The 562,833-nt window shown below is 44.2% G+C and overlaps 9 protein-coding genes across 15 annotated transcripts; 6 read left to right on the top strand and 3 right to left on the bottom strand.

The window, feature by feature from the left end:
* The first annotated feature begins 27,713 nt into the window (after positions 1–27,713).
* HVCN1 (hydrogen voltage gated channel 1) lies at positions 27,714–93,429 on the top strand. Of its 2 annotated transcripts, none has more exons than XM_033956201.1 (6): positions 27,714–27,859; positions 66,586–66,791; positions 77,574–77,678; positions 81,405–81,636; positions 85,151–85,263; positions 91,226–93,429. In XM_033956201.1, the coding sequence occupies exons 2-6, from the start codon at positions 66,615–66,617 to the stop codon at positions 91,286–91,288; spliced, it is 690 nt and encodes a 229-aa protein (XP_033812092.1). In that variant the 5' UTR covers positions 27,714–27,859; positions 66,586–66,614; the 3' UTR covers positions 91,289–93,429. The 2 variants fall into 2 exon arrangements, with proteins under 2 accessions (XP_033812092.1, XP_033812093.1); XM_033956202.1 differs by lacking the exon at positions 27,714–27,859 and adding an exon at positions 28,016–28,155.
* Positions 93,430–103,106: 9,677 nt separating this feature from the next.
* On the bottom strand, positions 103,107–187,017 carry TCTN1 (tectonic family member 1). 2 transcript variants are annotated; one of them, XM_033956330.1, is made up of 14 exons: positions 186,646–187,012; positions 175,756–175,876; positions 170,112–170,242; positions 149,921–150,060; positions 149,701–149,788; positions 149,302–149,408; positions 142,314–142,334; positions 123,803–123,898; positions 120,157–120,282; positions 117,282–117,364; positions 115,002–115,142; positions 112,393–112,552; positions 111,813–111,935; positions 103,107–103,620 (listed from the first exon to the last, which is right to left on the bottom strand). In XM_033956330.1, exons 1-14 carry the CDS (start codon positions 187,001–187,003, stop codon positions 103,483–103,485), a joined length of 1,833 nt encoding a protein of 610 aa, XP_033812221.1. In that variant the 5' UTR covers positions 187,004–187,012; the 3' UTR covers positions 103,107–103,482. The 2 variants fall into 2 exon arrangements, with proteins under 2 accessions (XP_033812221.1, XP_033812222.1); XM_033956331.1 differs by lacking the exon at positions 111,813–111,935 and having other exon boundaries at positions 186,646–187,017.
* A 15,084-nt stretch (positions 187,018–202,101) lies between these two features.
* Positions 202,102–285,599, top strand: PPTC7 (protein phosphatase targeting COQ7). Its single transcript, XM_033954370.1, has 6 exons — positions 202,102–202,540; positions 240,022–240,201; positions 260,530–260,728; positions 268,959–269,082; positions 270,044–270,173; positions 282,790–285,599. Exons 1-6 carry the CDS (start codon positions 202,339–202,341, stop codon positions 282,846–282,848), a joined length of 894 nt encoding a protein of 297 aa, XP_033810261.1. The 5' UTR covers positions 202,102–202,338; the 3' UTR covers positions 282,849–285,599.
* A 1,237-nt stretch (positions 285,600–286,836) lies between these two features.
* On the bottom strand, positions 286,837–352,000 carry RAD9B (RAD9 checkpoint clamp component B). Its single transcript, XM_033954369.1, has 10 exons — positions 351,840–352,000; positions 347,531–347,601; positions 330,107–330,256; positions 317,703–317,817; positions 316,071–316,170; positions 315,103–315,209; positions 314,160–314,266; positions 308,987–309,051; positions 290,189–290,444; positions 286,837–287,691 (listed from the first exon to the last, which is right to left on the bottom strand). Exons 1-10 carry the CDS (start codon positions 351,871–351,873, stop codon positions 287,557–287,559), a joined length of 1,140 nt encoding a protein of 379 aa, XP_033810260.1. The 5' UTR covers positions 351,874–352,000; the 3' UTR covers positions 286,837–287,556.
* On the top strand, positions 351,993–402,745 carry VPS29 (VPS29 retromer complex component). 4 transcript variants are annotated; one of them, XM_033954372.1, is made up of 5 exons: positions 351,993–352,082; positions 371,598–371,648; positions 380,472–380,663; positions 391,382–391,617; positions 402,039–402,745. In XM_033954372.1, the coding sequence occupies exons 2-5, from the start codon at positions 371,631–371,633 to the stop codon at positions 402,154–402,156; spliced, it is 564 nt and encodes a 187-aa protein (XP_033810263.1). In that variant the 5' UTR covers positions 351,993–352,082; positions 371,598–371,630; the 3' UTR covers positions 402,157–402,745. The 4 variants fall into 4 exon arrangements, with proteins under 4 accessions (XP_033810263.1, XP_033810264.1, XP_033810262.1 ...); XM_033954373.1 differs by lacking the exon at positions 351,993–352,082 and adding an exon at positions 352,226–352,625 and having other exon boundaries at positions 371,598–371,609; XM_033954371.1 differs by lacking the exon at positions 351,993–352,082 and adding an exon at positions 352,226–352,625.
* Positions 402,746–406,739: 3,994 nt separating this feature from the next.
* Positions 406,740–429,314, bottom strand: FAM216A (family with sequence similarity 216 member A). Its single transcript, XM_033957277.1, has 7 exons — positions 429,156–429,314; positions 427,299–427,339; positions 418,870–419,000; positions 416,990–417,134; positions 416,737–416,902; positions 407,648–407,736; positions 406,740–407,535 (listed from the first exon to the last, which is right to left on the bottom strand). Exons 1-7 carry the CDS (start codon positions 429,296–429,298, stop codon positions 407,420–407,422), a joined length of 831 nt encoding a protein of 276 aa, XP_033813168.1. The 5' UTR covers positions 429,299–429,314; the 3' UTR covers positions 406,740–407,419.
* A 7-nt stretch (positions 429,315–429,321) lies between these two features.
* GPN3 (GPN-loop GTPase 3) lies at positions 429,322–457,703 on the top strand. Of its 2 annotated transcripts, none has more exons than XM_033957276.1 (8): positions 429,322–429,434; positions 444,845–444,953; positions 450,217–450,384; positions 451,877–452,001; positions 452,873–452,988; positions 454,585–454,681; positions 455,269–455,397; positions 456,797–457,703. In XM_033957276.1, exons 2-8 carry the CDS (start codon positions 444,863–444,865, stop codon positions 456,866–456,868), a joined length of 798 nt encoding a protein of 265 aa, XP_033813167.1. In that variant the 5' UTR covers positions 429,322–429,434; positions 444,845–444,862; the 3' UTR covers positions 456,869–457,703. The 2 variants fall into 2 exon arrangements, with proteins under 2 accessions (XP_033813167.1, XP_033813166.1); XM_033957275.1 differs by lacking the exon at positions 429,322–429,434 and adding an exon at positions 442,623–442,797.
* Positions 457,704–482,622: 24,919 nt separating this feature from the next.
* ARPC3 (actin related protein 2/3 complex subunit 3) lies at positions 482,623–501,151 on the top strand. The gene is made up of 7 exons (XM_033956791.1): positions 482,623–482,785; positions 484,050–484,149; positions 485,689–485,765; positions 489,922–489,990; positions 490,810–490,936; positions 496,452–496,546; positions 500,677–501,151. The coding sequence occupies exons 1-7, from the start codon at positions 482,780–482,782 to the stop codon at positions 500,737–500,739; spliced, it is 537 nt and encodes a 178-aa protein (XP_033812682.1). The 5' UTR covers positions 482,623–482,779; the 3' UTR covers positions 500,740–501,151.
* A 5,684-nt stretch (positions 501,152–506,835) lies between these two features.
* Positions 506,836–542,898, top strand: ANAPC7 (anaphase promoting complex subunit 7). The gene is made up of 11 exons (XM_033957162.1): positions 506,836–507,233; positions 513,143–513,329; positions 517,948–518,067; positions 520,248–520,359; positions 523,408–523,561; positions 524,770–524,912; positions 532,627–532,744; positions 534,115–534,311; positions 536,946–537,170; positions 540,756–540,906; positions 541,997–542,898. Exons 1-11 carry the CDS (start codon positions 507,133–507,135, stop codon positions 542,184–542,186), a joined length of 1,698 nt encoding a protein of 565 aa, XP_033813053.1. The 5' UTR covers positions 506,836–507,132; the 3' UTR covers positions 542,187–542,898.
* Positions 542,899–562,833: the final 19,935 nt, after the last annotated feature.

Below are 562,833 nucleotides of genomic sequence, written 5' to 3'. Positions count from 1 at the left end.
ATGTTAACCATCAAGATCGGTTAGCCAATGCCCCATGCCTAGGGGATGAGCTCTTTGGGGATTCCATGGACTCAACCACACAAAAGCTCTCTGCTCATGAGACGCGCTGGGATACCCTGCTCAAGAATAAAAAGAAGCCTCCTCCGCCAAGACCATACAGGCAGCAATCGGCCTATCAACGCCGCTTCACAGCTCGTCCATTGACTACCACTGCTCAGCAACCTAGGCGTCAGAGGCAACAACAACGTCAGCCTCCCAGACAACAGCAGCAGCAACAAGCTGTAAAACAACCTCCTCAGCAGAAGTCACAGCCCTTTTGACTTCATTCTCCACAGTATAGCCAGTATCCCTATTCCTGCTCTCCTGCCTCAGCCTATAGGAGGTCGACTTTCTCTGTTCCTCAGCCGGTGGGAAGTAATCACATCGGACCAATGGGTCCTCAACATCATCCGCCACGGCTACTCTCTCAACTTTCAGACTCTTCCACCTCAAAGCCTGCCAAAAGAGTCTGCTTTGAACAGTCCTCAATCGGCCCTCCTTATTCAGGAGGTCCAATCCCTCCTCCTTCTGAACGCTATAGAGGAAGTTCCTCTAGATCAAAAGGGGCAGGGATTCTACTCCCGTTACTTTCTAGTTCCCAAAAAGACAGGAGATCTCAGACCTATCCTGGATCTTCGCGATCTCAACATTCATCTGGTAAAAGAAAAATTCAAGATGCTTTCTTTAGCCATCCTTTATCCCCTTCTAAATCAAAACGACTGGCTATGCTCCCTCGATCTCAAAGAGGCTTACACTCACATACCGATCAATGTAACCTCAAGACCATATCTCCGATTCATGATCAATCATTGTCATTACCAGTACAAGGTGCTGCCCTTCGGTCTTGCCTCATCTCCAAGGGTATTCACCAAATGTCTCATTGTGGTAGCGGCATTTCTACGCTCTCACCACCTGCATGTATTTCCTTACCTGGACGATTGGTTGATCAAAGACACTTCCGCTCAAGCAGTCCTTCTGGCCACCAACCAAACCATCCAGTTTCTACAACTTCTGGGATTCGAGATCAATCTACCCAAATCTCATATCATTCCCACTCAGAGACTTCAATTCATTGGAGCGATCCTGGATACACTCCTCATGAGAGCTTTCCTACCATCCAATCGTCTCCAGACTCTTCAGTCTCTCTGTCACCAGGTGCTTCCTCTGCCGTCCATCTCAGCAAGACAAATGATGGTACTCTTGGGGCACATGGCATCCACAGTTCATGTCACACCTCATGCCCGTCTTCACCTGCGCACTCCTCAATGGACCCTTGCTACCCAGTGGTCCCAAGCGTCGGATCCTTGCTCACGACACATATCTGTGACATCATCTCTTCGTCAGTCTCTTCAATGGTGGTTGGTATCCTCAAATCTATCCAGAGGTCTTCTGTTCCATCAGCCTCCTCATCAACTAGTCATCACCACCGACGCATCTCTGTACGCATGGGGAGCTCACTTGAACGAGTTCCAGACTCAAGGTCTTTGGTCAGCCCAGGAAAGGAAGCATCAAATCAATTTCCTGGAACTCAGAGCGATGTTTTACGCCCTCAAGGCCTTCCAACACCTTCTCTTTCCTCAGGTCCTTCTGTTGTGCACAGACAATCAGGTTGCGATGTACTACATCAACAAACAGGGTGGGACAGGCTCTCGCCTTTTATGCCAGGAAGCCCAGAAGATCTGGACTTGGGCCATAGATCACCATCTCTTCCTGAAAGCTATATACATTCAGGGGAAACAGAATTCCTTAGCGGACAAACTCAGCAGAATTCTCCAACCTCACGAGTGGACACTCGATCCCGTGACTCTGCAGTCTATCTTCGATCAATGGGGCACTCCTCAGATAGACCTCTTTGCAGCTCCTCACAATCATCAGCTGCCCCTATTCTGCTCCAGACTTTACTCTCCACACCGTCTAACAGCAGATGCTTTTCTCCTCGACTGGTCGAATCTGTTCCTGTACGCCTTCCCTCCTCTGCCTCTCATGTTGAGAACCTTGTTCAAGCTCAAGAGGGAACGAGCCACCATGATTCTGATTGCTCCGAGGTGGCCCAGGCAACATTGGTTCTCCCTTCTACTTCAACTCAGTTCCAGGGAACCTTTTCTTCTTCCTCTGTTTCCTTCTCTGCTTACCCAACAGCAGGGAACCCTTCTGCATCCCAACCTCCAGTCTCTACACCTGATGGCTTGGTATCTCTCGGGCTGAACTCGACTGATACTCTTTTGTCTCAGCCCGTTCGTTCCATTCTGGATGCCTCCAGGAAACCAGCCACTCTACAATGTTACCATCAAAAGTGGATGAGATTTTCTTCCTGGTGTCTTCTTCATCATCTTGATCCCACTTCCCTAGCAGTGGAGACGTTGTTGGATTATCTTCTTTCTTTGTCTGACTCTGGCCTGAAGTCCTCTTCCATCAGGGTCCACCTCAGTGCCATTGCAGCTTTTCATGAGCCAGTCCATGGAAAACTTCTTTCAGCTCATCCCCTGGTGTCCAGGTTCATGCGTGGGCTTTTCAATGTGAAACCACCTCTTAAAGCCCCTCCGGTTATCTGGGATCTCAATGTGGTCCTTTCAGCTTTAATGAAACCTCCATTTGAACCTTTAGGTACTTCTCCTTTCAAATTTCTCACTTGGAAAGTACTTTTCCTTATTGCTCTTACCTCTGCCAGGAGAGTCAGTGAGCTTCATGCACTGGTTGCAGATCCACCTTTTACGGTTTTTCACCATGACAAGGTGGTTCTGCGTACACATCCAAAGTTTCTCCCTAAGGTTGTTTCTGAATTTCATCTCAACCAATCCATTGTTCTACCGGTTTTCTTTCCAAAACCTCATTCTCATTCTGGGGAACAAGCTCTGCATACTTTGGATTGTAAAAGGGCTCTTGCTTACTATCTGGAGCGTACGAAACCCCACAGATCAGTTCCCCAGCTTTTTCTGTCCTTTGATCCGAATAAATTGGGACGTCCTGTTTCTAAACGTACGTTGTCTAATTGGCTAGCAGCGTGCATTTCATTCTGTTATGCTCAGACCGGACTGACACTGGAAGGTTCTGTCACGGCCCATAGAGTCAGAGCAATGGCAGCATCTGTAGCTTTCCTCCGTTCCACTCCTATTGAGGAAATCTGCAAAGCTGCTACTTGGTCCTCAGTTCACACTTTTACATCTCATTATTGTCTGGATGCATTCTCCAGAAGGGATGGTCACTTCGGCCAATCTGTTTTACAAAATTTGTTTTCTTAATGGCCAACCTTCCCTCCATCCCTCTTTTTGTTAGCTTAGAGGTCACCCATCAGTCAAGAATATGCTGCCTGCTTGTCCTGGGATAAAGCACAGTTACTTACCGTAACAGGTGTTATCCAGGGACAGCAGGCAGATATTCTTGCGTCCCACCCACCTCCCCGGGTTGGCTTCTTAGCTGGCTTATACTAACTGAGGGACCGCGCGCCTCTGTCGGGCGGGAAGGCACTCGCGCGTGCGCGGTGCGGCCGAGCTAGAACTTTCTAAAAAGTTCTTAGAGTGCAATCACTCTAAAATTGTCCGTACCGGGGCTCCGTCGGTGCCGTCACCCATCAGTCAAGAATATCTGCCTGCTGTCCCTGGATAACACCTGTTACGGTAAGTAACTGTGCTTTATCCTTAGTGGGCCACAACATTACATAATATCACAACCTTAAATGCACAGAACTACATAGACCTCTGATAAGTAAAAATTTAACTAAAACCAATGGAAATAAAAGTGCAGTCTGAAAATATTTGTGAAATATAGTATTTAAAATCACAAAAAATCTCTGGTTAATGATTTCTGTGTACCGTATTTTTCACTCCATAAGATGCATCTGACCATAAGACGCACCCTAGATTTAGAGAAGGAAAACAAGGGAAATAAAACATTCTGAACCAAATTCTCCCTGTCAGGCTCTGCAATCTGTCCCCCCTCTGGTGGTCTAGTAGTAGGACAGGGCAGACTGGGACAGGTCACAGGGCAGGCAGTCTTAGTAGCATGCAGGCCAGCCTGCTGCCAAGCAGGCAGGCAGGGCCCCCCCCCCCCCCTTTATCTCAATTCCTCCCGCGGTCCAGCGCTGTAGGGCAGGAGCTTTCAGCCTCCTGCTCTTTCCTCCAGTTGACTCCTGTGGCATAGGACAAGGCTAGAAGCAAAACGCTTGCACCTGCCTTCTGCACCACTTTGACTCTGACGCTGCATCAGAGTCAAAGCAGTGCAGAAGGTAGGTGCGAGCAGGAGTCAGCTGGAGGAAAGGGCAGGAGGGAGTCAGCCGGAGGAAGGGCCCTGAAGAGACATGTTGCTGCTTCCCCGGCTCTTTCCCAGTCCCGAAGTTGACGGGAGTCCTCATGTTTCAAGCAGGGCAGTGGCAGTATTTATCCTCTGCACTGTCAGAGGTCCTTCTCCCTTTTCTGCAGCTGAAAACTTTTTTTTGTCTGCTGTGGTGGTTTTATGCTGCCTTCCCCACCATTGCCGAAATCAGAGAGCTGAAGATACATGCTTCAGCAACTCTTCTGTGCCGGCGTGGAGCGGTGCTGAGGGTAAGCTTGTAAATAGTGGTTTCTATATAGAGGGAGTCAGCCGGAGGAAAGGGCAGGAGGCTGAAAGCTCCTGCCCTACAGCACTGGACTGCCGAAGGAATTAGGGGCGGGGGGTGGGCGGGCGGGTGTTCGCTCTATAAGACGCACCCTTATTTCCAACCAATTTTTTGGGGGGAAAAAATTGCATCTTATAGAGCGAAAAATATGGTATATGTTCCATAGTCTCACAGGCCCCATAAAATTAAATGGTGGGCTGCAGCTGTCTCACTCTTGGTCTGTGGCATTCACACCAGAAGTAATAGTGCTTTTATTGACATTATACATAACATAAGAACATAAGAAGTTGCCTCCACTGGGTCAGACCGAGGTCCATCTCGCCCAGCGGTCCGCTCCCGCGGCGGCCCATCAGGTCTGCGACCTGTGAAGTGGTTTCTGACCACTTTTATAACCTACCTCAAGTTCTATCTGTACCCCTCTATCCCTTTATCCTCCAGGAACCTATCCAAACCCTTCTTGAACCCCTGTACAGAGTTCTGGCCTATCACTTCCTCCAGAAGCGCGTTCCATGTGTCTACCACCCTCTGCATAAAAAAGAATTTTCTAGCATTTGTTCTAAACCTGTCCCCTTTCAATTTCTCTGAGTGACCCCTAGTGCTTGTGGCTCCCCTCAGTTTGAAGAATCTGTCCTTATTTACTCTCTCTATGCCCTTAAGGATTTTGAAGGTTTCTATCATGTCCCCTCTAAGTCTCCTCTTCTCCAGGGAGAACAGCCCCAGCATTTTTAACCTGTCAGCGTATGGAAAATTTTCCATACCTTTTATCAGCTTAGTCGCCCTCCTCTGCACTCCCTCGAGTACCGCCATGTCCTTCTTGAGGTATGGCGACCAGTATTGAACACAGTACTCCAGGTGCGGGCGCACCATTGCGCGATACAGCGGCATGATGACTTCCTTCGTCCGGGTTGTGATACCCTTTTTGATGATGCCCAGCATTCTGTTTGCTTTCTTTGAGGCTGTCGCACATTGCGCCTATGGTTTCAGTGATGAGTCGACCATCACCCCCAAGTCCCTTTCCAGGTTACTCACCCCTAGCAGTGTTCCCCCCATTTTGTAGTTGAACATCGGGTTCTTTTTCCCTACATGCATGACCTTGCATTTCTCCACTTTAAAACTCATTTGCCACTTTTTTGCCCAGTCTTCCAGTCTCGTTAGGTCCTTTTGTAGGTCTTCACAGTCTTCCGTGTTTCTAACCCTGCTGCAGAGTTTGGTGTCATCAGCAAATTTGATAACCTCACATTTTGTCCCCGTTTCCAGATCGTTAATAAATATATTGAATAGTAGAGGTCCCAGCACCGACCCCTGCGGAACTCCGCTCGTGACCCATTGCCAATCTGAGTATTGGCCCTTGACTCCAACCCTCTGTTTCCTGCCCTATACTAAAAGATGTTTAAGCTAGAAGACAGGACATTGTTTATAATTACACAGGCCAAACAAAACAAATTTCTTGGGGCCTTGGGTTTTTTTGTTTTTGTATCAATAAATTTTTATTGAAATAAAACCAACATCAAAGCAGTAAAGGCAGGACCATCATACAATAAACAAAGACAACTCACAAGGTCCAATCCACTATACAAAGCCCAGCACATACATCCAACATGGGTCAGCACTGCACAAGTAAAGAAACAATATTGCACACAGTACCCCTCAGAACTCCTCCAGCCCCCCCTTCTCCCTATGGACATCCAGAGATCCCACCAATCTCCCCACCCATAAATATACTATCCACACACCCTTCCATCCCTAAACCAACCCAAAAATCCACTAACAGTCAGCCCTTAAGTTTTCCAAAAAGCAAAGCCCAATTGCGTTGATGTACATCAAAATAACCATGTTGTTTAGCTATTACACATTCCATATGAAGTAAGTGACCCACCCAGTCCCTCCATTCCCCTTCAGATGGTACCGTTCCCTTTTCCAATAAGAAGCTAGCAAACATTTGGCTGCAGACAACCCTATGTGCAATAATTTTCTGCACCACCATACAGTTCTCAAATTTGTAAGTCCCAATAAACAAGTCTGAGGTGTGAGTTGTACCATCTCCCCCAACCAGTCAGTCAAGTATCTAGTAATCATAGCCCAATATGGTCCAACCCTAGCACAAGTCCACCATACATGGAAAAAGGTACCCCCCACATCTCCAACAAACATCAGGTACAGTAGGAAACATAACATGGAGATAGTCAGGGGTATAATACCAGCGAGATACAATCTTGTATGCATGTTCCTGAACCAACACACACAGACGCTTTTCGGATTTCAGAACAAATTATGCCCCATTGTCCCTCGGTCAGGGGAGACCCTAGATCTGCTTCCCACTTACTCCTAAATGACTAAATGGGTTTAGTCCAGCCCCGAAGAAAAGAATACAAAACGAAAATGGGACGGGATACCCTACCCAACAATAACCAAAAATTCTCCAGATGTTCCCTAGACCCCTGGGAATCCGCCAACCACCCCTGGGCCTGTATATAATGGCGAAGTTGTAAATATTGGAAAAAATCCCAAGGTGGCAAAAAATATCGCATCTGCATGGCCCTGGAGTACATCCCAAAATACCCGAATACCCAGCTTCTCCCACCTAGCAAATACCCCTGAAGTACTACCCAAATACAAAGGTGGGTTCTCTGCGTATAGCAGCCAAAGTCGATGTCTCCACCCCCCATCCCCACTGCCTCCTCATTTTACCCCACAATACGATAAGGTGATTAAGAAAGGGATTCTCCATCCCCCGCAACCTAGCCCCTGTAGACAAGGATCCCCACATCCAGTCCCGCAAAGGCTGCTGCCCAACCCAAAATTGCTCCATCTGCAGCCCCCAGATTATTCCCCTCAAAAGACCAATCCAAAATAAATCTAAGTTGAGCTGCCTGGTAATATCAGAGAAGATTCGTTACAACTCTCCCACCATGTTCTCTAGGGGCACACATAACTTGTTTTGTTAACCTAGTGTAGGGACGCCCCTGTGGCGAATTATGAATTATTCCCATTCCTCTCCCTTCTTGCCATACAGCCCTTCTAAGTAAAGGAAAATGCTAGCATCTTGTCACATATTAACCTGACACGTTTACCCTTATCCCTTATATGGGCAGCAATCAGACTCTGCCTACGTGCAGGCCCTGAGCTTAAGACTAATTAAGATAGCTTAAGGAGTATGCATTATAACCTTTGGACTGTCACATGCTTATCTTATTTGAGCAGTCCTTATTAGGAAAGGACATCAGCTGACAGGCCTTGAGGACGTGCAAAAACTCAGGCTCTGTCCACGTGTTGATCAGGCCCTTGTCTAAGTGCTGAGTTGGAGGATGATCATGAGGCAAAAGCACGAGGTAAAGGGAGGGTGATCATGATGCATAAGCATGTACCTATCTTTGTATCCACCAATGTAAAACCATGTACCTTTGTACCCACCAATCATGAGATGTGTAAATGAGGGAGTTACTATGATGTCATTAGCTTAGAAGCATAATAAAAAGGGACTCTGAGCTAGCCCCTGCCAGCGCCTCCTTCCTGACTCTTAAGACTGCGTGTGTGTGTTTCCGTTGTGGGCCATTCCTACAACCGAGAAGCCTTACGTCCCAAATAAACTGAAAAAATGTTCTTGCAATCCCACCAATATCCCCTGGGGAATTGGAATAGGAAGTGTTTGAAATAAAAATAGCCTGGGGAGAATATTCATTTTCAACATTGCTATACGGCCCCACCATGACAACCACAACCCACTCCACTACTGGAGATCCCTGTACGCCAACAAAGGGCCATAATTAGCCGGATAAAGTTGTGCCAAATCCCTGGTAATCTGAATCCCCAAATACCAAAGTTTTGCCCCGCCAAATGAAAAGGAAAGCCATGTTGAATCCTTCTTTCTACCCCTTCTTCCACATTAACACCCATCAACTCCATCTTATCCATGTTAAACTTGAACCCTACCAAACCCCCATAAAGATGAAAAATATCCAAAAGAGTGGGAAGTGTATCCTCCGGATCTCTAATATACAAAATATAACAACAAAATGTCATCAGCAAATAATGCAATGCAATGGTCGAGTCACCACCTGGACCCCCTGCAAACCAGGATGTGATCGAATCGCAGCCGCTAAAGGTTCGATGGATAATTCAAAGAGCATAGGGGACAACGGACACCCCTGCCGAGTCCCCCTTCCAATTAAAAAAAAATCTTTGTATGACCCATTAATCTTAATACTAGCCCTCAGCTCAATGTGCAGCGGCGGCAAAGAAAGCAAACAGGATGTTGGGCATGATAAAAAAGGGAATCACGAGTAGATCGGCGAATGTCATAATGCCGTTTTACAGAGCAATGGTCAGGACTGTATCCAACACTGATCTCCCTACCTAATGAAGGATATAACCCTGCTGGAAAGGGTGCAAAGGCGAACCACGAAGCTAGTAAAAGGCATGGAGAATTTGAGCTACAAAGAACGCCTTGGAAAACTGGGATTGTTCACCCTTGAGAAGAGAAAACTACGAGAGGATATGATAGAAACTTTTAAAATACTAAAAGGATTTGATAAAACAGAGCAAGAAACATCGTTATTCACATTGTCGAATGTGATTCGGACAAGAGGTCATGGACTGAAACTTGAGGGGCAACAGGCCCAGAACAAATGTCAGGAAGTTCTGTTTCACACAGCGAGTGGTGGACGCTTGGAATGCTCTCCAGAGGAGATTGTGATGGAGATCATTCTAGGATTTAAGGGCAAGTTGGATGCACACCTTCTTACAAATCACATTGAGGGATACAAGTAAACAAGGTCTTCATCAGGGAACACCTACGTAGCCCCCGCGTGTGCAGGTCGCCAGACTAGATGGACCTATGGTCTGATCCGGTGAAGGCATTTCTTATGTTCTTATGTATATAAGGCTATAACCCATTGACAAAAGGATGGATGCTTTCTCCGCGTCAATTGCCAACACTGCCATCCCCCCCTGAAGGCACTGGGCCTCCCACATCACATGCAAGATATGTCACACATTATCACGTACCTGGCACCTAGGTACAAACCCCGCTTGATCTACATGGACAAGCTGTGACAGGACGCGAGCCGACCGCAGGGCCAACACCTTCGCAATGATCTTAACATCCACATTTAAAAGTGAAATAGGTCTATAGGCCCCGCAACTGGTCACATCCCTCCCCAGCTTGGGCAGGACAGTTATTCCTGCATCCTCCATTTATCCCAGAAAAGTGTTGCCTTCCCAAACCCCATTTGTTACCCGAACCAACAGAGCACCAAGGATATCCTGAAACTTTTTATAAAACAGGCTAGTATACCCATCCAACCCAGGCGCCTTTCCAGGCTTCAAGCCTTGAATCACCCCCAGCACTTCGGATTCCGAGACTGGTTCATCCAATCTTTCTTGCTCCATCTGGGACAGCTGTGGTAATGGCAAACCATCCAAAAAAGCTCCAAGAGTCCCCCAAGGGCTGAGTGCCCACCTTATACAGATCACCATAATAAGCCAAAAAGCAGGCCTGTATCTCAGAATCTGTACGATAAACCCTTCCTCCACTCCCCTTAATTTCCTGGATCATAGTTACAGATCTGCGCTTGCAAAGGAATCTAGCCAGTTGAGCCCCAGATTTATTTCCATATTCAAAAAGACTCTGCTTCAATCGAGCTCTCATAAAAAGCCACATCTTCCAACTGGAACTTCTGTAATTCCTATTGTAAAGCCCTCAGTTGATATACTACCCCAGGATCTAAAGTATCCTTATGCTGTAAGTCCAGACGCACTAACTCTTTCCGCAAATACAGGGTCCGCTCATCTCTGTTCCTCTTTTTACTTCCCCCCCCCCCAATTTAATCAAAAAACCCCTCATGACAGCCTTCAGGGCATCCCAGAGGATCCCGTCACTCACATCCCCCATATTATTCCCTTCAAAAAAAAGTGATAGAAAATGGAACCTCCTCAATCACCTTAGGATCCCCCAGTAAAGATTCATTAAGTCTCCAAAAAGTAAGCCCCCTTAGGCTTACCAAACCCCTTCCAAGACACCCACACCGGAGCGTGATCAGAGATCTGGATAGCCTCAATTTCTGCCTGCCCCAGCTCCCCCCACAAATTCCTATGGACCCAAATTCCATCTAAATGCGTATAACTATGGGTAGCATGAGAATAAAAAGTATAATTCCACTGTATAGCATGGGTAGTTCAACAATCAAAAAGATTCAATTTAAACATTAAATCCAAAAAGGCTTTCCTATGTGTCTTATTATAGCCATTACCACCCTGCCCCCTTAGAATGATCCAAATGGTTATTGGGCGTGACATTAAAGTCCCCCACCAAAAAGCTACCCCCCTCACAAACTTTAAAAGAGGCATAACCAGAGATTTGTAATAAGCAGCCTGTTGTGAATTGGGACCATAGATATTTACATTAGTAAAATACTTCCCCTGATAAGAGCCCGATATAGCCAAACACCGACCCTCCTTGTCCCAGTATTCCTCATCTATTCCCAGAACTACTTCTCTATGTATCAGAATCGCCAGCCCCCCCTTTTTTATGTCCCCCTCCCGCTTGGTGTGTAAGTACCCGGTCAAACCCAGGATGTCTCAACAAATGAGAATCCCTTCCCCTCAAATGGGTCTCTTGTAACAATGTGACATCCCATTGCAGACGCAGGACTTCTTCAATACAATGCTACGCTTCCCTGGGTTATTAAGGCCATTCACGTTCCAAGACCCCCAGCAGAGTTAGCATCAGTGGATCCCCCTGTCCCCCAGGGACCACCCCCTCCTCCCCCCAAGCCAATACTGGTTGCATTCTTCCATGACCAGTCATACTGGTAGGAAATGAGCTTCCACCACGAATGCTCCCAAGACTCATTCATACTCATTCACCCAACACATATCCAGCAAACTCTCACCATCCCCCTCTCCACTTTCACACAAATCCAATTCACCATCCCAGCTAAAAAGACAGAGAAAAAATGCTACAGTCCAGTCCAGCAATCAACCTGCAGGAACCACAACAAGAATCCAACTTAGTAGCCCAGATCCCAATCCATTCAAAAGATGGTAGAGGTTGATGGCCCTTGCTCTGGTTCCAGGATTTTATGACACCCCAATTCTTTCAACACCTTCCACGCCTCCTTCACAGTTTACACTTTCTTAGATTTCCCGTTGATGGTAAGCCAAATACCAAAAGGATACAACCAGCGATACCGGTGTCCCTCAGTCTTCAGCAAACGTGTCACCTCACGGAAAGCTTGTCACTTGAGCGTGGTTCAGGCCAAATCTTGGAATATGCCCACCCGGATTCCTTTCCAGCACCATTCCAGAGACCCCCTCGCTTTTGCCAAAATGCGCTTTTTAGTACCATAGTCTCCAAAACAGGCAATTATGTCCGGCACATTAGCTCCTCTAGGGGATCCCAAACTGTGATGCGCTATTTGAACATAAAGCTGTTCTCTGTCTGCCGCATCGTCCATCCCCAATAAAGAGCCACATATGTCACACACCACTGCCTCACAAGCGTGATATTCCTCCGATTCAGGAATCCCCTTAAACCGGATATTGCACCTCCTGGATCTATTCTCTAAATCCTCCACATGTGCTTGTAACTCTTTAAGGAGAGAGTCCGTGAAAACTCACAGACAGTTTTTGTTCGGCCACCTAATCTAAACTAAACCTTGGGTTTGTATATCGCACCATCTCCATAGTCGTGGAGCTCAGCACGGTTTACAGGAATTGTAATGAGAAAGGAACTCCAAGGAAAGGGCTAGATGAAGATCGGAGGAATGAAGAATGTTAGAGGGCTAGGATGTTAGAAGGGGAGGGAGTGTTAGGTTTTTGAGAAAAGCCAGGTTTCCGCCGCCATCTTGGCCACCTGATCCTCGGAGGCCACTACGCAGGTGCCCAACTCCCGCACCTCTGCCTTAATCTCCGCCATCGCCGATTTGACATCCTGGCATACCCCCATCTCCTGCTTGAGCTCTTGAATCCAAGGGGGCACTACCGATGTAGAGGCCAAGGCTCCATCCCCCACAGCTCCCGCCAGCCTTTGTCCTCCGACCCCAATGAGGTAGCCACCATCTGTTTTCCCTTATCTGCCGGAGGAGGCCCAGGCGCTGGTTTTGATTTTTTCCCTGTCTTAGTCAGAAAACAGAACTTGTCCAACTTTTTCTGTGTGGCCATCTTCAGGTGCCCATACACCACCAAGCAAGCTCTCTCACTTCCTGCGCAGGTAATGAGTTTAATAGTTTATTGAGCAGCTACAACGGAGCACTCAAATTAAGTTGTCATCTCGGGCTGTGTTGTCACTTCCTCCGGGGCCTTGGGTTTTGACCTATTCCTGGAATTATTTGGGGCACTGATTCAAAAATTGCATTAGATAGATTGCATCAGCTCTAGTTTTATATATGGTTATGGGATAGTAGAGCCAAACATGAACATTGTGCAAAACAAAAGATTGGCCTCTGAAGGAATATATGGTGGTTGGAAGACAAAATGTAATCAATGAACCTTTGGTAGCATGAGCGAGAATTGTACTGCCACCACTACATATAAAGCTAGGCCTGATGAAACAATTTGTAAAGGTTGAAAAGACAGTTTGTGCATTGAATACATGGAGGGACATAATCAAAAGAAACGTCTTAAGTTCGATTTGGATGTATGGCGCTAGACGGCCAAAGTCTGCAGTGGAAAAATGTCCATTCTTGAAAAATATGTCTATAATTTTTTTTTTTTTTTTTTTAAATAGTCTATCTGGACATCCAGGCCATTGATTGTCCAGACTGCCAGTACATCTATCTTTGTACCACATTTTTGACCAAAAATTCATCTATGTCCCAAATGCCCAGAAGACCATTTGGATGTGGGAAGGGCCAGCATTGTGATGGAATGGCCATCCAGACATGGCAACAGAGCCATGGGGCACCTTACAGGGCACTGCTGTGAACTTCACAAATAGGGTGCCACAACCATCTCACCAGAACTCCCTTATAGATTATGGTGTGCCCCCCAAAACCCACTATATTCACCTGTCTACAACCCCAATAGCCCTTCAAGTTTTCAAGTTTATTAGATGACTTGATTAACCGCTTAAACAAATTTCTAAGCGGTGTACACTTAAAATTTACATATGTTAGGGAACAAAACAGTCCATACAATTAATAAATAAAATTATTATGATAAAAAAGCACAGTTACTTACCGTAACAGGTGTTATCCAGGGACAGCAGGCAGATATTCTTTACGCATGGGTGACGTCACCGACGGAGCCCACGGTACGGACCTTTTTACTAGAAAGTTCTAGTTGGCCGCACCGCGCGTGCGCGAGTGCCTTCCCGCCCGACGGAGGAGTGCGTGGTCCCCAGTTAGTATAAGCCAGCTAAGAAGCCAACCCGGGGAGGAGGGTGGGACGTAAGAATATCTGCCTGCTGTCCCTGGATAACACCTGTTACGGTAAGTAACTGTGCTTTATCCCAGGACAAGCAGGCAGCATATTCTTTACGCATGGGTGACCTCCAAGCTAAAAAAGAGGGAGGAGGGATGGTTGGCCATTAGGAAAATAAATTCTGAAGTACAGATTGGCCGAAGTGCCCATCCCGTCTGGAGAAAGCATCCAGACAGTAGTGAGTAGTGAATGTGTGAACTGAGGACCAGGTGGCCGCCTTGCAGATTTCCTCAATGGGTGTGGAACGGAGGAAAGCAACAGAAGCGGCCATAGCTCTTACCCTGTGGGCCGTGACAGCACCGTCTAGTGACAGACCGGCCCGAGCGTAACAGAACGCGATGCAAGCTGCAAGCCAGTTGGATAGCGTCCGTTTAGAGACCGGTCGACCCAAACGATTCGGGTCGAAGGTCAGGAAGAGCTGAGGGGACAAGCGGTGAGCCCTTGTACGATCGAGATAGTAAGCCAGGGCACGCTTGCAGTCAAGACTGTGCAATGCCTGTTCTCCGGGATGTGAATGGGGTTTCGGGAAGAACACAGGCAAGACAATGGACTGGTTGAGGTGAAAGGCTGAGACCACTTTTGGAAGGAACTTTGGATGGGTGCGCAGAACCACCTTGTCATGGTGAAAAATAGTGAACGGTGGATCGGCAACCAGTGCATGAAGCTCACTAACCCTCCTGGCAGAGGTGATGGCAATGAGGAAAAGAACCTTCCATGTCAGAAATTTGAGCGAAGTTGTGGCAAGTGGCTCAAAGGGAGGTTTCATGAGGGCAGACAAAACCACATTCAGGTCCCAGACGACCGGAGGAGGCTTCAGAGGTGGTTTGATGTTGAAGAGGCCCCTCATGAATCGGGAAACCAGAGGGTGAGCCGTGAGAGGTTTTCCTAGGACAGGCTAATGAAATGCCGTGATGGCACTGAGATGGACTCTGATTGAGGTAGACTTGAGGCCTGCGTTGGACAGGGAGAGCAAGTAGTCCAGAACAGGTTCCACCGCTAAGGAGGTGGGGTTGTGGTGATGACGGAGGCACCAAGAGGAGAACCTGGTCCACTTCTGATGGTAACATTGGAGGGTGGCCGGTTTCCTGGAGGCGTCCAAAATGAGACGGACAGGCTGAGACAGATTTCCAGAAGAGGTCAGCCCGAGAGAAACCAAGCTGTCAGGTGGAGGGAAGACAGATTGGGATGTAGTAGAGACTGATGTTGCTGTGTAAGCAGAGTAGGAAACACAGGTAGAGGAATGGGCTCCCTGGAGCTGAGTTGAAGTAGAAGGGAGAACCAGTGTTGACGAGGCCACCGGGGAGCTATGAGGATCATGGTGGCTCCGTCCCTGCGGAGTTTGGATAAAGTCCGCAACATCAGAGGTAGAGGAGGAAAGGCATAGAGGAACCGATCCGTCCAGTCGAGAAGGAATGCATCCGGGGCCAGACGATGAGGAGAGAAGAGTCTGGAGCAGAACTGGGGCAGCTGATGGTTGTGAGGAGCTGCGAATAGGTCCATCTGCGGAGTGCCCCAGCGAGCAAAGATGGAGTGGAGCGTGGGAGGATCCAAAGTCCACTCGTGAGGTTGAAGGATGCGGCTGAGATTGTCGGCCAGGGAGTTCTGTTCGCCCTGGATGTAGACCGCCTTGAGGAAGAGACTGCGGGCCGTGGCCCAGGTCCAAATGCGAAGAGCCTCCTGACAAAGGAGGCGAGATCCGGTGCCGCCCTGTTTGTTGATGTAGTACATGGCAACTTGGTTGTCCGTGCACAGGAGCAGAACCTGAGGGCAAAGAAGGTGCTGGAAGGCCTTGAGAGCATAGAACATAGCTCGGAGTTCCAGGAAATTGATGTGATATCGACGCTCCTGTGGGGTCCAAAGACCTTGGGTGCGTAGGTCTCCCAGGTGAGCTCCCCATGCATAAGGGGAGGCATCCGTGGTGATGATCATGGAATGCGGGGGCAGATGAAAAAGAAGGCCCCTGGAAAGATTTGAGGAGTCCAACCACCATTGTAGAGATCGCTGAAGAGACGATGTCACAGAGATGGGATGAGAAAGAAGATTCGAGGTCTGTGACCACTGGTTGGCCAGAGTCCATTGAGGTGTTCTGAGGTGGAGTCGTGCCAGGGGAAGCACATGTACCGTCGAGGCCATGTGGCCCAGGAGGACCATCATATGTCTGGCAGAAATGGAGTGATGAAGGAGCACCTGACGACACAGGCGGAGCAGGTTCCGCTGACGGTCGGAGGGGAGAAACGCCCTCATTAGTGTGGTGTCGAGAACTGCTCCGATGAACTGAAGGCGCTGTGTGGGAAGCAGATGCGACTTGGGGTAGTTGATCTCGAACCCCAGAAGGTGGAGGAGAGAGATGGTATGATGGGTGGCTTGTAGCACAAGTGGAGAGGTAGGTGCTTTCACCAACCAATCGTCCAAGTAGGGAAACACCTGGAGGTGGTGAGACCTGAGGAAGGCCGCCGCCACAATGAGGCATTTGGTGAACACCCTGGGTGATGAAGCGAGGCCAAAAGGTAGCACTTTGTACTGATAATGGCGATGGTGCACCTGGAATCGTAGGTAGCGACGGAAAGCTGGATTGATTGGTATGTGAGTGTAGGCCTCTTTGAGGTCCAGGGAACATAGCCAGTCGTTCTGAGAGAGATGAGGGTAAAGCGTGGCAAGGGAGAGCATTCTGAACTTCTCCTTGACAAGACATTTGTTGAGGTCCCTGAGATCGAGAATGGGACGTAGGTCTCCTGTCTTTTTTGGAACCAGAAAGTAGCGGGAGTAGAATCCCCGGCCTCTTTGTTCCAGAGGTACTTCTTCGATGGCATTGAGGAGAAGGAGGGATTGGACCTCCCTCAGGAGGAGGGGGGTTTGAGTTGGAAGAGAAGCAGACTCGACGGGAGGATTGTCTGGTGGAAGAGTCTGGAAGTTGAGAGAGTAGCCGTGGCGGATGATGTTGAGGACCCACTGGTCTGATGTGATGACCTCCCAACGGCTGAGAAAAATGTGGAGCCTGCCTCCGATTGGTTGAGGAAGAGGCAATGAGGGTGGAAGACTGGCTAAGCCCTGGAGAGAGGAGTCAAAAGGGCTGAGAAGGTTTGGCAGGAGGAAGAGGCTTGGCAGGTTGATTAGACTGTGCACGAGCCTGGTTGTGTTGGTGTTGGCGAGCCCGCCTAGGTTGCTGTGAAGGTGGGTTAAGCGGCCTAGCGGAGAACCTGCGCTGGTATGAAGACTGTGGTTTGTAAGGCCGAGCTGGAGGGGCCTTCTTCTTTGGTTTAATGAGAGTATCCCATCTGGTCTCATGGGCGGAGAGTTTTTGTGTGGTGGTATCCAGAGACTCTCCGAACAATTCGTCTCCCATACATGGAGCGTTGGCTAGTCGGTCCTGATGGTTGACATCCAGATCAGAGACCCTGAGCCAGGCCAGGCGGCGCATGGCCACAGCGATGGCAGATGCACGGGAGGTGAGCTCAAAGGAGTCATAGATAGAGCGCACCATAAATTTTCTTAGTTGAAGCAGGCTGGAGATGTGCTGCTGGAATAGTGGGACCTTGTGCTCCGGCATGTACTTTTGCATGGCGGAGAGTTGCATCACCAGATGTTTCAGGTAGAATGAAAAATGGAAAGAGTAATTGTTTGCCCTGTTGGCAAGCATGGCATTCTGGTAGAGCCGCTTGCCAAACTTGTCCATAGTTTTGCCCTCCCTGCCAGGAGGGGTAGAGGCATATACACTGGAGCCTTGAGTCTTTTTTAAAGTGGACTCAACCAGGAGAGATTCATGGGGCAGCTGGGGTTTATCAAATCCCGGGATTGGAATAACCCTGTAAAGGCTATCCAGTTTACGGGGTGCCCCAGGGACAGTTAGTGGATTTTCCCAATTTTTATAAAAAGTTTCCCGTAGGATGTCATGCACGGGTAACTTCAGGAACTCCTTGGGAGGTTGATCGAAATCTAATGCCTCCAGGAAAGCTTGTGACTTCTTGGAGTCAGATTCCAGAGGCAAAGATAAGGCCCCCGATAACTCTCTTAGGAATTTTGAAAAAGAAGATTGCTCAGGTTTAGATGTGGTATCGGGGGCCGAGGGCTCTTCGTCCGACGACGATGCATCCTCCTCGGTACCGAGGGGAGATTCTTCCCAGAGGTCCGGGTCTCTGACATCGGTGTGTGCATGCCGAGAGACTGGAGTGGAAGGCTCGGTGTGATGAGTTTTAGACCGAGACTTGTCTGAACGTACCGAGACGGTACCGGGAGATGAAGACCTGTGTCTGTCTCGGTCCCGGGAAGAACGGTGCCGGTCAGGTTCGCGGGAAGACCGGTGTTCCGCTCGGTCCCGAGGAGGATCGGTTGTCGTCAGGGCGACGGTCTCGGCATGGGCATGGATATGCGGTGCCGAGAGAATGGGCATGGAGGAGTCCATAGGTACCGATGGCGTGGATACCGGTTGGACGGTGTGGGGCTCGGGCCGGTCTGGTACCGAAAGCAGCGGTGCCAGGATAGAGGGCAAGAGCTGCTTAAGTTGCTTTTGGAGTTGTTCCTGCAACTTATCCTGGAGGATGGTCGCAATGCGGTCATCCAGGGGTGGCACCGGAACCACTTTTTTCTGCTTTGGTTCCATGGGTGCCGCTCTACGCTCCGGCGATGAGGAGGCCGATGACGAGGCACTCACCGATATCGGAGCGGAGCGCTTTTTAGTTCGGCGTGGAGCCGAAAGAGCCGGTGTCGCCACCGAGTTGGGAGGGCGCTCAAGGGTGGAAGGCTTCTTAGCCGGCTTACCTGGCGCCGGTGGCGCCGATGTAATTTCAGGCGGTGTCGAGGTGGTCGGTGCCGACTTCGACGGTGCCGCAGTTGAAGAAGTCGAGTCCATAGTCGGGCCGGTGCCGAACAGCAGACTTTGCTGGATTTGGCGATTCTTCAAAGTGCGTTTTTTAAGAGTGGCACAGCGGGTGCAGGAGTCCGCCCGATGCTCCGGTCCCAAGCACTGTAAACACCAATTGTGTGGGTCAGTGAGGGAGATCGGGCGTGCACACCGCTGGCACTTCTTAAAACCGGGTTGCGGGGGCATGAATGGAAACACGGCCTCCGCAAAATCAAACCCCGAGGCCTGGATCGTGACAACAGGCCCCGCCGGGGCAAGAACAAAAAACGAAACAAAAAGAAAATATATTTTTTTTTTTTTTTTTGGAAATGAAAGAAAAAAGTACCCGAAGGTAAATAAAACAAAAAAAGAACGCGAGCGGGAAGGCAAAAAGAGGATTTCAATCGGAGTTGAAAAACGCACGTCTTCTTCGCTCCGCGGAAACGAAGAAACTGGGGACCACGCACTCCTCCGTCGGGCGGGAAGGCACTCGCGCACGCGCGGTGCGGCCAACTAGAACTTTCTAGTAAAAAGGTCCGTACCGTGGGCTCCGTCGGTGACGTCACCCATGCGTAAAGAATATGCTGCCTGCTTGTCCTGGGATAATTAACATTACTAAACAATAGGTTATGGCTGTAGGTGCCACCTATATAGCAGTATAGTAGGGTTTGGGAGATTTTTGGTGGGCTCACATTTTCCACCATGAATGTAGTGGTTAGAGGGGCCTGGGTCCTCTATGGTTCACTAGCCCACCCCCCCCCCCCCCAGGCTACTTAAGACACCTGTATGCAGCTCTACTAGGCTTTCCTATAGCAGGTGCTAATGTTTCAGAGACAGGTATTTGTATTTTTATTGTGATATTTGTGGCAATGTGAGGGGGTCAGTGATCACTGGGGGAGTGTGTGGGGGTCTTCTCTGCAGTGGCTATCTAGTCACTTTGGATACCTTTTTGCAACTTATAACTGCTTTTACATCATTTAACTCACAAACATATAAGTTTCCTCCAGGAAGTCTCATGAAACATTCGATTATCCCTGCAGAATAACTAAGTCTACGTCAGCCCACATCCTGCCCAAATACCGCCCTAACTACTCCTCCAGATATGCCCCTTTTAGCTCTGAGCGCAGAGCGGCATTCAGAGGCCTAAAAAGTCCCTGGATACGCCCAGAAAGTCTGTTTGATTATCGGCACTTGGAAGACCTGTTTTTTTAGGTAATCTTAAGTGCCAACTTGGGCAGGTTTTTAGACATGTTTAAGTTTCAATTATGAGCCCCATAGCGCATATGTTACTTGGACTTACCATGGAAAAACTGAAGGTAGGAATTTTCAATGGTTCATAGATCAGACAACTTATAAATGACCCACATGAATGAATGAAATCGAATCATGTGCCTGTCCCCAAAATCTTGCCTATGGCCCGTGATCCCGACACCACCCCCCACCCCCACCCCAAACGTCACCGGCAGGAGGGATGGCAACTCCCTCCTGCTGATGCCCCCCTTGTCGCCCAGCAGGAAGGATGCCCACTTCCTCCTGCCGCCACCCTCCCAGAACCCTGATACACACCCTCAACCCCTGACACCCATCCAACCTTGACCCTGACACTTCTAAGCTCACCCTGACACCCCGATAACTGTTGAAGAAAGGCTGGCCAGAGGGATGCTTATTCTTCAAAATGGTGGGCCTTAGACCTCCTTCCCACTGTATCCTGGGATACAAGGGACATGGTCTAAGACACTGTGGGCCAAAATAACAGAAACAGAAAAAAAAAACTATCCCTAAAACTGATTAGAATACTTTAAATAAAATAAATCTCTGTGCTTATCTATTTATCTTTGTTTCCCTTAACCCCAGTTTGTAAGCAATTTCCAGCAACATCTTACCAGTGACAATCTCTGCCTTGCTGGAAGTTCTTTCACAGCCCTTCTTCTGGACTGGGGGGAGGGGAATCAGCAGTGCCCTATTTATATGCTGCCTCATCATTCCTTGCTGATTCACACTGTAAATAATGTGTCAGTGGGGGCTTTTGTCTTTAATCAGTCTCTATGGTTTGATTGGGCTTATATAGAGGCTTACAAAGACCTTCAGGATAAGATTCTACATCAAAGGCAGGCTTAATGGAGGCTGCAATTTGAGTGCCCCACCCCCTTCAAATATCTGAACACATCTGGATAAGATTCCAATAAATGCTTTCCCATTTGGGTCATGTGGGGCGGGGGGGGCTCAGGTGCTCTAAAAATATGTTTTCAAGGCAGGAGGGAGTGAGTATCCCTCTTGCCTCTTTTTTGTGATGGTGGTGGTGGGGAGGTGGTGTGACTTTTTTTATGGGGACAGATATTGTACATGGGTAATACATGCACAACTACCTTTTTTTATTATAAAATCTTTTTGCCCTGAACAGCTGAGCGGCAGGAGGCTGCTTAGGGATTTCCCCTGCCGCTCAGCTGAGGGAACGGGGTATAATTTAGGGAGTGAAGAACTTATGTGCATGATAGATGAGCAGGACTTGGGTGTGATTGTACGTGATGATATTAAGGTGGCTAAACAGATTGAAAAGATGACGGTAAAAGCTAGATGGATACTAGGGTGGTGCATAGAGAGAGATATGGGCAGTAGGAAAAAGGAGGTATTGATGCCCCTGTATAAGACTGGTGAGACCTCATTTAGAATATTGTGTGCAATGCTGGAGACTGCACCTTCAAAAAGATATAAAAAGGATGCAGTTGGTCCAGAAGAAGGCTATTAAATGGTGCATGATCATCATAAGGCATATGGGGCAGACTTGAAGATTTCAATATGTATACTTTGGAGGAAAGACGGGAGAGGGGAGTTATGAAAGAGATGTTTAAATACCTACTTGGTAAAAATGTGCATGAGTCAAGTCTCTCATTTGAAAGGAAGCTCTGAAATGAGAGGGCATAGGATGAAGATAGGTGTTAGGCTCCAGAGTAATCTAAGGAAATACTTTTTTACAGAAAGGGTGGTAGATGTGTGGAACAATCTCCTGGAAGAGGTAGTGGAGACAGAGACTGTGTCTGAATTCAAGAAAGTCTGGGATAGGCAGGTAGGATCCCTTAAAGAGAGGAAGAGAGAATGGTTACTGCAGATGGGCAGACTGGCTGAGCCATTTAGCCTTTATCTGCCATGTTTCTATGATTCTACCGGCTCTGCATGTGTGTCAGTCAGTTTTCCAATGACTGGTGGGGTTACATTACAGCAGCTGTCTGACAGATGTGCATGGGAAGCTGTTTTAGCATTGACCACTGTTTAGAAATTGGACAAAAAATTGGCCCACAGTGACCCACATGGTCTTAATGGCCATTTTTAGTGCATCTACACCCCAGTCAGGATACCTAAAATAAATATGCAGGAGCTAGATTTGGATTCCATGGGCAGTGCATGCAAAATGAAAACCTGAGTGGCTACATGTGCCCTGAGGACTGCACCGAGTACCCCTGTTCTGGTATGATGATGAACATTCTCAGCACACTCAGCCAGCCTGGTTTTCAGGCTAGGCACAAGGAATATGCACAAGACATATTTGCTTACAGTGAGGCAACACATGCATATTCCTTGCGGCTTCCCTGAAGATAGACCTGGATGAGTTTGTCCCAAGGCAGGGCTTGAGAACCCCAGGGTAGGAAAGGAAGTGAACCCCTGTACACCCAGCCAGTCAGGTTTTCAAGATCACCCCAATAAATATGCATGAGAAGAAGTCATGCATCTTTCGTGTAGTGATCCTGAAAATTTGTCTGGCAGGATGTATTTCCAAGAGAGGACCGAGCAGCCTCTACATCTCTGCCATGCACATGTATATCTGATATAGTTACACCTTTTCTCTTAATATGAACATCGTCAGCTGGTCACCCATACCCTACCTTTTCACAGACTACCTCCCATAGTCTACAGGCAGAAAAAGGGAAAATATGCAACAGTACACTGGGAAAACCTCCCTGCCCCCCTGCAGAACCTAGGCTCATTCCAATTATTCTGAAAGCATCTGAAAACCTGGCTTTTCTCCAAAACGTAAAGCTATCTATTTAAAATGTAAATCTAGCTATCCTCTTCATAACCTCTAATTTCTTATTATCTCCTTCCCTCATTTATTGAATTACCTGTAAACTGTGCTGAGCTCTATGTTTATGGAGATGATGCAGTATACAAACTTAAGGTTTAGTTTAGTTTCTAGATTTTTTTTTTTTTCAGAGACAGCAAATCCTTTATTATATGGGTCTAACAGCTAATCTATGCAAATAAAATGTAAGTTAATACCTGGTGTGAAGATAAGTGAAAATTATTAGCAAAGTGTGCTACTCTGATTGGAGCCCTATTATGATAAAAAGGCCTCAACTGAAATGAGATAGGTCCGCTGCTATTATAAAAGTGAGTTCAGGGACGTGCTGAGTCGTTCTCTGCTCCCCCAAAGAATCGTCATGAGAGCTAGCATGTCAGCAAGAATGATAGCTGTCCTCTTACTCTGTTAATTTCCTGTCCGGAATGTTTTGAACGGCATCTCCCATGTCTATTTCCATCTTTTGTTATCATGCCTTGGAATCTGTGGTAGAAAATGTGACATTGTCCCTGCCACGCCAGACTAAACCCTCCCCCCCCAAAAAAAAAACAACAAAAAACATATATATATATATATATATTATTTTACAAAGCGGGCAAGAACGTTGAAATTAGAGAATAAGCAGGCCCTTGGGCGTAGACAAAAGGACCAAATGGACTAAGCTCCCATCCTATCTATTAAGATGTTTTAATACAGTGTCTCTCAAAATTTTTTTCGCTCTGGCCCACTAAATGGAGCAAATGTTTCTCATGGCACATTATAATTGAAATTATAACATTGCAAAAACCAACAAAAAATTAGATTTGAGAGTTATTTATTTAAAGTTCTTTACGTTATTTATAGGTAATTGTAACAACAGTGAAACTAAAGTAGATAAAATAGAATTGTGCTAATCAAGGCATTGGATATGCTTGTTTTTCAGTGCAAATTAACTCAAAACGTGGCTCAATAAGTCAACCAGCAAACACGCATTGCATCATTCACCACCTGCAGTCATTCTCTCTCTCTTTTTTTTTTTTTTTTTTTAATTTACTTTGTCAGAGCTGAAAATCTAAGTTTGCAAAGATAAGAAGATCTAAACGGTAACAAAGCCTGGGTTTCTTAACTCACTAGGATCCATATATATCCACAGTCTAACACTTTATGATCACTGTACAAGTGAAGGCCCTGGATTTCCCCCTTCCTCCCACATATTTATGCATTTGAGGCCCCACACTGAGGTTTTGTACAGGGACCTGTGTTCCCCACAGATGCCCTCATCAGATCAGAATGCATACCATGCTTCACTTGTACACCGGTGTACGGGGGGGGGGGGGGGGAGTCTGCCCTGGGTGCAAGCCCTGACGGGGTGCTCCCAGCCTGAAGTTATTGGTGTCCAGTTCCCTCTCCACCCCCCGACGTCCGGTTCTCCCCCCTGGCATCTGGCGTCCGGATTTCCCCTCCCTGGCCTCCCCGCACCATTTACCGTAGCGAAGCAGCCTGCAGCAAGATCGCGATGCCAGCGATCTTGCGCTGCTTCGGTGCTGTTTCCTCCGCCGCAGTCCCACCTCTCCTCTGACATCAGAGGAGGGGGTGGGACTGTGGTGGAGGAAACAGCACGAAGCAGTGCAAGATCGCTGGCATCGCGATCTTGCTGCAGGCTGCTTCGCTATGGTAAATGGTGCAGGAAGGCCAGGGGGATGAGCAGCCCTTCAGGATGGGGGGGGCGAGCGGTCCTTCGAGAGGGGGCAGCAGGCCTTCAGGGTGGGGCGGGCAGGCAGGCATTCAGGAGGGAGACAGGCCTCCAGGGGGGATGCAGGCCTTAAAGGGGGGGGACAAGCCTTCATGGGGGGAGACAGGCTTTCGGGGGGGACATGCCTTCAAGGGGGACAGGCGGGCAAGCCTTCATGGGGGGAGACAGGCTTTCAGGGGGACATGCCTTCAAGGGGGGGATAGGCAGGCAGGCCTTCTGGGGTGGGATGCAGACCTTTAGGGGGGACTGGCCTTCAGGGGAAGGGGGGCCCTGATGTAGAAGTACACGGAGGGAAGGGGGGTTCAAAGAGACATGCATATGCCGGACTTTGGGGGGAAGAAATAATGGGTCTGAAAATAGAGGAGAGGGAAAGGGATGATGAACCATGGGATTTAGGGAGGGAAGGAACAGAAAGGGAGAGAAGTTGGACACAAGGGATGGTGTGGAGGTGGGGGGATAGAGATATTGGATAGGAGGGTAGTTGGGAAAAGAAAGGGAGAGATGGTGGACCCTGGGGTGGTGAGGAAGGAGGGAGATATGCCGGATGAAAGGGTAGTTAAGAAAAGGTGGATCTGTGGAGGGAGACGAAAAAAAAGGAAAGATGCCAGACCTCCTGGGGAGGGAAGGGAAACGGAAGGGGAGGACAGAGATTGCAGATGGATGGTTAGCATGCAGAAAAAAGGAGACCCTGGCAAGCAAGTTATCAGAAGACAACCAGAACCTTGGACCAACAAGATTTGAAAAATAACCAGACAACAAAAGGTAGAAAAACTAATTTTATTTTCTGTTTTGAGATTACAATATGTCAGATTTGAAATGTGTACCCTGCCAGAGCTGGTGTTAGACCGCAAACGTGAGCTAGGATTTAACAGAGAGGAAAAGTCCTTTTTGTTTCTTTATTTTATTTACACCACAGCGCCTGTGTGGTTAGGAGAAGCCAAAAGGGGTGAAAAAGGTATAAAATAAACCCACCAGGATGTTTGAAAAAAACACCCAATTGGGCAGGAAAATCGAATCGAAAAACCAATTCAATAGGCTGAATCGAAATTTTTTTTCCTGAATCGAGCAGCACTAGTTTGCGCTACTGTCTTAGACTTTAGGACCTGGGATTGGGGAGATATGGCATCCTCAGTTCTTTATAATGCAAGTGAAATGAGGATTTGGTCAGACTTTTGAAGGGTCTGCAGCAGAAAAATATTGTATAGGCCGGGGACATGAGACAGCAGGAAACGGGAACTTTTCTTCCTTCTATTTTTGTGAACGGCAAGGCTGAGGATGTCAGAGAGTTCAGTTAAAATATGTGCTGTATAACAAAATATAATAATGTGTTTTATAAAGTTTATAAGCATTGCTGGCCTACCCAGTGAGGTGTTCCTAGTGGTGGTGGTGGCAGCGTGTCAATGTGTTGAGAGGAAGAGCTGGTCTGGGAAATTCTGCTGAGCAAACTCCGGGCCCATTTCCACCCCCCAGTTAGTCCACTCCACTCAACTTGTTCACACACTGAATGGGTCTTTGGGTGTTGTGCCTGGGTAGTTATTTTGGGATCTCTTGAAGTGGTTTGTCAGTATCTCCTTGTGGTCCAAGGAAGGAAACTTTGTTAACCTTAGCATTGACCTTCAGAATATGTTTGTAACAGCGCTGCTTGTGTGGCATTAGACTATGTAGTGATTGAAAGAAAAAAACAGACCTTTGCACATTTTTGCACTATATGGTGGATGTATGAGGAGATTCACATTTCCTGCACAGCTAAGTCCATGTGAAGTTACCTTGTGCTGTATTTGACATCTAGCAAGGTCTCTGTTTGAAAGGAAAGATCTAAACTTAAAAATGAAGTGGCCAGAAGTTATGGTAAAAGCAGATAGCGTAGCTGGTTTTAAGAAAGATTTGGACAAATTCCTGGAGGAAAAGTCCATAGTCTGTTATTAAGACATGGGGAAGTGTCTGCTTGCCCTGGATCGGTAGCATGGAATGTTGCTACTCTTTGGGTTTTGACCAGGTACTAGTGACCTGGATTGGCTACCATGAGAATGGGCTACTGGGCATGATGGACCATTGGTCTGACCCAGTTAGGCTATTCTTATGTTATGTTCTCATCTGTAGGGGCCTTTGTTTTCACTTCTTATTTTAATGTATTTTTTTTTCTGGGAACTTATCAGTGTTTTTTATAATGGGAACAAAAATGGAAGAGAATTAATGTGTGTGGAATGGGGGGGGGGGGTAACTAATTTCTTCAGCTAAATAATTCAATACACCTCAACCAGACATAGGAGAACTCACGCACCCTCCAACCAAAATCGTCAAAAGAAAAAAACTGTTCGACAACCTCCTAGCCATTCGAGCTGCAACACTCGACCCCCAACTCTGCAACCAATTGACATCGACCACAGACTGCAAAACCTTCAAAAAGAAATAAAAACCCTTCTATTCAAAAAACACATAAAACCGAACTAACCCAATCAGAACTGTCCCAAGCATCACCTGCAACTCCTCCATATGTACTTCTGATGTCATGACAATTCAGACATAATTTTTGTTATGGTTGGAATAATGGTTACATATATGAGGTTCAATAAAAGAAAATTTTCACTGCCTGTTTCTAGTCTGACCATTTATTCCGTTTCATGGTTATTACAAAAAATATTTTTTTTACATGGGGGGGGGGGGGGTCAAAAAAATGATGGGCCCCGGGTGCCACATTCCCTAAGTACGCCACTGCACTTGTACTTTCTGGATCCCAGGAAAGGTTGTTAGTTCTGAAAGCTATGACTTTTTAGACCAATAAAACATACCATCCCTTTGTTGTTTGTCAGCCTTGGACTGGCACAACACAAGCCTAGAACACGATCCTAAAAGTCAGCGAGACGCAATTGGGGAAGCAGAAAGAGACCGATCCCAGGAGTCCAAACTGCAGCTGGAATTGGGAAGCCTCGACCGTTTTCGCTTCCTCTGCCTTTTGGTGGGAAGGGGGCTGTGGCCTTTTTCCAGCGGTGCAATCCACATCTGCTCGGCGCAGCAACCAGCACCGGAAACTCGGCTTCCGCACGTCTAGGGCAGACGTTGCAGTAACTGCAAAGTTTACGCCAGGCTTTTCGCAGACTTCGGCTCACGCGCGATCTGGAAGTTGGAGTAACGCGGCTCTTCCAAGCGCGGACTAACAAAGCCTAGGTTGGTGATGGTCCTGAACGGGCCTGGCTTGGGTTTCAGTCGTCTTTTAATCTGCGCTGATCTCCTAGGTCCATCCCTTAGAGGAGCTTAGAAATTAACTTGGGGGGACACGGGGGTGCAGTTAATAGATCACCGTATAAAACTGGAGTGGGGGGGGAGGATTTATTGTTAATCGGGAAAGAAAGAACGTTGGCGTCATCTCCAGAAAAGCAAAGTTTACTTGGGGGGAAAGACGGGAACTTTAGCCACCGTTTGGGTTGTTTTAGTGTATCCGGGAGCGGTTTGGGCTTTCCTTGGTAAGAGCATCACGTATTAACTTTTTTTTGTTGTTGTTGGGAGTTTTTTGGGGAGGGAGAAAACAAAGAAACTCTGTGATTGATTGTGAGTAAAAGATGTGTTTTTCCACGGTAGCTGAAAAGTGATTTCTTATTTAAGATGTTCGTTTTCTTAAACCTGATTTTTTTTTTTTTTTTTTGGGGGGGGGGAAGTGACCTGAAAGAGATTAATGTGGACGTTTGATTTTAGATTTTGCCATTTTTCTATCGGGGGCAGGGGGAGGGGATGAGGATTAGAAGAATAAACCCACCATTCGGATGGGCTGAGCATATTGCTAAAGAGTTTGTAGCCTTGTTGCAATCCTTCCTTGCCCTGTGCGATTGCTAATCTTGACACAGTGAAGGACTTCCTCGATTCTGGGGGGGGGTGAAGAACTCACCGAGCTGGTACCGTTTGCCATGAAATCGGGTGCTGGCTTAATAACCTCATGGAAACTAATAATACGAATTTTGAATTCAGATTTCCAAAAACTAGGAGAAATGATTCAAATCTAACATCTGCTTCCACTGTTTAATATTTCACATCCAGACCTCACTGTTTAGAAGAAAGACCATAGGCTGGGGCAGAACCTATTTTGAATAGCTGGTAAAATGGCCTGAAAATATTTTATAAAAGTATTGTGTTTCTCCAAATGTCCAATTGTTATGGCTAATAAATTCTATGTAGCAATTATGGCAACCATAGTACCAGCATTTTTTTTTTTATATAGCCCAAACCACTGCTAGTTGAAAACATATAGGTTGACCTGCTGCCATAAGTATTGTGTGCTATGTGGAAAGTCCCTTATTCATTTCCTCAGAGGGCTGGGGATGTTGCAAAGCCAATGTTAGCCTGTAAGGGTGATTGATGCCTAGCAGCTGAAGTCGGGGTCCAGAATTACAGGTTAGGACCAGATTGGCTAGGATTAAGGTACAAAATAGAGGGAAACTCCCTAATTGCAAATGACGGCTCATGGTACTAGATCCTTCTGGTTCTAACATAATAATAATAATAATAACTTTATTCTTCTATACCGCCACAATCTTGCGACTTCTAGGCGGTTTACAATCAAGAGAGTTGGACATTCAGCGAAATACAATAAGCAGATATTCAGAGGAAATATAGAGAGCATAAGAACTGCCATCTCCGGATCAGACCTTTGGTGATCCGCACACGCGGAGGCCCAGCCAGGTGTACACTTGGCGTAATTTTAGTCATCCATATCCCTCTGTGCCTCTTGTAAGGAGATGTGCATCTAGTTTGCTTTTAAATCCTAGAACGGTGGATTCCGCAATAACCTCCTCTGGGAGAGCATTCCAGGTATCCACCACTTAACTAGAAGAAACCTTTTCTAGTGCCGCTATGTCTTTCTTGAGATAAGGAGACTAGAATTGCGCAATATTCCAGATTAGGTCGCACCATGGACCGTTACAGGGACATTATAACACTCTTAGTCTTGTTAGGAGGAGTGTGTGGCACAGTGGTTGGATCTACAGCCTCAGCACCCTGGGGTTGTGGGTTCAAACCCCGCGCTGCTCCTTGTGACCCTGGGCAAGTCACTCAGTCCTCCATAGCCCCAGGTACGTTAGATAGATTGTGAGCCCACCGGGACAGAGAGGGAAAATGCTTGAGTACCTGATTGTAAAAACCGCTTAGATAACCTTGATAGGCGGTATATAAAATCCTAATAAAACTTGAAAACTTAACCATCCCTTTATTTTTTTTATTTTTATAATTCCTAGCATCCTATTTGCTTTTTTGGCTGCTGCTGCCGCACATTGGGTGGAAGGTTTTATCATATTATCTATGATGACACCCAGATCCTTTTCTTGGGCACTAACCCACAAGGTGGACCCTAGCATCCGGTAACTGTTGGGTTATTCTTCCCAATGTGCACCACTTTGCCTTTGTCCGCACTAAATTTCATGTGCCACCTGGACGCCCAGCCTTCCAATTTCCTAAGGTGTGCCTGCAATTTTTCACAATCCGCATGTGTTTTAACAACTTTGAACAGTTTAGTGTCATCTGCAAATTTAATCGCCTCATTCGTCGTTTCAATTTTCAAATCATTTATAAATAAGTTAAATAGCACCGGTCCCGGTACAGACCCCTGCGGCACTCCACTGTTTTCTCTCCTCCATTGAGAAAAATGGCCATTTAACCCTACCCTCGGTTTTCTATCCGATAACCAAATCCTAATCCACAAATGAACTTTGCCACCTATCCCATGACTTTTTAATTTTCTCAGGAGCCTCCCATGAGGAACTTTATCAAAACTTTCTGAAAATCTAGATACATTTTATTGGTCAAACATCTAATCCCACAGATACATGGAAACTTGATTGAAGACAGACCCATGTAAACAGCCTTCTTCAGGGGTCTAGATTGCTACACGTGAGAGCACAATTCTACTCAGTGTCAGCACAATGCATATTAAAACTGTGTCTCTCAAATTGTGTGTCACAAGAGATTCCAAAATTTTACTTTATTTTAAAAAATTCCCTTCATAAGTATACATTGCATAAGTATAAGTAATTGCAGAATCCACCGTTCTAGGATTTAAGGGTAAACTAGATGCACATCTCCTTAAGAGTGGCATAGAGTGATACGGGTAAGGGTAAATTAGATGCACATCTCCCTTGAGAAGTATACAGTGAAATGGGGACTAAAACTATGCCAGGGTACACCTGGCGGGGCCTCCGCGTGTGCGCATCACCGGACTTGATGAACCCAGGGTCTGATCCGAAGATGGCAATTCTTATGTTCTTATTAGAATAGATTTAATGTATGTTGCTTATGCAAGAGTCTGTCAATGTTTTGAGCATCTGTGTGCGTAAAGATGCAACCGCCCAGACAAGCATCATTCTTTGACGTGATTGGTCCTTGAAAACTAACGGCAAGTAACTTTAGCTTTATTTTTTTATGCAGCAGTCATCCTAACTTGAACAAACAAAGCAATCGAGGCTTTGTTACTGTTTGGATCTTCTTCTCTTTGCAAACTTGTATCATTTTCTGTGTTCACGATCTTCGTCTTGTTTATGTTCAGTTTATGGGGAAGGATGCTAGATTTAAATGTGGCAGTGAGGCAGGAAAGAGATACGATAGAGCAGCGGTCTCAAACTCGCAGCCCACCAGGTACTATTTTGAGGGCCTCGGCCTGTATGCGAATGTCCACTCCACAAGTGTCTGGCGGTCGTTGTAACCTCACGCTTTCCTGCGTCTGCACGCGATTGTGAGGTGGAATCCAGTCGCGTGCAGACGCAGGAAAGCGCTTGTGTGAGGTGACAGCAGTGAGGCGGGCAACGTTCCAGAACGTAAGGAAACCATTGGAGCAATGGTTGGATGCAATGCAGTGAGTTTGTGTGTGTGTCCGGTGCTGGAGGAGGGGAAAGCTGAAGGCGATTGCGGACGCCTGTTATAACTGTTATAATCTTTGGTTAATTCAAAGGAAAAGGACAGATGTTAAACTTTAACTGTGAGGGCCACAGAAAAAAATAGTGTACTTGGAGGGCTGCAGAAAAAAATAGTTAATGTCTTATTAAAGAAACTAGTCTTTAAGCCTGTTACATTAACGGGTGCTAGAGATTCCTCGGCTTCCTCCCCCTCTCGTCCCGTTAACCCCCTTGTTTCCCTTTGCACAGTCTCCCTGCTTCATCCACTCCTTCTCCTGCGCGGGCCACCAGAGCAGAGAGGACTGGGCAGGGGGGGCTGCCAGCCGGGGCTGGCGGAGAGGAGCTAAGCGGCTGGAGGAGTAGCAGCAGCCGCTGCCGATTGCAGCCTCCGTCCCGCCTTCGCTTCCCTGGATTTGCTAGAGCGGCCTGCAAGGTTCGCTACAGTGGCTGGCGTACCTCAGCAGGCCGCTTTGAAGAGGACCGGCAGTGGGAGGGAGGAGTCGCTAGCACAGGCGCCTTGAGCACTGGCACAGAAGCACAGCTCAAGCCACCAGGACTCACGGATTTTCGACAGCGCATGCGCGCTTAGCCTTTTATTGTTATGGATGACAATTTTGCATGAGATAAAACTCTTTATATTTTATCAATCTTTCCTTTAACAGTAAAAGGAAAGATTTATAAACTATAAAAGAGTTTTACCGCATGCAAAATTATCATTTCTGTAACAAGATATTAACTATTTTTTTCTGCAGCCCTCCAAGTACCTACAAATCCAAAATGTGGTTTGAGTTTGAGACCACTGTGATAGAGGCATATAAATATGCCAAAGGAATAAATATGTGGAAGTTGGTCTTTTGTCAGTGGGAAGGAGGATCTGTTCCCTTTCACCACTGTCCTAGGATTCCCTCATTCATTCCTGACTCGGGAGCAATCTAGGGAAGATGGGAGAGTCAACTCATGAGTGCCTGAAAGCAAGAAAAAGGATCCCTGGAAGAGAGATGAGATTGTAGAGACTGGGCTGTTGGTTTGAATATTGTATGCCCTGCATTATTCATTTTCATTTCATTAGCTATATATAGGCTTCCACCACTTTGACTGACTTCTGTAGCATTACCAGATGTGTGCATCATTGAACAGGAGCAGCCGCTGCTTGCTGCAGCGTAGATTCAAATTGAAAAACACAGACTTCAGGAAGTGTTGCAGAAAACAAGGCTGTGATCCAGAAGAACTCTGCTTTCAGGATAAGATAAAGACTGAGGATGTTTATGACTAGAAAAGTCCACCTCATGTGACTGACGGGAATGTTATGTCAAAAGAGAGACTAACGCAGTTCTGATTTTAATCCCCCCTTACCCTACTCGAATTCTCGGGGGCAAACTTTAGAATGGTATGCTTTAGAAACATAGAAATAGACGGCAGATAAGGGCCACGGCCCATCTAGCCTGCCCACCCCAATGACCCTCCCCTACCTTTCTCTGTGAATAGATCCCACATGTCTATCCCATTTGGCCTTAAATTCAGGCACGCTGCTGGCCTCAATAACCTGAAGTGGAAGACTATTCCAGCGATCAACCACCCTTTCAGTGAAAATGAATTTCCTGGTGTCCCCGTGCAGTTTCCCGCCCCTGATTTTCCACGGATGCCCCCTTGTTGCCGCGGGACCCTTGAAAAAGAAGATATCTTCTTCCACCTCGATGCGGCCCGTGAGATACTTGAATGTCTCGATCATGTCACCCCTCTCTCTGCGTTCCTCGAGTGAGTACAGCTGCAACTTATCCAGCCGTTCCTCGTACGGGAGATCCTTGAGTCCCGAGACCATCCGGGTGGCCATTCTCTGGACCGACTCCAGTCTCGGCACATCCTTACGGTAATGCGGCCTCCAGAATTGCACACAGTACTCCAGGTGTGGTCTCACCATGGATCTATACAATGACATAATGACTTCAGGTTTACGGCTGACGAAACTCCTGCATATGCAACCTATGATTTGCCTTGCTTTGGAGGAAGCTTGCTCCACTTGATTGGCAGTCTTCATGTCCTCATGGACGATCACCCCTAAATCTCGTTCTGCTTCAGTTCTTGTTAGGATCTCGCCATTACGGGTGTAAGTCTTTCATGGATTTTGGCTGCCCAGGTGCATGACTTTGCATTTTTTGGCATTGAAGCTGATTTGCCAGGACCTAGACCAGCGCTCCAGTAGAAGTGAGAAATCCAAAGAGCAGCCTATACAAACAAAATATGCACTTAGGCGCTGTTTTCAAAAGGAGCTCGTACACTGACTCCCCAGTAGGACACAAATGTATACACCAGACTATTATCTACATTGTGTCATTTGCCCTCTTATTTGTATCCACGTTTTCAATGGCTTCAGAGAATCGGGAGAAGGACAAAAAAAGAAAATCTATCAAATGTGCAGTGAAAATGTGGTGAATCGGGGACAAACAAAGGTACTGCAGACCGATGTGCAAGATGCAGGCAAAGTTTATTTTAAATATGCAAGCGGATTGTTGCGTACAAATGGCAGGTTTTTTTCAGCAGTGCATTATCACCGCTAAAGTGCACAACATACAGTTAAGGGCGTATTTGTTGCGTGTCCTTTGTTACCACCGTCTTACGGAACCCCCGGGAGAAGATGTGGTGTTGGAAACACGGACTGTGTTGGCTCCCATTTTTTTGTATATAGCGGTCTATTTGTACGCAACCATCTGTATGTTTGTTTAAAACAGTGTATCTCAAACTGTGCCTCCTGAGATTTCAGGTGTGCCGCGGTACACTGGGGAGGAGGAGAGGCGCCAACTGACTGCTTACAGGACCTGCCTCTCGTGGCGAGAGGTACGTCCTTTAGACAATCAGGGGGCGCCAGCACCTATCCTCTCTGCCCTCTTCCTTTCTGGAAATCCCCCCCTCCCCCCACTGGCGTCTCAGGGCCCGCCTGGAGGGCCTTAACATGCGGACATCAACAGGCTCTTGCCTGACTTTTAAGATTATTCACGGCATCCTTCCTTCCCTAATCCCACTTTCCTTCAACGCCTCGTGCCCTGACTCCACCAGGACCGCCCATAAAATTAAACTATCCTTCCCCTCCCTACATAGTATTCTCCACGCAAACTGGGAAAATCACTTCTATTCAAAATCATAGGTCTCTGGAATGACCTTACTATCCCGCTGCGGAACCTGAGCTCCCTCCATTTATTCCGCAAGCAACTAAAAACCTGGCTCTTCTCTAACATGTAATTTCTTTTTTCCACTCGATCTATAAACTTATGTAAACCTTTTCCTACCCTTTCTCATTTTGAAGTTCTTGTAAACCGTGCCGAGCTCTACTTCCGTGGAGATGATGCGGTATATAAACTTAAGGTTTAGTTTAGTTTAGTTTAACATGATGATGTCACGCATGCGCGTGATGTCATCACGGCAATATCCACGCATTTCCAGGTGCCTCGAGCCACGGCCACTACCTTTAGTGTGCCGCGGCTTGAGAAAGTTTGTGGGACGCCGGTTTAAAATAAACTTTGCCTGCATCTTGCATATCCGTCTGCAGTACCTTTCTCTGCCCCTGATTTGGAGACTAGGCAGGCAGAAATTTCTATTAGGCTTTTCTGCTATTAAATCTGTAAGACTGTATAAATTCGGTGGCATAGTAAGGTGGGTGAGGGGTGGACTGCTCCGGGCGCCTTCTTGGTGAGGGTGCCAGCACTTCTCCACCTCTGGTCCTTCCATGCCCCTTCCTCGCTGTGTGCACACCTTCCTCTCCTCTCCTCTCCCCTCCCCTCCCCTCCTCCCCCCCCCCATGCCTCTAACTTTTTCCTGGTACAAGCAACAGCCATATGCTGTTGCTCACGCTGGCCTTGGCTCTCCCTCTGAAGTCACTTCCTGGTTGGGAGACCAGGAAGTGATATCAGAGGGAGAGCTGAGGCCAGCGTGGGCAGCAGGTTGGAGATGCGGCTCATACCAGTGAACTTAAAGAGGTATGGGGAGGAAAAGGGAAGGGGAGCGCGCATGTGGCAGGGAATGGGCAAGGGCACCACTGCCCAAGGCGCCGCCCACTCTCTATGCCACTGTATAGATTTCATTATAATAGTCTTATCTTATCAGTCAAAGTTTGTATGGAACTCTCTTCTACCTTCTCTAAGACAACAATCTAACTTTTCTGTATTTTGGAAATGGTTAAAGACACTTTTTTTAATTTAGTAAATTTGTATTGTGAGTAATTTAGATATAGATTTTATGTCATTCCCGAAGGGTTATTCAGTTATCTTTTCTTATTACCTGTTTGAACTCAAGTTGGTAAAATGCAGTTTATAAATGTCTTCTAGTGTAATGCAACCTGCTCCAAAAATGGTATAAAAATGCATATGTTCGGGGTCACGTGATGGCCGGCACCTGAGCGGATGCCTGAACGCGGAGCTCCGTCCTCCCTACACCATCTGGCTCCCCTAACGCCTGCCGCCGGCGGTAATTTCTTGTTTTTCGCGGCTCCCACACTTCCGGGTTCGCTCCTGCTGGTTACGGAGCGCCCGACGCGTGACTCACAGTGGCGGCGCGGGGGATGCCGACTCGAACCCCGAAGGCCCCAAGAAGCAACGTGGTGCCGACTTTCAAAATGGCCGGGACTCAAACGGAGGCGCCGGTGGAACGCACTTCGGATGAAGTGCTCCAGGTATCTATGCGGCACTTATCCCAACTATTAGATGACAAGCTGGCTAAGCTGCATGCTTCCATGGATGAGATTAAAGATGTGATGGCGGGGCATGCAGCGCAAATACACCAGGTGGAAGAACGTGTTTCAGCACAAGAAGACAGAGCGGCGGTCGCGGATGGCAGGCTAGATTCCTTGGAGACCCGAGTATGCCAACTGCTCGAGAGGGTGGAGGACCAGGAGAATAGGGCACGCAGAAAGAACCTCCGTCTGATAGGGCTCCCGGAGTCGGTGAAAGATTCTGATCTTCTCCACGTGGTGGAAAGATGGCTGCCGAAGGAGCTTGGCCTGGCGGAGCAAGCTGGCCCTGTGGTGGTAGAGCGGGTCCATCGTGTTGGTCAACGTCGAGATGGAGACAGACCGGGCCGCCCGAGGCCGGTACTGGCCAGATTCCATAATTATGCAATCAAAGCGCGCCTGTTGGACCTGTTCAAGAAAACCAGATCTTTGTCCTATGAAGGGGCTAAGCTTATGTTATTTCAAGATTTCTCCACCAAAGTTGCGGAGCAGCGCAGGGCCCTTACGCCGTATTGCTCGCAGTTGGTCACGAGGGGAATAAGATTTGCATTTCTTTACCCTGCTAAGGTGAGACTAACTCATGAAAATCGGACTTTCACCCTGAGCACGGCGGATGAACTGAAAAAGTTCCTTGAGAAGCTGCCGGCACCTTAGGAGGGCTGCTGGGCGCCGGCCGTGAGATTGCTGGTGGTTCTTCTTCTATCACGTTGCTTTGGGCATCCATCAGTGTGGTGTTGATCCTTTTCTGCCTGGTGATGCTGGGGTCGTATGTTTGGCCTACGCCAGTGCGATATGCTTGCGTGGCGTGATCCCTGACAGTCTCCTTGAGCTATCAGCAGACGAGATGCCTCGACTTCCATTGGGAGACTGAGACCTGCACTGCAAGGACTTCTGGCTTCTGGACACTTGGTTTGAGATTTCTGATGAGTGCTTGTTTGAGAGATTTGGCAGTTTTGTTATTTATGCAGCTCTCTTTACAATGTTTTGAAGTGTTTTCCATATACCTGGGCGTTTAAGCCCTTTGAAGTTTTGTGGGGGTTCTTCCATTAGTTTTTGGTTGGGCTGGGTGGTGGATGGGGGGACGAGAGTGTTCGTGTGAGGAGGGAGAGAGTGGGATGGAGGTAGTGCTGGGGTTTTGGTTGTGTGTGTGGGGATTGGTTGGGAAAACTGCACAAGTGTCTGTCCGGTGGTTGTCGCGTGGCAAGGTCTTGGTTCGTGTGTATGAGCTGCGGGAGGAACTTAAAGTGTTTCTGACAAATGAGAGGTCAGATTACGCAAAGCAGCTTGCAAGTGATGAGTGGTGTGCAAGGCTGGCATACCTGGCAGATATATTTTATCATCTGAATGAACTGAACACACGAATGCAAGGCCGAAGTGAAAACCTGCTTACAAATACAGATAAAATAAATGGATTCCGTTCAAAGGTGCAACTCTGGCATCAACACGTGGAAAGTGGCAATCTTGAAATGTTCACACTCGCCAAGCAATGGCAAGGTGTTCACACTGCTGCACTGTGTGAGATAATAGTTAAACATTTAAAAACTCTTGAGGAGAAGTTGTCATTTTATTTCTCTTCAGTCTCCACTGAATGCCTTGACTGGGTTAGAGACCCTTATAGCTCAGCATCAGTTGGTGGAAAGGACATGACTTTACAGGAGCAGGAGGAACTAACTGAACTGAGACAAAATCGTGGTTTCAAGCTAAGATTTGCTGATCTACCTTTGGACAGTTTTTGGTTGGATACCGCCAAGGAGTTCCCCCTTCTGGCAAACAAAGCTATTTTGACATTGCTCCCATTTTCCACTACATATCTGTGTGAGATTAGCTTTTCAAGCATGATTGCTATAAAAACCAAATACAGAGAGAGACTGAGAGCTGTTGACGAAGAGCTACGTATGTGTCTTTCTTCGATTCCAGCCAGAATATCAGCTTTGTGTTCAGCCAAACAGGCCCAGGTTTCGCACTGAATAAAGTATTTTATAATTTTTCACTATTCTGTTTACTTAATATTTCATAATAAAGTAATTATAAAATACTTTCTTTGTGTTTATTTGATTCCTATTCAAGAGAATTACTTTATATATAGTCAATATAGGCACAGAGTTAAATTTTTTAACATTTTCTAATGGTGGTGTGCCTCGTGATTTTTTTCATGAAACAAGTGTGCCTTTGCCCAAAAAAGGTTGAAAAACACTGGTCTAATGTACCTGGAGCAGTGGGGGGGATTAAGTGACTTGCCCAGGGTCACAAGGAGCAGCGTGGGTTTGAACCCACAACCCCAGGGTGCTGAAGCTGTAGCTTTAACCACTGCGCCACACTCTCCCCCAAACCTTTTTATTGATAATTACTAGGCGGTTTTCCCTATCAAATGTTAATAAGATGCGATAGGTACAAGATTTATTAACTAGATCTGCACAGCTGATCAAACTGCAGTTTTACACTATCTGGCCTAGCTAGGAAGCTGTGGATAAGATGGCATTTATTTCCTTAAAAGACTGAAATACAGAAGTAAGAAATGAGATCAGCTAACAAGCAGAAACTGAAAATTTGAAATCACCCTTGGAAGGAACTAAGAACTGGTGATTTAATCACATGCAGATTAATATTCAGCAGTGGTGGTGAATATTGTTTTTAAACTCAAAAGGATAGGTGCCAAAAAGAACAAATCCACAGAAAAGGAGAGAACACACTGAGTGGAGTCTTAATAATATTTCAAATGTGGGAGTTGACAGTGCTAAAAGACTAATAATTGGCTTAGAAAAAGTCTTTGTTCTTTAAAATCAAGGTTTTATTGAAGTGACCCGACACGGTCCATGTTTTGGCTACACAGAGCCACCTTCAGGGGTCGTGTGGTCAAATGAAGCAAACTTTGTTGAATGATGAAATTGGATGATTAGCTATCTGATCTTGGAGAAACAAAATGCCATTGATCCAAACGTGGCTAGATGCCGCTTTGGCTTTTGCTCCTTCTCATGACGGCATCTAGCCACGTTCAGATCAACAGCATTTTGTTTCTCCAAGATCAGATAGCTAATCATCCAATTTCATCATTCAACAAAGTTTGCTTCATTTGACCACCTGACCCCTGAAGAAGGGTGCAAAAACTTAGATTGTGAGCCCACTATTCATTTGTTCATTCAGTTTTCTACATTGTTTCCCAGGGGAACTCGGAACAGTTCTATCTAGGGTACTTGAGCATTTTTCCCTGTCTGTCCTGGTGGGCTCATAATCTGTTTAATGTACCTAGGGAATTGGAGGGATTAAGTGACTTGCCCAGGGTCACAGGGAGCAGCATGGGTTTGAACCCACAACCTCAAGGTGCTGGGGCTATAGCTGTAACCGCTGCGCCACGCTCTCCCGATTCTCTTCTTGCTTGGGCTGTTAACTTTTCAGCAGCCCCTTGTAGTGTGATGTCATAATGCCTCATTCCACCAATGCCTAAGAGCCAACCTCATCGGTGATGTCACAATGGCTTGGTTTCCCTATACTTGGGCCCATTTACTAGATGAATTTGCCTCACTGAAATGGCAAGAAAAGTGTGGAATAACTTATATGTTTCATGGCTCCACATCATATTTACTCAGTTTTCTATACCGTTTTCCCAGGCAGATCGGTTTATATGAATTTATCCAGCTACTTGAGCATTTTCCTCTGTCCTGGTGGGCTCACAATCTATCTAAATTACCTGGGGGCAATGGTGGGATTAAGTGACTTGCCCAGGGTCACAGGGATCAGCATGGGTTTGAACCCACAACCTTGGGGTGCTGAGGTTGTAGCTGTAACCACTGCGCCACACTCTCCAGAATGTGACAACTCGATTGTCAGTTTGAATGAGGACTACTTGGCGACAAGCTATTGGTGGAATATCTTGCGAACATATTGCTCGGAACTTGAAGAGATTGATATGGAGAGAGTTTTCTCATGAGGGGACCAGACTCCTTGAGTGTGGAGGCCATCCAGATGAGCACCCCAGCCTAACGTTGAAGCATCTGTGATGAGTTTGATGGTGAGGGGCCTGAAAGGGAAGACCAAGCAAGGTCGGAAGGAGCCATCCCCTGTTGGAGGGAGCGACAGAGGTCAGAGGTGACTTGGATTGGAGCAGGCAGAGATCCTGTGGCTTGAGACCATTAGGGACAGAGAACGTATCTGGATATAATGTGTACAACACCGCAGTGTCTAGGAGCACTATTGACTTGATTAGTAGCAATAGTAAAATTTTTTTTTTTTACCAGGTCAGGGGCAGCATAGAAGGGTTAGCAGAGAGCATTTAATGCCAGCTATGTTGTCATCTGCAACACAAATGAATTGCCAGCAACTGGGAGCTAACGGATCAAATGCTCATGTTCGAACAAATCCAAAAGCGGTTACCTGTTCTGTCCATAAATTTCAGCCTTGCAAGACATTTTTGTGGGGCTGATATTGGTGCTCAGAAGAACTGCCACTGCTGTGTGCGACCACTTTGTGTTTGGACATGCGCACAAGAAGCCACACTTACTGCAAAACCTCAGTTCACATACATTTTGAAATTGAGCTCTGGAACAACCTTACCTCCCCTCTTAGGAATCTGAGCTCCCTCCAACTCTTCCGTAAACATCTGAAAACCTGATTATTCTCGAAAACGTAACTCCTCCTCTGGTCACACTAGCCCTCTAAATTTTTCTCCGCTTTCTGCCTCTTCCCTCCACTGGAGTTCCTTTCTACCCTAACTCTTGTTAACCGTGTCGAGCTTTACGAATGTAGAGATGATGCGGTATACAAACCTAAGGTTTAGATTAGATTAGATTAGATGCATAAAATTTGGAGGTCATTTTACTTTCTGCATAGTGTAAGTTTGTGGTAGAAGCTGTGTGCTCATCCATCTACTGCTTGTCTTTCTGCGTCAACCTCTGAGGGGAAGATTCTTCAAACTTAAGGTGGCCTTTAATGCAGTCGTTATGTAACAAAGTGTAGAAGTTCTGAATTAAGAGAGGGCCTGTGGGAATTCCGGGAGATGGTGGGTGCGGGAGGATTCTTAAGTTTTGTTTTGATCAGCAGCAGCAGTTGAGAGCTGTATTCAGAGCTGTGTGTGGTAGAAGAGTGCTCCAGTGTGGCATCCATTTTGTTCCAACGCTAGCCAACGCAAGAGAGATTAACTTTATTTTTACTGTGTGCACACAGAGAGGGTTAATTTTTTTTTTCCAATCCTTACTTGAGACATAATTATTGTTTGAATAATTTTTGTTTAATTTTGTTTTCTACAATAAACTGTCAGTTTATATGTGTTATTAAAAGTATTGATCTCTTTCTTTACTGGTGTTTTTGCTGGAGACTTCACGTACCCTGAAGTTTCCTAAAACCTCTAGCAATAATAATAATAATAACAGCTTATATACCGCAATACCGTTAAGTTCTATGTGGTTTACAATAGATTAAGCGAGGTACAAATTGATTGAATTTAAGAGGGGGGAAGAGGAGAGTTAATAGGACCGGAAATGCGTTGTTGAGGAGAAAGAGATTAATAGGACAGAGGAATCACTATGGAGGAGAAAGAAGATGAGTGGGTCAGTTGTCTAGATACTTTAGGAACAGTTGAGTGAGCCTTGTCTTAGGGATTTTAAGGATCTTTTCCAGATAAGCCCCACCAAAAAGTTAACCCCCGCCACCCAAAAAAATTATAAAAAAGAGGCGCGATCTGTAGAAAGTAAAGTGGGGGGGGTGCCCCCACGTCGGAGCCCTTAAAAAAATGGTCGACAGTTTATCCTTTTTTTTATAATGTTAAGTTTCATATCCTCTTTTTTATAATCTTTTTTGGGTGCTCCAACGGGGGGGGGGGCGTGGGGGGGAACCCCCCCCCACTTTACTTTATACACATCGCGCCGCGTTGTGGGGCCGTTGTGCTGAGAACTTCACTGGTTAAGGTTGCGTGCGTTGGCAAAAGGTGGCGGGGCTTAACTTTCGGCGCGTCCACTTTTTCCATTAGTGGCGGGGCTTATCTGGAAAAGATCCGATTTTAACACCATTGTGGCACATTTTCTATTTCTGTGCGTTAAGACGCTGAAACTAAGGGGTGCTATAACTACACCGGTTCCAGCCGGTTTAGCGTGCATATAGTATAACGGTGGATTGTCAAAACGACTTACCATGGTCTTTTCCGAGCTTACTAGCAGTCTCCAATACTACCATGCCAATGGGCTCATTGATATTTACACGAGCACTCCGGACCTGTTCTTCATCATCACCGAGTGATTCGCCAAATGGGGCATCGGCTTTTGGCAACCAAAAATCAGTGACTGATCTGGAGGTGCCGGTACTGTGAAAAGTGCATCTCTAGCGTCTGTTTTGACTGAGACTCATGAGAAAAAAAAAAAATTGCCCAGTGGTATAAATTAATTTCTGAATTTGTGAATAAAAAACCAAAAAATAGTCTTAAGAGATATTTGGAGCATCGAGATTAAGCAGTATATTTCTGTATCTTGTTGGCCATGAATTTGGAATTGGAGGTTAAAATGTACGATGTCAGCATCTATGAGACAAACATGGTTATTTTTATTGCATAGAATTTTTTGGACCCCAGTTCTGTTGCAAAAATTAGATAGCTCTAGATCAGTGGTCTCAAACTCGCGGTCCGGGGGCCACATGCGGCCCGCCAGGTACTGTTTTGAGGCCCTCGGTATGTTTAGCGTAATCACAAAAGTAAAATAAAACAGTTTCTTGATCATATGTCTCTTTAGCTATAAATTACAATATTATTATTAAGACTTAGCCAAAAGGAAAGATTTATAAACTATAAAGTTTTACCTCAAGCAAAATTGTCATTTCTTTAATAAGACATTAACTATTTTTTTCTGAGGCCCTCCAAGTACCTAGAAATCCCAAAATGTGGCCCTGCAAAGGGTTTGAGTTTGAGACCACTGCTCTAGATCAAATAGATGCTGGCACTGTCATACTGACATAGGGACTTTAGATCATCTGTTATTTTTTTGTCCGCTGATATTTGGTTTTTGGAAGTCAATTTGGGGACAAATAAATATAGTCTTAGAATCAGATATTCCATTAACATATGAAGCAATTATTTGTGGTACTATTTTACATATTAAACCTCCCCTTGATAAATTTAAAAGCTGTCTTTTCTTGATTTTAACTGGAATTGCGGTTCAAATTATCACAACAAACTGGAAAAATCATGACAGGTTAAATTATACATTTTGGTGGACAAATGTATGCAATACATATAGATATGAAAGAATGAACGCAGAATGTTTAGGGTTTGGTGTCTTATTTAACAAAATATGGAGTCCATTGGCTTTATTTGCTGTTTCACATTAAAAGATAATATAATACCTTGAGTTTTTTCATGACACATCTGGGATGGGATGGGGGGTAGGGTAGGGAAAGGTACTGAACATATGGATATTATTTCTTATTAAAGATGTTTAATATTGTCAATATTAATAATTGATGGAAAGGGGTTAGGTATAGCTATGATTCTATAATATTATTTGAGATAGTGTATTCTTTGTAATATATTGTTACTTTCAATTAAATGTATTACACTATTGTAACTAAACAAAATAATAAAAATGTTAAAAAAACAGAAAAGTGCATCTCTAGCGTCTGTTTTGATTGTGGCTCATGAAAAAAAACAAATTACATGATTCACATAAATTAGTCTTTTTTTTTGGGGGGAGGGGGCTCGGGCACTGTGTCATGTGTGTTTCTGGCTTTGGTTCATGATTAATGATAGGTTTAGGCTCTTGGCCTTGTTGGCAAGGTCATGGCAACAGTATGTGGATATTTGGGGTAGATTCTTGGCAGTGGAGGGAATGGAGCTGGGGGAGAATGATCTGGGGGGGATCTTTGGGGGGAGTTACGACAGTTCTGTTTATTGTTCAGCTTTCTTGGTTTGCTATATTTGCTGTATTGGGGGTACCTCTCCACATGTGGAATTGTTGAGGATTTGGATTGTGGGTTTTTGCCTGCTGTTACGGAGGTGGGGTTAGGGGGAATCTAGGGGGTTGGGTTATTAGTCAAGTGGGAGGGGCATGTTGTCTGGGTTGTAGTTTCTGCTTGATGACATGATGGTTGTATAGGGTTCATAGACAACCCCGCGAAAGACAAAGGCGCGCGCCGACAACTGAGCGCAAGACGGAGGCGCGTGCCGAAGAAAATTACAGTTTTTAGGGGCTCCGATGGGGGGTTTTGTTGGGGAGCCCCCCCCAGTTTACTTAATAGAGATCGCGGCGGCGTTGTGGGGGGTTTGGGGGGTTGTAACCCTCCACATTTTAGTGTAAACTTAACTTTTACCCTAAAAACAGAAAAAGTGAAGTTTTCAGTAACATGTGGGGGGTTACAACCCCCCACAACGCCCCCACAACACGGCGCGATCTCTATTAAGTAAAGTGGAGGGGTTCCCCCCACACACAGCCCCCCCCCCCCGTCAGAGCCGTAAAAGCAGTAATTTTCTGCGGCGCGCACCTCCGCACTGCGCTCAATTGTCTGGGCACGCTTTTGACCTGACACCTTGTATAGTGTGCTTTTTCTGTTTCTTCTAAATAAAGAATTACAAAAAACAAAATAAAACAAGTTTACAAGATTTAGTTGGGGGGGAGGAGGAGAAAAGGCATGTCTTATGCACACTTGTTGAAAGCTGACATTGCATCTCCCTTCCCTTCGTCCAATAGCACTGGCACGCCTATGATTTAACCCACCACTTACGATGTTGCTTTTTCCGGTGTATTCTACTCATGTGCCAATCACTACCACCAGCGACTCGTCTCACGTAATTTTAGCGAACCTTCACCACTCTCCTCCAACCTCATTTGCATGCATGGTTTTGTGAGAATGACTCGCCTTTTTGAAATTGCTACAATAACGGCTGTGACAGCGGCCCATCGGTTTTTACCGTAAAGTTTTGAGAATCTAGCCCTGAGTGATTTTGTAATGTAGCATAAAAGTGCTGATCTAAATTAGAGGCTGTGAACTGCTAGGGGTGGAAAATGTCTGGGTCACAGCCAGAGCTGCAGATACCCAAAAGGCTCCTTAGTGCAGAGGTGAGAGACGGGTTTTAAAAGCGTCTGTGAAAACATTCCAGTTCAATAATGAGCCAGGAATGTGCTGTGGTTTTGTGGTCAGTGGGGTGGGTACGTGAAACTGAAGACAAGGGAGAGGTAAAATGAAAGAGGAACCAAACCAGTATGTTTTGGAACAACATATACAGCTGAAAAATTGCTGTCTAATAAAGAGATCAAAGGTACCCAGCAGAATGGAAGATGGATTCTTTTACCATCTGTGATACCGTCTGTTGGATGATGAACTTAAGAATTATCCAGGCAGGGCCGGCTCATTGGACTCATTAGTGCACCCCCTCCTCCTTGCAATTTGGTTTGTCTCATTCCACCCTGTAAACCAGTATCTCCCCCTTTCTCGCAAGACCCCCACCCCTCACTAGACCAAGTAGAGCATGGGCTCAGTTCATTGATGATGAAGGTGAGAACATGAAGACTGCCAATCAAGTGGAGCAAGCTTCATCCAAGGCAAGGCAAATCATAGGTTGCATACGCAGGAGTTTCGTCAGCCGTAAGCCTGAAGTCATTATGCCATTGTATAGATCCATGGTGAGGCCACACCTGGAATACTGTGTGCAATTCTGGAGGCCGCATTACCGTAAGGATGTGCCGAGACTGGAGTTGGTCCAGAGAATGGCCACCCGGATGGTCTCGGGACTCAAGGATCTCCCGTACGAGGAACGGCTAGGTAAGTTGCAGCTGTACTCACTCGAGGAACGCAGAGAGAGGGGTGACATGATCGAGACATTCAAGTATCTCACGGGCCGCATCGAGGTGGAAGAAGATATCTTCTTTTTCAAGGGTCCCGCGGCAACAAGGGGGCATCCGTGGAAAATCAGGGGCGGGAAACTGCACGGGGACACCAGGAAATTCATTTTCACTGAAAGGGTGGTTGATCCCTGGAATAGTCTTCCACTTCATGTTATTGAGGCCAGCAGCGTGCCTGAATTTAAGGCCAAATGGGATAGACATGTGGGATCTATTCACAGAGAAAGATAGGGGAGGGTCATTGGGGTGGGCAGACTAGATGGGCCGTGGCCCTTATCTGCCGTCTATTTCTATGTTTTTAAGGTGCCAAAATCCCAGTCTGGAATCTATCCCTCTGAAGGCAGACCAGACGCGGCTTTTGGTGCTCTTTGTCACAGTACTTCACCTGGTCCATAGCTGAGCCAGCTCTGTATCCAAAGAGGAAGAAGTGAATTAGTTTTGCAACTGCATTTTTCTCTTCTTCAAATGCCAGCTATGAAACAGGTTACTGAGCTTGTCCTGAGAGACCTAATTCATCTCTAGATACCTGTGTGGCAGAAATGCAGATGCACCCTGAGAGAGCAGAGAGGCTAGCTGCTCCAGTAGTCGCCAGAAGCAGCCCTGGGAAGTGAGCACGGCCCCAGCATCCATTCCGTCACTGGTTTCCTTCATGGGCAAAAAGTCATCTCTAGACTAAAACGGTTAGGACTCTTCAGCTTGGAAAAGAGACGGCTCAGAGGAGATATGATTGAAGTCTACAAAATCCTGAGTGGAGTAGAACGGGTACAAGTGGTTCGATTTTTCGGTTCATAGACAAAATCGCGCGAGACAACGGCACGCCGACAACTGAGCGCAAGGTTGACGGCGTGCTGAAGAAAAGCACTATTTTAAAGGGTTCCGACGGGGGGTGTTGGTGGGGAACCCCCCTATTTTACTTAACAGACATCGCGCCGGCGTTGTGGGGGGTTTGGGGGGTTGCAACCCCCCTCATTATACTTGAAACCGAACTTTTTGCCTGTTTTTTAGGGAAAAAGTTCAGTTTTAAGTATAATGTGGGGGGTTACAACCCCCCAAACCCCCCACAACGCCAGCGCAATGTCTGTTAAGTAAAGGGGGGTTCCCCCCCCACACCCCCCGTCGGAGCCCTTTAAAATAGTGCTTTTCTTCGGCGTGCCATCAACCTTGCGCTCAGTTGTCGGCACGCCGTTGTCTCGCGCGATTTAGTCCCGTCACCGATTTTTCACTCCGTCAAAAAATTACAAAGACTAGGGGACACTCGATGAAGTTACAGGGAAATACTTTTAAAACCAATAGAAGGAAATATTTTTTCACTCAGAGAATAGTTAAGCTCTGGAATGCGTTGCCAAAGGATGTGGTAAGAGCGGATAGTGTAGCTGGTTTTTAAGAAAGGATTGGACAAGTTCCTGGAGGAAAAGTCCATAGTCTGTTATTGAGAAAGACACGGGGGGAAGCCACTATTGGTAGCACGGAATATTGCTACACCTTGGGTTTTGGCCAAGTACTAGTGACCTGGATTGGCCACCGTAAGAACAGGCTACTGGACTTGATGGACTATTGGTCTGACCCAATAAGGCTATTCTTATAAGTTTATTAATGATTTATATACTGCCTATCAATGGAAGTTGTATAAGCGATTTTACATTCATGTATCAAGCATTTTTCCCTATTTGTCCTGGTGGGCTCACAATTTACCTAATGTACCCGGGGCAATGGAAGATGAAGTGACTTGCCCAAGGTCACAAAGAGCAGCACTGGGATCAAACCCACAACTTTAGGGTGCCAATGTTGTAGCTCTAACCTCTATGCCACATTTTAACCTCTTTTCCCCTCCCCTGCCTCCTCCAAGTTTCCCAATTTAGTTGGTACTTTTTTTTTTTTTTTTTTTTTCGGAAGAAGCCTTGTGAAAGCAAGTGACATTTGTTTCTCTGGTAGAAATCTGCATTGCTATCATGAGTCTGCAAAAATGACTTACAGTATGAGAAACGATGTAGAAATAGAGCCTTAAGCAACTGGTTACCCTACAAAGACCAAATATTCTTGTGCAAGCTTTATTTTTGTAAGTCAAAGAGCTGCCTTTCACTATGTATGTAAAGGAAATCATGGGGCGTTGAACATCAACAATCCTTTGGCACGTCAAGTTAATAAAGGAGATATGCTCCTGTGACTTTATTGTTTTCTTTTTCTAATTTCTTTTTTTTTTTTTCTTCCTGTGGACTTCCTGCTCAGTTGGAACCAGTCACTTTGAAAGAAAACTCTGCAATGAGAGATCATAGGATGACGTTAAGGGGGTGATAGGCTCCAGAGTAATCTAAGGAAATACTTTTATACAGAAAGGGTGGTAGATGCATGGAACTGTCTCCCAGAAGGGATGGTGCAGACAGAGACTGTGTCTGAATTCAAGAAAGCCTGGGATAGGCTCATGGGATCTCTTAGACTAGAGAGAGGAAGAGATAATGGTTACTGCAGATGGACAGACTGGATGGACCATTCAGCCTTTATCTGCCATCATGTTACTATGTTTCTATAACCATAAAGTTCTATGACATCACAATGTAGGTGTAAAGAGCCTTAGCCTATAGGAAGAGGAGATGCAAATATTAAGAGACTTATCCAGTAGGGAGAGGGGGAGATAGTGGGTACTGCGGATGGGCCATTTGGCCTTTATCTGCCATCATATTTCTATGTTTCTGTAAGAATTACCATATTTTTCTATGTTTCTGTAAGAATTACCATAAGACGCACTTTTTCCACCCCCTAAAAGGGGGATGCGTCTTATGGACCGAATACACCACACATACCCCTCCCCCCCCGATATCTTCTTTTAAGTGGCAGTGGTCCAGCGTGGTCTCCTGCTGGATGGCTGCCTCTTTGCAGAGCGACACACAACGCAGGAACGCAACCTTTGTGCTTCCTGCCTGGTCCCGTGCCTCTCTGTGATTGGCACACGTCGCGCTCCTGCATTGTGCATTGCTCTGCAGAGAAAGGTTATCCATCCAGCAGGAGACCGTACTGGACCACCGCTACTTAAAAAAGGTACCGGGGTGGGGGGGGGATGCCGCAGGCTGCTTCTTCAGGTTTCGGGCTACATGCTTCCCAGCACCAGACGCACCTATGTGTAGAGGAGGAAAAACCAAGAAGAAAAAAAATTCTGAACCCAATTTTTTTTTTCTTGGCATTTCCTCCTCTACAGGTGGGTGAGTCCTATGGTCCGAAAAATAAGGTATAATGCCTACCTGAAATTTTCTTTCTAAAAGTCTGTACTTCACCTTCTCTGTGGCAGAATCTAATTCAGAAAGGAGCCACACTCTCTAGTCTCGAGTGCTGGTGGCTATTTCTACTGGATTAGTATTAGGATGTGTGTTGCCTTGGTTTTTCTAGATTATGGGGCCCATTTTCAAAGCCCTTAAGGCACACAAAGTACCATAGCAGTGGCGTAGTGAGGGTGAGAGGCACCTAGGGCGATGGCGCCCCCCCCCCCCGATCCTTCCCTGATCCCGCCTGCCCCTCTCTCCCTTCCCCCATACCTCTAGTAGTTGAAGTTGTTGGCAGCTGTCAACAACGTGCTCTTCGCAACCCCATTGGCTCTCCCTCTGAAGTCACTTCCTGTGCGTGGCACCCAGAAGTGACATCAGCGAAAGACCCAACGAGGTCACGAAGAGCACGTTGTTGACCGCCACAAACAGCTTCAACTAGAGATATGGGGGAAGGGAAGGAGGGAGCATGCACATGAAAGGGAGGAATGGGAAGAGGAGGAGGAGGGTGCCCAACATAGTGCTCAGGGTGGACCGGCCCCCTTACTATGCCACTGTACCATAGTAACTTACAGAACTTTGTGTGTCTAAGTGTTTTTAAAAATATGCCTCTGTATTGCTCCATGGTACGACCTCATCTTGCATTCAATTCTGGTCTCCTAACTCAAGAAAGATATAGTGGCGCTAGAAAAGGTTCAAAGTAGAGGTCTGCACGGGAACAGGGATCGCGGGAATCCCGCGGGGGTCCCTTGGGAATCCCCCCTAACCCACGGGACTCCCAAGGGAACCCCCCTCTGGCTCACGGGACTCCCACGGGAACCCCCCTCTGGCTCACGGGACTCCCACGGGACCCCCTCTAGCCAATGGGACTCCCATGGGGATGGAAGGCTTTGGAAGCAGGGTTTATCCATATAATATAATGGACACGTCAGCCTTAGTAAAAGAGGGGGTTTATAAGTTAATTACCTGAGCAGAAAACAAAAAAAGGGTTCCACCAAAGAGATTCTACAAGGAAAACAGCAGCACAAACACAAAAGAAACTGTGGAATTGATGATCCTGTCAGAAGTAATTGCTGCTTTTTATGGGGATAGGCGGGGATGGAGGTAATTCCTTGCGGGGATGGATGGGGACGCAGAGGATCCTGGCGGGTACGGGTGGGGACAGAGAGGATCCTGGCGGGGATGGGTGGGATTTCTGTCCCCGTGCAACTCTAGTTCAAAAAAGAGCGACCAAGATGGTAAAGGGGATGGAACTCCTCTTCGTATGAGTAAAGACTGAAACGGTTAGGGCTCTTCCTCTTGGAAAAGAGACGGCTGAGGGGAGATAGGATTGAAGTCTACAAAATCCTGAGTGGAGTAGAACGGGTACAAGTGGATTAATCTTTTACTCCATCACAAATTACAAAGGCTAAGGGACACTCTATGGAAGTTACAGGGAAATACTTTTAAAACCAATAGGAGGAAATATTTTTTTCACTCGGAGAATAGTTAAGCTCTGGAATGCATTGCCAGAGGTTGTGGTAAGAGCGGATAGCGTAGCTGGTTTTAAGAAAGGTTTGGATAAGTTCCTGGAGGAAAAGTCCATAGTCTGTTATGGAGACAGACGTGGGGGAAGCCACTGCTTGCCCTGGATCGGTAGATGGAATGTTGCTACTCCTTGGGTTTTGGCCAGGTACTAGGGATCTGGATTGGCCACAGTGGGCTACTGGGCTTGATGGACCATTGGTCTGACCCAGTAAGGCTATTCTTATGTCCACATCTGATTGATTATGAGGACAGTGGACCTTTTTAAATATGCTATCGGGAGGGGGATGACAATTTAAACCTAAAATACGTCTTCCATGGTCTGAAGCAGGTGTTGGCATTATACTGAATTACCAATTCTGTTTTTTGAAGTGATATGTGTTTGAAGTGTTAGGATGTGGGTTGGTTTTAATTTCTTTTAGACTTGCTGAGCTACTAAACCATAGATGTGGAAACTATTCTTTGTAGCAGTGATGTTCACCTGTTGGTTTTTTTTTTTGTGTGTGTGTGTAATCGCCCATAATGAGGCAAAAGTCGCCTGTTGACTTAAGTGTGGTGGCATATGGTAACGCATGCGATACTGTCACGCCTTGTGTTAGCGCTGATGTCACAATGTTGTGGGTATCAAGATAAAGAGAATGGAATCGGGAAGAGAATCACTTTGCTGGTGGCACTTGACCTAAAGGGAGGGGTCATTGGTATCTTTCAGCTGACTTCTGACATATATAAGAACATAAGCAATGCCTCCACTGGGTCAGACCTGAGGTCCATCATGCCCAGCAGTCTGCTCACGCGGCGGCCCAACAGGTCCAGGACCTGTGCAGTAATCCTCTATCTATACCCCTCTATCCCTTTTTCCAGCAGGAAATTGTCCAATCCTTTCTTGAACCCCAGTACCGTACTCTGCCCTATTACGCCCTCTGGAAGCGCATTCCAGGTGTCCACCACGCGTTGGGTAAAGAAGAACTTCCTAGCATTCGTTTTGAATCTGTCCCCTTTCAGCTTTTCCGAATCTTGTTCTTTTATGTTTTGAGTGTTTGAAGAATCTGTCCCTCTCTACTCTCTCTATGCCCTTCATGATCTTGTAGGTCTCTATCATGTCTCCTCTGAGTCTCCACTCTTCCAAGATCTATTTGGTTTTATTTTTATCATAAGCACATAAGCAATGCCTCTGCTGGGTCAGACCTGAGGTCCATCGTGCCCAGCAGTCCGCTCACGCGGCGGCCCAACAGGTCCAGAACCTGCGTAATAATCCTCTATCTATACCCCTCTATCCCCTTTTCCAACAGGAAATTGTCCAATCCTTTCTTAAACCCCAGTACCGTACTCTGCCCTATTACATCCTCTGGAAGCGCATTCCAGGTGTCCACCACCCGCTGAGTAAAGAAAAACTTCCTAGCATTTGTTTTGAATCTATCCCCTTCTAATTTTTCCGAATGCCCTCTTGTTCTTTTATGTTTTGAAAGTTTGAAGAATCTGTCTCTCTCCACTTTCTCTATGCCCTTCATGATCTTGTAGGTCTCTATCATGTCTCCTCTGAGTCTCCACTCTTCCAAGATCAATTTGGTTTTATTTTTATCATGATTTCATGTGATTGCAACCTACCCTTGGGCAATTTCTGGCAAGGTAATAATCTTTTGTATTGTAAAAAGGTTGGGGGTATGTTTCTTTTTTCGTGAGGCTTGCAATTAAGCTGTGGAATCTGTTGCTGGAGGATGTAGTCAAAGTGATTTAACGTAGCGGAATTCGAAAGAGGAACAGATGAGCTTCTGAAGGAAAATCCCATTAAAGTTAGCCAGGTATAATTAGGAGAACCACTGTTCATCCCTGGAAATTACTTATGGGAAATCTGGTTTTCAGATCCTCCTGGGCTTAATGGACCTTAGTGGCTGTTCTTGGGCTCTTATATAGTGAGGGTAATAACACCTGTATCCTGGACCCAGAAGCCCATGTTGTGGGGAAACTACCTGCAGAGGCTGATTGGGGGAGGGGGGGGGAACATGGCTCTTTCCTGACCTGTTCTTGCCCTTTCGTTTCATGAAGGTAAAATTCCGTGTGTCATCCTCTTACTCACAGGAGGGAGGAAGCTAGCAATTTTCAGCACATTTTTACACAGGTAAACATGTTTTACTGAGAATCAACTTTGATTTATTGCCCCATATATATACTTTAAATTTTGTGGGTGCCTTGTAAATTTTTAATATTCTTGTTAAAAGAAGTATATCCTGTCCGTTTTTCTGTACATTGTAGTAGAACTGGATGATGAAATATGGGACAGAAAATGACAGAGGGACAAACTTTCCACGTCCCGACAGGAACTCAATTTCCCCATCCTGTCCCGTGAGTTTTGTCACTGTCTCTGCCTTAATCGCACAAGTCTTGAATACTTATGATTTTAAAATGATTAAGGCTTGTGCAGATGAGGACGGAGCTTAGGCATTGGTGGAATGAGGCATTGGTGGAATGACATCACAATCTGAGCTCTAGAATGTTGCTACTTAAGTGTTTGATGATTGGGCAGATGAGGACGGAGCTTAAGCATTGGTGGAATGAGGCATTATGACATCACAATCTGAGCTCTAGAATGTTGCTACTTAAGTGTTTGATGATTGGACAGATGAGGACGGAGCTTAAGCATTGGTAGAATGAGGCATTATGACATCACAATCTGAGCTCTAGAATGTTGCTACTTATGATTTTAAAGGGTTTGAGGCTTGTGCAGATGAGGACGGAACTTAGGCATTGGTGGAATGAGGCATTATGACATCACAATCTGAGCTCTAGAATGTTGCTACTTATGATTTTAAAGGGTTTGAGGCTTGTGCAGATGAGGACGGAACTTAGGCATTGGTGGAATGAGGCATTATGACATCACAATCTGAGCTCTATAATGTTGTTACTTATGATTTTAAAGTGTTTAAAGCTTGTGCAGATGAGGACAAAGCTTGCAGGAATGGGGCAGGGACAGAAAAAGAACTCACCGGGATGGGATGGGAATATTAGTTCCTGTGGGGATGGGGAAAAATTTGTCCCTGTGTCATTCTCTAATATTGTGTGTGTGTGTGTGGGGGGGGGGGGAATAATACTAGTTAGATGCATGCCACTTTTGGTTGGCCTTACACTCCTGTTTGCATCCCCCTCCCACTCCCTCTCGCCACCAATACTATTGCTCAATAATAAATTTATCTTTGATTCCCACAGCATCATAAATCTATGAAGTAAAATAACTTAGATATCAATGGAAAATGAATCTGAATGTAGAGAGTGATTTGAAATAGGATAAGCCTCTTCCTAGGAGGAGATGCTTATCCAATGAATAAAATACGTTTTACTAAAATACATTAGGATCAATAAAATGTGCTGGCTATAAAATCAATGTACATTTAGCTATCAATTCTGAAAAGTCAGTTTGTAAATTTGTCAAATAAATCTGTTGTTAGTAGTTTCCTAAAAGACCAGGCCCATCAACTCTCCTTTTACCTTTAAAATCTTTTACAGTAAATTCATGGCTAGAACCTTCTGAAGGAAGGAGCGATGTTTAAATGGATCTTGGTACAGCCAATCATTAAACAAAGATCTGTTTAATAAACAGCAAGCTTTTTGCCCTTTGTACGTAGATGTGAGCATAGTATTTTATGGCGAGTCTTCTCGCCGCCACTGTCTTGCTCATGTGATTTGAGTTTTAGATTGTTGTGGAAAAATGTAATCATTGACCACATCTCACCAAATGTTTTGTAAGCAAAATGAATGACAGCTGTTTGTTTATCCAATACATAGTTTTATATCATATGTACAGTAGATGGTTCCATTTATAGCATCAACAGAAAGTTATTGAGGTGGAGGTGTAAAGTAAAAACAGATTTAGGAAGAAAGGTAAATTGGCTGGAATTGTTCAGTATTATGGAGGTCAGCCTCCATCTGTTTATGACTTAAAATATATGCAGGAGTACACGGAATTACCGTACTAAGATTGTTGCAGGATAATAGATTGGTATTACCGTGTGGATCAAGGGTTAAATGGGAGTCATTCTGTGCAAAAGTATTTTGTTGGTTGGCCTAGAAAGATAAATGCTGAGGTAGATTATAACAAATTTACCCCCACCTCCCCTTTTACTAAGCCACAGTAGAAGTTTCTACTGCAGCCTGGAGCACTAAATGCTCCAATGCTGCTCCGACTCTCGGAGAATTCCTACGAGTGTCGGAGCATTTATTGCCCCGGGCCATGGTAGAAGCTAGAGAATGACACAGGGACAAATTTTCCCCATCCCCTCGGGAACTCATTTTCCCGTTCCGATGAGTTCTTTTCCTGTCCTTGCCCCATTCCTGCAAGTTCTGTCCTCATCTGCACAAGCCTCAAACCCTTTAAAATCCTAAGTAGCAACATTCTAGAGCTCAGATTGTGATGTCATAATGCCTCATTCCACCAATGCCTAAGCTCCGTCCTCATCTGCACAAGCCTCAAACCCTTTAAAATCATAAGTAGCAACATTCTAGAGCTCAGATTGTGATGTCATAATGCCTCATTCCACCAATGCCTAAGCTCTGTCCTCATCTGCACAAGCCTCAAACCCTTTAAAATCCTAAGTAGCAACATTCTAGAGCTCAGATTGTGATGTCATAATGCCTCATTCCACCAATGCCTAAGCTCTGTCCTCATCTGCACAAGCCTCAAACCCTTTAAAATCATAAGTAGCAACATTCTAGAGCTCAGATTGTGATGTCATAATGCCTCATTCCACCAATGCCTAAGCTCGGTCCTCATCTTTAAACACTTTAAAATCATAAGTGTCTGAGGCTTGTACAGTTAAGGCAGAGCTTACAGGAATTGAGCACCCCGTGTAATTCTCTAGTAGAAACCTCTACTGCTGCTTAGTGAAAGAGGACCTTAAAATGTTACTGAAGATGCTTTTCTTTTTTTAATTAAATGAGCTTTTGACTTAGATATAGAGTGGGATCACAAAGTGTACTAGACTCTCTGCAAAAAATTTCCATATTAACTGATTGATTGATTGATTTTTTTTTTTTTTAATATTTTGATGTTTGAAGTAGTCAAGTGTTGTTTAGCAACTATGTACATGTAACTAATTACTGAATATAAGTAAATGTTTCAATACTTTTACTTGTATAGAAGTACAGGATAACATTTGTTAATAATTTCACCAATTTTTGCTATTTTTACCTAATTACATTTGAGGCTTTCAGTTAAAAAAAAGTAAGCAGGCAAAACAGAAGAGCCCCTCGTCTTAGGATACAGATGAAACAAGGAAAGACAAGAGGGGTGCCTCAAACAACCAGAACAAGTCTTTATCTAATATAATAAAACGCTAGGCCGCACATGCGCACTTCCTATGTGTGCACCGGTTTTCTGTGAGCTGTAGCGACACATAGGAAGTGCGCATGCGCGCCTTACAGTCTGTCCTGCTCCCTGTTGAAAGACGCAGCGGTCGCCGCCTCTCCGCTCTCTCTCTTCCTCCCCCCCCCCAGGCAGATGTCGACCGTGGCAGCCAAACCCGGAAAACATTTTAAGGTAACCCTTCCAGGTTTTAAGTTGGACACTGCTTCTCCTGCGGCGCGGCGGCCCGAGTCGGATGTCGGCCGCCTCCTTCCCTCCCCCCAACCCGGCCAGAGGCGCAGCCGACAAACCTACCCGGAGCCGGAAACGAAACACCGAGGTCATCTCGCTGTGGGAGGGGCGGATGGGAGGTTCAATGGGGTCGGATGCACGGTGGCAGAGGCGGGGGAAGATGGAAACAGGCTGATCACCGGTTCTACTGCACAGGGGGGATGGGAGGGGGGTACAAATTTAAAGATGCTACTCATTGGGTCTACTACACAGGGGGATGGGAGGGAGGCATGCAGGCTGGCTTCGGGGGTGGGGTTGGGTCAAAGTCTGGAAGGCAGTGAGGGGGACATAGGAAGGAGGCACTGGGGGGCACTAAGGACATAGGAAGGGGCACTGAGGGCACTAAGGACACAGGACAGAGGCACTGGGGGCACTAAGTACACGGGAAGGAGGCACTGGGGGCACTAAGGACACAGGACGGATGCACTGGGGGCACTAAGGACATGGGAAGGAAGAACTGGGCTACTAAGGACATAGGAGGCACTGGGGGCACTAAGGACATAGGATGGGACAGTATGGACATAGGAAGGGGGCCACTGAGAGACAGGCAGGCATGGCACAACAGAGAAATACAGAGACAGAAAGAAAGATAGACAGGGGGCCAGGGAGAGACACAGACAGAAAGAATGACAGACAGACAGCATCCAAGGAGAAAGAGACAAAGAAAAAAAACCAACCCCAAAATAGATGTCTACTCTAGCACCCGTTAATGTAACGGGCTAAAATACTAGTTCAAAATAATGAGTTCCATATTCAAAAAAATAAGTCCCAACAAGGATCCCTGTTTTGGCATTTAGAAGACGCTTTCTTCAGGGGACACTATTGGAGAACAGTGACATATTAAAATCTAATCTAATCTTCTATTTGTGCGTCGCTCATACCTATACAGGCTCAAGGCGACTGTAAAGAGAGGTAAGAGGGGAAGTGGATAGATAGGAGGGAGAGGAAGGAGAGAGGAGGAAGGGGGAAAGGGAGAGAGGAGAGGGGAAAGGAGATTAAGTATCGAACAGATGAGTTTTTCAGTTTTCTTCGGAAGATGATGTGGCAAGGTTCAGTTCTGGTCCTTTCTGTAAGGCCATTCCAAGTTTTTACTCCTAGAAAGGTAAGCATGGAATGGAAAACTTGTTAGTAGGGAAGATCTTTTGTGGATGGGAGATTTAGTAGCATCCGGTTGAGGGTTCTGTGGGAAGTAAACCATGCTATTGATGAGTAGGGCCGCAGAATTTCCATAAAGTATGCGGTGAATGATGCAAGATATTTTGAATGTTATTTGTGATGGGATGGGTAGCCAGTGCATTTGTTTGATGAAGGTTGTGACTGAGTCGTTTTTTCTCAGGTTGAAGATTAGTCTTACGGCAGTGTTTTGGATGAGTTGCAGTTTGTGAATTAGAGCAGTGTTGATTCCCATGTAGATGGAGTTACAGTAGTCCAGTTGTGATAGGATCATCAGTTGTACGATTAAGGCAAAGTGGTATTGGTGAAAGTAAGGTCTGATTAGTCTTAATTGTCTCAGGGTATAGAGGGATTTCTTTCGGAGACTAGATATTTGGGGTTCCAAGGTTTGAGTGGAGTCCAGTATGCAACCTAGGATTTTGGAAGACTCATCTGTGGAGAGGGTTTCGCTTGATCGAAGGGTGTAGGTGCCATTTGCTGGGCCGTGTGGAAGTATAGAACTTTGGTTTTAGTTGTATTTAGTTTCAGTTTGTTGGTTGTTGCCCAATTTTGGAGTTTTTCTATATTGTGTGAGATTTTGTTGGGTAAGTCCGATTGATTTTTGTTGTGAGAATAAGGAGAAAAATGTCATCTGCGTATGACATTATGCTTTCGTCTTCAAATTTGATGCTACCTAGAGAGCACATGAAGAAAAAAATTAAATTGAATCAGGTTGGACACACTGGATGGACCATTCGGGTCTTTATCTGCCGTCATCTACTATGTTACTATGGGCTCCTTATAGTAAGCTGCATTAAGGCTTTAACGCATGGAATGCCGCACGCGCTGATTTTAAAGTGTTTGAGGTTTGTGCAGATGAAGATGGAGCTTGCAGGAATGGGAGAGGGACAGGAAAAGAACTCGCGGGGACGGGAAAAAAATTTGTCCCATTGTCATTCTCTATTATACAATATGTCCACCACAAATGTCCCACAGTGTGCCCCCATATATCTTTTTTTTTTTTTTTATACTTCCATCTCATGCAATTGGCAGCCGCAGACCTGCCAGCATATGCTTTTAATGAACGTGCATGAGACACGCACATGAGATGTGCTTTTAACACACGCATATATGGGCCCCAAATTCCAATTTTCTCCCCTTACATTTGTTTTTGTTATAATTTTTTGCATAGTTTTTTCAATGATGACATTATGCAGGCGAGCATTGTCGTGAAGAATGAGTGGCCCAGCCAAGAGCAACTGAGGTCGGATTTTATGCATTTTTCTGCAAAAAATCATGATAATACACTACTGTGACACTTCTTCCACATGGGACTTTGTAATGATGATGCCTTCATGATCATAAACAAAAATCATCATTTGTTTGACTTTTGATTGAGCTCGTCAAATTTTTTTGGGCTGTGGGGAAGATGGAGCTCTCCACTCATCATTGAAAAACTACACGAATACGGCTGGGAGGTGTTATCTTATGCTCCCCTACAGTCCAGATATGAGTCCACCAGACTTCGACCTATTTCTAAAGTTGAAACAACCTATGCGTGGACGTCGTTTTCCATCTCTGGAAGAGCTTTTTTCCCACCGGTACCCGAGCCATTCGGCAACTGAACAAAAATGGATGGAATAATGAAGCTTCCCAGATGTTGGGACTCGGTCATTGCAAAGCAGGGAGACTATATTGAAGGATTGTCAAGAAATACTTGAAAAAGAATAAAACATGTAAATTTTTAAAAAAAATAGTTTGCATTATTTATGAAATGACCCTCGTATGATTGATTTGACCAATTCTCGATAAGATTTTATTAATATTTAACTACTTTTAAATTTCCTTTTATCAAGCCGCTCTAGTGGGATTAGCGCGCGCGACTTTTAATCATGCGCTAACCCCTGCGCTGGCCAAAAAACTACCACCTGCTCAAGGTAGGCGTTAGCGGCCAGCGCAGCCGGCAGCTATTACGCGCAGTAAACTGCTAACGCGGCTTGATAAAAGGAGCCCTAAGTTTTGATTCTTTTTCTGCTCTTTTTCTTCTCTTTTAATTAAATTTTAATAGTCAATAATATTATTTTAATATGTTATATCTTTACTATTTCAATAATTGTTACTCAGGTACTTTAGATTGTGAGCCTTCGGGAAGTTCTAAGTACCTAATTTTAGTTGTAGCCGCTTAGATCTGTGATATGCTGGAGCAGGATATCAAATATTAATAAACAAAGTATGATAAATGTTTCTTCAACTTCCATATTTCATGCAATTGTCAGCCCAGACCTGCTGACGCACATGCACGAGACACACCTTTAACATGCATACCTGAAATGCACTTTTAATACAGCACCGTTACCTCCAGACCTGCCGATTTTTAATTTTGGAGTGTTATGTTCAAATGATTTTTATTATTTCAACAAGAGCAAACAAATAGAAATTGCATATATATCCAAAAATAACAGTGCAAGCTCACACCCTCCCTCCCCACCCCAAGAGTCCAATGCCACTATAAAGATTGAGAGTTAAAGATAGTCCTAACGATTCAAGAGTCTACTGCGAGCATATGGTGTGAGGTCCTGCCAGAAGCATTCCCAGGTCTGACAGAATTTGCGGCCCGGTCCACGGTCCAGGTCTCCCACTTGTCTTCGCTCCACCGTCGCATAAACAATCATCAACGCTCTCCGTTGAGCATAGGAAGGTGGATCTCGGGACAGCCAGTTAGTAAGAATAGCCTTCTTCCCCATCAAAAGCACTCTAGTGACGAAAGCTGACATTCCTTTGGGTTTGGGCGCGGCTATATTATAATGTCCAAATAAAGCTCTCGGTAGTGGGAGCCAACGCCTCCTCCAAAGCTGCGTAATATAGTGCCCCAAATGTCGCCAAAACTGTTGAATTTTGGGGCAATTCCAAAACATATGCCCCAATGAAGCGTGAGCTTGAGCGCATTTCGGGCAAGAGTGAGTTGTAGTAATCCCCATCCGGGCTGCACGTTCCGGCGGGATATAAAGTCTCAGAACAATTTTCAACTGCATTTCCCAGTGGGTAATATTGGGCACCACCCTCTGAATATTCTTCAGTGTCCTCTGTAGCTGTTGAATTTTGGAGTGTTAAAGGTCCAGCGCTTCATTTCATGTATCACCAGGCAATATCTGGACATCGCCCGGAGTGCTCTTTTTAGATTGTAACAATTTTTATTAAGCACAGCGGAAAGAAAGATAAAAGACAAGAAATACAACAGAAAGCACATGGGTGCACCAAAAGCCATACATCATGTATACCCCAATCCCCATAACCCTTCCTCAACCCCTTAACCTGCCTCCCCACTCTCCCCCCCTCCCCCCCAAGACAACAGTAACCAGAATAAACAATGGGGGAAAAAACCCTGGCAAAGGAATCCAACCCAAAATAGAACACCGCAGCGAATACAGGAGCGAGTGCTGCAAGCAGAACAAAGGAGTTACCAACAATAAACCAGTAAAAAAATTAAAAAAACACCCAACCCATCTAAGTTACTTATCCCCTATTCAGTTAAAAGAATCTTACGATCTAGTGAACGGAACCTTTTATCAATTCCTTCGCTAAAAATTATTAGTACAAGAAGACAATTTATCTTCTCATGTACAGCACCCCAGATTTGGAATGCGCTTCCCATGTTTTTACGGGAGGAGAAGGTGTTTGGGAAATTTAAAAGCGAGTTAAAAACCTTTCTGTTTAAAGATGCATTTGCAAATTAATTAAATTTTATCTTATAGTGTTATCTTAGTGAATTATTTTGCTCTTTCTTCTTTTTCCAACTTCCTTTTGTATTTTCCCTGTATGTTCTTTCTTTACTATAAAAATGTATTTCATCCCCTCTTACCTTTTGTTTGTATTATAATTAATTATGTGTATGTAATGTTTTTGTTTCCCAATGAATGTATATTTTACTGTACATCGCTTAGAAATCCGATTAAGCGATTGAACAAGCCAACTAATAAACTTGAAACTTGAAACTTGAAGTAAGGAGGTCTGAACAAGAGCCAAGCAAAAGCAGAAAAGTCAGGGCCCTGGACTCTGATGAGCCCCAAAGGATCAGAAAATGGGCCTCCCAAAGGAAAAAGGAGAACAAAAAGAGAAAAAGGAAAAAAAAGAAAGAAGAAAAAAAAAAAAAAAGCGGAAAGAAGCCGGGAAGAGGCCACCCCAAGGTTGCGAATCCCTCACCACTCAATAGAAGTCAAATAGACAAAGTATTAAGAATCAAACTTTGATTGACGCACAGAATGACGCACCCGACCCCTCTCCAGCAACACGGAGTGCTCTTTTTAATATTAATAACCTTGTTGTACTACATTTACATATTATTGGAGGATGCCGTGAAGCATGGAAAAGACCATGCATTGGGAGCGGAATACGTCAATGTTAAACTGGTTAGAACCGGTTCAGTGTTGATCGTTAAAGGTACGGTAACTTTAGAACATCAGGGCCTTGGTCATTAAAATCCAAATGCAGGGGAGTTACATGCCTATCGCTGCTAATTGGTGCCAGCTGAGGCCAGTTGTAGCCCATTCATTAACACCAATTATTGGCGCATTAAATTTTGTGCTGCTGATCTTATTCTATAACCCGCATGCATATATTTGCACACTAGTCACAAATTCGGGCATGCGGCTTTCTAGAATTAAGGGCTAGGGGTGCCGTCCTCATCCGGCTCTAAGCAAGACTCCAGATTCAATTGAAAGTTTAAATAGGGGAAGCAAGTCAAGCACCCTAGATGCAAAAGCAGATCTCAGAAGGGTTGAATTTCAGTGGAAGTGAGGAAAGCGCAATACTATAAGTGTCGCATTCTAAGGAAAAGGGACCAAGTCTTGGTGCACACTTTCTTGAGAAACAAGGCGGCAATGTCAGTTGGGGGGAGGGGGGGTGTCTATGTATAACTAAAAATGTTTAGTTAATTGAAACAATATATCTCTGGCACACGAAATGATAGAAAGATGTGGTTTGTTGCATTTGAATCGGCATCTTCTTGATTTTACTTAGCCAGCTGAATAACTCAAAGACTTGGGGCTCCTTTTACGAAGCCGCGTTAGTGGTTTAACGCGCGTAATAGCATAGAAACATAGAAAGATGACGGCAGAAAAGGGCTATAGCCCATCAAGTCTGCCCACTCTATTAACCCACCCCTTTAATTCTACTAACCCCCTTGAGTATACCGCTACTCTATTGACTCGCCCCTTCAAGTCTGTACCCTAGTGACCCTATTCCTTGACTTGACCCTCGTAGGGTGGGCGCTAAACCGCCGGCCATGCTAGCTGCTACCGCCTCCTCTTGAGCAGGCGGTAGTTTTTCGGCTAGCGCGTGATAGAAAGTCGCGGTGTGATAAAGCCACTAACGGGGCTTCGTAAAAGGAGCCCTTGGTCCCTTGTCTTGGATTATGACACTTTGCATAGTGATAATATCTTTGTTTTTGGTTTTTTTTTAAATCTTTATTCATTTCAAATCTTAAATCAAGTACAATATTGACATTTATCAATTAAGCATTCAAATACACTTGAAATCCTATAATTGATCATCATAATATAAAATATTACCCCCCTCCCTTATTTAAGGGGGGAGGGGGATGGGTATTTTTTATTAATTGAAACAAATCATTTTCATAGATAATATCTTTTTGTAATGTTGTAAGATGCGTTGGAATGATACTAGGAGCAAGAAACCGATACACACTGGAATGCTGAGAACCCCTGACTTCGGTTCATGCTCTATACTGCATAATTTTACTAAAAGGAAATTTCAAGACGATCCAGGAATGTAAGACCCTTGAAATTAAAATGATAAAATATTTTGACGCTCACAAAACAAAGACTTAACAAAGATCTTGGCTTTCTATCCCATTCCAAACTATAAACTTGTACTGCGGTGTCACCTTCTTATCACCCATCCATATCTCCCTGTCCCTCTTCCTTGAGACCGCTATTGGAATGCTTTTATGTTTCACCTACTGCCTCTTTTACAAAGCCGCGCGGCAACGGTCCCGAAGTCCTTTAAATCTCTATGGGCTTCAGGGCCATTAGTGCAACATGGCTTAGTAAAAGAGGCCCCTAGTCTATTCTGATATTGTCAATATTTGCTCATTTCTGATCTGGAGAAGAAAGGTTACCTTTGCAAGCTAATTTAAAAAATGCATTATTTTAGTCCAATTAAAAAAAGTTTAATCTTATTTCCTTTGTTTTGTTTCATTGTTATATATTTTCATTTAAAAGTGGACTTAACGCGGCTACCACACCATTTTGTTCTATCTTCTGAAATAATGGACAGGATGTTAAGAGATACCGTATTTTCACTCATATACTGCGCACCCATGTAAAACACGCACACGGGTATAGCGCGCGGGAAATGTAATTTATGTAAATAAATTTTTATATACCACGCACACCCGTATACCGCGCATGCCGCCCCGACTCTCCCGTCGCCGCCCAACTCTCCTTTCGCCCGCCCCGACTCTCCTCTCCCCCTTGAAGTCCTGTCCCAATCCTGAAAGCCTGATGCCCCCCCGACGTCCGATTCACCCCCCCGCAGGACCGCTCGCACCCCCACCCCGAAGGACCGCTTGCACGCACCCGCACCCCTACCCCGAAGGGCCGCTCACACGCACTCGCACCCACCCCCCCACCCCGAAGGACCACTCGCACCCCCACAGCCTCCCGACCCCCCCCCCCATCATGTAGAAGCTCCTACCGTTGTCCTGCTGCTTCCTGTCCCGGCCCTTCTGTGAGCCTTGCGTCTGTGCTGCTTCCTCTTCCAGCTGTCCCGCCCTTTCTCTGACATCAGAGAAAGGGCGGGACTGCCGGAAGAGGAAGCAGCGCAGACGCAGGGCTCACAGAAGGGCTGGGTCCGCCGGCAGAGGAAGCAGCAGGACAATGGTAGGAGCTTCTACATGATGGGGGGGTCTGGAGGCTGTGGGGGTGCGAGCGGTCCTTCGGGATGGGGTGCTAGCAGTCCTGCGGGGTGAATCGGACGTCGGGGGGGGGGAACTATGTAAAAAAAAAGTTGTAAAACGCGCTCACATGTATAACGCGCATGGTTATGCACAGTTTGTAAAATCATGTATAATGCGTGCGTTATATGCGTGAAAATACGGTAGTTACGCTGTACTTTGAATCTTGTGTCTCCCAGGATGGCCAAGGGTAGTCAATTCCTTTGATGCATTTCAGTACCAAACCTCCGGTTTTCTACTTTTACAGATCTCCAATTTTGCCTCTTGCTTCTATCTAAAGGCCCTAAAGTAATTTGTACTTTGTACTAAGGTCAATATTAAAGTTTGTATGTTAAGACCTATGTAACTCTTGTGAGGGGTCTTGAACTTTGAATTAGGTACACATGTCTCAATATCTCTCCCCCTCCCCCCTCAAACACACTCCATTTCTACTGAAGTAATTTTTCTGTTTCCCTCCCTTCTTCCCCCTTCATAACATAACAATCCATTATATACCGCAAAACCTCTCGGGGGAATTACATATTTTAAATTACAGAATATTTATCTATAAAATTTGGTAAATTGGATGAGTTTTGAGCATTCGTCTAAAAGTTTGATACGAACAGAAATTAGATATCAAGTTACGAAAATTCTTGCTCCAGAGACCGGCTTGGTAAGCTAATGTTCAATTGAAAAAACACTTATATATATACAGCCCTTTAACAATTGGAAATGAAGATAGATGAAGTTTGCGCAAGGTTGGTTTTCTACCCCTAAAGTTAAAATGATCCACAAGGTAAGTAGGTATTAATCCATTTCATGTCTTATAACAAATGCAACCCATTTTAAAAAGAATCTTTGCTTCATTTGGAAGCCAGTGCAAAATCCGATAGGAAAGTATTCCCCCGCGAATCACGGACTCAGGGCTCCTTTTATGAAGGTGCGCTAGGGGTTTCAGCGCACGCACAAAATTACTGCGCACTATAGCGTGCAGTGGCCAAAAATCTACCACCTCCTGAAAAGGAGGCGATAGTGGCTAGCGCGCTCGGGAATTTAACGCGCTATTGCGTGTGTTAAGGCCCTAGTGCCCCTTTGTAAAAGGAGCCCTCAGTCTTTTGTGGTATTTTCCGACCACCTCTTCTGGGAACTAAAGTCAGGCTACACCAATGATCTCAAACTCGCAGCCCGGGGGCCACATGCGACCCGCCAGGTACTATTTTGAGGCCCTCGGTATGGTTCATAGTCAGTGGCGCGCAAGACGCCAGCGCGCTGACAATTCGGCGCAAGGCAGAAGCGCGAGGGGGGAAAAAGTAATTTTTAAAGAGCTCCGACGGGGGTTTGGGGTGGCAACCCTCCCACTTTATTGGTTAGTGTTCACGCTGCTGTTGGAAGGGGGTTCAGGGGGTTGGAAACCTCCATTATAGTGAAAATGGAACTTTTTCTGATTTGTTTCGGGACTTTTCAATTTTTGTCCGATTACAGTTCAAAGAACTCTTACATGATGTGTCTTTTTTGAAAATATCTAACTCTCGGTTGGCGGGGTCTCCTGAAGCAGACGCCGAAACGGGGCCGCGTCGGGACCCTGAGAAGTTGTATTTTTGCACACAAGCTAAGTACATTCTTACACTTCCAGTACAACCTGAATGCAATTACTTTTTTTGCACTCTTCAAAAGCTTTGAAAGCAGTATCGTTTAAGTGTTGAATACAGTTATTAATTATCTTTTACCTTCAAGAGCTGGACCCGTTTTTACTAAATATCATGCTATGATTGGATGAAAAACTCTTAATCCAAGAGGGGGTAACCCCCCCCTCTTCAGAGTTACAAGTCTCTGAGCTACGTTACAGTACAACGGGTCCTTCTCATATGTTGGTTTAATTGACTTGAGTCAGTCTCTTAATTATAGCTCAGCCATTTTTCTGACTCCTTTTGTTACATTGTCCCTGTCTATTGGAAACAGGGCGTTAATCTGGGCATGTTTCTTTGCAGAGGGGGTTTGCTTTTGAAGATAAGCTGATATGTCTAGAATCCTGAGGCACTTTACCATTGTGGGAGACCATCGTAGGGAACAATGGGAGAAGGAGGAGGATGAAGAAGTGATCCATCAAAGAGAAGAGCAGAAAGAGCCACCTTTACCCGCATCTCGCTCCTTCAGAGATACACTCAAATGGCTTTATAGCAGGCACAGATTCCAGGTATAGCAATTTGCCTCTCTTTATGTTGATATGCCATAAGTGGGTAGAAAGAGAGGGGGGTTGTTTGTTTTACTCTTCCAATAAGGACCACAGACCAAAATGAAAGGCAACATGCCCCAATTTGAACCTAGACGTGACTTTTAAAAGGTTTCGGACAGGGTCGGCTCAATCTGTGGTCCAGGTAAGGCCTTGGCCTAGGGCGCCGGCGATAAAGGACACCAAAATCCCAGTCCAGTCTACCTTTTAACCTATATTCTTTTACTGCTTTATCAATATTTATTGAAAAACAAAAAGTGAAGAAAATTTTACTCTTCATAACAACAAAAAAAAGAGCATGCCGTACATCAGTGGTCTCCAATCCTGTCCCGGAAGGCCACCAGCCAGATGGGTTTTCGGGATGACCCTAATGAATATGCATGAGAGAGATTTGCATATAGTGAAGGTGAAAGGCGTGTAAATCTGTCCCATGCATATTCATTAGAGCTAACCTGAAAACCTGACTGAGTAGTGGTCCTCCAGGACAGGGTTGGGGACCACTGCAGTAAGTCATACAGGATGGCATTTACCCCAAAATAACCTTTTAGGATGCAATTGAGCATCCAGTGCCACCTGTGGACAGTGGCTTAGTAAGGGAGGAGCGCAGACCACCCCATTCTTGGTGGGGACACCAACACCTCTCCGCCCTCCCGCTCCTTCCTACTCCTCCCCCACCATGCGCACACCTTCAATTCTTTTCACCGGCAAGCAGTAACTCCAACCGGTTCATAGTCTAAAGCGCGCGAGGACAAAGGCGCGCCAACAACCGAGCGTGGACAACTGAGCGCAGGACTTCATCGCGCCAAAGAAAAAACGTATTTTAAAGGGCTCCGACGGGGGGTGTTGGTGGGGAGCCCCCCCACTTTACTTAATAGAGATCGCGCTGGCGTTGTGGGGGGTTGTAACCCCCCTCATTATACTGGAAACTTAACTTTTTCCCTGTTTTTTTTAGGGAAATAGTTAAGTTTTCAGTATAATGTGGGGGGTTACACCCCCCACACCACCCCAACATGGCAGCGCGATCCCTATTAAGTAGAGGGGGGTTCCCCCCCACACCCCCTGTCAGAGCCCTTTAAAATACGGGTTTTCTTTGGCGCGATTAAGCCCTGCGCTCAATTGTCCGCGCTCGGTTGTCGGCACGCCTTTGTCCTCACGCGCTTTTGACCCATCACCCTCCACCTGGGGATGGGCTTGATTTCTGTCCCCACGCCACTCTCTACTCCAGAATTCCTCTTTCCTCCTGAGATTCTCTTTTAACTAATGATAGTAGAGCCTGTGAGGACATTTCCAACAAAAAATACTCTTTCACCATATTGGTCATAATCCCTTATTTGCCCTGTTTGTTTTGATTTGGCTGTAAACTCTGTCAAGCAAGGATTGTCTCTTACATGTTTAGTGTATAGCTCTGCGTACATATAGTAACCCTATAGAAATGATTAGTAGTAGTAGAAAACAGGGGAGTGTGTGGCGCAGTGGTTAAAGAAACAGCCTCAGCACCCTGAGGTTGTGGGTTCAAAGCCATGCTGCTCCTTGTGACCCTGGGCAAGCCACCATTTTAAAACTATTTTAATCAGACACCATTTTAAAACTATTTTAATCAGACACCATTTTAAAACTATTAACACCATGCTGATAACTTTAAGAAATATGTGTATTTTTTTACTAATTGTATTCTGTAATTTGCTGATTGTCCAGCTCTCTTCACTATTAATGTAATGTAATGTAATGTAATTTATTTCTTATATACCGCTACATCCGTTAGGTTCTAAGCGGTTTACAGAAAATATACATTAAGATTAGAAATAAGAAAGGTACTTGAAAAATTCCCTTACTGTCCCGAAGGCTCACAATCTAACTAAAGTACCTGGAGGGTAATAGAGAAGTGAAAAGTAGAGTTAGAGGAAAAATAAAAATAAAATAAACATTTTAACAAGACAGCATTGATCTAAATGCTTTGGAAGGTAGAAGAGAGGAGAGAAAGGAATAGAAGCAGAAGGGGGAAATTTAAATGATAGAAATAGAACAAAACAATAGATAAGATTAAAGATAGATCATAAGCTGGAAAGAAAAATAAAATAAAACTTTGTCTTCAATCCACGGTTTCAGCGTCAGTGATGAAGTGGAGCAAGTAAGTTTAGGAGGAGCGATTGACGTTTCCAGAAAGGGCTTCTTCAGGGAAGAGACTTGGCAGACAGTCCCAGGATGCCTATGTCTCCTCCCCTGCGATGTTCTCCCATCCATGCATTCCCTCCCAGACACACTGCCCGTGCCCCAGCCGCTCCAAGGAGGCTGCCCCAGATGAGGCCCACGGTGAATGCAGGATTCTCTCCTCTGCGGGAAAGCCGCCCGGAGCCGACAGTCGATCTTCTTAGCGGATTGCATGGGGGGAAACCACCTAGAAGTTGCAAGATTATGGCAGTAGAGAAAAAATAAAGTTATTATTATTATTACTTGGCTCACTTTTACTACATTTTGATTTCTAGAGTGGCACAGTGGTTAAAGCTACAACCTCAGCACCCTGAGGTTGTGGGTTCAAACCCACACTGCTCCTTGTGACCCTGGGCAAGTCACTTAATCCCCCCATTGCCCCAGGTACATTAGACAGATTGTGAGCCCACCAGGAAAAACTGGGAAAAATGCTCAAGTGCCTGAATAAATTCATGTAAACCATTCTGAGCTCCCTGGGGAGAATGGTATTGAAAACTGAATGAATAGATGTAGGAAAAGAGGGCTGGGTGTTGATTTTTTTTGTTTGTTTTTAAATAAATCTTTTCCTACCACTGTGTTTATATCTAATATAAACCTCCATAATCCCCAATCAATTCTGCAAAGTCACTATCAAGACTCCCTTCAACTTCTCCAACAAAGAAACCCATAGACTGTTGTTCAGGAACACACCCAACTGTACAAATGTATTAGAAGCATCGGAAGTAAATTTACACGACTGTGTAATAAGCCAGTCCAAATATCCTCTCCCTGTGTAAGAGACTCACCCGGTCATTATGTTTAAATGATTTTTATTATTCCAGCAGTAAGAAGCAAATACAAACAGTAGTACCATTCAGGAAATAACATTTTCAACAATATAATCAGTTCCCCTCCCCTCCCCTCCCCAAGAATCCATGGCCAGTCCAACAGCTGAGAGTGGGAATAAAATCTTAAAGATTCAACAGTCTACTGCGAGCATGCGGTGTGAGGTCCTGCCAGAAGTGCTCCCACACCTGACAAAATTTGCGACCCGGGCCAAGAGTTAAGTCTCCCACCATGCGTCTCTCCAGTGTTGCGTGTCACCCAGTCATTAAAGAAAAAAAGCATAGGTTCCTTTCAGCTATTGCTTATGAATGGTTCTAGTTAGGCTTGTTCACTTGCTCAAGGTCATTCTTAAAGCCATTCTTCCCTTGTTGCTCTCTCTCTTTCCCTCTGACCCATAAAATTCATAAGCCACTTCAGTAACACAGTACTTATAGGCATAAAACTAGTTGAATAATTTAAACAGGAGTTGTGCAAGTAACCTGTGTGAAACACTGTTCTTACCATGTGGACGTTTGAGCAGCAGGATACCTGGCCTAAAAATTCCTGAAACAAAAAGTACCTTTTGAAAGAAGGCTATGATAAGTCGCCCATGAATTTCACATCCTCAGGTGACTGCAAGGAAATTGAAGAAGCGTAGTGCGCTGGAAGCACGTTTTCTATTGTTCTTCTGTGTCACGCTTGATTCCCCCCCGCCCAGTAAATCTGGCTGCTTCCTAAATTTGGCAGGAGTGTCAGCACCTTTTAAAAAGCCATTCTCTTCTACTAATTTTAAGCTTAATTGCCTATCATCCATTTGGACAGCCAGCAAAAGCAGTGGCCTGTGGTGAGGGCTTTCAGGGGATTCGGTGAACCCCTAGCTCTATAGGCCTGCTTTTTTATTTGGTGAGTAGGTAGCCTGCTCAACCAGTCAAACTGCATCAAACACAAAGTAACACCCCCCCCCCAAAAAAAAAAAGCAGGGCTGGGGATTCTCCACACCTCCTGAAGGCCCTGACAGTACTGATCTGAATTTGATTGGCTGAGCAGTATCTTCCTGATGCCTGTTCAACCAATCAAATTCAGAGCGGTGCCCTCAGAGCCTTTAGCGGTGGAACGAATCTCCTGAAGCCCCTGACCGCACGCCACTGGGCAAAAGCAATGACAGTATGCTCCCAGAATAAAAAATGTGTTCTTTTTTTTTTTTTTAAATATCATATTTATTGAGACAAGAAACAATTGGACAGCCACTGCCATCTACAATACAAAGGTGTTACAAATACAAGTGCGTAGGAAGAAACATAGCAGAGAGCATGCAGTTCTATACAGCAGAACACTATGCAAAACACTGTGCAAAATCAGAAGCATACAGAAACTGGGAACTGCAGATTAAATTGAGCCAACACACTCCTGCAGAGGATTTACAACTAGCTGTGAGAGAGAACAGTACACTGGCCAACGCCTCTCGTCCGTAGTTTCTATTAAGAAAAAACAGTAACATCCAGGATCCCCAAACGATCCAAAGCATCCTCCCATCAGTCGCACCCCATTCAAGTCATACATTCCTCCAATCACTCCATACGCAACTCGACAAACTCACACACACCGGTCAAAATTCAAATTCAAATTCGCCCGGGCGCATTGAAAATCAAAATGCAGATGCTCAAATACTTAAATGTTCTGACACTCAAACCCGTAGCAAGAAAAACAAGGGGAACAAGATACAAGGTAAGAAGAAAGAAGCATAAACATGGGCATCCAGTACATATATCAAGCCTACAACGTGTCTAGGCCTCCTGGGTTAAGGTCTGACTCCAGAATGTACAATACATTTTCCAGTGGGGCTGGGGTCGTGAAGCATAAGTGTCCAGTTCAAAACGGGCTTGTAAATGCATCCGAGATATCCACATACTATATGTCGGTACCTCCTCAGTAGCCCAATGTTTCAGGATGAGTTGTTTGCCCACAAGGATCGCGTGCAGTAGATACTTATGAGCAGGGAAGTCCAGGCCTTGCTGTTTTAGGTCAGTAACGTCACCCGTCAACAGAGCGATAGGGTTCCAAGGCACTGTGCATTGTAGGATGATTTCTAAGCATAGCTTCCCAGATTCCCAGAAATGCAGTTTGATACAAGTAAAGAATGAGTGTACATAATCACCCCTGTGGGAATTACATTTGGAACAGATATCATTACGCCATAATCCCATATGACAGCCCCGAGCTCTAGTAATATAGGAGCGATGCAATATTTTATATTGTGTTTCCTGCAGGCCCGCAGCTTTCACATGCAGGTAAAGTGTTTGAAAAAGGAGCCTGAGGTCGTGAATGGAAACAGTCATCCCTAGCTCTGCAGACCATTCTCCCCCCCAGAACATGGAGACATCCCTCCCCAGAGCTGTCTCTTCCCACCTTGTACCATGTAGAAATTTTATTAAAAGCCGTGGGTGTGGAAAGGAAAACCATATCCAAAGGGCCATATCTCCAACGATCCCCATGAGCACGTACTAAAGAGTGAAAATAGTGATGAATTTGCAAAAAAGTGTATCTGTGTGCAGGTGGCATTCGCCAAGCTGTCTGCATTTGTGCAAAGGATGGGAACTCCCCCCCTCCCAGAGCCAAAACATCACCCACAGTCGTGGAACGTGCAGTGCAATCCCTCAGTCCCGCCAGGCCCCCCGCTCCAGAAGCAAAGTTGGGGTTACGTAGAAGAGAAAGAAACGGGGATACGGCGGGCAGCCGGTCCTGAAGAATACGCCACCAGCGCCACGCTCGTCTGAAAGGAAGGAGGAAAGGTAGAACAGCTGAACGGGGTCTCACACCCTCACCCCTCACTCCATGAATAAAGGAAGAAAAGGACCAAGGCAAGCAGCAGTCCTCGAGTAGAGATTCAGGGGAGTAGCGGCGCAAAGATACCAGTTGCTCATGAATCCAACGAAGGAGCGCGGCAACGTTATAGATACGCAGAGCGGGCAGGCCTAGGCCCCCTCGCTCACGGCTCTGGGACAATTTAATTGAATTAATACGCGCTTTCTTCCCCCTCCACACGAAGGCGCAAATGATGGATTGGTAGGCGCGCTCATCCGAACGGGAGATCCATACAGGTATAGTTTGCAGTGGGTATAGTAATTTCGGGAACAGCACCATTTTGACCAAGGCCACGCGCCCTAAGAGCGATATAGGCAGTGAATGCCATTTAAGACAGAGAGTTTTGATCCGTCCGATGGTAGCGGAGATATTAGCCTCGTATAACCTGCGCGGGTCTCTGTGAAACATGATACCAAGATATTTCAACTTTCCCGGGGCAATACCCACGCCAAGGCCCCTACACCAAGGCTCTGACGACGAGCCCCCCAACAGTAGAGCCTCCATCTTATCGAAATTAATTTTCAAACCCGAGAAAATCCCATATTCTCGAAATATAGACATCAGAGTAGGCATATTCTGATCCGCATTGTTGACATATAAGAGCATGTCGTCAGCAAACAGACTGATGCGGAATTCATTGTTGCCCACCTTAAGGCCTTCTAACTGAGCATCTTGACGAATTCTAGCTGCCAGAGGTTTGAGCGAGAGAAGAAAAAGGAGGGGCGAGAGGGGACAACCCTGACGCGTGCCCCGTCCCAAAGGGAAGGGGCCAAAAACTCCACCATTCACCAAAAGTTGCGACGTGGGTTGATGATACAGAGCCAGTAACCATGCGAGAAAGTCCCCCTGGATCCAGAAGCGGGCAAGCGTCCTAAATAGATGGGGCCAAGAGACCATGTCGAACGCCTTCTCTACGTCCAGGCTAGTGATGAGTGCCCTGTCGGAGTGGGCTCGAGGAAGTTGTAACACTGCTAAAACTCTCAGGAGATTCATGGATGCGTGCCTACCAGGCACGAAACTGACCTGGTCTTCATGGATGAGTGAGGGCAAGAATTTATTGAGGCGTGCCGCCAGAATACTAGCCAAAAGTTTCACATCTTGGTTAAGAAGGGATATAGGTCAGTAAGACCCTAGAGCGTCGAGCGGGCGCCCGGGCTTAGGGAGAACAATAACGTGCGCTCTGTTATGAGAATCACCCGGGGGAGTAGCACTGCGCAATCCCATAAAATATTGTTGTAGGGAGGCTAGGGCTTGTGGATCTAGCAACTTATAGAATTCCGGACCGAAGCCATCGGGGCCCGGCGTTTTAGCTAACTTGAGCTTTTTAATAGCAACCTGCAGTTCCTCTCCCAAGATAAGGCCATTAAGAGCGAGACTTTGATCATCCGTCAATGTGGGGAGACAGATACCCCGAAAGAACTTATCGCTGGCGGCCGCATCATAGGGTTGTGCCGCATACAGATCGGAGTAAAATTGCACAAACTGTTCCGTGACGGCCGAATGGGTGACATGCATGACGCCCTGTTTATCTTTAATGGAAGTAATAGTATGACGAGTTTTATGCGGACGCACTAGATTAGCCAGCAACTTCCCCGTTTTGTCCCCCCAGCGATAGAGTTTATATTTGTAACAGTATATATTACGTCTGGCCCTTTGCTCCAAGAGAAGATTGATCTTGTCCTTGACGTCGCACATGGCCTTTTTAGAGGCGTCATCGAGTCGGGAAATGTGAAGGGATCGAAAGCTCATGAGATCCTGCGACAAAGCCAATAGTTCTCCGTCTCTCTTTTTATTCAGGGACGCCGAATAAGCCAGGATATGTCCTCGCATAACCGCTTTAGCCGCCTCCCAAAATACAACGGGGTCCACATCCGCCACTGAGTTGGTGTTAAAGAATTCATCCCACCGTTTTTGAAAGAATTCACGAAACTCCGCATCTTTGTAAAGGAAAGGGGACATCCGCCAGACACGTCCCGCGGCCTGGGTCCCAAATTGTAAGTCAAGACCCAAAAGAGCATGGTCTGATACTATTGGTGGTGAAAGGCTCGCCTCCGAAAGGTTCGGAAACAGAGAAGTAGAGATGAGGAAGTAGTCAATGTGGGAGTGAGACGAGTGAGGGTGAGAGTAGAAAGAGAAGTCAAGTTCGGTGGGATGCAGTGTGCGCCAAGAATCCAACAAACCGAGCTCCTTAATAAGGAAATGTACCCCCTTGTTGAAATGGCCCTTTGGCACCGGCTTAGCTGGCCTGCAGTCCCACTGAGGGTGTGCCACAAAATTAAAATCACCTCCAAGTATAACCGGCTGAGGCATGAGTGGCGCCAAGTGACCCACCACTGATGTAAAGAAAGCATGAGAGTAAATGTTAGGGGCGTAAATATTGCACAAAACTAAGGGTTTGCCCCACAGTTCCCCCACCAGAATAAGAAACCTCCCGTTGGGGTCATCAATTTGGCTATGCATGTGGAAGGGTATGTTCTTATGGATGAGGATAGCCACCCCACATTTCCGAGATGTAAATGAAGCAGAGAATACCTGACCCACCCAGCCCCTACGCAATTTCCCATGTTCCGCAGAGCTCAGATGGGTTTCCTGCAGGAACGCTATGTCCGCATGTTCACGCTTAAGATATGCTAAAATTTTTGTACGCTTAATGGGTGAGTGAATCCCATCTACATTCAATGATTTAACATGCAATTGTACCATGGAACATACATAGAATCATATAATGTGCAGTAAATAACCAAAGGGAGAGCAGTGGAGGCTGTCCCAGCCTAAACCTCCACCCGCTCTTGAAATACAGACCCGTCCTGCCCGGTTGAAAGCAATGATGCAATGTGTGAGCACCCATACATCCATCCATACTACCCCACACCCCATGCAAACCCCCAGACATACCAGCAGACACACCCCCAGTCACACTCCCCTTCCCCTCCCTCCTAAAGCCCTCCCCGTTCCCATACCCAGCATAGTAAACCATGCTACACCCCAAAGATATAATAAGAACTAGCAAACAGCTCTGGGCCAAGCCCGATCAAACACCAATCAAAACAGTAGAAAATGCACCGTTATCAAGTCCCCTGTGAAGGAACCCGAGGGTTCAGTAGAAGAAATCGGTACCCTACCGGGTACACACCACACCGGATGGCATCAGGGGGGGTCCAGCACCAGTGTGGAAGAATATGCAGGAGTCCAAAAGGTCCGAGTACCTCTCACAGTGTGGGCATCCTGTCCTCCCCACCATAGGACACCACCAGGCTCAGAGTGTAATGCTCTCCGTGGTCAGAAGAGAAATAATGGGGGGGCTCCTCCAAGAGTTCACCCTCGCCCTCAGGCACCCGGACAGAAGGTGAGAACTATACCAGTGTCCCCAAAATTCAGCTCTCCACCATCCAAACCAGCGGCTGCACCATGGAGGCAGATCTTTACCCATGCGGGAAACACAAAGAACAGTTAAACTGCAGAGGCGATGAGACACATAGCAAGCCACCCTTAAATGCTCCGCGACTCCCTATTAGTAGCCAACAGAGCACACCAAATCCCAGGCACATCGCGAACAGCAGAAATCAAGCAGTCCCGGGATCCCCACGCTGGGGCGCCGGCAGGTCCTGGATGAAGCGCTCCAAGTCTCGCGGCGTATCGAAATAGTGGATCTTGTTATTATAAGATACCCCAGCTCTGGCAGGATATAACAGGGACACCCTGATGTTTCTCTGGTAAAGGGTGTTGCAGTGCGGCGCCATGGCTCGTCGCCGGGACGATACTTGAGGAGAAAAGTCCTGAAATACTAAGATCTTGTGCCCCTCAAAGGTAAGACCAGATCCTCTCCTAAAGCAAGCAAGTACATGTTCTTTGATGGCAAAGTTGAGAAATCGGGCAAGGACTGGTCGGGGCCGCTGTTCTCCCTCTCTCCTACTCCCCACGCGGTGTGCGTGTTCAATCAGCACCCGCTCTCCCGAGTCACCAAGCTCCATAATTTCTGGGAGCCACTTTTCCAAACATGCTCGCAGATCAACATCCCTGATAGAGCTGGGTAAACCTATGAATCGCAGGTTGTTTCTACGATTTCGGTTTTCATGATCGTCCAGGCGTTCCATGCAGGCAGTCTTAGCCATTTCTAGGACCCGAATGCGCTCCTCAAAATTAGCAGCGCGGTCTTCCTGTTGCGCCACGCGGTCCTCAACTCTCTGCAGTCGACCCGCCTGAGACTCCAGCGTCTCTCGGAAATCTTCCATAAAGGTTTGAATTTTAGCAAGTTTGTCTTCCATTACAAGAGTAAGCGATTTAGTAAGTTCTTGTATGGCCGCTTCCTGAATAGTAAATATGGGTATCTCGTGGCCCTCCGCCATCTTGGAATCAGGCAGTCTCACCTTCCCGCGTGTGTCTCGCTGCGATTTCACGGTCATCCCGGCATAAAAACGCTCCTGAGATACACTGTTCGCACACCCAACAGCTTAGGAATAGCTCCGGTTCAGAAGGCAGGGAGTCCCGGCAGGTTAATAGTGCTATTTAAATGGATTCACAGCGGCACGGCACGGAGCTGAGCCGAGGCACGTCCAGTCAGTTAAGCGGCATCACGTGACCTCCAAAATGTGTTCTTTTTATCAGCCAGCAGTGAAAGTCCATTTTTCCTCTTTAACCCTGTCCCTGCTGCTTTGCTCTGGACTTTAGGTATAGTGTGAATTAAGCATGGGATCTGAAGGCATATGTCATGGCTAATGTTTTATCTTTCAGACTTTTTTTTTTTTTTTAATTGCTAGATGATAGATACCTGAATGGCTTGATAAATTTTACTGTTGTGCAGTTATAGGAAACTTTCACAACCACTAATTCTCCTTCTATTTGATTATTATTATTATTTTTTTTTTTTCACAGATTGCGATTGTATGTCTAGTCGTCATTGATGCGCTTTTTGTGCTCTGTCAGATCCTGTTAGATTTGGAAATCATAAAACCAGATAAGCATCATATAGCACCACAGGCAAGTACAGTATTTGAAATAGGCTTACAGGGACTGGCTTTTGATCTGGGGAGGAGAATTCTGAACCGATAGAGTCTGATACATGAAGAGATGTTAAATCACCTAGAGACAGCAACTTCCCTAACAAAATGTAATTTGTTCTTTTGATACATAAGAACATAATTGCCATACTGGAACAGATCGCAGGTCCATCAGGCCCAGTGTCCTGTTTCCAACAGTGGCCAACCCAGGTCCCAAATACCTAGGAAGATCCCAAGAAATAAAACAGATTTTATGCTGCTCATCCTAGGAATAAGGAGTGGATTTCCCCAAGCCATCTCGATAATGGTCTATGGACAACTCATTTAGGAAATTATCCAAACCTTTTTTTTTTTTTCAAACCCTGCTAAGCTAACTGATTTCACCACATTCTCCGGCAATTAATTCCAGAGTTTAATTACATGTTGTGTGAAGAAATATTTTCTCCAGTTTGTTTTAAATCCACTACTTAGTAGCTTCATTGCATGCCCCCTAGTCCTAGTATTTTTGGAAAGAATAAAAAAGCAATTCACATCTACTCTTTCCATTCCACTCAGTATTTTATAGACCTCTATCATATCACCACTGAGATGAAGAACTGTGATAAAGTGCCATGTTGGCCTCTGCTTATATATTCTGAGAGATTTTGAAACATGTTGTTGACCTCTAGCCTGCATAATGACAGATTGCAGAGTGCTGTACTTCCTTTCTGACTCTCTAAGGTCTACAGCTGTGTTATCATTACAAAGATGGCTGATAAGATTATTATTATTATTTTTTTCCATAAATAATCTTTTCCGGTGGTGTTGCTGATTTTTCTTGTGGGATCCAATCCAATCTATTCTCTTACCTCCCATACAATTGGTTCACAGCAGTTTACAAAAGAGAAAAAATACATATAAGGTGACAGTCAGAAATTATAGAGTTCCTATGAGCATCGGAAGCAGCGCAAAGCATTGGGCACACTGACCTGCGCTAAAACCTGCTTCCGCAGTTTTGTTAAAGGGGGAGGGGGGGTTACTTGTAGCCTGTCTTTATCCAGAGAGGGAAACTGTAACTGTTTCTCGCTCTGGATAAGGGCAGACTACAAATAACTATAAAACTATACCATGCCAAAATGTCTATTGCTATTTGAATATTTTTACTGCTGCCATTTGTTTATTGGCTATGTCTGGATTATTCCTTCTGTACACCATCTTGGGTGATATATATATATATATAATTTTTTTTCCAAAAGGGCAGTAACTAAATTCTAATAAATGATATATCAATAAAGGCAAGTTAATCTGCCAAAAAGGCTCATAAGAATAGCCATACTGGGTCAGACCAATGGTCCATCTAGCCTAGTATTCTGGTTCCAGTAGTGGCCAATCCAGGTCACAAGCACCTGGCAGCAGTGGCATACCAAGGGCAGGAGGGGGGGAGGGCAGACCACCCCGGGTGCACACCCTAGGGGGGGGGCACAGCCGGCCGGGTCCAGAACTTCCCGCCTTATTCTTAAACCTGCACCTCACCTCAGCGCAGCTGCCGACTCCCCGTACTTCTTCCAGAGCAGAGTCAGCAGCCACGCTGATGTACAGGCAGGTCTCAGGGTCACTACTTCTGCCACCTCAACTCCAGAAGAAGTAAGTGACATCGGAGGCGGGTGGACCGACAGCTGCGGTCATCGCAGGACCTTGCCACAACTCCCTGCGTCTACCGGTCCACCCTCTCCGACGTCACTTACTTCTTCCAGCAGAACTCCCTCAGTCTCCCCTCGAACTTCTTTAGCTAGCAGGGTGGGCAGTTTACAGTGGCGCTTGTGAGCGGTAGGGGGAGGGGGAGGAGGAGGAGTGCCACTGCAGCTCCTCAGTGTCAGTGAGCATGAGGCAGACAGGGATGAAATGGAGTCGGACTCTATCATCGATGAACACTGCAGTAATTGAAGGGTTTCCCGGGTGATTTAGGACTCCAAGGGCCCACCGAGAGGAAGAGCAGAGAGAGAGGCACCCTCGCAGCTTCAGTCATCGTGGGACCATGATGGTTTGAGGGAGAGAGAAAGGAGCATGGAAGAGTGTTGGAGGGAGAGAAAGGGGGCAAGGAGAGAAAGGGAACAGGGTGGTATGGAAGGGTGGTGGAAGGAGAGAAAGGGGGAACGGTGGTGGAGGGAAAGAAAGGGGGTCAGGGTGGTATGGAAGGGTGGTGAGGGAGAGCAAGGGGGCAAATGCTGATAGCATTGGTATGTAGGGAAAGGGGAGAGAAACATAAGACAGAAGGATACTGGAGGTAATTGGGTTGGAGGGAAAGAAAGGGGGCAGATGCTGATGGAAGTGGGGGGAGGGATGAGAGAGTGAAATGCCAGACCATGGGGATGTGGGAGAAGAGAGATGCCAGACCATTGGAGGAGGGAAGGGAAGAAGATGGATGCCAGACCTTTGGGGGTGAAGGGATAGATGGAAGGGGGAGGCATACAGACAGTGGATGAAATAAAGAGAGTGACAAGATGAGGAAAGCAGAAACCAGAGAAGACAAATATTTCTATTTATTTACTTTTTGCTTTAGGGGACATGCGTCACTGTTTCTGTGGTGTTGCATTGTATGCAGAGTCCAGCTTCTTGCTGGTTCAGTTTAACCTTTGTCTACATATTACTATTTTACAAAACTGTTGAGTGTTTTTTAGCGCCAGCCGTGGTGGTAATAGCTCTGATGCTCAGAATTCTATGAGCATCAGAGCTGTTACCACCATGGCTAAAAAACACACTACAGTTTTGTAAAAGGGGGAGGGGTTAGTTTGTGATGAAATATTCCATACTAGATGAAGGTGTTTTCTGTGTTCTGTGTGTTCAAAAGACATGGTTTTCTGTTAAGATTGATTTCAGGATTGATTGTACTAGTCTGGCTTGTTTAGTCTTACAATGGATGTATTGATGTTGTACTGCCCACTGCAGTATGTAAGATGCTGCCTTTTCCTAGGTACACTCATGTATGACGTGTGGATTGTTACTAGAAATCATGTTTTTCATACAGATAGGGGGGGTGTCAAAAAATGATGGGCCCTGGGTGTCGCATATGCCACTGCCTCACAGAAACCCAAATAGCAGTAGTCCATGCTACCAATCCCAGGGCAAGTAGTGGCTTCCCCCATGTCTGTCTCAATAGCAGACTATGGACTTTTCCTCCAGAAACTTTGTCCAAACCTTTTGTAAACCCAGTTACGCTAACTGCTATTACCACATCCTCTGGCTGCGTACATAAACTTTGATTTTTGAGAGTGAAATTTGTAATAATGGTTTCTTAATTAAAATTGCTGCATGTGTTTGTACCTTCCCTTAGTTCATACCTAATGAATCAATGATAACACTATGTAGCACAATTTTTGTTCCTGGGCAGTAAGTGTAATTTCTTAATTGCTCATGCCTGAAAAGTATAGGAAATGTTGGTTTTTTCCATAAAACTTTGCTTTTTGTGACCAAGATAGTCATTCTCTAATTTGGAACTTCTCTCATCTCTAATGCTCTAATTACTCCTCTGCCTCTCCTCCGAGGCTGACCTTTACCCGATTAAAAGGTTCACAGAATAGTAAATTTGCACATCTGTGTCTTTGCACTATTTACTAGAAATAATCAGATTGAAGTCTTCTAGCATTAAATCTATCAGGGCCCCTTTTATTTATAATTCAGGTTGTCAGATATTTAATTTTGGGTTTTTTTTTCTGATTTTTCCCTCTAGGTATTTCACTACCTCAGTCTTTCCGTTTTAACATTTTTTGTAGTGGAAATCTTTGGAAAAATCTACGCCTATCAACTGGAATTCTTTCATCACAAGTTTGAGATTTTGGATGCTGTTGTTGTGCTCATCTCATTTATTATTGACATAATCTATATTGCGCAGGAAAATATATTTCAGGCGGTGGGATTATTAATTCTTCTCAGGCTCTGGCGAGTTGCTAGAATTATAAACGGTAAGAGGTTTCAGCTTGGCATTTTTGTCCCTATTGAGTTGTGTTAGAAGAAGCTTTTTTTTACCGTTTGCACGAGTTTTATTTAGATTCAAACGGTTTTATTGATGCAAACATCATCAAATACAACAACTATAACATCAAGGCACTGATTATAAGAATAATGCATCAAATATAATAAAATAATATACATAATAAAATAAACATATTCCATTTTCAATAACCCCCTACTTTATCTATATGTGACTGTGTTTCAACCTTTCAATAACCTCTACCACCCCTCTCCATACTAGAGAGCTGCACGGGAACGGGGACGACGGGAATCCCGCGGGACCCGCGGGCATCCCGCGGGTTCCCCCTTTGGGTCACGGGGATCCCGTGGGGACGCCCTTAGGGTCGCGGGGATCCCGTGGGGACGCCTCCGAGGGTCGCGGGGTTCCTGCGGGGCTGGATGTACTCAGTCGCGCGGCTCTTCTCCCTACCTTCTCTGCTTGCAGCACAGAGCCGAACAGAAGTCTTCCCGACGTCAGCACTGACGTCGGAGGGGAGGGAGGGCTTAAACAAAGCCCTCCCTCCCTCCCTCCGACGTCAGCGCTGACGTCGGGAAGACTTCCGTTTGGCTCTGTGCTGCAGGCAGTGCAGGTAAGGAGGAGAGTAGCCTCGCGGTTCGAGTGGCTACCAAGAGAGGGGGCGGTCCGCCCCGCCACACCCCGCCCCGGTTGCAGCACAGCCGGCCAGGTCCCCTTACTTTTGTGGCACTTCCCCGACCGACCGACAACAGCCCCGGTCCGACAATCCTCCCTGCCCTGTAGCCGCGAATCTAAATTATCTTCTTACAGCAGCTGTAATAAGGTAATTTAGATTCGCAGTTAAGGGCAGGGAGGTTTGTCGGACCGGGGCTGTTGTCAGTTGGTCGGGGAAGTGCCACAAAAGTAAGGGGACCTGGCTGGCTGTGCTGCACCCGGGGCGGTAGAGAAGGAGTGGGGAGAAGGACGCTGAAAGGCCATGGGGAAGACGGGAGGAGGGGGGGAAGGACTCTGAAAGCACTTGAAGACAGAGGAGGGAGAAGGACGCTGAAAGCACATGGGGAATACAAAGGGGTGGAGAAGGACGCTGAAAGGCCATGGGAAGGGCGGGGGGGGGAAGGACTCTGAAAGCACTTGTGGAAGACAGAGGGGGGAGAAGGATGCTGAAAGCACATGGGGAAGACAAAGGGGTGGAGAAGGACGCTGAAAGGACATGGGGAAGACGGGGGGGGGGGGTGGAGAAGGACGCTGAAAGGCCAGGGGGAAGACAGAGAGGGAGAAGGACGCTGAAAGGACATGGGGAAGCAGAGGGGGGAGAAGGACACTGAAAGCACATGTGGAAGACAGAGGGGGGAGAAGGACGCTGACAGGACATGGGGAAGATGGGGGGAGAAGGACGCTGAAAGGAAATGGGGAAGAGAGAGTAGGGAGAAGACGCTGGCAGGGAAGAAGACAGATGCCAGACTATGGGGGGAGCGGAGAGAAGAAGATGGGTGCCAGACCAATTTGGAAGGGGGAAGAAAGGGAGAGGCACAGTAACAGAGCAAATGGAAGATGCAGAAGGAAGAGAGACAGTGGATGGAAGGAATTGAATGAGAACATGAGGAAAGCAGAAACCAGGCAACAAAGGTAGGAAAAGAATTATATTTCTTTTTTTTAATTTTGCTTCAGGATAAAGTAGTATATTAGTTGTGTTGATAAAAATTTATAAACATTAGAGGCTCTGGTAGAAACCCATTTGCAAAGTATGTATTCTTCCCAATTAATATTTTCAAATTAATAAAGTCTTTTTGCTTATTTGTAAATGGGTTTCTACCAGAGCCTTTAATTCAGTAGCATAATTAAATGAAATAACTATTTCTGAAGTTTATATGGACGGGTGGGGACGGAGGGGATTCCTCGCGGGGACGGGTGGGGACGGAGGGGATTCCTCGCGGGGACGGGTAGGGATGGAGGGATTCCTCACGGGGACGGGTGGGATTCCTCACGGGGACGGGTGGGACTTTGGCGGGGACGGGTGGGATTTCTGTCCCCGCGCAACTCTCTACTCCACACCCTACCCAATGGTACTCTCTATCCTACCTTATCAAAACATACCAGTATTATTTTCATTCAATTAAATAAAAGCCCAATTAAGAGACCCAACTTAAAACTGCACTACGGCCCTTAGGATGTAAATCTTGCAAATATGAATCCCAGGATTGTAGAAACAACATCTCTAGCTTCCCAAATGGCCAACTAGAAGCTTTTTATGTAGAACTGGGACCACTTTTGTTTACAGTGTGTAGGAATGCAAATTTTGCAGTCATCTAATTAGTGAATGATGCATCACTCTCTATGAACCAAATGATCCTTTAGTGCTGGGTCATAGAAACAAAAAATAATGTTATCAATGAATGCCCTACGGCAGTGTTTCTCAATGCGGTCCTGGAGTACCCCCTTGCCAGTTAAGTTTTCAGGATATCCATAATGAATATGCATGAAAGAAATTTGCATATAATGGAGGCAGTGTATGCAAATCAATCAAGTTTACGTGTATTTATTGTGGATATCCAGAAAACCTGACTGGGAAGGGGGTACTCCAGGACCTACGGTTTCTAATGGCTTATGATGATTTTGGGGATAAACATTTTGAAACAACTAGTTCAATTTTTTTTTTTAAATACTATGCCAGACAGAATGTGGCATCTGTCATTTAAAAAGTGTGTCTTCTATTGAGCTAGTGGTTCCCTGGCATTGCCATATAAAAAGGTAAAGGGATGGGATTTGTATACTGCTTTTTCTGTGTGGTTCAACTCCTTGCAACAAGGTCTCGTGTTGTGTTGGGTCTGTGGTGATGTCAGTGACATCTCAGGCTTTATCTTGACTCTCTCAGGAAGGCATTGAATGCTTGAGTATTTGGAACGCCTTTGGTAGATGACTATACCAAAGTGTTCGTCTTTAGCTATTGGCGAAGTATGTAACATTTCTGTTGTTTTCCCACAATAAAGTGTAGAAATTGAAGGTTCATTTAATAACATACTGCTAGGTGTTTTTTGTTTTTTTTGCATAAAATGTCTCTTTAATAATGTATCGATGCCGAGTATGAAAGCATAAAAGTTATAGCTAATTTTAAGAAAAATGGAGCTTTATGTAATCAGTTGCTTTGAGCGACCCCAGGATGGGCTTTAAAAAAAAATTAATTATTTTCTGCTCAAGCACAGTCAAATTTGTGGGGAAAAACTTCAATTTGCACAGGTTTTCCTGGGCAACCCTAATGCTACAGAGCTTACTCCACTGCATGTTGCCATATTTGTTACATTGTATCTCCAGGACTCTTATTTGAGCACTTATATGGATTATGTAAACTTGTTTTGTAATAGATAAGATTGACAAAGAGGTGCATCATGAGTGCACAAGGCGAGAAATGTAATTTGAAATTAAGAGGAATCTGCTTTTGAATTAGGCCTTATCTTAATTTGAATCCATGATATATATATATATTTAAACAGGAATAATTGTATCCATAAAAACAACTGCTGAAGAAAAGATAAGTAAGCTGAGAGAAGCCAATCACGCCCTTTCTGAGACGGTCGAGCAACTTCAACAGCAGTGCAAACAGAAGGTATTCCTGCACTCAAATCATAGTCTTCCATATATGGCTTTGGCTACTAAGTGGCAAGTGTTTGAGGGGCAGAGGAAAATCTGATATTCAGAAAAAAATACCCAGTTCCCAGATCTCTCATACATTCTAGGGCAGAGCAATCTGATATTTCAAGTCGCGGGAGTTGCTCACCAGTGATACCCAATGGTTGAACTTGGTCTTATTTGCCAGCTTCCTTAAAAGAGCTACTAGTGGCTGGCTTGAGTTGAACAGGAGACATCATGCCCAACACCTCCTTCCCTACACATACTTCTTATTTTTTTTTTTTTTATTATTATTACTAATTAAAAACAATGGGGTACATTCTAGTGCTGCCCAAGTCACTTCAGTGAATAGATTCAACTTGATTTGTTTTCTATAAAAATTAGACTTGCCAATTTAGTGAGTCCTGACATGCCTTCTAAAGCAGCAGCGGTGGCCAGTCAGCAAAAGCAGCGCTCTGAACAAGCTGCTCCTGGCCTGCGCTGCTGGGGGCCTTCCCTCTGCCTTGTTACTGGTGACATCATTGATGGTGGGGCAGGCCACGAGCAGCCTGTTCACCACACTACCACCACTGCTGCTATTTTAGGAGGCCCAAAGTGTGTATGTGGGGGGGGGAAGAGGATTGGTTGGGAGGTACTGCATATTGGAATAGGTGGCATGGAAAGCTGCTACACAGTGGGGGAGGGGAGAGGAAGAATTGTTGGAGATGGGGTGGAGGAAAGGAAGAGATGCAACAGAGGTAGAAAGGGGTGGGAGGGAGAAATCTTGCATATAACAAAGAAAAAAGACCCAACAGCTGAGTGGCAGGAGGCTGCTTTGGGGCTTCCCCTGCCACTCAGCAATTCGGGCTTCCGGAAACCGGCTCTGAGCACGTGTCAAAGTCGCTCTCAGAGCGACTGGTCAGATGGGATTATGGGAATGTCCGTTCAAATCATTTGCATGGAAACTTGTTGTTCACAATTGGCCAACAGCAACTCACACAGTCTTAGCGACCATGTTTAGTGCATCTAGCCCTCTAGAGGCAGAGGATGGGCATTAACCCAAATTTGTGAGTACCATGGAAAGTGCTGCAGTGCAAACAGGGATGGATTCAGGAATGTGCCTGGAACCAGGGAGAGTAGAGCATACCTGTGGTCAATAGGGAGTTACAAATTGAAGATGAGTTAAACCTACCAGGAAAGAAATTCTCATCTGTAGAGAGAGAGAGTGGGAAGCAGTGAAGAGATGGGTGAACTAAAGCATTGAACAGCAACTGGTTAGGGAAAAGTGCATTGGAGCTTGCTGGGGAGTGTAGGGAAATAGAAGTCTAGGTCAAGGGGAAATGAGAAGCAGAACAGGCTAAAAAAAAAAAAAAAAGATTTAGGGAGTGGAGCAGGAGGAAAGCTATTAGATTCCTTGCTCCCAAATATAAAACATCAAATTATGCCTGAGCAAAAAGAGAACAAATTAAAAAGTGCAGAGGGGGAAGGAGGGAGGGAAAGAGGACACTGAGGAGGGAGGAGCAAGGAAGAAAAAAAAAATTGAAGGAAAATAGTGTGGTATAGATGATGGGCTGAGGTTCTGGTTGGAGAAAAGTGTTGTTGAAAGTGCTGTAGATTGCCTGAAGGGAGAGAGAGTATGATGCTGACAAGCTGTGAGGGGAAGACGAGAATGGCAGGATCCTAGCTTTTGATTGTCTGCATTAGCTGCCCTACTTCTTGACGTTTAGATACAGACTGGTCATTTACTACTAGATGTATTTTGGTTTTCTTTGCTGGGGGAGGGGAAATTTGTTGTGAGTTTTGAGTTCAGCACCCTCAATCATTTTCAAAAGCTGGCTCCTATGAATTTTTACTATAAGCACCACATGAATTACCAAGCTTCCGAGGGCCAGAAAAAAAAGCACATGGAGGTCCATAGGTTGGACAAGCCTGGCGTAGATGATATTTAAATTTTAAACTCCTTCATGGAATCAAAACATGTAAAAATTAGTTTCAAGTTTATTAAAAAGTTTGTTATACCCCTTATACAAATTTCTAGGCAGTGTACAGCAATAATAAAAAGAAGGAAATCTTTAAAAATAACAAAACAAATTAGTATTAATATATTAAAAGCAAGACAGTGTTAAAAAAACAAACAAACATTGACTGAGACTAAGAGGTTAATTACACACAAATAGGGAAAAGGGAAGAACTACAATATTTAAAATAAAGCACACTTAAGGGCAAAAACAGTGGGTAGGGAGAGAGACTGCCATTAGTTTAGTCCTGAAAAGGACAGTTTTATCCGAAAGCATCCTCAAATAAGGTTTTGAGTTTTGCTTTAAATTGCTTTAGAGAGGATTCCATCCACAAATGGAGAGGCAATGAGTTCCATAGAGTAGGAGCAGTCACAGCAAAATTATTAGATCTCAAAGTGTTGATCAATTTGAGAGATTGTACAATTAAAAGATTCTGTAATGTGGAACGAAGAGATTTAGCAGGGTGATAGGGAATAAGAAGTCGGTCAATAAATACTGGTTGATTGAACGAACGAGTAGTAAAAGTTAATAATAAGATTTTATAGCTAATTCGGTGTTCGACCGGTAACCAGTGAGCATCGATTAAGAGGGGTGAAACATGATCATATTTCCTAGCACCATAAATGATTTTAATAGCAGAGTTTTGTATTATCTGGAGACGTCTTATTTCCTTTTTGGTAATGCCCTTATAGAGGGAGTTACCGTAATCTATACAAGAGATGACTAAGGAATGAATTAGTGTATTCAAGGACAATAGATCTAACAGTTTGGAAAGAGAACGAATCATTCTGAGACAGTGGAAACATTTCTGGACCACCGTACTGATGTGATTATGGTAAGAGAATTTAGAGTCAAAGGTAGCTCCTAAAAGTTTCAAGGTGGATACCACTTTAATTGGAAGAGTTTCAAGGGGGCCTGGAGAGTTAACCCCTCTTTAAAAGGGAAAATTATAAGTTTGGATTTATTAATGTTGAGTGATAACATATTAGCATCAAGCCATAATTTAATTTTTTTGAGTTTTAGATTGATGGAGGCAACTTCCCCAATGTTGTTCAAGTCGATAGGGTGTATTAGTTGTACATCGTCGGCGTATGCGAAGGTGGTGAAGCCAATAGATTGGCCCACCGTCAAAAGAGGAGACAAAAAGATATTGAAAAGAAGTGGAGACAGAATAGATCCTTGAGGAATTCCGTATCTAGTGAAGGAAGGTTCAGAGGAAGAATTGTTAAAGATAACCTTGGATCATCTGTTTGAGAAGTAAGAGGTAAACCATTCCATGACTTGGTCTGTTATTCCTATTTCATGGAGACGGGAAAGCAATAAGCTGTGATCGATAGTGTCGAAAGCAGAAGAGAGGTCTAGAGAGATAAGCAAGACTGATTGGTGGTGATCCAGATGGTAAAGTATTTTTGTAGTTAAACCCAACAAGGAAAGTTCTGTGGAATGTTGAGGGCGAAAACCGGTTTGATTAGGGTGTAAGACATTTGTTTTTTCAATAAAGTCCGAGAGTTGATGAAACACAATTTTTTCAGTAAGCTTGGCTATGAATGGAATATTAGCTATTGGGCGATAATTGGACAGTTCCTGGGTATTAGATTTGTGATCCTTGACAGTTGGGAAAATGATTGTTTGTTTCCAAGCTTTAGGTATGTGACCTGAGGATAAGCTAGAATTAACTAGATCTTTAACATATGGACCGAAAAAAGAAAAGAAACATTTCAGGAGAAAAGGAGGAATAACTTCAGAAGTAGTTCCTTTTACATTAAGAGAGTTAAGAAATCTTTGGATTTCCTGTAAGGTCGGAAGAATGAAACTAGAAAATTTAGAGAAAGACAAATTAGAAGTTGCGGAGTCGATAAGATCTGTGACACAGCTAGAGTTTGAAGATTTGTACTTTGTACTTTGTCTGCAAAGTATGTCGCAAGAGCTTGTGCCGACAGTGTTTGAATGGTTTTGTGTTTCCTTTTTCTTTGATGTTAGAGATTTGACTATAGCAAAATGCAGAAGTATTTTTTGCTTTATTAATTAGCTTGGAATAATATTCTTTTTTTGCTTTATTGATTTCGATCTTATAGTAGGCTGCGTGTTCCTTAAACTTATTAAGATTGATGGAAGTTTTATTTCGTCTCCATTTGCGTTCAAGGGAGTGTAGTTGTCTTTTAATAAGATTCAGACTAGCTGAATACCAAGGGTTTTTCAATGTTTGCGGGTGAAGTGTAAAGGTAGATATAGGAGCAAGAGAGTCTAGAAGCTTAGTAATGGCGAAAGACAGGACAGTTTATCCAGGGTAAGAGCAAAGTTAGATGTGATGGAATCAGCGTCCAGTTTATTATAGTTTCTAGAAACAATTGTTTTAGGCTTTAGTTTTGAAGTGCAATCTAAAGTTTGTTGTTGAAAAGAAACTAAGAAGTGGTCGGACCAAGGAACTTGTAGAGTCGGAAAGACTTGGAAAGATCTAAAGGAAAATGCTTGGACAAGAACCATGTCCAGAGTGTGTCCTGCAACATGTGTAGAGTTATTTAAAAGTGGGCAGAGATCAAGATCTCTTAAAAAGGTGAGAATTTCTGAAGTAGAAGGGTTACTAAGGTCATCAAAATGAATGTTAAAATCCCCTTAGATGACGGGGTTAGTAGAAGAGACGCAAAAATCCAAAATGGTAGATTGAAGATGCGTAAGAGTTAGGAGGGAGATATAAAAGCAGATACTCTTTTGGAGGAGAAGTTTTAAGCCTAACCTCCAGGTATTCCAGTGTGCTATTATTAGAAGAAAATTCAAAGACAGCTTGTAAAGTGGAACGATAAATAATGGCTAAACCACCTCCTTTTCTTCCCTGGCGATGATTGTATTGGTAGGTGAAACCTGGAGGGCAAGAAAAAGTCAAGTAACATTCTTCCCCTTTAGATAACCAAGATTCGGTAATGAAGAAAATATCAAAGTTGGAGATGGCTATAGTATCATGTATCAAGTGGTGTTTTGTTTGAAGAGATCTAGAATTGATGAGGCCTATTTTTAGGGCTTTCCAAGGAGTGAGTGGAAGTGTATTATAGGTTTGTATTGTAGTTAAGTTCACATGTTGTTGGAGGGCAGAATTAGAAGTGGAGTAGGAAGCAGTCCCTGGGCGACGGCCCCAGTGTACGGGAATTTGGAGATGGGTTAGAGACATAACTGTCAATAGTTGGAGAAGTAATAAATTAAACCGGGGTAATTTAAAATTGGAAAAAAATAAAAAGGATGCACCCTTAGGAGGCGCACAAAGGAGCACATTAAGGAGCCAGACCTGCTCCTTAAGTGTGCTCCTTTGCGGCGTTCGCTGTAAATAAGGCAAATAAATAGTGCATGTACTGGCACGCTTTAGAGGTGGGCGGGGTCAGCAGCACCGCCACTTTGCGGCGGCAGAAGTAGAGTTCAGTATCAACCTGAAAACAAAAAGCACAATTATAAATCACATACCAACAGCTACAAAGGCAGACGAACAGGAGAAGCAGGCAGCTAATGTGAAGAGTAGATGCAAATGTTCATAGCAATTTTCAAAGCATTATTACAAAATACCTGGGCAGTGTGATTTAAATTAAAAGGTGAGCTAAATTACAAATCGACAGTAGAGAATTCTTTATTCTCGAGCACAATTTTAAAAAATAGGGTGCTTCTACTGGGTGTATCTTACATTTTTTCTCCCTCTTGAGATTCTCTTACCCCAGCTAGTATAACTGGATTATGCATCTCCATCTGCCCTTCTCCCTGGGCCTGACTACATTGCCCTTGGGCCCACTCGACCACCACCATTCCTGACAGACTCAATATTGTCTCGTATCACTATGGGCCCTGCCTAGGGTATGATGACTTTTCATTGACAAAGTAGATGCGTCATTTGCCTAACTTCAAGATTTGAGAAAACGTTCTCTCTGTTGTAACTAATGTATACTTTTTTTACATTTTGAACAGGAAGATGAGATTGATAGACTTCAGAAACTGTTACAGCAACATAACGTCTTTCCAACACGTTGACCTAAGCACTCGCCTCATTTGTTGAGAACCTGCGACTTGGGAACAACAACTTACATTCTATTGCAACTTCTATCTCAGTACATGTTTTCTATAGGCTCTTTATTTTTAGCCATTGGACCTAAGGGCAGTGGCATAGCAAGGATGAGAGGTGCCCTGGGTGGTGCCCTTCCCCTGTATCTCTAGTTGTTCACTGTCGTGACCAACAACTTCAAAGTGCTCCTTGTGACCGTGTCGGCTCTCCCTCTGACATCACTTCCCATGAGTGGCAACCGGAAGTGATGTCAACGGGAGCTGACGTGGTTGCGAGAAGCATGTTGACATTTTTTCTCATGGCGGAGGGAGGGGTGTCAGAGCCCCCCTCCCTTTACTAAGCCACTGCATAAGGGATGTGTGTGTTTATACCGATGTGAATAATTCGATTGCATGTACCAACATCTTAGTTCTACTATGATTAGTCTTATAAAAATCATCTGGTTTATATGCATTTTGAAAAAACTATTCTGTAGCTAAAACTTTTGTCAGGGAGGTTAATATGGGCTGCAGGGAGAAACCAAAGCAACGCTAGGGAATAATAGACAAAATAATTCTGTTAAACAAATTTAAGCAAACATGGCCTCATAAATTTCAACCAAGTAAAAAGGAAAGAACATAGCCAAAAATCCTAAGCATCAAACTATTTTTTTATAATGTTATAGTCCTGACACAACTTCCCATTAACATGAGGGTGAGACAGCTGCAGGGGAAAGACGGCTCACATAGTTCCTTAGGTGTGCTGCTGCCAGCAAAGAGGTGAGGTCTGATTGCTGGGAGAGGGGATGGCAAAGGAGATATTTGGAGTTGTGTAAGGGAGGTTGAGGTCTGAAGAGGGTGACACTCTGGATTTGCAGAAGGAAAGGGGGGAAGAGACCATGACGGGACAAGAAAAGTAAAGCAAAAAAGCTGCTTTAAGTGCTGGCCCTGTAACACAATGGTCGAGATCTGCTAATCTAAAATGTAATTCATTGGCTTCCGGTTCTGGATGGAGCACAGAGCAGTGTGACTTTGTAGCTCCAGAATACCCCCAGTGAAAACCAGCAATTAACACACTTCTTGGAAGAGATTGTATCCCTAAAAATGTGAATCATAGCTCTTTGGTATTAGTGCCAATCTTTCTTTCCAAATAGCTACAAAATCAATGAAAAATGACAGACTCCATGCTAAGCCAGGATAAACCAAGATGGCAAAAAAGGATCCACCATCATCCCTGACACCTAACTCCAAATGGACAGTGGAGATCATGGCAGAAATCCAGGCAGCAATTGAACATACCATGGGGAAGCAATTGTAGCTTATCATAAACAATTTGGACAATATGGAACAGCGGCTCACCATCCTAGCATGGATCTCCAATTGACACACTCAAGGATACAGTTTCCGCTATTGAGAGTGAGAGGCCACGGATCGAGCACACTGAAAGAACTCAAACACAAGATGGATGACACAGAGAACAGTTCCTGCAGAAATAATCTAAGACTCATGTGTCTCTCCAAATTGATCCTGGACAAGGACCTTTGTAGCTTTCTGAAACTATGGCTTACAAGCTCACAATTAGGTGGCTCACCGACTTAAGAATTGAACAAGCACAATGCCTGGCTCAGAAACAAGACAAGAATGCATGCTTGAGGGTTGTAATTATAAAACTCAGACTATGCCCACAAAGTGGATACCTTGCAAGCTCTTAGATCAGGGAAAACAGTGGAATATGAGAATTCAGAAATACTTTGCTTTCAAGACTACACCAGCAATGTATCACAGGCCCGAAAGGCTTTCACCCCTATTTGCTTTCAATTAAAAGACCACCATGTCACATTTAATCTGCTTTATCCAGAACGTCTAAAAATAATACACAAAGGAATTAACATCCTTTTTTGACAAGACTAGTGAGGTGCTTACATTTGTGGATAAAATCATGCAGGACAGACTTCTAATCAGGGTACCCTGGGCGTCTGTCTTGATATCACACATCCAGACAAGACTCTTAGATCTATAAGAACATAAGAATAGCCTTACTGGGACAGACTCCAATAGTCCATCAAGTCCAGTAGCCCGTTCTCATAGGGGCCAATCCAGGTCACTAGTACTTGGTCAAAATCCAAAGAGTAGCAACATTCCATGCTACCGATCTAGGGCAAGTAGTGGCTTCCCCCATGTCTTAATAACAGACTATGGACATTTCCTCCAGGAATTTGTCCAAACCTTTCTTAAAACCAGCTATGCTATCCGCTTTTACCACAACCTCTGGCAATGCATTCTAGAGCTTAACAATTCTCTGAGTGAAAAAATATTTCCTCCTATTGGTTTGAAAAGTACCGTCTATACACTCGAATATAAACCTTGTGGGTCCCAGTTTATATTTGGGTCAATGCCTCCTCTCAGAATTTTTTTTCAGGCTACCACAAGGCTCTGCCCCGCCTCTCTCCCTTCCCTAGCCTCATAGGTACCTCATCTGGTGATCTGCGGTGGAGGTGCAGCGGGCAGGAGCAAACTTTCCAAGTTCCTGCCCTGCTGCTAACTGGCTGTCCGAGTTTCTTTGGCTGCTGAGCAACACGAGCAGGAGCACAATTTTGCGCTGCTGCTCGGTACTGAGAGACATCCTTACTGGCTCCCATGAATTCTCTACCACTTGGTTTGGAGTCAATTTAATGCTGTTTGCATGGTGGAGCACTGTTGGAAGACTATCGCCAACAATGGAGACTAACCAATGATAACTATCTAATATGGGACTATATGGTCCCTAGCAGCAAAAATAAGACTGTATCAAGGTGCACCTGTGTTAGTTTGAATGGAGGCATATTGTAAAAGCATGAGTGTGGAAGTATGGGTGGAGATCTAACATTAAATGCAAATGTGGGCTCAAAAGCATACCCATTAATTTTTTATTCAGCCCATGTTAAGGGAGGAATCTGTTTGAGTTGTTAAAGCGAGAAGACATCAAGCAATCGTGTTCAGCTGAATGAGGAGCAACTCACAATATGAATAATAGGCTGAGATAAAGTTAAATATTTTTCACTGCTGGGACACAATATACTGCCACTACCAACTTTACCAATTGTAATGCCTGGGGTGAAATGAACTTCTGGAAGTAGCACTGTAGAGTGCCATCTAGGAAATGGAGGACGGGATTTACAGGGGTGGGAAGGAAAAGGGTTGGATATATATTATAAATAACGATTTAGCAATGTGTATGTGTATTTTTCATCCAAAGTGCCAGTCCAGAGCACTGCAAGCAAAGCAAAATAGCTTGATCTGCCATTTGTATGGAGGCGGTAGAGGCTAGGACACCTCCCCCCCAAAGGAAGTGCATTTTTGTCTTTTCTTCCTCCAATCCATTATATGGGATAAAGATGTTTTTTAAAGCTATTTGCATAGACTGTTATCTTCCCCAGCAAAAAAGTATTAAGGGTGTTAAACAACCTGGAAGTGTCTGTGGCTTTCCTATATGAAACCCATTTAGGATCATCTTGAACATTGTACCTGGGTACAATCTTATTTTGAATCCCCTGCTAAAGGGAGGACAAGGGGAGTGATAATATTGATCTAAAAAGGTGTTTTTGTTATCACCCATAAGATCTTACATGACTTAGGGGGAGATATATCATTGCTCAAGTTACCCTTGATAAGGAGATGGTACTTTGTAATAATTATGCTCCCAATCATTTTGATAAAATATTTTACTCTTGCTTGCTGAATGATCTCTGGAATTTTGGTACGTTACCCTTATTAATAGGAAGGGATTTCAATGAAGCATTTGATCTAAATATGGAGCAATGGGGAGAACAGGTTTATGGCCAAAGCAGGTAGGGAAAAAATGCATACTTAATCACTGGTTACAAGAACAACCTCCCTCATTTTGGTATTGGCACAACAAATTGCATGCTTTAATGATGTGGGAATCATATGGAGTAAGGCATCATTCAAAATGCCAAAAAGCTTTTCTACAAGTATGGGGAAAGTATATACAAACTCTTTCTCCAAAGGCAAGAAGCATAGTACTTAACAGGCTCAAAGGTGTACACACATAATAAGAACAAAGGCTAACTGAGAAGGGAAGTGTTAAGGAGAGATCAGTTGGGATTAAGGGATTTGTAACTGACTGGTAGCTGGGATGCCCTAAGAAAACACACACACACTGGTCAGGAGGGCACAGGGAGTGATGGGGAAATAGAAATACATTGAAAATTCTGATGTTCTTTAAATTGTTTTATGTTCTACAAATGAAGATGCAAGAGATGTATTTTTCTTTCTGTAATGTTTATTGCATTGTTTAATAAAAAGATATTACATAAAATATAATTCACTGACCAACAAGTCAAATACTTTTAAGAACGTTATTGCCAAAGAGCCATAATTCTAAATTCTTCGGTATTCATTTCAGCATTGTTTAAGAACTGAACTGCATACATTTCTCTCCTCATGCTTGAAATCACATGTCTGTTCATGTTATTTGCTAGCGATATCATGGAATAATGAGCCTCTATAGCAATATGAGAAAAGTTAAGACACTATCAATGTAGCTTTGGTTCATGTTTTTTTCAGGAGCAGCCTAAAGCCACTTGCATTTTCCTGTCCCCATAGGGCTTATAGTCTATGTTTGTAGCTGAGGCAATGGAAGATTAGATGGATTTAAAGCCAAGTGCTTTTAACTACTAGGCTCTCCCCCTCTATAACGTGAGTAAGGTTATGCAGGTTTGTTAACCAGAAATGCTTTGGAAAGTTAAAAACAGCTTTTGGAGTAGGTTAAGACTGGATCTATATCTAGAATTTGTGCTATTTCCTCTAACTACTCAGCTAAAGAGTAGACTCACTGAGTGGGGCCTGCAGAAAAAAATACAAAGAATGAAACAGCCCTGATCACTTTCATGTATTACAGTGTATTAGTGTTTATATAGCATTAGCATGTGGATAGGGCTTTTAGTCTAAGACGACAAAGATCCTCTCCTCAACCTGATATTTAAGTTAAGCGTTGGTTTGAATCTGACAACAGGCAAAGGAAACATTTTAGTTACTAATTTTAACTTAGGCTGTGTATCTTTCTATTTGAAAAACAAACGGAGAAGGGGTTGGCAGGAAAGCACAGTTACTTACCGTAACAGGTGTTATCCAGGGACAGCAGGCATATATTCTCACATGTGGGTGACGTCATCTACGGAGCCCCGATGCGGAAGCATTTTCAAGCAAACTTGATTGAAGATTCAAGTTTGCTCTGCTGCTCCACGCATGCGTGCCTTCCTGCTCCACTAGGGGGTGCATCCCCTCGTGGTCTCCAGTTCGCTTAACTAGCCAAGAAGCCAACCTCGGGGAGGTGGGCGGGTTGTGAGAATATATGCCTGCTGTCCCTGGATAACACCTGTTACGGTAAGTAACTGTGCTTTATCCCAGGACAAGCAGGCATGATATTCTCACATGTGGGTGACCTCCAAGCTTACTGAGGAGGGATGGAGGGAAGTTGGCAATTTAAGCAAATAGATTTCGCAACACCGATTGGCCGAACCGGCCATCGCTTCTGGACAGGGAGTCCAGACAGTAGTGGGAGGTGAAGGTATGAACCGAAGACCACATGGCAGCCTTGCAGATTTCCTCAATAGGTGTGGACCTGAGGAAGGCTACGGAGGCTGCCATCGCTCGGACTTTGTGTCCCGTTACTCGACCATGCAGCGCGAGACCAGCCTGAGCGTAGCAAACGGAGATGCAATCGGCCAACCAGTTGGACAAGGTGCGTTTGGAAACTGGGTGGCCTAACCGGTTTGGGTCGAAGGACAAAAACAGTTGTGGGACTTTCCGGTGTGGCTGAGTGCGTTGGAGGTAAAAGGCCAACGCTCTTTTGCAGTCAAGAGTGTGGAGCGCCACTTCTCCGGGGTGAGAGTGGGGCTTGGGGAAAAACACAGGTAAGACAATGGACTGATTGAGATGGAAATCAGACACTACTTTAGGTAGGAACTTTGGATGGGTGCGGAGTACCACCTTGTCGTGATGGAATACCGTGAAGGGTGGGTCCGCTACCAGCGCTTGCAGCTCACTAACCCGCCGTGCGGACGTGAGCGTGAGTAGGAAAATTACCTTCCAAGTGAGGAATTTTGGATGGCATTTGTCTAGGGGCTCAAATGGAGGTTTCATTAGTTGAGCCAGAACCACGTTAAGGTCCCAAACCACCGGGGGAGGTTTGAGAGGGGGGTGGACGTTCAGCAGACCCTTCATGAAGCGAGTGACTAAGGGATGGAGCGAGAGGGCTTTCCCTTCCAGGGGCTGATGAAAGGCCGCAATCGCACTGAGGTGTACTCGAATGGAGTTGGTCTTTAGGCCGGAATGAGATAGTTGAAGTAGATAGTCAAGGACCAGGGGGACGGGGACCGACACCGGGTCCTGGCTGTGGGAGGAGCACCAGGTTGAGAATCTGGTCCACTTTTGGGAGTAGCAGGTTCTCGTCGAGGTTTTTCTGGAGGCCTCCAGTATCTCCTTGACTGATTGAGACACGGGGAGAGCAGTCAGGGGGAGAGAAACCAAGCATTCAGATGAAGAGATTGAAGATTGGGATGTAACAGTGAACCCTGACCCTGTGACAGTAGAGAGGGAAACAGAGGCAGAGGCAGTGGATCTCTGACACTGAGTTGAAGTAGAAGGGAAAACCACGGCTGGCGTGGCCAGCGAGGGGCAATCAGGATCAGGGTGGCTTGTACTGTTTTCAGGTGGACAAGGGTCCGCAGTATCAGAGGAAACGGCGGGAACGCGTACAGGAACCTTCCCTCCCAGTCGAGGAGGAAGGCGTCGGCCTCGAGTCGGTCCGGGGAGTATATCCGGGAGCAGAAGAGAGGCAGCTTGTGATTGTGAGGGGACGCGAACAGGTCTATTTGAGGCGTCCCCCACCGTTCGAACACTCCTCGTAGGGCCTGAGTGTGTAGTGACCACTCGTGTGGCTGGAGGAGGCGGCTGAGTCTGTCCGCCAGGCAGTTTTGTTCTCCTTGTATGTACACCGCCCGAAGGAAGGTGTTGTTGGAGATTGCCCATTTCCAGAGGCGCAGGGCTTCCCGACAGAGGGGCCAAGACCCTGTGCCCCCTTGTTTGTTTACGTAGTACATCGCTACTTGGTTGTCGGTTCGGATGAGAACCACTCGGTCGCGGAGCAGATGTTGGAAGGCTACAGCTGCGAGGTAGATGGCCCGAAGTTCTAGCACGTTGATGTGGCAGCAACGGTCTTGTGCTGACCACATTCCTTGGGTGCGTAGGCCGTCCAGATGGGCTCCCCAAGCGTACTCCGACGAGTCCGTGGTGAGTACCTTGCTGTGGGGTGGGGTGAGGAAGAGCAAACCTTTGGAAAGATTTGAAGAGTCGGCCCACCAGCGGAGCGATCGTTGCAATGAAGGAGTCACTGTCAAAGAGTGGTCGATCGGGTCCCGGTCTTGACGCCATTGAGACGCCAGGGTCCATTGAGGGATTCTCAGATGGAGGCGGGCGAAGGATGTGACATGGACGGTGGAGGCCATGTGGCCCAGAAGGGTCATCATCTGTCGAGCTGATACTGAGGTGAGCCGAGAGATCCTTCGGCTCAGACTTACTAACGCCTCCAGGCGCGGAGGGGGGAGGAAGGAACGGAGGCGAACCGTGTCCAGCGTGGCCCCGATGAACTGTAGGGACTGCGAGGGGCGTAGTTGAGATTTTGGGAAGTTTATTTCGAACCCCAGACTTTGTAGGTAGGTAATAGTCTGTTGGGTCGCTGAGATAACCCCTTCCTTGGACGGGGCTTTGATTAGCCAGTCGTCCAGGTAGGGGAATACCTGGAGGCCCTGGGAACGTAAGGTTGCTGCTACCACCACGAGGCACTTGGTGAAGACCCGAGGTGATGATGCTAGTCCGAAGGGGAGGACTCGGTATTGTAGGTGCCAGTCCCCTACTTGGAAACGCAAAAACTTGCGGTGAGCGGGGTGCACTGGGACATGTGTGTACGCCTCCTTGAGATCGAGGGAGCAGAGCCAGTCGCCCTCGTCGATCAGGGGGTAGAGTGTTGGTAGTGAGAGCATCCGAAACTTTTCCCGTACCAGGAATTTGTTGAGGCGTCTCAAGTCTAGTATTGGGCGTAGGTCTCCCGTTTTTTTCGGTACGAGGAAGTAACGGGAGTAGAAGCCCTTCCCCCGTTGGTCGGGGGGGACCTTCTCCACTGCTCTCAGGCGAAGCAGGTCTCGAGCTTCGGAGAGGAGTAGAGGTAGCTGAGTCCGGTTGGGAGGGCAATTCCTTGGGGGATTGTCCGGGGGAATGGCCCGAAAGTTGAGAGAGTACCCTGATGAGATCACGCCAAGGACCCATGCGTCCGACGTGAGTTGTTCCCAGCGAGGGTAAAAGGCTTTGAGTCGACCTCCGATGGGAAGGCGGCCTGGGCCTATGGCGGAGGGGGCCCGCCCCCTTCCGCGTGTCCCGTCAAAAGGACGGGGATGGTTTGGTGGTCGCGGGCGGTTGAGACTTGGGCATGGCCCTGTGATGGGCTTGCGGACGTCTGGGTGGGGGCCGCGAGAAAGTAGGGGTGGACTTTTGTGGGTAGCGGCGCGGAGGGGCCCTGTATGGCCTGGGCGCTGGCGGTTTGGGCTTTTGCCGGACAAGGGAGGCAAACGAGCGTTCATGTTCGGAGAGGCGTTTTGTCGCCGCCTCGATAGTGTCATCGAACAATTCCTTTCCCACGCAGGGGAGGTTAGCCAACCGGTCCTGTAAGTTGGGGTCCATGTCGACCAGGCGCAGCCAAGCTAGTCGGCGCATGGCGATAGCGAAGGCTGCTTCTCTGGAGGAGAGTTCGAAGCCATCGTAGGCCGCGTGGAATAGATGAAGGCGCAGGTTGGAGAGGGACTCTAAAAGCAGGCCGAACGTTCCCTGCCGGGAGGCCGGTAGGTCAGTCTCAAAGGCTCTCAATAGTCCAATGATGTGTTTGAGGTATGATGTGAAGGTGAAAGTGTAGCTTTGCACCCTAGAGGCCATCATTGCGTTTTGGTATAGTCTCCTGCCAAACTTGTCCAGGGTTCGGCCTTCTCGGCCTGGGGGGACCGCTGCTGAGACCCGGGACGGGTGAGCCTTTTTCAAGGAGGATTCCACTAGCAGCGATTGGTGGGAGAGCTGTGGTTGTTCGAATCCCGGGTAAGGTACTGTGCGGTACTTGGCCTCCATTTTGGAGGGTACGGCTGTGACCATGTAGGGGGTCTCCAGGTTCCTGAAGAAGGCCTGTTGGATTACCGGGTTAGGTGGTAAGCGAAGGGACTCTCTGGGCAGTGATGGCATATCCAGCTCCGCCAGGTACTCCTTCGAGTATCTGGAGTCGGACTGGAGGTCTAAGTCCAATGCGTGGCCCATGTCTTGGACAAAGCGAGTGAAGGATGGGCGAGATGTCCCCGGGGCCCCGTGCGGGGTCGGGGAACGAGACCTTCGTCGGGTGGAGAAGGATAAGGAGGCTTCCCTCGAGTATCGAGGTTCATGCTCTGATCCATGCTCCGAGGTTGGGGAAGCACTGTGAGAGTGTTCCGGGGTTGTCGATCTTCGGCGTCTCGAGGAGCCCCTCGGAGACGATGCCGGGGTTAGGGGTACCGATCGATGTCGGATTGGTGACCTCGATCCGGACTCCCTCGGAGAATACATCCGAGGGGGAGTTCGGAGGATGCGTGGGTTGGAGAGTGATAACTCAGCCACCCTTAGTGGTCCTGTACGAGGTGTGGGAGAACGGCCTCGTAGGGTTGGTGAACCTCGGGCCTTCTTGGAGGTGCGGCAGTTCGAGGTTTCTGTCGTTCTAGCCCGACGTTTTGCCCCTCGGCGGTCCGCGGAGGGGGAACGTCTCGGGCGTCTCGGCGAGGAGTCCGAGGAGGATGGGATGCGGCGAGGATTGCGCACCTTTCCTCGAGGTTGTTCGGTGTGAGGCCCAGGCTGGTCTGGCACATTCGAGGTCGAGGCCGATTGAAACTGGGCCATTGCAGCGGACAGCTCCGACGTGATCATCGCTCGGAGTAGGTCCTGGAAGACGGGCACGGACAGCATCGAAGGCATGTCCACTGCCTCGGTGCGCTCCACCGGGGGCAACCTCGTATCAGAGTATTCCCGTGTGGTGGAGGCACGGCCCGAAGGCTTGGAGGGCTTAGACGGGGCTGTAAGCATGGGGCTTCCGCCATGTGTCGCCGTTGTCCCCGAGGCTGGCTTCTTCGCTGTTACAGAACCTGAAGAGGGAAGAGGGGACTTACCCGGAGCCGAGGTTTTCTGTTGTCCCGAGGACTTCGGGTTCGAGTCTCGAGGCGATGCCGAGGTATCCGGGGCCGAGGTCAAGGCCGGGGCCGACCTCGAGGCCGAGGTGGAGGGTTGGTCCGGGGTGAAGAGATCCGCCATGCGGGCTTTTCTTCGGCGGAGGGCCCGGTTTTGGAAAATAGCGCACTGGGGGCAGGAGTCGATTGGATGAGTCGCCCCCAGACAGAGGATGCACCGGTGATGCGGATCTGTGAGAGAAAGGAGCCGCTCGCACCGGGTGCACTTTTTAAAGCCGGTCAAAGGCCGGGACATTAAATCGAAAGTAGCCGCGGCTCGATTAGCCACGCGGCCACGGGGACCCGGAAGCCTCCGGGTCGTTGAAAACGAAGCAGGAATCAAGTAAAAAGGTAAGGAATTCGCGCACAGCGACTTAATCGTGAAAAAACAAGAAAAAATCGCGGTGCTAGAAGGCAGTTGGGGCAGAGCCTGAAAAACACGGCTTCTAGGCTCGCGGAAAATTTTGAACTGGAGACCACGAGGGGATGCACCCCCTAGTGGAGCAGGAAGGCACGCATGCGTGGAGCAGCAGAGCAAACTTGAATCTTCAATCAAGTTTGCTTGAAAATGCTTCCGCATCGGGGCTCCGTAGATGACGTCACCCACATGTGAGAATATCATGCCTGCTTGTCCTGGGATAAGAGAGAATAGAGATAAATAGCCCTTGGTGTACTATCGCATTGTTCTAAACTTTCCTGAATAATAAAATGGCAGCAGCTATTTTGAATCACAGCCTTCTCTGAAACCAAAACTTAGCATTAAAATAACCTTGTCAGAATCAAGAAAACCCACTTATATGACACAACTGACCCTTATTTTGATTAAAGCCAAAACCAGAGGGGGGGGGAGGGAAATAAAGGGTTGTAGATATAACTCAAGGCAATTTACATTCAGGCACATTAGGGTTACGTGACTTACCCAAGATCAGACAGCAGCAGTGGGATTTGCCGCAAAACTAGATAACCAAATCTCCAACCTACTGATAACCACCCCAGACTACAAGATTTTCAGAAAAGAAATAAAAACTATACTCTTCAAGAAATTCCTGAAACAGTCCTAACTTCACCTATTCTTAACAACTCTAGAAATGACAAATGATCTACTCTTTACAACTCTAGAAATGACATTTGCTCTTCCATTGTAACCCCCATTTATAAATCTTTTGTAATCCGCCTTGAACCACAAGGTAATGGCGGAATAGAAATCTCTAATGTAATTTTCCTGGTTGGCAACCTGCTCCTCTGAGTAATTTATGCCTCCACTCCAGAGATAGACTGCTGGGAACCTGCCCTGACCAATATAGCACCAGAACAGTGAAGTATGGCTATTGCTTGATCAATTCAGTCCCTCTACCCCTCAAGGCTTTGTAGGCCTAGACATGAAGTCATTGCCTAGAACTATATTTGATAAAGAACTGGCTCTTTAAGTTCAAATTCACTGCTTTTACAGCTGCAGAAACTTCTGAACATGAAATGTATGGCTACAGATGCTCCTAGGGAAATAATTACCATTCTTCTGGTTGGTAGGTTGGGACTGAAGTTAAAAATAATGTCCTTTAGATGGAAATGTGATTTTTTTTTTCTCTTGTACATAATATTAAAGAAAATAAAACGCTCCTCTGCCACAAAAGTGAATACTTCTTAGCAAGGGGCTGCTCTATATCATTAAATCTTGCTTTACTTGCATGTTCACTCTAATAAAATACCAAACCCAAAAATAGTAAATTATTTGCATGTGGGTGAGTTACTAAGGAAGAGGAACTGATCCCATAGCAACACACAGCTGCTTGTAAATCAGTGCAGTAATTAATCAATTACAATCATGAAACATTGAAAATCCAAATATTTACACAATTAAGCAAGAACAGGACATATGTAACAAGTCATCATGATTTTGTTTTAAACAAAAGGATAAAAAAAATCAAAGGGAAGTTTGGCATCAATGGTGGGTTGAGCTTTGTAACCTGGCTGGGCAGGTGCAGATCCATCAATAAAAGTAACTGAGCTTAGGACCTGGACAGTCTGTGCAGTTCCAGCCTGTGTAGGAGGGGAAAAAACACATACACACATGATGCTGATCATCCATCCTGCCCATCACTAAACTAAACATAGCTGCAGCTGATTCAGTATGAACATACAACTACTTTGTCATTGTCTCTCCAGTCCAGAACTATTAAAATAGTAAAATTATTTTTGAATCTAACTAAATCAGTTAAAGCTTTTTTTTTTTTTTTTTTTTTTTTTTAATGAATCTCTCATTGCAAAAGGAAAAGTATAACTAGGGATGTGCAGTCATTGGAAAATCTTCCACACTAGTTTTAACTGAAAGGAGGAAAAAAATTAATTTTCTCCCGTCTCATCACATACATACTGTATAGATAGGTGGAGGGGCATTTTCGTTAGGATGTCTAAGAAGGATCTGGGTGTCATCGTAGATGAAACCTTCTGCCCAATGTGTGGCGGCAGCCAAAAAAAGCAAACAAGATGCTAGGAATTCTTAAAAAAAGGGATGATTAACAAGACTAAGAATGGTATAATGCTCCTGTATTGCTCCATGGTGTGACCTCATCTAGATTATTGCATTCATTTCTGATCTCCTTATCTCAAGAAAGATATAGTGGTGCTAGAAAAGGTTCAAAGAAGAGCGACCAAGATGGTAAAGAGGATGGAACGCCTCTCGTACGAGGAAAGACTTAAAAGGTTAGGGCTCTTCAGCTTGGAAAAGAGATGGCTGAGGGGAGATATGACTGAAGTCTACAAAATCCTGAGTGGAGTAGAACGGGTACAAATGGATTGATTTTTCAGTCCTTCAAAAATTACAAAGACTAGGGAACACTTGATGAAGTTAACAGGGAAATACTTTTAAAACCACTAGGAGGAATTTTTTTTTTTCCACTCAGAAAATAGTTAAGCTCTGGAACGCATTGCCAGAGGTTGTGGTAATAGCAGATAGCATAGCTGGTTTTAAGAAAGGTATTGACAAGTTCCTGGAGGAAAAGTCCATAGTCTGTTATGGAGACAGACATGGGGGAAGCTACTGCTTGCCCTGGATCGGTAGATGGAATGTTGCTATTCCTTGGGTTTTGGACAGGTACTAAGGATCTGGATTGGCCACTGGGCTTGATGAACCATTGGTCTGACCCAGTAAGGCTATTCTTATGTTCTTTAAATCCAATAGAGAAAATGTCCATTCTCAAATCAGCAAGAGGGGGAGGGGGTCAGTGACCACTGGGGGAGTAAGGGGGGGTCATGCCTTAATCCCTCCTGTGGTCATCTGGTTAGTTTGGGTCATCTTTTTAACATTTAGACACTTTTAAACCAGGTCTATCTCCAAACACCTAAAAAAAAGCCCAGGACCTTTTGTTAAAGGTTTGATTATGCCCGACAAGCATCTAAGTCCTAAACTCACCCAAAACACACCTTTAACATGCCCCCTTAAGATTTGGATGTAGTAAGATGTCCAAGTGCTGGTTTATGCTGTCTTATGGATGTCTTATCTTTTTTGGAAATGCCCCTAATAGTACACACACACACACACACACATGTGCACACCCCCAAATAATTTTTTAAACCTGTATACAAAAAGCACAGTTACTTACCGTAACAGGTGTTATCCAGGGACAGCAGGCAGATATTCTTGACTGATGGGTGACGGCACCGACAGAGCCCCGGTACGGACAATTTTAGAGTGATTGCACTCTAAGAACTTTGAAAGTTCTAGTAGGCCGCACCGCGCACGCGCGGGTGCCTTCCCGCCCGACAGAGGCGCGCGGTCCCCAGTTAGGATAAGCCAGCTAAGAAGCCAACCCGGGGAGGTGGGAGGGACGCAAGAATATCTGCCTGCTGTCTCTGGATAACACCTGTTACGGTAAGTAACTGTGCTTTATCCCAGGACAAGCAGGCAGCATATTCTTGACTGATAGGTGACCTCCAAGCTAACAAAAAGAGGGATGGAGGGAAGGTTGGCCATTAGGAAAATAAATTTTGTAAAACAGATTGGCCGAAGTGTCCATCCCGTCTGGAGAATGCATCCAGACAATAATGTGATGTAAAAGTGTGAACTGAGGACCAAGTAGCAGCCTTGCAGATTTCCTCAATGGAAGTAGATCGGAGGAAAGCTACAGACGCTGCCATAGCTCTAACTTTGTGGCCCGTGCCAGAACCTTCCAGTGTCAGGCCCGACTGAGCATAACAGAAAGAAACGCAAGCAGCAAGCCAATTGGAGAGAGTGCGTTTAGATAAAGGATGACCCAACTTGTTAGGATCAAAGGACAAAAATAGTTGAGGAGATGATCTGTGGGGCTTACTACGTTCAAGATAGTAAGCCAGAGCACGTTTACAGTCCAAGGTATGCAAAGCCTGTTCACCTGGATGAGAATGAGGCTTTGGAAAAAATACAGGCAGGACTATGGACTGGTTAAGATGAAAGTCAGACACAACCTTAGGAAGAAATTTGGGGTGTGTACGGAGAACCACCTTATCATGGTGAAAAACAGTGAAAGGTGGATCGGCCACTAGTGCATGCAGTTCACTGACCCTCCTGGCAGAAGTGAGAGCTATAAGGAAGACCACTTTCCAGGTAAGAAATTTGAAATGCGCTGTGGCCAAAGGTTCAAAAGGAGGCTTCATTAAAGCGGACAGAACCACATTGAGATCCCAGACCACAGGAGGAGGCTTGAGAGGTGGTTTCACATTGAAAAGGCCCCTCATGAACCGAGAAACCAAAGGATGAGCCGAGAGGGGTTTTCCATGAATTGGCTCATGAAAGGCAGCAATGGCACTAAGGTGAACTCTGATAGAAGTAGATTTAAGACCAGAGTCAGACAAGGAAAGAAGATAGTCCAACACCAGTCCCACTGCTAGAGACATGGGATCATGGTGATGTAAGAGGCACCAGGAAGAAAACCGAGACCACTTCTGTTGATAACATTGGAGCGTGGCCGGTTTTCTGGAAGCATCAATGATAGAGCGGACAGGCTGAGAAAGAAGTGAGTGAGCCGAAGTCAGCCCGAGAGATACCAAGCTGTCAGGTGCAGAGACTGTAAGTTGGGATGCAGTAGGGTCTGCTGATGCTGAGAAAGCAGAGAAGGAAACAGTGGAAGAGGTATGGGTTCCCTGGAACTGAGTTGAAGTAGAAGGGAGAACCAATGTTGCCTGGGCCACCGTGGAGCGATGAGAATCATGGTGGCTTGTTCCCTCTTGAGCTTGAACAGTGTTCGCAGCATGAGCGGTAGAGGGGGAAAAGCATATAGGAAGAGACTGGTCCAATCCAGGAGAAATGCATCGGACGCCAGACGGTGAGGAGAGTAGAGTCTGGAGCAAAACAGGGGCAGCTGATGGTTGTGGGGAGCTGCAAAAAGGTCCACTTGAGGAGTGCCCCATTAAGCGAAAATGAACTGAAGAGTCGAGGGATCGAGAGTCCATTCGTGAGGTTGGAGAATTCTGCTGAGATTGTCCGCTAAGGAATTCTGTTCCCCTTGAATGTAGACAGCCTTCAGGAATAAGTGACGAGCTGTCGCCCAAGACCAAATCCGTTGGGCTTCCTGACACAACAGGCGAGAGCCCGTTCCTCCCTGTTTGTTGATGTAGTACATTGCAACTTGATTGTCTGTGCAAATGAGTAGTACTTGAGGAAAGAGAAGATGTTGAAACGCCTTGAAGGCATAGAACATCGCTCGGAGTTCCAGGAAATTGATGTGGTGTTTCTTTTCCTGGGCAGTCCAAAATCCCTGAGTTTGGAATTCGTTCAAGTGAGCTCCCCAGGCGTAGGGGGAGGAATCTGTGGTGATGATTAGTTGATGAGGAGGTAGATGGAACAGCAGACCTCTGGATAGATTTGAAGATGTCAACCACCAAAGAAGCGACTGTCGAAGAGACGAGGTCACAGATATGTGTTGTGAACAAGGATCCGTCGCTTGGAACCATTGGTTCGCTAAGGTCCATTGAGGAGTACGCAGGTGGAGACGTGCGAAGGGTGTGACATGTACTGTCGAAGCCATGTGCCCCAATAGCACCATCATGTGATTCGCAGAAATGGTAATCTGTTGAAACACCTGCTGACAGAGATGGAGGATGGCGTGAAGGCGGTTGGATGGAAGAAACGCCCTCATCAGAACAGTGTCCAGAACGGCTCCAATAAATTGAAGTCGCTGGGTCAGAATGAGGTGAGACTTGGGTAGATTGATTTCGAACCCTAATAGTTGAAGGAAGTGAATGGTCTGATTGGTGGCAAGCAGAACCGCCTGAGGGGAATGAGCTTTGATCAACCAGTCGTCCAGATAAGGGAAGACTTGAAAGTTGTGAGAGCGGAGATAGGCCGCTACCACAATCAGACATTTGGTGAATACCCTGGGAGAGGAGGCCAGGCCGAAGGGTAGCACTTTGTACTGATAATGATGTTGATTGATGAGAAAGCGCAGATATTGCCTGGACGTCAGATGGATAGGAATATGTGTGTAAGCCTCTTTGAGATCAAGGGAGCATAGCCAGTCGCCCTGAGCAAGAAGAGGGTAGAGGGTGGCAAGAGAGAGCATTTTGAACTTCTCCTTGACCAAACATTTGTTGAGATCTCTGAGATCTAAGATGGGTCTGAGGTCTCCGGTCTTTTTGGGAACTAGAAAGTACCGGGAGTAAAAACCCTGACCTCACTGATCTTGAGGAACTTCTTCGATGGCATTGAGAAGAAGGAGGGATTGAACCTCTTGAGCGAGAAGGAGGGACTGAGACTTGTTGGAAGCAGACTCTTTTGGCAGGCCTAACGGCGGGGGAGTCTGAAAATTGAGGGAGTAGGCATGGGCTATGATCGAGAGCACCCACTGGTCGGTGGTGATTACCTCCCATCGAGAGTGAAAAAATGGTTAATCGACCTCCTATGGGCTGTGGAAGAGGACAGGAGGGAGGGAGACTGGCAATGCCCAGGAGAAGGGAGTCAAAAGGGCTGAGTCGGCTTAGTCTGAGTGACAGGCTTTATGGTAGGCGGTTGTTGCTGACGTGCTTGTTGGTGCTGTTGCCACTGCCTCCGAGGTTGTGGAGGTTGAGGCTGAACTGGCCGAGCAGAAAACCGCCTCTGATATGATGGCTGCTATCTAAATGGACGAGGAGGAGGAGGCTTCTTTTTATTTTTCAGCAAAGTATCCCACCTCGTCTCATGGGCAGAGAGCTTTTGAGTGGTGGTATCCATAGATTCTCCAAAGAGCTCATCACCCAGGCAGGGAGCATTGGCAAGGCGGTCCTGGTGGTTCACATCAAGGTCGGAGACTCGGAGCCATGCCAATCGTCTCATCGCTACAGACATAGCCGTGGCTCGGAATGTGAGTTCAAAAGTATCATAGATGGACCGGACCATGAACTTCCTGAGTTGTAGAAGACTGGAAGTGCATTGTTGGAATGCAGGAAGCTTACAGTCAGGAAGATACTTTTGAAAAGAAGAGACTTGCTGAATCAAATGTTTCAGGTAAAAAGAGAAGTGAAACGCATAATTACCTGAACGGTTGGCCAGCATTGCATTTTGGTAAAGTCTTTTACCAAATTTATCCATGGCCTTGCCCTCTCTGCCAGGAGGGACAGAGGCATATACACTAGAGCCTGCCGATTTTTTGAGGGTGGACTCCACCAGCAGAGATTCATGGGGCAGCTGGGGTTTGTCAAACCCTGGAATAGGAATCACCTTGTAAAGCGATTCCAGCTTCCTAGGGGCTCCTGGAACGGTGAGAGGAGTTTCTAAATTTTTGTAAAAAGTTTCCCTCAAGATGTCATGGAGGGGTAACTTTAAAAATTATTTCGGAGGCTGGTCAAAATCCAAAGCATCAAGAAATGCTTTGGATTTTTTAGAGTCAGACTCTAGAGGGATGGAAAGGGTGTCCGACATCTCCTTAAGAAACTTGGTGAAGGACGAGTGCTCTGGCTTACCAGCAGGATCCTGCACCGATGTAACATCCTCCTCCGAGGAATAATCTGCCTCGGTACCAAGGGGGTCATCAGAATCATCCCACAAATCAGGGTCCCGTACCGATGACAGACGGCCCTGAGAAAGTGGGGTAGAAGGTTCGGTATGCTTGGTTTTGCGTACCGATTTACCCGACCTCATGGACACCGTACCGGGTGACTGTACAGCAGTACGGGTGTCAGAGAACGGCACTGGCTCCAAAGTCGAGTAAGCAGTGTGTCGAAGAGACTTTGGTTCCGCCGAGAGAACAGGCATAGAAACAGATTTTTGTGGTGCTGACGTCGATGCCGACAAAACAGGCTGTTCGACGATCGGCACCGAATGCTCAGTAGGTACCGACACTGGAAGGCTCGGAGTCAGCAGAGCCGGGAGCAAGTGTTGTAACTGCTCCTTAAGCTGGACCTTAAGGATGGATGCTATTCTCTCATCCAGAGACGGTCCCGATGGCACTGGTACCGCTTTTTTCTTGCTTGGTACCTGCGGTGCAGCTCGACGCTCAGGCGAAGTCGATGAAGAGGCAGTGACTTCAATAGGAGCGGAGCGTTTGCGAAGCCGGCGCGCAGTCTGCAGGACTTGGCTCACTGCTTGTTCGACTGGCGGGCTAAGGACAGTAGGGGATGGCTTCTTAGCCGGCTTACCTACAGGGTGCGACACCGAGGATGGATCTTGCGGTGTCGAAGTCACCGGTGCCGATTTGGAGGAAGATGACGGTGTCGATGCCGGGGGAACTTCCATGGCGGCACCGAAAAGAATTCGCTGTTGAATTTGGCGATTCTTTAGAGTTCTCTTTTGGAGAGAACTGCAGTGGGTGCACGTTTCTGCCCTATGGTCCGGACCCAGACACTGAAGGCACCACTTGTGCGGGTCGGAAAGGGAAATAGGACGTGCACACCGCTGACACTTCTTAAAACCCGGTGAAGGGGGCATGAAGGGAAAAACGGCCATAGCAAAATCGAAGCCCGAGGCTTCGATGGTGCCAACAGGCCCCGCCGGGGCTGACCGGAAAAAAGTAAAAAAAAATTGACTTTTTTTTTTAAATAAAAGAAAGAAACGATAAGGTGAATAAATCACGACAAGAAAATAACGCGCGAGCGGGAAGGCGAGAAAAATTTGAAAAAATTTTCCAACAGTAGTTGGAACACGCGTCTTCTTAGCTCCGCGGAAACTAAGAAACTGGGGACTGCGCGCCTCTGTCGGGCGGGAAGGCACTCGCGCGTGCGCGGTGCGGCCTACTAGAACTTTCAAAGTTCTTAGAGTGCAATCACTCTAAAATTGTCCGTACCGGGGCTCCGTCGGTGCCGTCACCCATCAGTCAAGAATATGCTGCCTGCTTGTCCTGGGATAATGATATTTTTGGGTAGGGTTACCATATGGCTCCAGAAAAAGGAGGACGGTTTGAAAAACATCTGGGTTTTACTTCCATTGAAAGCAAAGAAGTAAAACTCGGATGTCTCAATCCATCCTTTTTCTGGAGCCATATGCTAACCCTAATTTTGGGCCTGCACATCCTTATTTAGGTTGTTAAACGAACTGAGTCAGCCTACTGCGATAGATAAAGCCTCTCACTAACTGCACATTGCTCTAGCATTACCACTATGTACATAGCACTGTACATATAGACATGAGAGCCCGTTGCAAAGCTAAAACAGATAAGGGTTTGAGAAAATATAGTATGGTAAACATATCCAAAAGAGCCAGGTTTTAAGACAAAGGCAACAGCAAAAAGGTAATGTTTTAGGGAGAGCTTAAATATTTCTAAAGTAGAGATATGATGTACCAACTCAGGAAGGCTACACATGGACTGAAATGGTTTGAAATCAGTCTTCCACTGCTTTACATTGGAAAAAGAGAACTGATTTACAGTTGTCATGTTAGCCCACTAGGAGATGGGGCCATGATGGTCAACAAAATTTGTACATGATTGTTCATCTCTGACCAGGACAGTTCAACATGTTAATTCAAAGGAAGAGGCTGTATTTTTCTTCTCTACCTGGTGAGCACTCCTGCTTATTGAGATGAGTAAAGAAGATTCAGTAGATGAGAGAGAAGGACTTTACAGCTGGGCAAAAATGCTATCTTCTTTGAGTAAGAAGCTTAGCCTCAGGAAGCTGCCTATACCTATGATCCTATTCACCACAGAAACATTGCATTTGCATCCCAACCAACGGGCAGCCAAGGCTTGAAATTCTTATGTCATGACTTTATACCTATAACTGGTTTAGAGCTACAACTAAGGGCACAACTTGCATCCACTGTTCCTATTTGATGAAGAGAAGCTACTTACTTGTAAAGGTTTATAAGTTATTTGGGCTGTGACATTTATGATCTTAGCTTGAGGGTTTACTAGAGATCCATACTTAATCCATTTCACTTCTATGTCCAAAGACAAAGGAATCTGGCAAGTATCCTTAAAGAAAACAGCCATACAACAGAAATTTAAATCGATATAGAGTAAAACAAAGAAATATGTAAAATTATAAATTAAGTAGAATGGAAATTTCTTAGCAGCTGGACTTCCCTAGACCCCCTGTTCAACTGCTTTTTCTTACAGAAATTTTTGAAAATTGGAAAGGTTGTGATAATGATTTGTCCTCCTTTCCCTTTGAACACATATGAAAGGCTTTTTCTGCAATAAAGTAAAATGGAAGGAGAATCTTAATAGAGTAAAATATTTCTAGAGCATTGTGCATAGAACCAGAGCCCAGGCCTGGACCTAAATAAGGGGATCTTTTACTATAAAAAGTTACTACATGTAATCTCCCACATTTTATTCTTATGGGCCCTGCTGCAGATAACATGCACTAATTGTTAGTAAAAGACCCCCCCCCCCAAAGCTAGGAGGATGAAAAGAAAACTGCTGTTACCTTTCCTGTGGTGGTGTTCAAGAGAGTTATGGGTACCCAATCTAATACAATCTGGGGCTTTGAATTTCCAAATGATGCTACATATTCTGGAAAATTTTGTCCCATCAGCACGTTCTTAATTGCTTCAGCTACCACAAAACAAGTTGAATTTAGAGAATATCTGTAAGAAAAAAAAGTAAAAGCAACTGTTAAAATAAGCTCTGTATTACATAAATGTTTTAAAATTCCATCAATGAAAAGGATCTGGGTGTCATCGAAGGTTTTGTCGTAGACAATACAATGAAACCTTCCATCCAATGTGCGGTGGCGGCCAAACAAGCAAATAGGATGCTAGGAATGATTTTTTTAAAAAAAGGGATGGTTATCAAGACTAAGAATGTTATAATGCCCCTGTATCGCTCCATGGTGCAACCTCACCTAGAGTATTATGTTCAATTCTGGTCTCCTTAGCTCAAGAAAGATATAGCAGCGCTAGAAAAGGTTCAAAGAAGAGCGACCAAGATGATAAAGGGGATGGAACTCTTCTCTTATGAGGAAAGACAATAAAGGTTAGGGCTCTTCAGCTTGGAAAAGAGACAGCTGAGGGGAGATATGATTGAAGTCTACAAAATCCTGAGTGGAGTAGAATGGGTATAAGTGGATTTTTCACTCCATCAAAAATTACGAAGACTAGGGGACACTTGAAGTTATAGGGAAATATTTTTTCACTCAGAAATTAGTTAAGCTCTGGAACGCATTGCCAAAAGTTGTGGTAAAAGCAGATAGTGTAGCTGGCTTTAAGAAAGGTTTGGACAATTTCCTGGAGGAAAAGTCCATAGTCTGTTATTGAGAAAGACATGGAGGAAGCCAGTGCTTGCCCTGGATCGGTAGCATGGAATGTTGCTACTCCTTGGGTTTTGGCCAGGTACTAAGGACCTGGATTGGCCACCGTGAGAACGGGCTACTGGGCTTGATGGACCATTGGTCTGATCTAGTAAGGCTATTCTTATGTTCTTTAGTGTGGAGATTGTACAAACAGAAATCATTCCAGACTCTTAACCCTGAGACACAGCAACAGAGATATGGAATGCTGAGGACTCAATTTTAATTTCTGTGCATTGAATTTGTTACAGCTGTTCCTGGGAAAGGGGGAGGAATCAGACTAGATAAATGAAATTGTGCTAGAACCTGAATTTTATTCTTTGCTGGTCATGTCAATATTTACAATCCTACTGAAAAAATTAATTTGCTTTTAAAAAGTGAATTCTACTTCAATATAGGATAACACATTTCCCTTTTCTTCAGCTGCAATGTTCCATAAGAATTGCAACTGTCCACATGACTGTAGTTAAAAATAACAGTCATTCATCTCCTCCAGCTAGCCTGGTAGAAGGCAGTGAGGGAGCGCTTTCCCAAAGGGGACTGACTGCCTTTCTGTGCTGTACCACATAACAGCAACACAGCTTGTGTGTGGCAACTTTTGGACACTCGCACAGTTTATGATTCATGTACTAAGAACTGTTAGCATCATTCAGCTCACAGCAATTATGTTAACCCAATTACAACTCTTTTCTTAAAGTGCAGAACATGTAAAATGCAACTTTATACTTGTCATAGAAGTTTCCCTGGTTTGCTCCTAAGGTTTTTTTCTCTGTATTAGTGTGGAAACTGGCCTTACATAGTCTTTGGTCTTGGTATATTGTATGAATATTTTTTGGTGGCTATACAATTTTTAGATATTCAGCTTGTGAATATTTACTTTTGTCATTAGAGACATTTCACAGCCATGAAGGTGAGGAAAACTGGCTATCCAAAAACTACCCAATATAGCTAAAAGCATTTTGAATCCTGCTGTCTTAAGGGTCTTTTACTAAAGATAGCAGGTTATCTGCAGCAGGGCTCATAGGAATAAAATGGACCGCATGGAGGATAATGTGTTAATATTTAGTAAAATACTCCCTTAGTCACCTCAATCAGATTCCACAGCATAACAGTGTTGTGTGAAAGAAAAATTCTGTGGTTTTTCATTCAGCTTGTTTCATGGAGAGTCCTTTGTTTTTATTGTTTTGACATTAACTATTTAACTATTCACACTTGCTCATAATTTTATAAACTTCTGTCATATCCTTTCTGTTACCTCTGTTCCAAGCAGTGGTTAAAGATACAGCCTCAGCACCCTGAGGTTGAGGGTTTAAACTCACGCTGCTCCTTGTGACCCTGGAAAGTCACTTAATTTCTCCTTAGAGTAACTGAATAAATTCATGTAAACTGTTCTGAGCTCCCCTGGGAGAATGGTATAGAAAATGGTGTCCTATTTTCTAACTCTGCCCACAATATACATGTAGATTGTACAAGCACTTTACAAAAATCTAGCCACTTAAGAGGCAGGTCAAGGTTCAAAAGGAAAAGCATCCACACACTTTGTTTGAAACCTGATGCACATTTTTTTACTACACACTTTGTCCTAAGAAAGACAAATGCATGGACTTTACCTATAAGAACAGTAATAACAAGATTTGGAGAGAAGAAAAATAAAGTACAATCCTACCTACAGAACAGATACAAATGAGATGAGGCAATCAAAGAACGATACAATATCAAGGTATTCATAGTGTAAAGACTGCTCTTACTGTAATTTACAGCCAGACACCATGTTATACCCAAAAATCACAGGTGTCCTGTTTCCTTCTATCACCAAACAGTCCTGGTTGGAATAGCTCTTCAGGATAGTAAACTGCCCATATCTGTTAGTACTCCGAATAATACCTGATGTGCAGATATCAAGTTAAGGAAATCAGTATGACAAATGTAAAAGTTAATTCTAAACCCAAATTAATCACAGGGCAATGGGTTGGGTTTTAAGGCAGCAACTGGACAGTACTACATGGTTTCAGTTAACTGAATAATTTATATTTAATATGGTTCATAGTCAGTGGCGCGCGAGACACCAGCACACCGACAATCCAGCGCTGAGAATTCAGCGCAAGAAAGAAGCGTGCCGCGGGAAAACTTATTTTTAAAGAGCTCCGATGGGGGGTGTTTGGGGGGAAAACCCCCTCCACTTTACTGCATAGTGTTCATGCTGCTGTTGGGGGGGAGATTTGGGGGTTGGAACTCTCCATTATAGAGAAAACGGAACTTTTTCTGATTTTTTTGGGGTAGTTCCGTTTTATCTATAATAGGGAGGGTTGCACCCCCCACCCCTGTCCCAACGGCAGCGCAAACACTATGCAGTAAAGTGTGTGGGGGGGTTCCCCCCAACACCCCCGTCGGAGCTCTTTAAAAATAAGTTTTCCTGCGGCGTGCTTCTTTCTTACGCCGAATTGTCAGCGCTGGATTGTCGGCACGTTGGTGTCTGGCGTGCGATTATCCCGTCACCATTTAGTATTACCAAATTTGCTGAATATTTTGTAGAGGAAATATATCTAAATAGAGATATAAATTAAAAATATTAGAGCAAGGGTGCTCTATACTACCATACAGGAGATCAGAGTTTATTACCAAGTCTGCTTTCAGCTGTTCAGATGAGTTGGGGGTTGGGGAAAGTGTAGAGGCCATTGTCTTCAGGGGACAGAAGTCCCAACCATTGCTTAATGGTGGCACCTAATGGCCAGATTTCAAATGTGCATGTCAGTCTTCCATGAGAGCCCCAGCCTGTTATTACTATTTCTTATTTAGGCAGGTGTTGCAGTAAGAACGGGGGAAATCCTTAACTGCCAATGAAGGCTCAACATACCACTGCCTGATAGACGTCAGTATCAACTGACTTGGAACAAATACAGAGGAAGAGAACTAAAACAGTAGGGAGCCTTCAGACAAGCACTATTGGCAATACTAAAGACACTACAGGGCTCATTTTCAAAAGATGGCATAAAGTGGCATTTGGACATTTTGTTTGCTAAAACATCCAAATTGCCATTTTCAAAACCCATTTTTAGATGGTTTTCTATGCATGTCTGAAGCGTGTCTACATCTCAAGGGAGTGTGTTGGGGCAAATTAGGGCAGACATGATTTGGACATTTTTCTGCATTAATGGAACATTGCAAAAAACATCCAGGACAAAACACAGACATTTGAGGATAGACCTGTTTCAATAACGAATAAGTGGCAAACAAAGTGGTCAAACTGACCAGATAACTACTGAAAGCATGAAGATATTGCCCCCTTACTCCCCCAGTGGTCACTAACCCTCTTCCACCCCCCACCTCCAAAATGTAAATGAAATAGCCCAATAAATAGTAACACTTTCACTTAAATTGATGTGTGATGTCAAATTGTATGATGCCAGAACAGCACAGGCTCTGCAATAAGTTGAAATAGAAGGAAAAAGCCTCAGACAAGGGCCCTCCCACCTCCACAAAAAGTGGTTTCTTAAAGGTGGTTGAGCAGTCACCTCATTGGCAAAAAACCTTCATCAAAATTGAAAAGACTCTGTGCTGTGCTGTAGAAGACACAAAAAGAGAAGAAAATTAATTCAACTTATCTTCAGCTGATCGGTACACCGACGATGGCCAGCGTTTCACAAATCTGCTGCCTCAGGGTATAACACGACTGATCAGACACTGACCACCATCGGTGTACCGATCAGCTGAAGATTTGAACCTTTATGAGCAAATACTTTTAGCTGGCAGAATAGAAATATTCAGAATTTCATTCTGATATTGCTCAGGATTTCCTGACCTTTGAAATCAATGGCAATATAATAATTTTAAAAGCCCTTAAAATCAGTTACATAAAATGTTAGCAGAAAACTAAAACATTACATTTCTCTCCAGAAGTTTCAGGAACCTGTCTTTTGAATACTTGTATAGAAAATAAATAACACATTATAAATTGAAAAATGCTGAACACTTTCCAGTTGGCAGGTACTGAAGTCACATATGAGCTGTTCTAATCAAGGGGAGGATATGCAAATGATTGAAATCCAGCCACTAGAGGGAGTCCAACCACATAACCAGGATTTCCACTTACAGCGATGGGAGTTCTGTTTTGCTATTTAAAAAAAAAAAAAAAAAAAAAAGGGAGACATGTATTACAAACCACAATTTACAAACCAACATTTTATGGTGATGGAAGTTGGTAACTCAGCAAAGACACAGAAATTTGGAAAACATCATAAAATAAAGTTACTGAAAAATGGTATTAGGATAGGTTCAAACAATTTTTATTGATGCAAACAACAAAAACAATGCCAAGGCACTCCCAAGGTGCACAATACAAACAAATATGCATCATATATAATAGTATAACAAACATGGACAAAAAAAAAAGGAACATCAACCAAACTCCCCCCCCACCAGCTCACTCTACTGAGGGCGAGCGAGGGTAAAGAGAGCAGAAAGGCACTCCGAGGCCCTGGACTCTTATGAGCCCCAAAAATGCCGCACCACCCCCTCCCCCCACTGAATCCCCTTTACCCTGTCCGTATCTAAATCCCAGAACCTTCCCATATCCCTCACTCCCTCCCCAATCCCCCTTCCCCCCCAAATGTACTCCCCACCAATACTCGCCAGTACTCTCCCAGCCCAACCATCCAGGCATCCATCTCAAGACCGCACTGCGGCCCTTTGGATGCAAGGCTTGCAGATATGGTTCCCAAATATTTAAGAACAACATCTTTCGCTTTCTGGCCCCTCCTGCATCTCATGCCTCCCAGATGGCCAACTGATGCAACTGGTTCTGCCAATGCCAAAACGCCGGAGGGTCAGGGACCGTCCAGTGTTTAAGAATACACTTCCTGGCCAGTTTACTCATTTTCCCCGGCAAATGGCCAAAAGCCTCTGGCAAATCCAAGAGAAAGTGGGCTGGGGTACTGTGCAGGGCTCCCCAATCAACCCGGACATGTAAGAGATTATACGCCTCCAGAAGCGCTGGATAATAGGGCAGGTCCAGAAGGCATGGCCCAAAGTAAAAATGGTATTAGGTTAAATCTAATCTAATCTTCAATTTATATACCGAATTATTTCCCAAAGGAACTCGATTTGGTTTACAGTTAATTAATAAATAAATGGAGAGAATACTATTGTTAGGATTAGGTAGATATTTAAATCTTTAAAGGAACTGGTCTGAATAGCTATTGCGTAAACAACCAAGTTTTAGATCTTTCCGAAATTGCTGTAACTGACCTAACAGTCTTAAAAGAGTCTGGCTGTTTATTCCAAATTTCCACCAATTTAAATGACAAAGTTTTGCTGAGTTTCCCAGCACATTTAAGTCCTCTAGAAGATGAAAATGATAATTTATAAATTGTTGTAATGCTTGAATGACAGGATCCGATAGCATTCCAGCATAAAGGGATTGAAGGATCAAATATTCCATAAAGGAATTTAAAAACGACACATGCACACTTAAACTGTATCCTATAACAAATTGGGAGCCAATGAAGCTTTCTCAATAATGGGGATACATGGTCATACTTTCTCTCTCTTTCCAAAGATAAGTTTGCCCGATGTATTCTGTATTAGCTGCAATTGATCTAGGTTGCCCTGTTTAATACCCAAATATACAGAATTACAATAGTCCAGCTGAGCAAAAATAGTATACTGTACCAATAATGTATAGTGTCCTAATAGAATAATGATCTAACTTTCCTCAGCATACGCAAACTGAAAAAAAACATTTCTTTGCCAAGGAATTTATCTGATCGTTAAAAGTAAGGGATGAGTCCAATATAATGCCCAAAACTCTGGAGGAGAAATCAAGTTGTAATTAAATACCTGACTTCAGTAGAACAATAGCAGGAAGAATTTCTAATCTAGGTCCAATCCAAAGTAATTTGGTTTTTGAAGCACTTAATTTCATTTGGATGGAATTAGCCCACCTCTGAAGCTTAGAAATGAAACTATCTATGCCTGTAGCCAGGTCGCAAAGATCAAGGTTAACGTCCAATAGGATGAAGATATCATCCGCATAAATATATATAGTCTCTACAGACAAGAGACAAAAGGTTTTTTAATGAGGTCATATAAATGTTAAACAATATGGGTGAAAGAGGGAAACTTTGTGGTACCCCACATTTGGGTGTCCAAGAAGATTAAACCTCACCCTTTAAGCATACCTCATAAGAACATTGCGAGAGAAATTTGTTAAACCAATCCAAAATCACATGATTCAGACCTATGTCAGCCAACATACGAATCAAAATATCATGATGAACCACATCAAATGCCGCCAACAGGTCAAACTAACAGTACTGCATATTTATTCTGCAATTGTAGATTCTGAATCTTTGCAATTAGTGACATTAAATCCAGAGTTGCTTATGTTCTGGAAAGTGTCTGAACTTTTCAAAACTGCTTCTGTATATACAGAAGCAGTTTTGAAAAGTTCAGGCACTTTCCTATTAAAATAAGGGATAACAGCACTGGTTCTGATTGAACTGGAAGAGAAAGAGGAAACTATTGAGCTAGATAGATACTGTATATGGCTCAATGGTTTCCCATTTCTCTTCCAGTTCAATCAGAACCAGTGCTGGATCACTGTTTCCCTTATTTTAATAGGCCCATCTCACATTGTTCCTAGTCTGATCCAGAGGCTGTGAGCCATATGCCAGGCTCATTCCAGAACACTGTATTATGGGCTCTAAAACCAGGGACCAACTATTACCCTTTCCAGCATCTCTTACCCCCTCACTTCAAAACTTAAAGTTTTTCAGTATAAGCTCATACACGATTGCAAAACATTGAAATGCAGAGGGACAAACCATGATTAAATGTTTGCTTTCCCCTCAGTGATTTATTGAGCTTGCCATATGCCCATGGCACAATAATATCTTCATACATTACCTGAATGAAATGAATTTGGAATTTTTGCTCTATTTGAACTGTGGTTGTATTGATTGGTCCAAGGACGAAAGAAACACAAGCATTTGTTATTTCTCCTGCATCCGAATATAGAATGAGGTAGCTCACCTGAAAGAAAAATATTACCTTATATATCTATCATTTACCTTTTTTTAAAAAAAATGGTCTTATACCAGAAACAGAATATGATCTGCAAGCAAATATACTTCCAACATCTATATCTAAAATGAATGATGCGCTTTGGCCCCGATTCTGTAAATTGCACCTGCTATGGAGGGCGCCTGCAGCGTGTCAATCACTGAGTCATTGCTTCCAGAATCACAGCTCCCAAGGACCCTAGGCACTAGAAATGTAGGTCAGAGTACAGGTCTACATTTCCAGCACCTAGGATCCTTCATGAATCATGGCTGGTGCCGCCTAGTGACACCGAAACCCAGCACCGCCCCTTAACCCACCTATATCCGGGCTTCAACGTCGTCACTAGGTACCGGTCCAGAAGGCTGCCTAGCATCACCTAATTTTTTGTTTTGATTAGGTTTTAATTGGTATTTAATAGCGTGACCAATTATCATGCCTTTTAGAACCAATTAAAACCCTTAAGTTAAGTCACCGAAAGCGACTAACCTTCAGAACTCTTTGAGAATATGGGCCTCTATGGCTTGTCAGACTCTGGAAAGAAGATAGTATAACTAAAGATGTTATTGAAAAGGAAAGTGATTTTATCAAGATTCCTCAAGGACTAGATATTTTTTTTTTTTTTAATATTTTATTTATTAATTTTTTATTCTTACAACAATTGAATCACACATAATATAATTAATAGTTACATGACAGTTGAAACTACAATCAATAGATCATATCATAAATGATAAAACCCTCCCTATTTTCACATTTCTTATTTCCAAAAAATTATATATATCCCACCCCCTCCCTATATACCTACTGCCAATGTGCTAAGAAAACTGAACAAGTAGAATACTTAGTCAATGGTTCCCAAATTTTCTTAAAATTGTGAAGATTCCCTTGTTGTAGCGCTAATACTTTTTCCATTTTGTATATATGACAAACAGAGTTCCACCAGAATGTATAATTTAATTTGGTATAATCCTTCCAATTTTGAGTTATTTGTTGCATGGCTACTCCTGTTAATATTAATAGCAGCTTGTTATTATTTGCTGAAATCGGACTCTGAGTTCTCATTGCAGTGCCAAATAGTATGGTATCATATGAAAGTCCTACATGATTTTCTAGTAATTTGTTAATTTGGGGCCAAATTAAATTCCAAAAGGCATTTACACAGGGACTAGATAAAATGAAGGAAGCCAGACTCCAGTTCTCTGTCTGTCTGCCATCATGTGTATTCCTGCAGTACCAATGGATCCGATTCACTACAAAAAAATAATCTTTTCATATTCCTTAAGACTGATCTTTCACCCCCCCCCCCAAAAAAAAAAAAAATCCTCTGCATAACTTATTTTTGAAAAGCAAAACATGATAAAGTTTCAGGTGCAATATTTAAACAAAACAGATTACATTGTCCTGTACAAGCATAACTGCTCTAGCATTACAAAGCCAACGCAACATAGAAACATGATAGCAGATAAAGGCCAAATGGCCCATCCAGTCTGCCCCTCTGCAGCATCCACTATCTCTAAGAGATCCAATGTGCCTGTCCCACACTTTCTTGAATTCAGACACAGTCTCTGTCTCCACCACCTCTACTGGGAGACTGTTCCATGCATCTACCACCCTTTCTGTAAAAAAAGTATTTCCTTACATTATTCCTGAGCCTATCACCTTTTAACTTCATCCTATGCCCTCTCATTCCAGAGCTTCCTTTCAAATGAGACTCGACTCATGTGCATTTACATTATGTAAGTATTTAAATGTCTCTATCATATCTCCCCTCTCCTGCCTTTCCTCCAAAGTATACAGATTGAGATCTTTAAGTCTGTCCCCATACGCCTTATGACCACATACCATTTTAGTAGCCTTCTTCTGGACTGATTCCATTCTGTTTATATCTTTCTTTTTTTTAAGTTCAATCTTTTTATTAAGGTTTATAAACATGTAAATAAACAAGCAACAAAACTATCAGGGAATGTCAACAGATAGTAAATTCACAGTCAGCTGTATCTTACACATCAAATATACATATTTGTTGGTAAATTATACATTCTGATTGTTTACAAAGTTATCAATGGGAGTCTATAATTGAGTATGAGAATACTGAAGTCGCGGGAAACATTTCTCAACAGCATATTTTTCAAATCGTTTGTATAAGCATACATAGTTCCACCAGAAGGAATAGTTGAGCCTAGAGGCCGATTTCCAATGTTGCAATATCTGTTGTTGGCCAATGGATATTAACTTATCAATTAATTTTGGTTTACATTTTGAATTAACAAATCGGGAATGGAGAGAACGAAGTATTATTATGTCATATGATATATCAACAGTACAGTTCGTTATCTCCTTAATAGTTGGCCATGTGGCTTCCCAAAATGGACGTATAGCTTCATATTCAAAAAGCATATGAGCCAAGTGCCCCAATGAAGTAAGACAGTGCCAGCATTTATCAGTGTCTCCAAGTGCTGCTTTTTCCATATGAGAGGGAGTCTACGTAACTGTCCACATAAGAAAGTTGGCTGTTCCATGTTCTTCTTTAATTGTAAGAGTTAAATATAAGATATTCTTTTGCACAGTAGATAATTATATAATTGTTTGTTATGCTTTACTGATAGTGCCGATAAACTGCACTGCTCCTGAAGAAGCTCTATCACTTTTAGTGAGAGCAAAACGGAGATCTTCCGTCGTTCCATTTCGTCTCCAGTTGGCCGGGTTAAGAATCTACACCCGAGCTAAGTATTTGAATAACTTTATATATGCAGCAGCATAACAAATTGCATAACAAGATTGGAATAAATGAAATAAAATAACACAAGAACTTAAAGGACCGATGATAGCTCACATGATAGTTATATGCTAAGATTTGTTTAACAGGCATATAACTGTGAGCACTTGAGATCCTAATAATTTCTTAATCCAATTATCTAGTTGATATACAACTTATGTTCGGACTCATGCTATAGCCTATTTTTGAGGATTTCAGTGTGTTTCACAAGTTTTTGAAGTGATTTTTAGTGTTTTTCCAATTTACCAAGCTAATAATTTCTCCTCTCAGCTTTGTATGCTTCCCAATTAGTGTGTGTGTGGTGGGGGGGGGGGGAAATATGTCAGAGTTGGGAATATTATTGGAAAAAAATTCAGTTGTAAACGATTCAAGTTTTTCTACTATTTCTTTATCGGTTAGAATACTAACATACTTTAATGTATCTTACCTTGAGCTACCACTGAAAAGGATGCGAGCTATATTTTTTTTAAAGTGTAAAAAGTAAAAGAAATAATTTTTTCCAGACTTCAGAATAAATTGAAAAGTCACCTAACGCATCCAGTTACTAGAGCTAAAATGTGAAAACACTTTATAGTGTAACAAATTATTATAGACATACACAAGACAGGGGTCAAACCTCAGAATTATTGTTAATACTAGTTCAGAATGGTGGCTGGCTAATAATGAGAGATTGCCCCAAGTAAGCAGGCTACAAAACAAACTCCATCCACCTACCTCAAGGACAACATTCCTGCACACTTGAGAAACATTTGGAACCCCATTACTGTTAAGATCAAATATTCCATATAGATCCTGGACAGTGATATTAATCTACAAGAGAACAAAAAAAAGTATTTTAGCATCCTTTAGCGCTACATAAATCATGAAAAGTTCATCTGCTGAAGACCCAAATATTTCCCACCATGTACAGACTGCAACAGAGAAATCTGTTCTAAGCCCAGCACTGTGCCTTTCTATGAGTTGGTTGGATAAAAGGGTGTAGGTTCTCTGTTGCTATGTGTTAGGTGAACTTTCTATGCTGTTGATATCCATGGTTACTGCGGATGGGCAATTTCACAGTTCTTCAACCGCCGGTCTGCGGACCGGTGCCAGTCCGCAGAAAATTTCTGCCGGTCCGCACAGGGCCGGCGAGATCAAGTCGGCAGTTAAATTTCCTGCCGACTGCGGTTCCTCCTGACTAATGTTCCTCCCAGCCTCAGGCGATCAAGACAGGCTGCAACGTCGGGGCCTTCCCTCTGTGAGTCTCGCCTGTTCGGAAACAGGAAGTTGAAACAAAATAGGCGGGACTCAGAGAGTGAAGGTCCCGACGTCGGCAGCGTGTCTTGATCGCCACCCCTGCCGAGTTGCTGAAGAGGGCCGCGGGGAAGTTGCGATTAGACCGGAGAGAGCTTCAGATTCAGGTGCAGGTGGAGGGAGATGGTCAGCGTGTGCGAACAAGATCCTGGGGAGCCTTCATAGTGACTTCCTCCCTTCCCACCAGCTCTCCTATTTGCCAGGGCAGTGATTTACCGGCAACTTCCTGCAGGCAAGTACCGAGAGCTGCTGGAAGGGGAGGAAGCCACTGTAGGAGGCTGGGAAGGTGCTGGAAAAGGGAGAGCTGTTACTGGACTTGAAGGAAGTTAGAAGGAGAGATGCTGCTGGGAGGGGAGGAGGGAAAGGGATGGGAAGAAAGTTAATGTTGGATAGAGGGAGGAGGGAAGGGAGAAGAAGGAGAGATGCTGCTGGGAGGGGAGGAGGGAAAGGGATGGGAAGAGAGTTAATGTTGGATAGAGGGAGGAGAGAAGGGAGAAGGAAAAAAAGGAAGGAGGGTAGGGAGAAAGAAAAAAGGAAGAAAACAGCTGGCAGGGAGATTACAGGAGGGGAAGGGGGTCAGGGTGGAATGGAGAGATCAGATGAGAGAAAGGGGAGAGAGGAATGAGAAAGTAGAGAGACATTGATGCTGGAAAGGGGGTCAGCAGAGAAATGAGAGAGGGATAAAGATGCTAGATCTGGTGTAGGAGAGATAAAAATGAAGAAGGCAGTGAAGCTGGAATGAATGATGTAAAAAGGAGAGAGGAGGATGGACAAGGAAGAGGGGCATAGAAAGAAGTCAGATACATATGGAAGGGGGAGAGGGCAGACATTGGATGGAACGGGCAGATGGTGGAAGGGAAATAGTGAAAAGAAGATGAAAGCAGAAACCAGAGACAACAAAAGGTAGAAAAAAATAATTTTATTTCTATTTTGTCATTAGAATATATCAGATTTGAATTATATATCCTGCTAGAGACATAACTGGGGACTGCAGTATTCTGTTAGCATGATATTTCTATGTAGCATTCTATAATAACTTGGCTTGTTCAGTTTTCTTGATAGTAGAGGGGATATATGTGAAGGGGAGGGGAGACAGGGGTTTTGTTGGTCCGTGCTCTGTATATTTGTATTTATAAAATCACAATTGTTCAGAATATTGTTTCTTTTTATACTTTAATAAAATACGTTCAATATAAAATCATAATTGCGGCTTGTGCAGATGGGATCTGATGGTTTGCTGGGACCGAGCTCGCGGAGATGGGGCGTAAACGGGGTTTTTAAATTTTAGTCCTAGTAGTTTGCCGGTCCACAAAATAATTATTTTATTTCTGCCGGTCCACGGGTGCAAAAAGGTTGAAGAACACTGGGCTATTTGGCCTTTATCTGCCATCATGTTTCTATGTTTCATGCTTGGATAGAACTTTAGTCTCAGTCCATAAAAGGCATTATTTCTCACATCATAAGCACATGTTCTTTCCCTCAGGAAACTACAAATTCCTTAAGTGGCTGAAGGCTGAATTCTTAAGAATAATGGTTCTCAATGTATTAAGACCCCAGACCCTTCTCCATTGTTAAATAAACAGAGCAAGGTAAGGCAATGTTTGGCTCCTAACATAGTAACATAGTAGATGATGGCAGATAAAGACCCGAATGGTCCATCCAGTCTGCCCAACCTGATTCAATTTAAATTTTTTTTTTTTTTCTTCTTAGCTATTTCTGGGCGAGAATCCAAAGCTTTACCCAGTACTGTGCTTGGGTTCTAACTGCCGAAATCTCTGTTAAGACTTACTCTAGCCCATCTACACCCTCCCAGCCATTGAAGCCCTCCCCTGCCCATCCTCCTCCAAACGGCCATACACAGACACAGACCGTACAAGTCTGCCCAGTAACTGGCCTAGTTCAATCTTTAATATTATTTTCTGATTCTAAATCTTCTGTGTTCATCCCACGCTTCTTTGAACTCAGTCACAGTTTTACTCTCCACCACCTCTCTCGGGAGCGCATTCCAGGCATCCACCACCCTCTCCGTAAAGTAGAATTTCCTAACATTGCCCCTGAATCTACCACCCCTCAACCTCAAATTATGTCCTCTGGTTTTACCATTTTCCTTTCTCTGGAAAAGATTTTGTTCTACATTAATACCCTTTAAGTATTTGAACGTCTGAATCATATCTCCCCTGTCTCTCCTTTCCTCTAGGGTATACATATTCAGGGCTTCCAGTCTCTCCTCATACGTCTTCTGGCGCAAGCCTCCTATCATTTTCGTCGCCCTCCTCTGGACCGCCTCAAGTCTTCTTACGTCTTTCGCCAGATACGGTCTCCAAAACTGAACACAATACTCCAAGTGGGGCCTCACCAATGACCTGTACAGGGGCATCAACACCTTCTTCCTTCTACTGACTACGCCTCTCTTTATACAGCCCAGAATCCTTCTGGCAGCAGCCACAGCCTTGTCACACTATTTTTTCGCCTTTAGATCTTCGGACACTATCACCCTAAGGTCCCTCTCCCCGTCCGTGCATATCAGCTTCTCTCCTCCCAGCATATACGGTTCCTTCCTATTATTAATCCCCAAATGCATTACTCTGCATTTCTATGCATTACTCTGCATTTCTTTGCATTGAATTTTAGTTGCCAGGCATTAGACCATTCCTCTAACTTTTGCAGATCCTTTTTCATCTTTTCCACTCCCTCTTCGGTGTCTACTCTGTTACAAATCTTGGTATCATCTGCAAAAAGGCACACTTTTCCTTCTAACCCTTCAGCAATGTCACTTACATACATATTGAACAGGATTGGCCCCAACACCGAACCCTGAGGGACTCCACTAGTCACCTTTCCTTCCTTCGAGCGACTTCCATTAACCACCACCCTCTGGCGTCTGTCCGACAGCCAGTTTCTGACCCAGTTCACCACTTTGGGTCCTAACTTCAGCCCTTCAAGTTTGTTCAACAGCCTCCTATGAGGAACTGTATCAAAGGCTTTGCTGAAATCCAAGTAAATTACATCTAGCATATGTCCTCGATCCAGCTTTCTGGTCACCCAATCAAAAAATTCAATCAGGTTCATTTGGCACGATTTACCTTTTGTAAAGCCATGTTGCCTCGGATTAGAGAGCTGCACGGGAACGCCTCCGAGGGTAGCGGGGTTCCTGCGGGGTTGGATCGCAGCGGGGTTGGTCGAGCCGCGAGGGTAGTCTCCTTCTCCTTACCTGCCCTGTCGCAGCACACATCCGAACGGAAATCTTCCCGATGTCAGCGCTGACGTCAGAGGGAGGGCTTAAGCAAAGCCCTCCCTTCCTCCGACGTCAGCGCTGACATCAGGAAGACTTCCGGTCGGCTGTGTGCGGCTGCGGCAGGGCAGGTAGGAAGAAGGCAATGGCGAACGAAAGAGGGGGGAGGGGGCGGTCCGCCCCGAAGAATGTGCACAGCCGGTCAGGTCCCCCGATCGACCGACAACAGGCCCGGCCGACAAACCTCCCTGCCCTGTAGCCGCGAATCTAAATTACCTCTTACAGCAGCTTCACTACTCCAGCTGCTGTAAGAAGGTAATTTAGATCGCGGCTACAGGACAGGGAGATTTGTCCGACCGGGCCTGTTCTGTTGTCGGTCGGGTGCAAAAGCGCCACAAAGGTGGAGGCAGGGAGGGAGGAAAGGTGGAGTTGTCGGTCGGGTGCAAAAGCGCCACAAAGGTGGAGGCAGGGAGGGAGGAAAGGTGGAGTGGAAAAGAAAAGTCGCTTAAGGGGGGAGAAGGCCGCTGAAAGTACTGGGGAAGACAAAGGGGTGGAAAAGAACGCTGAAAGGACATGGGGTAAACGGGAGGAAGGGGGGGGGAAGGACCCTGAAAGCACTGGGGAAGACAAAGGGGTGGAGAATGCCACTGAAAGGACATGGGGAAGACAGAGGGGGGAGAAGGCCGCTGAAAGGACATGGGGAAGGCAGAGAGGGGAGAAGGATGCTGCCTGACAGGACATGGGAAAGATGGTGGGGGAGAAGGACACTGAAAGGAAATGGGGAAGAGGGAATGGGAAGAAGACGCTGGCAGGGAAGAAGACAGAGGTGCCAGACTATGGGGGGAGCGGAGGGAAAAAGATGGGTGCCAGACCAATTTGGGAGGGGGGAGAAAGGGAGAGGCACAGTAACAGAGCAAATGGAAGACGCAGAAGGAAGAGAGACAGTGGATGGAAGGAACTGAATGAGAACATGAGGAAAGCAGAAACCAGGCAATAAAGGTAGGAAAAAAAAATTTTATTTTTTTTTTTTTTGCTTAAGGATAAAGTAGTATATTAGTTGTGTTGATAAAAATTTATAAACATTAGAGGCTCTGGTAGAAACCCGTTTACAAAGTATGTATTCTTCCCAATTAATATTTCCAAATTAATAAAGTCTTTTTGCTTATTTTTAAATGGGTTTCTACCAGAGCCTTTAATTCAGTAGCATAATTAAATGAAATAACTATTTCTGTAGTTTATAGTGACGGGCGGGGACGTAGGGGATTCCTCGCGGGGACATAGGGGATTCCTCGCGGGGACGGGCGGGGACGGAGGGGATTCCTCGCGGGGACGGGTGGGGACGGAGGGGATTCCTCGCGGGGATGGGTGGGGACGGAGGGATTCCTCGCGGGGACGGGTGGGGACGGAGGGATTCCTCACGGGGACGGGTGGGGACGGGTGGGATTTCTGTCCCCGCGCAACTCTCTACCTCGGATCCTGTAACCCATTAGATTCAAGGAAATACACTATTCTTTCTTTCAGCAACACTTCCATTATTTTTCCAACAACTGAAGTGAGGCTCACCGGCCTGTAGTTTCCTGCTTCATCTCTGTGACCACTTTTATGAATAGGGACCACATCCGCTCTCCTCCAATCCCCAGGAATCACTCCCGTCTCCAGAGATTTGTTGAACAAGTCTTTAATAGGACTCGCCAGAACCTCTCTGAGCTCCCTTAGTATCCTGGGATGGATCCTGTCTGGTCCCATCGCTTTGTCCACCTTCAGTTTTTCAAGTTGCTCATAAACACCCTTCTCCGTGAACGGCGCAGAATCTACTCCATTTTCTCGTGTAACTTTGCCAGACAATCTCGGTCCTTCTCCAGGATTTTCTTCTGTGAACACAGAACAGAAGTATTTGTTTAGCACATTTGCTTTCTCCTCATCACTCTCCACATATTTGTTCCCAGCATCTTTTAGCCTAGCAATTCCATTTTTTATCTTCCTCCTTTCACTAATATATCTGAAAAAATTTTTATCTCCCTTTTTTACATTTTTAGCCATTTGTTCTTCCGCCTGTGCCTTCGCCAAACGTATCTCTCTCTTGGCTTCTTTCAGTTTCACCCTGTAGTCCTTTCTGCTCTCCTCTTCTTGGGTTTTTTTAGATATCATGAACGCCAACTCTTTCGCCTTTATTTTCTCAGCCACTAGGATGGAGAACCATATCGGCTTCCTTTTTCTCTTGTTTTTATTGATTTCTTCACATAAAGGTCCGTAGCCATTTTTATCGCTCCTTTCAGCTTAGACCACTGTCTTTCCACTTCTCTTATGTCCTCCCATCCTAACAGCTCTTTCTTCAGGTACTTTCCCATTGCATTAAAGTCCGTACGTTTGAAATCTAGGACTTTAAGTATCGTGCGGCCGCTCTCCACTTTAGCCGTTATATCAAACCAAACCGTTTGATGATCGCTACTACCCAGGTGAGCACCCACTCGAACATTAGAGATACTCTCTCCATTTGTGAGGACCAGATCCAATATCGCTTTTTCCCTTGTGGGTTCCGTCACCATTTGTCTGAGCAGAGCCTCATGAAAGGCATCCACAATCTCCCTACTTCTTTCCGATTCCGCAGACGGAACATTCCAGTCCGCATCCGGCAGGTTGAAATCTCCCAACAGCAGAACCTCCTCTTTCCTTCCAAACTTTTGGATATCCACAATCAGATCCTTATCAATTTGCTGCGATTGAGTTGGAGGTCTGTAGACTACACCCACGTAGATAGAAGTTCCATCTTCACCTGAAGTTCATAGTCTCAGTCAGATGGTATGCTAAGATGAGAACTTGAGAAGTTAGTAATTTTTATAATGGTTATGAAGTTAGTAGATGCTTTGTGAATGTAGCCAACATGTTAAACAAATCATGTTTGTTTCTCATCTGGTCAACTGCTGGCTTGGTGATGAGGGACAAGATTTAGATTGTGAGCCCTACACAGACAAGACCTTCTGTACCTGAATGTGACTTACCTTGAGCTACTACTGAAAAAGATGTGATGATCAGAGGGAACGGAGGGAATGCGTACAGGAACCTCCCTTCCCAGTCGAGTAGGAAGGCATCCGCTTCCAGACGGTCCTGCGAGTACATCCGAGAACAATATAGTGGTAGTTTGTGTGTCTCCGGAGAGGCAAACAGATCCACCTGTGGCGTTCCCCAGCGAGCGAAAACCTCGCGTAGAACTGCTGAGTGTAGAGTCCACTCGTGCGGTTGCAGAAGTCGACTGAGTTTGTCCGCCAGGCAATTCCGTTCTCCTTGGATGTAGACCGCCCGGAGGAAGATGTTCCGGGAGGCCGCCCACTCCCAGAGGCGAAGAGCTTCGGAGCAGAGGGGCCATGACCCCGTTCCTCCCTGCTTGTTCACATAATACATTGCCACCTGATTGTCCGTGCGGACGAGGACCACCTGGTCCTGCAATATGTGAACGAAGGCTCGAAGTGCTAGGAAGATGGCCCGCAGCTCTAGCACGTTGATGTGACACTGACGGTCTTCTGCCGACCACAGGCCCTGCGTGCGAAGACCGTCGAGGTGGGCTCCCCACGCGTACTCCGAGGAGTCCGTGGTCAGGACCTTGCGAAAAGGCGGAGTGCGGAACAATAGCCCCATGGACAGATTTGAAGAGTCTGTCCACCAACGCAGCGATTTCCGCAAGGGCGGAGTCACCGAAATGAGGCGAGACACCGGGTCGCACTCCTGACGCCACTGGGACGCGAGGGTCCACTGAGGGATCCTCAGATGTAGCCTCGCAAACGGCGTGACATGTACCGTCGAGGCCATATGGCCCAGCAGCATCATCATGCGCTTGGCCGACACCTTCGACAGTTGAGAGACCTGGTGGCTCATCCGTACCAGGGCTTCCAACCGCTGGGTCGGCAGGTAGGAGCGTAGGCGCACCGTGTCCAGCACCGCACCTATGAATTGAAGAGACTGCAACGGCCTCAACTGAGACTTTGGAAAGTTTATCTCGAACCCGAGAGTTTGCAGGAAGGCAATAGACTGTCGGGTCGCTGAGATAACCCCCTCCCTGGTCGGGGCTTTGATGAGCCAATCGTCCAGGTAAGGGAACACGTGAAGTCCACGCGACCTGAGGGCTGCTGCAACCACCACCATGCACTTCGTGAATACTCGTGGGGACGCGGCTAGGCCGAAGGGCAGTACCCTGTACTGGAGGTGGAGGTCCCCCACCTGGAATCGTAAGAATCTTCGACAGGCGGGGTGCACCGGAACATGGGTGTATGCTTCCTTCAGGTCGAGGGAGCACATCCAGTCCCCTTCCTCCAAGAGGGGATACAGAACCGGGAGAGATAGCATTCGAAACTTCTCCCGGGCCAGGAATTTGTTGAGCTTCCTGAGGTCCAGTATGGGGCGCAGGTCCCCGGTCTTTTTTGGGACCAAGAAGTAGCGGGAGTAAAACCCCGTACCCCACTGGTCCTTGGGGACCGGCTCGACCGCCCGAAGCTTCAAGAGGGCTTTGGCTTCGGTTATAAGGGTCGGTAGCTGCGAACGGTTGCAGGGGACTAAACTTGGGGGACTGTCCGGCGGCGAGGACACAAAGTTGAGCGAGTAGCCCTCGGAGACGATCCGGAGCACCCAAGCGTCTGAGGTAATCCCGGTCCATGCCTCCCGGAAGGACCGAAGACGGCCCCCGATAGGAAGGGGTTCTTGTGAAAGTGCGGAGGGGAACCCGCCCCGTCCGCTCAGCCCGTCAAAAGGAAGGCGCTGGCTTAGAAGGGCCCTGCGCCGGGGCTTGGGGTTGTCCCCCTCTGCCTCGCTGAGACGGACGTCTCGGAGGCGGTCTCGAGAAAGCCGGGGTCGACTTCTGAGGGTATCGGCGCGGCGGAGGCCGAAAGGGTTTCTGCGGCGGGGGCCTAGGTTTGGGGCGGACCAGGGATGCTAGAGAGCGCTCCTGTTCCGACAAGCGCTTGGTCGCCGCATCCAATGACTCGTCGAATAACTCGGACCCCACACAAGGCAAGTCTGCCAGGCGTTCCTGCAGGTTTGGGTCCATGTCGAGGGTGCGAAGCCAGGCCAAGCGGCGCATGGCCACCGCGAGGGCCGACACCCTCGAAACCAGCTCAAAGGCGTCGTACACTGCATGGAATAGGTACAACCGCAATTGAGACAGGTTGGACATAAACTTGTCAAATCCTGCTCTTTGGGAGTCCGGTAACGAGTTTCGATATTGAGGAAGGTCCTTCACCATACCACGCAAAAAGGAGGAAAAGGTGAAGGCGTAATTTAGAACCCTGGTGGCCATCAGGGAATTTGAATAGAGGCGACGGCCAAACTTGTCCAGGGTCCGCCCCTCCCTGCCTGGTGGAACCGCCGCAGAAACCCGTGAGGGCTGTGATTTTTTAAGAGCAGACTCCACCAGAAGAGACTGGTGTGAGAGCTGCGCCTTATCGAACCCTTTAGGGGGAATCGTCCTATACTTCGATTCCATTTTTGAAGGCACAGACGTGACTGTAAGAGGGTTTGACAAGTTCTTCAGCCAGGTTTGCAGAAGGACACTGTTGAGAGGGAGTCTAGGCACCTCCCTAGGAAGAGTGGGGAGGTCCTGTTCCTCCAAAAATTCTTTGGAATACCGAGAGCCTACCATCAGGTCAATCCCCAGGGCTTGGGCCATGTCCTGAACGAAGGATGAAAATGAGGACGGCCTAGCCTGGGGAGAGGGGGTTCTCGACCGCCCCACCGAGGAGAGGGGGGAGGCCTCATGGGAATAATGAGGATCCCTAACCGATCCCGAATCCCAGGATCCCCTCTCGAGGGCCCTCGAGGGGGAAGGGGAAGTTATCCTCCTCGCAGAACCCTTGGGTGAGGACCCCGGGGTTCGTGGGACACTCTCCCGTTTCCTCGGCGAGGCGGCCCGGGAAGACTTCCCATGGGGTGAGCGGAGGAGCCTCGGGTTGTCGAGGCGCAACTCCGACACCTGCAGCGCCTCGCCCCCGAACGACGAGGAACGGTCGCGCCGAGGCGAGCCTCGGGGCCGCTTAGACTTCCTCGATCGACGCCCCGTCCGAGGTCGCGTCGAGGGCGAGGCGTGTCTGGAAGACCCGGAGGAAGAGGAGGAAAGACGGCGCACTCTGCGCAACTTTTCTTTGGGCCTTACACTCCGCTCAGGGGGTTCCCCCGAGGTCGAGGTCCGGGGCGGGGCCGAGACCGAGGTGAACGGGGCCCCAGTACCCGAGACCGAGGTCGCCGAGGCCGGGGCTCCCGAGGGAGCCGAGGCCGGGGCCTCCGAGACCGAAGGCGCCCAGGCCGAGGTCGAGGCCGCCGGAACCGCAGCACGCTGCAACACTTCCAGGGCTCCCGACAGCTCCGATGAGATCAGAGCTCGGAGGAGATCCTGGAAGGCCGGAATCCCCACGAAGGTGGGGAGTTCCGAGTCCGGAGCACACTCCCTGGAGGGCGACCTCGGTCTCGAGTATTCCCTCGGGGTGTGCGGAGTCGAGGTCCGATGCGGGGCCGGGGTCGACCCACCCGCCTTGGCCTGACTCGAGGATGGCTTCTTTGCTGAAGGGGATGGAACAGAGGACTTACCCGAAGCTTGCTTCACTGACGACGCCTTCGAGGAAGAGGGCCGAGGCGAGGCCGAGGCCCCCGAGGACGCCGAGGCCGAGGTCAAGGCCGGGGCCGAAGCCGAGGCCGACGTCGAGGCCTTAGGCGGCGCGTCGACGGCGAACAATTCGGCCATTCTTGCCTTACGGCGACGGAGGGCCCTGTTTTGGAAGGTAGCACAGCGATCACACGAGTCTGTCGGATGTTCGGGCCCAAGACAGACAATGCACCACCGGTGAGGGTCAGTGATGGAAAGCAACCTCTCACACCGGCTGCACTTTTTGAATCCCGTAACAGGACGGGACATCCACGAAGAAAAAGAAGAAGGCCGGGAACGTACCGACGTCCCGCGGCCACGGCTTCCGGGAGCCCCCGGAGCCCGACGAAAAACGAAATACTTTTTTTTTTTTTTTTTTTTGAAAAGAAACGAAAGGAAAACAGCACCGCGAACTAATTCGAAGGGAAAAACAAACTAAACGCGGCAGCTAGAAGGCAAAAACACTGGAGCTCAGATCCACAGGGCTTTCTTGCTCCGCGGAAAAATTTGAACTGAGGACCACGAGGTGGGATGCGCCCTCTAGTGGGCGAGAAGGCACGCACATGCGTGGTGCAGTGTGCAAACTTGAAACTTCAATCAAGTTTGCTTGAAAAGCTGTCCGCGCCGGGGCTCCGTAGATGACGTCACCCACATGTGAGAATATCATGCCTGCTTGTCCTGGGATAAATCCAAAATCCCCCCTTATTTTTCAGGATACTCACAATGTTCATGAGGCACCTCTGCATACATTTTGTCCAACTACCATACTTTAGCCACCCAGAAAACTATATGTAATGAGGGGTTTGAGGATCACCATTTATGCTACAGCAGAGAAAGCCTATGAGGTAACCATCATCACTCTTTCTTTTCATCTTTGCCTGATCAATCCCAATGAACAGAAATCCCAATCTCTGATCTCTTCTGAAAAAAAAGCAACACATTCTCCATCCTTTATAACGGTTTTCACATGGTATCTGTACACTTCATTTACACAGTGCCATACAAGTTGGGATATCATAGCCAGCTCTTTGGTATAAGATAAACGAGTAGAAAAATTTCACATTGGGATTACAATGTAAATTAAAAGCTCTAGCACAGGGGTGCCCAACACGTCGATCGCGATCGACCAGTAGCTCAGGAAGGCAACGCGAATCGATTGCGGAGCCCATCCCGGGCTCCGTGATAGACTCGTGTTGCCGTCCTGATCTACTGGGCCGATCAGCCTTCCTCTCCAGTGTTCTCTCTAGGGCCTTTTAGCTGGGCGGTCCGCCTTGGAGATTTCAGCCCGTAGCGAACTTATGCTCCGTGGCTCTAACGTGTGCGTGCTGGCTTCCCTTCTCTTCCTTCTGAAACCGGAAGTTATGTCCGGGGGGGGGGGGGGGGGAGAAGGGAAACCGGCACGCACATGTTGAGAGCCCTGAAGAAAGCGTTCGCTATGGGCTAAGGCGAGAGACAGGTTAGTGAAGCATTTGCTCTTCTTGCTGCCGGGTCCTGCCTACTTTCTGTTTCCGCGAAGGCAGGACCCGGCAGCATTTCCCCCAATAGGTTGATAACGATCTTGGGCTGATCAGCCTTCCTCTTCCCGACGGCAGAATTGACGTCGGGGAGAGGAATGCTGGTCGGCCAAAGCAGGGAGAGCCTGAGGCAGCGTCAGCTTTCGGGCCTGTTATTGGTGGCGGTTTGGGTCCTGGTCCCCGATGGCAGTGGCAGTGGCTTGTGGGAGGGCAGGGAGAAAGAAAGAAAAAGGGCAGGCAGGGAGACAGAAGGAAAGAAGAGAAACATAAAAAAAAGAAAGGGAGGCAAAGAGAAAGAAAGGGCAGGGAGAGAGGAAGGAAAAGTTGGGGGAGGGAATGAGGTCTAGAGGAGAGGAAGCATACAGGCTAAAAGAAGGGAAGAAAGATTGGATGCACAGTCAGAAGAAGAAAGTGCAACCAGAGACTCATGAAATCACCAGATAAGGTAGGAAAAATGATTTTATTTTCAAATTTAGTGATCAAAATGTGTCTGAATTTATATCTGCTGTCTATATTTTACAATATGGTCCCCTTTTACTAAACCGCAATAGAGTTTTTTAGCGCAGGGAGCCTATGAGCATCGAGAGCAGCGCTGGGCATTCAGCGCAGCTCCCTGCGCTCTAAAAACTGCTATCGTGGTTTAGTAAAAAGGGAGGGGGGTATATTTGTCTATTTTTCTATGGTTGTTACTGAGGTGACAGTGCATAGAGTCATCTGCTTTGACCTCTTTGGAAAACCCTGGAATAGGAATGATAATTAACATTTTCTATGCGTACAGTGTGCGTTGTGCTTTTTTTGAATTTTATTGTTGGTAGATCATTTTGACTTGGTCATTTTAAAAGTAGCTCGCAAGCCCAAAAAGTGTGGGCACCCCTGCTCTAACACATATTTGGCTTTCTGGTACATCATTTATACATGCTATATAAATAATGCAAAAGAAGCAGGATTTTTTTTTCCAGTGGAAAGGCAGTTTCTAAAACAAGAGACTTGGAACTAGTTCTAGGAAACAGTTATCCATAGAACGTAGGAACAGCTTCTCTGTGAAGGTGGTGGAATCAATAATAGTGACCGAAATCCACTGCAAACAAAGGTCCAGCACAAGGCAACAGCGACAGACACACATTTATGGGTATATTTTTATTTTGGTACTTCATTTAGGGGTCCTTTTACTAAGTTGCTTTAACCGTTTTAGTGCGTGCTAAACGCTAATGCGTGTTAGCATTTAGCGCGCGCTAAAATGGCTAATGCACCTTAGTAAAAAGACCCCTTAATTTCTTTTAATTTTTAATTTGTTAGTTCCTTTTTATTCCCTTCATTCTCTTTTTCTACCTTTTCCACTTCCTTTTTCCTCTCTCCTCTCCATACTCCCCTTTCTCCTTCTTCTCTTCCTCTTCCCTCCCTGCCTTATCCCTTCCCCCTCATCTTCCCTTTTTTCTCCTTCAGTTCTTTTTCCCTTTCTTCATTTTCCCTCTGCTCTTATCTTTTTTGCTTATTCCCCATTTGAGATATTTGTCTGGCATACATCGTACATGATTGCTCGTCACCTTTTTGAAACGTTTATGCCCTACTATTCATTATTTTCATTTTATCTTATTTATCTGTAAAGTTTTTTTCTCATTAGCTACCAATTCACATGTATTTCCTTTTTGGTGACAGCTATGTTTTTTATGCATAACATACACATTTTACATTATATATTAAGGCACATAAATCCCTTTTTTTTTAGATGTTTCAGTCCATACTATTGATTCACACTATTTTTTATCTTCCTTTTCTTTCCTTTTTCCCTTTGCTCTTTTTTCCATTACTTTTTATCTTCTCCTTTTTGTTCCTTCGTTCTTTTTCCTTTCTTTTTTTCCCCTATGCCCCTATTGATACCTTATACTTCATCACACAGCGGCAATCTATCTTTTCCATCACAGCTCCACAAACATGGAGTTCACTTCCAATTTATTTAAGAGAGGAAAAGAATTTGGAAAAATTTAAGAGCAAACTTAAGGGTTTTCTTTTTAAAGATGCATTCAATGACTAAAAGAATTGCTTATGACTCTTATTTTTTCTTTATATTTTCTTAGAGTAAAACATAAAATTTTGTAGTAAAAGTTGAATCTACAAACATGAAATGGTCAATAAGATAATCTGGAGCTAGACCTTATAACAGATACATCCTAAGCAGTCTTTCTGCCCTCATTTCCTCTGCCGCCGCGAAGCGGCGGCCTGCCGGACTCCGCCCCTAAGCAGGTCAGCGCATGTCCTATATAATAGGTTCCTTTGCGGCGCACGCTTTGCACTACAACTCACCTCACCAACTGGCTGCACGAAGATTTTATTGTCTTAGCGTTTTATTGACTTTTTATCTGTTAAATTTTAATTTCTGTGCTTATTTTACTTTGTAGTCTTTCTGCCCTCATCTCCTCTGCCGCCGCGAAGCGGCGGCCTGCCTGACTCCGCCCCTAAGCAGGTCAGCGCATGTCCTATATAATAGGTTCCTTTGCGGCGCACGCCGCAAAGGCGCGCGCCTTTGGCGCGCGCCGAAGGAGCGCGCTAAAGGAGCAGAACCTGCTCCTTTGTTCGCTCCTTCGGTCGCGCCCCGAGGACACGCCCATTAACGATCTTTCTATTTCATGTTCGATGCCCCTGATTCCCAAGTGTAAGGGAATGATTAATGCCAGGTTAGTTCTTTTCTTTTTTCTTTCGTTCTGTTTAAATACTTTTACTAATATTCACTCGATCAGAAATATGGATCCACAAAACATTCCTGTCCAACTAAATAATAGACCCAACTATGTTAGACCTCAAAGATCAATACCAAGTTCGTTATTACCAATAACCATTAATAACTTTCAACTAAACACTTCAGAGTCAAATAACATATCAAAACCCCATATTTACAGTAATCCGAAATCTTTAAACTTAAAACTAGGCCTAATTAATTCTAGATCCCTTAAAACTAAATATCATCTGATAAAAGACTCTATTCTTCAACACAATTTACACATTCTCTGCATTATCGAAACTTGGCTGTCTGAAGGTGAGGAAGCTTATCTTTCTTTTTGCTGCCCCCCTAATTATAATTTCATATGGAACCACCGTCATAATCGGAAAGGTGGTGGATTAGCTATAATATTCCAAAACAGCCTAATCATTCCTCAAGACCAATCGATCAATAACTCAACAATTGAATTCCTTCATATCAAAGTTAACCTGAAAATAAAAATTGATCTTCTCTTAATGTACATTCCACCTCCAATTGACTATTCGAAATTAACATTATTCCATAACTTACTCTTTGACTTTTGTTCAACTGCTACATGTCCAATCATACTGGGAGACTTTAATATTCATTTTGATAACAGCAATAACCCTAATACCTCTGACACTTTAAACCTTTTCAAAGACTTAGAATTAAAAACACTGATTCATGAACCAACACATCAAGCCCAACATATTTTAGACATGATCCTGAGATCCACGAATCCCTTAATCTCCAACTCAGCACCAAATATTTTGGCAGTCCCATGGTCAGATCACAATTTTATTTCTATTAATTTTTATTTTAAGGAACCTTTTTCCATAAATACTCACTCGGAAATTAAAACAATCTCATACAGAGACTTTTCAAAACTAGAAACCTCCGACATCATACCATATTTCAATTCCTCAACAAACACTCAACAATTTAATAGCATCGAAGAACAACTTCAGTTTTGGAATTTGACTTTAGAATCCATAATAAATACGAAAGCACCAATTATCACCAAAACAATACCCATTCGTAAATCCAACAATCCATGGTATTCTAAGGAATTATCCCAAATAAAAACGCAACTCCGTGCCTCTGAAAGGAAATGGCGTTCTTCAAAAACTCCCATTAATCTTCAAAGATTTAAAGACATCGCCACTCATTACAAAGACAAAATAGTTCAAGCAAAAAAATATTATTACAATGAAAAGATCCAAAAATCAAAAAACACTGCAGTCTTATATAACCTTTTAAAATCATTAAATCCCGATAAACAAAGGAACAAATCAACTCAAAAACCAACTATAACAGCTCAAGACCTAGCTGAATACTTTTGCAATAAGATTGAAAAGATTAGACAAAAATTCAATATCACTAATAATACAACAATCCTCCCTATACCAGAAAATCAAAATACTAATACTATCATTCCAGTAGCAAAATGTTTAAACATCAGAGTTCCAACTTTAGAAGACCTAGAAAGACACTTTAAATCAATTAACTTAAAAGGCTCATCCTTGGAAACCATTCCACCATACTATTTAAAGAAATTTTTCCAAAATTTCGGTCCTTTTATCCTTTCCCTTATTCACAAGAGTTTTTCATCTGTCACTGTACCAATCTCGTGGAAATCCTCTATCATTACTCCAATCAGGAAAAATATGAAAATCAACCAAGATGACATATCCAATTACCGTCCTATCTCCAATCTATCTTTCCTAATGAAGCTCTCTGAAAAAATTGTCTTTGAACAATTGACGGACTTCATTGAATCCACAAATGCTCTACATCCAAACCAAACCGGTTTCAGAAAACATTACAGCACAGAACATTCTATGATTGGCCTGGTAACTAACATTCATTACTATCTTGACAACCACAAATCTGTTGCGCTCTTTTCTTTAGATTTATCTGCGGCATTTGACACAATTGATCATGATCTGCTGCTTAGCCGTTTACAATCAATAGGGATACAAGGACAAATCCTCGAGTGGTTAACGTCATTTCTATCTGACCGGACCTCTAAGGTCAAATTCAATGATGTTTTTTCTGAAAGCTTTACATTATCATATGGAGTCCCCCAAGGCTCTATATTATCCCCTCTTTTATTTAACATTTTTTTATCCCCGCTTATTACCACTGCACAATCACTGGGTTTCACAGCTTTTTCTTACGCAGATGACATCCAACTCATGCACCCTCTTAATCCTGAAAAGGCAGAAGAAATAAAAAATATCAACGACAAACTTGATCTAATAAAAAACTGGCTAATTGATAACAAATTATCCCTGAATGCTCAAAAAACTAAAACAATGCTTTTTACATGGAAAAGTGACATAACTCTAAAAACTCCATTCTTACTAGATGATTCCCCTCTTGATTCTGTTTCACAAATGAAAATTCTTGGGGTAATAATCGACACGGATCTTTCATTTCATTATCATATCAGCGAAACAGTCAAATCCTGTTTTTACAGACTCCGTCTTTTACGCTCAATTTCTACTTTCTTAGACCCAAAATCTATAAACATTTTGATTCACTCATTAATTATTTCAAAATTAGACTATTGTAATTCTCTCCTAATAAACATATCTCAGAAAGAAAGGAGACGACTACAAATCATACAAAATACCGCTATTAAATTAATTTACAAAGCTAAGAAATACGATCATGTCACCCCCTTACTCATCAAATCTCACTGGCTTCCAATCTCTCACCGAATCACCTTTAAAACTTTATTCCTAGTTTATAAAACTTTAATATCAAACGAACCCCTTTTTATATCAAAAATGATAGTTCCGTATAATCCTCCGCGATCCTTAAGATCATCTTTATCTAACCAACTTTCAGTCCCTTCATTAAGAATTATTGGCACTAGACGTAAAGACATGTTTTCAGTGGTAGCCCCCTCATTATGGAACTCTCTCCCAAATTTTATTAAAAATGAAAAGGATCTTGTCTCTTTTAAAAAATTGTTAAAAACCTACTTGTTTCAAGATGCATTTGACTTATAAAATGATCTTTTTTTTAAACTCATATGTTTTTAAGATTCTCTTCTCCTTTTCTCTCTTTTGTTTTTTTTTTTTTTTTTTTTTTTTTTTTCTCCCCTATTTATACCTATTGTACTCTCCCCTCTATGTAAATTTTAACAAATAATGCAACTGTAACTTTCCCCTTCCTTCCTTCTCAATCATGTTCGTCTCAATTTGTTTTGTCAACTGTCCAAAGTAGTAAAATTGTATGTATTACCACAATCTGCTGGTTTTTAAATTGTACATCGCTTAGAAATTTGTAATAAGCGATACATCAAATGTAAATAAACTTGAAACTTGAAACTTGAAACTTGATAACTCTTGCTTCAAATGGAAGCCAATGAAGTTCGGTAGATCTATTTCATATACGAGTAGTTCATTTCCACATATAAGAGGTGACTTTCCTAAATCTGCCTTGCTAAGTATTCATAGACATTTCTTTCAGGAGCTAGTATAAATCACTTTTGAATCCCCCTCCCCCCTCCAATGCATCTAAGGTATTGCAACAGGCAGGAAATTGGGCAAATGGTGCTTATCCATTAACCAACCTGAAATGCCATGTTATCACTGCTCCCTTTACTGGCAATGAGGCCTATGCATTACCATGTGAAGGAAGATTAGTAAATGGCCTCCTATGTTTGTTTCATTGTTAGGCTCTATACCTATACATCAGAAAGATGACAACCTAATAGAACGACATTATCTGGCTGAATTATTTTCCTTGACAATCTTGCTAACCTGATTCTGTACCAGAAGTTTGTGAAGAGGTCAACGTTACAAAGTACTTACCATATTATTTGAATTAGGCACCTAGGAAAAAATGGTTTATAAAATTAAAAGGTTTGTTTTCAAGAATGTGTTTCAAAATACATATATATATATTACACTTCTATTACCTGAGTTCTGCATATTTCAATCTGGAATACTAGAGTGCTTCATTCTACAATTTTATTGCATTTCACCAAGCATATATAGCAAAGAAAATCTTGTAAACGTTCATTCACTTTGCCAATCACTTTACCTAAACCAGCTCAGTGTTTTTTAGATTTTTTTGTAATACAGCATTCATTTGTGTTCAGTTCTTTCACATAAGTCATATCATCAAGCATGGTTGAAAGCCTATTAAGGGTGGCAATGTTACTATTGCCATTTTTTAAGCAACTGTAAGCAGCGATGTCTTCCTCTCACATGGTCTCTGTCAATACTATGAATATAAATAAAGATGGGTATTTTTGTGTGTTGGCCTATTCCTTTCCTGTCAATTTTAATGGCATTCTATTCTTTTACAAATATGATTTTAGTTTTTGTAAACTGCTTAGGTCCTTTGGTGTACAGGGGGTATAACAAGCCCAATAATAATAATCAAGAGCTCATGCAAATACCACACTGATACACATAAAGCATGAATACTGCACAAATAGTGAAGCGAGCTCAGGGAATGAGCATGGAATACAAAACCAAAAGCACAGTTACTTACCGTAACAGGTGTTATCCAGGGACAGCAGGCAGATATTCTTGACTGATGGGTGACGGCACCGACGGAGCCCCGGTACAGACAATTTTAGAGTGATTGCACTCTAAGAACTTGGAAAGTTCTAGCAGGCCGCACCGCGCCGCGCACGCGTGAGTGCCTTCCCGTCCGACGGAGGTGCGCGGTCCCCAGTTAGGATAAGCCAGCTAAGAAGCCAACCCGGGGAGGTGGGTGGGACGCAAGAATATCTGCCTGCTGTCCCTGGATAACACCTGTTACAGTAAGTAACTGTGCTTTATCCCAGGACAAGCAGGCAGCATATTCTTGGCTGATGGGTGACCTCCAAGCTAACAAAAAAGAGGGATGGAGGGAAGGTTGGCCATTAGGAAAACAAATTTTGTAAAACAGATTGGCCGAAATGTCCATCCCGTCTGGAGAAAGCATCCAGACAATAATGAGATGTAAAAGTATGAACTGAGGACCAAGTAGCAGCCTTGCAGATTTCCTCAATAGGAGTCGAACGGAGGAAAGCCACAGATGCTGCCATAGCTCGAACTCTATGGGCCGTGACAGAACCTTCCAGTGTCAGTCTGTACTGAGCATAACAGAATGAAATGCACGCTGCAAGCAAATTGGACAACGTACGTTTAGAAACAGGATGTCCTAATTTATTCGGATCAAAGGACAGAAAGAGTTGGGGAGTTGATCTGTGGGGCTTAGTACACTCCAAATAGTAAGCTAAAGCCCACTTACAGTCCAAAGTATGTAAAGCCTGTTCTCCAGAATGAGAATGAGGTTTCGGAAAGAATACAGGCAGAACAATCGATTGGTTGAGATGAAATTCAGAGACAACCTTAGGGAGAAACTTTGGATGTGTACGCAGAATCACCTTGTCATGATGAAAGACTGTAAAAGGTGGATCAGCAACTAGTGCATGCAACTCACTGACCCTCCTGGCAGAGGTGAGGGCAATAAGGAAGACCACTTTACAAGTGAGAAACTTGAAAGGAGCTGTAGCCAAAGGTTCAAATGGAGGCTTCATTAAGGCGGAAAGAACCACATTGAGATCCCAGACTACAGGAGGGGGCTTAAGAGGTGGTTTCACATTGAAAAGACCCCGCATGAATCTAGAAACCAAAGGATGAGCTGAGAGAAGTTTCCCATGAACTGGCTCATGAAAGGCAGAAATAGTACTGAGGTGGACTCTGATGGAAGTAGACTTGAGACCAGCGTCAGACAAAGAAAGAAGATAATCCAACAAGGTCTCCACTGCAAGGGAAGTGGGATCATGATGATGAAGAAGACACCAAGAAGAAAACCGTGTCCACTTCTGATGGTAACATTGCAGGGTGGCCGGTTTCCTGGAAGCATCCAGAATAGAACGAACGGACTGAGACAAAAGAGTATCATGTGAAGTCAGCCCGAGAGATACCAAGCTGTCAGGTGCAGAGACTGGAGGTTGGGATGCAGAAGGGTCTCCTGATGCTGTGTAAGCAGAGAAGGAAACAATGGAAGAAGAACAGGCTCCCTGGAACTGAGTTGAAGTAGAAGGGAGAACCAATGTTGCCTGGGCCACCGTGGAGCAATTAGAATCATGGTGGCTTGTTCCCTCTTTAGCTTGAACAAGGTTTGTAACATGAGAGGGAGAGGAGGAAAAGCATACAGGAACAGATTGGACCAATCCAGAAGAAATGCATCCGCTGCCAGACGGTGAGGAGAGGAGAGTCTGGAGCAGAAGAGGGGCAGCTGATGATTGTGAGGAGCTGCAAAGAGGTCTACTTGAGGAGTGCCCCATTGAGCGAAAATGGAATGGAGAGTCAAAGGATCGAGAGTCCACTCGTGAGGCTGGAGAATTCTGCTGAGATTGTCCGCTAAGGAATTCTGCTCTCCCTGAATGTAGACAGCCTTCAGGAATAAGTGGTGATCTGTCGCCAAGACCAAATCTTCTGGGCCTCCTGACACAAGAGGCGAGAGCCTGTCCCACCCTGTTTGTTGATGTAGTACATTGCAACTTGATTGTCTGTGCACAGTAGTAGAACTTGAGGGAAGAGGAGATGTTGGAAAGCCTTGAGAGCATAAAACATCGCTCTGAGTTCCAGGAAATTGATGTGATGCTTCTTTTCCTGGGCTGTCCAAAGGCCTTGAGTTTGGAACTCGTTCAAATGAGTTCCCCAGGCATAAGGGGAGGCGTCGGTGGTGATGACTAGTTGATGAGGAGGTAGATGGAACAGAAGACCTCTGGAGAGATTCGAGGATATCAACCACCATTGTAGAGACTGACGAAGAGATGATGTCACAAATATGTGTCGTGAGCAAGGATCCGTCGCTTGGGACCACTGGGTAGCTAGGGTCCATTGAGAAGTGCGTAGGTGAAGACGTGCGAAGGGTGTGACATGAACTGTCGAGGCCATGTGACCCAAGAGTATCATCATTTGCTTGGCAGGGATGGAACGTTGTGGAAGCACCTGCTGACATAGAGCTTGAAGAGTTTGAAGACGGTTGGACGGCAGGAACGCTCTCATGAGGACTGTGTCCAAGACCACTCCAATAAATTGAAGTCTCTGAGTGGGGATGAGATGAGATTTGGGTAGATTGATCTCGAACCCCAGAAGTCGGAGAAACAGGATGGTCTGGTTGGTGGCAAGGAGTACTGCCTGAGAGGAAGTGGCCTTGATTAACCAGTCGTCCAGGTAAGGAAAGACCTGAAGGTGATGAGAGTGTAGAAAAGCGGCAACCACGATCAGACATTTGGTGAACACTCTGGGGGAGGAGGCGAGACCGAAGGGTAACACCTTGTATTGGTAATGACAGTGATTGATCATGAAGCGAAGGTACTGTCTGGATGCCAGATTGACCGGAATGTGGGTGTATGCCTCTTTGAGATCGAGGGAGCATAGCCAGTCGCCTTGAGTGAGAAGAGGGTAAAGAGTGGCCAGAGAAAGCATTCTGAATTTTTCTTTGACCAAGCATTTGTTGAGATCGCGAAGATCTAAAATGGGTCTGAGATCCCCTGTTTTTTTGGGGACGAGAAAGTAACGGGAGTAGAATCCCTGCCCCTTTTGATCTAGAGGAACTTCCTCTATTGCGTTCAGAAGGAGGAGGGATTGACCTTCCTGAAGAAGGAGGGAAGATTGAGGAGTGTTCAAAGCAGACTCTCTTGGCAGACTTTGGGAAGGAAGAGTCTGAAAGTTGAGAGAGTAGCCGTGGTGGATGATGTTGAGGACCCACTGATCCGAGGTGATGATCTCCCAACGGCTGATGAATAGAGAAAGACGACCTCCTATGGGTTGAGGAAGGTGGGCAGATGGTAGAACACTGGCTATGCCCTGGAGAACGAAGTCAAAAGGGTTGGGTAGACTTCTGTTGTGGAGGGGGCTTCACTTGTTGCTGCTGTGGTGGCCTAGGGGTTTGTCGTTGTTGCTGACGTTGACGCCTAGGTTGTTGAGGAGCTGGTGGTAAAGGGCGAGCCACATAGCGGCGTTGATAGGCCGATTGTTGCCGAAAAGGCCGGGTAGGTGGAGTCTTCTTTTTGGTTTTCAGAAGAGTATCCCATCGAGTCTCATGGGCGGATAGTTTTTGGGTGGTAGAGTCCATGGAATCACCAAAAAGTTCATCCCCCAGGCATGGAGCATTAGCCAGGCGATCTTGATGGTTGACATCAAGCTCCGACACTCTGAGCCAAGCTAGACGACGCATGGCAACAGACATGGCCGTGGCTCTGGTGGTAAGTTCGAACGTGTCATAGATTGAACAGACCAGGAACTTACGAAGCTGGAGAAGAGAGGAAAAACACTGGCGAAAAGCAGGTCTCTTGCGGTCAGGGAGGTATTTCTCAAAGGAAGCCAAATTGTGGATGAGATGCTTGAGGTAAAAGGTAAAATGAAAAGCATAATTCCCTGACCTGTTAGCCAACATAGCATTTTGGTATAATCTTTTGCCAAATTTATCCATGGCCTTTCCTTCTCTGCCAGGAAGGACGGAGGCGTACACACTAGCTCCTGCAGACTTTTTAAGCGTAGATTCCACCAAAAGAGACTCATGTGGAAGCTGCGGCTTATCAAAGCCAGGAATGGGGATGACCTTGTATAAGGAGTCCAATTTACGCGGAGCTCCTGGGATAGTCAAGGGAGTCTCAAGATTTTTATAAAAGGTTTCTCTCAAAATATCATGGAGGGGTAATTTGAGAAATTCCTTTGGAGGCTGGTCAAAGTCCAGTGCATCAAGGAACGCTTTGGATTTTTTGGACTCAGCCTCCAAAGGAATAGAAAGAGACTCACACATCTCTTTCAAGAAAGAAGTGAAAGAGGCAGAATCTGGCTTAGAGGATGGATCTGGAACAGAAGGATCCTCATCACCCGATGAACACTCACCCTCAGAGAGAAGAGGCTCTTCGGAGTCACCCCACAGATCAGGGTCCCTAATTTGGGAACTGCGATCCCGAGACTCCGGTGTGGAAGGTTCAAGGTGCCGGGATTTACGTACCGACTTACCCGACCTCAAGGAAGCGGTACCAGGAGAAGTTAAAGGCTGTATCAGTGCCGAAGTTTGAACAGCCTGATGCAGCGCTCTCAGCTCCGGTGCCAGAACTGGCATGGAGACTGAGGACCGAATGAACCGGTACCGATAGGTTGGAAGCGGACAATAGAGTCTGCCCCACCGTCGGTACCGGGGGCTCAGACCGGACCGGGACTGGAAGGTTCGGTGCCAATAGAGCAGGAAGGAGCTGTTGCAACTGCTCTTTAAGCTGCACCTGGAGGACGGCCGCAATTCGCTCGTCCAGCGAAGGCACCGGTACCGCTTTTTTCTTCTGCGGTACCTGTGGTGCCGCTCGACGCCCAGAGGATGAGGAGCCCGAGGTCGAGGGACTCACCTCAATAGGGGCGAAGCGCTTCTGCGGGCGCCTCGTGGTCGGCAGGACTGGGCTCGCTGCTACAGAGACCGGAGGGCGCTCCAGCGGGGAAGGCTTCTTAGCCGGCTTACCTGACTGTTGCGACGCCGGTGCAGTGTCACGCGGTGTCAAAGAGGTGGGTGCCGACTGAGACGGGGCCGATGTCGGTGTCGATGCCGCAGGGTCAGACATATCGGCACCGAAAAGTAACCATTGCTGAATCTGACGGTTTTTCAAAGTTCGTTTTTTCAATGTGGCACAGCGGGTGCAGGTGGAAGCCCTATGATCTGGACCCAGGCACTGTAAGCACCAGTTGTGCGGGTCAGTCAGAGAAATGGGCCGTGCACACCGCTGGCACTTCTTAAACCCTGGCTGGGGGGGCATGAAAGTAAAAACGGCTTCTGCCAAATCGAAGGCCAAGGCCTCGATGGTGGCAACAGGCCCCGCCGGGGCGAAACCGAAATAAAAAAAGGAGTTTTTTGTTTTGTTTTTTTTGAAAACAATAAAATAATAGAAAAAGGAAATAATATTTCCTCACAGGATTTTCGCGAGCGGGAAGGCGATACAAAACAATCTTTTCAACAGCCGTTGAAAAGAACGCGTCTCCTTAGCTCCGCGGAAACTAAGAAACTGGGGACTGCGCGCCTCCGTCGGGCGGGAAGGCACTCGCGCGTGCGCGGTGCGGCCTGCTAGAACTTTCCAAGTTCTTAGAGTGCAATCACTCTAAAATTGTCCGTACCGGGGCTCCGTCGGTGCCGTCACCCATCAGTCAAGAATATGCTGCCTGCTTGTCCTGGGATAATGAAAATTATCAAACAGAGACTTCAGTAGTTGGATCTCAAAGCACAGTACTGGGTAGAGCTTTGGATTCTTGCCCAGAAATATCTAAGAAAAAAAATTTTTTTTAATTGAATCAATTTGGGCAGACTGGATGGACCATTCGGGTCTTTATCTGCATTCATCTACTATGGGCTCCTTTATGAAAGTGCGCTAGCGTTTTTAGTGTGTGTGCGCTATCCGAAAAACTACCGCCTGCTCAAGAGGAGGCGGTAGCAGCTAGTGCGCGCTATTCTGCGCATTAGGGCCTAAAGCGCCTTCGTGAAAGGAGCCCTATATTACTATGTTATCAGTAGAACTGTTGCTTTATTTATATTTTCTTCTGGCACATGCTACAAGTAATGCTAGCAAGAAATAGTATACTTGCTATGAATGATTATAGAGACATGTCACCAGCTTCTCAATATCTGAACCAGAAAATGATTATCAAACATTATTTCATTGCTCATTATACCCAATATCAATAAAGTTTTCTTTATGCATGTTTGAATCTATTGTAATTTTCTTACCAAACTGCCAAATGCTGAAGCAGCAAAACAGCTAAGAATGAAACTTTTCTAGCTGTTCTTTGCAGTACTTACTTGTAAAATAGGTACACTGGCATAGAACGACATACTTAGAGCTGGAATGTTGCAGTTTTCCACATTTACGCTTCTACTGCATGTTGCAGTCTGATTTACCAAAAAGCCTAGGAATCACAGGAAGCTTTTTAAAAAAAGATATAAATGACTAATGTAGTCTTTGATACAGTAATTAAATTTGACCAAAACATATGAAAACTGAACTCACAGAATTAGCTACCCCAAAATCAATTTCCATGGAACTAGGCCTACTTATGCCACATGCCTCATACTACAAGGGGGTCTGCTTACCAAGCAACTGCATGGCATCTGCTGAAATAAGAGAGCGTTCAAGGAGAGGGTTTTATTTTCTTTTTAATAGAAGAAATGTAAAAAAAAAATGCATTCAAAATTCCTTACCTGCAGGATTATTATCTGCACACTGAGAGGTTATAAATGGGACAGGAAATCTCAGAAACGAGCCTTTTGTCTGAATAGGTGCACCATACTGGCAAAGAAAAGGATAATGACAGATTATTACTTGATATAACAGAAAGAGGGCAGAGTTGGAAACAAAAAGAATGGTGAACTACTGAGCCCACCACATAAATGTGACGCACAGAACAAGTCTATTTCTCACCTCATATCTAGCAGGGTTACTTGCTCCAGCTGAAGCACTGGGCACAGTGCTGAAGGAATTACCACTGAATTCTTTCACCAGATCATTAAAATTACTCTCTGTTGGTACAACTGGAGAAATAAAGGACAATCCAGGTCTATCTGTAAAAGGTTGAAAAATAGTTTTGGTTTAAATCAGCCACTTTAAATTTTAGAAATATAAATTTGCCATGATCCTCATTGCAATGTCATACTTGTTGGTTTTAATTTGGTCACAGAAAGCATAGTGGAAGCTGGAATGCCCTCCGAATGGAAAAGGAGGTAATAGAGAGAGTAACAGAATTTAAAATGTATGGGACAAAACACTAAGAATCCTTAGTAGCATGAGGATAGTGTGAAGCACTGAGGTATGAGCAGCAGTACAACAACATAGGGCTTATAAGATAGCTGGAGGAACTACAAACTTTAATAGCATGAGGAAAACAACATATTCTGTACAACTGCTTTACTTGTTTAATACTAAGACATAGAAGGGAACCCGAGTGCTGAATTTAGTATTGATCTTATAAGAATCACAAAGAAAGACTTGAAATGACTAACATGGATGGTAATGGTATAAAAAGGGTTGAAAAGTTCCAGGAAAAAAGACAGTGGGGAGCTGGTGCAGAGTTAAATATGGGAATTTGACTTTTCATCTATCCAAAGTGGAACTGGGCAGGCTGAATGGACTAATTCAATCTTTTCCTCTCATCATTTACTCTGTTGCCATTAAGGGCCTGTTTTACAAAGCTGCACTAGTGGCTGCTGCACAGTAACGGCCCCGAAGCCCATGGAGATTTAAAGGACTTCAGGGCTGTTGCCGCGGCCGGGAGGGGCGTCCTACACAGAATCAGGCCTACATTAACCCCGATTCTATAACCGGTGTCCATGTTACAGACGCCGGTTACAGAATCGGGTTATTGAGTAGATGCGGCCGCTACACTTATCTCGGCTGCATTCCCGATCGCCGGCAGAAGGATGCCCAACCCCTCCTGCCGAAGGCCGCCCCCCCTCCGGACCTCCCCCCGATTATTCCCTTAACCTCCCCCCTCAACTAACCTCCAATTGTTGGCTGGCCAGACGGGGTTTGCCGCTGTCCAGCCAGCAGGCCTGCCCTGTAGAAATGAGGTGGGCCCGTCCCTTCCCAGCCCGTCCCCACTAAGCCTAAGGCCTAGAGCCTGGGCCAATCAAGCCTTAGTGGGGATGAGCGGGGATGGCCTAAGGCCTGATTGGTCCAGGCTCCTAGAGCCTGGGCCAATCAGGCCTTAGGCTTAGCGGGGATGGGCCGGGAAGGGGCAGGCCCTCCTCATTTTGATGAGGCGGGCCTGCCGGCTGGATAGCAGCAAGACCCGGCCGGCCAACAATTAGAGGTTAGTTGGGGGGGGGGAGGTTAGTTGGGGGAGAGGTTGGGGGGTAATCGGGGTGTTAGCGCAGGGGGGTGTTAGCATGGGGGGGTGGCCTTCTGGCAGGAGGAGATGGGCACCCTCCTGCCGGCGATTGGGAATGTTGGGGGGGGGGGGGGGGCGGCCTTCCGGCAGGAGGGGTTGGGCACTTTTCTGGTGGCGATCAGACAGGCGACCGCGGCCACTATACTTATCGTGGCAGGGAGAGCCCTTGCCGCGATAAGTATAGCGGCCGCATCTACTTACAATGTAGGCCAGCATTTTGCTGGCCTACATTATAAGTGTCTCTTCTTCTACTAGGGAGATGCGTAGGGCTGCCTAGGTTCGCCTAAGGCTCTTAGGTGAGCTTAGGTGGTCTCGCGGGCCTCCCTAGGTTCCCGGAGGTGCCTTCAATATAGGCGGCCTGCATGGGGAGCATTATTTTTAAAAATGTGCATCCCGATTGGCTGATTAGACAGCTGTAGGATGCCTACAGCTGCCTAAAATCGGGATGCACCTTGCAGAATCAGGGCCTAAGTGTTTAAACAAAAAAGAAACAAAAACATTAATTTTTTCAATAGTGTGCTAAACTTTGAAATAAAAAAAAACTAAACCTAATTACCACTAGTTATTTGCTAAAAGCAAAATATACCAAATAATCATGTGTTTGCTGCCCACGTCTCTTGTTTAAGTAACATGGATAAAAAGAAATGTTGCAACATTTTCCTTTATAGTATAATATTTGCTTTTCAGAACACAGATTTAAAAAATATATCACCATGTTTCAACAAACAAAAAAACAAAGACAGGATCAATATTGTTATCACACAGTACAAGTCTGAGGTCGCTCTGCCTACACCATTTATCTGCATTACAGTGATCTGAAAATGGAGATAAATGATGATCGGAGGTAAAAGCACACAGTTGCCATCAAAACCTTTTACGCCTTTATCCCTGCACTTTCATGTATTCAAAGACATCTCCTGGCATGGACAGTAAATTTGTTTTTCTGTGGATGTTCACTTATATTTTAAGGTCCCTCGCTATACAAAACAGTAAACAAACTTCCTGGTGATTTTTTTTTTTTTTTTTTTAGTATTCACAATATATATTTATTTATATGGTTTTATATCCCATCTTACCCAAGATACACAAAAGTTTGGTAGATCCCCTGGGTAGACCTATAATGTTTTCCAGAGGTTCAATGTTAGAACCTCTCTCTATGTTCATAGACAAGTTTTTGAAATATGAAGTTCCAAAAATAGATTCTTATATACAGGACTTTAGGGATTTGATGATAAAACTTACAGATGTTTGCAACGAGTCATTTCCATTCATAATAGCTTCCCTTGGGGCGTGGCTTGGACACGCAAGCAAATGGTCGGGTAATAGCAGTGCTCTGTGTCAGACAAGCTAATATTTCAAATGTTAAAGCTCCAAAATTGATATTTTTTCGCTGAAAAAGGTGGATAAGAAGAAAATGGCATCGGGTAAACAAAATAAAAACGAAGCAGGAGCCGGAGGATCAGGAACAAGCAGTAATAAAAGATCAAAGCCTGAACCAGGGACACCTTCAAAGGTTCCGCTGCCTACAGAAGGAGATCCTGACATGATGGTAGAAATACGACAGATCAAAGATATCGTTTTAGAAATCAAAAAACAACTTCAAAAGGCAATTGATGATGTAGCTATGCTTACAAAAAGAGTGGACCTAATTGATAACAAAATAACTCACTTAGAAGAAAAATCGGAAGAGGTGCATACTGAAGTTATGCAAAATAAAAAAGCTTGGAAAGAAATGGAAATAATGAAGAGAGACTTGGAGGACTGTTTGAATAGAGAAAAAAGAAATAATTTAAGAATTATAGGGATGCCTGAAGGAGTGGAAAAAAATGATCCCCTTAATTTCCTAGAACAATTCCTTCCAAAAATCTTGCCTCTGAAATCCAAAGTGCCTCTTGAAATTGAAAGAGCGCACAGAATACCGGGACAAAAAAATGCAGCACAAAAAGGACCAAAAAACTTTAATATTTAAATTATTAAGATACCAACATGTTGTTGAAATATGTCAGCTGGCTAAAGAAAATAAAAACTTACGATGTCAGGATGCACGTATACATATTGTACCGGATTTTGCCAGAGAAACTGCCTTCAAAAGAAAACAATTACTGGATCTAAGACCTCAATTAAGGGCACTAGGGGCACGATACGGACTTCTATATCCAGCGGTTATGAAAGTAACTTTGGGAAATAAAACGCAAAACTTCACTGATCACAAGAAGTTAGCAGAATATCTAGAACAATGTGAACAACCAATGACTTCCTAAATAAAGAACTGAGTAAGTTTATTAAGATTGAATTTATATCAAATGATATTATTTGTATTATATTTTATTTTAAATCATTACAACAAACATACTTTGGAAAAAAAAAACGGACTGATTCAACTGTTTCGAATGTATGGAATTTCTCCACTTACTTTTAAAAATAAAGAAGGTCGCGGTCGCTGTCACGAGTGTGGAACTTGTCTCAGTGCAGACGTAGATAATTGAGTGATGCGAAGGGAGAGAAGAGTGTTAGCTTCCCCTCAGTAACAGTGCAAGATTCTGGGAATTGATTGATAACGTCGGATTTTCTGATCAGCTGTGGAGAATAAAAAATAACTGTCTTCTTGCAAGATATTCCCTCAGTGCCATGGTTATACCCAAAGTATAGCGATTGCTACGACATTGCTAAAAAACACGCGAAGGAGTATGCATTGGCAGGAAATCTTTAGTCAACCAATAAACTGCACCGGAAGTGAAAAGGATTGGTTGTTTTCACATCATACATTAGCAACAGGAAGAGAAACAAGGATGGGATAGAGTGCCTTAGGCAGTCAGATGGAAACTACGCGGAATCTGATTCTACCAAGGCAGAACTACTAAACGAATACTTCTGCTCAGTATTCACCTGTGAAGCACCGGGAGCTGGTCTGCAACTACAGATAAGAGACAGTCAAAAAGACCTATTCAAAGATTTTGAGTTTACACCCAGTAGCGTCTACTACGAACTTTCAAGACTCAAAGTAGACAAAGCCATGGGGCCAGACAATCTACACCCCAGGGTGCTCAGAGAGCTGTGTGAAGTTTTAGCTGAACCACTATCCGTGCTCTTCAATCTTTCCATGCGCACGGGAAGAGTACTCCTGGACTGGAAAACAGCTAACGTAATTCCACTCCACAAAAAGGGCTGCAGAACAGAAACAGAAAATTACAGACCGGTGAGTCTCACATCCATAGTGTGCAAACTCATGGAAACACTGATCAAACAGGAACTCGACCAAATACTAGAAGAAGAATATCTACGTGATCCACACCAACATGGATTTACCAGGGGAAGGTCCTGCCAATCTAATCTGATTGACTTCTTTGACTGGGTGACTAGTCATCTGGATGCCGGGGAGTCCCTGGATGTGATTTATTTGGACTTCAGCAAAGCTTTTGACAGCGTCCCACATCGCAGGCTGTTAAACAAACTAAAATCTATGAGATTAGGGGATACACTCACTACATGGGTTAGGGATTGGCTAAGCGGTAGGCTTCAAAGGGTGATGGTAAACGGCACCCCCTCCAAAACATCAGCAGTGACAAGTGGAGTACCACAGGGCTCCGTCTCAGGGCCGATTCTATTCAATTTATTCATAGGAGATATTACCCAAGGGCTTAGAGGAAAAGTATCACTGTTTGCCGATGACGCCAAACTATGCAACATAGTAGGTAAAAGCAGTGTGCCTGACATTATGACGCAGGACCTACGGCAGCTGGAACAGTGGTCGTCAACTTGGCAGCTATGCTTCAATGCTAAAAAATGTAAAGTGATGCACCTAGGTAAAAAAAATCCACACAGAACTTACACACTAAATGGTGAAATCTTGTCCAGGACCAAGGCAGAACATGATTTAGGAGTGATCATTAGTGATGATATGAAGGCTATCAATCAGGTGGAGATGGCTTCGTCCAAGGCAAGACAAATGATGGGCTGCATCCGTAGGGGTTTTGTCAGCAGAAAACCTGAAGTCATAATGCCGTTGTACAGATCCATGGTGAGACCTCATCTGGAGTATTGTGTTCAATTCTGGAGACCGCACTACCGGAAAGATGTGTTGAGAATGGAGTCGGTTCAGCGAATGGCTACCAGGATGGTCTTGGGGCTCAGGGAACTCACGTACGAAGAAAGGCAAAAAAAACTGCGGATGTACTCGCTGGAAGAACGGAGAGAGAGGGGAGACATGATTGAGACCTTTAAGTATATTACGGGACGTATAGAGGTCAAAGATGCTATCTTCTGTCTTACAGGGCCCTCGGTTACAAGAGGGCACTCACTGAAAGTCAGGGGAGGGAAATTTTACGGTGATACCAGGAAGTACTTCTTCACCGAAAGGGTAATCGATCATTGGAACGAGCTACCTCAGCAGGTGATTGAAGCCAACAACGTGTCAGATTTTGAGAGAAAATGGGATATTCACGTGGGATCTCTAGGGGAATAGACGTTAGGGAGTGGGTCATTGGTGTGGGCAGACTTGATGGGCTGGGGCCCTTTTCTGCCGTCAATTTTCTATGTTTCTATGATCACGTCTACGGAGGAAGAAGAGGGATCTTGAAGAGGAAGTTTAAAAAAAAAAAGGCGTTCATATCAGCGGGACTACACGGACTGGAGAACATTAAACCTAGGAAATAATATATAGAATGAAATAAAATGTCTGGCATAGGAAAGAATAATATCTTTATAAGAAAGATAGGTTTTAGGATTCAGATATATCACTTAATCCATTCTTTTAGGATACAGTTCTCCACATGATATAGAGGGAAAGTTTTATATATAAGATTCACTAAAGATTTCAATTGAATGATTAAAATATTAATAAGAATGAGAAAGAGAATGGGTTATGATAGTTTTTAATTTTTATTATAATTTTACCTTCTAATTTTGGATGAATGGATTTTATGAAATAGAAAATGTAATGAATGTGATGAATGATTGAAGTTATGGAAAATAAAGTGTTTGCTTAATGCTCTTTATTAACCTTATCCTGGATAAAAATTTTATCAATTCAGAATATTTTAACATATATTAATTTTAGCTGAGCATAACATATTTTGGATAGATGAAAGTATCCATATAAATAAGAACGCAGAGATATAGAAATTGTTAAATTCTAATAGTAATATTTATATTACTATTATGGAGCTTATGATATTAAAATATATTTTCTTTTTAGCTTGTAAGGAGTGATGTTAATCCTGATCTAATTTTGCGTTTCCAAGTAGTCGTATATGTATGGGGTGGGGAGGGAGGAAGTGGGGGGGGTATTAAATTTTAAGGGTATATGTAAAATAGGTAATTTTTTGGTTTATCTTATATATGGGGAAGGAGAAATTAGGTTCTTACCTGCTAATTTACTTTCTTTTAGCTTCTCCAGACCAGTAGAGGTTAATCTTTACGAATGGGTATATATCCAATCATGACCATCAGGTGGAGACTGAAAACAAAACTGTGGGACAGTATATAATATACTCCCTTCTCTATTTACATCAGTCTGCCGAATAGCCAAGCAGAACTAAGAACTGGAAAACAGAAAGAAAACAATACTCCGAACAGGAGAAACAAATAACATACCCAAATGCTGTTGGAAAATGCAGAGGAGAAATACCAGAAGGAAAATGTCCCCACAGCTCGCCAGCTAAGCCAGCCGAGCCACAGCTGCTGTTCTTTAATTCTCCCCGGCCCTAGAAAAATACTAGAACCCGCAGCAAAAAACAAAAACTGCCCGCGAAACAGCCCCAACAACAACAACAACAGACAGGGTGAGGACCTCTACTGGTCTGGAGAAGCTAAAAGAAAGTAAATTAGCAGGTAAGAACCTAATTTCTCCTTCTTTAGCACTCTCCAGACCAGTAGAGGTTAATCTTTACGAATGGGACGTACCAAAGCAGTCCCTCACACGGGCGAGACCCCCAAAGGGCTGACACCAGAACACACACACCGAACACCGCGTCCTGACGCGCCAGAACATCTACCCGAAAGAGTCTGACAAAGGAATACAAGGAAGACCAAACCGCAGCCTTACAAATGTCCACTGGAGGCACGAGCGACGACTCAGCCCAAGAAGCCGCCTGACCCCGAGTAGAATGAGCTTTGAGAAACTCCGGAACGGGCTGCTGCCCCAGAAGAGAAGCGGAAGCAATAGTCTCCTTGATCTAGCATGCAATAGTAGCCCTAGAAGCGCCAGCCCCCCTAAGAGGACCAGTCAGAAGGACAAAGAGATGATTTTATTTCCTGATCTCCTGGGTCCGTTGCACATAAGAGCGAAGGACCCGACCAACATCCAACTTGCTCAGCTGTCTTTGCTCAGAAGAGCCCTCCCAACTACCCAAGACCGGGAGGACCACAGATTGATTGACATGAAAAGGAAAAACTACTTTCGGCAGAAAAGGAAGGAACAGGCCTCAAGACAACCTGCTCCCTAGAAAACTCCAAGGGAGCCCTACAAGAGAAAACCTGTAGCTCAGAAACACGCCTAGCAGAAGAAATGTCCACCAAAAAGACCGTCTTCAGAGTAAGGTCCTTCAAAGAGCAGCCGCCCAACGGTTCGAAGGGCGGGTGCATCAGAATAGAGAGAACCAGACTGAGATTCCAAGAGGGAAAAGAGGACCGCACGGGAGGCCTGAGCACCTTGGCCGCCCGCAAAAAGCGAATCACATCAGGAATGACTGTCAAACGCTGACCCGTCACAAACCCCCGAAAGGCTGACAAGGCCACAAGCTGAACCCGGAGAGAAGCCGAAGCCAGGCCTCTATCCAGGCCATCTTGCAAGAACTCTAGGATGTTAGGCACAGAAACGCGAAGAGAGACCACTCCCCGCACCTGGCACCACCCCTCAAAGAAGTGCCAAATCCACACAGAAGCCTGAGAGGTAGAAAGCCTCCAGGACCCCAAGAGTGTAGAAATCACCCTATCTGAATACCCCTTCTTACCAAGGCGACCCCTTTCAAAAGCCAAACCGTAAGACAGAAGGGAGACGGGTCGAACATGGGAATGGGACCCTGCGTCAGAAGGTCGTCCAAGGGAGGCAGAGGAAGAGGATCCGCCACCAGAGTGTCACCAGATCTGCGTATCACGGATGCCGAGGCCAATCTGGAGCCACCAGAACCACCAGACCCGGATGGCGAACAATGCGGAGAAGAACTCTGCCCACTAATGGCCACGGAGGGAATATGCACAACAGCCCCTCTATTGGCCATGGTTGAACCAGAGCATCCAGACCCTCGGCCAGTCCATCCCTGCGACGACTGAAGAAGCGGAACACCTCGGCATTGCCACTCGTGGCCGTCAGGTCCATCAGGGACTGACCCCAAGCCTGCATTATCAACTGAAGAGCCACAGGGCTGAGACACCACTCTTTGTGATCTAAGATGTGACTGAGGAAGTTCGCCTGAACATTCTCCACCCCGGCCATGTGAGAGGCCGAGAGGTCCAGAAGGCGTGACTCCGCCCCAAAGCATGAGCCGAGCCGCCTCCTCCGCCACCTGAGCGCTCTTGGTGCCTCAACGATTGACATAAGCCACCGCTGTGGCATTGTCAGACCGGACTCTGACCGACTTGCCCATCAAGAGGGAGCGGAAGGCTAACAGCGCCAGAAGGACGGCTCTGGTCTCCAACATGTTGATCGACCAGGACGCCTCCTCCATGGACCAGGTGCCCTGAGCTGAGTGATCTAGACACTGAGCCCCCCCAACCAATGAGACTGGCATCCGTGAGAAGCACCGTCCACTGCGATAGATCCAGACTCATCCTCTGGACCAGATGAGAGGTCTGGAGCCACCAAAGAAGACTGCAGCGCGCCAAGCCTCGCAGAGGGACAGGGACCTCCAAACTGAGCCTCTGGGGTGACCATCTACGGAGCAGAGCATACTGAAGAGACACATGTGGGCCCGCGCCCACCTCACAACATCCAGGAACGCTGCCATCGACCCCAAGACTTGAAGGAAATCCTGCGCCCGAGGACACCGGGCGAATCTGAGATTGCAATTTGCTTACCCGGGCCTCTGGAAGGAAGACCTTCCCTAAGGAGGTGTCGAACAGAACCCCAAGGTACTCCAGATGCTGAGCGGGGACCAACCAACTCTTGGAAAGGTTGACCACCCAGCCCAGTGACCGGAGAAACTCAACCACCCGAGCCGTAACTCGGGCGCTCTCCTGCAACGACTTCGCCCGAAACAACCAGTCATCCCAGAAGGGGTGCACCAGAATGCCCTCTGACTGCAATGCCACCGTGACGACCACCATCAACTTGGCGAACGTCCGGGGAGTCGTGGCCAGGCCCAAGGGAAGCACACAGAACTGATAGTGCAGACCCAATATCGCAAAGCAAAGAAAGAGCTGAGGAGAGGCCCGAATGGAAACAGGCAAGTAGGCCTCCGCCAGAGCGAGAAAAGTCAGGAACTCCCCCAGCTGAACCGCCAGAAGGACAGACTGCAGTGTGTCCATGCGAATAAAAGGGAATTCTGAGAGTCCTGTTGACCTCAGTTTAAACCAAGGATGGGCCGAAAGGTCCCCTCCCTTTAGGGCCCCATAAAGGAATTGGCGTACCAGCCGATACCGCAGTCCTGAGGGGACACTGGACAACTGCTTTGAGATCTAGCAAGCGCTGAAGGACTGGCGAAAGGCTAGCGTCTCCCATGCCACCTGACATGGAGAGGCTAGATATGATCCGGCAGAGAGCAGGCAAAATTCAAGTACATAACCGTCCCGCACCACCACCAGGACCCACTGATCGGACGTGATCTTGGCCTACTTGGGAAACAAGTTGCGAAGCCGGGCACCCACGGGAACCAAAGGGGGCGCCGGCAAAGAGACATCGCGCAGGACGGGCAGCAGGGGAACCGGGGAGGAACTCCCAGCCCCCCGACAGGCCCCCTGAAAAGACTGCATGCGCTAAGCCAACCAACCCCGGGGAAAAACTGGAAGCCTGGAAAGAAGCAGTCCCATGCCCCAGGCGAAACTTGCAAAATTCCCGCAGACGCCCCCGGGCAATGCCAACCCGAGATGCCGGGCGGGCACGGTCCTCAGGCAGACGGGGCACCTCAGAGTCCGTCAGAGTCTGAACCACCGGAACTAAGTCCTCTCTAAACAAAAAACAACCCCCGAAAGGGAAATTTTGGGAAGTTCAGTTTTGGACGCGGCAACCGCCGACCAAGCGCGAAGCCACAAGGTACAGCGTGCGGCCACCCAAAAGTCCCAGACTTAGCTGCACCAAGTCACAAAGAACAACCGAGAGGAATGAGGCAGTCATCTCAAACTTCACCACCTCCTGATCCACTAAGGACCAGTCATCAGACTCACGATCCAGGACATGCTCAGACCACCGAAACACGGTGCGAGCCACCAGCCCCACACAAATAGCCGCCTGGACCCCCAAGGCAGAGACATCAAAATTATACTTAAGAAGTGTCTCTAACGTACGCTCCTCAGAGACCCTAAGAGCAGAACCATCCATAACAGGCACGGTATGCCGCTTAGGAAGTGCCGAGACCACCGCGTCCCCCATTGGCGAAATTAAGGTAGCCCTATCCCCCTCCGGGATGGGATACCCATGAGCCAAGGCGCACACCAAACGAAACGGCGCCCGTAGGCCACTGCGCCAACACAAAATCCCGAAAATCCTGACGCACAGGAAAAGAGCGGGAAACAGGACAGACCCCCTGAAGCAGAGGGGCCCCCATACGCGGGGTCTCCGGTGGCGCAACTTCAAAAATGCAGCACCAAGGAGACCTGCTACATCAGGTCTAAAAGCTCATCCCTCTGAATAAAAAGCGCACCATGGACGCATCTGCTCTGGAAGACGGGAAACCCGCCGCCTCGCTGCCAGCGGGCGTCCCCTCTAGAGGAACCTGGAAGCCCGCCAAAGCAGCTAGGTCCTCAACCATGCCAACACGCTCCTCCGACCACCAATTCGCAATCCAAGCCCCCCCGCGGGCGCTTGGATGAGGGAGGAGGAAGAGGGGACGCCAAACGAAAAGAGGGAGGCAAAGCCATAGGGGGCGTGGAGGGAAACCACCCCCGAAACCCCCCAGGTGCACGTGGGACCCCCAATTGCCTGCACAAAGAAAGAAATTAAATTGGGTACAAAAAACCCCTGGGGGTCCCCAGGGACTCCCTGCCCCAGCAGGGGTCCCTGCTGAAACCTGCCCCTGTGTTTGCAATACAGGGGGAAGGTCACCTGAGGTTGCAGACAAAATGGAGGGGCCAGACAGAGAAAATGGCGAAGTTCCCGCCAAAAATGCTCCCTCCATGGCCTGTAGCGGCTGAGAAGCCTGAACAGTCCCAGCCGCTAAAACAGGCAAGTCGGCATCAGCTGTCAAAAAAAAAATCAGCTGAGAGGAAATCCTTCGGGGAATCCCTCCGTGGGCGGTTGGGGAAGACCGGGCTTCCCCACTGCTCCCAGCCGACTCGCGAGGCACCATCGGCGGGGAGCTCTGGGCGCCTGCAGCCGCTGCCGACGGAGCTCCACCACCTCACCGGGCCAAACTACCGATTTCATTCCGGCCGCGAGTGCCTCGCAGCTGGACCAAATTGTGTCCCACTCCCCCGGAGAAGGGCACAATTGCTCCATACGTGACCTAGCTATAAAAAAAGTGCCGGTTAGATGAAAAAAATACAGTAAAATACAGTTTTCTTAAAGGGAAACAACCCTCCAGACCAGCACTACCTCAGGATTTTTTTTTTTTTTTTTTTACAGAACAGACTCCACAGGCTCTCGAAGCAATATGCCTTGCTTGATTTAGGGGGCAAGGCTTACTGCTGAGGCTCCTCTAAAAAAATGTGGGGAAGTGGGGGGAGGGACCCCGCTCGAGACCCGCCGGGTTTGACACCCCCGAGGTCAGACGGACCCCCAAACAGGGCCCGCCCAAGCTCTGTCCGGCCAAAAACAGGGACTAGAAACCCCCTAAACAAATTCCAACAGCCCTACCAAGGGAGATGGGTACAGATCACGCAACACCTGCTGGAGACTGAAAGAAGACTGATGTAAATAGAGAAGGGAGTATATTATATACTGTCCCACAGTTTTGTTTTCAGTCTCCACCTGCTGGTCATGATTGGATATATACCCATTCGTAAAGATTAACCTCTACTGGTCTGGAGAGTGCTAAAGAAAAGGTGTTTATAAAGAATATTAAAGATTGGGGTGATACATTACAAATTATATTAATGTACAATGGATCTTAAGATAATATCTTTAAACGTTAATGGTCTCAATCACCCGATTAAAAGAAAAAAGGCATTATTATTTTTAAAAAGACAGAACGCTGATATATGCTGCATACAAGAGACCCATCTGTCAAATGCTGAATCTATAAAGCTAAAAGGTGATTGGGTTAAACAATGTTATTTTTCTTCGGCAATAGGGAAAAAAGCTGGTGTTGCTATATTAATAAATAAAAAATGTTCTGCTTCATTTAAATTTAATGTAGAAATAGTAGTTGTCTGGATGGTAATAAAGCTTTTTTTATATACCTTTCAAAAAGACGCCTCAGCCCCACCACTCCACCGCTTATAATGTTTCATACCGCGGGAAGCATATTGTGGTGCTTCATCATTGGCTGTCGATTTTTGAAAAAAGTTTTTACCAAAATTTTTTCTTTTTAGTGTTATTGTGTAAATTATTTAGAAAATAAATGTTTCAAAATATTTTTAACTTGTTTCTCTTCGTCTGTATCATCTTTATAAAATTTAGAAAATAGATAGTACTTATCTCAGCCAAAAAACCCAGGGAGTCAGACCCGACATGTTTCACACGTCCTAGTGTTTTATCAAGGGTCTCCCAAGGGTGCCGCTGTCATCCAACTCCTATAGTTTATGAGAAAAAACTATAGGAGTCGGATGACAGCGGCACCCTTGGGAGACCCTTGATAAAACACCAGGACGTGTGAAACATGTCGGGTCTGACTCCCTGGGTTTTTTGGCTGAGATAAGTACTATCTATTTTCTAAATTTTATAAAGATGATACAGACGAAGAGAAACAAGTTAAAAATATTTTGAAACATTTATTTTCTAAATAATTTACACAATAACACTAAAAAGAAAAAATTTTGGTAAAAACTTTTTTCAAAAATCGACAGCCAATGATGAAGCACCACAATATGCTTCCCGCGGTATGAAACATTATAAGCGGTGGAGTGGTGGGGCTGAGGCGTCTTTTTGAAAGGTATATAAAAAAAGCTTTATTACCATCCAGACAACTACTATTTCTACATTTATAAGATTTGACTGGATATACCATATTTATATTTTTGCGTCATTTAAATTTAAGGCAGCTGATCCTCTTGGAAGGTGGGTATATGTGGAAATGGACATGGGAAATACCACCATGACGCTCTTCAATATATATGCCCCTAATTCGAATCAGAATGAATTTTTTAAAACTCTGCAAAAATTGATTCTTCCACTTGCTACTTCAAATCTAATAGTAGCAGGGGATTTCAATGCTGTTATGGATCCTCTGTTAAATAAAAGTCCGAGAAGATTTATAAAATCATTAGGCCTTGATAATTTGATACAATCTTGTGATTTAAACGATATTTGGCGTATTCTTCATTTTGATGGTCGGGAATTTTCGTTTTGTTCACAGGTTCATAATTCTTTTTCTAGAATAGATTACATTTTTGTTTCTAATCAATTAGTACATCAAGTCACACAGGCTGTCATTGATCCAATTATACTATCTGATCATGCTGGAGTGTGGATTGAAATTAAAATAATAGATCAGAATGGAAATAGACCTATATGGAGATTAAATAATACATTGCTTACAGATACTGATTTTTGTGAAAATCTTTTGGAAAAAATAATGATACAGAAGAAATTTCAATAGAGACTTTGTGGGATGCTTTTAAAGCATACATTAGAGGACAAATTATTTCTTATTCAGCTTTGCAAATAAAAAAAGAAAAAAAGCAATTTACAGAATTGGAAAAAGTGGTGAAGTCTCTAGAATCAAAATTAATTGAAAAATGGGATTATTTGACACAACAAGAACTTTTAAAAGCTAAAGGTAAATATAATGAAATTTCTTCAAAAATTATTAGAAAAGATTTATTTGTACAGCAAACTTTGTATTATGGAAATTCGAATAAGGCGGGAAGAATGCTAGCAAATTATCTTAAAGCAAAAAAAAGAAAAACAAAAATAATTGCTATTCAAAATAAGAATGGTGAAATGTTATCTCAAATTGATCCCATTATAAAACAGTTTTTAAAATTTTATAAAGATTTGTATTCTTCTGAGCCTTATTCGAAAAAGGAAAAGGATGGTTTAGATTTTTTAAAGTTAGAGGGACCAAAGATTCCTGAACATATAAAACGAAGTTTAGAAGAGCCAATATCCTTAAAAGAGTTAGATACAGCTTTGAAATCCCTTAAGGTTGGATCCGCTCCAGGTGGAGATGGTTACACAGTGGAGTTTTATAAATCATTTCAAAACATTATAATGCCCTATTTATTAAAACTGTATCAGACACAACTAAATAAAGGTTGTATTACAGGTACTATGGCTGAATCAATAACTATAGTTTTACCTAAGCCAAATAAAGATCCCACTTTGGTTTCAAATTATAGACCTATTTCTTTAATAAATGTGGATGGAAAAATTTTAACTAAGGCATTAGCATTAAGATTGGCTAAAGCTCTCCCTTTCATTATAGATATGCATCAGACAGGTTTTGTTGCTCAAAGACATTCATCTCATAATACTAGATTGGCACATCACATGTTATATTTGACAAAATCCATTAACGACCCAGCATTCTCTATTTCATTAGATGCTGAAAAAGCTTTTGATAGAGTGGAATGGACCTTCATGTATCAGGCAATGGAATGGTTTGGTATAGGATCCGGATTTATACAAATAATAAAAGCATTGTATAGCTCCCCTGTTGCTAGATTATATATCAATAATAATTTTTCAGAAAGATTTATTCTACAGAGGGGGGTTAGACAAGGATGCCCACTATCTCCTTTGCTTTTTGATATCGTTTTAGAACCCTTGTTATTAGCTATAGAACAGGTAAAGGAGATACAAGGTATTCCGCATTCAGATAGAGAATATAAATTATCAGCATATGTGGATGATATTTTACTTTATTTGAGAAATCCGGAAACAACCATTCCAAATTTGCTTGAATTGATTGAAAAATTTGGAAAATTTTCAGGTTATAAAATAAACTGGAATAAATCAGAAGTGCTCCCACTCAATGTACATTGTACAAAAAGTTTATTTGACTCATTTTCTTTTATTTGGAAAGAAGAAGGATTAAAATACTTAGGAATTTGGATTACAAAAACTGTGGATGAGACTATGAAAATTAATGAAAAAAATTTATTACAAAAAGTGTCAGAAATGTGTGAACAATCCTTTATGCATATCTTGGTGGGGGAGAGTGCAAACTGTAAAAATGATGATATTACCAGTAGTTTGTTACCAAATGGGTATAATACCAATTTTTTTTTCAGGGGTCTTTACAAAAAATTGGATAAGATGTTAACAAAATTTATTTGGCTTGGAAAAACCCCCAGAATTGCTCTAGTATCTTTACAAAGACCAATTGCGGAGGGAGGGGTAAATTTTCCAAATTTTTATAGGTACCATCAAGCCTATATTATGCGTCAGGGTATGTATTGGATCCTCCCAGAGCCCATTGAACATATACCAGATTGGTTCTGGTTAGAATGGAGATTAATGTTTCCTTTACGTCTGAGTCATGTTATCAGTATTCAAATGCCAAGGTTATATAAGGATCACAAAATATTTGTTGATACTTGGAAAACTATAAGATATATAAGTAATCTAACTCCTATTCCAATAACTAAATCAACGACTCAAACAATATGGCTCAATCCAAAGATCAAAGTTGGCGGTTTTAAAATTATCTGGAAACATTGGATGATTGCTGGAATTCGTATTTTAGAGGATGTAATGAATAAAGGTAAACTGCTTGAGTTTTCACAATTGCAAAATAAATTTGGTTTGAATAAATCACAATATTTCAGATGGATGCAACTGAAGCAGGCCATTCAGATAGGGTTCTCTGAATGGAAAAACCTTAATAACTATCATAGTATGGAATTCTTATGTTTTCAGATAGATTCCATGGGTCACCAGGCCGCAATGTGGTATAAATTAATATCTGGATTTGTACATAAAAAGAAAAAAAATGGTCTAAGAGATATTTGGAGCACTGAGATTAAGCATCAGATTAATGCATCTCAATGGCCACGACTTTGGTCTTGGAGGTTAAGATGTACATTGTCAGCTTCTATGAGACAAACTTGTTTTTTTATTTTACATAGAGCTTTATGGACCCCCACACGTTTATATAGAATAGATAGTTCTAAGTCTAATAGATGCTGGCATTGTCATCTTGAAGCAGGGACATTAGATCATCTTTTATTCTATTGTCCATTCATATTAATATTTTGGAAATCAATTTGGCCTCAAATTAATAGGCTGTTAGAAAATCCGGTAGCCTTGACATATGATACGATTTTGTTCGGTACTGCAATGAGAGCTCAAAGTCAAATTTCATCAAATAACAATAAACTTTTATTTATATTGACTGGAGTAGCAGTACAGCAAATTACACATAATTGGAAAAATTATGACAGATTGAACTATAATTTTTGGTGGAATTCAGTTTGCCATATATATAAGATGGAGCGTACATTTGCAACACAAAAAGGATATATGGATAAGTTCAAGAGGATTTGGGGACCATTAACAGATTTTTGCAATGAATGATTATAATTTTTTTCCCATAATAAGATAATGGTTAAAGAAGGGAGGGAGGGAAGGGGTAAGGAATTTATTCTCTTTATTATACATTATAAATAAAATATTATAATGATAATCTTATGTGAAATTAATGAAATAAAGGGAGGGAAAAGGGTTCATAATTAAATAATACTTGATAAAATTATTACAATATATATGTTATATAAATTCATAAGAAGAATAATATATAATATGGTTTATATAAAGTACAATATAGAGATATCAAGTGTATTGTTATGACAATTGTATGGAAAATTTATAACACTTGTTGATATATGAAAAAATCAATAAAAAAATTAAAACAGAAAAACATAATAGCTTCCCTTGATGTGACTTCATTGTACATTTCAATCCCCCAGGATGAAGTGCTGAGGATCATCAATACAGTGTTTGATAAAAGAGAAAGACCACATGCCATTCCCACTACTTTTTTGTCTAACTTAGCCAGAATATCCATAAAAGAAAACTTTCTCTACAACAAGAAACATTACAGACTGAAGAAAGGAGTAACAATGGTGTTTGCCCCCTCTGTTGCGAATTTATATATGGCAGATTTTGAATCCATTTGGATAAAACATTCTCCATTTGGGGCTTTTTTGCATAGTTGGTTTAGATATATTGACGACATGCTTGTACTGTGGAAAGGCAGTGAAAAAGATCTACACAGTTTTTTAAACTGGCTTAATAGCTGTGACACAAACATAGTTTTTACTATGAATTTTTCAAAAACACAGCTAGAATATTTAGATTTATCAATCATTCAACACGAAGATCATTTTGAGTTTGACACTTACACCAAACCTACAGATAGAAACACATTTTTAGATTATCAGAGTTGTCATCCTGTCAGTCTTAGAAACAATCTACCTTTCTCTCAGTTTCTACATTTAAAGAGAAATTGTTCAACCAAAAGCTTTAAAGCAAGATCACAAATGCTGAAACAAAAACTAGAAAAACTGGGTTATCCTCAAGATGTGTTAAAAAAAAGCTTTAAAAACGGGCCAAATATTATCAAAGAGACTGGTTATTCCAAAAATAAAAAGCCCGTAATGTTGCATGATTGCAACGACATGTTTACTTGTGTATTCCGTTATTCAACATGAGGAAATGAAATAGTCAACATTTTGAAAGAAAATTGGAAAATCATACAAACCAATTCCTTATTTCAGGAGATGCAATTACATATAGCATTTTCTAGAGACAGAAATTTAAAAGACATTTTATCTTCTACTATATGTGATATTGACAAACAAACTCAATTGTTACCACAAGGCTTTTTTAAGTGTGGGAATTGTAGCATTTGTAAAATTACAATATCTCAGAAAGAATTTGTGAATTCTTTGGATGGGAAGACATAAAATCAAACAGTTAACATGTACATCTGATCACATTATCTATGTGATTTCATGTCCATGTAATAAATGGTATGTGGGAATGTCCACTAGATCATTCAAAATAAGAATGGTAGAACATAAATCTAATTTAATGTGGAAAACACAATGCTCCTTTAGTAGAGCATTGCACTCAGATGAAACATACATTTGGGGATCTGAAGTGTTTTTGTATCGACAAAGAAATACATAATGTTAGAGGGGGAGATCGACAACGAAGATTGCATCAAAGAGAATCCCGTTGGATCTTTAAATTAGACACCTTAAAACCAAGAGGTTTGAATTCGACAGTTTATTGGTGTTCGTTTTTTTGAATTATTGTTTTTTTGAGTTTGGTTTTTTGAAGTACCTTTTTTGGAGGACTTTTTTGCTAGAAGTCTTGCAAAAATTTGTTAATCTATGATTATGATCTATGATTTTACTGAGTAAGGATTAAGCAAATGTGTTCACTTTAGTTTGTTCACATAGTAAAGCGCATGCGCGAAGATAAGTATGACATTACATCAGAGCAGTATAATAGCGCATGCGTGGCGTCCGTTAGCTGCCAGCGCCATTATGCTTTAGAACGGAAAGCTAAGCTGCACAGTGAGTAATATGGGGTAAAGTTGTGAATAATTGTGTGTCAGTTTGATAGAAGTTTAATACATATTTTTTATATTTGTAGCTAAAGTTGATTTTGACCCCTGAGGAAGCCTGTATAACGGCGAAACGGGTCCCATAGGGCATTAAGCCATAAGAAGCTACTGATATCTAACAGAAGATAAGATAAGTGCTGGGCTTCCAGTTTTAAGTTTTCATTGTAAGATTAGCACTTTATATTAATCTTCTGCACAAAGCATTAGTACTTTAAAACAGTTTTGAATGTCACTCGGAGCTCAATGAAAGAAAGATACCATAAACCTGCATATATTGTTTCAAAACAACTGTGAATTGAACAGAGCAGGTCTCTGAGAGCTCTTGAGTATATTCATTAAGAGATTTTGGGAACAATTATTCATATAAGTCTTGGTTATACGTTTATCCATGGTAGAAATACTGTCTGACAAAGATGGCAAAAAAACATAATTAACAAAGCATGGGAAAAACATAATAATATGACAAAATATATTATTATAAGCATGGCTAACCTAGTATGACATGACAGTTTGACACATAGGGCTCTTTTTACTAAGCTGCGGTAGCGTTTTTAGCGCACGCTACAGATTAGCACACACTAACCTCTGAGCTAAGTGGAAAAACTAACGCTAGCTCAATGGAGGTGTTAGCATCTAGCACGCAAACTTAAAACCGCTAACGCAGCTTAGTAAAAGGAGCCCATAGTATGATAAAACCTAGCATGATAGACATGGCACAACAAACACTGTGTAGCAGACATAGCATGAGAAATCGTAGCATGGTAGACATCTTATGCTACAGAGGTCTATAGAGGCCTGCATCCCTGGTTATGGGTCTCCACCGTGGCACACTGAAAGATACAAATTCTTAAGCAATGATTATTTTCTGTTGTGCTAATTGTTAGCATATCATACTTACAGTTGATAGAATAGATGCAGAAAATATTTGGATTCACTTGGTTAACTAAGCTGAATACTCGCTGAGGTGGAACTGCAGTAAAATTCAGTGCATATATAGCTACTTCCTGGTTACAGAGCTCACTGGGACCTCTGCAAAAAGAAAAATTATGAACACAGAGCAGAAATGTTACTTCTCATCACAAAACTCAAGAATATATCAATGTTTCTTTGGTCTGGGTTTACATGCAGGATTGAGGAATTTTTTTTAAAAAAAGAAGATCCAATGACACTGGAGAATTTTGACTTGCCAAAGACATTAGTATATAATTGCCACAAAACTGTTCAATAGAAATTGCAGTGTTTCTATCCATATTTCAGCATTTTTTCCAGTTCTGCGCCACTTCTGCTGCTTTATTTTCACATGATAAATGCTTAGATAAGGCCAGGTCTGTGGGACAATGCATTGCACTTATGAATATGGATTCCCAGTGCAAAACACTCAAGACGCTTCTGAATTTTTGTTAAGGTGATCACCATTCTATAATCATTATACTGAAAGAGCATACCACCTTCTGATGAATCTGAGCAAGCCTTATTTGACTATCAAAAACACCAGGAGCTGAAAATATAATCCACACCGTCTCTTAGATTCAGAAGGCTTTACTTCCTGAGTCACTCTTTTACAGCTTTCAGTTTTAATCTAGTTACCGTATTTTTCGCTCCATAAGACACACTTTTTCCACCCACAAAAAGGGGGTGGAAATAAGGGTACGTCTTATGGAGCAAATACCCAACCCTACCCCCCACTGGTTATCTTTTTTCATTGACACCCTCCCTCGCTGGACGCGGCTGCCTGCCTGGTCCCAGCAAGCAGTGACGGCTGACGCGGCTCGAGTCCTCCTCTTTTCCCTTGCAGGCAGGCAGGCCCCGTCCCCCCATTAACTTTTTTTCCATTCTGTTGCCCTCCCTCGCTAGATGCAGCTGCCTACCTGGTCCCGGCAAGCAGTGATGGCTGACGCAGCTCGAGTCCTGTTCTTTTCCCTTGCAGCAGAGTGGCACACAGGGCTACCTGCCTGGTCCCGCACCGCTTCACGCAAGACTGTTCACAGGAAGTAGCGCGGGACCAGGCAGGCAGCCCTGTGCGCCGCTCCGCTGCAAGGGAAAAGAAGAGGACTCAAGCCGCGAACCACATCAGCCATCACTGCTTGCCGGGATCAGGCAGGCAGCTGTGTCTAGTGAAGAAGGGCAACAGAATCTGGAAAAAAAAAAGGTAACAGGGGGCACCTGCCTGTCAAATTAAACATAGGGAGCAGGGAGAAGCTGGGCCTGCCTGCCTGCCTGCCTGCAGGAAGGCCTGGGGAGGGGGGAGGCCTACTTGCTTGCCTGGGGGGGTGGGACTGCCAGGGAGGGGAGGGACTGCTTGCTTGCTTGCCTGGGGGGCTGCTCCTTCTATGTCCCTTCCAGAAAATGTATGCCTCCCCCTTCCATCTCTCCCTTCACCCCCATTAGTCTGGCATCCATCTTCTTCCCTTCCCTTCTCTTTCGTTCTACTACAAATACTAGATTCAATAGAAATCACAGGTAAGGTACACACATGGTTTCAAGGATTCCTACAGTCCAAGACTTACAGAGTAAAGTCAAACAAAGAAAAATCAGAACCATGGTCTAACCCCTGCAGCGTACCCCAAGGATCACCTTTATCTCCCACACTCTTCAACCTCTACATTGCATCCCTCAGCACCTGCCTAGACAAATTAGGCCTTACCTCCTATAGTTATGCAGACAACATCACTATTCTCCTTCCTTTTGATCAGCCAGCACCCTTCATAACAGACACACTACACAGAACACTAGCAACAGTAGCAACATGGATGAAAGAGCACAAACTGAAACTGAATCCTGACGAAACAAAATTCCTCCTCCTTGAAAATAACAAAACCCCAACCATAACAAACCTAGTAATAAACTTAATCATATACCCCATTCAACCCACTCTAAAACTTCTAGGAATGCTGATAGACAAAGGCTGTACCATGCAGCCACAAATCAACAAAACAATACAGAAATCATTCGCAGTCAAGAGAAACCTAAGGCAAGTTCGAAAATTCTTTGACAGAAAACATTCCAGCTCATGATCCAGTCCCTAGTCCTGGGTCTTCTAGATTACTGCAACATCCTCTATCTCCCCTGCAACCATGATAAAACTACAAACAGTACAAAACACAGCTCTGAGACTTATCTACTCACTGAGGAAACACGACCACATCACAGCGGCTTATCTCGATTCACACTGGCTCCCAATACAAGCAAGAATACTATTCAAATTCTACTGTCTACTATTTAAGACCATAAACGGAGACTGCCCAGCCTACTTGAACAACTGACTAATCCAAACAACCACAATCAGACATAGGAGAACCCACACTCCATTCACGCATCCTCCAATCAGAAACGTCAAATGAAAAAAAAAAAATGTACAATGGCCTCCTGGCCACTCAAGCAGTAAAACTAAACTACCAACTCTCCAATTTACTGATCATGACCCCAGACTACAAAACCTTCAGAAAAGAAATAAAAACCCGGCTATTCAAGAAATCCTTAAAGACAAACTAACACAGCAAGAATCATCTCAATTCCCAATAGCAACCCGCTTCACTCCATAATACCACGGGAAATGTCCAGATAACTCCTTATGTATTCCTAAATGTCCAAATAACTCCTTATGTAATCTGCCTTGAACCGCAAGGTAATGGTGGAATAGAAATCACTAATGTAATGTAAATATTGAACTAAGGCCAGTAGTGGGCAGACTTGCACAGTCTGTGTCTGTATATGGCCGTTTGGGGGAGGATGGGCTGGGGAGGGCTTCAATGGCTGAGAGGGTGTAGATGGGCTGGAGTGAGTTTTGATGGAGATTTCGGCAGTTGAAACCCAAGCACAGTACCGGGTAGAGGTTTTGATTCTTGCCCAGAAATAGCTAAGAAGAAAAAAATTTAAAAAATTTAAATTGAATCAGGTTAGACAGACTGGATGGACCATTCGGGTCTTTATCTGCCGTCATCTACTATGTTTTTCCCTCTTCCAATAGTTTGGCTTCTCTCTCCTCTCTTCTTCCCTTCCCTCTCCCATACCCCTATGGTCTGGCATTTCACTCTCTCCTCTCTCTTTCCCCCGCTTCCATCAGCAACTGCCCCTGCCACCTTTCTTTCCCTCCAACCCAATTCCATCCAGTATCCTTTCCCCATATGTCTTTCTCCTCTTTCCCTGCACACCAATTCCTTCAGCATCTGCCCCCTTTCTCTCCCTCCACCATCCTTCCATACCACCCTGACCCCTTTCTCTCCCTCCACAACCCTTCTATGCTCCTTTCTCTCTCCCTCCAAACCAGCAAGGTCCTGCGATGACTGTGTCTGCTGCCTCTGATCCGGAAGATGTTAAGTGGTGTCGTAGGGGGAGGACTGGCAGATGCAGGGAGTTGCAGCAAGGTCCCGTAATGACTGCGGCTGCCGGTCCACCCCCCTTCAATGTCACTTACTTCTTCCGGAGCAGAGGCAGCAGATGCATTCATCGCGGGACCTTCCTGCACTTCAGCGCGGCTGCCGACTCTGCTCTGGAATAAGTACAGTAGCTGCACTGAGGTGCAGGTCCCGTTGTAGAGCAGCACAGGAGGTTCCGGTCCCGGCCAGCTGTGCACCCCCCTAGGGCGTACACCCAGGGCGGTCCACCCCCTCTCTCACGCTCCTGGTACACCTGCCAACAGATATATACTTGTATTAGCAATTGAGGGTATTATGTACACACTCACACTGCGCCATAATGCAGCATAATTTGGAAGGTCAGAGATTTGAAGCTGCAGTTAAATACAGTAACAGAGGGAGACACCATCCAAGACAGTTTTCTGGAAGCATGCAGAGACATGTGGCAGCATACCTCCAAAGCCCTCCTCTAACTGCCTCCTCCCTGTCTGTAGGCAGCCTCTGGAAAGAGTGAAGATGAGTAAGTGAAGGGGAGGGGCTAAAGCTGTATGGAGAGAAGGCATTACCTATGTGGTAGAGTTAGGGAGGACAGAGAGAGAAAGAAAGAAGTGTGTGACTGCTGGGTTCATCTTTGTGTTGCAGCTAATGTTGGGTGATAGAGATGGATGGGTGCAGAACTGGCTTATAGATGCAAAGGAAGTGATCAGGCTTCTCCAGTGAATTTCACAAGGTATCAGCTAATTTACAATATTATTTAATCAATAAGTTCCTTAGTTTGGGCCTGATTTACTAAGCTTAATTGCCATATGATTTGGATTTCACTCATTCTTTTCTCATAAGTTCAAGGTGAGGAATACACAGAGATATAAACTATCTTTCCCTTCTTTTAAGGGTATTAAATCTATAGGAAAGCTTAGTCAATCTTTTGCCTTCAAGCTGGTAGAGATGTGGAATGGACTTCCTGACTCCATTAGACTGGTAGACCAGCTACAACAATTTCGTAAAGCCCTGAAAACTCTGCTGTTTACACAAAACTTAAATGGCTTAACTATAGTATCAAAGAACTGATGATAATCCAGCTGTTTTTTTTCTCTATACTCTCTTTCTTATGTACTCTAGTCTTAATTACATGTGAATCGAGTCGAACTCCGTTGGGAGTTGACTCTGTATATAAATTGAAGACTAGATTAGATATATTCAGGCACAATAGGTATTTCTCTGTCCTCAGAGGGTTTACAATTTAAGTTTGTACCTTAGGCAATGGACAGCTAAGAGGCGTGCCCAAAATCACAAGTAGTGGTAGTGGTATATAAATCTGGCTTGCCATAGGAGACCCTAACAATCTCTCATTCTGCATCTATTTGACAATATATTGGCAATAATGGTTTCTCATTCAAATAGCAAACTCCCCTTGATAAAAGATTTCCATCAGTAGAAAGCCCAAGATCCTGTAGGTCAGATTTACAAGGGCAAATAAAAAATTAAAGGAATTGTTAAATTATGCGATAACTGGAAAAGAGCTAGCGAAATGCAACATTTGTACTCATACAGTGCAGCACTCGGCCCTTAGTCGTGTAGCAACATGGACGCTCCATTGTAAGATTGCACCATCGAACAACAACGTGCAGTAGTGCCCTCCTCCAAGAAAATCATGTTAATCTTCTTTTGGGCCATGAAGGGGCCTATTCTTGTGCATTTCCAAGTGCACAGGCAAACAGGGTCCAAAACAGTCTTGCTGCACCTTGACAACGCATATCCTCATACAGCAGAAGCGACAGAAGAGACAGCTTGGGTTTGAACGTCTTCCATATTCTCCTTATAGTCCGGATCTGGCACTTAGCAATTATCAGGTCTTTTGGTCCACTGATGGAGACATTGTGAGGTCGCATTCACCTCTGATGATGAAGTAAGGAAGCAGAGCTCACCAGGCTTTGGGAACAGTTGAAAAATGTCTTCTCTGCAGGAATGCAGAAGCTAATTGAATGATACAACAAATGTGTCATCTTGCATGGGGACTATGTGGAAAAGTGATATGTTCATTTGCTCACAGTTACATCTATTAAAGCCATTAAATATATTTTGTCTTTACTTTTTGATTTGCCCTTGTATGAACAAATTTGCAAAGTAAGACTGAGTAAGAATCCTTGCTAAACCAGGCTATGAATGTATTTATCAAAAATGCCTTACCTTACAAGAGGAATTGAGCAGGTAGAGAAAACACTGAAGTCTTCCGTACTGCAATCAGGATCACAGCAACAATTTACATCACACTGTGCCACCAATAAATTGCACACACACAGCTTCGCAACTTTGGGGGGAAATTAAATAGCATAATTAAAGAGTTGCACGAAGCAGACAGTTTCTCTCAAGAAATTGCACAATAAAAAAAAAGACATGTTCTATAGCAGTGTTTCTCAACTCGGTCCTGGAGTACCCCTTGCCAGTCAGGTTTTCGGGATATGAACACTGAATTTGCTTAAACTTGATTTGCATACACTGCCTCCATTATATGCAAATTTCTTTCATGCATATTGTGGATATCTTGAAAACCTGACTGGCAAGATGGTACTCCAGGACCCGAGTTGAGAAACACTGTTCTATAGGTTACCTCCCCTCCCCCCCACATTTTACTAAACCATGGTAGAGATTTCTACTGCGGCCCAGAGCACTAAATGCTCCGCTGCTCATAGAATTCCTATGAGCGTCGGAGCATTTAGCACTCTGGGCTATGGTAGAAACCTCTTCCATCTCTTCTATTTGAGGGCTTTCCTTGGCCATCCTACTGGTCAGGAATTTCTCTATTTCTACTGCTGTCTTCATCACGGCTCACTTCGTGCTTGCACTCTCACCGGGGCGGGGGGGGGGGGGGTTTGGGTGTGGGGGGGTAGGTGTGACTGGTAGTACAGTTTGTGTGGTGACTGGGTGCCTTGTGAGCGTCTGTTGTGAGGACTGGTGTGCTGGTTTTGGTTTTATAATCTTTATTCATTTTCTTTTGTTACAACAAGTGTTTCATATAAACTTATTAGATATTTAAATATATACACTTGATATACATACTTATCATCTTCAAGTTTAACATTTTTTAAGAAAATTAATTTTATACAAATTTTATAATATTATGCAGTAAATCTAGATTTATATAATTTCTTTTGAATGTAGTATTCCCCCTCCCTCCCTCCCTCCCGTTCAATCAATAATATTTCAAACAACTTTATTGTAAATTCATTTAACATTGATATAGTGTGTAAATCAGAAATAAAATCCCATCTCATTTCCCTCTAATCAATTTTATCTTGGGAAAAATTAATCATTCATTACAAAATTCTGTTAATGGTCTCCATATCTTTTGAAATTTATTAATATAACCTTTTTGTGTTGCTATGGTAAGTTCCATTTTATATATATGACAAACAGAATTCCACCAGAAAGTGTAATTTAATCTGTCATGATTTTTCCAATTCAATGTGATTTGTTGTATTGCTATTCCAGTTAAAATGTACAATAATTTGTTATTATTTGATGTTATTTGACTTTTTGTTCTCATTGTTGTTCCAAATAATATAGTATCATATGTCAAGGCTACTGGGTTTTCTAACATCCTATTAATTTGAGGCCAAATTGATTTCCAGAATGTTAAGATGAATGGACAAAAGAATAGAAGATGGTCTAATGTCCCAATTTCAATATGACAGTGCCAGCATCTATTAGATTTAGAGCTATCAATTCTATGTAAACGTGTAGGGGTCCATAAAGCTCTATGTAAAAGAAAAAACCAAGTTTGTTTCATAGATGCTGACATCGTACATTTTAACCTCCAAGACCAAAGTCGTGGCCATTGAGATGCACTAATTTGGTGCTTTATCTCAATGCTCCAAATGTCTCTAAGACCATTTTTTGGTTTTTTATTTATATATCCGGATATTAATTTATACCACTGTGTAGCTTCATGTCCTATTGAATTTATCTGGAAACACAAGAATTCCAAGCTGTGATAATTAGTAAGATTTTTCCATTCAGGGAACCCTTCTTGAATGGATTGCTTCAATTGCAACCATCTAAAATATTGTGTTTTATTAAGATCAAATTTATGTTGCAATTGTGAAAACTCCAGCATTTTACCATTTTTTATTATGTCGTCTAGAATACGAATACCTGCTGTCATCCAGTTTTTCCAGATTATTTTGAAACCGCCTATTTTGATCTTGGGGTTTAACCAAATTGTTTGAGTTGTTGATTTACTAATTGGAATAGGAGTTAGATTACTTATATATCTTAAAGTTTTCCATGTATCCATGAATATTTTATGTTCTTTGTATAGCCTTGGCATTTTGATACTAACTACATGACTAAGACGTAATGGAAACATAAGTCTCCATTCTAGCCAAAACCATTCTGGGATATTTACAGTGGGCTCTGGGAGGATCCAATACATACCTTGACGTAAAATATAGGCTTGATGATACCTATAGAAGTTGGGAAAATTTACCCCTCCCTCCGCAATTGGTCTTTGTAATGACACTAAAGCAACTCTGGGATTTTTCCCAAGCCAAATAAACTTTGTCAATATTTTATTTAATTTTTTATAAAAAGAATTTTGGAAGAAAATTGGTATCATTCCCATTTGGTAACAGACTACAGGTAATATCATCATTTTTACAGTTTGTATTCTTCCCCACCAAGATAAGTGTAAAGGGTTCCATTGCTCACACATCTCTGTTATTTTTTGTAATAAATTTTTTTCATTAATTTTCATTGTGTCGTCTATATTTTTTGTAATCCAAATTCCAAGATATTTAATAGCATCCTCCTTCCAAACAAAAGAGAATGATTTAAATAAACCTTTTGTACAATGTATATTTAATGGAAGTACTTCTGATTTGTTCCAGTTTATCTTATATCCTGAAAATTTTCCAAATTTTTCAATCAGTTCAAGTAAATGTGGAATGGTAGATTCTGGGTTCCTCAAATATAATAATAAATCATCAGCATAAGCTGATATTTTATATTCTTTATCTGAATGAGGTATACCTTGTATCTCCTTTATTTGTTGGATTGCTAATATTAAGGGTTCTAAAACTATATCAAACAGTAAAGGAGACAAAGGACAACCTTGTCTAACTCCTCTTTGTAGATTGAATTTTTCTGAAAACATATTATTAATGTATAATCTAGCAGAAGGGGAGCTATATAATGTTTGTATCATTTGTGTGAATCCAGGACCTATACCAAACCATTCCATTGCTTGATACATAAATGTCCATTCTATTCTATCAAAAGCCTTTTCTGCATCTAAAGATACAGCAAAAGTGGGCTCATTCATTTTCTTTGTTAAGTATAACATATGGAATGCTAGTCTAGTGTTATGAGATGAATGTCTTTGAGCAACAAATCCTGTTTGAGACATACTTATAATATGTGGGAGAGCTTTAGCCAATCTTAACGCAAGGATTTTTGCTAATAATTTTCCATCTACATTTATTAAAGAGATTGGTCTATAGTTCGATACCAAAGTGGGATCTTTATTTGGCTTTGGCAAAACTATTGTTAATGATTCTGCCATAGTGCCATTTGTACATCCTTTATTAAGTTGATATTGAATAAGATTTAATAAATAGGGTAATAAAAATTTTTGAAATGTTTTATAAAATTCAACTGTATATCCATCACCACCTGGAGCGGATCCAACTCTAAGGGATTTCAAAGCTGTTTCTAATTCTTTTAGTGATATTGGTTCTTCCATACTTCGTTTTATATGTTCAGGAACTTTTGGACCCTCTAATAAATTTAAGAATTCTAAACCTTCCTTTTCTTTATTTGAATAAGTCTCGGAAGAATAAAGAGATTTATAGAATTTTAGAAATTGTTTTAAGATTGGATCAATTTGTGTAAGTGTTTCGCCATTTTCATCTTTTATAGCAATTATTTTTGTTTTCTTTTTTTTCACTTTTAGATAATTTGCCAGTATTCTTCCCGACTTATTTGAGTTTCCATAATACAGTGCCTGCTGTGCAAATAAATCTTTTCTTATCATTTTTGATGATATTTCATTGTATTTACATTTGAGTTTTAACAGTTCTTGTTGTATAGAATATTCCCATTTTTCTATTAGTTTTAATTCTAAATTTTTAATTTCTTTTTCTAAATTAGAGTATTGTTTTTTATTTTGTTTGTTAAGATAAGCCGAATAAGAAATGATTTGTCCTCTTATTGATGCTTTAAATGCATCCCATAATATTTCTCTAGAGATCTCATCTTTATCATTTATTTGAAAAAAATCTTTCATTTTTATTTGAAAATTTTCACAAAATATTGGATCAGCAAGCAATGTATTATCAAACTTCCATATTGGTCTATTTGTATTTTGATCTGTGATCTTAATTTCAATCCATACCCCACCATGATCAGATAAAATAATTGGATCAATGGCAGCTTTTGTTACTTGATGTGCTAGGTGTTTTGATATAAAAATATAATCTATTCTTGAAAAGGAATTGTGAACATGAGAACAGAATGAAAATTCCCGTCCATTAAAATGAAGTATTCGCCAAATATCTATTAAATCACAAGTTTGTATTAAATTATCTAATCCCATTGATTTCATATATCTACTTGGGTTTTTGTCCAATAGAGGATCCATAACAGCATTAAAATCCCCAGCTACTATTAGATTTGAAGTAGCCAGTGGCAATATCAGTTGTTGAAGAGTTTTAAAAAATTCATTTTGGTTCGAATTAGGGGCGTATATATTAATCAACGTCATGGTAGTATTTCCCAGATTCATTTCCACAATTATCCATCTTCCATTATTATCTGTTGCCTTTAATTTGAATGTAGCAGTACATTTTTTATTTACCAGAATAGCAACACCTGCTTTTTTCCTTGTAGCTGGTGAGAAAAAACAATGTTTGACCCAACCTCCTTGTAGTTTACTAGATTCAATATTTGAGAGGTGGGTCTCTTGTATAAAGCATAAATCCGCATTTTGCCTTTTTAAAAATAATAGAGCTTTTTTCCTTTTTATCATATGATTTAGACCATTAACATTTAAGGATATTATTTTAAGATCCATTTATGTATTTTTGATATATTTTCTTTAAAATTATATGAATTGTTTTTCTTAATTTTTCCCCCCAGTATTTAAAATATTTTAGAATATACACTTTTTCTTTTTTTTCCCCCCATTTTCCATTATATTTTCCCCTTCCTTTCCCTCCCTTCCCTCCCTTCCCTCCCCATTTTAATATGACCACTTGGATACGCATTTTGAGGTTAGGTGTATATAACTCCTACAAGCTATTAAAATATATATCTTTATTTACTACCATTATTATTTATTTTATTTTATTTTTATTTTTATTTTTATTTTTTTTAATTATATTTCTCCCTTTAGAGATGTTTTAATTATTTTATTCTATTATGAATTCCCAATGTATAATTTATTTTTAAGTTTTTTATTATAATGTTTTGGTTTGTATTGTATAATAAAGTAATTGTTTTCTAACAATAAATTCTAAGTGGTGTCAAGAAATGTTTTCATTTTTAAATAATAAATATAAATTATATTATTTCCCTTTTCTTTAAGGAAATTATTACATATGACAACAATGTATATCACAAATTCAGTTATATATGAATTAATTCAAATGATATATAATTGTAGTTGAAATATTATAACTTATATTTTTAAGGCTTAGGTATATGTTTGAAGGCAGTCACAAAGGATGAATAGATTTCTCCTCAGTCCAACCTTCAGGAGATTATCTTTAACCTTTTCCCTTCTGAATAGTTATTAGTTATATTTTAGAATATCAAATCAAAGAATAGGTAACTATTATGCCCAGAAGAGCATTCCTTTTCTTTTCTTTTCAGAGCAAGCTGCGGTAATAACATCTCTGAGTGTCTGTTACTGTCTTGGTCTTTGCCACAAATCATATCTTGGTTTTGTAAAAAGGGCTTAACAAACAAATGACATTCCGATAATATCAGGAAATTATTCTCAGTTTTCACAAACCTCCAGTCTTATTTTGCGTCTCAAGTTTTTCATGTCCATTGTTATCTCAGTCAATTTTCAATCTATATCCATTTCATTTCTTTGTCTTTGATCCAATCCTTCGTTTGTCTCAAGTTCGTTCATATCTTATCTCTCATCAGCATGGTAAGACTGCATGTTGGATCCTTTTGATATGGAATCAATTTCGTTGTTTAGAATATTCCTGTAGTTTAAATCACAGTTTTGTGTTTTCTTTTTCCTTTTAGTTGGATGTGAAAGATCTGTTTCTGTATCGAACTCTACATTTGTATTTCATATTTAATCTTTATGTTTTATTAATTTAAACATAATTATAAATATAAACACAAATATATTATTCGATAATAAGTTCTTGTTTAAGAGGACATTGGCTGTTCACATTGATCGAGGAAATCTTGAAGTTTTGTAGGATCTGAAAAATTTTGAGTCTTGTTAGCAATGGTAATTTTCATTATTGCTGGATACAGAAGGCCATATCTAGCCCCTAGAGCTCGCAGTTGGGGTCTCATGTCCAGGAATTGTTTTCTTCGTAGTGCAGTCTCTTTTGCAAAGTCAGGAACAATGTGGATTCTTGCATCCTGACATTTTAGGTTTTTGTTTTCCTTTGCTAGCTGGCAGATTTCTACTGCTTGTTGGTGTCTCAAAAGTTTAAATATTAAAGTTCTTGGTCTTGATTGAAGGTTTTTATTCTGTGTTGGTATTCTGTGTGCTCTTTCTATTTCTAATGCAGATTTGAATTTTAAAGGTAGTATTTTAGGTAGAAATTGTTCCAGGAATGTTATAGGGTCATTTTTTTCTACCCCTTCCGGAATCCCGATGATCCTTAAATTGTTCCTTCTTTCTCGATTTCGGCTGTCCTCCAAGTCTCTTTTAATTTCTTCAACTTCTTTCCATATTATTTTAGATTTTCTCATGTCTGTATTTAGTTGTTCTGTATTGTTTTCTAGATCATTTATTTTATTTTCAACTATATCAACTCTTTTGGTGAGAATTGCAGCATCTTCAATTGCTTTTTTTAGTTTTTTATTGCTGTCTAATACTATTTCTTTAATTTGTCTCAATTCTTCCATGACGTCAGGGCTTTCATCTGATGGCAACGGAACTTTTGAGGGTGTGTTATTTGGCTCTGGTTTTGATCTTTTATTGCTGCTACTAATACCGGAACCACTTGCTTCTGAATCACTTTTGTTTTGTTTTTTAGATGTCATCTTCTGTTATTCTTTTCTTTTCTTTATTTCAGCTTATCTTCACTGTCTCTTGGTATCAGTTTCAATATTTTATCTCTTATCTTTTTTGTTTTGAGTATTCAATTTATGATGAGTGGTTTTCTTTCAGGATTTGTTTCTATATTTTTAAAAATTTTTCTTTTCCAGCCCTTTTCCTTTTTTTTTTTTTTTTTTTTTTTTTTTTTTTCCTCTTTTCTTGATTATCTATCCCAATCTTTTATTAGAACAGGCTCAAAATTTTTTATTTCAATATTCTTAAAGCAACTGTCAGTTATTTGTCTCAAGTTCTATTGCTGTGAGTAAAAATTGTCAGTAGTCCTTCTCTCTGTTTCTTTTTCTTCAAGCCTTATCTCAGCTTTTATGAAGGCAATAACATTCAAATTAGCAACCTTTCTTTTCTTTAAATTTTTAGATATTGTTGTTTAATCTTTTACAGATTTATTTTGTTAAATCTGTTGGTCACTTTTTATTGTTAATACTTTGCATCAGCGCTGAAAAATTCAGTAATCCTTTTTCTTGCTTTCTTCTTATGAGCCCAATCGCAGCTCCTACTGAAGAGAGCAGTATTCCTTCCAGTATTTTTGAAATATATGTATAAGTATATGTTTTTATCAGTTTCCAACGCCTCTCAATTACTTTGATATTATTTTTCAGGTTAAAACCGTTGGTCTTTTATTTTGTCATCTTTCTCACAGCCCAATAAAAAACAAACAATCTTTTATATCAGACTCTTTTCAATTTCAGAAGAGGAGAGGAGATTGATATTATATTATATTAGTCATTCACAACTTTTTTTTTGAAATTGGCAGCAAGGAAATAGTTAATAAACCGTTGTCAAGTAGGTTTTATAACAAACCTTACTTCATCTTCGGCAGAGGAGAGCTATTTCAAAACAGCTTGTCTCCTCAGCACGACAGGCTCAACCTCCTCATTTATTATTTATAAATCTTGTTGTTAGGTAGCTCACCAGCAGTTTCAAATTTCGTCAATCTCCTGCTTTTTATACCTCGCTTCTCTGACTTAAAAACGGCACTTTCACTTTTGATTTCGTCTTCAAACGTCTCTCCGTCTTTGTTGAGGATGCCGATTTCAATTTATTATACTATCAAGATTATGGGAAATGTTTTTTTTTTGTAGTAAATTTCTTAAAATAAGCTCGTTTGTGCGGAGCTTCGCCTTCACCCGACCGTCAACATTCGCGTCCAAGCCACGCCCCCAGGACTGGTGTGCTTGATGGACGGTTTGGGTGTTGGTGCCTGTGGGGAATATTCAAAAAATTTATGGCTGAGGGTCCAGACGGGCCTCTCATCGTTGTGGGTTCTGGGAAGGAGTTTTTGTGTTCCTAGTTTTGGCCTCTTACTGCACGTTGCCTTGCGTTTGTTGGCTGTGTTCAGTTGGGAGAGGCGAGTACATGCTTGTTGCTGATGTTCCTCTTCTCTTCTGTGATATTGTGACATTGTGTATGTTTATGCTCTGCTTGTGGTCGCTTGTCCGGACCTTTTGCCATTTTCAATAAATATATTTTGAAAAAAAAAAAGAAACCTCTTCCATGGCTTAGTAAAAGAGGGCCCTTATTAAGGATGTAAAAATTAAGGTCATACAGAAAAATTTAAAAGATATACTTTATTACTTAACTAGCTCAATACATTTATTGATTTGCACTCCCTTTACTGGGACAAAACAAATTAAATTCCTTAAGGAATTCCTAGATATAATTTATCTTGCCTATGTCTTTCAAACAGATTGTGAACTCTACAGAGAAGGCAGTCTCTGTATTTTATGCAACTATACTAATGACCTAGTAGTTAAGAGTGGCTGCCTCATCACCCTAAGGGCTAGATTCACTAAGCTTACCGATCATGTACCGATCGGTTTGCGACCACTTTGCAACCCGATTTTCCTCCAACCCGATCCATGCATGCAAAGTAGGAAGGATGTGATTCACAAAACAAAAATCTGGAACACTGACTGGGCTGGCCGATCAACAAGAAGCAACGGCTGGGGACCACTCGCTCACAACTTTTCCGACTACATTCTCCTGCTCTTGCCCAGACTCTCCTCTCGCCGCCATGCTCTCTGCTCCTCTTGCCGCCCCAACTCGCCACCTTGCTCTCTGCTCCTCTTGTCACCCTGACTCTCCTGAACATTCCCTGCATTGCAAGCCTGTGGTTTTAACCCAAAGGTTTAAAGCGCATTACACCACGGGCTTGTGAAGAAGTTGGAAGGTCTAGCAAAAAAGGTTTCCAGCTCTGCCAGGCATGGAGGGTCAGCGCACGCGAAGACCATCTACAGGCAAAGTAGATGGTCTGCACATGGGTCGGGATCGCTGGAGAGCGATCTATGTGTTCGGTGGGGGGCGTACCTCTGATCACCCCCATTTGCATCCTGACCCATTGTGGATCAGTTGGCCTGCCGCAGATCGGCAGTCGATTCCCACTGCAGCTCCTTGTGACTTGGGCAACTCACTTAACACTTCACTGCCACATGTAAACCACTAAGAAAAAGTGATGTATATGGTCCCTATCCCCTTTAGTAGCACTATTGAGATGTTAAGTGGTAGTAGACGGGTGTGTCAAACCCTATACCATTTCAATAGTCCTTCTCTCAACCATCTCCATCTCTTCAATATCCACACAAAAGGTATGGCTTCTAGAACTGATTACAGCACTCGAGACAAGTTCTTATAAGAAGTCTATGCATAGGTAGTCTCATTTTTACTCATAACACTTCTATTTATGCATTCACTTGTACTGTTACCTTCTCAAACTGCTTGATTGCATTGCTTGGATATCTCAAGGTCCTCTGAGATTATTACTTCTAAATTTCAAATGTCTTACTTATCTGAAAGTGTCCAACTCTTGACCTTCATGCCAGGACCAGATTTTGTATAGCTTTCTATTTCAAAAGACTATCTTTTGATATTGACTTTCTTGCAATGATTATATTTTATTGAGCCTAGTGACTGATCTTTTGGATCTTAACAGTCTCTCAACTTTTTATGAGTACTAATATTATTGTTACTATTAGTCAATATTTGAGGTGATTAACGGTTGTCTTAAATGTTAACTACTAGGGTTTTTTTTAATGTGATAAGCCCACATTTAGGCATATGCAATAAAGGAAGCTATCGCCCATTCCAAATTTTGATAGGTGCCACAACAATGCTGCCCTCGTCTGCCATCACTGTGTACAGGAGCAACAAGTTGCATCTGGTCTGTGACTTCAGGCTTTGCAATGCCTCACATCCTCTTCTGTACTATTATTCTGTTACCAGGGCAAGGACTTGAGACTATAATATCAACCTATGGCAACTTCTTGTTCCTTGCAGCATCAGCAGTTCCCAAATTTGAAATTCATCCCTATATACTACAAATGCGTGATTTTAGACTTTTTTTCCACACTGAATATTTTTATAATCATTGACCAGTCATCCAATCTTTCAAAATCCCCTTTTGTCTAGAGTTACAGATTACCACAAAAAAATTCTGAACAACCCGCAGAACAGTACTAAGCATAAACTAACCATTTATACTGTAACTTTCTCGGATATTATTTTGAAGACAAAATAAATACTAATAACAAAGCTAAGCCCATGTTTCATTGTATTTTTTTTTTTGGGGGGGGGAAGGATAAAACAAATCCCAAGATGAAATTCCTTGCCAGAGCCGTAGAAATTACTTGAAAGTAAACATTTAATACTGTTCGACAAAAGGCAGTTTCACAATTACCAACTAGTTACTTTTCAGCAGCAGACTATAAAACATCCGCAGCGGCTGGAGGTGGTGGCCGGGGCCTGGTTCGCTGCTGGCGACAGATACTCACCGTCGGTGACCGGGGAGGGCAACGGCACCGCCCTAGACGAAGAGCCGGGAGTCTGGTCGCGGCGGCTATCGCTTGGGAAAGGGACGGTGGACGGCGCCACCGGGGGACGTGAGGGAACCAAGGGTGTCCCATTGTTTCCTTCCACTAACGTGTGGGGCGAGGGCCCCGCCTGCGGAGTAAAGGGGGTCGTGGCTAAGAGCCAGGCCAGGGCAAACAACCCCGGGTAGAAAGCACCGGGCCGCTGCACGGCCATCGGGACGGCCGCATGCGGTAACCCGGGCAACCGCCACCGACGCGCAATCGCAGGGCATCCTGGGAAAAGAAGAGCCTGAGGCAGCGCACCCTGGCGCCGGGTCATGTGCTTCTCCTCGGATACCCTTCGCTGACATCCTGCGGACGTCAGAGTCGGCCCAGGGGTATCGAATGCGGACGAATGTTCAGCCGTGCGCCCTCCCCCCCTCCCCATGGCCAGCATTTTCGCACCCGTTCTCTACTCCCTCCCCCATGGCCTATATCTGTACTTCCCCTCTCTATCCCTTCTCCCTACCTCCATATGACCAGCATCTTCACTTCCATTCTCTACCCCCCTCAAAAAAATTAAACATCTTCCCTTACCCTCTCTAACCTCTACTCCCCCCCCCCTGCAGATGGAGGTCTTCTAGTCCTCCCCTTCGATTCTCTACTCTCAGCTGGCCAGCATGTCTCTTTCCCTCTGTATCCCTCACTCCACCTGTGAGAAATGAAAATACAGTACTAATATTTTCTAATGGTGTTAATTGCTGCAGAAATAATATAAAGGTGTGAATATATAAGACATAACATATAATTCTAATAAGGCAGAGGGTCTATAATCAGTACCCTGAAGAGGTACATTATACAGAATATATTAATAAAGTGGTAATGAAAAACTAAATGAAATACTGGTAAAATTACAGAAGGAATTTGTCTAACACTGGGTGCACATGACAGTAAGAAGTAGTGGTACCTTGGTTTATGAGCATAATTCGTTCCAGAAGCATGCTCGTAATCCAAAATGCTTGTTTATCAAAGCGAGTTTCCCCATAGGAAATAATGGAACTCGCTTTGATACATTCCCCCCCCCCCCCACCAAGGCCAGCAGCGCTGATCCCCCCCCCCCCACGAGAACCAGCATTGCTCCCCCCAAAGACCCCGCGATCCGACACCCTCCCCCCGCCGCAACCTGAAGTCCCCCAGAGCCCTCTTCTTACTTTAATGTAGCACCAGCATGTTGGCCTCCTCTTCTGTGCTGGTCTTGAGCATGTGCGCATGCTCAAAGCCTGTGAGTTCACGTTTTCTCCGTGAACTCGCAGGCCTTGAGCATGCGCACATGCTCAAGGCCAGCACAGAAGAAGAGGCAGACATGCCGGTGCTACATTAAAGTAAGAAGAGGGCTCTGGGGGACTTCAGGTTGTGGCGGCGGAGGAGTGCAGCGCTCGCAAATCAAGGCGCGCTCGGTTTCCGAGGCACCGATTTTGCGAATGTTTTGCAAAACACTCTCAAACTGGTGCACTCGTAAACCGAGGTACCACTGTACTCGTATTATCAAAGCACATGTCCTCATAGGCCATAATGGCAACGCTGACAATTAGTTCCAGAACCCAAAAGGTGGCGAGGGGTGGCCCAGGGGTGTGTACCTGTCGGGTGCCGGGTGCTGTCTCCTCAGTCTGCCAGCCGCTGGAGAACCCCACAGTGCTGCTTTGAGGGAATGGAGAACCCTGCAGTGCTGCTTCAGGGGGATTCCTCTGCCGTACGCCAGCCAGCCTTCCACACTGGGTGCATTCCGCATGTTGGAGAGCCGAATGCCGAATGCCGTCCCACCTGGACAGTGCATATGATCACGCACGTCAATGATTGACGTTCTGCGTGATCATACGCAATGTGCAGGTGGGATGGCACTTGGCTGCGTAGGCACAGATAGAGGCTCTCCAACATGCAGAAGGCACCTAGTATGGAAGGCTGGCTGGCAGACGGAAGAGGAATCCCTCTGAAGCGGCGCTTCCTGCAGTGTAAGTGCTCGTTTATCGGGGCAGTGCTTGGTTTGCGAGAAAGTTTGCTGAGTGTTTTGCTCATCTTGCAAAACACTCGCAAACCAAAGTTCCACTGTATTGCTGACTCAAAAGGAGAGGGGAGGGGGGCATTCCTGAGACACTGAATACAATGCCCTTAGTCAAGTGAACATTGTATTAGAGGTGTCAGCAGAACTAATCATAAGGACTATTGTTTAGGTAGCCAGCATCTTCCTTCCCCCTCTTTACCTCCACCTCTATCGATTATGGCCAATATATATTCTTTCACTCAATCCTCCTCTCCAGTTGTCCAGTATCTTACCTTATCTTCCCTTGCCTACCCACTATCCTGCATTAAGTATCTTCCTCCTCATTATTTCACCACTTTGGGGCCTACTGCTGCCACCTCCTGTGTCCTTCCAAGCTGGTCCTAAACATTAATGTTGAAGCACTGTATTGCTGTATTTCCCTCCCCCACCTCTAGATTTTGGAAGATAGTGCCACAAAGCTTGTTAAAGCATAAAAACTTTACTTGAAATAATACACTCAGGCCATTCGTAGTTAACAATTTAGTGTCAGTTATTGGTATTTATGGCCAGTTAGTACCTAATTTATCAACTTACCTTATAACCGGCACATTAGGGTGGTCCAAAAAAATTAACATATTTTGTTTGTCCACAAGGCTAATTGTATTCCTTTATATAAAAATTAAACACACACAAAATTTTACTTAAGTTTAGGGGTTGCCCCACCTTGCTGGTTTGTTTTTTTTTTAACTACCACTAAGATTAACAGTATATTGTAATTATTGTGCACTCAACAAATAATCAACGGTCTATGACATAAGAGTGGCCTTTGATGAAGAAGGAAGTAACTTGGTGGCTGGCCACTAGCCAAAGAACAAATTGCTTCTGTTCTTCTTTTGTTGTATTTTTCAATGAGGTTTATCCCTTGTTCAGCTGCATCAACAGTCGGTTTGGACGCCAATTCCAAAGTTCCTTGAAAAATGGATTGTCAGTCCACTCTGTGGGATGTTTCTTCAAGAATATTTTTGGTTTTGATGATCCTCCTTCAATCAAGAGATCAAAAATGACTGTGTTCTCTGTATTACAAGACTTTCAAAGGTCACAGGTTTTGTTTCATCTGTAAGCATGAGGCATCGTGGAATGTCTGGCAATGGTGGATGCTGTAAGTTTTGCATTTGTAGCTTTGTTTCTGGTGCAATTCTGCCATCAAAAATGGCATGTGTTGCTACGTGCTTGGGCAGAAACCATAGATTTCTGGAAATGGCTGTGAGCGTCTTGTTTGCAACAGTTTTATTTGTACAGTTTCTTCATCTTTCTTAACGCAAGAATCTATGTGTTGTGTCAGTATCCTGGCTCGATCCCATACTACCATTGCTGACTCACACACCAACTTATAGCTTTCTGGTAAAGGTTTTCCTTCATCTTAGTGATGAAAATTGGCAAGTCGAAGAACATCAAATCCAACTGGAAGTCTAGCAGTTGACAGCTGACAGACTGACTTCCCAAGGAGTCAGTTTTGGGGTGCATATTGCAAACTAGACAACACCATACAAACTAATTATGTGCAATCACCAATATACACAACACACAAGCAAACAGTGCATGCTGGGATGACCTCTACATATTGTCTAATCAAACTGAAACTTGACACTTGAGTAAGACATACCAAGTGGATAAAAATAAGACTTGTGGAGACAAGATTTGACAAGGTTGATTTTTTTTTTGTGCATACTAACCTGGACCCCCTTACTGCACATTATAACTTTCATCAAATAGGTCTATTGCAAGTCTTAACCTTAATTAGTTAAAGCTTCCATGTCTTAAAACAGACTTCCTAAAATAGTCAAATGAGTGCACATTACATTTCTGTATGGTTAGTACATCTTCAGACAAATAAGGATTACATTTTCCTATTTATTTATTGGGATTTATTAACTACCTTTGTAAAGAGATTCATCCAATGCAGTGTACAATTGAACATAACGCAATTTTGTTAATAGCATAACAGTAGTAAAAAGACCAAATACAATCATAGATACACCCCTCCATTTACTAAACCATGTGACCGGCAAGCTCCAGGCAAGGTGTCTGTGATCACCGGTGACAAGTAAACTCTTGTGAGCTGCAGCGGGCTGCACAAAGACGAGATAATTCAGCGTAAGGAACACCATGAAAAGTAATAGGCTCAGCTTCAATAAAATAAGACTTAATCTCCCAAACAACAAAAATCACCGACTTATTTGTCAGGATCATTCAACAGAAGCCAGCGGGCTTCTCATACACATTTCACCATAATGTTAGAAAATAGTCTCTGGGTTGAGAAAACAAGAGAGTCCAAAATCAAAACACAAAAATCTTTCTCTACCAGAGGTAAGTTCTCTTTCAGTTTGCAGTCCCGCAAGAGTCCATAATAAAAAGAAAAGAAAACTTTCCCAAATAGAATAATAAACTTCTGAACTGTGATAATCCAGCTTCAAGTTAGTGCTACTATACTGGCTTCTTCAGCAACCGAGTACTGGAAAGACAGTGTGCTCTATGTGGTCTTTAACTGCCAGTAATTAGGCCCACTATCCCACCACAAAACACGGGGCAAACCCCTCAGCGTAACACAGTTCCCTTTCCACACCGGAAAAGAACAATTAAACTTTCAAAAAGGAAAAACAAACTTAAAAATAAAGTCCTCAGTTCCATAGCAGAGAAAATTCTCTCATTAGCAGGAGTTAGAATTATTCAGTTCTTGAAACAAGACAGGCAAAAACAAACTTGAAGTAATCTTAGAAAACACTTAGATACTTGCTTTCATGAGACAAACTTCCATGAGAGCAATTTCAGGAACCATCACAGCACTAGTATCAGGGCTCATTTCCAGCTCCATGACAAGTGGTTCCTCCAAAAGAGTGCGAGGTACTTCTTCACCAGCCTCTGAAAACTCCATGGACTCAGGAGCTTGACTGCTATCAGGAGCTCCCAGCCCTGAGCGCTGTGTCCTGTCCTGCTGCTGTTCCTCCCTCTTCTGCCTCTCCAGTAGCTTAGTCCTCAGAGACAGCAGCTTGCAGCTCCGCCCCCCCCAACCCTCAGGTGAAAAGGATTTCTTGTTAATCACCTTGGGATACAGAGGGGGATGGGAAACTAGCCCTGCTGCTCTACTATGCCCTCTACAGGTCCTGTCTGGAAATTCAGCTTCTGGGTCATGAAATGATTCAAATGGAGGAATATGGGAAGGGCCTGAATTAGAACTGTGACCTGCACTAGGGATATCCCTAGCAGGCATAGTCTGCTTATAACAACCATGTTATCAGTTATTAGCGCAGGAAGCCACACTGAATGCTCCATGCTGCTCCCGACAATCATAGGAACTCTATGAGTGCCTGGAGCAATGCAAAGTATTCAGCGCGGCTCCCTGTGCTAATAACCACTATCGTGATTTAGTAAAAGGGTGGGACAATGAATTATAGTAGTCTAGTGATTTTATCGCAGCATGGACCAATGTAGTCAGACTTGTCTTTTCAATATATGGGAGAGATTTCGTAGCTGCTGTAGTTGAGAAAATTTTTAAAGGTTGATTGAATTTGCGGGATTGGAGTCATAGGAGCCAGCTCTGTGGGTGTTTGAGCACCCCAATATTGAACTAATTTCTTGACTGTTCAGGGAGAGTGAACGTCTGTTGAGCTTACCACCCCCAATCACTTTGAAAAGTTGTCGTCCATGATCAGAGTGAGTAATAAATCTAGCAGGATCCTGAGATTTCTAAGCTGTGATTTTAAGGGGAGTTCATACTTTCCAAAAGGTATTTTGAAGTCAGGTATTTGTTCACTTGTGTTAGGAACCAGAAAATCTCTGTTTTGCTTGGCTTCAGGCAGAGTTTGCTGTTGTGTGCCCATTCCTGAGTTGCATTAGGCAGGCAATCAGCTTACTGGCACTAAAAATGCATCTATTCTCACTATAACTCAGGACTCAAATTCCACAGTATATGACTCATAATGTTCCTGCTTTAAATCTTATTAATAATATGTAAGCCACAATGATTCCTAGCAGACAATCGCTGGGTATAAGAAACAATATGGTATGGTATGATACCCAAAGCTATGAGTAGATCTGGTTCATTGAGTATGAGCATTTGCACGTCATTGGCATAAATATAGAATTTTGTATCCATCAACCAAAGCAGCTCAGTCAGAGGCCAAGGGCAGATATTAAATAAAATAGGAGACAATATGGATCCCTGTGGCACCCCTACAGTTCAGTGCCCAAGGTAATGATGTGCTGAACAGAACTGATTGATGTCTATCTGACAAATAGGATTTAAACCATGTAACATTTATACTTAACTTTTCAATATTAGTTTTATGGACTTATGGTTCTATTTTTATTAGGGACATCAGTAGAGAGATCAGAACTACACTTCCATGCATGCAGTGGGGTAAAACTGTCCTTAAACGATGGAGCCAGTATGCACTATTTGGAGATAAAAGATATCAGCCGTGGTGTAGATAGACTAAGACCCAGGACATTTTCACAGTTTTGCTTGTGAGAATGTTATGGTTATGCATTGTGGATATCCTGAAAACCTGACTGGCTAGGTTGCCTCTAGGATCAGGTTTGGGAATTACTGGCATAGCCCCATTCTACTGACCCTACAGCACACAAAACTTTCAAAAATGAATGTTGCCCAAATTTACCCCTCCAAACTTTTACAGTCTTTATTTCTGTTATTTATAACACCACTTTTGATACCTTCGCACTCAGTGGTTCACAAATACATACTCAACATCTGAAACTAACACATTTACAAGCAAAATAAACTGATCGTTGAAAGCATTCACCTCTTGATACATAGTAAGAAATCTTTTCCTCCTGTCTTGCGTCATTCTACACAGATCAGAGAAAATCCAAATTTTAGAGCCTATGACAAAAGCTTAGGTCAGTACTAAATATTTGAAAATGCTATACTAGTGCATTAAGGCAGTAGTTCTTTCTCAACCAAGTCCTCACAGCACACTCAGAATATCCACAAGGAATATGCATATAGAAAATGCAGTGCATGCATATTCATTGTAGATACCCTGAAAAATCTATTGGCTGAGTATACTTTGGAGACTGGATTGAGAACCACTACATCAGGGGTAGGGAACTCTGGTCCTCGAGAGCCATATTCCAGTAGGGTTTTCAGGATTTCCCCAATGAATATGCATTGAAAGCAGTGCATGCAAATAGATCTCATGCATATTCATTGGGGAAATCCTGAACCTGACTGGAATATGGCTCTCGAGGACCAGAGTTCTCTACCCCTGCACTACATTATGAGACCTGCAGACTGATTTTAATGGATAAATACAAATATAGCAGGGGTAGGGAACTCCATTTTTCTGCTTTCTTCTCAAAATCTATCTACTTTTCCATGTCTTCTTTTCCCATCTATCCATGTATATCATCTCCTCCCTCTTTCTTCTCCCCTATTCCATCTATCCATAAGAAGCATTTCTTCTATTTCTTTCCTGCCGCACCCTCCCTCTGTCTCTCCTTCCCCTCCATCCCTGCACACCATCTCATCCCTCTCCCATGGTCAGACAACTCTGTCTTCCCCCTTACCCCCTCATATGGTCTGGCATCTCTCTCCTCTCCTTCCCATAACCTGGAATCTCTCTCCTCTCCCTCCCATAGCCTGGAATTTCCTCTCCCATGGTCTGGCATCTCTCTCTCTTCTTCCCTCCCTCTTAGTCAAGGAAAAGAAAAGAGCATTTCTTTCATTCAAACGCACCGGGGAAAAAGAAGCTAACATTGAATACAGGACAAGGTCTGCAGCGGTCAAAACAGCAGTCAGGGAGGCCAAACTTCGAGTGGAAGAAACTCTAGCAAAGAACATCAAGAAAGGGGACAAATCCTTCTTCAGGTATATTAGTGACAGGAAAAAGAACACAAACGGGATAGTATGCCTTAGAACACCAGACGGGAATTATGTGGAAACAGATTCCGATAAAGCCAAACTACTGAATGATTACTTCTGCTCAGTCTTTACCTGCGAGGCACCAGGGCACGGGCCACAGCTGGAAGCAAAGCCAAGCAAGGAAGACCCATTTCAGAATTTTGAGTTCACACCAGCGGATATTTACAGCGAACTGTCAAGACTCAAGGTGAGCAAAGCCATGGGACCGGACAAATTGCACCCAAGAGTGCTCAGAGAGCTGTGCGATGTCCTGGCGGAACCGTTAGCCGTGCTCTTCAATCTCTCCCTAAGTATGGGGAGAGTCCCCCTGTACTGGAAAACAGCTAACGTCGTTCCTCTGCACAAAAAGGGTTGCAGAGCAGAGGCTGCGAATTACAGACCAGTGAGTCTCACATCAATAGTGTGTAAACTCATGGAAACACTACTTAAAGGTAAATTAGACACGATTTTGGGTGAGGGGTATCTAAGGGATCCCAGTCAACATGGATTCACTAAGGGTAGGTCATGCCAATCCAACCTTATCAGCTTCTTTGATTAGGTAACAGGAAAGCTAAGACTCGGGAGAATTTCTGGACATAGTGTACTTGGATTTCAGTAAGGCTTTTGACAGCATCCCACACCGTAGACTATTAAGCAAGATGAAATCGATGGGGTTAGGAGAGACACTAACTGCATGGGTCAATGATTGGCTGAGTGGAAGACTTCAGAGGGTGGTGGTCAACGGCACCCTCTCTGAGACATCAGAGGTGACTAGCGGAGTGCCACAGGGCTCAGCCCTGGGCCCTTTCCTTTTTAACATATTCATAAGGGACTTGACCCGAGGGCTTCAGGGTAAAGTAACACTATTCGCCGATGACGCCAAACTATGTAATATAGTGAGTGAAAGCAATCTGCAGGATAGTATGATGCAAGATCTGCTTACGTTGGAAAACTGGTCCTCGACATGGCAGCTGGGCTTCAACGCTAAGAAATGTAAGGTCATGCATCTCGGCAGCCGTAATCCATGCAGAACTTACACCTTAAATGGAGAAACACTAGCTACGACTTCAGAAGAATGAGACTTGGGAGTAATCATCAGTGTAGACATGAAGGCTGCCTAAGCTTCGTCTTAGGCCACTCCCAGTTCATCCCAGAATGCACTGGAAAAGAGGCCTAAGACTCCGGTTGGCCCAGCTGCCAAAGCCCCTCCTTATGGGGAACTAAACTTAGGAGCATCACCATAAAACAGGGATCAGAGATATCGCTCCCTCCAAGCTGTGCCTATGTGGCTTTCAAAATGGCACACCACAGTAAATAAACAGTTTACCGAACTGTGGTCAAGTTTTTCCAAGTGGCTGTGTCTTGATTATTTTCTCTACCAGGAAGTACAAGTAGAGAAGGCCTTATCCAAGGCAAGGCAAATGATGGGATGTATCAATAGAAGCTTCGACAGCCGCAAACCTGAAGTCATAATGCCACTGTACAGAACCATGGTGAGACCTCATCTGGAATACTGTGTGCAATTCTGGAGGCCACATTACCGTAAAGACGTGCTTAGAGTTGAGTCGGTTCAGCGGATGGCCACTAGGATGATCTCTGGGCTCAAGGGTCTCTCGTATGAAGAAAGACTGAACAAATTGCAGCTCTACACTCTAGAGCAGGGGTGCCCACACTTTTTGGGCTTGCGAGCTACTTTTAAAATGACCAAGTCAAAATGATCTACCAACAATAAAATAAAAAAAAAAACACAACGCACACTGTACGCATAGAAAATGTTAATTATCATTCCTATTCCAGGGTTTTACAGAGAGATCAAAGCAGATGACTCTATGCACTATCACCTCAGTAACAACCATACAAAAATAGACAAATATACCCCCCTCCCTTTTTACTAAACCACGATAGCAGTTTTTAGAGCGCAGGGAGCTGCGCTGAATGCCCAGCGCTGCTCTCGACGCTCATAGGCTCCCTGTGCTAAAAAACTCTATTGCAGTTTAGTAAAAGGGGACCTTAGTGTAAAATATAGACAGCAGATATAAATTCAGACATATTTTGATCACTAAATTTAAAATAAAATAATTTTTCCTACCTTGTCTGGTGATTTCATGAGTCTCTGGTTGCACTTTCTTCTTCTGACTGTGCATCCAATCTTTCTTCCCTTCTTTTAGCCTGTATGCTTTCTCTCCTCCAGACCTCGTTCCCTCCCCCAACTTTTCCTTCCTCTCTCCCTGCCCTTTCTTTCTCTCTGCCTCTCTTTCTTTTTTTTCTGTTTCTCTTCTTTCCTTCTGTCTCCCTGCCTGTCTTTTTTCTTTCTTTCTCCCTGCCCTCCCACAAGCCATTGCCATCGGGGACCAGGACCCAAACCGCCACCAATAACAGGCCCGAAAGCCGACGCCACCCCAAGCTCTCCCTGCTTCGGCCGACCAGCATTCCTCTCCCCGACGTCAATTCTGCCGTCGGGGAGAGGAAGGCTGATTGGCCCAAGATCGCGATCGACCTATTGGGGGAAATACTGCCGGGTCCTGCCTTCGCGGAAACAGAAAGTAGGCAGGACCCGGCAGCAAGAAGAGGAAATGCTTCATTAACCTGTCTCCCGCCTTAGCCCATAGCGAATGCTTGCTTCAGGGCTCTCAACATGTGTGTGCCGGCTTCCCTTCTCCCCCCCCCCGGACATAACTTCCGGTTTCAAAGGGAAGCCGGCACGCACATGTTAGAGCCACGGAGCATAAGTTCGCTACGGGCTGAAATCTCCAAGCCGGGTTTTTTTTTTTAATGTTCAGCAGCGGCGGCAGCAGCAGAAGATGACAGCTGGGCGGACCGCCCAGCTAAAAGGCCCTAGAGAGAACACTGGAGAGGAAGGCTGATCAGCCCGGTAGATCAGGACGGCAACACGAGTCTATCACGGAGCCCGGGATGGGCTCCGCGATCGACTCGCGTTGCCTTCCTGAGCTACTGGTCGATCGCGATCGACGTGTTGGGCACCCCTGCTCTAGAGGAACGCAGGGAAAGGGGGGACATGATTGAGACATTTAAGTACATCACAGGACGTGTCGAGGGGGAAGACGACATCTTCTTTCTCAAAGGACCCTCGGTCACAAGGGGACACCCGCTCAAACTCCAAGGAGGGAAATTTAATGGTGATACCAGGAAGTATTTCTTCACAGAAAGAGTAGTAGATCACTGGAACAAGCTTCCAGTGCAGGTGATCAAGGCCACCAGCGTGCTGGACTTCAAGAATAAATGGGACATCCACGTGGGATCCCTACGAGGGTCGAGATAAGGAACTAGGACATTAGCACTCAGACTTAATGGGGTGGGTCAGTAGAGTGGGCAGACTTGATGGGCTAAAGCCCTTTTCTGCCGTCATCTTTCTATGTTTCTATGTTTCGCGAGGTCTAACATCTTCTCGCCTCTCCTTTCTGTGATCTGGCATCTCTCTCTCATTCCCTCCCTCTTCGTGAGGTCTAACATCTTCTCTCCTCCCCTTCTTGCAGTCTGGCATCTCTCTCTACCCTCATTTCCTTCCATTCCATGGTCTGGCATCTCTCTCTCTCTTCTTCCCATTCCAGTGGACTAACATCTTTCTCTTCCCTCCTTCCATCACCCTTCTCCGGAATCTGACATCTCTCCCTCTTTGAGTCATCTCTCCTCTCTCCCAGTGTAACATTTCTCCCTCCCTCCTCTCAACCACTATCATGTCCAACAATGCTCCCTCTTTCTTCCTTTCCCCATGTATACCATCTCTCTTTCCCTTCCACTCTACACACCTATGTCCAAGAATTTTCTTTTTCTCTTCCCTCACCCACCAGCAACATCTTTTTCCCTCCGTTCCTAACCCCCAGCCCATGCAGTCTCTCCCCCTCCCAGCCCATGCAGCATTTGTCCTTCTTGCTTTCCCAATGCCCCATGCAGCCTGTGCAGCATATCCTTCTCTCATTCACAACCCCAGCCCTCCCCTCTCAGCTGAATCCTACTGTATGACCGGAAAGATTTTTGAAAAAAATTATAAGTTTTGGGGGAGGTTTTTGTGCCTAGGAATGAAAATAAGGAAGCAATTTATACCTACTAGAAATACCCTCCTTCAGAGACATCAAATGCAAATGTGTCAGGAAAAGAATGTTCTCAGTGATGGCACCAATGTGGTAGAACTCCCTTCTGCAGGAATTAAAACTGGAAAAGGACACCAGAAAATTCAAGAAAAGAATTATGGTAAGGCAATGCTCTTCATAGAATACTTTAGCAAATGAAAAAATATTTAGGGGGATAACATGTAGAAAACAGGAGGCTACCCCTCCCCCCAACTTGGAATACAAAGGATGAACTCATAAATAATAAGATAGACGAGTATATTATAATACAAAAACTATGGGCTCCTTTTACAAAGCTGCGCTAGAGGGGTTAACGCGTGCGACTTTTCATCACGCGTTAACCCTCGCGCTGGCCAAAAACTACCACTTGCTCAAGAGGAGGTGGTAGCGGCTAGCGTGTCTGGCGGTTTAGCACACGCTATTACGCGCGTTAAACTGCTAGCGCACCTTTGTAAAAGGAGCCCTATAGTATATGTATATAGATGGTATAATGTAAGTTATACATATTTTTAGCTCATGTATTGTTACAGGTATACTGAAGCTCAAGCAAAGCGCTCTGAATTAGAGAATGACACGGGGACAAATTTGTCCCCCTCCCCGCAAATTTTGTCCCTGCCCCATTCCTGTAAGTTCTGCCTTAACCACACAAACCTCGAACACTTATGATTTTAAAGGGTTTGAGGCTTGTGCAGATGAGGACAGAGCTTGCAGGAATGGGGCAGGGACATGAAAAGAACTCGTGGGGAAGGGAAAATGAGTTCCCGTAGGGAACGGGGAAAAAATTGTCTAAGTGTCATTCTCTACTCTGATTCCCCAGTCATAAGTAGAGGTATAGATTATAGAAGCTTCCAAAAAACAATAAGTGCCATGGAGCACCATATGTGAACTTCCAAAGGTTCTGAGGTTTTTCCTACACCATAAGTCTTGATTCAATTTTTTTAGGATGGTAATAGATTTCACAGTGGGTTTAAAAATGTAGATGGTATGGAGTGATTTTTACCACCTCTACAGATGACATCACACCTGTGGAGTGACATGCATGTTTATTAAAACTCTGGTCTTTTTTATTATTTATATCAGTTCTTCTCAGCCCACTCCTAGAGGCAATCCTAGCCAACAATGAATATGCATGGTAAAAGCTGATTGTATGCAACCATCTCATGCATATTCATCGTGGTAATTCTGAAAACTTAGCAAACTAGGTATGCATCCAGGAGAGGTCTGGAGAAGCACTTATTAGATGTCTTGCTTTGAAATCTGAAGAACAATTGGCAGGCTTTTATGGAAATATATAATGCAGAGCTACCAAATTACCCATTCCAGGAAGACTTTTTGGCCAGGTCTGGATTTCTACCAAGCTCATCTTGGTGCATTATGGGACCTACAGCACTGATTTCAATGGACTACAAATACTAAACTGCTTTGGAATGTAAGTTTAAAAACAGGCCCAGTCAAAGAGTCTCCCTCCTGGAATGGGTAACTCGTGTGCATGATCCAGAGCTGCCAAGACCATAAAAGATTAACTGGCATTTTCAGCAATATGTGTGTTTTGTTTCTTCATCCTTTATAACATAGTAGAAGATGATGACAGATAAAGACCCGAAAGGTCCATCCAGTCTGCCCAACCTGATTCAATTTAAATGTTTTCTTCTTAGCTATTTCTGGGCAAGAATCCAAAGCTCTACCCGGTACTGTGCTTGGGTTCCAACTGCCAAAATCTCCGTCAAAACCTACTCCAGCTAATCTACACTCTCCCAGCCACTGAAGCCTTCTTCAGCCCATCCTCCCCCAAACAGCCATATACAGACACAGACCGTGCAAGTCTGCCCAGTACTGGCCTTAGTTCAATATTAAATATTTTCTGACTGCAGAATTAAAACAAACATGAAGACAATGTTGTGCAATAAATAGAATAAATTTTAATGTAAATCAGGACAGCCATGATAAATATTAATGAGATTGGAAATGGGAGGGGGGGAAGAAAAATGAAGACAAAGATCATATAGCCTATCCAATCTGCTTATCAATGCCATCTGCTATCCCTTCCTCTTCCCCAGTGATATGTAAATCAGTCTCATGGGAGTCCCACAGAACTGGGCTGAAATCACCTGAACTAAGGATCCCTAAAGTGATAATTGTTAGAGCACACTTTTAAGCATGCTAAATGCTATGCATCCTAATTTATATCTATGAATAGAAAACCCTTATTCTGAATTGTGTACTGGGGAGTACAAATATATACTCAGCTTCACTTATACCCTCTTTTACAAAACCATGAAAGCATTTTTAGTGCCAGGTGTCACACCGAATGCTGTGCGCTGCTCTGAACTCTATGAGTGTCAGAACAGCGCATAACATTCATCACGCTGGCGCTAAAAAAACGCTTTTGTAAAAAGGGGGGGAGGGTTAATTACAATAACTTATTTCAGTGATATTTGTTCCCAGTCAGGTTTGGGTTATTCCAATCCTAATGAATAATCATGAGAGAGATTTGCAATACTATGGACGTGTTAGGCATACAAGTCCCAGATTCATACTCATTAGGGATATATTCCTGAAAAGCTGAAGATTTTGAGTAAAAACCTCTGCCATATTCAAATGTATTTTTAAGAAAATGGCAATGGTACTGAAATTTTGAGTCAAATATACTTAACATTTTCCTCCCCTTTCCAGCACACATATAGTTCTTGAGTTTTAAAAGAAGCATGGGATTTCTCGTCAAAAGGTTTAGGATACTAGTCAATTTGAAAGTAACTTGAATGCTACGAAACGTTTAAGTTGAACTTTGCAATGGCTCGCTGTGGTGGCGTCACACAATAGCCAACAAGATTATTACTTAATACGGGCCGTTGTTTTTTTAATTCAGGTTTTAGATTTGTACAAAACAAAACGTGTGCGAGGTAGAAACAGCTTTCTGTTCTTATGTATTTTATTTTGTGTGTGAAGTCAATGATTTCTGCGTTCCAAAGAAACTTAAAACTGAAGCCCTGAATACAATACAATAGGCTTTCGCTTTCGTCTAACAACTCGGGCCTAAGGTGACTTTCCTCAAATAACCTTGAAACATGGAAAACAAACGACCTCTGCCCGGCAAGAGGAGTGCCTGGCTACCTCCCAAAGGGGCGCTGCAACAAGCGCCTGCCTTGTCCCATGCGGTTCATTAACACCCAAGGCCTATGGGGGTTCCCCTCCCCAGTTCGTACCAGGGGAGTCGCCCCTCCCTCCCCCATCACAAGTCTTCTAAGGCACGAGACGGGTTTTACTAAGAAGACTCCACGTGACACGCGCGAAGCCAAGAGCGAGACCCATCGAAGGGTGCAGCGTCCTTCCAGGGGAATTTTGTTGCGTCGGCGTGACGAGCGCGATGACGTTACACGCGAGCGGGTGGGCGGAGCGTGGGCGTAGGGGGCCTGGCTCCCCGGCTACTGTGTCCGGAACACGCCGGCGAAAGCGGAAGATGGCGGTGGGTTGGCTCGCCTCGCGGCAGATACGCAGGAGCCGGCTCTAACAGGCTCGGCCCTCCCTCTTCCCCGCGCTCTGCTCCTCTTCCGCGGACGGCGAGCGGCCCTCCCTGCCAGCCCGGCGCGCTCAGAGTTAGGACGCCTCCCTCGCGGGCTGCCGGCGGCGCCATGTTCTCGGTGCTGTCGTACGGCAGGCTGGTGGCCAGGGCGGTCCTCGGCGGCCTTTCGCAGACCGACTCCCGCGACTACAGCCTGGTGACGGCCGGCTGCGGCTTCGGCAAGGACTTCAGGAAGGGCATCCTGAAGAAAGGCATGTGCTACGGGGACGACGCCTGCTTCGTGGCCCGGCACCGGACGGCGGACGTGCTCGGTGAGTTTGTCTTCTCGGGGTGGGGGGGGGGGAGGAGGCTGCCGGTGTGGGAGCCCGGGGGACCCGCTGGCTCCTCGTGACCACATGAAAGAAGCGGAGCCGTCGAGGCCTTAGGAGTGACTTTCACCCTGACCTAGAAAGGGCACGGCGAGACCTTTTTGTCCCGGGTTCCTCGCGGACACCGGGAGCTGCCACGTGCAGCTTGCTTTGGAAGATGATCGAAGGCAAGAAAGAGCCCAGCTCGGTCTGTGCCTGGTGCCGGCTGCTCCCTTTGACATTGACCCCGACCGGCAGGTGTCAGACTTAAGTACAAACGCATTTAAATGAATGTAAGAAATGCTCTGCCTGTGTTCTTTAGTGATTGGAGAGTGGGATGGAAAGATGAGGTTGCTGTCTATTGGGCTGGTTTTTTTTTTTTTTAATGCATTTAATGATGCTTTAGAATTGAGCTATTCTTTCTTGCAAGTCCAGGGGTATATTGGGTGATATTAGTGACAGTGAAAACTTATCCGATATCACCTAAGGAATTGGAATGCATTCTTATTTTTTTCTCATGCTTTATACTATGTATTGATTTGTGTTTATTGGCAGTAAAAGAAGGGATGCACTTTGTAGTTTTGTTATGCCCTGAAATTCTCATTTACTTTTAAAGCCATGGCCCTACTTCTCACTATTAAAATGTATCGAACTAGAAAACTTTGCATTAGCAGATATGATTTTTTTTTTTTAATCTAACTTGGAATTGGCATCTTCTCACACATTGAGGCTTACTGTATACATCTCATCTACTTGGTATTTCTTGACAGCAGTGTCCTTTCCAAAGTTCAATGCCAAGTTCTAACCGGATTAAGTTTATTAAAAGTGTTTGGTGGTGTTTGCATGTGGGTGTGGCTGATCACATTGAAAACAACCATTCCCATGTTATGTAAAAAGTGGTTTAGAGTGGAAAACCAACATTTTTTTGGAAGAGGAAAGAAAATAAATTCAATACCTCCTGACTCATTTTTGAGGCTCTAATATGTTCCATATTGTAAAAAAAAAAAAAAAGAAGTTATAAAAGTGTTCCAGAAATACATTTGTATATTACTAGTTAAACACAACACTTTCTGGAATGCATCAGGTTTTTGTTATAATTATTTCTGGCACAAATATCTTGTATAGATGCTGGTTTAAAACACACAAATGAAGAAGCTAAAATGCTGCTCCTTATAAAACTAATATACAGACACATTTCACTTATTGTAACAAGTCGCATGCTGCTCCTTGTGACCCTGGGCAACTTACTTAATCCCTAATTGCTCCAAGTACATTAGATAGTGTGAGCCCAGCGGGATAGATAGGGAAAAATGTTTGAGTACCTGAATGTAAACCACTTAGGCTATAAGTGGTATATAAATACTTAAATATGTTATACAAGCTCAAACCCTTTTTTGTCAGCCACTGTATTGGTTTTATGTAATATCGAGGCACATTCAAAGATCAAATATATTCAGAGATGTATAAAGATTTAATAACATGCTGTGTGTTAATGTCCCTGCCCCCCCTCCCAAAAAAAAAAGAAATTTATGTTAACTATTTTTGAGCATATATTGGATGAAATTAGCTGACAAGTATAGCCATAAATACAGATATATTCTGCCCTCACAATTAAGGCTTCTAAAAAAGATTTATGAAGGACTTGAAGTGGTGGTGGGGATATTTTTATAAGTATGTGATATCTGTGTGATAAATGTTTTAGATCTCTTGAGGTTTGCAGCTCTCTAAAAATCATCTTAGAAGCCTGGTCCCTATCCCAACCTCTCATGACCGTGATGAATGATCTGGACTAGGCTTGTATTTAAAATTGACTGCCTGTCCTTGAAGATGACATCTTTTGTTCTTTTGAGGTTTGGTTCGCAGCTTCTAGCTTTGCTTCCGGTGGGACAGCTGGTTCTGTCTGGGTTAGACTTCCTTTTGTTGGGCAATCTTTGTATGTTTTTTGTGGGACAGCAATTTTACTTGGGTCCATTCTTCAAGTTTTTCGAGAATGGTGGACCATGAGTCTTGGTACCCCTTCTTTCTGTGTACTGCTCTCTGTTCTATCCTACTGAGGACTGTTTTGCTACATACCACTTGTCTCTGGATTCATTTGCTTTGTTAAAGGAAAGAAAATTAACAGGGTCCTTTAGTCACAGTAGATGAATCCAGGGTCCTACCCTTTATGTTCTTTGCTTCTCTTCCAGTCTCTCCTTTACTTGTGTAGATCTTGGCTATTTGGTCTTCTTGCTGGCTAAATAGGATGGGTGGAGAGGCGATGTGAGTCCTGTGCCAAAAGGCCTGTTTGGTTGATCCTACTGCTTTAAGAGGAATACTGCTTATCAGTGAGCATACCATCCTATATGTGACAGAGCTCAGCTTGGTGCTCTCTATTCCCACTTGTCTCTGGATTCATCTACTGTGAATAAAGTAAAGAAAATGTTGGCACCTGATGTGATAGTGTTATCTAGTTAGCAAGTTTATAGCCTAACTAGTCTTTAAGCCCGTTACATTAACGGGTGCTAGAATAGATGTGTCTGTCTGTTTCTTTATCTCTCTCTCCTTGGCCGCTGTCTATATCCTTCTGTCACCCCCCCTCCCCCGAGCAAAGCTGTCTGTCCCCAGCACACACCTCCCCCCCAGAGCAGCCCCCTTTCCGTCTCCCTATCTCTCCATGGCCCCTTCTGTCTCCTCCCGGCACACCCTCCCCCCAAAGCAGCCCCCTTTCCCTCTCCCTATCTCTCCAGGGTCCCTTCTGTCTTCCCCCCAAAGCAAAGCTGTCTGTCCCCAGCACACCCCCCCCCCCCGAGCAGCCCCCTTTCCCTCTCCCTATCTCTCCATGGCCCCTTCTGTCTCCTCCCAGAGCAAAGCTGTCTGTCACCAGCACACCTCCCCCCCAAGGCAGCCCCCTTTCCCTCTCCCTAACTGTTTCTCCATGGCCCTCTTCTGTCTCCCCCCAGAGCAAAGCTGTCTGTCCCCAGCACACCTCCCCCCAAAGCAGCCCCCGTTCCCTCTCCCTGTCTCTCCAGGGCCCCTTCTGTCTTCCCCCCAGAACAAAGCTGTCTGTCCCCAGCACCCCCCCCCAAATCAGCCCCCTTTCCCTATCTCTCCATAGCCCCTTCTGTCTTCTCCCAGAGCAAAGCTGTCTGTCCCCAGCACACCTCCCCCCAAGGCAGCACCCTTTCCCTCTCCCTAACTGTCTCTCTATGGCTCTCTTCTGTCTTCCCCCCCCAGAGCAAAGCTATCTGTCCCCAGCACACCTCCCCCCCAAAGCAGCCCTCTTTCCGTCTCCCTATCTCTCCATGGCCCCTTCTGTCTCCCCCAGCACAGCCCTCCCCCCAAAGCAGCCCCCTTTCCCTCTCCCTATCTCTCCATGGCCCCTTCTGTCTTCCCCCCCAGAGCAAAGCTGTCTGTCCCCAGCACACCTCCCCCTCAAAGCAGCCCCCTTTCCCTATCCCTATCTCTCCATAGCCCCTTCTGTCTCCTCCCAGAGCAAAGCTGTCTGTCCCCAGCACACCTCCCCCCCAAAGCAGCCCCCTTTCCCTCTCCCTATCCATGGCCCCTTCTGTCTCCCCCCAGCACACCCCTCCCCCCCAAAGCAGCCCCCTTTCCCTCTTCCCCTGGCTCCCGGTATTGATCCCCCTTCTTACCCTCCCTCCATCCTGGTGTCTTCTGGCCTGCTTCTCTTCAAAGAAGCCTGCGATCGTGGTGGCCGGCTTTAGCAAACCTAGCAGGCCGCTCTCCAACTCGGTAGCACGTTCCCTCTGACGTGATCCCATGTGTCAAAGGGAGCGTGCTACTGAGGTTGGAGAGCGGCCTGCAAGGTTCTTTAAAGCCGGCCACGATCGCAGGCTGCTCTGAAGAGGAGGATCAGTAGCGGCAAGTGAGGGCGGGAGGTGTGTTACCTGCCGAGGATGCGGGCAGGGAGAGAGCACAGTCGTGCGCCTTCAGCCCCTGCAAGCGCCGTGAGGTGTCAAATAGAATACATACATAGTAACATAGTAGATGACGGCAGATAAAGACCCGAATGGTCCATCCAGTCTGCCCAACCTGATTCAATTTAAATTTTTTTTAATTTTTTTTTTTTTAATTTTTTCTTCTTAGCTATTTCTGGGCAAGAATACAAAGCTTTACCCGGTGCTGTGCTTGGGTTCCAACTGCCAAAATCTCTGTTAAAACCTACTCCAGACCATCTACACCCTCCCAGCCATTGAAGCCCTCCCCTGCCCATCCTCCACCAAACGGCCATACACAGACACAGACCGTGAAACTCTGCCCAGTAGCTGGCCTAGTTCAATATTTAATATTATTTTCTGATTCTAAATCTTCTGTGTTCATCCCACGCTTCTTTGAACTCAGTCACAGTTTTACTCTCCACCACCTCTCTCGGGGGCGCATTCCAGGCATCCACTACCCTCTCCGTAAAGTAGAATTTCCCCACATTGCCCCTGAATCTACCACCCTTCAACCTCAAATTATGACCTCTGGTTTTACCATTTTTCTTTCTCTGGAAAAGATTTTGTTCTACGTTAATACCCTTCAAGTATTTGAACGTCTGAATCATATCTCCCCTGTCTCTCCTTTCCTCTAAGGCAGTGTTTTTCAACCGGATGTTGCCTGGTGTGCCGCAGGGCCGCCATCAGGGCAGTACTACCAGTCCTGCATTCAGGGGCCCGGAGCTGACAGGGGGCCCGAGGCAGGGGCGCCAGTAGCTCGCCAAGGCAAAGTGAGTCGATCACCCAGGACTCACTTTGTCTTGGCGATCTAATCTATTGAGCCGATAAGTCTTCTTCTCCCCGACGTCAATTCTGCAGTCGGAGAGGAAGTTCGGGCCAGTCAATCGCTGCCTGGCTGGGCGGAACTTCCTCTCCGATTGCAGAATTGACGTCGGGGAGAGCATGCGTCGGTTTTGGGGCCTGTTATCCATTGGTGGGTCCTGTTCCCCGATGGCAGCGGCAGTGGCAGTGGCTTGGGGAACGGCAGGGAGAAAGAAAGAAAGGGGGTAGGCAGGGAAACAGAAGGAAAGAAGAGAAACAGAAAAAAAGAAAGAAAGGTCAGGGAGAGAGGAAGAAAAAGTTGGGGGAGGGAATGAGGTGTGGAGGAGAGAAAGCATACAGGCTGATAGAAGGGAAGAAAGATTGGATGCACAGTCAGAAGAAGAAAGTGCAACCAGAAATCACCAGACAAGGTAGGAAAAATGATTTTATTTTAAATTTAGCAAAGTGGAGGCAGTATTACCACAGTTTTCAAAGGAATTTGCCCAAATAACTTAATAGTTAACTGGGTAAATTCCCAGAGATGAAAACTTCCCTTCACTTACTATGCACAGTTCTGAATTTATATCTGCTGTCTATATTTTACAATATGGTCACCTTTTACTAAACCGCAATAGTGGTTTTTAGCGCAGGGAGCCTATGAGCGTCAAGAGCAGTGCTGGGCATTCAGCGCAGCTCCCTGCGCTAAAAACTGCTATTGTGGTTTAATAAAAAGGATGGAGGGTATATTTGTCTATTTTTGTATGCTATAAAAACCAAATACAGAGAGAGACTGAGAGCTGTTGACGAAGAGCTACGTGTGTGTCTTTCTTCGATTCCAGCCAGAATATCAGCTTTGTGTTCAGCCAAACAGGCCCAGGTTTCGCACTGAATAAAGTATTTTATAATTTTTCACTATTCTGTTTACTTAATATTTCATAATAAAGTAATTATAAAATACTTTCTTTGTGTTTATTTGATTCCTATTCAAGAGAATTACTTTATATATAGTCAATATAGGCACAGAGTTAAATTTTTTTAACATTTTCTAATGGTGGTGTGCCTCGTGATTTTTTTCATGAAACAAGTGTGCCTTTGCCCAAAAAAGGTTGAAAAACACTGCTCTAAGGTATACATATTCAGGGCTTCCAGTCTCCACAGAAGCACACCTCACAGCGCCAGGAATCACGAATTTTAAAGAGCGCATGTGCGCTCTAGGGTTTTATTATTATAGATGGAAAAATGCCTTCTTATACCATCTGACTGTTAAACTAGGCTGTCTTTCATCAGAGTTTGTAGACAGTTGATGCAATTTTTTAAAACATGTTTGAAGTCCTCTGTTTTCTTCCTGCTTGCTTTTGGCTTCCAATTTAAAAGGAATCAGTTGTAGAAGTAGTATAGTGGCATATAATCCCAAATTTTTCATTTTAGGCTGTTTATGGTAACTTTTTGGAGTTTTTTCTTTCAAGGTTTTGTTACAGGAGCTATATCATTGGAAGTTTGCCCTCCTTTGGGAATGAGGCACACTATTCGCACACATACATGTTCCCTTATCTTTTTACCCCAATATAACAACTGGGTGAAATTCAAACAGAAAAAGTTCCCAAAAGAACTTTTTAGGCAGAAAACAATACAAAACGAGATGTGGGAAATATTTCAAATGCACATTCTTAGTATTTAGGGCTCCTGGTGGGAAACAGAAGGTTAGAGGATGTCTTGGCCATCATGTAATAATGACACTTTCCCTGTTATTCTATAATCTAGTAGTGTGCATAAGCTTAGTGCACAACATTGTGCATACAGGTTGCAGGGGTAGGGAACTCCGATCCTCGAGAGCCGTATTCCAGTCGGATTTTCAGGATTTCCCCAATGAATATGCATTGAAAGCAGTGCATGCAAATAGATCTCATGCATATTCATTGGGGAATCCTGAAAACCTGACTCGAATACGGCTCTCGAGGACCAGAGTTCCCTATCCCTGGGTTATAGAATACCTACAGTTTTGTGCGTAACTTAAGCTGTTAATTGTTGATAATTAGCATTGTGTAACTGTGCTTAGTTGGTATTCTATAATGCGCAGATGCAAGGGTGTATGGACAAGGGGTGTGCCCAGTATTTACTTACTAAGGCAGGGGTGTCAAAGTCCCTCCTCGAGGGCTGCAATCCAGTTGGGTTTTCAGGATTTCCCCAATGAATATGCATGAGATCTATTAGCGTACAATGAAAGCAATGCATGCAAATATATTTCATGCATATTTATTGGGGAAATTCTGAAAACCTGACTGGATTGTGGCCCTCGAGGAGGGACTTTGACACCCCTGTGCTACAGTGTTAGAATACCAACAGTTACAAAGCAACTGGCATTTAGGGGGAAGTCATCAATAGGCGCTAAACGCTTCCTATGGGCATCTTAGTATTTAGTGCGCACTAGAATGCTTAGCTTCCACCGTTGAATTTCCCCCTAAATGTCACAGACATTTTATACCAGCCATTAACATATTCTTAAATGTTGGTGTGTAAACGCTGACTTATATTAGTATTCTAAAACAGCAGTTATAAAATTTGTTTAGTGTGCAACTTCATAGCATTTAATTACCCCTTAATGTCCATGTTGAGGGTGATTCTATACCTCACAAATATGTTATTGGATTGGCGTTTAGGCTTTATTTTATTACTGCCTAGCTACTGTGTTGTGAATGGCAGTATATCACATTTTTGTAAATAAATGCTACTACTTAACATTTCTATAGCTGTGCTAGATGTATGTAGCACTGTATATTAAATGTGTAAGAGACAATCCCTGCTCAATAGAGCTTACAATCTAATTAATACAGGGAAAAATGCTTAAATACCTGAATAAATTTATATAAACTGTTCTTAGCTCCCTTGGGAGAATGGTAGAGAAAATTGAATAAATTAAATAGGGGTTAGAGAATTTCTCACAGAGGGAATATTTACAAGTGAGTGGGAATTAGGAGTTAAAAGCAGTCTTGGGAAAAGTGGGCTTTTAGCCTAGATTTGAATACTGCCAGAGATGGATAAAACTACTATTAATTTCTTGTTGTCTAGGCTGTACCGTTCTGACCATGTAGGGTGTTTACCAACATTGCTGGTAGGAGGGAATAAGAAAAAGCTAGACTTTCCAGTGAACTTGCCAGTATAACCTGCTGCGGCATTAGGAAAATTCCAGTATGCTTCTACCAGAGCAGCAGAAGGTCCCTTTGTAATACATACCCATGCTCCCAGTGAGAGCTTCATTCTTCTGAGAGCGGGCTTCAGGTGGTGCAGCCGACTAAAGGAAAAGAAAATATCAGATAAGACATCATTTTGTCTTCTTTATTATCTAGGCCAGTGGTTCCCAACCCTATCCTGGAGGACCACCAGGCCAGTCTGGTTTTCAGGATAGCCCTAATGAATATGCATGGGAAAGATCTGCATATAATGGAGGTGTCAGGCATGCAAACCTGCTCCATGCATATTCATTAGGGCTATCCTGAAAACCCGACTGGCCTGGTGGGCCTCCAGGACAGGGTTGGGAACCACTGATCTAGGCTGCACCGTTCTGAACATATGGGATGTAGCCACACTGGGCAGAGGAAGATAAAGTCCCCCTGAGGACATCTCTACCAAACTCTGAATGAGCTGTCAAGCATGTCCAAACTGTAATGCTTGACAAAGAAATGCAGTGGTGACCATGTCGCTGCCCAACTGATCTCCTTTAGAGCAACCTTCCAGGCCTGTGCTCAAGAAGTCACCTGAGCCCTTGTCAAGTGAGCTCTCAACCTGGAGGCACTGGCCTATTTCTGCAAATATAGGTAGCCATTGATCCATCACATGCTAGTGGCCTTAGAAGCCACCTGACCTTTTAAGAGGGCCATGGAAAAGATTGAACAATTGATTAGACAAAATTCATTGAATGTGCTTGCCAGAGCTTGTTCAGACTTTTGAAGCCCATCCTCTGAAGAATGTAGCCTGAGGCGCTCTGCTCTTTTCATTTCAGAAAAGGTACATGGAGGCAGGAGGGAGGTAAAAATTCTTAGAATCAGCTGGGACATGAGGTGAGAGGGATTTCTCCTGTCCTGGCCACTGCTGGACCACCAGGTCTCGCAGCAGGCCCGGTGGAGGCCTACAAGTTATCGGGAGAGAGGGGGGACAGGGTATAGAACCTGATAGGGAGGGCATGGGACTGGATGCAGAGACTGGCAAGGAACTGCACTGGAATATTAACCCCCCCTCCCCGGTTTATATTTGAGTCAACCTTTTTTCCTCCTTTTTTGGGGAAAATGGGTTACCTCAGATATTTTACGTGTATTACACAAGCAAAATATCTGCCCATTGAAAAAAATGCAAAAAAAACCCCAAACCCCTCCTACTGCTGCCAACGGCCCCTCCGAAGTAAAAGGCAGGAGGGATACCCACTCCCTCCTGCCATCGGCCCGGCTCCCTGAAACAAACAAAAAAAAATGGCAGGAGGGGCTATTTTTATTTTTTAATTGGCCAGACATTTTGCATGTGTCTTCAAAGAATTTGAGGTTAACTAACTCTTGATCAGTTAACATAACATGTACTAGTCCTAGAAGTCTGATATACCATCTTTTACTTAAAAAAAAAAAAAAAAAGTTGAAGCAGTTTTCGGGAATATACAGTAAAAGGGAAAGGATGCCAAAAGCATGGAAGAAAAGTACCGTTAAATCATTCATATCAAGGACTACTAAAGGGTCCAGCAGAAGAAGGTGGTCACAGACCAAGATGGCAACAAAGTGAGTTGCATATGAAAGCTGTTCCTGCCTTTGTTGGCAATCTTTATTTCAGCTAATATTTCTTATCTTTCATCATGCCCAAGCACAGGGGCAAACGGAGGGGCATTCTTCCAGCCTCATCTGGTACTTCGTTGACGAGGCAAGTGGCAATTACAACATACGCCACACCGGTTGGATCAGGCTCATCCGCAGACCAAGGTGGGCAGACCTTGGTCTTGGAGAGCGAGGTTTTGCTTAGCCCATTGGGGCCTGGAGTTCCTCCGCTTCCCGGGAGGATGTCGGGGACGCCGTCGGCAGTGCAGGAGGTGCCGGAGATGAGGTCTCTGTCGGTGCTGCAGATTTCACCCTTGACCCTGGAAGCAGTCTATGGCTTGTCGACTCCCTTGCAATCAATATTAGAAAACGGAGGAGCAACAATCTGTGAGGAAGCAGTGAAGGAGGAGTTGGGAACCATTGGGGAATATCTATACCTCCTCCTTTAATAAGACCCGAGGTTATCGACATGGGAGCAATTTGGAGTGGACTGGAATCGGTACATAAGGTGTGCTCCCAATTTGTTTCCTCGGTACAGAGTACAGTACTAGTATTCAGTTAAGTGTTTGGAAGGGAAATTCCAAAAACAGTCCAATAGAATGGACAACCTGGAAAAATCAATGGCAGAAGTGAAGGTTTCCATTAATTCACAACTGAAGGAAAAGTCTTTGCTTATTAGAAAAATGGAGAATTTGGAAAATGCAAACAGAAATGTCTATTAAACTTCCCGGTCTCCAAATTTCAAACATCGAGAGGCTTATTTAATTCCTTCTTAAAATTAGTATTGAAATTTCCTGAAAATAACATGCCATGGGAGGTGGCATGTTATTTTCTCGGACATCATCAAAGAGAAGAAAAAAGCATTCATCTCTTACAAACAATCAGGGACACAGGACTCTAGAGTAAAATATCTGGCCAAGTCAAGGGCCGTCAAAGCAGCAGTTAGGGAGGCCAAATTCCGCATGGAGGAGTCCCTAGCAAAGAACATCCAGAAAGGAGATAAATCTTTCTTTAGGTATATCAGTGACAGAAATAAGAACTCGGGAGGGATAGTACGTCTCAGAAAACCAGACGGAGACTATGTAGAAACGGACTCGGAAAAAGCCCAACTGTTAAAATTATACTTTTGCTCAGTCTTCACCCGTGAGGCGCCGGGAATCGGCCCTCAGCCACAAACAAGGGTTAAATCAGTTGACCCGTTTAGTAATTTCAAGTTTACACCCAGCAGCGTCTATTGCGAGCTGTCAAAAATCAAGGTCAACAAGGCAATGGGGCCTGACAACCTACACCCTAGGGTGCTCAGGGAGTTGGGTGATGTCCTAGCGGAACCGCTGTCCACGCTCTTCAATCTCTCCCTTAGTACAGGTAACGTCCCGATGGACTGGAAGACAGCTAACGTCATCCCACTCCACAAGAAAGGCTCCAAGATAGAGATGGCAAATTACAGACCAGTGAGTCTCACATCGATAGTGAGCAAACTAATGGAAACCCTAATCAAACACCAATTGGATAGAATCATGGACGAGGAGAAACTACGGGATCCCCGCCAACATGGATTTACTAAGGGGAGATCCTGCCAATCCAACCTGATCAGCTTCTTTGACTGGGTGACGAGGAAGCTGGATGCTGGTGAGTCCCTGGACATTGTCTACCTAGATTTTAGCAAGGCATTTGATAGCGTACCACACCGCAGGTTGCTAAGCAAGATGAGTTCTTTAGGTTTGGGCGACACATTGACAAATTGGGTTGGGAACTGGCTTGGAGGTAGGCTTCAGAGGGTGGTGGTGAATGGCACCCCCTCCGAAATGTCGGAGGTGATAAGTGGAGTGCCACAGGGCTCCGTCCTGGGCCCAATCTTGTTCAACATCTACATAAGAGACTTGACAGAAGGGCTCCGAGGAAGAATAACATTATTCGCCGATGATGCCAAGCTAAGCAATGTAGTGAACAAGAGCACAACAGACAATAATTCGATGGTAGATGATATGATGCATGATCTACTTCTACTGGAGCTCTGGTCTAGGTCCTGGCAACTCAGTTTCAATGCCAAAAAATGCAAAGTCATGCACCTGGGAAGCCGAAATCCATGCAAGATTTACACCCTAAATGGCGAGATCTTGACAAAAACTGAAGCAGAAAGAGACTTAGGGGTGATTGTCAGGGATGACATGAAGTTTGCAAACCAAGTTGAGCAAGCTTCATCCAAAGCAAGGCAAATCATAGGTTGCATACGCAGGAGTTTCGTCAGCCGTAAACCTGAAGTCATTATGCCACTATATAGATACATGGTGAGACCGCACCTGGAGTACTGTGTGCAATTTTGGAAGCCACATTACCGCAAGGATGTACTGAGACTGGAATCGGTCCAGAGAATGGCCACCAGGATGGTCTCGGGACTCAAGGAGCTCCCATACGAGGAGCGGTTAGGGAAGTTGCAGCTCTACACACTCGAGGAACGTAGAGAGAGGGGAGATATGATCGAGACTTTCAAGTACCTCACAGGTCGCATCGAAGTGGAAGAGGATATATTCTTTTTCAAGGGTCCCGCGGCAACAAGGGGACATCAGTGGAAAATCAGGGGCGGGAAACTGCACGGTGACACTAGGAAGTTCTTCTTCACCGAAAGGGTGGTTGATCGCTGGAATAGTCTTCCACTTCAGGTTATTGAGGCCAGAAGCGTGCCAGATTTTAAGGCCAAATGGGACAAACATGTGGGATCTATCCGCAAAGATAGATAGGAGGGTCATTGGAGTGGGCAGACTTGATGGGCCGTGGCCCTTATCTGCCGTCTATTTCTATGTTTCTATGCCACCGCTACAAAAGTTATGCTACTTGAATGTTCCCAAAGAAAATAAAGACAAAGGAATCATACCAGGAGACTTGGATCTCACTGGTATGTTGGAAACATAAATGCAAGAAGAAATAACTATTAGAGCAACTTTACTGGTAACCTTTGTTTTTCTTCAGGATAAAAAGGCAGTTCTTCATCTATTCTATAAGACTGATAATGCGGAATTTCATGGTTTCAATATTTCCAGATGTGTCAAAATGGACGCAAGCCAGACGGAAGAAATTCCTGGCTTATCGTCAGTTAACTTTGAGTTTGGGAGCAACTTTTCAGTTACGTTTTCCCTGTAAATGCTGTGTTACCTATCAGAATGTTAGATATATATTTTATGATACTGATCAACTAAATTTCTTCTTAGAGGGTAAGACAGCTTCTAGAGCTCCAGATTCTCCCATGGAGTCCCTCAGCCAAGCAGTTTGTTAAATCCAACTACACTCTGTAATGTGATTAGTTATGAGTTATTCCTCAGAACCAACTTCTCTTTCCTTATTTTGTGGACTTTGAATTAGTCATATATGTGGAATTATTTTATAATTTATTGTTTGTTTCTTCTTTCAACTGTTAATTTCTTAAATTGTTGTTCCACAATTTGTGGAAAATATAAATAAATAATAAAAAAAAATAAGAAGGTGGTCACTGGTGACAGCTATCCAGTCTGGAGTCCTTTGTCTCCAAAGGCAACAACAACCACCAAAAAAAACATTTTCTTATATGGGGGCCATGGTTGAACTTCATTGAGCAAGTGACGCCACCTGAATAGAAACTGGTACTGCAGACTTTGCAAAGGTCAGACAGCTCTCCATGCATAGATCTAGTTGTTGGGAAGGTATCGAATTAGAAATGTGGCACACGTCCCATAGTGTAGTAGAAGGCACACCTCTCTGGGCTTTTCTTCCTCAGCAATCATATTTTCCCTGCTAATCAAAAAAAACCCAAAACCATAAAAAAAACACATTGCCAAGAACATCATTAAGCAGCAGGGTTATTCAGGGTCAGTTTGGAACTATTGTCAGTACTATTTTAGGTCAGCCAGCAATGGCACAATTCCTAGATCATGAGCATGAAGAATTGCCAATATTAATTATAGAGAATCTGCAGACTATCACTTGCATAAGTTGCTTATTAGATGCTTATTAGAAACCCAAATGGCTAGAGTGTAGCTCAGATGAAACAATGCGTTTTAACTTTATTCAAGCAGATTAACATTTAACTGGAAAGTTTAAAATAGAAGAGAACATTGAGGGAATAACAATTTATATTCATTTAGATTTGATTTTTGTATTTCGTATCGTTTTTTGTCCTTTAATAATTGCAATATACTTCTCAAAGGAAGATCACTCCCTTACAGACTTTATAATGAAAGTACCGTATTTGCCGGCGTATAAGACGACTGGGCGTATAAGACGACCCCCCAACTTTTACAGTTAAAATATAGAGTTTGTTATATACTCGCCATATAAGACTACCCCTTCTTCCGCACACCTTCTGCACAACAAATAAAACTTAAAAGAACATCAGAATTTATTTCAACAATTTTAATTAATTCACTAAAGCTGAATAGAACAATAAACCCATGGGAGCTGCCATGCTATTTGTTTTCTAAACTGTTAACCAAACTGAAACTGTCAATGATAGAAGGAAGATAACACATAGAGGGAGAGAGCAAGTGCCGGGCAAGTCCCTAGCAAGTTTGCTGGCATGACAGTTTCCCTTTAAAAGCCTTCAAAAGCCTCCTGTTCGCCCCCGCAACTTCCTTAAGGGCTAGACTCCACACACGGCCGCATGTGCGAGAGACGTAGTAAAGAGAAAAGGGGTGGGGCCAGAGCGCCGCTGCTTCCCGCTGCGCAGGATGAAGGAGATGGCACCCTTGTCACACTGATGTCCCGCCATGGCCCCGCTGATGTCCCGGCAGGTTTACTAGTACCGTAAGCACCGTAAGGAGGTAAGGAAGGAGATGTTAGGGCATGTAAAGTAAGGGCATGTAAACAGTACCCGGCGTATAAGACGACCCCCGACTTTGAGGAGGATTTTAAGGTACTGAAAAGTCGTCTTATACGCCGGCAAATACGGTACTTAAAGAAAACTTCAAGAACATACGAGGATGGAAAGCATTTGAAATTAGAGTGATCAAATACTTTGAAACTAACACAAAGGGATTCAGTAGAAAATGGGCTTCTCACCCATTCAGATATAGGGCCATTCAACTGTGAAGTCTTATATCTTATCTCACCTCTTGTCTACCCCAGGGGTGTCCAGCCTTTTGGCTTCCCTGGGCTGCATTGTCTGAAAAACAAATTTCTGGGGCCGTACAAATGCTTCAACAAGACAGAGGAGGGAGCCAGCATGATAGTAAACACCTGGGGGCAGCAGAGGAAAACACTGCATCGCCCTCGACAGGGGCCACACAAAATACTTTACTGGGCCTCAGGTTGGACACCCCTGGTCTACCCCTTCCCCTGTTTTTACTGAACTGTAATGGTATTTTTGTTACATACCTTCTGGAATCAATATGAAAGGTGTTTCACCGTGAACCTGGACTTGCAGAAATCCACACATTTTTCTCTCCTTGCTCCTCTTACTTGACTGAGGAACACAGAGCTCCCTGCAGATTTCATTTCTGCAAGCGAACCATGCAGAAGTCTTTCAGATTTTCCCTTCTTCATTCTTTTTTTTTTTTGCTAAAGCATATTATTTTTAGTATGTTCAGTACCTTGAGACCCCTTTGGAGGGGTTCTCTGACTGGAAAAGGATGCAGTTTCCGCAGAGCCAGCCTGCTGTGTGTTGCCTTCAGAGTTCGTGGTCCATCCCTCCCTCTGGGAGTGTGCTTATCTTCTGACTCTTGTCAGTAGTTTAAAGAGAGGCTAGATGCGCCCTGTGTGAGGAGGTTTCATTTGGGGTCTGTCCAACTGGCAGCCCGAAGATCCTGAAGATTGAGTTTGTTGGTAAGATTCTGAGACAGAAAATCTTTTCCCTTCACTTCAGCTGCACAAACAGATGACAGGCAGGCACTGTGGAGACTGTAAGTACAGCCCCATTAGTTCTATGGGAGATTGGGGGGAGGATCTGAAAACAGGGTTTTTAATACTTTCTGGGAATAGGGATCAGGTCTCCCACACCCAAAAACCTAAACTTGCTAAAATCTGTACATCCATTGGGTCACCACGAGGCGTTTTAGGTGTGAATTTACTGGCAGAGGCCATCTTAGATTTTTAGCAATCTTTTTTTAAACTTCATTTTTCTGCCCCACAACCCCTTGATTTCAATCAAAATCATTAGGGATGGACTCCTCCACCTCTAAAGAGTTGAGTTCCTGTATGGATTGTGCCGTTTTTCTGGTGGAGGAGCATCCGTGTACCACGGTGCGCGAGAGGAGGAGGAAGAGGCAGGAGCTTCGGGCCTTGCCTCCTTGATGTCCTCTAGGGCTGGGGAGCCTGTTTGGTGCTGGAAAATGGGCAGAAAATCTCACCCAGTGCTAGTTTCAGATGGGGTTTAGGTAGGAACTGGTAGTATTAGATAGGTTTTATATATTTTTTTTGAAGAGTAGGGTTTTAGTATCTTTCTTGAAGGTTTTGTAGTCTGTGGTCGATGACAACAGAATGGCGATTTGTCTGTCCAGTTTAGCTGCTTTGGTGGCTATTAGGTTGTCATATAGTTGTGGAAAGCTTATATTACAGATCTGACCCAGGTGGTGCAGCTGTGGGCGCTGCACAAGCTGAATGGTCTGAAATTTGGTAGCTAAGAAATGCAAGGTCATGCATTTGGGCTGCAAAAACCCGAGGGAACAGTACAGTTTAGGGGGTGAAGAACTTATGTGCATGACGGAAGAGCGGGAATTGGGTGTGATTGTATGTTATGATCTTAAGGTAGTCAAACAGGTTGAAAAGATGACAGTGAAAGCTAGAAGGATGCTAGGTTGCATAGGAAAAAGGAGGTATTGATGCCCCTGTATAAGACTTTGGTGAGACCTCATTTAGAATATTGTGTACACTTTCAAAAAGATATAAAAAGGATGGAGTCTGTCCAGAGGAAGGCTACTAAAATGGTATGTGATCTTCATCATAAGGCGTATGGGGATAGACTTAAAGATCTCAATCTGTATACTTTGGAGGAAGGGGGGAGAGGGGAGATATGATAAGAGATGTTTAAATATCTACGTAATATAAATGTGCACGAGTCGAGTCTTTCATTTGAAAGGAAACTCTGCAATGAGAGGGCATAGGATGAAGTTAAGAGGTGATAGGCTCTGGAGTAATCTGAGGAAATACTTTTTTACAGAAAGGGTGGTAGATGCATGAAACAGTCTCCCAGAAGAAGTGGTGGTGACAGAGACTTTGTCTGAATTCAAAAGAGCCTGGGATAGGCACATGGGATCTCTCGGAGAAAGAAAGATATAATGGTTACTGCGGATGGGCAGACTAGATAGGCCATTTGACCTTTATGTGCCCTCATATTTCAGGGACTCGGCCATGCTTCCTTGCATTGGAGACCAGTTGTTGGCATTCCTGCTTGAGTGGGAAATCTGACAAATGGGTGCTGGACATCATAAGAACATAAGAATTGCCGCTGCTGGGTCAGACCAGTGGTCCATCATGCCCAGCAGTCCGCTCCCACGGCGGCCCTCTGGTCAAAGACCAGTGCCCTGACTGAGACTATCCCTATCAGGGTACGTCCTTGTTCAGCAGGAACTTGTCTAACTTTGTCTTGAATCTCTGGAGGGTGTTTTCTTCTATGACAGACTCCGGAAGAGCGTTCCAGTTTTCCACCACTCTCTGGGTGAAGAAGAACTTCCTTTTGTTCGTACTGAATCTATCCCCTTTCAACTTTAGAGAGTGCCCTCTCGTTCTCCCCACCTTGGAGAAGGTGAACAACCTATCTTTATCTACTAAGTCTATCCCCATCAGTACCTTGAATGTTTTGATATGTCCCCTCTCAATCTCCTCTGTTCGAGGGAGAAGAGGCCCAGTTTCTCTAATCTTTCGCTGTATGGCAGGTCCTCCAAACCCCTAACCATCTTTGTTGCTCTTCTCTGGACCCTTTCAAGTAGTACCGTGTCCTTCTTCATGTATGGCGACCAGTGCTGTACGCAGTACTCCAGGTGAGGGCGCACCATGGCCCGGTACAGCGGCATGATAACCTTCTCCGATCTGTTTGTGATCCTCTTCTTTATCATTCCTAGCATTCTGTTCACCCTTTTCGGCGCTGCCACATATTGTATGGACGGCTTCATCGACTTGTCGATCAGAACTCCCAAGTCTCTTTCCTGGGAGGTCTCTCCAAGTACCGCCTCGGACATCCTGTATTCATGCATGAGATTTTTGTTACCGACATGCATCACTTTACACTTGTCAACATTGAACCTCATCTGCCATGTCGATGCCCATTCCTCGAACCTGATTGTCATGTTGCAGATCTTCGCAATACCCCTGTGTCTTCACTACTCTGAATAACTTCGTATCGTCTGCAAATTTAATCACCTCTCTAGTCATACCTATGTCCAGATCATTTATAAAGATGTTGAAGAGCACGGGTCCAAGCACCGAGCCCTGCGGCACCCCACTGGTGACACTTTTCCAGTCCGAGTATTATCCATTCACCCCTACTCTCTGTTTCCTGTGCTGCAGCCATTTTTTTTATCCACATGAGTATTTCACTCTTGATTCCATGGCTCGCAATTTTCTGAAGTAGTCGTTCATGCGGAACCTTGTCGAACGCCTTCTGAAAGTCCAGATATACAATGTCAACTGGGTCGTCTTTGTCTATCTGCCTGTTCACTCCCTCGAAGAAGTGCAGCAAGTTTGTCAAACAAGATCTGCTTTTGCTGAAACCATGCTGGCTGGTCCTCATCAGACCGTGTCCGTCAAGGTGATCGATGATGCGGTCCTTTATCAGCGCCTCTACCATCTTTCCTGGTACCGAGGTCAGACTCAACAGTCTGTAGTTTCCCGGTTCTCCTCTCGAACCTTTTTTGAAGATTGGCGTAACATTTGCCACCTTCCAGTCCTCCGGAATTTTTCCCGTTTTTAAAGATACAAGATAAGACTTTTCGCCTCCCTCCAGATTTATTTTTGGACTCCGGGGAGACCAAAGGATGCACTAAAGGCGATTTTACAGTGTTCCTTTCTGTAGATTCCGCAGTTTCTCATAGAGACAGTGCATACTGTCATCATAGCAGTGGCTCTGGGAGAATTTCTTGCTTCACTGGATCTAACAGAGGCTTATATTCATATCCGCTTGAGATATCTGAGATTTCATGTTTCCCAGCAGCATTTCCAGCTTTCAGCCCTGCCCTTCGGCTTGATGATGGCCACCACACCTTCAACACAGTGATGGTAATAGTAGCGGCGTATCACTGCAGAAATGGGGATCCTCGTTCATCCATTTTGCATGATTAGTTGATCTGGGCAACATCCAAGCTGGAGTGCGACCAATCAGTGGAGACTGTGGTTTCCCTCCTGCAGCATTTAGGATGGATTGTCAATTTCAAGAAGTCGGCTGAACCCATTTCAGGCTTTGAACTATCTAGGGCAGGGGTGTTAAAGTCCCTACTCGAGGGCCGCAATCCAGTCTGGTTTTCAGGATTTCCCCAATGAATATGCATGGAATCTATTTGCATGCACTGCTGTCATTGCATGCTAATAGATCTCATGCATATTCATTGAGGAAATCCTGAAAACTCAACTGGATTGCATCCCTCAAGGAGGGACTTTGACAGCCTTGATCTAGCGGTTCAGTTCGACATGCTCCAAAGATGTGTTTTTCATTCTCAGCCACGCAAACTGAAGCTCTGGCAACAAATCCTGGATCTCTTGGTGATCCTGAGCCCCTTGACAGTATATTTAGGTCCTGAAGTCCATGGTGATCTGGAGGTAGTGCCCTGGGCTCGTGTGCACATGTGGCTACTACAGCAGGCCCTCCTGTCCTAGTGGTCTCTGCAGAATCATCCCCTTCAAATGCCCCTTCCCTAGACAGAGCCAGCGCGGAGCAGGATATGCTGGTGGATTCGGAGGAGCTGCTCTCAAACAAGGTGTGCCCCTTAGGATTATGGAGTGGATTACACTTATGACTGATGCCAGGCTCTCTGGCTGCTCATTGTGGGTATAGTTCCATAAGGCCTGTGGACTCATCAGAAGGGCTGGTCGATAAATTATATAGGGCTCAGAGCCATAAGATTTGCACTTAGAGCTCTCCAAAACACCTTGGAAGGGAAGGCTGTGCAGGTGTTTTCCAACAGGCTGTTGTGTATGTAAATCGACAGGGAGATAAGTCAGGAGGCTCAGATGCTATTCCAGTGAGCAGAGGTGCATCTTTTAGTTCTTTCCGTGGTGTACGTTGCCAGCATCATGTCTCATCTGAGCCTGGTGATCCTAGTGGTTCCATACTGTCCTTGCTGACCATGTTGTACGGATCTGGTCTGTCTTCAGTGGGACAAGAAGCTCAGGCTCCCCCTTTATCAAAACCTCAGTCAAGAATTTGTTCCTATGGAGTAATCCCAGCACTTTGGTCTTAACAACTTGGCTCTTGAGTGCTCAGCCTTAAGGCAACAAGGATACTCTGGCGTGGTGATTGATATGTGTTTCAAGTTTAAGAAGCCCTCTACTATGGTGGCTTACACCAAGGCTTGGAAGGCTTTCTAACAGAGGTGTGTCTAGAACCAGGTGAGGCCTTTGAATGCTCCAATCCCAGTGGTCGTAGCTTTTTTACAGGCTGGTCTGGAAAGAAGCTTTGCGGTGGCATCCATCAAAGTACAGGTGGAAGGTCTTTCTTGTTTTCGAGTGCACAGTGGCTCCAGTTCACTTACGGCACATCCTGATGTGCAAGATTTTTTTTTTTTTTTTTTTAGGAGGGCGCTTTGTTTGCAGCCGACCCTGCGTCAGCCTTTTCTAACATGGAATCTCATCATGGTGCTGAAAGGCCTTACTACAGTTCCTTTTGAACCACTTAAACATGCATCTCTTCTGGACCTTACAGTCAAGATGGTTTTCCTTATGGCGATTGTCTCAGCCAGACATATCTTGGAGTAGCAGGCTCTCTTTTCTAGAGAACTCTTTCTCCAGATCACGGAGGCCGGCATATCCCTCCGGACAGTTCTTTCTTCTGAAATTTCAGGTCAACCAGGAAGTTCGTATGCCTGTTTTTCATTCCACTGGATCAGATGACAAGGATAGGATCTTGTGGAAACTGGATGTCTGCAGAGTCTTGAAACTTGAAAACTTAAAAAAAAAAACTTGAAACTATACTACTTGGAGAGGACCAATGACTTCTGTCTTTCTGACTATCAGTTTGTCCTCACTAGCCAGTCCAGGTGGGGCAGGCCAGTGTCTCTATTGCTGGATAGATTTGCATGACGATTTTGTTGATGGCAGGCAACCGCTGGTATCTCCTTAAAGCTCTTTCAACCAGAGGTGTCGCCAGCTCATAGGCAGAGTCTCAAGTGATTATTCCAGCCAAGATTTGTAGAGCAGCCACTTGGTCGTCTCTTCATACCTTTACCAGATTTTACAGAGTGGATATGGTGGCTCGATCTAATGCTGCATTTGGGACCTCGGTGTTGTGGGCAGGCTCTTCTATCTCATCCTAAACATTGCCATTGCTACATCACCTTTTGTATTGATTCTAGATGGGATGTAACAGAATGGAAGATTAGGTTCTTACCTTTGTTAATCATCTTCTTTCTGTAAGTCTCTTACGGAATCAATACATCCTGCTCTTTGTCTACTTTGTCTTGCTCAGTATCGCCTATTTATGCCTTGGAAGTTTCTCACTTTAGGCTTCAGCATCTTCCAGCCAGCAAACAAGCCCTGTGGGAAATTATTCTGTATGTACAGATTCAGATATCTCTCGAAGGTAGGTTTCTATTTGTGCTCAGGATACATAACAGGTTGGTTCCATGTTATTTACTATGTTCTTGCCTGTATTGGTTGTTACTGGTTTATTAATTGTTTTGTCTTGCACAGCAGAACAGAATGCTGTTGTATGAAGCAGGGTGATTCCCCATGCCCACTTTCTTATTATGTTTTGATTGAGTGATTTCAGTGGCTTTTGGACTTCACTGCACAGAGCTCTGTGTTCCTCAGTCAAGTGAGAGGAGCAAGGGAGAGAAAACTGTGTAAATTTCTGCAAGACCCAGTTCATGGGTTGAGGTTCAGCACCTTTCATATTGATTTAGAGAATGACACGGTGACAAAATTCATCACCGTCCCCATCCCCGCGGATAACCGCAGGAAACCATCTTCATGTCATTCTTTAAGGAAAGAGGGAAGAATCAGAGTATGAATGGCCACAACCACTGACTCGCAAGCTTTGCTTTGAATAATGCTGGTGTAGAAGGACAGAGGATGAAATAGACACTAGAAAATGACATGGGTTTATTTCCCGCGGTTATCCAGGGGATGGGAACGGTGATGAATTTTGTCACTGTGTCAATTGATTCCTTAAGGGACTCGCAGAAAGAAGGTAAGAACCTAATCTTCAAATGCAGACATCATAAAACTCCCGGAGGGAGTGGAAAACATCAAGAAGAGTGGTGTTGATGCCCCTATATAGGTCATTGGTGAGGCCACACTTGGAGTATTGTGTTCAGTTTTGAAGGCTATATATGATGAAGGATGTAAGAAGACTTGAAGTGGTCCAGAGGAAGGCGATGAAAATGGTAAGAGGTTTCAACCAAAAGAAGTAAGAGAAGATTCTTCAAGACCTAAGCATGTATACTCTAGAGCAAGGGTATCTTAAGTCCCTCCTCGAGGGCCGCAATCCAGTTGGGTTTTCAGGATTTCCCCAATGAATATGCATGAGATCTATTAGCATACAATGAAAGCAGTGCATGCAAACAGGGCGTGTCTTCTCAGTTCTTAGTTTTCTGCGGAGCCGAGAAGTCCGTCTTTTTGGCTCTCTCCGGTTACTTCGTCGTTCGTGCCTTCTCTCACCGCGGTTTGTGTTTTGTTTTTCTCACGAATCGCTGTGTTCTTACTTTTATTTCTTTTTTAAAAAAAACCAAAAACTTTTACTTCCGTCCGGAACAGGCCGCAGCCCTCGGGCTTCGACTTTACGTCAGCCATATTTTTGTCTATGCCCTGGCCTGTTACCGGTTTCAAACGGTGTAGTAAGTGCAAGCGCACGATATCTCTCACGGACGCTGCTTCAAGTGCCTTGGGCTGACGCATCATCCTACCTCGTGCCTGCCTTGCCAAGCACTTAAGCCTCGTTGTTGCATCCTGGTGGATAGCCTCTTTGAGATGGAGTCTACTAATCCCTCAACATCGAAGGTGTCTTCGGCATCGACCCCCATCGAAACCTCTGCTTCTAGTGCTTCCACTTTGAGCCTCATCAGACCTTCGTCGTTTGGAGCGGCTCTTACTTCGTCCTCTGCTGCGATATCTTCTCCTGTCTCCTCAGGTCAGATAGCCCAGCACTCGGTTCCGCCAGTGGTGATTAAAGTGTCGAAGCCTCCCAAGTCGAAACACTCACACCACTGTGCGGAACCTTTCAGCCAAGGCAGGTGGGCCGGTTTCAGACGTGGTACCCTCCTTGCCGGCTTCGTCCCAGACCTCTTTGGAGGAGCAGATTATTAAGGTCCTCACTAACATGGGACCCACACTGCTCATTCTTCTTCAGCCTGGGCATGCAGAAGTCTCCCGCGAGGTCGAGCTGCCTGTGCCCCGGTCTAATCTTCCACAGTAGATACAGGGAATGGAGTCTCTGCGAGTATCTGGTCGGGCTTCCAAGCACAAAACGCATAGAGTAGATTCTGTGTGAGTGCATCGACAGGATACCTCCCATTTTACAAAGAGTGTCCAGTCTTCGAAATTGCTTCAAGGATCCTCCTCTACGCCTATAGATCTTCGATCTTCGGATTCCGAGGCAACCTCTGCTCGGTCCTCGAGATCCAGTTCGAGACACAGTTCTCCGCATCACTCGAGGCCTGCTTCGAGGCATTCTTCGAGACATCATTTCTCAAAGCCTCAATTCTCTCCGGCCTCGACAAGACCACTAACTCCTCGTTCCAAGTCTCCGATAACTGCCCTCGAGGATATTCCGATGTCCATTGCCTTGTCCAAGTCTCCAGGTTCCTACGCACCATGGTTTCCTGCCGAGGCCTCATCTTCTTCGACTCCAGCTGCCTCGACGTCTTCGAGCCCTTCTCGAAGCTGTGCAACTGCAGATCAGTTGTCTTTCTCCTCTTTTTTGAGACAGATGGCTGTGGACTTGAGCGTTCCACTGGACACGGGCTCTAAATATTCTAAAGAATACCTCGAGGTCATGCACATTCCTCAACCTCCGGCTGAATCTCTAAAGCTTCCACTACATAAGCTTCTTGATCAGACTTTTACTAGATGCATGGAGACTCCTTTTTCCATTCCAGCAGTTCCAGGAAAGTTGGATGCCAGATATAAAACGGTGCATCATAAAGGCTTTGACAACTTCCAGTTGTCTCACCAATCCTTGCTTGTGGAATCCTCTTTAAAGAGATCCCATCCTTCCAGGGTTTATGCCACAGTTCCTCCTGGCCAAGAGGGAAAGACCATGGATAAATTTGGACGTCGCATTTACCAGAATGATATGATGTCTTCTAGGGTCCTTAATTATAATTTTTATTTTATCACTTATTTTGAATTTCTTTTGTCTCTTTTGCCAACATTTTTGAATTACTTGGATACCATGCATTTTGAATTTCAAGAAGTCATTGCTTCTTTCTCTCAGTTACGTTTCCATCTTCTGCAGTCATCTTATGATGCCTTTGAGCTCTCTGCCCAAGCAGCGGCTTGCTCTGTGGCCATGCGTCGTCTAGCCTGGCTTCGCACCATAGACATGGACTCTAATCTTCAGGACCGCCTGGCGAACATTCCTTGTGAGGGCAATGACCTTTTCGATGAGTCCATCGAGGCAGCCACCAAAAAATTGTCTGACCATGCTAATCCTTTGCCTCCATAGTCAGACCTAAACCTAAGCCAGCTCCTTCTTGGCCTACATGTCCTCCTGTTATCTACCAGAGGCATTTTCCTCCAAAGCTGGTGCCTTACACTCGCCCTCCTTTGAAGAAAGAGCCACCTCAGAAACAACAGAAGCCTCAACCTTCTGCTCCACCTAAGACTTCTCAGCCTTTTTGACTGTTTACACCAGAGTATAACCTCCATCGTTCTGTCTCTGACTCCTTTTCCCCCTATAGGAGGACATCTCCATCTATTTTACAACAGATGGACGGTCATCACATCCGATCTCTGGGTACTTTCCATCATAAGGGAAGGATACTCTCTTCATTTCACTCAGGTTCCACCAGAGCTTCCTCCAAGAGAGTATCCTTCCAGTCCATCCCAGACCGCCCTTCTTCTTCAGGAAGCTCAAGCTCTGCTTCGTCTCCATGCTATCGAACCAGTTCCTTTGGAACAGCAGAGCAGGGGGGTTTTACTCCCGTTACTTCCTTGTTCCGAAGAAGACGGGCGATCTGCAACCCATTTTAGATCTCGGGGTTCTCAACAAATTTTTAGTCAAAGAAAAGTTTTGAATGTTGTCCCTGGCATCTCTCTATCCCCTTCTCGAGCAGAATGACTGGTTATGCTCTCTGGATCTCAAGGAGGCTTACACTCATATTCCCATCCATCTGGCCTCCCATCAATATCTCAGATTTCGGGTGGGGAATCTGCATTTTCAATACAGAGTTCTACCCTTCGGCCTAGCCTCATCTCCCAGAGTGTTCACCAAGTGCCTGGTAGTGGTAGCCACAGCTCTAAGGAATCATGGTCTCCAGGTTTTTCCCTACCTAGACGACTGGCTCATCAAAGATTCCACATCTCAAGGGGTTATTGTAGCGACCCAACGGACTACCTGGTTCTTACAAAGTTGATTTCGAATCCCAAACTTTCCCAAATCTCAACTTCAACCCTCTCAGAATCTACAATTCATTGGAGCTGTTCTGGACACTGTCCAACTCAGAGTATTCCTTCCACAACAACGCTTGGAAGCTCTTCTTTTGTCACACTGTATCTTCCCGCTCTTCCATCTCAGCAAGACACATGATGGTGCTTCTGGGTCACATGGCCTTTACTGTACACGTGATTCCTTTTGCCAGACTTCACCTCAGTGGACCCTGGTCTCTCAGTGGACGCAGGCTTGCGATCCTCTTTCTCGACACATTACAGTCACTCCGTCCTTGAAGAAGTCTCTCCGTTGGTGGATGCTCTCTTCCAAACTTTCCAGAGGCTTGCTTTTTCAAACGCCCCCTCATCAGAAGGTCCTTACAACAGACTCTTCCACGTACGCTTGGGGCACTCATCTCGATGGTCTCTGTACTCAAGGCCTCTGGACCAGTACGGATCGTCAGTGTCATATCAATCAGTTGGAACTTGGAGCGACTTCTCAAAGCTCTCCATGCTTTTCAACATCTCCTTCACAACACAGTAGTCCTCGTCTGCACGGACAACCAAGTTGCCATGTATTATGTCAACAAACAGGGAGGGACGGGATCTGCCTCCCTCTGTCAAGAAGCTCTGAAGGTTTGGGACTGGGCTATCCGTCACAACATCTTCCTCAAAGCTGTCTACATTCAAGGGGCTCAGAATTGCTTGGCGGACAACTTGAGCAGTATCCTGCAACCTCACGAATGGACTCTCCATTCCTCGTCTCTTCATCACATTTTCTCACAGTGGGGAACACCTCAGATAGACCTCTTTGCAGCTCCCCACAACTTCAAACTGCCTCGGTTCTGCTCCCGGATATTCTCTCCTCACCACCTTGAGGCAGATGGCGTTTCTTCTGGAATGGACGAATCTGTTCCTCTACGCATTTCCTCCATTCCCTCTCATTCTCAAGACTCTAGTAAAATTGAAGAACGATCATGCCACCATGATTCTAATAGCTTCTCGGTGGCCGAGACAACCATGGTACTCCCTTCTACTTCAACTCAGCAGCAGGGAGCCATACCTTCTACCAGTTTTTCCTTCTCTGCTTACACAGAGTCAAGGATCTCTGCTTCATCCCAACCTGCAGTCTCTACACCTGACAGCTTGGTACCTATCAACATAACTCCTCTTCAGTTTTCTCAATCTGTTCGAGATGTCTTAGAAGCTTCTAGGAAGCCTACCACTAGACCAGTGATTCCCAACCCTGTCCTGGAAGAACACCAGGCCAATCGGGTTTTCAGGCTAGCCCTAATGAATATGCATGAGAGAGATTTGCATATGATGGAAGTGATAGGCATGCAAATTTGCTTCATGCATATTCATTAGGGCTAGCCTGAAAACCCAATTGGCCTGGTGTTCCTCCAGGACAGGGTTGGGAACCACTGCACTAGACAATGCTATCACCAAAAATGGACTAGATTTTCTACATGGTGTTTTTCTCATCATAAGGAACCTCAGCATTCCTCCTTATCTGTTTTAGATTATCTTTTGCACCTATCCAACTCTGGACTCAAGTCTACATCCATACAAGCCCATCTCGGCCTATTGAAGGGAAACCCCTCTCTGCTCATCCGGTGGTTTCCAGGTTCATGAAAGAACTTTTCAATGTTAAACCTCCTCTCAAACTGCCTCCTGTGGTTTGGGACCTCAATGTTGTCATTTCTCAACTCATGAAGCCTCCTTTTGAACCAATTGACAAGGCTCATCTGAAGTATCTCACTTGGAAAGTGGTCTTTCTCATTGCTCTCACTTCTGCTAGATAAGTCAGTGAGCTGCAAGCTTTGGTTACTGACCCGCCATTCACTGTGTTCCATCATGACAAGGTGGTTCTTCAAACTCATCCGAAATTCCTATCTAAAGTGGTTTCAGAATTTCATCTCAACCAATCCATCGTCCTTCCAGTGTTTGTTCCAATGCCTCATTCTCACCCTGGAGAATCAGCTCTTCATATTCTGGACTGTAAACGTGCTTTGGCCTTCTACTTGGAACGCACCAAACCACACAGAACTGCTCTTCAACTTTTTGTATCTTTCGATCCAAATAAGTTGGGACATCCAATTTCTAAACGCACCATCTCCAATTGGATGGCGGCTTGTATCTCTTTCTGCTATGCCCAGGCTGGATTACCTCTTCACAGTAAAGTCACAGCCCATAAAGTCAGAGCAATGGCAGCTTCTGTAGCTTTCCTCAGATCTACACCTATTGAGGAGATTTGCGAGGCTGCTACTTGGTCTTCGGTTCATACCTTCACTTCTCATTATTGTCTGGATACTTTCTCCAGACGGGATGGACAGTTTGGCCAAACAGTGTTACAAAATTTATTCTCCTAAGTTGCCAACACTCCCACCATCCCATTCTGGTTAGCTTGGAGGTCACCCTATGTGAGAATACCTGCCTGCTTGTCCTGGGATAAAGCACAGTTACTTACCATAACAGGTGTTATCCAGGGACAGCAGGCAGCTATTCTCACAACCCACCCACCTCCCCTGGTTGACTTCTCTGCTAGCTATCTGAACTGAGGAGACGCGCGCTGGGCGGGAAGGCACTCGCGCATGCGCGGTGTGGGCGACTCTAAACTTCTAGTTTCTTCAAGCAAGTCTGCTTGTGAGGCGTCCGCATCGAGGCTCCGTCGGATGATGTCACCCATATGTGAGAATAGCTGCCTGCTGTCCCTGGATAATACCTGTTACGGTAAGTAACTGTGCTTTTCCAGTCTTATACAGGGGCATCAATACCTCCTTTTCCCTACTGACCATACCTCTTCCTATACACCCAAGCATCCTTTTAGCTTTCACAGTCACCTTTTCAACCTGTTTGGCCACCTTAAACTGTCCATAGTACGTAATTGCTCATTATATAATGGTGAGGAGAGAGCTTGATTTGATGGCTTCTTTTATGCTTGGATAGAGTGATATTGGAGAAGTAAGTAGCATGCCGTCTGAGGTAATGGATTGCAGCTTTTGTGTTCTGTATTTCCACCTGCTGGTGGATGGACTTAACCCATGCATCTGGATTCATCTGCTGTGACTAAGGGAAAGAAAATTATCAGGCAAGATATAACTTTACCTTCAATAGGGAGGAGTACAGTATCTAAATACAAGACAGGATAAGACAAGCACAGAGGATCTCTGAAGTATGTGGAGTTTAGGCAGACTGCATAACCACATGTTCTGCAGTCATTTTCTTTGTTTTCCTTTAGAGTGGTATGTAAAACGAAGAAGAAAAATTTTTTATTTATTGATGCTTTTCCTGATCTTCTTTTCTGCTTGGAATCAAAGCATTTTGCTTACAATGAAAGGTGTATGTTAAATAAGGCTCTAATGAGGATGGGGCAGCTCAGAGCCAGCTCAACCTATGGACCAGGTGAGACCCTGGCCTAGGGCACCAGTGATAAAGGGTGCCAAAATCATAGTCCAGTATCTCTCCTCTCTTCTTTTCCCTCTGTGGGCATGGAAGGAGAGATGCTGAATTAGGATTCAAGATTTTAGCATCCTTAATCACCTGCTTTGGGAGAGGGAGACTTGAGATAGAGGGGGAGCTACTGGATCATATTGGGAGGGGAGCGCTACCAATGCAAAAGTTGGCTAAGGGTGCCACAGTTTCTTGAGCTGACCTTGGGACAGCTGCCAAGGCACCAAACTTGATAAGGTGTTGTGGTTCCATGTGAACAGACTTAGAAACCTAGCAGTCACTAATAAATGAAGAGAAAACAGTTGAAGTAAGTTGATTTTGCACCTCCCCCTCAAAATAAAAATTTAAACAAAAATTAAACTAAACGTACTACTGTCTGTTTCCTTGCCCTAAAGAGCTGCTGAGAGCCAGTCCAGCTCTCATTCAACTGGGGAAGTACTGCCGGCTGACCCATGTTCCTTCCACCCTTCCAGGGAGGGAGTATGCTGTTTATTCACACCTTTAGGTCTACCTCTTCAGGAAGTGGAGAGCAATGGTCCAGTTTGGAGAGAAAAGAATGTATTTTTTTCTCTGTGCTATGGGGATAGTTGAATCAGAATCGAGCAGAGGGTTTCATTAATCCACAGAAACAGAGAAAGGACTCGAGGACCTCTGAGGGGAATTTGTTTGAGAATGGAGGAGAGTACTGGTAGGAAATGGAAGAGGATTGGATTGGATTTATTTTCTTGATATACTGCTTGTACAGATGTATTAAGCGGTTTGCAAAGCTTCAAGCTTTAACAATACATTACATCACAATATGTCTATACCTCATTCAAAATATTTTTGAAAAAATTTTTTTAACAAAAATATGCTTTACTCGGACCCATAACCAAAATGCCACAGGGTAGCAAGGGTTGCCACGGGACCATCATAGTCGCTTCAGTGTCCTAACCGCCAATACCTTGTCACACTTTTACAGTCTTTTTATCACCATCTCTTATTTATTTATTTATTTATACAATATACTTATCTTTATAGTGTGTTTGATGGTTCTTCTGCTTCATGGCTTGCCATTCCACCTGGACATTAACACCTTTTTTTAACATGTAACACACGAACTCAAGGATTCCCAACTTGAGTTTCGCTGGTTTTGTCTTCTCCAGGAGGGGATGCCTACTACAATACACAAACACACCAATGTTAAAATCCCAAATGTTAAATAATCCTATAAAACCCCTATCGGACTCCTTACTGCTTAATAATCAATTCTGTCTAACACAATACTTTTAAATGCTGCTGATCTAGCTGCTATTCTCCTACTTTGATTAACCCATGTTTTTCAAGATATGTTTACTTCTAGAATATATTTTGATATCAAGTTCTTTGATTACATGTAATATATTTTATGGTATTTATATTGGTGATACCATCTGCATAAGCCTCATAGTTATGATTTTATAAATATAAACAATATTTTGTATAACTGTCATTTTATAAATCACAAATACAAAACAAAGATCAATAAAACCCGGCTCCCTCACAAATATCTCCTTCATTATTGAGACAACTGAAAGCCAAATTACTACAAAATGCTGCATAGAAAAATCATGCTAACAGAATACCTTAGAGACACACACACTAAATGCCAAATTCATAATAGCTGACCAAAAAAGAAGCCACACCTTGCATGTAGTACAACTTCTATATAGATAAAGGATTTGAAGTTGCCGTGGAGATACCATAATAAAGGAGTCGGAGTCAAAGGTTTTATAAACCAACTCCACAGCCATGCTTGTAGCATAAAGTGTTATCTTAAACATATATGTGATGATATCCTTTCACGTGAAAAGATGTGGATTCCAAACATAAATCTTAGTAGGTCTTCCGAAAATGTTACTCCATGTAGTAACACTAGGGCTGAAAGTGAAATTAGTAAACAGTTGACAAATCTAAGGGATCTGATCTCTTAAGCACCCTCCCCCCCAAAAAAAACAACCAAAAACTTAAACAGGAGAAAGCTTTAGTAAAGCTGTGTCTAAAGTTTAGTATACTTTTATTGACACAACCCTTTGGTCTTGGACTGGTCTACTAGCAGTCAAGGAAAGGAAATTAGCAAGCAAGACCAAATGTTGCCTTACTCTCCTCCCTTTCACTGCTTTAAGAGCAGGTGCTTGAAAGATTTGCACTCAATTTAATGTTGATAGCTGTGTTGAGTCTTGCTTTAACTTGCTATCAGGTTTATGTCACTCATGCAAATGTCAAATCTAAATGCCCTGGTCTTTTTCATTTAGCTTTTATTGAGAGGCTATTTTTGAGACATCAAATGGCATTCTGCCACCTAAACTATCCTTAGTAAGAGACTTTCCTGTTTAAAAGGAAATTCCTCTTGAGGAGATGTGAATGTTGGATCTAGAGCAGGGGTGTCAAAGTCCCTCCTCGAGGGCCGGAATCCAGTCGGGTTTTCTGGATTTCCCCAATGAATATGCATTGAAAGCAGTGCATGCAAATAGATCTCATGCAGATTAATTGGGGAAATCCTGAAAACCCGACTGGATTCTGGCCCTCGAGGACCGACTTTGACACCTGTGATCTAGAGAGTAACAAGGGATGCGAGACCTGTATTGTGTTAGAAGCACCGGTAAATGCATATGCCTCCATTAATGTGTTGAAAGTATGATCACTACTGATTTAGTGACTTTTAAGGCCTTTTAGCCTGAGTTATTTAGCTAGTGCCTTGCATTACCCAGGCAACACAACATGACAAATATTGTTAATTTCTGTACTATAGAACAAGTACAGATTTGTACTGTAGTGCAATTGCAGAAAATACAAAGCACACCACCTCAAGGAACCTCATTTATACTTGGGTAAAGATCAATCATTAATATGTACATTTTGTGTTAAAAATAAAAAAACTTCTGTGGGACCGTAGTCAATAAAAGGTATATACAGTATCTTTAAGCCCGTTACATTAACGGGTGCTAGAGTACATGTCTGTCTGTCTGGTTTTTTTTTTTTTTAATTTCTCTCTCTCTTCTTGGATACTGTCTGTCTGTCATTCTTTCTGTCTCTCTCTCCCTGGCCCCCTGTCTGTCTATCTTTATTTCTAACTCTATCCTCTTCCCTCAATCCTTCAGGTCTTCCTCTCTGTCGGGTCGGATCTTCATGAAAAGAGAAAGTAGGCAGGACCCGCCAGAGAGGAAGGCCTGAAGCCAGCAACGGCAGCGAATTGTAAATGCTGCTGCTGCCCGAAGAAGCCAGGCCTTGAAGCACCCGAGGCACACCGCTTCTCTCCCCTCCCAGCCCAACCCCCACTGACTCATTTCTGGCTGGCTCCCTTACCCTTTCCGATCCCCACTTGCGTCGCACGACACCCTCCTTCGCCACCACCGACATGCCTGCATGCGCCGGAAGCCTGAAGACGTCGGAAGCAGTTTCACCCTGAGCGCAGCGGTGGCCACCGCGGCCAGCAATCGGGGTGGCGAGGACATGGCTCAGGAGACTGGGAAGGGGTTGGCGGGCGGTGGTGCTCCACGAAGCCCTCCTCCCGGCAGCTGCCACCAGCACCAATCGGGGTCGCTAGGACGCGGGCAGAGTGAGAGCTTGCCTGCGCTTCCTCCAGCAGTTGGTGAGTGAGGGCGGGATGGGGGGAGTGGCCAAAGTGATCCCTGCCGCCGCATTCTATAAGGGAACACGGCCACGGATCACACACCACAGCGGCAGGGATCATGCCATTTTAAAAGCGCATGCGCGGGTAAGGTTTTATTATATAGGATGGGAGAGTGCCCCATTGAGTAAGCTAAAGTTTTGCTCCTAACACCAGGCATTTGCTGCAGAAATATCTAGATGGCGGACATTCCTCTTGAAAGCAGTAAGTCTGTTTATGTGGGGGTGCTGGTAAAGTTCTCAGCCCAACCAAGAAGGGTATGATGTGGAGCCATGAAACTTAAGTTATTCCACATATTCACCCTAAGTTCAACACACTTGGCACATTGTGTCTGAAGTTTCTGAAACCCTTCCCAAAAATACTCTGATGTCTGGTCACTGAAATACTGCTCCGCAGCTGCAGTCGCCTCCGAATCACATGAAAATTGTTGCCCTTTTAAACTCTTAAGATTTGGAAACAAAATAGTCAGATGGAGCAAGATCTGGTGAATAGGGTAGATTGTCTATGAACTGAAATTCCAAATGCATCGAAACAACCATCATTTTGCCAGCCTTGTAAGCAGTTGGATTGTTTTGCAAAAAGAGAACTCCTTTCTACAACTTCCCTAATTTTTTTCCCCAATGCCTCCTTTAATCAGCATAGCAAGTTAATAGTAGTAGTCTGCATTAACCTGAGTACTGCTATTGCATGGGCTGTTGTTTTGGTTCATAGTTATTCGCACGAAGGACTTCGGTGCGCCGACATTGCAGCACAGACAAATCGGCGCAAGACCCCAGTGTGCCGCCTAAAAAGTGACTTTTAAAGAGCTCTGACGTGGGGTGTGAATGGGGAACCCCCCTAGTTTACTTCATACTCTTCATGCTGCCGTTGGGGGAGGGGGTTGGAACCTTCCATTATAGAATAAACTTAACTTTTTTGCAATTTTTTTTTTTTTTAGGAAAAAGTTAAATTTTCTCTAATGTGGGGGGTTGCACCCCCCACACAACAGCAGCACAAAGATTATGAAGTAAACCCACACCCCCGTCGTAGCTTTTTAAAAGTAACTTTTTAGGCGGCACACTGGGTTCTTGCACCGAATTGTCTGCGCTGCAATGTTGGCGCACTGAAGTCTCATGCGCTTTTGTCCCGTCACCGTTGTTTGATCTCAGGATCATAGTGGTGAAAGGTTTCACTAGATCAAACACGGCAACAAAGGTCCTCAACTTTCGGGGCACTGACTTCAAACGCATGGGAGATTTCGTCCTTCGGGCGCTGCAAAACCAAGCTGAAACCAATAATGTAGAGGCTATGTGGTCAACCCTGAAATCTACCCTACACGAAGCAACAAACCGCTATATAAAAACAGTAAGCAAACGATGGAGAAACAATAAACCCCAGTGGCTCACTGCGGAGATCTCAGACCTCGTTAAAGAAAAGAAAAAAGCATTTATTTCCTGCAAACGATCAGGAAAAAGGGAGGCAAAAGAAGACTATCTGGCCAGGTCTAAAGCTGTCAAAACAGCAGTCAGATAGGCCAAACTTCGAATGGAAGAGAATCTAGCAAAGAACATTAAGAAAGGGGATAAATCATTCTTCAGGTACATTAGTGATAGAAAAAGAAGCACAGATGGGATAGTGCGCCTTAGGAAACCAGACGGGAATAATGTAGAATCGGATTCCGATAAAAGCCGAACTAGTAAATGAATACTTCTGCTCAGTCTTTACCTGCGAGGCGCCGGGGTCAGGTCCACAGTTGCAGGCAAGGCAAAGCTTGGAAGATCCATTTCGGAATTTCAAGTTTACACCCAGCAGCGTCTACTGTGAGCTATCAAAACTCAAAGTGAGCAAAGCCATGGGAACGGACAATCTTCCCACCAGGGTGCTTAGAGAGTTGTGTGATGTCCTGGCGGAACCGTTATCCGTGCTCTTCAATCTTTCCCTGAGTACAGGAAGAGTCCCGTTGGATTGGAAGACAGCTAACGTCATTCCACTCCACAAAAAGGGTTGCAGGACGGAGGCTGCGAATTACAGACCGGTGAGTCTCACATTAATAGTGAGTAAACTCATGGAAACACTAATTAAGCATAAGTTAGATACGATCCTGAACGAGGAGAATCTAGGGGATCCCCATCAACATGGATTTACAAAGGGAAGGTCCTGCCAATTCAATCTAATCAGCTTCTTTGACTGGGTAACAAGAAAGCTGGATATGGGGGAGTCCCTGGACGTCGTGTACTTGGACTTCAGTAAAGCTTTTGATAGTGTCCCACACCGCAGGTTATTGAGCAAGATGAATTCGATGGGATTATGAGAAACATTAACTGTATGGGTCAATGACTGGCTAAGTGGTAGACTTCAGAGGGTGGTGGTTAACGGTACCCTCTCCGAAACATCAAGGGTGACCAGTGGAGTGCTGCAGGGCTCGGTCTTGGGCTCAATCCTCTTTAACATATTCATAGGAGACCTGACTCAGGGGCTTCAAGGTAAAATAACATTATTCGCCGATGACGCCAAACTATTCAACATAGTAGGTAAAAGCACTTTGCCCGACAGTATGACGCGGGTCCTACTCTTACTGGAACATTGGTCCTCGACTTGGCAGCTAAGCTTCAATGCTAAAAAATGTAAAGTCATGCACCTTGGCAGCAGAAATCCGTGCAGAACTTACACCCTAAATGGTGAGACCTTAGCTAGGACTACAGCAGAAAGAGATTTAGGTGTGATCATAAGTGAAGATATGAAAACTGCCAATCAAGTGGAGAAGGCTTCATCCAAGGCTAGACAAATGATGGGTTGTATCCGCAGAAGTTTCGTCAGCCGGAAGCCCAAAGTCATAATGCCGTTGTACAGATCCATGGTGAGACCTCATCTGGAATATTGTGCACAATTCTGGAGGCCACATTACCAAAAAGATGTGCTGAGAGTTGAGTCAGTTCAACGAATGGCCACCAGGATGGACTCGGGACTCAAGGATCTCCCATATGAGGAAAGGCTGAGTAAATTGCAGCTATACTCACTCGAGGAACGTAGAGAGAGAGGAGACATGATTGAGACGTTTAAATATATCACAGGCCATATCGAGGTGGAAGATGATATCTTCTTTCTTAAAGGTCCCATGGCCACAAGAGGGCATCCGCTGAAAATCAGGGGCGGGAAATTTCATGGTGACAGGAAGTATTTCTTCACCGAAAGGGTGGTTGATCATTGGAATGAACTTCCACTGCAGGTGATTGAGGCCAGCAGCGTGCCAGATTTTAATAAAAAATGGGATAGGCATGTGGGATCTCTTGGGGGGTGAGTCATTAGAGTGGGCAGACTTGATGGGCCGAGGCCCTTTTCTGCCGTCATTTTCTATGTTTCTATATTTCATCAACAGTAACTAAGTCATTCCAAAAAGTGGTACCAGCTCACTGAAAATGCTGCAAAATTAACTTGGAAGTGACCACTCAACGTTGTTTCTCATCGGCATTTGAACATTTGGGCACCCACTTGGCTGACAGCTTCTGCATAACCAGCTGCTCATGGATTATATACCCAATACGTTCCTTGAATATCTGTAGTGTCTCAGCAATTGTTTTAGACAATATTCGCCAATCTGCCAAAATCAGGTCATGGACATTGTCAACAATTTCAGGAGTTAATGCCGTTTGAGGCCTCCCATACCTTGCTGCATTTTTGGTCTTGAAATCTCCACATTGAAAGTTTGCATACCATTTCTCCACTGTGGAGTATAATGGGTGTTTGTCACTTAATGTTTGCATTATACATTCATGGATTTCCTTTGAAGTTTTCATGACGGCTCAGAGTTCCACACTTTTCGTTGACATGATTCAATCGATGATCTGAAACAATGTCAAAACATAGCATTATGATTCCGCAAATTGCATTTTGCAAAATAAAATAACTCTCTTCAGCTACACAGGGCTGTGGAGTCGGAGTCGAGGAGTCGGAGGAAATTTCGGGTACCTGGAGTCGGAGTCAGAAGTACAAAAAACTGAGGAGTCGGAGTCGGAACATTTATCTACCGACTCCGTTTTTGAACTTGGCATACCAATCACAAGCGATTTCAGCTATAGCACCCACTATACACACAGCACAAATGTTGCGAGCAGCTTCTGCGGCCTTAGAACCTTGATTAAAAGCAAAAAGAAGGTGGTGTCGAAAATGCTCATTTCTCTCAACTTGACATTCCATTTTAACGATCTGAAAATTAACCAGTGCTGTGGAATCGGAGTCTGAAGTACAAAAAACTGAGGAGTCAGAGTCGGAACATTTATCTACCGACTCCACAGCCCTGCAGCTACAGTGGCAAAATGGCAGAATTTAGAAAGTTGGTTGGGCTGAGAACTTTTCATCAGCCCCTCGTAAAAGTCAGTAGGTGAACTGACATTTCATCTTCCACATTACAGTATTTTAAATGGGCAGCATTATGTATTTTGAATGGAACAGTACTTGGTTTAATTCATCTTGAATTTCAAGTCAAGCTTTCTGAAAGTTCAATTAGTTTTATTGGTTTGGGGGAAGGGGTCAAACTTTTTTCAAAATGGTGATTGAGGCATTGTTTACTTTTCTGCAATAAAGAATGTAGATTGGCAAATTTGAATGTGCTGGATTATAAACAGCATATTGTGTGTGTATGTATATGTGTGTGATACATAGATATGGAGATATATCTATATCCTTGTGTGATTTGTTCTTTGGAATCTTTTATTCTCTTTATTTGAGATTAAGAATTAATACTATTTTAGCAAATAGGTACTTTAATGTTTTGAGAATCAGAAACGCACTACAGAATGTTGAATTCATGTTCTGTGTTCTCTATGAAAAATTTAACATGTAGTTTTATAACCATGGAAGGTGCAATATTAGAAAATAGCTATATTTTAATTTTCTTTGAAGTGTGAATAAAGTCTTGTTGATGGCAGTACTGCTTACAAGCTTCAATCTTGTGTAGCTTCTCCCCCTTCTTTCCTGTTTCATGCAACCATGTGTCAAATATCACATGTGTTTCTGTGTTTGTTTGCTATCTTAGTTCTAACTAAAAATACTCAAAACTGTATACCACTTACAAATTGCCGTTATAGTACCACTTGCCTTACATGTAATATTCATGCTAAAAAAATCTGCTTTTATTTGCAGGTGTAGCTGATGGTGTAGGAGGCTGGCGAGACTATGGAGTTGACCCTTCTCAGTTTTCAGGGACTCTAATGCGAACGTGCGAGCGCCTAGTTAAAGAAGGACGGTTTGTTCCAAGTAATCCTGTTGGAATTCTCACGACAAGTTACTCTGAGTTACTGCAGAACAAGGTACCTTTGCTTGGTAAGTGAAATACTTTTCCTGTGTACAGTCTGTAGTGCTTGCTTTTAAATCCTTTTTTTCTGAGGTCTTGGCTAAGATATGCAAAAGGGCCTTGCTTTCAGGATATCCACTATGTTCATAAGATGCAGATGCTTTGAATATAACATAAACCCTGATAAGATGCCACCAAAGAAGAAACTGGGTTCTTCTGTTGCAGCATTTGTTGGCCAGTGCCTCTCTTCATATCCCCATCTGCTGCTTTCTTTAGCACCAGCAGCAGGTTAATCCAGAGACTAGTGGGTTGTGGCAATCTACCAGCAGGTAGAGATAGTACTGACTTGCACTCTTCCATTGGATGGTACTTCTCCTGGTAAAACCAGAATACTCTATCTCCAGCAGGCAGATAGTCACGTTCCCACTTGCTCCTGGTGTCTTTGCTGCTGAGCTCCTGTACCATTTCCCCTGGTTCAATAAAGCATTGGGGTGTCCCAACTGAGCAATGCTGGCTTTGGGATTTACACCTGGTCACCCCAGGTCCCTTCCCCACTGAGCCTACACTGTTTCTGTGCTAATTCTCTCCTTTTACACACCATTTAAAAAGAAGAGGGAAGTTCACTGGCATCGACTGCTGCAGCTGAAAAGGTCATTTCAGGTGACTGACAGGATGAAAATCTTCTTGGTGAAGGCCTCACCGGTTTTGCCTCAAGCAGTGAGTGGCCCTTTAAATTTCTTAATTGAATTGGGCTCCCTGCAAAGTTTTTGTGTTAGTGGCAGTGTATGGCAGCAGAGATTGTTAAACGCTGTTTCTGCTGTGGAAAGCAGTGAGCAGCATCTAGTCAGTGCTTAGCAGGGTGTATAGCCTCCTTGCCATGGAGGACTCTTCCTTGTTGGAGGTGCTGAGGTTGACCCTTGTGTGGGAGGGACAGTCACGCTCTTCTGGTTCTCCTGCAGCCATCTTGGTTCAGCACAAGGTGACTTCAGGAGTGTCTGTGGTGGCTCAGGTAATTGCTAGTTCGACTCCTGTGGGTCCTGGGTTGTCACATTGCAGCCGAGTCCTTTTCTCCCAAATTTGTTTTACTCCTCCACAAAGCCGCCTTATTAAAGGGGACTAGGGCGGATGAGGACCTTAGGGTAGCTGCTATTGGGGATCCTGTAACCACTTCTAGTCCTTTGAGTATGTCTCCATCTCGCCCAATGGACACAGAAGCAAAATATAGGTAGTTATCCCCCATTTGTGAGGTGGGTTCTTTATCCCCTCAGGCTTCTTCCCCCCCACTCCATGGTTCTAGGGAAGAAGGCAGCATTAGTCTCAGAGACCTTTACAGAAGACCTGGAGGAGAAAGTTTAGGGATTCTGAGGCAGATGATCCCAAGGTTGAGAGAATTTTTCACAGAGTTGTCCTCTTTCTTTACTTAAAGCATTGCAGGCACTGAATATCTCTTCTCCAAAGGTGCACACACCAGCTTCCACTAATCCTAAAATGGTGAGCACCAAAAAGCCTCCATAAGGCATTTCCAGTACATGAGGCTATTCAGGAATTCATTTCTGCAGTTGTCCACCCTGAATACTGGTTTGCAGGTGGTCAAAGCAATGACACCTTTATTCCATAGCTCAGGTGGAAAAAGACAGATAGAAGCTTCCTAGAGTGGACTTGTTGGTGGCAGAAGTGACTAAGAAGACTACCTTGCTGGTAGAAGGCAGGGTAGCATTGAAGGATGTTCAGGACAGGAAGCTGGAGCATCTTTGAAAATGTTCTTTGAAGTATCTGCCCTGTCCTTACTAGTATAACAAAATGCTGGACTAGTACAAACGGTTTTGCATATTATTCATGAGTATGCCTCAGCCCCACCACTCCTCCGCTGTACTATCTCATGACTGCGGGGAGAATTATGTGGCACTTCATCACTGGCTGCTCATATTTTTAGCTTATTTAATGATTCGTGCTTTCTTATAAAAATTGCTGCCTCTAATATGAAAATAGTATAAATACTTAGCTTATCAGCCAACGTCTGGGAGTCTAACGTCTGGGTTAGACTCCCAGACGTTGGCTGATAAACTAAGTATTTATACTATTTTCATATTAGAGACAGCAATTTTTATAAGAAAGCACGAATCATTAAATAAGCTAAAAATATGAGCAGCCAGTGATGAAGTGCCACATAATTCTCCCCGCAGTCATGAGATAGTACAGCGGAGGAGTGGTGGGGCTGAGGCATACTCATAAATAATATGCAAAACCATTTGTTCTAGTCCAGCATTTTGTTATACTATTGTTTACACCATCATTTGGGACTGGTAAAATAAACCATTATTGCCATATTTCTGGAGGCTGTCCTTACTAGTGGCAGTGTGCAACTCTTATGCGGCATGAGCTGGCCTAACCTGGGTCCAACAAGTGGCTGATTCTTTGGGGGAATCCGGAGTGCAGATAATGCTGGAGTTCCTGCCATTAAGGCTGTCCTGGTGTATGATCTTTCGAGGGCATCGGCTAAACAAATGTCTTTAATGGTGACAGTTTGGAGAAGAACTGGACAAATTGGTCAAGGAGTTCAGAGATAACTAAATACCAATGGTTGCTGGAGGCAAGCCTAAAGCCTTCACCAGCTTGTATTTGTTTTCGGGACAATAGACTTGGTAAAGCTTCGTTCAGCCAGAAGCCTAGGTTCCCTCAGAAAAGGTTCTTTCGGACTGATAAGTGAGCCATGGCACAATCAGCCAGGTCCACTGCGTCTTGACCTTCCCAATGATGGGGTCTTGGCTCACTTCATTGTCAAGAGAAAGGGATGGCTGTCCCACTTCTACATGTAATTTGCTTGAGTGAAGATTACATCGGACCAATAGGTCTTAGATGTTATCTACTGCAAATTAGAGTTGCAGATTTTTTTTTCTTGGAGTCCCCATGCACAGCTTCTTCCAGAAGAAAGGCAGTAGCCTTGACTCTGCAGTCCCTAGTGGTGATGCAAGTCCTTCTGGCAGAACGAGTGCAGGGTCATTCTATTTATTTCATTATCCCCAAGAAGGGAGGATCTTTGTAGTTTGGGGCATCATTTTTTTCAGGGGTTCTTGCAGTTTCCCACCCTATGGAGGTCTGCATTGATACATCCCACTAGACTCTGGATTTATCTGCTGGCACTAAGGAAGGAAATATTATGCCTTACCTGATGATTTTCTTTCCTTTACGCTCAGCAGATGAATCTCTGTTTTGGCTTATAGGGTTTTTTTTCTCAGTGAATGCTTACTTTGTGATTGGACATGAGACATATTTGAGCTGCTTCTAAAGTTTCAGTATGGGGAAGGGAGTTATTTTGAGTAAGTGCTATTTCCTTCTGCTTTGGTTAGAGACATACTGATTTGCCAGGAGAAATACTACCAATGGGAAGAGTTCAAGTCAATACTCTTTATCTCCACTAATGTTGCCCGATTCAGGGGGAAATTTTTCAATTTGCTTCAGCCCATTTTTCGATTTGATTCACTTTTCCCGCTCAGTTGGGTGTATTATTATTATTTTATTTTTTTTCCAGACTTCCCAGCAGATTTGTTTTGTAGCCTCTTCATACACCCCACTCCCCTTTGCCCTCTCCAATCCCACCCCAACATTGTGGTGTAAACAAAATAAACAAAGACTTTTCCTCTCTCTCCCCCTCTTTTACGAATGCATAGCTTGGGTTTTAGTGCTGGCAGCAGTGGTAACTGCTCCAATGCTCATAGAATTCCTATGAACGTCTGAGCAGTTACCACCGCTGCTGGCGCTAAAACCCATGCTATGCCTTTGTAAAAGAGGAGGTCTGTTAGGTCTTAGCTTATGCTCGCTGTCTAAGACTAGCTCTGTCAGGATACACATTTCAAATCTGACATATTATAATCACAAAATAGAAAATAAAATTATTTTTTCTACTTTTTGTTGTCTGGTCATTTTATTATTCAGCTTATATTGGTCCCAGGCTCTGGTTTCTGTTTGTCTTCTGTCTTCTGTTAACTCGCTCACCAGGGTCTCCTGACCATTTGACATCTTCCATCTCTATACTTTCCCTTCCAGTGTCATATCCAACATCTGTTTCCCACTGTCTACCATCTCTTGCTCCCTCTCTACATCTGTTTCATTTCCCCCTTCCTCTCCTCCACCCTATGTCCAACAATTCTTCCTCTCTGCTCACTTTCCTCCCTCCTATTCCCCTGTGCAGCTTTTCAGCCATCCCTTCCAACCACCTGTGCAGTAGCTTTCCTCCCTCCTATACCCCTGTGTTTCACCGACCAGCTCCCCCCCCTTTGCTTTGGGCCTCCCAAAGCTGCAGCAGTGATGGTGGCTGCTAGGAAAAGGCAGCATTCCAAACAGGCAGCTTCTTGTCTACCCCGCTAGGGCTTTCCTCTGCCACATCATCAGTGACACGGAAGAGAGAAGCACTAGTGGAGCAGAGCAGAAGCTGCCTGTTTGGAGTGCTACCTTTTCCCACCGAGCTGGTCACTGCTGCTGCTTTAAGAGGCCAGGAGAAAAGTCAGGACTCACTGAATTGGTGAGTACGATTTTTCTACAAAGCGAATCGATTCAAACCGGGCAGCACTAACCTGGACACAACTCACTAGTCTCTGGATTAATCTGCTATGCCAAAACGAAAGAAAATTATCAGGTAAGGCATAACTTTCCTTATAATTTTAAAACCAGTAGTTGTAGCACCCAAAACTGCAGGGAAAGATGATGTGATTTGAGGCGCTTAAACTACCAAGCTCAAAATACATTTAACCACATAAATGTATTTTGAGCTTAATAAAGCAAAAATAAAAACCCAGAGCTATTTAGCAGATCGCATTAAGGACATCCAAATTGTGCCTAAGTTCCGGAAGAACGTCCAAAGAGTGCCTAAGTTCCGTCCATAGAACTCAGTTCTATTCGAAGCCTAAACTGTGCTCAAAAGTAGACCTGGTTTTCATTCGCCTACAATATAAGCATCATATGGACGCCCTAGGTCATGTAAATGAATCAAAGGATGCCCAAATTGAGTAATTGCCCAAACCACACCCACGCCTATTGAGTTACATGCGAGTTTTAAATATGGGCATCCATGAAATTGTGGCTGCGTCTACAAAGTGGCATCTATGTCCTTTGGACACCTAAGTACCAATTATCGCTTGTTAAGACCCTTAATTGGCTCATTAATTACTTAGATTGGACACCTAAAGCACACCTAACTTTAGGTAAAGCTTAGGCATCCTTTATAGAATCAGGGCCTAAGATACTAATTAAACACTTAAATTTTTAGCTATTTATGAAATATTTAAAAATCTTGTTCAAGTCATCTTATTTGGAAGATGGGGTATCCCTATGGAATAGTCTGAAGGGATCCTTGAGATTACTTACGGATATGCAAAAATTCAAGAAGATACTTAAAACATTATTTATGGAAGCATTCACTAACTTAATAATTATGCTGTAGACAACCTTAGTAATGTACTCTCTGATTATGTATTTATCATGTCATATTTATGATTGTATTTTGTAAACCGCTTAGGTTTAAGCGGGTGAGAAATTTTTAAAATTAAATTATAAAAACATTGTTTTATAGAAGATACAATAAATGTCACCCACTGAGCAAAAAGGATACCAAAAATGGAGTATGTGGCTTATGCCTCAAGATAGAGGGATATCAATGGCATGGTTCAAATACAAAATTGCCGAAGACAAAGGCGCGCGCCGACAACTGAGCGCAAGGCGGAAGCGCGCGCCAAAGAAAAAGTGTTTTTAGGGGCTCCGACGGGGGGTTTTGTTGGGGAACCCCCCACACTTTACTTAATACAGATCGCGGTGGCGTTGTGAGGGGGTTGTAACCGCCCTCATTATACAGGAAACTTAACTGTTTCCCTGTTTTTTAGGGAAAAAGTGAAGTTTTCAGTAAAATGTGGGGGGTTACAACCCCCCACAACGGACGCGATCTGTATAAAGTATTATCCCAGGACAAGCAGGCAGCATATTCCCACACATGGGTGACGTCACCGACGGAGCCCCGCAGCGGACAGCCTCGAAAGCAAACTTGCTTGAAGATCTCGAACTTTCGAGCACTGCACCGCGCCTGCGCGCGTGCCTTCCCGCCCGAACTAGGGGGCGCATCTCCTGAGAGGATCCTCAGTTCGTTTAATTCCGCGGAGACAAGAAGACACGTTCTCTTTCTCTGCAGCATTGCCTTCTCATCACCGCGGCTGTTTCTTTCTTAAAGTCGGTCGCTGTGCTTGTTTTTTTATTCCTTTCTTTTTCTTTTCATAAAAAAAAAAATATATATATTGTTTTTCTTTTTTTGTTCGGCCGTCGAGCTTTGGGCCTAGGCCTAGGCTCCTTCGTTCGACACGGACTTTATTCTTTCCATGTCCCGGCCTCTTACCGGGTTTAAACGTTGTCGACAGTGTAATCGGGTGATTTCTGTCACCGATCCCCACTGCCGTTGTTTACAGTGCCTGGGTTCTTCTCATTCTCCAGAAGATTGTCATCGCTGCTTCACCCTTACTCCACGGGCCTTTCGACGACGTTGTGCTCAATTTTTTCAAATTTTCGGCATGGAGCAATCTTCGGATCCGGCCTCGACCGTAGCGGCTGCTCCGGTCTCGAAGGCTTCGACTCCGACGACCTCGACACCTGTGGTCTCGAAGGCCTCGACCCAGACTCCGGCTGGAGTTTCGGTCTCGAAGGCCTCAACCTATTCTGCCTCGGTTGCCTCGAAGACGACGCCATCCACGAAGTCTTCTACGGGGGGTAAGTCTCCGAGTTCCCTTTCAGGTGCCGTATCCAAGAAGCCACCAGAGTCCTCGGCACGTCCACCTTCGAAGCGTACCTCCAAGATAAGGGAATACTCACCTTCGAGGTCGCCCTCTTCGGAGCGTACTGCTGCACCTACGAGGTCAGAATCTTCTGTCTCGGTGCCGATGCTAGAGGACATGTTGAAATCTATACTCACCACTCAGATTTCCTCCTTGGTAGCTCAATTGGTCCCGTCCTCGACCTTGCCTCGGACTGATCAGCCTGTCACTCAACCAGAGCTTCCAGTCTCCCGAGGCCGATCCCGGACACCGAAGAACATTTCTTCATCAGAGTCTTCTCCGGGCTCACCTCCTCCGAAGCATCGATCGAAGCATTCAAGACCTGTTCCTTCTAAGCTTCGGAGGGAGTCTTCGAATTTGGATACCGAGGCTTCTTTACCTTGTTCTTCGAAGTCAAAGTCGAAGCATGGATCTCGACGAGCCTCGACTCGAAGCCCTTCTCGATCCAGAACACCGTCGAAGCCAGTCCGTCGAGACAGTCCTACACATACCTCGACTCATTCTGTAACACGTACACCTATTACTTCCCTTCCAGGAGTTTGAAAAGAAAGCATTCTCTTACTCCAACTCACAGTGCAGCTTCTTCGGTCACTCTGCGTCTGGAATCAGACCTTTCACCATATTCTAGAGAGGCTTCTCCATCCTACTCAGTTCAACATAAATCTCGCAGTGGTTCTCCTGAGGAAACATCTGATCCAAAATCAATTTCTTTTGCCAAATTTATCTTTGACATGGGCCAAGCTCTCAAAATAGACCTTCATTCAGACTCAAAATATACTCCTGAATACTTAGCGGATATGGAGCTTCCCCATCCACCAAAAGAGTCACTCAGATTACCTATGACTCCTGTTCTACAGCAGACCTTCACTCGCAATATGGAAACTCCTTATTCTATCACTGCTATCCCATCCAAATTAGAATCTCGTTATAGAACGGTCCCCTGTAAAGGATATGAAAAGTCTCAACTTTCTCATCAATCTCTAGTTGTAGAATCATCATTGAAGAAAGCACATCCCTCCAAAATCTATGCTTCGGTTCCTCCTGGTAGGGAAGGCCGTACCATGGATAAGTTTGGACGTCGTTTATACCAGAACTCTATGATGGCAAATAGAGTTCTTAATTATAATTACATATTTACGTCCTACTTCAACCATTTTTTAAAGATTTTATCTTCATTTTACTCGGACATCTCTACCAATCGCCTATCAGAATTTAAAAATATCCTTAAGACTCTTTCTCAGTTGAGACTTTTCATGCTACAAGCTTCCTATGATGCCTTTGAACTCTCGTCTAGAGTGTCGGCATTTGCAGTAGCCATGCGTAGATTAGCATGGTTACGGATAGTGGACATGGATCCTAACCTTCAGGATAGATTGGCTAATCTTCCTTGTCAAGGAAATGAATTATTCGATGACTCTATTGAGGCGGCTACAAAGCGTCTTTCAGAACATGAGCGCTCTTTTGCTTCCCTCATTCGTCCAAAACCTAAACCTGTACCAACTAGAGGTTTCAAACAAACTCCACGTCGCTATCCGCAGAAAACAACTCCTGCTTTTTCTAGACCTCCTGCTCGTCGGCCTCCTCCACAACAAAGGCAACAAAAATCTCAGACTCCTGCTGCCACCAAGCCTGCTCAGTCTTTTTGACAATCTCGACCTGAGCATTCAAATTTCTCTGTTTCCAAATTCTCCCCTCCCCATAGGAGGTCGCCTGTCCACTTTTTATCACCAATGGGAGCTCATTACTTCAGACCTCTGGGTACTTACCATCCATCATACGAGAGGGATACTCTCTTCGACTCCTTCAGGCACCTCCAGATCGCCATCCAAGAAGTGTCTTTCAAATCAGTCGCATTTTCCCCTTCTTCTTCAAGAAGCTCGAGCTCTTCTTCTCCTGCGAGCAGTGGAGGAAGTTCCTCTTCCACAAAGGAACTTGGGATTTTATTCCCGTTATTTTCTAGTTCCCAAAAAGACGGGGGATTTGCGACCGATTTTGGATCTCAGAGCTCTCAACAAATATCTAGTCAAAGAGAAATTTCGAATGCTCACTCTGCCAACTCTATATTCCTTGATGGATCAAGGGGATTGGATGTGCTCTCTCGATCTCAAAGAGGCCTATACTCATATCCCTATTCATCCAGACTTTCGCAAGTATCTCAGATTCCAGGTAGGAAATCTTCATCTTCAGTACAGAGTTCTCCCCTTCGGACTGGCTTCTTCTCCCAGAGTTTTCACCAAATGCCTAGTGGTTGTAGCTGCAGCTCTTCGCAACCAGGGTCTTCAAGTATTTCCATACCTAGACGACTGGTTCATCAAGGCTCCCTCTTTTTCAGAGGTTATTGCAGCGACCCAACAGACTATTCTTTTTCTGCAAAGTTTGGGATTTCACATCAATTTTCCCAAATCTCAGCTGACTCCTTCTCAGTCCCTCCAGTTCATAGGAGCTACTCTGGACACTATCAATCTGAGAGCATATCTTCCACAACCACGTCAGGATGCACTCCTTCAACTGTCTCAACAATTCTGCCAACTTTCCTCTGTTCCAGCAAGGAAAATGATGGTTCTGCTTGGTCACATGGCTTCTACAGTTCATGTGGTTCCTTTTGCCAGACTTCACCTTCGCATTCCTCAATGGACACTGGCATCTCAATGGCAACAATCAGTGGATCCACCAACTCGACTAATTTCCATCACGCCTTCATTAAAGAAGTCTCTCCGCTGGTGGATGCTCTCTTTGAATCTTTCAAGAGGTTTACTGTTTTATCCTCTTCCTCATCAGAAGGTCCTCACAACCGACTCGTCAATGTATGCATGGGGAGCTCATGTGGACGGTCTTTGCACTCAAGGGCTCTGGACCCAAGCGGACCGGCGGTGTCCTATAAATCTGTTGGAACTCAGAGCGATATTCTATGCTCTCAAAGCTTTTCAGCATCTACTTCACGACATGGTGATTCTAGTACGTACCGACAACCAAGTAGCCATGTATTATGTCAACAAACAGGGAGGGACGGGATCTCACTCCCTCTGTCAAGAAGCTCTGAAATTGTGGCATTGGGCGATTCTTCACAACATCTTCCTCAGAGCGGTTTATATTCAGGGTCAACAAAATTGTTTGGCGGACAAATTGAGTCGTCTTCTACAACCTCACGAATGGACAATCAATTCTCCTACTCTTCGCCAAATTTTTGCTCGTTGGGGGACTCCACAGATAGATCTGTTTGCGTCACCTCTCAACTTCAAACTGCCTCAATTTTGCTCCCGCATCCATACTCCTCAGCGTCTCGAAGCGGATACGTTTCTACTGGACTGGAGGAATCAATTCCTTTATGCTTTTCCTCCGTTTCCTCTGATTCTCAAGACTCTAGTCAAGTTGAAATCAGACCGGGCCACCATGATTCTGATAGCTCCTCGGTGGCCCAGGCAACCTTGGTTCTCCCTTCTACTTCAACTCAGCACCAGGGAGCCTCTTCTTCTTCCAATATTTCCTTCTCTACTCACGCAGAATCAAGGATCTTTGCTTCATCCCAATCTACAGTCTCTACATTTGACAGCTTGGTACCTTTCTATATAACAGACTTTTCTCAATTTTCTCCGTCTGTTCAAGATATTTTACTTGCTTCCAGAAAACCATCAACTAGACAATGTTATGGTCAAAAGTGGACAAGATTCTCTGCTTGGTGTTCTACACGTAATTTACTTCCCAGATCTGCTTCCTTGACATCAATTCTGGACTATTTACTTCATTTATCACAATCTGGACTTCAGACTACATCTATCCGAGTCCACCTTAGTGCTATAGCTGCTTTTCATCAGCCTTTGGATGGAAAATCCCTTTCTGCACATCCTATGATTTCTCATTTTATGAAAGGACTTCTCAATCTCCATCCTCCTATTAAACCACCTCCTGTGATTTGGGATCTCAATGTTGTTTTAGCTCAACTTATGAAATCTCCTTTTGAACCACTTGACAAAGCTCATCTCAAGTATCTCACTTGGAAAACTGTTTTCCTGATCGCCCTCACTTCTGCTCGACGTGTCAGTGAGTTACAAGCGCTAGTGGCTGATCCACCTTTCACAGTTTTTCACCATGACAAGGTTGTTCTACGTACTCATCCTAAATTCTTACCTAAAGTTGTTTCAGAATTTCATATCAATCAGTCTATTGTTCTGCCTGTATTTTTTCCAAAGCCTCATTCTCATCCAGGAGAGGCGGCTCTTCATACATTGGACTGTAAACGTGCTTTGGCTTTCTACCTTCAACGCACTCAACTTCACAGAACATCTCCTCAACTTTTCATATCTTTTGATCCGAACAGGTTGGGACGTCCTATATCAAAACGCACAATCTCCAACTGGATGGCTGCTTGCATTTCATTCTGCTATGCTCAGGCTGGTCTTTCCTTGCAAGGTCGAGTGACGGGCCACAAAGTTAGAGCTATGGCGGCGTCTGTAGCTTTCCTCCGATCAACTCCTATTGAGGAAATCTGCAAGGCTGCCACTTGGTCCTCGGTTCATACTTTCACCTCTCATTATTGTCTGGATACCTTATCCAGGAGGGATGGCCATTTTGGCCAATCTGTTTTGCAAAATCTTTTTTCGTAATATGCCAACTTCCCTCCATCCCTTTCTATTTAGCTTGGAGGTCACCCATGTGTGGGAATATGCTGCCTGCTTGTCCTGGGATAAAGCACAGTTACTTACCGTAACAGTTGTTATCCAGGGACAGCAGGCAGATATTCCCACAACCCTCCCACCTCCCCTGGTTGGCTTCTTGGCTAGGTATCTGAACTGAGGATCCTCTCAGGAGATGCGCCCCCTAGTTCGGGCAGGAAGGCACGCGCGCAGGCGCGGTGCAGTGCTCGAAAGTTCGAGATCTTCAAGCAAGTTTGCTTTCGAGGCTGTCCGCTGCGGGGCTCCGTCGGTGACGTCACCCATGTGTGGGAATATCTGCCTGCTGTCCCTGGATAACAACTGTTACGGTAAGTAACTGTGCTTTTTCTTCGGTGCACGCCTCCGCGTTGCGCTCAGTTGTCTGCGTGCGCCTTTGTCCCAGTGTGCTTTTGACCTGACACCCAATGGCATAGTCTTGCAAAATTTCAGCCTCAGATATGGACTAATTAAATTCTTAAAAATGAGAAATGTTTTATTAAATTTTTAAATAATTCAGATAGTTGGGTACAACCACACCCTCTATAATCTTAACCAAAAAAAAAAAAAAAAGGAATAAATGCAACAGATCTAAAATTGGCAGGTTGAGACATTGATGTTTTAAGATCCTTCACTGCTGGTGTCAATATAATCTCCCTCAAGTTGACTGGAAATGTATTCTCTAAAAGAAGCGAGTTTATCCACTTCATGAGACTTGTTTTAAATTCCAGTGGACAAGTAAGTATCAAGTCAGCAATAAGAAAATGAATTGGCAAAATTTTTGACCAGATTCCATCAGTTGGTACCTTTTTCATTTACTTGTCTGATTCCAAAGATGTAATGTTAACTATATGTAAAATAAATAGAAGACCATCTGTGCACTTCAGATCTTATGATGTAACATATGCTGCTGCTAATGTGAACTTAAAAGGTCAGACCAAACTTGGACGTACCATTCTATTTTTTTTTTCTGGGGCAAAGGGCAACTTGTCACATGTAAGGTGTCTAGCGGGTATTTATAGCAAGAAAAGGCATCAATCCATTATAAATCAGAATTGAACTTTAGGAGGGAAATGGTTATGTGGAAAGCATTGGACATTAGAGATGATTTTTTTAAGGTCTTTGGCTTATATTTCAAAGAAAACTTTATATCACTTATGTTACAAGGAATTGCAGTGAATATTGTTCAGTTACTGCTATGGTGAAACAGCATTTCGGTTTAGCCTTCCCAAAGGTCACCTTTGTTAAAATGCTCTTTAATTTCTTCCCTTCCCCTCCCCCAGCACACTGTCCTCATGCTACGGGACCTTTGCTCTGGATTTCTGAGCAAGTGTGTGTGATCAAGTTTATTTTTATTTATTTTCTGTTTAAACCTAAGCGGATTTCAAGTAAAAACACTTCAAATATTTTACAACTTAACAAACTGTGAACTGCAGTAAGTTTTGTCAGCCGGAAGCCCGAAGTTGTAATGCTGTTGTACAGGTCCATGGTGAGACCTCATCTGGAATATTGTGTTCAATTTTGGAGGCCACATTATCAAAAGGATGTGCTGAGAGTGGAGTCGGTTCAGCGAATGGCCACCAGGATGGTCTCAGGTCTCAAGGATCTCCCATATGAGGAACGTCTAGGTAAGTTGTAGCTATACTCTCTCGAGGAACGCAGAGAGAGGGGAGATATGATAGAGACGTTCAAATATGTAACTGAGGTAGAAGAAGATATCTTTTTCCTTACAGGACCTACGGCAACAAGAGGGCATCCGTTGAAACTCAGGAGTGGGAGATTTCATAGCAACACTAGGAAGTATTTCTTCACTGAAAGGGTGGTTGATTGTTGGAATGATCTCCCACTTCAGGTAATTGAGGCAAGCAACGTGCTCGATTTTAAGAAAAAATGGGATAAGCATGTGGGTTCACTTTGTGGAAGTGCTTAGGGGGGAGGGTCCTTAGAGTGGGCAGACTTGTTGGGCCAGTGGCCCTTTTCTGCCATTATATTCTATGTTTCTATGTAATATTGCTGTACTTAAAATGGGAAATCTGATCCTGCATCTGAGAGAGCATGAAGTGAGGTGACAGAGCATGTTCTATTGGGCCACTGACACATTTTGTAAAGTTGTTTGTGGTGGTACCGTAATCCTAAATTCTAGCCATACCTCTTGTTAATCGGTGTTTCTCAAGTTAGTCTTGGGGAGTACATTCCAGCCAGCCTGGTTTCAAGGTATCAGCAATAAATATGCATTAGCTAGATTTGCATGAAAGAGATTTCCATACAGTGGTGTCACTGGATTCAAATCTAACTCGTTCATATTCGTACTGTTTCTCAAATGCAGGATCAGATTTAAGACACGGAAGCCAGAGCAAGAGTCCCACATAGCATGAGGACTGGGCAGTAGTGATTTATGCTAACTTCTCTTGCCGCAGGCGTTTTAAGTTAGGAGCCAAAATATTCTTATCTGTTTTTTGGGTACGACACTATTGTGTCACTTCATCTCAGCTTTTTTTGCTCCAATCCATAGTGATGGATAACAATCAGGACCCCCGAGGAAGGCAAAATAATGCCGAAACACAGCTTGTGTAGGGTCCTGCTCACATTCCGTGAGCATTGAACATACGGTGAAATCAGTGCAACATATTTGATGCAGACTTCTGTACCTTATGTTTTTTTATTGTTACTATATGCAATTTTGTGTATAATAAACATTTTATTAGAAGCTTTCAGTAACTGGTGTTCCACTTTTTGTGTTTTTGGTTTCAGTAGTGACTTATTACAGCTTTTGGATTTTTTTTGAAACCTAATGGTCCACTGGCATGGTAATGCTAGGCAAATATTGGTTCATGAAAAGTTTTGTTTGACAGGGAGCAGAGTATGTTGGCAGCAAGGAGGCAATGGCTCATGTCTGCTGATCCCTAGAAGGAGGATAATTTTAGTGCTTCCCTGAAATACAATCGCTCTTCTAGAATGGAATTTCAAAAGACCAACACTTATTTTGGTGTCTGGAACTAGAGCTGTCAGATCAGTCGCACTTCATACAGCATCTAGCCTTAATAAGGAGTAGGCATGCAATCCTGTAATCGGGAGGTAATTTATATAGTATAGATTTGTAATTGGGAAAACCTGGGGGAAGATTCTCTAATGTTCACAGTAAAATCTGACAGGCCACTATTGTAATGATTTCAAAAAGACGAGTCATTCTTAAAAAAATCACGCATGCAAATGAGATTCGCAGAAAGTTGCGGAGAGTTGCTAAATTTGCATGGGATGAGTCTCTGGTGCTAGCGATTGGAACATGCGCAGAATACACCCACAAGTTTAAAAAAACGAAGATCGACAGGAAGGATGGCCATGCTGTCCCACCGCTGTTGTAAGGCAACACCCCCCCCCCCCCCCCCGACACACACCTTCCCCGGCAGTGGGAAGGTTGCCCATTGCCGCCATCAAACAACCCCCCTCACCAACACACAGATATACACCGGCAGTGGGAGGGATGCCCCTCTCTCCCTTCACCGCTGTCGAGCAACCCCCATCACCTGCCTCCCTCGGCATCAGGAGGGTTGCCCACTCTCTCCTAATGCCATCAAACAACCCCTGGACACACACACACCCACCCCGGCAGCTGGAGGGTTGGCCACTCCCTCCCACCACTACCATAAAACACACCCCCCTGACACACACACACACTTGGCAGCGGGAGGGATGCCCACTCCCTCCCACCACCACTGTTGTGCCCCTGATGACCCACCCCTACCTTCTTCAGGAAGTCCTGCAATCCCACCTCTTCAAAATGGTAGGTCTTCCTCTTCCTGGAATGTGCTGGGGAAGGGCCTAAGGCTCTGATTGGCCCAGGTGCTTAAGACCCATTTGATAGCGTCTGTGGGAGGGAAATTTAAGCTCTGGAATGCATGTTTTGTTTTGGGGTTTTTGGTTTTTTTTATACGTTCCTGGAGGAAAGATCCATAGTCTGCTATAGAGACAGACATGGGAGAAGCTACTGCTTGCCCTGGATTGGTAGCATGGAATGATGCTATTTGCCAGGTACTTGTGACCTGGATTAGCCACCATGAAGACAGGATATTGGGCTAGATGGGCCATTATTAGTCTTACCCAGTAAAGCTATTCTTATGTTCTTAATTATAAAGTTTTAGAGATTTGGACTAAGATGTCAGTTGGAGCAGTCAAATTTTAATGTGTTTTGCAATTATTGATAGAATCAAACCTCGGTTTGCGAGTGTTTTGCAAGACGAGCAAAACACTCAGCAAACTTTTGACTCGCAAACCGAGTGTTGACTCGATTGGCGAGCACCCCCCCCCCTCCGATAACCGGCATCGCTCCAATCGGCCCCCCGCCCGAACAACTTAAACTTAACACCCCCCCCCTCGTCTAGCGCAGGCACAGATCGTGTGCCTAGAAGATCTTCCGGCTTCTGCCTGCCTGCCTTGAGCATGCATCTGCGCATGCTCAAGGACTTCTAATTCTCCCTCTTGCCGAGATTCTCGGTAAGTTTAAGTTGTTCGGGTGGGGGCTGGTTCGCGCGGGAGGGGGGGGGTGCTGGTTGGAGCGAGGGGGCCTTTGCGAGCGGGGAGGGAGCGATACCGGTTATCGGGGGGGGGGGGGGAACGTATCAAAGCGAGTTTCCGTTATTTGATAAACGAGCATTTTGGATTACGAGCATGCTCCTGGAACGGATTATGCTCGTAATCCAAGGTACTACTGTACTAATTACACTATCAGTACAACTACCCCTTGACCTATAAAATATAAATTACTTCACAGCTATTGTTGAGTATAGGATTTTCAGCAATTGTATTAAAGAAAGCATGAACGTGATCAGATCATCATGTATAGAAGTGGATTATTTTAATGAAGTAAAGATTCAGTAAAATTAATTTTGATTAAAATGGAATATATAGCTGTTAAGCATTATGTACTTATGTTTAAATAGGAATTCATCCCGTTTGCTTTTTCTTTTGGCATCTATTAATAAAATTTTCAGGGGAGATAACCGATCCTTCCTGTCTGCTAATATAGCAGTCGCCTAATGATTACAGCAGGGAAGCCCGATCCAAACCCCATTGTTGCTCTTTTGATCTTGGGCAAGTCAGACAACCTTCCATTACCTCAGATGCAATTACATTGTAAGTCTTCCAGGGATAGGAAAATACCTAGCGTACCTGAATGTAACTCACCTTGAGGTATAGTGGAACCTTGGTTTGCGAGTAAGGCGGTTTACGAGTGTTTTGCAAGATGAGCAAAGCACTCAGCAAACTTTTGACTCACAAACCGAGCACTGCTCCGATAAACGAGCACTTACAGCCCAGGAAGTGCCACTTCAGGGGATTCCTCTTCCGTCTGCCGGCCAGCCTTCCACGTCCGGTGCCTTCCGCAAGTTGGAGAGCCTCTCTCTGAGCCTACGCAGCCGAGTGCCGTCCCACCTGCACGTTGCGTATGACACGCACAACGTCAATCATCGACATTGTGCATGTCATACGCAACAGGTACAGACCCCGGGTTCTGGAACGAATCGTCGGTGTTGTCACTATTTTCTATGGGGCACTTTGCTTTGATATATGAGTATTTTGGATTACGAGCATGCTTCTGGAACGAATTATGCTCGTAAACCAAGGTACCACTGTACTGAAGAAAAAAAAATCTAATCCAAAAATCCCTACTATACCTTCTCACTGCTTTGCATAGCAAGGCTCTGTATAGCATTATGAGCTCTTGTAAGAAGCTCCCAGTTACTTTTAAAATCTGATAGCATCTGGTAGACACTAAGCTGAAAGATGCAGTGACCTCACGGGTGGATCGATGGCTATCAGCAGAAACAAAAACCCTATTCTTCGAAAAATATGTTAAACCTTTATAACAGAACCAGACCCGCCCCAAGCTTCACCCACAACACTATCTACATAACAAATCAAAAATATTCAAACCACTCATTAGGCATTTCCTAATATCATGATAATTCTCACATAATCCACCGAATGTATTTTGTAGCATCATGACAATTTTTGTGTAATCCCCCTTGAACCTTAAGGTAACGGCGGAATAGAAATCACTAATGTAATGTAATATTCTGGCTTTGGGAGAGAGAAGAGGTGGAGGTTATTTCAGTGTACTCTGTTTAGCAGGATTACTTGAACTGCTCGAAGTATAAAAATCGGATTACTTTTTAAAAATTTTGTGCAAACCCTGATTTCCTATTGGTTGTAGAGGAACTAGAATCTTGACATTGCGACTAAGTACATAGAGCAGTCTGTCAGTAGAATACTTTTATAAAATCGTTCCCAAAGGCCCGGATTCTATAATCAGCACGGTTGTCAGCAGTTGCCAATTGCGATTTAATCACGCGATGGCGCTGGGTACGGAATTGTGCCTCCGGCAAAGGTAGGCACCAGAAATGTAGGCATATCTTTGAGTCACACTTCTGTAGGCACTTTAGAGCAGTGGTTCCCAACCCTGTCCTGGAGGACCACCAGGCCAGTCGGTTTTTTGGGATAGCCCTAATGAATATGCATGAGAGAGATTTACATATAATGGAGGTGAAAGGCATGCAAATCTGCCCCATGCAAATTCATTAGGGCTATCCCAAAAACACGACTGACCTGGTGGTCCTCTAGGACAGGGTTGGGAACCACTGCTTTAGAGGAAAGGAGGGACAGGGGAGATAAGATTCAGACGTTCAAATACTTGAAAGGTATTGACATAGAACAAAATTTTTTCAGAGAAAGGAAAATGGTAAAACCAGAGGGTTTTGAGAGGTGGTAGACTCAAGAGCAATATAAGTAAATTCTTCTTTACGAAGAGGGTGGTGGATGCCTGGAATGCGCTGCCAAAAGAGGTGGTGGAGATGAAAACGGTGATGGAGTTCAAAAAAGCATGGGATGAACACAGGATCTAGAATCAGAAAATAATAGTAAATTTGAAGAACCTAAGGCCAGTACTGGGAAGACTTGCATGAACTGTATATGGCTGTTTGGTGGAGGATGGGCTGGGGAGGGCTTCAATGAATGGGAGGGTGTAGATGGACTGGAGTGAGCTTTGATGGAAAATTTCCGCTGCTGGGTCAGACCAGTGGTCCATCGTGCCCAGCAGTCCGCTCACATGGCGACCCTTAGGTCTAAAACCAGTGCTCTAAATGAGTCCAGCCTCACCTGCGTACGTTCCAGTTTAGCAGGGACTTGTCCAACTTTGTCTTGAATCCCTGGAGGGTGTTTTCCCCTATAACAGACTCTGGAAGAGCGTTCCAGTTTTCTACCACTCTCTGGGTGAAGAAGAACTTTCATGAGCTCCACGCTTGGAAATAGAGGTCCAACAAAGAAGGTTCATGTATCCCTCCTACCTGAAGCTTAAAAATCAGCCACTAAGTGCTGCTCTTGAAACAACTCTGCTTTTAGCTCTCCTCTACAATTGGATATGTTTTAAACTTATTAGCCCTCTCTGTCAATACCACCCTCTTCTTCTTTTTGCTATATAATGCCAATATTCTAAGCTTTTAGAGCCGTCAGCCAGCTACGCCATACCAGCCCACCATGGCCAGATGATCATTGGAGGGCAGGAGAAGCTTGGTTCCCTGTTATTGGGGAATGCTCAGGGAAAGGCCTTCACACTGGTCTCAAAGGGTTACCTTATGCTGAGAGTGAAACAATTCCTTATAGGGTGTTTGTATTAAGTGCTGTTCTGTGGGTCTGCTTTCAGTTTGCTCAGCTTGATGGTGGTGCTTAAAAGAAACAGTCATGTGTCATTAAGGTGTGATAGACTATGATGCACTTGTGATGCTGGTATAGATGTAATTCTGGTACTATTCATGTTACTTGAACAGTCAGTGAGGCTGAAATGGTGCCTGCAGGCTTGTAGCACTGATAGTGCTTATGACTTCTTTGAGGCCTGCTGCTGGATAGCACTGCAGCTGATTTTCATACCTTTTGCAAGAAGATACTACTAACTATTTCTATAGCACTACAAGACGTACGCAGCGCTGTACACCTTTATATGCAGATACTTTCTCTGTCCCACAATCTAAGATGATGTGTGGGGTTTTTTTTGTACTTTGAGCAGTGGAGGGTTAAGCGACTTGCTGCAGTGGGAATCAGATCTGTTCCCAATCCACTGCACTATTAGATTGCCACTCCACTCTTATCTAGGGACTGCTGAGGTGAAAGCATGAATTCTCCTTGTGTGCATGCACCAAGCTATAAACTAGGAAGAAAAGAAATCCACGATTTTCTCCTAAACGTTGTTCAGTGGCTTATAGCACCATGGACCCATGGAGAGTGTGCAGAGTTATTGACCATTTCAGTCAGAGATTGAAAGAGCCTGACATTCAAAATTCTTGGCTGTTTGAAGTGTTGACATTGCTGGGCAATTTCTCCCCATAGCAAATGGTTAACAGGTTATTGAAAGATTAAAAATAGAGCCTCTAGATCTTTCTTTTTTTTTTTTTTTTTTCTATCTGGGAGCCATGACTTGTAAAGAGTTTTGTGGTTTTGTCTGGAATTGGTAAATTTCAGTGAAACACACACACAATTTTGATATATTTTTTAAAGGTTCCTTAACCCTACAGGTTGGAATAGTATTGATTTGTAAGCCATTGTTAAGTTTAGAAAATTATAATAGCGTATGAGGTTCTTATAGAGTAATCAGATGTTTTGTGATTGATGAAGTGAATTCATTATAGGTTTGCATTAATTTGTGGAGTTGGTGTAGAGGATTTTTCCCAGCTATGTAGGAGATTGTTCTAAAAACAAATGAAGCTTTCTGCTCTACAAGTAAAAATCACTTTCAGGGGCAGAGATAATTGGAATATTAAGTGTACCTTCTCCCTCCCCCCTCTATTAAGGGGTGAATCGTGTATGTATTTATACAGACTTACCATTTCTAACTGTAGGCTATTTTTTTTTCCTTTAGGAAGCAGTACAGCCTGCCTAGTAGTTCTTGACAGAGCAAGTCATCGGTTGCATACGGCGAACCTGGGAGATTCTGGTTTCTTGGTAGTGCGAGGAGGCAAAGTGGTCCACCGGTCCGATGAGCAGCAGCATTACTTCAACACTCCATTCCAGCTGTCTATTGCACCCCCTGAGGCAGAGGGAGCCGTTTTAAGTGACAGGTATGGGGACAGATTTTATGGAAATATATAGCCACTAGTTTGAGATGCCATACATTCACCATGATTCTACTATTTGCCAGGTAATTGTGACCTGGATTAGCCACTGTGAAGACAGGATATTGGGCTAGATGGACCATTATTAGTCTTACCTAGTCATAATTCAGAAGGTTCAAGGCAGCCATTTTCTAAATATTGGTGTAGACAATGAAAATATGTGACTGCTTTTATGGAGACAAAGATAACATGACCATTTGTAGATTCAAGAGCAATGTTAGCAAATTCTATTTTATGGAGAAGTTGGTGGATGCCTGGAATGCGCTCCCGAGAGAGGTGGTGGAGAGAAAAACGGTGACTGAGTTCAAAGAAGCGTGGGATGAACACAGAGGATCTAGAATCAGAAAATAATTTTAAATATTGAACTAAGGCTAGTACTGGGCAGACTTGCACGGTCTGTGTCTGTATATGGCCGTTTGGGGGAGGATGGGCTGGAGAGGCCTTCAATGGCTGGGAGGGAGTAGGTGGGATGGAGTAGGTTTTAGCGGAGATTTCGGCAGCTGGAACCCAAGCACAGTACCGGGTAGAGCTTTGGATTCTTGCCCAGAAATAGCTAAGAAGAAAAAATATAAATTGAATCAGGTTGGGCAGACTGGATGGACCATTCAGGTATTTATCTGCCGTCATCTACTATGTTACTATGTCACTTTTGAAGAGTTTAATGGTGTGATTCTCTTTCCTATTACAGAAAGTGCTAGAATGGTGCCTTATGTGGTGGTGGTGGGGATTAGAATAATATTGGAAGATTAGATACTTACCTTGATAATGTTCTTTCTAGTAAATAGGCACATCATTCCTGAACTCTTAGGTAGTCAATCCACGAGATTCTGTGTAGAGAACTTCCTTAGCATTTTTTGCTCCACCTCCTATCACTCTGGGCTGTCCTGCAAGTCCCCAGTTCAAATCAAAGCAGATGGTCAGCCCTGGAGAGGAAATATAAGAGGGAGGGATACGGGAATACATTTTGAGAAGCAAGTCTGTTGCTGCACATATCACATAACACTTAAACATGAACCATTGAAACATATAACGAAATGGCACGAACCAGTCACCTACCCAAGTGCAACCTGCTCTAAGGGTTCTGAAGGATATCCCCAGGATTCCATGAAATAGCAGTGGTGTCCTCTATCTTTATCCTTACAGGATAAAGGAAAGAAACAAGATAACCAGACTTTCCAGCATGTTTGAGGCAGTAAGCAGGCAGATTAAGATCTGACGGGGCAGGCTTCAGGAATGAGGTGCCTATTTACTAGAAAGATGATTATCAAGGTAAATACCTAATTTTCCCTTTTAGTGCAATAAGAACATCAGTCTTGAACTTTTGTAACGTATCAAAGCAGCTGCTGCAAGTATAGATGATCTGAATGTGGAGTCCAGTTTGGCTGCCATGTCCATCCTGTAAAATTTGTCTGCTCTGCAAATCTCTTAAGGGGAAACTGCTGTAACCTCTACCCAGGAGGATGCTCCTGGTGGAATGGCTATGATATGGGAGGTTGCTTTCCACTCCCATTATAGGCTGAAGAGATGGCCGCATGAATCCACCTTGAAATGGTGGCTTTAGAAGCTGGTTGATCTGACAGTCAAAACTCATTCATCACTTCCAGCTAACAAAGCAGTACTCTGTGAAAATCAAGCAATTTCAAGACATTGTCCCTCTTCTTGGATTCTGAGGGTGTGAAGACGGGTATCCGTACTTCTGGTTGATATGAAAATTGGACTTCAAAATTCTGAGAAAGGGTTCTCTGCATGAGAGCGCCTGCAGTTCCTGACACTTGTCGAGCTGAAGTGATTGCCACTAAAAATGGCATTTTACCGTGAGGTCTAACAATGAAACTTGCTCCAGAGGCTCATATGGAGCTCTAGAGAGTGCCCACAAGACAAGATTAAGGCTCCACGATGGAAAAGGGTGTCGTACTAGAGGATGCAGGCACAAAGCCCCTTTCATAAACCTGGCCACATCTGGGTGTAAGGCCAAAATCATCGTGAACACTTGAATCTGAAAAACAAAAGACCCATTATTTGAATTTTGAAGGAGCCAACTGCCAGGCCTTTTTCAAGTCCCTTCTGCAGGAATGCTAGGACCAGCCAAGATCAGGTCCTCACTATTCTTTGTGTACCAGGCCTGGAAACACTTCCAGACTCTTGTATAGGTGGTTAACATTGTCTGCATCTTGAATCACAGGAGGCTGGCAATCACCACTTCTGAATAGCCTTTGTACACTAAGGCAGCACACTCAAGAGCCATGCTGTAAGACCATAATGCTCTGAATCCTCTAGGGTGATTGGGCCCCGCATGATCAACCCCGGATGGCATGGTGGACTGAAACTCTGGTCCCTCTGTAGACAGATGAGATCCACATACCACGGACACCTCAGCCAGTCTGGTGCAATCAGAACTACCAAATCTGGGTGCGACATTATTCTTCACAGTACTCTGCCTTTCATGGGCCACGGAGGGAAGACACATAGAAGCCCTGCCTTTGGCCTTGGTTGCACCATGGTGTCCAAGCCATCGCTTTCTGACACACATCTTCAGCTGAAGAACCAAACTGCCTTCCTGTTGGCTGCCAATGCCATCAAATCAAACATCTGGCACCCCCAAAAACTCACAATGCTATTGAATGCCTCTGAAGATAGTGCCCATTTTCCGGGATCTAGGGTCTTCTGGCTGAGAAAATCCACTTGGACATTGTCCACTTCTGCTACACGTGCTGCCAAGAGGACCATTAGATGAATCTCTGCCCACCGAAACAACTTTTAAGCTTCCAGGCCTAGGGGAGCACTCTTGGTGCTACCCTGCCAATTAACAGGCTGTTGCATTGTCTGAAAAAACTTGCACAACTCTGTTCTGCAATGTACTTTTGAACACACCTGCAGCACCAGGCATATGGCTCTCAGCTTCAACCAGTGTATTGACCTCTTCCTCTAGGAGGAGAACCAGCACCCCTGAACTAGACACACTTCGCAGTACACTCCCCAACTATAAAGTCTGGCATCTGAAGTCAGAATCGCCCATGAGGATATGTGGAGTAGAATTCTTCAGGTTAGGGACTGAGGCTTTAGTCACCAGTTCAGACTGAGATGCACCTCCGCTGTCCAGGGTAGATGCTTCTGCAATGCATCCCTTTGCAAGCAATTCCAGATAGGAGTATATCCTGGAGAGGTTGTAAGTGCACCGTTGCCCAGGGAACCACTTCTATAGTCGTTACCATTGACCCCACTACCTGTAAGTAATGCCAAGCTGTTGGTGCGGGCATGTCTTAAAACTCTGCGGGTTTCTGGCAGAAACACTTTGTTCTCCTTTGGTTGAACAGAATGCCCAGATACTCCAGAACTTGCATCGGCTCCAGGTTACTTTTTCAAAAGTTGACCACCCAGCCTAGGTTCTGCAGAAGCTGAACCACTTACTGCACTGCTGTCCTTCCTTCGGATTTGGACAGGGCTCCTATCAATCAATTGTCCAGATACAGATGCACCTGTATCCCTACCTTGCGGAGGTGTGCTGCTGCTGCTACCACCATCACATTGGTGAAGGTGCATGGTGCCGTGACCAGTCCAAACTGCAGGGCCGAGAACTAGAAGTGCTGTTCCGTGCAGGTTCCATAGCCATTCCAAACTGCAGGGTCGAGAACTAGAAATGCTGCTCTAGAACATGGAACCGGAAGAACCTCCTGTGCTCCAGAAAAATGAGAAATGTAGATAGGCCTCTGTCAAATCCAGAGAGGTGAGAAATTCTCCCAGAACCACCGAAGCAATGACTGACTGCATCGTCTCCATTTGGAAACAGGGTATCTTGAGGGCCACGTTGACCGACTTGAGAGCCAGAATCGACCTCCAGTCTTTTGAGTCTCTTTTGGGCACTATAAAGTATGATGTATCAGTCTAAGCCTGATTCTTTATCTGGTATGGCTTTTATAGCTGCTAGATCCAGTAGGAGATGAAAGAACTTGAGTTTGTACCCCTCCTGAATAATCTCCAATACCCATTGGTCTGAAGTGATCCCTGTCCATGCCCCCCAATAGGCTGTTAATCTCCCACCAATCCTTGCCTATGTCCCCCAATAGGCTGTTAACCTCCCACCAATCCTTTGAGGTCTGGCTGTTGCCTTGGTATCATAACTCCTTCTTGGGGGCACCTAGCACTCAATAAAACACAGAAGATTGAAGAGTGGGATTCTTTAGGAAAAACTTCAATACAAACTAAATCCCAGTGAAGGGATTGTCAATACTCTGCACACTTTAAAGATAAGTGTTGATTTACTGTGTATAAAAAGAAAAATTAAAAGAATAATGAATTTATGATACAGTAAATTGGTAACACAAATAAGGAAGTGGAGGTAATTTGTTTAGTGATGGTAATCTTAAAAACTGAATGATTTGGCATTGGATTACTGAGTCCATGTTACTCCACAATCTCTATCAAATACGCTTTAGTGGGATTTAGTTTGTATTGAGGCACCTAGCATTTCCATGGAGCCACTCAGTCTGTGCTTTGCGGACAGAACTTGGGGTGAGCCTTGCTCCCCAGGGGCCAGTCCCTGAGCTCCCGATCTGTTAGTGCACGCTGGCGAAGCAAGTGCACTGCATAGCATTCTGTCCCTTGCATACAGACTTCTGACCTCAGAGTCTGAGCTCTTCTGCAGCCAGAGATGTTCTGAAGCTGGGAGCCTGTCTAGCACCAAAAAGCCTCGCAATCGGATTTAAAAAAAGAAACATGAACAGAACAGACAGGCTTCTACCATCTTGCATGTAGAGAGACAAACTGAGGAATTGCAGGATAGCCCAGAGTGAAAGGAGGCAGAGCAAAAAATGCTAATTAGGCTCTAAACATAATCTCACAGGAAGGGATTGACTACTCAAGAGTTCAGGAATGATGTGTCTATTGCACTCTAGAAATTATATTTTAGCATCTTCTACTTTTAATTTTCAGCAGTGTTGAAGCTTGTAGCATGCCTAAGTTAATGGGTCTTTTTGCTTTATCTCAACATGAGTGCATGTTTCCTATATTTGTAGAACATGCAACAGAAATTCATTTCCTATTGCCTTGGTAATGAAGGTGTTGGGTTGTTTTTGGGGTTTTTTTTTTTTGGGGGGGGGGTTGGACGATAGTGGGTCATAGAATGTTAAAGCATGTGATCATGGCTCATGTTTCAGACACAGCCAGCGATGGTTGCCAGCAGCACACTGTGTGCTATATTCAAGATGAAAGCTGGTGTTCTGCCAAGTGCAGACTCCTAGATGGGTGTGTGAAGATGAAAGCATGTTCTATCCAATGACAGCCAATCATGGCAGAAGCACAAGAGATAGCACTAAAATATATCACAATAGCCTGGACATTGGACTTGCATCTCTGAAACCTGTCAAAGAAAAAAAAAATCTAAAACAAACATAGTTGAGGTCAGCTTTCCTTTAAGACCTTGCTGCCATGATTGTCCCGATTTATCTATTTTTAATCTAATGCAATTTTGTGTATCATACAATTTTATTTGTATTTATTTGCTGCTGTTGTATGTATATATTTTTTAATTTAAAGAGGTCTTTCTTAAACAGTGTGCAATTAACATTACAATATGCTTTAGAGCAGTGGTCTCAAATTCGTGGCCCAGGGGCCACATGCGGCCCGGCAGGTACTATTTTGAGGCCCTCGGTATGTTTATCATAATCACAAAAGTAAAATAAAACAGTTTCTTGATCATATGTCTCTTTAGCTATAAATTACAATATAATAATTAAGACTTAGCCAAAAGGAAAGATTAATAAACTAAAAAGAGTTTTACCTCATACAAAATTGTCATTTCTTTAATAAGACATTAACTATTTTTTCTGCGGCCCTCCAAGTACCTACAAATCCAAAATGTGGCCCTGCAAAGGTTTGAGTTTGAGACCACTGCTTTAGAGGATATTATAGAAAAGTACGACAGAAAAAGAAGAAAGCATGTTGGGCCTGATTCTCTAAATGGCATCTTGATTTAAGTTTAAGTTTTTAAGTTTAAGTTTATTAGGAATTTATATACCGCCTATCAAGGTTTTCTAAGTGGTTTTACAATCAGGTACTCAAGCATTTTCCGTATCTGTCCCGGTGGGCTCACAATCTATCTAACGTACCTGGGGCTATGGAAGATTAAGTGACTTGCCCATGGTCACAAGGAGCAGTGCGGGGTTTGAACCCACAGCCCCAGGGTGCTGAGGCTATAGCTTCAACCACTGCGCCACACACTCCTTTAGGCGCCACGAGCACTTAACTTAGAGCCTCTTTTTTGAAATCATTTAGCATGGGCCACTGCAGTAACTGCCCTCAAGCCCATAGGGATTTAAAGAGCTTTCTGGCCATTGCCACATGGCTTTGTAAAAGGGGGGAGAGGGGGGTTAGTTCCACACACAACTAAATTGTGTATGATTCACTTGATGTAATATTATGTACTTGAAGTAAGATAAAAAATGAATAAAGAATTGGGAAAAAAAATTGGTTTAAATAGTGTGAAAATTGATCACTCCATTAAAAACTGAATAAAAAAGTCATTATTTTAATTGTTGATTTAGGTTGTGCATGGATATTGGCTTAGCGATGCTTAAGTTGAGACGCCTTCCAACACCTAATGATGCCTACCTGGAAAGTAGGCGTGGCTAGGGGCAGAGAATAGGTGTGGTTGACTTAAGAATTGTAGCTAGGCACCAGTAAATTAGGCCAGGAAAACCTTGGCCTAATAGACGCCTAGCAATGCCTAAGTATGCCTACGCGCCGCTAGGCGAGATTCTGTAAATGACGCCTAGTGGTTGATTGACGACCACGTGGAGTGGCATCTACAAGTCGGGTGTCATTTATAGAATTGCTGTTACCTTCAACCATAAACATCCAAGTAAAAGCTTTCTTGTAAGATGTACCTTCAGAGGTATAGTAAAACCGTCAAAAGTGGATAAAATTATTAGAACTTGAACCCCAACCCCCTGTCATGAGTGTTCTATGATTTGAATATGAAAATCAGTAAACAGTTTGAACTAAAATAATAAAATACTACAACTGTGAATCATTCTGTTGGACAACATTTTTTTTTTTTGGTTTGCAGAAGAGATTGGAGAGCTTTAATGTATCATCCAGCAAATAGCAAATCTTGCTCACTTACCGTGTTTCCCCCAAAATAAGACACTCTTATATTAATTTTGGGCCCAAAAAAGGCACTAGTTCTTATTTTTGGAGAGGTCTTATTTTTTTTTTATGTATAATGATTATCTCTCCCTTCCTCTCCTCCACCCTAATTCTTCCTATTTCCTTTCTCTCCCCCACATGTGCAACATTTTTCCTCCCCGCTCACCCATCCCCTTGTGAAGTATCTTTCTATCCCTCCCCTTGTGCAGCAGAACTTTTGCAGCTTTTATCTCTCCCTCCCCATCCTTTGTGCAGTAGAACCCTTGCTGCTCTTATCCCTCCCTTCCTCCCATCCCCCCATGGAGCATTTTTTAATCCCCCCTGCCGCACACCCCGTCTCCCTGCTGACCCTTTCATCTCTCCAACCCATCCAAACCCCAACCGCGAGACCGAAATACAGTACCTTATAACAAACCACATTGTCGGCAGCACAGGCCCCATCGCAGCTTTCTCACAAGTTGCTGATGACTTAGGATTTATTTTAACCCTTTAATTGGCAGATGTTATGAAAAGAAGCCATTTTTACCTTGATGTTCAACAAGAGCAATGGTGTCAAGTAACCTGCATTTGGAGATGCAGATCTCCCATAAGAGCCATAGAAACACATGTTGCTTCTGAGCAATAATACCAAATAAAGGGTTAACTATTGCATCCAAATAAATGACTGGCTTTGTATGTTCTTAGATTATAGAAATTATTTTACTTGCTACCCATGAAGTGTTACATGTGGGCTATGATTTGCATAGTGAAAGCTTTTCTCAGAATTTCTTTGCATAATAGAATCTTGCAGCTTTATTTGTCCTAATTGCACAAGCTATTAACATTGGAGCTGATACATAGTTTTTCAGCAGAAAAAAGTGTCTTATGTCTATAGCTCTTTATGCAAGGAGTGTAGTATATATTCGTGGTTGGAAGCTTTTCCTGAAAATTGAATCCAGGCGCACTGTTTTCAGATATAGCATTTTCATTGGTTTGTTTTACTGATGTTGAATTTCAGAGTGCATTCCTCTAATTTGGTATCATCTTTTCATAGCCCTGATGCTGCAGATAGCAGTTCCTTTGATGTTCAGCTAGGAGACATCATTCTGACTGCAACTGATGGCCTGTTTGACAATATGCCAGACTATATGATCCTTCAGGAGCTTAAAAAATTAAAGGTAACTGAGGGGTTAATAAATGATGCAATTAATTTTAAGAACATTAACTTCTTTATTCTACATTTTTCCTACTGTACTTGAATGTAACTTCCCTTGAGCTACAACTAAAAATATTTAGGATGGAACTGAAAGCCTTGAAGATGGAGAGAGTTGATCATATTTCTATAAATGAGCTTTGAGTGCATTAATCCTTTTCTATAGATGCAGCTGTTTGAGGATGTTGATATTTTTTGAAACATTAACAAACTAATGTACTAGAATTTCAGATGGGAGCTAATTTGAAAGAGATTTGCCTTCAAATACACTTCCCCCTCCATATTTGCGGTGGTTAGGGGCAGAGCCGGCCCGCAAGTATTAAAAAAACTGTGAATAATATTCAGGCCGTTTCTGTCCCTAACCCCCGCGTCCCCCAGCTATTTTAAGCCCTGAAAGCCACCCCTTAAGCCTTACCTGGTGGTCTAGCGGGTTTTCAGGCAGGAGCGATCTTCCCACGCTCCTGCCCCGTGCAGATCGCTCACAGGAAATGGCTGCCTTGAGCTCCTGTAGTCTCTCAAGCCATTTCCTGTGAGCGATCTACACAGGGCAGGAGCGTGGGAAGATCGCTCCTGCCTGAAAATCTGCTAGACCACCAGGTAAGGCTTAAGGGGGGGGGGGGGCTTACAGGGCTTAAAATAGCCCAAAAAAAGAAAAAGGAATTTTAGATTTAAAATCGCGAATAAGTGAATCCGTAGATAACGGAAACCGGGAATACAGAGGGGGAAGTGTACAACAGATCGAACTTGAGTTTTTAAGCCAGTAAATTACCACTTGAACTTGAAAAGCATCCTTTTAACGACAATAGTTTCAAGAATTCAGTTGAAGCACTTTCTTTCCAATTTGACTTGCAGATGAAATGACTGCTTGAAGAGTAGAAATAGAGTACAATTTAGCCACTGTAATTGATGCCTCTTTTTTATTTTAGAATTCAAACTATGAGAGTGTACAACAGACTGCACGGAGCATTGCCGAACAAGCTCATGAGCTAGCCTACGACCCCAATTACATGTCCCCTTTTGCACAGTTTGCATGTGACAATGGTTTGAATGTAAGAGGTATGTATTGAATATTTTCAGTCCATGTGTGGCTAGCTTCCCACTGAAATGGCCTGAGATGTGAGGCACAATTCTATGTTAAATTATCTTTATTAAAGAAAACAGAGACTCGCAGTAAGCAATGGTAATACATTTTTGGTTCCTAATATACGAGAAGGTGTTAAAGTTCTCAGCCCAACCAAGAAGGGAATGACGTGGAGCCATGAAACTTACAAGTTATTCCACATATTCACCCCTAAGTTCAACACACTTGGTAATTCGTGTCTGAAGTTTCTGTAACCCTTCCAAAATATGCTTTGATGTCTGGTAATTGAAATACTGCTTTGCTGCTGCAAACACCTCCAAATCATGCAAATTGTCACCCTTTCAAACTCTTTATGGTTTGAAAACGGAAAATAGTCAGATGTAGCAAGATCTGGTGAGTAGAGTGGATGGTCTGTACACTGAAACCCTAACTGCATCAAAACATCCATCGTTTTGCCAGCCTTGTGAGAAGGTGCTTTGGCTTGCAGGTGCATTGTAACTTTGAGTACCAAAGGACCACTTCAGATACAGACCTGCATAATTGCTATGTCCGGTGCCTAGATCCTAAACTCAGAGACATTTTCTACCATCTCTACTTAAAATTGCAGAAGAAGTTGCTTAAAGCCATGAAGTTGTTATATGAAAAAATTTTCAGGTCAATTTCATTGAGGATGACTGGAGATTCTGCCACTGATGTTTAACATCTAGCATCAACAACCCATTCATCCTCTTTGTCAGTGCTACTTGCCTCGGGGGAAGCTCGTAAGAAATAATAAAACGCCTTTCCCCCTCAAGACGGGCATTGACATCATCACCATCGACACACTCCAAGTGTCAACGCTCAATTCCAGATTGCCTTCTCTGCAGTTGGATACTTCTCTGAGGTATGCCTCAACATCGAGGACCCCAACGCCTCTACACCCAACATAATCAGTTCCTAATGTATCCTTGCCAAAATGGGTACCAGTGCCACCCCTGTTGCAGAAAAACTAGCTTGGTGACTGCAGATGGACTCTTGTCAGTTTCTGCTTCTACGCCCACAGCATCAACTCAGTCCGAGCAACTCCCAAGAGCTTCATTGAAGCATTGAGCTCAGACACAACAACGTCGAGGCTCTGTATCGAGGCATGTATCATCATCTAAGGCAGTGTTCTTCAACCTTTTTACACCTATGGACCAGCAGAAATAAAATAATTATTTTGTGGACCGGCATCTGTCCGCAGACCGGCAGTTGAAAAACACTGGGCTAAGTTGTGGGCCAGACCCTGCCCATCTCTACCCAATCTCCACCCCAGACCCTGCCCCCATAGTCCTAATTGTAACACTATTTTTTCCATTCATTTTTCATATATACACACAATATAATCTTATTAACAATGCATTGATCGCACTGCGGACTGGCAGTTAAAGAACACAGTTTTGGGCCTGATGCACATGCCGGCCCTATGGACTGGCAGGAAATTTCTGTGGACCGGTGGATGAAGAACACTGATCTAAGGAACACAGTTTATCAGCAGATACTCCTCTGTTCATTTCGACACTCACATCAACAATCGTCTCTGCACTTATCTCAACACTCTTGAGATTGATCTCGATGTCAATTTCATTCTGCAAGGCCTGACATTTAGGACTGACTTGTCCATGAGTGCTTCTGATTATCTAGAGCTATCAGCAGATGAGTCTTACAGGATACCACTGCTTCATTAAAGGTCATCCCCAGAGAATCTGTCCTTTACAAAATTTATATGACAGATGGGGCAAGCACTCCCAATAAACATGGAGTCTGAGTCAGAGTCGTGAGCAGAGCTTATGGATTCCCTCGATTATAAAGAGTGGCCCAAAGACTGCATTAAGGTTCCTCTTCACAACCTCTTGAAGGAAGCCTTATATAAGCCCCCAAAAGAGTCTCTCTTCAACTTCCATCAGAAGGCCCTCCTTCACAAAGAGCTCTCAGCCCTCCTCAGTGCCATAAAACAAGTTCCTCTGCAGAGAGGGGCTGAGGGTTCTACTCCAAATACTTCCTTGTACTGAAAAAGACTGGAGGCATCCATCCAATTCTAGACCTCCAAACTCTCAACAAATACTTAGTGAAGGAGAAGTTTTGCATTGTCTGTGTGGGAACCTTATTACCATTATTAGAGAAGAACGATTGGCTCCGCTCTCTAGACCTCAAAGAAGCCTACACCCACATTCTGTTATGTTCTTTCTGGATTTCATATGCTAGGTGTTCAATCCCAACCCGCAATCCAAGAGTTGCAGAAATCCACAAACTTTTCTGACCACATGCTCCACCCCCTCAGCCTGAGAGTTAGTAAACATATCCAGTTACAGTTTCTGCAAGCAATCCGTGCAGAAGTCTTTGCAGTTGCTCTGCTTCTTTTTCTCATTTAAGATTTGTTTTCTCAGTGGCTTCAGTGCCTTGAGACCCCTTTCCTTGTTGGAGGAAAGGACACAATCTCAAGATGCCAGACTGCTGCTTCATAGAGAAACTCTGAATCTGTGGAGCCAGCCTGCTGTGTGCCACTATTTCTAGACTTGGGGGTCCCTTCCCCTGGGAGTCTGCTTGCAGGTGACCTGATGACGGGTTTCAAGTGCAGGCTGTATGTATACGTAGTTTCAAACAGTGGAGGAATGTAGCGTAAACATAGAATGATCACGGTACGATAAACACTTAAAGACTCAAGGTTGCATCAAGATAAGTGGATGCGAGGGAGGGCAGATCTCTAGTCCATATATATAGTTCCAGGACTCTGGTTGGTCATTGGAAGAGGAAGGTTTTCACTGCTTTCCTAAAGGTTCATCAGGCTTTCCAGAGACCTGATCTGCGCAGGGAGCAAGTTCCACAATTTTGGAAGGAATTGAGCCTTCATATCCGTGACTCTTGGAGTCCTCCAGAAAAAGCTCTCCACATCAATCTCCTTGAACTTCATACAATTCGCAGTGCTCTATACACATTCCAGGATCGTCTCCTCAATTAAGTAGTATTCAGCCACACAAACAACCAGGTAGCTATATATTATATAAACAAGCAGGGAGGTACAGGGTCTCTCCCCCTATGCCAAGAAGCAATCCAAATCTGGTCCTGGGCAATTCCTCACAATATTTTCCTGAAAGCAGTCTACCTAGCAGAAAAAGAAAACATCTTGGGCTGATAACTTCAGCAGACTCCTATAACTGTGTGAGTGATCACTCAACTCCAACACTTTACATTAGATCTTTGCATAATGGGAACCCCAGAAGTGAATCTGTTAGCTTCTCCCCCACAATCACAAGCTTCCTCTCTTCTGTTTCAGATTCTACGCTCCCAATTGTCTGATGTTCAATACCTTTCTTAATTGGAGGGACAAGTTCCTTTCTGCTTTCCCTCCATTTCCTTTCCTCGTGACGTCTTCTACTCAGACATGGCCAAGAACAAGCCATCATGATTCTTACAGCACCTCGGTGGCCATGTTAACCATGGTTTCCTCTCCTACTACTACTCAGCAAAAGGAAACCCATAACACTTCAAATCTTTCCAACCTTGCTGACAAAGAATGAGGGGTCTCCTCCTTCTCCAGACGAAGGGTCTCTCTCAGCATGGTATCTCTCTCTCTCAAACAATAACTGCTTACATGTAATCTGCACCAGTGTCGGCCATCATTGAAGCATCAAGAAAGATATGGTGTAATGTTAACTCTGTAGATCCAAGTGCCTGTTCTCTTCCAATTATCTTCTATATATCTCTTAACTCTGGAGTAAAAACTACTTCAGCCATCTTGGTGCTATTAGTGCTTTTCATACACCACTGGACAAAAAGCCATTATCTGTACATACTTTGATTTTTTAGATTCATGAAAGGCCTTTTCCATACCAGACCTCCAATCAAGCCACCTCCTGTAGTTTGGGAAATTAATGCGATTATTTCCACTTTGTCTCCTTTTGAACCACTCTCGTCTCATCCCTTAAACATCTTACTTGGAAAGTAACCTTTCTTATTGCTTTCACCTCTGCATGTCAAGTCAGTGAACTTCAAGCTCTTGTGTTAGATCCATCTGTGGAAAATCAGGGGTGGGAAACTGCACGGGGACAACAGGAAATTCTTTTTCACTGAAAGGGTGGTTGATCGCTGGAATAGTCTTCCACTTCAGGTGATTGAGGCCAGCAGCGTGCCTGATTTTAAGGCCAAATGGGATAGACACATGGGATCTATTCACAGAGAAAGGTAGGGGAGGGTCATTGGGGTGGGCAGAATAGATGGGCCGTGGCCCTTATCTGCCGTCTATTTCTATGTTTCATCTTATGTAACATTCTACCATTTTATCCCAGGACAAGCAGGCAGCATATTCTCTACACGTGGGTGATATCATCAATGGAGCCCCCTAGTGGACGTTCTCGCAAGCAGACTTGCTTGAAGATCTTCGAGCTTGCAAGTGTACCGCACATGCGCGGGTGCCCCTCCCGCCCGACTCAGGGCATGCGTGGCCTCAGTTCTAAGTTTTCTGCGGAGCCAGAAGCCCTGCTCCCTTGCTCTGCGCAAATTCATAGTGCCTCTTTGCACCGCGGCTTGCTTTTTTTGTTTTCAGGTTAGTCTTGTTTGTCAAGTTCCTATTTTTTCTTTCTGACCGGGTGGTCGTTTTTTTTTTTCGGCCGCCTGGCCTCACAGGGCTGCAGCTGGATTTTTTCCTATGTCCCAGCCTCTGAACGGGTTTAAGAACTGCACTAAGTGCAACTGGGTAATCTCCATCACCGGACCCCCATCGTTGGTGTGTGAAGTGCCTGGGTGCTGATCATCAAGCCGAGTCTTGCCCACGTTGTGCTACCCTCCAACTGCGGGCTCTTTGGCGTGTGGCCAAGATTCTTCAACTTTTTGGCCCCATGGAAACCGAGGGAATGGCCTCGGCTTCGAAGACCTCGACCTCGATGAAGTCGCCCTCAACTTCAAAGGCCTCGACCTCGTCTCCGCCTGCCATCCCAGCCTCGGGTAAGTCTCCTCTTCCTTCCTCAGGTGTGCCGGCAAAGAAGCCACCCTCAGAGTCTCTTGCGAGTGCCGTGTCCTCGGCCTCTTCGAGACACCATACTAAGCGTGCCTCCTCACGTAGGGAATACTCTTCCTTGAGGTCGCCACCGAAGGAGCACACTGCTGCACCCCAATTCCAGCATTCCCTGGTTTCGGTGCCTATGTTTCAGGACATGCTTAAGGCTATCCTTACCACCCAGATTTCTTCTGTTCTAGGTCAACTGGCCCGGCCTTGACCTGAACTCCGTCTGACCAGCCTGGGCGTTCCCCCGCAGTTGCTCGGGTCAGTCTCACAAGTCTCGCCACTTACCCTCGACTGATTCTTCTCCTGATTCGAGGCATGAGACCTTGTGGGTGTCCGGGTGGGACCCCGGACTATGACCTCCACATCTTCGAAGCCTATCCCTTTGAAGCAGCAGAGGACTTCCTCGCCTCGTCGAGGCAGGCCCCCGTCCGCCTGTACCATGGGGACTTTTGTGGTCTTGTCTTTGGGTGAGGACCCTTGTCTGCCTTCTTCCCCCCGCTGTTCTCTTTGGGACGGGGGCTGTCTGCTTCGGCGTTTGTCGGGGACTCATCTTTCACGCCGACCTCTCCGAAGCTTCGGAGGGTGGTGGCGCGGACGCCGAGGTCCTCCCCAATTCGTCTGCAGCGGGGCCTTTCTTCGACGCCCCCATGGGACTTCAGCAGAGCCTCCTTGGTGTCCCGGGCTCGAGACTCGGAGGCCCCTGCTTATTATTCGAGGGAAGTCTCCTCCCCCTCTTTCTCGGCTGCTCCGAGGTCTCGGTCTACTTCACCTCCGGAGGATGAGTCTTCTTGGACCTCCTTTACCTGGTTTGTTTCAGACATGGGCCAGGCTCTCAAACTTGATCTCCAATCCGCGTCCCGGTATACTCAAGAGCAGGAGTAGGGAACTCCAGTCCTCGAGAGCCGTATTCCAGTCGGGTTTTCAGGATTTCCCCAATGAATATGCATTGGAAGCAGTGCATGCAAATAGATCTCATGCATATTCATTGGGGAAATCCTGAAAACCTGACTGGAATACGGCTCTCGAGGACAGGAGTTCCCTACCCCTGCTCAAGAGTATTTGGCGGAGATGGGGCTCCCTCATCCACCCGTGAGGCTTTGCGTTTGCCTTTGCATCAGGTGCTCCGGCAAACTTTCCTCCAGAATTTGGAGACTCCTTATGCCGTCACTGCCATTCCCTCCAAGATGGAGTCTCGTTATCGGACGGTCCCAGTCAAGGGTTTCAAGAATGTGCAGCTTTCCCATCAGTCGCTGGTGGTCAAGACTTCCTTAAAGAAATCTAACTCCTCCCAAGGTCTACGCTGCTGACCCTCCGGGCAGGGAAGGGCATACGATGGACAAGTTCAGCCGCCGTCTCTATCAGAACTCGATGATGGCGAACCAAGTTCTAAACTATAACTTTACCTTCACATCCTATCCCTATCCTACCCCCGGATCTTCCGCCAGGAGAGTTTCCTTCTTCCAGGTCGCACCTTCCCCTTCTTCTGTGGGAAACGCAGGCCCTCCTTCGCCTCAAGGCAGTCGAGGAGGTTCCCCCGGATCAGCTCAATACAGGGTTTTATTCCCGGTTCTTTCTGGTTCCCAAGAAGACAGGAGACCTGCGTCCAATCCTGGACTTCAGGGCTCTGAACAAATTTCTGGTCAAGGAAAAGTTCAGAATGTTCACTCTTCTACGTTGTATCCCCTGATGGACGAAGGGGACTGGCTGTGCACTTTGGATCTCAAGGAGGCCTACACGCACGTGCCGATTCATCCGGCTTCTCACCGGTATCTGAGATTCCGGGTGGGGGATCTCCACCTCCAATACCGTGTTCTTCTCTTTGGTCTGGCTGCCTCCCCGATGGTGTTCACGAAGTGCCTGGTATTGGTGGCCGCGGCCCTTTGCCTGCAGAGGTTTCAGGTGTTTCCCTTACCTTGACGATTGGCTCATCAAAGTGTTGTCCCGCCAGGCGGTCCTGAGGGCAACAAATCAGACTATTTCACTCCTTCAAAGCCTCAGCTTTGAGGTGAATTTTCCCAAGTCTCAGCTATGTCCCTCTCAGTCCCTCGAGTTTATTGGGGTGGTTCTGGACACCTGTCGTCTTCGCTCCTTTTTGCCTCGACCTCGTCAGAAGGCCCTGATTCATCTTTGTCGAAGGGTGTTTCTCCTGTCCTTGGTCCTGGCCTATCTGATGATGGTCCTGCTCGGCCACATGGCCTCCATGGTTCACGTGACTCCTTTTGCCAGACTTCACCTCCACAAACCCCGGTGGACTCTGGCGTCTCAGGAATCAGGATCGGGATCCAGTGTCTCGACTCATTGTCGTGACTCCTTTGTTGAAACAATCTCTCCGTTGGTGAATGCTCTCTACCAATCTTTCCAGAGGTTTGCTGTTTCACGCCCCTCCTCTGCAGAAGGTTCTTACGATGGACTCATCGGCCTATGCTTGGGCTCATCTGGATGGTCTTCGCACCCAGAGGCTTTGATCCAGTGCAGACCGTCTCTGTCACATCAATCTGCTGGAGCTCAGAGCAGTGTTCAACGCTCTGAAAGCTTTTTGTCATCTGCTCCGCGACAGTGTCCTGCTAGTCCGCACGGACAACGAGAGAGCCATGTATTATATCAACAAACAGGGGGGCATGGGATCTCTTTTCCTGTGCCAGGAGGCAATGCGGCTCTGGGCCTGGGCAATCTGCCGCAACATCTTTCTCCAGGCGGTCCACATTCAGGGCCACCAGAACTGTCTTGACGACAGGTTGAGCTGCCTCCTTCAGCCTCACGAATGGTCAATTTATTCCTCGACTCTTCGTCAGGTGTTTGCTCGGTGGGGGACTCCAGATGTCGATCTATTTGCGTCCCCCCTCAATCACAAGTTGCCTTGTTTCTGCTCCAGGGTCTACACCCCGCACCAGAGCGAGGCGGATGCCTTCCTTCTGGATTGGATGGACCTTTTTCTGTATGCGTTCCCTCTGATTCTGAGGACTATCGTCATGCTCAAGTCCATTCACGCCACCATGATTCTGATTGCTCCTCTGGCCCAGACAACCGTGGTTCTCCTTTCTGCTGCGACTCAGTGTCAGGGAGCCTCTTCTTCCTGTTTTTCCTTTGCTGCTTACGCAGAGTCGGGGATCTCTGCTTCATCCCAACCTGCAGTCCCTTCACTTAAATGCTTGGTTCCTCGAGACTTGATGGCCTCTTTCCATCTGGGCAAGTCACTTAATCCTCCATAGCCCCAGGTACGTTAGATAAATTGTGAGCCCACTGGGACAGATAGGGAAAATGCTTGAGTACCTGATTGTAAAAACCGCTTAGATAACCCTGATAGGCGGTATATAAAATCCTAATAAACTTGAAACTGTCTCAGTCGGTCCTGGATGTTCTTGAGGCGTCCCGGAAGGAGTCCACTCGCCAATGTTACCATCAGAAGTGGACCCGTTTTTCTTCCTGGTGTGCTGCACAGCGTCAAGAGCCGTGATCTGCCTCCTTGTCTTCTGTGCTGGATTATCTGCTGCACTTATCTGGTGCTGGTCTCAAGTTCACATCGATTCGAGTCCACCTCAGTGCCATTGCTGCTTTTCATCAGCTGATCGACGGGAAACCTCTTTCTATTCATCCTGTCGTTTCCCAGTTCATGAAGGGTCTGTTCCATGTTCATCCCCCTCTTAAACCTCCTCCGGTGGTTGGAACCTTAACATGGTTCTTTCTCTTTTGATGAAGCCTCCGTTTGAGCCGCTTGCTCGGGTTCACTTTAAGTTTCTCACTTGGAAAGTTGTGTTTCTTATTGCTCTCACTTTTGCGCATAGGGTCTGTGAGCTCCAAGCTTTAGTAGCGGACCCGCCTTTCACTGTTTTTCATCATGATAAGGTGGTTCTCCGTACACATCCTAAGTTCTTGCCCAAAGTTGTTTCGGATTTTCACATCAACCAGTCCGTAGTTCTTCCGGTATTTTTTCCAAAGCCCCATTCTCACCCTGAAGAGGTGGCTTTGCATACTCTTGACTGTAAGTGTGCGCTGGCTTTTTACTTGGAGCGCACTGCTCCTCATCGGACTACTCAGTTTTTCCTCTCTTTCGATCCCAATCGGTTGGGGTGTCCTGTTTCTAAGCGGACCATTTCTAACTGGTTGGCCGCTGTCGGGTCGAGTCATGGGACACTAGGTCAGAGCGATGGCCAGAGCGATGGCGGCGTCTGTTGCTTTTCTCCGATCAACTCCTCTTGAGGAAATCTGCAAGGCTGCCATTTGGTCCTCGGTTCATACTTTCACCTCTCACTACTGTCTGGATGCTTTCTCCAGGCATGATGGCCATTTTGGCCAGTTCGTTTTGCAACACCTGTTCTCGTTAATTGCCAACTCTCCCACCTTCCCTTTGTAGTTAGCTTGGAAGTCACCCATGTGTAGAGAATATGCTGCCTGCTTGTCCTGGGATAAAGCACAGTTACTTACCGTAACAGGTGTTATCCAGGGTCAGCAGGCAGATATTCTTGCATCCCACCCACCTCCCCGGGTTGGCTTCTTTGCTGGCTATCTGAACTGAAGCCACGCTGAGGAGACGCATGTCCTGAGTCGGGCAGGAGGGGCACTCGCGCTTGCGCGGTACACTCGCAAGTTCGAAGATCTTCAAGCAAGTCTGCTTGCGAGAACGTCCTCTAGGGGGCTCCATTGATGATGTCACCCACGTATAGAGAATATCTGCCTGCTGTCCCTGGATAACACCTGTTACGGTAAGTAACTGTGCTATATAGTTCTTCACACTCGTCCCAAGTTCCTCTCGAAGGTCATCTCAATTTCATCTAAATGTCCATAATTCTCCTGGTCTTTCGAAGACAACATTATCACTCTGGTGAAGCTGCACTCCATACATTGGATTGTAAACATGCTCTTGCTTATTACTTGGATCACACCAAACCTCACAGAACTTCCACACAACTGTTCTGTCTTTTGATCTGAGCAGACTTGGAATTCCTGCCACTGAGCGAACCATTTCCACATGGCTAGTGGACTGTATCTTCTTTTGCTAGGCTGAGACTTGGAGGCCATGTCACAACACACAAAGTTAGAGCAATGGTAACTTCAGTAGCTCATTTAGGACATTTGTAAAGCAGTTACATGGTCCTCCATTCATTCACATCCCACTATTGTTTGGAGAATCATTCCAGACGGAGTCCCACATGTGAGAATATGCTATTTGCTTATCACAAATAAAGCAGTTACCTGTAGCAGGTGTTATCTGAGGGCAGCAGGCAGATATTCTCATAACCCTCCCTCTTCCCCTAGTTGGCTTCTTAGCTTTGTTACTGAACTAAAAGTCCCACAAGTTGACATTGGGCGGGAAGTCGTCAACATGCATGGTATGGGCAGTCTCAAGACTTTTAAAGTGATGGTACACTTTTGAACTGTTCTTGCCAGGCTTCATGGATGACTTCACCCACATGTGAGAATATCTGCCTGCTGCCCTCTTTCTCTTTGGACAAGCAGTACAAGTCATCCACATGGGAGTGACTCTCTAGAAGAGGGATATAAGGGGGGGGTACAGTGACCCTTTACAGCCATGTAATGCTTTAGAAGGATCTCATTAGATGGCTGGACTACCACTGTTTTTAGTGAGTGTTTGTCCATCAGTTTTTCTCTGCTGTCTATATTTTGCACTATACTTGTCTCTTTTTCTATAGTTGTTACTGAGGTAACATTGCATATTTTAAAGTCATCTGCCTTGACATCTTTGAAAAAAAAACCCCAGATATAAATGATGATTAACATTTTCTCTGCTTTGTGGTTCTTTTTATTTTGTGGCTACATTAGAGAATTAGTGCAAACTATATAGTTGAAAAAGTCTCTAAAGATGGGAAAGTAGAAATCAACACATAATACAAGGGCTGGTCACTGCTAAGACCCCCTGGTAATTTTCCCAGCGTTCAATATTACGCTGGGAAAATTACCAGGGGGTCTTAGCAGTGCCCAGCCCTTGTATTATATGTACCAACTTACCATTATGTATTATTAAGATTATATTGTGTTATATGAAAAAAATGGATAGAAGAAATTGCATTACAATTAGTACTTTTATGGGGGTGGAGCCTGGGCAGGTCTGGGGAGGAGCTTGAGTGGGAGTACTCATTTGATATTTATTAGATTAAGGGGGTACTTGGCTTGAAGTTGAGAAACACTGGCCTAAGTTGCTCTAAAGAAATTCTTGGTGGCTTCCCCTCCCAGATAAAATTAGAGAAAACCCTCTGTAATTGTTTTAAAATCCTACTAGGTATTTGAATTGGAAGGACCTGAAATTAAAATACATAGCAGACAAATTCTCAGAACTGACACATTTCAATTTAGTTGTCCCATAGAAGAGCAGTATTTCAAATCCCATTACCTCCCCCCCCCCTTTACTAAACTAAAAATAAAATCATTTATCTTACCTTTTGTTGTCTGGTGTTTTTATCTTTCTAATCATCTCATTCTGCATCTCTGGTTCTGCTTTCCTGTGCTCTGTCAATTCACACTTTCTGTCCTATATCCTTCTTTCATGATCAACTTTTCTTCCTCCTTTTCAAATCTCTTCCCTGCAATTTGTGAGCACCATCATCTCCCTTCCCTCTGCCCACTACTCTGTGCTCACCATTTTTCTCCTTACTACCTGTCACTATTTCCCTTGTTTGAGAGGGCTAGATTCTGGAAATAGAGATGGAAAAAACATCACCCTATTTCCCCTGCCTGCATCTCTTTCTCCCAGCAAATCTTCCTGTGATCCTCTCTCTCTCTCCTATCCCTCCCTTCGTGGTTGGGCATTTCTGTCTCCTCACTCCCTTTGTGATTGGGTCTCTCTCCTCCCTTCATGTTGTGGGTCTCTCTCGCCCTTTCTCTCCTCCCTCCCATTCTGGTTGAGTCTCTCTCTCTCTGTCTGTCTGTCTGTCTCTCTCTGTCTGTCTGTCTCTCTCTCTGTTTCTTGTCTCTCTCTTGTCTCTCTCTCTATCTCTCTCGTCTCTCTCTCTATCTCTCTCTGTCTCTCCATAGTGAGGTTCCTTCTTTGCTTGGAAGGTGAGAGATACTGATACTGAGAGACTCTGATACTGCCTGTATCTACATGGCAGTATCAGAGTCTCAGATGCCTCTCCTGGGGACAAAATTCCTTAGAGCAGACCTTCATATTCCTTGAACTTGGAGAAAGGAAAAATGAAGAAAAGAGCAGGGAGAGATCATCCATCTGGGAGATGCAAATAGAACAGACTGGCTCAAAGATGCAAGCTGCTGGCACGTGCTCAAAAGGACCTTTTCAAAAGTTTTTTTTCTGATTTCTAGAAGAATAGATCTATCCCACTGGCATTGTCAGATCTGACTCACTTGTCCAAGTGACTGAGCTGTGTAGTTTTTTTGGGGGTTTTTTTTGGGTGGGGTGGGGGGTTGGGATTTGTTTGTTTTTTTTGCTATGTATGATGGTACCTAGGACTGAAATGTATGGCTTAGTTGGCAGTTAACAGCCAATCTCATGAGCTGGGCTCTGCATGCTTTTTGCATGTTACTAATGCTGCTTTTTTGTATAAATATAGCAACCAACTGATGGTCTCATTGGGGGTGTTTTTTATTTTTATTTCTTTCAGGAGGAAAACCAGATGACATCACTGTTCTTCTTTCTATAGTAGCTGAATATACAGACTAAGTTAAATGTGGACTTTTGACACTTTTGCTCATTATCCCAAACTTCTGCCTTCACATCCACAGTTTCCTGCTGGCAGGACCATCTATTTTCTTTGTAACTAATTTCAGTGGCCAGTTACTTGTTTAGCTTCTTTGCCCCTCCTCCTTTTTAAACAGTTCAGGTCCTTCTAAGAAACACTAATATAAATTTAATTGTGCAGTATCTGCCAGCTATCAAGAACTGAAGAAAATGAGACTTGAAGCTTTTTCTTCATGGTTTTATTATCCCAAGATGGGGCAAACCTCAGCCTTATGGTTGCTACTTAAAGACAGGTTCTGAATTTGAAATGAATAACAGTGAACTTTACAGTAAAAAGCTGAACTGAATGTAGAAAATTAAAATCAGTCTTTTCTCATCCAAATTTTATGAAATATTTGCACTTAGAAAATATGTAGCTATGTAGAAATATCACCTTTTTGGTAAGCACAGTAGAAGTATTGCCATTTTTTTTTTCTTTTGCATTGTACATAACAATTCAGGGTACTTTCCCTAATTCACTTCATTCTTTGAAGAGGAGGGAAAGATCCCAACCCATCCCATTTGTGCTATAACAAACAGTAGGTGCAAGTCTAATAAATTTACCCCATTTCTAATATTTGCATTATTTATAATTGACATTTGGAGATTTTGAAAATCAACTCTGTTTACATTTACTTAAGTCAGTATGAAATATACCGTTTCCATGAGATTGTAGCTTCCATATTTCTAAAATTTTCCAGTTAGCTTTTCTCTTGGAGGCTAACATACAAGATAACTGCTGTAAGGTTCCATTCTTGGGTTGGTGTTCCCCTCATTAACTGTTTGTTGCTAGAAACATTATATAGCTATAGAAGCCTAAACTAAAGCCATGTTACACACACACACATACACACACACATATGTACAAAACAGTGGGTAACATCTGATGTTAGATATGTATACAGTGAAACCATGGCAGCAGTCATAAGAAGCTTGTTTTTCCAAATTCAGGTCTTTCTTACAGGTTAGGTACAGGAAATGTGTAGTTTTTAAAAAGGGATGTACTGCCTGGTTTCACTGTTTAATAATTGTTTTGTCATGTTACCTCAACTTGTATAATTTTTTTTTAATGTTTGTGAAGTTGTACTGTATATTTGCGTAACTGTATGTCTAAACTTTTATTTAAAATTGTTTAACATGTACTATGTACATGTCACTTTACTATATCTGTGCATCATGCTTGTAACAGGCAATTCATTTATAGTGTGTTAAGTATTCATTTGTGAGACAATTTATGTACTATTCCTAAACTGGCATAATATTTGGTATACATTTGAAATCACCATAAATGACATGTCAGAATGCCTTAAAGAACCTCAGCAAGCAAAATTGTGAAACTTCTAAAAGAGCATCTTAGCAGTACAAATCAATGCTATGATAAAATGTGGGTAAGTGGTGGTAGGCAAGTGGCAGAGAATTTGTTTGCTTTCATAAGTTTTCCTTATTTAAAAAATGTTTACCCAGCTTCAAATCCAATTTGCAGCTTTCTCAACCCTTAGCATCTACCTCTCCCATGAAAGTACCAGCACAGGGAAGAATCTAGTGAGAACAAAGCTGAGGAAGTAAGGGGGTCCAAAATCTGACTGCAGAGGTTTGTAGTTTGTCCACATGTTCTGATTTCTCTCTTATTCCCTGTATACACTAGTGCAGGGGTGGGCAACTCCGGTCCTCGAGGGCCGGAATCCAGTCTGGTTTTCAGGATTTCCCCCAATTAATATGCAAATCATGCATATTTATTGGAGAAATCCTGAAAACCTGACTAGATTCCGGCCCTCGGACTGAAGTTGCCCACCCCTGCACTAGTGTATTCATTGAAGAGCACTTTTGCAGCACAATCCTTTGCTTCAAGGGCAACGGCTAATGTTGCTGAAGCTGCTGCTGGGTGAAAACAGTAGGTGGCAATGGGCAGTGTTCCAGGGCACCTGACGAATCCCAAGTCCAGATTCCATTTTTTTTTTTTTTTTTTATGTGGAGGATACATTGCTTTTGTCTAGTTTTATTTGTGCAGTATATTGATATTGCAAGATGTTACTGTCTTAGTTTTTTCATATCCAAGAAAAATATTTTTAAATTTTCTCCCTCCTTTATAATAATGTTAGTGTCTGAGGCCAAATAGCATCAATCTACTTAAGAACTTGGCTAAACATTACCCCATCAGAGACAGGCTGATAGTGCGCTTCAATAGGTTTTGGTTTTAAATGAAAGGTATTCAAAAAAATCCTTGTATTGTGGTAACATGAAAAGAACACCCTTAGAAGTAGAATATAGAACTCCCTCCCCCAACTCTATAAATTAATCCCTTGATATGGTCATTTTTCACAACATACCCACTATTACTGCTCGTTTGGGAACACTCTTTGTGGACCAGTCAGCTCCTTTTTCCTGAAAAAAGTGGCCATATTCAAAAATATCCAGTCTCTAGTGATTCAGGGTCTGCAATTGATATCATGAGCTTCAAAGATTAGTGGCATAACAGCTGTCACCTGATAGGTCTGATTTTTGAACCTTTTGTAGTAATGCAGTTGCACAAAAGTAAACAGTGTTTTAAGCCATTTTGCCTTGCGTCACATAAGATCAAATTTGGAAGTAGCAAACTCTGTCCCTCACCAGACACACCAAAGACCAGTAATAAATGCTTTTCCATCTATATTTGTAAAGCAATACTGTATTATAAAGAATTAGTATTTTTTCATTACATGCCTGAGTGTTCATTTATTTAGTGGTTTTAAGATGTGCATTCTGAATATGCCAGCCTGATTTCTTCCAGTAACCTTATTAAAGCTGTCTGCGCACAACAAAGTGGTAACAAAAGCAAGTTGGAACCAATCGGGTTTTATAAGCTTATCATGGCAGTAATGTTACCTAAGAATTAGGTCATGGGATCTAATGTTAGCTCATTTTCATAATACTAGAAATGTGATAACAAATACATTAACTTATTGGATCCCAGCCTTCAGAGATGGTGCACTTTCTGCAGCTAGAGTAGGGAATAATTTGCAAGGATAAAACTTATGATCATTTAGTAGCATACAAACATCATGTTAAGTTATATCATTTTATTTGGAGCAGCCCACAACCTGCTGGTGTGTTAGGTGCTGATCTGTGAGAAAAGAGGGCTAAGCTATTCATTTTCTGATGGAAAAGGAACACACCTTATAGTTCCTTTCATAGTTTAGTTTTATGGTTAACTCTTTTCTGATGTGCAGCATAATGCTCCATGAAGTACTACTGAATTAACATGAAGATGTATGGAATGATGATTTCCATAAAGAGATGTTTTAAAAAGGAATGTATAGACATGTGGAAAAAGATGACCTAAAGTGGCAGGATACTCTGCTTACTGCAGAGTAGGAAGCTTGTGGGATTCTATCAAATTAAAATTTTGTTCAGTTTGTTTAAAAGCAGACTTGTCAAAGCTAAACTATTATTTGCATAAGCTAGTATTTTGTGGATAAGATAAAATGCTGGCAAACAGACAATAGCTTCTCCTCTAAGACATAGGCAAAGTCACCTGTTGAGTGCCACTTCAAAAAGGCTCCTATCAAGAAAGCATTAAGAAATGCTGCAGTTTGATGTCTAGCATTTTCTCTGATTTATTACCACTTATTGTAAAAATGTCTTAGGCTCTGCTGGGTCTGTTTAAAAAGGGATCCCAGTCAGACTCTTACATGGAGTTTAAGAATAGCCTTACTGGGTCAGATCAATGGTCCATCAAGCCCAGTCTCCAGCTCACTACCTATTTTAATTTTGCAGAGTAGAGATTCTGCTGCAGTAATGTCTGTGTTTGGTAAATATGTAGCTTCTAATCTGAAAATCAGATTATGGAAGCTGGCTGCATGAAGCATTTCACAACAAAAATAACAAAATAGCTGAAAGAATGAAGCAAGTCTTTTAGTCTGTGTAAAAAGATTTTGTGTTTTTGTTAAGAGACTATCATTGCTCACGTAAGAGGTAATTACCTGAATTTGATGTGTGATGTGTAACTTTATGCAGGAATAGTTCTGTAAATACATTTAAATTGTAAAAATATTTAATAAATATAGTATTTGAAGTAAAATGCCTTTTTAAGAAATCTAATCTAAAAGTGTTAACTTTTTTTTTTTAATAAGTCTCTTAAAGCATAATAATTTTTCATATGAGCCAATGTGGTCTGTGATATCACACAATGCTCTTGTGTTGTAAACACACATGATCTATTACATCTTTGGCTAGGGAAGTTATGCATTGACTTGGTGAGTCCTTTGAACACAAAAACAGTGACTTACCTGGAACACTGGAGAGGAGTAAACAGCTGTGTTTCCCCTAGACTAGTAGATGAGGAACATCTGTGATATTTTGTACAAATAAACCCTTTTAGATTACAGAATTTATTTGACTTAAAACTGAGCATATAGTTTCATTAGCTAACCATCATGAGGTGCATATTTGGAGACCTGCCAACTGTATAACTTTAGGAAAATATGCTAGTTATATAAATCTGCTCAATAATTAATCAGTGGTGGTACTACTGTTTAATATACATATGATTAAGAAAAGCCTAAGCCTTTCTTTTTAAAGCCTGGCAAAGCTATGCACTACTAAGTCATTTATGAATATATATGGTCATGTGGTAAGTAGAATCCAGGAAATGCCTTCCATTCCTTGGCCGGACTCAGAAGGTTTGGGAGAGTTGCTCATTATTGAAATATTCCTCTTCATTGTCACTTGCTGTTGCCAAACTACACAATGTCTGATTGAAATTGTCTTGTTCACTGGCTGAAAATGCTCCAAAGAAGAAGGAGCAAAACTATAAAAGAGAAATAAAAAGGGAAAATGCATTAATAGCTTCGGTTTAAGTCACACTTAAATTCTGTATAGCAAACTGCACCTTAGGCTATTTCTCACTTGGACGTCAACCCTGTGTAAGCAGTTTTTAAAACCTGTACTCGGTTGGACAAGATACCCAGACTTATTTCCAAATCTCCAGCTTGTTTGGTTCCCAATACTCATTCCCAACTGCTTTTTCTCCCCTGCTTATCTCCCTTGCCATAGGGATAAAAGAAATATTAGAGCACACATGAGGTGAAATTTAAGATTTATTCTAAATTTACCAGCTAAGCCATAGCTGTATATTTTTTCATTCCCCAAGAATGGATGGGGGAAATTGAAAATATTTTTTTAAATACAGTGTATTAGCAAATGTTTTCTTACTGCTGAAGATTTTACATCATAAATGTTTTCAGAAATACTCAACATCTCATAACAAACTTAAGTTTTAAAACAGTGTGTTTGTGGATGTTGGAGAGCTTGATAGTATTGTTTGCTTAGACTGCATGTGAATGCTTTACAAGGCCAGAAACAGCCAGTTTGAACGTGAGCAGCACCTCTTTCTATGGATGAGCAGTGTTTTGCTACCACAGATATTTGAATATTTCCATTAACTAGGGTATGTGTTTTACCCTAAAAATACACAGAACTGCTCATTACCTACATAAATTATCATGTAGAAAAACTTAACCCCCTATGCCAAAGAACTTCTCTAAACTACACATTTCATATAATTAAAGTTTTTTATGAATTTCAACTTTTATTGCAGTATAAGTAGAAAAATACAGTACAGAGAAATTGAAACTGAAGCCTGCGCTTCAAGATTCTTTGTACTGGATGTTCAGTGTTGCAAATGAATTGATTCTTATTGTAAAAAGATGGATATGGAAAGTCTGTAGATTGAGTTACATTATTGTAGAAAATGGTGCTTGTAAATAGGGAGTGCTTTTAAGGAGTAGGGTAAAAAGGGATTCTGCATTCTCAAAAGGAGAAAGAAGGCAGTGGGCCAAGATGAAGCACCTAACTTGCAGAGAAGGGAGTGTAGGAGAACACCCACAAGGCTAGAAAGCAAGGAAAGGGACCACTCAGGACAGTGCCTGATATTAGGTCACAATGAAAATCACTCAAGGTCACTGAAGGCAGCACTTGATTGGAGAGTAAGGGTCACATGCATCTGCCAGAACTTCAGTGACTGGAAACAGGGTCCAGGCAGGGGTTGACAATCGGAACATAGATTGTAAAGACAGTAAGTGAACAACAGTGTGATTGAGGTTCTGCTGGTTCAGAAGGTTGTCACGTGAGGGAATGACCACTTGAAGTAAAGATTTCACATTTAAGCAGGACTTCATGCAATTACATGCTGGACTACAATAAACACAATGCACCGCACACATTGCGGGGGGGGGGGGGGGGGGCAGAATATATAAAGATATTAGCCAACCAATGAAGAAATTTAGCTTTTTCAATTCAATTTGTGTTTTGGCTAGGTGCAAGAACATGCCACAAGGAACTTGCCCCAATGTAGCCTAGCATGTCATTAGCATACATAAAGACCACTTCTACTAGGGCAGTGACTCCCATACATATCCTGAAGATCCTCAGTCACTCAGGTTTCCAAGATATCTATAGAATATGCACTAGATATATTGTATTTCCTTGAGATGCATTTTTTTGCCAATTTTAACATCTATGGAAAGTAGGTGCAGTTTACATTCAATGGGGTCTTAAAATCGAGGTCCATAATTTTAAATCATGTGGCCTAATTTCTTATTCTCTCCACTACAACATCTACTTAGTCATTGGGGGCTTTGGGGATCTGCGGACTTGGGCACCTTTCAGTACTAGTATCATACTGTTGAAGAGCTGGTGGGGAACAGAACTGCATGGTATACTTTCTGCATCTGGACTCATGCTCTGTCGCCATCTATCTGCCATGTGTGTTTCTGGCTGACATGTGCTCACCCGCATGACTCTGAGCCCCTATCTCGTTCCTCCCCCCCCCCCCCCCCAATGCCTCTGTGGTCTCACTGTGCCTACCCTAGGGTATGCGATCTTCTAGTGGTTAAGTTCCAGTGCTGGCTCAGCAATAAAAGTTGGTGGCCTCTTTTCCAGCCCGCTGACCCTGACGGTACTCCTTGCACATGCTAAATTTGTACATGAGCTGAGTGACCAAGGAATTCTGGTGTAGGGGTGGCTGACTTCTGGCACGAGGGGCATCCTCTCCACCAACAGTAAAATAACTGGTATTAACAAGGTGGGAGGGAGGCAGTAGAGAGATGTATATTTTTCAGTTTTACAAAATGGGGGTGCATCTTAGAATTAAGGAAATATGGTAATATTTGCATGCAAATATCTCATGCACCTTCATTGAATATCTTAAAAACCTGAATCGCTGAGGGACCCCAAGGGCAAGTTTATGAAGTATGGTAGTATACTTGCTCATATACTAGGAAATGACTAAATCATTCTCTTCCTACCTTGTCATATTTAGGAGAACATTCCACCATTTTCTCTGTGCTGTTAGTGACTTCTTTTGGGATCAATGTCTTTTCCTCTGAGACTCTGGTGTTTTCATGTTTTTTTAGTAATGGTCTGCTAAAGTCTCTTATGAATATTGGATTTTCACATTGTTTTCCATTTTCACACGTTGTTCTTAATGACACTGCTGTTTTAGTATTCTTTTTTAGGTCATTAAAGTCTTCAGTAGCATGGAATGAGGTTTTCAAGCCCAATCTGGATTTTAGTTAGCAAAATGGTTAATCGCCTTTGAGTACAGCTGTTTGGTAATAAGAGATCATTCTGCACTAGTTCATTGTTTTTTTATTTGATTTTTTTTCATCCAGTGTTGCAAAACCATTTTTATACCAAATAGGTATTTTAAATATTTTAGAGCTTAATTAAAACTCTTTCCTATATTAACCTAAGGCCCCCTTTTTTCAAGCTGTTAATGTTTTTTTTCTCATGAGTTGCGGTAAAAGCGCTGACGCTCATATGAATTCTATGAGTGCTGGAGCTTTTATCGCATAAAAGGGGTCCTAAAGGACTTTGACTCTTAAAATAAAATAGCTACTATGACCCCAGATCTTAATTATATAAAATGGATAGGGTTGGTGCAAGAATTTTGCAATTACAAATTTAGGTAAATCATGAACTATCTGAAAAACCCATTTGCTGAAAATATACTATGTAGATAAATGAAACTTAATTTATTTTGAATGGTATGTTCCACAGCAGAATAAGAAAAATGTACTGAGATGTGAAGACTTACAAGACAGAGAAATACTGTCCCAGTGTTTTTATACTTAAATCTGGATATTTTTCCACTGGAGCAAAATTTGGATTATCTGCACTACAAGCTATAACTTTACGCCAAGTCACTATATTTATGGCCTTGAAGTAATAAATATTCTGAGTGTAATTGCTAATCAATCAATTCAAAAACCAATATCACACTCTCAATATATTATATATTCTTTTATTGCTTGCTTCAATTCTTCTATAAATCTCAGTTATTCATTAATCACTTTGCTATAACATCTTGACCTTAGCGGCTAGACTTGGATTTCATATTTCATGTAAAAACCCAAGCTATACCGTAGGCAGCCTCCTCATCGGTCACTCTTCTTCTATTATCTCTTTCATTTTAATTATCTGATTGTTTTAAATAATTTATGGTATAAAAACCTTAAATAATTTATGTTGAATGTATCAACTTTGAGATAAGTTATTAAGGTTTTTATACCATAAATTATTTAAAACAATCAGATAATTAAAATAGAAGAGTGACCGATGAGAAGGCTGGCTATGGTATAGCTTGGGTTTTATATGAAATACGAAATCCAAGTGTAGGCGCTGAGGTCACATGTGCACTATATGTCAAGATGTTATATCAAAATGATTAATGAATAACTATGAGGTTTATAGATGAATTGAAGCAAGCAGTAAAAGAATATATAATATATTGAGAGTGTGATATTGTTTTTTGAATTGATAACTTTACTCCAGCCATTTTGGAAGCCTACTCTAGGCTTACCACTAATCTACATACGAAAATCATATTTATAAGTGCTCCAAATTCTGCTGACCCCCAAGGAAGCACCTCTTATACCACAGGTACCTCCTCTACTGAATAAGGGGTCAATGCAGAAAGCCATGTCCTAGAGCTATGCACAGATGACTGAGCGTGTGGCTTGTACTGCAATATTAAAAAGAAAATGTTCCACAGTGAATTTAAATGCAAAGAACACAGAATTTGTGTGCTAATTAGGGAAAGCCTGCCAGATGTGCACATGCAGGTTCTTGACTTCATTGTACGCATATCTGAAAAAGCTGTCCTTACATATGTGTAAACAAAAAACAGCAAGGGAATATTTTTATCCAAAGTGATACTTATAAATCACTGTTGTACTAATCACCTTTGTTTTACTTCAAGCACAAATTACAACACAAGTTGATGTGGTTAAGTGAACACTCAGACCCACAGCTGAGGTCCGGTGAAACAAGTTCACGGAGCAGCTATTAAGGAGACCATCATTGTTGTTCACAGTCTCCTCCACCAAACAAAGACTAAATAACAGCACATAAACTTGAAGAAAATAAAATAATAAATTTGACAGCAACTTAACTTTGAATGGTGTGGATGATACACATAACTGCTCCGGGCTCCTCTGTTTATTCACAATACCGACCCCCCCAACCTAGGTTTCACCCGCTGGCTTCTTCAGGAGGGGTACTACAATTACAAGATGACTCAAATCAACACTACACCACACAGCTTGCTAACTTAATAAACAATACATTTTGAAATACTCAATATAAACACTCTCTCTGCAACTTACTTGGGGATAAAGTATATATATGGAAATTCCATATATATACTTTATCCCCAAAATCCATAAGTCCTCTACGTGCCCTCCGGGCCGTCCGATTGTGGCTGGTATTGGTTCAGTGCTGGAACCTCTGTCAAGGTTTATAGATAGCTTTATCTATAAACATGTTGGCACTGTTCAGTCCTACATACGGGACTCTTCTCACTTCCTGCAATGTTTGCAGAGTTGTGAGGGTCAAGATTGTAAACTGTTAGTAACTGCAGATATTTCCGCCCTGTATACCAACATGCCACAATCGGCGGCCCTGACAATTATCAAGCAGGTAGTTAGTAAATCTAATATTTCAATTCAAAAGAAGGAGCTAGTAGGAACTTTAGCTGAATTTGTGGTGTGTCAAAACTATTTCCAATTCACAAATAGGTTCTTCTTTCAGACCAAGGGGGTGGCCATGGGGGCTACGGTGGCCCCGTCCGTCGCCTGCCTATACATGTCTGAATATGAAGACAAATATGTCTATACCTCCAGATGGTTTAGTAAAGTTGGTCTATGGAGAAGGTATATAGACGATGTCTTCTTCTTGTGGAATGGGGAGTGTGACGAATTGGAGGAATTCCTAAAAGAGTTGAATCAGGCAGATCCCAATATAACTCTTACTCATGAAGTAAGTAGTGACAGGGTATCCTTTTTGGATATCCAAGTAGTAAAATCTCAGATCAATTCTCAAGTATGTTATGATACTACTCTGTATAGGAAACCTTCCGATCGAAACACTCTCCTACACTATCATAGTCATCATCCAAAACCCCTCCGGGACAGCATCCCGGTGGGACAATTCTTAAGGTTGCGGAGGATCTGTTCTGACGAGTGGGACTTTCAACAGCAGGCCACGCTTTTATACACAAAGTTTTTGGAGAGAGGTTACCCTCCCTGGGTAATCAAACGGGCATGGAAGAGAGCCCGTAACTGCCAGCGGGAGTGGCTATTTCATCCCCAACAAAGGGAGAACAGTGGGGCCGTGGTATGTGTATTGCCTTATTCCAATCGAAGTCAACAAATTAGAAAAATTATTTTGAAACACTGGCCAGTGCTGCAGGTACATGAGAGCTTGAATGACATCCCTTTATTTGCTCACACTAGGGGCCGGAATTTAGGTCAGATTTTGAAACACCGTGACCCTGTCCAACAGAATAGAGAGGGTCCTCACGTATGTTGTCATCAGTGTGTGTATTGCCCTCATGTCCTCAACACTGACCAAGTGATAATTCCTCAAACAGGGGGCAAGAAATTTTATTTAAGAACAGGTACTAATTGTTTGTCATCTGCAGTAATATATTGCATTATTTGCCCTTGTAGGCTATATTATATAGGACACACTCGGCGTGCTATCAAAATTCGCATTGCCGAACATTTGAGCAATATAAGATGCAAACGTGTTACTGCCCCCTTAGTCAGTCATTGGATTTAACAACAGCACTCCATTGAGGAATTACAATACACTGTCCTTATGTGTGCTCATAAAAAATCTGGAAACATTACTCAACATCTTCTTTATTTAGAGCAGAAGTTTATATTTCAATGGCATACCTTGGCCCCAGCAGGATTAAACAATGATATTGAATGGTTTCAACTTTAATCTTTCACTCATGATGTAATGAGTGATGATGTAATAGGTAGTAAGGGGAGTGTATTTAAAGCGTGGCCTGCTGGGAAGTTCCTCTTGTCAGCAGTGCGTGTGTGAGCAGTATGGAGTGTTTGTGCCGGTAAGTTGCAGAGAGAGTGTTTATATTGAGTATTTCAAAATGTATTGTTTATTAAGTTAGCAAGCTGTGTGGTGTAGTGTTGATTTGAGTCATCTTGTAATTGTAGTACCCCTCCTGAAGAAGCCAGCGGGTGAAACCTAGGTTGGGGGGTCGGTATTGTGAATAAACGGAGGAGCCCGGAGCAGTTATGTGTATCATCCACACCATTCAAAGTTAAGTTGCTGTCAAATTTATTATTTTATTTTCTTCAAGTTTATGTGCTGTTATTTAGTCTTTGTTTGGTGGAGGAGACTGTGAACAACAATGATGGTCTCCTTAATAGCTGCTCCGTGAACTTGTTTCACCGGACCTCAGCTGTGGGTCTGAGTGTTCACTTAACCACATCAACTTGTGTTGTAATTTGTGCTTACATATGTGTAGCCATGCAAAAATATCTTGTACTATGTAAGACAATAAGCAATACTGGTACTTGCCACATACAAATTACCTGGTGGCAGTCTGAGAAATTGGCTGTGCTCTTTGAGTGGAGGCTCTGCTCTCTACATCAGCTAAAGTAGCAAGCACAAAATGTGCTTCTAACACCATGTCATCAATACTGAATGCTACTGGTCTACAATGTACAAGGTAAGACAAATTATAAGCAATTTTATGTCATGTTATGCATTTGGTAGCCTTCTAACACTAAACATAATAGAAAAGTATTTATTTAGCAAAAAAAGTCAACCACACTCAAAATTCAGAGAGATTAATCACAGAAATATTAAATACACCTTATTTACCATTTCCTTTTCATCCATACCAGACTAGTCCAGTCCAATGGGTTATGTTCATTTACCAGCAGGAGGAGACAAGAGAAAAATAGTTCCAAGTAATATGCTCCTTAAGAGTATCATGCAGTCTGGAATGTTCAGTACTTTTCTGTTTCCAAACAACTCCTCCTTGGTGCTTATCTGTTAGCTCCTGATGTTAGTTTCCGGATGTTAATTCAGCAGGGGCTTACTGCTGGTGAATTCTGCTCATTTCATTTCTGGAGTTATATCTGAGCTAGGATGTTATTTGGTGACACAGGGGAAGATTCTCACAACTAAAATGTGCCTTTAATGTGCTTGCTAAACTGGGTCCAGATGGTTTAGCGTGCATGTATTTTAGCAATAGATTATCAAATGGCTTACCATGGTCTTTTCTGAGTTTCCTAGCAGTTTCTGACACTGCCATTCAAATGTAGTACGAGTACAGTTAACGAATGTTAGTGACCAAGAAAAGGATCTGGGTGTCATTGTAGACAATCTGATGAAACCTTCTGCCCAATGTGCGGCAGCAGCCAAAAAAGCAAACAGAGATGGTTAACAAGACTAAGAATGTTATAATGCCTCTTTATCACTCCATGGTATGACTTCATCTAGAGTATTGTGTTCAGTTCTGGTCTCCTTATCTCAAAAAAGATATAGCGGCACTAGAAGAGGTTCAAAGAATTACCAAGATGATAAAGGGGATGGACCTCCTCTCATATGAGGAAAGACTAAAAAGGTTAGGGCTCTTTGGCTTGGAAAAGAGACGGCTGAGGGGCGATATGATTGAAGTCTACAAAATCCTGAGTGGAATAGAACGGGTACAAGTGGACTAATTTTTCACTACATCAAAAATGACAAAGACTAGGAGACACTCGAAGTTACAGGGAAATACTTTTAAAACCAATAGGAGGAAATATTTTTTTACTTGGGGAATAGTTAAGTTCTAGAACACATTGCCAGAGGTTGTGGTAAGAGCAGATAGCGTAGCTGGTTTTAAGAAATGTTTGGATAATTTACTGGAGAAGTCTGTTATTGAGAAAGACATGGAGTACATTCCATGCTACCGATCCATGGCAAGCAGTATCTTCCCCCCCCCATGTCTTTCTCAATAATAGACTTGTGTTTTGGCCAGGTACTAGGGACCTGGATTGGCCACCATGAGAACAGACTGCTGGGCTTGATAGACCCAGTAAGGCTATTCTTATGTTCTTAATATTAAAATGAACACTCCAAGTGATTCCCTAACCTTGTGCCACATTTATTTATTTAATTCAATTTATATCCTGTCCTCTCTAAGGAGCCCAGAATGGGTTACATGGTAACATACATAACAGCAAACAAGACACATAACAATTAACAGGGAACAGAAGACTAAGGCAATAGGGTGCCGTGAGGTGCGTATAGTTCAATTGTTCTGTATTAACAGACTCTTGGAGCCTGAAACATGCACAAAGAGATGCCTGAAGCATGCATAGGGAGAGAATCAGTTGAACATCTATTAATGATACAGTGGTTTGAATGCTAGCTTGTCCTGAAGAGTCAGGTGAAGATGTACGTTTTTATTGCTTTCTTAAAGCTCAAAAGTCCATCAAGGGATTTGATGTTAGGAGTTAGCCGATTCTGGTACTTCAGTCTGGCACTTTCTAGTCTATTTGTAGATGCGTTTCCTCCTGGGAGTGGAGGGGTCTGTTTGGGACATAAGGCAGGAGTTTGGCGCCACTTCATGTAAGGACTTGAACTCAAGTACTAAGCCTTTGAAGATGCAATATTTGGCTACGGGTAGCCAGTAGGCCAACGCTAGTGCTTGAGATACTGTATCACGGATGCAAAGGTTCTTCAGTAGTCCGATTCCTGCATTTTGTACACATTGGAGATGCTTAATATTTTTTGCCATCAGTCTGTTGAATAATGCATTGCAGTAGTACATGCGGGAAATGACAAATGCATAGAGAAGTTGTAAAAAGTCTGGTTCAGAGAAATAGTTTCTTATTTTCTGTAGTTGTCATAGATAGTAGAACGATGATGAGACCATTTGCAAATGATAAGTTCAAGTCGAGACGTATCCCTAGGCTGCAGACTTGGTCTTTGGTGGTTATGGCGGATGATTCCCAGAGGAGGGACATTTGTAGGTGCAATGTTCTTTGCGGATCCAAAGGAGTTCAGTTTTTGTGGCGTTTAGTTGGAGTTTGTTTGAAGAGAACCAGGTTTTGATTTAAGAGACAATTTTGTAGTTTTGCAATCTGGGAGACACAGTTATCTCCTAGCGTAAGGTATATTTGGATGTCATCGGCAAAGGAGTGAATCTTGATTTGGTGTTTTTGGGCTGTATCCAGGACAGACGTAATATAGAGATTAAATAGCAGAGGGGATAGTAGTGCTGCTTGTTGTACCCTGTATTTGATCAGCTTTGGCTTTGATAGGGTAGCATCGAGTAGAATTAATTGGGATCTGTCACTTAGGAAGGACGCAAATCAGAGTAGCGCCTTATCTCGGACGCCAAGGTCAGCAAGTTGGGTGAGGTCAATGATGTTGGATGCTGTACTATCTAGTAGCACCAGAAGGACATTGTTTCCTTTGTTCATGTGTTTCTAGCAGTCGTCGATGATATCAAGGAGGACAGATTCAGTGCTATGAAATTTCTGGAAACCTGGTTGGAAAGCAGATAGGACTTTTTTGTTGACAATAAAGAAAACATAGAAACATAGAAATAGACGGCAGATAAGGGCCCACGGCCCATCTAGTCTGCCCACCTTAATGTCCCTCCCCTACCTTTGCCCTGTGAATAGATCCCATGTGCCGATCCCATTTGGCCTTAAAATCAGGCACGCTGCTGGCCTCAATCACCTGTAGTGGAAGACTATTCCAGCGATCAACCACTCTTTCAGTGAAAAAGAATTTCCTGGTGTCACCTCGTAGTTTCCCGCCCCTGATTTTCAACGGATGCCCTCTTGTTGTCGTGGGACCCTTGAAAAAGAAGATATCTTCCTCCGCCTCGATGCGGCCCGTAAGATACTTGAACGTCTCGATCATGTCCCCCCTCTCTCTGTGCTCCTCGAGCGAGTATAGCTGTAATTTGTCAAGCCGTTTTTCGTATGGTAGATCCTTGAGTCCCGAGACCATCCGGGTGGCCATTCTTTGCACCAACTCCAGTCTCAGCACATCCTTGCGATAATGCGGCCTCCAGAATTGCACACAGTATTCCAGGTGGGGCCTCACCATGGATCTATACAATGGCATAATGACTTCCGCCTTACGAATGATGAAACCCCTTCGTATGCAGCCCATGATTTGTCTTGCCTTGGTGTGTAGTTGGTTGAGTACCATTTTTTCCAGGATCTTAGAAACAAAAGAGATGGGCCTAAAGTTGCTGGGTGTGCCACATCAAGTGTGAGTTTCTTCATGAGTTTTCTAATGATTGCCGATTTCCAGCTTGTAGATACAGAGCTTGTGTATAGTGAGGCATTGATAAGAGGGAGGACTGAGCGTGTAAAAGCATCTTTCACCTAAACTAGGAGGCATGATGGGCAGGGATCTAGGATGGAGCCAGATGGCTGAAGGTAGTCAATCTCAGTAAGGTCATCGAGTGAGACATTGTTGAAGTGGGTTAGTTTTTCAGTTGTGGGTTCTGTTTGGGCAGAAAGGTATCAGTGTCAGTATATGACAGCATCCAGGTAGGAACTTATATTGTCTATTTTTTCAGTGAAGTAGTCTGAGAGTAATTTGCTGTTGAGGCTGGTGTTTAGGTGTTGATTGTCTCCTTGTGGTGCTAAGAATATCTTTTTGGATAATGTAAAAAGGTTCTTTGATCAGTTGGGGGGGGGGGATTAGTAGTTGTTGGGAGTAGTAGGCCTTTTTTGTGTCGAGTATAGCTAGTTTGTAGTCTTCATGCAGTTTCCTCCAGTTGGATTTGTTGCCATTCAGCTGGGATTTGTACCATTCCCTCTTTGCTTTCCTTAGTTCTCTTTTCTTAGGTTGCCAGTGAACCAAGAGGAGGAGAAATTGCCCGAGGCTAAGCCCTCGTAGAGGTTTTTTACTTAGATGTGCCAGGCTGTGGTTGCTTCAGCAATGGATTTGAGTTCAGTGTTTATGCTAGGTTAGAAAGGCCTGAGGAGCTTCTTTAGGGCGATTGAGTTGTGTTAGACTTTCTTCTAATGGGATTGTTTCTTAGGTGGGGATTGTTTGTTGTGTATGGGTGGTTGAATGTGATAATATGGTGGTCAGACAGGGTACTGGTTTGATGGAGCAGTTGGTGGTTGTTGTGTTGGTAGAGGAGTCATTTTGCATGAAGAATAGGTCTAGGACATGACCCGCTGAGTGGGTCGATTAGGAGACCATTTTGTGGAAACCCAGGTCATATAGTCTTGTTTGGGTAGTTTGTGAAGTTAAAGTCTCCTAGGATGTCAATCCGGTTTTAAGAGATTGTCACCTTGCCAAGGATGGTTAGAAGGTCATCTGGGACAGCCATCATGAATGGGGAGCTCTGTCTATCAAGGCTATTGTAAGATCTCTGTTCTGTCCTACTGAAAAGATGAGTCATTCAAGTGTGATAGTGTTTATTAATCTTGGGTTGAGATTGGATTTGATGATGGAAGCTACACTTCCACCTCTGGTGTCAGTGCATGAGCATGATAGGGCTTGGTAGCGGGGGGGGGGGGGGGAGGAGGGGGCAGAGCATGCCTAGGGTGACTATCATTGTTTTTAAGCCAAGTTCAGTGATCAGAAAGATATCCTACTCATTGTCTGTGAGGAGGTCACTAAAAATGGTATCTTTGTTGTTTATGGATCTTGCATTTGGAAGGGTAATTCTGAGGCTTTTTTGTGTAGGTGATGTGGGGTGGTAGGGACAGGCTTAAGATAGCAGGGTCTGTGTGCTAGGAGTTTGTTGCAGGGCAGGTGACTTAGCTCTCCATATCTGCCCTGACCCATGATGACTAGGCTGTAGGAATGCATAGTGGTAAGGAGAGATGTTGTCCAGAAGTAAAAGTGTGGGGTTTGCAACATTGATGATAAGCAGGTAATGGGAGACTATATCTCTATTGTAATAGTCAGAGCTATGCTCTCTATACTGTTACAATATGTGATAGTGTGACTAATTGAGTTGAGTCCTTTAGTGGAGTGTTTCAATGCCTACTTCAAAGATAATGTTAACAGTACAATCTTAAGACCTTATATGTCTCTAGGTTCTATAATGAATTCCCTGGTTACAAGGACTACTAAACAGGATACTTAAAGCATTGGGAGAGGCCTGCCTGCTTAGTGGCCCTTTAACAGGGTTGATGAGGGCAGGAAGATTGTTGAGGAGGGTGATGGGGCTTCCTACTAAATTGCATCCACCTGGTGTGGTGTGGTATATGGTGGGGGGATTAGCTGACTGCTATTCCTTCTCCCACACCTTGCTGGTTGTTGCTGCAGTGACTAGGCTTGGATATAAAGTATTTGAATGATTTGGTTGCGTATTTGTGGCCCAAATTTGCTGAGGTGTCATAGCCTTACTTACCGATCAGTACCTGAGCGCTGATTGGCTCAGACTCTGACAGGAAGGTAAGGTTTGACAGCTTGGACCCCTCCCCCCAAAAAATCACACAAAAAACCAAAACACACAAAGCCTAAATTGAGATTGGCAGGAGAGATGCCCACTCTCTCCTGTCATGTTAAACAATCTCCCAACACTACTACCCTCCCCCTGCAGCGGGAGAGATACCCACTCCCTCCTGCCATACAATCCCCTGACAACACTGTTACCCAACCCCCATGTATCCCCAATTACCCCCACCCCTCACTACTTTATTCATGAAGTCTGGCTGGAAGGACACCTACCCACTTTGGATGGCAGGCCCGCCTCTTCCAAAATGGTGGGCATTCCTGGTGCATCCTGGGATGAGGGACTTAAGGCTCTGATTGGCCCAGGCACTTAAGGCCCCTCCTAGGATGTAGGATACACTGGGGGGGCATACATGTAGGTAATTTGACTCTAAATGTAGCATCCATATGTGGTTTCAGATTAATTCTACTCAGTTGTGACCTTAGATGCAGCAGCATTCTCATATGTGGAGTCAGATACAGCAAAAAATCCTCAGGGATGGATTTGAATACTATATCGTACCATACTGTTTCTTATATCCTGCAAATGTCAACTGGGAATGAAGCATGTGTAGGTGTGGTATCCGTTGTAGCATGAACAAGAGTGGTTTCAGGTCAGCTTTCACAGTTCTGTATGGGATACAGTAGCCTCTCTGGCTAGTTGTAACATTCAACTACTAGTCTTTAAGCCCGTTACATTAACGTGTGCTAGAATAGATGTGTGTCTTTGTGTTTCTTTTTTTCTCCTTGGCTGCTTTCTGTCTGTCTTTCTTTCTTTCTTTCTGTCTCTCTCCCTCCTGCTGTCTGTCTTTCTTTCTGCCTGCCTCTTTCCTTGGCTGTCCAGCCCTTCTCCCTTCGTTTTACCTTCCCCCTGCCCAGCAGCACCTGTTCCCTGCTCCCCCTGTCCAGCAGTAGGGCTCCCTTCCTGTTATACCCCCCCCCCCCCCGTGATAATCAGCACCTGTTCCCTGCTCCCCCTGTCCAGCAGCACCTCTTCCCTGCTCCCCCTGTACTGCAGCACCCCTTACCTGATTCCCCTGTCCCGCATCTGGCTGTTTAGAAGAGGAGGGCAGACAGAAGAGCAACAGAGGGCCTTACAGTACTCCCTGGCTGTGGATAGGTGTGCCGCTGCCTGGAGGAGCTGAAGAGCAGGGTGGCCCGCGCTTAGATGTTGCTTGTGTGAGGAGCGTCCGGGATCGCGAGCAATGTCCAATGTTCTTTTGGCGACCGTTTAATTCTGTGCCAGAGGTATTTTTAAGTTGAAAGCTGTTGCGGCGAATCAAACAATATTCCCTTTCCCCAACCCACTTATCTGTGCAACAGCAGTGATATTTTCCTCCCCTTCCACGTCCCTGTGCATCAGCAGCAGCATTTTCCCCTACTCCCCTTCCCGCGGTCTGGCCTGCTCCGGTCGTCTTTTGCCATCCCCCCTTCCCGTGTTCTGGCAGCTACCGGCGGCTCTTCTCACGACCGCAGCCTGCGTCGGAAGCCTTCTCCGACACAGGTGTGGCTCGCCCTTACTGCGCCATCTGCCTGGCCCAGAAGTGTTATTTTTGCTTGCTTCCTTCCGCCTCCGGCTGCCTGAAGATTTTAAAATACCCGGACCCTTCCCTTCATGCTGGGGTGGAGTTTGTTTCGGCAGCAGATCATTGTCCTGGCTCATATATCAGGGGATCAGGTGCTGCAGTGGAGGCACGCTGGCCTGCTCCGGTGTCGGCCAGCCGGTGCAATTGCTGAAGGAGTCTTCTGCTCATTCCTGGGTTCTTGATCTGGCAGCAGTAGCGGCATGACGTAGTAAGCGCGCATGCGCACTCTTGCCGGCACAGCACGACAGATCAGGGAAGCACGGGGTGAGAGTGCGCATGCGCGCTTAGCGTTTTATTATATTAGATAACACTTATCCATATCCCCATGTATGTAACCTCATGCAGCAGTCACTTATCTCCAATTCTTGCAGCTACCTTTCATTTTGTGCAGGAATAACCTCATGGTTAACAGCCTGCTGGGAGCTGGGCCAGGGAAATAGATGCCTTGGTGTCACTGGCTTTCAGGGCCACTCTAGGGTTTTGACTCCAGCAATAGCACTGGCTATAAAGGCTACCTGTATGGCACTAGCTTTAGGTATAGAACTGCCTGTGAGGCGCAGGTAATACGGTCACGTGGAGAGGCTGGATACTCCAGCTACCTATAAGACTGGTTACCTGCCTGTATAGAATGGGATACAGCATGATGCTGGCTAAACCAGTAGCCAGTGGATTGCTAGCTAATGAGATTGTCTGTTGAATGCTGGCTCCAGCAGTCTGTGGCTGCATTTGAGGCCTTATCAGCTAGGATTACCAGACTTCATCTATTTATTTATTTTTTTAAAGGGACATTTGGCCCTGCCCCATTTTGCCCCAGCCTCGTGCCCCCCCCCCCATATCAATGTTGTTTCTTATTCCCTGTACTCGGAGCCGTCATCATGTCACATCTGCACATGCTCAGAGGCCCTCCAAATGTAGCCCTGAGCTCAGGCCCTTCCAAAATCCAGACAAACTTCTGGGTTTTGGAAATCCCCCCAGGCACCTGGATAGTTCTCTAAAAAGAGGAAATGTCTGGGTTTTCCTATACATCTGGTAACCCTATTAGCATCAGTTGTTGGTATGCACTGCCATCTTTAGACACTTATTTGGCACTGCTTAATTTCATTTCAAACTGCCAAAAAGTGCTAAAAAAAACCAAACAAACCCCAGACAAAATGTTAAAATTAGTTTATGGTGATGCTGCAGTGACCATGAAGACAGTTTACAATGGGTCAAGCGATTTCATAATGGTTGTGAATCAGTTGAAGACGAGGAGAGATCAGAAAGTCCTTCAACATCAAAAACCCAAGAAAATATTGAAAGAGTAAGCAAAATTATTCGATCAAACAGGCAATTAAGTAGTAGGGAAATTTCTGAGGATCTGAACATCTCTTATGGTTCTGTTTGAAACATTTTAACAAAAGATTTGAACACGAGAAATAGGCAAACTGTTTCATACTCCATCCTAACAACAATCTATGTCACACAGTGCTTCTGGTATGGCAATTTCTGTCAAATAAAACCATTATGGAATGTTCTCATCCACAGGATCTGGCACCATGTAACTCCTGGTTCTTCCCCAAAGTCAAAATGACCATGAAAGGTAAACATTTTTAATCAATTCATGACATTGAGGCATACAAGACAGTGCAACTAAAGACACTCATGAAAGAGGACTTCCAGAACTGCTTCAGAAAGCGGCAAGAATGATTGGATAAGTGTGTTCAATGCAAGGGGGAGTATTTTGAGGGGGATTAATGGCAATGTGTTTTTTACTGCAGAAACACAGAGCAGATCAATCATATCAAGAAGACTGCAATTTATTAATAAACCAAACCCAACGTGGCCACGTTTTGCCCTCAGGCTGCATCAGGGAAAATTGGCTAGTAGGGGAAAAAATAAATCACTCCCCCCCGGTCTTTTGAAGCAAATCACTCTCACATTCATAAAAACAAGCAGGATTGAAAATCTAAAGAAGCACCTCTTTTTAAACAAAACTTTTTCACATTCACAAAATCAAGTAGGTATTCAAAAAGCCAGGGTGGCACCTTTTCTCTTACTGCATGAACTACCGTGTATCACCGAAAATAAGACAGTGTTTTATATTAATTTTGGGCCCATAAATGTACTAGGGCTTAGTTTCAGGGTAGGTCTTATTTTTTTTGTGTACATGATAATCTCTCCCTTCCTCTCCTTCACCCTAATTCTTCTTCTTTCCTTTCTCTCCCCCACATGTGCAGTATCTTTTCTCCCCTTTCACCCATCCCCTTGTGCTTTCCCTCTGCAGCATCTTTCTATCCCTCTCTCCCTCCCATCCCCCGTACAGCAGAACCCTTGTACTGTGCACAGCATCTTTCTATCCCTCCCGTCCCATCCCATCCCTTCCCTTGTGTAGCAGAACCCTTGCACAGCTTCTATCCCTCCCGTCTGACCCTCCAACCACGAGTCCTACAAACAGTAGCATCGGCAGCACTCTAAGCAGGCTGCTTCGCAGCCTCCCGTTGGGGCTTTCTATGCGCCATGTTACTGATGACATCATCAGTGATGCAGCAGAGGGAATGCCCCATTGGGAGAAGGTTGCAAAGTAGCCTTGTTAGAGTGCTGCTGACACTGCTCTTTGTAGGTCAGGGTCGGGGGGTTCTGACAGGAGAGATGGAAAGATGGGAGGGTCAGCAGGTGATCAGTTGAGCGGTGGAGGCAGGAGAGCAGGGGGAAGCGCTGCTGCTGGCGAATCCAGAGACATTCAGGTTAGGCTTCTGGGGATTAGGGCTTACTTTTGGGGTAGGACTTATATTATGACCTACCCTGAAAATCATGCTAGGGCTTATTTTCGGGGTAGGTCATATTTTCGGGGAAACACGGTAGTATTTTTTTATTCACACCTCATACATCTCCCCTCTCGTACATCTCCCCATCTCATACATATACCCCTTTTAATTTATGCTGAGCCCTGCAGAACTCCCCCCAAACCTACTATACTCCCTTATCTACCACCCCAATAGCCCTTATGGCTGTAGATGGTACCTATAGGGCAGTATAGTAGGGTTTTGATGGGCTCATACTTAAGCACTCTAACCACAGCATCTGTGGTGTTATGGGTCTGGCCCTAAATTGAAAATAAAATTATTTTTCCTACCTTTGTTGTCTGGTGATTTCATGAGTCTCTGGTTACACATCCTTCTGACTGTGCATCTTTCTTTCTTTCTCTCTCTCTCATGCATCATCTGCTCCAGACCTTATTTTCTTCCCCAACCAACATCTCTGTCCCTCCATGAGTCCAACTTTTCTTTCTTTCTCCTCTAACCCTATTGACAACATGTCTCTCTCTCTCTCATTGTCCATCTGTCTTGAGAGATCCAGGCATCTCTCCCACCCCCTCTACTGCCACATGCATTTCTCCCTCTCTCATCCCCTAGAGCAGGGGTGTTCCAACCTTTTGGCTTCCCGGGGCTGCACTGGCTGAAAAAAAATTTTCTTGGTCGCGCAAACGCTGCAGCAAGACGGTAAACAAATAGGGGCAGCAGAGGAAAACACTGTATTGCCCTTGACCGGGACCGCACAAAATACTTCACTGGGCCGCATGCGGCCCTCAGGCCGCAGGTTGGACATCCCTGCCCTAGAGCATGTGCAGTATTTTTCACCACTGCCCACCAGCCCCATGCCCATTTCTCCTTCTATCACCTCTCTCCAGCACCATGCCACATCTCTCCCTCCATCATTATGTCCAATATTCCTCCACCTTGCATCCCCTTCAATCTGTCCCTATGTTCCCTCTCCACCACCATAACCAACATTTCTGCGGGAGGCTGGCTTCATTGTGCCTCCGGATGCTACAGCAGTAGGGAGCTGGTAGGTGGGGGAATCGGGAACAAAGCCTGCCTCCCGCCATCTGCCAGGGCTCCAGAAGTATTTTTTTCTGCAGATTTCGGTGTAGGCTGCAAAAAGAACACTTCCAAGGCAGGCAGGCAGATGGCGGGAGGCTGGTTTAATTGTGCCGCTGGCTGTCTGAAGTTTTTAAAATACAATAGCAGGGAGTTGGTAGGTGGGGGAATTGGGAACTGGGGAGACATCGGATCCAGCTGAGAGGAGTGGGGTTTGGGTTGGCTTTGACAGAGGGGGCGGGCAAGGAGAGATCCCTAGTAGTGGAGGCGGCTTAAGCGGAGGCAGGCAGGCAATATCCGTGGCAGCACATACCCTCAATAAGTGGTTTGCATAACCCTAAGGATACGCGTAATGCATGTTGAGAAACACTGCACTAGCCCACCCATTTGGCTTAAGATATGTGTGATGCTCTGCTAGGATTTCCCATACCAGATGCTGCTGTTCCAGAGATAGGTATGTACTGTTTCATTCAGTTCTTTTGTGAGGTGGGAGGAAGGGTCAGTGACCACTGTGGCATGTGGGAAGGGGTCATTACTTAATCCCTCCAGTGGTCATCTGGTCAGTTTGGGTACCTTTTTGGCACTTGGATGCTTCCAAAAAAGGTCTAACCCAAAATGTCTAAGTAACAACCAGAACGTCTTGGGAAAGGTTTGATTATCCCCAGAAATATCCAAGTCTAGCATGCCCACAGCCCGCCCATAACACATCCCCTTAAACTCTAAAGATATCCAAGAAAATGGTTTTGAAAATCGACACTTGGATGTCCTAGCAATTAGGACATCTAAGTGCTAACTCTAGCATTTTTTTGGGACTACTTAGGTTTTTTGTTTTTTTTTATTATATCCCTAATAGTGTATCTAGATTTTCAGTAGCCTCATATCTGGTTAGTTTTTAATGTTCTCTGTTGTAGATGTCAAGAGTATCAGTGCTTGGCTATTTGAAATATTGAACATTCCAGGCCTGCAAAATACCTTTAAAAATACTACTATTGATGCTACAACACTTTCAATATATATATTTTAAATACTCACTTTATATTGGACTGTTAATAGTAGCAAATTCCATAAATGAGACACCTGAGTAACACACTTAAGAGATTGTTTGCAGTTACTCTATCAAGTGGGCAGGATTTGAAGAGCATGTCAGCCAACTGCTTGGGGGCTGTGTGTTGGAGACCACTGCCCTAGGAGGTAACTTTAATAGTTTCCTCATAAATTGTGTCCAACTCAAGTTTTGTCATGCATTCCATGATTGCTTCAGAAGGATAATTAATATACAAGGTATGAGGAAAAACACTTACACAGCACATTCACTGTCCACCACAGCCTATGTTCTGGTGTCAACACTTTGAGATAGCTATTTGATATACTTATAAGACTATTTTAATTACCTTTGGAAAAAAAAGTCCGTGATGACCTTATTGAAACTGCTGATTGCAATCTGAGAGCTTCGTGTAGTTCAGCAACTTTAACTTCTTTCTGAGGTCTAATACATACTGTGCTTTACAAGATGTGCTGAGTCTATAGCTACAATGTGAGGTGGGTTTCATCTTTTGTGAAGAGTTCCTTTTTGTGTTTAGTCTTTCATACCCACTTAGGTCATTTTTTTGTTGTATTTTGTTAAAAAAAAAAACCCCAACTTATTTAGGTAGGGATCTTTATAAATAGGTTTCAAAAACTTATCCCTAGGTCACCCAGAGGGTTAACCATTGTATGAAGTCTGAGAGAAGCTGCTACTTACTCTGAGATCGGTAACATGGAATGTTGCTACTATATGGGTTTCTCCAGGTAGATTGGCCACTGTTGGAAACAGGATACTGGGCTAGATGGACCATTGGTCTGACCCAGTAAGGCTATTCTTAAGCCTCCTGATTTGAAAGGTGCTGCCCTTAACTTAGTCAAAATCAGTGACTTCAGCAGAAAATGTAACTAGTCTGCATTCATCCATTAAGGGCATAGCCCCCTCTCTCTGCACCTTCCATCTGGTGTCTCTCCTCTCCCCCCTTCCATCTTCCCTCTTTCTATGCCCCTTCCATAAACTGTATATCCTGTGCCCCTTCTCTCCTTTATTCATGATTCATTTCAGCTTCACCTTCTCTCTGTTTCCACCCCTCCCCATGCTCAGGCATCTCTTTTTCATTTCTTCCCACCCCACTGTCTGGCATCTCTGTCTCCTTCCTTTCCCTTCCCTCTCCCTGTGCCCTGGCATCTCTCTCCTTTCCTTCCTTACTATATCTCCTTCCATGCTCTGATATCTCCTCTCCTTCCTTTCCCTCCCTCCCTCCTTCCCTCCTGGTCTGGCATCTGTCTCTTTCCCTTCCCTCTCATTCCAAAGTCTGGCTTCTCCTTTTCCTCCTTACCTAGGCTGACATCTCTCCTCTCCCTTCCCTGGTCTTCCTTTTTACTCCCTCCATCCCCCCTCCCAAATCAAGTGCAGCATTTCTTTCCTCCTCGCCCTTGATGGGTACCTACCTACCTACCTCTCTCTGTCGCACATACCCCCATTGGCAGCACAGCTTTCACAACTTACCACTCTTGCCAGCATCGGGCCTTCCTCTCTGCCAGTCCCATCTACTGCCTGTTTCCACAAAGGCCGGGCCTGACAAAGAGGAAGGCCTGACGCCAGCAGGACCTGACAAAGAGGAAGGCCTGATGCCAGCAGAGCAGCAAGTTGTGAAGATTGCCGCTGTGGGAAAAAGTTCTTGGACCATGCCGCTAGCCCGCAGAGCACTTCCTTATGGGCTGCACCTGAGGCGGACAGCCCCTCTACCCCTCCCCCCTAACTTAGTACACCACTGTTGTATCCATATTATGCAAAGATAAGCACAAACATTCCTGAAATAGTACTGCCTGGTTGAATTGGACAACTTACTTTCCAGCTATTCCAAAATGAACTGAGATACAACCACTAGTTGCTTCTGCTAATGTCAGGAAACCCTATACATAAAAAGAAGAACACTTTTAGTAGCAGTTTGTAGTTACAAAGGCAATAGACACCATATCATATTTAATTCTTAAGCTTATCCTATTCAGTGTTTTTTCAGTTAGATGAAGTTCTGTGGCCAGATGCTATTCTAGGGTTAAAATGCCTTCTAGGTATAAAAAGCATTGTGTGAAACCTGAACTTTGTACTTTAACTAAGCAAATAAATTATTTTCTAGTCAATGAATAAATTCTACAACAGTAATTTGCAGTGGGGCTCTGAGTAGTACCTTTTAGATTACTTCTCAATCTGTCTTTTCACCCTCTTTCCAGAGCCTCTTTTTCCATTGAAAAGTGCCTGACTCCTATGCATTTATACCTTGGAGATATTTAAATGTCTCTGTCATATCTTTCAGACCACAAACACAGAAGCCTGAAAAAATAGTTAAACTATTTCTTATTGGGCTAGATTCACTAAGCAAACCTATCGTGTACCGATCGGTTTGAGACCCCTTTGCGAACCAATTTTACTCTGGCCTGATTCACTCTCTGCCGACCATTCTCCGATCCACGCATGCAAATGAGGGGAACGGCATGCAAAGTAGGCAGGGACGCAATTCACTAACCAAAACCCTGCAACACCGATTGGGCTGGCTGATCACAAACAAGCGACTGCCAAGGACCAGTCGCTCAAGCCCTTTCTGACTGCCCTGCCTTCTGCCGCCCTGCTCTCTGCCCTGCTTCTCTGCTATAAACCCCAATCTCCTGCCTGCCCTGAATTTCCTGCTTGCCCCAAATCTCCTGCCACCCTAACTCGCCCCGAATCTTCCTACCTGCCGCTCCAACTAACTCCAAATCTTCCTGCCTGCCCCCCCAACTCGTCCCGAATCTCTCCTGCCCTTCCCGCAGTACAAGCCTGTGGTTTTAACCCATGGGTTTAAAGCAGGTTAAAACCATGGCTCGCAAAAATTTTTAAAACCAGTTTAAAAAAAAAAAGGACGCTGCTCTTAAGCATGTGCAGACCATTTACAGATGGTCTGCACATGCTTCGGGATCATTAAAGAGCGATCCCAACAGTCGGATGGCGGTGTGATTCCGATCACCCTCATTTGCATGAGGGTGATTCGTGAATCAGCCCCCAGGACATGGATCGGATCGGATCCCTCATGGATCAGATCCGATCTGTGCCCTTTGTATTTAAAAAGTGAATATGCTGGCTGCTGTTATCTTGCCAGAGACTGATGGGTCAGAAAAACCCCATTTCCTCTAACAAACAGTTAAGTGGACACTTTACACTCTAAGATACAATTGCAGAAAAATTTCCTGGTCACATATACTGAAGAGCAGGACAGATATCTTTTGAATATAAAGAACTGCTTTTTAGGGATTTTAGTTTGTTTTATTTTGCAGCTGAATAAAATCTAGTGACTCAACCTATGAGATCTTAATGCAAAACTACAATATTGGTATTTATTTTAAATCTTTGTATTAATATCAAAAGCATGGAATACAAAACATGTATATTATAAATGATCAAGCATAATTTAAAGGGCACAATAGATTCCTTCAAAATGAAGGAACTTAATACAATTCATATTATTAACTTTTGAAATCCAGTTTAGAATAAACTTTGTTTCTTATAACCTTCTCCCCATCACAGATTAATTATCCCACCTCTAAGTACTTATTAATAATTTCTTTTTATTTTACAAGTTACCTTTTCAACAAGTCTCTAGAGTCAGAGTGGTACCGGAGGACTGGCGAAGGGTGGATGTGGTCCCTCTCCACAAAAGTGGAAGTAAGGAAGAAGTAGGGAATTACAGGCCGGTAAGTCTGACTTCTGTGGTAAGCAAATTAATGGAAACACTTTTAAAACAGAGAATAGTCAAGTTTCTGGAATCCTGTGGATTACAGGACCAGAGGTAACATGGATTAACTAGAAGAAGGTCTTGTCAGACAAATCTGATCAATTTCTTTGACTGGGTGACCAGAGAATTGGATAGAGGATGAGCACTAGATGTGGTGTATTTAGATTTTAGCAAAGCATTTGACAGTGTTCCATAAAGACATCTAATAAATAAACTGAGTGCCCTCAGGATGAGTCTCAAACTGATGGACTGAGTCAAGAACTGGTTGAGTGGAAGGCGACAAACGGTAGTGATTAATGGAGATCACTCTGAGGAAAGGGATGTTATCAGTGGTGTGCCTCAAAGTTCTGTTCTTAGGCCTGTTTTTTTAAAACATTTTTATAAATGATACTGCTGAAGGATTGTCAAGTAAGATTTGCCTCTTTGCGGGTGATACCAAAATCTGCAATAGAGTAGACACGCCGGATAGTATAAATAACATAAAGAAAGACCTGGCGAAGCTTGAAGAATGGTCTGAAATTTAGCAGCTAAAATTTAATGCAAGGTCATGCATTTGGGCTGCAAAAACCCAAGGAAATGGTACAAATTAGGGAGTGAAGAGCTTATGTGCACAACAGAAGAGCGGGACTTGGGTGTGATTGTATGTGATGATCATAAGATGGTCAAACAGGTTGAAAAAGTGTCAGTGAAAGCTAGAAGGATGTTAGGTTGCATAGAGAGAAGTATTGGTAGTAAGAAAAAGGAGGTATTGATGCTCCTGTTTCAGACCTTGGTGACACCTCATTTAGAACATTGTGTACAATTTTGGAGGCCACACCTTCAAAAAGATATAAAAAGGATGCAATCTGTCCAGAGGAAGGCTACTAAAATGGTATGTGGTCTTTATCATAAGGTGTATGGGAACAGACTTAAAGATCTCAATCTGTATACTTTGGAGGAAAGGTGGGAGAGGGAAGATATAAATAGAGACATTTAAATACCTACGTAATGTAAATGTGCACGAGTCGAGTCTCTTTAATTTGAAAGGAAACTGCAATGATAGGGCATAGGATGAAGTTAAGAGGCGATAGGCTGTAGAGTAATCTAAGTTTTTTCAAGTTTTTATTAGGATTTTATATACCGCCTATCAAGGTTATCTAAGCGGGTTTTTTTTACAATCAGGTACTCAAGCATTTTCCCTCTCTGTCCCGGTGGGCTCACAATCTATCTAATGTATCTGGGGCTATGGAGGATTAAGTGACTTGCCCAGGGTCAGATCGACAGCACCCCTTACAGACAGTGGTATGAGGCCCACTATGTCTTGCCTCTTGGACGCAAAAAGGGAGCTAAGTTGACTCCTGAAGAAGAAAAAGTCCTAAATAAGAAGAGATCCAAGAAGATTCAGAAGAAGTATGACGAGAGGAAAAAGACAGCCAAAATCAACACCCTCCCGGAGGAGCAGTTCCAGCAGGGGAAGCTACTCGCCTGTATAGCCTCCAGACCTGGGCAGTGTGGGCGTGCAGACGGCTATGTCTTGGAAGGAAAAGAGCTGGAATTCTACCAGAGGAAGATCAAAGCGAAAAAAGGCAAATAAACTCCACTCTTCCAACAAATAAAGCCCAAATACCTGAAAAAAAAAAAAAGGAGCAGCGCGGGATTTGAACCCACAACCCCAGGGTGCTGAGGCTGTAGATTCAACCACTGTGCCACTCACTCCTCCTTTTTTATAGAAAGGATGGTAGATGTGTGGAACAGTCTCCCGGAAGAGGTAGTGGAGACAGAGACTGTGTCTGAATTCAAAAGGGCCTGGGATAGGCATGTGAGATCTCTGAGAGAGAAAGAGATAATGGTTACTGCGGATGGGCAGACTAGATGAGCCATTTGGCCTTTATCTGCCATCATGTTTCTATGTTTCTAATAACATTTGTGTGTTTTTGTATCAGTTACTTTGTTTTGCATTTATTTGATTATTGTTCAGTACTGTATTATACCTATTCAATAACTGTAAAATAAAAAAATAATTAATAAATATTGTATACCTACTTTGGCCCACCCTGTATAAAAACTACTTTTTTTGTTAGGAATGGGCTCTTTGAAATGACATGGGAAATGTTAACATTGAATGAAAGTGAGGGGGAAAAAAAACCCATGAAATTTTATGCCTGATTCTATAAACAGCACCTAAATCTTAGGCGCAGCTGTTAATCATCCGCTAGATACCATTTATAGAATTGCGCCTCGCGGTACCTAAGCATTGAAACTAGGTACACTTCCATTTAGGCCAGGTTTTCTTGGCCTAAATGAGTGTGCCTAAGTCAATCCATGACTCCAATCCTAACCATGCCTACTTGCCTGTAGGTGCCTTGGTATAGACAATTACCTCGCCCAAATCAGCTAGCATCTAGAAAAACAGCACCAGTCACATGTCAGTCACACTTAGGTGCCATTAACGAATCACAGTTACCGTTGCTTAACAAAAAACTTAGGCACTGGTAATGTTGGCCAAGGTTTTAAAGAACCTACATTTATGGCATTTAAGCTTTTTGGAGAATTGTACATAGAGGAGCCTAAGGTTATCTCTACCCCTAAACACTCCTACTTTGACCTTAGACATTGCTAAGCGCCATGCTGTAGGTGCAATTCTAGCGCCTACTGCAGTAGGTGCCTAGCGGCTCCTATTTTTTAAAAATGTGTTAATAATCTGTTTTAAATAGTGCATTCAATTACTGCGCCAATTAATGCAATTATGATAAGTACCAGGAGGCGCAATCTATAACTTTTGGCATCATTTACAGAATTTGGCCACTACTAGCTAATTTTTATTCATTTTTAATTGTTTTTTTAAATGGTGCCTTTAATTATCAGCGCTGATTTAAGCCAAATAAAAAAACTAAGTTAGGCACCCAGATCAGCTAGGTACACTGATCTAGGTACCTAACTTTAGGCACCTTTTATAGAATCAGAGCTTTCGTTTGCTGATAATGTGGCCTCTTTCAAAAGAGTATGCACTCTCTTCCTGATAGTGCACCCGCTGAACCATTGTACTTGTGCAAATCACTCTTTCTAAAAGTGTGTCTTCCTCACAAACCATGACAAAAAACCCCTGAATAAAAAAACATTCATTCTTGGAAACAACAAAAGAAACTACATGAAATTAAAATTTCTGGCTGCCCATCTCTAATTTTTGTTGGTCCTGTAAAAAACAAACAAACAAAAAAAAAACCCTCAAATGTATCTATCATTTGTTTTAATAAAATATTTAAAATTTATATTCACCCTTAGTTCCTTGAGGCAAAATGTTACTTCAGAGTCAACTCCAACTTGAAAGTAATCAAGTTCATCAGGACCTAGGTATACTTCGGTGTGTACTGCCTTTGGAAAATCTGTAGAAAGAAACAATCAACCAAACCACCTATCAGTCCTTATACCAGAACCTGTGTTTAGTAAAGATTTGAAGCCTATATACACATACTCTCTCTCTCATTGCCTGATTAATGAACTGTTATAAATTGAACAAGATCAAAATGTCATTAGTTATTATTAACTTTATGCAATATTTTTGTTTTAAGAAATAGAAACACAAATTGAAAAGTGCACACAGTGTGATAAAACAGTGCATTTTCCCTTCCTCTGCAAACTCAAGCATGTCTGTGCTGGGACAGGGTATGAAAAGATATGGTATAGTGTGTTTCATTTCCTTTGTATATGATCCCTAAATTGACAGCTAAAATTACTGAATTACCTGTACAGTATTGTAAATAAACTTTCTCTGTTTCAAAGAATAAGATTCTAGTCCTTCCTTAATGACCTGAGTCTTTCATTAAGGGCTCCTTTTACGAAGCCACGTTAGCGGTTTAACGTGCGTAATAGCGCGCGCTAAACTGCTGGCCGCTCTAGCCACTACCGCCTCCTCTTGAGCAGGCGGTAGTTTTTCGGCTAGCGTGGGGGTTAGTGCGTGATAAAAAGTCACGTGCGATAAAGCCGCTAACGCGGCTTTGTATAAGGAGCCCTAAATATTATATAGTGCTGGTAGTGCTATTCCCTAAATTAACAATCTGTATATTATTTTACATACAGTACCATCCAATAAGGATTCCCCCAAAAAATCTGAACAAGCAACTGTTCTTCAGAAAAGTAGTGTATAACACATCCAGCAAGCAGGCCAATGTTAACATAATAGCTATACTTATCAAAATAGTCATATGCTTTTATGTCTTACCTGTTACCTCTTCAACATAACTCTTGAAGCAGACTTTCAAAGGACTAACTGCTAATGTAATTTCCACTTGATATGCTGGAAAATGAATCATTAAATCTGACAGCACCCTAAGAAACATTTTGTAAAGCATACATATTTTTAAAATACATATTATTCTAATTTAAAATTTTAGTTTAGTTTTTATACACATCATTGCATGGATCATCTTATTAGTAATTTTAAAATGACAGGTTGTACTGGTTTGCTGTATGTTTGCACTTGTTCTTATACATTGCAATGACAAAGATATTCAGCCATAATTTTATTTTCCAAAGGCCACTGTGCTCTTATACTCTATATGCATAAGTTATCCAACCAGGGTGAAGGCGTTTGTGAGGCCATAGTTTCAACTGATGCGTGTCTTTTATAAAATATGAATATACTGGGTCTTTTCTCCCTTGAACAGAGGAGATTGAGAGGGGACATGATTGAAACATTCAAGGTACCGAAGGGAATAGACTTAGTAGACAAGGACAGGTTGTTCACCCTCTCCAAGGTAGGGAGAACAAGAGGGCACTCTCTAAAATTGAAAGGGGATAGATTTCGTATGAACATAAGAAAGTTTTTCTTCACCCAGAGAGTGGTAGAAAACTGGAATGCTCTTCCGGAGTCTGTCATAAGGGAAAACACCCTCCAGGGATTCAAGACAAAGTTAGACAAGTTCCTGCTGAAACCAGAATGTACGCAGGTAGGGCTAGTTTCAGTTAAGGCTCTGGTCTTTGACCAGAGGGCTGCCGTGTGAGCGGACTGCTGGGCACGATGGACCACTGGTCTGACTCAGCAGCGGCAATTCTTATGTTCTTATTTTACAATTTACGATTCATACTTTGCCACTAATGTTGTACTCTCCGAACCTTTCAGTAAAATCACAGACTAATATTTCATATGCAGTGCAGCCATCTTTATGTTTCTAGAAATGCAGAAATTACCTTGATTGTATTTTCAATATATTAGGACATAAGTGCTTTGCAAATACAGCTTGTAAAGGTTCACAATCTTGAAAGGTCAAATTATGGGTTTTTGTAATACCTGGGAAAACACAGATGATCAAGTTGCAAATTTATACACTATAACCATTAATAGTTTTCAGCACAGACTAAAAAAGGGAAAGTTGAAGCTAACAGAACAATAATATTTTACAAATAAAATCAACAGAAATGTCAATGTGAGCTTTTATGAAAAGTAGAAAAAGGAGGATTTTTACCTTACATTATATCTGAATGTCTATCAGTTAACTATCAAGTTGGATTTTTAATAAGGTTCATTCTTTAAACATTAAACTGAAAGAATATTCAGTAACACTCCAGATAAACAGATAAATAACATGAAGTAATAAGTTTAGGATTAATTACTGTAGTACTAAATATACAAAGTAGGCTGTACTGATTTTATAAAACGATAGTGCTCTCTGGTGGACTCTTATTTAACATATCGGTCTCTTGCTTCTTAGCAACAAATGGATATTATGTATTATACTAGTGTTTAAGCCCATTACATTAACGGGTGCTAGAATATATGCCTGTCTGTCTTTCTTTATTTATGTCTCTCTCCCTGCTCCTGTCTCTTTCTTCCTTTCTTTCTGTCTCTCTCCCTCCTGCTATTTTTCTCTCTCTCTCTGGCACCCTTTGTCTGTCTGTCTTTCTTTCTGTCTGTCCCCCCCCCCACACACACTTTTCTTTGCAGAAGTAGCAGCGGTATTTCCCTTCCCCTCCAGATCCCTTCTGAAGCAGTAGCAGCATTTTCCCCCACCCCCCATTCCCTTCTCTTACCGTGAGCTGCCCTGCTCCGTTCGGCTCCTCCTCCTTCCCTTCTCGCAGGCTGGCCTGCTGCGACTGAAGTTTTTTTTCGGCGGCTTTTCCCGTGGTGGCTGATCCTCCTGTAAAGAGCAGCCTGAGATGATGTCTGGCTTTAGCGAACCTCGCAGGCCGCTCTCCAACTCGGTAGCACGTTCCCTCTGATGCGATCCCGTGCGTCAGAGGGAACGTGCTACCGAGGTTGGAGAGCGGCCTGCGAGGTTCACTAAAGTTGGACACCATCGCAGGCTACTCTTTAGAGGAGGATCAGCAGCAGCAGCAGCAGCGGCGGCGGTGAGTTAGGGCAGGAGGTGTGTTCCCTGCTGAGGACGCGGGCAGGGAGAGAGCTTGCCTGGCTTCCATGGTGAGTGAGGGCGGGAGGAGGGGAGTAGCTGGGGACCCGCGCATGAGCACTCCTGCAAAGCCACGGACTTACATCTCATGGAACAGAGATCACAGAAGCACGCAGTTGAGTGCGCATGCGCGGCTAGCGTTTTATTATTTTAGATTAGGTACTGTAGCTACTTACGGCCTCTTTTACAAAGCCGCACTAGTGGCTGCCGTGTGGCAACAGCCCCGAAGCCCTTTAAATCTCTATGGGCTTCAGGGCCATTAGCGCAGCTTTGTAAAAGAGGCCGTTAGTTCCAGACAATTTTACTTAATGTACATAAATACATAACCACTATTCAGATTATTTCAGAATAGTCAGTTTTAAAATATATTATATTAAAGTGTTGCCTTAAAATGGATTATGTGTAGTCAACTTACCATGTCTGCAGAAGAGCTGAAAAACCACACAGCATGCATTAAAATTTATGTAAATGTTACATTTCTCCACATTCCTTTCTAGTGTACTAAGACATCTAAAAACAGGAAGAACTGACTGCAAGAAAAAGTATATTACAGTATTGAACAACTTATTTAAATTATTATGAGAATTAAAGACTTATTAAAAAATCAATATCTTCCTTTCTTTGACAACATAAAAATTATATTCAGCACAAATCTTAGCCCAAATATTTTCTTCTAGGTCAATACGATTTCCTTAATAACAGAATTCTTGTTTTTTTAAGAAATGCTATATACTAATTAGTAATCCATACATGTGAAGGCATATGCCTTCTGTAAAATAAAAGGACTGTACCTCTAACCCACAGGTTTCAAAGTCAGTCCTCGAGGGCCGCAATCCAGTTGGGTTTTCAGGATTTCCCCAATGAATATGCATGAGATCTATTAGCATACAATGAAAGAAGTGCATGCAAATAGATCTCATGCATATTCATTGGGGAAATCCTGAAACCCCGACTGGATTGCGGCCCTCGAGAACCGACTTTGACACACCTACCCTAACCCCTTCACATCCAGAGGAAACAGTGAGTATCTCCCACCCCACCCCATACACACACATACTTTATATACATTGACATTGCAGCCTCCTTGAGGGCCGCAATCCAGTCGGGTTTTCAGGATTTCCCCAATGAATATGCATGAGATCTATGTGCATGCATTGCTTTCAATGCATATTCATTAGGGAAATCCTGAAAACCCGACTGGATTGCGGCCCTCAAGAAGGGACTTTGAGATCCCTGTAGGGCTCTGATGCCAAATATTCTCATCTCCCCTTCCCACCTCAGGGCCCAAGATCTTAAAAAAATAGCCCTCAGCCCAATAACTCCCCTGGGGTTTCCAGTAGTGTGAGAGCGATACCCACTCATTCCCACCTTATGTCTTGGACCAACACAAAATGGTCATTGATACCTCTAGTGATAATATTGCAATATTACTGCTGGAGTCAGGCTTCCATATTGGGCCCAAACTGTAGCATATAGTAACATTAGAGATTTCAACATCTATGTATCCCAGTTGCAGTCAACGATTCCCAATGTGGAATAGGAATCCTTATTGTAGTCTCACTTAAACCACTTCCTCTGCCCACCCACTTGCCATCTACACATTCTAAACAGGGCTGTGGACTCGATACACAAAACCTTTTGACTCTGACTCCTTTATTTATGGTATCCACTTCAACTGACTGAATCCAAAGCCCAAAAATTGCTTCTGACTCCACAACTCCAACCAGTAACATAGCAAGGGTGAGAGGTGCCCGGGTGGTAGCGCCACTCCCCCCCTCCTTCCCCACCCTTCTTCCCTACCATGTATCTCTTTTAACTTCCCTGGTGCAAGCAATATCACCAACTCACTGCTCACGTCAGTTCTCCCTCTGACATCACTTCCTAGGCATGGGACCCGGAAGTGACATCAGAGGGACGCTGGTGTGAGCAGCAGGATGGAGTTGCTACTCATGCCAGCAAAGAGATAGAGGTACAGGGGGGGAAGTGAAAGCATGGGCGCAGCGGGGAGAGGAGAGGAGCAGGGGGTGCCAGCACCCTCACCAAGACAGCACCTGGGGTGGATTGCCCCTCCACACACATCCCTTTTACTACACCACTAACTCTCACTCCACAGCCCTGATATTAAGCTTCCTCACATGAGAGTGACTCCTGTTAATTTAAACAACTGGGCCTTTCCAGATGTTTAAATGCAGACAGCTACATGTTGGGAATGCTTCTATAATAACCACCATACCACAATTTTTGATATATGAAATAAAAAATTAAGATTTTGTAAGACCATTAAAATAATGCAGTCTGACTTATTCTTGGATATCAAAATTGATCTGTTTTGAATGACTAACCATAACCCCAATATTAATCTTATCACTTCACAGCAGTTTTCAATTCTTAAAGTGAATAATGTCTTTTACTTTTCTCCCTTTCTAAATTTATTTAACTGTTTAAAAAACTAAAACACTTTTAATTTGGGCAGAAGTTAATTTAAAAATAGATACAACAGTCTTTCCTAATTACTTATATCTGTAACAAGTGATTAAGAACATAAGAAGTTGCCTCCGCTGGGTCAGACACGAGGTCCATCGTGCCCAGCAGTCCGCACCCGCGGCGGCCCATCAGGCCCATGACCTGTAATGTGATCCTTCTCTAATCCCTTTTATCCTTCTATCTATACTCTGTCTAAAACCTATCTTTACCCCTATTTGTATCCTTCAATCCCCCTATCGTTCAGGAATTTATCCAAACCTTCCTTGAACCCCCATAGTGTACTCTGTCCTATCACAACCTCCGGAAGCGCATTCCAGGTGTCCACCACCCTCTGTGTAAAGAAGAACTTCCTAGCATTGGTTCTAAAATTGTCCCCTTTCAGCTTCTCTGAGTGCCCCCTGGTGCTTGTGGTTCCCAATAATCTGAAGAATCTGTCCCTTTCCACCCTCTCTATGCCCTTCATGATCTTGAAAGTCTCTATCATGTCTCCTCTGAGTCTCCTCTTTTCAAGGGAGAAGAGCCCCAGCTTCTCCTAAACAAACTGGAGGAGTGGGCAAGCAAATGGCAAATGCGCTTTAATATAGAGAAATACAAGGTCATGCATTTAGGGGAAAAAACCCCGATGTTCAGCTACAAAATGGGGGGGTCAGTGCTAGGGGATAGTAATCTTGAAAAAGACTTGGGTGTACTGGTAGATACTACAATGAAACCAACGGCACAATGTGCAGCGGCCTCCAAGAAAGCAAACAGAATGTTGGGTATTATTAAGAAGGGCATTACGACCAGGAAGAAGGAAGTCATCATGCCGCTGTATCGTGCAATGGTTCGTCCACATCTGGAGTACTGTGTCCAGTATTGGTCACCGTACCTCAAGAAGGACATGGCGATACTTGAAAGGGTCCAGAGAAGAGCGACGAAAATGATAACAGGTATGGAAAACCTTTCATACAGAGACAGGTTGGGAAGGCTGGGGCTCTTCTCCTCTTTTCAAGGGAGAAGAGCCCCAGCCTTCCCAACCTGTCTGTGTATGAAAGGTTTTCCATACCTATTATCATTTTCGTCGCTCTTCTCTGGACCCTTTCAAGTATCGCCATGTCCTTCTTGAGGTACGGTGACCAATACTGGACACAGTACTCCAGATGTGGACGAACCATTGCACGATACAGCGGCATGATGACTTCCTTCTTCCTGGTCGTAATGCCCTTCTTAATAATACCCAACATTCTGTTTGCTTTCTTGGAGGCCGCTGCACATTGTGCCGTTGGTTTCATTGTAGTATCTACCAGTACACCCAAGTCTTTTTCAAGATTACTATCCCCTAGCACTGACCCCCCCATTTTGTAGCTGAACATCGGGGTTTTTTTCCCTAAATGCATGACCTTGTATTTCTCTATATTAAAGCGCATTTGCCATTTGCTTGCCCACTCCTCCAGTTTGTTTAGGTCCCTTTGTAGGTCTTCACATTCTTCCGTGGTTCTAACCCTGCTGCAGAGTTTGGTGTCATCCGCAAATTTTATAACTTCACACTTCGTCCCTGCTTCTAGGTCGTTTATGAATACATTGAACAACAGCGGTCCGAGCACCGACCCCTGGGGAACACCGCTCGTGACCTTCCGCCAGTCCGAGTAGTGTCCCTTCACTCCGACCCGTTGCTTTCTGTCTGCCAACCAGTGTTTAATCCATCTGTGTACGTCCCCTTCCACCCCGTGGCTCCACAGCTTCCTAAGAAGCCGCTCATGGGGCACCGTGTCAAAGGCCTTTTGGAAGTCGAGATAGATGATGTCTATGGGTTCTCCTTTGTCCATCTGGCTGTTTATCCCTTCAAAAAAGTGCAGTAGGTTCGTTTGGCACGATCTTCCCTTGCAGAAGCCGTGCTGGCTCACTTTTAGTTGTCCATTTTTTTCTATGTGTTCACAGATGGTGTCCTTTATTAGTGCCTCCATCATCTTGCCTGGGACTGAAGTCAGGCTTACTGGCCTGTAGTTCTCCGGGTCACCCCTCGATCCCTTTTTAAAGATAGGTGTGATATTTGCTATTTTCCAGTCCTCCGGGATCTCCCCAGTTTTCAAGGACAAGTTGCAAATTTGTCGGAGAGTTTCCGCTATTTCGTTCCTTAGCTCTTTTAGAACCCTTGAGTGGATTCCATCCGGGCCCGGTGATTTGTCGCTTTTTAGTCTGTCTATCTGTTTGAGGACCTCCTCATGGCTTATCTCTATATGCACCAGTTTTTCCTCTTGATCTCCACTTATGATCTCTTCTGGTTCTGGTACATTCGATGTGTCCTCGCTCGTGAAGACCAACGAGAAGAACTTGTTTAACCTGTCGGCTACCTCTTTTTCCTCTTTTACCACCCCCTTTCTGTCTCCATCATCCAACGGTCCAACTTCCTCCCTCGCCGGTTGTTTCCCCTTGACGTATCTGAAGAACGATTTGAAGTCTCTGGATTTCTCAGCCAGCTTCTCCTCGTATTCTCTCTTTGCTTTCCTAACCCCTCGGTGATATTCTTTCTGGTAATTTTTGTGTTCTTTCCGGTTTTCCTCGGTTTGGTCCTTTTTCCATTTTCGGAACGATTTTCTTTTATCTCCTATCGCCCTCTTTACTTCTGTCGTTATCCATACCGGGTCTTTTGTTCGATTTTTTTTGCATCCTTTCCTAAACCTGGGAATGTACAGGTTTTGTGCTTCCAGCACCGTGTCCTTGAATATGGACCATGCTTTCTCTACGGTTTCCATCCATTTTGAGCGATTTTTGAGTTTCTTTTTCACCACTGCTCTCATAGCTTCATGGTCCCCTTTCCTGAAGTTGAGCGTCGTCGCTGCAGTTCTTTTCACTTTGGATGCTCCTACCTCTAGTTTGTACCGGATCATGTTGTGATCACTATTTCCTAGTGGTCCTACAACTGCCACTTCCTTTGCAGGTCCCCCTAGTCCATTTAGGATTAGGTCGAGAGTGGCATTTCCTCGCGTTGATTCTTTAACAAGCTGTTCCATGAAGCAGTCTCCCACAGCCTCCAGGAATTCTGTTTCCCTCGCACAGCTTGAGTTCCCAATGCTCCAGTCTATCCTGGGGTAGTTGAAATCCCCCATCACCAGTACACTTCCGCTTTTGCATTCTCTCCTCAATTCTGCTTCCAGTTCTTTGTCGTTTGCTTCCGTTTGCCCAGGCGGGCGATAGTACAGTCCCAATTTTATGTCAGCTCCATTTCTTCCTGGTAATTTAACCCATAATGATTCCAGTTCTTCCACCCTTGCTGCCGTATCCAATCTGGTCGAGTGAATGGTGTCCTTTATATATAGTGCTATTCCTCCGCCCTTCTTGTGGGTCCTGTCTCTCCTATAGAGATTGTACCCGGGTAATACTACATCCCATTTGTTGTCCTCAGTCCACCATGTTTCTGTAATTCCTATAATGTCCAGGTCCTCATTTTTAGCTGTGACTTCCAGTTCTCCCATTTTGGCCCTTAGACTCCTTGCATTAGCATATAAACAGTTTAAGTCCTGTTTTTTTCCCTTTCTCGTTCTGCCTTGTGAATTTTTCCTCTTGCCGTCCACCTTGCGGGCTTCCAGCCCCTGAATTCCATTTTGTTCTTCTTCTCTCAATGTCTTGTCTTTCCTGTCCTCAGCCTGTTTCCTCAAATTCACCTGTTCCCCTAACTCCTGCTGTATGCTCTTCGTTTTGTTCTCTGGTTCCGCTTGACCTTTGGACCCCTGTGGTGTGCCATTTGTTTCTTCCCAGCATTGTTCCCACTCAGCATCTTCATTTGATACTGTTTTCCGAATGTCAACGTCTGGTCGATGTTCGGCTTTCCCCTTTTTCTCAGTTTAAAGCCATCTCTATTTCTTTCTTGATGTTGTTTGCCAGCAGTCTTGTTCCCGCCGTGCTCAGGTGTAGTCTGTCCCTCCTGTAGAGCTTGTTCTTCCCCCAAAAAGTCGTCCAGTTCTTCACAAAGTGGAAGCCTTCCTCTTCACACCATCTCCTCAGCCATGCGTTCATTGCTTGTAGCTCAGTCTGCCTCTTCACATCTGCCCTCGGTACTGGCAGGATCTCTGAGAATGCTATCCTGTTCGTCCTCAGCTTCAGTTTCTTCCCCAGGATCTTGAAATGTTCAGTTAGTGTAGTCCTGCTGTAATTTCTGCTGTTGATGTCGTTTGTTCCAACGTGGATTATCACCGCTGTCCAGTGGCGTACCTAGGGTATGTGGCACCCGGGGCCCATCATTTTTTTGACACCCCCCCCCCCCCCCATGTAAAAAAATTTTTTTTTTTTTTTTTTTTTTGCAATAACCATGAAATGGAATAAATGGTCAGAATAGAAACAGGCAGTGAAAATTTTCTTTTATTGAACCTCATATATGTAACCATTATTCCAAACATAACATAACATAAATTATGTCTAAATTGTCATGACATTAGAAGTACATATGGAGTAGTTGCAGGTGATGCTTGGGACAGTTCTGATTGTGTTAGTTCGGTTTTATGTGTTTTTTGAATAGAAGGGTTTTTATTTCTTTTTGAAGGTTTTGCAGTCTGTGGTTGATATCAATTGGTTGTAGAGTTGGGGGTCGAGTGTTGCAGCTCGAATGGCTAGGAGGTTGTCGAACAGTTTTTTTCTTTTGACGTTTTTGGTTGGAGGGTGTGTGAATGGTGCACAAGTTCTCCTATGTCTGTTTGAAGTGGATTGAATTATTTAGCTGAAGAAATTAGTTACCCCCCATTCCACACACATTAATTCTCTTCCATTTTTGTTCCCATTATAAAAAACACTGATAAGTTCCCAGAAAAAAAATACATTAAAATAAGAAGTGAAAACAAAGGCCCCTACAGATGAGAACATAACATAAGAATAGCCTAACTGGGTCAGACCAATGGTCCATCATGCCCAGTAGCCCATTCTCATGGTAGCCAATCCAGGACACTAATACCTGGTCAAAACCCAAAGAGTAGCAACATTACATGCTACCGATCCAGGGCAAGCAGACACTTCCCCCATGTCTTAATAACAGATTATGGACTTTTCCTCCAGGAATTTGTCCAAATCTTTCTTAAAACCAGCTACACTATCTGCTTTTACCATAACTTCTGGCCACTTCATTTTTAAGTTTAGATTTTTCCTTTCAAACAGAGACCTTGCTAGATGTCAAATACAGCACAAGGTAACTTCACATGGACTTAGCTGTGCAGGAAATGTGAATCTCCTCATACACCCACCATATAGTGCAAAAATGTGCAAAGGTCTGTTTTTTTCTTTCGATCACTACATAGCCTAATGCCACACAAGCAGCGCTGTTACAAACATATTCTGTAGGTCAATGCTAAGGATAACAAAGTTTCCTTCCTTGGACCAGAAGGAGATAAACCACTGGAAGAGATCCCAACACAACACCCAAAGACCCACTCAGTGTGTGAACCAGTTGAGTGGAGTGGACTAACTGGGGGGTGGAAATGGGCCCGGAGTTTGCTCAGCAGAATTTCCCAGACCACCTCTTCCTCTCAACACATTGACACGCTGCCACCATCACCACTAGGAACACCTCACTGGGTAGGCCAGCTATGCTATAAACTTTATAAAACACATTATTATATTTTCTTATAAAGCACATATTTTAACTGACCTCTCTGACATCCTCAGCCTTTCCATTCACAAAAATAGAAGGAAGAAAAGTTCCCATTTCCTGCTGTCTCATGTCCCTGGCCTATACAATATTTTTTTTCTGCAGACCCTTCAAAAGTCTGACCAAATCCTCGTTTCACTTGCATTATAAAGTACTGAGGATGCCATCTCTCCCCAATCCCAGGTCCTAAAGTCTAAGACAGTAGCGCAAACTAATGCTGCCAGATACAGGAAAAAAAAATTTTGATTCGATTCAGCCCTATTGAATTGGTTTTTCAATTCGATTTTCCTGCCCAGTTGGGTGATTTTTTTCAAAACTCCTGGTGGGTTTTATAGCTTTTTCACCCCCTTTGGCTTCTCCTAACCACAATGGCGCTGTGGTGTAAATAAAATAAAGAAACAAAAAGGACTTTTCCTCTTTCTGTTAAATCCTAGCTCACGTTTGCAGTCCAACACCAGCTCTGGCAGGATACACATTTCAAATCTGACATGTTATAATCACAAAACAGAAAATAAAATTAATTTTTCTACCTTTTGTTGTCTGGTTATATTTCAAATCTTGTTGGTCCAAGGCTCTGGTTTTCTTCTGATAACTTGCTTGCCAGTGTCTCCTTCTTTCTGCATGCTAACCATCCATCTGCCAACTCTGTCCTCCCTTTCCATTTCCCTTCCCTTCCCAGGAAGTCTGGTACCTTTCCTTTTTTTCATCTCCCTCCACAGATCCACCTTTTCTTAAATACCCTTTCATCCGGCATCTCTCCCTCCTTCCCCACCATCCCAGAGTCCACCATCTCTCCGTTTCTTTTCCTAATTACCCTCCTATCCAGTATCTCTATCCCTCCTCCACACCATCCCTTGTGTCCAATTTCTCTCCCTTTCTGTTCCTTCCCTCCCTAAATCCCATGGTCCATCATCTCTCTCCCTCTCCTCTATTTTCAGACCCATTATTTCTTCCCCCCCCAAAGTTTGGCATATGCATGTCTCTTTGAACACCCCCTTCCCTCCGTGTACTTCTAAATCATGGTCCCCCCCAAAGGCCTGTCCCCCCTTAAAGGTCTGCCTGTCCCACCTTGAAGGCCTGCACCCCCCTTGAAGGCCTGTCCCTTCCCCTTGTAGGCCTGTCCCCCCCTTGAAGGCCTGCCTGCCTGTCCCCCCCCTTGAAGGTCTGCACCCCCCGAAGGCCTGCACCACCCCGAAGGCCTGTCCCCCACTTGAAGGCCTGTCCCACCCCCTTGTAGCTTCTCCCCCCCCTTGTAGGCCTGTCCCCCCTTGAAGGCCTGCCTGCCTGCCTTTCCCCCCTTGAAGGCTTGTCCCCCCTTGAAGGCCTGCACCACCCCCCTCGAAGGCCTGCACTCCCTTGAAGGTCTGCACCCCCCCCCGAAGGCCTGTCCCCCACTTGAAGGCTTGTACCACCCCCTTGTAGCTTCTCCCCCCCCCTTGTAGGCCTGACCCCCTTGAAGGCCTGCCTGCCTGCCTTTCCCCCCCTTGAAGGCCTGCACCCCCTTGAAGGACTGCACCCCCCCCCGAAGGCCTGCACTCCCTTGAAGGTCTGCACCCCCCCGAAGGCCTGTCCCCCCCTTGAAGGCCTGTCCCCCCCTTGTAGGCCTGTCCCCCCTTTAAGGCCTGCCTGCCTGCCTTTCCCCCCCTTGAAGGCCTGTCTCCCCCTTGAAGGCCTGCACCCCCCCTTGAAGGCCTGCACCCCCCCTTGAAGGCCTGTCCCCCCCCCCTTGTAGGCCTGTCCCCCCCTTGTAGGCCTGTCCCCCCCCTTGTAGGCCTGTCCCCCCCCCTTGTAGGCCTGTCCCCCCCTTGAAGGCCTGCCTGCCTTTCCCCCCTTGAAGGCCTGTTCCCCCCCTTGAAGGCCTGCACCCCCTTGAAGGTCTGCACCCCCCCAAAGGCCTACACCCCCCTCGAAGGCCTGCACCCCCCTGAAGGCCTGCCTGCCCCCCTTGAAGGCCTGCACCCCTTGAAGGTCTGCACCCCCCCCGAAGGCCTGTCCCCCCCTTGAAGGCCTGCCTGTCACCCCCCTCCCCCTTGAAAGCCTGCTTGCCTGCCCGCCCGCCCCACCCTGAAGGCCTGATGCCCCGACCCACCCCGAAGGACCGCTCGCCCCCCTGGCCTCCCCGCACCACCTATGAACAGCCGCAGCAGGATCGCGAAGTCAGCGTCAGCGATCCCTGCGCTGCTTCCTGCGCCACGGTCCCGCCCCTCCTCTGACGTCAGAGGAGGGGCGGGATCGCGGCGCAGGAAGCAGCGCAGGGATGCTGACGCTGACTTCGCGATCCTGCTGCGGGCTGCTTCACAGGTGGTGCAGGAAGGTCAGTGGGGCGAGCGGTCCTTCGGGGGTGGCGGGGGACTGAACGGCAAGGCCGGGAACACCCCCTTAGGGCTGGTACCCGGGGCGGCCCGCCCCCCCCTAGGTACGCCACTGCCGCTGTCTCTTCTGTTTCAGTTCCTTTCATGATCCTTTCGATTCTGTCGGTGATGTCCTTCGTCCTTGCACCTGGGAGACATGTCACCAGCCGGTCCTCTCTCCCTCCTGCTATGTGACTGTCCACTTCTCTCAGGATTGAGTCTCCCACCACGATTGCAGATTTCCCCTTCCTCAGCTTCCTCTCTGGTCTCAAGTCTGTATCCTTGATGAGGCTCGATGCTTCTCCCTCAGGGTTCTGGTGAATCCTTGTCTCCTCTGTCTGCTCGATGCTTTCATGAGGTCCTCCTCCCCTGGTGTCTGGCGGCTCCTGTCTTCCGTCTGTTGGTTCCTGTCTGCACTGTTGATGATCCTGGTTCTCCACGCTCCTGTAGGCCTCCTCGATGAATCTCTCGAGCTCCCGTACTTGCTCCTCAATGTGGCTCTCTCTTGTGGGGTCCTCAGCTGTCCACGGTTCTTCCGAGATGCGGAGTCCCTCCAGCTCCTGGACCCTGACCTGCAGTCTACCGACCTCCTTCTTCAGGCTTTCCAGTTCCTGACACCGACCGCATATGTATGCCTGCCTTCCCAAGGGGAGGTAGTCATACATATGACACTCCGATTAAACAGTTGGAAAATGTTAACTGTTGTATTTATTATGCAATCAAGTTACTTTTGTAGTCATTTATTCACAATAAGATGAGATAAATTTTCTGGACTGAAACCCAAGCTAGAAGATAAATTTATGGACAAGATCAAAATTTCAGAAACTGGAGATGATGTATGGAAGCATAAATATTCTGATTTTCTGGTACTTCCAATTTTAATCTGTGACATGTACCTTATTTTCACGTAGATAACGCGCACCGTGTAAAACGCGCACACGGGTATAGTGCGCGAAAAACACAAAATTATGTACAGAAATTTTTATATACCGCGCTGCTTCCTCTTCCGGCGGTCCCGCCCTTTCTCTGATGTCAGAGAAAGGGCGGGACCGCCGGAAGAGAAAGCAGCGCAGCACAGGCTCTGAGAAGGGGCAGGACCGCCGGCAGAGGAAGCAGCTGGACTGGCATCCGGAAACAAGGTAGACAGCTTCTCCATGGGGGAGGGGTGGAGGCTGTGGGGGTGCGAGAGGTCCTTCAGGTGGGGGTGCGTGCGCTCCTTCCGGTTGATGAATCGGGCGTCGGGGGGGGGGGGTAAACTATGTAAAAAAAATTTTGTACAACGCGCTCACGCGTATAACACGCAAGGGTATGCGCGGTTCGTAAAAACCACGTATAACGCCCGCGTTATATGCGAGAAAATACGGTAAATTAAATTTAGCATAGGTGAACATTTGAAAGAAAAAAACACTGATTATTTTAGAAAGCACCATCAAGCTGATTAAACTGTTCCTTATTTTTGACGCCTTCCAACAAAGGGCTAGATTCACTAAGCAAACCGATCATGTACCGATCGGTTTGTGAGCCCTTAGTGACCAGATTTCCCTCCTGCAGTATTCATTAACCTGTGTAGCGTTCCGCTTCCGGTGAGCGCATGCAAATGAAGGGAACTGCATGCAAAGTAAGCAGGGACGTGATTCACTAAATTTTTTTTTGATCCGACTGGGCTCGCAAAAAGCGACTGCTCAGGACTAGTTGCTGAAGTCCTTTGCAACTGCCCTGCCTTCTGCCGCCCTACTTTCTAACCTGTCAGCTCCATCTCCTGCAGCCCCGAACATGCCTGCCTGCCCTGATCTCTCCTGCCTGCTCGCTCTAATTCTCCTGCTCTCTGCCGCCCTTCCCCACAGTGCAAGCCCGTGTTTTTAAAGCGGGGCTGCACGCCGCAGTGCAGCACCAACTTTAAACCCATGGGCTCGCACTGAAGGGAAGGAGGGAAGAGGGTGCCGCTGCTGCATAGTAGCAGGAGAGTCGGGCCCTGAGCATGCCTGCCCCGACTTCCTGTGCAAGCCCATTGTTTTAACCCGAAGCAGGTTAAACCTATGGGCTCACAAAAGTTTAAAGTAAAAAAAAAAAAAGTCGTGGCTAGGACGGATCTGTGCATGTGTGCAAATCGCGCAGGCAGATGGGGGCGTTCCTTCGATCGCCCCCATCTGCATATTTTAGGTTAGTGAATTTGTCAGACCTGCCTGAATCAGAAACAGATTGTTCAGATTCTGGCAGATTAGTGAATCTAGCCCAAATGTACTACCCATCTGTATCAGAAAGAAGTAGCAATACACATGATAAACACTATAATAGTGAAATATGTAGTTTCAGATCATTTTTAGTTAAAAAAAAAAAACAACCCAAAACCAGCCCAACTCTGTGAATATTTACCTTCATTGCAAATTTACATTTGAAGTGTAAATGTACATCCCCTTGACCTGGTTCATGAATGGTCACACTGCTATAGTGCTGAAAGAACATACATGAGAAGAAGACACAGGCATATGCTGACCTGGAAGAATTCACTGATCTCAGAGCAAGCTAAAATAAAATAAAGTAAATATGTAAATAAAACATTCTATTTATGTGAAACCTCATTTAAATCACTTAAGAGGACAATAATGAAATATTTTTATGTCTTATGGAAGGGAAGATTAGGTACTTACCTCAATAATCTTCTTTTTGTTAACACAGCATATGAGCCCTGACAGGTGGGTTAAGTCCCCCAAATCAGAAGCTGTTGCAGAAGGAATCAATACTTTTTATTAGAACATAAGAAAAGCCTTACTGGGTCAGACCAAAGGTCCATCAAGCCCAGTAGACTGTTCTCACGGTGGCCAATCCAGGTCTCTAGTACCTGACTAAAACCACTCCATCTCCTTCCTCTGTGGATTGTACTGCCTCTCTTCAATTTGTACCAAAACATTTTAAAATCACTACAATAGGAAACATAAAAAGGAAGGTTAGATCATATAATAATAATAACAACTTTATTTTGTATACCGCCATACCCAGAGAGTTCTAGGCGGTTCACAACAATTAATTAAGATTACAAACGATGAAATCATTGGAATTAACATTTTAGGAATGTACAGGTTATTGAAGTTGACAGGAATATACAAGAGTGTACAATAGGAAGGTAATATTTTATTTACAGGAAAATACCGGTCATTGAAATTAATAGGTTTGGTGGGTATAATAAGAGGGGAAGGGGGAGGTTCACGTGTATTGATGGGAGTTGAAGAAGTGAGAAGGTGGAAGATAAAGGCCAAAAGGCCCATCTAGGCTGCCCATCCATAATAACCATTATCTCTTCCTCTAAGAGATCCTACATGCCTATCCCATGCCTTCTTGAATTTAAACACCACTTCTTCCGGGAGACTGTTCCACACATCTACCACCCTTTCTGTAAAAAAGTATTTCCTTAGATTACTCCTGAGCCTATCACTTCTTAACTTCATCCTATGCCCTCATTCCAGAGCTTCCTTTCAAATGAAAGAGACTAGACTCATGCACATTTAAGCCACGTAGGTATTTAAATGTCTATCATATCTCCCTTTTCCCGCCTTTCCTCTAAAGTATACATATTGAGATATTTAAGTCTGTCCCCATAAGCCTTATGACGAAGACCACGCACCATTTAGTAGCCTTCATCTGGACCAACTCCATCCTTTTATATCTTTTTGAAGGTAAAGTCTCCAGAATTGTACAAAATATTCCAAATACAATACAATTTTTATTTGTATACCACCAATACCTCTTCAGAGTTTACAATAGCTCACAAACAATAAAACATCCGATATTAGGTGCTTAGAAAATATCCTTAACTGTCCAAGGGGCTCACAATCTAACTAAAGCACATGAATAAACAATTACTTACATACTAAAAGTACAAAAAAATCAGACCAAAGGAAAAAACCAAAACAAAATAACAAAAATTAAATCAAAATAAAATAAAATAGAAGAGTAGATAAAATTGAATGGACATAAAACCCAACGGAATAAAGCAAACTAAAGTAAAAACAAAATGAAATAATAAAGTCCAGACAGTTAATGTGGATGAGCAGGGAGGGCAAAACTCAATGTAGGCCATCAGGCCTCTCCGACCTTGATGTAGGAATAAAATGGCAGGCAGGATCACGGATATTCAGACTCCTTCACCATACTGAGCTTTGGCACATCATTAGAATAACTCTGTCCTGGTGTCTAGATAATCAAATCAGCACAGATATGCAGCATTGATCCATTTTTACCTCACAGCTCTTAATGACCAAACTACTACCGATTAACCCAGCAGAGGTGGCTACCGTCCTTCAGGAAACATGGCACAGCAGGAAGCCAGCATACATAAGAACATAAGAAATGCCTTCACCGGATCAGACCAAGGTCCATCTAGTCCAGCGATCCGCACACGCGGAGGCCCATTTAGGTGCTCCTTTTTGGAGACCCGGATTTCCCGTATCCCTCAATATGATCTGCAAGAAGGTATGCATCCAACTTGCGTTTGAAACCCAGCACAGTATTTTCTGCCACCACCTCCTCCGGGAGAGCATTCCAAGCGCCCACCACTCTTTGTGTGAAACAGAACTTCCTGACATTTGTCCTGAACCTGCTGCCATTCAGTTTTAGGCTATGACCTCTTGTCCGCGTCACATCTGAAAATATCAGTAATGCTGCTTCCTGGTCAATTTGATCAAATCCCTTTAATATTTTAAAAGTCTCTATCAGATCCCCACGCAGTCTTCTCTTTTCGAGGGTGAACAGTCCCAGTTTTCCGAGGCGTTCCTTGTAGCTTAAATTCTCCATGCCTTTGACTAGTTTCGTGGCTCGCCTCTGCACCCTCTCCAACAGAATTTTATTTATTAAGAGATTCTCTTAGGACTGAGTGGTCGTATGCGCTGGCGGTTTAATATTAGGGGGGTATTCCTTGATAAAGCTATCTATGGCGAAACATGTCAGTATGACATTCCCCTTGCCAGAGACCACACGAAAAAGCTAAGTAACAGCTTTTAAATACTGATTATAAAAAATATATAAACTTCAAAAAAATGTTTGATATAATGCAAGAGTGAAAAATAGTATTTGACAACTAATATAATAACGGGACCCGATGACGAGTTGACACATAAAGCTTGGCGCAATGAAATGTTATTGAGCTCCAAGTGGTGCCGCTGAGGATCCTTGAAACTTTGACCAAATATTGAGTACATAAGGGTATTTCAATGGTGGTAAAGTTTTGCCATAATTTGAGTCAATACTGATAGAGAAGAGACATGTAGGATATGGAGAAAATGCAGTCTGGAGGCACTTCCAAAATATTTGAGAGAGCTATTGGTTATCCTTACCACATAGAGTCAGGAGTAAATAGATGACATCTCTTGATTGTTCAATAGTTCACACAATGTCAGATGTGGGGTGGGTAGAGGGAAGGAGACAGAGATGCTTTCTTTCTTTTGGAGGAGGTTGGGTTATTATTGAAAATTATTATGTGGTGTAAAATTATGTTTCATTACAAGGACACATGGATCTGAGTCTACCAGATGTTATGTTTAGTTGCTCAGAGAGTACATAATCAAAACAAAAATATGTCTAAAATTCCCCCCTAAATTGGCACTTGGACAATTAAAAAGACAGGTTGTCCAAGTACCGATAATTAAGCAGGGTTTTAGACATATCTAAAACCAGCTTAGGTCTTTTGACTGCCTCTGTGCGCCCAGAGCAAAAAGGGGTGTTTTGGAGGCGTGGGTAGGGCAGTTGGTGGGCGGGATGTGAGCCACCCTAGACTTAGTTGTCTGGCAGCCATAATCAAAAAGGTTGCCTGGACAGAACTTATATGTTTTGACTTAGACTTGGGGGGTTGGGTCAGGTGGCCTACCTTTGGGGGAGGGGGTTCGGGGTGTCCAGCAGGAGGGACTGGGCCTCCCTTCTGCTGGCGATGCTTGCGAGGGATCATGGCAGGTTCAGGCAGGAGGGATTGGGCATCCCTCCTGCCATGATCATTGCCCGGGGGGGGGGGAAGGGGAAGGTTCCATGATTCTCTAACCGGCGCTTATAACAGACGTCGGTTAGAGAATCGTAGTTTTAGGTGAAGGACTGGTCCCTCCCATGTCTAAAAGGTCTTGTTTTGGGCGTTTGGGACTTGGGTGAATTTTTTGGGGGGAATAGGGCTTAAAGATAGACATAGTGGGACCGGGAGAAACAGCAAGATGGCGACCGAGCAACACACTTGTTGAGAGCTCCCATTTCATTTGGAGACTTTTTCCTTGTTAAGCTATCGAATTACCTTCATTAATGCCCAAACAACGTGGAAGGCCAAAGGGAAATCCTCCAATGCCCCAGAATTCTCAACACTGCAGCAGATTGTGGTTACAGCATTCACAGTTCATCAACCTTCAGCGGGCGTATCTGCTGCTGTGAAGGGGGAACTGCACAGCTTAGACGGCGAGCTATCGCTGAGCCCACATGGACTGCATACTCCCCCCTATGCCCGGAGAAGCTACGTTGGATCGGACAGCTGTGGAGGACTCCCAGAATGAATCTTAAGAGGAGTGTCCTGAACATGCAGCAAACCTGGATGTTAATACACCGATGCCGACTTCTGAGAGGGAGCTGGTGCATGAAGGGAGTTTTTCTCCCATGAATATGAACGGTGGTGAGAGACTGGAAGCCTTGGGGCAGAGTCCTATGGAAGGAACCCAAGCTAATCTGGTTGGAATTTCTCCCCTCAAGCCGCTTGTAAGACCACCAGCGGTGACACTGGACCGCAAAAGAAAACCTGCATGCAGTATGTACAAACTTTGTTTCAATTATATTACATACTTCTGCCAAGATAAACCAAATGGAAACATCTTTTCAACAACAAAAATTGGACCTTGCTAAATTGGAAAAATCAACGACAGAAATAAAGAACATGGTAGTTAAACAAGTAGCAAATAAAATGTTATTACTGAGGAAAATTAAGAACTTAGAGAACCAGCAGAAAAATCTTAACTTAAAATTTTTAAATTTTCCAATTGCAAAGTTTATGATTCCTCAAGAACTTTTAAAAAACTTTTTGACAACAGTTCTGAATGTTCCTGACTCAAAAAAGATTACTGAAGAATTAATGGAAAGAGAGAAGACCGAGATGGATATATCAGCATTATTAGAATTTTCAGAGATAGAGGTCTCAGGTAGAGCCATATTGTTAGTTTCTCTCGTCTTTTTGCAGGATAAAGAAATGTTGTTGAAATTATATTTTTAAAAGAAACAGGTCTCCTACTCAGGGCAGGATTAATTTGTCGAGGGCCCCTAGGCACACAAGTCCACTGAGCCCCCTGACTCCCCCAACCATGCCCCCCCCCCACATTTATTTACTTATTTATTTCCACTTTATTTATTTTATTTTAAAATTCAAAACAAACAACAAAGATTACCATACCAGTGCCAGTGTACAGTTTTTCTTCTATGCAACCTCCAAACATCTCTAAATAAATTCCCCCTTCCTTCCTAGAGGAAAAGATCTTCAGCTGGCAGGGCTTTGGGAAGCCCACAATTTATATTTTGCATTTGAGTAGGAGGCAAGAGGCATGGCAGGAAGAAAATTTAGTGCCCGTCATTTTATTGGACTAATACATTTCTCAATTAGCTTTCAGAGGTTAAAACCTCTTTCTTCAGGTCAGTAAATTATACTGCTGTTACAGTATCCCTGTCCTGACCCAAGGAAAGATGTTATGGTCTCTGAATTAGTAAAAAAAATTTTAAAATTAGTCAAATAAACAGGATCACCTTATTTCCATTTTCTGTTAATAAACGATTATCAACACAGTTACAATAATACTTTATCCTAGAGCTAAATAAATAAATAAAACAAATATAAATTTTTTTCTACCTTTGTTGTCTGGTTTCTGTTTTCCTCATCTTCTCAACATTCTCTTAGAACATAAGAACATAAGAATTTGCCTCCACTGGGTCAGACCAGAGGTCCATCCTGCCCAGCGGTCCGCTCCCGCGGCGGCCCATCAGGTCCGCGACCCGTGAAGTGGTTTCTGACCACTTCTATAACCTACCTCAAGTTCTATCTGTACCCCTCTATCCCCTTTTCCTCCAGGAACCTATCTAAACCTTCCTTGAACCCCTGTACAGTGTTCTGGCTTATCACCTCCTCCGGAAGCTTGTTCCATGTGTCCACCACCCTCTGAGTAAAAAAGAACTTCCTGGCATTTGTACTAAACCTGTCCCCTTTCAATTTCTCCGAGTGACCCCTAGTGCTTGAGGCTCCCCACAGTTTGAAGAATCTGTTCTTATTCACTTTCTCTATGCCCTTTAGGATTTTGAAGGTTTCTATCATGTCCCCTCTAAGTCTCCTCTTCTCCAGAGAGAACAGCCCCAGTGTTTTTAACCTGTCAGCGTAAGAGAAATTTTCCATACCTTTTATCAGTTTAGTCGCCCTCCTCTGCACTCCCTCGAGTACCGCCATGTCCTTTCTGAGGTACGGCGACCAATATTGAACACAGTACTCCAGGTGCGGGCGCACCATTGCGCGATACAGCGGCATGATGACTTCCTTCGTCCTGGTTGTGATACCCTTTTTGATGATGCCCAGCATTCTGTTTGCTTTCTTTGAAGCTGTTGCACATTGCGCCGATGGTTTCAGCGATGTGTCAACCATCACCCCCAGATCCCTTTCAAGGTTACTCACCCCTAGCCGTGTTCCCCCCATATTGTAGCTGAACATTGGGTTCTTTTTCCCTACATGCATGACTTTGCATTTCTCTACGTTAAAGCTCATTTGCCACTTATTTGCCCAGTCTTCCAGTCTCGTTAGGTCCCTTTGCAGGTTTTCACAGTCTTCCGTGTTCCTAACCCTGCTGCAGAGTTTGGTGTCATCAGCAAATTTGATAACCTCACATTTTGTCCCCGTCTCCAGATCATCAATAAATATATTGAACAATAGAGGTCCCAGCACCGACCCCTGTGGAACTCCGCTCGTGACCCATTGCCAGTCCGAGTATTGGCCCTTTACTCCAACCCTCTGTTTCCTGCCTGCCAACCAGTGTTTGATCCATCGGTAGATATCCCCTTGCACCCCATGATTCCACAGCTTTTTTAGTAGCCGTTTGTGAGGTACCTTGTCGAAGGCTTTTTGGAAGTCAAGGTAAATGATGTCTATGGATTCCCCCTTATCCATCTGGCTGTTTATTCCCTCGAAGAAGTATAGCAAGTTTGTGAGGCACGACCTTCCCTTGCAGAAGCCATGCTGGCTTGCCTTCAGTTGCCCATTTTTTTCTATGTGTTCGCAGATTGTGTCCTTTACCATTGCTTCCATCATCTTTCCCGGAACCAAGGTCAAGCTCACAGGCCTGTAGTTTCCCGGGTCACCCCTTGATCCCTTCTTAAAGATGGGCGTGACATTTGCTATTTTCCAGTCCTCTGGGATCTCTCCAGTTTTTAGGGAGAGGTTACATATTTGGCGAAGTGTCTCTGCTATTTCGTTTCTCAGTTCTTTTAGTACCCTTGGGTGGATGCCGTCCAGGCCTGGTGATTTGTCGCTCTTCAGTCTGTCTATCTGTCTGAGGACATCCTCTTTGCTTACCTCTAGTTGTACCAGCTTTTCGTCGTGTTCCCCGTTTATAATCACCTCGGGTTCTGGGATATTGGATGTGTCCTCTCTGGTGAAGACTGACGAGAAGAATTTGTTTAACCTGTCAGCTATCTCTTTTTCCTCCTTTATCGCTCCTTTCCTGTCTCCGTCGTCCAGTGGTCCCACTTCCTCTCTGGCTGGTTGTTTCCCTTTCACATACCTGAAGAAGGGTTTGAAGTTTCTTGCTTCTCCTGCCAGTCTTTCCTCATATTCTCTCTTTGCTTTCCTGATCTCTCGATGGCATTCTTTCTGGTACCTTTTGTGCTCTTCCTGGTTCTCCTTTGTTGGTTCCTTTTTCCATTTCTTGAAAGATGATTTCTTGTCGCTTATCGCCTTATTTACTGCAGTTGTTATCCATGCTGGGTTTCTAGTTCGATTTTTTTTGCACCCTTTCCTGAACCTTGGAACGCACAGGTCTTGTGCCTCGAGCACTGTGCCTTTAAGCAGTGTCCAGGCTTCCTTTACGGTCTTCATCTTCCCTGCGCTGTTGCTGAGCTTTTTTCCTACCATTTTCCTCATGTCTTTGTAGTTTCCTTTTCTGAAGTTGAGTGCTGTCGTTGTGGTTCTTTTCACCTTTGATGTTCCCATGTTTAATTTGTACTGGATCATGTTATGATCGCTGTTCCCTAATGGTGCTATTACCACCACTTCATTTGCGGGTCCTTCTAGCCCGTTGAGGATTAGGTCTAGAGTGGCATCCCCCCGCGTTGGTTCTGTGACCAGCTGCTCCATGAAACAGTCTCTTATCACCTCTATGAATTTAGTTTCTCTCGTGCAATTTGAGTGCCCAATGTCCCAATCTATTCCCGGATAGTTGAAATCCCCCATAACCACCACCCTTCCACTTTTGCACACCTGCCTCAGTTCGGCCTCCAGGTCCAGGTCGTTTGCTTCTGGCTGTCCTGGTGGGCGATAGTAAAGTCCCAATTTGATGTCAGCTCCTTCCCCTCCTGTTAGCTTTACCCATAGTGACTCCAGACTGTCTGCCCTTATTGTTGTTTCTGATCTGGATGAAGGAATGTAGTCCTTTATATACAGTGCTATTCCTCCCCCCTTCTTGTGTACCCTGTCCCTCCTGTAGAGTTTGTACCCTGGCAGGGCCACATCCCATTTGTTGTCCTCTGACCACCATGTCTCTGTGATTCCTATTATATCTAGATCCTTATTTCTGGCTATAACTTCTAGCTCCCCCATTTTAGTCCTTAGGCTCCTAGCGTTTGTATATAGGCAATTTAAGTCCCGGTTAGTTACCTTTTCCTTTGGGTCTATTCTTGATTTGATGCTCCTGCTGGTCTCCTCACGGGCTGCCTCCTGTGGTGTGTCTATCCCGTCCTCCGCCCGCTTCCTTCCTTCCATCCACTGTCTGCCCTTTCTCTGCCTCTTCCATAGGGCATTTGCTCTCTTTCTATGCCTCTTCCTTCCATCTCTCCCTCCCCCATTGGTGTGGCATCTGTCTTCTTCCCTTCCATCTCTCCCACTTTCCCAGCCATCAGATTTTAGCATCTCTCTCTCTCCTCCTTTCCTTCCCTCAGATCTGGTATCCGTCTCCCTCCTCCTTTCCTCCTCCCAGTTTTTAGCATCTTTCTCTTTCTTCCTTTCCTCCCCTCACATTTGGTATCTGTCTCCTCCTGCTCAATTTATTTTCTGCCTCTGAGGCTGAATAGTAAGAGAGAATTTAGACAATTTCCCTCTTTCATTGTGTCTACCTATAACTTGCCACCTCTTTCCCTCACCCCTTCCAGTATCTAACTCTATCCTCTTCCCCCAATCCAGCACATGCCCTTTTTTCTTTCTCCTCCCCACTTCCTTCCAGTGTCTGCTCCCCTCTCTCACTCCCTTCCATTCAATACTGCCCCCTCCCCCACACTTTCATTCAGTGTCTGTCCCCCCCTATTTCCATCTACTGTTCACCCTCTGTCTCGCCCCTTCCATACACTGCCCTCTCTGCCCTTTCCATCCAGTGCCCACCCTCTCTCTTCTATATGGCATCTTCCGTCTTTCTATGTCCCTTCAATAAATTGTAATGTAATGTAATGTAATGTAATTCATTTCTTATATACCGCTACATCCGTTAGGTTCTAAATTGTCTGTCCTGTGTCCCTTCTCTCCTTTGTACATGTTTCATTTCAGCTTCACCCCTCTCCATTTTTCTGTCTCCACACCTTCTCCTATGCTCTGGCATTTCTCTCTTCTCCTTTCCTTCTTACTCAACCCCATGGCCTGGCATCTCTCTCCTTTTCTTCTCTTCTATCTCTTCCTCCCCCTCCATGCTCTGGCATCTCCTCTCCTTCCTTTCTCTGGTCTGGCATCTGCCTCCTTAATTTCCCTTCCCTCCCCTGGCATCTTTCTGCTCTCCTTCTCTTCCATTTCTCCCTCCCCCTCCATTATCTAGCATTTTCTCTCCTTCCTTGCCCCTGGTCTGGCATCTGTTTCCTTCCCTTCTCTCTCCCTCCATGGCCTGGTTTCTCTTTTCCTTCCCTTCTCTCGGAAGCTCATGGCATTTACTGTGCTTCTGCTGCCACCTCCATGTTTCGTAGCCAGGTTGGAGGTAAAGGGCGGCATCCCCCCACACGTTACAAGGTCCGGTTTGGACCTCTCAGACTTGCCAGCTAGTGGCCAAGGGTCACTTGCCCTGCCTTCTGGAGAAGCCCCAGTGAAGGAACAGGATGCAGCCACTTGCCTTCTCTGGCTCTGGGGATGCTGGAGCGGGAGAGGGTGACAGAAAAGTTCGGCAGTGCTCTCCTCGGGGACGGACACAAGTGGAAACTTTCCACAGGGAGGGAAGGCAACGCTCAGAACAGGGCTGCCGCATCCTGCCCCTGCTCCTTCAGCAGTCCAGATACGTGCCGTTGTGGCCATGCATGACGCGTCTGCGGCTGCAGTCAGCTACCAAGAGTGTCGCGCCCCGAGGCTGGAGCTTGCAAGGTGCGTCATTCCTGTTTCTGAGCACACAGTATTAGAGCGAACTGAACCCAGGCAGGGGGCTTTAACACTGCGCACGCCGGCTTACCTTCTCTTCTGAAACAGGAATGACATAACTTCCTGTTTCAGAGGGCAGCCAGCGCACGCAGTGTTAGAGCCCCGCAGCCTGAGTTCAGTTCGCTTGTGAGCAAGAGGGAGTGGAAGGGAGGGAAGCTATCTTCACCAGGCAGTCGGGGGGGGGGGGGGGGGAACCGCCTGCCTGTTTGCTCCCTCCCAAAGCCGATCCTGGAGCCCCCTGATATTTTTGGGCCCTAGGCACATGCCTACTGGGCCTATCCTTTAATCCAGCCCTGCTCCTACTTAGGAGAAAAGGTTTATATATTTCCAGACATTTCCAAATGGACACAATCATGGTGGAAAGAATTTCTGACATACCGCCAAAGAGTGACCTCATTAGGGGCAGTTTTTCAATTAAGATTTCCCTGCAAGTGTTTTGTTTCTTATCAAGGGAACAAATATTTTTTTTGAACATGCCCAATTGGGATTTCTCCTGGAGAATAAAGAATAGATCAGGTTGAACCAGTATAAATGTGGACTTGGAATAAATAGGAAAGATGTTTATTGCTCGTATTTCTTTTGATATATTTTAATACTTAGCTCCCTTAGTTCCCAAGGGAGGTTTCTTTGAAACTTTTTCTCCCCTCCAAGTGGACTATGTTAGATTATATTTTTCTTCTTCAAATTTTGTTCAAAATGTATTGGACTGATTGATGTCTGTATTTTCTTCACTGTGGTGTATGTTATAAATTGAAAAGATGGAAAAATTATGTTCTTACCTGTTAATTTTCTTTCCCTTAGACGCAGCAGATGAATCCAGAGACCAATGGGATAGCCCACATCTACCAGCAGGCGGAGATAGAGAAACTGATTAACAGGTGGTCTTATTGGCTGGCACTCCTCCTGTCTCATCAGTATAGCTCCTTGCCCAAGCACATGTAACAAACAATAGGCATAGCATGTAAAAAAAACGTATTTCCCAGAACAAATCGCAAAAGGCAATGATACAGAATACAACCATCAACCACAACAAATCGCGAAAGTTGCACCAGAAAAAACCGACAGACAATTACCAGAAAGGGTGGGGCTCTGGATTCATCTGCTGCGTCTAAGGGAAAGAAAATTAACAGGTAAGAACATAATTTTTCCTTCCCTAGCAACAGCAGCAGATAAATCCAGAGACCAATGGGATGTAGCAAAGCAATCCTCAATCTGGGTGGGAAGCAAACGCCGCCTCCGCAACAACCAAAGCACTAAACACATTTACCGCATATGCCCCCACATCCAACCAGAAATGCTGAGAAACAACACTCTCGGAAGACCAAGCAGCCGCGAGACAAAACTCCTCCAAGGAAAAAACCTCTGGACCGAGTCCAAGAAGTAGCCATCATTCTGATGGAATGGTCATGAAGTTCTTTCGCCAACCGCATCAAGCAAGCGTAAAGAATGTCCTCCTGGACCCATCGAGCTCTGGCGGAATGGTCATGAAATTCGTTCGCCAATCGCTTTCCTGCCATCAAGTAAGCAGAAAGTCCTCCTGGACCCATCGAGCGATGGCGGCTATGGACGCCGCCATAAGTTTGAGGCGTCCCGAGAAGAATACCAAAAAAGTTGATCTAAACAACTAAAAGTCATTAGAAACCTTGCTCACGGGAAAGCTACGCACTAACAAAAAATGCAGTGAATAAAATCACGACTCCCTATTTCTCCTCCCAAGAAGAAGGAAGGAAAAGTGAGCTAGTCATAAAAGAAAGGATGACACCCCCTTAGAAAGAATTGTGGAACCGGCTGAACAGATACCCCAGATAACGGAAATCAGAAACAAGAATCCCTGCTGAACAAGGCCTGCAACTCGGAAAACTGCAGAGCCGAAACCAAATCCACAAGAAACCCCGTGTTCAACGGCACAAGGAGGAAATGACGCCTTCAGTAAACTGCGAAGGAGTACTGGAAGATTGCACTCCATACAGGGCTCCTAAGAGGTGTACAAATATACCATGCTCCGTTTAGGAACGGAACGACATGAAGCTGAGAAGTAATCGAAGAGCAATATACCTTGCCCAGGTAACAAGCTAAGAATAGCATTTGAAGCTGAAGGGAATTGAATGCTAAACCCTTGGCAATACACCTGTGCCAAAAAGAAACTATGTAAGGGTGCAAAGTTGAGAAATATCCAAAAGGAAGCAGAATCCACAGGTGACGAAGTCTGTAGCGCCAGGATAAGAGAAGAAACAACCCGCTTCGCATAACCCTTACACGTCAGTCAGGACTTCTCAAAAGCAATGTCGTAATACCAAAGTAGTACGAATATCCATGTTGATCGGACACTAGGAGAGCAAATCCGGAGATACCAGGAAACTCAACAGGCCGGCTGTCGAAAGACTCACCAGATCCGCATAGCAAGGATGGCGCAGCCAATCCAGAAATTCTACAAATACTGTGCCCTGAAAGCGAGCTTGAGATGACAAATCCAAGCCATCATCAGCCAGGGGAAAACACTGAAAAAAGAGAAACCAGGGGCGAGAAAGAAGCCACGCTGCCACCCCCTCTGACTCCCACTCCCTGTGCTAGGAAGTACTGAATAGTGAGACGAGACCAAGATGTCTAGTTCCAAGAGATCTCATGTCCATAAAAAGAGCTGGAACGCCTGAGCCAAAATTCCCAATATCCAGGATGTAGAAGATTTCACTATTACTAACGTGTACACTTGCTAGAGCGTACACAGTGCTGAACACTGTAACATACAATAAATGGGTCATGCTCAGAGAGCACAGAGAAAAAGTCTATCCAAACTCTTTTCTTGACACCTAAAATGATCTGCCAACAGAAGAGGAAGATGAGGGTCTACCCATCGAAGTAGAACAACAACTGTACCCGGCAATGGAGTACAGCACCTACTGCCCAAGCTGTAGAGAAATACCCCCATCAAAATACCGACTGAAAGGCCCTCAGCGGCATTCCGGAAGAAGGGTCTGAAGCTCCAGAAAGGTAGCCTGACCACGCTCAAGAGTAGAAGAATGAACAAGTATGGAGTCGACCCTGAAGACCAGACTCCTGGAGCTGAGGATGGAAGGCACCGAGTCCTCCCAACCCAACAGCCCGGGATGTATGGTGGCCATGAGCTAGTCCAGCAAAGACCGAGGCATACCTTTTAAAAATGAAATCTCGCTGAGCCACCAAACCATACAGAGCGATGCATGAGGAGCCTATCAACTAATCGGAGCCCTGAAAAACCGGGCACCACTAGAACAAAGGCGACCGCTGTAGCGTTATAATGGGAAAGCAAGCCGAAGTTCCCAGTGCAGTCAACAACAGAATCCCATACTCTGGGTCATGGTGACCAAAGAAGCATGCAAACCTGAGACTGTGACCCATCGCCCTAGTTTCTGGGAAGAACACATTTCTCTCCTATATGAACAAGAAAACATCTCCTCGACATACCTATAAATAGTACAGGAGAAAAGAGCGCTGTGCAAATTCAAAGATTCACATCCAAAGAACTGAGGAAAGAAATCACTGTTCGTGTCAGTCAAATGGCCCGACTGGAAGACGTCCGAATCAAGCAGTCAGTCAAGAAGAAATTAGGTGAAACACCTGGAAGCGCCAAAACAGTACCTCTGGCCACATTTTCTAAAATGTTCATGAAGCCTTGGGTAGGAGAAATGGCACGTGCCAAAACCGAAAGCGCTGCTCAAAGAGAGACAAGCAACTAACTGCCAATTTATTGAATCCATGATTGCCACCCCTCCATTATTATATCATTAAACTGATGCCGTCTATCCCGCCAATACCCTTCAGTCTAGGTGAATTATAACAAGAGGTTGCCTCGGCACTGCCATGGAGAATACATGGGTAAAAGAAGTATGTGGCAGGATCAGGGAGGGTCAATCAGGAATTGTGAGATCAATTTAACAAATGACTGGAATAGAAACCGGAAAAGCGTTCATCCGGGACACCGCTGCAATGACAGGTTGTCCAGAGTGAGGCACTACCAAGCCAACTGAGATATATCGGACACAATATATGCCAGCAAAGCCACTAGACCGTCCCATTAAGGGGCCAGATTTGAAAAGAGAGACTGCACGCTGCTCGGATACAGAAAGAATCGGAGCGGAGTATCCTTTACCATGAAAAGGGAAACGCCGGAAAGGCCTGTTCAACAGCGGAGGAACATGAAAAGCACAGGAAAGGAAGAAAGGTATTCTCCCTACCATAAGCAGATAAGTTCCGCCAGGGCATCTAGCACTGCCGCCCCAAAACTGAGTTCAGTGCCCCTCAGCAAATGTCATGTACCTGGCAGGCAGAAAGAGAAAACACCCTGTCCAAAATACATTGCAGGGATGATGCAAACTGACAAACAGCCCTGTCTCCTCCCTCAGAGAGCCGCTCAGCACATGGCTACAAGGGAACGACCCCGCGCATAACAATGCGAAGAGGGAAAAAAAGAAATAGGGAGCTGATTAACATACGTCAGGAAAAGACGATAGCCGCACAAGGCTGTTGAGTATCCCGAAAAACACAGGACCCTGCGTTGATCCAGATACAAACAAAACCTAGTCCTGCCCGCTTGAAAAGTCAAGGTGCCACCAGGTAACCCCACCTTACTAAGAGCGTGCAGCCCCAACAGGAAACTTAGCACACAAGTACAAGGCACTTTATTATTATCTTTTTTTTTTTTTTAATTCTATATCCATTGTATTATCATCAGTAAGTGTACAAAATCACTTAAACTCTTCAGCAATATAATAGACATACATATGACAAGGAAATAGTGCAATAGCACTACCTGATACCAGCCGCGTGGCCCCAAGAGGCAACAGACAACAGGCAGAACTCTTACCTTACCGGGGCCCCGGGATGCAGGAGGAGAGATCCGAACCAAGACCTGGTTATCCCTCCCCCGCCGCTGACCGTCCCAGCGGCAAAGCACCTCCTGCTGACCCAGCGCCGAGACAAGCTGTAACCGAGGGGCCAATTGCCTAATGGACTCCCTCTCCAGCGCCCTCAGGCAAGGCAGGATGGCTCCCAGACCCCAAAGAAGCACTTCGGGAGAGAGTCCCACCGCCGCGTGAACAGCGACTGTATTTGCAACCCCCCGACAGTCAGGACCAGAACTGGGAGACTGGGGGGCGCAGAGATAAGGCCGCAGCTGAAAACAGGCGCCAATAACGCTGTGGCTTTGCCGCCAGCGTCGGAGCAGAAGCGCGAGCCACCCACTCGCTGAAAGGCACTGGCTCCACAAGCGCGACCCACTCGGCGGCTTGAACACCGCCGCGGCACCCACTGCGCACAGGACAGCCCCAGCGAACAGGCCGCAAAAGTCAGGGCTCTCCTGCCCACGCACCAAAACAAGCTCGCGGGAAAACACCGTTTTGAACAACAGTGCCCAAGACACCAAACAGAAGGCCTTTACCAAAAACTGCATACATTGCAAATGAAAAACTCCCCATACTGCACAATGTTCACTGCCCCAACAAGGCTTAGAAGATGAGGAAAGCTAGTTGGAAGGCACGCGACCGCACAGCTGCAGGTACTCCCGAACAAGCACAAAACCAACACAAAACCCGTAGGTCCAAGACAACCGCAAAATAATATAACCCGCAGGGCAATGCAACAAAAAGATACTCACAACCAGGCTTACAGGACTGGCAGACGCCGGTAGACACCGGTTGAGCACCCCTGAGAATGCATAACTCCAAATAGCAAATGGTCTCTTTTTTTTTTTCAAGGGAAAGAAGAAAAATTAGAGACCCAGCTAACCCCTCTATCACTGGAGGGCGGGTGAGGCAGGGACAAGGGGGGGCCCAAGTGTAACCTCTAAAACCGGCACCGTCCAGCCGGACACCCCTGTTTCACTGAAGAGGGAAACCTCAACAGGAGAAATATAATTGCTTCCTCACTGAAGAGCAAACCTCAACAGGAGAAAATATTTATCCAGCCACAGCCAGAATCCAGGAGCTAGTGGAACAGCGACTTTCCCCTGCTGGGAGATAGAGCTTACTGATGAGACAGGAGGAGTGCCAGCCAATAGGACCACCTGTTAATCAGTTTCTCTATCTCCGCCTGCTGGTAGATGTGGGCTATCCCATTGGTCTCTGGATTCATCTGCTGCTGTTGCTAGGGAAAAATATATTAAAAAAAAAAAAAGATAGACATAGTGGCGGTCTGGGCGATTAAATGCCTGAACGTACAGGTAGACCATTTTTGGGAAAAAAACACATTTTGGATGTTTTTAGAGAATGGACATTTCTCTGCTGCCTACTTTTGGCACCTAGGACCTTAGAAGGTTTTTTTTTTTAATTATTATGCCCCTCCATGTTTCTAGTACTTGAGTACATCCAATGGAATTTATGGACATTCTTCATTACTTTTATGTTCTTGTTGTCAATGTTACTACGTTGGCATTGTCATGAATTCTGTTACGTTACAATTTCTGCAACCAATAAAGAGATGCTCACAAGGCAATTCTGTGGGTAAAACAGTATTTTATATGCAGAAATGGCCTTTTATAAAATTGTCCAGACTATATGGAGATAATTTTAGAAGGGTTAGGTAGCATTTGCTTGTTTAAGTAGTTCTCCCCACTTCCCCTATGTATAAGTCTATAATGTTTGTGTGTTTGTTGTAGCTAGTAACTGAGACCCTGTTTTTAATTATAAATCGCTTTGAATTTATGATATTGCGATACATCAAAATTTTAATAAAACTTGAAATTTGATTTACATGTGTAAGGGGCCCTACATGTCTAAAAGGCTCCTTACTAAAGTGTGGGAAAAAATCTGCAGTTATTGCATGTTAGTTGCAAAAATGAATGCATGGTAACTGCAAAGCATCTGTGTTAACTGCGGGGAAATTTCCAGCATCTGCCCAAGCAGTTAATCAGAAAAAAAAATGAAACTTTTCAATAGCCAACCAGCTAGTAGCTTTCAAACACAAATCAATAAGAATGGATAGAGTACAACAGAGTTAAACATAAGAAAAAAAAAAAGAAGAAGCTTTTACTATGTGTTAAGTGTATGACAGATAATGCAAATGTACTTAATGCACACGTTTGCCACTCCATTCCATGCAATGCAATAAACATATAAAATAGCATATGCTACACACCAATAACCTTAGTCCATAGGTAATATCTGGATTATGGTCAGGGTCTATACTACAACCACAAACTCTGACTTGTTTTTTTACCCCTTTATAATTTAAAACACATTTACCCCTTTTTCATTTGGGTCAAACCACAACTCATCACTAATTCTTGCAAGGGCGTGGACAGCTCTCCCAAATACTGCAAAGAGAAAAGAATATAAACTCACAATTTTGTATTTAATTCATAATATAGCAAACAGATAGCCATGTCCACTAAAGCTTAAAACATACTAAGTGCTGCGCAGACCATTTTATTTCTATGGGCTGTAAAGACTTAAGGCACACTAAGCTTTAGTAAACAGAGTCCATAAACAGAAAGTGTCTCCTTTGTGTATTCATTGTTAAAAGTAGTTTCATAATTTTCTTCTTTCATGCTAAAGGAAAAGAAACTTTCCAGCCAACTAGTTGGTAGCTTTCAAACACAAATCAATGAGAATGGATACAGAATACAGCAGGAATGCCAAGGGCCATATTCTATAAACAGCATTCCAATTGTAGGTGGCTGTAGGCATCCTACCACTGTCTAACCAGCCAATCAGGATGCACATTGTCTAGAAAAAAAAACCCAACCAAAAACCAACACAACCTGAGGCATGCCGCCTATACTGTAGGCATCTGTTGCGGTTGAGGGAGATGCATAGGGACATTTAAGCTCACCCAAGGCTGGGCATAGGCATGGTTTTTCCCAGAAGTGGCCTTAGGCGAGCTTATGCAGCCCTAGGCATCTCCCTAGAGCTGCAACAGGTGCCTGAAATTTAGGCCATTGAAATGCTGGCCTACATTTCAATTAGACGTGGCTGCTAAACTAATCACAGCAAGGAAATCTCCCTGCCACGATCAGTTGAGCAGCCACGGCAGGGAACCCCCGAGCCCCACCGCAAGTTGGCTGGCAAGAGGGATGCCCACTCCCTCCTGTCACCACCCCTGAACCCCCCACCCACACTGTCCATGACAGGAGGAATGCCCACTCCCTCCTGCCGCAAACTGCAAAACAATCCCCAGCAGGAGGGATGCCCAATCCATCCTAAAACAAACCTCTAAACAATCCCCAGCAGGAGGAATGCCCACTCCCTCCTGCCAGCACCCCTCTCCCCAACATCCATGGCAGGAGGGATTCCCACTCCCTCCTGCTGGCACCCCCTCCCCATGTACCATTTCAAAAGTCACTTAGGCGGCTGCTGAGACCGGGTGTCCTATAGAGAATCGGGCCCAACGCAATTCTGTATAGGACGCCCATGTGTGATTCTCAAAAGCCACTTAGGTAGCTGCTGAGATCGGGCATCCTATACAGAATCAGGCCCCAAATGTTTGCTCAATACAGTAGTATGGAACAAGAGATTATCAAAAAGGAGTAAAGAAAGGCCAGTGCCCACAAAGCAGCAGTAGACCTACCATACTTCAGGTCCCTAAGAAGTACAGGAAGAGGTTAATCAACATTAAACTACAAAGTAGGGAATCAGGCAAACTGAGTAGCCTGATATCAATTATATTATTTAATACATTTTGGCTTCTATAGTCCATTTAGCCTCAATGAGTTCAATGTGGATACCAATAAAAACAGCTAAAACGAATAAGTAATACAGTCCAATAATTCAAAATTAAGAAACCTAAAAACAGCACAAAAAAGCACACAACACAAAATGTCAACATAAACCGATTCAACAACATAAAAAGAGCAGAATATGAAATGCTGAGTAACTTAGCTTTTAGAAGTTCACAGGGCAGCCTTGTTCACAGCACTGTCCCAAAGATAATGCAGTTAACCTTAGAAGTAAATCAGAGCCCCTCCCTTCTCCACCTAATCAGCAGACACAATGGCTAAAAACTAGTAAGTCAGAAATACAGGCTCTATATCACCCTAAAACACAGTATTTTAAACAAAATTGCAGGCTCTATAACAAATCAGTAGCTACCCTAAAACACAGGATTTATAACAGGATTTTCCCTACTTTAGTCACTCTGTGCCACAGGCACCAGGATTTAATTAGAGTTAATAAAGTCTTACCCTTATTCCTATGAAGAGGAAGAGGAAATAAGATTTAACAGAGGAAAGAGAAGGGTTTATTTTTTTTGTTTTTTTACAAACAACTATCAAAGGATGCTACAAACCACAGAAAAGACAATGATTTGCCGTTTTGGGCATCGATAGATGTAATATGCGACAATCATTAAACAAACAATTGAGTTTTGTGTATCTGGGCCTGAGAATAAGGTACAACTAAGATTGTAAGCACTTTGTAAACAGAAAAATTCTTATTGTATCTGAATGTAGCATGCATAATATTAAAAAGTTCTTCCCTTCAATCCCCCTTAATACATAATAGTTGTATTTTTCTAATTCTTATGCCTATCCTCATTCAAATAACAATGCTTTAAATCAGTGATATCCACCCTCAGTCAATAGCCACAAATGGCTTGGGTGTTCCTGCTATCCTTAATGAATATGTATGATATGCAGATCTCATGCATATTCATTATGGGTAACATTCATTATAGTTACTGTAATAATAATAATTTATTCTTATAGGGGTAATACAACCAAAAACACCGGATGAGATAATCAAAATCACTCACACACACAAAACTTTATCTCCTTCTGCTGAGGTAGGAATCAGACAACTATCAAAAACTATGGTGGAGAAAAAAGCCTCACAACTGATCAAGGAATTTATCAAACAGCAATAGCTGCCCAGTGAGTGAGCCCTTAGTTCATCATAAGCCAAAAAAACTCCACCAACACAAAATTGTAATAATTGTTTCCTCCAACACAGGAGTTGCAAAATCAAAAATATTCAAAGTAGAAACAAACACTCCTTAGAGATGTCAATGCAGCACAGGAAGGCAAAACTTGAAAAGTCTAGCAGTCAAAAAGTAACAATCCTTTAAGTGTAGAATAGGAAATCATAAATGTCAAAGAGAAAAAGTATTTATAATGAGATGAGCATATTATTGGCAGATAAATCCACACAAAAAGGCAAAATCCAATTTCAGTTATTAATATTCATTCCACATGAGTGTAAACCCTTGAGGACTGCCAATGAATACTATTGCCATAGGTGAATAAATTAAACAACAGGCCATGCATGGCCTTTCCGCCAAAGAATACAGATTGAGATCTTTGTCTGTACCCCATACACCCTATGATGAAGACCATGCACCATTTTAGTAACCTTCATCTGGACTGACTCCATCCTTTTTATATCTTTTTGAAGGTGCGGCCTCCAGAATTGTACACAATATTCTAAATAAGGTCTCACAGGAGTCTAAATACAGGGGCTCAATACCTCCTTTTTCCTACTGGCCATACCGCTCCCTATGCAACCTAGCATCTTTCTAGCTTTCGCCATCACTTTTTCAACCTGTTTGGCCAGTCACACCCAAGCCCGTTCATCTCTCGTGCACATAAGTTCTTCACCCTCTAAACTGCACCGTTCCCTTGGATTTTTGTAGCCCAATTGCGTAGCCTTGCATTTCTTAGCATTAAATTTTAGCTGCCAAATTTCACACCATTCAAGCTTCACCAGGTGTTTCTTCATGTTATTCACCCCATCCAGGGTGACTACGCTATTGGAGATTTTGCTATCAACCGCAAAGAGGCAAATCTTACCTAACAGCCCTTCAGCAATATCGCTTATAATAATGTTAAAAAGTACAGGTCCAATAACAGAACCTTGAAGCACACCACTGGTGACATCCCTTTCCTCAGAGCGATCTCCTTGATCACTACCCTCTGTCGCCTTCCACTCAACCAGTTCTTGACCCAGCCCGTCACTTTGGGACCCATCCCGAGGGCACTCAGTTTATTTATTAGACATCTAAGTGAAACACTGTCTCTGTCTGGGTAACATTTTCTGTCTGAACAGAGATAGGAGTTGTAACCTGAGCACCAGTTTCCCAGCCATACTGTGGTGCAGAAGTACTTACACCTGGAAGAATAAAGAAAGGACAGAAAAATCCTACCAAAGTAATGTCCTGTTCCTAGTTGGCTGGAGCCTAGAAATCAAAAATCTCTGTCTTGGGGTGGGCAAGAGGGAATTAAATTATCACCAGAAACTTTCAACAGCTATTTGTGCCCTTATCTGATATTATGCCTTGAAATGCAACATAAAACCCTAATCTAGGTTAAAACACTGTTTTGTATTAAATCTAACAGACTCTAGTCTAAAGGCTATGGGTGGGCAGATGCAGACAGTAATTCACAAGTTGCTGTGAAAACTATCTTTAATGCTAAGCCTCTACAACCTGATTTTTGCTGTTAGTGCATGTGACCCCCCTTCTATCTCCTGTTGTCTGAAAAACACACCTACATTGCTAACACTTTGGATCCTGCGCTTATTGCCTGGCACCCTATATACAGGGGAAAGCTTAGCGTGCTACCTTTGACATTATTGCCGGAAATGGTGCACTTCATGCTCACGTTGATTTTCCAGCTCCAGCTGTCACCGGCGCTTCTCAATTAGTCAAACTCTCGGGCTGGACGGGCTCCCAGGTTTTTTTTAAACTATGACTTTCTATATTGCTGCTTCCAGAAACTGGCCCAGGGATTAAGCTACACTTGGCACTTCTGATACAATGAACGCCTCTTGTCCAGAAAAGCTTCAGCCTCCATAAGTCTATAAGGTGCCACTAGCCCTTTCCCCCCCCCCCCTAGGGTTGACCTAAACGTGTTTATCTGTGATTGTGTTGTATATTTAAGCTATCTAATTACAAAATGCATAGAAAGTCCTCTCGTCACAGGTGAGATGCCGGCTGGTCATCGAGCACCACAGATTAGAACGAGCCAGAGGGCGGGAAAATAGGGGCGCGTGGTGTGACTCCTGTCACCCGACTCCGGCCTGAGTCGAGTCTCGACCTTTTGCTACCAAATTTTCCCGGTCGGATCAACGTGCCCTGTTCGAGCCTTCCAAATTTAACATTCACGGGGGGGGGGAGAAGAAAAGTGAAGGCTACAGATACAAAACAGTCCTGAGGACTCCTGCCCTTCCCGCTTTCGCGCAGGCTTGTACTGCGCTCTTTTGGGCTTGAGCGGCTGCCGTAGCGACCCGCTGTAGGTCGGAGGGGGTTGGCTCTGGCTGCGCTGCGCTCTTCTGACTCTTGTCCTGCGGCTGTTCGTGCTGCCCCTCTTGCTTCCTGTCATTCCAGCGCACCCCCAGGACCAGCATGGTAAGGAGTTGCCCTTGTTCTGGCCCATATTGTCGGCATCTGCTGTGTATGGGGGACTAGCGCCGAAAAGTCTCAAACTCGGTCCTTGGAGGGGGGGGGGGGGGAGGGGCGGCGGTGGTGTCTGGAGGGCCCTGGCAACTGCTGTCCCATGATCTCTGCCGGGGGAACGATTAGGGGAAATTTATGCTAGGATGTGGATACAATTACGGGGCTCTTGTGTTTTTGCTAAAGTGGATTAACGTCGTGCATCGTGTTGCGTTTTCTCATAAGGGGATGTCCTCACTTAGCAAACTCCTGTACAAAGCCAGCGTATGCTGTATTTTGTAACTACAATTGCTGAACGCAGATGGGTTAATGAAAGAGGATCACACGGGTGTGTCAGCCATCAAATGTGGTAGTAGATATTTAAAACTTCTCTTGTGACTCCAGTAGTAAGAGCACAGTTCCTGGACCCTTGTGTTATTGGGCGATTGCTATAATGACCTTCAACGGGATATGTATGTATTTCTTATTTTTGTGGTATATTAAGACAGACTTGCCTCGGATTTTCACTAAAAGCATGGGGTAGGCCATCCAAAATAGTATATGGCATAGCTACAAAATACCTGCTTTAGTATATGTACTGTCATAAAATAGACTAGAAAAGAAGTCACTCCATTTGATCAGTCCACACCAAAGCCAGAAAAAGTATTTTAAGGCGAAAGAAAAGCCTCTGACAGGGAGGTGTTCCCACTCTCTTCCACCCAAGGGTGTTGAATTGTTCTTTCTGACAAAATGTGAGCAGGTTTTTGTATACTTTATTGCATTTGTATTTCTTTGCTTTGAGCTCAATAAAATATATTTGTCAATAAACTATAAAGAGTTTTACCTTAAAAAAAAAATCACTGACAAAAAAAACCCTTTTGCATATAACTTATTACTGGCAGGTGGGTTCCTGAAAATAGTAAAAACTAACTAGAAAAAACAAGCTAGTTAAGAAAAAGCCAGGCCGAAGATAGTTTCATGGCTTTTAAGCCACTGCTTCAGGGACATGACACCAACGCTTCAGGCTATTCTGCAATAATAGAAAACTATAATCAAAACAGTGATGCTTGGGTGCTGCCATTGATGCATGGGTGGAAGAGAGTGGGAACACCTCTACGTGTCGGAGGCTTTTCTTTCGCTTTAAAATACTTTTTCTGGCGTTGGTGTGTACTGATCAAATGGAGTGACTTGTTTTCTAGTATATTGAATATTTTCCCTCCATTCCTCTTTTTTTGCTATTTCTGTCATAAAATAGGCAATGTGTTAGGAATGTTGTAATAGGGATTAAAATGTCCAGGTCAGGATGTAGAAAATTTCTTTAGTATTTTACAAAAGTTCTGCAAAATGCAGAGTTTCTCATAAAATACCTGTAAAGGTGTGCAAAATAGCATATCCAAGTCCCTTCATATCCAGCAGGAGTGTCAAATTTTAAAAATCTGCATGTAGGGGGATAAAGCATGTATAGAGAATAACACGGGGACATACCTTTGGTCCTGTTCCTGTGTCATTCTTTAAGGGAAGAATCAGAGTATGAATGGGCACAGCCACTGACTCTCAAGCCTTGCCTTGAAGAATGCTGGTGTAGACTGAGGTTAAGATAGAGACACTAAAGAATGACACAGAATAGTTTCCCATGGGGACAAATTCTGTCTTGGTGTCATTCTCCATGATTATGTTTAAGAAGGTATCTTGTCTTGTTCATAAGGCTTTACATGGTAATGCTCCGTAACAATTAACATCTATTTTATGTGTTCCAGCTAATCTTATTACTACATAGAGTAACTGTAGTTTTAAACTTCAATTTCCAACTGTTTTTAGAGTATTTAGGAAGTCAACTAGTATGATCATTTTTACACTTTCAGACGTGGAACAGTCTTCCATTAGAAATAAGAATCTTAGATTCGTATATTATTTTTCACAAAGTTTTAAAGACCTAATTTTTTTGAAAAATGTTACTCTTGATTTTAACTTTGTGTAATTTTTTTAAGTGTATGTGCTTCCCTTAATGTAGGGTTTTTCATGCTGTAATCCACTCTGAATCTGAATTGAAAAGCAGTGGAACATAAAATTGATTAGATTAGCTTCTTAAAATTGGTGCTCCTGACAGCATTCATCCTCCCCACCTCCCAATCCCCTTGCCCTCATCAGGGTAGCCATATAGCTCCTCCTTGTCCCCTTCATATTTTGACATTTTGCCTCACTTTTGGCAAACTAAACCTAGTGATACTACAAGATTATCACTAGGGGTCAAAAATTTGATTTTCAATAACAGGACTAACTGGGAATCACACCTGCTTCCACTAGACAAGTGTTTCTCAACTCAGCCCAGGAGTGTTACACCCCTTGCTACTCAGGTTTTCAGAATATCCATAATGAATATGCATAAACTTGATTTGCATACACTGGCTCCATTATATGCTAATTACTTACATGCATATTCATTGTGGATATCCTCAAAACCTGACTGACAAGGGAGTACTCCAGGACTGAGTTGAGAAACACTGCACTAGACTATTAGGGGTTCCAGTAAGATCTGAGGATATGATAAGTCTGCCAGGTGAGAGTTAATGGCGGAGGGGAAGGAGGCTGTAAATAACCACTTGTAAAAAGTAGTATTTACATGTGGAGAACCTTATGTATAGCAGACTGTATTTTTGCATTAATGTAAACAGATCAGATTGAGACGTTTAAATACGTCACCGGACGTATAGAAGTGGAAGATAACATTTTCCTTCTCAGAGGCCCCTCAACCACAAGGGGGCACCCGCTCAAACTCAAGGGCGGAAAATTTCACGGCGACACCAGAAAGTATTTCTTCACGGAGCGAGTGATTGATCAATGGAACAAGCTTCCAGTACAGGGATCGAGGCCAGCAGCGTGCCAGATTTTAAGAATAAATGGGACGCCCATGTGGGATCCCTAAGTGGGTCAGGGTAAAACATTGTATAGTATTAAGGGGAGGGTCTATAGAGTGGGCAGACTTGATGGGCCTTGGCCCTTTTCTGCCGTCATCTTTCTATGTTTCTATGTTTCTATTAATACATTCCGGTATTAAATTATTTAAATACTTATATACCACTTTAAACCTTCTGTCTACAGTAATGCAAAAATAACAAGGTCATATTTACTAAGGTTTTCTCTCATAGACACAAATTGGGGGGAAAAGTCTTTGGTGACTGGAACCTTTAGTGAGTTGCCCTGCTGTTGCATAACAGTTCAGCAAGCCTCAGGAAATCAACTGTATTAAAAATGCTCCCCAATGATGCATGGTAGTATTTTTATAGTGTTATATATTCAGTATTAGAATAATTGAAATATAGATGCAGAAAGGTGTTTTTGGCCATATTAGAAGCTGTCAGGCTCCTTGAAAAAATTAACCCATTGGGGACACCACCCCCTGGAATTTTACACATACTATCCATGATCTTTTTATCCACATTATCGAATCTCCTTGAAGATTGTTTTTATCTTCATTTTATTATATGTTTTTTAATTATCCATTTGTTTCTGTTATGTGTTTATTTTAATGCTTTAGTTTTAAACAGAATATAAATTTTTTAAATTAAAATAAATAAATAAATATTATGACAATAATGAGATACTGCAGGGTATAAGAATACAGGATCTACGACAATTGGTAGAATGCGACAATTGGTAGGAAACTTATAAAATTAACCTGACTGGCTTGGCTGCCTCTTTTTTTTTTTTTTTTTTTTTTTTTTTCCAGCTTATAGCTGCACCGTGGGTTCCTGGTACTCTCCACTTCCCCTTCCTACCTCTGGCCCATCAACTCTTCCTTCTTCTTTTTTTTTTTTTTTTTGTTACAGCTTGCAGCTGCACCACAGGCAAAATAAAAGTTGACTCTGCCGGTGTTTGCCTCCCCTCCCTCCAGTTGGTGGCCCCATTGAAGAAGCAGTCAGTAGTGCAGAAGGAAGCAGTCTTTGTCATAGGCTCTGAAGGATACCTCTCTTTTTTGGGTCAGCTGCGGTTGCCTGCAGCTTTGTGAACAGTTTCCATGGGACTCCTCAGTGGTACATATAAGAGGCAATCCTTCAGCCAGAAAGCCCTATCAGTTGTTGCCCTATTAATTATTCTATGAACTGTTGTTCTCCCAAGAATACAGTGGAATCCAGGCCCTCTACAATTATTTGTTTATTTTTATTTATATACAAGAGCATATGACTAAGGATGATAAAATGTTATCCTTTTCCAGTCATTTGTAAAATAGCATGGGGAAATATGTCATAACTTTTTTTTGTATTAGCTATATTAGGAAAAATATTAAAGGGGGTAAGAACTTGATATACTGTTATTTCTGTTTATTATACTTGTTTTTCCTTATCAACAGCAGTAGATGCATCCAGAGACTAGTGGGATAGCACACATCTACCAGCAGGTGGAGATAGATAACTGATAGGTGCTCCTCTTGGATGGAACTTCTCCTGGCTAATTAGTATGCTCTATCTCCAGCAGCTGGATGGTTTGCCATTTCTCTAGCTCCTGGCTTCTTTGAGTAAACTGGCTCTTTCTCCTGTTGATTATTCTTCATTGAGTATAGGAGTGTCTGGCTGAGCAGTGCCTGCTTTAGGGGTTACACTTGGGTCCCCTCAGGTCCCTTCCCCCACCCTCCCCGCGTTGTTTGAGGGGGTCGTTGGTTCTCTATACTTCAAACCTTGGATAGCAAGTAACGTGGATTGCGAGTGTTTTGCAAGACGAACAAAACACTTTCTTAATTTTTAACTCTATGAGCATGACTCCCATATAGCTTTCCCTCTTTACTTCCTCCCTCGCCTCTTTGGTGCACACTCCAGCATCTTTCCTTCCACTACCCTCCCCTCCCCCTTACCACACTCCCTTCAAGGTCTACCTTAAACCTGCTCTTCTCTTGGTCCCTGGCTGTCTGTTTCGGAGCTTTCCCTCTGACTTGGTGATGGATGGATGAATGTTATGAGAAAATGGAAGAGGAGGAAGAGGCATATCTAATATAGATGCTTATGTTGAGGAATATTTACATCTCTTCTCCTCTGGCTATGTTCACATTTATTTTTAGTATTAAAACTTGCTGCAACTGGGTCCCGATGGTAATGCGAGACTGGCCAATCCTTTTTGCTCCAAAATGATGTAGTGGAAGATGATTGGTAGCAGTCCGGTATAAATTGCTGAAACGCTAGGCTGGGAGGAGGACTTTGACAGAAAAAGAAAAATACGCTACAGTGTGTAAAGTTGAGAGCTTTTGGATTTGAGCAATCCGTTAGCATAAAAGTGTTTTTGTAGGTGACAATAAGATCTTTAACATTTCACAGATCTAAATTGGTGCTATAAGAAAAGCCTTGTATTGGTGCTATAAGAGAAGCCTGTACTGCCCTGAAGAAGCAGTCTGAGTACTGTGAAATGTTGGCTTGGGACACAGAGATGTTGATCTTTAAAAGCACAGCAGAAGTGTTTTTTTTTTTTTTCAGATTAGGTTGCTGATAGGGTATTTTTCTGTATATCTGAGCATGCTTGTCCCACCCCTGAAGAAACAGAAAGTTTTGTTAAAGGGAGTGAGATGAGTCACAATATTGAGCCCAAAATACAGTCGCACAACCGGTGCATGGTATACTTATGCGCACAACTTCTCCCTCACACTAGCCAGTTTTTGGGATGTGGAACGAATCATCCGAGTTTCCATTACTTCCTAAGGGGAAATTCACTTTGATATACGAATGCTTTGAATTACGAGCATGGAACGAATTATGCTCACAAACCAAGGTACCACTGTATTTCTTCTTTCCCATAACATAAAAAAAAGGAGACCAACTTTGATAAGCAGGTAAAAGGCTGCAACTACCAGTATTAACAGTGTTTTTTCTGGCAGGGTCTGGGTAAGGCGAGTGTTTCCCTTTAAGAATTTAATTCGCATCAGATTTTTAGCTGTGCGGTTGATTTTTAGCGAGGGAGCATGGTGGCTGAGGTCGTGAAGAGGTGTTTGCACTGTGGGAAGTACCAAACATGGGTCTTTGTGCGGCAGGCTGTGCAGATGGAGTTGGGGTAGAGCCCATCATTGTGCCGGAGGGCCCGTTGATTTCCCATGTAAATGGCACATGGTCATGTTCCCCTTCACTCTTGACAACGTTGTCTTCACAGATTTCTTCACTGGCTGTAGAGATCACAGACCATGCGATTGGGGTTTCTGCTGTTTCGTGGGAGGAGGTGATGCAGGAAACTTTGAATGCATTGGCCATGCAGTCGGGGGTGCTGGCAATGCCCTTTTCCCCAGAGTTCATTCTTTTGTTACACAAAGCATTTGTCTTGCAAGGTCCCAGGTCTAGTCAGCCCAGGGGCAATTTCTGTTTGGGCAAACAACAAAAGAAATCCAACAGAGTCTGCAGTGCAGAAATGGCAAATGAGAAGCAAAAAGAAAACTGCAGACTGGTATGTACAAGATGCAGGCTATGTTTATTATACCAAATATTTAATCCAGGTAAAAGTTACCACCTTATTACAAACCAAGAGCTTTATTTAGCGCTGCACTGCTGGCCTGTGATCTTCTTTTAAACAGGCAATTGTTTTATACCATTTTATTGAGTTTTTTTTACAAACCTTGTCAACCATGGAACCCTGAAGAAGGTGTGTTCTCTGAAACACGGACTGTATCGGGTCTCTTGGTTTGTAATAAGATAGTAATTTTTAACTGCATTAAATATTTGGTATAATAAACATAGCCTGCATCTTGTACATACCAGTCTGCGTTTTCTTTCAGCCTCTCTTTGGTGACAGACAGTCAGCAGGAGGCCAAACACCGGAGGGTGGTATCCGCAGCTGGGGGTAGACCCTCAGTTTGGTTCAGACATTTCTCTTTCTCTCTCAGGGTCCTCGGATGATATGGTTTTGCTGGATGTGGAGTTGGGGGAAGCTTCACCTGTTTCATAGGGAAGAATTGTCGTCTTTCATTTCTAAGGTGCTGCAAGGTCTTAATATCTTGCAGGCTGACTCTCAGGTGGTTGCAGCTACCAACTCTCTCATGACTGGCACAAGAGAGCCTCCTAAAATATTTCCTGTTCATGAGGCTCAATGGTCTGCGTCGGAGGCGGGTCTCAGGGTGGCAAAGGCCATGAGACAGTTTTATCCAGCTCATCTTGAGCTTCTGGGTACGTTTAAGCTGCTGAAGGTGGACGCTCTGGTGGCTGTGATTACCAAGAAAACTACCTTGCCAGTTGAGGGTGGGGTGGCACTGAAAGACACCCAAGATAGGAAAATAGAGACCTCCATGAAATTGTCTTTTGAAGTCGCAACTTTGATTTTACAGGTTGCTGTGTGCAGCTTGTATGCTTCCCGCGCTTGTCTACAGTGGATGATGGAGTCCGGAGCGGCTCCTCCTCCTGATTTCCCGGACGTGGAGACAGGCTTGGTGTAATTGGTGGATGCCTGCCTTGAATGATATCATTCATGCTTTGGCTAAACATGTGTCTCTGTCTGTGGTTTCTTGCAGATCTTTATGACTCTGCTATTGAGCAGAGGGTGCGGCTTTCCTTTAAGGGCCATCTGTTATTTGGTGAGGATTTGGAGAAATTGGTGAAGGATTTTGGAGATTCCAAATCTTGGCAGTTATTGGAAGATAAGCCTAAGGGTTCCTTTAAGACACCGTCTTCCTGGTCGCGTTTTTGGGACACCAAGCAATATAGGCCAGGTAAACCTTCTTATGGTTCGTCTTACACCTCTAAACCGAAGTTTCCACAGAAGAATTTCTTTTTTCTTCCCAAGCCCTCGGCCTCTCAGCCAGTCCTCCCCAAGCCTCGCACACTTCACAATGATGGTATCTTGGCACTCTCCGCCAGTTCCATCGGGGAATGGCTGTCTTTCTACTTGGCGGAGTGAGCCAAGATAACGTCCAATCAGTCGGTCTTGGATATAGTTCAAGATGGTTACAAGTTAAAATCTGCGACGGGAGAGGAGAATTCTCTCTTGGTGTCCCCATGCTTGGGGGCAGCCAAGGTAGAATCGGTGAGAAGCACCCTCCAGGTGCTGCTGGAGCTCAGAGCGTTGGTTTCCATTCCTCCGTTCCTCCACAGCAAAGTCCCTAATTTGGAACAATACTATCATGCAGCGCAGCTTTGAGCGGTGGTGGATTGGCATGCTGTTCCGCCTAAACTATGGGTACAGATGGAATAAGGACTCTTAGGGAATTTCAGGGGCATAGGACAGCTTTGTTACCTTCCCTGGGTGGGATTCCAGGATTAAGATTTAGGGGTTATAGATAATCCTTTTACTCAATGGACCCTGCGGATCTGATCTGGTACTTCTCGGAAGCTACTGGGTGTAGAAAGGGGTGCAGTTCCTTCCTATCAGGTTTGCTTCTGATTTTCTCCTGGGTTGGGAGGGGGGTGTTTTTCATCACTGGGAATGTCGGGGCCTTCATTGCTTTGGCCAGCTTTTGGAGGGGGACAATATTTTGGGGTTTCCTGAAGTGCAGCTTCAATTTCAACTGGAGTCGGGGGATTTATTTCCTTATTTACAAGTAAAAAATTATCTTATGAGGGCTCAGGTGAGGGATCCCAGTGCGCTCCAGTGCTCCCGGTTTGAGGCGATGTTGGATGCCTACGGTACGTAGGGGATGTATATCGGTGTTGTACCAAATGTTGCAAGAGGATAGGGATCGTAAAACCTATATATGGGCTTGGGAGCAGGATTTGAGGATTACCTACTCTGCTGAGAAATGGGAACAGATTGCCCTGAGAATACACCATGTTGTGGTGACACTGCAATTGGTGAAAAATGCGCTCAAGCTTCTAGTGCGCTGGTATCTAACGCCTGCAGTGCTCAGTAAAATGTATACTTCATGCACTGATAAATGCTGGAGGGGATATGGGTTCTTGGGTACGTTTTTCTACATGTGGTGGGGATGCCCTGTGATCTTGGATTGTTGGACTCAGGTGTTTGATTATGTGGGACATCTTCTCCAATGCTCAGTGATTCTGGAAGCAGAAACTGAATTGTGGGGGGTGGAGGACAGGTTGGCCCATTTGGCCTTCATGGCTGCCCGGATGGTGATAGCCCTTCATTGGAAGATCTCGATGGTGCCTACCCTGCCAATGATGAGAGAGAAATTGGGCTGGGTCTGAGCGTTATAGATTATCTACTTTGCTAACTCGGCGTTGGCAGCCATTTTGAGGAGGGAACGGAATGTTCTGGAACTGAGGGTTGATGGGGGAGCGGGGAGGTGATTGGATTCCTGGGTGGTTGGGATGTTGTCTGGATATAGGGAGTGGGGGGCTCCAATTGGTTTTCTAGGTGGTTGGGGAAGGTACAGGGGCAGTGGTCTCTGGATCGTCTCTTAAGGGGTGGGGATGGAGGGGGGTTATGATTCTGTTTTATCTTGAAACTGTTCAACGCAGTTCTTGTGCTTGGCGTGACGTTGTTTTGCTGTTATTTCTCTGGAGATTGGGCTTCATGTGTTTTTCTTGTTCACTATCTGTGTTTAAATAAAGAATTACATAGAAAAGGAGTCTCCCGAGAACAGGAGCGAGCTTATTGTTCAAAGATGGGGGTCTCCCGGAGGTGGATCTTGTGGCCTCGTCTCCGTGACAAGCTGCCTCTGTTCTTCAGCAGACACAGGGAACAGAATTCCGAGGGCATGGATGCGTTAGCACTTGCATGACCCCCGCATCAGCTTCTTATGTTTTTCCCCCTGGCTGATAATAGGTCGGGTGTTGCATCCTAGTGGCTCCGGATTGGCCATGCCGTCAGTGGTATGCAGATCTGATGGGACTAATGATAAAGACGGTCCATCACTCAGGGTCCAATACAGATGGAAGATCCCTCCCACTTTGGTCTTATGGCCTGGCTATTGAAAGGTTGCAGCTGAAGCGTAAGGAGTATTCTGAACAGGTAATTTCTCCTCTTCTCCAAGCCAAAAGGAGGTCTACATCCGTGGCTTATGCCAGGATCTGGAGAGTTTCAATTCTTGGTGTGATCAGCAGGGCATTTCACCTTTTTCAGGCTTTCCTGTCTCATATTCTCTCCTTACAGGATGACTTAGCCAAAGAGTTGGCATATAATTCCCTTAGGGTTCAAGTGGCTGCCATTGCTTGTTACAGAGGCAGGGTGCTACACTCTTCTTGGTTTCTCAGCCTGATGTGGTCTAGTTCCTAAAGGGGGTACAATGCATTCGCCCACCTTTGTAAAAGCCCTGTCTGTATTGGAGTTTCAAGTTAGTCCTTGGGGGTTTTGCAAAAGGCTCCGTTCAAACCTTTGCATAACTCAACACTCGTGACCTTGAAGACAGTTTTTCTGGTGGCCATGGCATCAGCTAGAAGAGTGTCATATTTGCAGGTATTGTCCTGCAGAGATCCATTTTTGTGCTTCATGGATTCCAGAGTCTCAGTTCAGATGGTGCCTTTCCTTTTCCGAAGGTAGTGTCTACCTTTCGTGTCGATCAATATATCTATCTTCCTTCCTGAAGGAGGAATATGGGTTACAATTCCATTCCTTGCAACTGCTCAAAGTGCAGAAGCATTCTACATACAATCTTCAGGTTAGTAATGACTTTCGGTGTTCTGATCACTTTTTTGTCTTATTCATGGGATGTGACAAGTGTATGGCGGCATCCAAGGCTTTGGTGGCCTGCTGGGTCAAAGAGGCTATTGCTTCCACTTGGTGGTGGGGAAGCAGTTGCCGGTGGATCTTTGTGCTCATTTACTTGAGCAGTGGCTACTTCATGGGCTGAGTCAAAGGGATTTTCCTTGGAGGAGATTTGTAGAGCTACGACATGGTCGTTTTTGAAACATTACCGGTTGGATGTGGTGTTGCGGATGGGATTTCTTTTGGCGCTTCAGTCATTGTGGAGGCTGAGTTAGTTTCCCACCTAGTAACATAGTAACATAGTAGATGACGGCAGACAAAGACCCGAATGGTCCATCCAGTCTGCCCAACCCGACTCAATCCAAAAATTTTTTTTTTTTTTTTTCTTCTTAGCCATCTCTGGGCGAGAATCCAAAGCTTTACCCGGTACTGTGCCTGGGCTCCAACCGCCGAAATCTCCGTCAAGACCCACTCCAGCCCATCCACACCCTCCCAGCCACTGAAGCCCTCCCCTGCCCATCCTCCTCCAAACGGCCATACACAGACACAGACCGTACAAGTCTGCCCAGTAACTGGCCTAGTTCAATCTTTAATATTATTTTCTGATTCTAAATCTTCTGTGTTCATCCCACGCTTCTTTGAACTCAGTCACAGTTTTACTCTCCACCACCTCTCCCGGGAGCGCATTCCAGGCATCCACCACCCTCTCCGTAAAGTAGAATTTCCTAACATTGCCCCTGAATCTACCACCCCTCAACCTCAAATTATGTCCTCTGGTTTTACCATTTTCCTTTCTCTGGAAAAGATTTTGTTCTACATTAATACCCTTTAAGTATTTGAACGTCTGAATCATATCTCCCCTGTCTCTCCTTTCCTCTAGGGTATACATATTCAGGGCTTCCAGTCTCTCCTCATATGTCTTCTGGTGCAAGCCTCCTATCTTTTTCGTCGCCCTCCTCTGGACCGCCTCAAGTCTTCTTACGTCTTTCGCCAGATACGGTCTCCAAAACTGAACACAATACTCCAAGTGGGGCCTCACCAATGACCTGTACAGGGGCATCAACACCTTCTTTCTTCTACTGACTACGCCTCTCTTTATACAGCCCAGAATCCTTCTGGCAGCAGCCACTGCCTTGTCACACTGTTTTTTCGCCTTTAGATCTTCGGACACTATCACCCCGAGGTCCCTCTCCCCGTCCGTGCATATCAGCTTCTCTCCTCCCAGCATATACGGTTCCTTCCTATTATTAATCCCCAAATGCATTACTCTGCATTTCTTTGCATTGAATTTTAGTTGCCAGGCATTAGACCATTCCTCTAACTTTTGCAGATCCTTTTTCATATTTTCCACTCCCTCTTCGGTGTCTACTCTGTTACAAATCTTGGTATCATCTGCAAAAAGGCACACTTTTCCTTCTAACCCTTCAGCAATGTCACTTACATACATATTGAACAGGATTGGCCCCAGCACCGAACCCTGAGGGACTCCACTAGTCACCTTTCCTTCCTTCGAGCGACTTCCATTAACCACCACCCTCTGGCGTCTGTCCGACAGCCAGTTTCTGACCCAGTTCACCACTTTGGGTCCTAACTTTAGCCCTTCAAGTTTGTTCAACAGCCTCCTATGAGGAACTGTATCAAAGGCTTTGCTGAAATCCAAATAAATTACATCTAGCATATGTCCTCGATCCAGCTCTCTGGTCACCCAATCAAAAAATTCAATCAGGTTCGTTTGGCACGATTTACCTTTTGTAAAGCCATGTTGCCTCGGATCCTGTAACCCATTAGATTCAAGGAAATACACTATCCTTTCTTTCAGCAACACTTCCATTATTTTTCCAACAACTGAAGTGAGGCTCACCGGCCTGTAGTTTCCTGCTTCATCCCTGTGACCACTTTTATGAATAGGGACCACATCCGCTCTCCTCCAATCCCCAGGAATCACTCCCGTCTCCAGAGATTTGTTGAACAAGTCTTTAATAGGACTCGCCAGAACCTCTCTGAGTTCCCTTAGTATCCTGGGATGGATCCCGTCTGGTCCCATCGCTTTGTCCACCTTCAGTTTTTCAAGTTGCTCATAAACACCCTCCTCCGTGAACGGCGCAGAATCTACTCCATTTTCTCGTGTAACTTTGCCGGACAATCTCGGTCCTTCTCCAGGATTTTCTTCTGTGAACACAGAACAGAAGTATTTGTTTAGCACATTTGCTTTCTCCTCATCACTCTCCACATATTTGTTCCCAGCATCTTTTAGCCTAGCAATTCCATTTTTTATCTTCCTCCTTTCACTAATATATCTGAAAAAATTTTTATCTCCCTTTTTTACATTTTTAGCCATTTGTTCTTCCGCCTGTGCCTTCGCCAAACGTATCTCTCTCTTGGCTTCTTTCAGTTTCACCCTGTAGTCCTTTCTGCTCTCCTCTTCTTGGGTTTTTTTATATTTCATGAACGCCAACTCTTTCGCCTTTATTTTCTCAGCCACTAGGTTGGAGAACCATATCGGCTTCCTTTTTCTTTTGTTTTTATTGATTTTCTTCACATAAAGGTCCGTAGCCATTTTTATCGCTCCTTTCAGCTTAGACCACTGTCTTTCCACTTCTCTTATGTCCTCCCATCCTAACAGCTCTTTCTTCAGGTACTTTCCCATTGCATTAAAGTCCGTACGTTTGAAATCTAGGACTTTAAGTATCGTGCGGCCGCTCTCCACTTTAGCCGTTATATCAAACCAAACCGTTTGATGATCGCTACTACCCAGGTGAGCACCCACTCGAACATTAGAGATACTCTCTCCATTTGTGAGGACCAGATCCAATATCGCTTTTTCCCTTGTGGGTTCCGTCACCATTTGTCTGAGCAGAGCCTCTTGAAAGGCATCCACAATCTCCCTACTTCTTTCCGATTCCGCAGACGGAACATTCCAGTCCGCATCCGGCAGGTTGAAATCTCCCAACAGCAGAACCTCCTCTTTCCTTCCAAACTTTTGGATATCCACAATCAGATCCTTATCAATTTGCTGCGATTGAGTCGGAGGTCTGTAGACTACACCCACGTAGATAGAAGTTCCATCTTCTCTTTTCAGAGCAATCCATATCGCTTCTTCCTCTCCCCAGGTCCCTTGCATTTCAGTCGCTTGGATATTGATCTTTACATAGAGAGCTACTCCTCCACCTTTATGACCATCTCTGTCCTTCCTAAAAAGATTATATCCCGGTATGTTTGCATCCCATCCATGTGATTCACTGAACCATGTCTCTGTGATAGCAACAATATCTAGATCTGCCTCTAATATCAGGGCTTGCAGATCATGAACTTTGTTGCTTAGACTGCGAGCATTTGTGGTCATCGCTTTCCAGCTATTTTTCAGCGATAATCTCCTTCTTCGTATGGATTTTTGTGTCGTTTCACTTTCCGTTGCAATACTAAGAAATGAGTTGCTGATATTGCTTATGTTGCAGCCTTTACTACTATCACATCTTTTCTTTTGCCGGGGGTGGTCTTTATAATTGTCTTTCGTACATACACCACCCCCACCTTCTAGTTTAAATGCCTGGAAAAATATTGTCTAAATTTCTCTGCAAGGTTTCTTTTTCCTGCTGTAGTAATATGTAGCCCATCAGTGCAATATAGCTTCTTGTCCTTCCATGTATTTCCCCATCCTCCTATGTACCTGAAGCCTTCTTGATGACACCAGGCTCTGAGCCATCTATTAAAGTCCTCTGTGTTTTTCACTCTTTGCTCTCCTTTTCTATATGCAGGCAGTATTTCAGAAAAAGCTAAAGTCTTTACAAAAGGTTTCACGCCCTCACCAAGCTCCCGAAAAGCTTTCTGTGCTGCAAGTGTGGAGTTGTTGGCCAGGTCATTTGTTCCCAGATGGATAACAACATCAGTGTTAAAATCCTTAGTTTCTTCCTTAACTATAGTCAGTATTTGCCTGGAACTCCTGGTAGCTGAGGATCCTGGAAGACATTTCACTATTTTGGACTCCTCGCCCTGTGTTCCAAGGTTAATGCCTCTGATGATGGAATCCCCCAACAGTAATAGTTTTCTGTTTTTGGCTTTTTTATTTGTACTTAGGGTGCTCTTGTTCTCTTGAGTTTCCTTCATTGGTTCCAGTCCCACCTCCCTTCTGTTTTCCTGAGTATCGCAGTGCACTAGTGGAGCGAAGGAATTCTGTAGAGGTAATATTAGTGAAGGTGGATGTTTCTGTGTTACATGTCGCAGTCTTCCTGAGCCTACTGTGACCCATTTATTCCTGGGCTGTTTTATTCTTTGAGGTAGAGGTGGTAAGTTGGTATGATTTTGTGGAGTGATGGAAGCTGCTTTAATTGTATTCAATTCCTGTTTAAGTTTGCAGAGCTCCTCCTTAATACTGGCAAGTTGAAGACAGATGGGGCAAGCCTTAAGCCTCCAAATAGTATGTCTTGGAATTAAAGCACCACAGTGATTGCATAGAATAAAGGTCATCTTGATTGGTTGTGAAGTCCTGATTATATGGGTCTCTATATATGAATAGTGGTCCCTGGGGTTGGTGGGACTATAAGTAAGACTACTAGCAAGGCAGAAATATAGGCTCTATACCACCTAAAACACAGTATTTTAAACAAAACTGCAGGAAGAGGAAATAAGATTTAACAGAGGAAAGAGAAGGATTTTTTTGTGCTTTTTTATATTTTTTTTTAGTAAGAAACAGGGAGGAGAAGAGAAATTAAGCAGATATAATGCTGAAAACCAGTGAAAAGAGCAGAATATTATGTAAGGATTGCCTTGCTACATCCCACTAGTCTCTGGATTCATCTGCTGCTGTTGCTAAGGAAGGAAACATTATGTTCTTATCTGCTAATTTTATTTCCTTTAGATGCAGCAGATGAATCCAGAGCCTCACCCTTTCTGGATATCTGGGGAGTGTGTAGCACAGTGATTAGAGCTACAGCCTCAGTACCCTGAGGTTGTGGGTTCAGGTCCCATGCTGCTCCTTGTGACCCTGGGTAAGTCACTTAATTCCCCATTACCCCAAGTATATTATACTTCTCCCTCAAAATTCACGGGGCTTAGGGGCAGAGCCAGCCCGCAAATATTGAAAATTTGCGAATAACATTTGGGCTGGCTCTGACCCACTTGGGCTGGCCTTCCACCGGCATCCCGGACCTTACATGGTGGTCGAGTGGGCTTTCGGGGCAGGAACGATCTTCCTAAGCTCCTGCCCCATGTAGATCATTCATACAAAATGGCTGCCGTGAGTTCCCATAGTCTCCCGAGAGTACGACGGGGAACTACCCCCAGCCATTTTGTATGAGTGATCTGCACAGGGCAGGAGCATAGGAAGACCCCCCCCCAAAATCACGAATAACCAAATCCACGGATACTGAAACTGCGGATTCGGAGGGAGAAGTGTAGATAGTGTGAGCCCACCAGGACAGATAGGGAATAATGCTTTGAGTACCTGACTGTAAACCACTTAGGCTATTAAGTAGTATATAAATACTAAAATAAATAAATAAATGCCTCTCGGGGTGTTCAGGTATCATATTATGGTTGGTAGTTGTTTAGGCTACAATGTTTTTCAATTTGACTTTGTTTATGGGAAAGAAGTTTTCATACTGGTGAAGTCTGTTCCGGATGCTTGGGCAAGGAGTGATACTAATTGGCCAGGAGAAGTTCCATCCAAGAGAAGCACCTGTACATCGGTTCTCTATCTCCACCTGCTGGTGGATGTGTGCTATCCCACTAGTCTCTGGATTCGTCTCCCTTCATTTCATTTAATTGGGTAACTTGATTGCTCTCTTTTCAGAAAGAAATGGTTTAATTCAAAATAGTGAAGTGTCAAATAAACTAGATTTAGGGCTCCTTTTACAAAGCCATGGTAGTGGCTGCTGCTGTGGTAATCGCTTAGACGCCCATGGGAATTTAATGGGCATTGGAGCTTTTGCCACGTGGCAGCTACTACCATGATTTTGTAAAAGGGGGGGTTTAATTTAATGTGGGAATTTATTGTAGATTGCTGTAGCAAAACATAATGTTCCCCTTAATTGACTTAAATAACAGTTCTAGTGCTGTCTTTAACTCCTTAGTTAATTTGAATTAAAAACATTCTAAAAAGCAAGAAAGTCATAGGTAAATTGTGATGTACACATGAATATATAATTATTTCTTGCCAGTACTGAACTTAACTCAAGATGATCAAAAATATTATTTTGTGGGGAAAAATGAGAATAAATATATTTTTAGACAAGAAAGTATTCTATTCTAAATCTGTAACAAAGAATTGCTATTTATGAAAGCACTTCTGCCATGTACCGTATTTTCACGCATATAACGCGCGCGTTATACGCGTTTTTACCTACCGCGCATACCCCTCGCGCGTTATATGCGTGAGCGCGGTATACGAAAGTTTTCAAACATAGTTCCCACCCCGCCCGACGCCCGATTCACCCCCCCAGCAGGACCACTCGCACCCCCACCCCGAACGACCACTCGCACGCGCTCCCACCCGCACCCGCATCCACGATCGGAGCAAGAGGGAGCCCAAGCCCTCTTGCCTGGCCGACTCCCCGACGTCCGATACATCCCCCCCCCGGCAGGACCACTCGCACCCCCACCCCGAAGGACCGCCGACTTCCCGACAATATCGGGCCAGAAGGGAGCCCAAACCCTCCTGGCCACGGCGACCCCCTAACCCCACCCCGCACTACATTACGGGCAGGAGGGATCCCAGGCCCTCCTGCCCTCGACGCAAACCCCCCTCCCCCCCAACGACCGTCCCCCCCCAAGAACCTCCGACCGCCCCCCCAGCCGACCCGCGACCCCCCTGGCCGACCCCCACGACCCCCCCACCCCCCTTCCCCGTACCTTTGGAAGTTGGCCGGACAGACGGGAGCCAAACCCGCCTGTCCGGCAGGCAGCCAACGAAGGAATGAGGCCGGATTGGCCCATCCGTCCTAAAGCTCCGCCTACTGGTGGGGCCTAAGGCGCGTGGGCCAATCAGAATAGGCCCTGGAGCCTTAGGTCCCACCTGGGGGCGCGGCCTGAGGCACATGGTCGGGTTGGGCCCATGTGCCTCAGGCCGCGCCCCCAGGTGGGACCTAAGGCTCCAGGGCCTATTCTGATTGGCCCACGCGCCTTAGGCCCCACCAGTAGGCGGAGCTTTAGGACGGATGGGCCAATCCGGCCTCATTCCTTCGTTGGCTGCCTGCCGGACAGGCGGGTTTGGCTCCCGTCTGTCCGGCCAACTACCAAAGGTACGGGGAAGGGGGGTGGGGGGGTCGTGGGGGTCGCCAGGGGGGTCGCGGGTCGGCTGGGGGAGCGGTCGGAGGTTCTTGGGGGGGGCGGTCGTTGGGGGGGAGGGGGGTTTGCGTCGAGGGCAGGAGGGCCTGGGATCCCTCCTGCCCGTAATGTAGTGCGGGGTGGGGTTAGGGGGTCGCCGTGGCCAGGAGGGTTTGGGCTCCCTTCTGGCCCAACTACCAAAGGTACGGGGAAGGGGGGTGGGGGGGTCGTGGGGGTCGCCAGGGGGGGTCGCGGGTCGGCTGGGGGAGCGGTCGGAGGTTCTTGGGGGGGGCGGTCGTTGGGGGGGAGGGGGGTTTGCGTCGAGGGCAGGAGGGCCTGGGATCCCTCCTGCCCGTAATGTAGTGCGGGGTGGGGGTAGGGGGTCGCCGTGGCCAGGAGGGTTTGGGCTCCCTCCTGGCCCGATATTGTCGGGGAGTCGGCGGTCCTTCGGGGTGGGGGTGCGAATGGTCCTGCCGGGGGGGGGATGAATCGGACGTCGGGGGGGGGGTGAACGGAGAGTCGGGACAGCGCACGGAGAGGCGGGGCAGTGCACGGAAGTCAGGGGGGTGAACGGAGAGTCGGGACAGCGCACGGAAAGTCAGGGCAGTGCACGGAAGTCAGGGGGGGGTGAACGGAGAGTCGGGACAGCGCACGGAGAGGCGGGGCAGTGCACGGAAGTCAGGGGGGGTGAACGGAGAGTCGGGACAGCGCACGGAGAGGCGGGGCAGTGCACGGAAGTCAGGGGGGGGTGAACGGAGAGTCGGGACAGCGCACGGAGAGGCGGGGCAGTGCACGGAAGTCAGGGGGGTGAACGGAGAGTCGGGCAGCATGCGCGGTATAATCGTGAGCGCGTTATACCAAAGTTTTTGTGCTTATCATCGTGATTTCTGCGCGCTATACACGTGTGCGCGTTTTATACGGGTGCGTGTTATTTGCGTGAAAATACGGTAATACTTTTTCTTTCATAACATTCAGAATTCATTCATTGTTTGCAATTTCAGTTGGCTAAAGATTATTTTCTTTTCTGTTGCTTTCTTTAATTTTAACATTCGTCATCTTCCACCCTGTTTTTCATTCCTGCCTCCCTCACCCCTCCTTGTCTGCAATCAACCTCTTCATTCCAATAAGGCTGGGCACAGAGTAAGTTCCTCCTCTTAGCTTATGCTAACCCTGGTGAAGGTGAATGATTTTCAGCATTATTAGCTACCATGCATCTTATTTACCTAATTGCATTGATGTTTGAATACAGTCAAAGTTTTTTTTTTCTGTTTTCCAAAGCCAGTTCCTTTTCTACACATTTTGTATTTCCTGTTTTATAGTTTGACAACTTGCCCAACCCCGTCATTGTCTACAAGTTACAGACAAGAGCAATTTGGGCTTCATCTGTTCTTGAATACCATTGTGCAAAACTTTGGGAATTCCATCCTTTCCCTATATTCCCAAATTTTCTTTAAACGATAAAGCAATATAATGTGCTCTGTTTGTAGGAGAGAAAACACATGACTCCAGTGCCACATTTGAGAATATCTGCCAAGATGGTCATCTCCAATGCTCAGGAAGCTGAAGCAGGAGTCGGTTGTTTCTGTATAGCACCAAATTAGCCATTACAGAGGCCACTGGTGCAGATTTTGAGTGCAGTGCCCTAACTCCAAATGTAGCAAAGCAGTCTTCTATATTAATATTAAGGAAAAACTTACAAGCCATTATTTTACTGACTTGTTCGGGAAATGACAAAAGGCTCTTATGAGCCTGAAACAGTTACAAAGGAAGTACATTTAAAAAACATCATGTAGTTAGTTAGGGCATGTGTTCTGCATAAATATATTTATGCAGATCAAAAAACTTCTGAGCCCTGAAGTTTCTGTATTTTGTTTGCACTTGAAGATTTTAAAAATAACTGTGATAAGGTAAACCAAAATGAACATGATCTTAAATGCATGAAATAGGTCACCAAATTTATTTTAAGTAGGTTTTCATTCCTATCAGCTGTTTAATGCAAATAACTGATGAAGCCCAAGATGTTTTCAGTATGTTTGTGTTCTTATCCTAATGTTTTAAGCACTTTTTGGCTAAAATCAAGTGTAAGGTTTGAGCCATGTACTGAAAATGGTACTTTCCCGTTTGGGGGCTGAGATTGAAAACGTGTACAATATTAAATGCTTTGCAACTTGACTGCTTTGGAAATATGAAGATCTAACTTGGGCCAACGTAGAATTAAATCTTCTGTTAAATTTTTTAAAAATACGTCATGCAATTAAGAAAAACAAGAAAAAGATGAAATTATGTTAATTCATGCACATGCTGCTTTGCTGTCTTCTGGTTTCTCAAAGATTGATTTGAACCTTGAAATGTAATTAAACAGTCAATTACTCTCTAATGCCGTAATCCTCTCTTTGCTCTAAAAGCCTATCATGTATTTTGGTGTTATTATATAATCAAACTCTCACACTTACACTTTCTTGCATGAATGTTTGTTTTCTTTTACTTTATTTTTCCCTAATAACATTCACACTGAATTTAGAATCTGCAGCCATGATCAGTTTGCATAGTTAAAAAAAACATATAAGGTCTAGGAGTTCTTAAAGCAAAAGTTAATTGGCTTTCAACATTAGTAGCTTAAGGTGAGTTACAGTCAGGTAGACTAGGGCCCCAATGCTCAAAAAGCTTTATGTGCCAGTAAGAGTCATTAAACCACTCTTACTGGCATGGAAAGCTACTTTCTGATGCACAAAAGGATTCTCTGTGGCTGCCACCGATTGTCATAACAACCACTGAGAATCCCATGCTAATGCATTGCAAGGAACTCCTTAGTGTAATGAGCACTCCACGTAATGCATAGCAAGGACATTTTCCCTGCAAACTTTAACAGCAGGCTATGACAGCTCAGACCCTATCAGTGCCTGAGCGATGATGGCTCAGACACTGACAGGAAAGTAAGGCTATATGACAGGAAAGTAAGGCTATATGACTACTGTATTTTTTTGCTCCATAAGATGCACTTTTTCCACCCCCAAAAAGGGGGTGGAAATGTAAGTGAATCTTATGAAGCGAAGATACAAATTAAGCCTGCTGCCGTGGTAATTTTTAACCTCCCCCCAGCCGCCACTGCAACTTTTAAACACCCCCTGCTGCCACTTTTTTTTTTTTTTTTTTTTAATAAACCCTGCCACTACTGCATCTTTAAAACCCGCCTGCTCACTGCTATTGTACCTGGTGGTCCAGTGTATTTCCTGGCCAGCGGCGCACAGGCCAGAAGCGCAGGGATCAGGAGCAAGCCCTCCGCACTCCCGCCTGGGCCCATGCCGATCTCCGAATGGCTGCAGTCAGCTCTCGTGGGAGCCTGGCAGGGAGAATTTGGGTCAGAATGGGTTTTTTTTCTTGTTTTCCTCCTCTATATCTAGGGTGCGTCTTATGGTCAGGTGTGTCTTATGGAGCGAAAAATACGGTAATACTAATCATTATATAATGCTACTTAGACATACCAGCACTGTTCATCAAAACACAGAAGAGACAGAACTATCTAGTCAAGACAGATAAGCTGGACAAGAAGGTGCACTGTGCTCAGGTGGGGGAATTACAGAGGGAATGATAATACAGATATTGGTGCTTAGAAGGTGGGTGGGAGTTTGGAATTGAAAGCATTTCCAAAGAAGTGGGTTTTGAGTCTGGATTGCCAAAGACAGAGCCTGACATATTGAGTCGGGTAATTTGTTCCAGGCATATGGTGCAGCAATGCAGAAGGGATGGAGTCTGGAGTTAACTATAGAGGAGAAGAGTACAGTTAAGAGAGACTTATCCAATGAGCAGAGTGCCCTGGGGGGAATGTGGGGAGAGGGGAGATATACTGAGGAGCTGTGAAATGAATACTCTTGTATGTCAGTAAGAGGAGTTTGAACTGTATGTGGACATGGATAGGGAGCCAATGAAGTGACTTCAGGATAGGGGTAATGTGGGCATAGCGAAATTGAGGGAATATGAGGAATGCTGCACAGTTCTGAACAGATTGAAGGGGGGAGAGAGATGGTTCAGTGGCAGGCCAGATCAGGCCAGAGGAGTTTGGAGGAGGAAAGACAATGTGCAGTTTCCTCCTCAATTTGAGGAAAGGAAGATAAGGTGACAAATAACGAGGGGGGTGAGGGGTTTGGTAGAGCAGGCTAGGGGTAGGTGGTTTGGTTGAGAACGCAAGGTTAATTTTATGAACCTCGTTGTAGAAGTACTCAGCCATAGTCTGGGGTGAGTGTGACAGAGAGGTTAGAGATAGTGGTGGTGGGGGACAAGCCCCTAAACACCTGGTGGTCTAGTGGGCTGGCCCCAAGATACTCCTCCCCCCACATACACACATCCAGGACCTCCCCCCCCCACACCCCATACTTTTGGTGGAAAAATTCAGCAGGAGGGATGCTCACTCCCATGGGGCCCTCCTCTTCAAAATGGCGGCCTGCTCCTGCCCAGTGCATCCTGGGATGCACTGGGAGGGGCCTAATACCATTGGCACTGGGAGGATCTTGGGGCCAGCCCACTAGGCCACCAGGCATTTCTTTTGTATTGGGGAGGGGGACGGGGGTTTGGCAGTTCTAGGTAGGATTGTTGTGCTCACACTACACACACACAACAGCTGCATCCATTTAAAAAAAGCTGATTTGGGGCTTCCCCTGCCCGCACTGGAGCTGGCAGGGGGAACCCCAAATCAGCTGAGCCAGCAGCCGCTGCTCTTCTCTGGACAGAGAGGGAGAACGATGGCTCCAGGCAGGCAGGAGAAGTTGTGCCCAGCGATTTGCTCTTCTGAGCAGGCACTAGGCACAGTTCCTCCCCTTTTTACTGGTGCTGCTCCACACAGATAGCATGCATATAATTTGCATGCTACTGTGCTAATGTCACCAATACAAAAAAAAAAAAAAAAAAATGCTCCCACCAAGGTATTTCTTAGGAGCTTTATGCATCTTGCCCTAGGTATTTTCCCTGTCCTTGGAGGGTTTACCGTCTTAGTGAAAGGAGCTCTTTGTACTAAGATTCACATGCAAGGAGGTTACTGCTTCCTCACATGGACTTTCCCATTCACTAAGTTCATTTCTAGTGCATCCATAAAACAGGTCCTTTTTTTAAATTTGAAGCTCATGTACTAATGTCATTATGCACAATAACTGCAATTAATGTGGGAGCATTTACCATCCCTATTTAGAAGGTGCTATAGGCTCCTACATTAACCCTGCTTTATTCAGTTAGCTTACGCTAATGTGAGCATGCTACCTGAATAGCGTTTCTACACTTATTTTCTGTCCCTGACACGCCGTCTCCAAAAAAAGGGAAAATGACTGCTTCTTCATCACCTTTAACACATTTTTGTGGTAAGCCTTTTTCCTGTCTTAAGTGATTGACACAGTTTATTAAAAGGACCCCCTAAGTTTGTTCCTGAGGAAATGAAGGGTTAAATGATTTCCCAGGATCATGAAACAAATAGCTAGGGTAGTGCTTAGACATTTGAAGTTTAGGTGAAAGCATTAGTTTAGAATTTAATTTTATTAATTTTTTTACATCTAGAATGTTAATGTGTGTACAGCGCTGTATTTTGGCCAAATGTACTTTTTTAAATTGGATATTTCTGTTAGAAGGAAAATTTCTGAAGATCAGTGCAGTCTTCTGCTTCAAATTTTACATTGAAAAGCTTCCAATTAGAAAGTGGCTGCACCACTAGTGAATGGCCAAACCAATTTATAAAAATAACCAACGTGGAACCGGACAAATTGATAGATTTCAAATAGTTCAATATTTTAATTTATTTTGTTTTATAGGAGGAAAAAAAGACCTCATAGAGTGAAGCAGACCAAGTGTGTTCAGTAGTGCTGCTAATCCATAACCCTATTTGTATCTGTATGAACATGTGCATTTCGTGAAGCAAAAATATAACAGTTATGAAGATAACAGAATTATGTAGTAGTGCTGCCCGATTCAGGAAAAAAAATTTGATTCAATTCAGCCTATTGAATCGATTTTTCGATTTGATTTTCCTGCCCAAGTGGATGTTTTTTTTCCATATATCCTGGTGGGTTTATTTTATAGTCTCTTCACCCCTTTTATAGCCTCTTCACCTACTTTGCTCTCTCCTATCCACACTGGCGCTGTGATGTAAAGAAAATAAACAAATAAAAAAGACTTTTCCTGTCTCTCTTAAATCCTAGCTCACGTTCGTGGTCTAACACCACAAAATAGAAAATAAAATTATTTTTTCTACCTTTTGTTGTCTGATCATTATTCAGATCTTATCGGTCCCCAGCTCCGGTTGTCTTCTGATAACTTGCTTGCCAGGGTCTCCTTCTTTCGTCTTTCTCCTTGCTAACCATCCATCTCTGTCCTCCCCTTCCATTTCCCTTCCCTCCCCCGGAGGTCTGGTATCTTTCCTTTTTTTCGTCTCCATCCACAGATCCACCTTTTCTGAATTACCCTTTCATCTCTCTCTCCATCCCCACCACCCCAGGGTTCACCATGTCTCCCTTTCTCTTCCCAACTAGCCTCCTATCCAGTATCTCTATCCCCCCTCCACATCATCCCTTGTGTCCAACTTCTATCCCTTTCTGTTCCTTCCCTCCCTAAATCCTATTGTCCAACATCTCTCTCCCACTCCTGTTTTTAGATCCTTATTTATTCTTTCTCCCTTCTATCTTCTCTCCTCCAGTCCACCAAATCCTCATCTCCCCTCTCCCTCCATCTACCTTTTAAAAAAAAATTTTATGGCACTCCTAAGCCCCCACCACCACCACACACCCGCACCTTTCCCAAAGAGAGTTCAGAAGAGGTCTGCCGGTGGCGGTAGCGATCCACTCCTGCCACTACTCCTTGCATCTTCTCTCCACTGCAGCCCGCCCTCAGTGAAAACTTCCTGTTTCCGCTTGGGCGTCCGAATGGAAAGGAGACGCCCAGAGTAGCAGCAGGGTAGTGAATTGTATTCACTACTGCCACTTTTGCCTGGCCAGGGAGGAGAGGAGAGAGCCTTGCTGCTGCCGATCTGCACCAGAGACCCGTTCAGGATTTCCCTCTGCCTGGCCAGGGAGGCGAGGAGAGAGCCTTGCTGCTGCTGATCTGCACCAGAGACCCATTCAGGATTTCCCTCTGCCACCGGAGTCCTTGCTTCAGTGTAATGTCTGGTTTTGCAAAACCGGAAATTACATCAGAAGCAAGGACTCTGGCAGAGAGAAAGCCCGAACAGATCTCTGGTGCAGATCGGGGCAGCAAGGCTCTCTCCTCTCCTCTCTGACCAGGCAAAAGCGGCGGTAGCAATGGGGCCAACGAATCGGTAAGTCCGATTTTTTTTCAATAGCAAACCGATTCAAATCGATTCACCCAAAGTGAATCGGAGAATCGATTCAAATCACGAATCGGGCAGCACTATTATGTAGTACTTATCTTAGATCTCTACGGAGTGCAACCATTTCACCAACAGCTTCTTCAGGGAAAAACTGGGACTGTGCATAAACTATGCCGTTATAATCAGCGTCGTGCTACAAAAATCATTGATTTGATATCGCATTTGGTTTTGATACAAGAAGGCACGGCCTGGGGACTGTTTTGATTTTCACCGCTACATTATGCCGGTAAGTTAATTCATTGTTCTATATTAATGCCAACAATAAAGCAAAGAATTTTTCTATTAAGACCAATTGTGATATGGATTAATGATTTTTGTAGCACAACACTGGTTATGACAGCACAATCCCAGAAGCCGTTGGTGAAACAGGTGCACTCCGTAGGGATCTAAGATAAGTGCTACACAATTCTGTTATCTTGATAACTTACATTTTTACTTCACAAAGTACACATGCTCATACAGATACAAATAGGGTGGGGGGGGTATGAGCAGTAGTGGCTCGTGGCCAGTAGGGGGTGAAGTCTATGGGACGGTAATGGAATGGACATCAGGATATGATAGTGCAGTATTTTTATGGAATGTTTCTACAAAAGCCTGCTTTTCGTATGATTCTGGGTAACTCTAGTTAGATACAAGCATATGTGTTAGTTAAGGCCATGCCCAATAGAAGCGTACAAAAAATTGGTGAATAAAAATCTGAATATGGATGTAGCCAAGGCCAGAAAAACACACTACAGATTAATATTAAGGGAAAGTATAATAATATTCTTTTTATGTACTTTGCTGTTAGGCTAGATAATAAAGGAAGTCAGGATATACATGGACTCCATTTTATTCTCTGTCTTTTCTGTATCTTCTGTGTTTTGGACTCCATTTTGTGTCAGTGACTTTCTGCTTGTCTTTGTTCAAGTTTTCCGCTCCTAGCAGCGTGGTTTTAATTGAAACCAGATGTGCCTTAGGCTGGCTAGGAAGAGTATATTAGATTACGTATCCCAAACTGAGATATAATTTGCTTTGAGTATGAATGGAATTCTGAATGGAAGGGGCCCCTGAACCTGAATAAGTGATTATGTGTATTGAACAAAAGAATGGGTTTGAAAAACATATTATATATATATTTGCAACCTAAAGAAATTTAAAGGAAGCCTGAGCACAACATCTGGAAATAATTAGCAGTCTCTAGCATAGAAAGGGGGAAAACAGCCCCTCCTTCTCTTTCTCCTTTTCCTCCAAGGCTGTCTAATTTTCAGCACTGTTTGTAGGTGTAACATGAAACTTAGTTTTTCAAAGCAGGCTGAGACCATTTGAGCACCCTTTTAACAAATACAGATTCTCTTGAATATTGGATTTGTAATAAAATGTTAATGTATATTCAGAAATGAATGTAAACAAAACAAATGTAATTTCTGAAACTTTTAAACGTAGAGGAATTTTCTTTGTCTAACTTTTAAGACCACCTTTGTTATTTTATTGGCCTATGGCCAATGATGTCACACTGGGCCAAAGGTATATAATGGAGAGTTTCGAAGTATTGAGCTGAGTTTGTTATCAGAAGGCCAGCATTTTGGCAACTATAACGACCTCCCACTAACGCAACTAGCCTTTTGATGTCGTGATAGAAAAATAGAAACAATAAAATTAAATATTTTGGTAAATCTTGCGTTGGCGTCATTTTCCATGTTTTTGTTATTTTTCACACCTTGAGTGAAAGCTAGCAGCTTAATTGGCAGCTGCAGCGTTATGAGTGCGCAGGCGTCCAATATCCATGCTCAGGTGTTGGCCTAGATTACATTTGTGGTGGATTATAGCAGCACTATTGAATTCACTTGGTCTGCTTCACCCTACGAGGTCTTTTGTTCTTCCTATAAACAAAATAGATTTCAAATAGTTCAATATATTTTAATTTATCAATTGGTCTGGTTCCACTTTGGTTGGTTATTTTCACATTATATGTATTTGAGTGGATCCGATTACTCTTATTTTTTTGTGTTTATATAGTTACAAACCAGTTTATATCTAGCTTTGTGCTAGGTTGCTCTGGTATTTCTCCAAGTTATTCTACAAGCAGAAACAAGAGCTAAAATGAAACCTATATAAGTTTTTAAAATCATCAAATATATTTTAACAGCAACCTTGGGGGTATTTTAAGCAGTCTGTAATGAGGCATGCCTTGTGTGACTAATGGTGTAACTCCATGTCTGAGATGAGCAAAGTCAATTGTGGTTTTACACAGTTGTATGCTGGGAAATGTAGTCCTGATCTTCATATAAGGAGCTGAAGGGCATAGTTATCAACATGGGTTACCGTAAAGATTGGTTATTTTTACTATTACCTTGTGCTATTTTAGCACAGGTCCCATTTCATGCAGTGAAACCTAGTTTCTAATTACTAGGGTTAACAATGAAACAGCACGCCTTAACAATAGCCCACATTGATAACTTCCTCTCTCAGCTAGAAGAAAAGCAGATCGTCTCCCATCATACACTAGGGTAAAACCAGGACTCATTCAGTTTGTACTCCTGCATATGGAGGCAGCCTGGGAATAGTGATAGTCACAGCATGTGTTTGTACTTAATTCTTAGATTTACACTATGCTTTGCTAATGTCTTCTTTTTTATATGTATATCTGTGACACCTGAAAGTTGGTGTTAGTATTAGGAGACCTCCATATCCCACATCGCTGCAACAGTCTGCCAGCAAAGTTCAAAAAATTGCTGGTTCCAGGAAAGATCCAGCATATTCTGTGCACAGGAAACCTCTGCACCAAGGAGAGTTATGACTATCTGAAGACTCTGGCTGGGGACGTCCACATTGTCAGAGGGGACTTTGACGAGGTGATTCCTTCTCTGCAAAAATGATGGTCATTTGTTATAGTTTTGTATTTTGTAAACAACTGTGAAGGTTTCCGAAGGATTAACAAAATTATTAACATGAGAGTTCCCCCCACTTCATGCAACTTAATAGGTGCTTAGCTTTCATTTTGCTGCATTTAAATATTAGCAACTGCTGTGACGATAGTGTTTTCTTGAGGGTAATTTCACCAAATAGTTCATGCAGTAATAGCTTCACTCCACCCAAAATTTCTTCTCATTCTGACTTGGAAGTTCTTTTTGAACAAGACTCTGGCCCCCAAAACAATGGGAAATATGTCTATATCTTTCTGTTGCATTTTCTTGGTACTTGAGAATGTGATTCACTAGGTAATTGTTTGGGACGAACACCTCTATAATCGGTGTTCTCTTTATCGCAATATCTGGTTTTCTGGCATTCAGCTTTTTATCAGTTGTTCAGTGAGGATAGTGCCATGGATATATAGGGTGTAGCTTGCTCACATCAGAAGGGTCATGGAGTTGATGTATCACATTTCTATGTGGTACATTCAAAGTGGTTTACATATATGCAGGTACTTTTTCTGTCCCTAATGAACTCGTATTCTAAGTTATGTACTTGGATTAAGTAACTTGCCCAGGATCATAAGGATCTGCAGTGGGAATTGAACCCAGTTCCCCAGACTCTCAGCCCACTGCACTAACCGTTAGGCTATGCCTCCACTCCATGTTTAAAGCTACTGTTTCAAGAAGACAAAAGAGAACTATGCATTGTGAGCAAAATCTAAATGAATAACAAAGATTGGTGTTTTCCTTTATGGAGGAAACGTTAAAAGACTAGAGGTCCAAGACTGTCTGTGTCTTGGATTAAAAAAATTAATAGTGGGCATAATTTGAGTTTAAAATTTAAGACAAGAAAGAAATGTTGGTTGATTTGGTTGTTGAACCTTTTAACAGCACAAATAGCATTTTATCCAGGAATAAGGAAAATCCTGTGCAGAACTGAAATACAAACTTGTACTGTTGGCAGAGACACTTTCAAAACACTGCTTCAGAAATGTTCTGCATTTTGCTGCAGGATATTTAAAGATTCCACAAAGATAAATGTTAAGATTATAAACTTAATTTGGCAAAGACTTATGCATTAACCTTTAATCTTATATGGGAAACAATAAGAATAGCCATACTGGGTCAAATCAGTGGTCCGTCTAGCCTAGCATCCTGTTTCCAACATTGGCCAATCCAGGTCACAAGTACCTGGCAGAAACTTAAATAGTAGCAATATTCATACTACCAATCCCAGGGCAAGTAGTAGTTTTCCCCATGTATGTCTCAATAGCAGACTATGGACTCTTCCTCCAAGAATTTGTCTAGATCTTATTTTAACCCAGTTATGCTAACCACTGTTACCATATCATGTAGCAATGAGTTCCAGAGCTTAACTATTCTTGAGTAAAAACAATATTTCCTATTTATTTTAAGTGTTTCCATATGTGTAATTAAATCGAGTGTCCCCTGGTCTCTGTACTTTTGGAAAGTGAAAAATTTGAGTCACTTTTACCCATTCTACACTACTTAGGGTTTTGTAGACTTTGATCATATCTCCTTCAACTGTCTCTTTTCCAAGTTGAAGAGCTCTAACCTCTTTTTAGCCTTTCCTCATATGAGAGAAGTTCCATCCCCTTTATAATTTTGGTTGCTCTTCTTTGAATCTTTTCTTAATTTCACTATCTTCTTTTTTGAGATATGGTAACCAGAACTGTATGCAATACTCAAGGTGAGGTCACACCATAGAGCGATACAGGATTATTATAATAATCTTGATCTTATTTACCATCCCTTTCCTAGCATCCTGTTTGTTTTTTTGGCCACTACTGCACTTGGCAGAATATTTCAGCGTAGTGTCTAAACTGACATCCAGATCTTTTTGTTGGATGCTGACTCCTAAGGTGGACCCTAGCATAAAAACATAAGAATTGCCATATTGAATCAAATTAAAGGTCCATCAAACCCAGTATCCATTTGTCAGTTGCCTAGGCAAAATATTTAAAGACCTAAATAACTTAATTTTCAAGTCTATGGAGTAAGGGAAAAGCTAGAATTGTTTGACAGGTTCTTAAAAAAAATACAAGAGAGATTCAAGGTTTATTGTGATACACTATCATGCCTCTAAGTTGGGATGTATCGAGCTGAGGAGACGGGAGGAGTGGGGTAGGTTTGGGTTATCAAGGAAAGCAAGTCAAGAGTAGGGAACAAACCTTCCGAATTTCAACAGATTCTAAAGCCTGGGAATTCTGTTTGCTGGGAGCTCACTTTGTTCATTCCCATCTCTAGCACAAACATGATTTAATGGGACAGAGCCAGCATGGGTTCAGCTGAGTAAGATATTGCCTCACCAATTTGCTTGACTACTTTGAAGGGGTGAATAAACATGTGGCTAAATGTTTGCTCTGTATCTTTGGACAACCCATGAATAAACAATGTGGGAGGTCACTTTAGTCATTTAGTCAGCATAAAAGGCACTTTTGAAGAAAAGAATACACGTGCCTCTTCGAAGCACAACATACATTGTGTTTTGCAATAAGACTTCTGAGGCAGGCTGTTTGGGGCTGAAACACGTGTGTGCTGAGTCATTAATAAAGTAGAGTGTTTTAATTACAAAGCACACCTGAGTTTCTGGATATCTCCACTGTTTTTGTTTGCCTGTTAACACTAAAATAACACATCTTAATAGTAGTCAATGTTGAGAATTTCCCCCCCATGTCAGCAATTTTAGAAACATACACGTATTTCCCCAAAGCTGTCACAGAACACTGTATCCTTTACCAGTTTTCTTTTTAGAGGGTTAAGGGACATAAACCTTTGGGGAATTAAGAGGGCAACTTTCCCAAATCCCTCCAGCGGAGTGATGCTCAGTATAAGCATTGTTCTTAAACCTAGATGTCCCAGGTAACAAGTGTTATCCCAGGACAAGCAGGCAGGTATTCTCACTAGTGGGTGATGTCATCAGACAGAGCCCCGGTACGGACGTCTCACAAGCACGTGTTGCTTGTAGAAACTTAAAAGTTTCTAGATGCCCGCACCGCGCATGCGCCGGTGCCTTCCCGCCCGGAGAGCCGGGCGTGTCTCCTCAGTTCTTTTCTTTCCGCGGAGCTGAGAAGTTCAACTTCATCATGCGCTAGCTGAATTCAGTTAAATTTGCCTTCCTTGTCCGCGTTTTCGCTTTCTTTTAATTACAATTAACAGTACATTTCTTTTTCAGTTTAAAAAAAAAAAAAAGAAGATTATTTCCTCCGGCGGGTCGAACGGGCCGGCCACGTGGCTCAGGCCTACAGGCTTCGACCTCGCGGCGGAGATTTTCCGGCCTATGTCCCGGCCAATCACCGGGTTTAAAAAGTGCAGCAAGTGCCAACGCGCGATTTCACTCACGGACCCTCACCGACGCTGTTTGCAGTGTTTGGGTCCTGACCACATTCCGAAATCGTGCAGGCCTTGCTCTACCCTTACGGCACGCTCATTCAAACGGCGTTGCCTATTGTGGGAATCGATGTTCAAGATGGACGCAGCTAAGGATCCTTCAGCCTCCACTTCATCTGATACCTCCCCGGTTCGGGCGAAACCGGTATCGACCCCCCCTGCATCGAGTGTGGTGAAACCGGCATCGTTTATCCCGACAACATCCACGAGCTCGACGTCGGTGCCTGCCCCGGTCTCCTCGGTTCAGGTACCTCTTCCTTCCACAGTACCACCAGTGGTCATCAAAGTGCCGAAAGCTACTAAGCAGAAGCACTCGACCTCGAAGGAACACGATGACCGTGCAGGAGGACCCCCTTTCGGTGCGGGTCCCTCCTTATCGGCTTCGCTACGGTCCATGCTGGAAGCTCAATTCGTTGAGCTCATGCAGACCATCGGACCCGGACTCATCGCTGCCATACAGGGTGACCTCCCGGTACCGGTCCAAAGGGGCGGTCCGCCCCCTCCCCCTCCCCCACGGCGTTCGACCTCGAAAACCGACGAGGACGAACGGGGGAGGGCGGCGATGCCCATGCGGCAAGCCTCGCTTACCGATATGCCGCCATTAGAGCCCATTACGCCTCCGCGCCAACATGGGACCAGACCTCCGATCGATACTCAAAGCCCTGGGCATAGTCAGGAAGAGTTCTTCCGCACTCCTTACCAGACTTGGGTAGCATCGCAAGAATCCGCATCGCAACCCCAGTTGCGATCCACCGCTTCCAGCCCTATCCACCACTTGGGGGCCTCGGGAGACCATGCGATGCACAGACGATCCCGATCCCCGTCCCGCCACCGAGACGGGCACCGATCAAGACACTCATCCTGGCACTCTTCACGCCATTCGGAGGTGTCACCGCAGAAAAAACTGCAACGTATGGGATACTCCTCATCAGAGGTGTCCCCTCCGGAGGGACCGGAGTACGAGGAAACACCCGTACCCGATTCTCCTTGCCACTCCCCGATGTCCATGGACCCGGAGGCCTCTTCCTCCTCCAGCCCGTCTCACAGACCGACGCTGGCGGATCAATTGTCTTTCTCATCATTCCTCCGACAAATGGCGGATGATCTGGATGTGACCCTTGACACGGGCTCCCGATACTCCAAAGAGTATCTGGACACCATGCATTTACCTAACCCTCCAACGGAGTCGCTTCGGCTCCCTCTGCATAAATTACTGGATCAGACCTTCATGCAGTGTTTCGAAACACCGTACTCCATACCGGCGATTCCCAGCAAACTCGATGCTCGATACCGCATCGTGCACCATAAAGGGTTTGAGGGCCCTCAACTCTCCCACCAATCCCTGCTGGTCGAGTCCTCTCTTAAACGCTCTCATCCCTCTCAGGTCTACGCCTCTGTACCGCCGGGCCGAGAGGGGAGAACGATGGACAAATTTGGTAGAAAATTCTATCAAAACTCCATGATGGCGTCACGGGTGCTGAACTACAATTTCTTTTTCTCTTCCTATCTGGAGTTCTTCTTGCCGGTGCTCCGCAAGTTCACTCCGTTCATAGACACCCAAGCTCGATTCGAGTTCGAGGAAGTGGTGGCCTCCCTCTCCCAATTACGCCTCCAGCTGATGCAATCCTCCTTCGATGCATTCGAACTCTCGGCACGGGCTGCCGCAAGCGCGGTAGCCATGCGTCGCCTGGCATGGCTCCGTACAATCGATATGGACCCCAACCTCCAGGACAGACTCGCCAACGTACCATGTGCGGGAGCTGACCTGTTCGATGAGTCTATCGAAACTGTTACCAAGAAGCTGTCGGATCACGAAAAATCTTTTCAATCCATCCTGCGGCCCAAACCCAAACCTCAACAGTCTCGACCTTCCAGGCCACCCCTGATTTACCAGCGGCGTTACATGCCAAGACAAACGCCTGCTGCGAGACAACCTGCGAAGAGACAACCTCCCCAGAAGTCTCAGCAAAAACCTCAGCCACCGGCTGCACCTAAGGCTCCCCAGCCCTTTTGACTCCCCTCCTGGGAGCATAACCGACACCGTTCTGCACCCCTCAGCCTCTCCCATAGGGGGCCGCCTCCATCTTTTTTACCATCGATGGGAGGCCATAACCACGGACCTATGGGTCCTTACCATCATAAGAGAAGGATACTCTCTTCACTTCCATCGGGTCCCCCCGGACCATCCTCCAAGAGAGTATCCTTCAAGCTCGACACAGACCGCCCTTCTTCTTCAGGAAGTCCAAACCTTACTTCAGCTTCGGGCTGTCGAGCCGGTCCCGTCAGACCAATTGAACCGAGGGTTTTACTCCCGGTACTTCCTCGTCCCGAAGAAAACGGGCGACCTGCGACCCATTTTAGACCTTCGGGCCCTCAACAAGTTTCTGGTCAAAGAGAAGTTTCGCATGCTGACTTTGGCTTCTCTATACCCCCTCCTCGAGCAGAACGACTGGTTATGCTCCCTGGATCTCAAGGAGGCCTACACTCACATCCCCATTCACTCGGCCTCCCGAAAGTTCCTCAGATTTCGGGTGGGAAATCTGCACCTACAGTATCGAGTGCTACCATTCGGCCTCTCTTCGTCCCCCAGAGTCTTCACAAAGTGCCTGGTGGTAGTGGCCGCGGCACTCCGGGACAGGGGTCTACAGGTGTTCCCATACCTCGACGACTGGCTCATCAAGGCCCCGTCAGCCCCAGAGGTCACTTCGGCGGTCTTGGCTACAGCCTACTTCCTCCAGAATTTGGGCTTCGAGATCAACTTTTCCAAGTCTCATCTACAACCCACCCAGTCCCTCCCCTTCATCGGAGCGGTCCTGGACACCACTCGACTCCGAGCATTCCTGCCTCTACAACGCATGGAGTCTCTTCTTCATCTCTGCCAGTCGGTGTCTACTCGCCAAACCCTACCGGCGAGACAACTGATGGTGCTCCTGGGCCACATGGCCTCCACAGTACATGTGACACCCTTTGCCAGACTCCATCTCAGGATCCCCCAGTGGACCCTGGCATCACAGTGGAATCAGACGTCCGATCCACTAACCAAACACATCGTAGTCACACCTGCTCTTCGGCAGTCTCTACTTTGGTGGATGACCTCTTCGAATCTATCCAGAGGTTTGCTGTTGCACTCTCCCCCCCATCAGAAAGTTCTCACAACCGATTCGTCGAACTATGCATGGGGGGCCCACCTGGATGGTCTCCGCACCCAAGGATTCTGGACCAGTGCGGAAAGATTACATCAAATCAATCTACTGGAGCTCAGAGCCATCTTCAATGCGCTCCAAGCTTTCCAACACCTACTTCACGACATGGTGAAGGCGTGAAGGACCCTCCAGGACAAACAGGTGATCCGAGAGATGAAACTTGTTGGTAACCTCCAAATACTGCAGCAAGAGCCTGCGCAAATCCAGGGACCGCAGTACCCGATCCTCATTCGCACAGACAATCAGGCCGCCATGTATTATATCAACAAGCAAGGAGGCACGGGCTCGGCCCTCCTTTGCCAGGAAGCTCTACGAGTCTGGGACTGGGCGGTGCGCCACAACGCCTTCCTCAGAGCTGTCTACATTCAGGGGGAGAACAACGTCTTAGCAGACAAACTAAGTCGTCTGCTACAACCGCACGAATGGACTCTCCATTCCAGCCCCCTTCACCAAATCTTCACACAGTGGGGGACGCCTCAGATAGACCTCTTTGCGGCTCCCCACAACTCCAAACTGCCTCAGTTTTGCTCCAGGATCTACACTCCCCATCGCCTCGAGGCAGATGCTTTTCTACTGAACTGGGGGAAACGATTTCTATATGCGTTCCCACCATTCCCGCTGATCCAGAAGACTCTGGTCAAGCTGAAACTCGAACGGGCTACCATGATTCTAATAGCTCCTCGGTTGCCCAGACAACCTTGGTTCTCCCTCCTACTTCAACTCAGCAGCAGGGAACCAGTACCACTTCCAGTGTTTCCTTCACTACTTACTCAACATCAAGGATCACTGCTTCATCCCAACCTGCAGTCTCTCCACCTGACAGCTTGGTTCCTCTCAACGTAACCCCTCACCAATTCTCACAAGAAGTGAGGGAGGTCTTGGAGGCTTCCAGGAAGCCCGCCACTCGACAATGCTACTCCCAGAAATGGACTAGATTCTCCTCATGGTGTGTTTCTAAATTAAAGGAACCTCAGCGAGCTTCCTTATCCTCCGTGCTGGACTATCTCCTACACCTATCTCAATCTGGGCTCAAGTCTACATCCATACGAGTCCACCTGAGCGCTATTGCGGCGTTCCACCAGCCCCTACAAGGGAAACCCCTCTCGGCCCATCCGGTGGTCGCCAGATTTATGAAAGGACTCTTCCATGTTAACCCTCCTCTCAAACCACCCCCAGTAGTTTGGGACCTCAATGTAGTCCTTTCCCGTCTCATGAAGCCCCCGTTTGAACCACTCAACAGGGCCCCTCTCAAGTATCTCACCTGGAAAGTGCTTTTTCTTGTAGCCCTTACGTCCGCTCGCAGAGTCAGCGAACTCCAGGCATTGATGACGGACCCACCATTCACAGTATTCCATCATGACAAGGTGGTCCTCCGCACTCACCCGAAATTCCTGCCTAAGGTGGTCTCCGAATTTCATCTCAACCAATCCATTGTACTTCCAGTATTCTTTCCTAAGCCCCATTCTCACCACGGAGAATCGGCCCTTCACACTCTAGACTGTAAACGTGCTTTGGCTTTCTACCTGGATCGCACCAAGCCACACAGAACCACTCCTCAACTTTTTGTCTCCTTCGACCCTAATAAGTTGGGAAGACCCGTATCAAAGCGCACCATCTCTAATTGGATGGCGGCTTGTATCTCTTTCTGCTATGCCCAGGCTGGATTATCACTCCCTTGTAAGGTCACAGCCCATAAGGTCAGAGCAATGGCAGCCTCGGTAGCATTCCTCAGATCAACACCAATCGAGGAGATTTGTAAGGCTGCCACTTGGTCCTCGGTTCACACATTCACCTCACATTATTGTCTGGATACTCTCTCCAGACGGGATGGACAGTTTGGCCAAACAGTGTTGAAAAATTTATTCTCTTAAGTCGCCAACTCCCCCTCCATCCCACTGAGGTTAGCTTGGAGGTCACCCACTAGTGAGAATACCTGCCTGCTTGTCCTGGGATAAAAGCAATGTTACTTACCGTAACAGTTGTTATCCAGGGACAGCAGGCAGCTATTCTCACGTCCCACCCACCTCCCCTGGGTTGGCTTCTCAGGCTAGCTACCTGAACTGAGGAGACACGCCCGGATCTCCGGGTAGGAAGGCACCGGCGCATGCGCGGTGCGGGCATCTAGAAACTTTAAGTTTCTACAAGCAACACGTGCTTGTGAGACGTCCGTACCGGGGCTCTGTCTGATGACATCACCCACTAGTGAGAATAGCTGCCTGCTGTCCCTGGATAACAACTGTTACGGTAAGTAACATTGCTTAATTTCCAACATCAATCTGTTTGGACTATACCTACACTCCCCTTCTGAACTGGGGAATGCAAGTTTATTTTTAGGCCCACACTAATGCCATCCAAAACAGCCATATATACATGTTTGTGTTTTAGGGGTCATTTTACTAAAGCTAAGCCCATGCTTTTTTAAAATAATTTATATTCAGAATATCCTACAATTCTATGCGGATTACAAATTATTCAGGTACTCAAGCATTTTTCCCTAACTGTCCCAGTGGGCTCTCACTCTATCTAACGTACCTGGGGCAATGGGGATTAAGTGACATGCCCAGGGTCACAAGGAGCAGTGCGGGATTTGAACCCACAACCTTAGGGAGCTGAGGCTGTAGCTCTAACCCCTGCACCACACACTAAACGCTGGACATCCTTATTTATACCTATGGGCCACATGGCAGGTCAGACTGATTCACAAATCAGTCATATTCAAATGGGGGCGATCAGAGGAACACCCCCATTTGTGGGCAGGGATTGCAAATGTGCTCAGTTGACCTCCCTCCTGCCACAAGCCCCACCGGCTCAAGCGCCACACTCCCGACTGGCCCCACAGGACGTACGACCGGCCCATCCCAGCCGGGCCCTGCCCATCTGCCCCACGTACCTTACGAATTTGGGAGCAGGAGGGGTGCCCGGACCTTCCTGCTCTATAGGCACCCAGGATCCATCTTCAGGAGCAGGAGGGGTGCCCAGCCCCTCCTGCTCCTTAGGTCTCGATCCTCTTTGGGAGCAGGAGGAAGTGCAAAGGCCTCTTGCTGCTGCCAGCTGCTACACAATAGCAGCCTTAGGCCACACCCCAGCGCATCATCTGATGCATAGGGAGGAGCCTAAGGCCTCCTATGCGGCTTTTGAGAATTACACATGGGGTCCTTTAGAGAATCATGCCTAAGCCTGCCTAAGAATACTATTCTCTAACCGACATCCATGTTACAGGCGCTGGTTAGAGAATCAGGTTGCTGCTGAGCTTATTGCAGCAAGGGATCTCCCTGCTGCGATAAGTTTAGCAGCAACCTGACCCCACCCCCCACGAAAACTACCGGCAGGAGGGATGTCCAGTACCTCTGAACCCACCCCAATGTTCCCTGGCAGGAGGGATGCACAATCCCTTCTTTTTCCTCCCAATGAGCGGAGGCAGGAGGGATGCCCAGTCCCTCCTGCTGACACCCCCCAACCTGTTTTTGACGGACGGATAGGTGCTGCCAGCGTCTGGCTGGCAGGCCTGCCTTCAAAGGAATGGTGGGACTGCAACTTTATGGAGCATCTTGACCTAAGATTCCAATTGGCCAGATCCCCTAGGCCTCTCCTATGGGGGTAGCCTAAGGGATCTGGCCAGTCGGAATCTTAGACTACTCCCAGTGCATCCCAGAATGCACTGGGAGATGGGCCTAACATTCCAGTTGGCTCAGGTGTCTACAGGAGGGGCCTTTAGCACCTGGGCCAATCGGGCCCTTAGGCCCCTCCCAGGTGCATCCCAAGATACACTGGGAAGGGGTAGGCCTGCCATTCCTTCGAAGGTGGGCCTTCTGGCCGGACGCAGGCAAGAACCGTCCATCTGGCCAATGAAAACAGGTTGGGGGGTCTGGGGGGTGGGGTGAACTTGGGGGGGGTATCATCAGCACACAAGGATACAATACCTGTTTGCAGTGAAATGTCTGGTATGGATTTTTGGAAAATTGAATGTTCTGCTTTCCAAGATAGGACAAATTGGTTTTCTGTTGCTGTAAATCTTGAACAATATCTGTTGAATCTTCTTTCTAGAATCTCAATTATCCAGAACAGAAAGTTGTCACTGTTGGCCAGTTCAGAATTGGTTTAATCCATGGGCATCAGGTTATTCCTTGGGGTGATATGGCCAGCCTAGCTTTGCTACAGAGACAGCTGGATGTGGACATTCTTATCTCAGGACATACACACAAATTTGAGGCATTTGAACATGAAAACAAATTTTACATCAATCCAGGATCAGCTACAGGAGCCTACAATGCTTTGGAAAGGTAAGTTGGCAATACTTGGGTGTTATATCACCTTAAAGCTCATATGTGCTGTCTGTATTACTTCTGGGCTAAATGTTTCGGGCTGTGCTTGACATCTGAGTGCTATTTTGATATGAGGACCCACAATGCTAAATCCAAGGCATTGGCTGTAATATAGACTACAAGCTGCCATGATCACACACTTGAGTATTACTCCTGCCTACATTTTCAGCATATACAATCAGTTAAAACTTTGCCCGTGGGACAACACAAGGCTCATGATGATAATCCTATATCAGTTTTTAAGCCCCATCACCATTGGCTATTCCTGCATTAGTAGGAGTGAAAGGATATGCTTTTGATGTTTGAAACTTCAGTAGGAGAGAAATTTGTATTACTTAGCTATTGGTTGTAACACTTCTGAAACTATTCCAGAAAGATGTCGGATAGCAAGCATCAGTCCTTCAATAGCATTATATGAACTAGTTAGTACTGTATAAGGTGAAAATTTTGTTAGTTCGAATAAATCATTTTTATTTGTTTAATAGCAGAAGTGAAAAATTGCTTTGTTTTTCATTTGGTTGCTTTGCCTTATGTAACTTAATTTCTCCCAATAGTCTCCTTTTACATTCATGTTACACATGTGCTAATAAGAATCACTTTAGCAGTGGCTGATTTTTCTCACACATACCCAATCCACCAGCTACTGTTCCTTTCTTCAGATTCCATGGTTATGTTTTAAGTTAGTTATTGTACCTTAATGGCAGAAGGTAAAGGCTGTGAAAAAAAGATTAGCGATGGAGGACCCAGGATCCCAGAGGTACTTTCCGGTATACTGCACAGAGTGCAATATGTACGACTACCTCCCTTTGGGAAGGCGGGAGTACATATGCAGTCGGTGTCAGGAACTGGAAAGCCTGAGGATGGAGGTCGGCAGATTGAGGGTCTGGGTCCAGGAGCTAGAGGGACTGGAGGAACTGCGCACCACAGAGGAGACAAGCTGGTCTACCCAGAACACAGACGGAGCAGGTCCCATTGTGGACCAGGTGAGGGACCTCGAGAGATTCATTGAGGAGGCCTATAGGACGGTGGAGGAACGGGATCAGCAGCAGCAGCACAGACGGATGTCGGTAGATGAGACCCAGGATCCACAAGGCGATACCGGGGAAGGACCTAGCGGAGGGACAACGCAAGAGGAGGAGACCGCGACTCACCAGGACCCCGAGGGAGAGACACCACACTACACCGAGGACACGGACCTGAGGCAGAGGAGGTTGCTGAGGAAAGGGAAGTCTGCTATTGTGGTGGGAGACTCGATCTTGAGAGAGGTAGACAGTCACGTAGCTGGAGGAAGGGAGGACCGGCTAGTGACTTGTCTCCCAGGGGCCAAGACACGAGACATCACTGATAGGATCGAAAGGATCCTGGACAGAGCAGAGACAGAGGAGACTGCGGTAATAATCCACGTCGGAACAAACGATGTGAGCCGGAGGAACTTCAGCATGGGCGCACTGACTGACCAGTTCAGGGTCCTGGGACGAAAGCTGAAGCGGAGCACACGGAGGATAGCATTCTCGGAGATCCTGCCTGTACCGAGAGCAGATGCAGAGGCAGGAAGACCTCCAAGCTGTGAATGCATGGTTGAGGAGATTGTGAGGAACTGGACGTCCTTCTGGGGAAAGAGCAAGCTCTACCGGAGGGACGGCCTGCACCTGAGCACAGCGGGAACCAGACTACTGGCAACCAATTTGAGGAAGGAGATCGAGAGGGCTTTAAACTGAAGAGAGGGGGAAAGCCGACAGCTGATCTGATGTTGACGCTTTGGACAACAGCATCCAGAACAGATGCTGAACGGGCTGACTGCAGGGAGGAAACAGAGGGACCGGAAGATCTACAAATCAGACAGCGAGGGAAACATCAGGTAAAGGGAGCTTGCTGGGAGAAGACTAAGGGGCATGGGGACACAGGGGGACTGGGTGGCATAAGGGCGAAAGCCGAGGGTAATATAGAGGTACCACAAGGCGAGGGGGATCAAACAGAGGCTCAAGGGATGACAGCCCAGGAGGGGGCCGGTAGGGCTAGAAATCCCAGAGGAAAAGCGGGAAAGTGGGGTGGCAGGAATGTGGGGAAGCTGAAAGCTAAGAGGGTAAAGGCTGAGGGTAAAGCAGAAACACAGAGAGCGGGAAAACTGCCAGAAATCCAAGGGCAAGTGGACCAGGTAAATGCAGAGGTGGAAGAAAAACGACGGGACCTGCGGTGCTTATACACAAATGCAAGAAGCCTCACGGCCAAGATGGGTGAACTAGAAGTCGTCGCCAAGGGGGAGGACCTGGATATAATTGGAATTGTAGAAACCTGGTGGACAGAGGAAAATCAATGGGATATAGTGCTGCCGGGGTACAAGCTCTATAGGAGGGACAGGACCCACAAAAAGGGGGGGAGGCATAGCACTATATATAAAGGAATCTATCCACTCGGTCGGGATGGATATGGCAACGAAGGCAGAGGGGCTGGAATCGCTGTGGGTCAAATTACCGGGAAACAAGGGTGCGGGCATAAAACTGGGGCTGTACTATCGACCACCTGGTACGCCAGAGGGAGTCGGACACGACTTGGAAGCGGAATTGAGACAGGAGTGCAGGACTGGAAGTGTAACAGTGATGGGGGACTTCAACTACCCGGGAATAGACTGGAGTACGGGTCACTCCAACTGCACTAGGGAGACAGGATTTGTAGAAGCTGTGAAGGACTGCTTCATGGAGCAACTAGTCAAAGAACCGACGCGAGGGGGTACTACTCTTGACCTCATCCTAAACGGATTAGGGGGGCCTGCAAGAGGGATTGAAGTGGGAGGACCACTAGGCAACAGTGATCACAACACGATCAGATTCACATTAGAAAGAGAGACACCCATAGTAAGGAGGACCGCAACAACTGCGCTGAACTTCAAGAAAGGGAATTACGTTGCTATGAGGGAAATGGTGGGGAGGAAGCTCAGAAACATCTTTAGGATGGAGACTGTGGGAAGCGCCTGGACCCTATTCAGGGACACCCTGCAGGAAGCACAGAGAATGTACGTCCCCAATTTCAGGAAAGGCTGCAAGAACAAGCGATCAAAGGACCCAGTTTGGATGTCAATAGAAGTAAAGAGGGCGATAAAGGACAAAAAAGTATCTTTCCGGAGATGGAAAAAGGACCCAACAGAGGAAAATCACCAGGCGCACAGGAAATGCCAAAAGGAATGCCACCGGGAGGTTAGAAAAACAAAAGGGAAATACGAAGAGGGGCTGGCCAAGGAGGCGAAAAACTTCAAGGCATTCTTCAGTTACGTTAAGGGGAAGCAACCAGCGAGAGAGGAGGTAGGGCCGTTGGACGATGGGGACAGGAAGGGAGTGATTAAGGAGGATAAAGAGGTAGCTGAGAGGTTGAACACGTTCTTCTCGTCGGTTTTCACGAGCGAAGACACATCTAATATACCAGACTCAGAGGAGCTCATGAGTGGGGAACAGGCTGAAAAATTAGAGCACATAGAGGTAAGTAGGGAGGATGTCCTCAAACAGATAGACAGGTTAAAATGCGGCAAATCACCGGGCCCGGACGGGATCCACCCAAGGGTTCTGAAGGAACTAAGACAGGAAATAGCGGGCACAATCCAACATGTTTGCAACCTATCCTTGAAAACTGGTGAGGTGCCAGAGGACTGGAAATTGGCAAATGTCACACTGATCTTCAAGAAGGGATCGAGGGGTGACCCCGGGAACTACAGGCCGGTGAGCCTGACTTCAATTATAGGGAAGATGGTGGAAGCTATGATCAAGGACGGCATTTGCGAGCACATCGAGAGGAATGGCCTACTGAGAACAAGCCAGCACGGATTCTGTAAGGGAAAGTCGTGCCTAACGAACCTTCTGTACTTCTTTGAGGGAATAAGCAGTCGGGTAGACAATGGGGAGCCCATAGACATCATTTACCTCGACTTTCAAAAGGCTTTCGACAAGGTGCCACATGAAAGGCTACTTAAGAAGCTGTGGAACCACGGGGTGGGAGGGGATGTGCACAGATGGATCAAGCACTGGCTGTCGGGTAGACTGCAGAGGGTTGGAGTAAAGGGTCAATATTCTGACTGGCGGGGAGTCATGAGCGGTGTGCCACAGGGATCGGTGCTGGGGCCTTTACTCTTTAACATATTCATCAATGACCTGGAAAAGGAGGCAAAGTGTGAGGTTATAAAATTCGCAGACGATACCAAACTGTGCGGCAGAGTTAGGACCAGGGAGGAGTGTGAGGACCTACAAAGGGACCTGGACAAGCTGGAAGACTGGGCAAACAAATGGCAAATGCGCTTCAACGTGGACAAATGCAAAGTCATGCATATAGGGAAAAAGAACCCGTTGTTCAGCTACAAATTAGGGGGGGTATTGTTGGGAGACAGCAGACTCGAGAGAGACTTGGGTGTGCTGGTGGATGCATCACTGAAGCCATCTGCACAGTGCGCTGCAGCCTCGAAAAAAGCCAACAGGATGCTGGGCATCATAAAGAAGGGCATAGCAACCAGAACACGGGAAGTCATCATGCCATTGTATCGAGCGATGGTGCGTCCACATCTGGAATACTGCGTTCAGTATTGGTCGCCGCACCTCAAGAAGGACATGGCGGTACTTGAGAGAGTCCAAAGGAGAGCAACGAAAATGGTAAAAGGGCTGGAACACTGCTCATACGCCGAGAGGCTGGATAGGCTGGGGCTATTCTCTCTGGAGAAAAGGAGGCTCAGGGGAGATATGATAGAGACCTTCAAGATCATGAGGGGCATAGAGAGGGTGGATAGGGACAGATTCTTCAGACTGAAGGGGACAGCAAATACAAGGGGGCATTCTGAGAAACTGAAGGGAGACAGGTTCAAAACAAATGCAAGGAAGTTTTTTTTCACCCAAAGGGTTGTGGACACTTGGAATGCGCTACCGGAGGAAGTGATCAGGCAGAGTACGGTACAAGGATTCAAACAGGGATTGGATGGATTCCTGAGGGATAAAGGGATCGTGGGATACTGAGGGAGGAGCTGGGATGTAACACAAGTATAGGAAGTTAACCAGGAAATGAGTAAACCAACCTGGTCGTGCATGTGCAAGACCGGAGAGCTAGGACTTCAATAGGAAGGCAGGACTTAAATGAGAAACCAAGGTGGCAAGGGAGCCCCTTCTGATGATTCAGACAAGTCTTGACCTGTTTTTGGGCCGCCGCGGGAGCGGACTGCTGGGCAGGATGGACCTGTGGTCTGACCCGGCAGAGGCACTGCTTATGTTCTTAGGTTCTTAACTTGCTAATATCTATTCTAGTAGATAGATGTGTCATTCTGGACAGTAGGGTATAACTGACAGGGTGGGGTTCCAGAATGATAATCTACCTACTAGAAAAGATATTAGCAAGGTAAAACCTAATCTCTCTTTCTGGTGCAATAGGTATGCAACTCTGAATAGTAGGCATGTACAAAAACAGTCCCAGAAATCTAGGGCAGGACTTCTGTGCCAGCTCATAACACTGAAGACCCAAAGATGGTGTCCTCCCATGCTGCCACGTAGAACTTGGAGAACATGTGCAGAGTGGACCAAGTCACTCCCCTATAAATCTCGCCAGGTGAAATTGCCCAAGCTTTCGCCCACGGAAAAGTCATGCTTCTTGTGGAATGTGCTTTCAAGGAGACCGGCAATTGCTTGCAATGTATGCTGATAAGATGGCCATCTGTATCCATCATGAGATGGTAGCCTTAGGCGCTGGTCTACCATGTCTACCCTGACTAAACACAAATAGATGGTCCAACAGTCAGATCTCATTAGTGACCTTCAGATAAAGTAAGAAGACTCTCTTCACATCCAGCTTCCTCAAAATCCGATCCTTCTTTCTTTTTTTGACCCTGTGGTCTGGAACACTGGCAATCTTACCTCTTTGATATGAAATGCTGAAACAAACTTTGGCAAAAAGGACAGGACTGTGCTCAAGGAAACTCCCGCCGCCATGTTCTTGAGGAAGGGTTCCCTACATGACAGGGCCTCCTGCTCTGAGACTCATCTCACTGACCTAATGGCCATAAGGAAAACTGTCTGTCTTGATGTAAGATCCACTCAAATAAGAACATAAGAACTGCCATCTCCAGATCAGACCTTTGGTCCATCAAGTCCGGCGATCCGCACACGCGGAGGCCCAGCCAGGTGTACACCTGGTGTAATTTTAGTCACCCATATCCCTCTATGCCTCTCATAAGGAGATGTGCATCTAGTTTGCTTTTAAATCCTAGAACGGTGGATTCCACAATAACCTCCTCTAGGAGAGCATTCCAGGTGTCCACCACTGCTGCGTGAAGCAGAACTTCCTGATATTTGTCTTGGACTTGTTCCCCCTTAGCTTCAGTCCATGTCCTCTTGCCGTGTCACATTGGACATTGTAAATAATTTATTTTCCTGCTCTATTTTGTCGATTCCTTTCAGTATTTTGAAAGTCTGGATCTTATCCCTTCACAGTCTCCTTTTCTCAAGGGAGAACAATCCCAGTCTCTTAAGTCGTTCCTCGTATTCCAAGTTCTCCATACCTTTTTTTAGTTTTGTTGCTCGTCTTTGCACCCTCTCTAGCAGTTTTATATCCTTCTTTTAGGTTGGGAGACCAATGTTGGACATAGTATTCCAAGTGTGGTCTGACCATTGCCCTATAAAGCGGCATTATAACTTTCTCTGATCTACTCGTGATTCCTTTCTTTATCATGCCTAACATTCTATTTGCTTTCTTTGCCACTGCCGCGCATTGTGCCGACGGTTTCAGGGTCCTATTTATCAGTACACCCAGGTCCTTTTCTTGTTTGCTCTAACCCAGAGTTGCACCTGACATTCTATACTCGTGTTCCTTGTTCTTTCTGTCTAAATGCATTACTTTGCACTTTTCCACATTAAACTTCATCTGCTATTTCTCCACCCATTTCTCTAACTGACACAAGTCACTCTGGAGTTCCTCGCTATCCTTCTGCAATCTGATTGCCCGGCATAGCTTTGTGTCGTCTGCAAACTTGATGATCTCACTGGATGTTCCTTCTGCTAGGTCATTGATGAAAATATTAAATAAGATGGGCTCAAGTACCGAGCCCTGGGGCACACCACTAGTCACTTTCTCCCAGTCTGAGAACTTCCCATTTATGCCCACTCTCTACTTTCTGTTCTCCAGCCATTTGCCTATCCATCTTAGTATATCTCCCTCTATTCCATGGCTTTGTAGTTTTCCTGAGAAGTCTTTCATGTGGAACCTTGTTGAACGCTTTCTGGAAGGCCAAGTATATTATGTCCACCGGTTCTCCACTATCAATTTGTTTGTTCACGGTCTCAAAAAATTGAAGTAAATTAGTCAAACATGATTTCCCTTTCCTGAAGCCATGTTGACTGGCTCTCATCAGGTCGTGTGTATCCAAGTGCCAGACTATGCTATCTTTAATCAGTGCTTCAACCATCTTTCCAGGGACAGACGTAAGACTCGCAGGTCTGTAGTTGCCCAGTTCTCCTCTTGATCCTTTTTTGAAAATTGTTGTGACGTTCGCTATCTTCCAATCATCCGGTATCTGTCCAGTTCTAATTGACAGGATGGCAAGTTTTTGCAAAAGCTCTCCGATTTCAACCTTCAGTCCATCAGGTCTATAAGGAGTCTGACTGAGGCCTTGCAAAACCATGTTAAGGTTCCATGACGGAAATTATTATTTTACTAGTGTCTGAGCCATAAGGCCCCCCTTTTATGAATCTAGCTACATCTGGATGAGAAACCAGGGGAGCTTTGCTTCCATGGTCTCTGAAGCATGAGAGACCCGCCATTTGGACCTTGAGTGACACTATTGCGAGATCTTTGTCGAGACCTGCTTGGAGGAAAGCTAGCACCACTAAGATCTGAGCACTAAATGGCTCCACTTTCTCTTTTGTGCACCAGTGTTGAAAGTTTCATCTCCCATGCCTTAACACAGGGATAGCACAGTCAGTCCTTGAGGGCCGCAATCCAGTCAGTTTTTCAGGATTTCCCCAACGAATATGCATGAGATTTATTAGCATACAGTGAAAGCAGTGGATGCAAATAGATCTCATGCATATTCATAGGGGAAATCCTGAAAACCCGACTGGATTGTGGCCCTCGAGGACCGACTTTGACACCCCTGCTTTAATGTAAAGCAGAGACCTTCATAGGCTTCTTGGCTCTAACACTGCACATTCAAGAGCCATGTCTTAAGACCAAAGCAGTCTGGATCTCCAATGACCTCTGGGTTCTGAGATAGATTGGGTTGTACCTGCTGTCTGAGACTGGTCCCTCTGAAGATGCACTAGGTCCATGTGGCCAATCCAATGCTATGAGGACCACTCTCCCCGAGTGGTTTGCTATTCTGTGAAGTATTCGCCCTATCGTGGACCATGGAGGAAACACATATAAGAGCTCATTCTTTGGCCACTACTGAACTAGGGCATCCAGACCTTCAATTACAGGCTCGGATCTTAGACTGAAGAACTGGTCTAGCTTGTTCCTTGCCACAGCCATCAGAGCGAAAGTTGGTCGATCCCATCGAAGAATGATGAACCAGAACGCTGCTGCAGATAATGTCCATTCTCCCAAGTCTAAGAGCTGCTGTAGGTGTAGCTCTGCCCACTGGAACAATAAGTGGGCACAGCTGCGCACTCTTGGTGCCATCTTGGTAAGTGGCATATGCTACTGCTGTAGCATTATCGAAGAAGACTTTGATAGACCATTTTTTCTGGGAGGCTGACCACCGTCTCTGTACTGGGCATCCGTAGCAATGGCCTCCCCAGCTGAACAGGCTGGCATCCATTGTGAGAATCGCCCACAAAGGTATTCTGAGGGGCATGCCTCTTAACTATGGACGGAGCCACCAACTCATACTATAGTGGGAAAGGGTCGATATGAATCACTTGTTCGCTCTTTCCAAAAATACTGGAACTAGAGGGCATGCGATGAAGCTACTAAGTAGTAGATTTAAAACAAATATTTCTTCACACAACATGTAATTAAATAAAATATGCAATGTTACCTTAGTAACTGCTCCAGAAAACTCCCTTCAGTGCCATAGTAGTACAGTACATCAAGATACATCAAGAAGTAATAAAAAGCCCTGCTTTTCAGAACAGACAGGTTTTGCAGTGCAGCAGTATGAATCTGTGAAAAGAGTATATCATTACCATGGCTCCTGCCCCCACCCTTCTCTAAACAGCATAGCTTGACCTGAAGGACATAGATATCTACCAGATGTATTCTCAGTAGGGCAGGGGTGTCAAAGGCCCTCCTCAAGGGCCGCAATCCAGTTGGGTTTTCAGGATTTCCCCAATGAATATGCATGAGATCTATTAGCATACAATGAAAGCATTGCATGCAAATAGATCTCATGCATATTCATTGGGGAAATCCTGAAAACCCGACTGGATTGCAGCCCTCCAGGAGGGACTTTGACACCCCTGCAGTAGGGTTACCAGATTTTGAGCCTGGACACATGTCCCTGCCCTGTTCTGCCCCCACAAAGCCTCCTCTCACCTTCCCTGATGAGCTCCGGCTGTGTCTAGAGGGCCTGGAGCATGCGCGGATGTATGTGATGTCATCTGCGCGTGCTTTGGCCCTCCAGATGTGGCCAGAGCTAATTGGAGCTTTCCAAAACCCAGACAAACTGCCGGGTTTTAGAAAGTCCTTCCGGGCACCTGGACGGTCCTCTAAAAATAGGACATGTCTGGGTTTTCCCAGACATCTGGTAACCCTAATTCTCAGGGATTGCTTAGTGTGTGCAAGAAATAGAAAATTTATATTGTATTGCTACAGCATTTATTATTGCTGATAGATGCTCTAAGACTTTAAAATACATCAAAAGGTATAAATCCCACAAGAAGCAAACAGCAAACTTTTTTTTATTTTTCAGAAGAAAGAATGCTTTAGAATAGGGTTTCTTAAATCTGACCTGGAACCCCCTCAGCCAGTTTTCACGACATCCACAATGCATATGCATGAGACAGATTTGCACCTGCTTTCTCCATTGCATGCAGATTTATCTAATGCATATTCATCACAGATATCTTGAAACCCCAGGCCCCAATGACAAGCTTGTGAGACACTGTTCTAGAACAAGAGGTCAAGAACAACTGCAGAAAATATTTCTTTATTGCAAAGGTTAATGGCTGCATAGATCCATCTTGGCAGTGGATCCAAAGACAGTAGCATAATTTAAAACAGCTGGGATGAACAAATCAGATTTGTAATTGTAAAAATGTGAAAAGAAAACCAGAGATCAGGTTGGACCTATGATGCAAACAAAGTAATGAATTGGGCAGGTTAGAGTTCATCTGCCCTTTTGATTTTAGATTTCTATGTCAAAATATTTAGTTGCTGTTTCATTTTGTTTTAAATGTTTGGTTTTTTTTGTTTTAATTTTCAAGCAATATTATTCCTTCATTTGTACTGATGGATATCCAAGCTGCCACGGTCGTCACATATGTGTATCAGCTGATCGGAGACGATGTGAAGGTGGAAAGAATTGAATATAAGAAGTCCTAAAGCAAATCCTTCTCGCTAATGTTCTTCAGCTTTCATTCCTTCCTTTAGTTTTTCTCCAATCAAATCAAGTCTTGAAATATTTTAAGGGCCATAAAGAATTAATTGTAACATGTTTGATATTTTGCCTCCTATACTCACCTGGCTGTCTTATTTGCTAACAAAATATCGCTTTATGTCTACTGTAAGCAGCAACTCAATGTTTTACTGGTTTACAAAATACATTTCTAAGAAAAGATGCGTGCCACATAGTAAACTGATCTGTGTATAAAATGCTATCTTGTAAATATCGTAAATATTAACATTTATAGTAATGTTACCAAAATAGGAAGTTGTTAGAAATGTATGAATAGACTCCTGATTTTGTTGCCTTATGAATTCCTGCCATACTGTAATAAAATCCCTTTTCTCATGTATGTAAAATTGCTAATACATCATTTTTATGGACTGTTAAATGTTTCTAGTTAACATAGCAAGGTAAATGATGGCAAATGAAAACTAGTATGGCCTACCTAGTTTGTCCAGAAAAATGGGTAGAGTTGTATCACACCTCCTTGTTTTTAGGATAGTAAATGTTGCTGTGTGCAAGTAACCTCCCCTCCATGCCTTTTTTATTTTTTTAAAATGCGAAAGTCAAAGTAATTAAGTTCAACAAAGCACAGAAGAATCCAGAATTCCGCTGTACCACAAAAGAAAATAAAAGGCAGAGACAGCCCAAAGGAGATCAGGAACCACACTGTTGGAACCAGTTTATTGACGAGACCTGACACAGGCGTGTTTCAGCATGTCTGCATCACTAATTCACTGTACCCAAAATTCAGTAATCTGTATAATCTATCGGTGCGTTGATTAGAATAATAAACTTTGCATATAACAAAGAATTGGAACTAGCGATCTTTCAAGTTCCTGTGATATCCTATCTCCATTTGGCTGTCTCTGGCATGTTAAAATCGTCTATTAGTAAGGGGAAGTCTTACTAATAGGTGATTTTAACATGCCGGATGTTGATTAGGGTATCCCTATTGTATGGTCTTCTAGAAGTAAGGAGATCCTGGATTCGCTACAAGAACTGTTCCAGTAGTTGGTAATGGAACCCATGTGGGATGGGGTCATACTGAGAAAACACCCTCCAAGGATTCAAGACAAAGTTAGATAAGTTTCTGTTGAACAAGAACGTGCGCTGGTAGGGCTAGTCTCAGGGTGCTGGTCTTAGACCAGAGGGCCGCCGCATGATGGACCACTGGTCTGACTCAGCAGTGGCAATTCTTATGTTCTTAGTGCTTACAAACAGGTAAAGTGTTTCTGATGTTACAGTGGGTGATCATCTGGCATCCAGTGATCACTGCATGGTACGGTTTAATATTAAGATGGGCATAGAGAGGGCTCATTCAAAAACAAAGGTTCTAGACTTTAAAAAACTAACTTTGTTTGGATGGGGTTTTCGTCAAAGAATTGTCTGGGTGGGAACGTCTGGATGGAGCAGTGGGCAAAACTGAAAGGAACAATTGTAAGGGTGACAAACCTTTTTGTGAGGCAAGTAAGTAAGAGGAATAGAAGGCCACTTTGGTTCTCAAAAGTAGTAGCTGAGAAGGTAAGTAATAAGAAGTTAGCTTTCATAAACTACAAAAGATCGCAGAAAGAGGAAGACGGGCAAAAATATCTGGAAAAGTTGAGAGGCTGGTCGTGTAATTAGGAAAGCAAAGATGCAAATGTAAGAAAAAAAATAGCTGACACGGTAAAACAGGGAGACAGATTTTTTTTAGATATATTAGTTATAAGACGAAGTGCAAAAGCGGCATTGTGAGACTCAAAGGTGAAGGGGAAGAATATGTAGAAGCTGATAAAAGGCCGAATTGCTTAACAAATATTTCTGTTCTGTGTTCATGGTTGAAGCGCCGGTAGCGGGACCGCAGAAGCCAAACATGAATAGGGATGGAGGAGTAATAGACCCTGATCGAGAAGCATCAGATATTCCTCACCATCCTCTGCTGTTTCATTCAGAATATGAGTGAGTCCAATTGGATGTGGCGCTGCTTGTATTACATAGGATCCTGGCTGTTTAAATATAAATTGTTAATTAAATAAATAAATTAGCCTGTCTGGGGCTAACGGGACATTTTCAGTGGCATTTAACTAAATAGTACTACTGAAAATGCCCGGTTAGCACTCAAACTAGACTATTATGGGGGTGATCTCCAGAGACAAGCAGGGGTTATGCATAACATAACATAAATCTTTATATACCGCAAATGCCTTTTGATTCTAGGCGGTTTACAAAAAAATGGCTAAGAGTCAGCGAGCTACATCTAAGAAGAAGAGAACTGAAAAACTGGGATTGCAGAGAGCGAGTTAAAAAAGACTTTACAAAGAGGGCGGTAATAAATAGGTAAGGATGGTCATAGTCTGAGAGCAGCAACATGGAGTCGTATCAATGGCGATGGGAGACTTTGCGCAGTTCTTCATTGCCAGTTAAGTACTGAATATCACACTTAAGTGGCCTTTGTTTTAGTCAGCTCCCCCTCTACCTGGAAATTCACTACCCGAATCCGGACATGACCTGGCATTGAATTTCCAGGGTTAACATTGATGGTGGTCAGCAAAACACTGCTTGCCACTGACTGAATAAGTAACCCATAGTTTTTCTTTTTATTATGAAGTCTCTATTGCAAAACAGTCTAAAACAGTGTACATACTAAAATTAAAATTGGAAAATAACTGCATCAGTTATTTTTTTTAATTTTCTAATCTAATCTTCAATTTATATACCAGGTAACATAGTAACATAGTAGATGATGGCAGATAAAGACCCGAATGGTCCATCCAGTCTGCCCAACCTGATTCAATTAAAATTTTTTAATTTTTTCTTCTTAGCTATTTCTGGGCAAGAATCCAAAGCTCTACCCAGTACTGTGCTTGGGTTCCAACTGCCGAAATCTTTGTTAAGACTTACTCCAGCCCATCTACACCCTCCCAGCCATTGAAGCCCTCCCCAGCCCATCCTCCACCAAATGGCCATATACAGACACAGACCGGGCAAGTCTGCCCAGTATTGGCCTTAGTTCAATATTTAATATTATTTTCTGATTCTAAATCCTCTGTGTTCATCCCACGCTTCTTTGAACTCAGTCACAGTTTTACTCTCCACCACCTCTCTCGGGAGCGCATTTCAGGCATCCACCACCCTCTCCGTAAAGTAGAATTTCCTAACATGCCTTTGAATCTACCACCCCTCAACCTCAAATTATGTCCTCTGGTTTTACCATTTTCCTTTCTCTGGAAAAGATTATGTTCTACGTTAATACCCTTCAAGTATTTAAACGTCTGAATCATATCTCCCCTGTCTCTCCTTTCCTCTAGGGTATACATATTCAGGGCTTCCAGTCTCTCCTCATACGTCTTCTGGCGCAAGCCTCCTATCATTTTCGTCGCCCTCCTCTGGACCGCCTCAAGTCTTCTTACGTCCTTCGCCAGATACAGTCTCCAAAACTGAACACAATACTCCAAGTGGGGCCTTACCAATGACCTGTACAGGGACATCAACACCTTCTTCTGACTACGCCTCTCTTTATACAGCCCAGCATCCTTCTGGCAGCAGCCACGGCCTTGTCACACTGTTTTTTCGCCTTTAGATCATCAGACACTATCACCCCAAGGTCCCTCTCCCCGTCCGTGCATATCAGCTTCTCTCCTCCCAGCGTATACGGTTCCTTCCTATTATCGACTCCTTTCACACGTAATTAAGACTAGAGTACATACATAAGAAGAAGAGCATGAGAGAAGTAAAAGCTGTATTATTATCATTTCGTTGATACTGTAGTTAAGCCATTTAAATACTGTGTGAACAGCAGGGTTTTCAGGGCTTTATGAAATAGTTGTAGCTGGCCTATCAATCTAATAGAGTCAGGAAGTTCATTCTAAATCTCTACCAGCTTGAAAACAAGAGATTGACTAAGCTTTCCAACAGATTTAATTCCCTTAAAGGAGGGGAAAGATAACTTATATCTCTGTGTATTCCTCAAGTGACAAGATCTAAAGGTATTCCAATATAAGGGGACTAAAGGATCAAATATTCTATAGAGAAGCTTGAAGATTATGCATACACATTTAAATTGGATCCTAAAGTGAACTGGGAGCCAGTGAAATTTTCTCAACAGAGGAGAAACATGATCGTACTTTCGTTTCCTGAAAATAAGCTTAGCAGCCATATTTTGTATTAACTGAAATCGTTTTAGACTGCCTTGCTTAATGCCCAGATAAACTGAATTACAGTAGTCTATCTGGGCAGGCATAGTGGATTGTACCAACACTGAAAAATGTTCTTGATGGAATAATGATCTAACTTTCCTCAACATATACAGACTGAAAAAACACTTTTTTTTTTTTCCCAAAGAATTTATCTGTTCGTGAAATGTAAGTGATGAGTCTAGGACAGGGGTGGGCAACTCAGGTCCTCGAGGGCTGGAATCCAATTGGGTTTTCAGGATTTCCCCAATGAATATGCATGAGATCTATTAGCATACAATGAAAGCATTGCATGCAAATAGATCTCATGCATATTCATTGAGGAAATCCTGAAAACCCGACTGGATTGTGGCCCTCAAGGAGGGACTTTTGACACCCCTGGTCTACACAAAGACAGAGAAGCAGCCACACACTTAATTATTCACTTAATTCATGTAAACCATTCTGAGCTCTCCTGGAGAACGGTATAGAAAATTGAATAAATAAAGGTCTTTGCTGCCTATTTTGTACAGAAATGTCTGTAAACATTGCTAAGGTCTAAACAAGATCTTCATATATTAATATGTCTCAGTATTGAGTAATGTAACTTCTTTCTTACCATGGTCAACCTTGTATTACTTTAAAAGGTTTTGCCCTAGGCTCTAGTCATTGTAATTTTCCACAAAAAAAAAGGTCTTTGTCATCATCTGTCCTGAACTAGGCAATGGTGCTTTTTCTAGCTTCCTCATAAAACACTTTCAGTCTATCTTTTTCTAGGTTGAGAAACTATTCAATTGAATTTCAGCGTCTACAATTGCTAGGCTTTACTATGCTGCGGTAGAGGTTTCTTCCACAGCCCAGAGCACTAAATACTCCAGCGCTTAATTCTTATGAGTGTCAGAGCAGCTTCAGGGCATTTAGTGCATGGAGTTACTCATATGCAGTTAACTCCTGTAGGCAATTTAAAAAGACAATTTCTTAGGCAGCCTGATTCAGCATTCCCAAGGTGATATCTGTAAAGTTCTGTCTCAGGATTTGTGAAGCCTCATTGACAGACTTTCTCTTCATCAGTTTCTATTGATATGGAATTCAGAGATTCACTTATCAACTCCTCCTCTGTCTTTTGTTCACTTTCACTGGGTGCAGACTGGCAAGCAGAACCTGAAAGCATATGTACATAATACTCTGGTTAGACTTGGAACAAATGAGATTGAAATTAAAATAACATTGGGGGGGTTTTCCATGCTAAACCAAATTATATCTAGAGACTTACCCAGCTGTCTAAGAGATTCTCTAGCGCTTGAGGACTGTTGAATTTGCTGTGATTTATTTCCTGTTCTAGGTAAAGCTCCTGGCTTTAGCCTGTAATAAGAAATACATGAGTGGAGCTGTGTGAAATTTACTTTATTATCACTATATTCCCCTTCAAAATATGCTTAAAGTGGATCATTATTTAAGAGAATTTGTATGGTTAACATTAAGGCCTCCTTTTACGAAACTGCGATAGCAGTTTCTAGCGCAGGGAGCCGCGCTGCTCCCAATGCTCATTGAGTTCCTATGAGTGTCGGGAGCAGCACAGGCCATTCAGCGCGGCTCCCTGCACTAGAAACTATTGCAGTTTCGTAAAAGAGGGGGTAGGTGTTAACTGGATCAGTCCTTTGTTAGTATGATGGTTGCTGAATGGATAGGTTTGGGCCAGATATCCTGATCTCTAGAGATGAGACCAAGGTGGATTTTCCCTTTATCGGGATAGTGGCAATATCCCACTGCTGACCAGCTGAGGTTTTCTGAATAAGTTGGCTAGAAGGATTGTGAGCCTGAGAAATTTGGATAAATGTATCCATACATCAAGGGGCTACTGTCTCTGTGGCTGACTTGTGTAGATAGCTGTTGTAACATAAGAACAGCCTTACTGGGTCAGAACCAATGGTCCATCAAGCCCAGTAGCCCGTTCTCATGGTGGCCGATCCAGGTCACTAGTACCTGGCCAAACCCAAGGTGTTGCAATATTCCATGCTACCAATACAGGGCAAGCAGTGGCTTCCCCCATATCTTTCTCAATAATAGACTATGGAGTTTTCTTCAGGAACTTGTCCAAATCTTTCATAAAACCAGCTATGCTATCCGCTTTTACCACATCCTCTGGCAACGCGTTCCAGAGCTTAACTATTTTTTGAGTGAAAAAAAATTTCCTCCTATTGGTTTTAAAAGTATTTCTGTGTAACTTCGAGTGTCCCCTAGTCTTTGTAATTTTTGATGGAGTGAAAAATCGATCCACTTGTACCCGTTCTACTCAACTCAGGATTTTGTAGACTTCAATCATATCTCCCCTCAGCCATCTCTTTTCCAAGCTGAAGAGTCCTAACTGTTTTAGTCTTTCCTCATACGAGAGGAGTACCATCCCCTTTACCATCTTGGTCGCTCTTCTTTGAACCTTTTCTAGCACCACTATATCTTTCTTGAGTTAAGGAGACCAGAATTGAACGCAATACTCCAAATGAAGTCGCACCATGGAGCGATACAGGGGTAATATGACATTCTTAGTCTTTTTTAATAATTCCCAGCATCCTGTTTACTTTTTTGGCCACCGCCACATATTGGGCGGAAGGTTTCATCATACTTTATCTAGCTAATAAACAGTTAAAGTTATCCGGATAGGTCAGCTACAAATATATAACCTTTGGACATTGCAGTTATGCGGGGATTGTGGAAATTGTCCTCTAAAACAGTGTTTCCTAAGTCAGTCCTGGAATACCCCCAAGCCAGTCAAGTTTTTCAGGATATCCACAATGAATATGCATGAAGAGATTTGCATACAATGGAGGCAGCATATGCAAATGAAATTCATGCATATTAATTGAGAATATCTTGAAAACCTGACTGGCAAGGGGAGTACTCCAGGACTGACTTGGGAAACACTGCTGGGAAACATTCTGGGAGCCTTAACTTTAACTTCCTACCAAGCATTTGTGTAAAAAAATAGGGATGGGCATTTGTTAGCTCACAGTTGGGGCAAATTCTTCATAAAATTGGTTAATATGAGGGTATATCAACAAAATAAAGGCAAAATACATTTAACAGCTTTAATAGAAGTAACTGTGAGCAATTGCACATACCACTTTTCCACATAGTCACCATGCCAGAAGACACATTTGTTATATCGTTCAACTAACTTCTGCATTCCTACAGAGAAGTTTTCCGGCTGCATCCAAAGCCAGGTGAGCACCACTTCCTTTCCTTCATCATGTGTTGTCTTTTGCTCTCCGGATCACAATGAAGCACCTCTTCACCGGTGACAATTCTCTCCAGAATACTTGGAACTTCTTCATATTATCTCAGGAACTGGGTCACAACCTCTACATGCTGTTGCTTGTGCAGATCAGTAAGCTGTTTGGGAACACATTCATGTGCAGACTTTCCTTTATCCCAAGTCATCATGCATTATGGCAAATGCAGATCCATAGCTGATATCCAAATTTGTTATCTGTTGGTCTTCTCTAAGTAAGGCATCCGCCCTGTCAATGTGCTCTTGTGTGTGTGTGATGTTGATGGATGACCAGAACAACCTTCATTGGTTACCCCTGTTCCTCCCACTTTAAGCCTTTTTACCCACTCAAATCTTTTGTTGATTCTTGGTGCTATGTCCATATTGAGTCAATATCCAATGGTGAATTTCGATAGGTTTCACTCCCTCTGCCCCAAAAAGCATATTATCCCAGGACAAGCAGGCAGCATATTCTTGACTGATGGGTGACGGCACCGACGGAGCCCCGGTATGGACAATTTTAGAGTGATTGCATTCTAAGAACTTGGAAAGTTCTAGCAGGCCGCACCGCGCACGCGCAAGTGCCTTCCCGCCCGACGGAGGTGCGCGGTCCCCAGTTTCTTAGTTTCCACGGAGCTAAGAAGACGTACTTTTCAACGGCTGTTGAAAAGATTTTTTCCTGACGCCTTCCCGCTCGCGAAATCTTTTAGGAAATTGTATTCCTCTTTTTCTTTTATTATTTTCTTATTCAAAAAAAAAAAAAAGAGTTTCTTTCTTTTTTCTTTTCTTTCGTCGGTTTTGCCCCGGCGGGGCCTGCTGCCACCATCAAGGCCTCGGCCTTCGATTTGGCAGAAGCCGTTTTTACTTTCATGCCCCCCCAGCCAGGGTTTAAAAAGTGCCAGCGGTGTGCACGGCCTATCTCTCTTACAGACCCACACAACTGGTGCTTACAGTGCCTGGGTCCAGAGCATCAGGCTTCTACCTGCACCCGCTGTGCCACTTTGAAAAAACGTACATTAAAAAACCGTCAAATCCAGCAACGGTTGCTTTTCGGTGCCGATGTGTCTGACCCTGCGACATCGACACCGGCATCGGCCCCACCTCAGTCGGCACCCACTTCGTCGAAACTGCGCCGGCGTCGCAACACCCAGGTAAAGAAGCCATCCCCGCTGGAGCGTCCTCCGGTCTCGATAGCATCGAGCCCAGTCCTGCCGACCGCGAAGCGCCCACGGAAGCGCTCCGCCCTTATTGAGGTGAGTCCCTCGACCTCTGGCTCCTCATCCTCGGGGCGTCGAGCGGCACCGCAGGTACCACAGAAGAAAAAGGCGGTACCGGTGCCTTCTCTGGACGAGCGCATTGCAGCCGTCCTGCAGGTGCAGCTCAAGGAGCAGTTACAACAGCTTCTTCCTGCTCTCTTGGCACCGAGCCTTCCAGTCCCGATCCGGTCTGAGCCACCGGTACCGGCAGTGGAGCAGCCTCTTTTGTCTGCGTCCTCTTTGTCGGTATCGATCCACTCCGCTTCATCGGTCTCTATGCCAGTCCTCGCACCGGAACCGAGAGCTCAACACCAGGCTGTTCAGACTTCGGCACCGATGCAGCCTGTAACATCTCCCAGTACAGTGTCTATGAGGTCAGGTAAGTCGGCACGCAAATCCCGACACCTGGTACCCTCCACTCCGGAGTCTCGAGACCGTAGCTCCCATATTAGGGACCCTGATCTGTGGGGTGACTCCGAAGAGCCTTTTCTTTCTGAGGGTGAGTATTCCTCGGATGAGGATGATCCTGCTGCCCCTGACCCATCCTCTAAACCAGATTCTACATCTTTCACTTCCTTCCTGAAAGACATGTGTGAATCTCTTTCTATTCCTTTGGAGGCTGAGTCTAAAAAATCCAAAGCCTTCCTTGATGCACTGGATTTTGACCAGCCTCCAAAGGAATTTCTCAAACTACCCCTCCATGATATCTTGAGGGAAACCTTTTATAAGAATCTGGAGACTCCTTTGACCATCCCAGGAGCCCCTCGTAAATTGGATTCTTTGTATAAAGTGATTCCTATCCCTGGATTTGATAAGCCGCAGCTTCCACATGAATCTCTTCTTGTGGAATCTACGCTTAAAAAGTCTGCCGGAGCTAGTGTATACGCTTCTGTCCCTCCTGGCAGGGAAGGTAAAGCCATGGACAAGTTTGGTAAACGGTTATACCAGAATGCAATGCTAGCTAACAGATCTGGTAATTATGCTTTCCATTTCTCTTTCTATCTCGAGCATCTTCTCACCACCATGGCTTCCTTTGAGAAGTACCTTCCTGAACGAAAACGACAGGCTTTTCACCACTGCTCGTCCTCTCTCTTCCAACTCCGTAAGTTTATGGTTCGATCAATTTATGACACATTCGAACTTACCACCAGAGCAACGGCCATGTCTGTGGCTATGCGTTGCCTTGCTTGGCTCAGAGTGTCGAAGCTTGATGTCAACCATCAAGATCGGTTGGCTAATGCACCATGCCTGGGGGACAAACTCTTTGGGGAATCCATGGACTCTACCACCCAAAAGCTCTCCGCCCATGAGACTAGATGGGATACTCTGCTAAAAACCAAAAAGAAGACTCCACCGGCGCGGCCTTTCAGACAACAGTCGGCCTATCAACGCCGTTATGTGGCTCGTCCCTTGCCATCAGCTCCCCAACAACCTAGGCGTCAACGTCAGCAACAACGACAGACCCCTAGGCCACCACAGCAGCAACCTGCGAAGCCGCCTCCACAACAAAAATCCACACAGCCCTTTTGACTTAGATCTCCAGGGCATAGCCAGCTTTCTACCATCTGCCCACCTGCCTCAACCTATAGGTGGCCGTCTTACTTTTTTCCTCAGCCGTTGGGAAATCATCACCTCGGATCAATGGGTCCTCAACATCATCCGCCACGGCTACTCTCTCAACTTTCAGACACTTTCTGCCCAAAGTCTGCCAAGAGAGTCTGCTTTGAACACTCCTCAGTCTTCCCTCCTTCTTCAGGAGGTTCAATCCCTCCTCTAGATCAAAAGGGGCAGGGATTCTACTCCCGTTACTTTCTAGTCCCCAAAAAAACAGGAGATCTCAGACCCATTTTAGATCTTCGCGATCTCAACAAATGCTTGGTCAAAGAAAATTCAGGATGCTTTCTCTGGCCACTCTTTACCCTCTTCTCAATCAAGGCAACTGGCTATGCTCCCTCGATCTCAAAGAGGCATACACTCACATACCGGTCAATCTGGCCTCCAGACAGTACCTCCGCTTCATGATCAATCATTGTCATTACCAATACAAGGTGCTGCCCTTCGGTCTTGCCTCCTCTCCAAGAGTGTTCACCAAATGTCTGATTGTGGTGGCTGCCTTTCTACGCTCTCACCACCTTCAGGTCTTTCCTTACCTGGACGATTGGTTAATCAAGGCCAATTCATCTCAGACAGTACTCCTGGCCACCAACCAAACCATCCTGTTTCTACAACTTCTGGGGTTCGAGATCAATCTACCCAAATCTCATCTCATTCTCACTCAGAGACTTCAATTCATTGGAGCGGTGCTGGACACAGTCCTCATGAGAGCGTTCCTGCCGTCCAACCGTCTTCAAACTCTTCAATCTCTATGTCAGCAGGTACTTCCACATCGTTCCATCTCTGCCAAGCAAATGATGATACTCTTGGGTCACATGGCCTCCACGGTTCATGTCACCCCCTTCGCACATCACCTGCGCACTCCTCAATGGACCCTAGCTACCCAGTGGTCCCAAGCGACGGATCCTTGCTCACGACACATATCTGTGACATCATCTCTTCGTCAGTCTCTACAATGGTGGTTGATATCCTCAAATCTCTCCAGAGGTCTTCTGTTCCATCTACCTCCTCATCAACTTGTCATCACCACCGACGCCTCCCCTTATGCCTGGGGAGCTCATTTGAACGAATTCCAAACTCAAGGACTTTGGACAGCCCAGCAAATGAAGCATCACATCAATTTCCTGGAACTCAGAGCGATGTTTTATGTCCTCAAGGCCTTCCAACATCTTCTCTTTCCTCAGGTTCTCCTGCTGTGCACAGACAATCAAGTTGTGATGTACTACATCAACAAGCAGGGTGGGACAGGCTCTCACCTCTTGTGCCAGGAAGCCCAGAAGATTTGGGCTTGGGCCACAGATCACCAACTATTCCTGAAAGCTCTCTACATTCAGGGAGAACAGAATTCCTTAGCGGACAAGCTCAGCAGAATTCTTCAGCCTCACGAGTGGACACTCGATCCTTTAACTCTACAGTCCATCTTCACTCAGTGGGGCACTCCTCAGATAGACCTCTTTGCAGCTCCTCACAATCACCAGCTGCCCCTCTTCTGCTCCAGACTCTATTCTCCTCACCGTCTGGCAGCGGATGCATTTCTCCTGGATTGGTCCAATCTGTTCCTGTATGCTTTACCTCCGCTACCTCTCATGTTGCGAACCTTGTTCAAGCTCAAGAGGGAACAGGCCACCATGATTCTCATCGCTCCACGATGGCCCAGACAACATTGGTTCTCCCTTCTACTTCAACACAGTTCCAGGGAGCCTATTCTTCTTCCATTGTTTCCTTCTCTGCTTACACAGCATCAGGAGACCCTTCTGAATCCCAACCTCCAGTCTCTGCACCTGACAGCTTGGTATCTCTCGGGCTGACTTCAAATGATACTCTGTTGTCTCAGCCCGTTCGTTCTATTCTGGATGCTTCCAGGAAACCGGCCACTCTGCAATGTTACCATCAGAAGTGGACACGATTTTCTTCTTGGTGTCTTCTTCATCATCATGATCCCACTTCCCTTGCAGTGGAGACCTTGTTAGATTATCATCTTTCTTTGTCTGACTCTGGCCTCAAGTCTACTTCCATCAGAGTCCACCTCAGTGCTATTGTTTCTTTTATCTAAATTGTAATATGTACATCGCCTAGAAACTGTAATAGGCGATTCATCAAAAACTGAATAAACTTGAAACTTGAAACTTATTGCTGCTTTTCATGAGCCAGTTCATGGAAAACTCCTTTCAGCTCATCCTTTGGTTTCCAGATTCATGCGGGGTCTTTTCAACGTGAAACCACCTCTTAAAGCACCCCCTGTAGTCTGGGATCTCAATGTGGTTCTCTCCGCCTTAATGAAGCCTCCGTTTGAACCTCTGGCTACGACTCCTTTCAAATTTCTCACTTGGAAAGTGGTCTTCCTTATTGCCCTAACCTCTGCCAGGAGGGTCAGTGAGCTACATGCACTAGTTGCGGATCCACCTTTTACTGTCTTTCATCATGACAAGGTGGTTCTGCGTACACATCCAAAGTTTCTCCCTAAGGTTGTCTCAGAATTCTATCTCAACCAATCCATTGTTCTGCCTGTCTTCTTTCCGAAACCTCACTCTCATTCTGGAGAACAGGCTCTGCATACTTTGGACTGTAAACGGGCTCTAGCTTACTATTTAGAGCATACTAAGCCCCACAGATCATCTCCCCAACTCTTTCTGTCCTTTGATCCGAATAAATTGGGACGTCCTGTTTCTAAACGTACGTTGTCAAATTGGCTTGCAGCGTGCATTTCATTTTGTTATGCTCAGTCCGGACTGACACTGGAAGGTTCTGTCACGGCCCATAGAGTTCGAGCTATGGCAGCATCTGTGGCTTTCCTCCGTTCCACTCCTATTGAGGAAATCTGCAAAGCTGCTACTTGGTCCTCAGTTCATACTTTTACATCTCATTATTGTCTGGATGCATTCTCCAGACGGGATGGACACTTCGGCCAATCTGTTTTGCAAAATTTGTTTTCCTAATGGCTAACCTTCCCTCCATCCCTCTTTTTGTTAGCTTGGAGGTCACCCATCAGTCAAGAATATGCTGCCTGCTTGTCCTGGGATAAAGCACAATTACTTACCGTAACAGGTGTTATCCAGAGACAGCAGGCAGATATTCTTGCGTCCCACCCACCTCCCCGGGTTGGCTTCTTAGCTGGCTTATCCTAACTGGGGACCGCGCGCCTCCGTCGGGCGGGAAGGCACTCACGCGTGCGCAGTGCGGCCTGCTAGAACTTTCCAAGTTCTTAGAGTGCAATCACACTAAAATTGTCCGTACCGGGGCTCCGTCGGTGCCATCACCCATCAGTCAAGAATATCTGCCTGCTGTCCCTGGATAACACCTGTTACGGTAAGTAACTGTGCTTTACTGCATGTTATTCTTCAGTGGTGCAATCTTGCAATGGAGCATCCATGTTTCTGATCTTGTGACCGTCACACAACTAAAGCCGAGCATTGCACTGTGCGTGGACAAACTATCCAACAGGCAATGTACGAGTACATATGTTGCATTTCACTAGCTTTGTTCCGGTTATTGCGTAATTTAACAATTGCCTTTAATTTTTCATTTGTCCTCATAAATATCAATCAATAAAGGGGCCTTTTTTTTTTTTTTTTTTTTTACTAAAGCTTAGCACATGCTACATGCTAAGAAGCCCATTTTATACCTAGGAACTTCTTAGGGACCCTTTTACAAAGCTGAGGTAGCAATGCTTCTGTGATAAATGCACCAAAGCCCATAGAAATTGAATGTGCTTTGGTGCCTTTATCGCAGCAGCATCACTACCTGCATGTTAATTCTGTAATCGCACACTACGCTTTAATAAACAGGCCCCAAACAAACCAACCTGCCTTAAAAATGTGCATGCAAAATCAATTCAATGCCCATTAATTTGTGAATCAACATCCGGAAAGTTGATTTGAACAGACTAAGAAGATCCAATGGGCACTAAATAGTTTTTCTTAGAATACATGAAACAAACCAAAAATTGGGGAAAAGGGCCACAAATCCAAAAAGGAACTTAAAATTTTTCCCTTTGTATGTCTCTAGCATAAAAGGATCTGATAGCCCAACATGACCAAATTAATTTCCTAATCAATTGGAGGGGGGGTTTCTATTTTACTGCTAAGCAAAGTCATTTCTCTACAATAAAAACTCATTTCATCAGAAAAAGGGTTGAAACCTTGATGACTTGCACTGTGACTACTTACGCATTTCAAAATTTGCTAATTCAACCTGTTGTGTCATCAGTGAGGAAAAAGTAGAGCCCACCTTTGTTTATATAGAAGGTTTAATTTTCCATCTCGTGCACTCGATGAATGTACAGAGGAAACTGGAGTAAGAGTTGATTCCACACTTATCTGTGAAGTTTTCCTCCAGGTGTGTTGTCCTTGCAAAGACTCTGGCTTGACCTGATTTTTCTCAGAGGTTTTGAGACCTTCAGACCATAGGACAAACACAAAGTATTATCTATCTGCTAATGTATTGGTAGTATGAGAACAATGAGTAGTGAATTCTTTCATACCATTACATCTCAGTGCTCCAAGTTGTTTCTGATGATGAGATAAATTCATATATTGCTTTTTTATAAATGCTCGCATGAAGCTGGTGCTGTAGATTCTGGCAATGCTCCAGAGATATCTCTTTTGTCCTGTGGTAAGGTCTGGATGCTGCAATATAAAATGAAACAAAGAAAATATTTCCATACCACGCAACCCCTGTTTCCATCAGAGAAAAATTCTAGGTACAATACAACTATGGGTGACTAGACAAAAAACCCTTCTCAGTTATTTTACCACAGTGATGGAGCAGACTTCTAAAAGATCAATTATTTTTATACCATTTATATCTTATGAGGCTCATAGTCAAAAAACAAATACATCTAAAAACCTGCTAAATTGGTACTTAGACAAGCAAAAGGCCAGGTCATCCAAGTACCGATAATTGAACAGGGTTTTAGACGTATCTAAAACCAGCTTAGGCCTTTTCCCTGCCTCTATGCGCCCAGAGCGAAAAGGGGCATTTTTGGAGGAGTGGGTAAGGTGGGATGTGGGCCAACCTAGACTTAGTCATCCAGCAGCCATAATCGAAAACTTTGACAGGTTGCCTAGACGGAACTTATACGTTTTGACTTAGACCAAGTCAAAACAAGTATAAGTTCCAGATTGGGCTGCTGAGCTGATCGGGGCTGCTGCGATCAGCTCAGCAGTCCAGGCAACCAGTGCCCCAACCCCCATAATGATCACGGCAGGAGGGATGCCCAATCCTTTCTGCGTGAAGCCAGTGTGACCCCCCCCCCACCAAATATTCCCTGGCAGGAGAGATGCCCTATCTCTCCTGCTGTGATACCCCAAACCCTCCTCCAATGATCAGCGGCAGGAGGGATGCCCAATCCCTCCTGCAGACACTCCCCCAAAAAAATGTTCCCCAGCAGGAGGGATGCCCAATCCCTCCTGCTACATCCCCCGCCCCTGAAAGTTCACTACCACCCCCCAAAGCTTGCCCCACCCCCTGAAAGCTCACCTCCCACCAAGACCCCCCTAACCCCATCCAGACCCCCCACCCCCACATGGAGCCCCCACATGGAGCCCCAAAAGAACCCTACCTGAACCCCCCCTAACCTTTTTCATTGGCCAGACAGATGGCTCCTGCCTGCATCTGGCCGACAGGCCCGCCTTCGGAGGCATGGTGAGTCTGCCCCTTCCCAGTGTATTTAGGATGCACCGGGGAGGGGCCTAAGGGCCAGACTGGCCCAGGCGCTTAAGGCCCCTCCTACAGGAGGGTCCATAGGCACCTGGGCCAACCGGAATGTTAGGCCCATATCCCAGTGCATTCTGGGATTAACTGGGAGTGGCCTAAGATTCCAATTGGCAGATCACTTAGGCCACCCCCCTTAGGAGGGGCCTAGGGGATCTGGTTAATTGGAATCTTAGGCCACTCCCAGTGCATCCCAGAATACACTGGGAGATGAACCTAACATTCTGGTTGGCCCAGGTGCCTAAGTGCTTGGGCTAATCAGGCCCTTAGCCCCCTCCTCTGCCATTCCTTCAAACATTCAGTGTTGAATTTTAGTGGCCTAATGTTTAGCCCATCTCATAAGTGTATCCTATGCATGTTGTTAAGATGATGAGTTAGGCTTAGTGCAACTGAGAGTTCCCTTAGAAATATAACCACAGCAAAGAGAATGATCCAACAGAGAAATATTACCAAGGATATCATCACTTTGGCTTTTGCAGAGCCTCAGTGCAGCCACCAATTTTAAGAAACAACCAGTGTCTTGTGAGCAGCAGGATGACAATCAAAGACTCCCCTATACAACCTCCTCTTACATCAAGTCTAAAAAACAATGCTTTCCCCCCTCGAAAGAGCTGACTTGAACGATCTCCTTTCTCATGGTTGGTATACCTTTAGAAACGGTGCTGTCATCATGGGCTTGGGGATATGAATTGTTTTGACTTGTGCTGCATGAGATAAGATTGTCCCAGACTCTTTCTTGCCCTCAAATTTATCAGTTTTGCCAGTCACACTTGCAGGGGCTGAAGAAAGGAAACAAGACAATTCTGAAACCAATAGCATGGATCTAAAATGGAAAAAAACATAGCAACTAGCACACAAATCAAATACATTCTAATATCGGTATGGGTTCACACAGTCTGCTAATGAGGAAAGTGAGCATGAAGCTTAAAGCTCCTGAAGGGTCAGGAACAGCAGATTATACTGGTCTTTAATTGCTGCTGATGTTCAGTGCCAAATATGATTAGGAACCCATGCAAGGAAGAGCCCCATTTACACTTCGCCCTCCCCATTCGCGGTTTCAGTAATCGTGATTTCACATATTCGCAATTTTTTGCGGAGGGGGAAAAAAAGAAAAAAAAAAACATCCTTAAGTCTTCCCCCCAGCATCCCGGCCTTACCTGGTGGTCTAGCAGGCTTTTGGGGCAGGACCAATCTTCCTAAGCTCCTGCCCCGTGCAGATCGCAATTAGGAAATAGCTGTAGGGAGTTCCCGTCGTAGTCTCGAGAGACTATGGGAACTCAAAGCAGCCATTTCCTAATGGTGAGATCAGGGGCAGGAGCGTAGGAACATCGCTCCTGCCCCGAAAGCCCGCTAGACCAGGGAAGGCGGGAGGGAGGCGGGGGTGGGTCAGAGCCGGATATTCGCAGTTTTTCACCATTCGCGGTCTGGCTCTGCCCCTAACCCCGCGAATCTGGAGGGAGAAGTGTATTTAAGTATTTATATACCACTTATAGCCTAAGTGGTTTACATTCAGATACTCAAGCATGTCTCCCTATCTGTCCTAGTAAGCTCATACTCTTATCTAATGTACCTGGGGCAATGGGGGGATTAAGGCCCAAATTCTGTAACCAGCGCCTAAAGTTAGGCACCTATTTCAGAGGCGCCAACTAAATAGGCGCCTATCTAAATCTAATCTTCCATTTGTGAGTCGCACAAACCCATCCAAGCTCAAAGAGGAAGGGGAAAGTAGTAGGGGACGGGGGCATGGAGAAGCAAGAGGAGGGATCTAGAAGCAGCGGTTGCTATACAGAAACTGAAACAGTTCATTGTCAAAGAGGTGAGTCTTCAGGTCTTTTCTGAATGTGTAGTTTGTCTCTTTCCTGATTGCTTCTGAGTAATAAGCTCAATTAAGCTTTTTAATCAGCACTAATTGAAACTTAGGCACCTTTCAAGAAAGCATGATTCTGTAACAAGGCACCTCTAAAAATTGAGGCGGCCTTCACAAAAATAGGCGCTATGCATGTTAGGCATGGGTGTGGTTACATGTTAGGCACCTTGTTACAGAATCACTGCTCTTAAGTGTGCTAAAGCACTTGCATGGGCGCCTAACTTTTAGTTGTGCCTAGAGTTGGCCTATTTATTGGGCGCCTCCAAAATAGGTGCTGCTCAGCGCAATTCACTAAACAGCACCTAACTCTGCTTGAATCACGCTGAACAGTGCCTATATCAGTGCCTACCTTTTGGGCACGTCATAGAATTTGCCCCTAAGTGACTTGGCCAGGGATCACAAGGAGCAGTGTGGGATTTGAACTCACAATCTCAGGATGCCAAGGCTGTAATTCTAATCACTGCACCACACACTCCCCATATCAAAGAACCTTAAAAACGCAAGAAAGAGTCCTCATTTCAAGTTTTCAAGTTTAATTAATATTTGATATGCTACGCTTAAGTAAGATGCTCTCAGAGGTGCACAATTATTTTACATATATTGGGCATGAAGTTCAGAAATATCCCCATTGCTATCACGTGTTATATATTTCTAGTATGTGATCCATTAGAGTGCAAACTCACCCCACCAGTTAGAAAATCTCTTCTGGATAAACCTGCTTATGGGTGGGACTGTGTTACAATGGATTACATCTTACTTCCAAGACCGTATGTTTAAGGTGCAAAGTAGTGGTAAATTATCCAACAGTAAGTCAATGAGGAGAGGCGTACCACAGGGCTCTGCCTTTATTGCATTACTTTTTAATCTGCACATGTCGTCATTAGGTGAGAGCCTTCTGAAAATAGAAGTAGCATATCGTATTTATGCTGACAACATCCAATTTTTCTTTCCAATGCAAGACTGGAGAAGTGAGCCGAATGAAAGATTGGCTGAATATATGAAAAGCGTGAATGAGTGGATGGTGAAGCACAAATTGGTTTTGAATCTTGCAAAATCAGAAGTTATGTTGATTGGGAGAAAGGTAGATCCACAATGGCCTAGAGAGATTAAGGTTTGGGATCAGATCCTATTGATAGAAACATAGAAACATAGAAAAAGACGGCAGATAAGGGCCGCGGCCCATCTAGTCTGCCCACCCCAATGACCCTCCCCTATTTATCTCTGTGCAGAGATCCCACGTGACGATCCCATTTCTTCTTAAAATCAGGCACGCTGCTCGCCTCGATCACCTGAAGTGGAAGTCCATTCCAGCGATCAACCACTCTTTCGGTGAAAAAGTATTTCCTGGTGTCACCGTGCAATTTCCCGCCCCTGATTTTCCATGTATGTCCTCTTGTCGCCGTCGGACCTTTGAAAAAGAAGATATCTTCCTCTACCTCGATACGGCCCGTGAGGTACTTGAACGTCTCGATCATGTCTCCCCTCTCTCTGCGTTCCTCGAGTGAGTATAGCCGTAACTTATCCAGCCGTTCCTCGTACGGGAGGTCCTTGAGTCCCGAGACCATCCGGGTGGCCATTCGCTGGACCGACTCAAGCCTCAGTGCATCCTTGCGGTAATGAGGCCTCCAACGAAAGTTGAAAATTCTAGGAATCTGGCTGGATTCAACACTCAGCATTAGAGAGCTGCATGGGAACGGGGATGACAGGAATCCCGCGGGACCCGCGGTTTCCCCCTTCGGGTCACGGGGATCCCTTGGGGACACCCCCTAGGCTTGTGGGGATCCCGTGGGGACGCCCCCTAGGATTGCGGGGTTCCTGCGGGGTTGGATGCACTCGAGCCATGAGGCTCGTCTTCTTTTCCCTACCTGCCCTGCCACAGCACACAGCCGGTCAGAAGTCTTCCACGATGTCAGTGCTCCCTCCGACATCAGCGCTGACATCGAGAAGACTTCCAGTCGGCTGTGTGCTGCAGCAGGGCAGGTAGGAAAAATTCAAGGCAGTGGCGTACCAAGGGGGGGGGCAGTAGGGGGTGGTCCACCCCGGGGAAGCCTTAGGGAGGGTGCAGAGCCGGCCAGATCCCCTTACCTTCGTGGCGCTTTCCCCCGACCGACCGACAACAGGCACGGTCCGACAAACCTCCCTGCCCTGTAGCCATGAATCTAAATTACCTTCTTACAGCAGATGGATTCAGGACAGGGAGGTTTGTCGGACTGGGCCTGTTCTGTTGGCGGGCAGGCGGGGAAGCGCCACGAAGGTAAGGGGCAGGGAGGGAGAAAGGGAGGAAAGGTGGAGTGGAGAGGAAAAGAAGCTTAAGGGAAATGGGTAAAACTGAGGGGGGGAGAAAGACGCTGAAAGCACTGGGGAAGACAGAGGGGGGAGAAGGACGCTGAAAGCACATGGGGAAGACAAAGGGGTGGAGAAGGACGCTGAAATGACATGGGGAAGACAGAGGGGGGAGAAGGACGCTTAAAGGACATGGGGAAGACAGAGGGGGAGAAGGATACTGAAAGCACATGGGGAAGACAGAGGGAGGAGAAGGACGGTGACAGGACATGGGGAAGATGGGGGGAGAAGGATGCTGAAAGGAAATGGGGAAGAGAGAGTGGGGAGAAGACGCTGAAGGGAAATGGTGAAGAGAGAGTGGGGAGAAGATGCTTAAGGGAAATGGGGAAGAGAGAGTGGGGAGAAGACACTGAAGGGAAATGGGGAAAAGAGAGTGGGGCGAAGATGCTGGCAGGGAAGAAGACAGAGATGCCAGACTATGGGGGGAGCGGAGGGAAGAAGATGGGTACCAGATCAATTTGGAAGGGGGGAGAAAGGGAGAGGCACAGTAACAGAGCAAATGGAAGACGCAGAGAGAAGAGAGATAGTGGATGGAAGGAATTGAATGAGAACATGAGGAAAGCAGAAACCAGGCAACAAAGGTAGGAAAAAAATTCTATTTCTTTTTTTTTTTTGCTTCAGGATAAAGTAATATATTAGTTGTGTTGATAAAAATGTATAAACATTAGAGGGTCTGGTAGAAACCCGTTTACAAAGTATGTATTCTTCCCAATTAATATTTCCAAATTAATAAAATCTCTTTGCTTATTTATAAATGGGTTTCTACCAGAGCCTTTAATTCAGTAGCATAATTAAATGAAATAACTATTTCTGAAGTTTATAGGGACGGGTGGGGACGGAGGGGATTCCTCACGAGGACGGGTGGGGATGGAGGGATTACTCATGGGGACGAGTGGGGACGGGTGGGATTCCCCGTGGGGACGGGTGGGACTTTGACGGGGACGGGTGGGATTTCTGTCCCCGCGCAACTCTCTACTCAGCATGAAGGATCAAGTCTTGTCTGTAGTTAATCTACTTTTTTTCAGTTGCAACTGTTAAGTCATTTAAAATCAATGATGTCAACATATGATTTTAGAAACATGACGGCAGAAAAGGGCTACAGCCCATCAAGTCTGCCCACTCTGCTTACCCACCCCCTGTCTATGCCCTAATGACCCAGTTTTCTTATCTTGACCCTCGTCCAAAGACTCTCCCAAGTCCAATTTTCTTGTTACCCAGTCAAAGAAGCTGATGAGATTGGATTGGCAGGACCTACCCTTGGTGAATCCATGCTGACTGGGATCCTGAAGATTCTCAAAACTGGACTATTGCAATGCCCTTTATTTAGGGATTACAACAGTACAGTGTAAAGCATTACAAATGATTCAAAACGCTGCTGCAAGGTTGATCTGTGGTGTTAGAAAGTTTGAACACATAACACCTTGCTTGAGGAAACCACTGGTTACCTGTACGCTTACGTAGTATTTTCAAAACATTAGTACTGGTCTTTAAAGTAATTTACCATGGGATTCCTTGATATTTATCACAAACTATGGCAATCTATTACTTGGCTATCTCCATCACAGGAGTAACTCTGTGGAATAAATTAACTGGACCGCAAAGAGCTCTGTCTGATATTTAGAAGTTTAAGAAAATGCTCAAAACTAAGAATTCCAATGAATGATGTTTATAATTAATTCTGATTTCTGAATTTATTATGGAGAGCTGTGAACTAACTGTTTGCATTGATTGATTTGTAATCTTTGATGTGTGTACAAGTCCTATTTGTTCTAATTTATGCATGTTACTATTAGGAATAGGAGGTTGAGAAATCTTTTAAATAAAATAAATAAATATCACACTTTTAAACTCTTTATACATTGAAGATAATCTGGCTGAAAAGCCAAAGACCCGATACAAAGTCCTTGGGTGCTTTTTATCCATGATCTTTGCCCAGATTTGAAAGAGAACATGTATGCACATATTCACCATGAAAATTGTTGCAGGTATAATGTACCCCCAGACATCAGCCCTGCTTTTTATGTAGGCTGTATATTCAAAGCAAATAATGCATACAGTTAAAATGCAATCTATAGGCGGAATTCTGTAAATGGAACCCACAGTTACGTATCAAAAAGTCATGGAGAGGAAGACATAAATACTTAATCATAACCAAAACAACCCTCAAAGATGTCTCCCAACTCTTTAGTGTCAGACGGACCATTAAACTGAACCAAGCACTGCAAAAATGGACCTCAAAATCCCAAAAGGACCCACAGTTAAGTGCCAGGAAGATCCGCGCTAAACTGATATTCTGCAAAGGAGGCTTTAGTTTACCCCATCCCCCTTTTAGAAAGCTGTGTTAGGCTTTTTTATCACCAGCCATGACGGTATTAGCTCCGACGCTCATAGGAATTCTAGAAGCATCTGAGCTAATACTGCTGTGGCCAGCGATAAAAAAAAGCCTAACGCAGCTTCGTAAAAGGGGGGATTAGTGCAGATCTCATGCCTAACTTTGGGCACTGTGCTTAATGCCTGCTGAAACCTGGTACAGATGCTGGTGCATAAATAATATAACTTTTAAAGAGCCATCAGAAGCGGCACGCCATGGCATACAAGATACCGAAGTTATGGAGCTAAACGTCGCTACGCTTCTTCATAGGCTCATATATTGAAAACTTATTAAAGTTATTATAAGTATAGTTCTTACATCTTTAAGTAACTTATATATTAGAGTTTGTCCAACATATCTGTAGAATCTTGACAAGGTATGAAACCTATACCCAGATGATAAATGCACCAATGCTGACATGCATGTCAGCATGCATGTCTAAAAAAACCACTCCTAATTTCTGGGAATATCCCTGACCCACCCATGTCCTTGCTATGGCCACACCCCTTTTTAGGATAGGCGGTATAAAATTTAGGTGCACATTATAGATTAGGGCGCAGTGCAGGTCCATGTTTAAACCCAAATGAGTGCCAAAGATTGTACAATCCCAAGTGATTGTAAATAAAAACATAAGATTTGCTACTGCTGGGTCAGACCAGTGGTCCATTGTGCCCAGCAGTCTGCTCACGCGGCGGCCCTTAGGTCAAAGACCAGTGTCCTAACTGAGACTAGCTTTACTTGCGTATGTTCTGTTCCAGTAGGAACTTATCCAACCTTTTGAATCCCTGAAGGGTGTTTTCCCCTATAACAGCCTCTGGAAGAGCGTTCTAGATTCCTATCACTCTCTGATTGAAGAAGAACTTCCTTACGTTTGTACAGAATCTATCCCCTTTTAACTTTTAGAGAGTGCCCTCTCGTTCTCTTCACCTTGGAGAGGGTGAACAATCTCGCTTTCTCTACTAAGTCAATTCCCTTCAATATCTTGAATGTCTTGATCATGTCCCCTCTCAGTCTCCTCTTTTCAAGGAAGAAGAGGCCCAGTTTCTCTAGCCTCTCGCTGTATGGTATCTCCCCCAGTCCCTTAACCATTTTTGTTGCTCTTCTCTGGACCCTTTTGAGTAGTACTATGTCCTTTTTCATGTACGGCGACCAGTGTTGGACGCAGTATTCCAGGTGTGTGTGTGTCGGTGGGGGGGGGGGGTTACCATGGCCCAGTATAACGGCATGATAACCTTTTCAGATCTGTTTGTGACCCCCTTCTTAATCATTCCTAGCATTCTGTTTGCCCTTTTCGCCACCGCTGCACATTGTGCAGACGGTTTCAGTGACTCATTAACTAATTAGCTTACATGCAGATCCGGGATATGCAGCCCATATTTAGGTACCCAAATTTTGGCAACCTATATAGAACCTGGGGGTATGTGGTATTTTCTGACCCCACCCCAAATATGACTAAAAATATAACACAGTGATTTCAGCCCCATCAAAGGTGTGAGGGGCAGAGAGGTACAGTGGCACAGCTACTGCTCACCCAGGTTGAACTCAGGCCCACCCAAAATTATAGCACTCTTGCTGTGGCTGGTGGGATCCCTAAACCCTGCCAGCTGAAGATTTCCTTCTCCTTGGGCAGCCAGTGCTCTTCGGTTAGGGATCTTCAGCTGAGGGGAGATATGACTGAAGTCTACAAAATCCTGAGTGGAGTACAACGGGTACAAGCAGATTGATTTTTCACTCCATCAAAAATTACAAAGACTAGGGGACACTCGATGAAGTTACAGGGAAATACTTTTAAAACCAATTGGAGGAAATTTTTTTTTACTCAGAGAATAGTTAAGCTCTGGAACGCGTTGCCAGAGGATGTGGTAAGAGCGGATAGCATAGCTGGTTTCAAGAAGGGTTTGGACAAGTTCCTGGAGGAAAGTCCGTAGTCTGTTATTGAGAAAGACACGGGAGAAGCCCTGTATCGGTGGCATGGAATATTGCTATTCCTTGGGTTGGCCACTGTGAGAATGGGCTACTGGGCTTGATGGACCATTGGTCTGACCCAGTAAGGCTATTCTTATGTTTCAAATGACAGTTGCTAGCTACCCTGCCAGTTCAGGCATTTAATATTTTGGAGTTGGCAGGCAGGAAGGGGTGGAGAGCATAGCCAGGGGAAGATGAATTCCATGCCCACCCATAATCAGCCATCTGGCTGCCGCTGGTGAGGTGATTCTCAAACAGCATATATTTTATTACCTATCTGCATGCACAGCTTAGAAAACAGTTCTCACTGTGTGCTATTTATGAAATGCATTTACATGCTGTAGGTTTCTCTGTGAGCCTGTAAAAACAAAATTATCATCTGAAAAATCAATTTTAGCTCAGAAAATCCTGTATAGGAAAAGTAGGCTAAGTTCTATTAAAAGACTTGTTTTTTTTAAACTAATTATCGTATCTCTTTGAATTCTATGTGTTAATTATACTTATTATCATGATCTTCAGGGTACTACTTACCAGTATATTTTTGGTTCTGGTAATAATGGTACCCAACTGGTCTGTGAAAAGAAACAGACACAATGAATAACAGCATAGAATTAGTGCTGTCTACTGAGAAGATTTAAAGAAAGGAAAACAGCCATTTAACTGGCCTCATTCTGTGTCCCAGTAACACCTATTCTTGCTAGAAAATCTCAATGCATTGTGCCATAATATATTTCAAACATGCTACTCCACCTTGTGGCATGGTCTTTCCTAGGTAACAGATAGGGAGAGCCCAACTGCGAACAGAAAACAATAGCAAATTCAAAAGCACAATCAAGGCAGAACAAAGGAGTCGTGAGGATGAGATGTCAATAATTCAGCCAGGGGTGTAAAGTTCAAAGTTCACTTTATTGATAGTAGCACTGCGAGGACTTGAAAGTGGACATAAGAAGGGGGAGGTAAAAACCAGTGACTGATTAAAGAATAATAATAATAATTTTATTCTTATATACCGCCAAAGCCATAGAAGTTCGAGAGTCACTAAGATGTAGCAGTAGTTAACGGAAGGTTATTTATAACAACCTGGGGCAGTGGTTCCCAAACCTGTCCTGGGGGACCCCCAGCCAGTCAGGTTTTCAAGATATCCTTAATGAATATGCATGAGAGAGATTTGCATACCTGTCACTTCCATTATATGCAAATCTCTCTCATGCATATTCATTAGGGATATCTTGAAAACCTGACTGGCTGGGGGTCCCCTAGGACAGGTTTGGGAACCACTCACCTGGGGGATCCAAGACACCCTTAATTCAGCCCTGCAAATGAGGATGTTTCACGACTAGCTAGGCCAGGGGTGGGCAACTCCAGTCCTCGAGGGACAGAATCCAGTCGGGTTTTCAGGATTTCCCCAATGAATATGCATTGAAAGCAATGCATGCAAATAGATCTCATGCATATTCATTGAGGAAATCCTGAAAACCCAACTGGATTCCGGCCCTCGAGGTCCGGAGTTGCCCACCCCTGAGCTAGCCTGAACCTTCCAAAGTTTAAACCAGTGGTTCTCAACCCTGTCCTAGGGGACCCCCAGCCAGTCGGGTTTTCAAGATATCCCTAATGAATATGCATAAGACATATTTGCATGCCTGTCTCCTCCATTATATGCAAATCTCTCTCATGCATATTCATTAATCAATGGTGCTAGTGAGATTCATATAAATTTGTGATAAGTGTGGGTGAAATTACACTTGAGAAATAAATTTTAAATGTGTTGCAATTGTTAAGGTGCTCTCCATGGTTTATAAAATGATGCCTAGTCATTAGGGATATCTTGAAAACCCGACTGGTTGGTGGTCCTCCAGGACAGCCCTAATGAATATGCATGGAGCAGATCTGCTTGCCTGCCACTTCCATTATATGCATATCTCTCTCATGCATATTCATTAGGGTTATCCCAAAAAACCCGATTGGCTGGTGGTCCTCCAGGACAAGGTTGGGAACCATTGGTTTAAACCATCAGCTAGAATTGTGACAGGGTTGCTAATGCTGGCAGGGAGAAAGACTAAACATATAAAAAAGGCTGCAGATAAAACTGCAGTTCAGATGCCACTGGAAGTGCAGTCATTTGCTAACGGCATTAAAACATCCTTATCACGCTTATAAAGATAAGCATTTATCTTTTAACCCGTTTTTGCTCCTATTCTATGCTGATCGAGCTGAAGACACAGTGGAAAGCTAGCTGGCTCCAGAAACAAGTTTGCAAGCTGTTATTGTGAAATGATTCAGGCTTAGACTTTCCAGAACGTGCTTATAAGCAGCATTTTAAATAAAATGACTTAATGAAGGTGAGGGCGGAGTTAGAAAAAATGACCACGGGACACCCCCCTCACCTACCTCGTTCTTAAGCGCTTTTCAGCTGGGCACTGCCAAGTCTGTCTTTTGCAGACTTGTAGGCTCCTGTCATCCTGTGCGATGAACGTGACTTGTTTTTTCATGGTCTTATTGTAAGATTGTCCAAAAAACAATAATATAAGCATATAAAACTAAGCTGCAGAGATGACATCGCCTGGGTAGCAAGCATAGCATCGGCTTCCAGCAGCTGGGCATGCTACGCGCATGCGCAGCCAGGGGTCAGGCTGAGGTTCAGAGCTACAAACAAAACAGAAGCAGCAAGTAGGTACATTACAAGGCAAAAGAATCGCTTTCTTTTTTTTTAATGTGAACTATGCACTGAAAAATTAGGCACAGAGCAGCGCAGTCTTTTCTGTAGATTTCGGAAAATTAAATTTGCTCGCTCTCTTTCCCCCTAACCATAATTTGCATTGCAAACAGAAGACCAGAACAATGCAAGGAAACACAATCTGTGCTTAAAAGATACCCGGTTATTATGAGAACTGGGGTAATACTTTGGTTTTGCATATACCGAACCTGTAACTAAAATTAAAGCAACTGTTTGTCATAATTTTAAATAAATAAAATGCCTTTTCTTGTAGAGAAACCAGAATTCCAGTGATATAATCTGAAAGTAGGCAAATGTAGACTTGTGTTACATGTATGCATTTTCTTTAGCAAGAACTGTACCTTTCATCTAACGTGTACTATTTCTGTGCCTATACACAAAAATCATCAATATCTAATCAGAAGAAGAAGGGATGCACTAGCATGCCAACAATAACGTTCTGTAAAAGAAAATCAACAAAGTGGTTGGATAGGCCAGACTGAACCGAACTGACCAATGTTTCTGTATTAAATGCAAAATACTGACAAAAGAAAGAAATCTGTTACAGAAATATCTATGGTACTCATAATAGACAAAAGCATCCATTGCTAGCAAAAAGAAAGAAAAATAAAACCAAGGGTCTTATCCATTTGCTTTGGACTGCCAGTAATAAAGGGGAAGAAGAGATCAACAAACCGATCAGAAAGAAAAAGCACAACCTGGTTTCCCCAGAGTACTTAACATTCCCTGGGTTCTGCATGCTGACTCATAATCCATTTGACCCATGTAAGCAGTGACCCTTGACACATCAATTATGTGACCTATTATGACCCACCCTAATATATTTAATATAATCAATGACAATTCTGTAACTGTTTAACAGGGAGAATGCCATTCCCACATGTTCACACCTCGAAATGGCCACCATAATAGATGATTGTGGAATAATTTTAAATTGAGTTTGAATATATAGGCCTTTAGTTTTAAAAGATGGATCACATTTTGAATATATAGACTCATGAGCCGTCTGACCAGCACATTTTCAACTCATTTCACCTGCTGACCCCATGACCTGTTGACCCATTGCTTGCTCTGAACATTCCTTTACTGTAGCCGCTCCCACCCTATCTACCCAGACAGTTTTGAGAGAGCTTTTATTATCAAAGAAAGATCAGTTTTAAAGTGATTGGGATGTGAAGGAAAGATGTGGAACTACTTAGAGTAGGTCCTTTCCTCAAGCTTCCTCAGCACCTGAAGAAGACCTGAGCAGACCCAAAAATTTACAACTTTAGATCAGTTCAAGTCAACCCTAATCCGTATTATTTACCAACAAACATTATATATTAAAATCCTTTATGTCTGATCCCTTGCCATTTCCCTAAACACCTCAGAGAACAGCCATGTTTGGAACTGTGTGTCGCAAATGATTTCATTTGGGATGAGATTGCAATGTTTCTTGTTAATAATAATAATAATCATTTTATTCTTATATACCGCCATACCGAAAAAGTTCTAGGCGGTTCGCAACAAGGTGAGCTAATACATGGGATACAGATAAAATACAAATTAGAATAATGGACTTAAAAACAGATAAAGACAGAAAGCATTTACAATATAATGCAGAAAATACCGGCATGGCAGGGAAAGAAGTAATACATAGAACAGATCAAATACATCAAGTTGAATATAAGGAACTTGATTGAAAAAAATGAAGCAGAATGCATTAAGATACCAGCCTATCAAAGAGTTGAGTCTTTAACAATCTTGTTGTGTGTGTGTGTGTGTGTGTGTGATGTCATGTGCCACTTCATAGTTAAATCTGAATCCAAGTCTTGTGTGTAAGTGGCACAGTCTGAGAATCTGAATCATTTGGCAACTTTTAGCAGTTTAGGTGAACTGCATGAGAACCATATGAACTTAGCAGGCCCAGGGGGCTGCTGCTGATCTTGTGGACCTCCCCCCTCCTTGCTTGTTGACTCCTTTGAAAGTTCAAGATGAGTTACAGATGGGGAGGGAGAATCTAGAATCTAGTCTAACCAAATTGCTAGAGTCCATCGTCTCCTCCCAACTCTCAGCCTACCTGGAAAGATTCTCTGTCCTCCTACCCTATCAATACGGCTTCAGACCCAACTTCAGTACCGAAACCCTCCTGGCCTCCCTAATCTCGAAGATCCAACAATTTCACTCTCACAAAAAATTTGCCGTTCTCCTTCAATTCGACCTCTCTGCTGCCTTTGACGTTGTCCACCATGACATTCTAATCTTCCTACTCTCCGAGATAGGCATTAGTTCTACAGTCCTTGACTGGTTCTCGAACTTCATACGTTCTCGCTCTTACACCGTCACCAAACATGGTTCCTCTTCCTCCCCATGGAAACCGACTTGTGGAGTCCCACAAGGCTCCCCCCTTTCTCCCATCCTCTTTAACATTTATATGTCCTCCCTGAATCTTCTCCACCTATCCCCCCTAGAAACACTCTACACTTACGCCGACGATATCCTGGTCCTCATCGAGATCGACGCGAACCTCACCAATCTCGCAGCTAACATTTCTTCTTGCATAACCAAACTTCAATCCTGGGCTCACACTGTACAAATGAAATTGAACGAGTCCAAAACTAAACTACTTTGGCTCGGCCCTAAACTTGATCAATTACCCACTTCCATCCCACTGCCCACAGGCTCCTCTCTACAGCTGGAATTCTCTAGCAAAGTTCTGGGCATCACCATAGATTCATCATTATCCTTCAACGACCACCTCAACTCCCTGATAAAAAAATGCTTTTGCAGCCTTCACATGCTGAGGAAAGTGAGATCTTGCTTCCACCAAAAACACTTTGCCGTCCTCGTACAATCCATTATCCTCTCCAGATTGGATTATTGCAATTCCATTTACCTAAGCTTAACAAAGAAAAGCCTCCACAGACTCCAACTAATCCAGAACACCGCGGCCAAATTTATCTTCTCAAAAAGTAAATTTGACCATGTCACACCGCTCCTATCCAAACTCCACTGGCTTCCCGTTATTTCCAGGGTCTACTTTAAATGTGCCTGCCTAACCTTCAAGATCCTCCACGGTATCCTTCCTCCTTTTATCCCTCTATCCTGGAATTCCTCAAATCCAACCTCCACTAGATCCACTCAAAAATTAAAACTATCCTACCCCTCCTTAAAAGGCATCTCCCTTGTTGGTAAACTTGGCTCTTCCCTCCCTTTCAGAATCACTCAGCTCTGGAACAGTCTCCCTTCCCCTCTCCGCAATTTGAGCCCCCTTCTACCATTCCGTAAGCATCTGAAGACCTGGCTCTTCTCCAGAACGTAACCCCGTCCCGCTCCTGGCACTCTCACACCAACCTCTCTTCTCTCATACTTATATAATTCCACTGGAGTTCCGTTCCTTCCCTAACCATGTAAACCGTGTCGAGCTCCATCTGCGGAGATGATGCGGTATATAAACCCAAGATTTAGATTAGATTAGATTAGATTAGTCTAGTCAATCAGAGTGAACGGGGTGTATTCCAGCATGTTGACATGGCTATTATGCAAAGCCCACTAAAAGAAATTCAAATATTATTGTACAAGTTTTGAGAGGTCTAGATTAGCACTATATTGAGCCTTAGGCCCCCTGCTATGCAGCCCAGATTTACTTCTTTTCCAACACGCCATCACCACCACCTCTCCAGAAGTAATAAAGTGCAGAGCTTAGCTGTGGTGTTGCAGCAGTCATAATTTGTGAGAGACATGGAGACTAGACAAGACTAAGCAAGTACATGGAAAGGTGTAATGGTTAGAATTGGAGAGCTGCCAATTTACCAAATAATTCTGAGCCAGTCCTGGATTTCTGACTAACCTATCCTGATACATGGGACCTGAAGTGCTGAGTTCAATTAGTAGTATCAGGGTCTACAAATAGCACTCTGAATTGGGATGTATGGTCAATAAAAGCACTAGCCAAAAAAGTCTCCCTCCTGGAGCTAGGTAGCTTTGCAGTTCTGCAGAACCAGGCTGAGAACCAGGGAAGTTGAGCAAGTAATTCTCACCCTCTACTGCCTCTGGTACAAGGGTGTACTGACTCATAAACTTTCCTGCTCTCATATAAATCCGTCTATTTCCACCTGGAAAACAACTTTCATCTCTTGCTACTTTTGACTCTCTACCAGGGACACTTACTTCTGAAAAATGCCCCTTGTAAAAGTATAGACTACCTTCCAGAAGATCTCTTGAGATAGTCTCCGCAGCTGTACTGTGAATTCAGCTTAGGCCCACACACCCACCCCCAGGCTCACATTACATATATAGATCCACCCACCAGTCACCCTCAGCACCCTCCACCTATTACCCAACCAAATCCAATCTACACAGAATAAAGGTAACAAAATTAAAAATATAATTCAACAACCCAAATACTATACCCATCATGTGCTTTCCTATCCCAGTCATCGTCAACCAGGGCAGATATGCTGGCCCAAAAACTCCCAACATAGCCCCCGCAACCTAAGAGAAATCCCCATTTTCTCATACACCCCGATAACTAAAAACGTATCTATCACCCTCATAAATGCCAGATCAGTAAAGAACAAAGGCGTCATACTAAATGACCTCACAGATAACTGAGACATAGTCCTGATTACTAAAACCTGGCCTAAGGACAATGATGGAGTCCCTTAGGCTGTCAAGCTTTAGCAGGCTCCCATACATACAAAAAGGGAGGAGGAGTAACAGCCATTAACTGCCCATGACCAATCGATTACAGAGAAATGTACATTGGCACTAGATCCCAATGTGTCACATTAGGATAAAAACTTGTATTGAAAAAACATGCACTGTTAAGGATAACTATGGCAAATTGTAACCTGGAAACTCTATATTTATCGGTTACTAGACCCCAAGTTTGTATCGTTAGGATACAATTTTGTATTGTAAACTTGTACTGTAATTATGTCAAATTGAAACCTGTTATGTAATATATATGTTTAACCTGTAACCCGTTCTGAGCTCATTAGGGACAATGTGATAGAAAACAAATTAAATAAATACATAGAGGGACATAATTAAAAAAAACAAAACACGTCTAAGTCCCCTTTTGGCCTAAGGCCTTAAATGTTGAAAGTAGAAGCAGGGAAAATGTCCTTTATCAAAAAAAAAGTCCAAAAGGAGCCATCTCTCCTGCAGCGATAGGCAGGTTGCGGGGGCCGCTGAGCTGCAGCGAGCAGCTCAGCGGCCCCTTTTTCGGCACTTATACCTGTTTTGACTTGGTCTAAGTCAAAACGTATACGTGCCGACTAGGCAACCTGTCAAAACATTTGGTTATACCTGTTCTACGCCTAGGTGTAGGTCGGCCCACCCCCTGCCCTTTCCCCGCCTCTAAAAACGCCTCTTTTCGCTCTATGTGTTTAGAGGCAGGGGAAAGGCCTAAGCTGGTTTTAGATAAGTGTAAAACCAGCTTTGTTTATGGGTACTTGGATAATCAGGCTTTTTGATCGTCCATGTAGCCATTTAGGCCACTTTTTAGACTTTTTTTTAAAATTATTATTATTACATTACATTACATTCGTGATTTCTATTCCGCCATTACCATATTCCGCCATTATTATGAGCCCCATAAAGTTTATTGCCAATGTATCTGAGGTATAAGTATAAAGGTTTGGTTTGTTTTTGTTTTTTTTTGTAATATCATATTTATTGAAGCAGAAACCAATCATCAATACAATACATGGCCAAAGATATATATACAGAAACAAGCAGAACAGTGGCATATGTACACGAAAAACTGGGCAAGGTTACATAAGAAAGAAAGAAATATACATGACAAGTGCAAGCAGAACTATAAAGGTTTTACTTATGAAAAAAAAAAGCCTCACAGATGGAAGAAGGAATAAAACAAGTAGCTTTCTTTGATACTTCTGAAAGAAGACAGAGTAGAGGCAGTATTGAGTCAGTGCTCAATGGGATTTGCCCAGGGAACTTAGGGCTTCTTTTACTAAGGTGCGCTAGGGTTTTTAGCGCGCGCTAACCCCCGTGCTACACGAAAATCCTAACGCAAGCTCTATGGAGGCGTTAGCGTGTAGTGCGTACGGCAATGTAGCATGCGCTAAAACCACAGCTTAGCCCTTAACATCTGAGTTAATTTCCTGGGCTGAAAACATTATTCTTTATCTCATATGTGCACAAATACACATGTACCATTAGACTTCTCCACTGCAACCCAGATTTTCAAAGGAAACTCTATATCAAACTGCTGTGACCTTCCCTCCCCCCCCCTCAACAGAGACAACAAAACATACACAAGTGCCTGTGCTCTTTTCTAGTGCTGTCCTGCTGCTCAAATGTTTATGTAGGCATTGCATCCTCCCCCAGCTCTGCTCGCCATTAAAATTCTTGTATTAGGCTGCTAGTTCTTTTTCTCAGCCTGCAGTAGACCTTTCACTCTTTCTCCAATTCTTCTTAAATTCCCACTTCTTTTCAAGAATCCCCCTCCCCCTCAGAACGTTCACTGGTTCCACAGCTCTTTCCAAAGCCCCATGCAGGGTTCCGCCCCATCCCCTCCCCTTACTCCAGCACTTGCGGCTTGCCTTAGCCCCTCCTTCCTGTGACTAGAGCAGTGTTACCTGCATCCTATCTCAGTCCCCATGCTGAAAGGGGGGAGGATTGCAAGGCTATAGAGAGCTCGGTTCTTAGACAATTGCGCGCTAGACAATCGCGCGCGGACAACTGAGCGTAAGACAAGTGAGCACTAGTCAATTGAGCGCGAGGACAGCTGAGCGCGAAGACAAGCTAGCGCAAGACAATTGAGCGCAAATTATTTTCTGTAATGTGCACGATCGGGACAACTGAGCGCAAGACGTCTTTGCGCTGAGTTGTCTGTGCATTTTTGTCGGCGCGCGATTGTCTTGCGCGCAATTGACCTGTCACCAGAGTGCTCAACTGAAAAATATCCACACACTATAGCCATTCTTCTGGCTTTGAGGCAGATAATTTACAAATTTGTACAGTCTTAACAAAAAAAAAAAATCCAGACAGCTAGCAAGCCTCACCTCCTGAGTCCTGAGCACATCTGACAGGACCCCTTAAATCTTTGGACCCTTAGCACGTGTCTAGTTAGCCTATGCCTTATTTTGGCCCTGAGTTTCAGTGTGTAAGTATTGAATAATTTTGTTTAAAATGTCTGATGAAACTAAGTGCAAAGAAGAACCAAATCATGTAACGTGGACATCAGATAGTTTAAAAGAGAAGATGAGTAAAGGACAGGTGATATTGAAAGAGAATACAGATGGTAAATCTGATGTCTGGAAGAAATTCCGTGTTGTGGAAACTAAGAAATTTGGGTATTTGGGTGGACTGTGTGTTACACCTGTATAAGGTACAAATCCAGGTGTGAAGACGGCTCAGTAAAACTATACGGAACAAAGAATATGAAAGATCATTTGAAGTCTTGTTTCACCAGTTTTGGTAAGCAACCGACAATGGCTAGTTGCGTAAAGCAAGTTCTGGGTAAGAATTTCAGTGAATCAAAGAGAGCAGCTGTAAAGGAAGCTGAGGTGCGGCTTGTGGTACAGACTGGTAGCTCCTTTGCTATTGTTGACAATCCAGGATTTCGTTCCTTGGTTCAGCTTATGATTTATATTGGTAGCAAACATGGCAATATAAGCATCGATGATGTTTTATATGGGTCTTGCACCATTAGAAATGCTGTATTTGATATAATGAAGGAATGCCGAGAAGAAATCAAAACAAGGCAAGTTTCTCTTGCAGCTAAACAAAATGCTGTATCTTTCTGCACTGATATAACAACGGATGACATCAATAAGAATTCATATCGTGATTTCACATTTTTTTGGGTTCAGAACTGACAGGTGAAACATGCCATGTACAAGCGTGACAGAGAGACACAAGGCACAAAATATACAGAAATTTGTTGACAAAACGTTAAATGAACTGAGGTTGAGTTTGTTCAATACACCATGCACAATCAATAAAGGTTCCAAAATTGTTGCTGCAAAGACCCTTGTAGATTGCTCCTGTCATCACCTAAATATGTCCATAAATACAGCCTGGAAAAAGATTCTTTCTTTAGATGCCAGTCTTCGTCATCTTGATAGTTTGTGCCATGAGATCGTCAATTACATAAACGAAGCACCTGGAATACAATCACTTCTACCTACATTACTAAAACACGGTGGTGAAACAAGGCCATGGCATATCTTAGGTAGAATGTTTATTTCTATTTACCAGAACCGTGAAATTCTTCTGCATGCTCTAAGAGATAGGAAAAAAGATGTAGTGGCTCAAATTGATTTTGATTTACTATACAAAGTTGTGTTGTTCTTAGATGTGTTCCCAGCTCTCTTTGATGTTCTGGAATACACCAGTGTTCTAACTCTGCAGAATGCCTTACCTGTGTTTTACAGTCTTCATGAAGCATGGCAACCACAAGCTTCAGACAGTGCCCAGATTTCTCTGCTAAAGAAGGAGTTTCTAGCAGCCTTAATCAGCAACTACTGGGGGAGTTTAAATATGCTGCATTTTGTTGGAACATTCCTTGATCCCACTTTACGAGACTTTCTCTTTGTACGCACTCGTTACAACCGTGATGGCTTTCTCAAACAAGCCAGAGAAAGTGTAATGTCACTGGCGAGTGAAGCATCAGAGCATGAACCAGAAATGTTCACAACACCATCAGCATCGAGTATGTCAGCACGTGAAGTTATGAATTCTGTTTCGACATTAGGAGTCATTAATGCACTTGCAACCAAGATGATGAGAAGCAATCCATTTGACTGGTTTCAAACTGCTGGACTCAAAAGCAACAGGGCCTTGGGTGATGCACAAGCAAAACACGTTGTACCACTGTCTGACAGCACTTTTGATGAGATAATGAACTATACTATGGAAACGATTCCACATACTGCCCCTCCTGGAGAATTTGACCCACTTCGATGGTGGGGGCAGCCGAGTGACCGATTTCCCATACTTTCAGACATAGCCAGGAGAATATTTGTGATTCCCGCTTCATCTGTCGAATGTGTAAGGCATTTAAGTGCCTTCAATGCTCATCATATCAGGGCACAACAACATGATCCTGAAACTGTACAAGCATTGTCAATTGTCCTTGAAGGATATAAGAACAAGCTGCTGAAGTAAATTATGCAACAGTTACAGAATGAATTGTCACTGATTATATTCACTATATTGTGGGTGGGTCATAGATAATGGGTCATGTAATCAATGGGTCACAGGTCACTGGTGAAATGCTTCAAATGGGTCATGACTCATTGCTTGCTTTCTGTGGTCCCTCAAGCAGATCATCACTAACTCAGGTATAGTACAGTGTACATTGTACAATAGATGCATCAGAATCTATAATAATAAAATGCTAAGCGCGCATGCGCACTCTTACCCCGTGTTCCCTGAGTCCTGATCTGTCAGGATGTGGCCACAAGAGTACGCATGCGCGCTTACCATGCATCTCTCTCTCTCACAGCGGGCTTGAACACTTGCAATTACCTGGCAAAGTTCATTTTTTAGTTCAAAGCCGCTGCCGCAGCTCCTCTCCCAAACCATACCAGGCGGGGATCGAGAGAGGAGCCGCGGCATCGGCTTTGAACTAAAAAATGAACTTTTTCATCTGAGGCGCGAGGCTGCGGCGGCCTTCCTCCCCCGGCTCACTAAGGTTCCGTCTTGAGAAATTCAAATGCGTTGCTGAAAAAGCAAGTGACCGGAGGACGCTGGGAGAGAAGTTGAGCGGCCTGACAAAATGGCATCGAGGCAGTCCGACTCTGAAGAGGACGATGATTTGCCCCGCGCTTTCAGTGATGATGAGGTCATTACAAAGGATTTCATTTTCTGATTCCGTGCCCTAAAATCTGAAATGATAATAATAATAATAACTTTATTTTTGTATACCGCCATACCCAGGGAGTTCTAGGCAGTTCACATCAATTAATCAGAGTTACAAACGGTTCAATATCAATTGATCAAAGTTGCAGGCAATGAAGTAGTTGAAGTTGGAAGGAGTAGGAAAGAGTGGGTCAAGGGAGGAATGGGTAGGGTAGTACAATAGGGGGAGGGGGTGGAGGTTTTGGTTCTTTGAGGAGGGGGTACATATGGATGTTCAGGCTGCTTTGAGAGAGATTTGCCAAGAATTGAGTGAGATTGGCAGGAGAGTTGAGCAGGTGGAGAAACGTGTGGATTTAGTGGAACACCTAACTGACTACTGTTTCCCAACATCAAAAGGACTAGCACCCGTTAATGTAACGGGCTTAAAGACTAGTGATATTAATAATTGACAATAAAGGACAACGAGCTGGACCTGAATTAGTGGGTAAAACAGGTGAAAGTTGTGAAAATATGACTGTATAAGAACATAAGAATAGCCATAATGAGCCAGACCAATAGTCCATTTTGCCTAGTATCCTGTTTTCAATAGTGGCCAATCCAGGTCACAAGTACCTGGCAGAAACCCAAATAGAAGCAATATTCCAAGCTACCAAGCCCAGGGCAAGTAGGGCTTCCCCCATTTCTGTCTCAATAGCAGACCATGGACTTTTCCTCCATGAACTGTAGTTTAAATATGTTTTTGTTTTTGCTCTTTTTGAGAAAATTGTATACCAGGATTGTGACCAAGCTTTTATAAGGACTGCTACATTGGCTTTAAGGAGACACTTTTAATTCTTCATAATATTGGCTTTTGATTTTTTTTTTTTTTTTTAAGAATAGTGCACATACCTTCACTCAGATTTCAGACTCCTGAGGCAGGCCCATTTGGGGCCGAAACATGATCATGTTGAGTCTTGATAAACAATAAAAGTGACTGGGCACCTTCCTCATTTGTTTTTGTAGGACACAGTTCATATATTAGATCTTATAGAATATGTTTTATATATTAGCTTTTGTGATATTGTTAATAAAGCTGCAGCTAATTTGTACCCACTATCTGCACCCCAAGAGAAACAGTGTTCTTTTAAGCAAGGGAGAGGTGAACCGTCAGTTCCAACATCATGTTTTATCATTTAAAAACATGTGAACATTCATAATATTCTGAGGTTTTTCTATTATTATTTTACATTTTGTATGCATGATAAAGCCATATTTAGGTGCTAAACATCTTTCTACAGGTCATGTGGAGGATTAGATTTTAAATTTTTTGCTTTATTTTAAAGTGCTCCCCCTTTTTCTAAGCCGCGATAGAGGTTTCTAATTCAGCCCAGAACGCTAAATGCTCCGACGCTGTTCAGAATCTCATATAATTTGATGAGTGTTGCAGCATTTAGCGCCCCGGACTGCAGTACAAACCTCTACTGCGATTTAGTAAAAGAGGGCCTTGTTGTCCCCCAGTGGGCGCTGAAATACTGAAGATCAGCTGTTGCTAGTCACATCTGCTTGGGAAGCCAGATTAGCTATCAATCATGGTGCTTCATTTTCAGCTGCAGAGCCTGCCTTCTGGAATATGCTTCCTGGGGTGTCACAGGCTGAGAGTAATTATTTTAAAAAATTGTAAACACTTGAAGGTGTTGTTTGAACAGACCTTTGCATAGTGTAAAGAGAGTTAAAGTTTTATGTCATCATTTAGAACTAGAGTTCATAAATGACGCCCAAACTCAGGCACCAAGGAATGAGCACTTAAAGATATTCTATGAACAGCACGCTGAACCGAGTGCCATTTCTGGTGTGGACAGCAAGTTAGAGATGCTGCTCACGCCAGAGAAGCTAAGGAGGTATGAGGAAAGGGAAGGGGAGTGTGCACGGCAGGGGGTGGGGTGGGAAGGAGCATGGTGGATGGAGAAGAGGAAGAGGGGAGCATCACTGCCCCAGGTGCCTCCCACCCTCACTATGCCACCAGGTGCAGATTCCCCCCAATTCTACAATGCTGCAGCATTTGTAGTGTGTGCTCCTTAACCACCCATGCCCCTCTCATGGCCACACCCCTTTGCTAAAAAATGTGCACATGTATCTTTATAAAATACTGCCTAGCAAGATGTGTGTGTAAATTAAAATTGTTGCTAATTTAATGCCAATGATTGATTAGCACCCAATCATTCCTCAAGGGAGGAAGTCACCTGGTGGTTAGAGTTGCTGCCTAAGCACCTTGAGGTTGTGAGCTCAGTCCCAGCCACGTGACTCTGGGCAAGCCACCCAATCCCTCCATTGCCCCAAGCACCGCAGTTAGATTCTGAGCCTACTGGAGCAGGTAGGGAAAAATTGACTACTATTCAAAATGTGTTGTAAACCACTTTGGGTGAATCTCTTTAAGAAAAGGTGGTTAATAAATCTAAATAAATAAATACTCAAATTGCACACACAAATTGGTCATGCACCATTTATAGAATTGGGGTGTTAATGTCTATTTTGTATATGTGTTTTTAATGTTTAATGTGTCTACTGGATTTGTGGTCTGTAACTATAAACCAAATCAAACCAAAAAGTAGTGTAGAGGGAAGTCCGCTAACATACGTTTTGAATAACTTTGTTACAGTAACTGCGAACCATAACAAGTTACTTTAATAGTGATTTTTATTTTACTGTGAGAATGCAGATGAGAAGTGACAGTGCTGTGAGCACCTTTCACCATCCATCCAACCACCATATTTCAAACATAACAGAGCTCCCAAAATCTAGTCAAGAAAAGTATTAACCTTTTCCTATCGTGTGTCCCGGATGATGGGACATTCCAAAAAATGTTGTTGCCATCGTATGTCCCATGGCATGGGACATATAGTACACCTTCTACCTATCATTTGTCCCATCTATTGGGCCATTGTGTTTACAATAGCCGTAAATGATAACGGTGAATAATACAAAACTTTGCTAAAATAATTAGGATTGGAACCAGCGTAACGTAAAATTTATCACGATAGGAAAAGGTTAAGCTAGCCTATTAAAAAAAAAAAGAGTATCACTTATTATGTTTGTGTTTTTGTCTGCATTTATTAACCATTATTTCATACTTACTAGGATTTGGTAGTAGGTTCAGGACCTTCTTTTAGGCAGTAGAAAAAGTAAAGAAATGAGAACATGAATAACACAAAACAAGGGACATAGCAGTGGCATCTCAGAAGTAACTCAGCCCAATCGAGAGCTTCTAATATCACATTTCAGGCCATTTTAGGAACTTCCGGTGGACCGCACACCTTCGCGCTGCCTGGTTTGAGCTCTCAAGCGTTCCGTAAGGGCTGGCGCGAGGCTCCCGGATCCCGGAAGTGCTGGGAGGAAAAGGCAAAGGCGAACTTGGATTACGGGGCTGTAGCCCACAAGTGGGCGCTGATTCCGACCATGCCGCGTTTCGCGCAGCTGGTGATGGGCCCGGCGGGGAGTGGAAAGGTGAGAGGACGTCTGTGCATGTCATTACTCCTCTTTCTGCGGTTCAGGGAGGGGGTGCATTGCATCCTTTTATGGGGACAGTGCATGGTGGAGGTGGAGGTGGCGGGGGGAGGGGGGGCAGGAATTATTATATCATCCCAGGAGAGTAGGGGGAGGATAGTTTCGTTGTTTTTATTTTTTTACATAATGGCAGATAAAGGCCAAATGGCCCATCCAGTCTGCCCATTCGCAACAGAATCCTCTCCCTGAGATCCCACATGCCTGTCCTATGCTGTATTGAATTCAGACACATTCTTTATCTCTCCTCTCCTGCCTTTCCTCCAAAGTACATATATATTAATGGCAGTTTATTTTTAAATTTCAGTATTTTATGAGGGCTTGGCCAAAAATGTCAACAATCAGAAAATTGTCCTGAATGAGGGCAATTTTCTGATTGTTGACATTTTCCTCCAAAGTATACATACTAAGACCACTAACCATTTTAGTAGCCTTCCTCTGGACCGACTCCATCCTTCTTGTATCTTTTTGAAGGTGTGGTCTCCAGAATTGTACACAATATTCTAAATGAGGTCTCACTAGAGACTTGTATACTATACTGTTGGGGCATCAATATTTTATTTATTTAAAATATTTCTTATCAGCTTAAAACTAAGCGGCTTACAAAATACAATCATAATCATAAAACAATATGCATATATACATAACACACTTCCAATATACTCATAAAAATATCACTACTCATTTAGTTAAAAGCCTTCATAAACAGAGTTGTTTTCAGTATCTTCTTATATTTCTGAATATTCACAAGTGCTCTTAATGGTCCTGTCAAATGATTCCATAATGATACCCCTGCTATTGAGATTAAAGATACTCTCGTATTTTCATAATACTTCTCCCCATCCACCCTAGTATTCTTGTAGCTTTTGCCATCGCCTTTTGGTCACCTTAAAATCATCGAATACTATTATATCCAAGTCCCACTTCTCTTTCATGCACAAAAATTCTTCACCCCCTAACTGTTCCCTTGGGTTTTTGCAGCCCAAATGCATGACCTTGCATTTCTTAGCATTAAATCTTAGTTGCCAAATTTTAGACCATTCTTCAAACTTTGCTAGGTTCTTCCTCATGTTTAAACCATCAGGGGTGTCTATGCTATTGCAGATTTTGGTATCTATAAAGAGGCAAATCTTACTTGACAGCTCTTCAGCAATATCGCTTACAAAAATATTAAAAAGAGCAGGCCCAAAAAAGAGCCATGGGGCACACCACTGGTAACATCCCTTTCCTCACAGCAATCTTCATTGACCGCTGTCCTCTGTCGCCTTCCACTTAATCAGTTCCTGACCCAGTCTGTCGCTTTGGGGCCCATACTTAGGGCACTCAGTTTATTTATTAGATGCCTGTGTGGAACACTGTCAAAGGCTTTGCTAAAATCTAAATACACCACATCTAGTGCACTCCCTCTATTAAATTATCTGGTCACCCAGTTAAAGAAGTTGGTCAGATTCCTGGAAGGACTTGACTTGGTGATGGTGATGATGATGTGTGGTCACTTTCTGGGGCACATGGGAAGCACTCTGTATGTGGGAAGGACTTTGGTGTGGGCTACTAGAATAATATTAGACAGTTTTATTTATCAATCACCTCTCCCATCAGAACACATCATGGTTTGTAGCACAGATCAAAACAGTTAATAGAATTAATTTAAAGCAACACACATATAACATGATTAAAAGAGACAATAAATGAAAACTGCACATCTTAGGTTTAGTTGATCCTTTTTTGGGCTAATGAATGTATGTAAGATAAAAGCTTTTTGAGTTTGTTCAGGTGTGCTAGACTCTGCAGCTTCAAAACCTTCTTAGCCATTTAACATCTCTTCATCCATCCAAATATTTAATTGGTTTGCTCAATGGTTCATGGGTCTGTATTCCCAGCTTAATGAGAAGAATTAGGATTTTCCTTAAAATTTGCTGTAGGGTTGGTTGCAGTTAAATTGCTACAGAAGAGATAAACTGGTGGGTTTTTTTTCCATTTTAAATGTTAGAGTACCTACTGTTCTACAATGGTTCAACACTGTGAAGCCTCAAACCGCTCTGTACAGGTTGTCAATCTGGATCCTGCAGCTGAGCATTTTGAATATTCTGTCATGGCAGGTGAGTGTTTATAGTTGTGCAATTCACTGCATGTGCTGTTAGCTGCAATAATTGTTAAGAAAATGAACAGCAGTATTCTGGTACAACAGAAGCACTTTCTAGGAACATTGTTTTAACCCTGAAATGTAGTTTGATTAGTTGTCGGGGATTCTGTGTAGAGGCAGCATTACAGTCTCTAGTAGACAGAGAAGGAGGGTGTTATCCTTCATTGCTGACACTTCTGGATAAATTTAGAGCCCATGAATACAGGATTCCACAAGGAGCCCTGATGCTTGGGTCTGGATGAGGACTGTGGTTGCAATGACTGTGCGTTAACAAGCAAAAACAACATCACCCATGAAGGTGAAACTGCCTCCAGAGCTGGAATAAAAATTGTACTTTATTACATAAAATATGGAGAAGACGTATGACCCGACACTGACAGTGTTTCGGCTCTTGCCTGCCTCAGGGGTCTAAAATGGAACATAAAAATAAATATCATATAACAGAACATCATAAGTATATATGAACGAACACTATCAAAAAACATAAAATATTTACAAATCAAAATGGATCATAAATTACATAATCCATGATCATCTTTTGAAAACTACAAGAATGAGAGGGCATTCGGAAAATTTAAAAGGGGACAGATTCAGAACCAATGCTAGGAAGTTCTTCACCCAAAGGGTGGTGGACACCTGGAATGCGCTTCCGGAGGGTGTGATAGGACAGAGTACAGTATAGATAATTTCCTGAAGGAAAAGGGTATAGATAGAGGATTACTATACAGGTCCTGGACCGCGCATGATGGACCTCTGGTCTGACCTAGCAAAGGCTTATGTGCTTATGTATATTGATATTATCTCATCGTGTCTGATTGTGAAGAATTTCTCTGCCTCTCAGCTAAGCTGGGAAAAAAAGGGATATCAAGTCTGAGTTTCTGTTTCTTAGCAAGACATGCGAGTAGCTGCGAGCTGGATAAATGTTAGTGCCAGGTGCACGCAGTTTTGTATAATTTTGATAATGTTATACTTGTTTTAGAACAGAAGTAATAGGGTTACCAGACATCTGGATTTCCCTGGACATGACCTCCTTTGCCCGGGTTTTGAAAATCTTTCCTCCACATCGCATTGGGCAAGAGGGCATCCACGCATGCGGCGATGCCACGTGTTGACATCACACGCACGCATGCACGTGATGTTATCACATCACATTCATGCATGTGTGGATGTCCTGTCTGACAAGAGCAGGCAGAGGGGCGGGACTGATGCAGGATGGAGCGGGGATAGATGGAACTGGGCAGGCCTGGGAATGGGTCTAGGGGGTCCGGATTTTCCGAATGGAAAATCTGGTAACCCTAGTATAGTGTTGGAGAGTTCTCCCCATTGCCCTCCTTCCAGTGATGTCTTCCATTACAGTGGTTCTTGATTGCTTTTGTACAAACTGAGGGGGCAGGAGAAAGCCTCCTGGGAAGGAAGTGGAATTGAAAGATGAGCAATATCATTCTGAAAGCAACTTGAGGGTTCCATAACCCAAATGTGTTTTTTTTAAAATAAATTTTCATCATTACAATTTCACAAAGAAATAAGAAAAGGACAATTTATCAGCATTTCTCAATAATAAAACATACAAAATCAAAAATTCCTTTCAAGCCCACATTATGGGGAAAACATGCTTATTGTCTTAAGAAAACAAAAGAAATGTGTCCATTCACTAAAACAGGGTTTAAACCATATTCACTCCTCTATCTATAGGTAAACAATAATCATGTCTAGCCACTAAAAATTGGTGTAACTGCATTGGGTCCCAAAACAAAAACACAGAAATTTTAGAAAAAATGATGCTTCCAGAGCCAACACTCTAGCCTTAAGCTTCAAAAATTCTTTCTTCCTTAATTGGGTGGCTCTAGAAACATCAGGAAACATCTTTGTTCTATTGTGCTAGTTCTTCAACTTCAGTCTGTTGCTATCAGACATATTCACAATGTTCATCACTGATTACATCTCCCTTCTTTATATACAGCTCGCTTTAAATTCAAAATTTTGATTTTGGTACATCAAGTACTATTCACCCATACCCTCTTCAGTATTCTCCTTAGCGTCTATTAGCTGGGCCAGGCAGAAACAGGAAGTGCTTCAGAGGACAAGCTTTAGGGCAGTTGTGCGGGACTTGGTGAGAATGTTGCTTCGTCCAGACACTTCAGAAAGAGAAAACTGAAGAGCGCCTGCAAATGTGAGGGGAAGGAAGGAAGGTGGCCCAGTGGAGGGAAGAGGTTGAGTGGCGCTGAAGGGAAGTGGAGGGAGAGGGGAGAAGGGTAACAAATGCTGAAGGGAAGTGAGGAGAGGAAAGAGAGAGAAGCAGATGCTGGTTGGAAGGGGAGAGTGAGAGAGGGAACAGATGCTGAAAGTGGAGAGAGAGGGAACAGACGCTAGAAGGAAGTGGGGAGAAGAGAAAGAGGAGCAGACGCTGGATGGGAGGGGAGAGAGAGGGGGGAACAGACACCGGATGGGAAAGGATAGAGAGGGGAGTAGACTCTGGAAGGAAGTAGAGAGGAGAGAACGAGCACATATTGGATGGAAGGAGGGGATAAAGAAATAAAGCACATGCTGGAAGAGGTAAGAGGATAGATTTAATGAGATACTGGAAGGGGTGAGGGAAAGAGGTGGCAAGCTGTAGGTAGACACAATGAAAGGTAAATTGAGGACTGGAAAATAAGTAGACAAGGAAGAGCAAAAAAGTAGAGAAGGAAGAGTAGAAAAGGAAGAGAAAGGGAGAGGAGAGAGAGATACCAGAGCATTGGGGAGGGGGAAGAGACCAATACCAGATCTGAAGGGAGAAAGGAGGGGATAGATGCTAAAAACCACCTGGGGGAGGTAGTGAGAAATGGAAGGGAAGAAGACAGAGAGCCAGACCATGGGGGGAGTAAAGGGAAGATGCCAGATCATTGGGGGGGAAGGAGAGGTGGAAGGGAGAGACAGACAGTTTCTGGTAGAGGCATAGAAATAGAGCAGATGCCATAAGGAAGAGGCAAGAGAAGGCAGACAGTGGATGGAAGGAAGATAATGATGAGAAGATGAGGAAAGCAGAAACCAGACAACAAAGGTTAAAAAAATTTCTATTTCTTTTTTTTTGCTTTAGGATAAAGTAGTAAAGGGGATGGAACTCCTCTCGTATGAGGAAAGACTAAAACAGTTAGGGCTCTTCAGCTTGGAAAAGAGATGGCTGAGGGGAGATATGATTGAAGTCTACAAAATCTTGAGTGGAGTAGAACGGATACAAGTGAATCGATTTTTTACTCCATCAAAAATTACAAAGACTAGGGGACACTCGATGAAGTTATAGGGAAATACTCTTAAAACCAATAGGAGGAAATTTTTTTTTCCACTCAGAGAATAGTTAAGCTCTGGAATGCGTTGCCAGAGGATGTGGTAAGAGCAGATAGCGTAGCTGGTTTTAAGAAAGGTTTGGACAAGTTCCTGGAGGAAAAGTCCATAGTCTGTTATTGAGAAAGACATGGGGAAACCACTGCTTACCCCGTATTGATAGCATGGAATATTGCTACACCTTGGGTTTTGGCCAGGTACTAGTGACCTGGATTGGCCACTGTGAGAACAGGCTACTGGGCATGATGGACCATTGGTCTGACCCAGTAAATTCTTATGTTCTTATTCGAGGCTTGTGTGGATGGGATCAGATGGTTGCGGGGACGGAGCAGAAATGGGGACCAAACTGACAGGGCGGGCACAGAGATCGAGCTCATGGGGACGGGGCAGGGACAGGGACTGAGTTCGAGGGGGCAGAGACGAGAACAGATTTGTTTTCCCGTGTCATTCTCTACCGCAGATCTACAGGCATAGGCAGATCTAATGATCTGCAGAGATGGCAAGAGACTAGCGGGCGGGTGGGCAAATATTTTAGAAGCAGGATCGCAAGTGGCAAGGGTAGAGGCGGGGCGAGATGTTGCTGATCACTGGATGCTGAACAAGCTAATAGCGGGGACGAGATGGAGTGGAGTGGAGTTCACAAGCAAAGAGTATGGGGAGGTGGGTGGGCGAGAGGGGGCTGTACGTGCTAATAGCGGGGGTGAAGCAGCAGTTCACAAGCAAAGAGGAGGTGGGCGGGCGAGAGGAGGACTGCTGTGATATGTTAATAGAAGGTGTTACAAACCTATAACACCTTCTATTAGCATTCAGGATTACAGTGTATGCAGAATCAGTGTAAATAATTAAAAAAAGGCTAGTGGAACCAGCCTGTCAGATATCAGAAAAAGGGCCCTAGGAAGTGACGTCTCGGTGCAATCTGTCTACTGGCTAGGCGTACAGCTGCTCTGTTCTTGTTCAGTACAAAGCAAACCAATATATATATATACAGTTGTTTAAGCATTAGGTGTGTTCTGTGTGCAAAAATCCTTGTAACACTCACTGTGGTTCCTGTTAAAGTGACCCATCTGCCGTTCTTATATTTGCTCATATTTGGACCTGTGTCCATATTGCAAAAAGTGTGTAGAAACCCTTGCGGCACACACTGTGTCCTGAGCAAAAGTTTTGTCACTGAATTGCTAAGGGTTTTGTTAAAGTGACCCATCTGCCATTCCTTTTTTTGTTCATATCTTGCCTTGCTATAGTGCAAGTGTGCACTGAATATCCAACAGGCTCCTATTTTCCCACTCAGAAGTCTTATTCATAGGTACTTTTAATTTTTTCCAAATGTTTTACCAACATAAGTAAAAAAAAAAAAAAGTGTTCAGAGCATTTGGAAATTAATTAATGATAATTAACCAATAAAAATAGTGCACATTTAATTTTCCCCACCACCAAATTTTCACATCCTGCTCCACCTGGCTACTTTTTCTTGCCACGCGGCTGTGAAAAATTTCTGGGGAGAACACTGCTCTTCCTTACCCTATATGCACCCATTTGCACTTCCTAGACTCGCTTCACTCTCTACCCCCTCTTCTCGTATTTGTCTAGATATACCCAGAAACTCAAGCTTCTCTTACCTAAGCCCTTATCTTTGGAATTCTTTCTGCCCACATCCATATTGAATCCTCATTCTCCAGGTTCAAAAAGGCAGCTAAAATACAGCTCTACAAGTCAGCCTTTGAAGAACATTTTCTTGCAGTCAATTGCTCCTTTCTTTTTCTATAATATTGATTTTTGTCTATGTAAACAGCTTTGAAAGCTGTCTTGTGGGCGGTGTAGCAAATTATAATAAACTTGAAACTTCCTTAGGAAGTTTTATGTGAGAGATTTTATACAGAAAATATCTTGTCTTTTTCTAGATATACGAGAGCTGATTGAGGTGGATGATGTAATGGAAGATGATACTTTAAGATTTGGACCCAATGGTGGGCTCATCTTTTGCATGGAATATTTTGCTAATAATTTTGGCTGGCTGGAAGAATGCCTGGGACATGTGGAGGATGATTATATACTTTTTGATTGTCCAGGTAAGTATCAGAATTTGTAGCTCAAAACTTTAACCAACTGCTCTCTTAAACAAAGCACATAAGCATCAGACCACATTTTAACTGTTCAATATCTCTCAAGATATAGATTGTTGCCCCTCAAAAAGCAAATCTTGTTTCTTTTTGATACAACTCCTTCCAAAACAGGTTTTAATACCATCGTCATTACAAAATATGTATGTAGGTCATGGACAGGGAGAAGGAATTGAACTGGGTGATGGCTATAGTTCCCATGCTCATAGGGGCCCTGTAGTGGCTGTCTTGTTCGTGGTCCACTCTGCCCACTTGTTAATCATTTTTATGCCGACTGATGAATTCAGTTGTTTTGTGCCAGCTTCAGGGAAGCAAGGCCGTGTTTAGCACCAAGTAGTTGCAAACTTAAAAACTTGACCTCATGTACGGTCTTGGCTTCCTGCTTTTGTGGCTGGTAAGAACAGAGAAAGCCAAGTATAAATGTAGGGTCATGAAATGGTTAACTGTTGTTTAAAATATTGCTCTGGCCTACATAGCTGAAAACAGTGTACAATCTACTGACCTCATCTGCCTAAAATGTATGTCCCTACCCTACCACATTGTAAGCTAAATAGATAAGAGTTTGAGCCATGATGTACCCTGCCCTCCTGTACATGTAACATTTAGAACTGTAAGATTTAGATAAGCAGAGAAATGAGCTAGTTTCCTATAGGACTATAAGTTGTATCCCTGAACCTATCATAAGTGCTGGCTTAGGACCAATAATAATTGTAGAAAGTTATAGAAGTAACAAATGAAAACTGTAATTTGACTCACCGCTGCTATCGAGATCTGTGGCAGAGGGTGTTGCAGCTCTGCTCCGGTTTGGAGTCAGAGGGCATGTCTTCCTCTCCTTGATTTGTTTCCTAGTGGGGGTTGTTGCGCTTTCTCCCTCTGTCTTCCTGTTTTTGCTTTTGCTTCTGTTTTGTTTTTGATCTTTCTCGGGTGGCTGCACCGGTGTGGATGTAGGGGGTGAGTATTGGGCTGATTGGATGTTTGGCTGACTAGTGGTATGTGTGGGGAATGATTGTTGTGGTTTGGGTTGCGTGAGTGGGACTGGTGTGGGTTTGTGTGGTGGGGTTTGGTATTTTAAAATGTCAATTGTGAGGGGAACCCACCCATGGGGTTTTTGTACTGCGATTATTTGTTGTTCTGATATCATGTACTGTTTCTGGCTGCTCTGTTTTCTGATTGTTTCACTCGTGGTTGTGTGTTCCTTTGCAGTTGTCAATAAAGATAATTTACAAAAAAAAAAAAGAAAATTGTAGTTTTTGCATATATTAGTTTGCATATGTTTAGTGAAAAGGGCATAAAAGTCCATGCATTTCCTGATTCTAACACTCTAGTAGGCAGGCTGTTAACTGCACTAGAGTCCGGCATGCTGTAATAAACCTCTTGTACTTTCTTCACGCCTCTGACTTTGTGTGTCCAAGTGACCTTTCATAACAATCTGTGTTCCTAGGACAGATCGAACTATACACTCACCTGCCAGTGATGAAGCAGCTTGTGGAACAGCTGCAGCAGTGGGAGTTCCGCGTCTGTGGCGTTTTCCTGGTTGATTCTCAATTCATGGTAGAATCTTTTAAGGTACAGTATTCATTACCAGCTCCTATTTTATTTTATTTTGGTAAGAAATGTGGAATTTGCTGCCAGAGAATGTAGCCAAGGTTGTTAATATGACTGAGGTTTAAAAAAAAATTTGGAAAAGTTTCTAGAGGATGGATCCAGTAACAATTCTGATTAAACTTGGGACTCACTTGCTGTTATCTCTGGGGATGAATCTCTCCATTAGGATCTATGCAAGTTGGTTGGTCTCTCTCTCAGAAAAGATGGTGTTCTTATTCATGTAATAAGGGTAATGGGATTTGATATACCACCTTTCTGTGGTACAATCGAAACGGTCTACAAATATTAAATGTCTGTAGTGGGCTCACAATCTGAGTATTGAACCTGGGGCAACAGAGGGTTAAGTGACCTGCCCAGAGTTACAAGGAGCTGCAGTGGGAATCAGATTTTCAACTCGCCATAGTAACCACTAGATGAGCAGATTCTGTTCTGCTAGGTCAAGCAGAGGGAGCTGTGCCTTTAGCCCATTGGTAGGGTCCTTGGGAACTAGAAGACTGCAGGTTGAAGTCCTAAGGATCCCGGTTCTAAAAGGTCATATTTATTTAATTTTATTTTAAAAATTTATATTCCGCATATGCTACAATTCTATGTGGATTACAATAAAACAGTCAAAATCATAAAATACAGGTAACAAAATAAACATTACACTAATGACATATAAAAACCCTACTTGAAACAGCATAACAAAACATAAAATAAGATAAAATATCCCAGCAACATAGCAAGTTCCCACCCTCCCCTATTTTGACTGAGAAATAACTCTTGGCAAATATTATAATTTCAGCACTGCAATTTGTCTCTCATGTACAGTACTTTTGTTTTTATTTTGTAGTTTATCTCTGGTGTTATGGCAGCCCTCAGTGCGATGGTGTCCTTGGAGATTCCCCAAGTTAATATAATGACAAAGATGGACTTACTGAGCAAGAAAGCCAAAAAAGAAATTGAAAAGTGAGTTCTGGATCACGTCCCACGACTGTAATTACAATTCACTGCTGTTATTTTGTGAAATTTTGTCCTGGCAATGAGAAATCAGAGATTTAGGATATGGAAGCTGGTGACTTAATAGCACAGATTTGGGAACATGAACACAGGACATCTCCGAGAATACAAACGAGGACAGAGAAAACCAAACGATAGTAAAGACTAAAATATCCATCTGACCTCAACTTCTTGGCAGCAAGATCCTACATGCTTTATCCCACACTTTTGAATTTCAATATTCTTTTTACCCCAACCTGCTCCCGGTCATACTTTCTGATAAATTCTGTGCCTGTGATGAGAATTAGTTTGACTTCCACCTGTTCAGTGGTTTTGGACTCCTAGCTTTCCTTTCTGTGTTTGGCTTTTATTTCTTACTTTGCAAGTGACTAGCAATGTGAAGTAGAAATCAGCTGCCAAGTGACGATCAGGGTTGCAGTGCAGTGGAACAGACCTGCTACGAGGATTCTTCAAAACATTTCCACACTTTCATATTTTTGTACTCAACTAAAAATGTTCTTTTCTGATGGCATTAAGAAATTAGGAGGATGCTGGGGAGATATGATTGAAGTTTACAAAATCCTGAGTGGAGTAGAATGGGTACAAGTGGATCAATTTTTCACTCCGTAAAAAATTACAAAGACTAGGGGACACTCAATGAAGCTACAGGGACATACTTTTAAAACCAATAGGAGGAAATATTTTTTCACTCGGAGAATAGTTAAGCTCTGGAACGCATTGCCAGAGGTTGTGGTAAGAATGGATAGCGTAGCTAGTTTTAAGAAAGGGTTGGACAATTTCCTGGAGGAAAAGTCCATAGTCTGTTATTGAGAAAGACATGGGGGAAGCCACTGCTTGCCCTGGATCGGTAGCATGGAATGTTAATACTATTTGGGTTTCTAGAATCTTTTTGCTCTTTGGGATTCTGGAATCTTGCTGCTCTTTGGGATTCTGAATGGAATGTTTCTACTCCTTGGGTTTTGGCAACCGTGAGAACGGGCTATTGGGCTTGATGGACCATTGGTCTGACTCAGTAAGGCTATTCTTATGTTCTTAAATTAAATTATGTGAAAAAGTGATGTAATTTGCTTTTGAGATATTTAAATAGTGCTTAAAAAAATATAGAAGTGTGGAAACTTTTTCAAGATCCCTTGTAGTATATTATCTGGGATAGTTCTTAAGACCTGATAGAACAGGGATATTTTTTTTGTAAACCGCCTTGATGGCTTCGATTGGAGGTATATCAAAATGATAATAAACATGGATATACAATGATGAACCATATTAGCAGCAAACCAAAACTCCAAGTTGCTGCAATGACTATTAGCCTGTCATTTTATTCTGTATGGAGGTGCAGCAGAATTAAAAATGACAACCCTGTTCTCGGGATAGGTAACATCTTTTTTAGGTTCTTGAAGCATAATCTGTGGGCACCAGGAATGAAAAAAAATTGATAAATCCAAGCCCTGTGTCACCAGTCTTGATTCCTTTTACATCTGCCTTTTGAAGCTGTCATGGAATAATTATGTAAGATTGACAATGATCAGACCTGCATTTTACTTTTAGATATCTAGACCCCGACATGTATTCTCTGATTGAGGACTCTTCAAGTGCACTAAAAAGCAAGAAATTCCAAAAGCTAACTGAAGCCATATGTGGCCTGGTAAGATCATATCCAAAACAAACTGTGCATATAATAGAAGTAAACTTGTGTGTGAGATGAGAGAGACCCTCTCAATAATTTTATTAAAGAAACAGTGTAGCCTGAAGTCACTTGACTCTTCATCTAACTTTGGAAGATCTTGATTATTTGTGATGAAATCCTGTGTCTTCAGGACAAACTAAACAGGGAGGCTTTAAAGATAGGGATTAAGGCAGAGTGGAGATTATGGATGAGTTGTGGAAAAAGACGGAGGAAGCAAAAGACTGCCGACTCTGATAGCATGGAGACACACGGATTCAGGAATGAGGTGAGAATCTAAAAGTAAGGTCAATCACCCTACACCAGGGATGTCAAAGTCCCTCCTCGAGGGCCGCAACCCAGTTGGGTTTTCAGGATTTCCCCAATGAATATGCATGAGATCTATTAGCATACAATGAAAGCTGTGCATGCAAATAGATCTCATGCATATTCATTGGGGAAATCCTGAAATCCAACTGGATTGTGGCCCTCGAGGAGAGACTTTGACACCCCTGCCCTACACTGTCATGCTCACAAGGGCTTCCCTTTAAAATATTTCCCTCTTCTAGATCGATGACTACAGCATGGTTCGCTTTTTACCCTTTGACCGGTCTGATGAGGAATGTGTAAACATCGTACTACAGCACATTGACTTTGCTATCCAGTATGGGGAAGATTTGGAGTTCAAGGAGCCAAAGGTAACTAGTCTTGAAAGGATTTCATAGAGCTCTACTAGTGTGTATCCCATCAAGCGCTCTACTAAGTCATTGGACTAGAGAATGACACGGGAAACCAGAAGTTAGATCAGAAGGAGGGACTCAGCTAGAAGATCCCGGAGCAAGCCTGCAATGTTGTCTCTTCATCCACAAAGCTTCTAAGAGGCTGGTAGGCACAAAGGGGCCAACCCAGGGGAGTCACAGTTGGGGTTTTTTTCCTGCTGGTTTTAACCCACAATCGGGATCGAGGGCGGGAGGGTGTGAGAGAGGGAAGCTGTTGGGTCCGCAATAGGGAGAGGAGGGGCCTGCTGCTGGACCCACAATCATTGAGGGGGGGATGCTGGCTGGTAGGGTGAGGAGGGGGACAAGACCATTTACTGCTCTGCGGGGCGGTGAAAAGCCATGTTCCCGTACCCGCGATAAATGGCCGATTTCCCCCTCCCACCCGTTCCTGCGGGTTTGCCACAGGAAAGTCCCCGTGTCATTCTCTACATTGGACTTCATAGTGTCGGAGCTTTTTGGACCATTCTCCATTCTGTTTGGCTCATGCCTTCATGAGTTTACAGGGGAGTTTTGACGATGATGTTCTCACATCCATGGTCTTAAAGCAGTTTATTGGGTTCTGGTGGTCTGGGCATAGCATTTTGGCCTGAAGGGATTACATGGAAGTTGAGAATGATAGATCCTCTTGTCACATGACTGGGGGAAGGTGTGACTTACTGGTTTGGCTCACTGGTAGAGCTGCTACCTCTGCACTCAGAGGTTCTGAAATCAAATCTAAGTGTTGCTCCTTGTGACCCTGGGTAAGTCACTTAATCCTCCAGTACCCACCGCTTTGAATGTCAGCTTTGAAATGCCAAAGCCACAAAAAGGCGTTATACAAGTTCCTATTCCCTCTCCTTTCTGATGGGATTAGATCAGTGTCCCGCAAACCTTTTTACTCAGCGGCACAGTAAACTCCATGCTACAGCTGGAGGGCACTCGGTCATGCGCATATGTCGACATGGTGATGTCATGCACATGCATGACATCATCACGTCGACATCTGTGCATGTTCGGGTGCCCTCCAGATGGGGCCTCCAGTAGGGGTGCTGGCAAGGAGAAGAGGTTCAGGTGCCGCTAACTGCCTACAAGACATGCCACTCACTGCGAGAGGCACGTCTTGTAGGCAGTCAGCCAGTGCCAGCACCAATCCTCCTCGCCAGTGTTGTATGGCACACAGTTTGTGACACACTAGGTTAGATATACCAAATCTAGCAAGAAACGTCAGCTGAAAATACTTTAGCAAGAAGAGAGCAGTGAGGACACAGTTTAGTTACCAGTCTTGCTGAAGCATTAGCTAAAACCAGCTTTTCACTCTTACTGTCTTATTTTATGGCAGGAATCTGTTGCTGACAATGCTCCGAATTTTGATGAATATTTTCAAGACCAAGTGGATGAGCAAGATACGTGAAAATGTTTTATGTCAACTGATAATGATTTATTGAGAAGTATCTATCCAAAGTATTTTTTTATAGAAACCATTGGACAGTTTGCTGTGAACTGAAGGAAAATGGTGGTACTCCACTTTTTTCTTTATTTATTTTTTAATCTTGCTTGTTCTGACTTCTGCCTGTGAGTGGGAACAGCAGTACAGTGTTTCATACTAATCTTTTACACCTGTAGCAGAAATATCAAACAGCATGAAAAGTTTATATAAGTTGTAAGTGATGCTTGAGGATAATTCTGTGAATCCTGAGCGGTTGAGCAGTGAGGAGATCAGTACAATGTGCAAAGTAAGCCATTAGTTTCAGCTGTGGCCGAGTTCTCTTTATGCACTCACTGTGCATAGTGAGCTCAGCAGGGTTGGGGTTTTTTTTTGCCTTTTATTGAAATGTGTTTATTGATGATGATGAAAAATATACAATAGAAAAAATACAACTAAACAAAATACAGCAACAGGAAACAGAACCTGAACTGACCAAATAACAGAAAAGTATCATTTTCCAAACAAAAGGGACTAGTAGAACACTGCCATCCCCAATCCTATCTACCAGATAAGAGTGTAGACACATCTATATCAGAGCCTCGGACTCTTATAGGCCCCATGTGATATCATAATTATTTCAGTTTGTGAATACATATGCGGCATGTTGCCCAAGGTTTTTTTTCCCTGGGAAAGAAAAGCTTAGTAAATCTAATCTAATCTTTGATTTTATTATACCGATTCATCCCAACAAGAGGGCTCAACTCGGTTAACAAAATATTAATAAAATTTAGAACAGAAACTATATCTTTTAGGCCAGAATTTTATCTTTTATGACTGATTATTTGAAAAAGAAGGATCATTAGTAAATTTCTGAAATAAATATGTCTTCAGTACTTTACGAAAAGTGGGTAGATGAGAGAGAAATCTAAATAGAGAAGGAAGGTCATTTCAAACTTTTACGAATAAAAAAGGAAATGATCGACAAAAATTGGCCATAGTTTTTATTTCTTTATCAGTGGGAAAGCCAGGTTTATATTTCTGAGAGCTAGAATTAGAGATTTCTTGTGAATTAAATGAGACAGGAACCAAAGGAGAAAAAATACTATATAGGATTTTGAAAATTACAGTTGCACATTTAAATTGGATCCTCCAATAAACAGGAAGCCAGTGAAAGGATCTCGGTGAAGGTGTGACATGATTATATTTATGATTATCGTTTATCAGTTTAGCTGCCATATTCTGGATAAGTTGTAGCCTCCTCAAATTACATTTACTTAAACAAGCATAAAGTGAGTTGCCATAGTTCAACTGAGATAAAATAATGGCTTGAACCAAAACTGCAAAATGCCCCTAGTCTTTTTTTTTTTTTTTTAATACACCCTGCAGTACTCCTGAAGCCAGAATACTATACAGTGAGCCCTCCGAATCCGTGGTTTCAATATCCGCGGATTCGGTTATTTGCAATAAAAAAAAAATAAAGCTGCATTCCGGACCTTCCCCGCCTCCCTCCCAGCATCCCAGACTTTACCTGGTGGTCTAGTGGGCTTTTGGGGAAGGAGCGATCTTCCTACGCTCCTGCCCCATGCAGATCACTCGTAGCAAATGGCTGCGGGGAGTTCCCATCGTAGTCTCGAGAAACTATGGGAACTCATGGCAGCCATTTGCTCCTGCCCCGAAAGCCACTAGACTACCAGGTAAGGTCTGGAATGCTGGGAGGAAGGCGGAAGGAGGCAGGGGTGGGTTAGAGCCGGCCCAAAAGTTATTCGCGAATATTCAATATTCGTGGGCCGGCTCTGCCCCTAACCCCTGCGAATACGGAGGGGGGAGTGTACTTCTTTATAAATAGGACAATGTCTTCAGCAGGAGGAGGGTGCACAGTGGGAGATGCTTAATTCCAGGAGTACCATTGCTGCTAGAAAATGAAAAACTTAAAACTAAAGCCAAACATCTCTTGTGATGGCTCTTCTCTTCATCCATGAATACATTTTTTTTCTGAGTGATGGACTTGTGTACTGAAGAGTACAGCACCATAATTCTGTGGATCAGCATGCAGCCAGCCCTCTCTAGGAATATTTGTTTAGGGGCTAATTCAGTACAGGTCACCTAAATTTATGTGCTGGGCTGTTGTGCTTTAAGCATGAATTCTATGTTGGTAATTAGACTTGTTAGGCACAGCCGCTTATACCATGGTGTAAATGTCCATGATTAAATGTTACAATTGTGCAGTTGTTACCTTGCTTATAACTTTTTAGTAAATAGGTGTATCATTCTGGATAGGAAGATTTTTTCCCCATGCTCGCAAGCCATGCAGAAGGAATCCTCTCCAAGTTTTCAACTCTACCTCCTTCACCAGAGGGCTCTTCTGCGCTCTTCAGTTTGTACCAAAGCAGTCGATATAGGACCAGATAAGAAGGAGGGGTATGGGGGAGACTCTCCGAACTACAAATCTGTTCTGCTTTGAAAGTATAACAAACATGTTAAACATTTTAATTGAACAATCGAAACATCAAAATAATCATACCAATCAGAAACATTTATGGAGCCACTATCCAGTCCAGGCTCTGTAAGAGCTGGATTATTTGAGCCACTGCTTGTTCTCCTTCCCAGAACGATGGAGCCCTGATCAGCCAGTCATCCAGATATGGGTGCACTTGCAACCCTGCCCTGAAGAGATACACTGCTACTACTACCATCACCTTAATGAACATGTGGGGTACTGTTGCAAACCTAAAGGGTAGCTCCAAGAACTTTGATATGCGATATATAAATACCTAAAATAAATAAATCTCTGTCTTGATCCCTGATAGGATCTCTGAGTTGAGGCTCCACCCAAGTACTGACAAAAGCATCTGAAATTATGAAAATTCTGCCCAAAACCTCTAGAGGTTCTCGGTCTGCTGTCAGACCGTTGATCTGCCTCACTAGCCATCAGATTGTCCAGACCCTTTCCAAACAATATCTGTCCTTTGAAAGGGAGTCTGCTGAGAGTAGCCTTGGAGGTGGAATCCCCCCGCTCATTTACCTGATCTAAAGCATTCTGCAGGCTGAAATTGAATAAGCTGAGACTTTGCTCATGACTCTGATGATGACATAGAGGGCATCAGCCACATAATCCACCCTTGCCAACAACAGCTGTGGCAAAGGCTCGTTCTCTGCCAGGGTGAGCCCACACATCTTGGTATGACAAGCACGTTGCACAGAAAAGGCTTTGAACTGTCTTTTTGGGACCACATGCACTCTGCGATCATGCGTATCCTTCAGTACCACGCCTCCCTCACTTGGTAAGGATGTGCACTTTGTTACCTGAGGGAGTTACAGTTAGACTCCCAGCAGGCCCCTTCCACTCAGTGTTCTATCCTGAATAGAGTGTGAGCACAATCCACGTCTTTTCCCTGGCATTCTGATCAGTGTTTCCCTGGTATCCTAATTATGGAGCACTGGGATGCTCCTGAGGGTTCTCTAAAGGTATCCAAAACAAAGACTAAGCTGTATCCTAAGGCACAGGAATGTCAACAGATATTCACCCAGCCTAAGGTGAATTCCTTAGTTCCTCAGGTAACCAAGCGCACATCCCTGAGGGAGGCGTGGTACTGAAGGCTACACAGGATCGCAGAGTGTATGTGGTCCCAAAAAGACAATTCAAAGCTTTGGCTGGTGTACTGTTAGATCCTCCCCTTGGTCGAGGACCCCCACTGCTTCCTGTATACTTGCTCCTACTTGTGACACTAAATAGCCAAGCAGGGAAGATTTGCTCTGTGATAAAGGGCATAAAAACTTAACCCTTGTCTTCCGAGTCCCTGTCAGAAAGATCCCCAGGGTCCTGGACAGCTTCTGCCAAAGATCCTCATGCACTCTGGGAACTCAAGTCCTCTTGCATGACCCCTGGCTCAACATCAGACCTCCTATGAGAGATCCCGGCTATCCAAATAGACTGTCCATATCAAATTAACAAATTCAGGAGAAAAGCCTATACTAGACAACTCTGAGTCCCTTTTAGGTAACTCCACCTTATGTCTCTCGAGCTTTGAGGCTTCCTCACTTTTACACTTAGGTACGCCGCTGGTCTGGGGCTCCAGGAAGGATTTTCTCCCAGGAAACAGCCCCCCCCCCAAGGTTTCTCAGCCCTAAAGACCAAGGAGGATGCTCCTCCTTCCCCTTCACATTCTGTGCAGCATTTGGCGCTAGGATGCTCCGGCGTCCATCTAGCACAAGTCAGATATGAATTAGGGGTAAAAGAGCATGAGGACTCCATCCCTACCAGTTTTGAGGCAAAATGAGGTGATTTGAATGATCTGGAGAACTTTGAAAAAAGTTGGGAAATCTAAGATGGCTGGCGGCAGCAGTGTTTTAGCACCAAAAAAATGACTCAAATGCTTTAACTGAAAGTAAAAACCCTCTGAAAATAGGATTTCAGAAGTGGGGGCCCAATAGGATGTGTCAGAAACCTGCAAAAATAGGTTTTTCAGACCCCCCTGAATTTGCTCATAGGCTGTAATAGCCTTACTCACTATGCTGTGTGCTCTTAAGTTGTTGCAGCCTGCCTCAACTCTAATTCGTAGCTGAATCTGAGAGAAAAGACCTTGTTTTGGTCAGTCAATCCTGCAAATGCTGAGATCTTCGGGCTGCCAGTCAGAGCAAAATCGGACTGATCCTCGACCCACTACGGAACTGCATGCAAAAAGGGGGAAAGCAAAATTGCAGCCAGTACCCTGAAGAGCCCCCCGTGGATGCCTAACAGCCTGCACTCAAGCCTCTGTGAATCAGTAGTTGAGCTAAGCAACTAGGGATACGGATCCCAAGCTCCACAAAATTTTCTGCAGGCTGGCCAAACAGGTCCCCAAGGGATTAACCTGCTGGCTTCAGACCAAGTCTGCTTCTCTAGGCAGTTAGAACTTCCCCCCGCACTAGGGAGCTCTGGTGCATCAAAAGCCATAAAAAGAAACATAAAAAACACCAAAAATAATAAATACACAGAACAGATCAGAAAGACACATTCTAGCTTGTGTTCAGAAGGAAAAACTGAAGGGGACAGCAGAGTCCTTTGGTGAAGAAGGTGGAGTTGAAAACCTGGAGTGGATTCCTTCTGCACGGCTCATGGGCATGGGGGAGAATATCCTACTGTGCAGAATGACACACTTATTGCACTAGAATTTTTGTTATTCTCTAAACTTAATGCACAAGTGTTTTGGCATGCCTCTGACCATCCACAGTGCCCTTGCTGTTACACACTTTAGAATTTATGCTAAGGTCATAGAATACTAATGAAGGGCAGTTAATGTGGGTAACTACAGTTTTGTGCAATTAATGCTAATGAACTCCAGTTATCAATAATAATTGATTTTGTGACAGCAACCAATTTGTCAGTTGACTTGTGTGGAACTGTAGATATTCTGTAACCCACATATGCAACTTTGTGCACAAGATTATAGAATGAGAGGGATTATCCAGCAGTTCTTCCAACATTTTATAACATAGTTTATGCTATAAAACTCTTCCAGACAATCTTTACCAGTAAGGAGTTTTTTATTAACAGCCTAGATGCTTCATTATGAAACTGTCTGGGGAGGGGGGTCTTTATCTAAAAGCTTGTAACTTTTAAAGGAAAAGGAAAGAATTTGCTTCAGCATTGATTTAAGCCTTTACTGCAGTAAGTTTGAGTGAACTTGTCAAAGATAGCAGGACTTGAAGGAGTTGGATAATAAGAACTTGAGCCAGTCCTTGGTTTTGAGCTACAGCCTCAGCACCCTGAGGTTGTGGATTTAAACCTTACGCGACTCCTTGTGACCCTGGGCAAGTCACTTAATCCTCCACTGCCCCAGGTACTTTAGATCAGTGTTTCTCAAGTCAGTTCTGGAGTACCCCCTTGCCAGTCAGGTTTTCAGGATATCCACAATGAATATGCATGAAAGAAATTTGCATATAATGGAAGCAGTTTATGCACACCAATCTCAGGCCTACTCATTGTGGATATTCTGAAAACCTGACTGGCAAGAGGGTACTCCAGGACTGACTTGAGAAACACTGCTTTAGATAAACTGTGAGCCCGTTGGGACAGATAGGGAAAATGCTCCAGTACCTGAGCTCCTTTGGGAGGATGGGCTAAAAAATCAAATAAATAAAAATGAGAAGCAGTTGTATGTCTGCCTCTATTGTGTACAGATGTATCATGTATGTTCATTGTGGATATCCTCAGAACCAGGCCAGCTAGAGATTGAAAATCCCTTGGCCTGTGACCTGAAGATGAAGGATCCCCAGACTCAGTCCTTGTCAAGTTTTCTTGAATTTCTGCAATGCATATGCATGAGATCTGTTTGCACACAGGACCTCTATTGTATGCAAATTGATCTCATGCACAGAAATCTTGCACTCTGACTACATGTTTTTGAAACCTCTATCTTAAACATAAGAACATAAGAATTGCCGCTGCTGGGTCAGACCCAGTGGTCCATCATGCCTAGCAGTCCGCTCACGCGGCGGCTCTTAGATGCTGTCAATACAAAAAAAATTTTTCTTGGAGATATATATATATATATACACAGTATATGCTGTATAGTTTGTCATTTTTATGTTATGGTAGTTTTGTGACATTGTCTTGTATTTTATAAATAATAAATCTTTTGAGTCCTGATGATGACTGATATAATCCAGTAAGTTTACCCTTGAGTTTTTGTTTATAACACACTTATTGAGAGCGCTTTGCTTTAAAATGTAGTACAGTATGCTTTTTTGCTTTATGTTCTTTGAGTAAATCATTTTTTATTAACTGCATGAAACAACACCAACCAGAGATACACATGATACAAAGTATGCATATTATGAATGTCACACAGAAATCCCCTATTAACAACCCCTCAGCAAGGTTAGCAAAAGACAAAAGCAAGAGTCAGAGTGTTCTTATACTCCCTAACAAATATTGTCCCAAATATAACCCCCCTCCCAAAACAATATAATTATACACAAAAATAAAACTTCCTGATCCCTCCCACCCCACCCCTCCACACACAGCCACACATGCCGTACCAACAATCCAGGGTGAGCGCCCTTACAAAAAAAAAAAACACCCAAAACAACCCCCCCTAAAAAAAAATCAAATTTCCTAAAATCCAAGTTAGAAATGAGTTGAGAACTAAACTGCGAGCCTTGGGCGATAGGGACTGAATGTAAGCATCCCAAACCTACAGGAAAACCCTTTTGCATTTAAAAGTAAGACGGGCATGTCTTTGTCCCAAAATCATTAACCGTGAAGGCGATTCCGCCAGGCCCAGAAAGCAGGTGTGGCCGATTGCATCTAAATACTAAGGATAATTTACTTACCAAGAACAGCAGTTTTCCGAATCAACATCCGATGTCCCCTATTAGGTATGTGGAAAAATTCATAGTGGGCCAAAAAGAACTGTGCCAGAGACATAAGAAGAGATTGACCGAAGAGGCATTCCAGATATCTAAGAATAGCCCTCCAAAAAGCTTTTATTCTAGGTCAGGCCCAGAAAGCATGTAAAAATTAATTAGTACTCTGTTAGCATTTAGGGCAAACTGAGGTTGATAAACCCCCTGCCTTGAAAACCTGTTCCTGAGAAAAATAGGCCCGATGTATCACCCAAAATTAAAACTCTCTAAGTTCAGCACTGAGAGAGATACCCAAAATAAATTAATGGAAGAAGAAAAGTTCAGGGACTCGACAGGCATACCCAGATCTCTCCCCCAGTGAAAGTCCAAATCGATATATGTCTTAGCAGGGTATAACAAACTTAAGGCTCCATGCAACGCAGACATCGACAGCCCACTGACCCGATACTGATAAAAAGAAATACGTAACTTATGACCAAGCTGAAGTTTCAGGCCAGTTGGCCTTAAGGAACACACATAGTGTTGAATCTGTTTATAAGCAAATACACCTCCCCCCCCCCCCATAGCCAGAGAGGTGCAGGTCTGTAATTAAAAAAAATCCGATAATCCAAACAAACAAGACTTGTCTAATAAATTATCTTTAATCAAAACTCACTTCTTCGGTTAACTATGCTCTCAGATGCCTGCACTGTATAATCATGAACAATTTTCTTTACAGTTTATGCAGGACAAAGGTATCTTTCATCGAGCTTAGTACCTGTGAGCTGAGAAGGTGCTAATGCTTTGTGCTTTAACTTATATAAAGTGCTCTCTGTGCAAAATAAATAGTTAAAACCGGCACTTATCTCTTTATAGCTTTGGTGCCGATATCTTGGTTGTAGCGCTAAAAATCTTATGCCCAACGGGGACCCGTTTCACCTATTGGCAGCTTCTTCAGGGGTCTACTGTGCAACTACAATGAAACAAACCATATCATCATTATACTTAAATTGTTAAAGATAATAAATAAACTTTGTAAGAGATTACTCACTGTGCAGCTATGCTCCTAACTGAAAAGCAAAATGGCGCTGTCAGCCAACAGACGCCCATGCATGCGCTTATAAGCTCTACACGTCGTCATTGAAATTGAGCAAAAAACGTGAATTAATTAACTCTAACTGTCTACCAATACTATAGATTAATAAAAACATGAACTGAAGAAATAAACTGAAAAAATTAAACTGAAAAAAATTTAACTGAAAAAAATTTAAACTGAAACAATTAAACAAATGAACCCCAATCTATAGTAGTGTTCAATACTCTGGGTTTAAGAGTGTCGAGTCTGAAGATCAACGTAACTTCTGTTGGAGCAATTTTCTCTGTCTATTGCCACCCCGGATGTTCAATGTTTCCTTGTCAATGCAAAAACATCTCAGTTCAGAAAACTTGTGCTGTAACAGTCTACAATGTTCTGCTAATGAAGCATTTAATTTTTCTTGTTTGATGTTTGATTTATGTTCTATCATTCTCGTTCTAAAAGGTCTAGTTGACATCCCCACATAAAATTTGTTTCATGGACAAGAAATAACATATATTATGTGGTCAGAAGAAAATGTTTGATGGAATATGTTTTCCCATCAGATGGATTAGTACATTCTTTTAAGGATACAGTAATGTCACAAATACTGCATTTGCCACACTTGAAAAACCCAACTGGTAGCACATTTCTGTCAACTTGAATGTCCAAAGTGTGTACAGTAGGAAATAAGATATCCTTCAAATTTCTATCTCTTGAGAATGCTATACGTAAATCCAAGTCTTCAAAAACTGGATGAGTTTTAATAATTTTCCAATTGTCTTTCAAGATACTCGCTATCTCATTACCTTGAGTTGAATATTTCAATATACACAAGTCAATGTATCTTCCAGTTGTTTGTCCCTGTTAATAACTTTTTCTTGTAATAGCCAATCCCAATGATAGTATTTCGCTCGTTTGAAAGCTTTCTTTATGATCTTCTTTGGATAACCCCGACTTTCCAGTTTATGTGTCAAAACTTGAGATTGACATTTAAACTTTTTGGTTGTGGAACAATTACGTTTTAAACGCAGAAACTGAGAAAAAGGCAGATTTTTCTTTAAACTAGCTGGATGACAGCTACGGAAATTCAAAAGAGTGTTCCTGTCTGTAGATTTCACATGGACATCAAAATCAAAATGGTCATCTTCTTGAATGATCTTTAAATCTAAATACTCTAACTGGTAGCTTGAGTAATGCGTACTGAACTTTAAATTTAAATCACTATTCAACCACTGTGTGAACCGATATAGATCCTCTTCTGTACCTCTCCAAAGCATTAACACATCGTCGATGTATCTAAACCATCTGCTGATACAACTTTCAGAAGGAGAGTTCTGTATCCAAACGGCCTCAAACTCGGCCACATACAAATTGGCTACTAAGGGGGCAAACACTGCCCCCATCGCTACTCCTTTTTTTTGTTTATAAAATTTTTTATTGTACAGGAAAAAATTCTCCTTCATTGCTATTTGTGCTAAATTCAACAAAAATGCCATGGGTATAGTATTTGGTCTCTCTCTTTTATCCAAAATTTTGTTGATGATGTCTAAAGCATCGTCCTGTGGTATTGCTGTGTACAATGAAGCTACATCGAAGGACACCATTATGAAAGGAAACAACTCTTTCGGGACCAAATTCAATTTCACCACGAGGTCTCTTGATCTGATTTTCAAAACCTCATATTTTAAAAATTTGTCAACAAACTTAGAAAGCGGTTCTAAAATTGAACCCCGTGACAATGTAATTGGTCTCCCCGGGGGATCTTCTAACCGTTTATGGATCTTAGGTAGAGTGTAAAAAACTGGCATTATGGGAGATTTTTTATTTAAAAATTTATGATCTTTTTGAGTTAAAAAAAAAACCCCTCTAAAACTCCCTGATCCATTAATTTAAGAATTTGTCCCTGTAATCTCTTTGTAGTATCTAAAGAAATTTTTTCATGCACTCCTTCATTCAGTTGTCTCATGTTCTCTGGATCATATTTGTCTTTATCCAATATCACTATGGCCCCTCCTTTGTCAGCCTTTTTTATTACTACAGATCTATCTGTTTTCAATGAATGAACTGCCTGTATTTCTGCCTTATTTAAATTCTTGTATGTGTATTTTCTATTTTGTTGCCACAATGAAACATCTGTCAAAACATACTGTTTAAAGGCATTAATTATTGGATCTATAGGACCTGGTGGGGACCATGAATTTTAGGGACAATAATCATCCGGTCCTGAGCCGGCACTTGTGCACTGAAAAAAATCTTTAGTTGTAATTTCCTTAAAAGTTTCTCCAAGTCCATTTGAAACTGAAATGAATCAAAATGAGTGGAAGGTACAAAAGAAAGACCATATGTGAGAACCGAAATTTCAGCTGTATTCAATGGATGACTTGATAAATTCAACACCACTGATTCATCTGTGACTGGGAACGGCCTCATCTTGTTGACTGATCTCTTCTTAAAAATGAGTTGTGCCATCACCACTAGTAGAGATAGATGACAAAGAAACATCTGAACTCGTAGTGTCATTCTGCTTTGTCATACCCTTGTCTGCAATGTACATCCAGGGATAAACTTTGTTGTTAAGATAATCTTGTTCATCTCGTTTAAATTTCCGAAGTTTATTCCTCTTTAAACCCTCTCTGAATTTCTCCATATTATCATTGAGGCTTTTAAAATTATCTGCAAACTCTAAATCCATGATTGATGTTTTTAAATTATTTAAATCTGTGTCCAATGTGATTTTCTGTTGATTGATTACTTTCATGCTGTTCTCAATAATCAATAACATTAAATCAAGTGCACATTTATTTAAGATTTTGTTCTGCTCAGTCTTCACCTGAGAAGTGCCGGGGCTTGGCTCTCAGCTACAGACAAGGGCTGACTCGGTTGACCCGTTTAGTAACTTCAAGTTTACGCCCAGCAGTGTCTACGGTGAGCTGTCGAAGCTCAAGGTTAACAAGGCAATGGGGCCTGACAACCTACACCCCAGGGTGCTTAGGGAGTTGAGTGAGGTCTTGGCAGAGCCACTGTCAGCGCTCTTCAACCTCTCCCTTAGTACAGGCAGCGTCCTGTTGGACTGGAGGATGGCTAACGTCATTCCACTCCATAAAAAAGGCTCAAAGATGGAGACGGCAAACTACAGACCAGTGAGTCTAACATCGATAGTGAGCAAACTAATGGAAACTCTAATCAAACACCAACTGGATAAGATCATAAGAACATAAGAACATAAGCAGTGCCTCCGCCGAGTCAGACCACAGGTCCATCCTGCCCAGCAGTCCGCTCCCGCGGCGGCCCAAACAGGTCAAGACCTGTCTGAATCCCCAGAGGGGGTCCCCTTGCCACCCTGGTTACCCATTTAAGTCCTAGCTTCCCATCGAAGTCCTAACCCTCCAGTCTTGCACATGCACGACCTGGTTGATTTTCAACTTTTACACTCTATTGATTCTTCAAGCTCCCAGGATATACTTGAAATCAACCGTAAGCTGGCCAAAGTTCACGATTGGTTGAACAATAATCAACTTTCTTTAAGTATCAATAAATCTACATCTATGCTTTTTTCAGGGAAAGAAGGTGTACAACTAATCAACCCAATCTTAATAGATAACAAACCTCTATACCTCACTACCAATACAAAAATCTTAGGCGTCATTTTAGACAACAATCTTTCTTTCAGACTACACATCAGTGCTTTGGTGAAAAATTGTTTCTATAAACTAAGAATGATCCGTTCATTGGCTCCCCTTCTAGATTCATCTTCACTCAATACTTTAATACATTCTCTAGTGATTTCAAAACTAGACTACTGCAATTCCTTGTTAAAGGGGGCATATCTTAAGGATATAAGGCGCCTCCAAATCATACAAAACACTGCAATAAAGGTAATCACAGGTTCCAAAAAATTCGATCATGTTACACCGCTGCTTCAAAATGCTCACTGGCTACCAATTTCATATAGAATTACCTATAAAATAGCACTATTAGTCTTTAAGACATTAAGAAATAATACACCTGCATTTTTAGACAGGCTTCTGATCCCTTACAGCCCCTCTAGAGTTCTCAGATCATCCTCACAAGCGTCCCTTTATGTTCCCTCTTTGAAAGTCATCGGTACTCGCCGTGACCTGATTTTTTCGGTTACAGCCCCTACAATTTGGAACTCACTTCCTCTTCATTTAAGACTTGAACAAGATTTGAATAAATTCAAAAATAGTTTAAAGTGTTTTCTTTTTAAAGAAGCCTTTAACTAAAAGTTTATTTTTCGGTTCATTCCTAATGTTATCATTTTATATTAAACTCTGAGTATATATCCCCTTTTTTTTTAGATTTTCAAGTTTGTAAATCCTTTTCTCACATTATCCTTATGTTCTAACCCAATCTGATTAACTCATCTTGTTTTTTGTTTTTTTTTATTGTATTTATTCTTTTCCCTCCTTTCCTACTGTTCCATGTGTTTGTTACCCCAGCTCGTTTTTTAATTTTTTAAGTAATTATTTTCATTTACGATGTATTTGTGATTTTAAGAAATCCAATTTTATTTCTTTGTAAAACGCTTTGTATCCTGAAAAGCGTTTAATCAAATAATTTAATAAACTTGAAACTTGAAACTTGGGTTTCTATACTTATTACCTGGTTAGCTTTCTATACCTGTGATACATCCCAGCACCTCTCTCAGTATCCCACGATCCCTTTATCCCTCAGGAATCCGTCCAATCCCTGTTTGAATCCTTGTACCGTACTCTGCCTGATCACTTCCTCCGGTAGCGCATTCCAAGTGTCCACGACCCTTTGGGTGAAAAAAAACTTCCTTGCATTTGTTTTGAACCTATCTCCCTTCAGTTTCTCCGAATGCCCCCTCGTACCTGTTGTCCTCTTCAGTCTGAAGAATCTGTCCCTATCCACCCTCTCCATGCACCTCATGATCTTGAAGGTCTCTATCATATCTCCCCTGAGCCTCCTTTTTTCCAGAGAGAAGAGCCCCAGCCTATCCAACCTCTCGGCGTATGGGCAGTGTTCCAGCCCTCTTACCAGTTTGGTTGCTCTCCTTTGGACTCTCTCAAGTACCGCCATGTCCTTCTTGAGGTACGGCGACCAATATTGAACGCAGTATTCCAGATGTGGACGCACCATCGCTCGATACAATGGCATGATGACTTCCCGCGTCCTGGTTGTTATGCCCCTCTTTATGATGCCCAGCATCCTGTTGGCTTTTTTTGAGGCTGCTGCGCACTGTGCAGATGGCTTCAGTGATGCATCCACCAGCACACCCAAGTCCCTCTCAAGACCGCTGTCTCCCAACAATGCCCCCCCCAATTTGTAGTTGAACAACGGATTCTTTTTCCCTATATGCATGACCTTACATTTTTCCACGTTAAAGCGCATTTGCCATTTGTTTGCCCAGTCTTCCAGCTTGTCCAAGTCCCTTTGCAGGTCCTCACACTCCTCCCTGGACCTAACTCTGCCGCACAGTTTGGTATCGTCTGCAAATTTTATAACCTCGCACTTTGCCTCCTTTTCTAGGTCATTGATGAATATGTTGAAGAGTAATGGCCCCAGCACTGATCCCTGTGGCACACCGCTCGTGACTTCCCGCCAGTCAGAATATTGGCCCTTTACTCCGACCCTCTGCAGTCTACCCGACAACCAGTGCTTGATCCATCTGTGCACATCCCCTCCCACCCCGTGGTTCCACAGCTTCCTAAGCAGCCTTTCATGTGGCACCTTGTCGAAAGCCTTTTGAAAATCGAGGTAAATGATGTCTATGGGTTCCCCATTGTCCACCCGACTGCTTATTCCCTCAAAGAAGTACAGAAGGTTTGTTAGGCATGACCTTCCCTTACAGAATCTGTGCTGGCTTGTTCTCAGTAGGCCATTTCTCTCGATGTGCTCGCAAATGCCGTCCTTGATCATAGCTTCCACCACCATCATGAATGAGGAGAATCTACGGGATCCCCGTCAACATGGATTTACTAAGGGGAGATCATGCCAATCCAACCTGATCAGCTTCTTTGACTGGGTAACGGGGAAGCTGGATGTTGGAGAGTCCCTGGACATCGTGTACCTGGACTTTAGCAAAGCATTCGATAGCGATAGCGTACCACACTGCAGGTTGCTGAGCAAGATGAGTTCTATAGGATTAGGTGACACATTGACGAAATGGGTTGGGAACTGGCTGGGAAGTAGGCTTCAAAGGGTAGTGGTGAACGGCACCCCCTCCGAAATGACAGAAGTGATCAGTGGAGTGCCACAGGGCTCGGTCTTGGGCCCGATCCTATTCAACATCTTTATAAGAGACTTGGCAGAAGGGCTTCGCGGTAAAATAACATTATTCGCCGATGACACCAAACTAAGTAATGTAGTGGGCAAATGCACAACGGACGAAGATTCAATGCCCGACAACATGATGCACGACCTACTCCTACTAGAGCGCTGGTCTAGGACCTGGCAACTCAGCTTCAATGCCAAAAAATGCAAAGTTATGCAGCCAAAATCCATGCAAGACTTATATCCTTAATGGTGAGATCCTAACTAGAACGGTAGCAGAACGAGACTTGGGGGTGATCGTCAGCGAGGACATGAAGGCTGCCAGTCAGGTGGAGCAGGCTTCATCCAAGGTTTCGTCAGCCGTAAGCCGGAAGTCATTATGCCATTGTATAGATCCATGGTGAGGCCCCACCTGGAATACTGTGTGCAATTCTGGAGGCCGTATTATTGCAAGGATGTGCTGAGACTGGAGTCGGTTCAGAGAATGGCCACCCGGATGGTCTCGGGACTCAAGGATCTCCCGTACAAAGAACGGTTAGACAAATTACAGCTATACTCGCTCGAGGAGCGCAGAGAGAGGGGGGACATGATCGAGACGTTCAAGTATCTCATGGGCCACATCGAGGCGGAGGAAGATATCTTCTATTTCAAGGGACCCGCGGCAACAAGAGGGCATCCGTGGAAAATCAGGGGCGGGAAACTACGAGGTGACACCAGGAAATTCTTTTTCACTGAAAGGATGTTTGATCGCTGGAATAGTCTTCCACTGGAGGTGATTGAGGCCAGCAGCATGCCTGATTTTAAGGCCAAATGGGATCGACACATGGGATCTATTCACAAGGCAAAGGTAGGGAATGGTCATTAGGGTGGGCAGACTGGATGGGCCGTGGCCCTTATCTGCCATCTATTTCTATGTTTCATGTGTCTAAAAATTGAACATCATCCTTGAAAATCTGTGGAGCTTTGGTAATACACAAGCTCACAGGTACTAAGCTCGATGAAAGATACCTTTGTCCTGCATAAACTGTAAAGAAAATCGTTCATGATTATACAGTGCAGGCATCTGAGAGCATAGTTAACCGAAGAAGTGAGTTTTGATATAAAGATAATTTATTAGACAAGTCAGTTTGTTTGGATTATCGGATGATTTAGTTGACTTGTTTCCATTGTGAAGTATTTCTGTAATAAAAAAAACCAGGGTTTTAAATTTTCAGTGGAATCCAGGAGATGTTCGAGAAGGATCAGCCCTTTCTGGGTCCAAAGAGCAAAATTGGGATTATCAATTCCAGGTTGAAATTGGGGATTACCTTGAATAGATAACTGATCTGAAACCTGAGGATCTCCCCCCAATAAACACCAAATCCCTCCATACAGATCACAAAGATTGAAGAAGAACATACTCCCACAGAAGGTAACACTTGCAGGTAGTTGGAGCAGGGGAAGAAGGTGCCATGGGTGAAAGAAGGGGAATTCAAAATCCTGAAAAATATAATCCTCACTCAGCAAGCACCAGTCTCCAAAATAGTGAAGCAAACAAGCCACATTATATTTGCTGAGATCTGAGAGGCCCAAACCCCCCCTAGCCTCCAAGAAACGAGCAAGAGAGGTCTTAGACTTCTTCCCCTGCCAAAGAAAACGAACCAACAACTGATTGAACTGTTGTACATCCAGTCTCTGAAGATGAATAGGCAGCAGCTGAAGCATATATAGCCACTTAGGAAAAATTATCATTTGATAGAATTGAACCCTTCCATAAAGAGAGATGGGCAAATTCATCCATTGTGCCAGACATTGTTTAGAGAATGCCAATAAAATATCAACATTAGTCCTATAAAATGACCCGACAGTCTTCTGAGTCTTTTTTGGGCACTATTAAATATAACATAGTAACATAGTAGATGACGGCAGATAAAGACCCGAATGGTCCATCCAGTCTGCCCAATCTGATTCAATTTAAATTATTTTATTTTATTTTTTTTCTTCTTAGCTATTTCTGGGCGAGAATCCAAAGCTTTACCCGGTACTGTGCTTGGGTTCCAACTGCTGAAATCTCTGTTAAGACTTACTCCAGCCCATCTACATCCTCCCAGCCATTGAAGCCCTCCCCTGCCCATCCTCCTCCAAACGGCCATGCACAGACACAGACCGTACAAGTCTGCCCAGTAACTGGCCTAGTTCAATCTTTAATATTATTTTCTGATTCTAAATCTTCTGTGTTCATCCCACGCTTCTTTGAACTCAGTCACAGTTTTACTCTCCACCACCTCTCTCGGGAGCGCATTCCAGGCATCCACCACCCTCTCCGTAAAGTAGAATTTCCTAACATTGCCCCTGAATCTACCACCCCTCAACCTCAAATTATGTCCTCTGGTTTTACCATTTTCCTTTCTCTGGAAAAGATTTTGTTCTACGTTAATACCCTTTAAGTATTTGAATGTCTGAATTATATCTCCCCTGTCTCTCCTTTCCTCTAGGGTATACATATTCAGGGCTTCCAGTCTCTCCTCATACGTCTTCTGGCGCAAGCCTCCTATCATTTTCGTCGCCCTCCTCTGGACCGCCTCAAGTCTTCTTACGTCTTTCACCAGATACGGTCTCCAAAACTGAACACAATACTCCAAGTGGGGCCTCACCAATGACCTGTACAGGGGCATCAACACCCTCTTCCTTCTACTGACTACGCCTCTCTTTATACAGCCCAGAATCCTTCTGGCAGCAGCCACTGCCTTGTCACACTGTTTTTTCGCCTTTAGATCTTCGGACACTATCACCCCAAGGTCCCTCTCCCCGTCCGTGCATATCAGCTTCTCTCCTCCCAGCATATACGGTTCCTTCCTATTATTAATCCCCAAATGCATTACTCTGCATTTCTTTGCATTGAATTTTAGTTGCCAGGCATTAGACCATTCCTCTAACTTTTGCAGATCCTTTTTCATATTTTCCACTCCCTCTTCGGTGTCTACTCTGTTACAAATCTTGGTATCATCTGCAAAAAGGCACACTTTTCCTTCTAACCCTTCAGCAATGTCACTTACATACATATTGAACAGGATTGGCCCCAGCACCGAACCCTGAGGGACTCCACTAGTCACCTTTCCTTCCTTCGAGCGACTTCCATTAACCACCACCCTCTGGCGTCTATCCGACAGCCAGTTTCTGACCCAGTTCACCACTTTGGGTCCTAACTTCAGCCCTTCAAGTTTGTTCAACAGCCTCTTATGAGGAACTGTATCAAAGGCTTTGCTGAAATCCAAGTAAATTACATCTAGCATATGTCCTCGATCCAGCTCTCTGGTCACCCAATCAAAAAATTCAATCAGGTTCGTTTGGCACGATTTACCTTTTGTAAAGCCATGTTGCCTCGGATCCTGTAACCCATTAGATTCAAGGAAATACACTATCCTTTCTTTCAGCAACACTTCCATTATTTTTCCAACAACTGAAGTGAGGCTCACCGGCCTGTAGTTTCCTGCTTCATCCCTGTGACCACTTTTATGAATAGGGACCACATCCGCTCTCCTCCAATCCCCAGGAATCACTCCCGTCTCCAGAGATTTGTTGAACAAGTCTTTAATAGGACTCGCCAGAACCTCTCTGAGCTCCCTTAGTATCCTGGGATGGATCCTGTCTGGTCCCATCGCTTTGTCCACCTTCAGTTTTTCAAGTTGCTCATAAACACCCTCCGTGAACGGCGCAGAATCTACTCCATTTTCTCGTGTAACTTTGCCAGACAATCTCGGTCCTTCTCCAGGATTTTCTTCTGTGAACACAGAACAGAAGTATTTGTTTAGCACATTTGCTTTCTCCTCATCACTCTCCACATATTTGTTCCCAGCATCTTTCAGCCTAGCAATTCCATTTTTTATCTTCCTCCTTTCACTAATATATCTGAAAAAATTTTTATCTCCCTTTTTTACATTTTTAGCCATTTGTTCTTCCGCCTGTGCCTTCGCCAAACGTATCTCTCTCTTGGCTTCTTTCAGTTTCACCCTGTAGTCCTTTCTGCTCTCCTCTTCTTGGGTTTTTTTATATTTCATGAACGCCAACTCTTTCACCTTTATTTTCTCAGCCACTAGGTTGGAGAACCATATCGGCTTCCTTTTTCTCTTGTTTTTATTGATTTTCTTCACATAAAGGTCCGTAGCCATTTTTATCGCTCCTTTCAGCTTAGACACTGTCTTTCCACTTCTCTTATGTCCTCCCATCCTAACAGCTCTTTCTTCAGGTACTTTCCCATTGCATTAAAATCCGTACGTTTGAAATCTAGGACTTTAAGTATCGTGCGGCCGCTCTCCACTTTAGCCGTTATATCAAACCAAACCGTTTGATGATCGCTACTACCCAGGTGAGCACCCACTCGAACATTAGAGATACTCTCTCCATTTGTGAGGACCAGATCCATTATCGCTTTTTCCCTTGTGGGTTCCGTCACCATTTGTCTGAGCAGAGCCTCTTGAAAGGCATCCACAATCTCCCTACTTCTTTCCGATTCTGCAGACGGAACATTCCAGTCCGCATCCGGCAGGTTGAAATCTCCCAACAGCAGAACCTCCTCTTTCCTTCCAAACTTTTGGATATCCACAATCAGATCCTTATCAATTTGCTGCGATTAAGTCGGAGGTCTGTAGACTACACCCACGTAGATAGAAGTTCCATCTTCTCTTTTCAGAGCAATCCATATCGCTTCTTCCTCTCCCCAGGTCCCTTGCATTTCGGTCGCTTGGATATTGATCTTTACATAGAGAGCTACTCCTCCTCCTTTATGACCATCTCTGTCCTTCCTAAAAAGATTATATCCCGGTATGTTTGCATCCCATCCATGTGATTCACTGAACCATGTCTCTGTGATAGCAACAATATCTAGATCTGCCTCTAATATCAGGGCTTGCAGATCATGAACTTTGTTGCTTAGACTGCGAGCATTTGTGGTCATCGCTTTCCAGCTATTTTTCAGCGATAATCTCCTTTTTCGTATGGATTTTTGTGTCGTTTCACTTTCCGTTGCAATACTAAGAAATGAGTTGCTGATATTGCTTATGTTGCAGCCTTTACTACTATCACATCTTTTCTTTTGCCGGGGGTGGTCTCTATAATTGTCCTTCGTACATACACCACCCCCACCTTCTAGTTTAAATGCCTAGAAAAATATTGTCTAAATTTCTCTGCAAGGTTTCTTTTTCCTGCTGTAGTAATATGTAGCCCATCAGTGCAATATAGCTTCTTGTCCTTCCATGTATTTCCCCATCCTCCTATGTACCTGAAGCCTTCTTGATGACACCAGGCTCTGAGCCATCTATTAAAGTCCTCTGTGTTTTTCACTCTTTGCTCTCCTTTTCCATATGCAGGCAGTATTTCAGAAAAAAGCTAAAGTCTTTACAAAAGGTTTCACGCCCTCACCAAGCTCCCGAAAAGCTTTCTGTGCTGCAAGTGTGGAGTTGTTGGCCAGGTCATTTGTTCCCAGATGGATAACAACATCAGTGTTAAAATCCTTAGTTTCTTCCTTAATTATAGTCAGTATTTGCCTGGAACTCCTGGTAGCTGAGGATCCTGGAAGACATTTCACTATTTTGGTCTCCTCGCCCTGTGTTCCAAGGTTAATGCCTCTGATGATGGAATCCCCCAACAGTAATAGTTTTCTGTTTTTGGCTTTTTTATTTGTACTTAGGGTGCTCTTGTTCTCTTGAGTTTCCTTCATTGGTTCAAGTCCCACCTCCCTTCTGTTTTCCCGAGTATCGCAGTGCACTAGTGGAGCGAAGGAATTCTGTAGAGGTAATATTAGTGAAGGTGGATGTTTCTGTGTTATATGTCGCAGTCTTCCTGAGCCTACTGTGACACATTTATTCCTGGGCTGTTTTATTCTTTGAGGTAGAGGTGGTAAGTTGGTATGATTTTGTGGAGTGATGGAAGCTGCTTTAATTGTATTCAATTCCTGTTTAAGTTTGCAGAGCTCCTCCTTAATACTGGCAAGTTGAAGACAGATGGGGCAAGCCTTAAGCCTCCAAATAGTATGTCTTGGAATTAAAGCACCACAGTGATTGCATAGAATAAAGGTCATCTTGATTGGTTGTGAAGTGACCAGAAATATAGGCTCTATACCACCTAAAACACAGTATTTTAAACAAAAATGCAGGTTCTATCAGTGCTACCCTAAAACACAGGATTTATAACAGGATTTTCCCTACTTTAGTCACCCTGAGCCACAGGCACCAGAAATATAGGCTCTATACCACCTAAAACACAGTATTTTAAACAAAAATGCAGGAAGAGGAAATAAGATTTAACAGAGGAAATATATAAAGTATCTGCCCAAACCCAATTTGCAGGTGGAATGGGCTCTATGACTTGAATAGCTAAGAGCCTGCGAACTGTTGCTCGAACCTTGGCTGTCTGGTCATTGAATCCACAAATTGATCTCTCAAGACAGCTGAATTCGATTTCGAACCAGTATCTTTCTCAAATGACATCCAGGACCCATCAGCCTGAGCTGATCCATGCCCATGCCTTCCAGAATTCAGTTAGCCTTTCTCCTATCTATGGGGGCTGGCTACAGTCCTAGCATCATTAGGCTTTCTTGGAGGCTGTAGCTAAGCACAGATCAGAGGACTGTGCATGCCTGGAGGTGCCAAATCTCTGATGGGATCCCTGTCATGCCCTCTGGGTGGAGGATCTGTAAGATAATCAGTGCTAGAATTTTGGTCATACGTCTAGGGGTGGCACTGTCTTATGTTGCCCTGGGAACAGCTTTTTCTTGGCTACCCACTTCTAAGCAATGATCACACTGCCAAAGAAAACAGTTGTCTTTATTTATGTTGTTAGCCCAACAGGTAGTAATCGTGTATGAATATAGTGTAATGTAGAGCTTATATTCATGCATGCATGCATGGCTAAATATTCATAGATGGACACAACTCTGAACACATGTGCACAACTAGTAATTCTGTAATACAGACTATGCATCAGAAACTAGGTTACTAAGAGAAAGGAAAACACAGCTAGGATTACCACTGAGCTAAGCACCAAGTCTGACAAACACTACCCAAAGCACGGAAGCATGCCGTGAATCTGTCTAAACTCAGCTGAGAAGGGCATGCCTGCTCACCAATGGAAAAAGGAGCGTCTCCAACATGATTCTTTCTCTCCTGGACAGTAAGCCAGAGCCTTTTACATTCTGAAGAGGTCAGACTGATTATGACTCATCACAGGGATCTGTTCTTGGAATGATGCAAGCAACAGCTCTCCTTTGATTACCAGAGGTGAAGCTACGCACTGGCTGGATACAGTTTCACACTTGGTCTCTGTCTAGTCAGGAAGGCATAAGGAGACTGTTCACTGGAACCTTGTTTCTGGGCAGAGACTCTTCTCTTGACTGCCTTAGTCTCTTGGTAAGATGGCCTGGCTGACAGACAAGTAGCATATGAAATTCCAAGATGTACAGTAGTGAAAATGATTCTTAGCATTACTAGGCCCAAAAGCCTAAAAAATAAAAATAAAAAATGGTATAGCAAGCACAGCCCTACAAATCCTCTGGAATACTGACAAAACCATCTGGAGCCATGAAAATTATTCTGAGCAAACCCCTTGAAGTTCTGAGGACTGCTATCCGGAAGGGTCTTTAGTCAATGATGAGCTACACTGGTCATAAGATCACCCTGGCTCTTTCCAAAGGGGGGTCTGCTCAAGGTGACTTTGGAAGCGAAATCTCTGCCCATTGCTTAATCCAGAGCATTCTGCGGGTGGAGATAGAATAAGCAGACACCTTACTCAGGACTCTAATGATGTCATAAAGGGCATCTACCACATAGTCAATCCCTGCCAAAACTAACTGGGACCACACTTCATCTGTGCTGGAAAGCCTATGGACTCTGGTATGACAGGCTCACGCCACAAAAGAAGCCGTTGAGGCTGCCTTAAAACTCAAGACTAGGGCTTCAAACTGCTGCTTGAGAACTATGTCCACTTGGCAGTCCTGTGTATCCTTCAATACGACCCCCACCCACCCCCCACACACACACACTAGAGAGAGAAGTATGCTTGCTAACTTGTTTTACCAGTGAGTCCACCTTCGCCTGGATGAATAACTGCTGAAAATCAGGAGCCAAGGGACATAGACATGTCATTGTCTTTGCTCCCTTTAAGGAGCTCTCTGGGACCTCCCAATGCTCTGTAATAATAATAATAACAACTTTATTTTTGTATACCGCAGTACCATAACAGTTCAGAGCGGTTAACAGAGTAAGAGACTGTACATAGGCAGTGATGTTACAAATAAGTCAATCAGCTTAGCTTAGCAAGTCAGGAGTAGTCAGGAAATCCGGAGGCATGTCGGAGATACAAGGCAGGGTTACAAGGCGGGGAGGGAGTCAGAGAAATTTGTCAAAGAGATAGGTTTTGATTGATTTCCTGAAAGTTTGATAGGAGGGTGAGCTAGAAATGAAAGTGGTAAGACATTTATTCCATTTGCCTGCTTGGAATGCCAGGGATCTATCGAGGAATCTCTTGTAGACACAGCCCTTTAGGGACAGGAAGGTAAACAGGTGGGTATTACGAGTGCGAGTGAGGCCTGAACGTTCAAAGTGATCTGACAGGTAGATTGGAGATGAGCCTGTTAAGGTTTTGAAGCAGAGGCAAGCAAATTTGAAGATGATCCTTGCCTCCATCGGCAGCCAATGCAGTTTTTTGTAATAAGGGCTTACATGATCTGATTTTTTTGAAGTTGTAAATGAGGCGCACGGCAGCATTCTGAACGATTCTTAAAGAAATAAGATCTGGAGATGATGGGAAATATGACATCTGCACTTGTGAAGCATTCATAATCAAGCACGGCTCTGCCGCTACCTGAGGCGGTTCCAGATCTAATTCCTTCGGTGCTTCTGGAATAAATTCCAGTAACGCAGGTGCTTTGAAAAGGTGGTACACCATAGGATCTTCCACTGACTCAAGGGGAACTATTGCCGCCTGCCTTTCCGCCTCTGCCCGAGACTCAGAATCTCCTAGGAGAAAAGTTTCACTCTGGGACAGCAATGGCATAAAGTCCGATCTCCAGTCTCCCCAGTGATTATCAGACTGGTCCTCCGGTTCTTGTTTAGTGACTTCAGCTGTTGTAAACGCACTTGGAGGGATTATGTTCCCTTGCGCAGCCTCTATCGTTCCCGCAGCTGAGGAAGGAGACCCCCAAAAGTTTGAATAGGCTTACCATAACAAGTTTACAAAGCCCGGGGTAAATCCCTGAGTAGGCCTCCGAAGAAGCCCATTCGGGCCTCACTCTGTATTTTTCTGGGCTTTGCAGTATCCACGCACCTAAGTTTCACCTTCAATTCTTTCCCAGGATCCTGAAGGCTTCTTTCCTCCCCCCCCCAAACAAGGGGTTTTTAGTGCCCCCCTGCCTTTCTGGTGCCAGATGGGCCTAAGCCATTCTCTCATGTGGAACACTGCCGCTATTCAGTTAGCCAACCATCGCAAATCTGACATGAAATGGGGTATCACTGCTAGAAAAGTCCATCCCTAGTGATTTCTACTTAAATAGTGTGTGTGTGTTGGGGGTGGGGTGCAGGAAGGTGGAAGCTTTTTTAAATCACTGCTAAACCATGGTTACAGCAAAACGGCCTTAGGAAACCCACCCAGGGGTCAAACAATTCTGGGAAGGGGTTTGTGGAAGTAGGGGAAGTTAAATACAGCTCCAGTGTAGGCTGGATGCTGCAGAATGAAGACTTCAACGGCAGGACAACGGCAGAAAGATTGTGTCACTAATGCTGCCTGAATTGCATAGTTGCAGAAGGTACTGGGAAAAGGGGAGACTCAAAAAAGCTATATCTGACTCCAGGGGGGCTGGAGAGGAGAGAGAGGCTGTGCTGGGGGGTGGATGGGGCGGTTTAGGGGCAAGACTAGTAGGAGGCAGGACACTGTGGGTGGGGTCAGGTGTCCTCTTTTTTTTTTTTTTTACTTAACAAATATGGTAACCCTAACTTGGCCTTTCCCAGCAAATTCCTTTGGGTTTTAAATCTGTGATCTCTGACCTCCTTCCCTTTCTCCCCTCCCCCCCAACTCTTTTTGGAAATCTGATGTTTGGTCTTACCTATGAAAGAAACAAACAATTCAAAATCAGGCTCTTTTTTCCCCAAATAATGTTACGAACCCTGAAAGGATAATTTTGAATCTAGTAACATTAAACATGTCAGTCCTTTCTGGTCTTTCCCAGTAACGGCCACCACACCATTTCACTCAAAGGTGGAAGATACCGCATATGACCGCATGAAAAAACAAATGAATGGATAATATATGTTTGTGTTATATGGAATGATAATTGTATGGGGGGGGGATGGAATGGATGATTATGAACATGAGAAAGATGAATGTGCTTTTATTGTATTACTATGAGATTGCATTGGTTGTATTGCACTGCTGTAGTTTTTAAAATTAATAAAGAATCTAATCTAATCTAATCTAAACCTTAAGTTTATATACCGCATCATCTCCATGAGAATGGAGCTCGACACGGTTTACAAGAACTTAAAATAGTGGGTAGAGAAGAAGAAAAAGGATTACATGAACTTATGTGTAGAAGGGGGGAGAGAAAGGGGGGAAGGATAGAGCTACAATTTGCTGAAAAGCCAGGTTTTCATTTTTTTGCGGAATAACTGAAGGGAGCTCAGGTTCCGCAGCAGGGTGGTGAGGTGGTTCCAAAGACCTGTGATTTTGAAGAGAAGGGATTTTCCCAATTTGCCTGAATAGTGGATGCCGCTATATATATATATATATATATATATAAAAGAAAAAGCAAATGAATGAATGAACAAACTTATGGAAAAAGAAACCAAACTGAACAGTCATTACATGTACTGATATTTCCCAACATTTGCTTATTTCTGATCTGAAAGAAGAAAGGTTACCTTCGAAAGCTCACCATAAGATGCACTGAGTTAGTGCAATAAAAAAGGTATCACCTTATTTCCTTTGTTTTATTTCTTTTTACTACCAGTAAGACCCCACAATAGGAATTTCAAGAAGAGATTCTCCAAAACCAAAAGAGTTCCGTCACGCTTAAACCCTTTGCGTGAGAGCTGCCAAAAATTTCAGAGAGCGGCGTTCGGGCGCCGCCCGGTGGCCGCTCGCCGCACCGCAGGGCTCGCCGCTCACTTCCTGCCTAGGGTGCGGAGGTGGAAGCGCCGAGGCCGCCGCCGCTGCTCTGCCGAAACATTTCGTTTCCTGCCTTCGGAGGCGAGTTCGTAGCGATCAAAATGCCGGTAAGGTCCCGTCCAGCCTTTTGGCGCTGGCGCACGTCCAGGCTGGGGGCTTTCATGGGGGTCGTTGGCTGTAACGGAGCCGGGGACTGAAAATCAGGAAGTGGGATCGCGGGCCTGAACCGGGGCAGATTGGGAGAATTACAGGAGCCTGGGCCGGCTCAAGGGACAGCGGTGGCCCGAGCCAGCCTTTTGCATTTGTGCTCCCCCCCCCCTCCTGCAATTTGGTATCTGTACCCCCCCCCCTTTTTTCTGGACCAGGTGAGTCTCTGACTCGGGGCATGGATGATTAAGGGTGCCAAAATTGCATCTATCCCTCTAGAAGTCTGAAGGTAGACCGGGCTGGGATTGGTGCCCTTTATCACTGTCATCTGGTCCATAGGTTGAGCCGGCCCTGGCAGTATCTGAGTGTCTTTTTTAAAAATTATTATTCATTTTAAAGCCAAAAATAAGTGCAACATATTATACAGTCATTTACAGTTTAACAGCACTTAAATGAAATCAGAATTATATTCTATGGCAAATACATATATCATCCCCCCCCTTCTATTTATCCAAAAATTTGCACTCAAAATTGGAAAAAAAAAAATCTTCCCACCCACCCTGGACGTGTATTATCAAAGGGGAAAATCAACAACAAAACCCCCCAAACTGGCTTGTGATATAGTCTAGAATGATGCAGAACCGAAGAGGAATATGGTCCCATCTGAAGGGTTAATTTCCTTTCATGGGCAAATCTGTTGCTACCAAGTAGGTTAAGAAATGCAAAACGGAAGAGGATGTAGAAATCTTACTGTGCTAGGAAGTCTGGCCTATTTCTGCTCGTTTGCTAAGTTGGCCACTAGAGCTGTAGCTGCAGTTTGGATGTATGTAAGAATGTGATGATGCTCAGGGCTGGCTCAAAGAGGACTGTGGCTCCCTGGGCTATTTTTTTTTGCATGGGTGCTCCCCCCATCCCTGCAAATTGGTATCCATTCCCCCATGGTCTGGTATCTTTCCCCTCTCAAGTGTCCCCCTCTTGCTGGAGCAATGGGGTCCTAGCCCAGAGCACTGATGATAAAGGGTGCCAAAATCTCACTCCAGCATTTTTCCCTCTAGAAGTTTGAAGGTAGACCAGGCTGGATTTTGGTGCCTTTTATCATCAGTGTGCTGGGCCAGAGCCTCGCCTGGTCTATAGGTTGAACAGGCCCTGATGATGCTTCAGTTTTGTCTGTGTTCAAGTAAAGCTATTGAGAAATTGTATTTGCTCTGCTTGTGTGCACCACAGGCTTACCACTCCACCCTCATGGACTGTGATTCAAAGTTAATTGGTAATATGGCCTTGTTACCAATTCGAAGCCAGTTCAAAGGACCAGCGCCCAGGGAAAGTGAGTACAGGTTAAACTGTCATACCTTCTGAAGTGACTTGTTTCAAGTGCAAGACTGGTAAGCTGCCTTGAACTCGCCCAGGTAGATAGCACACAGGCTTTTGAATGCCACTCAGTATAGAGCTACCAGATAAGATAGCCTGCATTATACAAGTAGGCTAAGTTTAGGTTTGTGTTAACATAAATTCCTGGAACTTATTATTTAAAAGAGAATTCTATTAGCAATTTAACCTACTATGCAAGATCATAAATGTATTACAATCACAGTACAACCCCCCCCCCCCAAACTACAAAGAGTAGCCCCCCACTATCTTACAGATCCTGGAGGTCTAGTGATATACTTGGAGCAGAAGTGATGCCCTAGTTGTGACAGCCATTTTGGAATGGGCAGAAGTATTGGGGATCACTCCTACTCAAGCTACACCCCTAGACCAGCAGGGATTGTAAGATAGGCCTGGGGGGTGGGGGGTCCAGGATAAAGGCAACTCGTATTTGGGAGGGAGACAAACGGAACAAGACACACATTTTTGGCTTTCACCAAAAATGTGATAATCTTTAGCCAGAATTGAAAATGTGGCTGAAACCAGTCAGAAAAAAGATTTTGGGCTGGTTTCAGCATCATAACTGAAACCAGAGTCAAAATTCAGTTGGCTTCTACAGCAGACTATGCCACCTCCTTCAGCTTGATGTAAGCTTGGGCTGCCCGTAATGTGGAACCTAAGGCTGTTGTCATAATTGCATTGGTCTGCCCAGCACTGAATTGCCGAGTTGCAGTTCTGGTCATCTTCATAAAAAGAAACCCCTCTTCCATTTTTTTCAGTTAGCTTTTGGTTTAGACTCTCTTCCGGTAGATTACATTCATTGATTGAGAAAATTTCAGGCACTCCTCAAACAGAGAGTAAATATGATCAATATGTTGTTTGGTTGGATTTTATGTGTAATGTTGTACGATTGTATCTTCTGTGTGCTATCCTATAATTTTAGGGCATTTTTTTCTTCTTCTTTTATTGAATTTTTATATAAATGTAAATCGCTGAGAACTCTTGTAAGATTTGTGGCATATCAAATTTTAATCAACATACTGTGGGATTGCTAAGGAGATGCCATGTTTAAATGTTTTTTCTTCAGCTAGCACAGGGGTATCAAAGTCCCTCCTCGAGGGCCACAATCCAGTCGGGTTTTCAGGATTTCCCCAATGAATATGCATGAGATCTATTAGCATACAATGAAAGCAGTGCATGCAAATAGATCTCATACATATTCATTGAGGAAATCCTGAAAACCCGACTGGATTGCGGCCCTCGAGGAGGGACTTTGATACCCTTGAGCTAGCAGGAGAGTGCTGGGAAACATTTACTTAAGCAGTCTTCCCCCTATGAATTTCTCTCCTGGCAGGAAGCTGCCTCCCCTCCCTCTAATTACAAACAAATTATCTCCATAACTGGTACAGCCTCAGGCCTGCAGATACTCATGTATTCTAAATAGGCCCTGTTGCTGTAAAGTCTTTCTTCAGCTCAGTTTTCTTTCCTTCTTTTTCAGCCAAGGACATGGATATTATTGAAGAAGCCATTTACTATTTCAAAGCCAACGTCTTCTTCAAAAATTATGAAATTAAGGTAAGTTTTGCAAGACTCCTAAGTGCCATTACTACCTCCTGCTCATGCCGGCTGAGCCTGCCCTCTGATGTCACTTCCTGGTCCCGTGAACAGGAAGTGACATCAGAGGGAGGGTTGGAGCTAGTGTAAAAGGTGGGGGAGACCCTACTCGCTGGCAACAAATACAAGATGTGCAGAGAGGTGCCATCATCTCTCCTCTCTGCTCCCTTTTGCTTTCCAAGGCTGCAGGTGATCACTGGCCCCTAAATTCTATATATGGTACCCAAAGTTAGGGGCGCAGTTGGGCACTCAGCTACATAGTAGGCCCAGTTAAATGCATAACATAATTAATTAGCATTAAATTGGCAATAACTTCCTATAAATTGACATTAACAAGCACTACCTCCCTCCTTTGAGTATTGGAGAAATAAACTGCATGAACTGATGGGATGGGAGGCCCGGTTGGCTTCCTCCTCATCGCAGAAGTAGAGACTTTGTCACTATTTGGTCTCCTTATTTGGACATTTTACCTCCAAGGAGTTGGAGTCGCATCCTGAAAGTCAGCATCTATGAGACAAACTTGGTTTTTTCTTTTACATAGAGCATTTTGGACCCTTGTTCGTTTACAAAAGATAGATAGTTCTAAGTCTAATAGATGCTGGCACTGTCATGTTGAAGTCGGGACATTAGATCACCTTTTATTCTATTGTCCATTCATCTTATCATTCTGGAATCAATTTGGCCTCAAATCAATAGGATGTTGGAAAATCCGGTAGCCTTGACATATGATACTATTTTATTTGGCACAACTATGAGAGCAAGAAGTCAAATTTCGGCAAGCAACAACAAACTTCTGTTTATTTTAACTGGAATAGCAATGCAGCAAATAACATACAATTGGAAAAAACATGATATGTTAAACTACAATTTTTGGTGGAATTCTGTATGCCATATATACAAAATGGAACTCACCATTGCAACACAAAAAGGCTATGTGAGTAAATTTCAAAAAGTCTGGGGACCGTTAACAGATTTCTGTAATGAATGATTAACTTTTCCCATGATTAGATTTTTGATTAGAGGGAAATGGGGTGGGATTTTATTTCTGATTATTACATACTATATCAATATTAGAATGAATTTACAATAAAGTGGATTATATGTATTACTGATTGGGAGGGAGGGAGGGGTGAGGGATTATTATATTCAATAAGAATTATATAAATTTAGATTTCTTGTATAATATTATAACTTTATATAATATTAATTTTTTAAAGAAATGTTAAATTTGATGTTAATATGTGAGTTAATCAAGTGTGTATATTCAAGTTTCTAATGAGTTTATTTGAAACACTTGTTGTAACATAAGAAAATGAATAAAGATTTATAAACTGAAAGGACTTCAGCTGTTTCCAAACCCACCTGTCTGAACTTGGTTTCTTATGTGCTGTTTGATTTGGGGGCTGGGGCTGGGAGGGATTGAGGTGTGTGTGAGGGGGGTTTGCTGGGGGGGGGGGCGTGGGAGGGGGGGTTCTTTTTGTGGCCTTGCAGGACATAAGAGTCCAGTTCTCTTTGATGGGTATCTCTACTTGTAAAACAGTGTTTTTGTTGCCTGTCATATTGCCCTTGTTGTGTTTCTTTCCTTATTAATAAAAAACAGATTTCAAGTAACAAGCACTAACTGACACTAATTTGATGTACATGGAACAATTTTCTCCCCTATTCTGTAAGCAGCGTGCCTAACTTATCATGGGCAAATGCAAAAGATCTTTTACTCTTTCAAAAATGACAAAGGCTACGGGACACGATGAAGTTACAGGGAAATACTTTTAAAACCAATTGGAGGGAATATTTTTCACTCATAGAATGTGTGGTAATGGTGGTTAACATAGATGGGTTTTTAAAAGGCTTGGACAAGTTCCTGGAGGAAAAGTCCATAGTCTGCTATTGAGACAGACATAGGGAAAGCCACTGCTTGCCCTGGGATTGGTAATATGAAATGTTGCTACTCTTTGGGGTTCTGCTAGGTACTTGTGACCTGGATTGGCCACTGTTGGGAACAGGATACTGGGTTAATGGACCATTGGTCTGACCCAGTGTGGCTATTTTTATGTTAATGTTCTTTTGGGAAGGGCATGTTGGGGGCATAAGTGGTCATACCTAAAGTTTGCCTCCTAAACACAGACTTAACCATGGCATTCTAGAACAGATTTGTCACGCATCTCTGCTGTTATGGAATAGTATCCTAATGCTTAGTTTCTGGTGTCTAACTTTTAGTGACCTTTATTGAATTTACCTGTGACCTTGACTTTCATATGATTTGTGGCTGTTCCAGAATATGACTTGCTAGGCATCTCTCTTCTTAATCACAGTTTGTGGGGGTCTGTATTCCTGCCCACTGGCTACCCAGGGATCAGGGAGGGTTTTCTTATCCACAGTCTGTGTGGTCTGAAGAATACCTTCCTCGGGATCGGGGTGTCTTTTCTTATCCAAGGCCTGGGGGTCTGAATTCTTGCCTTCTGGCTGCCTGGGGATCAGGATGCACAGAGTGACTCTTCTCCAGACCTCGGACACTCTATTTTGTTTTTTTATCAGCATCTAGACCAGTGGTCTCAAACTCAAACGGGGCCACTTTGCGGGGCCACATTTTGGATTTGTAGGTACTTGGAGGGCCACAGAAAAAATAGTTAATGTCTTATTAAAGAAATGACAATTTTGCATGAGGTAAAACTCCTTTATAGTTTATAAAACTTTCCTTTAACAGTTAAAAGGAAAGATATATAAACTATAAAGAGTTTTACCTCATGCAAAATTGTCATTTCTTTAATAAGACATTAACTATTTTTTCTGCGGCCCTCCAAGTACTCTATTTTTTTCTGCAGCACTCACATTTAAAGTTCAATATCTTTTCTTTCTCAAAACTGGCACATTTCAATCACTAAATTGAAAATAAAATCATTTTCCTACCTTTGTTTGGTAATTTCATCAGTCTCTGGTTGCACTTTATTCTTCTGACTGCATCCAATACTTCTTCCCTTCTTTCAGCCTCCTGTATGCTTCCTCTCCTCCAGACCTCATTCCCTCCCCCAACTTTTTCTTTCTTTCTCTATGTCTGTCTTTCTCTGATTCCGTGCCCCATTTTTTGCTTTGTTTCTGGTTCCCTGTCCCCCCTCCTTCTTTCTTTCTTCCTTCCTTCCTTCCTCCGTGCCCCATTTTTTGCTTTTTTTTCTGGCTCCCTGTCCCCACCCCACCTTCTTTCTTTCTTTCTTTCTTCCTTCCTTCCTGCCCTCCCCCATGCCACCGCCGCCGCAGAATAGGCTGCTGCCCCTGCCGCTATCGGGAACAGGCCAAGATCTCCCTGCTTCTCTTCTGCATGGGGCCGACCAACTCTCGCTGCCTGACGTCAATTCTAACATCTGAAAGGACGTTCCGGGCAGCCAGGCAGCGATTGGCTAGCCAGAACGTCCTCTCGACGTCAGAATTGACATCGGGCCGCGAGATTTGGTTGGCCCCGCAGGGAAGAGAAGCAGGGAGATCAAGGAACACGATGTCGGCCTGATCCCCGATGGCAGCAGTGAGAAGGGAAGGGAAGCAGGTTGGGCACCACTTCTCTAGACGAGCCGCACTCTAGGGAGAACAGTGGACCGCCTCCCCCCCTGGTACGCCACTGGAGCAGCAGCGTGTCTGGCCGGCTCGTTCGTTCAAAGCTGCGGGTGGCGGCTCCTTGCGAGATCCATGCCTGCGTCTGAAGCCTCTCTGATGTTGTGACATCAGAGAGGCTCCCGATGCAGGAGTGGATAGCGCAAGGAGTCGCCAACCCGCGGCTTTGAACGAACGAGCCGGCTGCTGCTTCAAAAGGAAGAGAATGATCGCCTCCAGACCACGGGCCGCAAATAAAACCTGGAGAGCCACATGCGGCCCATGGGCCGCGTGTTTGAGACCGCTGATCTAGACAGTAGTGCATCTGAGGTCACCTCTTAATAGGCTTTTTATATAGACCAAAAAGGGGGGGCTATATTTTCTTTTTAGAATTGTTGCAGCAAAATAAATCTTTTGCTGGCTTTATTACACTGTTTTGTAGGACTGCATAAATGCTCAGCCAGCTCTTAGCTGATGTAAAACTGGATCACTTGAGGTAAACAACGTGAATCGAGCTCATTTTCTCTCTGTCTTGCAGAATGAGGCCGATAGGACTCTGATCTACATAACCCTCTACATCTCAGAGTGCTTAAAGAAATTGCAGAAGGTAAATCTTTACTGTCAAGTTACAGAAAAGCAAATATAGAATTTTTTTATATTCTGAGCATTGTTCAGAAAGGCATCAGTTGAGGAAAGGAAGTTATTTGCATCGGAGGCTGAGCAGGAGACGTGTATTTAGCTGTCTATCTCAGGTGTGAGGGTCGCTGCACTGCCAGACCCTGGTGAGTGATACCAAGGGGTTCACGTTTGGGGGGGTTTCCTTTTAGTCCTAAGCCAGCAAAGAGACCAAGTTATTCTATTTTAAGTGCATATAGGTGGCTTTTCAGTTGACTATGGAAGATGTTCCTGTTTCATATTTTCTTGTAATTCTGCTGTGTGACAGAAAAGCCTGTTAAATCTGCTGAACTTGCGTTTCTTTTCCTTATATATGAATCTCCATTCCTTCACTTGAGTTACTGCTCGTCAGTGTTTTCAGCCCTTTTACATAGTAACATAGTAACATAGTAGATGACGGCAGATAAAGACCCGAATGGTCCATCCAGTCTGCTCAACCTGATTCAATTTAAATTTTTTTATTTAAATTTTTTTATTTTTTTCTACTTTGATGTAAATATGGTAGAAATCCTTCCCACTTTTGAATCTAGAGCAAAATAAGGTGGAACTGGAGTTGGCTTTTGGCTGTTCGCAACTTTGAACAATTTGGTACTGAACCGCTTGTAACTCTGTTTAATTGATGTGAACCGCCTAGAACTCTTCTGGGTATGGCGGTATACAAAAATAAAGTTATTATTATTATTAATCTTTGTTTTGGAGTGGGGGGGGACAGAGGGAAAAACAGTTACGAGTCATTTATGTGTTTCCTCAGTGCAATTCCAGAGGCCAAGGAGAGAAAGAGATGTACTCGCTAGGAATCACAAACTTCCCGATCCCTGGAGAGCCAGGCTTCCCGCTCAACGCCATGTATGCAAAGCCTGCCAACAAACAGGAGGACGGTAAGCGGCTGAGCCTTTGGGAGCTTTCGTGCACACAGTTAATAACACAAGTCGAGTAGCTCGGATTTAGTAAATGCTGCTTTCTGGACAATTGGCCTCACTTAGCGTACCTGCTCACCAGGACTGGAAAAGTCATGATGAGGCTGGTAGTCAGCAGAATGGGCAGCGCATACCATATATACTTGAATATAAACTGAGATTTGGGGGCCAAAAAATTGACCTGTTGCAGGCCTCCCGATATATAATAATAATAAATTTATTCTCTCATACCGCCATTACCAAAAGTTCTAGGCGGTTTACACCATAAGAAACTGGACAGTCAGCGAAATACATTCATACCATGAAAATAAAATCGTACAATAAAAGTTAAAAATATGATTACAATCTTAAAAATACCCAACTAAGTGATAAATTTGTGAAATAGAGAAGACTTGACTAATTTTCGAAAAGAACAATAAGACATGGCTTGATGAATACATTCACCAAGCCAAAATTGCAGTTTACCTGCTTGAAACGCTAAGGTCCTGTCAAAAAAGGTCTTATATCGGACACCATTTGGCTTGGGATAGGCAAATAAGTGAGAACTTCTTGTATTCCTTGATGGTCTATATAACTCAAAGTGAGGGGAAAGATAAACTGGAGACAATCCTGATATCAACTTAAAACAAATACAATAGTGGCAAAAGGATGGAAATTGTTGAGCAGTTTCAGTTCAAAAGGGTGAAAAGATTTACACACCTAAAAAGACAAAGTATGAGGGTTGGAGAAAGCCTATAGAGAGCAGCAGTTACAATACCAAACACTCATTTTTTAAAAATACAGTGGTACCTTGGTTTGCGAGCATAATTCGTTCCAGAAGCATGCTCGTAATCCAAAGCGCTCGTATATCAAAGCAAATTTCCCATAGGAATGAATGGAAACTCGGACGATTCGTTTCATATCCCAATTAATTACCAGAGTTGTATCTTTAGCGACGCCTCCGCTGCTACCTCGGTCATGGACCTATCCGAGTGGCTCCTCCAGCTCTCTCGGGGAGGACTCTGCCGCTGTTCGCCGCCTCTCTAGGCGGACGACGAAGGTGTCTCTCCCGTGAAGGACCCCCCAGCGCCCGGACTCCTCGTCGCTCTCTGTATCCCAGTCCGCCATTGCGTCCATGCCCTCGGCTAAGCTCCACCCCCCTTTGATTGCACTTCCTGTTTTCGGCAGAGCTAGATGCGGCGTGGGCAAGGCGGTGGTGCCGGTGTGGGTTGGTGGTGTCCGCTGGCGGTAAGGGTTTGGGGGTGGGCCGCACTCGTTTATCGAGTCAGCGCTCATTTTGCAAGTTAAAGTTTGCTCGAGTGTTTTGCTCGTCTCGCAAACCACGGTTTGACTGTATAATGTAATATTTATGCTTCGATCCAAAACACTTTATCTGTTATTATCTACTGTGCTACCAGGGTTGTGGAGTCACTGGGACACATTCGGAAATCGTGGCTTACCTTCAGGACCCAAAGTATTGTGGCAAATGGTAGAAACAGTGAAATGGGCAGTTTTTGTTCCTGGTGTCTCTCAAGCCCCAACCGCATGAACGTCCTGAGGTGCCCCCTTCATCTCTTAATCACCCACTGTCAGAACAAGCAGGTTCCTGCTCACTGCCCCATACTGCAGTCCTTTGGCTGGTAATAAATCCGTCTGCAAGTAAAACTGAAAATAAAAAAGGGAACCAAGCTCTCAGTCCTGTCACCCAAAGCTACTTTAGAGAAGTACCAGCAAAGCTGTTCTGCAAAAGAAATGAGTAAAAACCACTAGGAAGCTTATTTTTGTCTTCTTTCTGCCTTTAATCTAGTGCAGGGGTGTCAAAGTCTCTCCTCGAGGGCCGCAATCCAGTCAGGTTTTCAGGATTTCTCCAATGAATATGCATGAGATCTATTAGCATACAATGAAAACTGCATGCAAATAGATCTCATGCATATTCATTGGGGAAATCCTGAAAACCCGATTGGATTGCGGCCCTCGAGGAGGGACTTTGACACCCCTGATCTAGTGCCTGACACAAAATAAATATATCAGGTGTTAAAAAATGGCCCCTTCAGCCAGACTTTCATATAAAAACAGTTGAATGTATATGTTTATCTTTTTAATCTATTGTTTGTATGTACGGCTAAGCTGTAATTAAGATGACATTGTATCTTTTATTTGATATAAGAACATAAGCAGTGCCTCCGCTGGGTCAGACCTGAGGTCCATCGTGCCCAGCAGTCCGCTCATGCGGCGGCCCAACAGATCCAGGACCTCTATCTCTACCCCTCTATCCCCTTTTCCAGCAGGAAATTGTCCAATCCTTTCTTGAACCCCAGTACCGTACTCTGCCCTATTACGCCCTCTGGAAGTGCAATCGAGGTGTCCACCACACATTGGGTAAAGAAGAACCTCCTAGCATTCGTTTTGAATCTGTCCCCTTTCAACTTTTTCAAGTGCCCTCTTGTTCTTTTATTTTTCGAAAGTTTGAAGAATCTGTCCCTCTCCACTCTCTCTATGCCCTTCATGATCTTGTAAGTCTCTATCATATTCCCTCTAAGTCTCCTCTTCTCCAGGGAAAAGAGTCCCAGTTTCTCCAATCTCTCAGCGTATGAAAGGTTTTCCTTTTATCCTTGAGTACCTGATTGTAAAACCGCTTAGATAACCTTGATAGGCGGTATATAAAAAACCTAATAAACTTGAAACTTAAACTTGAAACTTGAACCCTCTCGCGTAACACCATATCCTTCTTAAGGTACGGCGACCAATATTGGATTTTATATATTGATATTTTGATTTTATATCCCACTCTGTCATATTATTGAAGGGTGGTTTATCAAAACTTTTTAACTACAAGGGATGATCAGTAGTTTTATCTACCTCAGTAGGAAAGAAAAGAATTTTCAAAAACTTTTTTGTTTTATTTTTCAGTATAGTTTCCTGATAGCTCCATATACTTCATTCACTTTTCCTGCAATGACTTTTAATCTATTTGAAAAGAATTCTTCTGTTTGACCTTCAAACCAGGACGTCACAGCTCCCTTGACGTCTTCATCACTTGAAAACCTGCTGTCTATGGCGAGATTTCTTCAAAACTCAGAACAGGAAATATTCCAGGGGAGTCAGGTCAGCTGCTGAAACCCATGCTCTCAGATGGCAGCCTGTGGTTGTCACGAATTGCGCACTGGTGCATTGTCGTGAAGAAGCAGCACGCCTGCTGTGAGTTTTCCTTGCCTTTTCTCCTTGATTGACTCCCACAAAAGTGGCTATGATTGTCTTGTGTGGAATGAACTCCAGAAGCAAAAGTCCTTTATCCCAGAAATTGCCATGACTTTGCCTGCAGATTTTTCTGTCTTGAACTTTTTAGGGGTGGGAGATGACTTGTGCTTCCACTGTATTGATTCCATTTTGGACTCAGAATCTTCTATTTCTGCATCACACATACCTAAGCAGGCTCAAGACGACTTACAAAGAGAAGTGAGAGGAGTGGAGAGAGAAGGGAGGAGAAAAGGGGGAACATTTGGGCAGGGAAAGATCTGAGATGTTCAAGTGTCAAAGAGGTTGGTGATGGATCTCTGTGATGGAACCCCAAAATCATCTCATCTTTAGTCGCCAAATGATGAAAAAATTCATTGTCTTCATGGAGCATCTCCAAGTTCTCCTGACAACACTGGAGCCTCATGACCTTCTGACATGGCATTGGCATTCTTGGAACCTATCTAGCACTAACCTTGGATATGCCCAACTTCTTATGAATTATTTTTCAAACTGTACCTGCCAAGATACCATTTCTTCAGCTATTCAGGAAACCTTAATTTGTCTGTCTGACAAAATTAAATCCTCTTGACTCTCTTGCACATATCTGTGGAAGTTGCTTCCACAGGCCGTCCAGCGTGAGGGTCATCTTCAGTAGATTCTCTACCCCACTTAAACTGCTTGCTCCAAATTTTACTTTGTAGAATGATGGGGCAGAGTCACCATAAACTGCAGTTGTCAGTTCATGGATCTCCTTTGGCTTTTTTCCCTTCTTTTGTAAGAAATGTTATCACTAAACGGTGCTCCAAATCTAGCAGTTTCTTAATTGATTTGCACGAGGACTCTCTTGACATCCTGTCTTTTGGAATGTTAGACTTGCACTGAGCTACAGTTATGCATGAGTAACCTTGAGACATGTCACAACACTTGCTACATTCTTTCATACCCAGGTAGATAAATTATAGAATGCTCCTCGTATTACACTGTTAAACTATAATGGAAGCATGCATGCATGCAAATTCCTCTCTTGCATATTCAGTGTGGTCATCCTGAAAACCCGACTGGCTAGGTGTGCCTGCAAGAGAGTTGAGAAGTAGAGAATGACACGGGGAAAAAATCTGTCCCCATCACCGGACCACCGTCCCCTTCACCTCCACGTCCTTGAACCCGCCATCCCCTTCACCGCCCCGTCCCCATCCATGCAGAATCCACTCTTCTCTCTCGCCACCTCACCGCCCTTCAGTGGCCCGAGAATCTCCCTCCCTCCCCCTTACCTTCGTGGCGTAAAGAAACTTAAGGGAGGGAAGGCGTGCGGTCACTGATCGCACGCAGCCCCTTCCCTCCCTCTGGCCAAATCTATCTCCCTCCCCCCTTACCTTTGCGGTGCTTTAGAAAAGAAACTGAAGCTGGCGAAGCCTGCCTGTGCCGCCCTGCAGTCGTGCGTGTGTGGGCGGAGCTTCTTCTCTGATGCAACTGGAAGTTGTGTCAGAGGAGAAGCTTCCGCCCACACACACACGTGATTGCAGGGCGGCACAGGCAGGCTTTTCCGGCTTCAGTTTCTTTTCTAAAGCGCTGCAAAGGTAAGGTAAGGGAGAGGGAGATAGATTTGGCCGGAGGTAGGGAGGGGGCTGTGTGCGATCGGTGATCGCGTGCCTTCCCTCCCTTAACTGCAGAGACAAGGCCATTCTCTGCTCCACGGGGCAGTGGATGGCCTTATCCCCGTGCCCGCAGTGAGTACTGTTTCCCCCCCCACACACACTGTTTCCCCCCACTGCCACCGTGTCATTCTCTATTGAGAAGCACTGCCCTGCAGAACCACTTCCTGTATAGGAGATTTCTGTGTTGATCTTTGTAGGATGGGGATTGTGTGTGTGTCTAAATATATCCACATGTACCTGTAGCCTGGTAGCTCCTCTCCCTATAATCATGCCACAAAGTGCTTTGGCAATAACATGACATTTATAGAAGTCCCTTTGTGCACCCGAATAAGAAGTAAAGGTTGAAATGTCTCTAACATAAAGCACAGCTTCCTTGAAACACACACCATGTATGTTAATATGGTAGCAGAAGCAAAGTGTCTCTCTGAAAACAATGCTACATACTTCTGCTTTTCCCTAAAGGCACATCTCAGATTCTTCTGGTGGGGCTGAGCATATGCACAGTACGTGAGATTTTTTTCTCTCCCCCAATACATGTATGTAAATCATGCAGCACCTTTGAGTATCCAGTAGTGATTCTTGGTCTCCATATTTGTGTCTCGCAGAAGTGATGCGGGCATACTTACAGCAGCTCAGACAGGAAACTGGCCTCAGGTTATGTGAGAAAGTATTCGATCCTCAGAGCGACAAACCCAGCAAGGTAAGCAGAAGCCTGTTTCATGCATTGTACATTTCTCACTGGGGCACTGCAGGGACTTAGGTGATGTGCCAGGGTCTGTAACCCCCTACAGAAAACTGTGCAGTAACTGTACGACCACTCAAAGCATTTTATTGCTATTTAATTAGCTTGTACTCTAGAGTCTGAAGGTTAGTGACAGGAACTTGAGCAGAGTACATGGAAGAGTGCAACACTCATTTTGGGTGTATAGTACTCCCCCGGTATTCCATTCCATGGAACCCCCGCGAATGTCGAAAAACCGCAAATACGGTTTTTAGACAGGAGAGGGCAGCTGGAGAGACAGGAGAGAGAAGCTGGAGCGCCGTCGAGTGAAGGAAATCACTTGCGGTATGCTCCGACCGACTCTTCCTGTACTAAAGTCAGGCCTCACCAATCAGGAGCTGCGTGTTAAAGCAGCTCCTGATTGGTGAGGCCCGACTTTAGTACAGGAAGAGGCGGTTGGAGCATACAGCAAGTGATTTCCTTCACTCGCTGGCACTCCGGCTGCCTTTTCCAGCCTCCCCTTCGCGGTCGAAAAATACCACGAATGGCCGGGATCACAAACTGCAAATTCGGGGGGGGGGGGGGGTAGCACTGTATTGGAATTGCAGGAGTATTCAAAAAAGCTGCAGAATATTTAAAACACCTTCATTGTCCTGCACTGGTACAGCTGGACCAAAAGTATGGGTGTTCTTAAAAATCATTTTAATCTTGCTTTCCCCTCCCGTTTGATTAATTTTATCAGCTGACATGTTGGTAAGGCAGAAGGCTAGGGTGATGCTGTCCTGCCATTGGCCAGTGTCTTAGATGTTGATTGATAAAAAAAATATAGCACATGATCACATGATGTTGTCTGTCCTATCATCATGCTTAAACCCTCAGTGTAATTTCTGGAAAAAAAATAGGTTTGGGATCTCACTATGGGGCCATTAGTATTTACTAAAGCTTGATGTGTGCTAAGTGCCACGTGGCCTGTTACTGGCTCTCCCAGAGCATCCCAATCAGTATAAACTCCATTGGATCTGTAACCTCAACAATTTAAACTTTCCCTCCCTTCCAAGAAAGGAATTAAAGGAATCAAGAATTCAGCCTCTCTTTGACTTTTAAATTCTCCCAATTATGGAATGATCTTCCTTTGATTTTAAGGTGTCTTAGTTCCTTCCAATCTTTTCGTAAATCCTTGAATACTTTTCTATTTGCTAAACACTTTGAAAATTAATTTCTATGTATTTTAGCATTTTTAAAAAATTAATTTATTGTTAACCGTGTCGAGCTTCCCATAGTTTAGTAATAATAATAATAATAATTTTATTTCTTATATACCGCTAAAGCCATAGTAGTTCGAGGCGGTTTACAACGAAGAAGGGCTGGACAATCAGCGAAAATGGTACAATGTTACAATTAGATAAAATTAGGTGATAGAGAAAAAAATGGTACAACAGAGAGAAAAAATGGTACAAACAGAAAGAAAGATGGGTACAATTATGGCAATGAAATGGTACAGTGAAGAAGGTCAAGACAATCTGCGTAAGGGACATATAGAGATAGAGGGCCAGGGTGGGCATAGGGTCTTAGGGTATGAATCGGGTGAAAAGATTAGTTTTTAGTAGTTTCCTGAAGTTTAAGTAGGATGAAGAGCGTGAGATGATGTGGGCCAGCCAGTTATTGTGATGAAAAAGGCCTGAATTTACAGCCGCACGGGAAAGTTGCTTCTTTAATTCAAACTCAAAACAAAGAAAATAAATAAACTTACAATTCAGTTGCTTTTTAGGAATCTTGCTTTCTGCAAACAGTCCAACACTACCAGGCGTCCCAGGGATTAGAATAGGTAGGAGTGTATTCAACACCTGTTGAAGATAATGTTGTACTTCAGAACTTAGCACTACTTAAGCTATATTAAGAGACCAGCAGCTCCAAAGGTACAAATACAGATGGAGAACAATACTTTTCCTATGGCCATAATGGCTGCCTAAAATGGAGTTTCCCCTGAATTCAGATCAGACAGGAGAGAAGCAGAAAGGATGGGGGGGGTGTTTAGCCCTAAAAGAATAAAGCAGCAAACACTGACAGCTGGCCTTAAAGATACAGATATTTATTTACATACATCAATACAAGCAACCTTCTCCCAGGAATGTTGAGGCAGAACATGGCCCATAGATATAAAATAGGATATACAGTGTTTAGCGCATGCTCAGCTCTAGTAAAAAGACCCCTTTATGTCTCTCCATTAATAAAATATTGTTTTTTGATGTCCTATCCACCCCAATTTATAAGACGGTCCTTTTATGACGATGCAGTAGTAAATGGCTTAGCATAGTGGTCTCAAACTCAAACCCTTTGCAGGGCCAGATTTTGGATTTGTAGGTACTTGGAGGGTCTCAGAAAAAATAGTTAATGTCTTATTAAAGAAATTACAATTTTGCATAAGATAAAAAACTCTTTATAGTTTATAAATCTTTCTTTTTGGCTAAGTCTTAATAATAATATTATTGTCATTTATAGCTAAAGAGACATATGATCAAGAAACGGTTTTATTTTACTTTTGTGATTATGATAAACATACTGAGGGCCTCAAAATAGTACCTGGTGGACTGCTTGTGGCCCCTGGGCTGCAAGTTTGAGACGACTGGCTTAGCGCAACTTTCCCGTGCGGCTGTAAATTCAGGCCTTTTTCAGGGGCTGCTTACTCATGCTAACGTGGAGCCCTTAACAGCTCATATTTAGGACAGATTAACAAGTCGGCATTATTTAATGCCAGTGCACTAGCTGAATAGTGCATCCTCCCAAAAGCAATGTAAAAAAAAAATAAAAAAAAATTTTGTGATTGTCTCTTGCAAATGGCAAAACTAATGCAAAACATGAACACGTTCTGCGTTAGGCCATTTTTCCCACATTAACCCCCTCTTTTACGAACGCATGGCGTGGGTTTTAGTGCTGGCAGCGGCAGTAACTGCTCCGATGCTCTTAGGAATTCTAGGAGAGTCGGAACATTTACCGCCGCTGCCGGCGCTAAAACCCGGGCTATGCATTTGTAAAAGAGGGGATAAGTGTGTGTTTAGTGCTTAACATGGTTTAGTAAAAAAGATCCCTAGGTCTACCTTATTTTTGTACTTCTCGCCTTGGGCAAGAAAAGGAATATCTTTTCCCACACAAAATCATATCTGGGCAGCCACACTTTTTAAGATAACAACTTGGCTAAAATCTTGCATTCATTGTTTTCTGGGAGATAGCTAGGAGGTGCAGTGCTCTGAGACACCTCAGGGTGTCACTGTTCTGTCCATGTCCACCTCAGCCAGGAGAAGACCCAGGTGTTCCTACCACAATGCAGCGTACATACCCCTGGATTCTCTATACTGCGGCCAAAGTTGCACATGCAAATGTGTGCGCATTATCGATTTGCACATGCAACTTGTTAACAAGCCAATCCATACTAATCACCAATTAACAAGCAGTTATTGCACTAATTAGAATATACGCACACAACATTTGAAGCATAGTTTATAAAGTGGTGAGCGTAAATTCTAGTGTGTGGATCTCAAAAGGGGCATGGGTGGGTCATGGATGTTCCTAAGTTAGAGGCACTGTTGTAGAATATGCCCGATATGCACACAACTTAGGTGCAAGTATTTAGGCCTGGTTTTTACTGGCATAAAGACCTGCACCTAAATGTTAATTGCACGGATGGGCACTATGCGTAATTCTATAAACCGCACCTAACTCCATAAGCAGTTTATAGAATCGCTCTAAGCGCTGACCCTTTTGGCACCAAATGTTTAGTCGACATAAATAGGACCCGTCCAAACTCCATCGGGCACCAAAGGGAACCCGGGAGTCATAAACAAATTCCAACAGTCCTAAAAGGGGGAACCGAATTAGTCTTACCACACTGCTGGAGACTGAGAAAGACTGGATGGGAAGGGAGAGCCTCACCTAATATACAAGTTTTGGTCTCAGTCTCCACCTGCTGGTCACAGTAAGATATGACCCATCTGTGAAGATTAACTATACCGGTCTTTATCAGGCGACACAGATTTACTCCTTATTGGGTTAAAAGCATGTGTTGGTTTGGGATTGCCATGTGTGCTCAATGTTGTTTTTTATCTCTTTGCTAGTGGTGGACCTGCTTTGTGAAGAGGCAGTTCATGAACAAATCGCTCTCTGGACCTGGCCAGTGACCCTCTGTGCACTTGCAAAAACAAAAGATAGTTTTTGCCTTTGTTTCATATATGTTTTATACGAGGAACCTGATTCCGTTGGACCTCTTCTTGAGGGAAAATAGGGGTAAAAGATCCCTTTTGATCTTTGTGCATAACTATGTTAAGCTGGCGCTTGAATTAAAAAAAAAAATTTAAAATTAATTCTATGTTATGTATCTAAACTATATGTTGAATTTCTTGTCAGAGTTGCTAGCTAAAATTTATTGTTGAATTTTCCAGAAAATACTTCAGAAGTGAGCAGGTACCACACTGGCTGGAGTACCTCTATTTGGCAGGAAATGTTGTGCTGTGTTGCTCAATGTTGAACTCTTTCTTTATTTCAATAAATTAAAAAAAATAAAATAAAATACATGTCTTTAAGCGATAAGCACTTGGTTCAGTGGGTTATTAGCGTATCTTAAATCCCATTGGTTATGTGCACACATCCAGCCAATCCTTAGAGCAGTGTCTCACAAACTTTGTAAGCTGTGGCACATGGGTCATTCCATGTCAAGTGATCAGATTCTTGGAAAGTGCCCTGCATGACCATCACGGATTTTGATGAAACTTCTGCAGAGTCCACCATGTCTCAAACGAACTTTGGTAAAGTTTTAGTTTCGCCTGTGGAATATTTGTGGAGATATAGCCATTTGTTTGATCCCATACCACAATGAAATACAGTACGACAATGACATTCTGACAACTTTGAGACACAATATCTCCCGAGCTGTGTTTCCAAAAAAACTGAAACTTAGCTACCCTGCACAACTTTTTGAGCTCTGTTCATTGCTACCAATAACAATTTTTGCCGAGCACTGATTGAATGCCTGAATTACAGTAAACTTGGCCGAAAAAATTAGTGCTCCAAAAAAAGTCAAAGTTTGACATTACTTAGCTCCCACAATAATTGAGTAATAAATGCGAAATTTGGCGCATAATGTCTCAGTACAACGTTGTTTTCAAAAGTACAATTTCAACCTCCAAGCTCTTTCCATTAGTTTACAAATTAAGTGTAAAGTTGCTAATTTGTGTAAAAAGGCCAAAAATAGGTTATTTTCAGCCTGCTTTTACAGAAAAATACCTTTTAGAAACTCTTTCAAATCAGTCTCATTAGAAAGAGCATATTTCAAACCCCCTAGAAAAGTGGACTTCATTTTTCAACGCAGGTTAACAATGGCTGACGTCCGTGTATGTGTGGAGGCCCTCCAGATGGGGCTCGGAGCCGCTAGTGGGGGGTGCTGAAAAAGAAGAGGCACAGGGAGGAGGAGAGGCGCTGGTGGTGGCTGACTGCCTATAGGATGTGCCTCTCGTGGCGAGGCAGTCCTGTAGGCAGTCTGCCGCCACCTACGCCTCTCCTCGTCCCTGGCATCTGGCAGCACACCTGAAATCTCGTATGGCACAAATTTGCGATAAATTGCCTTAGAAGGGAGTATAGTACTCCCCCGAAATTTGCGGTGGTTCCGTTCCAAGAACCTCTGCAAATTTCAAAAAACCACAAATGTGTGTTTTTGCTTGTCAAAAGCAGGGGAGGCAGGAGAGGGCGGGTGAAGAAAATCACTCGTGCTCTGCTCCGACCGCCTCTTCCTGTAGTAAAGTCGGGCTACACCAATCAGGAGCTGCATGCTTTGACACGCAGCTCCTGATTGGTGTAGCCCGACTTTACTACAGGAAGAGGCGGTCGGAGCAGACCGCGATTCACGAATTCGCGGGAGAACATTGTATTGTAGGTAGCCTCCCCCTCCCCCCCACACACACACCTACTTTGCCATTGCAAAATTGCCTCGAGCTCAACCCAGGCCACGTTTCACTGCTCAGCGTTAGTTTCAAAACGCTACAAGTGACAACTCCTGAATAGACACCAGGGTTCGACCTGTTGAGTGTTGTGTTAAGGCCTCTGCCACAATATATTTAAAATTACCAGCCTTAACAAGATGATAAAGGTAAATCCATTCTCAAATTCCTGGTCTAAAGCCTGTAAAGTGTTTTGGATAAAAATACAAAGATTGAGAAATGATCAAGAACTGTGCAGAGGGGGGAGGAGTTAAGATGGCGTCTCGCCGGTAACCACGCTGAGGAAGGCTACTGCTGGAGTTTACTTTACTTCTGCTATTAAAGCGTTTTGAATTACACTAACATGGGTAAGAGAAAGGGGAAAGTAAGGACTTACCCCTCCGAGTCCTCTCCTTTTCCCCTTTCCACCATGGAGAGATTTGTAGTCCGAACAGCGAATATCCCCGGAGCGGGTGCTGGCGAAGGGGCGGCCTTACCCGAGCTCAATGTCACGCTGAGCCCGGAGGAGCGACTTCCACCCTCTGACCCAGGCATGGGGACCCTGCCGGAACTAGCGTTGAGCACGCAGGCTATGATTGGCGCTGCGTATCTCTCAACGGAGGAGGGTGGTATCCGGAGCATGAGAGGAGAAACCAGTTTGCTGGGAAACAATATGGGAGCGAGTTCTGAGCTCCACCTGGTTTCTGAAGGTGCCGTAGGAGGTGCAGAGGAGAGGCACGGAGAGAGATCCAGGTCTGAGAAACTTGGTCAGCGGCAGGATATTGGTGAGCAGCAAATTACACCTCTGGTTAAACCTCCCCATGTTACTTTAGACTCTATCTGGGACACTGTAGCTCGCTTAGAGAAGATTTTCATTGGAAATAAGGCTTTGATGGACAATTCCTTGCAAGACTGTAAAACACGTATTGTCATCCAGAAGGCAAAGAATTTTGAGCTTGAGAAAAAAGTAGAGGAAGTCCAACAAAGTTTTAAGGATATAAAATCTAATACCTTGATTTATGGACAAGGTATGATTGGACTGAGGAATAAAATGGAGAATTATACCCGTAGGTTGAATCTGCGTTTTATCAATTTTCCTCAATCCAGGACTGTAGCCCCCATTGAACTGCTTAAGAAATATCTGATGGAAGTTCTGGGGGTTCCAAAGGAAACTGTGCCTCCATTTTCTCGAGTCTATTCTATGCCGGGGAAGAAACGACAATCTTCTTCCCAAGGAGAACTATCGATGGACAGTTTAAATGTAACACAACTATTAGAAACATCTTTGGAAGAAGAGTGTATAAGAACCACACTCCTAGTTACATTTGTTTTTGAATCTGACAAGGACTGGGTGATGAGAATGTTTTTTCGTAACTGATAAATTGTTTTTGGGAGGAAAAATTTGGGTTTTCCCTGATGTCTGTATAGACACTCAGGAGAAAAGGAAGCAATTTTTGGCTCTACAAGCTCAGGTGATAGCCCTGGGTGCTCATTTCTTTTTGCGTTTTCCTTGTAAATGTTTAATATTATATGAGTCAAATAGATATCTTTTCTTTGATCCCAAACAATTGGAGGCTTTCCTTGAGAATAAGTGTAAAATACAGGTACAGGTATCGGGTCAGGGGGAAAGAGTATAATTATTATAATTATTATAATAATTATTAGTAAGTGGAAGATGGTAGTAGTAGTAGTTTAACTGGTGAGACGTTGTCATTGTTGATATTATTGATTTAATTAAGTAATTTTCTTTTTTCTGAGATGTGCCTCTTTTTCCTTATCCTCTCCCCAGCTTTAATTGAGGACTTATAGAGAAAGCTGCTATGAATATATTTGCTTTTTGAATTTCAAATGGAAAATAATATTTAGTGGTTTGTTTTGTAATTAGCAATATGCTTTCTATTTCTTAATGCATTTTTATGTTGTATGTTTATTTAAAATTGCATAAATAAAAAAAAAAAAAAAATACAAAGATTCAAAAATATCACTCCAAAACAAGAGCACCACACAAGCCAAGAAAGCTAGCTTATTACTTAAGCGAAAGAAAAGCCTCAGACAAACGGAGAGGTGTACCCACACTCTTCCACCCAAGCATCATAGGCAAAAAACTTTCGCACAAGTTTAAAGTTAGCAGGTGGGAGCAAAAAATAGCCGAGAATGATTAATGGTAAAAACCACTGAATATAAACCAGGCCAGGCCGACGATCGTTTCGTGGCCAGTAACCACTGCTTCGGGGCCTTAGCGCCAAATCCAGGCTATCAGTACACAGATTCTAACTGCTGCTTTCGTGGTTGAAAGCAGCAGTTAGGATCTGCGTACTGATAGCCTGGATTTTGTGGTTGGATAAAAATACACCATTATATATATATATATATATATATATATATATATATATACTAGTGTTTAAGCCCATTACATTAACGGGTGCTAGAATATAGCAGCATTTCCTGGCCTTCCCTGTGCAGAAGCAGCATTTCCCCCCACACACACACACTTCCCTGTGCAGAAGCAGCATTTCCCGCCGCCCCCTTCGCAGCCGCTGCGTTTAAATTGTGAGAAAAGCGCTGCACCGCGCTACCGCTGGCTTCGGCCTCTTCTATCCACTGCGGCCAACCCTAGCGGAAACAGGAAGTAGTCAGAGAGGGCGGGCTGCAGTGGACAGAAGACGGCAAAGCCAGCGTTAGCGCGGTGCAGCGCTTTTCTCAATTTAAACGCAGGTGAGTCGGCGAGAAGGAGGAGGCTTTGGCGGTGGTGGTTTTGGCGGTGAGTGAGGGCGGGAGGGGGGAGTCGCCGGCTGTGCTTTCTCGATCTGGCCGCTGCATACGCACTCTGACCACGGACCTACAGATCAGGGATCACAGATCACGCAGGTCTGAGTGCGCATGCGCGACTAGCGTTTTATTATATAGGATGTTTATATAGCTCTAACCACTGCGCCACACACTCCCACGGGTGATTTTTATATATATATAAATATATATAAATATATATAAAAATCACCCGTGGGAGTGCGTGGCGCAGTGGTTAGAGCTACAGTCTTAGAACTCTGAGGTTGTGGGTTCAAATCCCTCGCTGTTCCTTGTGACTCTGGGCAAGTCACTTAATTCCCTCATTGCCCCAGGTACACTAGATAGAGTTTGAGCTCACCGGGACAGATGGGGAAATATGAGGACCTCCAGGCCAGTCGGATTTTCAGGATAGCCCTAATGAATATGCATGAGAGAGATCTGTATATAATGGAGGTGCCAGGTATGCAAATCTGCTCGATGCATATTCATTAGGGCTATCCTGAAAATCCAACTGGCCTGGAGGTCCTCCAGGACAAGGTTGGGAACCACTGGTCTAGGGAACTACCTACTACGGGTAGACTCTCAGTTAACCGGCACACGTGGGGTTTGCTAGATGCCGGATAAATGTAGTTTCTGGTTGATTGAGAGTTACTATAAAATAGGCCTAACTAATATAATACTCCATACTATGCCATATCACTGTTCCAGACAAACTACAGGATATGTGGTAGGCAAAGCGGGGGTGTATTCAGGTATGGCGTGCCAAGTTTACACTTAAATTTCTGCCAGAAATTGATTTCATTTTTACTTAAAGTTTTACAGTATTAGACTTTTTTCTGGTTGCTTGAGAGTCTATGTGTATATCTATTTCGTATTTCCAGGCACCTCCCGCACACCTAACACCTACCTGTTTGCCTTCCCCTCCTTGAAGGGCTGTATCTACAAGAGATTCCTTGATAGAACACTGTCATTCCAAGCTGGCAAATGGAATAAATGTCTAACCACCCTCATTTCCAACACACCCTCCTACCAAGCCTTCAATCAAAACCTGTCTCTGACAAATTTCTCTGATTCCTCCCTGCCTTGTTGCATCTCTGACACACCTATTGCATTTCCGACCAATGTAACTGCCCTAGACTAGAGGGCTTACAATCGAAAGGCCAATGCAGTCTAGACCAGGGGTAGGCAATTCCGGTCCTGGAGAGATGGAGCCAGGTCAAGTTTTCATGATACTGTATCCACAATAACTATGCATGAGATGGATTTGCATCTCAAGGAGGCAGCGCATGCAAATCCATCTCATATTCATTGTGGATATCCTGAAAACCTGACCTGGCTCTTGAGGACCGGAATTGCCTACCCCTCTGTAGACTTAGGTGCCTTTAAAGCTGATGGTCAGCCCTAGAGAGGAGACATAACAGGTAGTGGGGTACGGGAGCTTTCGTCGAAAAACAAGTCTAGCCCCTCCTCCCCAACGAATAAAAACCACAACTCCCATCAGCCCCTCTCTGCTCCCAGCAAGCTACGCGGCCTCAGTTTCATAAAGTCCACAGCCCGGGGGCGGGGCAAGCTCAGAGGTGCCCAGCCCAGTGCCTGACCAGCCTCTACCGTCCGCCCTCGCGACTCTCCCGGAAGAGGCTTCTGGTGCGCTCTCGCCTCTACCTTCGCCCCGGCGGAAGCTGCGCCTTCGTTTCGACCAGCGCTCCCGGCACCGGGTCTCCTCTCGCCGGGGTCCTCGTTTGAAGTCCTCGCGAGCTGGGGGAGGAGGAGGGAGACGGAAGGAGGCTCCGCGCGCGCTGCCCGAGCACCTTCGGGATGAACGTGATAGACCACGTGAGGGACATGGCGGCCGCTGGCCTGCACTCCAATGTCCGGCTACTGAGCAGCCTGCTTCTGACCATGAGCAACAACAACCCGTGAGTGGGGGGAGGAGGGATGGAAGGGGGGTCCCAGCTGTTCCTCCTAGAAACGGGAGGGGTCCCAGCTGTTCCTCCTAGAAACGGGAGGGGTCCCAGCTGTTCCCCCTAGAAACGGGAGGGGGAGGGGTCCCAGCTGTTCCCCCTAGAAACGGGAGGGGTCCCAGCTGTTCCCCCTAGAAACGGGAAGGGGAGGGGTCCCAGCTGGACCCCCTAGAAACAGAGATGCTCTTAGTTGGTCCGGGGGTGTGCTTGATCTCAAAGGGCTTTCAAGCTAAATTATTGTTTTCTAGAAAAGGAGCGAGGGGCCGGTGGTGCGGCTGGGGTGCCAGAACCCCTCCTCTCCGCCCCCTGCCTCTTTCCCCTCCTCCCCTTGCCAAGTGCGTGCCCCCCACCCCTTCTCCTGCACCTCTAGTTGTTCACCGCCGCGAGCAACAACGTCAATGTGCTTCTCGTGACCGCATTGCCTCTCCCTCTGACATCGCTTCCAGGTGCCGTGCATAGGAAGTGATGTCAGAGGGAGAGCCAACAGAGTCACGAGGAGGATGTCGAAGTTCTTGTTGCTCACGGTGGTGAACAACTAGAGGTATGGGGAGAGGAGAGTGGGAGAGGGGCGCCTCTCGCCGTCGCTACGCTACTGAGAGGGACTATGGTAGTAAATAGAGAGTGTAAGTCCCCCGATCAGCGTTGATCAGATGTGGGGGGCTTTAATTTTACAGGGTTATCATATGGCTCCAGAAAAACGAGGGGGATTGAGACATCCAGGTTTCACTTCCATTGAAAGCATTTGGGTTCAATGGCAGTAAAACCCGAATGTCTCAATCTGTCCTCCTTTTTCTGAAGCCATATTGCCCCGTGACACGACAGGTTAAACGTGTTTATGTGTTTGAAAAAGCTCCTGACTTTATTTTATTTTTTTAATTCAATTTTCTATACTGTTCTCCCAGGCGAGATCAGAACGGTTTACATGCATTTATTCAGGTACTCAAGCATTTTTCCCTGTCTGTCCCGGTGGGCTCACAATCTATCTAATGCAGTGTGTGCCGCGAGATGTTGCCTGGTGTGCCGCAGGGCCGCCATCAGGGCAGTACTACCAGTCCTGCATTCAGGGGCCCGGAGCTGACAGGGGGCCCGAGGCAGGGGCGCCAGTAGCTCACCAAGGCAAAGTGAGTCGATCACCCAGGACTCACTTTGTCTTGGCGATCTAATCTATCGAGCCGATAAGTCTTCTTCTCCCCGACGTCAATTCTGCAGTTGGAGAGGAAGTTCGGGCCAGCCAATCGCTGCCTGGCTGGGCGGAACTTCCTCTCCGATTGCAGAATTGACGTCAGGGAGAGCATGCGTCGGCGTCGGCTTTGGGGCCTGTTATCCATTGGTGGGTCCTGTTCCCCGATGGCAGCGGCAGTGGCAGTGGCTTGGGCAACGGCAGGGAGAAAAAAAGAAAGGGGGCAGGCAGGGAAACAGAAGGAAAGAAGAGAAACAGAAAAAAAGAAAGAAAGGTCAGGGAGAGAGGAAGAAAAAGTTGGGGGAGGGAATGAGGTGTGGAGGAGAGAAAGCATACACAGGCTGATAGAAGGGAAGAAAGATTGGATGCACAGTCAGAAGAAGAAAGTGCAACCAGAAATCACCAGACAAGGTAGGAAAAATGATTTTATTTTAAATTTAGCAAAGTGGAGGCAGTATTACCACAGTTTTCAAAGGAATTTGCCCAAATAACTTAATAGTTAACTGGGTAAATTCCCAGAGATGAAAACTTCCCTTCACTTACTATGCACAGTTCTGAATTTATATCTGCTGTCTATATTTTACAATATGGTCACCTTTTACTAAACCGCAATAGTGGTTTTTAGCGCAGGGAGCCTATGAGCGTCAAGAGCAGCGCTGGGCATTCAGCGCAGCTCCCTGCGCTAAAAACTGCTATTGTGGTTTAATAAAAAGGATGGAGGGTATATTTGTCTATTTTTGTATGCTATAAAAACCAAATACAGAGAGAGACTGAGAGCTGTTGACGAAGAGCTACGTGTGTGTCTTTCTTCGATTCCAGCCAGAATATCAGCTTTGTGTTCAGCCAAACAGGCCCAGGTTTCGCACTGAATAAAGTATTTTATAATTTTTCACTATTCTGTTTACTTAATATTTCATAATAAAGTAATTATAAAATACTTTCTTTGTGTTTATTTGATTCCTATTCAAGAGAATATATAGTCAATATAGGCACAGAGTTAAATTTTTTAACATTTTCTAATGGTGGTGTGCCTCGTGATTTTTTTTCATGAAACAAGTGTGCCTTTGCCCAAAAAAGGTTGAAAAACACTGATCTAATGTACCTGGGGCAATGTGGGGATTAAGTGACTTGCTTAGTGTCGCAAGTTAGATGGTTGCTTGCTAACCTGCTTCAGGGCTGCATCCGTTTTCTATCAGCAATTCTGCTTCATTGCACCTAGGGAATGATAGCAAAAGTCGGCAAGACCTCTGATTTGGGACATTTAAGAGATCCTCTGTGTTTCTTTTAGGCGTTCCTGAATGTTCTTCTTGTTGTGGCTTCCACTGTCTTTATATATCGACCACTCTTTCTATACCTTTTTAGTCTGGAGGATAAGCAGAGGTGTAGCTTAGGCATGGAGGATGCCAGCTTTTTATGATGTCTATAGGGAGTGAGAGATATTTGCATATACTGTTAATGTACATTCATTGTAGGTATCTTATAAACCAGTCTAGTTTGAGGCTCTCAACGATGGCAGTTTGACATTCCCAATTAAAGGAGGTAGTGCTTTCACACCAGATTGGAGAGAAGACAATGGTTTCGTATCTTATAGCGAGCATGCATGATCCAGATCCAGAAGCAGCACCAGCATCCCACAAGGAGTGTAATTCTAGGGGATTTTGACTGAAACACCAAGGAACAAATTTTCAGTCATTGATACCCTTTTGCGATTGCATAACTCTGCTGTATCACAACACTATGCTGCTGCTGCTGCTGCTACTACTATTAATTATTTCTATAGCACTACCAGACGTACGCAGCGCTGTACAGAGTCACAAAGAAGACAGTCCCTACTCAAAAGAGCTTACAATCTAAGCAGACAAGACAGACAAACAGGATGCCATGGATACAGTTAAGGGGAATGGTTAATCTGCTGGCTGGGTTGGTGGGCAGTGGGGATTAGGGTTATGGATTGAAGGCTATATCAAAAAGGTAGGATTTCAGTCTGCTTTTAAAGAAGGGAAGAGGCTTGATGGACAAATTCGGGTAATTTATTCCAGGCATAGAGGGCAGCTAGATGAAAGGGATGAAGTCTGAAATTGGCAGTGGAGGAGAACATAAGAACATAAGCATTGCCTCCGCCGGGTCAGACCAGGGGTCCATCGCGCCCGGCAGTCCGCTCCCACGGCGGCCCTCCAGGTCCATGACCTGAAAATGTTCCCTACCTAACCTAAAAAGTCCATATCCTATTTGCTCAGTGTCCTAGTTAGAAAAAGATTCAGGCAGACTCTTTTTTTATAATTGACCTTGAAAATTGTCAAATTTCAGCCCTTGTGTCAATGGCGCAAAATTTGAAGAACATAAGAATTGCTGCCGCTGGGCCAGACCAGTGGTCCCTCTGGGAGGTGTATAAAGAGAGAGGAGAGGTATTGAAGAGGAGCAGAATGAACACACTTGTAGGTCAGCAATAGGAGCTTGAACTGTATACGAAGGCGGATAGGGAGCCGGTGAAGTGATTTAAGGAGAGGGGCGACATGAATGTAGCGAGGTTGGTAGAAGATGAGTCATGCAGCAGACTTTTGCACCGATTGCAGGGAGGAGAGGCAGCACGGCGGGAGACCAGTTAGAACTAGATTGCAGTAATCTAAGCGTGAGGTTATGAGAGTGTGGACAACGATCCGTGTAGTGTACTGTAATTATGGCAAATGTAGTACAAATCGTAATCTATCAACTGTATATTATGTATGTTTAACCTGTAACCCGTTACTGAGCTCTTTGGGGAAAATAGGATAGTAGAATTTTGGTGTTGTCGTAGAGATAGAAGCAACAGGATGTACGTAGAAAATGAAAGGTTAGAATCGAAGATGGCTCCAAGGTTGCGAGCAGAGGAGTCTGGAACATTTACAGAGATGGAGGAGCAGGATATCCAGGCAGCAATGTCAGCCAAACAGGCAGAGACTTTTTCTTGGACTTAAGGTGAAATTTCGGGTGTATAGAGGTAGATCTGGGAGTCATTAGCATATAGGTGATACTGGAAGCCATGAGAGGAGATCAAGGCACTGAGGGAAAAGGTATAGAGGGAGAAAAGAAGATGTCCTAGGACAGAACCCTGGGGTACGACAACCGCTAGTGGGATAGCAGCAGAAGAGTACCCAGCAACACAAACATTAAAGGTGCGATGGAAGAGGTAGGAGGCAAACCGGGAGAGGACAGATATACGGAATCCAAGTGGACAGCGTATCAAGGAGTAAGCTGTGACTAACAGTATGAAAGACAGCAGACAGGTCATGAAGGATGAGGATCGAGTAAAGGCCCTTAGATCTGGCCATGAACAGGTCATTGCAGACTTTGGTGAGGGCAGTCTCTGTGATGTTTTGGGGGCAAAAGCCTGATTGTAGAGGATCAAGAATCTGTCAAATTGAAAGAAAGTCCAGGCAGCAACGGAGAACTAGAGTAGGGACGAATCTTTTCTACCCAATTAATCTTCTTGTCTATAGTTTTTGTTTATTTTTCTATTTTCCACTGATTTCATGTCTCCTTCTTTCCCACCCCCTAAATAGCACACATGGGTGGCAGAAATAATCCCATAATGTACTTTTTGCTCTGTGTGTTGTGGGTTTTCTTTACCTTGTGTAGAAGTGAAGGCCCCTTTGGTTGTTATGCTAAGAGACACATACAGTATACTCAACTAAACTAAAAACTTAGCTTTGTATACCGGATCATCTCGAAACAAGGTGCTCGATTCGGTTAACAGTATTTAAAAAAAGAACAATATGAAGGGAAGAATAAAAGAGCCAGTGAATGAGAGAAGACAAAGCTAGGAAAGATTTCTAAGGTGGTCAGAAAACAAAGTAACTTTTACAGCTTTACGAAAAAATTGAAAGGAACTAGAGACCCTTAGAATATGGGGAATGCCATAATTCTTTTATGGGCACTCTGAATGGGCTACTTTGCTGCCTTCCCCGCCGGGGCCTTCTCTCTGCTGCTGTTTTGGATTCTTTTGGAGTAGAGGTATGTCATGCTCACGGTGGGAGGGTCAGTGGGGTTCTTCTGCACAGAGGGATGGGAGGGAGGGATAGAAAGATGCTGCAGAGGGAAGGCCCGGCCCTGGCGAAAAAGGCTATGAAGCAGCGTGTTCAGAGCGCTGCCGCTGTTTTTGGAGGCTTTGGGAGCTGCTGCACAAGGGGATGGGTGAGAGGCAAGAAAAGATGCCGCACATGGGGTGGGGGGGAGAAGAGAAAGGAAAGAGGAAGAATTGGGGTGCAGGAGAGAAAGGCAGAGATGATTGTTGTACATGAAAAAAAATAATACATTCTCCGAAAATAAGCCCCAATGCGTCTTTTGGAACATAAATTAATATAAGACCCTGTCTTATTTTTGGGGTAACACTGTATTTAATATTTTATATCCTAGCACCTATATTTTAGCGGATGCAAAAACTGGCACTTCAGGAAGTAGAGTCAGATTGGGAGTAAAGTGCATATTTGTGTGTAGAATTTTCATATAAGTGCACTTAGGTACCCTTGCCCATTCCCATCTGCATGCAAGTAATTTTGCGCTAGCAGATTTTCTGAGAGAGATTAGCTGAGCAGAAGTATCCATGTGCTTTGCTGTTTGGTGGCAATGTGAAAATTCTGGAATAAAATATGTCCAGTCCCCCCCCCAATGTTGTTTTAATACTTTTCTCTTTGATTTTGCTTTTCAGTGAATTATTCTCTGCATCTCAAAAATATCAGCTGCTCGTCTACCATGCAGATTCTCTCTTTCATGATAAGGAATATAGAAATGCCGTAAGTAAGTACACAATGGCTCTGCAGCAGAAGAAAGCATTAAGTAAGACATCTAAAGTCAGGCCTTCAACAGGGAATGCCACGTCAACCCCACAAAGTCAGGTATTTACAAATGGATCTTAACCTGCTCTTTAGTTTGCTTTTCCTGGGGCTTTATGGTTCTTGCAGTCACCGCTGTCTGTTAAAACCCTGCCTGCTCCCCTGTTCTTCCCATTATCTTCTACACTAGTGCATCTCGATTCTCTCCTGAAAGCACACCTAGCCAAATGGGTTTTCAGGATATCCACAGTGAATATGCATGAAAGAGATTTGCATATGAGAGACCTCCTTTATACACTTCTCCCTCCGTATTCGCTGTGATATGGGGATTAACAGAACCGCAAATACAGAAAAACCGTAAATAACTTTTTCATATGTTATTTGCTGTTTTCTTTTAAAAACCATTGTGAATATGGTGAAACCACAAATAACATGGTGGGAGACCTGGCCTGTTCCTGAAGGAGAGGCAACACAGGGTGAAGAAAGTGCCGTGAATCGGTGATTTTCTCTGTAAACGCTTAGAATCAGCAATTTCTCTATGCAAGCTGATGTAATTTGGGGGGAGGAGCCAGCAAACTAAAAACCGTGAATTATCGAAACCGTGAATGCTGAAACCGCGAATACGGAGGGAGACGTGTACAGAGCTCTCTCTATGTATGTATTTATTTATTTATTTAAAAGATTTCTTAACCGCCTATTCCTAGGCGGTTTTATAAGGAAAAATATACATAAAATAAAAACATACAAACAACAAACCTTTCAAATTGTTCAAAAAGAACAATTATTTATAGCGTTCAATTGTATGTTTATACAGAAACCATTATAATCTAGCATTTTCTTAAACTTCTGAAAGTCTATGAGAGCTCTTAGTGGACCAGTTAATTTATTCCATAGAGTTATTCCTATGATGAAAATAGCAGAGGATCTTGCATTCTCCTAGCGCACTTTTGAGAAGTCTGTTGACGACAACCGTTTCGCGTCCTCAGATCGCAAAGCTCTAAGTGGTCGGTAGATTGCCAAAGCATGTGATAGATACCAGGGAATCCCTTGGTAAATGACTTTGAACACTAGCACTAATGTCTTAAAAATAATACGTGAACACACAGGTAGCCAATGGAGACTCCAAAAATTGCTAAAAAGACATCTTTTCTGTAAGATGATATACGGGAGTTGAATAATATGGACATTTGTGTAAGCGCTGGGCACTATTTGAAATTTTTATAATTATCAACATGTATTCATTGTGGTAATCTGAAAACCCATATGGCTAGAAGTGGCGAGACAATGTTCTATGTGTGTCGTTTGTTCAAGGTTCCTACCTTGGCCTTCGGTGTGCGTTTGCTTCATAATTGCTCCACAAAGTTCTCTCTCGAGAATAGTGGTGATTTTAGTTGTTATATCAAAAACGTCAAAAGAAAAAAAACTGTATGACAACCTCCTAGCCACTCGTGCTGCAAAACTCGACCCACAACTCTACAACCTATTGACCACGACCACAGACTACAAAACCTTCAAAAAAGAAATAAAAACCTTTCTATTCATAAAACACATAAAACCGAACTAACACAATCAGAAATGTCCCAAGCATCACCTGCATCTACTACATATAAACTTCCAATATCATGACAACTCAGATGTAATCCTTAGCAACTCAAGGAAATGTACAAACTACTCCCTAAATATTTCTAATCTCCGGACAATCCATTTTGTAATTTGCCTTGAACCGCAAGCTAATGGCGGAATAGAAATCTCTAATGTAATGTAATATCAACACCCAGTGTGTATTTGACCCCTGAGGCAGGTGTATTATACGCTGTATTGGGTCAACACTTTTGCGGATTGACATCATAAATGAGTTTCATATGCTCCTTTTTGGTCATTGTATTCTTTGTTGAAAGACTGTTGTCCCATCCCACTTTTTGTTTTCATGGGATTGTCTTTTGCTGGACTATTAGATATGTCTCAAACATGCTTGAATTTTCACTCTTTTTTTACTACCACATCTGCTGTATTGCAGGTATCAATTGTTCTCTCACTACGATCATATTTTCTCACACTACCTTCTCTTCTTCCAACTTGTGATCAAAATTTGGTTATTCACTTTTTCTGAGGTTAAACGTTAACCATTGCAATGACCAGCCTGATGTAGGATGGTCACTGAACAGTTACTGAAGAAATTTTGGCACTTTCGTACTGTAACTTATTTTTTTTATGTGAAGGGATACACAAAGGGAAAAGGTAGATCAGATCTGCTATTATGTTTCTTTATTTTTTTTATTAGGATTTGCCACGTATCTATCTAACAAGGGTGTGCAATAGTAACTTCCAAAGAAAGCATCAGAGGAATATGATATTTTATTGCATAGACATCAGATAAACACCAGATAAAACAGAAACAGATTATATAATATATATATATTGAAAAACATCAACTTCACCATGTCTGTCATATCTGTCCCTCACAATCGGGAACCCTTTCGATTGATAGGTCAGTACAGTTTATGGGACTCCCTTGGCTTAATATTCTCATCCACTCTCTCATTATATCCAGGATAGATTACTGTAACGCACTCTTCAAAGGCATAGCTCAAAAAGAAATCAAACGTTTACAGATTATACAGAATACTTCGGTCAAGCTTATCTTTAAAGCCAAAAAATTCGACCATGTCACTCCACTTCTTAAGGAAGCCCACTGGCTTCCTGTTACTCACAGAATCATTTACAAACTCAGCTTGCTTACTTTCAAATCTCTTTCTCTGAAAACTCCGGCTTTTATATATAAATCATTAATTCCTTACACTGCGAATAGAACATTAAGATCTACCGATCAACATCTACTGTCAATTCCATCTCTTAAAATCATAAATACAAGACGCCAATATATCTTTTCCGTCACTGCTCCCCAAACCTGGAATTCTTTACCTTACCACTTGAAACAAGAAGTCAATCTAGAGAAATTCAAAAGTAACCTGAAAACCTTTCTATTCAATGATGCCTTCTTAAATTAATTATTAATTTCATCATAAATCAATTTCAGGACCAAGCTTCACCCCTTCCTCATGTTCCTTCCCTAAATGTGATTCCCATCTTTATTTTATATTGTAACTTCTTGCCTTCTCTTTCCCTTATGTTTCTAGTATTGTCATTTTTTGTCTTAAGTTTAGTCAACTTTTCTCAATGTAATACTATGTTTTAATGTAATTTTTAATGTACATCGCTTTGAATTAAGAAAAAGCGATTAATCAAAATCGAATTAAACTTGGAAACTTGGAAACTTGGATTCAAAGTCTACGATGTGACTCTCAGTCTTATATAGCATAAAAAATGCTGAATTAAGTTGTTCTCACAAATGCACTCTGCTGTTCCTGCAGTAAACAATCTAAAAATCTACAAGTTCTGAGTTACAGACAAATCCGATTTAAGAACAGCTTTAAAAACGTAACTCATTCTTAACCCTGGGACTGCTTGTATATAATTCTTGTACCAAGAAGCAAACGATTAATGAAAGGGAAAAGTACATCGAATGGCTCTAAAGAAATCCCAATCTGTAGAACAGTTTCTAAGCAGCTGGCCACAAAGCTTCTGAGAATGAGACTAGATTTGATTTTTTTTTAAAAAATAACAAGAGTGTATAAGATATCAGGAAATACGAACAGTGAAATCTTACGTTTCTTTTCCTGCGCCTCACTTCTACTTCTCCTAGTCTCATTAATATTTTCAACATCTCTCAACATGGAAGAAAATCTCTTTATTTTATAACAATGATATAGTTCTACTTGTCTATTGCTTATGTTTGACTTATTCTTGAGTGAATTCCTTCACTATGGCAGCTGTTATGCCTATGGCCAGGCCAGGGCATATGTGGATGAATCTGTGAATCTCCATGTCTGCTTCAATTCTTGTTTTTTTAATTCCCTGTATCTGTTCCAACTTTCACTTTGTTTTAATGAGAGCATACTACGGGAGTTTTCTGGGCTGTTTTTCCCAACTTTCTTATCTTGTTACCAAGGAAAGCTTCTCATGGTGATGTAATAAGGGATAACATTCCAGCTATGAGAACTGTGAAGATAAGTGGGATACCTGTTCTTGCTGCTCAACTCTGCTCCCAGCTGACAAAAGGTCCAACTGTTCCTACCAGTGTTACCTCTAAGGTACAACCTAATCACTGACTCTATTTGATTTTTGATCTTCCTTCGAGTCAACCAGTATATATATCAGTAAGAAGATCTTATGTACATTTATCTCAATACACTCACAGACCTCAGTGATACCATCTGTATGCCACTAAACTTTAGCTCATACCGACTATCTGTATGATCTAAAGTTTAGTGGCATACAGATGGTATCACTGAGGTCTGTGAATGTATTGAGATAAATGTATATAAGAACCTCTAAGGTACAGCATGCACAACCACACACTGTTCTTAATGTGGCTATGCATCATTCCTGAATCTGCTGCAGGAGAAGTGTAGGATTCTATGCCGCTGGAAATATGCTCAGTGAAATCACATGAAGCTGTATCTGCGTTCTTACGTACGAGTCATACTTAAGTCGGGTGTCTGCAACTTGGGGACTGCCTGTAGATGGTATTGTATTTGTATTCTAGATGGCACATTTCAGTTTGAATGCTTTTCGGACAGTAGGTGGAAAGAGACATTTGTTCACCTTTTTATATTTTTAGTGTTTGCCCTCTGAAATTGAAGTGAAGTACAAAATGGCAGAGTGTTACACGATGCTGAAACAGGACAAAGATGCCATTGCAGTTCTTGATGGGATACCTTCTCGTCAGAGAACCCCTAAGGTAAGTGTATTCAGGGACGACCTTGCATTTAACTGAGTTAACACATCTGTTTCTCACTGCTCTCAAGCCCTCCTGCCCACAGTCTGGCATCTGCCCCTTTCTCTAATCCTCCCTCCCCACTCTCTCTGAGACCTCCTCCTCCAAGTTTCATGGGGCTCCGCAATTGCTAATTCTGACTCCGAATGTGTGAGGGTGTCTTAGTATCGTTAGTAGTTGATAGCTAAAGATAAATTATCCTATATAATAAAAAGCTAGCCGCGCATGCGCACTCCTATTTGCGTGTTCCGTGCGCTGTAGGTCTGTGGCCGAAGGAGTGCGCATGCGCGCTTATACGTCACCAGCCGATCGCCTCCACAAGCCGGACCGCAGCCAGCCGCCGATCTCCGTTCCTCCTGCACCATTGGCACGCCAGGCATGTCCCTGCCTCCCCCGCCGCCGGCCTCGGGCTCCTGGGGGCCGGCGGCGCAAGCTGCCCGGCCGGTGCTGAGGCCCCGCCTCCCCGCTTCCGCCCTACACGGCGCCGCCAGACCCGGACAGCTTCCCACGAGGAAATAACAAAACGGCCCTACACTCACAGATCCGCGAGCAGGGTTGCCATGAAAACCCAGCCGGAATAACATGCAGTTGCAAGGGTCAGTGAGAGGGGATCAAGAGCTAAAGAGAGATTGAAAAAAACAAACAAACAACAGTGGACAAGGAGAGACAGACACACAGACAGTCACAGAAGGACAGGGGGCTAAAGAGACAGATTGAAAAAATAACAAAACACAGAGGACAAGGAGAGAGAGAGAGACAGGAAAAAAATGACAAACAGACATACAGCAGTCAAGGAGACAGACAACAAAAAAAAATACAGACATACTTACATACAGCGTCCAAGTAGGCAGACAGAGAGACAGTGGGCAAGGAGACAGCAAAAAAAAAAAAATTACAAACAAGCAAGGAGACAAACAGAAAAAAATAACAAATACAATGCCCAAGGATAAATTCAGGAAAAAAAGACATACAGACATACAGTGGCCAAGGAGTTAGACTGCAAAAAAGACATACAGACATACAGCAGCCAATGAGACAGACAGACTGACAGCGACCAAGTAGACAATCAGCAAAAAAACACAAACAAACACAGAAAGCAAAAAAAGAGAAACATACAGCGGCCAAGGAGACAGGCATGCAACAAATAGGAAAAATATAAAAACTTTTAATAAATCAACCATACGTGAAGAAGGAATAAAAAAAAAAAAAGGAAGAGACGCCTACAGGGAAACACAGGATCAAGAGCATACAGAGAAAACAGAAGTTTTCAGGAATCAGGAACATATAGAGAAAGGAGAGCAGAGACCCCTGCAAGAAGAGAAAAATAGCAAAGAGACTGGGGATGAGAAAGAGAGCAGAGATGCTTGCAGGGAGAAAAAGCTAAGCAGTAATGTTACAGCTTGAGAGTGCAGACTGAGGAAGAAAGCAGTGACAGCGCTACACAGGGAAATGGAGGGAGGAAAGAGACAGAAAGAAAAATACAGACAGACATAAATTCTAGCACCCGTTAATGTAACGGGCTTAACGACTAGTAATGAAATAAATGTATAAGGCATATAGGGACAGACTTAAAGATCTCAATATGTATACTTTAGAGGAAAGGTGTAATTCTATTTTCCCCCTTACTCTTCCATTCTATATATAAGTTCATGTAAACCTTTTCCTTTCTCTTCTTATATTTTAAGTTCTTGTAAACCATGCCGAGCTCCACTTCCATGGAGAGGATGCGGTATATAAACTTAAAGTTTAGTTTAGTTTAGGGTAGATATCGTAGAGACGTTTAAATACCTACGTGGCGTAAATGCTAATGAGTTGAGTTTCTTTCATTTGAAAGGAAGCTCTGGAATGAGAGGGCATAGGATGAAGTTAAGAGGTGATAGGCTCAGGGGTTATCTAAGGAAATACTTTTTTTTACAGAAAAGGGTGATAGATGCGTGGAACAGTATCCCAGTAGAGGTAGTGGAGACAGAGACTGTCTGATTTCAAGAAAGCCTAGGATACACATGTGGGATCTCTTAGAGAGAGGAAGAGATAATGGTTACTGCGGATGGGCAGACTGGATGGGCCATTTGGCCTTTATTTGCCATCATATTTCTATGTTTCTAAATAGTTTACAAATAGGTTTTTTTTTCTGTTTCTTCTAGATTAACATGCTGTTGGCAAATTTATACAAGAAAGCGGGTCAAGAGCGTTCTTCTGTCACAAGTTACAAGGAAGTGCTGAGGCAATGCCCTTTGGCACTTGATGCGATCCTAGGTATAGCTTTATTACCATTGCTTTTCATGGAGAGTAACCTCTTATAGTTTCATCGACTGTCTATTTTTTAAAGTGTCTTGGGGGTAGTAGAATAAGGACATAAGTAGTCGCCTCCGCCGGGGCAGACCAGAGGTCCATCCCGCCCAGCGGTCCGCTCACGCGGCGGCCCATCAGGCATATTGCCTGAGCAGCGGTCCCTGACTAATTTTATACCTACCTCTACACTTATCTCTAAACCTTCCACTGTTCTTATCTGTACCCCTCAATCCCTTTGTCCTCCAGGAACCTATCCAGGTCTTCCTTGAAACCCTGTACTGTGCTATTTCCTATCACGGCCTCCGGAAGGGTGTTCCATGTGTCCACCACCCTCTGTGTGAAAAAGAATTTCCTTGCGTTTGTTCTAAACCTGTCCCCCTTCAATTTCATCGAGTGACCCCTTGTTCTTGTGGTTTCTTTCAAATTGAAAAATCTGTCCTTGTCAACCTTTTCGATGCCCCTCAGGATCTTGAAGGTCTCTATCATATCTCCTCTGAGTCTCCGCTTTTCCAGGGAGAACAGCCCCAGCTTCTTCAGTCTGTCAGTGTATGTAAGGTTTTCCATACCCTTAATCAGTTTAGTTGCTCTTCTCTGGACTCCCTCAAGCATTGCCATGTCCTTTTTGAGGTACGGTGACCAGTACTGTACACAGTATTCCAGATGCGGGCGCACCATAGCCCGGTACAGTGGCAGGATGACTTCCTTCGTTCTGGTTGAGATACCCTTCTTAATGATACCTAACATTTGGTTTGCTTTCCTCGAGGCTGTGGCGCACTGTGCCGACGCCTTCAATGTCGTGTCTACCATCACTCCCAGGTCTCTTTCCAGCTTACTGACCCCTAGCATTGATTCCCCCCATTTTGTAAGTGAACATCGGGTTCCTTCTCCCTATATGCATGACCTTGCATTTCCCCACGTTGAAGCTCATTTGCCACTTTTTCGCCCATTCTTCCAGTGTCGTAAGATCCCTTTGGAGATCCTCGCAATCTACCGTGGTTTCAACCTTGCTGAATAGTTTGGTGTCATCTGCGAATTTGATGACCTCACATTTTGTTCCTGCCTCCATGTCGTCAATAAATATGTTAAACAGGAGCGGACCCAGCACTGACCCTTGAGGAACCCCGCTCGTGACCCCTTGCCAGTCCGAGTAGTGGCCCTTTACACCAACCCTCTGCTTCCTGTCTGCCAGCCAGTTTTTGATCCATCGGTGGACCTCCCCTCGCACCCCGTGATTCCATAGTTTCCTGAGCAACCGCTCATGTGGTACCTTATCGAAGGCTTTCTGGAAGTCTAGGTAAATTATGTCTATGGGTTCACCTTTGTCCACCTGGCTATTTACCCCCTCAAAGAAGTACAACAAGTTTGTGAGGCACGACCTACCCTTGCAGAACCCTTGCTGGCTCGACCTTAGCTGTCCATTTTTTTCGATATGATCACAGATGCCGTCCTTAATCAGCGCCTCCATCATCTTTCCCGGGACCGATGTGAGGCTCACCGGCCTATAGTTTCCCGGGTCGCCCCTTGAACCCTTCTTGAAGATGGGCGTGACATTAGCTATTTTCCAGTCCTCCGGGATCTCTCCAGTTTTTAGGGATAGGTTGCATATTTGCTGAAGTGTCTCTGCTATTTCATTCCTTAATTCCTTGAGCACCCTTGGGTGAATGCTGTCTGGACCTGGCGACTTGTCGCTCTTTAGCTTGTCTATCTGCCTGAGGACATCCACCTGGCTCACCTCTAGTTGGACCAGCTTGCTATCTTGATCTCCATTTTCTATTTCCTCTGGTTCCGGAATGTTGGATGTGTCCTCCCTCGTGAAGACCGACGTAAAGAAGTCGTTTAACTTGTCAGCTATTTCTTTTTCTTCCCTCACTACTCCCTTTCTATCCCCATCATCCAAGGGCCCCACTTCCTCCCTCGCTGGTTGCTTTCCCTTTACGTACCTGAAGAATGATTAGAAATTTTTTGCTTCTCCCGCTAGTCTCTCTTCATATTCCCTCTTTGCTCTCCTAACCACTCGGTGGCACTCCTTCTGTCTTTCCTTGTGATCCTTTTGGTTGGCCTGCGTTTGATCCTGTTTCCATTTTTTGAACGATGCTTTCTTGTCACTGATCGCCTTTTTTACAGCAGCCGTTATCCATGCTGGGTTCTTTATTCGATTTTTCTTGCACTCTTTTCTGAACCTGGGGACGTACAGGTTCTGTGCTTCGTGCACCGTACGCTTGAGCAGGGTCCAGGCGCTTTCTACGGACTCTATCTTCCTTGTGCTGCCGTTGAGTTTCTTCCCCACCATTTTCCTCATTGCATCATAATTCCCTTTTCTGAAGTTGAGCGCTGTTGTTGTGGTTCTTTTCACCCTGGATGATCCCAGTTTTAGTCTGCACTGGATCATGTTATGATCGCTGTTCCCCAGTGGGTCTAATATTGCTACTTCCTTTGCAGGTCCCCCCAGTCCACTGAAGATTAGATCAAGAGTAGCTTCTCCTCGTGTAGGTTTTGTGACCAGTTGCTCCAGGAAACAGTCCCTCGTGGCTTCCAGGAATTTGGTCTCTCTCACGCAACTTGAGTGCCCGATACTCCAGTCTATCCCAGGGTAGTTGAATATTCCAGGTGTGTGGGGTGGCATAAGCTATCATAAGACAAGGAACTGGTGATGCATCTTGTTGTAAGTGTTGACAGTGGCTGAACAAATTTCAGTATCCTTGATGTGTGTAGTAATTTTACTTTCCAACTTGCATTATAACTGTTTATAACCTAACACTCCACACCCAAAAACTGTAATTTCACATACGTGCTTTGGGTGAGGGGGGGACATATACTGTTGTTGGTGCATCTTTTGCCCTGGAGCGGTTTGAAGTACTGTACAGAGCCGGAAGGTACTGTACAGAGCCTGATAATTATAGTTATGGCCTATTTGCATACGTAGTTAGTAGACTCTTAAGCAGCTCGTGTTAAATGAGATACTAACGGAAGAGGAGAATGTGCATCTACTTCACCTGCTTCTCTTTTTGTTAGGTTTGCTGTCTCTTTCTGTGAAAGGAGCAGAAGTGGCCTCTATGACAATAAATGTAATTCAGAGCATCCCTAATCTAGACTGGCTTTCTGTGTGGATCAAAGCCTGTGCCTTCGTTCACACCGGAGAAAACACCAGAGCCATCAATACCATATGGTAAGAAGGGTGCTAAAGTGCCATCTTGGCTTTTGATCTGACCGAGCTTGTCGTCACAGGTTTAGAGAGATTTCTGCTATTCTCTCACAAAGACCCTTAAATATGCTCCCCTGGGTATTCACTGGCGAGTCCCCAGCAGCTCAGTCTTGAGCTTTGGGATTTGTACTGAGAATGTTCAGAGGCAGAACAGGATCATGTTAATACCCACAAAGGGTTTCAGTTCAGGTTCCAAGAACATTTTTCCATCATTTCCTCTAGAAAACACAAAAGGAGGCAGTTCCCCTATGGACAGAAAGCCAAAGGACAAGGAAGTAGAGCTGGACCAATAAAGACTACTTGTGGAACCTTGGAGTAAGAATTCATAAAACATAAGTTATGTAGCCCTGAAATACCGAACCGTGGCGAGTCTGAGTCTGTCTTCTGAATTTCTACCATATTTTGGGAATTTGTTTTATGTCTGTGCCCTTCTCCTCCTCTTCAAACTCCAGATTCCGTCCTTTCTGTCTTGCTGCACCGTATGCCTGGAACAAACTGCCTGAATCCCTACGGTAGGCTCCGTCCCTGGCAGTGTTCAAGTCCAAGTTAAAAGCTCACAACTCCTAACTCGTCTCACCTTGGGTACTGCATCCCCAACCCTATATGTCATGTCTGTCAGGAAAAGTTAGATTGTAAGCTCCACTGAGCAGGGACTGTCTATTTAATATCAAAATGTACAGCGCCGTGCATGCCCTGCAGTGTTAAATAGTAGTAGTAGACCTACTGTCTTTTTCGTCATAACAAACTTTGTTTTATCAATTCTTATTCCAAGGTTTCACAGTTAATTTTATTGGTCCACTCCTACTTTCTCGTCCTCATCATTTCTCTGCCATTAAGAAATATAGTGGAGAGTATGATAGGAGTGAACAGAGACACAGGTAAAGAAGGATGGTGCGAGGGATAATTAAATTTTGTGATAAACACGCACAAACAAGTTGCCTTTCACCTACCCAAATTGATGTCCTATTTTAACAAATTTCAGTCACAAAAATGAACATCAAGAGCAAACGGCACAAACTGTGGAATTCAGTAATAGAAAAAAAATGACAGTTTAGCAAGACATTTCAAAGTCCAGGATGCTTTTGTCCCCATTGTCATCATATTTTCTGAGGTAACGCGAATTAAAGGAAGAACACCTAAACTGCTCTTTTTTTTTTTCTTTTCTCCTTAAGTTCTTTAGAAAAAAAATCGCTATTAAGAGACAATGTAGACCTGTTGGGGAGTTTGGCGGATTTGTACTTCAGAGCTGGTGACAATAAAAATGCAGTTTTGAAATTTGAACAAGCCCAAATGTTGGATCCGTATTTGATTAAAGGTACAACACATCTAAATTGTAACAAATTCTAGGTTTTACCATATACAATTTCTTATACCCCGCAAAATATCAGCCAGGACTCATTGTGACTTACAAAAGATTTCTAGAACTTTCTATGTGGTTATAATAAGATGCTTAGGTTATAGGAGAGCAGGAATGGTTATTTTTAAGAGAGCACGTATGTTGAATGCATTGTTCCAACAGTTAACAGAGAAATAAAGAATATGCTCGTCCACAGTGACTGCTTATAGGCAGTGTAGTAAGAATAATCCCTAGAGGCACTGAAATGGGAGAAAACCCTTTAAGACTTGGCCCATAATTTGTGATGCACTCCAGTGCTACCCTTGCTAAAGACCCGGCAGTTGACGGTTCCCTTTGCGCCACATGGAAGCAACTGCACAATAATGACAGCACCAGTGTTGCTTTCTCAGTCTGGGTTGTGCCAGTAGAGGGGAGGGGGGTGCAAACTGCCAACTACCTCTTTACCTGACTCTTTGACAGCCCTAGGGGCATAGGGTATGTGTGAGTGAATGAAAGAAGTGATCAACAGAGGATGGATGTTTAAAGTGGATCTGTCCTCCCTCCAAACCCAGGATCCCTTCTTTCTCCTCTTGTCTCTATGAACCTCCTTCCCTTTCCTCTCCTTCCTTTGCTTCTGTTATTTTTTTTTTTCTTCATCGCTTATTGCTCTGAGATGCCTTTTCCAGCTCCCCTGTGTACTACCATAATTTTAACAACATGTTAGCCACTGCCTAACAGCAACATATAATTGTCACTAGTGGCTTAAGAAAGGGGTGCAAGGGGTTTCATTTATTATTTAAGAGTGCAGGTACTAAGAGAGGTTAAGAACCCCTAACCCAGATGGTAGAAGAGCAGTGGAATAGGTAGATGTGAATCGTTTGTTTACTCTTTCCAAAAATGCTAGGACTAGGGAACATGAGATGAAGCTACTGAGTAATAGATTTAAAACAAACCGGAGAAAATATTTCTTCACTCGGCATGTAATTAAACTTTGGAATTCGTTGCTGGAGAATATGGTGAAAGCAGTTAGCTTAGCGGGGTTTAAAAAAGGTTTGAATAATTTCCTACGCAAAAGTCCATAAGCCATTATTGAGATGGCTTGGGGAAATCCACTGCTTATTCCTAGGATAAATAGCATAAAACCTGTTTTTCTTCTTGGGATCTTGCCAGATACTTGTGACCTGGGTTGGCCACTGTTGGAAACAGGATACTGGACTTGATAGACCTTTAGTCTGTCCTAGTATGGCATCTCTTATGTTCATCTGCTACTAACCCATACTTGCATTTCAGCATCGTGGACACTACCCCTTTAAGCCCTAGTACCAGCCATGCCCTCCTCTAAGCACTGATCTAAGATTCCTTTTCCCCAAAAAATAAAATACATTTTTAGGACTCACATAGAATGTGAGAAAATAAGTTTGTTTTAGACTGTATAATACAAATGTACATTATTTTTATACAGATCTATGCTAACGTTTTACATAATTACCATAAAGGTTTGAAAATTTTACCACAGAATTTTCAGAGTTTTTGAGAATCCATTGTAAAATTCTGGGCACTGTGCCTTAATATAATTGACATTAAAACATTCAAGAACCAGAGAGTTTGTTAGTGTTCCTGTATAATATTCTCTTGTTTCATGTAGAAAAATGGATAATCGGATGATCGCTTTCTATATTGAGCTCAGTAGAGACTGGGCAAGAAAGGAGGATTTATCTAGCGATCAGTTTTTGTTTTGTGCAACACCTTGACTCCCTCCTGAAAAGCTAAATATGTCCCATAGCATGCTTTATCCCAGGACAAGCAGGCAGCATATTCTTAACGTATGGGTGACGTCACCGACGGAGCCCCGGTACGGACCTTTTTAACTAGAAAGTTCTAGTTGGCCGCACCGCGCATGCGCGGGTGCCTTCCCGCCCGACGGAGGAGTGCGTGGTCTCCAGTTTCTTCGTTTCCGCGGAGCGAAGAAGACGCATGTGCTTTTCAACGGCCGTTGAAAACTCTCAATTTGCCTTCCCGCTCGCGATTTTTGATCCACTTTTGGTTCTATTTTTGTCTTTCGACTTCATTCTTCTAAAAAAAAAAAAAAAATTCTTTTTCGTGTCTTTTTCTTTATTTTTGCAGCCAGCCCCGGCGGGGCCTGTTGTAATCATCCAAGCCTCCGGGTTTGATTTCGCGGAGGCCGTGTTTCCCTTCATGCCCCCTCAACCGGGCTTCAAGAAGTGCCAGCGGTGTGCACGCCCGATCTCTTTAACTGACCCACACAACTGGTGCCTTCAGTGTTTGGGTCCAGAGCATCGGGCTGACACCTGCACCCGCTGTGCTACTCTCAAGAAACGCACTCTTAAGAACCGGCAAATACAGCAAAATATTCTTTTCGGTACCGGTTCTACCATGGATCAGGCCCCGACGTCGACGGCACCGCCTAAATCGGCACCGACCACATCGACACCGCCTGATCCTCCTTCGGGGTCGATAGCGCCAGGTAAGCCAGCTAAGAAGCCTTCCACTTCCCTTGAGCGACCTCCAGCTACAGCGGTGACCCCGGTCCTTCCGACGTCCCGCCGCTCCCGTAAACGCTCCGCTCCGATCACGGTGAGTGCCTCGTCATCGGCCTCCTCATCGCCAGAGCGTCGAGCAGCACCTATGGTACCGAAGAAATCTAAAGCGGTACCGGTGCCCCCATTGGAGGACCGAATATCGGCCATCCTCCAGGACAAGCTTCAGGAGCAGCTACAGAAGCAACTCCAACAGCTCCTTCCAACCTTACTGGCACCGCTCCTTCCGGTACCGGTCCAGCCCGAGCTTCGCACCGCTCCACCGGTATCCACCCCCTCGGTACCGTTGAACACATCCATGCCGGTCTTATCTGCTCAGCCTGCACTTCAGACTTGCTCGGCAGAGGACCCTTCCCAGGCCCCAGATCGACGCCGGTCGTCTCGGGATCGGGATCGGCACCATTCCTCCAGGGACAGAGATCGACGCCGGTCTTCATCCCCCGGCACCGTATCCATGCGATATGGCAAGTCCCTTTCTAAAACCCGCCATACTGAGCCGGCTATCAGGGACCCAGACCTATGGGAGCAATCCCCACTCGGTACCGAGGAGGATGCCTCTTCTACAGATGAGGAACCCTCCATGGCTGAAACCACTTCTAAGCCCGAGCAATCCTCCTTCACGAAGTTCCTTCGGGAGATGTCCGCGACTCTCTCCATCCCCCTTGAGTCCGACTCTAAGAAGTCCCAGGCCTTTTTAGAAGTTTTGGACTTCGACCAACCTCCCAAGGAGTTTCTTAAACTTCCTGTACATGATATCCTACGGGAAACATTTTATAAAAATTTGGAGACTCCACTTACTGTTCCAGGTGCCCCTAAAAAACTGGACAGCTTATACCGGGTCATCCCTATTCCGGGATTTGACAAACCCCAATTGCCCCATGAGAGCCTCCTTGTAGAGTCCACTCTCAAAAAATCTCAGGGCTCCAGCGTTTATGCCTCCACCCCTCCTGGCAGAGAGGGAAAGACAATGGACAAATTTGGAAAGCGCCTGTACCAGAATGCCATGCTGGCTAACAGAGCCAACAATTACACCTTTCATTTTTCATTTTATATGAAACACCTGGTCCAACAACTTTCTGCTCTAGAAAAATATATACCTGAGCGTAAGGTCCCACTCTTCCAACAGCAGATTTCCAACCTCCTTCAGCTCAGAAAGTTTATGGTGCGCTCGATTTACGACTCCTTCGAGCTTACTTCACGAGCCTCCGCACTGGCTGTGGCCATGCGACGCCTAGCCTGGCTGAGGGTGTCTGACCTTGATGTAAACCACCAGGACCGTCTCGCCAACGCGCCCTGTCTTGGTGACGAATTTTTTGGGGAGTCTCTTGATACCACAACACAAAAACTTTCGGCTCATGAGACCAGATGGGACACCCTCATTAAGCCCAAAAAGAAAACTCCACCGGCACGACCATACAGGCCTCAGTCCTCTTATCAACGTCGATTCTCTGCCAGGCCGCTGAATCCTCCTCACCAGCAATCCCGCCGGCCTCGTCACACTCAGGCTCGTTCTCAGTCTCACCAGGCGACCAAGCCTCAGCCTCAGACAAAACCTCCTCAGCCCTTTTGACTCCTTTCTCCAGGGCATAGCCAGTCTCCAACCATCGTTGCCTCTTCCTCAACCGATCGGAGGCCGCCTCTCCATTTTTCTCCAACGCTGGGAGGCCATCACATCAGACCTGTGGGTTCTCAACATCATCCGTCACGGATACTCACTAAGGTTCCAGACTCTCCCTCTAGACCATCCTCCCGTAGAGTCTGCTTCTCACTCCTCCCAAACTCCACTCCTCCTCAGGGAGCTCCAATCCCTCCTCCTCCTCAATGCCATCGAAGAAGTTCCTCCAGACCAAAGGGGTCAGGGATTTTACTCCCGCTACTTCCTGGTACCCAAGAAAACGGGAGATCTTCGTCCCATCTTAGACCTCAGGAACCTCAACAAGTGTTTGGTCAAAGAAAAGTTCAGAATGCTCTCCCTGGCCACGCTTTATCCTCTTCTATCTCAACACGACTGGCTATGTTCCCTGGACCTCAAGGAGGCCTACACTCACATCCCAATCCATCAGGCTTCGCGTCGCTACCTCCGATTCCAGATACAAAATCACCACTATCAGTACAAGGTGCTGCCCTTTGGTCTCGCATCATCACCCAGGGTGTTCACCAAGTGCCTGATTGTGGTAGCGGCTTTTCTCAGGTCCCACAACCTACAAGTGTTCCCATACTTGGACGATTGGTTGGTGAAAGCACCTACATCTCCGCTTGTGCTGCAAGCCACTCATCAAACCATCTCTTTCCTCCATCTCTTGGGGTTCGAGATCAATTATCCCAAGTCACATCTGCTTCCTACGCAGCGCCTGCAGTTCATCGGAGCAGTTCTCGATACCAATCAGATGAGGGCGTTCCTTCCTGCCGACCGGCACCGGACGCTACTTCACCTTTGCCGGCAGGTGCTCCTTCATCCATCCATCCCTGCTCGCCAGATGATGGTCCTTCTAGGCCACATGGCCTCAACAGTCCATGTGACTCCTCTGGCACGACTCCACCTCAGGATACCTCAATGGACCCTTGCCAACCAATGGTCACAGACCACGAATCTTCTTTCTCATCCCATCTCTGTGACATCGTCTCTTCAGCAATCTCTTCAATGGTGGTTGAACTCCTCAAATCTCTCCAGGGGACTTCTCTTCCATCCGCCTCCTCATTCCATGGTCATAACCACGGATGCTTCCCCCTATGCATGGGGGGCCCACTTGGGCGATCTCCGCACCCAGGGACTTTGGACCCCTCAGGAGCGTCAACATCACATCAACTTCCTGGAGCTCAGAGCCATGTTTTATGCTCTCAAGGCTTTCCAGCATCTCCTCTACCCTCAGGTTCTTCTCCTGTGCACGGACAACCAAGTCGCCATGTACTACATCAACAAGCAAGGCGGCACCGGATCTCGTCCCCTTTGTCAGGAGGCCCTCCGAATCTGGACCTGGGCCACAGCCCACAATCTTTCCCTCAAGGCTGTCTATATCCAGGGCGAACAGAACTCCCTGGCCGACCAACTCAGCCGCATCCTGCAACCTCTCGAGTGGACCCTGGACCCTCCTACTCTCCACTCCATCTTTGCTCGCTGGGGCACTCCGCAAGTGGACCTATTTGCAGCTCCTCACAACCATCAGCTGCCCCAGTTCTGTTCCAGACTCTTCTCTCCGCATCGTCTGACCCCAGATGCATTCCTACTCAACTGGACGAATCGGTTCCTCTATGCCTTTCCTCCACTCCCTCTGATGTTGCGGACCTTGTTCAAGCTCCGCAAGGACAGGGCCACCATGATTCTCATCGCCCCCCGGTGGCCCCGACAGCACTGGTTCTCCCTCCTGCTCCAGCTCAGCTCCAGGGAGCCCATTCCTCTTCCTGTGTTTCCTACTCTGCTTACACAGCAGCATCAGTCTCTACTGCACCCCAATCTGTCTTCCCTCCACCTGACTGCTTGGTTTCTCTCGGGCTGACCTCTCCAGATACCCTGTCTCAGCCTGTCCGTCGCATTTTGGATGCCTCCAGGAAACCCTCCACGCTCCAATGTTACCATCAGAAGTGGACCCGGTTTTCCTCTTGGTGCCTCCTGCATCATCACAATCCCACCTCATTGGCGGTAGAGACCATTCTGGACTATCTGCTCTCTCTGTCCGATGCTGGTCTCAAGTCTACCTCAATCAGAGTCCACCTCAGTGCCATCACTGCTTTTCATGAGCCTATCCTCGGAAAACCTCTCACGGCTCACCCTCTGGTTTCCCGCTTCATGAGAGGCCTCTTCAACATCAAACCACTTCTACAGCCTCCTCCTGTCGTCTGGGACCTAAATGTGGTTTTGTCAGCCCTCATGAAACCTCCCTTTGAGCCTCTTGCTACTACTTCGCTCAAACTCCTCACATGGAAGGTGCTTTTCCTCATTGCCATCACCTCTGCCAGGAGGGTCAGTGAACTGCATGCACTGGTTGCCGATCCACCATTCACAGTTTTTCACCATGACAAGGTGGTTCTGCGTACCCATCCTAAATTCCTTCCCAAGGTGGTTTCAGCTTTTCACCTCAACCAATCGATTGTATTGCCTGTCTTCTTCCCAAAACCCCATTCTCATCCTGGAGAACAGGCGTTACACACACTGGATTGTAAACGTGCCCTTGCTTACTACCTTGACCGTACCAGGGCTCACCGTTCCTCTCCTCAACTTTTTCTGACCTTTGATCCCAACCGTCTGGGTCGTCCTGTCTCTAAACGAACGCTGTCCAATTGGCTTGCTGCCTGTATTGCGTTCTGTTATGCTCGGGCCGGCCTGTCCCTGGAAGGACCTGTCACGGCCCATAGGGTCAGAGCTATGGCTGCTTCTGTGGCTTTCCTCCGTTCCACACCTATTGAGGAAATCTGCAAGGCGGCCACTTGGTCTTCAGTTCACACGTTCACTACTCACTACTGTCTGGATACCTTCTCCAGACGGGATGGACACTTCGGCCAATCTGTGTTACAAAATTTATTTTCCTAATGGCCAACCATCCCCCCTCCCTCTCTGTTAGCTTGGAGGTCACCCATACGTTAAGAATATGCTGCCTGCTTGTCCTGGGATAAAGCACAGTTACTTACCGTAACAGGTGTTATCCAGGGACAGCAGGCAGATATTCTTACGACCCACCCACCTCCCCGGGTTGGCTTCTTAGCTGGCTTATCTTAACTGGAGACCACGCACTCCTCCGTCGGGCGGGAAGGCACCCGCGCATGCGCGGTGCGGCCAACTAGAACTTTCTAGTTAAAAAGGTCCGTACCGGGGCTCCGTCGGTGACGTCACCCATACGTTAAGAATATCTGCCTGCTGTCCCTGGATAACACCTGTTACGGTAAGTAACTGTGCTTAGCCTAGGCTGCTTTTATATTAGTTTTGTTAACATGGCAAGCATGAATTGTTTTTATCTTTTTCATGGCTGTTGTTATCGGTGATCCTACACATAGGGGAGCTTCCTGGATCTGGTGTTCAGGCTTTATTGTGTAGTACTCAAAAGGCTAGCGGTTTAAAAGCATTTGTATTAGGAGCAGGATGTTAATTCATTACTTAATTCAGAAGTAAGCTGATCTTCCTTGTGACTTATATCTCTTTCTAGGAATGGATGTATATGGTTACTTATTGGCGCGTGAAGGTCGACTAGAAGATGTAGAGAACTTAGGTTGTCGCTTATTTAATATTTCAGATCAGCATGCAGAACCGTGGGTTGTGTCGGGGTAAGTGTCATTGCTTCTCTTTTTAGAAATTGTTTCTGGGGGAAGGGGGTGGTAATATAATAATAATCTGACAGATTTGTTGGCATCATTACATTACATTAGTGATTTTTATTCTGCTTTTACCTTGCGGTTCATGAAGGGGAGAGTGAAAATACACTTCCCCCTCCCCATTCGCAGTTTCCACACTTGCGGTTTCACAAATTTGCGATATATATATATTTTTTTTTTTTTGGGGGGGGGGGGGAAACCATATTTTATCACGTTCCCACCTTCCTCCCGGCATCCCGGCCTTGCCTGGCGGTCTAGCAGGCTTTCGGGGCAGGAGCGATCTTCCTATGCTCCTGCCCCAAGTAGATCGCCAATAGGAAATGGCTGCCGTGAGCTCCCGCCGTAGTCTCGAGAAACTACGGGAACTCACAGCAGTCATGTGTGGAAATGAAGCCCTGGAACCCTTTGGAGGAGGGGTGAGCAGGAGCCTCAAAGGGATGTTTTTGGGCTCCTTTTACTACGCTGCATTAGGGCTTTAACACGCGCAATAGTGCATGCTACAATGCCGCACGCACTAGACACTAGTGCCAGCATTGAGCTGGCCTTAGTTCTAGCCACGTAGCGCGGGGTTAGTGTGCGCTAATCTGCTGTGTCCCTAAAAGGTGTCAGGTCAAAAGCACGCCGGGACAAAGGCGCGCCCAGACAATTGAGCGCAGCGCGTGCCGCAGCGCCGCTCTAAATTACTGTTTTTAGTGCTCCGACGGGGGGGGGGGGTGTCCCCCCACTTTACTTAATAGACATCGCGCCGTGGTGTGGGGGGTTGTAACCCTCCACATTTTACTGAAAACTTAACTTTTTCCCTGTTTTTAGGGAAAAAGTTCAGTTTACAGTAAAATGTGGAGGGTTACAACCCCCCATAACGCCGGCGCGATGTCTATTAAGTAAACTGGGGGGGTTCCCCAACAAAACCCCCCGTCGGAGCACCTAAAAACTGTAATTTAGAGCGGCGCGCTTGCTTTTGTCTTTCGCGCCGTTGTCTATGAACCGCCCTAAAAATGCTTCCAGGAAGGAGAAGGTGGAGGGGCCTAGTGGTTAGAGCCACTGCCTCAGCATCCTGAGGCTGCAGTTTCAATCCCCAGAGCCGCTCCATTTGACCTCCCCCCAATTGCCTCAAGTAGATTGTGAGCTCACTGGGACAGATGGGGAAAATTGTATGGGGTACCTGACAAAGAAAATGTGTGAACTGCTTTGACCTTGATTTGATAAGGCGGTGTATCAAATGAAAATAAAAAGGGCTGTTTAACAAACACATATTTCCCTCGGAGTTGTGACCAGTATGTATCCATCTATGTACTTATTTTTTTTCCTCTCTCTCTCTCCAGATGTCATAGTTTTTACAGTAAACGATATTCCCGTGCGTTGTATTTGGGTGCCAAAGCGATTCAGCTCAATAGCAACAGCGTCCAGGCCTTGCTATTAAAGGGAGCTGCATTGCGAAATATGGGGAGAGTCCAGGAAGCGATAATCCACTTTCGAGAAGCGATACGTCTTGCGCCCTGCAGGCTGGATTGTTACGAAGGCAAGTTCAAGAACCGAGCAGGCCTTTCCAATGGTCTTCTAATGTAGAATGGTGGTAGGTCTGGTGGCATTGTGAATGCCTGGCTCAGATTAGTGACTCCTATGGACTGTCTGTGGAATGGCTTTGACGTGCTTCTTAGCCCACTTTTTTGACCCCTCCTCAGGCCAGGACTGGGAGTATTGTAAAGAGAGTGCTCGGGTGGGGGAGGATTCTCAGTCCATCACACCACGGCTAATCCTCACGGCCAGATTTAGGATTCGTATAGTAGACACTGAATTAAGCAGTGGTCAGGAGCCCAATGAAAGACTTCCAGTCTGCTGATTGAGCAAAACTGAGGCATTTGAACTGCATTCCTGGAGGGCCACAGTCCAGTCGGGTTTTCAGCATATTCCTAATAAATTTGCATCATTTTCCTAAGAAGCTATTCAAATATTGCAACACCTAATATTATAATTTAATTTTTATTACACCATCTTCACGTCAACACTCGTCTTATACTTAAAGACACATAAACACTAATTCACTTATTACCCATTGAAGGAGCCCTCTCCCCCCTAAAACCATTCACCCCAATGTCAAATTGTCCTTTATAAAATTTCTCCTTCGCAGCTGGACTGTTTTCTCTTCATACAAGAAGTATTTGACTATAATGGAGTTAATGGTTAATATAGAAAGATTGTGGAGATTTCCTAACAGGAACTTTGTCAAGGATGGCAACTTCAGGGTTGAAGCTGCTAAGGAGAAATTGATTTTACAAAGAACCTTTTGACATTGGGGTGAATGTTTTTTTTTGGGGGGGGGCTCCTTCAATGGGTAATAAGTGAATTAGTGTTTATGTGGACTGTCTATTGTATGTTAAAATGTACAGCACTGCGTACGCCTTTCAGTGCTATAGAAGTATAAGATGAGTGTTGAGGTGAAGATGGTGTAATAAAAATTAAATTATACATGCTTTGATGTTGCTTGAGAGGAGTCGAGTGCGTGCTTCTTTTCGACAGTCTTAAGTTTTTTTTTGAGAGTCTGGGGCCCTTATATCCATTTTTTTTGTCTCCTAGAATCTGTAGTATGATTCTAAATACCTTACGAGTCTGATGTGATTTGAGCGGGTGGGGGGGAGGGGGGTCGGCGGTTCTGGTGCTGTCTTTCCGCAGCTGTGGAACTCATGTCTGTCTTAGGAAATTTTTGTTGTTGTTCTGTGAGTGTTTTGTTTTTTGTTTGTCCTACTTTTCGGGGGGGGGGGGGCGGGAGAGACCTTGCCTTGCCTTGCCTTCTATCTGTCACGGCTCATAAGAGCACAGGACTCTGTTTGCAGTGTTTCCTATACAATTTATTTGGGCCTCTCCCGTTGGGTAGTGTTTGGCTTTTGGCTCTTTGCTGGTTTCTTATCATTCTTGTTGTTCTTGTTTCATTTTCATACTTTGTTTTGTGTTACTGTACTTCTGTCCATAGACTTGGTTTAGGGTGGCAGCTGCCCTTTACCTCTGTATAACCTGGATTTTTGTAGTAGCGGGGACAGTGGATTCTGGGTGTCGGGTGGGAAGGGTTGGCTATAAGGGGTGGGTGGGAATTGGGGGATGTTATTGTATATCTCTTGAACAGAGATTGTGGTTTTGTAGTTTGTTTTTTTTCTTCTGCTTGTTCAATAAAAATTGTTTTCTCTAAAAATTAAATTATAATATTAGTGTTGCAATATTTGAATAGCTTCTTAGGAAGATGGTGCATTGATTGAACTGGAGCTATTTTTTTTAAAAAAAATGTTTTGCTCTGAAGATTGTGTAGTTAATAAATTCACATGAGATTTTTTTATGCACTACCTCTGTTGCATACAGATGTATTTCATGCATGACCATTAAGGATAGCCTGAAAACCTGACTGATTTTCAGGCTTCCAGGATTGGAGTTTGACATCTCCGAATGGAAGATGATTATAAAATAACCCCCCCCCATCCCCCGTAACTGTAGAAAAAAAAAAAAAAAGGCTTACAATGCTGCAGTAGCCCAACACGGACTTGTTCTGATTGAGTAAGGCCAAAAGACACATCTGTTCACAAAATGGCAGCTATACCTATTAAATAACATAAGAATAGGACCAGAAGAGAGAAAAGGATGGTGAATAACTTAGGTCAAAAAATATGGGGTTTCTCCTCTTCTGAATCAGTTGCATTGGTTGAAGATTGAGGTGAGTATGTTTTAAATTTGTTATATATAAATTGTTGAGGGAATGGGACAATTAGGTTTAATGAAGGCTATAACTTTCCCAACAAATAGAGCTACTGCTCAGAATAAACAGTCATTGAGGCTTGGCTATTCAGTAAGATCATAAAGTGGTTTGAAATCTTTGAGCAAATCTTTGGAGTTTATAGGAACAAAGCTTTGGAATGATCTTCCAGCTGCACTAAGAAAAGTTTCTTCTTATATCTTTAGAAAATTGTTGAAAACTTTTGATTTTTAATGATTGTTAAATGAATAATTTTGTATGGACACAGTATTTTTTAAATTGTTGTTATCTGCCTAAAATCCTTTGTGAGAATAGTGTAGAATATAAATAAGAATAGAATAGAATACATGTGTAGTTCAGGCTCGCCATCAGGTGATAATATAATTAATGCTGCTGCTGTGCTTTTTGTCTTTATAGGCCTTATTGAATGCTATTTGGCTTCTAACAGTATTCGGGAAGCGATGGTAATGGCCAACAATGTTTATAAGACACTGGGAGCAAATGCACAGACCCTGACGCTCTTGGCAACAGTTTGCCTGGAAGATCCGGTCACCCAGGAGAAAGCAAAGACGCTCTTAGACAAGGCGCTGTTGCAGAGGCCCGACTACATCAAGGCTGTGGTGAAGAAAGCTGAGCTCCTCAGTAGGTTTCCCTGAGCCTCTTTAAAATTCCCTACCATGCCGTCAAATTCCACTGAAGGTCTTTACTGTAGAAGTGTTATTTTTTTCAGTAATGTTTTGGGTTTAGCCACATTGCTTTTGGCCTTGTAAGTCCTGATAACAATATTCAATAACCTGGCTTAAAAATATTCAGCAGTTACATGGAATTTCACTGCCAACTGAATTTTTAGGAGCTGCTTCTTGCAAAGCAAGATTAAATTGGTATTGTACAATTAGTTCTTGCAAGGGAGACTATTTCGTAGGTTGTTGCGGCTCTCAGGAATTTCATATTCCTACAAATTTTTTTCCTTTCAACTACTGCCACTCCTGAAGCAAAGCTTCCTTGTCATCTTCACCAAGGGGCTGTCAGTTTGAGCAGTGGGCTACAGGAACTCTTTGAGACCCCAAAACCAGTGCATCATGCAGCAAAAACCTACTGAGAGCTGCGAGATGCAGATGAGAAGGAAGTGCTGCTTCTGTGGCGTACTGCACCACTGCAAGCTGAGGGGAGTCTGGGTATATCTGTAGGTCTGGCTGGGAGGAATAGTAAGGGGGAAGCTGCGGGTGATGGCTGGCACTTGTAATTGGTTGCCAGCCCGTGCACGAGGGAGGGAAGCTGGTGGGTAAAGATTGGATGACTAGATGGGGAGAAAAGAGATTGCTGAAGAGGAGGTATGATGGGAGAGAGGGTGAGGAGTATGAAGGAGTGAAGCTAAGTGAAGACAGGGAGTGTCCCATTAAGAGCCGGCATTCTTTTCCTTTAGACAGAGACTAGCAAAACAGGCCCTAAACGAGCTGCAGCAGTTCTTGGAAGGAATCTTTCTTCTTACCAGCATCTACTCTTTTCAGCTTTGCTGGGAGGATGAGTGTGGGGTCCAGGCGAAAGAGGAAAAACAGTGGCTGAGAGTTAAATTTTGTTTTGGTTAAAGCATAAACTACAAAGAAATTGACAAGCAAAAGTTAACAATTGCTGAAACATGGTGCTATGGCCATACAGCAAGCAAATTCCAAAAGAGAATTTCAAACACCTCCAGTTTATAGAACATTTTTTTCAGCTACCTATTACAATTACCTCCCCACCAGTGTTCCCTCTAAGGTGAGCGTATGAGCGATCGCTCACTATTTTAAGTGGCGTCGCTCATACGCTTTCCCCTGTCGCTCACTCGAGGGAGGTGAGAGGAAGCGGCGGCAGCGGCAGCATTTTCCAAAGTTGAAAGATGCAGCGGCGGCTCCTCTCAAGATCCCCGACTGCATCGGACTTCGTGAGAGGAGCCGCTGCCACGTCTTCAGTGGCTACCAAGGGGGGGGGGGTGGTCCGCTCCGGCTGTGCACATCCCCTAAGGCTGCAGTTGGAAAGGAAGTTCGGGCCAGCCAATCGTTGCCTTGCTGGGCGGAACTTCCTCTCCGAGGGCAGAATTGACGTCGGGGGAAGCAGAGAGAGCTTGGGGCAGCCACGGCGGTGGCTTTGGGGCCTGTTTCCCCCCGATGGTTGCGGCGGTGGTTTTGGGGCCTGTTTCCCCCGATGGTTGCTGCGGTGGCTTTGGGGCCTGTTTTACCCCCGATGGTTGCGGCGGTGGCTTTGGGGCCTATTTCCCCCGATGGTGGCAGCAGTGGCTTTGTGGAGGGTAGAGAGCAAGAAAGGGGGCAGGCAGGGAGACAGAAGGGAAACAGAAAAAAAGAAAGGGGGCATCAAGAGGAAAAAAAAGAAAGAAAGGGCAAGGAGAGAGGAAGAAAAAGTTGGGGGAGGGAATGAGGTCTGGAGGAGAGGAAGCATACAGGCTGAAAGAAGGGAAGAAAGATTGGATGCACAGTCAGAAGATGAAAGTGCAACCAGAGACTCATGAAATCACAGACAAGGTAGGAAAAATGATTTTATTTTAAATTTAGTGATCAAAATGTGTCTGAATTTATATATGCTGTCTATATTTTGCACTATGGCCCCCTTTTACTAAACCGCAATAGTGTTTTTAGCGCAGGGAGCCTATGAGCGTCGAGAGCAGCGCTGGGCATTTAGCGCAGTTCCCTGCGCTAAAAACTGCTATTGCGGTTTAATAAAAAGGGAGGGGGATATATTTGTCTATTTTTGTATGGTTGTTACTGAGATGACAATGCATAGAGTCATCTGCCTTGACCTCTTTGAAAAAAACCCAGAATAGGAATGATAATTAACATTTTCTCAGCGTATAGTGTGCTTTATGTTTTTTAATTTTATTGTTGGTAGATCATTTTGACTTGGTCATTTTAAAGTAGCTCGCAAGCCCAAAAAGTTTGGGCACCCCTGAGCTAGAGTGTTGAAGCTATGTATTTCTATTTTATTCCCCCTTTTACAAAACCGTGGAGCGTTTTTTAGCACCAGCCGTGGTGGTAGCAGCTCTGATGCTCAGAATTCTATGAGCGTCAGAGCTGTTACAACCGTGGCTAAAATCAAGACTACAGTTTTGTAAAAGGGGGAGGGGTTAGTGTGTGATGACATATTCCATACTAGGCGAAGGTGTTTTCTGTGTTCTGTGTGTTCGAAAGACATGGTTTTCTGTTAGGATTGACGGTGTAGGATTGATCTGTGCTGGTCTGGCTTGTTTAGTTTTACAATGGGTGTATTGATGTACTGCTCACTGCAATATGTAAGATGCTGCCTTTTCCTAGGTACTCATGTGTGACGTGGCTTGTTACTAAAAATCATGTTTTCGTACAGATTGGGGGGGGGGGGTGCCAAAAAAATGATGGGCCCCAGGTATTACATATGCTAGGTATGCCACTGTATGTAAAGATACTGGCGAAGCAAAAACTTTAAGTAAATTGTTATTCTTCTAAGTTTTGAGTATTTAACTCTCCCACAATCTCACGGGCACTCGTTTCAAGTTTATTGAGATTTTGATTTAAACGCAATATCAAATATTTTCAATGCATATAACAAAAATAAATTTGGGGAAATAAATAAAACCATTTGAACAATAAACATACAAACATATCCATAGATGATTAAAAATACATAAGGAGTACAAGGATAAACTACATTTGTTTAAAAATGCGTCCTCCGCACCTGCTCATAAATTTGTGGAGTATGTAATTTGTCGCTCATGCATATTTTATTTTGCACACACCTCATCAATCCTTAGAGGGAACATTGCTCCCCACCCCAAAAAAAAAAATCAGTCACACATTTTTCCCTAAGTTTTTGAACTGGCTCCTTGATTCAAAGAGTTGTGTCAAGGCCTGATATAATAGTTGCACTTTAACCCTTTTGGAACTCACTTCCACTATACTTACGTAATTATTTGTTGCATTTATAACTTGTTGGATGTTGGTATGGCTTTTTGGTTTCTGCTCATCTCGCACTTTAGTTTCTTTTTCTTTTGGGGGAGGGGGTGGGGGGCTGGGGTGGTTTGTTTTGCTGAAAATTGTTGTATTGCTTGTTTGCTGTTTATTGGTGGTTCAATAAAAATGATTTAAGCATACTTTGCCCTTTAGATTAAAAAAAAGACTGAAATTTTAGCTGGGTTCTGTGGGTAGCAAGAGGTGGACTCTGTTCTATTAGTTTGATACACTAATCCATTGTGCAATTTTCCAGGTCGGGAACAAAAGTATGAAGATGGGATCGCTTTACTGCGGACTTCCCTAGCAGATCAGAGCGACTGTGTCCTGCATAGGATGCTGGGTGACTTCCTGGTTGCAGTCAACGAATACCAGGAAGCAATGGATCAGTACAGCATTGCATTAAGGTGAGGGCCAGGATCTTCCCAGAAAACGATGTAAAGGTTTTACGCTTCAAGGTCTTATTTCAGAAAATAAAATAAGGGACATACATATAGAAAGGAAGTGCCTGCCTTCTGTTACTGCCATCCCACAACCATGCAAACTGGGAGAAGTAGCAGCAGCAGCAGCAGCCTGGCCGTGTGAGTAAACAAGTAGGGGTAGAGAGGAAAGGGAGACAGACAACTGATGTGATTAGCACTGTCAAACAACCTGCATTGAAATTAATCCATAAACTAGAGAATGACACGGGAACAAATTTTTCCCCGTTCCCACGGGAACTAATTTCCCCATCCCGGTGAGTTCTTTTCCCATCCCTCCCCCATTCCTGCAAGCTCCGTCCTCATCTGCCCAAGCCTCAGACACTTTAAAATCATAAGTAGCAGCTCAGTTTGTGATGTCATAATGCCTCATTCCACCAATGCCTAAGCTCTGTCCTCGTCTGCACAAGCCTCAAACCCTTTAAAATCATAAGTAGCAACATTCTAGAGCTCAGATTGTGATGTCATAATGCTTCATTCCACCAATGCCTAAGCTCTGTCCTCATCGGCACAAGCCTCAAAACTTTAAAATCATAAGTGTTTGAGGTTTGTGCGGTTAAGGCAGAGCTTACAGGAATGGGACGAACGGGGAAATTGAGCCCTTGCAGGGGACAAATTTGTCCCCATGTCATTCTCCACCATAAACCTTGTACAGAAAGTACCATTGCCATTTTCTCATGCAACATTTTGCTTGTGTTTTTTAGTTGGAATTTCAGGAAATGATTTTCTTTGGCAGAAACTGTGGTGTTTAATTATTTAAGCAGAATTATTTTTTGGTGAATGTTACCCTGCTTTTGCCTAAAATGTAAAACTTATTAATTTGTTACGGAAATCAGCATTAAAAAAATGTTACAGATTTCATTTAGATATGCTGCATGAATATTCCAGGAATTCCTCTTAAAACAGGAGACAGGTGAATGATGAAGAATGAGCGGGAAAGGTGGGGAGATGGAGAAGGGCGTGGAAGGTGAGAAAAGGTCAACTGGCAAGTCATTTTTCCTTTTATTGTTTTTTGTAGCTTGGATCCTAATGATCAGAAGTCATTGGAGGGAATGCAAAAAATGGAAAAGGAAGAGAGTCCAACAGACGCCACTCAGGAGGAGGATGTGGACGACATGGAGGGCAGCGGGGAAGAGGGGGACTTGGAGGGCAGCGATAGTGAGGCAGCTCAGTGGGCTGATCAGGAGCAGTGGTTCGGCATGCAGTGACAATCGAGCAATCTGAAGATCACCCAGGGAAAAGTAGTGCTCCGCAGCCTATTCGGAGGTCAGAGCACTGGATCACAGCTTCCTCTGAATGTTTTTGCAGTCACAGCTGGTACTAGGTCGGGACAGCTGTGCCTGAGGTAGGTACATTGGCAGAACTTTGAAAGCCTCAGGACTGTCTATGTGCTCGTTGGTGAATCATTCCCATGATGAGCAAAAAAAAAAAAGAAAGTGAATTAACTCTTGCTTGGAATCATTGAGACTCCATTTCTGTTTGTATTTTCTCTTTCCCTGTACCTTCACATGTGGAAGCCTGAGGAACAGGACAGATTTTCTGTTTGGCCCTGAATAGGGCCTGTATTTAAAACAATGTATTTGTGTGCTTTTGTTTGGTTTGAATGTGCTTATAGTTCCCTGGAAGGATCTTTTATACTGAACCACATACACAGGTCCTGATTCCTTGTATGAGATTTGCCTGTTTTATGGTTACACACTCGCACAATGCCCTGAATCAATGTCTAAAGTCAGAGTGGTCCTAAGACTTTCTGATTTCTGGAATTCTTTTCAGTGTGCTAATCAGTATTTTGCACATCAGAAGAACGGGACGTTAAATTCTCATTTATGTGTTTACATTAACAATGTCTGTACAAAGTGCACAAAATATCTGTATTCCCTGGAAAAATCTATATATAAAATGAAATTATGTTCAACTTCTTTTCTATTTTGGTAGTGTGACGTTTTGTGAAGAGAGAAAAGTAGAATGTGTATTCTTTAGCACTCTCCAGACCAGTAGAGGTTAACTTTACGATTGGGTATATATCTAATCATGACCAGCAGGTGGAGACTGAAAACAAAACTTTGGGACAGTATATCCTAGCCCCTCCTCTCTATTTCCCTCAGTCTTCTTTCAGTCTCCAGCAGGTGTTGAGTGATCTGTACCCATCTCCCTTGGTAGGGCTGTTGGAATTTGTTTAGAGGTTTATTGTCCCTGTTTTTAGCCGGACGGAGCTTGGACGGACTCTGTTTGGGGGTTCGTCCGACCTCGGGGGTGTCAAACCCGGCGGGTCACGAGCGGGGTCCCTCCCCCCACTTCCTCCACCTCCCCATATTTTTTTAGAGGAGCCTCAGCAGTAAGCCTTGCCCCCTAAATCAAGCAAGGCATATTGCTTCGAGAGCCTGTGGAGTCTGTTCTGTAAAAAAAAAAAAAAAAAAAAAAATCCTGAGGTAGTGCTGGTCTGGAGGGTTGTATCCCTTTAAGAAAACTGTATTTTACTGTATTTTTTCAACTAACCGGCACTTTTTTATAGCTAGGTCGCGTATGGAGCAATGAGCACTTCTAAAGGGAAAAAGTGCTCATTGTGCTCCAGACGCGAGGCACTCGCGGCCGGCCTGTGCAAGCGGTGTTCAGGCCGGTGCGGTGGAGGAGCTCCGTCGGCAGCGGCTGCAGGCGCCCAGAGCTCCCCGCCGATGGTGCCTCGCGAGTCGGCAGGGAACGGTGGAGAAGCCCGGTCTTCTCCGTCCGCCCACGGAGGGATTCCCCGAGCCGCCGACGGTCGGGTTTTAGAGGATTCCCTCTCAGCTGATATTTTGACAGCTGATGCCGGCTTGCCTGTTTTAGCGGCTGAGACTATTCAGGTCTCTCAGCCGCTTCAGGCTGTGGAGGGAGCTGTTTTGGCGGGAAAGACGCCATCTTCTCTGTCTGGCCCCTCCATTTTGTCTTCCACCTCAGGTGACCTTCCCCCTGTTTTGTCTAAGCAGGGGCAGGTTTCTGCTGGGTCCCCTGCTGTGGCAGGGAGTCCCTTGGGACCCTCGGGGGGTTTTTCCCCTGATTTTTTCTTTTCATTATGCAAAGCCTATTTTCAGGCGGCTGGGGGTCCCGGTTGCGCCCAGGGGGTCTCGGGGGGTGGGGTTTCCTCCGCGCTCCCTGCGGCTTTGCCTCTCTCGTCTGACGTGACGTCCCCTCCGCCGCCTCTCTTGTCCAAGCGTCCGCGGGTGTCGTGGGACGAGGATTTGTGGTCGGAGGAACGTGTCGGTATGGAGGAGGACCTGGACCCTTCTGAGGAATTCCAGGACCCTCTGGAGGGGACGGAAGCTGGCGGCGGGTTGTCGGGTTTCCCGTTCTCCAGTGACGAGGCGTCCGTGGTGCGCCTTTTTCAGAGAGATGAGCTGCCTGACCTTATTCAACAGGTTTCTTCGGCTTTGCGTTTTGAGGACGCGCCGCCGGAGACTCCGCGTGTGGGGGACCCTCTGTTACGAGGGATCCGTTCCGTTTCCCGCTCTTTTCCTATGCATCAGGATATTCGGGATATTATTCTTGAGCAGTGGAAAACGCCGGAGACGCCGTTTCGGCTGGCGCGCAGCATGGCTCGCCTGTATCCCATTCCTGAAGGGGATCGGGCTACGTTAGCTTCGCCAGTCGTGGATGCGGTGGTCTCGGCTATTTCCAAGCGGCATACCGTGCCTGTTGAGGGCGGTTCTGCCTTGCGGGACTCTGAGGAGCGCAAATTGGAGAACATCCTTAAGCAAAATTTTCAAGTCTCTGCTTTTGGGGTCCAGGCGGCTATTTGTGGGGGACTGGTCGCTCGCGCCGTGTTTCGGTGGGCGGAGCGGGTCTTGGATCGAGAGTCTGACGACTGGTCTCTGGTGGATCAGGAGGTAGCAAAGATTGAGATGGCTGCCTCATTCCTCTCGGATGCTCTGTATGACTTGGTGCGGATCTCGGCTAAGTCCATGGCTTTTGGCGTGGCCGCAAGGCGTGTGTTGTGGCTGCGCGCTTGGGCGGCGGATGCTGCGTCCAAAGCTAAGCTTACTAAATTTCCCTTTCGGGGGTCGTTTTTATTTGGAGAGGACTTGGATAAGTTAATTCAGACTCTGTCGGACTCGAAAGTTCCCCGTTTGCCGGAGGACCGTGCCCGCCCGGCGTCTCGGGGGGGTGCGGCCCGGGGGCGTTTGCGGGAATTTCGCAAGTATCGCCCTGGGCGTGGGGCTGCTTCTTTCCAGTCTCCGGGGTTTTCCCGGGGTCGGTTCTTCCAGCGCATGCAGCCCTTTCGGGGGGCCCGTCGGGGGGCAGGGAACCCCTCCGCCGGTTCCCCCGCTTCCCGTCCTGCACAATGACGCCTTGCCGGCGCCCCCCTTGGTTCCGGTGGGGGCCCGGCTGCGCGACTTTTTTCCCAAATGGGCCGAGATCACGTCCGATCAGTGGGTCCTGGAGGTGGTGCGGGACGGTTATGCCCTGGAGTTCGCCCGCTCTCTGCCGGATTTTTTCCTCGCTTCTCCGTGTCAGACTCCGGGGAAGAAGCAGGCTTTTCGCCAGACCCTTCAGCGCTTGCTAGATCTCAGGGCAGTAGTTCCGGTGCCCCCCCCGGAGTGGGGCACGGGCAGGTACTCCATTTACTTTGTGGTGCCCAAGAAGGAGGGGACTTTTCGGCCCATCCTCGATTTGAAAGGGGTCAACAGGGCTCTCAAGGTTCCCTCTTTCCGTATGGAAACGCTGCGGTCGGTCATTCTGGCGGTTCAGCCGGGGGAGTTTCTCACTTCTCTCGATCTGACGGAGGCCTACTTGCATGTTCCTATTCGGACCTCTCATCAGCGTTTCCTGCGCTTTGCGATCTTGGGTCGGCACTATCAGTTCTGTGCGCTTCCCTTTGGGCTGGCCACGGCTCCCCGGACGTTCACCAAGGTGATGGTGGTCGTCGCGGCAGCCTTGCGGTCGGAGGGCATTCTGGTACACCCCTACCTGGACGACTGGTTAATTCGGGCCAAGTCGTTGCAGGAAAGCTACCGGGTTACGGCTCGGGTGGTGGAGTTTCTCCGGTCGCTGGGCTGGGTGGTCAACCTTTCCAAGAGTCGGTTGGTTCCGGCTCAGCGTCTGGAGTACCTCGGGGTGCTGTTCGACACCTCCTTGGGGAAGGTCTTCCTCCCAGAGGCCCGGGTGAGCAAATTGCAGTCTCAGATTCGCCTGCTTTTGGCGTCCCGGTGTCCTCGGGCGCGAGATTTCCTCCAGGTCCTGGGGTCGATGGCGGCGTCCCTGGACGTGGTGAGGTGGGCGCGGGCCCACATGCGTCCTCTTCAGTATGCTCTGCTCCGGAGGTGGTCTCCCCAGAGGCACGGGATGGATGTTCCGGTTCCCCTGCGAGGCTTGGCGCGCTGCAGTCTGCGTTGGTGGCTCCGGACCCCTCACCTAGTTCAGGGGGTGGGTCTGGATCTTCCGCAGTGGACGGTGCTCCTTACGGATGCGAGTCTCCTGGGTTGGGGGGCCCAGTGTCTGGGTCACTCTGCTCAGGGAACCTGGTCCACGGAGGAGGCCTCCTGGTCGATCAACGTGTTGGAGACCAGGGCGGTCCGGCTGGCGCTGTTGGCTTTCCACTCCCTTTTGTTGGGCAAGTCGGTCAGAGTCCTGTCGGACAATGCCACGGCAGTGGCTTATGTCAATCGTCAGGGGGGCACCAAGAGCACTCTGGTGGCGCAGGAGGCGGCTCGGCTCATGGTTTGGGCGGAGTCGCATCTTCTGGACCTCTCGGCCTCTCACATTGCCGGGGTAGAAAACGTTCAGGCGGACTTCCTCAGTCGTCACTTCTTGGATCCGGGAGAGTGGTGTCTCGGCGCCGAGGCGTTTCAGTTGCTAGTGCGTGCTTGGGGGCAGCCCCTGATGGATCTGATGGCTACAAGTGGCAACGCCAAAGTACCCCGCTTCTTCAGTCGTCGCAGGGACGGTCTGGCCGAGGGTCTGGATGCTCTGGTCCAACCGTGGCCAACGGAGGGGCTGTTGTATGTGTTCCCTCCTTGGCCATTAGTAGGCAGAGTACTGCTTCGCATTGTTCGCCATCCGGGGCTGGTGGTCTTGGTGGCTCCGGATTGGCCTCGTCGTCCGTGGTATGCGGATCTGGTGAGGCATCTGGTGGCGGATCCTCTTCCTCTGCCTCTCGAGTGCGATCTTCTGACGCAGGGTCCCATTCCCATGTTCGACCCGTCTCCCTTTTGTCTTACGGCTTGGCTCTTGAAAGGGGCCGCCTGAGTAAGAAGGGATATTCCGACAAGGTGATCTCTACACTTTTGGGGTCCCGGAGGCTTTCTACCTCTCGGGCTTATGTACGGGTTTGGCGTCTGTTTGAGGAATGGTGCCGAGCGCGGGGAGTGGTCTCCTTTCGCGCTTCTCTGCCTAACATTCTGGAGTTTTTGCAGGATGGCCTGGATAGGGGCCTGGCCTGGTCTTCTCTTCGGGTTCATCTGGCGGCCCTGTCGTCGCTTTCTTAGGGCGGCCAAGTTGCTCAGGCCTCCCATAAGGCCCTCGATTCCCTCTTGGGATCTCAATCTGGTTCTCTCTGTTCTAGTGCGCCCTCCTTTCGAGCCGTTGGATGGCTGTTCGTTGAAGGACCTTACGCTGAAGTCGGTCTTTTTGGTGGCCATTACTTCCGCTAGACGGGTGTCGGAGCTACAGGCTTTCTCTTGTAGGGCTCCCTTCCTGGAGTTTTCAAAGGAGCGGGTTGTTTTGCGGCCTGTTCCTTCCTTTCTGCCGAAGGTAGTTTCTCCTTTTCATGTCAATCAATCGGTGGTCCTCCCGGTCTTGGGTAGTCGGGAGGGTTCTTCTGAGCAACGACAGCTGCGCAAGTTGGATGTCGGTCGGGTCCTCCATGCTTATGTGCAGCGGACCCGGGATTTTCGGAGCTCCGATCATCTCTTTGTGCTTCTGGCGGGTCCTCGTCGGGGGGCTGGCGCTTCTAAGGCTACTATTGCGCGCTGGATCAAGGAGACGATCGCTTCCGCTTATCTTCTGAGTCAGAAGCCGGTTCCGGAGTTTCTCAAGGCTCATTCCACTAGGGGTCAGGCGGCTTCTTGGGCTGAGTCGTCGCTCGTGCCTCCGGTGGATATTTGTAAGGCTGCGGTTTGGTCCTCCTTGCATTCATTTGTTCGGCATTATCGGGTAGATGTTCAGGCGCGTCGGGACGCGGTGTTCGGTGAGCGTGTTCTGGTATCGGCCCTTCGGGGGTCCCGCCCGTGAGAGGGACTGCTTTGGTACGTCCCAATCGTAAAGTTAACCTCTACTGGTCTGGAGAGTGCTAAAGAAGGAGAAATTAGGTTCTTACCTGCTAATTTACTTTCTTTTAGCTTCTCCAGACCAGTAGAGGTCCCCACCCTGTCTGTTGTTGTTGTTGTTGGGGCTGTTGCGCGGGCAGTTTTTGGTTTTTGCTGCGGGTTCTAGTATTTTTCTAGGGCCGGGGAGAATTGAAGAACAGCGGCTGTGGCTCGGCTGGCTTAGCTGGCGAGCTGTGGGGACCTTCTTCCTTCGGGAATTTCTCCTCTGCATTTTCCAACAGCATTTTTTGGGTATGTTATTTGTTACTCCTTTCGGAGTATTGTTTTTTCTCTCTGTTGTTTCCAGTTCTTGGTTCTGCTTGGCTATTCGGCAGACTGAGGGAAATAGAGAGGAGGGGCTAGGATATACTGTCCCAAAGTTTTGTTTTCAGTCTCCACCTGCTGGTCATGATTAGATATATACCCAATCGTAAAGTTAACCTCTACTGGTCTGGAGAAGCTAAAAGAAAGTAAATTAGCAGGTAAGAACCTAATTTCTCCTTTTTTTTTAGATGATGTTTTGGAGTATGTAGGGCAAAGGGCAATCATTCAAACCAGTGACGTCATGGGCTATGTAAGCCCAGGTCCTGGGAAGAGAAAATGGTAAAGCTAGAGGGCATAATTTGAGGTTGCAGGGAGGAAGACTTGGGAGCAATGTTAGGAAATTATTTTTCATGGAGAGGGTAGTAGATGCCTGGAATGCCCTCAAGGGAAGTAGTGGAGAAGAAAACGGTAATGGAGTTCAAAAAACATAGAGGATCTCTAATTAGAAAATGAAGGATGTAAATTAAAGAACTAAGGCTGGTACTGGACAGACTTGCACGGTCTGTGTCCCATATATGATGATTTGGTGTAGGATTGGGCTGGGGAGGGCATCAATGGGAACTCCACTAACTTGGAACATGAGGATGTTACTGGCCAGACTTTATGGGAGATATCCTGCAAACAGGATGGTTGGATAGGCTGGAGTGAGCTTGGACGGCAACTTCAGCAGTTGGAACCCAGGACAATACCAGGTGGACTTTACAGTCTATGATCCGAGAAATATCAAAGAAGAGACAAGTGAATTTAATCATGTATTTGTAATGGATATAACTAATGGGCAGACTGGATGGACCGTTCAGGTCTTTATTTGCCGTCATTTACTATGTTACCTGGCAGAAATCCAAAGAGTAGCAACATTCCATAGCTGAGATTGTGATGTCATAATGCCTCATTCCACCAATGCCCTAGAGCCAACCTCAGCAGTGATGTCACAATGGCTTGATTGGATGGCAACTTCAGCATTTGGAACCTAGGACAATACCAGGTGGACTTTACAGTCTATGATCCAGAAATATCAATGAAGAGACAAGTGAATTTAATCATGTATTTTTAATGGGTATAACTAATGGGCAGACTGGATAAGAACATAAGAATTGCTGCTGCTGGGTCAGACCAGTGGTCCATCATACCCAGCAGTCCGCACACACGGCAGCCCCTAGGTCAAAGACCAGTACCCTAACTTAGACTAGCCCTACCAACGCACTTCTTGTTAAGCAGGATCCTGTTCAACCCTGTCTTGAATCCCTGGAGGGTGGATGGACCTGGATGGACCGTTCAGGTCTTTATCTGCCCTATGTTACTATGTATGTTTCCTGTGGCTACATTTTTCCACAAGACAGGCTCAACTTGTAGACACTGGTCACTTGCACTGGGTAAACGGTTTTGGTAGCTGCTGGTAAGGGGTCAGTGAGGCAGACTCACAGCTTGTGTTATCTGATGTGCCTATACAGAAGTTCACAGCTGCACTCCTTGGGTTTTTCTCGGCTTGTGGCTCCCCAGGAACTAAGTGCGACAGTAATTTCCCTGTTGGATGATGAAGTCCTTGGGTGCTTCTTCTGTAGTGCATGTTTGCTTTCTAGGCTCCCATGTTCTCTGCTCTGCCAATAACCTCGGACCATCCAAAAGCCAACTTGGAGAAAATGGGTACGTTCTATAGGAACGGAAATGAGTAAGTTGATCTTTCCAATATTGTAATACCTGAAGGCTGTATAAAGAGTCACACAGCCATCTTTCAGGCTTGGCACAAACGACCCTGTGATTAACTGTAAGCTGTTAAAAAAAAAAAAAAAAGGAGGCTTTGAGCTAAGCCAGGGGTGTCAAAGTCCCTCCTCGAGGGCCGCTATCCAGTCGGGTTTTCAGGATTTTCCCAATGAACATGCATGAGATCTATTAGCATACAATGAAAGCAGTGCATGCAAATAGATCTCGTGCATATTCATTGGGGAAATCTAGAAAACCGGACTGGATTGCGGCCCTCAAGGAGGGACTTTGACACTCCTGTGCTAAGCAGAATAAAATCCTCTTGGGGGCTTGAGGTGGTTCAATTAAATTCACCCTGAAATTAGGAATATGCATTCAGTTGAAATGGCTTAGGAAAAATGTCATTGGTGAATAAAAATGAGCAGAAATAATGCAAATTTTTTTGTGAGACGCTTTACAGGAGTTGGCGATTCTCGGCACATTGGACCTTTTGGTTTATGATTTTTTATTCCATATTTTTTGTGGCATATTTTTCAAACCTTTTTGCATATTGGACCCCTGACGAAGGTTTGTCCGAAACACGGACCGTGTCGGGTCCCTTGTTTGGGAAAAAGGTTTTTATAAATTTATATTTGTCACAATAAATTCTGCCTGCATCTTGTACACATCTGCAGTTGGTTTTTGTTTGTTCCTGGTTGGTTTTTTCTGCAGACAAGGTTGGACCTCTCCTTCCTTTTTTGTTGCTCTGTGCAAATAGATCTCGTGCATATTCATTGGGGAAATCTTGAAAACCCGACTGGATTGCGGCCCTCGAGGAAGGACTTTGACACTCCTGCGCTAAGCAGAATAAAATCCTCTTGGGGGCTTGAGGTGGTTCAATTAAATTCACCCTGAAATTAGGAATATGCATTCAGTTGAAATGGCTTAGGAAAAATGTACAGCACTTCCCATGTCATTGGTGAATAAAAATGAGCAGAAATAATGCAAATTTTTGTGAGTGTGTGTGGGGTGGGGGGGTTAGGAGAGTGTTGTGTGTTTGTGAACAGTGTGTACTCTTTCCCAGCAGTGCACTTTCTGAAAGACTGCATTGTTCACAAACAGGGTGAAGGATTTCAGAAGTGTGGCTCTTTTATTGGCATTGGGGTCCTTTTGCTAAGTAGCCGTTTTAGGGTATAATGGACGTGTTAGTGTTTAGCGTGCGCTTAAACGGCTAGCGCACCTTAGTAAAAGGACCCCATTGTTCCCGCAACAGCCAAACGAAAACCAAAAAAAACCACCCCATGGGGAATGACATGGCGCACCCCCTAACTAAAATGAAAGCAGAAGCTGGAGCAATCGCTGGACATTAAGGGCTCCTCTTACAAAGCCGCGCTAGGGCCTTGACACGCGGAATAGCGTGCGCTAAATTGCCCCGCGTGCTAGCCGCTACCGCCTCCTCGTGAGCAGGCGGTAGATTCTCGGCTAGCACGCGCTAATCCGGTGCGTGCGTTAAAAACGCTAGCGCACCTTTTGTTAAAAGGAGCCCTAAATACGCTATGGCGTCTGCGTTACGTCAGTATTAGTGGAACCATTTCTAAAACGGAAGAGAGGTTTGCACAGAGTTAATTTTAAGATACCGCAGCTCCTGTTTAAGATCTAGGTCTAAATGTATGAGACATATATAATGGCACTAAAACTGAGGGATGAATGAAAATTAATGTCTCCATCTCTATCTCTATAAAGTTTTGTTTTCAATGAAAATATTGTAATGAAAAAAGAAAAGAATGCTTGAGACTTGCTCTTTTATTAGGTGTATTTACCTTTCTACATACCGGCAGTTGCCACCCTTCACCATACATTTCTGCTAATGACGGACAAGTTTTTCGAAGCCATTGCGAAAAGAGCTGTGCATCTTGGGGTTTTCAACCGTCCTTTCCACCTCTTCATTTTGAGTCGAACGGATGCCCGCAGAAGTTATTCCTTCCATTTTGGAAAATAAAAGATGGCAATCTCGTGGTGCTCTGGGCTGTGTGGCAAATAGGGAAAGACTGAAAACCCATCTGCACAATTGCCTCTGTTTTGTGCTACCTGAGGTCATGATGCAACAAACTCTCCTTTTATTCCCAAACTCTTCTCAATATCTCAGTTCAATGGATTTCCTTGAACCTAATACAACTATTAACTTGGAGTGACACCATCCATGTTCAAAAAGACACTAAACCACGATTTTTATTTATTTATTTTTCACCGAATGTTGCAACTATTTGGATTATGGCCAGGTACTTCTGACATGGAGTGGCCACCGTGAAGACAGGATATTGGGCTAGCTGAACTATTGGCCTGACCCAGTAAAGCTGTTCTTATGGGTGTCAGGTCAAAAGCGCGCCGGGACAAAGGTGCGCCCAGACAATTGAGCGCAGTGTGGAGGCGCGCGCCGCTCAAAATTACAGTTTTTAGGGCTCCAATGGGGGGGCGTGGGGGGGAGCCCCCCCCCACTTTACTTAATAGACATTGTGCCGTGTTGTGGGGGCGTTGGGGGTTTGGGGGGTTGTAACCCCCCACATTTTACTGAAAACTTCACTTTTTCCCTGTTTTTAGGGAAAAAGTGAAGTTTACAGTAAAATGTGGAGGGTTACAACCCCCCATAACGCCGGCGCGATGACTATTAAGTAAAGTGGGGGGGGGGTTCCCCAACAAAACCTCCCGTCGGAGCCCCTAAAAACAGTAATTTCGAGCGGCACGTGCCTCCGCGCTGCGCTCAATTGTCCGGGCGTGCCTTTGTCTTTCGCGCCGTTGTCTATGAACCGTTCTTATGATAGAACTATTAGAACATTCAGAGATTATGTCAAGAAAACGTAGGCATTTGTGTCTGTATGTGCTGCTAATAAGTGTTTTGTTTGATGTCCTGTCCCCACCAATCATTGTTGTAACAGTTCTTAATCTAGAATTGTGGAAACCTGGGCTGCTAGATACCGCTCAACCCCCACCCCATCCAGTGATTAAATGCTGCCTCTGCAGCACAGGACTTGACTTTAACCCTTTAATTGGTGGTGAAATGGCTGCTTTACGTCACTTGATGCTGAACGAGAGCAGAGGTACCAAGGTAACAGGCATTCGGAGACGCAGATCTCGCATGTTGCTTCTGAGCATCAGTGCCAAAGAAAGGGTTAAGGCAAAACCAGGTCCTCCATGTAGCGCAGCACTCCCAACTCCCACTCAGGCAGGCACATGTCTGGTGATATACCTGATACATTTACTAAGCTGCTGCCTATTTATAGTTTCTAAGGAATAGGGCTGGCTTTTGGGGTGTATGGTATGATGGGGTGCTGGCCTTCCGCAACCAAATAAAGGCCTGGGCCTTTTCTTTTTCCATCCTATCCCGTCTCATTCTCTTAACCTCCCTTCTGCCAGCCCAGTTCTGCTGCATGAAGATAAAAAAAATAAGCACAGGGCTCAAACCCCTGCTGTTTCTGCTCCTCTCTTTGGTACGGGCTTCTCTGTAGTGGTTTAGAGGCCTGCTATATTCTGCTGCCATCTTCCATTTTGCTGTTTTAGCAAGCAACAAAACAAAAAGGAAGACCCAATGTTCCACAATAAAACCAATCCAAAGATAAAAGCAACAGACTGTGGATGTGAATGTTCTGGAAGGAGATTTATTATTCACTCTTCACAATAAAAATACAAATAAAAGTCTGAATTTGTAATACACATATGATTGTCCTGCCGGACCCTACACGGTGTGTGTTTCGGCGAGACCACCTTCCTCAGGGGTCCGGATGATGTATGAGCTAAAAACAATGTATGTGTTTCAACCTTAGTTTTTCTGCTCAAAGATACATACGTCTGAATTTGTAATACATGTATGATTGGCCTGCCGGACCCTACATGGTGTGTGTTTCGGCGAGACCGCCTTCCTCAGGGGTCTGGATGATGTATGAGCTAAAAACAATTTATGTGTATTTTTATTGTGAAAAGCAAATTTTATTGTGAACCCCAGCAGCACTCAACCCACTAGGGCAGGGGTCGGTGACCTTCAGCTCACGAGCCCCCATGTGGCGGCAGCTTCCCAGGCCCCAACCCTTTCATCTATCAACCCCTATGAGCGTCGGGAGCACTGTGGAGCATTCAACGCGGCTCCCTGCGCTAATAACTGCTATCGTGGTTTAGTAAAGGGCAGGGTTAGTTATAGGCAGGGTATACATTAAAAAAAAAATAACACTAATGATGAGAGAGTATTCTTTGTTCTCTGGAGTCATGTTCAGAGATTCCCACAATTAAAACCTGCAGACCCAGTCAGAAAACATCAATAAATACTGCAACTCGGCCTGATTTAAAGGAACTTTTTATCAGACTGAACAATCCACTTTCTGCTAGTGCAGCTGTTGAAAACCTTGTCAGCTGTGCTGGATTAACAACTCACAAACACACTCCCATGAGTGACAGTCGTTACAAAAAAAAAGTAGTTTTACTAAAAGCAAGGGAGATTAAATTGAAAGGCTATAATGCAACTGGGATATAAACATTAACAATAATTGCATTCATCGTTGTGGTACTTTTACTTTTTATTCAAAAAGTATTATATTAGGAAATAACATCTTTACTTTAGTAATAGAATAGACCTTTATTTGTACTTTTGCTTAAGTACTTTGAACACTGCTCCACGTTGTATATTATGCAAGCAGGGGGAAAGAGAGAGGATTGGAGGGGATAACTATCTTCAGTAGAGAGAAAGGGAGATTTTTTTTTTGCTGGATCATCACTGTTGCCAACAGAAATAATAGTATGCCAAGGCTGCCCCTGTTGAAAGCTCTAGATTTTGGACAGCACGTTGCTTAGCCTAGAGCAGCCCTTGCCTGGACTAGCTCCAGTCCATCAAAGAGACCCAACTCCTAGTGTTCTTGGGAGCCGCATGCCTGCAGAGTCAGATGCATCCTACCTTGTTACCAGCATGTGTCCCTCCTGGATTAATGTTGGCGAGAGGCATGTGGCTGCCCATTTCGGGAAAGGCATAATGGCTGCTTGAAGGAAGTGTTTGCCCTCATTGTTCACACCGTGAAAATCTCTCCCTTTTTCAAAATGTCAAGCCTCTTACCCCGGTCTACACAAAGAGAAGTCTAAACATCAGCTTTACATGTCTGTACATAGCAGGTTAAAGTATTTGTGTAACTACTTAAGAAAATATTGTCATAGCAACTAATTGCCAGGGCTCGATCGTGATTGAATGTGTCATCTCATACTTTTCAAAGAATCAGATCTGGGTGCGGACAACAAAGTGATTTCTTTAACAAAGCAAATCTCTTCCCACAGAATAACCGTAGCACGCTGCCAAATGACAGATGTAGCAGACTCCTGTCGCCCTGCTCCTGTAATGGAATGGAAGCTGAAGGAGGAGGTTAGGAAGGCATGGATCTCCTTCCTTAACACAGGTCATAAGTAAATGCAACCAAAGGGGTGATTGAGCCTCCAGCAAACTAGACATAGTTTGAAGACAAGAAGGATGTAGAACTGTAAAAGTCTGGCGGGGGCAACAGGAGAAAAGGAGCTGGATTAGGGAGCAGAGTGACTGTTCTCTCCTGCCCTAGCCTCACCCATCTCCACTTACCTGCAGACTGCCTGGGAGGGGCTGGAGTGGAACACTTTGGTTGCTTTGGAGTCTGACAAGGAGGGGAACTGTGTTCCAGGTAGTTCTGCCAGAAATTAATCCCTACTAGAAGCAAGTAACACCAAATAAATCTGAAAGTACTGTTTTGTTTATTTTTTTTTTTCTTTTTCCGGAACTAAGGGAACTAAGTTATTTGCTTGCCTGAAAAATATATAAAAAATGAACGGTCACAAGTCCCAACAAACAAAGGACTTGTGGTGGGAGCCAGACTGGTAGCACTGGGAGCTGAGATGTTTCAAGTTTATTTATCATTTATTATCCTGTTTATCTAAATTTCTAACTGGTGTACAATGTTAAAGAATATAAAATTAGGGGGTTTCGTATGGTTCATAAGGACAGACAGATATACATTGGCAAACATTAGCCCCCCCCCCCCCCCTTTTACGAATGCATAGCATGGGTTTTAGCGCCAGCAGCGATGCTAACTGCTCCGACGCTCTTAGAATTCCTATGAGCGTTGGAGCAGTTACCGCCGCTGCCAGCGCTAAAACCCGCGCTATATGTTCGTAAAAGAGGGGGAAGGTTAGGGGGTAGAAATACAATGGTAGAATAGTGAGAACATAAATGGGAAGTATATTAGGGAGAGAAAGAATACATCTGTGCGTTGTCAAGCGTGTTACATGTTATAGGTCGAATGCGTCTTTGAATAAGAATGTCTTTTAAGTTAGTTTTGAATCGATCTAGTACTGATTCCTCCCGGAGGTGGGTTGGCATGGAGTTCCAAAGTTGAGGGGCAGTTAACTGAGAAGATCGATGAACGCGTTGTATCATAAACAATTTGACGTAGTGTTGGTATTACTAGTAAATTTTGATTATTTGATCGGAGAGATCTTGAGGGGGATATGGAATGAGAAGTCCTCGTAATAAATTCTGGGGTATAGTGAGATTGTTGTTTTGAACGTGAGGAGTAAAATGTTGTTCCGTTAATCTAGGGAATAGGCTCTACAGAAAGCAGCGTCAGCATCAGCTTCCATAAATCATCTAATCCAGTGGTTCCCAAACCTGTCCTGGAGGACCCCCAGGCCAGTCGGGTTTTCAAGATAGCCCTAATGAATATGCATGACAGAGATTTGCATATAATGGAGATGCCAGGAATGCAGATCTGCTCCATGCATATTCATTAGGGCTATCTTGAAAACCCGACTGGCCTGGGGGTCCTCCAGGACAGGTTTGGGAACCACTGATCTAATCGAATCCAATATTTCTGAGTCGCTCTATGCCTAAATAGGTTCAAGGCGACTTACAATGTAAGGTATTACAGATGTGTAAACAACATATTATAGCAGTTTGAGGAGAACCGGGTAATGAACAGAATAATTTTACCAGTTTAACACTTGAGTTGGGTTTGGGATTTAGTGTTAGGTATTTTGAGTTAGTTGTCTATGCTTGAAGAGAGTTTTTAATTTTTTTTTTAATCTGTTGTAGACGTTTCCATCCTAATGTCAGTTGAGAAGTTGTATCCAGGTCTTGGTGCCAAGATAAGTGAAGAGCAAGTCGAATGTGTGTTTATATTTAACTCCTTTGGGAGATGGAAGTAGTTGAAGCAACTCCAGTGTTCTGGTTGACTTTGACCAGGAATTGACGAATACGTTTGAGTGGCTCTGCATTTTTGTTTGCATATAGAATTTGGAACATTATACATGATAGTTTGGAGGCAATGCAACTTTTGTTGGGAAGCCATTTTTTTTTAGTTTGACTATCAGTCTGACTGCCATGTTTTGTATCATCTGTAGTTTGTTCAGGAGAGTAGAGTATTTATAGACCCACATAGAGGGAGCTGCAGTAATCCAGCTGGGACAGTATAAACATTTGTGTTGCTACAGCAAAGTGATGCTGTTGAAAAAAGGGTTGGATAAGTCTTAGGGGTCCTTTTACTAAGGGCTCCTTTTACTAAGGTGCGTTAGGGCTTTAATGCGTGGAATAGCGCCTGCTAAATTGCCACGTGCACTAGACCTTAACGCCAGCATTGAGCTGGTGTTATTCTAGAAGCGTACCGTGCAGTAATTTTGTGCGTGCGCTAAAAACGCTAGCGCACCTTAGTAAAAGGAGCCCTAAGGCACGCTAGCCTTTTTAGCACGCGCTATACATTAGCACGTCTGTTATAGTCTATGGACGCATTAGTGTTTAACGCACGCTAAAACAGCTAGCGCGACTTAGTAAAAGGACCCAACAGTCTTATACTGTAGAAGGTTTTCTTCCTTAAGTTGGATACTTGAGATTCATACAATAGGGTGGAGTATAACATAACATAAAAAAATATAGTATTTTGAAGATTAAAATTACTTAATTATAATATTGTAATCACATCACATGTCTTATTGTATTAATAATTGGGAAGCGGGTGGGAGAAAATGATTATTTTATGTATTACTTGTGTAGTTAATAGTGTGTTTTTATACAGTATTTTATGTTCAATTAATTGTATTGCACTGTCAAAGTTTGAAAATCAATAAAGATTTTAAAAAAATATATATATTTGTCTATGTGGTTTTCAAAAGAAAATTGAAACGGTGACAATAAAAAAAAAAGACCTAGAAATTACAAATGTTTATTAAATAAGTAGGTTTTCAATAATTTCCTGAACTGCTGGTAAGAGACAGAGCTATCAGATTTACAAACTCTTTATCACAAGAAGCTGCCTTGGACCTTGGATTTCTTGCTGATATTCAGTGTGGTTTCGGAAGTTAGAGTTACAGTGGAAGGAACTGTGTGTATGGCGTTATGAAACCATAGAACTTTGGTTTTGTCTGCGTTTGGTTTGAGTTTATTTGGATGTGGCACAGATCTGTGTTTTGTCTAGTCCATGTGATATTATCAGTGTTATATCATTGGAGTCACAATTAACTGGGATGAGTAGAAGAATGTCCTCTATGTATGAGAATACACATGAATTGTTGTCAAATTTGATCTGGCCTAATAAACTCACAAAGTTTCAAGTTTAATTTTATTTTGATATACCGCTTATCTATCAGTCTAAGCAGTGTACATACAAGATTAAACAAAATTACAAATGGGGCTGACAAATACAGGTGATAAACATAGACTCACTACAGGAAGGAGGAGAGGATACTAGTTACATTAGTTTCCTATCAAAAGACAAAAAAGAAGGAGAAACAGTAGGAGGATCGGGGATAACGCTTGCCAGTTTTTTAAAAAAAGCTTTCTCTTTGTAGATTTTGTAGGAAGTATTTGAACCAGTTCAGGACAATGCCAATTCCTACGATGCCTATTTTGTTGAGTTTGGCTAGTAATAGTTGGTGGTAGACTGAATCAAAGGCGGCGGATATGTCAAATTGAAGGAGGATCGCTTGGTGGCCAATGCTCAAGTATTGCTTGGTGGTCATGGTCATTAAAAGGATCTCTGTGCTGATTTGCTGCCAATAAGTTTAATCTCTACCTTTGAGAAACCCATGATTAAGAGGCACCATTGGAGGAGTGTGTGGCGCAGTGGTTGGAGCTACAGCCTCAGCACCCAGGGGTTGTGGGTTCAAACCCCGTGCTGCTCTTTATGACCCTGGGCAAGTCACTCGGTCCTCCATAGCTCTAGGTACGTTAGATAGATTTTGAGCCCACCGGGATAGATATGGAAAATGCTTGAGTACCTGATTGTAAAACCACTTAGGTAACCTTGATAGGCGGTATATAAAAACCTAATAAACTTGATACTAATTATTGCCAGAATGTGCTGGATATTCAGAATTTGGCTAAGATCAGCCTATTGTGGGGTTTTCAAGAAATAGGGAGATCCTGGATTCTCTACAAGGAGAACTGTTCCAGTAATTGCTAATAGAATCTACATACTGGACTTAGTGCTTACAAATGGGGAAAGTGTTTCTGATGTTACAGTGGGTCATCATCTGGCATCTAGTGATCACCACATGGCATGGTTTAATACTAAGACAGATGTAGAGAAGGCTCATTCAAAAGTAAAGATTCTAGACTTTTTAAAAAACTAACTTTGTTCAGGAATTGTTGTCTGGATGGGAACATCTGGAAGAAGTAGGAAATCAATGGGCAAAACTGAAAGGAGCTATATTGTAAGAGCAATAAACCATTTTGTAAGGAAAGAAATAGGCGAGAAGTCTGGTTTGGTTCTCAAAAGTAGTAGCTGGGAAGATAAGGAAAAAGAGATTCACTTTCTTAAACTATAAAAGATCGCAGAAAGAGGAAGACAGGCAAAAATATCTGGAAAAGTTAAGAAGGCTGACCGAGTAGTCAGAATAACAAAGATACACATGGAAGAAAAAAAATAGCCAATATGGTAAAACGGAGAGACAAGACATATTTTTAGATATACCAGTGATAGGAAGAAGTGCAAAAGTGGTATTGAGACTCAGAGGTGAAAAGAAGAAATATGTAGAAGCTGATAAAAGAAAAGGCTGAATTGCTTAACAAATATTTCTGTTCTGTGTTCACAGCTGAAGTGCCAGGAGCGGGACTGCAGAAGACAAACACAAATAGGGATGGAGGTGTAGTAGACCCTGATCTTCAAAGGATTGTGCTTGTGAGGAGCTAGTTAAACTAAAGGTGGACAAAGCAATGGGGTCGGATGGTATACATCTGAGGGTACTGATGGAACTTAAGGAAGTTATGGTGGCTCTGCTGGCTGACCTTTTCAACGCTTCTTTAGAATCAGGCGTGATACTGGCAGATTGGAGCAGGGCGGATGTGGTCCCTCTCCACAAAATTGGAAGTAATCACCTTGCCACAAGTCTGCCTCTGGCACCGAGAAGTTGGTCCAATGAGAAGCAGAATTACAGCAAAACAAGATCTCCGTTGGTATTATGACTACAGTATGAATTTCTAACTCCCGAATAATTGTGATTAGAAAATTTGGGATTGTGGCTGTGTATGAGAGCTTGAATAATTATGATATGAAGATCAACCGCATTGCCAGATAAGTTTTGTTTGACCTGTAGTTTGAATGTGTTTGGAGAATTTGATACATGAAGGGGTTTTGTTGTTTTGACTCTCTTCTAAATTTATGTTGAATAGTAACTACCAGTAATTGAAGTTTATTTTGCTAACGATTTGTTTTGAAGGAGGGGATTTTTTGTGGCCATGATTGAAATAAGCTGTCCTTGAGTCTTAAGGTAATACTATTATTACATGTGCGACCATATTTCAGAAGGTGAATGGATTCTTATGTTCTCTAGGTTGTTTTAGTCCCCCTTCCGTCTCTGAAATCTATACTGGCAAATTATATTGTGATTTGCATTAGCTTGGGGAAAGAGACGCATGAGTCTGCCATTTTAGAAACATACATGTGCATGATTATTGCAGTAGTCCAAGTCTCACCGCATCTGTGGCTTTCTTCAGGGTGTGCTGCGAGGTCTGCAGTATGTCTTTATACTGTCTATAGTGGGTCCTTAAACCTGACTGGCTGAGGCTTGAGGTGATTGAGGCAGTAAAGTCCGTTGGTCTTGAATTTGAATTTTGGTGGGAAAGTCCGTTGGTCACAAATTTGAATTTTGTCAGGAAAAATCCATACCAGATTCAAATTTGTTTTTTTCCCACCAAAATTCTAATTTGTGACCAACGGTCTTTCCCACCAAAATTGAAATTCAAGACCAACGGACTTTCCTGCCTCAATCCCCAGCCAATCAGGTTTGAGGACCCAGTATATATATATATAAAGGCAAACTGGAGCCCTCACAGCATAATAATAATAATAATAATTATTATTTTATTTTTATATACCGCCAAAGCCATGATACCCTGAAAAAAGCCACAGAACGATGGCTGAAACATCGGTTCGTTCTATCCAGGTGTGTCAAGATCCAGAAAACTGCAACAATTGTGACACAGCTGCAGAAACCTAAGAGAACGTACATGTGCACTTCTGAAATACCAGTCCATTCTAAATTCTAGTGAATGAAAGAGCATGTCCATCAATTTAAAGTGATAAAATATTTAAAAAAAATAATATAAATTGGAGAAAAGAGAGAGCTCAGTAAGCACAGATGATTAGACCCACCAAATACTACTAAACCATCACAGGTCTCCCCCCAAAAAACACTCCACACTTACTACAAACAGTGTCATAAGTTCCTGTACTAGATAAATGAACTTTACTGTTGTTTTTCAGTACAGCTATTTACACTACAGTGTGTATAAGTTGTCACAGATTCCTGGATCTTGAATGTCTCCCACCTTGCTTGTAGCAAGTGTGGAGTTGTATTTGATTTCTATTGGTTATTAGACTTCATAATAGTGCTGGGCGTAGGCTTTGCCCACAAAAAAATGGCATAAGTAAACAGAAGTTAATTTCTGTGCAGGGTCTCCCACTGACTCTGCTCTTCTCAGTGAAGAATTTTTCATCAGAAAAGAAATTAGTTTGGGACAGGGAGGGGTTTGAAAAAGAGGTCCTTCCCCAGGCCAGTTGGGTTTTCAGGATCGCCCTAATGAATATGCATGGAGCAGATTAGCATGCCTGGCACTTCCATTTCCCCCCTCTTTAACTAAGGTGTGCTAGACCAGTGTTCTTCAACCACCGGTCCGTGGACCGGTGCCGGTCCACAGAAATTTCCTGCCAGTCCACAGGGCCAGCACGTGCATCAGGCCCAGTGTCCTTCAACCACCGGTCCACGGTGCGATCGATGCGGCGTTATCTTCGAGCCAGCTCCCTCTTCCTAACTGATTCAGTGCACAAAGCCGCGGGCAGCGGCTCCTACGCGCGGCCTGCGCCTGAACCAGAAGCCTTCTCTCTGATGTTGCAACGTCAGAGGGAAGGCTTCCAGATGAGGCGCGGGACGCGCAAGGAGCCGCTGCCCGCAGCTTTGTGCACTGCATCAGTGAGGAAGAGGGAGCCGGCCTGAAGATAACACCGGGGGCGGCATAAAATGGCCAGGCGGGAGCAGGCCAGAAGGTAAGGCATAGCATCGAGGGAGGGAGAGACCAAAGGTAGGGGGG

Source organism: Geotrypetes seraphini, chromosome 8 (assembly GCF_902459505.1).
Source record: "Geotrypetes seraphini chromosome 8, aGeoSer1.1, whole genome shotgun sequence".
NCBI lineage: Eukaryota > Metazoa > Chordata > Amphibia > Gymnophiona > Dermophiidae > Geotrypetes > Geotrypetes seraphini.
This window is presented reverse-complemented; position numbering and strand designations above follow the sequence as displayed.

Excerpts from the sequence above, each read along its gene's own strand:
- HVCN1 (XM_033956201.1), top strand. The coding sequence starts at position 66,615 with ATGTCTAGAATCCTGAGGCACTTTACCATTGTGGGAGACCATCGTAGG. Across the intron at positions 81,637-85,150 it reads AGTTGCTAGAATTATAAACG|GAATAATTGTATCCATAAAA; the intron begins GTAAGAGGTTTC and ends ATATTTAAACAG. Across the intron at positions 85,264-91,225 it reads AACAGCAGTGCAAACAGAAG|GAAGATGAGATTGATAGACT; the intron begins GTATTCCTGCAC and ends CATTTTGAACAG.
- GPN3 (XM_033957275.1), top strand. The coding sequence starts at position 442,750 with ATGCCGCGTTTCGCGCAGCTGGTGATGGGCCCGGCGGGGAGTGGAAAG. Across the intron at positions 444,954-450,216 it reads TGAATATTCTGTCATGGCAG|ATATACGAGAGCTGATTGAG; the intron begins GTGAGTGTTTAT and ends GTCTTTTTCTAG. Across the intron at positions 452,002-452,872 it reads TCATGGTAGAATCTTTTAAG|TTTATCTCTGGTGTTATGGC; the intron begins GTACAGTATTCA and ends TTTATTTTGTAG.
- PPTC7 (XM_033954370.1), top strand. The coding sequence starts at position 202,339 with ATGTTCTCGGTGCTGTCGTACGGCAGGCTGGTGGCCAGGGCGGTCCTC. Across the intron at positions 260,729-268,958 it reads GGAGCCGTTTTAAGTGACAG|CCCTGATGCTGCAGATAGCA; the intron begins GTATGGGGACAG and ends ATCTTTTCATAG. Across the intron at positions 270,174-282,789 it reads CAATGGTTTGAATGTAAGAG|GAGGAAAACCAGATGACATC; the intron begins GTATGTATTGAA and ends TATTTCTTTCAG.
- VPS29 (XM_033954372.1), top strand. Across the intron at positions 380,664-391,381 it reads TCAGAGGGGACTTTGACGAG|AATCTCAATTATCCAGAACA; the intron begins GTGATTCCTTCT and ends TCTTCTTTCTAG. Across the intron at positions 391,618-402,038 it reads GCCTACAATGCTTTGGAAAG|CAATATTATTCCTTCATTTG; the intron begins GTAAGTTGGCAA and ends TTAATTTTCAAG.
- FAM216A (XM_033957277.1), bottom strand. The coding sequence starts at position 429,298 with ATGCTTATATTATTGTTTTTTGGACAATCTTACAATAAGACCATGAAA. Across the intron at positions 417,135-418,869 it reads TGACAGCACCGTTTCTAAAG|CATCCAGACCTTACCACAGG; the intron begins GTATACCAACCA and ends TTTATATTGCAG. Across the intron at positions 407,737-416,736 it reads AACCTTCTATATAAACAAAG|GCTAAAGCCAGGAGCTTTAC; the intron begins GTGGGCTCTACT and ends TTCTTATTACAG.
- TCTN1 (XM_033956330.1), bottom strand. The coding sequence starts at position 187,003 with ATGACCCGGCGCCAGGGTGCGCTGCCTCAGGCTCTTCTTTTCCCAGGA. Across the intron at positions 170,243-175,755 it reads TGCTCAATTCCTCTTGTAAG|AGGTCCCAGTGAGCTCTGTA; the intron begins GTAAGGCATTTT and ends TTCTTTTTGCAG. Across the intron at positions 123,899-142,313 it reads TGCCTAATTCAAATAATATG|ATTAATATCACTGTCCAGGA; the intron begins GTAAGTACTTTG and ends GTTCTCTTGTAG.
- RAD9B (XM_033954369.1), bottom strand. The coding sequence starts at position 351,873 with ATGAAGTGCACCATTTCCGGCAATAATGTCAAAG. Across the intron at positions 347,602-351,839 it reads TTCCGGCAATAATGTCAAAG|TATTTGGGAGAGCTGTCCAC; the intron begins GTAGCACGCTAA and ends TTCTCTTTGCAG. Across the intron at positions 287,692-290,188 it reads GTTCTCCTAAATATGACAAG|TTTTGCTCCTTCTTCTTTGG; the intron begins GTAGGAAGAGAA and ends TCTCTTTTATAG.
- ARPC3 (XM_033956791.1), top strand. Across the intron at positions 484,150-485,688 it reads AGGACCAGCGCCCAGGGAAA|CCAAGGACATGGATATTATT; the intron begins GTGAGTACAGGT and ends CTTCTTTTTCAG. Across the intron at positions 490,937-496,451 it reads TGCCAACAAACAGGAGGACG|AAGTGATGCGGGCATACTTA; the intron begins GTAAGCGGCTGA and ends TGTGTCTCGCAG.
- ANAPC7 (XM_033957162.1), top strand. The coding sequence starts at position 507,133 with ATGAACGTGATAGACCACGTGAGGGACATGGCGGCCGCTGGCCTGCAC. Across the intron at positions 534,312-536,945 it reads CAGGCTGGATTGTTACGAAG|GCCTTATTGAATGCTATTTG; the intron begins GCAAGTTCAAGA and ends TTGTCTTTATAG. Across the intron at positions 540,907-541,996 it reads CAGTACAGCATTGCATTAAG|CTTGGATCCTAATGATCAGA; the intron begins GTGAGGGCCAGG and ends TGTTTTTTGTAG.